This window comes from Manis pentadactyla, chromosome 4 (assembly GCF_030020395.1).
Source record: "Manis pentadactyla isolate mManPen7 chromosome 4, mManPen7.hap1, whole genome shotgun sequence".
NCBI lineage: Eukaryota > Metazoa > Chordata > Mammalia > Pholidota > Manidae > Manis > Manis pentadactyla.
The window spans coordinates 7,509,945-8,074,963 of NC_080022.1; the positions used below are offsets into that span (position 1 = coordinate 7,509,945).

General features: G+C 49.4%; 9 protein-coding genes, 1 long non-coding RNA gene and 1 pseudogene across 34 annotated transcripts; 5 read left to right on the plus strand and 6 right to left on the minus strand.

Annotated features, from left to right (window-relative positions):
* The first annotated feature begins 15,395 nt into the window (after window positions 1–15,395).
* Window positions 15,396–29,376, plus strand: PGD (phosphogluconate dehydrogenase). Its single transcript, XM_036925225.2, has 13 exons — window positions 15,396–15,620; window positions 16,290–16,365; window positions 17,039–17,218; window positions 18,973–19,038; window positions 19,687–19,805; window positions 21,196–21,265; window positions 23,460–23,594; window positions 24,987–25,176; window positions 27,435–27,565; window positions 27,801–27,934; window positions 28,336–28,435; window positions 28,608–28,730; window positions 28,827–29,376. The coding sequence occupies exons 1-13, from the start codon at window positions 15,445–15,447 to the stop codon at window positions 28,944–28,946; spliced, it is 1,620 nt and encodes a 539-aa protein (XP_036781120.2). The 5' UTR covers window positions 15,396–15,444; the 3' UTR covers window positions 28,947–29,376.
* A 7,345-nt stretch (window positions 29,377–36,721) lies between these two features.
* CENPS (centromere protein S) lies at window positions 36,722–46,166 on the plus strand. The gene is made up of 5 exons (XM_036925227.2): window positions 36,722–36,879; window positions 39,430–39,553; window positions 40,211–40,244; window positions 43,763–43,829; window positions 45,533–46,166. Exons 1-5 carry the CDS (start codon window positions 36,832–36,834, stop codon window positions 45,671–45,673), a joined length of 414 nt encoding a protein of 137 aa, XP_036781122.1. The 5' UTR covers window positions 36,722–36,831; the 3' UTR covers window positions 45,674–46,166.
* Window positions 46,167–46,290: 124 nt separating this feature from the next.
* On the plus strand, window positions 46,291–56,571 carry CORT (cortistatin). The gene is made up of 2 exons (XM_036925228.2): window positions 46,291–49,807; window positions 50,783–56,571. The coding sequence occupies exons 1-2, from the start codon at window positions 49,739–49,741 to the stop codon at window positions 50,945–50,947; spliced, it is 234 nt and encodes a 77-aa protein (XP_036781123.2). The 5' UTR covers window positions 46,291–49,738; the 3' UTR covers window positions 50,948–56,571.
* Window positions 56,572–56,711: 140 nt separating this feature from the next.
* On the minus strand, window positions 56,712–68,757 carry DFFA (DNA fragmentation factor subunit alpha). The gene is made up of 6 exons (XM_036925210.2): window positions 68,526–68,757; window positions 66,687–66,848; window positions 65,317–65,459; window positions 59,697–59,886; window positions 58,243–58,385; window positions 56,712–57,533 (listed from the first exon to the last, which is right to left on the minus strand). Exons 1-6 carry the CDS (start codon window positions 68,659–68,661, stop codon window positions 57,321–57,323), a joined length of 987 nt encoding a protein of 328 aa, XP_036781105.2. The 5' UTR covers window positions 68,662–68,757; the 3' UTR covers window positions 56,712–57,320.
* Window positions 68,758–70,337: 1,580 nt separating this feature from the next.
* PEX14 (peroxisomal biogenesis factor 14) lies at window positions 70,338–218,042 on the plus strand. 2 transcript variants are annotated; one of them, XM_036925207.2, is made up of 9 exons: window positions 70,338–70,428; window positions 110,019–110,066; window positions 143,086–143,170; window positions 193,335–193,463; window positions 207,943–208,028; window positions 210,886–210,988; window positions 212,140–212,237; window positions 214,993–215,084; window positions 216,888–218,042. In XM_036925207.2, exons 1-9 carry the CDS (start codon window positions 70,393–70,395, stop codon window positions 217,333–217,335), a joined length of 1,125 nt encoding a protein of 374 aa, XP_036781102.2. In that variant the 5' UTR covers window positions 70,338–70,392; the 3' UTR covers window positions 217,336–218,042. The 2 variants fall into 2 exon arrangements, with proteins under 2 accessions (XP_036781102.2, XP_057355687.1); XM_057499704.1 differs by lacking the exon at window positions 70,338–70,428 and adding an exon at window positions 71,422–71,581.
* Window positions 92,302–94,515, minus strand: LOC130683302 (RWD domain-containing protein 4-like; annotated as a pseudogene).
* Window positions 218,043–223,943: 5,901 nt separating the features above from the next.
* On the minus strand, window positions 223,944–368,621 carry CASZ1 (castor zinc finger 1). Of its 8 annotated transcripts, none has more exons than XM_057499709.1 (21): window positions 367,804–368,620; window positions 336,323–336,517; window positions 289,883–289,935; window positions 278,429–278,467; window positions 250,319–250,807; window positions 246,186–247,020; window positions 245,122–245,190; window positions 243,552–243,642; window positions 242,618–242,782; window positions 241,503–241,675; window positions 240,426–241,258; window positions 238,179–238,314; window positions 237,888–237,951; window positions 236,501–236,655; window positions 236,267–236,389; window positions 234,994–235,332; window positions 233,358–233,556; window positions 232,424–232,595; window positions 230,425–230,576; window positions 230,118–230,259; window positions 223,944–227,333 (listed from the first exon to the last, which is right to left on the minus strand). In XM_057499709.1, the coding sequence occupies exons 4-21, from the start codon at window positions 278,442–278,444 to the stop codon at window positions 226,288–226,290; spliced, it is 5,199 nt and encodes a 1,732-aa protein (XP_057355692.1). In that variant the 5' UTR covers window positions 278,445–278,467; window positions 289,883–289,935; window positions 336,323–336,517; window positions 367,804–368,620; the 3' UTR covers window positions 223,944–226,287. The 8 variants fall into 8 exon arrangements, with proteins under 8 accessions (XP_057355692.1, XP_057355690.1, XP_057355691.1 ...); XM_057499707.1 differs by having other exon boundaries at window positions 336,359–336,517; window positions 367,804–368,619; XM_057499708.1 differs by lacking the exon at window positions 367,804–368,620 and adding an exon at window positions 338,931–338,949 and having other exon boundaries at window positions 336,359–336,517.
* A 120,024-nt stretch (window positions 368,622–488,645) lies between these two features.
* Window positions 488,646–491,701, minus strand: C4H1orf127 (chromosome 4 C1orf127 homolog; the record flags this gene model as incomplete). Its single annotated transcript, XM_057499712.1, is given in 6 exon segments — window positions 488,646–489,505; window positions 489,508–489,591; window positions 490,757–490,780; window positions 490,783–490,840; window positions 491,334–491,362; window positions 491,365–491,701. Coding segments are annotated over 6 exon segments (705 nt in total), but the record flags the coding sequence as incomplete, so codon positions are not given.
* Window positions 491,702–528,634: 36,933 nt separating this feature from the next.
* Window positions 528,635–536,802, plus strand: TARDBP (TAR DNA binding protein). Of its 8 annotated transcripts, XR_008996892.1 has the most exons (9): window positions 528,635–528,785; window positions 529,730–529,978; window positions 531,421–531,584; window positions 532,150–532,290; window positions 532,887–533,057; window positions 533,441–533,567; window positions 534,513–534,652; window positions 535,622–535,655; window positions 536,422–536,802. XR_008996892.1 is itself a non-coding variant. In XM_036925194.2 (7 exons), the coding sequence occupies exons 2-7, from the start codon at window positions 529,741–529,743 to the stop codon at window positions 534,566–534,568; spliced, it is 897 nt and encodes a 298-aa protein (XP_036781089.1). In that variant the 5' UTR covers window positions 528,635–528,785; window positions 529,730–529,740; the 3' UTR covers window positions 534,569–535,364. The 8 variants fall into 8 exon arrangements, 2 of the variants coding, with proteins under 2 accessions (XP_036781089.1, XP_036781088.1); XR_008996890.1 differs by having other exon boundaries at window positions 535,622–536,802; XR_005032614.2 differs by lacking the exons at window positions 535,622–535,655; window positions 536,422–536,802 and adding an exon at window positions 535,385–535,504.
* A 1,244-nt stretch (window positions 536,803–538,046) lies between these two features.
* MASP2 (MBL associated serine protease 2) lies at window positions 538,047–560,788 on the minus strand. Of its 10 annotated transcripts, XM_036925190.2 has the most exons (11): window positions 560,568–560,787; window positions 560,246–560,474; window positions 559,933–560,110; window positions 559,115–559,246; window positions 557,013–557,209; window positions 556,792–556,939; window positions 552,925–553,043; window positions 542,414–542,492; window positions 540,647–540,781; window positions 540,079–540,153; window positions 538,047–538,849 (listed from the first exon to the last, which is right to left on the minus strand). In XM_036925190.2, the coding sequence occupies exons 1-11, from the start codon at window positions 560,570–560,572 to the stop codon at window positions 538,086–538,088; spliced, it is 2,061 nt and encodes a 686-aa protein (XP_036781085.2). In that variant the 5' UTR covers window positions 560,573–560,787; the 3' UTR covers window positions 538,047–538,085. The 10 variants fall into 10 exon arrangements, 8 of the variants coding, with proteins under 8 accessions (XP_036781085.2, XP_057355697.1, XP_057355698.1 ...); XM_057499714.1 differs by lacking the exon at window positions 557,013–557,209 and having other exon boundaries at window positions 556,792–556,956; window positions 560,568–560,788; XM_057499715.1 differs by lacking the exon at window positions 538,047–538,849 and having other exon boundaries at window positions 540,028–540,153; window positions 560,568–560,786.
* LOC130683304 (uncharacterized) lies at window positions 539,504–539,701 on the minus strand. Its single transcript, XR_008996893.1, has 2 exons — window positions 539,579–539,701; window positions 539,504–539,541 (listed from the first exon to the last, which is right to left on the minus strand). It is a non-coding gene; the product is annotated as an uncharacterized LOC130683304 (long non-coding RNA).
* Window positions 560,789–565,019: the final 4,231 nt, after the last annotated feature.

The following is a 565,019-nucleotide window of genomic DNA, read 5'->3' on the forward strand; positions in this document are numbered from 1 at the left end:
GTGAGGGAAGACAGTCAGCACACACGGATAATTCAGGTACGGGGCATAAAGCTGGATGAGGGATCGGAAGGGCTCGCAAGGAGGTGTCTTTTTAGATCACGTGGCCTGGGAAGGCCTCTCTCGGGAGATGATGTTTGAGCAGACTCCTGAATAGAAGGGTGGGTAAGCCACACAAATCCCTGGACAAGGAGGTCTCAAAACCAAGAAATTAAGCTCTCGAGGCAACAGTACCCTCCATGGGTTTCAAAAAGAACGAGGAGGTCAGTGTGGAGTAAGGGGAGGGCACTAGAGCTGGGGTGTCAAGAGAGTGGCCAGGGACCAGCCTCTGGGCTTGGGTGGCCCTGACTTCATAGCATGAAATAGGAAGCCACTGGAGGCTTTTGAGAAGATGGCATGATCTTACTTGTGTCTTTAAAAGCCCATTCTGACTCCTGAGTGGAAGACAGCCTGTGTGGTGGGGACAGTGGACAAGTAGAAGAAGGAAGACAGAATAGTCACAGAGATGGTCACCCCAGTGTCCCAGGGGAGAAGGCGGTAGCTCGGTCCAAGGCAGGAGCAGCAGAGGCAGGGAGCAGCGGTCAGATCAGGTTCAGGGTATGTTCTAATATTCGAGCCGACAGTTTGTTGAGGGGCTGCAGGTAGGGTCACAGAAAGGGCAAAGGTAACTCACCGACTGTGTGAGCAAAAAGAACAGCAGTAAATTCTGCAGGTGAAGAAGACAGGGAAAGAGTAAAGGGCTGGTGCTGCATGAAGACTCTGGTTTTGGCTGTTCACTCTGGGATGCCAGCCTTGCCTCCTGACTGTACTCAGTGAGGCTGTCGGGTATACCAGCTGGGCTCTGGGGAGAGGGTTGGGGCCGGACACGGACATTTGGGAGTTGTGAGCATGGGGGTGACAGAGAAAGGTACTAGACCTGGGCAGTGGGAACCATGGGAGACCCTTGCGCGCCGCAGCAGGGAGAAGTCGGAGAGAGGACAGCCCTGCAAGACGAAGCTGAGCGAGCATGAGCCTTGGCGGCCAGGTAAGGAAGCGTTGGAAGATAGAGGGAATGAGGACTGTGTCCTGTGCAGCTGACGAGGTAAGCTGAGGACTGAGCAGTGGCCACAGCTTTTGGCAACAGGGAGTCTAGGATGTTGGAGGGAGCCAGTGAATACAGTCATTTTTTCCCAACTTCAAAGCGAACTAAGAAACAAAAGAAGTCGGGTGGAAGATTGCACCTTTATTACCGTTGAAGGTGGGGTTGGAGACTGGCTGACGCGTGGGGGCAAGTGGATTTACGAACACCGGACCTCAGAATTAAGCAGGTTGGGAGCAAGTGCTTCTCTGGCCTTCATGTGCTGCAGATGCTCTGGCTCGCACTGCAGGCAGGCTCGGGCCCAGGAGGTCTGGTGGGCCTGAAGTCCTGCTTTTCTTTTATTTATTTATTTTATTAAAGTATTGTTGATATACAGTCTTATGTTGGTTTCAAATATACAGCACAGTGTTCAACGGTTACTCATATTAAATCCTCACTCCCTCTAGTGTTGTCATTGTTAATGCAGGAAGATGATACAGAATCATTGGCTATATTCTCCTTGCTGTACCACCATCCCCATGACCAACTTATATTGTGATTGCGAATTATTGTGCCCTTTTATCCCCATCACCCTACCCACCAGCCTGCCCCAACTCCTCCCCCTTGGTAACCACTAGTCCCTTCTCTGGGTTTATGAGTCTGCTGCTTTATTGTTCCTTCTGTTTTGCTTTGTCTTTATACTCCACAAATAAGTGAAATTATATGGTGTTTGTCTTCACCTGGCTGATTTCACTGAGCCTAATACCTTCTAGATCCATCCATGTTGTTGCAGATGGGAGGATTTCTTTTTATGGCTGAATAATAGTCCATTGTGTGTATGTACCACATATTCTTTATCCATTCATTTATTGATGGACACTTAGGTTTCTTCCATATCTTGGCTATTGCAAATAGTGCAGCAATAAACATAGGGGTGCATGTCTTTTTGAATCAAGGGTCTTGTTTTCTTCTGGTAAATTCCTAGGAGTGGGATTACTGGGTCAAATGGTTTTTCTATTTTTAGTTTTTTGAGGAACCTCCATATTGCTTTCCACAGTGGCTGCACCAATTTACATTCCCACCAACAGCCTAGGAGGGTTCCTATTTATACGCATCCTCTCCAGCATTTGTTATTTTATTTCTTTTGGATGTTGGCTACCCTAACTGGTGTAAGGCAATATCTCATTGTGGTTATAATTTGCATTTTCCTGATGATTAGCGATGTGGAGCATCTTTTTATGTGCCTGTTGGCCATTTGTATTTCTTCTCTGGAGAAGTGTCTGTTCAGGTTGAGGCCTGCTTTTCTAATAAGCTTCCAAGTGTTGACAATGGTGCTGTTGCAGGGAGTCCTCTGAGTAGCAGAAGGACAGAGGAACAGCACTGTTTGTCTTCCTAAAGCAGCTGAGGTCCTCAGCAGCGGCGGCTGGTGGCCCACACCTGGGCACATCTCTCCTGGGGGCCAGTGCATGGCTGACTGAGAAGCAGGAATGTCCCAGTAATGGAGCTGCCTCACACAGGAGGAGACCAGAGTGCGTCTCCCCGGGCTGGTAAGTAGAACATTGTGAGGGGTGCTAAAGGGAAGGAAGCCAAACAGTTCAGCGCCTTCTTCAGAGATTCCTACTGTGAGAGGCCAGGCAGGGGCATTTGCTTTAAAGAAAGGAGGCAGCGGTCAGCACACGTACACCAAGTGGGAGGAAGGATCTGGAAGGGGAGACCGAAGCAAGGAGGCCTGAGCAGCAACCCCTTTAGTAGCTGGCACACAAGTGGAGCATTGGGGCGATCCCAGGGGAGCACTGTCTGTTGGCTCACAGTCCTGGGAGCCCAGGCAGCCCTGCTGAGTGGCAGGAGCAGATGTGAGTGCCCTTCTGATGGCTCAGGTGTGTTACACGGGACCCCACAGCTTGAAGGGTTACGTCAGGCCATGTCCTGAGCTCTGGTGGACTTACTGCCTACACAGTTAGTCAGAGCTGGTGTCCCCTACAACTGGACCTGTCCAGGGTCTTGCAGGCTTGGTCCCTTGCTCGGGTCAGTCTCTGAGAGTCGCGTGCCTCTTGAAAGTCGATAGCACAAGGGGAGGCCCCATGAACCTTGCATTTCATGCAGTACTGTTCTGCCTGGTGTTTCTGTTAGTACTTTGGGTTGGGTGGGGAGATTGTCCGATTTCCCTGAGAACTGCACAGATTTCCCTGTCTCTGCACAGTCTATTTTAGCTTTCTGAGTACATCACTTGTTTGCTTCATTGGCATTGGAATACGTGGTCTCTGGGTTTTTTCCAGAATTGAGTTCTACCTACATGCAAACAAGTCATTTGAGTTCAGTTGCAGGAATTACATAGCCAGTGAGTGGCAGGCCTGCGATTCCGAAATCTGCCCCAACTAGTATATGTTATTTGCACATCCTTTTTTGCAAATCCAAGGACTCTGCCCTAGGAGATATGCTTAAAAGGGCTGTTTTTGTAGAATGCACACCCAAGCCTGGATTTGGGATTCACAGAGCTAGGGCAGGACTAAATGTTAGGGTGAGCAGTAGCGGGAACTGACTTTCTCAAGCATTACAAGCCGAGCATTTGGGGCTTTTCTAAAATGTAGAGGTCAGCTCTATAGCATCTTACTACGCTGATAGACGGTGACTGTCATGGGGCCTGGGGAGGGAGAGGACTTGATAATATGGGTGAATGTTGAAACCACAATGTTGTTCATCTGAAACCTTCATAAGATTATATATCAATGATACTGTAATTAAAAAAAAGAAGTCAGCATGAAGCTCTAGCTCTAGCAAGCTCTCTGGCTTTACTCTGTTCACTTCTGGGGGAGGCTTGCCTTTGTTCCAGCCCTGTCATTGGATGCTGATCTCAGTTTCTCAAAGACCAATGTTAATGGCTGAACCAGATTGTGGTTAAGGTTGCAAGATGCTCTTCAGTAGTAACCATTGGGAAACTTTGAAAACAAAACAAAACAGGTCTGTTGCTTACAGGACCTGGAAATTACATGGCCTCTCTGGTCACAGAGAGAGGGGAGCATGCCCGTGTAGGCCTGGGCCTCTGCTTTGACTGGGGTTGAGGGTGGGGCCTAGGGTTCATGGGCTCACGTTTTATTGGTGAATTTAAAACCTAAGAGTGGCAATTTAAAGTGGTTTTAAGTGAAGAGAAAAAACAAGTGACCCAAATGTTCAGTTTTGAAACTAACCGAGATCTCCAAAGCAAAGGGGCCCCACACACAGCGGGGAGGCAGCCTGCAGTCTCTCTGAGGCCTCTTCCTAGGCTTGTGGCTGGCAGTGTGTTTTAGGACAGGCTGTGTAAAGCATAAGTCAGGCACTTGGATTACATAAAAGAAAAACCTGAGTGTCAGGGCTTACCCACCATCTGCTCTCTCCTAAGCCAGTTTGTTGTGGTTTTCCAATGATCCTGGGAGACCATTATATTTTACTGGTAGTTAGCACCTTAACAAAGAAATGGGAATGCTGTAGTAGAAGAAAAAAATTACTGGCTGCTTAATTAGGTATTTAAGCATATTTGCCTAAAATGATGCCTGTTCATTAGTAATATGGGTGTGTTCAGATGTTTAGTCACATTGACTCAGCATAATTTCTCCCTTACCAAATCTCAGACTAGAGCAATCAATTTGTTCCTGCAGCAGAGGTCTCCTGGTAGGCTTTCCTTGTAACCACGGAAAGGAAATAGCTGCACCTGAGCTGGAAGGCGTGTGCGAGGCACCAAGGCTCTCTTAAAGGGAGCCGTAGACTGTGTAAAGTTCAAACCTGTGAGATTTCTACAAGTGCTGTTTGTTCTCCAAAATTAGTCATTGAAAGTTAATTTCATTTTGTTTTTCATTTCAAGTCAACTAAAGATCTCTAATACACAATTTCACTGGGAAAATGTATCTCTTTTAGTTTGCATGATTATGGCCCGCTAATCTGTTTAGGAAAGTGCTGGGCTCAGCCTTAGACTTGGATTAAAATTCAGTTCTGCCACTAACTAGCTGAGAAAATCAAGTCCCTGTGAGGAGTTTCTCTGTCACACTAGATAATAATCGTGGCATCCTAAAACTGTACGGCGATTTGACATTCACAAGGAACTTCCATAGACATTAGCTCACTTTGATAACACCCAGCCTAGGAAGGAGGCAAGACAGACAAGAGGGGGCACCCTGCAGTCAAGGATCCTGGTGACTGTCAGGCCCAGAGAACATCAGGAATTTGGGGAGTTTCCTGATTCCTTTGTCTTTTTTGAAGCCTCTCCCTGAATTTCCTGCTTCTGCGGCTCTCCTTTCTTTGCTGTGAGCCTGGGGTGAAAGGGGAATACCTGAGAGGCAACACCCAGCCAGGCCCTAGTCTGCCCTGTGACCTGTGCCTTTCTGACCACTCCCTGGGGACTCAGACGAAGGCCTTGTTTCTGGGCAGAGGGCAGTTCTGTGGTGGAGCGCTGGCTGCTGCGGTGTGACGAGGAAGAGAGCGTTCTCTACACAAATAAAAAAACATAAAGTTGAAAAAAGGTACTAAAAACAATTCAGGGCTCTGGATATCGACCAAAGGCCGACAAATAAAGAAGCATTTATTCTTGGAAAAAATTACTAGAGATTCAGGGAAGAGCAGTGAGACCCTGCAGCTTCTGGCCTGGGACTGCTCCCCTCTGCCACCCCCACCCCCACTCCCTCCTGTGGGCCCCTCCTCAGGACTTTGCTCCTGTTGGGAAGAAAATTGACTTCTTCCCTTCAAGGCTCTTCTCACTGGTCTAAAAATTAAATTGATGTGAGTCAGATATGCAGATAATAAAATTTAATTTTGTATGTACAGGACCTCCCCCTTCCCGCCAAACACACACCCTGTACACGCGAGGTTCAAAGAAGAAAAGTAAGATGGGGCATCTATGCCATCCTGAGCTCAGGAATGGGATAGGGGCCTGGGGGAGGAGGGCAATTTACAGGGCAGTAAGAAGAGCAGGTATTTGGTCATTAGATGGTTGCCCTGCCATGCAGGTAGGTCATTCAATAAAATTTACTTCTGCTAATAACCCTTATTTGAGAAAGACCCCAGTTTGGATTTTCCTAGGTAGTTTGGGGAGGTGGAAAAGCTTCCCTTGAGCCCACAGGGTCTCCATCGTCTTCAGCTTAAAATAGTCCACGTGCCAAAGTGGCACATAGTGGGGAGACTTGTTCTGAACCCCTTCATTTCAAAGGGGGTGTGTTTGGGAGGGTGGGAGGGAGGAGAGCTGTAGCCTTATTATCTGCCAAAAAGTGGCAAGCTTGGTGAGAAAACGAATGGGGAAAACCTGAAGCTTGCGAGCCTGAGGTCTCAGTCGGGCAGGCAGCAGCCAAGGCCCTAAGGGAGAGGGCAGCAGACCGACTAGATAAGCTCTCAACATGTCCCTGGCTGGCTGTACGCGCACAGGGGAGGCGCCAGGAAGCCCAGCAGAGTCACAGCCAAGGGAGACTTGGGAACTGGGTGAGCTGTGGATGCACTTCCCAATGCACACACACAGGCAATGGCTGACAAGGAAAGGACAACCCTCAGGAAACCAAGCTAAAAACATAAGAATAAGAAACCTGAACAGAGTGTACCAATGTATGTGATATGGGAGTTCTAGAAGGAGAGGAGAGAAAAAAAGGGCAGAAAAATTATTTGAAGAATTAATGGCTGAAAACTGCTAACTGTGTTGAAAGGCTTTAATTTACTGTTTTCACTTGATGAGCCCCAGTAGGATAATCAAAATGATCCACACCTAGACACATCATAGGTAAACAAATCAATCCAAAGAGAAAGTTTTAAAAACAGCAAGAGAAAAATCGTGGATAGGGGAATAACAATTTGATTAATATGATTAATGGTTATGACTACTCATCAGAAAGAGTAAAAGCCACTGAAATGAGATACTCAAAGAATATTGTCAACCAAGAATTTTACATCCAGCAAAATCATCTCTCAAAAATAAGGTAAAATAGAGACATTCCCAGACTTTAAAATAAGAAAGAAGAGTGCTAGCTGATCTGTCCTACAAGAAATACTACAGAAAAAAAAAAATACTAAAAAAGTCCTGTAGGCTTAAAAGAAAATGACAATGGGCAAAATTTAAATTACCCAGAAGGAATGAAAAATCTCTGGAGTGATAAATACATAACTAAAAATAAAACACTTTTTTCCCCTCTTAGTTTTTTAAGAAAAGCAGAATACTCTTTAAACCAGCAATTATAACATGTATTTTTTTACTTAAAATATATATTGTCATATATATGACAACAGCAAAGGTGAAATGGAGTTATATTGTAAAGTTGCTATATTTTACCAGAATTTTAAGTACTAAACTTAAGTACATTGTAATAAGTTAAGGATGCATATAGTCCCTAGACAACCACTGAGAAAATAACTCAAAAAGATATAGTTAAAATATGAACGTAGGGATTAAAATATACACACACACAAAAATTAACACAAAAGCAGTAACAGGAGAACAGAGGGACCGGAAAGACATGAGACATACAGAAAACAGCAAAAATGGCATCCCTGTGTCCAACCATATCGGTAATTACATTATATGTTAATGGACTAATTCTAACCGTAATGCAGAGATTGTGCAAACTGGATTTATAAAATCAGGATCCAACTATATTCTGTCTACAAGAGAACCTTTTGATTCAGACCCAAAATAGGTTGAAAGTAAAAGTTTGGGAAATGTTACCATAAACAATAATCACAAGAGAGTGAGAACAGTTGTGTTAACACTGGACATGAGCAACTTTAAGACAAGAAATATTATTAGAAACAAAGAGGAACATTTCATGGTAAGGGGTCAACATCAGGAAGATATACCATTATAAATGTAATTGCATCTGGCATCAAAGTTAAAAGAGATGGGGCAGAAACAAGTGAAAGGAGAAATAGAAAAGTTCATGATAAAATTCTCAAGAAATTAGGAAGACGAGAAACTCCTCAGCTTTATGAAAGTTATCTGAAAAAACTAAAATTAACCATACTTAGTGAGAAATTGGCTGCTTCCCCCCTACTACTGGGGAACAAGGATGCCTGTCTCTTCTCACCACTGCAACATTGTACTTGAGGTTGTAGCCAGTGCAAAACGCAAGGACAATAGAAGGCATTCAGATTGGAAAGGAAGAAGTAAAATCGCAGTTTATTCACAGATGACATCATCACAGATAACAAGGGCTCGGGACATAAGATCAGTGTAGAAAAATGAGTTGTGTGTGTAGGTACCAATAATGAACAATCTGAAAATGAGGAAAATCCATTCACAGCAACATCAAAAGGAGTATTTGGAATACAGTTAACAGAAGAAGAGCAAAACCTGTTCACTCAAACTACATAACATTGCTGAAGTAAATTAGAGACCTAAATAAATGGAGACCTTACAACATGTTCATGGATCAGAAAACTCAGTATTGTTAAGATGTCACTGCTCCCCAAATTAGTCTATAAATTCAGTGCAGTCCCAAAAATGTCACACAGAGCTTTTTTGTAGAAATTGACAAACATCCTAAAATTTATATGGAAATGGCAAAAGACCTAGAATAGCCAAAACAACTTTGGAAAAGAAGAACAAAGTTGGAGGACTTAAATTACCTGATTTCAAACTCATTATAAGGCCACAGAAACCAAGGCAGTGTGGTACTGGCATAAAATCAGTGGAACAGAATAAAAAAGCTAGAAACAAACATTTTCATTTGTAGTCAACTGATTTTTTTACAAAGGCACCAAGGCGATTCAATGTGGTCTTTTCAACAAATGTTGCTTGAGCAATTAGATACCCATATGCAAAAATAGGAATTAAGACCCTTACCTTACATTCCATGAAAAAGTAACTCAAAGTGGATCATATATGTACATGTAAGAGTTAAAAATATAAAACTTCTGGAAGAAAATGTAGGAGAAAATCTTTGTGACCTAGGGTGAGGCAAAGATTTTTTAGGTAATGTCACCAAAAACATGATAAATTGGACTTCATAAAAATTAAAAGCTTTTACTCTTCAGAACGAATCACTGAGAAAATGAAAAGCCTCAAGGGAGAAAACATTTGCACATCACGTATCTGATAAAGAACTTGTATTTAGAATGCATAAAGAACTTTTAAAACTCAGTAATAAGACACGATCCTACTTTTAAAAGAAAAAAAAACAGGCAAAAATAAGCTGCACTTAGTGACTGGCTTCCAAAGGACAAGATACAGAAAGGAGGAAGAAAAGACTTTATATTCAGAAACGTGGCAAACTGTAGTCAGGTGATCAAGGCTAACATCACCGCTGTTGATAGCAGGTTTGTCTGATAAGATGTGACTTGCACTTTACTTCTGTGGTATTTACTTCTGTAGCCCCAATATAACCAGGAGGAAAAAAAAGTCAGACAAATCCAAATGGAAGGACATTCTACAAAAACACCTGACCAGCATGGAGAATATAGTTAATGATTCTGTAACATGTTACTACATTGATAGTAACTGCAATAGATGGGTGAGGATTTAATAATATGGGTAACTGTTGAACCACTGTGTTGTATATTTGAAACTGACATAAGATTGAATATCAACAATACTTTAATAAAAAAAGAAACCTGACCAGTATTCCACAAAACTGTTAAGGTCATGAAAAACAAGAAAAGACTAAGAAACTAAAACAGACCAGAGGAAACCAAGGAGATATGATGACTAAATATATTGTATCCTGGCTGGGAGACCAGAACAGAAAAAGTACATTGGCGGAAGACTGGTAATTCTAATAAGGTCTAGAGCTTAGTTAATAATATTACACTGATGTTGGTTTCTTAATTGTGACAAAATAAATGTAATACTGAGTTGTTAACAATAGGGTTTAGGTGAAGACTATAAGGTTACTCTCTGAACTATGTGTACAACTTCTCTATAAGTAAAAATCTATTCTAAAACTTATTAAAAATAAACAAGAAGAGATTTGGAGGGATATTTCCCAAAGAAGATGTATGACTAGCTAATAAGCATGTGAAAATCTGCTCAACATTATTAGCCATTAGGGTGATGCAAATGAAACCACAATGAGATACCACTTCACACTATTAGGATAGCTGTCATCACAAAGACAGTATCAAGTGTTGGTGAGGATGTGGAGAAACTGGAACCTTCATACTTTGCTTGTGGGAATGTAAAATGGCACACGGCCACTTTGGAAATAGTTTAGCACTCCTTAAAAATTTAAATATACGCTTTACTGCATGAACCAACAAATTCACTCCTAAGTATCTACCCAAGAGAAAAGAAAACGTGCCCACCCAACAATTTGTACATCAGTGTTCAAGACAGTTATTTATTCTTTATTGCCCAACCTAGAAACAATCCAAATGTCCATCAACAGATAAATGGGTAAGCAAATTATGCACAATGGAACACCACTCAACAATAAAAAGGGACTTACTGCTCAAACATGCAGGGACATGGATAAGCCTCAAAAATATGCTTCATGAGAGAAGCCAGACACAAAGAATTACGTATTACTCCATTTATATGAGATTTCTGGAAAAAGCAAAACTATACAGACACAGAGATGAGAGGGTGCCCGGGGTTGGGGTGGGGAGCAGAGAGTGACTGTAAACAGGGGAGCCTTTTGGGGCGGTGGAAGTGTTCTAGAACTGGATTGTGCTGATGGTTACACAGCTGTATTGATGAGCTGAATACCATCCTGCTGTGTACTTACAATGTATGTACTGTGTAGCATGGAACTTACCCTTCAATAAATCTTTTAAAATTTGTTTTTTTTTTTAGCTTTACTGAGGTACAATTGACAAAATTGTAAGAAGTTTAAAGTGTACGTTGTGATGATTTGATACACATTGTGAAAGGATTTCCCCCATCTAGTTAATTAACACATCCATCTCTCCCATATTTATACATACATGTTTTTTGGGGAAAACTTTTAAGTTCTATTCTCAGCAAATTTCACTTACGGGATATAGTGTTACCAACTATAGTAATCACGGTACCATTCAATCCTCAAGACCTGATTCATCTTATAGGTGAAAGTTTCTACCCTTTTTACCAAATTCTCCCTATTTCCCCCACCCCCCTACACTTAAATAGATCTTTTAAAAAAAAAAAGTTCTATGATGAAGCTATGACAAGATTTGAAATTAGCATGCTAATATAGTTTACCATCCAAATCAGAACAATTTTGAGAGTGAAAGGGATCACTATTAAAACTATGCCAGAAGACAGGGGTGAATGGGACTGTTCAGACCAGCTGGCATGAATGGTGCCCCGTCTAAGAACCAGTGTAAACCAGTCATTGCACAGCAACAGAGGCCATCTGTTAAGTGTAAGGCATAGGAAGGTGACAGAGATACACAAGAACAAGATAGACACGGTCCCCATCCTCACAGCTGATAGTCCAGGTTAGGGAGATGGAAACAAAGCAGGCAGTGAAAGCGCGGTGCTAAGGACGCGCGGGAGAGACATCCAGGTCATCCTGGGACGAGGGAAGCCCCCTAAAAGCAAGACGGTAGGACAGAGGCAGGCGGGCAGGCAGAACAGCAAGTCAGGCCCTGCTCTGGAACCAGAAAGTAACTGAGTCTCTGGAGCACAGTGTGCTGCTGGGTGGGGGTGGGAGTCCCTAGGGGGAGAGGTCAGAGGTGAGTCTTCCTCTTACCTGGTGTGTGTTGTAGAAAAGGACTGCAGTGCCTGTCTTTCCAATTTAAAGTTATCACTTGGAGATCTAAGGGCTATGTCACCTTGGCTAAGTCACCCTGGTCAGTCCCGTGGACCCGAGCTCAGACTGAGGCACATTTCCAAAGACTGGGATTGAGTGCAAAAGTATTTTTAATAGGATGTGCTGGTGCATCCTATTTAGGGGTGCAGAACAGAGGCAATCACTGTGCGGAAGAGGGTAAGATGCCTAGGCTGACATACGTTTGGATCAGGAAAAGAGACATTTTGAAATTCATGAGTATGCTATTGTCAAATGGGAATTTTTTCTATAGTAAACAATTCAAGCAATGGACCATTTTACCACTGAGCTTGAACTATGGGAGCTGCTCAGAAGCTTTGTGGGAAGCTGCAAAGGTGCCCTGCTTTCTTGTTCCCGAGGTTTTACAAGGAGGAAGCCTAAGATAAATGTTTTTGTTCAGTCCGATTTTCCATATGGTTCATGTCTTTCTGAGTCCTTTCCATAAAAAAGAAACTAGTATATGCAGACCGAGTACCTCAGCACAAGCTCCCATTTGTGGAGCTGGATTCTAGCCTGTAGATTCTGTCATTCCTGTTTCATTCATGAAGAGACTCTGAGACTCAATAACTTGCCCCAACTTGCACAGCTGGAAAGAAATGGAACCAGAGCAAGCTAAGGTCAGTATGACGCCAAAACCCGTTCCCTCTCCATCAAGTGGCTTCTCAGAAAGATGTTCCAGATAGTTTGAGAAGCCCTCTGGTCCGACTTGCGCAGTAATGTGCTGTCCTGCCCCTGAGGCAGTCCCCGAATCCCAGGTTTTACCGAGAGGAACTTGGGGAGTACTGAACCCATCCCCTGAGGGGCAGTTCTGTTTGTCACTGTGACTCAGCACGTCTTGGCACTCTGAGACTGTGTCCTCATCTCCAAAGTACAGTGTTGGACTAAATCGGTGGTTCTCAAACATGTTGGTCTCAGGACCCCTTTACACTCTTAAAAACTGAGGACCCAAAGAGCTTTTGTTTCTATGAAACTATGACAGAAGCTTACTATTTACCGATGAAAAAAATTAAGCCTGAGAAACTTCTGAAGATGATTTTCCCAAAATGAAAGGAAATTTAGTGAGATTGCTGTCAGGCAGTTGCGTCTGGGGAGGTCTCCCTGCACACTAGAAGAAACCTCAACCCGGGCGCAGGGAGGGTTCTTGACTCTGAACCAGAAAGAATTCTTGAGCAGATGGGACGAGTGCAGGTAAGGAAGGAATTCATTAAAGTGAGAGGAGCAGCGAATGGAAGCTGCTTTGCAGGCAGCAGAGAGCAAGGAAAAACAGGGAGGAAAGGGAAGCCATTGACCTCTTGCTCGGCATAGGGCAAATCCCTTGCCAACTCCTGAAGCCAGAGCACTGGATGGTGTGAGAATCTGTTCTGGGAACGTCCACTTCCCTACCCGTCTGCAGTAAAACGGAGAGAGAAGAGGGTTGTGCTAAGAACAGAAAGCTGAATGAAATAGTGAAGTGACAAAGACAGTTACCACCTGAGGTGGAGGTTGGCAAGTTCTTGTCTTTACCATGGAGAAGAGTTCACAGACAAGTGCGATCTGCTTATGCTACACCAAAGTTCGATGCAGACAGTACACGCTCAGATGGAACTGTGGCAACCTCAGGAGGCGCACATAAGGGTTTAGGGTTTGGGATTTTTTAGGGCCTTTGGGTAGGGGTCAGCAAAGGGCATGATGTGTACAGGTGATTCATAATTCTTTTGAAGTTTTGTCTTTAAGAATAGGGTTGTTTAGGTGACTGTGTTGGTCTGGATCTCAGCATTCTTTATCCACATAGGTTCATTTACACTTTGGATGTCTATCTCTTGTCCTGGTTACAAAGTTACTTAATTGATTAAAGGGCTGGAAGTACAGGAAAAACAGCATATAGCTTAAGTTAAACAAACGGCTTTTTTCACAGGCTAAGTAGATTGCACAATGACATGACCCTTGTTCCATGTCCTTGCCCTACCTTAAGATGAGTGGCATTTGGCAAATCTAATGTCTGCCTTAATGCAGCTGAAGACAGCTGGATTCTCCAACCTGCCTCTACATTTGATCTTTTCCGTACCACATGTTATGTACACTCACAAAAACTCCACTGTACACCCGTGAGAAAATGACAGTGAAAAAGGCAAATCATGTCTGAGTAGTACTGTGGAAATAGTTTTGTCCCCACTTCCTCTTGAAAGGGTCTCAGGACCACATTTTGAAAATTGTTACAGTAAGAATCACCTGGGATTCCTGATAAAATGTTCATTTCCTGGCCTAGTCCAGATTTGTGGTATCAGAATTCATACTTAATAAGCTTTCTTGTGCACTGGAGTTTGGAGACTTGGTTGGGAGAGCTCCAAGATGCCTGGCAGCCTGGTTCATCCAAAATTACTGAAACACCTGTTTTGGCAGAGCTGGGATTACTACCTAGGGCTCAGGGCAGTGGCTCTGGCCTATCTGGCTTGCCTTGCTTATTTCACCATCTCCTCAGTCTCTTCTTTTCCGGAAGCACTGAGGGCAGCCAGGCACCTTGCTTATAGCTTTAAAATAAAGTCTGGGCTTGCATACTGCTATTTCTGCATCCAGTAAAAGAAGGAATGAAGCAAAGGACCCATAAGACAGGGAGCTCTCCTCCCCTGAGGGGGATGTTCCATGCTCACCTGACCCCACCTGAACAGCCCTCCAGTGAGTCAGACACAGTCCTTGAACACCGTGCCAGGCAACAGGAGTTTAAAAAGAAAAGAAAAACTGCACCTTCAGGGAACTAAGGCTTGACAGGTACAAAACAGGTACATGTGGAAGCAGCTCAAGGAAAATAACAAATTGATAAAAAGGATGCTTCTAGTGAAGAAAACCTAGTATAGAAAAATATTTACAGGATAAAGTAGATGGTGATAATATTAAAAAATTTCACAGTAAGATTTCATTGCATAAAAAATACTGTGATTTCACACCCCACTTCCAATAGGAAAGAACTGCTATAGTGGGACGTTTGCTAACATGGTAGTTGTAACCCTTAAAACTTACTTTACAAAGTCACCTGTGTTACTGGTATGATGGGAAATAGGTGAGCATTTACTATGGGCAAGGTAATGTGAAGCATTCACAGAAAAACAAAAAATCCTAAAATGGAGGAGCTGAGCGTCATTCCGGGGCGGCAGGATTGTGGGTCAAGGTGCCTTGAGAAAGCCAAGTGGGAGATAGTGTCAGGGCCCCGGGCGCGCGGTTCACCATCTCTGCGCCTGCAGCTCTCCAGCAGGTAAGGAGCTCGAGGAGCCACCTCCGAGCCCGGGTCCCGCAACCAAGCGCAGTCGCTGCCGGCTCTCGGCGCGCCTTCGTCGCCCAGCCCGGGTCGCAGCCAGCTCCTGCACTTCCTGGCCCCGGGACAGGGGCATGCATCCCAGGAGAAACAGCCTCGGTCCCCGCCCGGGCCGAGCCATACCGCACAAACCCCACAGCCTCCCAGCGCAGGGGAAGGAACGACCGGCCCTCGGGCAGAGCGGGTCCGTGCCCCTGTGCGCCGGAGGGCGCGCCCGCGGGGCCCAGAAGAGCCGAGTGATATGCCGGGACGGGGGCCTGGAGGGCCCCCACCCGCCCGGGGCGCCCCGCCCCGCCCCGCCCCGCCCACTCAGAGGCAATGCCATCGATGTGCTCGGCGCTCTCCTGAGCCGGCCCTCGGGAGTGGGCGGGCCTGTTTGCCTCAGGTGGTCTAACAGGCGCCGGAGAGGACCAATGGCGTGGTCACATGGCTACGCCCCCCTCCTTCCAATTGGCTGGCGTTGGAAAGCCGCGGACGCTGCCTGTGGTGTGGGCGAACTGCAGCGGGACTCAGCTGTGGCTGCTGCGCCGTTCGCTCTCCGTTCTTCAGCTCCCTTCGCTTCTACGCTGTCCGCCGCCGCCATGGCCCAGTGAGTGACCGCCCGCGCGGCCGGGGAACTTCCCGTGGGCCAAGGAGGGCGGGGCCGCCCCCGACGTTGCCTCGGCGAGTGGTCGCCTGAGCTCTGCCTCGTGGCTCCCGGAGCCCCGGACCTGCAGGGTCCCAGCCCCTCGGGCGCAGGCCACGGACCTCGAGCCAGCCTTGCAGCCGCACCTTCCCCGCGGACCCAGTCCCCCTGCCCCCGGCGGCGCCCAGGCTCCGGGCGGTTCCCAGTCGCTGGAAAGGGCCGGGCGGGGACAGGCGTGGCCGACGGAAGCCGGGGCCCCGCCGAGCGAAGGCTGCACGCAGGGCCGCTCTGTCTGCAGCGCTCCTCCCGCGGCGGGAGACAGGGACGCCTGGGCTAAGGCGTCACCAGACCGAGAGCACGGGAGGTTACGTACGGTGTATGCCCTCCTATGGGCACGTTTCGCTGACCTCGAGAGAACTTGACGTCCCTTAAAATGGCAGAGTGGGAGGGTGGCCTGTCTGTAGTTTGATAGAGAGCTGCTTGCCTGGGTTCTGAAGTGTTCAAGGGAGTAGGGGGTACACAGAAGAAGGTAAGACAAATTCATAGCAAAAGCTGGAAAACTCTGGGTCCCTGAGTTGGAAGGGATTAAATGGAACTGACATATTATTCTTTGTTCCTCTCCCGGTCTTTTAGAGCTGATATTGCACTGATTGGACTGGCTGTCATGGGCCAGAACTTAATTTTGAACATGAATGACCATGGCTTTGTGGTAAGTCCCAAGGACAGTCTTCTAGCGTTTCTGGGTGTGCATTCGCCGCACAGTGCACCCGTGATGGTTCCCTGACTTCGAAGAGCCCATATAACCTGGAGCATACTTCTCTTGATAATGCACTGTTGCAGCTTAAGACATCTTTGCAAAGGAGGGAGAAGCACCACTCCGCCTGTGGGTGCGGGAGGGTCGGCTCCACGATTCTCTGAGCAAGAAGAGTCCTGCTAAATGTTTGTGTCAGTTCTGTGAGGTTTGCAGCCTGAACAGACCCGTCAGTCTCTTCAGGTGGGGAAGTCTTGCTGGGTGTCTAGAGCTCTAACTGTATTACCTAATGAGATTTTAAACTGGTTTAGATACCAGGATGTGTGCTCAGTGATAAAAAGTATCAGTCTCGAGCCTGCTGGTTCCTAGATTTGATTCTGAGTTCTAATCAGCTAGTGACAGACCTGAGCTTGATAAGCAGTGGGCCGCTGACTTCCTTTTATTCATTCTCTGCCATTTCAGCCTACTAAATTGACTTTACAGTGATAGGCCAGCGCTTGGGCAGGGAAAAGGCAAGGGCCAACCTCCCCCAAACCTTGGGCTTAATAGACATTTCATTGTTACTTGGTTCACAGTCTGAAAGTCTAGTATGTATATCCTCGATCTCCTGATCAGCCCTTTGTCCTTCTAGGTCTGCGCTTTTAATAGGACGGTCTCCAAAGTTGATGATTTCTTGGCCAATGAGGCAAAGGGAACCAAAGTAGTTGGTGCTCACTCCTTGGAGGAAATGGTCTCCAAGCTGAAGAAGCCACGACGGATCATACTGCTTGTGAAGGCTGGTCAAGCTGTTGATGATTTCATTGAAAAATTGGTGAGGCCAGCTCTGCTCCCAGCTGCTACGGGTGTACAGAACTTCCCTGGTTTCTTCTTTTAGCTATTTCATTTCTTTTTACTTAAGAGATTTTTTTCCCCTTCAGTTTTTGCATAGGAATTGCTTAGTTCTGACAAAATAATGGCTTAAAAGGTCTCCGTGTTGGTTAACTTAATTGGCACTAGTTAAGTAACTGTGCTGGGTGGTAATCATTCCTTACACATAAAATTTGAGGACACTAAGACATTTAAATAAGAATTCGTTAACAAGAGTAGAAACAGTAGTAATCTTAGTGGGCTCCATCTCTGATACTAAGAAAAACCAGTTTTGATTATGTGTTATTGATGTTTAGTGCTAGTGACTGATAAACCGTAATGTCTAAATTTAGAAATAGATTTCATTTTTGTCAGTACTCCTGTAAAGCAACAATTCTCAAATTGTATAATTTAGTATACAAGAGAAGAGATCCCCTTAGGGAATCCTGAGAGCTACACATGGGGTCCTTATTTTTATAATGAACGGCTTGTTGGCTTGCGCAAGTTGTCTGTTCTCTCCTGGAGTTGTTCCCACCAGAGGCCTGATACCACTCACCCCCTGGGGTGGCTGTGGGAGAGGAGGAGCTGAGTGGGACAACAGCTTTTCCCCAAGGATTGTGCCCAGCACATGTTTTCAAAGCACTGTTGCCATCAGCTGTTTTGGGGATGCCTGCAGGGCCCCTTCCCTTAACATGCCTCTGGGGAAAGATCTCGGTGCATTAACTCTCAAGGATCTTTATCCAGTTACCAACAACCTCATTGCCAGTGCCTGGCGGCCTCGGTGCTCTTCCCTCCAACCAACCAACCAAAAACCCACCATGTGGATATAGGGGAACTGGTGGAAATAATGGATGTAGATACTCAAAAACAATTCTACAATAACAGCTCTGAAAAAAACAAGGTATTATTAGCCTCTTGGAAGAAATGTTGTGTGAGAAATGAGTGACAGTGAACAAAGGCAAGGGGTGAAGAGCGGGGATGTTTCTACAGGGAGGGGAATTTGTAACCAGTAGGCTACCAGTTAAAAAAAAAAGTGACCTAGAAAGAAAGAACATGGTGATAAAGAAAGGACATACCAAGCTTTTGTGTATCAAGAGGCCAAGCTGCCCGTGATTAGCCGTGGACAGGATGGACTGAAAAATGGTCACATATTCTTCAGCATAGGAAACTTAAATAGTGCTAACTGGAGCCTTGTGGGGAGATTGAATAATAATGAACCCAGTGTAGTTGGTGTATCATAGGAAGATATTCTTGTTCAAGGCCTGGTCTCTTCCTGCTGTCTCTACACGGTGATCACATCATCCATTCGTACACTAACCATTTGATCCATAGTTATTGGACCCCTGTTCTAGACAGAGATTTTATAGGAAGTGATTCTTTTAGAGCTAGGTCTACTTCTAGTGTTTGGGCATATAACCCAGCTGGGCGGTACACATCAGGAACGCAGAATTCTCTAAGTAGGTTGGTTGGTTGTAAAAGCTCAAAATAGTTAAAGGGCATCATTACCTCTGTTGTGGAGTTCTAACTGGGTTTGCTAGCCCTAAGCTTTTAAATAGGGTCTAGCTCTAGCCACAGAGAGGATTACTGAACATTGGATAATACATGCTTTTCGGCTGGGTTTCTTTGGGATAAATTCTTGTTCATTTTAATTTGTCAAGGTACGTTTAAATTTTGTCTTTGATTTCTTTGGCCCACGTTAATGCTAGTGTCTGGGTACAGGTACCATTGTTGGACAGTGGTGACATCATCATTGATGGAGGAAATTCTGAATACAGGGACACCACAGTAAGTATTCCTGAGTCCAGATTCTTCCAGGTCCTGAGAACATGCTAGAGAAAAGTATGAGCACTGCCCAGGTGGCAGAAGAGCAGGTTCTCCTGTGGTGCTGACTCGGGCTTGGTAGCCGCTGCAGCAGCTGTCAGCCTTTGTTTCTGCTAAGACATACTTGATGGGCAAGGTTCTCGTCAGTTACCCGTGTACCTTGAGGACGACTGCCGCTGAGACACAGCAGAAGTGTACAGCTGGGAGTCTGCGCCCCTCTTCCTTCCTCCCCGCCCACCTGTGAGAGGGCAGTGTGTGACGCTGGGAGAGCTGCTGCCCTAAAGGTCTCATCTGCTGGGAGAAGCCCCTGTACTTGGAAGGGCTGAACGGCAGTGAGCCATGCTCACATTGAACCAACTCTTAGTAAAATGAGAATGTATTGCTTTATTATTTCCCTTTGAAGGCAGGGTAACTACATTAAACTCCGGTGGGGTTTTTATTTTGTTTTTAACTCCCAAACTGAGGGGATGGCTTTTCTTGAATGATGAAGTTATTCTTGGATCCTTGGGTCATTTCATGTCCCTGTGGGATGTCCATACCTGTCTTATACCCTGTCTCAGTTTCTGGGAGAAACTTACAGAAGCACAGTGAAATTATTTTTCTCTCCTGTAGAGACGATGTCAAGACCTGAAGGCCAAGGGGATCCTGTTTGTGGGGAGCGGAGTGAGTGGTGGAGAGGAAGGGGCCCGGTATGGCCCATCACTTATGCCAGGAGGGAACAAAGAAGCTTGGTGAGTACAAGGCACCAGCCCCGTTTCAGCCCAAGGGACCCCAGCTTTGAGAATGAGTGAGCGCCCTTGAGCGTTGGCTGTAGGAGATGCTGGGATGACTTACCTGTATGTTCTGCTGCCTTGACATAGTATACGTGCATATTGTCTTCTGCCTTTTTTCTTCCATATTCCCTCCAGTTTTGATACTGGGAGTTCTAAGTAGGCTTCAAGGGTTCAGAATCATTAAGGAAGCAGTTCAGATAACTCAGGACTTAAAAGAAAGGTCTGCCTCTTTAACTGAGGTGTGGTCGTAAAATAACTCTTCATTTCATAATTGTGAGTAAGGCAAACTGGGCTTTTCTTGTCCCTGGGAATGAGGTGGAAATTTTTATTTCACTTGGGAAAAAAGCAGGTTTTACACTCTTCACTCTGCTGCGTATAAGAGGAAGGGGAGGCACTTTGGTGACAGAAGGGATGCAGAAGACAAAGCGTGGAGCTGACAAGCAGGGCAGAGAATCAGAATGGAAGGAGGCAAGTAATTAAGTGGATGTGACGTAGGCTGAGGGAGACCCCACAGCTGAGCCTGCAAAGAAAAGAAAGCCAGAGGCAGACACAGAGAGAGGAGAAGAGCAGGAAGAAGCCTTTTAAGGAAGATGTGGAGAGGCAGCATTCTTCTCTGAATGAGTTTGATGTCCAGATATTCTAGAATTATACTGAGTGATCAAATATTTCTTAAAAATAATTTTTAAAAAAAAGGAGCGATCAAACATAATCCCCTAAGGTGAAAGGTTTATTGGGGAAGACTATTCTTTAAATTACCTTCCTGATGAATAAGTCTGGGGATCCTTTCAATATATTAGCCCTAGAAGTAGAGGCCTTCCTGCTTCTCAAAAGCTGGGAAGTACCGATGCTGGGGTAACACCGGCCCATGGGCTGGGCTGTGAGGAGCGCAGACCCTCCGTGTGTGGTGTTTGGGGCACAGAGGCCTCCGCCACTCATGGGCCCACTTGCCCCACGCGAGTCTGGCAGAAGGAAAACGGCACTTGGGGAAATACTCCACGGAAGTTGTGCTTGAAAGCTGCAGGCCGAGCTGTCCTGGCCTCCAACTCCTAAGCGTTAACTTTGCAGCCCTGTCATATTTTGTGTCTTTACCAAAAATCTGTTGTGAAGATGCTTTTCTTGGCCAATCGTGAGAAGAGTAAGGCTTCAGCCTCCCAAGCCCAGCTTTGTCTCTTGGGTGAGAGTGCAGCTCCAACTGGTGCACGCGGAGGCTCAGCGCATTCCTTACTGTACTGCGGGCAGAACATCCACCTCCCATTAAGAGAAAAGGGCGGGGGTGGGAGTCCTCGAGCATTGAACTGAGCTCCCTGCTCTTCTCTCAGTGGCTAAACTGCACGGTTCCCTCCCACAGGCCCCACATCAAGGCAATCTTCCAAGGCGTTGCTGCCCATGTGGGAACCGGAGAACCCTGCTGTGACTGGGCAAGTCTGGGGCTGCGCTTTAGTCTGTCCGGCAGCGGGGCGTAGACATGACGGAGGACGTGGGGCAAGGCCGTGCTGGTCCCGGCGGTTTGCTCTGTGCCACGGCCTCTCCATCTTTAAGTCGCTAGCACACCTGGTGTCTGCAATGCATGCCTATTTTACCTGTCCTTGTGTCTTAGTATTCATAGCTCTCAGATTGATCATAAAAGCAGCCCTCCCCAGTTCATCTAAAAGATGGATTCCTTAAAAAGGAAGAGGAAAGATGAGGTGAAGTTAAGGTTTTGTAACCATGTTACTTCATGGCTAAAGAAAATGCCAGAATCAAAAGCGTGGTTTGCCTGACTGGGTGGAAGGAAGAGGACTGAATGGCTGTTGCCACGTCAGATATTCTGGCCAGGGATGTGGAAACCTCTTTTCCCATAGCTTGGGCTTTAGGCATCTGTGCCTGAGCGGAGTAAGCTGCTGCCTTTTGCCTTCACCGTGAAGGAGACCTCGGCTCCTTGGCGCACGCCTCCCCGGCCTATGTCCGTGCTGCTGTTAGACTAAGTGTTCTCCCTTCCTGGGGCCTCAGTCTGGACCGCGAATGGAGGTGCCTGAGGCGGAGACCTGCGCTGTGGTTCTGGCTCCACCAGCTGTGTGACACTGGGCGGGGCGTCAGAAAACCACGGGGGCTTCAGTTTGCCCGTCTGTGGAATACGGGGACTGGGACCAGAGGACCTCTGAGCTCCCTAGCTTCTAACCCCCTTGAACTTTATATCAGCGCTTCCTTATGCTACTTTAATGATATTGGCTTCATTTATATGAGATAAGAGGCAGAGATGAAGTGAGGAATGAGGCATGTGAGGAGGGAGAAAGGTTCCCTCGCAGGCCTGACAGTGCTGGTGACAAGCAGCAGCAGACAAGCTGGGCCTCGTGTTTTGACCGGTGTCGCTGAGTTCAATGGGAATCTGCTTGGGGTGGAGAGGCTGGTGCTGTGGTGTTTTCCTCATTAATGTGAAGGACGGGAGGGAACTTTGATGCCTTGACAGTAGGTTACTGCAGTAAAAGGGCAGGACAGTAACTTCTTTTTAGATCCACTTAGGACAGAATCACAAGGAAAAGCAGCACTTGCTTTTACATATCATGAGCAAGTTGGGGGTTGACTTCCCACAGCCTCAAGGCTTAGCCTCAGCTTATTGAAAAAACTGGTATAGATGCTAAAGCAGGCACCCTGTAGTTCATTTTTGAAGTTACAGGAAGGATGGGGTGAAGTAAGATGTTATTAGCTGTGTTACTTCACGGCCAAAGAAAGTGTCAAAATCAGAAGGGGTGGGTCAGCGTGGAGACACAGACGAAGGAGGCCCCTGAGGTCGACGCCAGGAGTGGAGGCCCAAGGGCGCCTGTGGGAGAGTGGCTGCCCCTGCCAGCCAGACACCCCCGGGTCAGCATACCCGTCACAGAGAGGGACACAGAGCCTGATGTCCTCGGACACTTGACTGCTGTCACTTCCTGTGTTCTGAATCCTTGCCCACTAAACAGTTTTCAGAAAATTTGGCATCCCAAATAGCTTGTTCACAGGGACAGACTGTGTTGGTTGGACTAACCACTTGTAGCCGCTAAGTTCCATGGTTAAATCTACCTTCATAAACTTGTGAACTGGTGTACTGATTTTATACACTTGTCAGCTGTATTATAAGTCAGTGTCTTGTCAACTGTAAAACCCTGGCAAGAACACATTTCTGGGCTTCAAGGTTGTGGGCCAGACTGGGTTCTAAGGTTCTTTTACCTCTCAGTAGCCATTAGAAGCAACTGTGATATCTTTTTGTATTTTTTAAAGCACGGGTTATTTAATTAGCCAGCTTATTGTAACCATCGTTGCTAGAAAAGTGATAACTTCAGGAAAAAGAAGACTTTTACTTGTGGGTGAGGAATGGGGAGTTGGGAAAGAATGGACAATGTGGGCTAAAGGACTTAGAATTGGGGAATTTTAAGAAATCTTTAGAGAAATGAATTTAGAGTTAGTTTAAAATAACATTGGGCTGGATTGAAGCTTGTGTTGAATTATTATAGAGTGATTCTTATTTTTAAAATACTACAAACATTTGTTTTTGTTACTTTTAGATGGGGAGGGAGCCTTGCCCAAGAGCTTGATGTGGGCCTTGTGGGTGTATTGGCCGCTTCTCTGAAGGCCTCTTGGGGCTTGTGGTTCTAACAGGTGGGAGACGAGGGGGCAGGCCACTTTGTGAAGATGGTGCACAATGGGATAGAGTACGGTGACATGCAGCTCATCTGTGAGGCCTACCACCTGATGAAGGACGTTCTGGGCATGGAGCACGATGAAATGGCAAAGGTGAGCCCCAGGCCCTTCCCTGGCCACAGAGGGCAATTACTGCTCCCACGAGGGATTTGCTAGTGACCGGAAATCCTTCCTCATTCTTCTTCCCTCACTTGTCCTGGTGGCCCAGATAGACTCAGCCTGATTCAAGGGAAGCTATCAGTATAGGACTATAAAATAAAATAGTCACTAAGTCATAAGTTCCCGGTGGCACTAGTCCCACTGCTGAGTGACCCTTGTGTGTGAGGCACTGTGTCTCTTCATGTGCTTTATCTACTTTGGTCCTCCTGGGGTTCCCTGTTGGGGTGCAGGGAAGCTTCCTTTTTTGACCCAGTTGGGACTGGCCTTTTGACAGTGAATCAAAAAAGTTTACTGATGTGGGGAAACAAGCATTTCCTCCAGCAGGTGATTATGGAGACATTCAGATGTAAGCACAGCTGAAGACATTGACAGTGAGCACTGTGTACACACCGCCTGGTCTCTGCCACGGACATTTGCTCACTTGCCCTGCTGAGTGTGTGTCCGTCCGTCTGTGGGTTTGATCTTAAATGATCCTCAAGTCAGCGGCGGACGGCAGCACTCCTATCACTGCTTCAGCATTGTTAACTAGGAGCGTTTACCGTAAGCGTGGTTCTGCTGCTGAGCGTTCTAGTCCTCTTTCCTATCAGCTGGAATTTCTAGTTTCAGTTATTTCAAGTGGACATGATTTAAAGACACTTACTTGAAAGGTACACACAGTGCAGAATCCTTCCAGATTTTTTATGTATTTTTATCCTAATGTTGAAATGTGTGTCATCCCCACTTTGTTTCACTGCCTTTATCATTCTTTCTAAAACAATACTTAGTTTTCATAGCAACAGAGCTTTTCTTTTTTGTGTTCATGTTTAATTGGTTTATGTAATGCTTAATGTATTCATTCAACAAACATGAGTGCTTTACTGTATGCTGGGCACTGTTCCAAGTGCTAGGGATATAAGTGAAAAAAACCCAAGTGCCTGCCCTCAGGGAGCCAGGAGACAGCAGTAATTAAATATATCATGAACAACTAGGTAGTAGTGACTGAAAAGTGAACTGATCTAAGAGGTGGGTTAGATCGGGTGGTCAGGAAGGGCCTCTGAGGGGGCGACCGTGTACAGAGACCTAAGCAATATGAGGAGCACTTGGCTCTGAGGAAGAACAATTCTGTGATCAGAAAATCAGCCCGACCAGGTCGAAGTCGAACACAACTGACTCTTGGTTAGCATAGAACTCAGCCGGTAGGAGCAGAGTGTTCACCAGGCATACCAGCATCAGCCTCCAGTGCCAAGCAGGGTGTGAGCACAGGCTGCGGTCAGGACAAGGGACGGTCAGTTAAGGGGGCTCCTGTGTGAGCCTTTTTCTCTCACTCTTTCTTCTTGCTGCACGCAGGCCTTTGAGGAATGGAACAAGACAGAGCTAGACTCATTCCTGATTGAAATCACAGCCAATATTCTCAAGTTCCGAGATACCGATGGCAAACACCTGCTGCCAAAGATCAGGGACAGTGCGGGGCAGAAGGGCACGGGGAAGTGGACTGCCATCTCAGCCCTGGAGTACGGGGTCCCTGTCACCCTCATTGGTAATGTTCTCGTTGACCCCCTTCCCTCGTTTTCTCTTGATATCCTTCTGGAGTAGTGGTGTAGACTGACAGCTAAGGGCCAGGCCTTTGAAAGCATCCCTCCAACCCTGGTCAGCCCGCAGTGCCTTCTGCTCTTGCTGCCTGAGAAGCGCTTACGGTGTGAGAGGCTGAAACTGCTTTTGAATCTCTTTATTCTTCTCTCAATTGTATGAGCTTGGAGATAAATTCAGAAGTTACTATCTTATCCAGTCTGACCTTTGGGATAGTTGTAGCATCAGTGATTTAATTTGTAGTCAGTGACCTAGGATTTTTTAATGAGCAAGGGAACTGTAGTGTATTCTTTACACAGAAGTTCAGAGAGTATCTTAGGCTCTGCACTCAGCATTCATTGTTACTATTTTGCTAAGGTGTTCCCCCCCCAGATACTTAAGAAATAAAATATTGCCTACATTTCAAGCCCTTCATTATTATTTCCTAAGTCCCTTCCCCTTCCTTTTTTAGGAAAGAAACACCATTCTGAAGTCAGTGTTTTCTTCCCATCCATGACTTTTCTCTTAAATGACCTAAGCCTCAAACTTAAGGAGATACAGAGAGAAGGAAATAAAAAGCAGAAGTAAACAGAAAACAATGGGATTGCCAAAACTACAAGTTGGCTCTTTAAGAATAAAATAGATATGCTACGGGCAAGATTGAAAAAGAATAAAAAAGGTGCCTCGAATGTTAAGGGAAGGCTAGTCTTTGTTCCTGGCAGAATGGTTCCCCTCTAATAAAACACATTTTCCTGTTTGCGCTCTCAGACACAGGCTGCCCCCCACCTTGGGGTTTCCTCATTCATATGCCTCTCACTGTTCACAGTGAGCTGAGCGGCTGAAGACGGTAAGGCGGGGAGTAGCTGGTTAGTCCCGCTCTAGACAGAAGGAGGTGGGCTGCTTTGTGCTAACCTGAGTGCTGCCGCAGGTGGGCACGGGGGGACGATACCTGGGAGCGGCTTATTCATTACTGACTCAAGTATAAGAGTATTACAGCCTCAAAAGGAGTCGTCCTCTCTTGTTTTAGAAAATACCCTTTGTACCAGTTGAAGGCGTGCTAGGCTTAGTCCCTGGATGGCGCTGAATTAATGGGGAAGTGCGGCTGCCAGCGAACCCTTAGCTAACACTGGAGGTGTCGCCACGCCTGCCTCCTTGCGCCAGCTGCCTTACAGCGCTTCCGCCCACAGATGCTCAGTCACCGCGAGCGCTGCGGGAGCAGTGGGTGCTGGGCAGGAGGGAGGACGCCTGCGCTGGTGGGTTTCGAGTTGGGGGGTGTTCCCAGGTGTATGGCTGGGTCCCTTTCCTCAAAGTCCTCTGCTAGTTCCTAGAGAGACTACTTTCATTAGTCTGGGGAGGGGGATACAGTTAGAGCAATTTATTCTAATTATATAAATCATCAATTGAACAATTCTAAAGGGGATCATTTTTGAAGGTACTAAAATCATCTTAATTTTAAAACACTAAATGTAAATGGTTTTTATTCAAAGGAAGTAAAATTGTGAAACTTTAATGTGATCACAGACAGACATACTGAAAACGGAACTAGAAGAATTGGAAAGTGGTTTTTTGAAAGGTTCCTTCCCACTGTGCTGGTTATTTCAAACAGCGAGCTGTGTTGCCGTTTTAGGGCTGGTCGAGCAGCCCCCCAGCGCGTGGCGCTCGGCAAAGAGCCCGGGTGTCGTCCTGACCGCTCACCTTCCGATGCTGCAGCCGCCCACGCACGCACGCACGCACGCACGCACGCCTGCAATGCCCTGTGGTTGCGGGTCCAGCCACATCCAGTGGCCGCCTCTTACTCAGTAGTTGTTAGTAAGAGTGACAGCTCTGGGTTGGTTGGTGCTTCAGAAGGAAAAGATCTGAGGCGTTGGTGAGCACTTAAAAATTAAAGTTTTCTCAGTTGAAATCGAAGTGTTACTCACAGACCAACACAGGAATTCTGAGTAGTGGTGGTTCTTACCTCTTTCTTTTTCCCTCAAAATGTCCTTTTGAATTTCACATTGATCGTTGTGGTTGAATTATTTCTGCCGGAAGACCGACTTGGAGTCTAGTTGCCAGGTTAAGTGTCTAGAGCTTTCACTGAATTTTTTTCTGAGCCAGGTTAAACTCTGGGGCCTGATGTTGAGATTTTTCTCTTTGTAAAATTGAAAATCCTCCTCATCCTCTCTGGCTTGCATGCTTTTTGCCCTTCATGTGTGAACTCTGGTAAGATGCCCCCCACCTCCCGTGCAGGAGAAGCAGTCTTTGCTCGGTGTTTATCCTCTCTGAAGGATGAGAGGATTCAAGCTGGCAAAAAGCTGAAGGGTCCTCAGAAGACCCAGTTTGAAGGTGATAAGAAGTCATTCCTGGAGGACATCCGGAAGGTGGGTGTCCCTGGCAGCATCCTCGTAGGTCCCTTGGGGACAGTGGGAGAGGGGCTGTTGGGGGAGAACACAGTGGGGCCACAGGGTGGGAGGGAGCAACAGTCAGCCTTCCTGTCTGGTTGGCAGCCTGTCCCTGTACCGCTGTCCCCCTAGGAGCTGCTCTGGTGGGATAAGGCCGGGAAATGTAGTTACTGTGCTAATCACAACTCTGATGAGCCTTCACATCATTCCTTAGGCTCTCTATGCTTCCAAGATCATCTCTTACGCTCAAGGCTTTATGCTGCTCAGACAGGCGGCCACTGAATTTGGCTGGACCCTCAACTACGGTGGCATTGCCTTGATGTGGAGGGGGGGCTGCATTATCAGAAGGTGAGCGGTGGGGGGCCCCCAGGCTGCTGTGCCAAGAGCTGGGGGCCGGGGGCACCTGCGCCAATGGTCCCTGTAACTGCAATCAGGCCTCTCCCTGGAACGAGACAGGCTTAGACGGCCATGCCTCACTTTCTTCCTGCACATGGGTAGCTGTAGCTAGATTGTGTACACCTTTCAAGAGCAGTTCTGTGAGAGCTGTTGTGCCCTCTGGCCTTGCCTGTGGGGACTCGGCTCTGTATTCCCACGGACATGCCTTACCGCTGGCTTTGAGGGAGGAGGAGTGAAAGTTGGTGCCTCTCTAGGGAATGTATCTGCTTCCCACTTATTTCCCCTGATTTCTGCCAGGCACTCAGCCTGCTCCAGTTCAAAGGCACTGATTTCTTCCCTCTTGATTACTTCAGTGTATTTCTAGGAAAGATAAAGGATGCATTTGATCGAAACCCAAAACTTCAGAATCTCCTCCTAGATGATTTCTTTAAGTCAGCTGTTGAAAACTGCCAGGTATGTGGCCCAGGGCTGCGGGGTGGGGGGTCTGTTCTTGTGGGTTTTGCTCTGTGGGCATCTGTTTTTCATTTGCCAGCATTGATGGGAGTGGAAATCTGTTACTTGGGATGGAACCAGTTACCTTTCTGTGGGCTAATTGCTAGTCTTTGACTTTGTTCTTCCTGCTCAGGACTCCTGGCGGCGGGCAGTCAGTACTGGTGTCCAGGTGGGCATTCCCATGCCCTGCTTCACCACTGCTCTCTCCTTCTATGATGGGTACAGACACGAGATGCTGCCAGCCAACTTACTCCAGGTGAGCTCTGAGAGTAGGCGGCAACCGTCAAGTGGCTGGTACCTGAGGCCCCTGTGCCTGCATACACCCTAACCAACCGAATTCCTTGTTTTCTAGGCGCAGCGGGATTACTTTGGGGCCCACACCTACGAACTCTTAGCTAAACCGGGACAGTTCATCCACACTAACTGGACAGGCCACGGTGGCAGTGTGTCATCCTCTTCGTACAATGCCTGATCACACTCTCTTACCCACTGTGATTCCACAGACCGGGCCCTTCCGTTTGCCACACAGCACTGCTTACATGGCACTCTGCCCTACTTTCCCCTCAGATCTTTATAATAAACTGTTGTAAGACACCCCTCTAAAAAAGTCAAGCTGAGTCTATTTGTAAAGTGGTTCTGTGAGAACCATCATGCCCCCTGACCTTGCTCCTTGGGGCTGGCTAGGAATTTAATCATGTGAGCGACGGCCTGACCCAGTTCCCTGAAGCGGTGTTTTCGTGGCCTCCGTGGATCAAAGAGGCGCAGGAAGTCTGCCCTGAGCGAGGCAGCAGCTCTGGTCACATAGATGGGAAGGGCTTTTGTGGCATTTGATCAAACTGGAACTTTTGTATCATGCAGCTGAATTCCTCTTTCTTTACTTAATAAAAGCTACATTCTACTTACGCTTTTTTTCCAGACTCTTAAAATATTCTCACTTCAGCCACACTGTGCCATTATTCCCATTAGCAGAAAGATTTGCAACTGCTTTCATGACATTTGAATCACTCTGTTCCTTTTGGCCTTGTTAGTTCCTCTGTTTTCTTTAAGAGGGACTCCAGAATCATACAAGAAACCAAAGTTAGGGTAATGATCAACTCTGGAGGGAAGGAGGGGAGACAGGTAGTGAGAGTAGAGGGGACTTCAGTGTATTGGTTGTTTTTTCCTTAGGCGGGCAATGGGTATATGGATATTCATTGTAACATTCTTTATGCCTTTTTGTGTGTCAAATATTTAGTAATAATGTTGGCGAATTCCATTTGAATGAGGGGCTCAGCTTGGTCTGGTGCATTTCCTTTCCCATGCCTGCCTGTCTGTCCCTAAGCCTGCCCAAGGATTTGGTGGGGCATTTTAGCAACCTAAGCCTGCCCCTTGAATCAGGCCTTTTCACTTTATCTTATTTACTTGAGAAAGAACCTGCTAGTGGTACGTTCTGATATTTTATGGCCTGGGGCCAGTGGAATTGTTTTACTCCAGCAGCTTAACTCCAGGAAGATTTCTCTGGAATGCTTTAGAAAGGTAAAAGGGTGGTCTAAGAATAGAGCATCTGCGTACATGTTTTAACATCTGGTGTCAATAATCTCACCTTTGACCTCTTGCAAAAGGTGGGGGTCAGGTGGACTGACAGGGGAGACAGTCCTTTTCATTAAATGATCAGCTTTTTAAACTTTTAGCCTGGGCATGGATACTTGGGTAGATTTGGTCCCAGCCGCCCCCTCCGGCCCCCGCTTATGAATTTAAGAGGTGCTGAGTCACCGCTCATGATTCAGAATTCTTGTGAAAGATTTTGAACCACTAAATGCTTTTTTTCCCAAAGGGAGATCTACTGCCCCCTTGCTCCAAGGCAGACAGGTGCTTCTAGAATGGTCAGGGAATTCCTTTAAAGAGAAATAACAGAATTGGGTGACGAGATGTCAAAAGGAGCTAACGGAGCTGGACAGTCCAGAAGAGTTTGAAATACTAAAGATGGTGGAGTCACAACTTCAGCTCCTGCCTACCATTCAAGAAGCTATGAATGGGGCAGTTTGGTTTCAAATCCAAGCCCCTCTTTAACTAGTTGCATGACTTTGGGCAAATTACTTAATATCTCTGGTCTGTTTTCTCATTTGTAGAAGAGGGACAGCAGCCCCTGTCTCCCTAAGGCTACTTCCCCGAGGACTCAGCGAGCGCTCGGCCCCTGAGCACCTGCGCGAGTGGCGATGACTGTTGCCACCACGTGAGGGTGTGCCTCCCTGAAGCAGTGGGATTTCTGAGCTAGAGACCCAGTGTCACATCTCAGTGGCCAGCCGTGAGTTCGCTTTGCAAACTGGCTCTCCGAAGCTTCCTGGTGGGGCTCTTCCGTGTGTACACAGCAGGTGTGTAGGTTAAGACAAACAGATCTTAGAGGAGCCTGGTGAGCTGCTCAAACTGCATACAGTCCGGGGAGGGGAGGTGTTTTTTTAAAAGGCAGAATCTGATTTGAGCAGTTCTGGTGTGGGGCCCCACATTCTGCATTTCTGCCAAGCTCCCCATGGTGCCAAGCTGCTGGCTGTTCTGTGGGAGTACAGTGCCAGAGCGCGTGGACTGGGCATCAGCACACATGAGATCAAATCCTAACTACTACCTCCTGGCATCGCCACCCTGGCAAGTTATTTAAATCCCCTGACTTACCATGTCTTCACCTATAAAATGGGGTTAACAACTACTTAGGTGATTGTGATGATAAATAAGAGTATTTAAGCTACTTGGTTTAGGCTCTGGCACACAGTAAGGGCATAATAAATGAAAGCTATTTTTATTGTTAAAAGAAGGTAAGAGTTCTTTGCCTTGGTCCTTCACAGGGAGACTTCTATATGTTTTTATGCCTTTTGGATTTTGTGTCCCATGACTTATTTGAGAAATAGTTCAGTAAGAAACTCCCTCCCTTAGGTCTAGTAAAGGCTCCTAGCCTGCTGGTTAAGAATCGGGGCTCTGGAGTCCTTCTGCTGGGTCCAGATCTTGGCCCCCTCTCATTCGCTGTTACTTCAAACACTACTTAGCCTCTGCACCTGTGGACTTTCTCATCTAAAGAAAGGGGGTGATAATAAAACTATCTCATAGGGCTGTCTTGAGGATTAATTAGTGCCTAAAACATGAGTACTATATAGGGTCTACTATTACCTGCCTCCTGCTGAAGCTGAGGTTCTCCAAAAATTCTGAAAGTGGATGGAGGCAGCCGCAGAGGGGTTCTGCCCCCAGCCAAGTTGGTCCCGTCCAGCCTAACTCCCTCTGAGACAATCAGTGGCTATTCAGCAGAGGGCCTCCCTCGGCAGAAATTGTAGGCCTATTAGGACTTCAGCCACAACTTCTTTCTACTTGATTTGGGCCACAAGGAGGGGTTAGTTATGAAGACATGGATCAGATGAGAGCAGACAATTGCTTAGCAGAGACTTAGGTAGGTGATTGATTTGCAGGTGTTACATGTTCTTCGAGGCGGATGTGGAGCCCATCTTTTTAGAAGGAAGGGGTAAAGAGACCTTCAAGGTATATATACACTGTGTTTAGTATACATGTTAGCACACACATGTGTTCACTGTCTAGTAATCTATGCTCTTCCAGATCCTACTGATAGGTGTATAACAAACCACTCCCAACTCAGTAGTGTAATATAACCTCCATTTTTATTATTCTAGTTATGTGGGTCAGGAATTTGGAAGGGCACAGGGTACAGCTTGCCTCTGTTTTGCAATGTCTGGGACTTCAGTGAGGAATACTTGAGAGCTGGGGGCAACCCCATGGCTGCCCTCACCTGGAGGTCTGTCTTCATTTATCTGGTGGTTGATGCTGGCTGTTGGCTGGGACCTCAGGGCTAACGGCTGGAAAAGGTACATGTCCTTACCATGGGCCTTGGGCTGCCTGGCCACATTCCAGCTAACAGCAGACACTACATTGCCTTTTGAGATGTAGCTGTGGATGTCACAATTATTTCAGCCACATTACATCAGTTACAAGTGAGTCATAAGCCCCCCAAATCAAGGGAAAGATTAGAATCTACCTCTTGCTGGCAGGGAGGCAAGGCTCTAGAGGAGAAGGTGGGTCAGGAGACACTAGTTTGATTGTTTTTGACAAATGAAATCTGCCCACATACTTCCCTTGAAAAGGACAATTAATTACATGGGGCAGTTGGGAGCTCTGACTGTATTCAGGAATTTTCCTGAGGGTCTGATAACAGTATAAACAATATGGAAGAATATCAGAGTGGTGCCAGGCACTATGATAACTTGTTTAATACAACACAGTCTGAAGTGGTACTACTATTATCACCAATTTACAGATGAAACAGATACTAAGTAGCTTGTCCAAAGTCACACAGCTCCTGAAGAACTGGAATTTGAGCACCAGCAATCTGCTGCCAGAGTCCTAAATGCTAAACTAACCACTGGACTGTCTCCCTGCTCAATGCCCACAATGCACTCATTGATTCCATCACTGGCATATGTATTGTATGCCTACTATGTGCCAAACACTGTGTGGGGGACCATTTGCCTGGGGTGTGAGAAAAGTCATATGAGTTTATAGAATATGTAATAGGTAATGAAGGTTGATTTTCCGAATTGGCATTTTTCAGCACAATTTGAGGGAAAATGATGACTGCTGTTATATTAAATATTTATGGTACCTAAATACTTAGTGTGGCTGAAGAGGATCCAGGAAACCCCCAAATGTCCTTGTCTTATTTATGGTGAGGGCAGTAGGGTGAGAGTTAGAGGATAGGAGTATGGATTCAGAAGGCAGCCTGCTCAAAATCAAGTCTGAGCTCTACCGCTTCCTAACAGTTGAGGAGGTGCTTATCTTGGGCAAAGTTCTTTAACCTCTGTGACCGGCTCCCTCACTATAAAACAGGGATAACAGTACCCACCTCCGAGGGCAGCTGAAATATAAAACGGGCTCAGAGCAATGGCAGGACCAAGTCCGTGCTCGGTCACGGCCCATCACCAGCGGCGGGAATGGCCTCGTTCCTTGGCATGGCGTGGTGCTGACATCTAGTGGCCAGTTGTCGTGGCTGGCTCTTGGAGAGAAAATAGTTCAACCAAACATCTATATTCTGTAATGTAATAAAAGCTCAGTCCTGGACCTTTAAAGCTCTTTGGACTCTTAAGAGCATAGGTACTCCACACATTAGAATAATGTTACTACAAGAGTGTTCTTCCTAGAATACTTAGAATAATATCACTAGAATAATGTTCTTTGGCCCTGGCAAGCAACTGTTGTGAAGCGAGACAGCCTGCAAGGCACAGAGCCTAGAAACCACCTTGCGGATAGTCTTCAGACTTCACACCCACTCTCTGAAGGTGTGACCCCACTTTATAAACTCGGGAACTGAGGCTTGGAGAAGTTCTGTGACTTGCTCAGGGTCACAAAGAGTGAGCGATGGGCCTGAGGCCCTCACCCCTCCACCCCTCCACCCACCTCTTTCCTCCTGCAGGCCTGGGACCACCGCCTGCTTGCTGCTGGAGACCCCAGCTGCAGCACTAGGGAGGGGGGCACTGCAGAAGAGCTGCCAAGGAGGGAGCTCCCAAGAGGCCTGCCCTGCGTGGCCCCGAGGACCATCCGAGGACACTGGGTTACCCCAGGGAGCTGTGGGACCTGAGGCCAGAGGTGCCTGTCTTTTCAGATGAAGTAGAAATTGACCGGAAGTGGAATCTTCTATGTCTCTTGTGGGGCTTGAGGAGACCTCCCATAGAAGAGGACGATGAGCAGTGGATTATACTTACCTTTAATTATGCATGAAATGCATGCTTGTTAAAAAATGCAGAATACAGAAATATACAGGGGAAAACATTCTTGCCGTATCTGTCTTCTTTTCAACCCATTGCTCAGAAGCTGTGTTTGCCATGTGTACTTTCAGCCTTTTCTATTCCTTCCAGATCTCCCACATCCCCTTCACTTAATGTCACAGGGGAAATCAGTCATAAACTGGCAATTTAGATGTGTCACTGAACCGAATCGGGCCTGTTTGCCCACCACATCACAAAGCCAGACACCAAAGCACTGGACTTTTGCAGTTTTACTGCAAGGCTGCCGAGCAAGGAGAAAGGAAGCGAGCTCAAATCTTCTCCCACCCTAACTTAAGTTACACTTTTAAGGATGAGAGCTGGGAGGAGGGGTTTTCGGGTTGGTGTGGATTAAATTGCAATATTTCCAGAATCTCTCGCCTGGCTTTAGTGCATCTCCATATTAACAGGTGTTTCCAAGAGGTGAGAGAAGTAGTCTTCTCCGTATCAACGGGTTATTACTTGGGCGAGCCAGAGCTTATCCGGAGTGGAGAGGTTGGGGGGAATTCACGGGCTTCTACTGCAGCAGGGGAGAGAGCGACGCGGGACTACCCCCTGTAAGCAATAAGAGGGTTTTAAACTTTATTTCTCCCTTTGACTGATAATGGTTTTAAAGGCATTTTGCCCTGGGATTTCCCCTCCCCAGATTAACAGTTGGTAAAGGACTGGTGGGTGGGTAGGGTGAGTTTGGAATGCCCCCTGGGCGAGTGCCATCACCCCCTCATTTCTTCATAGGTTGCACATGCAAATTGTGGGGGGCTGGGGGCTGGCATGAAACATAGGGTGGGAATTTGGACTGTGACCTCGGCAGGGTGCTTTTGCACAGTCTCTGGACATCCAGGTTGGCTGTAACCGGTTTTGACTAGTCCTGTGATCTTCCCAAATTCGGGAACTTCGTCATCTGTCATCCTGCAAGGCCAACTGGGGGATTTTTATTTCTGTTAGCAACCCTGAGGGGTACGCTTTCAAATGCATTCAAGCTTAGTGTTTCCAAGAACCCTTCAGGTAAAAATAAAATCCCTGTGTTATGCAAATAATTCTAACCCCTAAAACTTTGGATGTTGTATCTCTGCTTTCTCAGCTCCCTCCACTTAGAATTCAGATGAGATGTGGGGTGACTACGAGGGGAGGGAGTCAAATGAAATCCTCGTGTGATTCCTTATCCATAGTGTCTCACTTTTTCGTCTGACCCTGCATGTTCTTCCAATAAACCACCTATAAACAAATATTGAACATTAGTTTCTTCCCTAGTTTCATGTTTGTCAAGACAGATGATTTAACATGAGGTGAGGTGTTAAGAATATAGGAAAGACTGGGATGTAGTAAGGATTTTAGGGGCTCTCCACAGAAAACTTTCCATATCACTCCCATATGTAATTAAACACAACACTAAACTATAAGGGGTGTGAGGAGGCCCCCACGTACTGTATTCCCCCTTACTCCCATGACTGCAGTGAGGCTCTAGAAAACATAACTAAGTCAAATTTCTTTTAGAAAATTGGGGGCCCTTGCATTGCTGTTGCTGAGCACCTCATCTGTCTCTGCTCTGTCACCTTCTCACTGAGATGCTGCTGAGATTCAGATCAACAATCATTTCCTGAGCACCTAGGTGTGCCGGGCATTGGAGCTCTCACTGGGACCCAGCTCAGTGCCAGGCTGGCGTGTGCCAGAGCCAGTCCCTATAGTGAAAGCTGATTTTTAAGCTTCCAGCAATACTGAAAACCAGAGACAAACACCGCCATTATTAAAAGCTGAGTTATATAAACCTTGGATTAAGTAAATTATGTTAAAATCAAAGGTAATAACTCAAAACTTATCACTTGTCACTATATGGTATATTTTCCCTTTATCTACACCCTTGACATTGTTTGCATCTACAGCAGCTGGACGGTGGGTGTGCAGCATCTCAGTGCTGAGTAGGCTGGTGGGTACACCATGGACGGAAATTGACAAATGCTATGCATCAGGGCTTGATCTGTTGACTGTTTACTTAACCAAGTGTTGGGAAAATGTTAATAACGCAGGTTAAATTTGAATGTGTATCTGTAGCCTTCATATGAAATTCAGACAATTCACATAAAGGAAAATCAGCCAACATTGGTGTCAGGACTATACTGCTTTGTCAATGGCAACGAGGCCAGCGCCTTTTCCCTGGATGGGATGGTAAGCGAGTATTGCCCCGGGTCTGATGTGGCGACATTATTGTTGGTGACAGAATTATAAAAACTCAGGGGATTGTCCAAGGCACCCGAGGTTACAGCCGCGTGGAATTTACAACCAAGTGTTGCCTAACAACGCTGACCCCCCCACACACATTCTGAGAGCCCGTGTTGACCACCGTGCCCGGCGCTGGGCGGGGTCTGGGGTCCACAGAGCGTCGCTCGGCGGCCGGGCCCAGAGCCCTTCCCAGATCGGCCGCCAGGGGGTGTCCGCGAGGCAGCGGGGAGCTTCGCGCTTTGTCCCCCTGCGCGGCCCGTCGCCTGGCGCCGCGGCGGGAAAATCCGACTGGACCATTCCGGACCCCGCCTCTTTCTGCCTTCGCGCGCCCGTTCGGGGCGACTCGCTCTGATGGAGGAGGAGGAGGCCGAGGAGCAGCAGCAATTCTCTTACCGACAGGTACAGCAAAACCGGGTCCCGGCTGGGCTGGGGCAGGGGGGCGTGTCGACTGTGAAGAGAGACGAGACCGGCGCGAGGCCTCGGCTCCGGCCCGGCTTCTTCCCCGTGCGCGTCCCCCTGGGCCCGCTCGGCGGCCGCGGGGGGTGCTGGGAGGCGGTTTCCACGGCGACGGAGCCCTGCGAGGGAGATTCCGGGGGGAGGCGCCTGGTGGCCCTGTGACAGCCTCGGCCTCCGTTCTCAAGGTAGCTGTGCGGATGGGATATGGAGCATTTAAAGGGATCCCCGCAGAGCACTTACCGCAGTGCCGCGCGGGGCCGGAGCCCTCAGTGGCCGCTGCGGCGCGTGGGCCGCCTTCAGACCCCGGGGAGACCGCGCCCTCCGGCGCCGGAGCCCCGCCTGCGCAGGGGGTTCGAATCTCGGCCCCACAACCTGAGGGCTGTGTTGACCCTGCTCCAAACCATCTTTCCAAGAGGAAAGTGGGGTAATAATAACCAGCCCTCAGGGTAGTTGCGGGTATGGGGTCGGTCCCTTAATCGGCGCCGGAAGTGCGATGCCGCAGAGTCGGGAGAAGTACCCGCGGGGCAGAGGCAGCGCGACCCGGAGGCCGCCTCGGGCGGGACCGGCGGAGGGGCGCGGGGGGAGCTCAGGGCTTGGCACCTACCAACCACGAAGTGGGAAATTCCAGAGCTGTTTACCCACCTCCTCCCGTGATTTTGAGAAGTTCAAACCCTCAGAAAAAGTTAAAAGAATAATGCCCTCAACACCCCCATGCCCCTCACGTCGATTCACCACCAAATATTAACGTCTTGCTGTATTTGAGGCTTTGCTCCATTTGGGGGGAATTATTTGAGAATTCATTGAAGATATTTTGACACTTTACATTTTAATACTTTCGTATGCATCTCCTAGCGACAAGGGCATTATACATAATTTCGATGAGCACATTCAGGAAGTTTAATGTTGATAAAATCCTATTATTTAATGGTCAGGCTGTGTTCAAATTTCCCCAGTTGTCCCAAAGATGTTCCTCTAGTGTTCCTTTTTCCCTCATCCAGGATCCAGTAAAGGATCATAAATTGCATTTAGTAATGCTGTCACTTCTGTCTTCCCTGGAACGGCTCTCCATGCTCTTTGCCTTTCACGACGTGGATGGTTTTAAGAGCCCACGCATGGGGAAGATGTGGGGGGAGATCAGCTCTCTGAGAGCAGGTGGGGCTGTCCTTCTCGTTTATGTATTCTTTGTCCCAGGTACAGAACCTGGCTCTCAATAGACCATAAGTGCTTACTGAATAAATAAGTGAGGCTGCAAAGATGGACTGAGAAATTTGAACCTCATTCTCTATGCAGTGAGCAGTTTGAGGATCCCACCGTTCACTCAAACGGCTGTTCTTGGCACTGACAGTAGCAAACAAAACCGGCAGGGTCCTATCCTTGAGGGCTTTAGAGTCTGGCAATTTGGCTTCTTAGAGCCAGTGATGTCTGCAGCCTTGAAGAAGGGAGGATGGAAAACACTTCCTGGAACATTCAGAAGGATCCCTGTTCTGTTCCCCGACCCCTAACTGCACCCCAGCACATGACCTTGGAAGGTCTTTATCTCCCCAGGTGACGGTCCCTTTGTCTCCTCAACCAAAGGCTTCAGCTTAACATAGTCGCAGGATATTTGAAACTAAGGAAGGTAGGTGCCTTGCTTACCTGCCTGCCTCTACCCTGAGCTCCCAGACTCTTGTGTTTTTGGAATTCCTCCTCATCTTGTCTCAACAGTGAACACTTGCTGGGAGAGTTTATGATGTCTTGGGTTCAGCTGTCACCATGTCCCGTTCAGCTCTGTCTCCGGCACAGATGTGGAGCACACACAGAGGCCCAGCGAGTTTGTTGACATGAGACTGAGACCATGGCTTATTAGCTCATTTTGGTTCTTTACTCCTCTGCACTGGGAAAAGATCTGTTTTCTAGTATCTGAAAGGGTTCCTGAGGAGCAGTGAGGGTCCTGCTGTGGGCTAGCAAACCAACAAATCAAAAAAGTGGTGCCCTCACAGCCTTTTCTGCTGTTGTCCTTGGGGAGGGGGTCCTCTGTGACATGCAGGCCTGGGGCTGGCAGGGACTTGCAGCAGGGGGATGGGAGCCTTTATTTACTTGATTAAACCCGTCGGGGGGCCAAATTTCCATCTGGTTTTTCATCGCGTTCCCCAAATCCCTAGCATATGCCTTTACTCCATAGGAACTTGGCACATATTTGTGGAATAACTGAGTAAAGTCACGCAGATACTTTGCAAGTGTCAGTCTGACTTCTTTCCTCGTCGACCTGCCATTGTAATTCCTTATCTTTACTTGACCTAAATCATAACCATTAACTAGGAAGTAATGTTTCTACAAGTCACACTCCAGAGGGCCTCATTAATTTATTAGTACACTTGAAAAGTCACTCAGCCATTATGGAAAGTGCTTGAAGGAATTAAGTTGAACAGACCCTCTCCTTGGTCTTAATTTCCTAAGATGTGCAAGGCTCTTATTTGCAACCTTACCCATGATGTATTTTGATTTTTGCTTTAGAGGCTAAAGGCAGCAGTTCACTACACTGTTGGTTGTCTTTGTGAGGAAGTTGCATCAGACAAAGAGATGGAGTTCAGCAGACAAACCATTGCTGCGATTTCGGCAGTGACTTTTCGACAGTGCGGTATGAAGCCTGGTCTTCCTGTATATGTCTAGAAATCCCGAAGGTTGACTTTGCCTGGGCGAAATGTGTGCAGGCTATGGCTTGTCTTACCAACAGACAGAGAACATTACCATTGGGCACTATTTGTGAAACATTTCTTGGTTGTAAGTTTCAGATATTTTATGGAGAGAACATTTTTTTCCTATTATGCTAACACTGGGGCATTAGCACCTTTATTTTATTGTGTTTTAAATTGTCCAGAACATTAGACTCAGCTTTTTTATTTCATGGCTTTATAACATTTTTATATCACCCATAGTTTATTTGACAGCTGAACTTGTGGCATTGGTACTTTAGAGGAAAGTCATGTCCTCACAAGCCCTAACTTGTAGCAAAATTTAAAGTTAAGGGATAGTTTCTAGGAAGGAAAAGTGTAGCTGTAATTACCAGAAAGCTTGTAATAAAGGGTCGAGTGTGCCAGAAGGACAAGGAGGTCATAATGAATAAAATGGCTGACAGCTCCTGTCCAGTGCTGGGGCTGCCTGAAGTGCCTCCTCACCTTCAGAAGGGTTTGTTGTGTTGGTTACTATTCTTACTGTAGGAATTGAAATTTCACTTTTCATCCTGGAATAAGATTGAGATACAGGTATCTAAAGCACTTCTCTTGTTCTCTTTCAGAAAATTTTGCCAAGGATCTTGAAATGTTTGCAAGGTGGGTAGAGAGCTTGGTCATCTGATGCTATGTTTGTTTGCATGCTGTTGATATTCTCCATCTGGTGGTGTATTTCAGGAGATCTTTCGCTTTCCTTTTTTTATTTTGCGGAGGCTTGTCTCTAATCATGATTCTGCAAGAATAGAACATCTGCTTTAATCACGTCCATTCAGACTTGATTTGGCACTTTCTGATGTTTTCCAAGTATGTTTTATTAAAGAGCCAAACTCATTCAGTTCCTAGTTAAAAAGGTATGAATAATGGCCCCAAGCACCCAGAATGTGCACGGTGTGTGTGCTCTTGGGCACATTTCTGCAGGATGGTGTGGTGCTCGGGTCTGGGCCCTGCACCCCCAGCTGGCTGCGCTGCTTCCCGGCAGCAACTGCTCGCGTGTGCGCGGATAATGGCAGCACCGCACCAGGCTTGCCATTCCTGCTTTGGTTACGAGTGAGACATCCACTGCTTAAAAAGCAGGTGATTGCATTCAGCTGGTAAAGCTTTAGCTTCTACAGGTGATTTATGCTCATCTCTTCAATTAGTTCTTCAGGTAATTGAAAACAATTGCAACGAATTGCTTTTACGAAGCAATTTGAATGACTAAGGCCTGACAGGGCTAAAGCTTTCTAATTTGCTGCCACTTCTGCTTTGGTGCCAGCCTCTCCAAACCCCATACTTTTCTCCGTGCTCCTGTTAGCTCTTTGTTTCGCGGGTGAATATTTTGAATGAATTAAAGCAGTAGGTTCTCAGAGGGCAGGCTCTAAATCTTTCCCATTCCTGTATATATGAATCCCTAAAAACCGCTTAGCATCTTCAACTTGGTCAAAAGGAACAAGATGACGTTGTGGGATGCTGTTAGCTCGCATGGTTTATTCAGGTGGCAGCCCCTTACGTGTGGCCCTTATCTCCCCTCCATTTCCCGTGTCTCCTGTGAAATACATTTATCACCTTGACTTGCCATTTCTTTTTTTTTTCTTGAAAATACGACCCCTTTTTATTACAGAGGGAGACACAAAAATGTAAATAAGTAAACAAATGATTTTGATTTGAGCATAAAGTTTGTGTGTATAGAGCAGGGTTTTTTCACCTCCGCAATACTGACACTTCGGACCAGATCATTCCTTGCGGTGGTGGGGACTGCCCTGTGCCCTGTAGGATGTTTGTTGGCCTCTCTGGCCTCCACCCTCTGGATGCCAGGAGTAAGCTCCCAGCTGTGACTTCTTGCCATTTCTCTGTTAGCTATGGGAAAAGACAGTGAACATTTTTTAATGCTTCTGTAAAAATATTAGAAATAAAAATGAAATTAGAAACCTTTCATATTGTAATACAGGTACTCTGTTTTTATAATAACATGAAGAAGCTGATTTTGTTTTGCCGGGTGTGTATGTGGTGTGTGTCACTTAGACTGTAATTTCCACAGAACGGACGTCTTTTAAGCAGAGTAGTCTGTGTAAAGACTCAAGACCGAGGCTTTCCGAGCCGTGAGAGACGCCTCCCGCTCCTCGGCGTCCCAGCGCAGGCTCCAGCGTTTCTCACACTTCCTCCCAGAACGCTGAGCACAAGCACGTGCAGGTTTTCTTGGAGACTCATCCTTTGTCTTAAGTTTACATATCCCGGTTTGTTCTCATGTAAAAAAAAAAAAAAAAAAAAGCCTGTTTTAACGCCTGTTGCTGAATGAAATTGATATTCCCCGAGGACAACTTCGTCCTGTGGGTTTGAGTTTTCCCTGTCACCCAGTCTCTACTCCCAGAACTGTGATTACCGTAAGTCTGAAATTTGTACTCTTTCAGGTCAGCTATATATTAAATAATCTTTGTAGGTTGGCTGGGAACCTAACCAGTATTTGTAACATCATTTCTATGAGAAAATGCATTTAAATTCTAAATAATCAATTCACCTATAAACTTTGGGAAATCATCTCCCAAATTCAGTTATGAATTTCCTTTGTTTAGCTTTGAAATCCCTAGTCATAGTCATCTAATATTGTTAATATGTTAAGGAAGAAACATTTTGAAGAAAATAGATATCTACAGATATCTGGGAATAGACTTTAAAACCTGTGTTGTTGAAAGGGTTATATGAAAAATTGCTTGGTTATTTTCCCAAGTGTAATTTTCTGGAGTCAGAGGTGAATTCAGGAGAGGCCCTGATGTGCAGTGGCCGATGTAGGATGTACCTACTCCTCCGTCTAGGTGAGTATTAACATTAAAACATGGTGCAGAGACAGCAGATGACCAGTTGAATCATCCAGAGGACTGACTTTGTTGTTCTGAACCCTCCTGAACAGACAGGCTAAGCTGTCTACGTAAGAGGTCGAGCACGCTGCTTCCATTTACTTGTTCCTTTTAAGGCACTTTACGAAGGATGTAAATACTGAAAGAGCAGCCTGATGCTGTGATTGAGACGAGGGCCACACCATGTCCATCCGGGACATCGGTGGACTGGCTTCGTACTTTGTGGCTATTATATCACCTTCTGTCCAGCATGTTTTTTTGTTCTCTGTCCTGGTCCTTGCAGGTGGCTAATTACAAGTTATCTCCTGAAATGGATGTTATGTCAGGACAGGCAGATAATTGTCAGTCACAATGAGATGACACATGATATTTGCACATTTGGCAGGATGAGAAGGATTAAATTGCCCAAATTATGGGGTATAATTTCTGTGTGATTTAATCTTTTAACTCAACAGATATTCAGAGAGGACTTACTATGGGCTGGCCACTTTACAAGTTATTAAGGATACAAAGATCTCTACTTATTCCTATTTATTTTTGTTCGAAGTTAGAAATAGCAAGAAAAGGTGTGATTAGAATAATAAATTACTGAATAGAGCTTGATATTTCAAATCACCTTTTAAAACAAAGATAAGGGGACTGGAATGAGAATTTGAGTCCAAGTTGTGAGAAAGAAACAGACTTCAGTTTAGAGGATGTTCTTTGTTTTATCTAGGCTTCTGTTTGGGGAATGCATTACCCCCTTGTTAGGAAATGAGGTATTAGGAGACATCTGCATAAGCTTTTTCCTGTAATTTAGCCCTTGCAGAAGAGCTTCAGGATTTTGGTATAAGTGAAGCCACACTTCATGGAAATTCTCTTTGTTCTTCTGTTAAATGTCTGCTTAAGCAGAGGTGATCTTTGTGTTGTGAGACTGCCGTTTTCTCTTTTCACTAAAATGTAAACAGGCCTGTTTCTCGCTTTTCCTGTACTGTTCACTGTGACCATTGTGGCCAAGCAAGTCACCGCCTCAGGCTCCTCTCTCTGCTCACATTCTGCAGACACCTTGACTCGCAGGTGGAGGTGGACAGATGGGCTTCTCCTTTATCTCGGTCTCTTTATTTAATTGGTATCTTGGCTAGTCACTTCACTCATTTTTGTACCTCTGTTGCCTAATAACCTTAATCTAAAAAGATGGGTTACTTAAAGATCCTTGCTAGTTTGAAGTCTGACCATGAACTTTTGTGTTTCATCAAAACTTTAAATAATACCAAACATTTTGGTGAATTGTTTCTGCCCTTTCTACAGACATGCAAAAAGAAGCACAATTAACACTGAAGATGTGAAGCTCTTAGCCAGGAGGAGTAATTCACTGGTGAGAGATGAATTTCTTTTCTCACTCCCCTTTCCCATCAGAATACATTATTCCCAATTAATCACTTGCAGCCATGAAGCGATTCCCCAGGGCACCTTGCATTAAAAACGAGAGATGGTTGAACCATTCAGACCTGCCTGTAATTTATAGTCTTTCTTTCATTATGATGGATCTTGCTAAGCCAATTTGAAATTTTCTAATCAGCACTCTCTGGATTTCATAATTTGCCTTTTTTGTAATATCTCAAAACTTTGGCCCCATGTTTCATTACAGCATGATGTCAGAGACAGGTTACAGGCTAGAGTGTATGGGAGTTTCACTGTGGTGCCTATGATTCTGATGGGCCAGGTAGGAAGGAATATCTTTACAGCTGGGATGTGCAGGAAATTGAGCCCATATCCAATGGGTTTTTCAAAGTCTAGAAGTCATTTTGACCAAGCCCTCATTTTATAGGTGATGCTGTGATCATTCTGGGCTAGTAGCTGTGGCTAATGGCAGAGCCAGAATACCTATGACATTTCTGGATTTAGTCTAATGCTAGCAGTTCAAGTCCGTTATGTTCCTCTCTATAATGTGAGCTCCACTAGGGCAGGGATTTCTGTCTCTTCTTTGCCCCATCTGCCATACATTGGTGTCAATAGGGCCTGGCACAATGTAGGTGCTCAGAATGAATGAATTTATATAGCAGTTGACAGTTATAAGGGACTTTTATTACCGGTGTTATTTAAGCCCCACAACCACCCTATGCGGGTGTTTCATAACATAACTTACTAGTTGTGACTGGCTTATAAGTTATGACCGACTCCCATTTTACAGGAGAGTCAGCTGAGGTTCAGTAACTTCTAAGTATAAAGCTCAGGGTAGAGATCTCTGGTTGATTCTGAACTTTTGCCTTCTAACCCTGCATTTAGTGCTATTTCCACTGAGCTCTCTTTTCTGCCTCTGCTCATCTAATATCATTTCTCCAGAGTTTAAGTCAAGGTTAAGGATGATCTGATTCCTGAGTAAAATAGCTAAGGTGTCTGGTGGTGCTGTATGTCTGGAAAAAACATTTCTTTCTCTTCATAAATTCTCTGCAGTGTCATAACAGTTACTTGGTCTGCTTCAGTGAGCAGTTTCTATCCTTTGCAAAGAAATGGTCAGTGCAAATCATCTTAGAATATTAATTGGGAAGTGATCTGCTTATTGAACATTTGTTTATTTCAGAATACTTTTATTTTGGACTCTTTATTTTTTTTCATCTGACAGGAGCTTTTTATGGAAGAGTTGCAGCTAATTTATGCATTTGACTAAATCCTCCCTGCATGCAAGAGTCCTTGTCTCATTACTGTGTATCCCTAGTATCTGGTACATAGTATCTGCTCAGTAATTTTAGTTGGGTAAGTTTAGGAAGATTTTGAGTGTATTTATTCTTTGTAGAGTATATTTGTGACTGGCATGCCATCTGCAAGCTCCAAGCTTTCACTCTTTTGATTACTCCAGGAACTCGTACCTGTCTGGTAGGATATATGAGTGGCAGTAAGTTGATTTTTATAGTTGATTCCTTCTTCCAGAAAAAGTTTTGAAGCTCTGTTTAATTTTAAGGAATGTAACCCTAGCATATCCACCCAAAATCTTTGGGCAGGAGTACTTGGGAAAGGGTATAGATATTTTCCTCCCTAAGCTTTACAGCCAAATACAAATAAATTTTTTTTTTTTTGTAGTTAAAATACATCACTGAGAAAAATGAAGAGATAGCTCAATTTAATGTAGAACGAAAAGCAAAGAAGAAGAAGAAGTTAGAGAATGAAAACAAAAATTCAGTGGAGCCAGCAGAGGCTGGAGGAGTGGAAAGTGAGAATTAAACTGTCCCACTGGGGAGAAGCAGCCGTCAGCAGGTGGAGCTGCCATAAATGTGTACGCCACACAGGGGATTTGAGGGAATAAGTGGAGATTTAAAAAAAGGGGATTTGAAGGAATAAGTGGAGATTAAAAAAAAAGGTGAGGAGGCATTTTGTGCTGTTGTCCTAAGTTATTGACTGCAAAGTTTACAAAGTTTTAATTTAAAAGAGAACTGACTCCATTTCCTGTGTTCTCATGAACTGCCTCTTTCGCACTACATGTTCCAGCTAGGGTGTAACTTACTCTGGAATGTCCAAGGTAATGTTGACTATCTTTATGATTCCATCTTTGGTGACAGATGGCAGAGAGGGGTTCCAGAGGGGTTCTTTTTCGTGGGGTTGCTGGAAGCTCCGAGTCCTGGAGGCTTATCTGACCTTTAACCTGTTAACCATATGCCAGATGATTAACCATGTAAAGAAAAGGATGACTTTGAAGTAAATGTGTCCTGGTAACACAGATGGGTATAACTTACATTTATAATATTTGCTGTCTTCCTGGTTACATTAATTCCTCAAGAAGCTTGAAATGAAAGTTCTTGTGTTAATTTTTTGTTACTGAAATTAACTGGAGCCAGGGAAGTTTTCAGCGTCCCCTTCTGCACATGGCAGCAGCTGGAATGCACTGGGAAAGGTCTGCATGGGCTCATGCCCAGCTGACACCTTAAAACCTAGATGTCCAAGAAAGGTTATTCAGGTGAGCTGCTTCCCTTTACTGAACTGTGGACTCTATAAAGAACCCTTAGAGGTCATTTACCAATCTCCCCACCCACTAGGAACACTTCCCATAGTGTTCCTGACGTGGTTCCCGAGGCTCTGCTGAACTCTTCTGGGACAGGGAGCCCTTTCTGTTATTGGACACTAATTGTTGCAGGTTTCTTCTGTATACAGAGAAAATGTCTTCCATCTTCTAACTTTTATTGAGGTCCTAGTTCTGCCTTTTAGAATAAGCAATCTTTATTTTTCAAAATAACTCAGTACTGAGTTCCTTTTAATCAAAGTTTCCATTGTGCATCTTTCCAGAAACACACATCTTGCATAAACCTTTCCGTCACCGGCTCCCCCAGGACAGGCTTTGGGGTGGTGGATGTGGTTCACTGGGTGCCTCTTGTAGTGCCAGTGTGCAGTGCTTGTCCTTGGCGTCTGAAGTTCTGGGGGAGTCACTGGAGTGCTTGCTGCAGCCACCTGGCTCTCATCAGGGGTCTCCTCCAGTTTGTAGTGAGGAGCTCTGCTTTGTACTGTGGGGAGTCAGGAATAAGGAGTGAATCTATCTTTTTATATATTAACAGCTCCTAACTCAAGTACCTACTGTGTGTTCCACTTGTGTTAGGTGCTTTATGTGATCTTATTTGGCCCTCACAACTCTAGTAGGTGGTAGGTTCTGTTCTTATCATTTTATAGATGAGGAAACTGAGGCCACAGCTCTAGAGGTTAATTTAAATAGCAAAGCCAGGATTTTAGTCTAGACCCCTCACCTTGTACTAATATGTTACCACTTCCTTGAAAACAGCCAGGAATAAGATAACATGAAGCCTTCCTCAACCTGCAGCACATAACCCAACCTCATTGGCACACTTATTATTGCACTGAAAACCTACTTTTCTTTCACCTGAAGAGCATGTATCCTACCCGTCAACTAGTCTGTAACAGCTGTGTTGGGGTGGCTGCTGTGACTCCTTTGTAGTACATGAGCACCTGTGTACATGCTAGGGGTTCAAAATGCTTAATGAGTCCATCAAATAAAATCTTCAAAATATGCTGAGGATACAGGGAGCTGGCTGAGCTGCCATAACTTTCTCATCTGCAAGAGTATCTAAAAAAAATTAATACCATTTGTGGGAATTAGGCAGAAAAGTTATTTTGGTACAGAAAAGAAAGGAAGGACTAAGCAACCTGCAGTGTATGAGCTGTGGGTCATCAGGCCAAGCCAGTTTGACAGTTAGAATCCTAAGCAAAAGCTGGTGCTGAAAAGAAATGGAATTTGAGATGGAGATCTCCCTTGTGAAGGGTGTGAACCAGCAGGACTTCGGGAAGCTGAAAACACCAGTGTGCATGTCCAGAAAGTGGTCACTTCTCTGGCTGCTTTACCCCCACCCTGGAATCTTACCTTGGACACTGGTCGTCTTCAGTAGGTTTGCTGTCGGTAATTCAGCTTTAACTAACTGTCTTGGTTGCGGGAAGAGGGTCTGTGCGTTTGTGTGATTCTCAAACTGGGACCTGTGAGAAGTCAGCATGCAGCACGAGGACTTCACGCTCTGACTTCTCAGCCCCAGCACTGTCACCAGGAGAATAAGCCTGGGGCGCTGGTCAAGTGCAGGTTATTCAGTGGGAAATGGTTTACACCCGGCACAGTCCCGGCACAGTCCTTATTCTGTGTGATGCATTCTAGATTCTATTCATTCCAGTAAAAGGTGCTAATGTATGACCGCTGATGGGGGGTCAGCAGCAGTCTGAAGAACACTGGATGAGATATCACTTCACACCAGTTAAGATGGCCAACATCTAAAAGACAAGGAACAACAAATGCTGGCAAGGATGTGGAGAAAGGGGAACCCTCCTACACTGCTGGTGGGAATGCAAATTAGTTCAGCCATTGTGGAAAGCAATATGGAAGTTCCTTAAAAAACTAAAAATAGAAATACCATTTGACCCAGGAATTCCACTCCTAGGAATTTACCCAAAGAAAACAAGATCACAGATTCAAAAAGACATACGGAGCCCTATGTTTATCGCAGCACTATTTACAATAGCCAAGATATTGTAGCAATCTAAGTGTCCATCAGTAGGTGAATGGATAAAGAAGATGTGATAGAAATACACAAGGAAATATTATTCAGCCATGAGAAGAAAACAAATCCTCTCATTTACAACAACATGGATGGAGCTAGAGGGTATTATGCTCAGTGAAATAACCCAGGCGGAGAAAGACAAGTATCAAATGATTTCCCTCATTTGTGGAGTATAACAACCAAGCAAAACAAGGAACAAAATAGCAGCAGACTCATAGATTCCAAGAAGGGACTAGCGGTTACCAAAGGGAAAGGGCGTGGGGAGGGAGGGAGAAGGGGATTAAAGGGTATTGTGATTAGCACATAATGTGGTGGGGGCACCGGAAGGCAGTATAGCACAGAGAAAAGACAAGTAGTGACTAGCATCTTACTATGCTGATGGGGGGTTGTGGGGTGGAACGTGATAATACTGGTGAATGTAGTAGCCACAGTGTTGCTCATGTGAAACCTTTGTAAGATTGTGTATCAGTTATACCTTAATAAACACTGGGTGTGAGCCTGGCTACCGTGTCACCTGGGCACGCTTCACAATTGCGGGATCTCAGCTCCTCCCTGCACCTACCACATCAGGATCAGCATCTTACTTATTTTCATAAGGTGATTTGGGTACACATCACAGTCTGAGATGGCCTGGGCAGGAGGTCACTGTCTCTGGCCTGCTGGGCTGGGAGGTAGTGCTGGGGACAACCTCTTGGGTCCTTGCCTGCGATATGGTTCTGAGCATCTCCCTGAGCCCTTGTTGCCTCCTTGTCTCTTCTGCCTGTGGCAGATTCAGTCATACTTTCTCTTAGGCAAAATTTCACATTTTAAACTACCCAAGGCTAATTTTATGTTAAATCACTTGATGTTGTTTTGCAAGGCTTCCTGCTTGCTATAGGCATAGTTATGAGGAAGTAGAATTTCTTCTGAAGCAAGTGCCCATGTATTCCAAAGTAAGAGCAAATCTAAAACAGGAAACATTGGAGGCTTTAAGGAAGGAATTAAATCTAATCCTGAAATGCTTTTGTGGGCACTGATTGCCTAGGTGTCTGTGTCAGTGTTTGTGAGGGAAGAGGGGGTACAGCTTTCAGACAGGTGTGTATACAAAAACAGCTGCATGCTGAGCTTAACATACGCAGTCTTCAAGGAGACCCAAGTCACCAAACGCTGACTTCAGAGCTGCCAAGAAAGATGAGCAGCTGCAGAGCTGAGAGAAGCGCTGGTCGGCCTGCAGAATGCTCCTGCCCTTCGGCCTGTCCTGCTGATGCTCTTTGGGGTCACAGCCACTGCTGCCCTTCGCCTGGAGGGGGGCCTCACGAGCCACAACAGCAGGGTGAGTAGTCTCTGGGCAGCACGCTAGCCCATGTTCTGGCTGTTTCCATCTTTGGCCATCTGTGGATCCCCCAGCATTTCCATGGCCGGCTGTGTGTACAGGACAGACCACAGGGCTGAACTCTGTAGTTGCCCCTCAGCTGCCCTCTGGTAGCTGATGTCCCATTCAGAGCACTGAATCTCATTTACCTTCAGTTGTCCCATCTTAGAGTTTGTTAGCTCTGAAACTTACGGGGAATTTCTTAATGCTAGTGATCTCCATCTGCTAGTCTTGAAACATTAAGTGATGACGCAGGTCTGCTGCAGTGCAGTCCTGGAGCCGCCACTGCCTGTGTGAGTCACACCTACTTCTAGAATCTTAACATATACAGTGCATGTTCTCACTGGCTCAGATTTCAGTGACATCATACATTTTCCATTGTGAGCATTTGTAACTTCTTGAGGTGATTTATTTTTCTCTTTTCCATTTTGAAAAAGTGCCAAGAAAGAGTACATAAAGTTGACCATTAAACATGGATTTTTCTCTGAAATTACCAAATGAGTTTCAGACAAGTCATTTATCATCACATTACTCCTAGAGGCTTGCTATAGAGCTTGAAAGACTGGATATAATGTCTTTATCTGATCTGTCTCAAGGAACAATCTGTGGACATTCAGGAGTAAGACCAGTCACCTGTCAGGGAAAATGATACATTTTCTGACTTCCTAATTGAGGACCTTAGAAAAGATTACGGTCAGGCAGATCAAGCACTTTATTCCCTTGACTGAAAATTCTCAACTTTTCCTTCTCTAATTAGAGTGATGTCATGAAGGTGTTCTTTTAGCTTTCTCATCCTTTGAATGAAAATGTGATTTACTGTTTTGGAGCATCTTCTGTGTTTTTTTGAAGTAAGGGAGGAATTATGTATCTTTTAATACTGGCTGAGCCAGATTGTTGATTTTTTTTTTCCCTTTGTCTTCTGCTTCTTTTTAAAAGCATATGCAGGAAGTGACAGAAATAAAGAAAAACAGCCTCTTGAGTTTCCCTGCTTGGCAGTACAAACAGATCTCTCAGGCCAGTGCGGCTCCCTTCACAGGAGGAGAAGCCAGGAAGGTGTCCAAACAGCAGGAAGGGCTGTCCCTTCAAAAGTCTATGCAATGAGATGAAACACCCTGCAAGAGTTTCTTCTGGAAGACCTCCTGCAAATGGAACTCCACCAGCGATTACTCATGCACAGTGGAATGATGCATCTGAATAAAATGTAGTGAGCAGCTGTGAGTTTTCTTCATTATGCACTTGTCTTCTCTTTCCCATGTAATTGGAGAAGTATTTAAACTCCAAAAGTGTCCAATACTGAGTGTCTTTAGTAATTTGGAACCCAAAGCGAACATTTTTGGTAAGGATTTTTGTCTTTTTTACTTTATCAAACTCAGTGTAGCCATCGGCCTTTCCTTCTGCCTTCACTATGTGCTTAGAAGTGGCTCTGTCCTTGTTTTCCTTTCTTGGATTTAAAATAGCTAAAGGTTACATATTTAAGAGTTCAGAATAACATCTTATTTCACTTTATTTTTATATAACTTTGTCTACTTTAAAAAATATTTCCCTCAAATGAAAAGCAAATTTTTGACATTGCCTCAAGAGCAAAATGATTATTCCTTATGTTTTAGCCACAATTAACTTAAAAACAAATGTCAGGTTATTAACAATGTCATGCTGACATACTTATGAGAGTTGCCTTTGAAACTGCTACTATGAAAAGCCCATACTAATATTAATCAGTAAGATAGTAGTAGTTTGTTACAGTTCTTGTGGATCAGCTTCAGGTTTGCTTTATGAGGAATGAAGTCTATTTATAAAATAAAGTCTTACTTCAGACCAAATACAGTAAGGGATGCTGCTGCCTGCCTGGAGTCTGCTGGCTTCACCTTCTACTACAAGGGCCTCCAGAGCCTCAGGATCCAGACTGTGTTCCGTGACAGATACATAGATGCTGATGTATACTATGTGTGTAATTGTTATATTTCCACATTCCTCAGTAATCTAAGATAGTGAATGATGGTTAAATGATGGGGATTCCTGTTTCTCTGCAAAGCCCCATGAAGATCAGGATGCCAGTCTGCTCAAATGAAGTTAGGAGTAAATAAGCCACTCAGTTACAAACCTTAATCAAATTTTGATTAATTCCCCATAGCACTGAAATCCTAGTTTGATTGCACATATTATGATTCTTGAATCATAGGCTCTAAGGAAAATTATCCGTATGAAGGTTTTTAGATCATTTCTGGAGTTAAGGAGGTTCTGAGGGTCAAGCCTAATGCTGGGCAAACTGGCAGACGCTGGCTGGAGGACACTAATAGTATTCTCTTCTCTGGACACCAGGGGAGCAGACTCGCAGAGTATGACTGCTGACCGTTCTGTTCTGTTTTCCACAGAGCTGAGCTCATATTCATAATGACTAGCTGAGTAAAGTATAATGTGATGGAAGAGCCTTAATAGCATCCACATTTCCAAACACAGCAGCTTTAGGAAACCAGTAACTGGGTCAGTGCACAAAGGAAGATGCCTGCCAGAAAGGCCAGCTAACCTTCAGAACTTTGCCTTTTAAGATTTTTCTAGAAGAAAAGAAAAGCATGTTCATTGTTTTTCAGTTCCAATTGGGGCCATACATATAGTCCTTACATTTGGGGAGTTTAACTTTTAACTAGATCCTCTCTGAAGGATAATGAGGTTGTACTAATGATACTGCCAGGACATCTGTCCAGTCTAAGCCTACCTTAGTTCAGGGGACTTAATAAAATGCTAACTGGCATCGACTGCACATTAGACTAGATGAATATGCTCATGAGGAGTAAATTAGGGTAAAGTAGGTAAATTAGGATAATTCCCTACCTTCGGGTGTTTGGGAGACTTAGTGTACCTTTCTGTAGTTCCATATGCACAAGCGTGTGGATTTGGGTCATCAGGACCTAGACAACTCTAATTCATTCTTTTGCATTTATTTCTAGTATTTGGCACCAGAATAGATCCCTAACTGCTGAGGAAGAATTGAGTGTGACAATAAGCACTCGACAGAAATCCCTCCATAGTTTTCAGATTTTAAGGCTGACAGCAGTCCCTTGTACGCCTTTGGAAACTCAGACCAGTAAGCTCAGGAGATCCTCCAACAACCTGATCACCAGCACCTCGCCAAGGGATAGCCCACATCTTGACAGTAGCTGCTTCAGTAGAGATGTGGATACCATTTTAAACAAACCAGAAGAGGGTTTTTTAAAAATCCACTTTTTAGGTGCTAAAGAGAAGGAAATTCTGTTTTTAGACTAGAGAAAGAAAGATGCAAAGGACAGTGGGGCTACCCACTATTTCTGGCTTCTCATAACCCCAGTAAAGTTAACACTAATTTATCTTTCCCATTTGTAGTTAAGTGACCAAAAAGTACATGTGTTTGTCTTATTAAAAGAACTGTAAGCTGGAGAAAAAAATTATACACACTGGAGAACATTTTTTTTTGGTGATAGCTCTTATAACATGGTATCAATGCATTAGCCTGTTGGTTCCCGTCCTTGTATTTGTGCAGGTGTTCTCTGATTTGATTTGAGCAAACTGAACTCTAAGGTTCTGCAATCTGCAGAAGCAGTGTACCTCCTGAGGAGCAAGTCTGTTCCCTCGTTGGAGGCTTTCAAACAGGATGGAGGACCCCACCGTCAGAGCCATGTAGAGGGCTCCGGCACTGGTGGTGTGTTCAGATAAGATCTTTTCCAAGGTTCTTAAAAACCTCAAGTAATATAAGACAGTCAAAATAATTTAAGGCAAAACTCTACCAATAAAACGGGGAAAAACCCTGAAGGCAAAAAAAAAAAATTGAGTAATTAGAAAATTAAACAGCTAGACAATCTGGTTAATAAAGGCACATTAATAATTCTTGTAATTAATGCAGATTCTGCAGGGGTGTTTTTTGCAGATTACTATTATTTTGTTCCTTTATCTCTAGAAAATGAAAAATCCGTTAGTTTTTTTTCCCTTTCCTTCTACCCAGAAATTAAAGGTTGGTAAGTGGTAATTAGCACAGCTCCTGTCAAAGCCAATTGCCTAATGGGGACCGACACTTGACTTGAGTTGAAAGAATGGAATATGGCTAATGAAGAGTTTGTTAGTCCCAGCTGCTCTCTTTGACATTCTTTTCTCCTCCATAAGAACAGGCGTGCCCTGCTTGCTCCCGCTCCTATTTTTAGACATATTGCTGTGCTGCTGTTTCTATTCTAGAAGGCCGGGAGGCACCATAGTGTAGGGAAGCTAAGTGGTACCAGGGGCATTATAATGTGTTTGCAACCACTCTCACTACACATTTGGGCCAGAGTTTGCAGACTAAGGTCTTTGTCCTATAGACCCATAGACAGGATCCTCCTGAGGACACATCCCTGTACTTTGCTCCTGCCCCATCTCTCTGCACCTGGGGCAGATGAACAGGAACCACTCTCTGTAGTCTAATTTGTGCTGGGTACCAGTGCTCTTCCTTATACATTTTACTTCATTGAACCCTTAATTGTGGGGCCTTAGGATAACCTTCTATTTTGGAAATGAAGGTCCCAAAAGGTTACTCAATGTGGGTTTGCCTCATTCCAAAAGCCAAAGTACTTTTTCTATTATCCTATGCAGCTGAGATCTATCAAGTACATACATCAATGTCAACACCCAGGCTGATCAACAAAAGCTCTACTGTGTACTTGATAAATAACTTCAGAAAATGTGTTTAATTCAGTAGGATAAAAATGGAGATGTCAGTGTAATTGGTGAGTACAGACATAATTCAAATTTCTGGAATGTAGGCTTTTACTACTGTGCTAACTGTACAGTGCTCACAAGGCTGATTTACTTACATCACCCCCACAATGACGAAAGTCAGAGGTCTCTGGCAATTATGTTGTTGACATGTTAGGCCTTTGCTTGTTGGAGTTGATTCCAACTTACTACATTGGTGTAACAAAGCCAGTGATCGGATGTAGAATAGAAGAGTGCATGGATCTACCCAAGAGAAAATACACCTAAGTGGAAAGAGCACTGGAATTAGGGCCTGACTTGGATCCTGGTGCTCCCATTAGCCTTGTGACAGGTGGCAAGTCACTGGAATTCGCCGAGCCCTTTGCTCATGTATGAGAGGTGACAAGCCACACCCGGCTAGCTCACTTATTTTTGTGAGGCTCCAAGGAGGTAAGTGCTAGCACACAGCAGACTGCAAACTGGTAGAAAAACCCTCAACAGGCATTAGGGCCACTCTACGGGCATTTCCAAAATGTCTGGGGCTGCTTTCAATTGTCTCAGTGCCTGGAGGTTGCTTCTCGCGCCGAGCAGGTGGGGGGCTAGTTTTCCTGCAGTGCACAGGGCAACTCCATCCTCAAGACTTCTTGGTGTCGTGGTGGACCATCACATGGGTGAGGACCTGTTCCAGATAATCTTTGCTGAAACATAATTGTTTTATATATAAACACGGAGTACTTCCCCCAGTTTTTATGTGCTCTGGAGTTTTCAAGACTGCAGCTATTCTGCAAATCAAGGATGGATAGAGGCATCCCCTGTGTTTCCAAAATTCTGGTTATGCCACTTCACTTTTACAAAGACCTATGTTAGTACCTGTTTTGCTAACAAAGCGGTCCAAAGAAGAGTTTGCTTTTACAAAAAAAGGTGGAAAGTGACAGAAAAGACAAGTAATGATTCTATAGCATCTTACTACGCTGATGGACAGTGACTGTAATGGGCTATGTGGTGGGGACTCGATAATAGGGGGAGTCTAGTAACCATAATGTTCAAGTAATTATACATTAACGATACCAAAAAAAAAAAAAAAAAGATGTAAAGCGAATATAGCACCCAGCACTGGTTGTGCAGCGAGCCGCTATAGAGGCAGTGCACCCCAGGCAGCGAGAGGGGCCCTGCTAAGCTCTTCCCCGGGAACCACCCTCAGCATTTCCACATTTAGCCACCAGAGCTTTGAATAGTGTCTGAGCATCTGTGCTTTTTCTTGACTTATTTGATGCATTTGTTAGTACGATGTGTTCTATCAAAAAACCTGAGAGGTTATTTTTTGGGTGTGGGACTGCTGAAAAATTTTTCCACATAAATTAACGGTAAGTGCTTCTTTTCTTTATGCCACTTTTGCTTAGGAAAGGTTTCATAGGAACACTGCTTTTGGATGATGGGGGAACTTGTATGTTATTTTGTCTCAAACTTCACCATTTTGGAAATCCCATTACAAAAGGCAATGCTGCTTGTGGTATTTGAGAGACAGTCACCACACACCCCTGCCAGCCTGCCTCTGCCATATTCACTGTCATCCAATGTGTAAGTACCTCTGACAGCTTCATTGCACCTTTGCTAAAACCATATTGACAGTGACGCATTGAGATACATCCCATTTTATTGGAAATTTCTTTTTGTTTCTTCTGAAATACACTTGGGGTATATATCAATGCTTTTCACAGTATGTGTGTAGGTAAGTAAACAGCTCTTAATTTCATTTAAAGATAATTAAGGTGACATGACAAAAATGTGCTATTAAGAAAGAAATGTGGTGGCCAGCGGGAACTAAAGGTGTAAGGCATTAGTAAAAGGGTGCTTGCTGGGTAGATCTAAGCCCTTCTAGAAGATCACAGAAGGAAACAATTCTTGTTCTGTTTGTTTTCTGCACTCTGCTCTTGCCCCAGGACTTTTTATTATTATATTTCTTAGTAAGTAGCCAATGTATCTCTTAATAGTATTCTCTTTTCCTCTAAGCATGCTTAAGAAAAAAAACCCAGTAAGTCATTGATAACTATCACCCTTGCCCTGCAAGGAGACTGTGTTGTAGGTTACAAAACCTGAAGGGACGAGTCTGAACAGAGATAGGAGATACATAAACCAGAAGCCTCCGCTTCGCACCCAGAGAGACTTGGAATCATGGCACATGGAAATCAATTTAATGACCTTTTATACCCCCTACTGGTAAAACATATTAGAAAACTGCAAAGAGTTTCACAGTGGTAACATACAATATCACAATACTGAATTAGATATTAGAAATCGTGAATTAGACTCTCCCTGTCCCTATGGTCTGCAAACTTAATGTGCCTTTAAACAAGCAAACAAAAAAAATTCATTAACTTGAGAAACAAGTTTGTGGGCATAAGCAGCACTCTTTTATGTCACCTCTTTGCCATTATTTGTGATTAAAATTCTGAAGTTCTAACAAGGAGAGCCTGAAAGAGGACAATTTCTTTTCACAGTCCTTGACAATTACTTTTAAACAGAGAACATAAGAACATCTAATTAGAGGTGGGATATTGTCAGCGCAGCTAGATCATTCAAACTAGGTGGAAGGGCATACGGTGAGGCCTGGACTAGCTTTTCTGGAGGGGCCGTGGGGCGGGTCCTCCAGCCTGTTCCAGGAGAACATGCTCTAGGCAGGGGGTAGAGCAGTGTATGTAAGTAGCTAGGATCAGGCTGAAGGTATTTACTGATACTAAAAAAAGGTCGCAGGGTTTTCTCTGGCACCGTCTGGCCGCAGCTATGTGGGAGCTTGCTTAGCCCGTTTAGGGTTCTGTGGCTCTCCAGGCAGCGAGTTCTTCCTTGCTGAAACATTCCTGAGAGAATGCAAGCTCTGGATCTGCTGGAGGCGCAGGCTGAGTTCCTGATTACAGGCCTGTTGAACAGTTTCCGTCTTCTCTATGTCCCAGTTCAAAGCAACAGCCAACATTTTGGAGTCTTCCTTGGTAACCGACTGTGGCAAGAATAAGAACCATTGAGAACCGCTGCCTCTACCCTCACCGGCTGCTCTCCTGGTTTTCTTTGGGGAGTAAGATTAGGCAATACCAGTCTATGTTATGCTGGAATGCCAGAGCTCTATTAAATTGTCATGAGCCTTTTCTTACTGTATGACACCAACATGAAAGGATCCTTGGAAAGAAGTTTACTTGGAGCAACTATAAAGGCAATGCAGTTTCCTTCCGGTCTAGATTCACTGGGAAGGTCCTTGGGACAGGGACAAGGCAAGGATAAGAAGTTAACACCCACTCTGATGGTTTCTCTGTCAGGCACAAAAGTTCCCGGGCCTTAGAGCCGTCACTAGACGGGCCCCTTGTGTGTGCCTTTCTGTTACTTTATGTGCCTTGACTGACACAGCACTTTTTCAGCCGCTGGAGGCACCGGAAGCCATCTCTGGTTGAGCCCTGCTCTTCCTGACTGTTGGGTTTAGTCACTTAATTACCCGTGTTTGATGATCTGAGGGAGTGCAACCATTTTGTTCAAGCCATTTTGATTTAGATTAAATGAGATGTTTGCAAATGCTCTGCATATAACAGGCCAATTGGCAGCTATGATTCAGGGTCTGCAGAGGTGAGAAAAATTCCCCGTTCATGCCTCTGCAGGGCAATACCACACCTCCAGGGGGAGCTGGTCTCTGCATTTCAGGGTCCCTGGTTCTTGCCCACCTCCAAATCCTGACTAGACAAACTCAGCTCTGGAGCAGGCTTCTCCTTCAGTGCAGTCAGGACCTGGTTTGTAAGTGTCATTTCGGTGTCACTCGGTCTGCTAATACCCGTGTCAACTGCATCCATTTTGTCAGGTTTGGACTCTGCAAAGCAGATGTGAGATGGGGATCAGCACACGTTTACTGCGTAAACATACAGCCATACAGAAGAACATACAGTTCTTGTGTTTCCCAAAATTACCTAATACAGCTGAGAAGACCCCCTCCCACATATTTATACACATTGGAATCGGGTCCGGGTACCTGAACGAAGATGTACTAGTATTACTGTTATGTATAATATTGTTACTATTCTACATGTATGTAGTGAAAAAGTGTACCATTGCATTTGGTGTCAGAGATACGACATTTCGTGTCAGCGATGTTACAAAGACCCAGCCAGAGTAATCAGCTGGGCAAGATACAAACATCATTTCAAGACTGTGATATAATGAGTTATAAAAAATACATGTTTGCTCATTCTTATGACCAAATATGTATTTCCCAGGTATATTTGGTCTTCATCCAGTTCCTGAAAACACTGCAGAGTCTTAAAGGTGAAAAAGGTGTTTTGTCATGTTAATGAGAGACTTTTGGACCCATCACCCACGGGTGGGACTGGAGGATGAATCAGCCAATGGCCAATAACTTAGTCAATCATGACTATGGAATGAAGCCCTCACAAAACTCGTGAGAAGAGCTCGCTCAGTCTCTGCTGTGCTCTGCTTTCTGCTTAGTTGGATCCTGCTTCTTGGTCGGAGAAGCTTCTTCACTTGGGGAACCGGAACGCCTCCATGTGCCACCAAGCCAGGCCCCAAGCTCCAGGAGCATAGAAGCTCCTTTATTTGGGACCTTGCCCTCTGTCTCTTTTCATCTGGCTGTTAACTTGTATCCTTTATTAAACTGGTAAACATCTAAGTGTTTTCCTGAGTTCTGTGAGCTGCTCTAGCAAATTAATTGAACCTAAAGGGGAGGTCATGGGACCCTCCAATCTGTAGCCAGTAGGTCAGGAGCACAGTTAACTGCCTGGGGATCTGGTGCTGGCTCCAGGCAGATGGCATCAGAATTGAGTCGAGCTCTCCAATACCCTGCTGGTGTTTGAGAATTGCTTGGTGTGTGTGTGTGGGAAGACCCCCTCCCACATATTTATACACATTGGAATCGGGTCTGGGTACCCAAATGAAGATGTACTACTATTACTGCTATGTACAATATTGTTACTGTTCTACATGTATGTAGTGAAAAAATATACCATTGCATTTGGTGTCAGAGATATGACATTTCGTGTCAGCGACGTTACAAAGACCCAGTAGCTGTGGCTCCCCATTTTTTGACGATATATAAACATTTGGTTCTCTCTGAGGACAGGCTCTGCGTGCACTGAGTTCTCGGTGCGCCTCTGCCAGTGAGTCCTACCTTGCTGCTTGGACAAGATGCTGCCTTCCTTTTCCAAAGCCTGCAGGTAAAGCTCTAGGAGCTGCTTGGACTGACGGGCTTCCTCCCTCTGGTCAAGGACCTGCTGGAGGGTGTTCTGGAGCCCCTGGACTGTGACGTGACTTTGGCACAGTTCCCGAGCCAGGTCTGAACATGGAACATCAATTAGCACCTGACAAACAAATGTGGTCTTTAAGAAATTGAAAAGTACTTTCTAAACACGGTGTTATAGCTCTCAAACACATGTTTTCAGAGACAGTTCTTCTGTTTCCCAAAATTACCTAATACAGCTGAGAGTCGAGAGAGAGGCAGGTAATTTTTTTCAGTTTTCCTCTGGTGAGAAAATTAGGGAAACAGTGCCTTAGGGCTTCAATATAAACAACAAAAAATCCTGACATTAAAAAAAAACAATTATACACAATATAAAGGAGGAGGTACACAATCATTTACCATGAGTCAACATGACGTTTTAACCTTTTACGTTCTTTATTATACACGTTCATAATTTTAAGACTATTTTGAAGACTTTAAAAAATACTCAGCATTTAAATAACAGTTCAGTCTGTGAAGTAAGGGAGACCTTACTATTCTAAATTTGCTATAAAGATAATTTTTAAGAGGGCTCTGTATTTTGGCGTATACAGTCTTAGATTAAGAATGGTCTTCATAAGAGACCAAGCAATCTATTGTAATTCTTGGACAGTGATTCTAAACTCAGCTGTACATTAGGCTCACAATGGGACTTAATAAAAACTACAATAATAAGAGCACTTACCATACACCAATGAGCAAATAGATGTAAAACTCTTAGAACAGAAAGTGACAGGCTTCTTTGAGGTGGAGATTTTAGTTGTTTTTAACTTTCATACTTCATCAGTTTTGAACAACTGATAGTAATACATTCACAAGGTTCAAAGTTCAAGAGGTTCAAACCTTACAAGGTGGGTACTAGTCCCTCCATTTTACAGATGAGGAAAATGAGGCGACAGAGGTTAGTGACTTCCTAAGGACCAGTCGGTCTTGGTTCCAGAGAGTCAGTAACTGACCAGTGCTCTTCCCTTCCCTCCCATCTTTCCTGCCTGCCTGCAGTCCCTGCCATCATGACCTTCCTTGGTCTGTCACATGGCAGCCTCCGCAAGGCCCTTCCAGTGTCCTAAGCTTCTCTGTGGAACCCAGCTGTGAGGACTCGGGCTCACTCATACCATGATGTCCATATTTTGGTAAGGCCTGCTGTGCTCCTCATCCTGAGGGTCTATCACAATATGCTAGTCTGTTGGGAAGGGAAAGGTTCTCACAACCTCTTTGTTTCTTAAACAAGGAAAAAAAGATAAAAAAAAATCAGGCTTGCTCCTGCCTTCCCTCTTCCTGGAACACTCTGGCCCCAACCTTTCCATGGCTCCACCTTCCCTTCAGCTCTATTTAACTGCCCCGTCTTGGGAACCTGCCAGTTTACCAACTACACTTCTAGGAATTTACTCTATGGACAAGCATACGTGAAAAATGACATGGGTCTTAAGATTTTTGCAGCACAGTCTGGAATAACAAGATTGAGGACAACCCAAATGTCCACCAGTGGGGGACACTTGCTAAATAAATTATGATATGTTCAAGAAATGGAATACTATGCAGAAGTAAAAAAAATGAGGATGTCTTTTATATACTGATCTGGAATATTCTCCATGTATCTCTTTAACACAGTAGATGTGCTTCTATTTTTAATATAGGGGAGGAGAAAATATGTGTGTTTGTACAGAAAATATCTCTGGAATGGGAAAATGACAGGCTGGTTATCTCCAAAAAGAGAAACCTGGGTGGCTAGGGTTAGGAGTTAGACCTTTCCTGGCATATCTTATTTTATTGTGCTTCACTTTATTGCACTTTGCAGATACTGCATTTCTTACAGACTGGAGTTTGTGGCAACCTGGTGGTGATCAAGTCAGTCAATCAGTGCCTTTTTGCCAACAGCTTTTGGTTACTTCCTTTCTCTGCATCACATAATTCTTGTACCATTTCAAACTTTTTCATTATTTTTTTATTTGTTATGGTGAGCTAGGATCAGTTATCTTTCATGTTACTATTCTAATTTCTGGAGTGCCACAAACTGCACCCATATAAGACAGTGAACTGAATTGATAAATGTGTGTCTGACTGTCCCACCAACCTGCCAGTCCCCCATCTCTCTCCCTCTCCTCAGGCCTCCCTATTTCCTGGGACACAACAACATTGAAATTAGGCTGATTAATAACCCTCAGTGGCCTTTAAGTTTTCAAGTGAAAGGAATAGTCCCACATCTCTCACTTTCAGTCAGAAGCTAGGAATGATCAAACTTCTTGAGGACGGGATATCAAAAGCTGAGGTAAGCTGAAAGCTTGGCCTTTTGCACCAAACAGTCGAGTTGTGAGTCCACAGGAAAAGTCCTTGAAGGGAATTCAAAGTGCTACTTCAGTGAACACACGAATGATAAGAAAGTGAAACAGCCTTATTGCTGATACGGAGAAAGTTTAGTGATCTGGTTAGAACAAACCAGCCACAACATTCCCTTAAGCCAAAGCCTCGTCTCCAGAGCAAGGCCCTAACTCTCTTCAATTCTGTGAAGGCTGAGAGAGGTAAGGAGGCTGAAGGAGGTAAGTTTGAAACTGGCACAGGTTGGTTCATGAGGTTTTAGGGAAGAAGCCGTCTCTAACATACAAGCGCAAGGTGAAGCATGTGCTGATGAAGACACTGCAGCAAGTTATCGAGATCTAGCAAATTAATGGAGGGAGCTACACTAACCATATCTTATTTTATTGTGCTTCACTTTATTGCACTTTGCAGATACTGCATTTCTTACGGACTGAAGGTTTGTGGCAACCTGGCGGCGATCAAGTCAGTCTATCAGTGCCTTTTTGCCTACAGCTTTTGGTTACTTCCTTTCTCTGCGTCACATTATTCTTGTACCATTTCAAACTTTTTCATTATTTTGATATTTGTTATGGTGAGCTAGGATCAGTTATCAGGGTAACAGATTTTCAGGGTAGACGAAACAGATTTACATTGGAAGATTCCATCTAGGACTGTCATGCTAGAGAGAATGCCTAGCTTCAAAGCTTCAAGGACAGGCTGACTCTTGTTAGGAGCCAGTGCAGTTGTGACTTTAAGTTGAAGGTGGTGCTTAATGATCATTCTGAAAATCCTGGGGCCCTTAACAATTATGCTAAATCTGCTCTGCCTGTGCTCTAACAATGGAACAACAAAGCCTGGATGACAGCACATCTGCCTATACCACGGTTTACTGAATAGTGTAAGCCCCTGTAGAGACCTACTGCTCAGAATAAAAGATTCAAAGTATTACTGCTCATTGACAGTGCACCTGGTCACCCAAGAGCTCTGGTGGAGAGGGATGAGATTAACGCTGTTTTCATGCCTGCTGACACAGCATCCATTCTGCAGCCCATGGATCAAGGAGTAATTCTGACTTGTCTTATTATTTAAGAATACATTTTGTAAGGCCATAGCTGCCATACATAGTGACTCCTCTGATGGATCTGCACAAAGTCAATTGAAAACCTTCTGGGAAGGGTTCTCCCTTCCAGATGCCATTAAGAACATTAAGGATTCATGGGAAGAGGTCAAAATATCAACATTAAGAGGAGTTTGGAAGAAGTTGATTCCAACCCTCATAGATGACTTTGAGGAGTTCAAGACCTCCGTGGAGGAAGTCACTGCAGATGTGGTGGAAACAGCATGAGAACTAGAATCAGAAGTGGAGCATGAGGATTGGTCTAAATTGCTACCATCTTATGAAAAAACTTTAATGAGTGAAGAGTTGCTTCTTATGGATGAGCAAAGAAGGTGGCTTCTTGAGATGGAATCCACTCCTGGCGAAGATGCCATGAGGGTTGTTGAAATAACAACAGAGGATTTAGAATATTATATAAACTGAGTTGATGAAGCAGCAGGGTTTGAGAGAATGGACTCCAATTTTGAAAGACATTTTTACTGTGGGTAAAATGCTATTCAAACAGTATCTCATGCTACAGACAAATTCTTTGTGAAAGGAAGAGTCCTCTGATGTGGCAAACTTCACTGTCTTATTTACAAAAGTACCACAGCCACCCATCTGTCACCAACCACCACCCTGAACAGTCGGCAGCCATGGACACTGAGGCAAGACCCTCCCCAGCTGAGAAGAGGTGAGGGAGTTGCACTGTGACTCGCTGAAAGCTCAGATGATGGTAAACATTTTTTAGCAATGAAGTATTTTTAAATTAAGGCATGTACATTATTTTTTTAGACATACTGCTATTGTACACTTAACAGAGTATAGTACAAACATAACTTTTATATGCACTGAGAAGCCAAGAAGTTCACCTGACTTGCTTTATTGTGAAATCACTTTATGGCGGTGGTCTGGAACCAAACCCGCACTACCTCCAAGGTATGCCTATAACCTTGTTTTCCTAAACAGCTTTACTGAAATATAATTCCATATTATACAATTTACCCACATCAAGGTGTACAATTCAGTGGGTTTTAGTATATTCACAAAGTTGTGCAATCATCAGTTCTAGAACATTTTTATCACCCCAAAAAGGATCCCTTAAAAGCAGTTACTCCCTATTTCTCCTCAAAGCTCCCTCCCAACCCCAATTCTAGACAACCACTAATCTATCTACTGTCTCTATGGATTTGCATATTCTGGCCATTTCATATACATGCACTCATAAAATACATGGCCTTTCATGTCTGGCCTTTTTTCACGTAGCATGTTTTCAAGGTTTATCCATGCTGCAATGTGTATTAATACTCGATTCCTTTTTATGGCTGAATAATATTCCATCGTTTGGAATTATCACATTTATCCAGTTATCAGCTTATGGATATTAGGACTGTTTTCACTTTTTGGCTACCTGTATGTTCTTGTGTACTTCTTGGCTTTTGAACCATGTGAATGTATTTACATTACTTATTCAAAATAAATATTTTAGTTCAAAAAAAAAAACCCCAAAAAGTCACCTCCTTGAAAGGACTCCTGTTGAACTTTCCATACAGAGCAGCCCCATCACTCTTGGCACACTGCCCTGTCTGATACGCTTCCTGTTTTTCTACCTCCCTCCATCAGAATTCAAGTTCTAACAGAGCAGGAACTGTGTCTGGCTTGTTCACCACTGTACCCCAATGTATGGGACCATTCCAGGCACAGGGCAGGGGCTCAATAAATATATATTTTTTGAATGAACAGGTACTATTTTTATTCCAATTTTACTAGAGAGGAAATGTGAGCAGAGAGGCTAAATTACTGGCTCAAAGTCACAGTGATGGAGCTGGGATTTAATCCAGTTACTCCAACACCACACTCTTTGGCAGTACATCCTGGACCTCCACAGCGGGCCTAAAGTAGTCTAGGTCGGGGCTGGGCCTCTAGAGCTTCAATAAGCTCCACAGGTGGACCTAACGCAGAGGGAGGGTTGAAAAATTCCTACTTTAGGTAAGAGAATTAGATAATGAAGAGTCTAAGAATTATTAAAAATTAAGGAATAATGAAATTATTAACGTGGAAACTAAGGTGTTGGGGGAAGCAGAGGTCAGATGAGTGTGGCTGAGGGTTGTGGAGGAGGCTTACTTGGAGGTCTTCCTCTGATAGGAGGATGATTCTGGATAGATCTTCTTTCAGCTGCCTGGCTACATTCTTCCACTTCAACCCTGCCCCATTGTCAGTTTCATCTACATCAAAGGACTCCTGGGAAATCCAAGCTGTACCTCCATCTGATACATGGGAGCAAATGCCAGTCATAGATTATCTCAAAGTGCCCTTTGCACCCCCTCCTCCAACACAACAATCTCAAGGATGTCTGCCAATCCTTTCGACTGACCATTTAGAATACTTTCAATGGTGAAGGAAGCACCTTTTCTCAAGGAGTCATGGGACAGCCAATCCCCACCTAGGACCTCAATTTTCTCTCTTCAGCTTATTTCTGTGTGAACTGCTCTGTATTCTTTCATGGAAAGAAGCCACTTAAACCCAAGGTCATGCATACCCACGATCCTACACACTTCCCTTTAGGTGAAGTTTGGTGTCTCTGGGTGTGTTCCATTTTTGTATGAAAACACTTAATTCTTACAGCACTTCCTCTGTGCTTGGGTATCGATCCCACCCTTCACTGGAGGAGCTGTAGCCACTGTCTGCTGTCCTTGGGGCCTGAGCACAGGTGGCTGGTACAGCCACCAATGATGAGTGACGTCTTCACTTTAGTGGCGTGGGAACTTTCCTCAAGACACTTCATTAGCCCTCCGATCCTTGCTCTTCAATATCAGTTCCCCTTGCTATCTCCAGCGGTAATGGCAGCAACAGATAACAGTTATTGAGCCTCACTGTGTGCCAGGTGAGCTCTAAATGGTTTCTATCAGTAGTTCTCAACTGGGACTGATTTTGTCCCCTAGGGGAAAAATGTGGAGGCATTTTTGTTGGTGACAGTTGAGGTGAGGAGGTGCTACTGGCATCTAGGTGGTAGAGGCCGGGGGTGCCATTAAACATCCAGGAGTGCACAGGACGACCCCGCGACGATGCAATGAATTCTCTAGCTCTAGTGTTGGCCAGATATGTACTATTTCTATTATTCTTACAACAATGCAAGGGTACAGGTACTGTAAGTGTTATCTCAGTAAGGCGCTGAGAAGTTAGGTGTCATGGAAAGTAAACAGCAGAGTCAGTATTCATGGCAGGCAGCCCGACTCCAGCTGCGGCACTCACCTCTCTGCCACGCTGCATTTTTGTTACCGTGGGTTTGTGAGTTATTTGCACATTGGGCCCACGCCTCATTTATCTTCACCCCCAGACTCAGCACCACATCTGGCATGCAGAAGTGGCTCACTAAACATCTGCTGCATTAATGCTTAAAAGCCAAACAGCACCCAGATGCCTGTTAGTAAAATGAATTGCAATGGGTGTTGTATTGCGTAGGTCACTTTAAATATATGGCCAGTGTTTCTTACCTGAATTGTTGTATGTCCACTTCTCATTACCAGCCAATGCTACAAATTTCGTATTGGAAGGCAGACACAGGAAGTAATCATCATCATCCACTATGGTGCCATCCTCTGCCAGGACCAGGGTGACCGGTGCCAGGGACTTATCAATGGCCAGAATGTCACATGCTGAGAGGAATACAGTATTTGGCATTTGATAAGTATCCATAAGGAATTTACATCCGTCTTTGCACCCTCAATACCTATGCCCCCAGAGCCTAGCAGAATTCCTGGTAGGTAATATGAATCACAATAACAATCACAACTTTTAGTGCTGACGTAATACCATGTGCCTGGTACTGTTCTAAGTTTTTGTATACAGTACTTAATCTCCTAACAATCCTACGAGGCAGGTATTCTTCTTCTTCCTATTTTACAGACATCAAACCCAAGTTAAGTGACTTGTCCAAAGTCACACAGTTAGTAAAAGGGCAGAGCTGAGACTTAAATCCACAGTTTGGCTCCTGCAAATGTGTTTCCTCCAGCTACTCCAAATCCACACTGGGAGGCACTTGCATCTTTACTTGGGTGAACAACAAACCAAAGTCTGATTTGATTCCTTGTGAACAGGCAGTCTTTCATTCATTTACTTAGTGATCATCTTAAAATCTGTGTCAAACGTCAAAAAAAAAAGTAATGTTTTTTGTTCTTTATAGTATTTTTCTTTGCAGCATTTCTAACCCATAGGAAAGTATGAGAGAAGCAGAAGTTTGCATCACTGGCTTTTCATTATTATTATCCAGGCAAGAGACTTCATCCAGGGCAGGTCTGTACCATCCCATTTAGTGATGGCAATGCCTAAAATGCTAATGGGACTAGAGTGAGTAGAGAAGTAGCCCAGAGACTACAAATGTCATTGGGCAATGTAGTCTACCCACCCAAATAGAACAGCAAGCCTTGTCTAGCACAGCTCTAGAGAACGCAAGCACTTACACAACCCGCTGTGCCAACTGCACCCAGCTAATGCACTGAAGGGAAACTCAAACTTAAATACTCCAATGCCAAGAAAAAAATACGTAAACACATATATGGCACAAGCCATGTCAGTAAAGCATTTATAGTGCTTTGACTGCTCCTGGGTCTCCAAAAGATTTGTCTGCTATCTGCTGGGGCTTGGTGACTCTGAGAGTAAGCACTGAGCACTCTGACATACATTGTGACTACATGCCTAGGGGTAACTCGCACGTTTAACCAGTAGAAATTCTTTGCATAAACAACGAAGGGCTGATAACACTTGTAAATCATCTGAATCTATCATTTTTGAGAGTTCCAACGCTCCTGTAAAACAGGGAGGTAAATACAACTTTAATGATGAAAAAACTGAGGGTCGAGAGATGGTGACGAACGAGGTTAAGAGCCCAGTAACAGTGTGGCGCCGGGGCTCAGAACTTCTGTCGGCTGGGTCACTCACAGCACACGTTCCTGTCTGGGCCTCTGCAGTAGCTCGGGAGCAGCTCTCTCTTTACCGCAGAAGTACCTGCCAGGGCTGGCCCCTCAGTACTCAATGAGGTGGTGCTGGGGTCCCCACAACCCGAATGGCAGGAATACTCTTGGCTGGGTTTGGCCCAAGACCCGACTGATCTCGGCACCTAAGCCGAGTCTGCCTTAACTGCGCATTGCTTCCCGTCCACCTTCTAACATTGAGTCTCACGACGAGATAAATCCTTTGAAACATATAAATCGCTATACCCATGTGAGTCATTTCTGTCCCAATGCTCCCTCGAGCTACAAGAATCCCTAGGTTTGCCCCTGCCAGACAACCTCATCCCACCTCGCCCCCCTTCTCCGCCCCGGCCGCGTGCCAACCCTTGCTCCTCAGCTCCTCGAGGCAGGCGGCCGCCACACCATGCTGCTCGCGGCTGTGATTGCGGCGCAGTAGACACGGCTTTAGAGCCCGGATCTCGCTGGGTTCCGGAGCCCTGGAGCTCCCGGCCACCTCCATCCTTTTCAGGGTGGAACCTGACTAGCTCCAGGAAGCTGGGCAGGCTTGGAGCGGGCCCCCAACCTCCCCAGCGACATGCCGGGAGATGTAGTTCTCTCTGTAGCAAATCACGCGTGGGAACCGAGGCACGCCGGGAGATGTCATTTTAGTTGTTCGCAGTCACGTGTCCCCTCTGCGTCTGCTGGGAATTGTAGTCTTATTGAGTTCAAAGACGACCTGGTTGCGTCGGACAATTCAGCCCAGGAGGTTTTTTTCTGCCTTATATTTAGGAGTTGTAACTGCGCGTTCAAAACGAGGGCAATACGGATTTATTCTGCCTTATGAAGGACACGCATGTATAGTACCTGGATTTTTAGAGCACTCCTATTTGTATATATAGATGCATACTATTAATACTTTAACAGTCTGTCTTTGTACTGTGTTAATTTGTTTTCCCATTTCAACCTGAAAAGATCTGTAAGATGTCCTAACCTTCAGGTTGTTTTGAAGAAAGCCAGTTTTTAAAAATTGATGAGTGTAGTTTTCAGTCTTGCTGGAAACGTGACAGAGAAGCGTAAGATGCTCACACATTTCCACTCGTTCGATTCCCTGCTTCTGCTGTGCAAATTGGGTTGGGACCTCGGAACGAAATGCTTTAGTAACTAGATTAAACATTAAGGTCCCAAAGACAGCGAGTAAAGGAGAAATGCGAACCACATCACTGTTTGACGTTGTCCAGATGCTGCCTGACAATGTATTTGTCCTTGTTCTAATACGATTACTTAAGGAAAAGTCTGTGTTCCTCTCCCACAGTGAAAAACGAACATTTAAGATTAAAATATTAATAACAAAAAATTCAAGGAGCTTCTTCTTTGAAAGGGGAGGGGCATTTTTTGTAAGCAAGAAATAATTGTCAGCCCATATTCATTCAGGGTCAGCTTCATACTGTGTTTATGAAAGGAAATCAAATATTGTCTCATAAGAAGAGGGTAGGCGTTTAATTTAAAAGTGGTAGGAAATGTTAATTGAGGCAACCGTTTTGAATACTGCATGATCAAAACAACTACATTATGAACTGACAGTTCTAATGTATGTAACCTTTTTGTGTCTTTTCACATTTAAGTTAGAATCTAACAACTCAACCGATATACAGTAATAACGGTTTGCAGAACCCCCTCCTCTCGAAAAAGACCTTGTTTCTATGTTCTCTTAATAGACCCGCATACGTCCAAGATGCTGTGCTGTGTGTGTGTGTGTGTGTGTGTGTGTGTGTGTGTGTGTGTGTGCGCGCGCGTGTGCGCGCGCCTCAATTTAGGAGCAGGGGTTGCCTTGGATCTTATTTCTAGTACCTACCAAAGTGCCTGGAGAATAACAGACATTCAACAAACGGCACTGAACTGAAACAATTTCCAAATTTCTTCTCATTCATTCATTAATTAAATATTCATTATATTAAATTGATTACATCCATTCATTGATTAAATCGAGTCACTGCATGTGTCCAAGGCACTGTGGGGATGGGCAGAGATTAAATTCAGTAAGAATAATACGCATTAAAGAATTCAAAAAACGACAGACTTCAGATCTTTCTGGAAAGACAAGGCAGTAGTAGTTAGTTCCCCGCTCCTCCCCGAGAGGCTCCCCCATCGACAGGCCCAGTTTCGGCTACTTTAGTCTGGGCGGGAGAGGGCGAGCGAGGGCGCTTGGGAGAAGCCTCGGCCAGCGACAATAGATTAGTCAGGCCTGGGAAAGATGGCGTCCTCGGAGCAGGCAGAGCAGCCGAGCCAGGTAAGGGGAGTGGGACTGCCCCACCGCGGTGGCGGGGATCCCCGGTTGTGAGGGCTCTCGGCGTGAGGCTGGGAGCCTGGTGGGGACCCTGGGCCTGGGAAGGCGGGGTCCCGACCTCTTGGCCCCTCCCGAGCCCCGCCCCTCCGCAGGTTCTCTCCGCCCGGCCCCTCCCCCGGTGACCCCTCAGTGACCACATTCCCGAGCCGGGACCCCGCTTCCCGCCTGCCCGCCCCGCGGGTCCCACTTCTGGGCCGGGCCGGCGTCGCGACCCTTGAGAAGCCCCCGTGCTGGAGCTGCGAGGGCTCCTGCGTGAGGAGACGGGCGAGAGGCTCGGTGGCTCCCGGCCGCTGTCTCTCGGGAGGGGCCCGTCCCCAGGGCTCCCACTCGTCCCCAGCCTCGGTCTCCCGGCCTTGCCCCGCGGCCCGCCTTTTCATCTTTAGTCCCCTTTGCGCTTCCCCTGCCAAGTTGGGGGGTCGGAAATGTACTCGGATCCTCAGTGCTTTGGTAGGAAGGGGACTCGGTGTAAACAACAGACGCCACCAAGCTTTTGGCCGAGCATCGGGCCCTGCTTCCCAGAGTTTGGTTTTCTTGGCCAAGAGCTCCGCTCTAGCTTTTTAGCCACAGATTCAGCCAAATCCCAGTCCAGGAAGGGGACCACGAGGATCAGCGCTTGCGTCTGTACGTCTGCTGTCAGGAAGCAGTGGATGAGGCCTCTGAAGGGGTTTGTAGGCCAGAGGTCGGGTGGGTTGGGGTGAGGAGGATGGGGGTAAGTGGTACCTTCCATTTACTGATTGGGTGCTATCATGCGGAAGACAAATTACAGTTATTATCCCGTTTAATGCTAATTACAATCATGAAATGCAGGCTATTAACTGCTGTTTCACAAAAGTGAAAAAAGAGGAGTCTGTAACATGTCCCATATCATGTGCCCGAGTGAGTCTGGATTTGAATCCAGATGTGTGCGACTCCACTAGTTAGCCACACATATTTAAATTTAGGATTAGACAGAAGAAGAAGAAAATGGTTTCAACCTGGACCTCATCGTACATCTCACTTCCATGAAACACCTGCGACTCTTCAGAAGCCTACTGGCATTTCACTTCCTTCCCAGGCGGAACACTGCTTGGTGTTTCTTACTGTTTTGTTCTTCATGGTAAGTCTGTTATAGGACTTGGATTTAGAGGAGTTGTGTGTTCACCAGACCAGCTTCTGTTAGTGGAGCCAACGATTCAGAAAGATGTCTGGATTATAAAACATGGGAAATAAGTAGGACTGATTCTGGCCACCTCACAGTCAGACTTTGGAGTGTGGGGAGTGTCTTGAGACAAGAGGCCTCCTTTCTTGCCTTACCCCTCATAGCTTACTGAGATCCTGAGGCTCCTCAGATTTGGGGCTCCTCTGAGCTGTTACATGTTAGGAATGCCCTCAGCCTGGGATTAAAAGGGTGCTTTAGGATATTTAATTTGCCAGTGTTGTGAAGATTATAAAAGTCTTGCCACTTGGGGACCACTGTAGTCCCCAAGGATTCCTTTGGTTCCGGAAATTGTCCTCTGTACATGTGGAAATGATCTAAGGCCCGTTAAGGGGGCTTGGCCAGCACTTGTTTGGTTTCCTTTGCCCTCCTTTCCAAAGTGGCAGAGATGGATTGCATCAGAATACTGGCAGCCTGGGGAAAACTCCAACTCTTCATGCCCAGTTCTGTCACTTATTGTCTAACAGTAAGCTGTAAAGAACACTTTTTAAGTGAACCGACTCTAGCAGTTGCTTGTCATTTCAAGTCCTCATCAAGTTGGTTTCCCATTTCTCTGAAGCAGAGATTGAAAAGACTGTTTGGATTCCCCCAAACCTCGTTTGTATGTGAGAAAACGTTATGCCTGTGGGGCTTCCAGTATTCTGTCTCATAGAACAGTTGTTAGTTGGCCTTGTGGCATCAGGCTCTCAGAAAGATTAAAAGTCAATAATGAACCTTTTCTTCCTTTGAGAGGCTGTGTAGAGCAGTGGTTGAAAGTATGGGCTCTGAAGCCATTCGCACTGGTTTAGAATACTAGCCCCACTGCTTTTCAGCTGTGTGACCTTGGCTAAGTTGTTTCTTTAGTCTTAGTTCCTCCATCTGTAAAATGGGAGTAATACTAGAGTATCTCATAGGGTTGCTCTGAGGACTGAATGAATTAGCTTGTTTTAGAGCAGTGCCTGACATTGTGTGTTATTCTATTCAGTAAACTGGTTTTTCACTTGAAAATGATCTAAACCCTTTTTCTAGGCCTTTCTTCAAAGCCCTGTTGTAATGTCTTTTGGGGGTGAGTTTTCATGTGTTCACCACCACTCCCCTATAAAGTTGTATTTTTATATGTTCTGAAGTAAGTTTCTTGAAATTTAAAGGAACACTTTGATTTCAATGACAAACTTGCATTTTTACAATTTCTTTGTAGTTTAGAAGACAGTCTGTTGGAATTACATTTGTTGCTTCAAATCCTTGGTCTGTTATCCCCACATTATTCTGTTCTCCATGGTTAATCTGTTATCAAAGTCCCTTCTAGTCTATACATGTTTTGGCCAATGGGAATGGGAAATGTTATCCCTATTTTTATACTTTCTACCAGCCTTTCTGTCTTCAGTGAAGATCAGAGGCATGGTTCAGTCAGACTGTTTAATGGTTATTGAATATTATTATAGAACATAAATTTCAAATCTGCTCAGGTTCACTGGGTATAGTAAATTTCGGATTGATAAAACACAGGAGCGGGGAAGGAAAAAGAGTGCAGTGAATACACTATGGAGTGGAAGAGCATTCCCTTGTATTCTGACACACTTTGGTTTGAATTCCAGCACTCAGTCACTGTTGGACTTGTTAGTCTCCCCCTCTGAAGCTCAGTGTAGCCCTCTGTAAAGTGGGAGTAATAATAGTTACCCTAGAGGGTTGCTCTGAGGGTTGACTGAAATCACAGATGTGAAGAGCATCTGGTGCATACTAAGTGCCCAGTGAGTATTAGTTCCTTCAAGTCTCTACCTGCAGTTTTGGAAGTCTACTGAACTCTTAAATTACAGTAGTTCAAACAAGATACTTTGCTCCTCAACATTTATTTTGAAAAATTACCAACCTATAGAAAAGTTGAAAGAATAATACAGAATCTTTCTTTGAAAAAGATTGGATTAAAGATGGCAGCATGAGAGGTGAGACAGAGGCTTCCTCCTAAAACCACATATAATATGAAAATATAATTAATACAACTAATCCTTAAAGAGCAACAGGAAAGAGGGCTGTGCCAGACTGCATACACCTGGAGAAAAGAATAAACTTCACGGAACAGGGTAACATACCAAAGCTGTGGTCTGGCAGGACCCAAGCCCTTCCCTCACCCCAGCTCACTGGTGGGAGGAAGAGAAATGGAGCAAGGAGGGAGTGGAGGGCTGGGACTGCTGAACACCTAGCTCTGGAGATTTGCTCTGGGAGCACAAACCTACATTTAATGGTGCTCTTGTGATTAGAGGGATTGGAAAGCTAAGACAGGCAGAATACCTGGAGAGACGGAGATTCCAGCCACTTGTAGAAAATAGGAATCCATACCCAGTTGCTCTGGGACAAAAGAAAAGTGGGCAGTCTGAGAGATTTCCCAATAGCAGGAGGGCTGCTAAAGGGGCAAGGATTACACAGAGCTTACTGCTCAGAAGAAAGGACAGGTAGACAAAATTGTCTGGGTGCACTCTGCCTAGCAGGTTGGGAACTTTAATGATCTTCAGGCGCTCCAGCCCCCTGGCTGGCTACGCAGCTCCAAGGCCCCCCTCCGTGATACACACAGCCTGCTGGGCCTTCCTCCCAGCCAGCCCCACCTGGCTTACAAACCAGCAAACCCTACCTTGGCGTTAGGCCAGCCAGAGGGAAGCCCTGGCTACAGCAGCTACAAACTCAAAGCATAGAGGCTTATACCTGTGTGCTCGGCCCACTGGTTCTGGCATTGGAGACAGGCATAGCAGCTGGAAAGCAGGAAACAGCTCTTTCCTCCCCTCAGGCACCAACACTGCTCCCCCATGACCCCGACATTGCTCCAGGGGCTGAGCAGCTCCAGAGAGTAGAGCTTCTGGGTACTAGAGGGCACCATTTACAAATAATGTCAAAGGAACCTGGTTCAAAGCAAAATTATGAATACACCAGAGAAAGAGTCAAATGAAATCGACCTCATGAATCTTCCTGAAAGATATCTAAACATAAAAATCATAAACATGCTCATGGAGGTACAGAAATATATTCAAGAACTCAGGAATGAATTCCAGTTGGAGATCCAATCATTATGGAACACAGTATCAGAAATGAAATATACAATGGAAGGTTTTAAAAGCAGATTGGATATGGTGGAGGAGATAAAAATGAAATAGAAATTAGAGAAGAGGAATACAAAGAAGCTGAGGCACAGAGAGAAAAAAGGATCTCTAAGAATGAAAGAATATTGAGAGAACTATGTGACCAATCCAAATGGAACAATATTCACATTATAGGAGTACCAGAAAAAGAAGAGAGAGGAAAAGGGATAGAAAGTGTCTTTGAGGAGGTAGTTGCTGAAAACTTTCCCAATCTGGGGAAGGAGATAGTCTTTCAGGCCATGGAGGTGCACAGATCTCCCAACACAACGGACCCAAGGAAGACAACACCAAGACATATAATAATTAAAATTACAAAGATCAAGGATAAGGAAAGACTATTAAAAGGAGCCAGAGAGAGGAATAGGATCACATACATTCAAAGGAAAGCCCGTCAGGCTGTCATCAGACTTCTCAGCAGAAACCTTACAGGCCAGAAGGGAGTGGCATGATGTATTTAATGCAATGAAGCAGAAGGGCCTTGAACCAAGAGTACTTATCTGGCAAGGTTATCATTTAAATTTGAAGGAGGGATTAAACAATTTCCAGATAAGCAAAAGCTGAATTTACCTCCCACAAACCATCTCTACAGTGTATTTTGGAGGGACTACTATAGGTGGAAATGTTCCAAAGGCTTAATAGCTGTCACCAGAGGTAATAAAACCACAGTACAGAAAGTAGAATTGTTAATTACTAAGCAAATGCAAAATTAAATAAACTACCCCCAAAGTCAATCAAGGGATAGACAAAAGAGTACCGAACATGATACCTAATATTATAAAGAATGGAGGAGGAAGAAAAAGGAGGAGAAAAAAAGAACATTTAGATTGTGTTTGTAATAGCATACCAAGTGAGTTAAGTTAGACTGTTAGATAGTAAGGAAGTTAACCTTGAACCTTTGGTAACCACGAATCTAAAGCCTGCAGTGGCAATCGGTACATACCTATCAATAATCACCCTAGATATAAATGGTTTGAATGCACCAATCAAAAGACATAGAGTCACTGAATGGGTAACAAAACAAGACCCATCTATATGCTGCCTACAAGAGACTCACTTTAAATCCAAAGACATGTACAGACTGAAAGTGAAGGGATGGAAAAAGATATTTCATGCAACTAATAGGGAGAAAAAAGCAGGAGTTGCAGTACTTGTATCAGACAAAATAGACTTCAAAACAAAGAAAGTCACAAGAGACAAAGAAGGATATTACATAATGATAAAGGGGTCAATCCAACAAGAAGATATAACCATTATAAATATTTATGCACCCGACACAGGAGCACCTACATATGTGAAACAAATACTAACAGAATTAAAAGGGGAAATAGAATGCAATGCATTCATTCTAGAAGACTTCAACACTCCACTCACTCCAAAGGACAGATCAACCAGACAGACAATAAGTAAGGAGACAGAGACACTGAAGAACACATTAGAATAGATGGACCTAACAGACATCTACAGAACTCTACACCCAAAAGCAGCAGAATATACATTATTCTCAAGTGCACATGGAACATTTTTAGTTGTTGAATTATTGCTAATGGTGAAAATATGCTAACAAACTGGATAACCTAGAAGAAATGGACAACTTTCTAGAAAAATACAACTTTCCAAGGCTGCCCCAGAAAGAAACAGAGAATCTGAACAGACTAATTACCAGCCACAAAATTGAATTGGTAATCAAAAACCTACCTAGGAACAAAACTGGACCAGATGGCTTCACTGCTGAATTTTATCAAACATTTAGTGAAGACCTAATACCCATCCTCCTTAAAGTTTTCCAAAAAGTAGAAGAGGGAACACTCCCAAACTCATTCTATGAGGCCAGCATTACTCTAATACCAAAACCAGGCAAAGACACCACAAAAAAAGAAAATTACAGACCAATATCCCTGATGAACATAGATGCAAAAATACTCAACAAAATAATAGCAAGCCAAATTAAAAATATATAAAAAATATCATCCATCCTGATCAAGTAGAATTTATTCCAGGGATGCAAGGATGGTATAACATTAGAAAATCCATAAACATAATCCACCACATCAACAAAAAGGACAAAAACCAAACGATCATCTCCATAGATGCTGAAAAAGCATTTGACAAAATTCAACATCCATTCATGATAAAAACTCTCAACAAAATAGGTATAGATGGCAAGTACATCAACATAATAAAGGCCATATATGATAAGCCTACAGCTAACATTATACTTAACGGCAAGAAGCTGAAAGCTTTTCCTTTAAGATTGGGAACAAGACAAAGATGCCCACTCTCCCCACTTTTATTCAGCATAGTTCTGGAGGTCCTGGCCACAGCAATCAGACAACACAAAGGAATAAAAGGCATCCAGATTGGCAAGGAAGAAGGTAAACTGTTACTGTTTGCAGATTACGTGATACTGTACATAAAAACCCTAAGGAATCCACTCCAAAACTACTAGATCTAATATCTGAATTCAGCAAAGTTGTGGGACACAAAATTAATACACAGAAATCTGTTGCATTCCTGTACACTAATGATGAACTAACAGAAAGAGAAATCAGGAAAAACAATTCCATTTACAATTGCATCAAAAAGAATAAAATACCTATGAATAAACCTAACCAAGGAAGTGAAAGACCTATACTCTGAAAACTGCAAGACACTCATGAGAGAAATTAAAGAAGATACCAATAAATGGAAACATATCCCGTGCTCATGGATAGGAAGAATTAATATTGTCGAAATGGCCATCCTGCCTAAAGCAATCTACAGATTTCAATGCAATTCCTATCAAAATACCTACAGCATTCTTCAGTGAACTAGAGCAAATCATTCTAAAATTCATATGGAACCACAAAAGACCCCGAATAGCCAAAGCAATCCTGAGAAGGAAGAATAAAGCTGGGGGGATTATGCTCCCCAAATTCAAGCTATACTACAAAGCCACAGTAATCTAGACACTTTGGTACTGGCACAAGAAGAGAAGCATAGACCAATGGAACAGACTATTGAGCCCATATATAAACCCAAGCATATGTGGTCAATTAATATACGATAAAGGAGCAATGGACATACAATGGGGAAATGACAGTCTCTTCAACAACTGGTGTTGGCAAAATGGGACAACTACATGGAACAGAATGAAACTGGATTATTGTTTAACCCCATACACAAAAGTAAACTCCAAATGGATCAAAGACCTGAATATAAGTTATGAAACCATAAAACTCTTAGAAAACAACATAGGCAAAAATCTCCTGAATATAAACATGAGCGACTTCTTCCTGAACGCATCTCCTCAAGCAAGGGAAACAAAAGCAAAAATGAACACATGGGACTACAACAAACTAAAAAGCTTCTGTACAACAAAGGACACCATCAAGAGAACAAAAAGGCATTCTACATTATGGGAGAATATATTTGTAAATGACATATCCAAAAAGGGTTAACATCCAAAATATATAAAGAACTCACACGCCTCAACACCCAAAAAGCAAATAACCCGATTAAAAAATGGGTAGGGGATATGAATAGACATTCTCGAAATAAGAAATTCAGATGGCCAACAGACACATGAAAAGATGCTCCACATCACTAATCATCAGGGAAATGCAAATAAAAACCACAATGAGATATCATGTCACACCAGTTAGGATAGCCAGCATCGAAAAGACTAAGAACAACAAATGCTGGGGAGGATGCAGAGAAAGGGGAACCCTCCTACACTGCTGGTGGGAATGTAAACTAGTTCAACCATTGTGGAAAAATATATGGGTGTTCCTCATAAAACTAAAAAGAGAAATGCCAGTTGACCCAGGAGTCCCACTCCTAGGAATTTACCCAAAGAATACAACTTCTCAGATTAAAAAAAGACATAGGCACCCCTGTGTTTATCGCAGCACTATTTATAATAGCCAGTAGATATGGAAGCAACCTAAGTGTCCATCAGTAGATGAATGGATAAAGAAGAGGTGGTACATATACACAATGGAATACTACTCAGCCCTAAGAAAGAAACAAATCCTACCATTTGCAACAACATGGATGGAGCTGGAGAATATTATGCTCAGTGAAATAAGCCAGGCGGAGAAAGACAAGTACCAAATGATTTCCCTCATTTGTGGAGTATAACAATGAAGCAAAACTGAAGGAACAAAACAGTAGCAGACTCACAGACTCCAAAAAGGGACTAGCGGTTACCAAAGGGGAGGGGTGTGGGAGGGCAGGTCGGGAGGGAGGGAGATGGGGATTGAGAGGTGTTATGTTTAGTACACATGGTGTGAGGGATCACAGGGAATACAGTAGCACAGAGAAGGCAAATAGTGAATCTGTGGCATCTTACTACACTGATGGATAGTGACTGCAATGGGGTATGGGTAAGGACTTGATAATATAGGTAATGTAGTAACCACATTGTTTTTTTCATGTGAAACCTTCATAAGAGTATATCAATAATATCTTAATAAAAAATTGAAAACAAAAAACAAAAAACAGACTAAAAAGAGTAATGCAGAGAATCCTATGAAACTCCCATAAAAACTTCACCAAGATATACTGTTCACATTTTCCTGAACTTGCTTTTTATGTTTATACACACACACATATACACATACACACACGTATGTATGTATGTATTTTTTTGGATGATTTGATAGTTAGACATCATGGTATTTCATCCCAGAATACTTCGCCTTATCATCTCTCACAAGAATTATTTTTCTTTGCAACCATAATACTAGTATCACAGAAGAAATTTAATATTGATAAAATATTGTTTAATAATGCAGCCTGCATTCAGATTTTTCCAATTTAAAAAAATCAGGATCTAGTCAAGAAATAGGTTGCATTGATTTGTCTCTTTAGTATGCTTTCATCTAGAATGATTCCCTAGTTTTTAAATTTTTCATAAAACTTTTTACTGAAGTTTAAAATATACCTAGAAAGCACACAAATTACGTGTCCAGCTTGGTAAATTTTCACAGAATGAACACACTTGTGTAACCAGTAGTAGATCAAGAAATCAAACATTACCAGGACCTCAGAAGCTCCCCTTGTATCCTTCCCATCACCATCCAGGCCCCTAAAGTTTGCCCCATCCTAAAATTTAATAACTTTCTGAGTGAAGTTATGGCCTAAGGCTTTACTGTGGGATTCTAATAGGTGTGTTGTATTCAGTTTGTAGCTGTGTAACCACCATCACAGTCAAGATCAAAGCAATTCTGTATCCCTAAATGTTCCCTCATGCTGCTTCCCAGTAAGTGTTAGCCTTTGGCCTTAGGAAATTTGAAGTGCTCTCTGTCACTATAGATTGTATTTGTCTTTCCTAGAATTGCATATGAATACATTATGTATGTATGTATTTTTTGTTGTCACTTCTTTTGTTCAGAATAATATTTGTGAAATTTATATTGTGTTTCAATAATTCATTTTTGTCAGTATGTAGTATTCCACTGTATAGATATACTAGTTTGTTGATCTGTACAATAGTTGATGAACATTTAGATTATGTTAATTATCTATTCTGCATAACAGCATTATCACAAACAGCAGCTCCAAACACACATTTATTATCTCACAGTTTCTGTAAGTCTGAATGAAATTTAGCTGAGTCTCACAAGGCAGCAGTCATTTCTGCTGGGGCTGTGATCTCATCTGAGTGTTGACTTCGAGGGATCTGCTTCCTAGCTCGTGTTTGTTGGTAGCATTTAATTAACTTGTGGACTGCAGACTGAAGACCTGTTTGTTACTGGCTCTTAGCCAGAGGCCACCCTCAGCGTCTTGCCATGTGGGTCTTTACATCATGGTCACTCGCTTTCTCAAAGCTGGCAAGGGAGAGTTTCTTAGCAAAATGGGCATTACAGTTCTACATGTGGTAACTACATATATGTAATGACATGCATCCTGTCATTTTTGCCATACGCTGTTGGCCGGAAGCAAGTCATAGGTCTTGTCCACACTCAAGGGAATAATGAGAAGACATGAATAGCAGGAGGTGGAGGTCATGGGAGTCACCTTAGAGTCGGTTCCTTCCTTACATGATTACTTCTAGTTCGGGTATGCTATAAATATACATGTATAAGTGTTTGTGAAGACACATTTCATTTTTCTTGGTAAATACAATGAGTGGAATTGCTGGGCCATATGGTAAATATGTTTAGTTTTATAATAAATTACCTAGATGTTTTGAAGTTGTATTATTTTCATTCCCACCAGCAGTGTTTGAATATTCCAGTTGCCCCACATCCATACCAACACTTGGTATTGTCCATCTTTTTAATTTTAGCCACTCTAGTGAGTGTGTAGTGGTATTTCATTGCTGTTTAATTTGCATTTCAGTAATAACTAATGGTGGTAGGCATCTTTTTATGAGTTTATTGTTAAAGGCTGAGGGTTCTTTTTTCACCCCTCACGTGAATATTAGTTGCCCCAACATCATTTGTTGAATTGATTACCCTTTCTCCATTGAATTATCTTGTCACTTTTGTAAAAAAAAAAAAAAATTTGTATATCCATAAGTCAGTTTCTGGATTTTATTTAGTTTCATTTATGTCTGTCCTAGTGCAAATAAAATACTTGATTGGTGTAGCTTTATAGTAAATCTTGAAATCAGTGTAAAGTCTCTGACTTTATTCTTTTTCAAAATTGTTTTAGCTTTGGTCCATTGCATCTCTATATTGATTTTAGAATCAGTTTATCAATTTTTACAAAAAAGCTTGCTAGTGTTTTTATTGGGATTGTGTGGAATCTATAGATTAATTTTGGAAGAATTTACATTTTAACAATACTGATCTTCTAATTCATTAGCATGGTATGTGTCTCCATTTAGGTCATCTTTGGTTTTTCTCAGTACTAGTGTTTTGTAGTTTTAAGTGTATGTTTTATGTACATATTCTGTTAAATTTCTAAATATTTCATGTTTTTTTTGCATGCTATTGTACTTAATGGATTTTATTTTTTAATTTCATTTTAAATTGTTCAATGCTAGTATGTAGAAATAAAATTGAGTTTCTATGTTGGTCTTGTATCTGCAACCTTGTTAAAAATCAATTATAATTCTAATAACTTTTTTGTAGAATCTTTATGAGTTCTGCATAGATGAGTGTACTATTTGCAAATAAAGACAGCTTTACTTCTTGCTTTCCAGTTTATATGCCCTTTGTTTTTCTTGTTTTATTGCTCTGTCTAGGACATCTAGTATAATATTAAGAGGGATTTTGAAAGTAGACATTCTTGCCTTATTCCTGATCTTAGGGGAAGTGCATTCAGTCTTTCACATTTAAATGTGTTGTTAACTATAGTTTTTTTTTTGAAGGTGCCCTTTATCAAGTGGAGATTCAACTTATTCAACTCTAATTTTTGAGTTTAAAAAGAATTGTGTGTTTTGATGTTGTCCGTGCTCTTTTTGCTGTCTGTTGAATTGATTCTTTTTGTTTTCTGTCTTTATTCTGTTAAATTTATTGTGTTAAAATTATGGTGATTTATATTGGTTTGTTTTTTCAGATGTTAAATCAGTCTTGCATTGTAGGATAAATTCCACTTGGTCGTGATGTATTATCCATTTTCTATATTGCTGGAATTGGTTTGTCAATGTTTTGTTAGGATTGTTATGATTTTGTTTAAGAGGGATAATTTGTAGTTTTGTGTGCTGTGGATGTAATCCTTGTCTAGTTTTGCTCATAATGCTGGCCTCATAGAATGAATTGGGGATTTTTACCTTTTCTTCTATTTTCTGAAGTAGTTTGCATAAGATTGGCATTAGTTTTCCTTAAATGTTTAGTAGAATTCACCAGTTAGGCTACCTGGACCTATAGTTTTCTTTTAAATTTTAAATTAAATAGTTAATTTCTTTCTTAATTAAACATTTTAACATTGTTTTGTACTATTTAGTTATGTAAGATAGATAAAAGGCTATTAAACATTCCTGTTTTTTTCTAGGGTCAGTTTTGGTATGTTGTTTCACAGGAAATTTGTCTTGTTTCAGTTGTCAAATTTGTTGTTTTAAAGTTTTTCATATTCCCTTATTATTTTTATCTACAGAATGTGCAGTGATTCCCCCTTTTTCATTCCTGATACTGGAATTTAGTGTCTTTTCTCCTTTTCTATTGATTGGTCCAGCTAGAGTTTTATCAGTCTTAATACTCTTCAAAAACAGCTTTTATTGATTTTATTCATACTTTTTTCATTTATTTCTTTCTGTTTACAATGGGTTTCATTTGCTCTTATTTTCTAGCTGCTTTACTAAAGTCAGTATAGTACTTAAAATTTCGTATTTCTATCTAAGCAATGCTTTAGTTGCATTCCAGAGATTTAGATATGTAGTTTTCATTTTCATTCAGTTCAGAATATTTTCTAATTTCCCCTGTGATTTCTTCTTTGCCTATAGATTATTTAGAAGTCTGTTGTTTAATTTCCAAGCATTTGGGCTTTTCCCAGATTTTTCTCTGTTATTGATATTTACTTAATCCTGTTGTAGTCAGAGAACATATTCTGCATGATTTAAAATCTTCTAAATTTGAGATTTGTCTTATGGTCTAACTTGGTGAATTTTCTTTATGAACTTGAAAATAATGTATATTCTGTTCTTGACTGGAGTGTTCTACAAATGTCAATTAAGCCATGTTGGTTGAGAGTGTTACTTAGGTTTCCTGTATCCTTGCTGATGTTTTGATTAGGGAAGATGGTTATTAAGATCTCCAACTGTAATTGTGGGTTTGCCTATATATCTTTTTAATTTGGTCAGATTTCCTTCATTTTTTAAAATTGAGGTACATACAATAAAATTCACAAATCTTATTGTCCAGCTTAATAAATTTTGAGATCTGTATACACTCATGTAACTATCACCCAGATCAAAATATCAAACATTCTCACTAATTTGTTTTCCCCTTCACCTATTTTCCCCACCCCCCCAGCCCCCAACCAATTTACTTCATTTTTGAATCTCAGTGTGCATACTTGTTCAACATTATTATGTCTTCTTGATTGGCTCCTTTATTTTTGAAATGTCCCTGTCTTTCATTGGTAGTACCTGAAGTTTTGGTAGTATTGGTAGTATTTTGAAGTTGTCTGAGATTAATATTGCCAGTGCAGCTTTCTTATGATTAGTGTTTGCATGGTATATCATTATCCATTCTATGGCTTTTTACCTATGTGTGTCTTGTTTAAAGTGAGTTTCCTGTAGACAGCATACAGCTAGTTCTTGCTTTTCCCCCAACCCAGTCTGACAATCTGTGCCTTTTAATTGGAGTATTTTATTTACACTTGAGGGAAATATAAATATGGTTGGGTTTAAGTTGACTATCTTGCAGTTTTTTTCATCTGCTCTTTGTTCCTATTGTCTTCTTTTGGATTGACTTTTTTTTTAAGATTTCATTTTATCTCTATTGTTGTTTTAGCTGTACCTCTACTTTTTATTATTGTACTATTGTTATTTATTTGTGTAAGACTTACCACGTTATTTTAAGTTTTCATAGCCTGCTTTCAAATGCTATTTTACCAATTCACCTATAATGTAAGAACCTAACAGCAGAATGTTTCTATGTCCCCTCTCCTCCACTCTACTATTAGTGTTACAGATTTTACTTCTACATGTCATAAAATGCACAGTACCTTTTAAGTTATCTTTTTAAAATAAAAATATATTTAAAATATCTTTCTGTTTATCACCATATTTACCATTTCTGGCATTCATTAGTGGGACCAAATTTCCATTTGGTATTGCTTTTCTTTTGCTTAATGGATTTCTTTTAACATTTCTTGTTTTACAAGTATACTGTTGACAAATCCTTCCAGTTTTTTTTAAGTCTTTATTTTGCATTCATTTAAAAAGATTATTTTTATTGAATATAGAATTCTAGGTTGACAGTTTTTTTAATCCCCCCGTGGGCATTTTAAAGACACTATTCCATTGTATTTTTTGGCTTGCATGGTTTCTGATCAGAAGCATGAAGTCATTCTTAATCTTGAAATTATTTGTAGGTGAGGTGTCTTTTTCTCTAGCTACTTATAAAGAGTTTCCCTTTTCCATGGGTTTTTAGCAACTGGATTATGAGGCTTTTGTGTTTGCTCTGCTTGGGGTTTGTTAAGCATCTTGAATCTGAGTTTATAGTTTTCATCAAACTTGGAAGGTTTCAGCCATTATTTCTTCAAGTACTTTTCTTCTCTTTGGTCTTTCCCCCCTGCCCTCTGTTCTTCATTCTGTCCTTCGGTTTCTGTTGCTATGTCTTCAAGTGCACTTACCTTTTTCTTTGCAGTATTGTGTCATTACTATTCAGTGAAATTTTTCCGACATTATATTTTTCATCTCTGTAGTTATACTTTCTTGTGTGTGTGTGTGTGTGTGTGTGTGTGTGTGTGAGTGAGTGAGTCAGATCTTATTGCTTATTATGTCATTCCATATGATTTTAAGTAAACAGACTTTGAGAAAATATACTGGGAGTACAAAACAGATGATGGTAGTATTGATGAGAATGTTCAAGTGTTTTACATAAGGTAGTAAGAGGCACCACTGCCACCAACATCCTCCAATATTTGTATATTTGATATGAAAAGAGTAAAAACAGTTCATTGTCATTTAACCAGCATTATTTTTTGTGATCTATTAATCACAATAAGCCTGAATAATTTCAGAATCATAAGATCAAAACACAATATTTTCCACTAGCAGATGTAGCAATTTTTTTTATACAAACAAACCAACACAACAAACTACACTTACAATCCCAAATCAAAAGCTGGTATATTCCAGTGGTCCTAGATTTTAATGTCTCTATCATATTAAGTCAAGAAGTAAAATGTAATTCAGCTTTTGAATATGAGATTAAGCTTCACCTTAATTTACTTTATAATTGAAATGATTTAACTGAAGCCAGTGTTAACCCAGTAAAAACCCAAGGATACACCTCAAACAGCTCTTATGCTAAGGAAACTTCTTTAAAAGTTAATTATTCTTTAAAAACTCAGATCCACACTGCACAGATACAACTTGAACCGACAATCTACCTTCAGACACACACAGCAGTAGTAGTTGTAAGTGTTTTTAAAGCTGGGGAACATATATAGAATCACTGTCAGTTGTACATACACATCAATAACTTCCTGGTAAAACTATACTAATAGCTTCTCTTATCAATGTTTAAAGAAATAATCAAGCATGTACTACCATTCAGCATTTGAAAGACCTTTTGAAAGGGTATCTTGCCACGACCCTCCTTACCCCAAAACAACTCAGGAGACACGGGCCCACGCAAGAGATTTTATTATCTGAAAGAGAAAATGGCTGCCCCCAGAGAGAGAGCAGCAGCTTGTGGGCGAGGAAGCGTGTTTTTAAGGAGTTGGGGTAGGGTGTGTTCTGCGTTGGTGATTGGATCTTAAGGGGTGGGCCACCATCTGGTTGGTGGTGATTGGATCTTAAGGGATGGGGGTCTTAGTGTGCCAGAATTTGCCTTCATTCCCATCTTTTTATTTCTTAATTGGGCCTCTGGGGAACTGGGTGTAGAATCTCATTCTCTAGCTCCTGCCTGCTGGAAGGGGACACAGATTCTGGGGTTAGTGAGGCCATTGCTATAGAGTTGGGGAAGGGCAGCATCTTGAGATGATTCATGATGTCATTTAGCTGGTTTCGTTATTCTTTGTGAGAAGGCCTTGATAGCCCTGGGGGAGTAACTGGTTGATAGTATGGTTACAAATTTTCAAAATTTGATTTTGAATGAATTTTTGGAATAGGTTAATGAAGCAGGGAAGGAAAAGGAGAATAATAATAATAAAGGTAATTGGGGCTAGGAGGGGCAGGAGCCAATTGAAGGGGTAAGGGGACGGATTGTTAGGGGAGTTTTCTAGAAGTTTGGAGGCTTGTTCATGGAGGTGTTTTGCGCCATCCCAGACAAGACCAGATTTGTTGGTGTAGAAGCAGCACTGTTCGTGGAGTAGGGCACATATGCCGCCTTATGCAGCTGTAAGGAGGTCCTGTTTGGGTTGTGGAGTAGATTACTGGAGGATTTGTAGTCTGTGGAGTTGAAGGTGTAAGTGGTCCCATTGGGATTGAGGAGAATCGCGAAGAATGCATTTTTTAGGTCAAGGATGGAGAAGTAAATAGAAGAGGTGGGGATAGTGGATAATAAAGTATAGGAGTTAGTGACTGCTGGATGGATTGGAATAACAGCTGCACTGATAATTCTTTAATCTTGAACTAGCCTATAAGAGCCATTAGGTTTTTTGACAGCCAGTATCAGGGTGTTGTAAGGGGAATTGGCTGGTCTCAAAAGGCCCTTTCGTAGAAGGGGTATTGAGATTGTGAGGGGAAGGAGGTAGGGTCTTTGAGTTTGATGGTTATGTGGGCAGGTGGCGATAGAAGAGGTAGAGGTGTCCTAGCCTGTGGGGTTTACTTGGCACAGGGGTAAGGGAAGAGGGGAGGGAGGTGGGTCTGGAATGGTTTGGAGAGCAAGTAGAAAAGGGATTGAAGGCGAATCAGGGTTGAGGTGTGGCCACAGGTAAAGGAGATAAGAGCCCCTAGCTTGGATAAAAGGTCTCTTCCCATAAGGGGGATGGGACAATGGGGAATCACCAAAAAGGAATGAGAGAGAGTGATGCCCTTAAAGAGGCAGTGAAGCGTGGTAGTTTATAAAGGTTGATAAGATGTGCCCTCTACCCCGACCATAGAGGACTGTGACAGGGAGGTAGGTCCCCAAAACTCCTTCAGGACTGAGTAGGTGGCTCTGGTATCCAAAAAGAAAGAGATGGGCCTACCTGCTACCACACTGGTTACCCTGGGCTCCTGTACAGTGATGGTAGTAGTCTGGTGGGGGAGTCCCGGGCCCCCTCAATCATCGGTTGCCAGACCCAGAAGGTCTATGTGTGGAGTGTTAGAGCTGGGTGGCCTGGCACCTCTCGGTGTGCGAGGACAGTCAACAGCCTAGTGTCCCTCCTGATGGCACTTAGGGCATGGACCAGGGGGGCTTCCGGGGATTTGGGCAGGCTCTAGCCCAGTGACCTGTTTGACCACATTTGAAGCCTGGACCAGGAGGTCCTCCTGGCTGCTTCCTAGGAGGTGAGGATACCTGAGCACCAGTGGTTGGGGTAAGTTGAAAGGCGTTAGCCAGCATTTGATATTTTTGTTTACGGGCCTTTTCATCCCTTCCATTATATACTTTGAAGGCCACTGCCAGGACTTCTGCCTGAGGAGTTAAGGGTCCCTTCTCCAGATGTTTAAGTTTAGCCTTAATGTCAGGGAAACTCTGGGTGAAGAAGTAGGTCATTAATAATTATCTCCCATCTGGGGTCTCAGGGTCTTGGTTTGTATGTTGTATAAGAGCTTTGGTGAGGCGGACTAGGAACATAGAGGGATTCTCATTTTTATCCTCTTAGAGTTTTTCATAGCTAATGGCTTTATTGGCTGGCTTCCTGAAACCCGCAATGAGGCAGATGATGAATTGATCTCGACTGGTGACTCCCCCTGCCGTATTATAGTCCCAATTAGGGTCTCGGTCAGGATCTGCTTCAGCACCAATTGGATGAGCTGGAGTAGTTTGGTGAACCTGATCGGCATGAGTTCTAGCCTGTTCCCAGACTTGCCTATGCTCCTTGGGCAAAAGTGTGTTGGTAGGATCATGTGAATGTCATGAAAGGTAAGATCATATGACTGAGTTAGATACTGGAACTCTTTTATGTAAGTAGCTGGGTTGGAGGTGAAAGAACCTAATCTTTTCTCAGTTTGAGATAGGTAGGAGAGAGAGAAAGGGACATGGACCTGGATGACACCCTCTGTACTGGTTACTTCCCGTAGCGGGGCTAGGATCTGGGTTTGAGAGCGAGTGACTGGAGGGCTTGGCGTGGGACTCGGTGAGGGAAGGGGAACTGGTTGTGGAGGAGGAGGAGGTGCTGCAGCTCCTGCAGCAGCACTAGGAGAGCTGGGAGGGTTGGGATTTTGATCTTGCAGAGAAGGAGGTTGGGGCGGGAGAGGAACTGGTGGTTGAGGGGGAGCTGTAAGGGTTTGAGATCGGTAGGGTCAAAGTCAGAGGACGTGGTGGGAATTGGTGGGTGGTGGGGTGAAGTTTTTTAGAGCGAGAAGATGTTTAGGATTGCAAGGGAGACTGAGAGCAGGCTTGGTTCAGAGGTAGGAGAAAGCCTGGATATATGGGATCTTTTTCCATTTTCCCATGTGCTCACAGAAGTTGTATAAGTCGCGGAGAATTTTAGGATCTAAAGAGCCATTGGGAGGCCATTCAGACTGATTGTCCAAGGAATATTGTGGCCAGATCTCATTACAGTAGCGAATAAGCTTAAAAGGTTTGAGGTCTGGAGTGAGGTGGAGGGGCTTTAGATTATTGAGTAAGCACCCCAGTGGTGAATCTGCGGGAACGGAGGGGCCAGATCCCATGGTGAGAATGAGACCCTTCACAAGTCGCTTAGGCGTCCCTGAGCAGAGAAGACCAGACACAGTTAGGGGGTTGTCACCACCTCTAACCGAGCAGTTGAGGTGAAAACGCCCAGGAGGTTTGATACCTGGTACCAGGAGTTTGTTAGATGAGAAGGATATGAAACCCCAAGGGGTAGAGATTCTCACCATGGGAAAAGGCGGAAGGCGAGGAAAGGTCGACTATGGGGATCAACCGTGACTCTGACAGTCGTGGTTGGGGTGCCCCTGTCCCAGAGGAGCCCTTGGGGGTGCCAGACACTCAACGGTCACTTCCCAGGTTCCAAAGGGACATTTAAGTCGACCATGAAGGGGAGACTCACCAAATTGAAGGCCGGTGTTGGGTGAGAAAACAAGTGACCGAGGAAGTGGACAGTGAGCCCTTGGAGAGGATCGGGCAGTGAGGGTTTCCAGAGCAGCTCAGGTTCCCAGAGGAAGAGCAAAATCAATGGAGAACCTCATCCGAGTCGTCACGGCACCAATGAAAGGGTATCTCGCCACGACCCTCCTTACCCAGAACCACTCAGGAGACACGGGCCCACACAAGAGATTTTATTACCTGAAAGAGAAAATGGCTGCCTCCAGAGAGAGGGAGCAGCTGGTGGGTAAGGAAGTGCATTTTTTAAGAGTAGGGTAGGGTGTGTTCTGCATTGGTGATTGGATCTTAAGGGGTTGGGTGACCATCTAGTTGTTGGTGATTGGATCGTAAGGGGTGGACTACCATCTGGTTGGTGGTGATTGGGTCTTAAGGTGTGGGGGGGTCTTAGTGTGCCAGAATTTGCCTTTACCTTTATGTCTATTATTATAAAGAAGGGCTGAGAAATACATTTAGATACTTGAAACAAGAGTTGAAATATGGCTTTATTGTTTTTTTCCCAAGTATCTTATTTATTTAATTCTTGTTTATCCATTAACTTTTTGTTGAGCATCTACTCTATGTAAGACTTAGTAAAAGGGGAAGTATAGAATAATGGATAAGAGATGGAGCTTGTAAGTCCAGGGAGAGGAAATCCTGGGGAAAATTACCTCTAAAAACCAAAATCAGTCAAAGGGAGAAATAAAATTTAAAACCCATTTATTGCTCACAAACTGCAGTTCCAGGCCGTCTTTCTCCTGTGCTCTGGAAGAAGCCAGCAAGCAAGCAAGCCAGCCCCCTCCCCTTAACCTCTCAGGTTCAGACATGCCCTTGGCTGCCCAGGTAATTATCCATTGATATGGAGATGAACTTCTCTCCACCCCTGAGGAATGATGCAAATGCACTAAAGCCATATTTCTTTCCACCTCTGAACGCCTATTGATATGCAGATATACTAAGCCAGGTGAGATATTCTGGAAATGTTACAATTTTACCCACAGAGCTCTTAAGTAAAAAAAAAATTGTATTAAATCTTTCTACCATTTACTACCTTAGTAATAAGATAGTGGGTCGAACTGTGGCCCCCGATGATATGTGTACCAAAAACTTCAGAATGTGAGACTTATGGGAAGTAAGTATTTGCAGATAAAATTTAGGTAAGGTTTTTGAGATGAGGTCATCCTGGATTAGGGTGGGACCTAGTTCTAATGACAAGTGACCTTAGAGACAGAAAAAGAGAAGACAAAGAGATAGACCATGTGAACATGGAGGCAAAAGATTGGAGCAAGGAAGCCAGGCCAAAGAATGGATTAAGGGTTGCAGGCAGCCACAAGAAGCTAGGAGGGAGGCATGGAATGGATTCTCCTTCAGAGCCTCCAGAAGGAAACAACTATGCCAATGTCTTAATTTTTGGATTTCTGGCCTCCTGAACTGTGAAAGAAAATATCTGAGTTGTTTTTATCTCATTTGCGTAATTTGTTATGCCAGCCCTAGGAAACTGATACACTAGCCAGCCATGTGATTTTGGGTTAACTAACCCTCTTTATCTTTGTTTCTGCCTCTGTAAAATGAAGAGTGAAGGCAAATTCTGGCACGCTAAGACCCCCACCCCTTAAGATCCAATCACCAACGCAGAACACACCCTACCCCTACTTCTTAAAAACATGCTTCCTTACCCACCAGCTGCTGCTCCCTCTCTCTGGAGGCAGCCATTTTCTCTTTCAGATAATAAAATCTCTTGCGTGGGCCCGTGTCTCCTGATTCATTCTGGGGTAAGGAGGGTTGTGGTGAGATACCTTTTCAATGAGAGCAATATTACCTATTCATAGTTATTGTGAGATACTGTGTTATCTGATATTCAGTGCAATAATACAGGTGAAGTGCTTAGCACAAAATCTGGCACATGGTAAGAGCTCAGTAAGTGTAAGCAATTATTAAGATACTTATGGTTCAGGTTAAATTTCTGATTTATCAATATTGTGATTACTTGCATAATCACTTCCCCTTTTTTGTTGGGAAGATCTTTTTGTATTTTAAAAACTTTTAAAAAAAAATTTTGATATTAATATACAATTACATGAGCAAAATTGTGGTTACTGGATTCCCCCCATTATTAAGTCCCCACCACCTACCCCATTACAGTCACTGTCCATCAGCATACTAAGATGCTATAGAGTCACTACTTGTCTTCTCTCTGCTATACTGCCTTCCCCATGCCCACCCCCCTCCCACATTATGTCTGCTAATCGTAATGCCTGTTATTCCCCTTATCCATCCCTTCCCACCCTTCCTCCCCAGTCCCTTTCCCTTTGGTAATTGTTAGTCCATTCTTGGGTTCTGTGTGTCTGCTGCTGTTTTGTTCCTTCAATTTTTTCTTTGTTCTTATACTCCACAGATAAGTGAAATCATTTGATATTTGTCTTTCTCCGCCTGGCTTATTTCACTGAGCATAATACCCTCTAGCTCCATCCATGTTGTTGCAAATGGTAGGATTTGTTTTCTTCTTATGGCTGAATAATATTCCATTGTGCATATGTACCACATCTTCTTTATCCATGCATCTACTGATGGACACTTAGGTTGCTTCCGTTTCTTGGCTATTGTAAATAGTGCAATAAACATAGGGGTGCATATGTCTTTTTGAAACTGGGCTCCTGCATTCTTAGGGTAAATTTCTAGGAGTGGAATTCCTGGATCAAATGGTATTTCTATTTTGAGTGTTTGAGAAACCTACATACTGCTTTCCACAATGGTTGAACTAGCTTACATTCCCACCAGCACTATAGGAGGGTTCCCTTTTCTCCGCATCCTCGCCAACATTTGTTGTTTGTCTTTTGGATTGTGGCCATCCTAACTGCTGTGAGGTGATAGCTCATTGTGGTTTTTATTTACATTTCTCTGATGATTACTGATGTGGAGCATCTTTTCATGTGTCTGTTGGCCATCTGAATTTCTTCTTTGAAGAAGTGTCCGTTCAGATCCTCTGCCCATTTTTAAATTGGATTATTTGCTTTTTGTTTGTTGAGGTGCGTGAGCTCTGTATATTTTGGATGTCAATCCCTTATCCCATCTGTCGTTTATGAATATATTCTCCCATACTGTAGGATGCCTTTTTGTTCTACTGATGGTGTCCTTTGCTGTACAGAAGCTTTTTAGTTTGATATAGTCCCACTTGTTCATTTTTGCTTTTGTTTCCCTTGCCCAGGGAGATATGTTCATGAAGACGTTGTTCATGTTTATATTCAAGAGAGTTGTGCCTATGTTTTCTTCTAAGAGTTTTATGGTTGAAATATGGTTTTAAACTATTTAGAAGACCTCAGTTACCAAAAAACTAAAAATATATAATAGTAGATAAATAGGAATTTATTAAAACCCTGTCACAGCAATACAAAATTTAAACTTTAAGGCATCTTTTACTCCCATCCTGGTATATGCAGCAAGAGAAATGGGAACCAGCACTTATGTTCAAATGCTTCTGTGCTATTTTATTTGGCAGACTTGCCTTTATATTCTCGTATTCCATGTAACTGTTCAAAGCTCTCATGACCAAACATTGTGACCCAAACCAAGAGAAAAGTATAAACAGATACTCATTTATTAAAAAGAATTCACCTTTGAAAAATAAAAAGAAACAAAATATTTGTGAAGTCCAAATACTAGTACTTAAATTTCTCTGAAGCAATTTATGCTTCAGTAATTGAGGGAAAGAAAAGGTGAAGACTGTATTACAAGAAGCCTATTAATATGGATCATGCTGTGGAATAATTGTTCATTCAGTATCCTCCATATTCTTCCCTGGAGTAAGAGTTTGAAAAGGGCTTCATATTCCTTTAAGAAAATATCACATCCACTAGAATAATATCATATAAATTAACATTGATTATTTGTTTCCCAGATTAGTCCATTTACAAAGTGTGCTTCATAAAGTATATGAAATAGTAACATTTTTTTCCTTCTATTAAGGCAAGTTTGTGAAAATAATACAATCAAATCTCTTCATAAACTTTCAGCTTCAAACATTTTTTTGGTAACTAAAAAATTCTGTTTTATAAATAGCAACCTCAGTAGCAGAAGAGAGTAATGAAAGATTTTGAACCCAGTTTACTTTTCGAAGGATGTTCTTCCTTTGTCTCAAATTCCAAGCACTTTTCATCATCTTTTGAGCCAGTTTTGCTTAAATGCTTTACCTCATCAACTCATTTCTATCATTGAGGAAGTTCTCCTTTGTGATCTGTTTTATCTGCCAGCTTACATTTGTGGGCTTTTCAAATTTTTTCTTTTCTGTATTTTTTTCTTACTTGATGGGGCTATATTAGGAGTTTCAATGGAAATGATATAGCTTGGCTGTCAGAATTAGTGGGATGATGATCTCCATGAACTGCTGCTTATTGTCCTTGGCATAGTCAAACAATGTAGGTCATAGGGATCCCAGGGTTAACTTCCCCTGCTTCCTGTACTTGGCTGATATCCTCTGCTTTACAGCTGATGGTATGGTATTGTTAAAAAAAGCATTCATAGATGGAATCAGAGGTATTTGGGGATATGTTTCAGTCCAGAAAATATTAAGGCTTTGGGATCACCATTTTCACCTATCCTATATTGAAGTGAAACTGGACTTAATTACTGAAAACTTTCATCTTCATAAATTGAAGGTAATGCCTCTAGTTCCATGTCTTGGTCCTCATTGGCACTCATAGCGCCAGTTGGGAGTTTGGGGGACACCCCCAGACAAATGTATTTACAACAACAAAGAGAAAGCCACAGTAGTGGCCTGGGCGTCCCCCTTCCACACCCTCAGCTGCAGGAGGCACTCCCTTCGCCAGGCAGAGGGAGTCACATGTGTCCCCGAGTTCTACTTTCTTTTTATACTTTACATTTCTCTCCTTACTATGATCATGTTTCCTTTTAATTATTTTTTAATTGAGATATAATTGTCATGCAACATTATATTAGTTTCAGGTATACAACATAATTCAATGTATGTTAAATTGATTAAATTTTTAAAATTTAAGCATAGTTTATGCACAATATTATATTAGCTTCAAGTATACAACACGGTGATTCAACAGTTACACATGTTATTAAATCCTCACCCCAACTAGTGTAGTTACTGTCAACATAGAAAGATGTTATATAATCATTGGCTGTATTCTCCATGTTGCACTTCCATCCTTGCGACCAGTTTATATTATGATTGATATTTTTTGTGCCTGTTTATCCCCCTCAACTACCCCACTTGCTCTCCCCAACCCCTCCCTCATGATAAACACCAGTCATTTCTCAGTGTCTCTGAGTCTGCTGCAGTTTTGTTTTGTTTTTAGATTCCACATGTAAGTGAAATCATGTGCTATTTGTCTTTCTCCACCTGGCTTATTTCACTTAACATTATACCCTTTAGGTCCATCCATGTTGTCACAAATGTCACAATTTCTTTATTTTTATTTTTATTTTTATTTTGGTATCATTAATCTAAAATTACATGAGGAACATTATGTTTACTAGGCTCCCCCTTCACCAAGTCCCCCCCACAAACCCCATTACAGTCACTGTCCATCAGCATAGTAAGATGCTGTAGAGTCACTACTTGTCTTCTCTGTGTTGCACAGCCCTCCCCATGCCCCCCCACATTATACATGCTAATCGTAATGCCCCCTTTCTTTCCCCCCCTTATCCCTCCCTTCCCACCCATCCTCCCCAGTCCCTTTCCCTTTGGTAACTGTTAGTTCATTCTTGGGTTCTGTGAGTCTGCTGCTGTTTTGTTCCTTCAGTTTTCTCTTTGTTCTTTTTTTAAAATTCATTTTATTATCATTAATCTACAATTACATGAAGAACATTATGGTTACTAGATTCCCCTCTTCACCAAGCCCCCCTCACCCACAAACCCCATTACAGTCACTGTTCATCAGCATAGTAAGATGCTGTAGACTCACTACTTGTCTTCTCTGTATTGCACAGCCCTCCCCGTGCCCCCCCCACATTATACATGCTAATCCTAAGGCCCCCTTTCTTTTTCCCTGCCCTTATCCCTCCCTTCGCACCCCTCCTGCCCTGTCCCTTTCCCTTTGGTAACCGTTAGTCCATTCTTGGGTTCTGTGATTCTGCTGCTGTTTTGTTCCTTCAGTTTTTCTTTGTCCTTATACTCCACATATGAGTGAAATCATTTGGTACTTGTCTTTCTCCGCCTGGCTTATTTCACTGAGCATAATACCCTCTAGCTCCATCCATGTTGTTGCAAATGGTAGGATTTGTTTTTTTCTTATGGCTGAATAGTATTCCATTGTGTATATGTACCACATCTTCTTTATCCATTCATCTACTGATGGACACTTAGGTTGCTTCCATTTCTTGGCTATTGTAAATAGTGCTGCGATAAACATAGGGGTGCATCTGTCTTTTTCAAACTGGGCTGCTGTATTCTTTTTTTTGTTTGTTATCATTAATCTACAATTACATGCAGAACATTATGTTTACTAGGCTCCCCCCTTCACCAAGTCCCCCCCGACAATCCCCATTACAGTCACTGTCCATCAGCATAGTAAGATGCTGTAGACTCACTACTTGTCTTCTCTGTGTTGCACAGCCCTCCCCGTGCCCCCCCACACTATACATGCTAATCGTAATGCCCCCTTTCTTTCCCCCCCTTATCCTTCCCTTCCCACCCATCCTCCCCACTCCCTTTCCCTTTGGTAACTGTTAGTCCATTCTTGGGTTCTGTGATTCTGCTGCTGTTTTGTTCCTTCAGTTTTTCTTTGTTCTTATATTCCACATATGAGTGAAATCATTTGGTACTTGTCTTTCTCCACCTGGCTTATTTCACTGAGCATAATACCCTCTAGCTCCATCCATGTTGTTGGAAATGGTAGGATTTGTTTTCTTCTTATGGCTGAATAATATTCCATTGTGTATATGTACCACCTCTTCTTTATCCATTCATCTACTGATGGACACTTAGGTCGCTTCCATATCTATTGGCTATTGTAAATAGTGCTGCGATAAACATAGGGGTGCAACTGTCTTTTTCAAACGGGGATGCTGCATTCTTAGGGTAAATTCCTAAGAGTGGAATTCCTGGGTCAAATGGTATTTCTATTTTGAGCTTTTTGAAGAACCTCCATACTGCTTTCCACAATGGTTGAACTAATTTACATTCCCACCAGCAGTGTAGGAGGGTTCCCCTTTCTCCACATCCTCGCCAACATTTGTTGTTTGTCTTTTGGATGGTGGCGATGCTTACTGGTGTGAGGTGATATCTCATTGTGGTTTTAATTTGCATTTCTCTGATGACTAGCGATGTGGAGCATCTTTTCATGTGTCTGTTGGCCATCTGAATTTCTTCTTTGGAGAACTGTCTGTTCCGCTCCTCTGCCCATTTTTTTTTTTGAGAGGGCACCTCTCATATTTATTGACCAAATGGTTGTTAACAACAATAAAATTCTGTACAGGGGACTCAATGCACAATCATTAATCAACCCCAAGCCTTATTCTCCGCAGTCTCCAATCTTCTGAAGCATAATGAACAATTTCTTACATGGTGAACAAGTTCTTACATGGTGAATAAGTTCTTACATTGTGAAGAGTGCAAGGGCAGTCATATCACAGAAACTTTCGGTCTTGATCACGCATCATGAACTATAAACAAGTCAGATATGATTATTCATTTGATTTTTATACTTGATTTATATGTGAATCCCACGTTTCTCTCTTATTTTTTTTTTTAAATAAAATGCTGAAGTGGTAGGTAGATGCAAGATAAAGGTAGAAAACATAATTTAGTGCTGTAAGAGGGCAAATGTAGATGATCAGGTCTGTGCCTATAGACTAAGTATTAATCCAAGTTAGACAAGGGCAACAAAACATCCACGGATGCAGAAGATTTCTCTCAAAACAGGGGGGTGAGGTTCTAAGCCTCACCTCTGTTGATCCCCAATTTCTCACCTGACGGCCCCCCTGCGACTGTGCCTTTCTTAGGTTGTTCCTCCCTTGAGGAATCTTACCCATTTCTGGCTAACCAGCTGTCTTCCAGGGCCATACAGGGAAATGTAAAGTTGGTAAGTGAGAGAGAAGCAATAATGTTTGAAAAGGTTAGCTTTTTACTTCTTTGCAGATTTATGCCCTGTGGCTTCTATGCCCAGCATTTGTCTTGAGGTATCTTTACCACTTGGAAGAATTATGATACTTGGTAATTTTTGATATGAGGCAAGAATTCTACTAAAAGGCTGTAATTAGGAAGGAAGAAGAAAAGCTATAGAAGTAGCAGACGGAAGAAAACATGGGAAGATTGATTATTTCTATGACATAACTTCTTGTAGAGTAACATAAGCATGTATAGGTTTTAACAAAGTACTAATTAAATTGCGTACACACATTAACAGAATAGGAATACAGATGCAAAACAAAAGCAGACCTACAATTACCAGCCATATCCAGTGAAACCAAGAAAACCAGTTAGGCACCCTAGGCATTTGTGAAAACTTATCAATAATATGATGGATATTGTCTGACTGAATTTGAATAGTTTGAGAAAAATCAGACATATTAAAACAACACATTCCTGGGAACTGTTCACATCCCATATGTTCTTTTAACAATAGATAGTCTATAGTAGCACGATTTTGAAGCACTGCAACTTGCACTTCTCCTAATTCTTGGTTGAGTTCTGACAATATAGATCCAGTCAAATTTGTTGTTTTACTGTATGCACAGACCAGCATAGATATCTCCTTCTGCATTCGAACAGCAAGTCCAGGAACTGGCGGGATGAATGCAGCTACAACTGCAACAGCGCCAGAATCTTTATTGAAATTTTTTGATGATTATCTTCTGGAATGACTCCTCCAGAGGATGTTGATGTTGAAAGTTCTTCTTCATATCGTATCTTAATTCGTTTTCTGGGTAGCCAAATTAGGCTTTGATCCTTTGTATAAACACAAACTAACCCTTTGCCCACACTTTGATAGGACCTTTATACCATTGTGAAGAACCTATTGGAGATCACCACACAGGAACTGCTTTTTTTTTTTTGCTTTTTCCTTTTTAAGAGAAATAAATATTATCAGAAAAATGTACTTCCATAGCTGATCATCTGACACCCGTTAAAAGATCAAAATTAAGGATATGTAAAGCATGCATTAATCGTTGATTTGCAGTTAATTTTATCCTATCAGGGAGTAATCCCCCCCTTTTTGGTTACCATTAATCTACAATTACATGAGGAACATTATGTTTACTAGGCTCTCCCCTATACCAAGTCCCCCCCACAAACCCATTACAGTCACTGTCCATCAGCATAGCAAAATGTTGTAGAATCACTACTTGTCTTCTCTGTGTTGCACAGCCCTCCCCTTTCCCCCACCCCCACATTATTCATGCTAATCATAATACCCCCTTTCTTCTTCCCCTACCTTATCCCTCCCTACCCTCCTATTCTCCCCAGTCCCTTTCCCTTTGGTAACTGTTAGTCCATTCTTGGGTTCTGTGATTCTGCTGCTGTTTTGTTCCTTCAGTTTTTCCTTTGTCCTTATACTCCACAGATGAGTGAAATCATTTCGTATTTGTCTTTCTCCGCTTGGCTTATTTCACTGAGCATAATACCCTCTAGCTCCATCCATGTTGTTGCAAATGGTAGGATTTGTTTTCTTCTTATGGCTGAATAATATTCCATCGTGTATATGTACCACATCTTCTTTATCCGTTCATCTACTGATGGACACTTAGGTTGCTTCCATTTCTTGGCTATTGTAAATAGTGCTGTGATAAACATAGGGGTGCATCTGTCTTTTTCAAACTGGGCTGCTGTATTCTTTTTTTGTTTGTTTGTTTGCTATCAGTAATCTACAATTACATGCAGAACATTATGTTTACTAGGCTCCCCCCCTTCACCAAGTCCCCCCCACAATCCCCATTACAGTCACTGCCCATCAGCGTAGTAAGATGCTGTAGAATCACTACTTGTCTTCTCTGTGTTGCACAGCCCTCCCCATGCCCCCCCACACTATACATGCTAATCGTAATGCCCCCTTTCTTTTTCCCCCTTATCCCTCCCTTCCCACCCATCCTCCCCAGTCCCTTTCCCTTTGGTAACTGTTAGTCCATGCTTGGGTTCTGTGATTCTGCTGCTGTTTTGTTCCTTCAGTTTTTCTTTGTTCTTTTTAAAATTTAATTGATTAATTAATTAATTAATTAATTAATTAATTTTATTTTGGTATCATTAATCTACAATTACAGAAAGAACATTATGTTTACTAGGCTCCCCCCTTCACCAAGTCCCCCCTACATACCCCTTCACAGTCACTGTCCATCTGTGTAGTAAGATGCTGTAAAATCACTACTTGTCTTCTCTGTGTTGCGCAGCCCTCCCCATGTCCCACACACACTACACATGCTAATTGTAATGCCCTCTTTCTTTTTCCCTGCCCTTATCCCTCCCTTTCCACCCATCCTCTTCAGTCCCTTTCCCTTTGGTAACTATTAGTCCATTCTTGGGTTCTCTGATTCTGCTGCTGTTTTGTTCCTTCAGTTTTTCTTTGTTCTTATACTCCACATGTGAGTGAAATCATCTGGTACTTGTCCTTCTCCACTTGGCTTATTTCACTGAGCATAATACCCTCTAGCTCCATCCATGTTGTTGCGAATGGTAGGATCTGTTTTTTTCTTATGGCTGCGTAATATTCCATTGTGTATATGTACCACATCTTCTTTATCCATTCATCTACTAATGGACATTTAGGTTGCTTCCATATCTTGGCTATTGTAAGCAGTGCAGCGATAAATATAGGGATGCATCTGTCTTTTTCAAACTGGAGTGGTGCATTCTTAGGGTAAATTCCTAGAAGTGGAATTCCTGGGTCAAATGGTATTTCTATTTTGAGCATTCTGAGGAACCTCCATACTGCTTTCCACAATGGTTGAACTAATTTACATTCCCACCAGCAGTGTAGGAGGGTTCCCCTTTCTCCACAGCCTCGCCAACATTTGTTGTTGTTTGTCTTTTGGAAGGTGGCGATGCTTACTGGTGTGAGGTGATATCTCATTGTGGTTTTAATTTGCATTTCTCTGATGACTAGCGATGTGGAGCATCTTTTCATGTGTCTGTTGGCCATCTGAATTTTTTCTTTGGAGAACTGTCTGTTCAGCTCCTCTGCCCATTTTTTAATTGGATTATTTGCTTTTTGTTGAGGTGCTTGAGCTCTTTATATATTTTGGATGTCAACCCTTTATTGAATCTGTCATTTATGAATATATTCTCCCATACTGTAGGGTACCTTTTTGTTCTATTGATGGTGTCCTTTGCTGCACAGAAGCTTTTTAGCTTGCTATAGTCCCACTTGTTTATTTTTGCTTTTGTTTCCCTTGCCCAGGGAGATATGTTCATGAAGAAGTTGCTCATGTTTATGTCCAAGAAATTTTTGCCTATTTTTTTTTCCAGGAGTTTTATGGTTTCATGACTTACATTCAGGTCTTTGATCCATTTCGAATTTACTTTTGTGTATGGGGTTAGACAGTGATCCAGTTTCATTCTCTTACATGTAGCTGTCCAGTTTTGCCAACACAAACTGTTGAAGAGGCTGTCATTTCCCCATTGTATGTCCATGGCTCCTTTATCGAATATTAATTGACCATATATGTTTGGGTTAATGTCTGGAGTCTCTATTCTGTTCCACTGGTCTGTGATTCTGTTCTTGTGCCAGTACCAAATTGTCTTGATTACTTTGGCTTTGTAGTAGAGCTTAAAGTTGGGGAGCGAGATCTCCCCACTTTATTCTTCCTTCTCAGGATTTCTGTGGTTATTCGGGGTGTTTGGTGATTCCATATGAATTTTTGAACTATTTTTTCCAGTTTGTTGAAGAATGCTGTTGGTAATTTGATAGGGATTGCATCGAATCTGTGTATTGCTTTGGGCAGGATGGCCATTTTGACGATATTAATTCTTCCTAGCCAGGAGCATGGGATGAGTTTCCATTTGTTAGTGACCTCTTTAATTTCTCTTAAGAGTGTCTTGTTGTTTTCAGGGTATAGGTCTTTCACTTCCTTGGTTACGTTTATTCCTAGGTATTTTATTCTTTTTGATGCATTTGTGAATGGAATTGTTTTCCTGATTTCTCTTTCTATTAATTCATTGTTAGTGTATAGGAAAGTCACAGATTTCTGTGTATTAATTTTGTATCCTGCAACTTTGCTGAATTCCGATATTAGTTCTAGTAGTTTTGCAGTGGAGTCTTTAGGGTTTTTTATGTACAATGTCATGTCATCTGCAAATAGTGACAGTTTGACTTTTCCTTTACCAATCTGAATTCCTTGTATTTCTTTGTGTTGTCTGATTGCTGTGGCTAGGACCTCCAGTACTATGTTGAATAACAGTGGGGAGAGTGGGCATCCCTGTCTTGTTCCCGATTTTAGAGGAAAAGCTTTCAGCTTCTTGTTGTTCAGTATGATGTTGGCTGTGGGAGGATTTCATTTTTATGGCTGAATAATAATTCCATTAGGTGTATGGACCACATCTTCTTTATCCATTCATCTATTGATGGACACTTTGGTTGCTTCCATATATTGGCTATTTTAAATATGGAGCAGTTAATTTAGGTGTGAATATATATTTTCGAATCAGAGGTTTAGTTTTCTTTGGGTAGATTCCTAGGGGTGGAGTTACTAGGTTGTATGGTATTTCTGTTTTTAGATATTTGAGGAACCTCCATATTGCTGTCCACAGGGGCTGCAGCAGTTTACATTCTCACCAATAGGGTGGGCGGGTTCCCTTTTCTACACATCCTTGCTGATACTTGTTGTTTTAATTGATTAAATTCTTAAATAAATTTGTAACACCTGTCTTATTGCTCTTGCTAATTATTTTTAATTTCTCTTATTATGGGTGACACTTTCCTGCTTCTTGGCATGTGTCAAGAGTTTTGATTGGTTGCTGGATGCTCTGAATTTAATATTGTTGAGGGTCTGGATTTTGTGGTCTTTAGAGAATGTTGAACTTCGGTGAATAGTTACTTTTGCTTCATTTTGATTATGTCAAGTCCTATATTTAAGTTTTGTTAGGTCGTTTCTAGGGTGACCTGTACCCTGGGATAATCTGATCCCCCCTACCAAGGTGTGGCCCCTCCAGGTCTCCACTGAATGCCCTGAATGAGCCATGAGGCATTCCACTTCAGTGCTTGGGACTAGTGAGACTTGTAAGGATTCTGGGAGCTGTTCACCTCACACCTGCTGCTTCATTCTGTTTTCAGACTTGTGGAGCTTGATTCTGTTTATGCACAAGTGTTAATATTCAGAAGAGATTTATGGGAAACTCTATGCAGATTTCTGGAGCTCTCTTTCTGCATAGTTCTCTGGTACTTCAATTCTCCCCTGTCCTGCAACTGTCAGCTGCCTTAGCCTCCCTGAGCTGCTGTCTCTGTTTCCTCAACTCAGTTAGGCTGTCCTGCTCTACTGAGGCATGTCCCGTCCCCCCTTTCATGGTCTGAAGTGTGCCTCCTGGCAGTAAGCCAGGGTGATCTTAGTGCTCATATCATTTGTTTCTGTTCTGTCAGTAAACACAGTCCTGTACTGCCTGCTGTCCAATGTCTGCAAATAGTGGTGTTATTTATTTTGTTAAGTTTTCTGGTTGTTTAAAGTGGGAGGGTAAGTCTGGTCCCTATTACTCCATCATAGAGCAGAAGCCTACAGGTCGACTTTGAGAAGAGGAGTGAAATGATACAACTTTTTTTTTTTTTTGAGAGGGCATCTCTCATATTTCTTGATCGAAAGGTTGTTAACAACAATAAAATTCTGTATAGGGGACTCAATGCACAGTCATTAATCAACCCCAAGCCTAACTCTCAACAGTCTCCAATCCTCTGAAGCATAATGAACAAGTTCTTACATGGTGAACAAGTTCTTACATGGTGAATAAGTTCTTACATGGTGAACAGTGCAAGGGCAGTGATGACAGAAACTTTCGGCTTTGATCACGCATCATGAACTATAAACAATCAGGTCAGATATGATTATTCATTTGATTTTTATACTTGATTTATATGTGAATCCCACATTTCTCCCTCATTATTATTATTTGGGTAGATGCAAGATAAAGATAGAAAGCATAATTTAGTGCTGTAAGAGGGCAAGTGTAGATGATCAGGTGTGTGCCTATAGACTAAGTATTAATCCAAGCTAGACAAGGGCAACAAAACATCCACGGATGCAGAAGATTTCTCTCAAAACAGGGGGGGTGAGGTTCTAAGCCTCACCTCTGTTGATCCCCAATTTCTCACCTGATGGCTCCCCTGCGACTGTGCCTATCTTAGGTTGTTCCTCCCTTGAGGAAGAAATGATACAACTTTTAGGCTATCATGTCATTCTGACCATGGGTTGGTATGATGCCCATAGATGAGGAAACAGGTTTAGAGAAATTGGACAGTATACCTAGAATCACTCAGTTGTCATTAATGCCAGAGTTCATCCACTTTCCACTGTAGCAGTGCTCCTCAAAAAATATTTTTGAATTGAATCTTACTTTTCTCAGTAAAGACCAATAGGCCAGACTGGCATAAGACATGTCCATTCTTACACAGTCACTTGGCAGATGTAGGATGAGTGCTCCAGGATCTGGACAGTTGCTCAAACCTGAGCTGTGTGTGTGGTTGATCTTTGCTCGGCAGTAAGGTCAGCAGCATGTGGGCACACCTGGCTGTGGAAGGTCAGTGCCTCAGAGTGAGAGCACCTTCATCCCCATCAAACGGAGAGCCTCTCTCTCTCTGTGCCGCTGTGGTCTTTTTCGTTTGTGTTTTAAGGCAGTTTTATGCTTTTGCTCTTCTTCTCTCCCCTCATTGGCTGCATCCTGGCCCCTGAGGGTCCTGACTGTGGATTACTTTAAAGCCTACTTATTACACCTTTGCAGTAGACCTCAGCTGTGATGTCTAAGCTTTGCTATTATTATTATTTTTAAAATCATAGATCACCCTAATAAGAATTCCAGGATCAAATTGGAATTTAATTTGTAGGGATTTGTCTCAAGCCGGAAAATAGATTTGGCTACTCAGAGGGGGTTGGTGTAGGGACAGATGTTTGAGAAGTGTTGGGCTTTCATGTAAGCTGGACTGGTGAGACTAATGGACCTGCCTGGGCCTGGGGATCCAGCCTGACAGGTGATCTGCGGCTCCGACCTTGGCCCTTCTTTGAAGCAGTCTCTAAAGCTGAATGTTAAAGATGGGAGTCTGTCCCCCTCCCCAGCGTAAAGAAGCAGAATGGGCAGGACTCTCTGAGGGGTCTTGCTGTTTTGGGATGGGATGATTCTTCATTGCATGCACTGCAGGACATTTTGCCTCCCAGACTCTTGCTATCTAGGTGCCAATGGGACTGCCTGGTCATTGTGACAGCCAGAAGCACCTCCACACATTTCAAATGCCCCACACATTTCATAAGAACTGTGGGGCTACAGCATTGCATTGAGAGTAGGTCAGATTCGTGTTTGGTTGTGGGTGAAATGTTCCAGTGAGGGATGCTGCTGTGGTCCTTTGTTTGCTTCATTTGGGCTTACGTACACAAAGTTGTTTTGTTTTAATATTTTAAATTAGAAAATATAATTAAGCACGTATTTACTGAGTTCCAGTTACATTCTAAGGGCTGAAGAACAGTCTTCAACAAGACAATAGATTGCCTTCCTTCGAGAAACTTAAAATCTAGTGGGGATAGGTACTAAACTAGTTATCAAATGAAGAATTTCAGGTGGTATTATCAAGGAGATGATGGATAATACCTTGATTGTCGGATGGTATTACCAACATGGAGAGTAATAAGGATGAAGGTTATTCTGGTCACTAAGAAACAGTTTCCTAAAGGACACAGAGACAGGAAATGGGGGATGGTCCATTTCAGACTACATATGTTTCAACATGAGCTGGATAATCATCTAGGATATATAATCAGTATTGGACAGTTCCCATATTGGCAAGAAGTCCTTCATGAATTCACTGATTTAGGTCTGATTGATCTCAGACAGCACTGTGAATTGGAATACTGTGTGGGGAATGCTTGCCTGTCTCTTAGCGACCCTGAGATTGAGCTTGGAGGTCTGGCTTTAGTGTGCTGAGACTCCAGAAGGCACTGGGAAGTCAAGACTTGAGGAATTTGGAAAGTGTTGCTATTCAGATTCTTTGGTGGAGATATGTACACACATATGTGCTTCTAAGATGCTTTGAATATCCCTTAAAGAATATATAAGGAACCAGTATCAGCAGTGGGTCCCCCAAGGAAGATGGGAGTGTTGGGATGAGAGGGAAGCTTCCTTTAACAAATTTTTAATATTAAACATAATTTTTAAAAAAGTAGAATACACTTAAATGGCTCACAATTTAAAAAAGTACAAAAGGGTGTATGATGAAAGAGACTTCTTGGTACCAAATGCTGTTTAAAGTTTTCCCTCTTGCAAATATTTGCTATTTTGGTGATAATGATTCACAGTGATTATCAAGTTGCAGCTCAGGAAGAGAGTTTTGGGTTAAGTCAGAGTGAGGTTCCTAAATATTAAAGCTGTTTGTGTTAGTTTGTTTTGTTCACTCAGCTAACTTACATTATTATTTATGGGGCTGCATTAAGGTTGTTGCTTAATAAAATGTGGTCTAAACAAAACTATTGGTATTGTCTTTTTTAATCCCATTCACCTGTTTTGCCCACCCTCCAACCCCTCCCATCTCTGGTAATCAACAGTTTAAGACATATCTGTATATCTGTGTATCTGTGAGCCTGTTTCTGTTGTATTTTGTTCATTTTGTTGTCATTCTTTAGATTCCACATATACGTGAAGTCATATATGGTTATTTGTCTTTCACTGTCTTATTCACTTAGCATATCCATCATCTAAGTCCATCCATGTTGTCACAAATGTCAAGATTTCGTTCTTTTTTTATGGCTTTTAAAATATTCCATCATGTATATATATCACATTTTCTTTATCCATCCATGTATTGATGGACACTTAAGTTGATTTCATATCTTGGCAATTGTAAATAATGCTGCAGTAAACAGGGGTGCATGTATCTCTTTGGATCAATGTTTTCATTTTCTTTAGATAGATACCAAATGGAGTTGCTGGATCATATGATAGTTTATTTTTAATTTTTTGAGGAACCTGCATATTGATTTCCTTAGAAGCTGCACCAGTTTACATTCCCACTATTAGTGCACGAAGGTTCCCTTTTCTCCACATCCTTGCTAATAGTTATTTTTTGCCTTTTTGATAATAGCCATTCTGACTGGTGTGAGGTGATATCTCATTGTAGTTTTGATTTACATTCCCCTGATGATTAGTGATATTGAACATCCTTTCATATGCCTGTTGGCTATCTCTTTGTCTTTGGAAAAATGTTCAGTTCCTCTGCCCATTTTTTAATTGCATTATTTGTTTTTTTGCTGTTGAGTTGTATATGTTCTTTATGTATTTTGGATATTAGCCCCTTATCAGTATATGATTTTCAAATATATTCTTAGTGGGTTGCCTTTTCATTTTGTTAGTGTTTTTTTAGTTTGTGCTGTGCAAAAGCTTTTTAGTTTGATGTAATGCCATTTGTTTATTTTAGCTTTTATTTCTCTTGCCTGAGGAGACTGGTCCATGAAAACATTGCTGAGACCAATGTCAAAGAGCTTACTGCCTGTGATTTCTTCTAGGAGTTTTATGGTTTCACTTCCTGCATTCAAGTCTCTAATCATTTTGAATTTATGTTTGTATATGGTGTAAGGTAGTGGTCCAGTTTCATTCTTTTGCATGTAGCTGCCCAGTTTTCCTAGTACTGCTTATTGAAGAGACTATCTTTTCCTCATTGTATATTCTTGCCTCTTTTGTCATAGATTAACTAGTAAATGTGTGGTTTTTTTTCTTGGGTCCTTTATTCCACTGATCTGTGTCCCTGCTTTCATGCCAGTACCATACTGTTTGGATTACTATAGCTTTGTAGCATAGTTGAAACCAGGGAGCATGATACCACCAGCTTTGTTCTTCTTTGTTAAGACTGCTTTGGCTAGTCAGGGTTTTTCTTTGGTTCCATACAAATTTTAGGGCACAACTCGATTACTTTGATTACACAGAAGGGCTCAGATCCCTTTAGTACCAGCTACCAGCTGAGTCATCATGGGCAAGTTATTTTAACTCCCTTGCCTCAATTTCCTCATCAGCAATAATTTAATACATATATTGTGAGAATTAAATGAAGAAAGAGCTAATAAATAAATATTAGTACTTAGTGTCAGTATGTGCCAAATGGAGTGAAGGAGGCCCTCAGGAAGATTACGAATTTTAATGTATAATCCATTCAGTTGAGTCAGAACCATTGTTCTACTCTTAGTTGCCCATTCAGTCATTCAGCAAATGTCTATGGAAGGCCTTGTCTATGCCTGATTCAGTCCTACGCCCCAGGGATACAGTGATAAGCAAACCCTGATAGTTTCTGCCCAAAGTAGAGTTTATAATCTGGTGATAAATACAGACATTAGTCAGATAATCACACATATAAAATTACAGTTCTGCTCAGTCTTTGAAGGAGTGGTATGTGGTGTTAGTGTCTTAACAATGAGATTTGACCCTGTCATGGTTCAGAGGAGTGTGTCTCCAAGGAAGTCTGAAATCTGAAGAGTTGAGTTAAATTGTAAGAGGCAAGGGAAGGAATAGCAGGAGCAAAGGCCAGTGTGTCTGTTGTGGCCAAAGCTGGAGAATGCGGTGCCACACAGACTTGAGATGTCAGAATAGAAGCAAGGCCTTTTGGCCACACTGAGAAATTTTTGCTGTTTTATAGTTGTAGTTGTTTACTGGGGTGGAGAGGTGACAAGATCAAATTATTTTGAAATGATAGTTTGCTAGCAGTGTTTAAAATGAAGTAGAAGAGAGCCAGCATGGATGTGGGTGAACTGATTGGAAGGCAGTTGCAGTGGTTCAGGCAGATTTTGGAAGCTTGGACCTAAATGATGGCAGTAGAAGTGGATTGAAGTGCATGGACTGATTCCATGAACCTTTAGGGAGGACATTGGCAGGACTTGGTAGTGAGTTAGCTCTAGCGAGTGAGGGAGAAACAGCTATCAAGGATGACGCCTTGGACTCTAGTTTGTGTGGTGGGGGTTGTGTCATTCACTCAAACAGGAACGCTGGAAGAGGACGTGTGGGGCAGAGGGAGAGGGCTATTAATCTGCTGTGGGATTTGTTTAGTCCAAGAGGTGGCAGGAAGGCAGTTGATGTAGAACTCAGAGGAGTTAGGGCTAGAGATCTCAGCACATGAGCTTCTTGATGCCTGGGGCTTTAGGAGTGGGGAAGAAAGGGCAGGGGATGGAAAACTTTGATTCCTGAGACTTTCTAGTTCGTTTTCACGCTTTCTAGTTAGTTGTTGGCTGGCTGTCTTGTCCTGCTGTGGGAAGGGGCTCCTGAGACAGGACTTTGAGTGAGGGGTCCTTCCAGCAGAGTCCTTGCCACTGTGCTGTTTGCCAGCTGTGTTGGTGGCATCTAGTGTGAGGAAGTGTTTCGGGGCCTTTGTAGACTGGACGCTTTCTTCTCGCACCTTCTATCCTTTTTCTTAAGAGGCTTGGCACTGCCGTCTGAGCGGGCCAGAAGGAGGATGGAGGCTGGCTCCTGAGACCCACAGAGCGGCTGCATTTGTCTGGATATTATCTGTAGGTAATTGGAAATGCTTGAACATCAGTAGCAGTGAAGTAATCATAACTCTGTCATACTGTTTGCTTCTTTTGGAGATTTGTAAATTTCCTCTGTCTCTGTCTCTCTTTCTTTCTCTAATTTTTGGCCAGATCAGCCAAGGGTTGAAGGCACATGTGAGGGTGAGGGAGAGATCCAGAGGGGGAAGCCGACCTGAGTCAGACAAGCGGCCTCATGCTGCCTGCCTGTCTTGTTGGTCTGTCTGTGTGTCAGCCTGTCACTGGTTTATTTACAAAAAGGATTTAAGCCTGGCGTTCTTGACTGCTGCAGATTGGTGTCCTCAGTGACAGGTGATAAAGCACCAGCAGTGTAGTTTACTCACTTCTGGCTGCAACTAGCTGGCCCGAGGAAACCCTGAGTGCGGGCAGGTGGGGCCCCCTTGTGGTTGATTTCTTTCTCCAGTTTTGCTGAGCTCTGCCCCCGTCAACATGGGGGAGATGACAAAAGGGAAAAGTTTTGCTCTTATTAAAGCCTTTACTTTGGGCTTTGCTGTTTCTTTGGATTTTGTGATGGTCCTCAGCCTTTGCTGCTCAGCTGCTGATCTGGGGCCCTCCTAAGCCAAACCAAACCTTCTTGAGGTACTGACAGTGAACCCCAGAAACAGTTTCTTCATGTTTACTGGCAAATTCAGAATGTTTAGGTGACTTCTTACAGGTAGCCTGCCACAGAACACTGTAGAGTGTGACAAACCGGTAAGAGATTTCAGAGACAGGTGTTTTAGTGTGTTGCTTGAGAATACAACATCTTTGGTTTTTTTGATGTCCATTGGGTGGCACTGTGATCTTATTTTTGTTTGTTTTTCTTTGCAGCCAAGCTCTACTCCTGGAAGTGAAAATGTGGTGCCTCGAGAGTCGCTGGTAAGTACCCAAAATCTATAGTATCATTTTCTTAATACTTAAAGTACTTTATGAGTTTAAAGAAACCTTAACAATCCTGTAGGTTTGCATCAGAAGTGTACCTTTAAAGTAGGTCCTGTGCGGAGACTAACCCTATCAGTGACCCCTGACTTCTGACTTCTTTTCTGGCATGTGGGGATTAGTGAGCTCGCTCCTTAGTACGGCCTGGCCTTTTCTGGAACTAAAATATCCACCCCAGGTGGTGGTATGCCATTTTTTGTTGCTGATCAAATAGTAATAGTAATTAGTGGGAAACATGAAACCTTTGGAGGCTGAGTTGGAGTGAATGCTGCCCCTAGCCAAGTTGCTGCTTGATTGTCTGAAATGGCCCTTCTGCTCCTCAGGGTGAGAGCACCCCTGGTGGCCTTTGAAGAGCAGGTAAGGCAGGCACTGTTTAGGCTTGTTCAGTAGCCAAGTTTGTAGTACTCATTACTAACATCATCTGCTTGTACTGTTGATAGGGAAGAGGCCTACTAAGTACTGAAGGTGATTCTCTCTACAGAGGGTTTTGGCTTTGGCATCTGAGCCAGAATCCCTGCCAGCCTGCTCCATTTTCATTTTATTTTCATATCAGGGCCTCCCACGAATCCTATTGGCTTGGTAGTAAGACCCAGTCTGTACAAACCAGAACTTTATGGAGGGACCAGCTTTAGGTTTAACTTCTTTGAAGAGTGATAGCAGGCTTCGGGAGGTGCTGCCAAGTTTTCTCTTGGCAGAACCTGTAGTTTCACCTGTTTTTCTTCCTCTCCTCTGGCATTAGTGGGAGGAGGTGATGTGAGGTCTTTAGCTGGTATGAACAAGTCTGAATTCTAGCCGCTACCATGGCTTTCCAAGGCAGACGGTGAGCTGGATATGGCTGAGCTGTGGGAGGACCAGGGTGATACAAGCCCTGCCAGGACTGTTTCAGGGGAGCACAACTGTCTCTCATATACCCTGCTATTACCAAGTACGGCTTGGCACTTCCCTGCATGCTCCCCCAGGGCTTCATTTCACTTTCTGGTATTGCCTGGGTGCTTCCCTGAGGTCACAGTGGTGTGAAAGCCAAAGGAGGCTTCACTTTGCCAGTCCCTTTGAGAGGGAGCTTGAGTGTGTCCTGGGGCCTGCCTCAGTGCCGCTCAGGCCCAAGGTGTGGTTAGTTTTGGACTGAAGTCCCAATTGAACTTGATCGTCCTTTTCAATCCTGTAGGTCCTCAGTCTCTTTTTAAGTTTTTACTTACGGAGTTAACTGTTGATCACAGGAAGAGTGGCCAGTCGATCTTTTGGGGCATGACTGGATAAACTGGGGGGTTCTTTCTAGCAGAGAGCCCTAAGCAGTTGTCAGCCCTGCTGATTTCTAGGTACTTGGAGCCCTACAGCTCTGTGGCTCTGTTAATGTTTCTGTACACTGCTCTTTTCCTGCTGTACTCTGCATCTGCTTGTTGGTTGGTTGTATTTTTATTTCTGTCTTTTCTGGGAGGCCCTGAGCAGTCTTCAAACCCTAGTAGCCTGTGATTGTCCAGAGTTCAGACTCATTCTCTGCAGGCCAACTCTACAATTACCTTATATTTAATTAATATTTTTTTCCCCTCTTTACGTACTTGCTGCATAATTGCTCAGAGGAAAGAAAACACATAGCAGCAATTTATGTATATATAAAAAAAACCAATAATTAAAAAAAAAACCCCGAAATAAACTCCCATCTCATTTGGGCTGATTCTATGAGTTGGGTAATTAGGACCCTATTAAAAGGTAGACCCTTTCTACTTCCCCCCTTTTTTTTTTATTAATTTTTTTTTATATTAAACTCCCACTGTCTCTCAGTCATGCCCTTATTGCTTTTGGTCAACTATTTGCAGTAGCCTGATTAAATGAGAGCACCAGTGGAGTGCTGTGGTCTTGTGTGAGCTCCTTCTGCCTCTGGGGAGCAGCAGGGTGCCAGGCAGAGGAGCCCGCCAAGGACTTAGGGCTCATGTGGCAGGTCAAAATACAGGATGAGCTGCTGTGAACTGGCAGCAGGCTGGGTGATCGTCCTGGGGTGCTGGAGAAGCAGTGGGATGGTAGCCCCCACCCACAGGGAACCCCGCAGCACTCAAGCCTGAGCCACCATTGCAGAGGCGGCCGCATCTCAGGTCATGTGTATTAGCTGTCTCTGGATGCTAAGGAAGGACAGACAATTGAATAAAACTAAGCCTTCTCAAGTAATTCATATATTTTATTTGGGGGAGAAAAGGTATTTGTATATGTGAAACAATTAGCGAACAGCACAAAACTGTGTGTGATTTTAGCAAACAGTACAAAATCGCATATAAATTGCCTGGCTAGGAGTATAACAGCCTGCATTATTCAGAGAAGGAAGAGTCTGGGGTGGGGCGGTAGGGTACTTAGGGATGGTTTTGTGAGACTTGAAGTCTGCTAAGTTGGTTTTGTTTTTAAACTTGAGTACATATTTTCCATAAAGTTCCTTAATGGAAGCTGCCTGTTCTCTATACTAAAAGGGCTAAGCATAGGATGCTGAAAGTAGATAATCTTATTCTTTGTCTCCAGAGCTAGATGATCACTTTGAGATCATCTTTCCCTTTATTAAAGAAGTGGGCAATGACAGAAGAGGCTCTGTTGAGTAGTCGGTCAGTGCAAATGACATTGGCAGGTGGGTGTTTCTGGATGCCTGCATTACTGTTTTGCTTTATTTGCTAGGGAAGGAGGGCCTGATTTTCATCTCTGTCCTCTTTGAACCATAAAAACTGTCTTGTGATTTTTGTGGTGAGAAGTATAGTCTTGTCTTTCAGAGACCTGTTTGTGTTTATAACCATTCCTCGTCTTGATTCCACCCAGTAATGACGCTGCATGTCACCTCCTCTTGCCCCTTCAGTCCTCCTCCCCCACAGCAAAACCAACCCAGCAACACTGGCCTCATTAGTGGGCTAGTTACTCTATAATGTTGTAATGTCCTCAGGGGTAGATTGGTGAACAGACCGGTCTTAATAAATTGTGTAAACTTCCAGTTGGAATTCCCTTGTTGTTAATGATAAAACCCTGCCAAAGTTAAAATGGCAGAGTTTTCTACTGTATACTTGGCTGAGCTTTTCTAGCCAGGGCAGGGTGTTGTGACAGCCCTCCACAGTATGACCTCCAGCTTCTCCCAGATCTGTTCGAAACCTTCGTAAGTCTCCCGCAGACCTGCCTGGGTTGTCTCCTCACCTGTGTTGGACGTGTGCTCGGGCTCACACAGAGGCTGGGCTCGGGTGCCCGCACTGCTCCGATCGCCTGGTCAGTCGGTCTTTAGGAATTGGGTGGACCGTTGTCTTCTTGGCGTAACTCAGTTCCTGTCTTGCTTGGGTACAGAAACTGGGGTGGAGTAACCTTCTGAGAGCCCTTTTAGTCATGAGTTTAGGTTATTTGAAGTAAGCAATAAATACGGTTTCGTTTACATGTCTGCTCACTTATTTCAGCGCAACAAGTTCCTCAGTATTCAGCAGTCCTGTTGCTCACCTGCTTTACACAATGCTGATGGGTTTGGGCTAAACTAGAATTTCAGCTTTTTGCTCTTGATACAAAGTTCTTTCTAATGGATGCATCTCCTGCCATCCTCTCTTTCTCTAACTTGCAGATACAGTTTTTTTGTTGGTGTTTCTGTCCTTTCCTTGCCTAAAATAATCCAAAACTGTAGTAAATATATGTTTGTAAATGATGATGGTAATTTCTACTTTATCACCTTCCCCAGGATTAAGAGTTTTCACTATGATCGATTTTTAAAATACAGATGCTCTGTGCTTGTAGATCCACTGTGACTCAGTAGTTCTGTCCTCTAGGGACAAAAGGATCCTTTGTCATCAGGTTTCTCCCTGAGGCTTAGATGGAACCTTGCCCAGGAGGCTCTACATCCTGCGTTTGATCTCACTCCTTCTGGGGGAATTCATCCACCTTACAGCTGGGATACCTGTGATTTTCTCTTTGGTTTTTAAGCTAGTTAACCGGAGGCTGTTAATAAAAAGGTCATAAATAGCTTGATGAATTCAGGGAGCTACCCTGTGAGCTTCTCTTGAAGACTAGCTGTGGCTAGTTGCTTGTCTCCTGGAGACCTCTCGCATGGATTCCTGGCACTGTCTCGCCCTGGATTTGTGTCTCTTGTGGTTAGAGTACCTTGGTGTACTTGCTGGTGGGCTCACGGTGCGTAGGTGCTCCTGGGGTTTGTTCCCAGCAAAACATTTCCGAAGGATGATGTTCCCATGCCCAGTGCATTTCTTTGTGTGTACTTATGTGTGTGTGTATGTATGTATTCATATGTAGAATGTGTAACATGCATATTCATTTTGCAAAATTCAGGACAATTGGTGGGGAAATAAAATTGATTTTAATATTGTATTCGTGGAAGTGTTTTATAAGCACATGGGTAATAAAACTATAAAACTAGCCATTTAGAGAGTTCAGGAAATTGTCATTTTTCCAGGAAAAATAAACAAATACGGCAAATCTCAAGTATAAGCATTTTTGTTAAAAAATCTGCAGTAGTTACTTTCTGGGGCTGTAGCTGAGTTAGATTTGCTGAAGTGGGCTGTACTTTCCACCTCTGTTTCCCACTCAGGGAAGTCTGTCTGGATGCAGGTAAATGGGGATGATATGATAAGGATAATCCTAAATCTGCTGTATTTGTTTATTTTTAAAAAGTGAGTCATCTGCATATTTTGGTACTTAAACCTTTGCTAGCAACATGTGACTGGGTTACCCCGCACAAGTGCTTGGAGAAACCTGGGACTGAAATCAAGTGTGAACCTCTGAAGGGTGGGGCTCTCGGTGCACCTCTCTGATGTGAAATTGGACTAGGCCTTAGGCCTGGGTGCCTGAGATGTGGAGAAATGTGGGCTTTCCCCCTGCCCACTCCCCGCTCACCATGAAGAAAATGATGCTCTTTCACTACTGACCCTCCTTGTGGAGAAGGTGCCCGAGTGTCCTGTCTGTCTTGCAGATAGAAATAAAAATTGCATCTCTGGGTGCCTTTTCTGTGATCTCCAGGCCTCTTACTGATTTTGAAATCACTGCCTCTTCCTACTCCGTCCTTCCTGTCACAGTCTGAGGTGGTTATTGACTAGACCAGGTGGGCCCTTTGAGCTCTTTCCTCTTTCAGGTAAACAAACAGGTGTTTTTCACTTTTAAGGTATCCTTTTACAAATAATTATTACATGAATCGAAACCCTGGGAAGTAATAATTAGAGAAATGGAATTGGAAATAGTTGTTCAGCTTTGTTTATGCGTTAGGCTCCTGGCTGTCACAGTCACGCTGCACCTGTGCCTCAGCCCCTGCAATCAGAGGCCTGACTGGTGGAAGACACTTGGTTTATTTTGGGGACGTGGGAACTGAGGAACTGAGCGCTTGGGTCCCTTTTCTTAGGGCCACACAGGACCAGGGGAATTTAGTCTTTAGTCTTGTCGCTGCTGTCATCCTTTCAGAAGAAAAGGCTTCGTTTCCTCCCTTTTCTAATGGAGAGACAGTCTCAGGTGCCCTTAGGCGCCCTGCCCTCCCACTGCTGAAGGCAGGCTATCCGAAGCTCTGATTTGGGCAGAGGGACCATTTGAAAAGGATTTTCTTGTTCAAAATCACTCACTGTATTTGAAAGAATTTTCACTTAAAAGTATTTTTTTAAATGTGATCTAAAGGATGAATGTTCTGCGTGGCAAGCGCAGTCAATTCCCTACAAGCCCCCAGTTTGACAACCACTGAATGTCATGTTGTGTGTAAGACAACTGTGTACCCCACGTTTTCAAGGATAATTTCAATTTAAAATATTTCAACTCATTGTCAAACCATGCAGACCAATTTGGGTTTGAAAAATACGATCTTGTAGTTAATCCCACTTCTGTGCTGTGAGAAGCCGCAGGAAGATAAAGTGGCGCTTAGGAGAAGGATGCGTCCGCCGCCCTTCCTTCTTCCCCCCCAGCTCTCCTTTCTTTTATGGTTTGTAGTTATAACCAAGATTTATGCTTGTTGCTCCACAAATCTTCTCTCTGCCATTATGAGTTTGTCTGAACAGTCTAGAGATGGGGCCGACACTGAGTGATTCTTGAGGTAAATCTACCCAGGGGCACCCTCTGACACTCAAGAGTCAGAGAGGAGCTAACTCATGGGCCCCAGTGGGGCAGACAAATTGCCCCTGTCAAGAAGAAGACATGCTGCCACCTTTGTGACCTGTTGCCTTAGCAGTGACCCTGGTGGCCGCACTCTCCTGTTGTGCATACTGGCTCTGCGGTGGGACTCTGGGTCAGCGATCTGCATTCGCCCTGCAGTGGCTGTCAGGAGGCCCCCCCACCCCCCACCCCCATCTCTGTTTGCTGCGGCCCATTTGGGTAACAGCAAGAGGCCCTTAAGGGGCAGGGCTGTCTTTTCCAGCCTGGTGGGGGTGCTGCCAACAGAGTCAGGCACAAGTTGATTATATATGTATAAATGGTTTAGTTTTTCCACAGTTGCTGAAGATGGATTTAGATGGAGAAGGGGAAAAAGTAAACAGTATTTATTAAACATCTTTTTCCCCCCTCTTCCTTATATTTTTCTTCTGCTGTATCCTTTTGTCTGGTGTGTATTTTTGAGTCATTTTAAATCTCTTTGAAATGAAGTGGCAGCATCAGTAAATACGTATTTTTTTAAAGCATCGAGACCTTCGCATTAGACATACTCCTTGAAGGGACCGGCTTGCTGTCACGGTGCCATGGAACCTACTCACCAGGGCTGGGCTGTCCTGAATGGGCAGCCCCTTGCCAGTCACACCTACCCTTGTTATGCAGACCAAGAGGTAGTAATTCCGTCCCAAACCTGTGTGTGCCAAAATTGTATTTGTTAGCCAATTAGGCATTTTATTAATATGCTGCAAACAGGTGAAATGTAAAGGTGAACAGAGGGATCTACAAGTAGGGTGTGTTTTTATAGCATAAATGTGGAAGAGGCTTCTGTGAAAACTGAGCTGAATGGTTTGGTAAAAGCTGTTTTTTAAGGTGTGAGTGAAAAAGTTAAACTAGGAGAAGATCATAAAAATCTGAAAGTATTTTGATACCTTGATTTGCTTTACTAATGTTTTTAAGTTCTTGGTTTGTTTTAGAAATTGTGCAGGGTGTGTTATGGGTGGGGTTTATGCAAGAAAGATGTCTGGGATCTTGTCTGTGGGCCCACACTCAAAGAAAAGGTCTTGGCTCTACATCAAAAGATTGGCAAATGACTCTATGTTTATAGGTTTTAAGTTAATGTAAAATGTTTAAGGTATGTAGAGTAGGCTCCATGTTTAATGATTCCCCGCTTTAACTGATTTTTTGATTAAGTGACCAATTACCAGCTCTCATCACATAGGCCAGGAGGGCTTCTGTTGTACGCTATGCGGCCTGGGTGCTTGTTTCTTTACTTTGGTTACTTTGTTATCCCAATAAACCAGTGAGAACTACTCTTCCTCAGTGTACAGTGAGGAAGCAAGCCCAGGGCAGTCAAGGCCCTACAGCTGGGAAGTGCCAGGACTGGGATTCAGCCCCCAGAGTTTGTGCGGCTGAGCTCTTCTCTCTGTCAGACTTGGGCCAGCCGCAAGGGCAGGTGGGGGCAGCGTGCTGACCTTGCCCCGGGTGCAGAGCAGGCTGGGGCCCTGGCTCCTGTCCAGCTGCTGCCTGGTGTGCCTGTGCTTCCTCAGAAGCTGCTGCCTTCGCCTCTTCCTGGTTGGAGTCTTTTGTATGCATCTTAGCTGTTGAAAGGGCTCCTATTAATTTATCACAGGTGACGTGGGCCTCCTTGTGCTAGGAGGAGGCGTCTGCACCCATGTACCTCACTAATGACAGGTTATGGGATCGAGGTGAGATAATAGGATCTTTTCATCTTACGTCTGGAGAGCAAAGTGCTATGTCCCTTGTAGCTTCTAGGGGGCAGCAACTGCTTGTTATTCCTTCTGCTGGCAGAGGGAAGCTTCCACAACTGAGCAATTTGCTTTTGACCCCAGCTCTGGAAGTGGTGCGGGGCCGGTCTGCGGGGAGTCACCTGAATCCACATGAGGAAAGAAACTGCAGTGTCCTCCATCTCTGCTTTGTCTTACCACCTCAGGTAGATCCTTCATTAGAGGCCGTATCAACATTCACACACCCCTTGCTGGCAGGTTAAGGCAGCAGTGTTCACTTGCTTTGAAAAGAAAATAGATGTCTTTAAGAGAGTCACATCTTTTCGTCAGATCTTACTTGTAGCCATGATAACCCACTCTGATAATGTTTAGACGCTTTTGAAAATTTCCCCTGTGGGCACGTGTCTTTATTCTGTTGGGAACACCTCGGTCATATGGTTGATTACCTATTCTTCCTGTCGGCGCTTCCCTTAACATCCCCTCACCCGCCTCCCCACCCGAGGCGTACACAGGTTTCTCTTCAATTCTGAATGACTCATTTCATAAGCACATTCGGGGGAAACTTTGGAGATATCATGTTCTTAAAGACTTTGGGGCCTGTGAATGACATATGGCCAACTTATGCCTTGTCAAAGTAAATAACTAGGTCCCCACCCTTCCAGAAGCACACCATGACTCCGACTCTCAGATCTTATTCCAGTGTGTGGCTGAAGCAAGTGACAGAAAGGAGAAAGGTTTGTTGCAGGGAGAACCAGATGGTTGCAGGACACACCGAGAAGCAAACTGGCCCGATGTTTCAGCCCTGTCAGGTTTACTTGGGATTAGCTAAGAATTCTCAATCCTCACTCTGCTGTGGGAGGAGCTAGTGACTGATGGCCGTGCTTGGAGCTTTGCATTCTTGCAGCCTTTCATCTGAGGATCCCAGGGCACTGGGGAAGGGTAGGAGTTTCCATTCCAGCTCCAAGAATGGCTTTTCTCAAAGACAAAGGCATGCCTCTTACCCTCACCTCTCCAGCTCGCTCTCTGTTGTCTCTGTGAAAAATGGCAGTTAATAGAACCTGCTAATGAACAGAAGAAATAACTAGGAATAGTGGCAGATTATTTGACAGTGAAGTGGTTTATAACTTCTGTTTATCAAATGATTATAATCATCGTTATTGTTCTTTCTACTGGATTTTTGAAGAATTCAGCCTGGTCTCTAGAGCCTCATTTATAAAGCGTTTTATTTCTTCCTTTGTAATGTCTAGAAATAACTTGATTCCAGTGAAACCCAGATCTGTAGTCCTCTCTCCCCCTCTCCCTCCCTGCCCCCCTAGCCTTATTTCTCTCCCCTTCCTTTCTGCTCATCCTCTCTTACCTCCACTAGCTCCATCAAGTGGGGGTATCCCCTCCTGACCAGACTGACAGAGCTAATACTGGCTGGAGGAACCCTGTGGTGTTTGTTTTGCAGTTCCTGGATTTGGTTTAATGTACAATTGATTTTTTAAATGTATTTAATCATTTTTTTCTTACCTCACAAGGATTAACCTGCACAAACCTCATTTTATCCTAAGTGTGGCTTTGGGAGGAAGGGAGAAGAAATTGAGTTTCTCTAGCTTATTTTATTCTTTCACTTTTTATTTTCCGAATGGCTTTTCCTGCCGAAGCAGCTCTGTAAAATACAGTGTATTTTAGTGGCCATTACTTACTCATTACTAACAGGTCTCTCCTGCTTCCCTTTGTCTGTGAACTAAATACAGGGGGCCTACAGATAATTGGTGGCTCTATCACAGACTTGCCTATTACAGATGAACAGGGAAGGCAGCCCAGCTGTGGCTTGTGGTTGGCACTGGCTGCCCACCTACACATGCAAGTTATCCTTCTCTTCCTGCCACCAAGATGGACTTGACCAGATCAGTCCTTTCCTAATTTTGTGCCTTGGTTTCCCTAACTGCATCTCACAGTCTCTACGCTGTACAGATTTCAACCTCGTGTTATCCCTATGTGTGGTTCTCATGTCCATGTTGTCCTTTATTAGTTCCTGCCTCCTTATTATGCCTATAAAGTTGTAATGTAGAGAGGTTTTGTTTCTGTTTCTCTTTGCAGTTCTCTGGTGTCTAGAATGGTTAAGTGGCAGGCTGCAGATAAAAGATCCTTTTGAAACCAGTGGTTTTCTGTACAGTTGTGTCTACGGAGTTTGAGTAAAGGCAAGTCTTGTGGGTGCCCAACCTAGCCCCCTTTTTGAGTGTTCATATGATAATTATCTACTTTGCTCTGGCATAGGAGGAAGAAAGTTGCCTCTCACTGTTAGGCTGCCAGGCTCTTGTGTACAGCTGGTAGGTGCTGAAGTAGCAAAGGGAGCCCTTAGGCTATATGGCAGTATTTCCAAGCAGAATACATTTTTTATGTGTTTCCTGGGCATTTGGCTAAACCCTTGCTAAACCCTTCATGGAATGGGCAAATACCCTTATTGCTCAGCTCAAAAAAAAAAAAAAGCCTGTTTGTGGAGTGTTTGAGTGTGTGTATGTATGCATACGCTTACATAGATACCTGTGTAGATGGAGGTGAGGAGCTGAGGGGCTGGAGTTCACAGTTGCTGTCTGGCTGGTTTCCTGCTGGGAACTCAGGGTGCAGCATTCCCACTGGCGCGCACATACGCGGATGAGAGGTGTATCATTGCCACGTAAGCAACATAAAGCGGGCATTTTATGACAGGGAACATCAGAGAAAACATTATAGCTGAGACCTTTATAGCCTTTCCATTATTGTGGCTTAAATCTTGACAGTCTTTATTCACAGTGACACTGGGACCAGCAAAGACGGTGCCCGCTCCTACCTCCCGTTCTCTCTCCACTTCCTGCTCTGTAGTGTGACAGGCATGGTTACAGAGTGCAGGCAGTGGAGCGGCTTTGCAGTTTGTCTAGAAACAGCCCCTTTTGACTCAGAAGTTAGAAACCAGATGACTCACCATTCTGTTTGTTTCACTGCAAGTGTCATTTCATAAAATGCCCAGAAAGCTTTAAATTGTAAATGCCAAAGTGAGGTTAATGTCTATTTTGTTACCTCTTCTGTTATCTCTTAATCTTTTCTTTCATGTCTTCCTTTTCTCCTTCTCTCATAATGATTTCCTCTCTCACTACTCTCTCTCTCTCTCTCTCTCTCTCTCTCTCTCTCTCTCTCTCTCTCTCTCTCCCCCTCCCCTCCTCCCCCACCACCCTTCCATGACTGCTGTGGCCTCTGGGGTTGAAGGAGTCTGCGAACGTGATGCACGGTTCCTTCTCTCCGGCGTTACTGCCGTCTGACCGAAAGTCTGCATCCACCAGTTTTTGTGTGTGGTTTACAAATAGGAAAGTCCATGTATGTGAAAGTTTATAAAGTACTCATTGGCTTCAGCTCTGTAAGCTAAGTGCCATGTCAAATCATAACAGTAACTCATTTTTTGTGATGCTACATTCTGCAAAATCGTGGGTGCATCCCAGGTCGCCCCACACATCCATTTCCTCCCCACACATGGCCGCCATGATCACGGTGCGACTGAGCACTAGAGTGTCCGAGGATGGACTGCAGGACTGATGAGTGCTGGTATCCCTCATCAAAATGTTGATCGCCATGAGGACTTGATCATCTTAGCCTTTTTCTCTCCAAAGATGTTATTCAACTGTAATTCCTGAAGTAAAGAGTACCTTTTCAGTGGTATGGCTTCAGTGGGGTGTTGGGAGCTAAATTTTTAAGAACTTAAGCTCTCAATCCAGGACGTGCAGGATCTTTTTCTGACACTGTGGCACTTGACTGAGTCACCTGATTGATGACATAAGCATCACTGGGTGTTAAACACCTGGCCAGGGAACCAGGGACCCTCAGCGGATTTACCCAGAGGATGGCAGACAGATTGTGGAATTTTAATGAAGGTGGGGTGGGTCCCTGATGCTCATCTGCTTTGGAGCATGTCAGAATCCCAGCATTCACTTCAGGAGTATTGGATGGAAACCTGTACTGGTGTCAGCGGTTATATTCCACATTTGTCAAATCCATAAATCCAGCTGAACTAATTTCAAAAGTAGCTAGTTAAAACAGAACAATTACTTTAAATGCAGAAGAACCTCTCTTAAATGCTCCATATAGTTTTTCTTTTTCTTCTTTTTGAAAAGCTTTTGGTCTGTTTTGGCCTTCCGAGCGAGCTATCCTCTGAATTCTGTTATCATAAAACTTCATTCCTGTATGTCTTACAACAAAGTATTCTCCACGTTGTGATGGGGGGCAGGATATGGTATCATTACAATATTTAATAGATTGATGGCTGTGAGTTTTAAAAATGAATTCTATATATCTGAATTCAACATAGAATGCTATGTTTTTCACCCACTTGGCTGAATATCTGATTCTGACACAACCGCTGTCTCTGCTGCTGGAGAACAGAAAACCACAGGTGGTTAACTTAATACTCTTCCCTTCTGGGCCTGGGGTGGGGGCAGAAGGAGCCGGGGGTTTGAATCAAGATACTGTCACTCCCCACTGGAGACAGATGTTCCCTGTTGCAGCTGACAGTTTGAACAAGGATTCTAGAGTTTCTGGCCATTTTAATTAAACCTCAGCAAGGGTGCCCGGTGGCCTGCTTATGACCTGCTCATTTATTTCTTGGCACCAGGAGCAGCCTACCAAGTGTCTCTCTCAGGCTCCCTCTGGATTCCCTGCCCATGAACGTCTTCTCCCTTCCCGGGCAGGGCCTGTTTGAGGAGCAGAAGGATCAGTTAGTGCTGATGGCCTGTTCATTCCTTGGCTTCTCTGCTGAGCTATCCAGCAGGGGTGCCAATTCTTCCATTTAGCTGACTATTATATAGCCCTTAAAAGGGAAGGGTTTATTTTAGTTGGCTGCTATATTGATTGCTATAGGGACGTTGCTATTTTCACTGGCTGCTATATTGACTGGGAAAGGGAAAGGGGCCGTATTGCCGGGAGCTGTCATATTGACTGTTACAGAAAAGATCTGTATTTAAGCAGTACCAGTGCACTGGGATCTCCCAGGCAGGATATTAATGCTAATTCATCCGCTCACCCCCTGCTGTGAGTGTTATTTGTTTAAATCCGTAGATTCCCACAGCGCGTTTATATCCTCACTAGAGTGAGCTCTGCTCCCTGTAATTATTTAACATTATATGCTGATATAAATTGTAACAGTTAAAGAATGGTAATGAGTAGCCAAAAAAGAAAAGGAGAAAAAAGAAGGAAACAGGAAAAGATAGAAAAAAGACAGGGGGGAAATATATTAAAAACCCACATAATATATACGTATTATAAGAGTGTGTATTATATATGTATATGATATCATCTTTTATATGTAGCATATATATATGACATGAGTAATGACAGAGATTCTAAACAGCAGTGAACATCTTCAGGCATCCTTTCTCCCACTCTAAGCTGATTTGTACAGTGTTGCCGAGTCTGTATTGTGCATATGCATGTGTGTGTATGTGCGCATGTGCACGCATGCTCACGTCACCTGCCAGAAAAAGGCTGAGGACTGTACCGATATGTGCTCTACTGTGTAGTTTGCACACAATGTGCAAGTATTACATACTGTGTGTATGTATGTGTGTGTGTGTTCTATGTAGCAGCAGGAAGTTTATCCATTAGGGATTCAGCTTCTTGATGAGTAGCTGGGATCTAATTATCTTTCCAAAGTTCTGTGTCCACACAGAGACTCCGGGCCTGAGACCCATCCCTGGGGAAAGCAGCAGAGGATGCTCAATTGGGATTGAACCAATAGGCCATTGGGTGTCACTGTCGCTCTTTTGGGTATAGTTGAATGAGGGCTTTTCTGCTGGGGATACTGGATTTCAAAAGAAAGTTTTTCTGTCTAAGTTTGAGGTGTTTGTGTGCATTTTGAGACCCCACCCCTTTTTAAAAGTTGTTTTGTTGGCTTGTTTTTGCTGTGCTAAGCACTGACATTTTTATTATTCTTGAAAACCGAATGCTGATTGCCGGCTCTATTTGGCTGTCACCTGGAGCACAGCAGATGAAGACTGCTGATGAGCAGAAAACTTGCACCTTAAAAAAAAAGAGGCAGCTCAAACAGCATTCTGGAGACCCACTGAACAAGGAGAGAGTATTTGGGCAAGAACTTTAAAACAGAGGGAGAGAAATCTCCTTGCCCAGCCTAAATTGTGTGAGCGCCTGCAGCTTCTCTGGTACTCATCCTGGCCTGGCAGAGGTGGGAAGTGCGCTGAGCGCCAAGCTGCTGCCTGGTCTCAGAGGAGCCGACGTGTTCCTCCAGCTGGCTGCTCCGGCAGCATGGAGCCGTGCCAGGCTTCACCACAATTCATACTGTGTCAGTTTAATAAATGCATTACTTAAATTATGAAATTACAAAAGAAAAAAGAGAATGCACTTATTCAGACTCTTAATACATTAAAAATAAGGCATTAAAACTCTTACTTTTTTTTTTCTTCCAGAATCAATAATGAACAGGAAGGGTTGTAGACATTAACAGTCATGGACATTCAAACTCTTATACATAAATTATCTTAGAAAAATGCACATAAGACTTGAATAATGTAAATACATTAATGCATTTAATAATTTAAACATTAAAGCACAAGCAGGAATTTGAGGCAGAGGCTGTTCTGAGGTAAGGGATTGGTCCTAGAATGCGTGTGTCCTAGGATCGATGGGTGATTTCCCCTTGAGGCTCCCTGGAAAGAGAGTGCCTGGCCGATTGGTGTGAGCTCCCGTGCCGAGAATCCCTGGACACTCCTGATCTCAGCCACCTCCCAGCCCCTTATTTTCACATATCCTGACCGTCGTCCTCCATTCTGTATTCTCTGTAGTCCTGTGCTTCTGATTGTTTGTTTGTTAAAAAATTAAATGTTTCCACTTCAAAGAACAATGAACTTTGAGTATGTCTTGGTTGGAAAACCAAACCAAATTAAAAAATCATTCACTTAGCTCTGGCTGCTGTGAACTGGGAATATGGAAGTGGTGGTTACTTACCATCCCTCGGTCGTAATCTCATCCGGGAGCCCCACTGCAGCAGTGGTCAGTGGATCCAGGTTGCAGTCTGCTGATGGATTTGGTGACGGATCTCATGGGAGAGCAGAGATGATGTACTGTGTACTATGTTAGCCTTTGGGTGTCAGGCGGAAGGTGGCAGGGTGCCATGCCAGGAAACAAGACAGGTGGTATGGAGTCAGACTCAGCAGTTAGTGATCATGCCTGGCTTTGATCTGAAGGTTTAACCATTGGCTAGACTGATGTTATCATTTTCTCCCCTTTTTTTTCAAAATTGTATTTGCAACCCCAGAAGCTCACTGGTATGTTAAAGCCCCTTTTTCTGGCAGGATACAGAATGATTGAATTCAGTTTTTGACATCTGCACCACAAAGTGTCGTGGGAAAGAACTAGGAAGCCAGGACAGTGTGCCTCAAGTTTTTACTTATTAGCCCTGTCTCATTTTATAGCCTGAATCACAGGTGAGAAACTGGGAAAACCACAGAAAGTGTGTTACTAGGTACATAGTCTGAGAACTTTTCCTACCTGGAGAAAAGGTGTATGTTTTGGTCAGTAGGGCAATTGTTGTTTCACTGGGTTTGTTGTGGGCCTGAGGGACCCCTGAGAAATAGTTATCAGCTGGTAGTGACCGAACAAAACCAGTTTTCATTATTGCGAAGTCCCCTGTGGTCGTTTACTGGTTCTTAAGTCCCGTACCTGAAACTTTACCTGGGCTCATCATGATTCGACCCAGGCCTTTTCTCTTCTGGCATCTGTGACTTCTTTTGCAACCATTTCTAATCTTTGTTAGAGCCAAAGGCAGCCTGCTTTCCAGCAAACATGGTTATAAGCCAGTATATAAGCACTTTCAGGAGAGCAGCTATAGGCTGTCCTGGCATGTGCAGCAGATACAAACAGTATTAGGCTGTGCTGCCCAGAGCAGCCAGAGGAGAACCAATTCTTTAAAAACTGGCCATTAGGTATTGGTTTAGAAAGGAGCAGTATCAAGAATGGGTGAGAACCACCTGGAAACAGATCTCCAGGTCAGTTTATCATCCTTGGGATGCGCTCAAGTTCTTCTCCAGACCTTGTGAACAATGTCTTCACAGCATGACCCCTTCCCTGCCTGTTAGGCTTAAAGAGGCACAGCCTTTCTTACTAGTTTTATTTCAACTTTGGGATGAATGTCAACCCCAGGTTTGTTGTGTTTTGTCCGGCCCTGAAAAGCAGCTGCCTCTGGCCTGCATTCCTTGCTTCATCCCGGCCAAGGGATAAAAGTGTAATCGGGAGCACTTGAGCCAGGGAGAAATCTAATTCTCTTTGGATTTTGCTGGTCACACCCCAGAAAGCTTCCTTCTCTTCCCTTAAGTTCCAAGAAATGTTTTATAGCTTTAACTGTATGACAGGCTCCTGGCAGATTGGACTTTGTGGTGGAGGCGGGGACGTAGGGGCGTGGGGGCAGCTTCACTCCTGTGGGAGGTGCAGAGTGCTAGTTGGCCCTGGGCAGAGCCAGCAGATGGCACTGATCAGGGGTCAGTTCACCCCATGGTGTATCCCATATGCAGATTTGCTTGGGAGAAGGGGGAGTCAGGTTCATTAATTAAAGGAGCCTGGCTCTTGTGCCCTGTAATTATAGGTGCTAGAAATCTGAATTTTAAGAGGTCTGTGCAGCTGCATTTTGAAAAATGTAGGGAGGCACCGAGAAGTATACAGGCTGTGGGCAAGAATGTGGCTGAACCAGATTTGAGAGGTTCAGGTTTTGGCAGAGTTCCTCTTCAAATTCATATTTATTCTTTCTATCTTTTTTTTTTTTTAATGGGGAGCTGAGGCTCTGATTTTTCTTTTTTTTTCTTCTCTTTTCTTTTTTTTGATGACTATTACACCTTATGACAGGCTGGTACTGTCAGAGTGTGAAGGGCTGAAAGGAGTTGCTGTGAGCCAGAAGATGCTTAGTTTTTAAGGAAGCGAGGGATACCTTTGGGCCCTAGGGATGCAGCATTTGAAAAAAATCAAATGATTTCTTAAAATTGAGTGAGGAGAACAGGGAGCAGAAAGTTAATTTGAATGCCATCTGGGGAGATAAGTCCTGGGCATGTATGGGACCCTAGAATTTTTGTCCCTACTTCTGTTCCCCAGAACAGTGCCTCCTCCTCTGTCATAAATCACATTTTGAAGTGAACCCAGAGGTACAAACAGAAAATTTCAGACCTTTATGGGAAGTCCAGACTTGTCCCTTTTCTCTCTCATTTCCTCAATCTTTGGAGGTTGACCTTTTGCTGTGGGTGTTTTCTTTCTCTCCTCCGCTTTCTTATTTTTCTGTTTGATTTATAAGGACTCTCTTTACTTCTTGTTAGAAACCTTTATTTCCGTGACTGTTTGCATCTCTGTTAATTAACCATGTCTAATTTGGGATGTGGATGGAGGGGGGAGAATTAAGATGAGTAGGGGTCCCCCCCCTCCCCTCTGCTTGCTGAGGCCCATGTGACTTGGCGCACGTGGCGGAACGCAACCCTTACGCCACGGTGAACCTCCTTTCTCCTTGGCTTTGTCTCCTTGGGGATTTGCAGATGTTATCCCATTTCCCCCTCCTTTGGGTATTGCAAGGGGCTGGCAAAAATTATATAGAAATATATATATATTTTTAAAAAATATATTTTTAAAAGGAGAATCCTCTGTACTCTTCTTACATTCTTGTATGTATATTAGGAAATCGACAGTTAGTGAGCCCATAAACTGTGGAATAGAACAGAAGTCCTGAAGATTGTCATTTCATACATTTACAATATGCAGATTGCAATTCCAATTAGATTGAAACCTCTATTTAGCAGAGTGGTTTTGTGAAATAAATAACTTTTGAATAAGGCCTACTATATATAATAAATACATATTTTTCCTTCAGTTGCCGGCATCGAGCTTCCTGTCTTCCAAACACTTGCCCTGAAATGCTGATTCAGAAGCAGGCGGCATCTTTGGGCTCTTTACAGAAGAAATGCTTCTCCTTTGCTTTCCTGGCACAGGGATTTCATCCTTGATTTACAGTGCTCAGCTTGTTAGAGCCGGCGAAGGGGAGGTGGTGTGAAGGTCATTATGTCCGTTTGATCCTCTCGGCGAGAAAGTGAGGGGTGTGTGTTTCTCCCTGTGTGCTTGTGGTGGTCATGGTGGGGTTCAAGTGCCCCCCCTTCTGTCCAAGAGAGTTGGTCCAAACTCTGTGTCTCTTTTCCACCCTCTGTACTGCATGTCATCCAACAGGATGAACAGTTTTGAAAGCCTAATACAGAGTTCCATGAAGAGCAGCACACCGCCTAGTAGAGAGCCTCCCCCCTCAGCATCCCCGTTTTCATGTCCCTCCTCTTCGCAGCCCAGCCGTGACAAACTGACAGATAATTAACAGATCGGGTCTCCTATTAAGCAAGTCCCAGTGCTGGAAGCTGCTCTTGCTTTATGCAGGTCCTAAGCGGCTCTGTGTGTGGGTGGTGGTGCTCTAAGTGGTCCTAGCAGAGCAGCCGTGAGTGCTTTGGGAAAAGCAAACAGAATGCTCTTTGGAAGAGAGAGTGCTTAAAAGGGAGAGCGGGGCAGGAAGGTGCGCAGCTTGAAAGCACCTGATGCGAGTGCTCGAATACTAGGACTTGCAGTGTTGAGTCCTGAACACCCACTGCTTGTCTCAGGGACCAGTGATCTGGGTTATAATAGGATGCCTGATTACAAGGAACATCTTGAAGGCCACTTAGTCCCAGGTCAGGCTGTGCGTTAGGCACTCTAATCCTTTGCCCTAACACTGGACTGGAATTGCAAAATTGGAAGTGCGCAGTCTGTGGTGTTTCAGCTTTGGCACTAAATATTTCTACACAGATGCTGCTCCGTGTGGCTTTTTGTCACTACCCAACTTTTCTTTCCCCAGTGGAAAGAAAAATTCACTGTGAGAGTAGCTCTTCTACCTACCAGTGACTTTTAAGAACTACTTTTCTCCTTATTTATATGGTCACTTTTCTCTTCTTCATGATTTGAAATACTAACATGTAGATAAATATAGCAGCTTATTGGGGCTACACATGGGCTTAGGTCCTTGGGCCTGGCATGTTGAGCAGAAATACCTAATTGCATCAAAACCACTCTAAGTTCATGTATGTGGAGCCCATCAAGCTGAAAGCATCCAGACTGCATCTGCTGTTATCAAATCACTCGTGAATCCAGCTAATTAAAATAGAGCTTCATTTTTCTGAACCATTGTTTGGCAGGAATTCGAAATGGGTCTAACCCAATTTCTGCGTGTTTATGAGCCTTTATTATATCAGAGGTACTTTTCTGTAAATGTACAGGGCAGCGTTAAATGAATTGACCCACGAAGTATCGCTGTAGATGCACCATGGACTTGCTAATGATTTCTCTTCCAGCTTTCTGGTTTCCAGACATACTCTTGAAAGCTTTATGTTCTCTTTTTCGGTTCTCTGCTCTTTGTCCTCCTGTTGTTGTTTTTTTAATTTTTAACTTTTACTTTTAACCTTCATTTTTCTTTGAAAACAGGACGTGCTTTTTATTCTCTTAATGAAGGTTTCTTTTCCATTTTTCTTCTTCTTCCTCTCTTGCTGTCTTTGCTCTTCATCTGAGGGATGGGACTTCTCTTTATTTCTTGCTGTTTTCTGTCCCCTTCTCACCCCTGATTTTCCTCTCTCCTCCCTTTCCCATTTTCTTCAGTGCCTTTCCTGGAGCCTTCTCTTTTTCCTTTCTCTCTCCTTTCCACCTCTTCCCATTTTTCCTAATGAAATGTTTTACCTTTGTCTCCACATGCTAATACAGATTAGCGCAGAAAGTGGGTGCCCATGGAGTAGAGGAGTCTGGCTGCTGGAAGGTGATGTCAGCCTGTTTGCTTCTCTGAATTTGCTTGCATGCTTTATTTTAGGTTTTTAAAAGATTTTTCAAACCACATCTACTCGACTTTATAGTCTAATAATCCTACTTTGAAGATCAAAAGTAGTATATAAATGCTAAATAATTATTCCTTGTAACACTTTGGTGAGTCTCTAAGCAGTATTAGTTCCATTTTACAGATGAGGAAGCAGAAACAGGAAAGATAAGTAACTCTCTGAAAGTCACCCGAAGAAGTTGGTGACTGAGTTAGAATTAAGACCAGGTCATCTTCGGCTTTGATCTTGATTACCGCCTTCTGGGAGTTTACTTTTCTCTGCCTAAGAATCATGTATCTTAAAGACACAGGTGAGAGAATAGTATCCTTTTTCCCCTTCTCTTGATGTACTTTTAGCCTTCTGAAGTTTCATTTGTAGTCTTTAGATGTTAAATGAATTTCTAGGTAATTCCTGGGAAAGAAGGATGCCAAACCACTTATGGGCTGGTAAAAACCCCGTCCATTACAGCCTCCAAGCAGAGCGCTCACTTTCTGTTTCCAGCAGCTTCCAGTAAGTGGGCCCACATCACACACGCTGGCCCTGGGGCTCACAGCATTGTAGGAAGCACTGCCATATTTGATTGAATTTAGCCATTCTGGAATGACGTGTGTGTGAAGTCGTCTCTTGCATTACTGTGGCCTTTATTATTGCTAATGCATCCTGACATTACAGGTGTGGCCTTGGCTCTCCCAGAAAGGGCAAGGTTGCTCTTACCAAGCTTAAGAGCAGAATTCATGAAACTGTTGTACAGTGAAACCCGTGTTCACATTTAGTTAATAAGCAGAGTAAGGGACATGCTTTTACAGAAAAGATAGCCAAGTGACAGAGGCCTATCCTAATACCTCACCCTGCATTGTTTCAGAAAGTGGCTCAGTTAGTAGTATTCTCCTCCAGAGAACTAAGGCCAATGGAAGGTTCAGGGAAGTAGATTTCAACTCAGTTTTTAAAAAGGGCCCTAGAAAACGCATTGACGATCTCTTGAGGGCGTGAGTTCTTTGTTCATTAAGGTCTCCTTTGACCTCTTTCCTTGTCTTGGGCTGTAACAGCAGAAGTGGCAAGGAAAGATTTCCTTGTCCTGCTTGGTCTTTTAAGTGCCTGGTGTGCTGTGTGGACCCAGTGAATGCTTAGTAACTATTCCATATTTAATCTTTGGCTTCCTGCTCTCAATCTAACTTGAATAAAAACTGTTCTTGTTCAGTTCAGGCAAACCACCATCTCTGGCACCCTCGTGGAATAAGTTATTTTGGATAGCCACACTTAGGTGGCCATCGAGATCCACGTGAAAACAAAACAAAACACTTTAAAACTTTTGGCTGGGAATTACATAAAATGGGTTGTATACTTTCTTACTTTATTAGGCAGAGTATCTGGAATATAACTTAGTCCTGATGAGTCAGTGTGGTCATTTCAGATGTAAATGTTTATATTGTGTTGTAAGTATAGCTCTGTTTTCAAAAACTGTTGAAATACAGATATGTTGTATATCTGCCCCTTTTCTAAATGACTCTACCTATGCCAAATGACCCCAAACTAATAAACTTTTTGAGTTTTTTGTTTGCTTTTCATAGATGTTTCTCTCTTGACGTTTGTTGCCAGGCTTTTTTTGCTGTCTGGTCTTTGTTCTGTAAGTTTCTCTCGACTAGCTGGCTTATTTCTTCTTTCTCATTTGCAGTTTTTAATCTTCTGTGATTTGGACACCAGATAACTAAGCTTGTATATAAAATAAATAGCAAAGCTTTACTCACACTACTTACTATATGTAAATTACATGGAGTCTGCCATTTCTTGTCTGGCAGCAGTGATTTCTTCTCCCCTTCCCTCTCTCCTGCCTCCTCTCTGTTGGTTTTCTTTTTTTGAGTTGAGTGAGATTGGAGAACTGACCTCCAGAAAGGTGGGGTCTTGTCTTCGACCTGCCCACGCCCCTTGACCCAAGCCACCGTGTCACAGGCTGCCTCACAGAGTCAACTTAAAATGATAAAGTGGTGTGGCTGGAGGGTGCAGAGGATCACCTGCTTAAGCCCTTATTTTGCATAGATGAAGGGACCTGAGGTACAGAGTGGGGATGTGAGAGGCTGAGTTTCAGGACGTGTTGTGTCAGGGTTGGACTCGGTGTGCAGATTTCTTGAGACTCAGCTCCGCCTTCTGCCCTGCCACCTGCTAGGTTCTGTTCCCTACCTATTTTGAGCAAAACATGTGTGAATGAGGAATAGAGGGTCTGTGTAAGGTAAAATCATGGAGAAAAATTCTCTGCTGGCTGTGGACAGGTTCAGAATTAAAGCACATAAACCAAAAAAGGCTTCTCTTTGTTGCAGTGTTTGGCTATGTTTGTACTCAAGGCTGATACCGATATTATAGGAGAAGCTTTAATCCCTTCATTCAAATTTACAAGAAATGCTGTTTCCTTTTAGTTAGAAAAAAAAAAAAGTCCAAGAGAGCATTTGATTTGAGGAACCAAAAGTCTAGAAAATGTATCCGGGAGTCCTCGTCAATTTGGGGCATAATGAAATATAAAAAATACTCAATAAAAGCTCCTTTATTACTTTAACTGTTTAAATGTGGAGTTTTTAGCCATCAGGTTAATGTTTTGGTATCATTTTTTTATTTGATTGTGAGCACTTTTCCAGGTAGCTCTGCCACTCGAGCGCTAATCAGATTCCCACAGATAAATGGTGCTAGCTTCAGCCTGACATCACCGCATTTTTGCTTCAACATTATTTTATTTGGTTTTCCTGTAAAAGTTAATAACTGTGTGTCCATGTGTTTAAACAGGCAAGAAGAGAGAGAAAGGGCAATGAGCAGAAAATGATGAGTGATGATGTCTCAGGAAGCTTTTGCCAACTTGAGGAAATGTGGGGATTTTTGTGATTTCAAAGTATTTCACCCTGTGAGTGGGCTGTGGAGAATTATGAAGGTTGCAAAGCAAGATGGTAGGTAGTTCATAATCCTTCAGGTAACAAAAAGTGAACTTCTGTTCCTAGACAGAGCTGGAAGGAAGTAGGAATGAGTTACTGTTGATTTAGGGGAGGAGGTGGAGGGTACTCAATAGAACTGATTTGCTTAATGGTGAGCATTGTTTAAGTTTTGCATTATTATAAGTAAATCACATGCTTATGTTAGGTAACCAAGACTGGTAAGACCATCAAATGCAGGGCGCAAAGACCCAATTTTGTATTTTCCTATTAGAGGCGGGAGACCTGTAAGGAGAGCCAAGATGGCTCTGGTGTCTAGTAGGCCTTTGTTGAATCATTTATTTTTTTTAAGTGTATTTGTTTATTGGTAGCTGTGGTTGTTAATATTAGGAATGCTAGTGATGTTTACTGAAAGGTTACTGGATGGTTCAAAGCCATGTTGATTACCATTTGATTCTTCTGGTGTGCTATGGATTTCCTTCCCAAACTAAAAATGTCTAAGTTTGGGTTTATCAGAGAAGGCAGCTGGAGTGTTATCTCTTGATAGAGTCTGAATTTACACCTTCATACTGTGGGTACAAATCTGACAATGGGTGTGAGAATCAGGTCCACAGCCCTTGTTTCCATGCCCCCTATGTTCCATGCCCCTTTCTGAGAAAATAGAACCTGGCCACCACCTTACTTCATATGGATGTGGGGTACTTCTGACACCTGCCATCCCATTTATTGCCAGAGTTGGTTTCACCGATGTTCTGGTCTTGGTGGATAACCTATTGCTGCCCACACTCAGGACTTGGTGAGGAGGGTGGCTTTTCTCTGAGAGGAGCTGATTTCATTTGACCATTTGAATAGAAGCAGTTTCTAATCCCTGTCATCTTACTGTAAATTTGAGGATATTTGAGTCTGCCACCTTACTCTGTTATGAATCATACTTTTGGAACTCATACTTTTATTTTTTCTTTTAGACCATAGATGAAATCTAAAATAATAAATAGCAAGAACTAGGACTCAGTGGGCTTCTGTTAGTAGCTGATATTAAGGTTCCCTTTCTTCTGCTTTCCTGTGGATCTAAAGGTGATCTAAAGGCCATCTGCATGTGTCATTTTATTTTTATTTATTTGTTTGTTTGTTTATTTTTGTATGCAAAATATCTTAAATCACACTACAGCTCAGCAATATCTAGACTAGAGGCTGAGGCAATTGCAGGTTATCTAGAAAGGAATCTTGGTGGGCTTGGCTGCAAATGCTTGTTTTCTTTTTCTCTTTCTCTTCTTTCTTTGAGAAGTACAGTTAATTCAGTAGATTAAGTAGCAATTCCTACATGCAGAGAGGGAAGAGAAAGCCCAAAATCAAAGAAGTACTGCAGGATGTGACATAAGGAGAGGTAGACTTTGTTTCCTCTTTTGTCTTTGGCACAGCACAAAGGAAGGGCTCAAGGTGTACTTGTTGCCATTTTTTTAAATAGAAATTAAAAATTTTATCTCTTCTTTTTTTTTTTTGCCACAGCCCATCATCCATTTGCTTACTTGCTCAGTCCCAGTGTACATGCACAGCGGCATGAGAATTAACCTGGCCTCGTCTGGGCGCAGCTTTATTATTGCAGCACAGTGTTCGCGCTTCGCTACTTTAGTCTCATAGTCTCGCTCATTTCCTAAGTGACTTAGGTAAATTCCCCCACTCCCTTCAGTGAAGTTCTGTTATGCATCTGTAACACAGATTCTTTTTCTCTTCTAATAAATTTACACCCCCTTTTTCCATTTATCTCACCTCCAACCCCCAACCTCTGGCAACTACCAGTCTGTTCTCTGTATCTATGAGCTTGTTTTTTTTTTTCTTTTTAATTCCACATATAACGGTACTTGTCTTTCTCTGTTTCACTTAGCATAATGCTCTTAAGGTCTGTCATGTTTCAAATGGCTAGATTTCATTCTTTTTAATGGCTGAATAATACTCCTATGTCTATATGCCCCAGTGTCTTAATCCACTCACCCATTGATGGACACTTAGGTTGTTTCCATATCTTGGTTATCTTGTAAATGATGACACATCTGTCATTTTAAATTATTTCCTTGCTATCTTTTGGACTTGGGCTATTTCTGGGCCATGACTACTTAAAAATTTTTTTTTTCAATTTTTTTTTTAACATTTACTTTCTCCAGTTTTTGTGAAGGATATTTGGTAGGAGTGCCATTTAGTGAGCCCTTGAAGGTTTTAGTGTGGCACTGTATGTGGGATGATAGTAGAATTTCTTGGTTCAGAGCTTATCTTCCATGGGATTCAGGAGCCCATCTCCTGGCCCTCTGACCAGAAGTTGCTAAGCCATCGTGAAAGGACCTTGCCCTGCACCGCCTGGTGGTCATCATTCAGGGTCCGACCCACAGTGATGACTTAATGCTTGAAGGTGTCACTATCCATGACATAACCTTTCTTCATTCACTTCCTAAACACCACATATCTCAATAGTGCATGACTAGAGAGAGCTTTACCAATCTCCATCTGGCCCTGACTTCAAAAGAAGTGGGAACTAAAGCAGCGTTTCATCTGCTGAGCATCCGAAGGTAGTTTTGGAGGAGTAACCTTCAGAAAGCATAAAATTCAACTGGTGGTGGAGAGAAAGGGACTAGAAAGTAGAAACAGTGGTCGTGAGGACTGTCTGCTACATATTTTTAGTGTTGGAGTCACCAGCCACCGTCACCGAGTGAGCTCACAGTTCTCCTAGGGAGCATCTTGGACACTGAGTCATTACATTCCTTTGGAGTGATTCAACTCAACAGCTTGACACCTTCATTAATTTTACAGCACGAAGCCTGGGTGCTCTCTGCTTCCTCTCTAACAGTGTGGAGAAATTAAAGGAATATAGAAAATACAAAACCAAGGGACGCTGGAAGAAGGAGCAAAGAACTGTCGAAAGAGACGGCATTAAGAAATTACACTCCTTGCCTTTTCTTGGACTCTCTTGGGACCAAGCACCCACCTCTTGCCACATGTCTCTGGCACATAAAGCTTTTATTTCTGTTCCTGGCACACCAGCTGAACCTCTGACTTGCAGCCAGCTCGTTTGCCTTCTCTGCTGAGGTCACTGCTACCGTGATCCGTGTATAATGGCATTTTCCTCCTCTTTTCAGTATGGAGGCTATTACAGTTTCTTCTCTAAACAGAACTTCAAACAATTTGCTGCCAGTTGGATTTCAAAGCCAAGGAAAAGGCAAATGTCATCCTTTTTTTCTTACCTCTTTGGGTAACTGCTTTGTTGGTTGCATCAAAAATTAGAGGGGCTGCTATCTAAATTCAGGAGGGGGGCAGGGGGACGAGGCATTTAAATTTGCTTTTCTTTCTCCCTGAAGGAGAAAATCCTTTTCCTGCTCAACCTTTCCCAAAAAGGAACTTTGATCTGCTCAAACCCTGAAGCAAGGGTTTTCATTTCCTCTGCAGCAAGCATGTGCGCTACAGCTCCGTGGGAGGCGCGGTTTCTACGGACCTCCATCCGCATCAGGCGCTCGGCTTTCCAGCCTTGCTACTCAACTGTACCAGCTCCCTTCTGGCCGGAGGCTGGCACCCAGAGCACTCTCCAGTCACCCTTATGTCCTTAATATCACTGTCACTTGATAGTAAATAGTGCTTGTTGGCCTAAGGTGTTTTTTATTTCCACATACATTTTTGGAAGAGCTGGTTTAATAAAATAACAAAACAATGACAGTCTGACAAGCAGTTTATACAATATTTTTAACTAGGGTCTAGAAGAAAAATTTAAATGCAGGGATATTTCACTTTGAAAGGTAGTTTTTGTGCATATGACATTGCCACTTTTCTTAACGGCTTTTACTACATATATCAGTGTGTTTTAAGAGAGACTGGGGTCAAAAATGCATGCTTTGGAATTCCCTAAATACAGACTTACACAATAGACCTTAAAAATATTATGTTCTATCATGTCAATTCTTGTGCCACTTATACCAGAGATATTTTATTCTTTAATGTGAAAAACAAAAGGACAGAGGAAAGTAAAACAAAGGAAATTAGGGCCCACAAACTTAATTAGTATAGGGTTGTAACCCAAATCAACAATGGCAAGGACACAATGACAAAAACCAGGAAATTCCAACTTAAAAGAGAGGCTCTTTCCTTTAACTCCTTGAGTGCCCGGGCACTTGTTTCCACACTTCTCACCCAGGTGCAGGAGGCTGGCTCAAGTACAGCTCACTGTCTTTATTTTTGAACTTCCTGGCTTTTGTTGACTACCCCTCTCCTTTTCCCCCTTGATGTAAACAAAACATACCTCTGTGTCTGCGTGTTCATTGTAGATAAACGGGCCAAAAGTACCTCTTGATTTTGTACCCCTCGGAGGAGAAAGTAAAAAAAAAAAAATTCCTGTCACTGTCATCTGTTCATTTTTAATGAGCAATTTTAAAAAATTGAAAATAAAAGGAAAATGAATAGGTGTTGAACCAGCCCGTGATATGTAAATGCCAACTAGTAATTACCTAAAACCTCAATTTTCATTCGGTTTCATCTTGCAAAACATTTCATTTTCCCTGAGTGAAAACCCTTCACTGGGGCTGTGCGTGTGCGAAGCGGCCGCCTGTGGCCTGCGCGGCCGCCGGCTCCGGCTAGGGGGCACTTGGGCTCCGCGCTTGGGCTGCCTGAGCCGGTGTCCACCTCAAGGTTATTCCCCTCTTGCCATTCCAGTGTTTTTGCTCCGGGCGATCCGTGGCGCCCCTTCTCCCCCACCCCCCCAGACTGGTTTCGGGGAACCTTATTTCGCCTTGTCCTTGCGCAGGATCGTATTGAATTTTGGCTGACCGAGCCTTCCGCTGCGTATTAACTTTCCCCGGTTACCTGCCTGCCAGACCCTCGGCTCCCCCGAGTTGCATTTCACACTATGAGAGCCGCTCTCTGCCAGTCTCCCTTTCTTTCTCCCTTTGAGATTTCAAACACAGTAGTCTCTATTTGTTGTCTATTGCTGCGGCTTTTTATTCTTTCTTTTCATTTCGGCGGCGAGGGGCAGCGCTTGTCGATGGAAGCTCACGTCTACTCTCCTGCCACACTTAGAATGATGATCCTGACATTTCCTTTCTTTTGCATGCTCAGGGATTCTCTTTTACTCTGGTTTAGGATCTGACACCTTTTGGATGTGTTCGGCAGCATCGTGGAATGTGGCTTGTGGATGCCCCAGCTTCCAGGGTGGTTACCCCCCCCCCCCACCCCGGGCCTGTTCCCTGGCTAGAAAGAGAGCACATAGAATTGAGAAAGAATGAGAGCCTGGGCTTGTGAACTACAGATCAGAGAGGATTCTGGATGCAGAAAACCAGAATTATGTTGTCCTAGGACCCTGGCTTCGAGAGTGCTTTGCCTGGAATCTCAAGAACACGGCCTCTTTAGTGAGATATATAGCTTCATAATTAGCCCGTTGCATTTTTTCACGAGTGCTGGCATCAGCGTTCTACGATGTGTTTCCCTGATTAACAGCTGCTTTGCAACTATTTCCTTGTGCCACCGATGACCATATTTGTCAAAGAACTCCTGACAGAGTACTGATTTCTTACTAAAATGCAGCATTTCTGTTTGAAAAGGGTTCTCTCCTTCTCGGCAACGCCTGGCTTTTAAAGTCAGTCCTTGTTAAAACTCGAGTTGGCTTTGGTCGACCGCTTGTTAACAGGATTCTGGGTATCTATCTACTTTAGAGTACGAGCATAGGAACCTTTCACAGGCAATTTAATCTTCTGAGCAGCGTGCATGTAGCCGTGCAGCATTGGAATGGGGTTTCGGGCCCGCGTATCGGTCATTTTCTTTTGCCCTCTAGTTGTGATCTCTCTGGGTTAAAAAGGACTTGGCTTAGGTTGTTAGTGTCATTAATTTCTGAATATTTTTAATATTTTAAAATGGCTAATGAACACTCACGTTTTAGGAGATAGATGTGTGCGTAGCACACAGGACTGCTGGAATTGGTGGCATTCCAAATAAGTGTCACTGGAGACAATGCATCAGGTTCACATGTCAGGTGCAAAGTGCTAAGGCTTCCTCAAACCCCCCAGGTTCGTTATTAGGCAAGCTCTGTTCCCCCTTCCCCCTTGTGCCGAAAATAAAGTGTGCATTCTGAAGATTACAGTGTACAGGTCTTTGGTAGGAGAGTGGAAAACACATAGGAAGCATCTCTTCAGTGAAGATTGTCAGGAACCTCAATTCTTCTCACCAGGGATTACTTATCCTACACAACGCATTTAACAGCACATAGTTCATCGTAGATCGCCCCAGAGTATACTGTATTCCAGTGATTTATACAGTTACAAATCGTGGTCTCTCAAACACAAATCTCTCTCAATTGGCCAATCATCCAGGATCCAAAGGTGTTTTTCAACCTCAAGTCCCCTCTTTTTCCCAGGTTGCTGTCAGTCACTCTAGTGTAACTGTTGCAAAGGCGAAATTTTACTCCCTTTTCTTTGCACCTCAGTTGTAAGGGATAAACAGTGAAAATTACCAAATTTTCCTAAAACTGTGGAGTTGATGGTGGGAAGGGTGTTTTATTTTATACTCTTTGGGGGAAGGAGGCGGAACGTTGGGCCACAGGAATGGCGTGGTGAGAAACTATGCTTCTGTTTTTTTCTGAGTGAGTTGTCTTCATTTTTACGAAGCCAGCTACTGGTAATTCACAGTGCACTCATTAAGAACTCTGAGTGCAAGAGGAGGGGAAAGGAACGCAAATTCCATATTTATCATGGACTCAACAGCAAATGGCTTCAACAATGGCATCAGGTGCTTTGCACCAGAATTTTCCCTGGCTTGCTGCACTCCCACAACATGTGCAATAAAGTTCCTGTCTCCGTTTTACATCTCTGACATTGAGGCGGAAGATTTGGCCTGAATTTATATAATTTAGTTGGGCACAGATATAACCCATGAATAGTCACATTCATCTCCTAATTAGAAAATCAAACGATAATACAGGGCAGGCTGCAGGCACCCCATCATTTCACCCAACAAAAGCGTGTTGTGTGTGTTGGATCTCCTCAGAGGAAGAAGTCAGTTGAATTGCTTCATGAAGTTAATGAAAAGTATCCACCAATAGGTGAATGAAAGATGCAAACCCAGTGCACTGTCAGTTATTTAGTGTGTTAAAATCTTTACATTATGGGTAAAGGTTTTTGGGAAATCTTCTGCCATCTGTGTATGAATCTGAGGGCTTTTAAAATTCTGGATTGGACAGCACTCCCCCTCCGCACCCAGATTATAGTGCTTAGTTTCTTGGGCAGAGGGAGGAGAAGAGTAAAGAGCAGCTGAAGAAATGATTCGTGAGAGGAGAGAGGTTCTCACGTGTTCACGCTTACATGTACCTGCTTATCTGGGTATCTTATTCAGCACATTATGTTGAGGCTATTAGTTCTGATGCTTTATATTTTTGCATCTGGCGCAGTGATATCGATGCTGTTAAATATGTGATTTGCCTGTCGCCTGCATTTTCAGACAAAGATCAAGAGGAACATAAACAAGCTCCAAATACACTTTATGTAGGTGTTTGGCAGTATTATTTTATATGGCTTGAAATTAGTGAATGGAAACTTTGAAAGAAATTGTTCATATTTTTGCAAGTTTGAAGTGTGCCGGGACTTTGTCAAATTCCCGTTAAAATAAATACGTCAATTTCGTCTCCCTTCCAAATTCATTTATCTTGCTTTTTTAAAAGGTGTTTTCTACTTTACCTGATGTTTAAATTGGATTCACTCGTTTATGCTGTTCTTTGCTATATCCCCCACGTTTTTCTTAAATGAATTACTAATGACAGAGCACTCCATCATTCCCTCTCTACAGCCACTTTAAGGAAAGCATGGTGATCTAAACCTTTTAACCTATTAAAGATGATTTTTCCCAATTGAATCAGACCCACCACAGGTGTAATAACTAATCATTTAAACTACACCTGCTATTATGTATTTTTAAGCCATTATGCGTGTTGGATAGATGATAATTCATGTTTATTGCATTGTCCGATGGATCCGTTTTGCCTACACTAGGCTGATTAATGTATTTAAAGAAATAAGAGATGCAATTTTTAAAAAAAATTGATGGAATGCGCCAAGCACAGCATTGAGTGCACCATTAAACCCATCAGAACTTTGCTCTCTGACCAGAAATGCATATACCAAGGACTATATTAAAAAAGCAAGGTGAAACCTGTGCATTTTAGTGGTGGAACTCTGTTTTCTTTCTCTGTCATGGAAAATTTTGGAAGGATGAGGGAAAGGTTTCTGCGTATATGGGTAAATGAGAGGAGCATCGCTGTGAGCACCTGCTGCTTAAGACCTGCTTATCCCCATCCCCTGTGACACCTGTACACATAGCCCAGCGCGCCACACACCACCAGGGCTGTCCTTGTCTCGGGCTTTGAAGGTGCACTTTCTGTCCAGGTGAAGGACAGTCGTCCCTGAGCCATCTGAGTCGTGCAGATTGGCACAGACCCTGTGCGGCTGCCCACCCCTTCCCAGCCAGGGCCTCTCTTCCTTGGGCCCTTCTCCTTCCTCCTCCCCCTTCCCACTTCCCCCTTCCTTTTTATTTTCTTCTCTTCTGTTCCAGCCTCTCCACTTTCTCCTTTTCTCCCTCCTTCTCCCCCTTCTCCCCAGTCCCTGCTCTTTCTTCCTTCCTTCCTTCCTTCCTTCTTTTTTTCTTTCTTTCTTCTTTCTTTCCCTTCTCCCATCTTTTCATCAAAATGCATCTGTTTTTATGGATATTTGTGAGATATTTCTGGATTTTGATGCAACCTGAGGAGATCTGGCTGAGGGGCTGATGGGGCGAGTATGTAGTTTTGGAGTCCAGAATCCCGAGTGCTGGTTTTTCTCCAGTCTGGAACTGGTCTGTCACCTCTGTGGTTCATGATGGGGGCTGATGAGTTCGCAGTATCGGACAGATTATAACTGACACTAGTGTGTCCGATCTGAAAGTCTGGGATACCTGAGTTCATTCTCTGGGGAGAATGTCTTAGGCGAGCCTCCAGTGGAGGGATTCTGAGGGGAAAGATATAAGGGAATTGCCCTGGCTTTTGGATTTTCTTTCTATTTTATCCTTCTGTCTTTTGTTACCAGAGAAGTGTGTCTTGTCTCAAGATTCAATTCATGTAAACTATGAAGAGAGTATTTGTTACTTGCATTCCATTTACAGTCACAGCACTTTCTGAATCTCTGTATTCTCTATATAACTGCCACCCTTAGTTTGGAGGCTCTTAAAGAACTTCCTTATATTTGGCCTTTAGAAATTTGTTCTTTCAGCAACTTAAGAGTGAGCTGCAGGGCCTGTTGACTTTACCTGTAACATGAGACTATAGTATTATTCTAGTTTTGATGCGATGAATAATGCAGTCTTTTAAAATGGTCCCTTCTCTGTCTGGGGCAGGTTGGCATTTCCCACCTGCTGGACTAGTGTCTGGGATGGAGAGCAGACAAGCGGCATGCAAACGGGCTTTGCCGCGTGCTGAGTGACGGCAAGGTTAATGCCTTCAACAGTTTTCCTCCCGTCACCTACTCGGCTTATTTGTAAATAGGAAGATTTCATTAAAATCATTACCAGAGGTAGGTAGGTAATCAGTCAATCTGTCAGCTTTTAGCCACGAAACGCCAAACTTTGTCCTTTGAAGGCTTTTCCAAATTCAGCTCCATTGCGTAAGAGGGACCCATGTGAGTGACTGCGTGTGTTGTCTCTTATATAATCCCTCTAGCCGGTGTATGCTCAGCACTTTGCCAGGCTCTGTAGAGGCAGCACGGTCTCTTCAGATGCTTGCAGTGTAGCTCGGGAGGCAGGCTGAACATTAGAAGACAGTATAATTATGTCTTCAATTGTATGGTACACACTACAAGCATTGAAGAATTTAAGAGAACAGGGAGATCAGAGATGGCTTGCTCATTTAGGGAAGGCTTTGAGGAGTTAGAAGAGACTGTAAAAGGGCCGTGCTGGGGTGTTTGTGTGCACGCCTGTGTGTGTATGCATGTGTGTCATGTTTAGACAAGTAGAGGCGGGAAAGAGAGGCCTTCCAGAAAAAGGCCTCAAGTGTAGTGACAAGGTGAACATGGCCAAGAGAGGGCTGCCTGCCTGGGAATATGAAGGATCGGCTTGAACAGGGAGAACAGGAAAAGATTATTGCAGGTCTTAACAGCTAGGCTGAAGAGAGTAGATTGGATAGTTTCAGATACAGGAAGCCATTGAAAGTAGGGAACCGACGTGGTCTTTTATTTAGGTAAATTTTAAATGTGAGAAATTACTGGTTATAAATCTGACCACAGTAGTGTGTTTATTTCTGAGGGTCTGGGATTAAATTGGTAGAATTTTTAATCTTGAAATTCAGACTATTGAAGTTCACTTTTTTTCTCTGTTTTATCTCCCCCACCAGATTGCCACAGCAGTGAAGTTTCTACAGAATTCCCGGGTCCGCCAGAGCCCACTTGCAACCAGGAGAGCATTCCTTAAGAAGAAAGGTACAGGTTCCCCGTGGCCATGCAGAGTAGCCTGCAGAAAGGGACTGGAGACAGGCAGATGGAAGCCACAGTAGTGATGAAAGGCTCTCCTATAGCTGTCCCTGTAGTATATGGTACAGGTGAGGGGAGCCCCCGGTGGGAACACAGGCTTCTTTCCTTACAGGGGAGCAGAGAGGTGATATGATTCAGATAACTGAGCACCAGGTTATAAGGACAGCCACTTAGCTCAGGACAACCAGGCATAGGCAACATTTGGCACAGAAGAGGCCCATTGGGTTAGATTGTGGAGGACTTCTGCTTTCTGGTAGGTTCTTTTGAATACGCCCCTGGCTGCAGAATGACTGCTTCAGGTTAGGAGGTCAGTTGCTTCAGTAAAGAATGAGGAAGAAAGAAATGAAGGACGAGGGAAATGAGATGACTAAACAAGGTCAGGTTAAGGTCAAGCTTGGGGTCAGTCTGATTTACAGATTGAAGTGGTAAATTACTGGTTTTATGGTATTTCTGTAGGCAGGAATTAAATGGATCTTGACAAATTCTTCTTGTCCAAAGAAGAATCTGTTCTGACTGTTGAAATTTAGGATAATTTTCTTTTTTGTAAGATACAAAAAACAAAAACAAAAACATCCCAAAGAACAAAAACCCAAAACAAACAAACCAAAAAGAAGCCTGACTTTTCATTCTTCGGACATTTAATTTTCTAGGAGAGTAGGAAGTTGTTTAAAGGCCCTTATACACTCTGAGGGAGGAACGTGAGTTTTCTTTCCCCCAAAGCAAAACACTTTTTTCCTCTAGGAGCTGGAATGTCAGCCTCAAAATTCTGGGTGTTGAGCTTTAAGTCATTTGTGGCTGGAGTAGAAGATGGAGTGGTTTGGTGGTGTTTCCCAGGTCTGCTCCATGGCATCCCACCAGAGTGATGCCGGGGGACCGTGTCCCAGGGCTGCACTTGCAGGGTTTGCGCAGCTTTTCATTCATAGGCAGCCCCAGGGCTGTTATCTGACTGAGTCGATGAGGGGCACTGTGTGCTTGCTGGTGGCATCATGCTCACCCCCCCTCAGCCGGAGATTATTAAAATTTGGAGTACGTTGGCCAGCCTCTCCACTCTGCAACCATCATGCCATAAAAGAGTTTTTCCTTGAAATATGTGTACCTATGGGGAGTAATTAATCATAAAAGCTTGGGGATCTCAGCTCTCTCATCAAAGCTTCGAAGCGGGGGAAAGCTGAGCCTAAAAGCTGTGCTGATTACCCGGGGTAACCTGAGACAAAATCTATGGTTGCCGAGCGATCCTTCGCCCCAGTATATTGTGCAATATTATAACTGCCTGATCTTCTCCTCCACTGACAATGACCAGTTATTCCTCATTTTCTCTCAAACGCAGCTGGGTTAGAATTTCATTTGCAGAAGGTATTTAGAGCAATTTAGAGACAAATGTCTCTGGTGTTTGCTCGGCACTTCCCTACCGCAGGCTTTGCTGAGCAGTTTTAGTATCAGGAGCTCCATCTAATCTGTTTAATTTTAATAAATCCCTGACTGGGAGAGGGAGAGAAAAAGAGAGAGAGAAACTCTGGACCAAATAATACTTCTTTTGAGTTAGTTGGCTAATGATTACTGTAGAGAGGAAACTGTTTTGTGCAATTATTATTTGTTGCTCCTCCAAAAAAAAAAATCGATGAATTCATTTATGAGCGTTTACCCTCTGCCATGCCCTGGTCTAAGCACTGGCAGTTTAGCAGAGAATAGGACAGACACAATCCCTGTCCTCTCAGAGCTTGAATTCTAATGGGGGAAGGCAGACAAGTTACAAATGAAAAAATGAAATACATAATATGTCAAATGACAAGTGCCGTGGAGAAAAATAAAGCTGCACATAGTTTTGAGGAACACCAGTGTTGGTGTGGGAATGGCTTGCACTGCCAGCAAGGCGATTAGAGCAGGTCTCTCTGAGAGGGCGATGTGGGAGAAGGCCTTCAGGTGGCATGTGTCTGTTGGTGTGTAGTGGGCAGGGTTCCTTCATGACTCTTCCTGCTCTAGCTAGCAGTAACCTTGAGTGGCATCATTCTTCCTCTGCAGAGAACCCCAGGAATTTACTGTGTACTTAAACCCAGAATCACTGGCCATAATCACCCATCTCCATTATCCTCTGAAATGCTGCTTCAGTCAGTAATTATCTATTTCCGAGTTGAATCCCAACAGGGTAAGTTCTGGCAGGACCTTTCTGGGCAGAGAATTCCAAGGTCTGATTGGCGTCTGGGGAGAAAGCCCCTTCGTGGATTTAAATGTCACTTTTTAGATTTCCGGCTGTTCCTTGTGTCCAGGCATATTCGACTAGCAAAGCTGGACAGGATGAGGCGGGAGGGGCTTTTACAGAGGAGCACGCACCTGCACAATCCACCCCGTCCCTAACCGTGTAGCTGGGAAGGAAGGAGTGCGGGCTTGCTGGTCTTTGGGGTGCGGCGGGCATCTTGAGGGGAGGGGCCAAGGTCCTGGCATCCTCCCGGCGTCTCCCTGCAGGACCCGTCGCAGTGGTGGGTCTGGAGTGCTGGCTTTGGGCAAGCTCACAGCTCCTGTAGCCTCGGCTTTTCCTAGCAAATGTCACTTCAGGGAATTGCAGTACAGCTCTGCCTTGAATTATAATCTTGACTTTCTTTTTTTTTAATAAACATCTCTTTCCTGAAAAGGCAAATCCAATTTTGTTTTTCTTTTAATATTATTTAATATTTAATATAGAAATTGAGGTCCCTGTAGTGCACGTCAGTTCAGTGGAAAATGAGGGTTACTTAGGCACATCAGCTGAGTTTGTTTTATTGTGAAACCACAGCCGCGAGCAGGAGCTGCATCCTGCCTCTCTTATGACAGGTTAAATGCTGTGTTCTCTGATTTGGGGGGACTGGGGAGACTGAGGGAGGCCTAGTGGGGAGTGAATGGGGTAGGGATGGAAGAGCATTGGTTTGCAAAGGTCTTTTGTGTTTGTAATTTTTGTCTGTTTTTTGGAGATCTTTTGGATGCCTTAAAGTCTGACTATGGAGTCATTAATGAGAAACATGAAGTTATTAGAATCATTTATCATTTCTCAGAAGTTTGTACTGCCGTTTTGTGTAATTTACAAGATTTCTTTCTTTTATCGGGAATTTGTTGGATGAAAGAGAGAAGCAGCTGTTCACCTTCAGAGTATTAGAATAAATGTTTTTGTTTTCTTTCCAACCACTTGATTCTGCAGGTGACACTCCACTGCACAGTTGGCACACATGAAGGTGACAGGCCTGTGTAGGGTTAAAGCCCTCACAGAACTGGTCTGTGTATGGAAGTAGTTCTTGCCGGCAGGCTCCTCTCTGGGGCTTTGACTTTAAGGCAGCAGTCCAGGAGGTTAGAGTAACTTAAAAATAGCAGTAGAAACAGTCCAGACAGTTAGAGCCTTGGACGTTGTTGTCAGTAGGCTTATGTTGATTTGACACCCTACCCAACCACAAAATGTAAGAGGCAGTCTGCTTCCAAACGTGTTTGGCAGGCTGAGTAGAAAGTGGGTAAAAGTGATGCCTGTTCGTGGGGTGAAGGTGTAGATGAGGTGGGGGGAAGACAGAGTTGTCTGTTAGCGTACTCTAATATGTCTGCTGCAAGCAAGCTTCTGGAAAAAAACCTCAATGCTTTTCTATATCATCCTGCATTATGGGCCTGGATGGCATTGGCTGACACTTCGTTTATTGCTCTCTTTTCAAGCACAGGAATAAAGGACTGTATTCTCCCTTGTCTAGTAAACAGTCCAGGAGGAAAGGAAAACTAAACAAGTAAAACACACCACCATACTTTCTCATTCTAAAAGGTGAAAGCAGATCTTATCTTTCTTCTGTTCCTGGAAGCGGAACCCCCAGTAGGAAGACTGCCCTCCTTGCTGGAAATGAACTTGAGGAAGAAACCTGATGGTCTCAACCTTGGTAATGGGGTAAAGGTGAAGGGCTTCTCTCACTGGAGTATTTTAAGGGGGAGTAAATTCTTACACAGATTTCAATTTAACTCGCTTTTATTACTTTTCTTTTTTATCATTTACGTCCATTTCATGAGGTAGTTTGCATGTCCTTGAATGGAATCTCGTTACCATGAAAGCTTTTTTAGCATTGATTTCATAACAGTCTTAATTTAATAGCTCCGTCATTACTGAGAAGCTCTGGGAGTGGGGCCCTGGCTTTCCAGGTCACTGACCTTTTAATTACAAACCTTGTTCTGACGGTCAGGTCATCGGCGGACAGCTCCCAGCCTGTGCCCCCAGGATGAAAATGAAAATGACTGTGTTTCCTCCCCCATCTCCAGGAAAAAAAAATTGTAACCTCATGTGTTTCTAGAATTAATTTTCTCCTTCATCTTTACTTTATAATTAATTCTTTACTGTGTCTTAGTGAGGCTGGAAGTATTTTTGTAACACTGCTTTCTCTAGAGCTTGGGTCCAGCAGATAGTTTGGAGGGGGTGGGAAAGGAGATGAAGGTCTTGCCAGCTACTGCCCCATGCTTGACTGTGGCCCATTTCCTCATCCTCTGAAACTCCTGTGGCTGAGCTGGAAGGAATAATATTTCTTGGCTCTGTGAGGGGCTCTGTGGCCTTTCTGATTTTTTGTTAACGATGCGTGGATTGGGGCATCAAGGTCCAGACTCATTCCTGCATTGGTCAGAGTCACGGAGCTCTATATGACATGGACATTTGAAAAAGATGTTCCCACTCTGAGAAAAGACAAGAGTGGATGGTTTTTCTTACTGTGTCTTGCCTCTGTGTCAGTCTTAGACGACTGGAGGAGACTGGGAACGCCCCACCCGAGGAGTTCTACGCAGCCTGGAGCTAGAACCGAGCAGGCTGGTCTAGGTTCTCTCTCACTGGCGATGAAGAGGGAGATAAAAAGGAGAGGACAGGCTGGTGAGTAGGGCGACTCTGGGTTTCGGGTTACTCAGGACTGCTCCAGTTTTAACTTTGGAATTCCTATGTCCTGGACAGCCCTTTGGGCCTGGGCAAACAGGTCACCCTAGCAGGACAAACCTTACTCAGGAGGGAGAGCTTTCAAGAGAGACAAAATGGGTATGTTTTTGGAAGCTGGAGGAAGAAGTCCACTAGTAACTAGTCCCTGACAGTCCAGATTGCTTTGAGGGGCATCTTCCTCAAACACTGTTTGCTGTTACTCCCCTTGGCCCTGCCTTGGTGTGGGGCCAGTGCAGAGCCTCTGGGGGCAGGAGGCCATGCCCTGCAGGCGAGTGAGGAGCAGACGGGGCTGTGTGTGGCAGCCGTGCTCGTTCCAGGGATGATTGAGCATCGCCATCCATCTGTTGTGGACGGACCATCTTCCTTCCCTGCCAGTCTTGCATCTGCATCTCCGTCACCTGCTGTTCTGGACCAGCCTATTTATCACACTGACTGGTGTTCTCCCCATCAATTTTCTACTCTCCTTGTTATCCAGACTTGTCTGGAACTCCATAGATTTTTGTCAGCATCCAGGATGAGAGCTACAGCAGCTAGACCAGCTGAATCCTGGGGAAATAGGGATGCCATGGCTTCCCTTTCAGAGGGAGAGCTTGTACCCCCAAGAAGGCTGAGTCAAGTAGGTCCCTGCACCTCACCCTGCACTGGGGGACAGTGGCACAGAGGAGCTTGCAGGGAAGAGCAAAGCTCTTTGGATTTACCCAGTTGCTTTGCACTTTTCCCCCAAAATGATTTTTTCACCTGAGAATGATTCTTCTTTTCTGAAACTTGTGTGCTTGCACCAGTGCTACAAAGAAAAGCAAAGTAACATTTCCATGTATGGTAATATCATTTTTAAAGGTTTGGTTTTTTTTAAACTTCTTGAAAAGGTAAGGTGTGTACATGGCTTTAAAAATTCAAACAGTAAAGAAGGCTATGCAGTGGAAAATAAATCTTCCTCTTGCCATTCCTGTTCCCTGCCATTCTCTTTCCCAGGGGGTGCTGCTCTTAACAGTTTCTTATGTATCATTCCTAAGATACTCTATCCATATAAAAGTATGTTAATATTTGTTCCTCCCCCCACAGAAACACAAAAACTTTTTAAACACAGTGGTAGCATATTTTACACTTTACCTTTACACTTGACGTTGGCAGTCATTCCATATCATTCTTTTCAGTGACTGTGTGGTATTCCATTATATGCATGTATCATAAGTGTTTTCTTAACCAGTCCCAACTCAGTGGACATTCAGATGGATTCCTATCTTTTGCTGCTTTAGACAGTGCCTCAGTGAGTGTTCTTGTGTGGACACTATCGGACGCACATTAGTTTGGCACTGTGCTATAGTAAGAGCACATTGCATATGGTGAGCAGGCAGGGGCGTATCTTCTTGCTTAACATTTTTTGAGATTATGTCCTCCAGTAAAGAACATAAAACTGTTTTCTAATATAAACCCTACTATAGGTAGGAAGACATTGAGAGAAAAAAGACAGCAGAAGATTATTATTAACACTCAGCACAGATTTGGATTCTGAAGAGCCATTCTGGTTATTAGTTACATGAAAAATACTTTCTTTCTAAAATAGTCCTTTTTTAGCCCATCTTTGAAGAAATATGGGTTCATAAATTAATTCTTGTACCCAAACATTCAACTAAGTGGCAAACTTCAGAAACTTGAAGTTTGTGATCTGTTTTCAAATGAAGTATATAGTTTTCTTTTGTTGGACGTTTTATGGGTCCTAGGCCATTGATTAGGTGGTCAGCTTTTGTTCAGGACTTACTGTGTGCAGAATGTCATTACATTAGGCACCTCATGAAGGAAAAATAAAGTACCTGTCTTTTATAATACAAGAGGCCTCATTATAAGGAGGGGGAATGGATGCTGGGTGCTTATCGATTATATCTGTGTGTGTCCATGGAATACAGCAGTATCTTAGCTAGCAGTCAGTTCTCTTTATATAAAAAAGGACTTTTTTAAAAAGCCCCACAAGGGAGAGATGGAGTCTGAAGCTTGCTAGCTGGCGAGGCTTCAAGGCAGTGGCCACGCCCTGTTCTCCCCAGCATCTTCTGCACAGGCAGGGCCAGCGAGCGAGGGGCTAAACAAGTGGGGACCTGGATTTAGGAGACACTTAGCAGGAAGAGCTTCAGAAGGAGCTCGGTTTTTCTTAAGTCTCCAGTTTAGGTATTTGTTCAGCTCTGCCATGTGTGTAAAGTAGTTTCAGAATGCCTGCACCAAGCAGAGTACAGAGTTGATGTGCAGTTCCTTTGAAACACTTTTTTCCAAAGCTGCCTAGGTCAGCAGAGCTTGGTTTTGACCTAGACATCGAGGGAGGCAGGGGCATAGATGGTCAGAGGAGAGTGGGAAGGGCATTGCTCGTGAGGGGAGGCTTGTGCCGAGATGGGTGCCATTCGCTTGCTTGGCCCATGGGGTGTGCAGAGAAGAGGATGAAGCTGACGACATGGGCAGCGAGGGAGGAGCCAGCGTTAGGACTCAATATGACTAATAATAGACGACAGCACTCTGAACCAGCCGAAACTGAGGCAACTATTGGAGGGAGGTTACTCTGGGCCCTGTACTTAAACCGAATTGGTCTGGCAATAATAAAACCCGCTACAGAAAAGGTCCTGCCAAGTCCGTTGTTAGGTGTGGAGGATCTGGACTGGGAAGGTGGCAGTAGAAGTGGAAATAGAAATGACAGCGTATTAACATAGAGAATTTTACGGTTTACAAAACACTCATATTGGTTAAATTGCTTCTTCACTGTAATCTTTGTAGTAGGTGGTTTAATAGATGTTTGCTGAGTGAATGAGTGAATATGTGATTCAATGCATCTTCCATCTTACAGATGAGGAAACAGGGTCAGAAAGGTTAAGTAGTGCAAATAGCAGAAGTAGAACAAAGGCTGAGTCTTCTGATGAGTTCTTTGAACTCCACCACATACTTGCTGGTGGGGAAGGACAGAGCCACAGACGTGAGAAGCGAGAGCAATGCACGGTAGTTGGTTGGATGTGTGAGGCGAAGCAGACAGGACTGAAGATGACTCTCAGGGTTGTTTGCGTTAGGCAGCTTTATTGAGGTATTATTGGCATAAAATAAACTATACCTGTTTAATTTGTACAATTAAAAAATTCTCACATACATATATACTTGTGAAACTGTCACTGCAGGCAAGATAATTAACACAGTGGTCACCCCCAGATATTCTCTCCTGCCCCTTTGTGACTCCTTTCCCCCTTTGTAGTTCCCATGCAAGCACCGATCTCATTTGCATTTTCTACAATTTCATATAAATGAAATGGTACAGTATGTATCCTTTTTTTGGGTTTGGCTTTTCTCACATAGGTATTTTGAGATCCATCTGTTTATATCAGTTGTTCATTCCTTTTTATTGCTAAGTAGTATCCTGTTGTTTGGATATAACATGATTTGTTTCCATGCACCTGCTGAGGAACATTTGTGTTTCCAGTTTTTAGCTATTAAAAAGAAAGCTGCTATGAATATTTCTATATAAATCTTTGTAGGGACATATAGCTCCTTTTCTCCTACACAGGTGGAATGTCTGGATCATATGGCTGGTGTATGTTTAACTCTTTAAGAAACTTCCAAACTGTTTTGGCAGGTGGCTGTATTATTTTGTGTGTTCCGCAGGCGTGTATGAGTGCACCGGGGTTTTGAACCTGAAGAATAGGAAAATGCAGGTGTCATATTTCTCACTTGTTTCTAGTAGTAAAACCACACGGCTTTGGAAGCACTCTTAAGAGTGACTAAAAAATAGGTCACGTTTGACCTCAACATAATAAAGACCATATATGACAAACCCACAGCCAACATCATACTTAACAGCGAGAAGCTGAAAGTCATTCCTTTAAGATCGGGAACAAGACAAGGATGCCCACTCTCTCCACTTTTATTCAACGTAGTTGTGGACGTCCTAGCCACAGCAATCAGACAACACAAATAAATAAAAGGCATCCAGATTGGTAAAGAAGAACCCAACCACATATGGTCAATTAATATAAGATAAAGGAGCCATGGACATACAATGGGGAAATGACAGCCTCTTCAACAGCTGGTGTTGGCAAAACTGGACAGCTACATGTAAGAGAATGAAACTGGATTATTGTCTATCCCCATACACAAAAGTTAACTCAAAGACCTGAATGTAAGTCATGAAACCATAAAACTCTTAGAGAAGACAACATAGGCAAAAATCTCCTGAATGTAAACATGAGCAACTCTTTCCTGAATGCATCTCCTCGGGCAAGGGAAACAAAAGCAAAAATGAACACATGGGACTACATCAAACTAAAAAGCTTCTGTATGGCAAAGGACACCATCAGCAGAACAAAAAGGCATTCTACAGTATGGGAGACTATATTTGTAAACGACATATCTGACAAGGGGTTAACATCCAAAATATAGAAAGAACTCACACGCCTCAACACCCAAAAATCAAATAATAACCCGATTAAAAAATGGGCAGAGGATCTGAACAGACACTTCTCCAAAGAAGAAATTCAGATGGCCAACAGGCATGTGAAAAGAAGCTCCGTATCACTAATCACTAGTCATCAGGGAAATGCAAATAAACACCACAATGAGATACCTCACACCAGTTAGGTTGGCCAGTATGGAAAAGGCTACGAACAACAAATACTGGTGAGGATGCAGAGAAAGGGGAACCGTCCTACACTGCTGGTGGGAATGTAAGCTAGTTCAACCATTGTGGAAAGCAATATGGAGGTTCCTCAAAAACTAAAAATAGAAATACCATTTGACCTGGGAATTCTACTCCTAGGAATTTATCCAAAGAATGTGATTTCTCAGATTCAAAAAGACATATGCAGCCCAGTGTTTATTGGAGCACTATTTACAATAGCCAAGATATGGAAGCAACCCAAGTGTCCATCAGTAGATGAATGGATAAAGAAGAGGTGATACACATACACAATGGAATATTATTCAGCCATAAGAGAGAAACAAATCCTACCATTTGTCATTTGCAACAACATGGATGGAGCTGGAGGATATTATGCTCAGCGAAATAAGCCAGGCAGAGAAAGACAAGTACCAAATGATTTCCCTCATTTGTAGAGTATAACAACGAAGCAAAACTGAAGGAACAAAACAGCAGCAGAATCAAAGACTCCAAGAAGGGACTAGCGGTTACCAAAGGGGAGGGGTAAAGGAGGGTGGGTGGGGAGGGAGGGAGAAGGGGATTGAAGGGTATTATGATTGGCACACATGTAGGGGGGGGATCATGGGGAAGACAGCGTAGCACAGAGAAGGAAAATAGTGACTCTGTGGCATCTTACTACACTGATGGGCAGTGACTGCAATGGGGTTTGTAAGGGACATGATAATAGGGGTGAATGTAGTAACCACATTGTTTTTTCATGTGAAATCTTCATAAGAGTGTATATCAATAATACCTTAATAAAAAAAATAGGTCGTGTTTGGAGTACTTCAGCTTGGGAGGTAATATTGCATAGAGTGCCTGGGTACAAATCCCAGCTTTACTACTTTCTAGCTCTGTGGCCCTGGATAAAATCCTTAACCTCACTGTGCCATAGTTTATCTTTATCTGTAAAATGGAGTTAATGACAGTATTTACTGCAAAAGTTTCTTGTAAGAATTAAAGGAAAATAATGTGAAGATTGCTCAGCAGAGTACCTGGCACTAAAATAGGGGCTTAATTGTTGATGGCAGTAATCTAACAGTATATATCTAAGAGGGTATCTTAGAAGATATATTCTTACTGAGCTACAGTCAGTTTTGCTGTAATGTTATGTTAAAAAGATAAACTTGTTGGTATCATAAAAATCCGTGCAACAGGAAACTGTAAGAAATTTGAACCAAGAGGGATTTAATACAGGCAGTTTAGGAGCTTGCTCACTTGTTGAAAGGGCTGGAGCAGTCGACGCAAGGCCAGATCTCCAGAAATGACTTTCAGAGCATTGAAGGACTAATTTGCCAGGGCAGGTGCTCCACACTCCCTTCCCTCAAGTCTGGTCAGAAAAATGGGGAATCAGGAGGCTACCCCTGGAACTTTGGAGTTCAAGAGCACACCTTTGTAGCAGTGACCCAGAGATCAGGAAGTTGCTCCTGCCACCACTGCAGAATGTTTTGATATCTGTAAAAACTGGCAGGATGTTGGATTATGAACTTGGCTTCTGCCTCTATCGAAGTTACCTCTTGATTCTCATGAAGCTGCAGTGGGAAACCTCGGTGTTTCCAGGGTCTTGCTTGCCCATCTGCTGATGTTCCCAACAGTCGACAGCTGCTGGCATGGGGCTTTTGCCTTAGTTCCACTTTGCAAATTACCCTTGAGTACACCTAATTCCTGTCCAGAACTCCAGCTGCCAGGGAGTCTGAGAAGTGTAGCTTTTAGCATTCTGTCCTCTGATACAGGAAGGCAGACCAGAAACAGGTGGGATGGATGCTGAGTGCCATCAGAGGAATCCATGGAACAAAAAAGATTCACAAATACAAGATATTTGCCCCAAGCAGGGAACAAGCACATTTATGTCACAAGCCCCTTTCTTACTGAAGGCTTAACTTGGGATTTTTCAAGCCATTTAGATTTGTAGCCCTCAGAATGAGGGAAGCATTCATTTGGCTCCAAAGCCTGTTAATAAGAAAGTCAGCCAAAGGAGAGTTCATGTTTTCAGTCAGTAAGCAGGTGGCAGTGGTTTATTTGTAAATCTAAAGTATTTCATTCAACACAGAACAAATTGTGTGTGTGTATATGAGGGAAGGATACTCTTAGTCAACACTTTTTGCTGTTTTTAAGAAGAGCTGGGCCTTTGTTAACAAAAGCTGTAATGATGTATTTCCAGTTTGTCCAAGAGATAAATATTGCTGTGTTCTGTATCACCACTGGCTTTCTGAGATGATTTTAAGAATACTTGTCACTCCCTTCTGGCCTCATTTAGGCATGGGAGTTCTGATGAGATTTCTCTACTAAGGGTAGGCAAGGGAGTTTTCACCAAAGAGGACAACATGACGTGTGTTTATTAGAATCGTTGGGAAATGTTGGAAATAGAGACTTCTGAAACTTAACATAAGGTACCACATCAGGCAGTCTCTACTGGAAAATATTTTGTGTTGATTGGACTATATATAATTAGAAAGATTTAAAAATAATTTTGGATTGTGTTCACTCACTTACCAATCCATTGTTAAAGAAACATTTTTGAGCCTACGCCTTGTAAAAATAAGTTTATCGTCAGCTGCTGCTGCTGTGTGTGTGTTAGAGAATCTGTATTTGTGAAACATAAGTTAGTGTGCTTTTATTTTAAGTTTACTTTTCATTGTTGGCTTGCTAGGCTGGTCAGTCAACAGCTTTATCTTTCCATTTTCGAGGTAAGTATAGGTAACTCACCAAAGGTCTTCAGTAAATAGGATGATGGAGCATTCAGGGTTACTTAAATTATGCTGAGAATCAAACAACCCTGCCAGTTTTCCCCTTCCAACTTTAAACAGCTCTGTGTTTGGTCTCTAAAATGTTCTAATAGGGGCTAGTTTTCTTAGCTCTTGCCCCTTTCATCAGACAGAAGACTTGGGAATGCTCTACTCTCTTACTGTTAATTATTCCTTTTAGTTTTAAAGCCCTTTAAAGTAATCTTTCTATAATTAGATTGTGTAGATTGTATTTAGTAATATGGTGATCTTTAAATTTTGTGTAGATTTTCAGTTTGTTAAATGATTGTAAAAGTTTTCATTCATAAAGTTGAAGTTTACCTTATCATGGCATTTCAGGGGAAAAAATCATGACCCTCTGTGATAAATTAAATATCACAACCACATAAATGTCATCTTTTCAGTGAAACCTAAAGTGCAGAGGAATGAGGATCTCTTGCACTCCATTTTTGGTTTCAAGCTAGATGTGTACTGTTAACTAGCAAGAAAAATATGTTAACCACTGAGAGTGGTAAGTAAACCTGTGAGGCTAAAGAACAAAGCCATACCCTCTCCTGCTTTGTGAGTCACAAACAGAATTGTCAATTAAATTATTCTAATTGCAAAATTTGGGGTCTTGGCCGAAAGAACACAGGTTGAGTTTGAAGAAGAGGCTGTTAGAAAAATCAGTTTAACTTACAAACAGAGCCAATTTGTATAGGATGTAATTGAAAGAGAATAAATACGGAGTTTCATGATGAACTCTTTTGAGTCCGTTTCTGATATTTACTTACAGTTTTCTCAAAGTCTTCCTGTTAAGCAGTTCTGAAAAGAGGAGACTAAGTACTACAATAGAAATAAAAGAAAATAACACTGTTTTTTGGAAGAACTTAATGCCTGATTTTGAAAGATTTTTACTATTCATTCATCCATTCATCCGTCTGACAAGTATTTACTGACTGCATATTCTTCATAGGACACTACGCTTGCCCTGGGACTGACAATATAATGGTAAATAAAACAGCATTCTGGGGTGGAGACAGTCTTCCCAGAAATATGAAACGTGCAAAATTTTTACAATTAAGCAAGGTGCTGTGACGGAGAGTATTGGCTGGGCAGAGTAGCGGGAGGTTGGGGCAGGTTTGCATTGGAAAGGTTGCTGAAACCAGAATATGAAGAACCAGAGCATCGGCAGAGGAACAGCTTGCTCAGACTCCGAGGCAGAAAAAGAGCTTGATTTGATCCAGGAACCCGTGGTGGGACCAATTGTGAGTGACAAGAAGAGCTGACACCTTCCACCTTCCATCTGGAGATGCCATTGGAAAGAAAAGACTTATTGGAGTTTCAAGGCTGCTAGTCTAGGATTTTTCATATCACCAGTGACTGAAGTTCAGCACTATTTACAAAGCATTCCTGCTCTGCTGTCTGCGGAGCACTGTGCTAGGAGTAGTGGAGACACAAATGGTCTGTGCCCTTGGAGAACTTGGTGATGAGACTGTAGAAACTTCTATTAATACATTATTGTAATTTATGAGCAAGCCTGAGATGATACAATGCAGAGTGTGTAATAACCACCAACATAATGTATTTTACTTTATAGTTTGAAAGCCTTCTCACATATATTTGCTCATTTTAATCTTCATGATAACCCAAGTTATTTCTTCAAAAAAAGTGTACACGTGAGCATGGAGACTTAGGGAAGCCCACGGAGTTTCAGGAATAGGTCTGTGATTACTGAGTTGTAATTTCAGTGCATTATGTGTGTAGATGAGAGCTCTCTCCTTGAAGAATCATGTTGTTACAAATGTAATCAGGATGACCGCAGAGGTTATTTATTTTAGCCATGCCTTTTCATATATACTTCTATTGTCAGGAATAGAAGATGAATTTAATTTTAGTTTTATTTACTTCTGGATATTTTCCTGTTGCCTTCCACTCAGAGAGTCCATTTATATGTTCAAGAAGAGGAAGGCTTAGCTTTGAAGAGGATGGCTCTGTTGGTAAATGCCACTGACTGTGTTATTCTGTATAGATGCTTCTATCAGGACAGTAAAGGGTGAATAGGGTGATCTCTGCTCCAGTGGAAAGGTCAAATGGTTACATTACACAATCTTCTGGAGCATCTTGCAACAAATACATGGGTTATATTAAAAATTGCAATCATATCATTTTTTATAGTAAATTGCTGACCTTACGCAGTAGAATCAGCTTTATTGAATTTCGCCAAAAATGCGTTTATAATTCTGCCATACACACATGATATTCATGTCCTTGCTGTCCGTGTGGAAATGTCCCTTTTTATGATGTTAAACAAATTAAATAGACTTTCTCCTGAGCCAGCTGCGCGCCACCTTTAAGATCCACTCTCAGGAGTCGAACCTCTGCAGAGCAGGGCCCACCTCCGTCAGCTCGGATGCCGCCACATGCCACACGGAGTCTGGTACACTGGGAAGCGTTGCCCCAGCAGCAGATTTGGCTTTGAGATTGTTTTGAGGTGATTCCAGGGCAGTTAATGTACATCGCATATGCTGTTGAATGCTTACAAGGCCTTACAATAATTACTCTGTTTTGAGGAAATGGTAGGTGTCTGTTTAAAAAGATTTCATGATGAATCAAGAGTACACGGGTACAGTTCTCAGTTATTCACTTGTGAATATTCATTGCAGAAGTTTAATCTTAAACCAGTTTTTCTTTAATTCTCTGTTTTTCTCCCCCTTTCCAACCAGTGGGATCAGGATGCAAACTAATTTTAATGTTAGTCTAACAAAAACACAATCAGGACGACATAATGAATATTAAAATGAAACATAAAAGTTTAAAAATTAACATATGTCTGTTATCTGTACATCTATGTATGTGTTTATATAGATTGATAGTTCCCAGTTTCATACACAGAGGCAGTATGATACAGTGGAAAAAATAATCATCCGTCCATCTGTTAGTTTATTAAATGTACATTTCCTTCATGTCCCAACATTTGTGTTAAGCACTGAAAAAGCAAAAATAAAATTCAATGTAGTAGTTTAGTGGGGTTCCATGATATGCAAATAAGTATATAGTGCGGGTGATAAAATATGACGGGTGCGATAATAGCTCTATACAGAGGCAGGCCCAGAGGAGAGGGGGGGACCAGTTTTGTGGGGATTGGAGAGGATCAGCAGGGTGGGGTTAAAAAAAGGTGCCTTTAGAGAGGACATTATGCCTACAGGAACCCCACCCCTCCTCCAGAGGATTAGTGGTCTTCAGGGTTTGGGGAGCAGTGGTGACTTTAATCCACTTGGGGATGGGATGGGAACATAGGCTCCAAAGCAAGAAATGGTATGGAGATTCAGGAAACAGGCTGGGAAGTCGGAGAGGTGGGCAGGGGCCAGGCGTTAACTCACAGGTTTTGGTTTTATGTGGACAGTGGAGAAGCCATGGGAGAGTTTTGTGTAGAATAGCGATGTATCATTTTTCTGTTTCAGAAAGCACTCTCTGAAGGTAGGTGGGCAGTTAGGAGTTCACTGCAATACTTCAGGTGAGAAATGATGGAAGAACTAGGGCAGTTGTTGGGGGGATGGAGAGGATGGGCTCTGGAGACTGAGGAACTAGAACTGCAGCGGCTGTGGGGCCGGCTGGGTGCACGGAGTGAGGAGGAGGGAGGCGTCTGGGCTCACCGCCCCGGCCTGGGAAGCTAGCGTGAAGCAGAACAGACAGTGAGTGCTGGGCCCAGAGTCAGCGACAAGGCCAGGGCAAGGGAAGGCCGAGGAGGCGGGCCCTGCAGACCCCTGCCGTGTGGCTACTGCCTGTGCAGCCAGCTGCACACAGCCGCACCTGGCCGGGCTGTGTCACTGTCGCACAGCAGGATGTGCACGGAGCCTCCTGGCTTCTGAAGTTGCTCCCGCAGGGTGACTGCTAGGCTTGCTCTCTTCACACAGATATTGTTAAGTGGTTTCACTGAAATTTGAAGCTCTCTGAGGAAAGGGAAGATGGCATTTGTGAGGCAGGTGTTACTTTATCTGGAAATGGCTTCTCAGGGAGAAGCCTGTCCCTGCTTCCTGGTGCGGCGCACCTCTCCTGCCTGGAAGAGCATCCCGCTGGATCGGACCTGGTCACAGTGGGCTGCTACCTTGGGCCTGTGCCTGAAAACTCATCCCCAGAAAGCCCCCCGCCCCCTATCCACTCCTTCCTGGCTCTTCCTGGCATTTGTCTGTGTAGGTCACATTTGTATGTGTCTCCATTGATCTTCTCGTAAGAGTCCATCGGCTTGGCTGGTTTGACCTCCACGGGTTTCGGGGCCTCTCTGCATGCTGTATGACACGATGGTTACCGTGACCAGACCCTGCATGTACCTGGTTTCCTGCTGGCAGACGGCCTGCTCGGTACCTGAGCTCTTAGGAATGGATGAGTCAGGGGTAAAAAGACGTGTGGCATAGGGCACAACATGCAGCGTCAGACCTCCAGCGGGAGTGAGGGCAGCAGCAACCTGGTCAGTGCCTTCCTGGGAGGTCCCCAGGGCACGGCGCAGTCAGTGACCCTCACAATGCTAATTTCTAGGTCACCGTAAGAGGGATGGACAAGTGCGGTCGCTTGCTCAGGCTCCGGTGCTGGTCCAGCTCTGCTTTAGGGCTCCCAGGCCTGCGGCCGCCCTGGGCCTTCCTTTCCAGCCACTCTGCCTCCGACTGCCCTGCGGCTCCGGCCTGGGGCAACCATGGACTTGTTTTGGCAGGAACCATCTGCAGTTGTGAAAAACATCTAGGTTGTACATTTTTTTTTAAAGTGTATCTGAAAGCAAGCTTCTCCTGTGTAGGCATCTTTCTCCGTTGCCTCTGGTCTAGCCTTTCCGTGGAGCGCAGCCTTCTTGCCTGATCGGGGCTGCTTTAAACCATATGCTGGACATTGCCCGTCCCCACAGTGAAACCACCTGCAGGTCTGTTCCCACCCCCACGCTCCCCCGGTGACAACTTACACAAACCCCACTAGCCTCATTGGCCATTTCTTTCTGAGACAGTCACTGTAGTAGTCCACAGTGGTGGCTTTTGCCTCTTCTGCTTTTTTTTTAAATAAAAATTTTAAATATTAAAAAGAAAAATTTAAATGAATGGTTTGGATGCTTGCTATTGTTATCCATTCACCTCTGGTAACTCTTCAAGACTTTGGCCTAAATGGCCTTCCTCCTTCCTTCTTTCTTACAGACATAGTGGGGGAAAGGACGGGAAAAATTACGGAGAAAAACATGTTAAAAATGACTTACAGTGTAAATCAAGAGAGGGAAAAATCAATGTTTAAGGAAACCCAAAAAAAGCACCTCTCATTACAGTAATTAAGTGGCAACATTTAACCTATCAGAATGTTCTGCATGTGTGAGAGAGAAGCCAAGGAGCTGTGTGTTTGAAATTAGAACTCTAATCCTCAGGGAAGAGAATAGTTAAATAATTTGTTTTTGAGGTGTGAGAGTAGAGCTGGGAAGAGGGTGTGTTTGTGTGTGTGCGTGCACGTGCGCGCACAGATTCATGTGTATATGTGTGTGTGCCCATGAGTGTGAGGGGCTGCCATGCCTGTATTTACCAAGAATGCCCTGGAGGTCGATATTTATCTGCACCTGTGTGCTGTCAAGGAGCACACAAGCTGCCACGGCCCATTCATTAGGTTTTCAAGGAGTCGGGCCTCACCTGTGGCCAGGCGTTGCATCATAACAGTAGAACTTGCTTCATTCGGGCCCTCTGGGACACTCGGGAATAGCTTTAAGAGACAGGATGAGACAGATGGAGAAAGAAAGACAGAGGTGTTAGGGGAATAAAGCAGAATAATTTGAAGGATGTACGTGGCACAGACCCCCAGGGCAAAAAATTCCTACTTGAGGGACTGGCACTCACAAACTAGAGGGGACCGTCCGCAAACACTGGGCGAAAGGGACAAAGGGACAGCTCAGAGGCAGCCTTCTCTATTCAGGCATCCTGTGCCAGTTCACTGCTGTTGGCAAGGTTCTGTCTGAGCTGTGAGCAGTGGGGATTAGCAGTGTTTCCTTCTGCCCCTTCAGTGGCAAAACCTTGTCTTTCTGTACCCCTGGCTGGAGTTTGTGATATTCCAGAGTCTGCCCTCTGGAAGCAGCTCCGTTTCTCCCTAGATAGTTCTAGAGCCTGGCAGCTGCAATTAGAATTCCACAGGATAGGCTGACATGTGGCAAAGGGGAGCCGCCATGCACATCTGTCCCCTTACCCCTCATTAGGGGATGAGCTCTTTAGTGATCTGGGGCAGGGCTGCTGATACACATGTGTTCCTTTTCGCTTGGTCTCTATGAGAGCGTGAAGGGTTTCTATTATGCTAATAAGGAGCCCTGGGGACTCTGGTTACAGTGTGATAATCGTCCCCTTGGAGGGCTGAGAAGGTGACGCCCTGACCTCACCTGGGGGAGGGCTGATGAAATCTCTGCCTCCCCATCTGCTGGGGGAGGGGAGAAGGTTGCCTGTGTTTCTCCTGCTTCATTATTATCAGGCTGGCTTGTCTTTGGGGCATTTCATCAAAACTTCTTTGGTTCTGCTTAAGAACTTTAAAGAGCTGATGAGGCTGATGGAAAATTTTCTGTCATCAGTCAGTATAGTCACCCTCTTACAAATACCAGCTAATTAATCCTTAGAGCACCCAGGAACAGCGGAGGGGACAGCAGTGGCACTGGTAGTTTTTGTCCCCATTTTATAGATTGAGAGACTGAGGCACCTGGAAGAATCTGTGACCTGGGCCAGAGATCTGGAAGCTGAGGTTAGGGCCCTCCGCCCTTCAGATTCTGCTGGGACTGCTGTCAAATCATTTAGAAAATCATGCCAGGTTTTGCCTCTCCCCTGCCCTCCCATCCTTTTTTTAGCCAACCCCCCTCACTTGTTGCTGTGTCTTGAACATAAGTTTATGTCTATAAATACAGATTTTATCACCAATTTTAATGCTTGGGTATTCTGCTGAGAGCATGTACCATAATTTATTTTAACCATTCTCCTTGATGGACATTAAGATTATTTTCATTTTCCACCATTATAACAATTCTTTAGTGTTGAAAAATAGGTATTTTCTTTCTTTTGTGATTAACTTGTTAGGGTGAAACTTCAGAGTTAGAACCCTGGGTTAAGAAAATGGGCTTGTCTTCATTTTCATGTGCATTGCTAACCTGCCCTTTAAGAAGACTGCACCAGCTGCCAGTCCCAGCAATGTGGTGGGTCAGTGCGCTTGAGTTGTCAAGTCTGTTGTCTTTTACTCTTTCTTCTTTTGGTTAAGAAGATAGAAATCCTCTGACCTCAAGAACACAGAAATATTTGCCTATTTTTTTTTTCTTTCATGGTTTTAGGTTTTTTTTTTTTAATGGAATTAATTTTGCTGTGAGAAGAGCAAAAAGGGATATAACTTTATTTTTTCTTGGTGACCAACCTGACTGTTCCAGCACCATTTATTGAACAATTTATTCCTTTACCCACTCATTTCATGGGTCACCTTTAGCAGATGAGATCGGGCATGTTCAGGGTGGTATGGCCATAGACTGGGTCACCTTTATCATACATGAAATTCTTAAAAACACTGATGTGTGTTGTATGTTCAGGGACATGCTATTCTCTTTCTTTGATATACTTGGTATGCTAATGCTCCAGTGTCTTTATTGTTAGAGATTGTTACACATTTTATCTATTAATGTAAGTTGTACTCTTTGATTGTTTTTTTTTTAGGATATTGCTGGCCCTTCTGGCCCTTCATACTTCTAAACTCATGTTAGAATCACTATATCATGTCTCCTCTTCTCCTTGATCTCATCCCTACCCACAGCCAATCAAAAATAAAATCTTTTGGAATTTTGACTGTAATTACATTCAACATAGAAGTTACTTTGGAAAGATTTTATTTTTGCAATGTGCATTCTTTCCATCCACCAGTTTGATGTGTCTTTCAAGTAAGTATGTTCCTCATTGATGACATTTTATACAGCTCTTGCATAGTCCTACACATTTCCTTCAACTGTTATTTTTTATTTATTATTGTTGCCATAGGACTTTTATTTTCATTATATTTTCTAATTGATCTTTGCTGATATTTAGGAAAGCTATTGATTTCTATGTTTTTAAATTATCTTATTTCCTTTTTAATAGTTATAATTGTTCTTACTGGTTTTCTCAGTTGCACATCATATGAAAATAATGGTATTTTTCCTTTCCAGTGTTCTATGACTTTATTTTAGCTGGGCCTTCTGGAACAGGATTACATTAAATGCGGGTGCTCAAGGGGGTACAGTGGGTAGGATGTCATACCTCCTCTTCAAAGCATTAATTTAGAAATGAAGGCCATAGGAATACAAAAGAAATAATCATAATAATCCCTAGACTTTTTGAAGCTCTAGCTCTCCAAGGGACTCTGTTTTTCTCCTATTTAGGTTGGTATTTACTCTTTGGCCAATATTGTTTGACATGCTCATGGCAGCCTTGTAGAGAGGAGAAAGTCAATGTTACTTCTATTTTTTCAGGCATAAAAGCTGAAAGAGTAGATATGACTTCCAAAGTCACTTGGCCAGTAGATCAATGACTAGACCCCAGAATTGTTGCACCGTGTGAAACAACGCCACCCTTCGGCAAGGGATGCAGAGAGGCTGGCGTTTAATAACCTGCTGCTGTAACTTGCCAGCACCACCACAGCCCTTCTTCCAAACAGTGTCATCGGAGTAGAGAAAGGCAAGTTTTGGGCTGAAAGAGTACATTAAACATGAACACTGTGTGCATCATAAGTGACTATTGTACGGAAATAGAGACCTCCCCTATCACAAGGGCAAGTATACTAATGGCAGCTTTGGTGTCATCAGGCTGTCACCCTCACCTGAGACAGGTTATGGCCGTGGGTGAACAGTGGGTCGTTTGGTTGCCTTGGGGCTGAGTCTCCTGCCTCTCCGACTCTGGTTGCCTCCCTGCATTACCACAGACGAGAAGATTCCAACTTTGCTGTAGTTCTTCATTTTTTATAGGATTAAATCCTGTCTGCTTATGCTCTTTCCAACCTGATTTTTTTCCCCATCTTCTTCTTTTGAGCAGTTTCAAATTTATAGGAAAGTTGGATGGTGCAGTGATCACCCAGACACCTTCTATCCAGTTTCCCAATTATTATCATGTTGCCACATTTGCTTTATCTCTGTCTCTTACTCTTTACACACACACACACACACACACACGACACACACACGAATTTCTGACCTTTTAAGTCTGTTGCAGGTATCATGACTCTTCAACCCTAATTACTTTGGTTTTTATCTCCTAAAATAAGGACATTCTCCTATGTGACCATACCACACTATCACACCTAAGAAAACATGTATTCCATAAAACCACCTAATGATTCCATATTAAAATTTTCCCAGTTATATCCAAATTTCTTGCATAGCCTGTGATCAGGACTCATGCAGGGCCTTTCACTGCCACATCTCTTTATTGAGAGCTGTCTTCCTGCTGTTTCTTGTTTTCCTTGCCCTTGACTTCTTTGAAGAGGTCAGGTCAGTTTTCTAGAATTTCACACATTCTGGATTTGTCTTATTGTTTCCTCCTGATAATATTAAACATTTTCGGCAAGAATACTTGATAAGCAATATTGTGTACTTACTATGACATCATATCAGAATATGGGAAGTGTTAGATTCTTCCAGTTGGTGATGCTAAGTTGATCACTTAGTTAATGAGGTGATTACCAGATCTCTATTGTAAAGGTACATCTTCCTCCTTGTAATTAATAAGTAATCTGAGAAGTGCTTTAAGATCATGTTATCTTGTTACCCAACAACCTTTTGCTCAGTAGCTTTAGCATCCATTGGAGATCCTTGCTCAAATCAACCATTTCTTGGGGATTTTCTTAAATTGTGATTTTCTAATTTTATTACTTCTTACACATTTACTATCTATTATTCTTATGTTAAAGAAGAGCTTTCCCACCTTCCCTTTTGTGTTCTCTGTCTCTGTCTCTTGTGAGTATCACATATACCCTTTAGTCCAGAGTGGTGTAATCCATTATTATTGTGTTTCTTTTTAAAGCTCACATTGTGTCAAGTTTGGTCATTGGATGCCTATTCAGGTTGGCTCCGAGGACCCTTGCTTTTGAATGCAAATGTCTTAAGTGCCCCTGTACTGTCTGTCCCCCAAGCCTGGAATCACATTTCCCAAGGTGTCTTTTAGTGGGAATAATACTTTGAAGCCAGGACGTGGACACTGGTTATATGCATTGCTTGTGTCACTGTTTCCTTGTCTAATTTGGGTGCATAGAACTACACACACACACACACACACACACACACACAATGTTATTTGTACTTATTCACATGATGCATGTGCGCATACAAACTTAACATTACAGGATTTTCCTTACATCCCTTATTTTACATTTATATCTTTTTCCTAACAGTGAAAAAACTGGATTCTTAGTAAGTTTGATAGCTTATTATTATGTCCCATAATATAAATAAAATGTTTTTTAAATTACATTATTATTATCAACATATCTCTTATTAAGTAAAGTTTAAGATTTCTTTACAGTTATCTTTGTTCTTAGATTAGCAATTCTTGAAGTGTGGTCTGTGGAGATCTGGGGGCTCCCCAAAACCATCTCAGGTAGTCTTTGAGATCAAATGATTTCATAGAAGAAATGGTAGTTATTTTCATAGCCAGTAGTAACATTATTTGCCTTTTTCACTGTGCTGGCATTTACAGTGAGTGTGCAAAAACAATGGTAGGTAAAACTGCTGGCCTCTCACTGTATTTTTTTACTGCTGTGCACTTGCAGTATTTAAAAAAAGCCCATTTCACTTGAGATTGTCCTTGATGAAAGAGTAAAAATGATTAATTTTATTAAGTCTTGCCAGTTGGGTGTGCATCTTTGTGATACTCTGTGACAAAATAGGAGGTATCATAAAGCACTTGAGAACACCAAAGAACGGTGCTTATCCTCAGGGGAAGTCCTTGTGCAATTGAGTTGTGAGCTGACTGGCTGCTTTTTTCTTAGGTATCATTTTTACTTGAATGAATGACAGAAGAACTCGGATGAGTCATATTTTTGAATTTGGAAAAACATTTTCCCAAAAATGAACAAAGCGGGCCTGTTGTTTCAAGGAAAACATATTTGTTGTCAATGTTAAAAAATTTGAACTTTCAAATGAAACTAGATATTTGGAAAACATGTATCCATCACTGTGTGCTAGGCAGTTTCCTGATACATACAGAATTCGGATGAGATCATGGTGATGTTAATGAGTGTGCGCTTTTGATATTGAATAAGAAGTATATCAACATTTGGAAGCTCTGCATACCTTAGTGAACCAATACTTCTTAAACAGTCATGCATGATTTTACAAAATTACACATGAGTAAAATATCCATTCAAAGTGCAAGACAGATCAGTGGATTTTAAAAGACCAGGATATAAAGTTTATTGATACGGTGTCAAATATCACACTTCACCCAATCCTTAACACTTGTTGAGTTTTGGTGTAACATCACAGGAGAATGCCCGCCATTATCTGAGAAAGCCATTAAAAGACTCCTCTCTCCTTCCACTATATTGAGCCTGGCTGTATTTTCTTTATTTGCTTTAACCAAATCAAAATATTAAAGCAGATTGAATGCTGAAGCAAATAAGAGAATACAGTTGTCTTTTAAACCATACGTAAAAGAGATTGGTAGAAGAGTTAAATCATGTTACTTTTCTCACTAATTATTTTTTGTTTTGGAAACTAGCTATTTTTTGTGAAAATGTTATTCATATTTTACATGTAATGACTTTACTATTATTTTTAAATGAATTATTAAAAAATTTCTCCATTTTGATTTTGTTCTTATTGAATAATTGACACACAGCATTGTATTAGTTTCCAATGTACAACATAGTGATTCGGTATTTGTATACATTATGAAATGGTCACCACAATAAGTCTAGTTTACAGTCGGTCACCATTCAAAGTTGTTACAGTATTATTGACAGTATCCCCTATGTGGTACATTACATTCCTGTGTTTTATTTATTTTATAACTGAAAGATTATAACTCTTAATCCTCTTTACCTATTTCATCCATCCCCAAAAGCCTCCCTGCTCTGGCAACGATCAGTTTGTTCTCTGTATCGAAGAGTCTGTTTATGTTTTGTTTTGTTTGTTCATTTGTATTTTAGATTCCACATATAAGGGAAATCATATGGTATTTCTCTTTCTCTATCTGACTTATTTCACTTAGCGTAATACCTTCTAGGTCCATCCATGTTGTCACAAATGGCAAAATTTCATTTTTTTTTTTTTTTTTATGGCTGAATGACATCCCATTGTGTACATAGGCACACACACTACATCTTAATCCATTCATTTGTTGATGGACATTCAGGTTGTTTCCCTATCTTGGGTATTGTAAATAATGTTGTGATGAACATAGGGGTCCACATGTCTTTTAAATTAGTGCTTTTCATTTTCTTCAGAAAAATACCTAGAAATAGAATTGCCGGACTATCATAAGATAGTCTATTTTTAATATTTTGAAGAACCTCCGTGCTGTTTTCCATAGTGTCTGCATCAATTTACATTCCCACCAACAGTATAGGAGGGTTCCCTTTCTCCACATCCTCGCCAACACTTGTTATTTCTTATCTTTTTGGTAATAGCCATCCTGACTGATGTGAGGTGCTATCACATTGCGGTCTTGATTTGTATTTTTTTGATGATTAGTGATGTTGAACTTTTCATGTGCCTTTTGGCCATCTGCATGTCCTCTTTGGGAAAATGTCTATTCACATCCTCTGCCCATTTTTTAATTGGATTGTTTGTTGTTTTGCTGCTTAGTTTTATGGCATTTTTTATGTTAATCCATAATTTGATATGTCATTTATGAATATCTTCTCCCATTCAGTAGGTTGTCTTTTTATTTTGTTGATGGTTTTCTTCACTTTGTCAAAGGTTTTTAGTTTGATGCTATCTCATTTGCTTATTTTTGCTTTTGTTGTCCTTGCCTGAGAGAGAGATCCAAAAAATATCACAAAGACCAATTTCAAGGAGCTTACTGCTGATGTTTTCTTCTAGAAGTTTATGGTTTCAGGTCTTACACTTAAGTCTTTTAATCCATTTTGAGTTTTTTTTTTATATGGTGTAGGAAAGTAGTCCGGTTTTATTCTTTTGCCTAGAGCTGTCCAGTTTTCCCAACACCATTTATTGAAGAGATTGTCCTTTACCCATTGTATATTCTTGCCTCCTTTGTCATTAATTAATTGACCATATTAGCATGGTTTATTTTGGGGCTTTCTATTCTGTTCCATTGATCTCGGTGTTGTTTTTCTGAGCCAGTACTCTACTGTTTTGCTTACTATAGCTTTGTAGTATAATTTCAAATCAGGGAGCATGATACTTCCAGCTTCGTTCTTTCTCAAGACTGCTTTGGTTATCCAGAGTCTTTTGTGCTTCATACAAATTTTAGGATTATTTGTTCTAGTTCTGTGAAATGCCATTGGCATTTTGATAGGGATCTCATTGAATTTGTAGATTGCTTTGGGAAGTATGAACATTTTAACAATACTAATTCTTTCAATCTGTGAACATGGTATGTCTTTCCATTTATTTGTGTCATCTTCAGTGTCACAGTTTGCAGAGTACAGGTCTTTGACCTCCTTGGTTAAATTTATTGCTCGCTATTTTATTCATTTTGATGCAATTGTAAATGGGGTTGTTTTTCTTAATTTCTCTTTCTGCTAGTTTGTTATTAGTGTGCAGAAATACAACAGATTTCTGTAATTAATTTTGTACTCTGCAACTTGCTTAATTCATTTATTAATTAGGATAGTTTTTGGGTGGAGGTTTTGGAGTTTTCTAAATACAGTATCATGTCATCTGTGAATAGTGACAATTTTACTTCTTTCTTTCCAATTAGGATGCCTTTTATATCTTTTTTTTTGTTGTTTAATTGCTGTGGCTAGGACCTCTAGTACTATGTTGAATAAAAGTACTAAGAGTGGGCATCCTTGTCTTGTTCCTGATCTTAGAGGAAAAGCTTTCAGCTTTTCATCATTGAATATGATGTTAGTTCTGGATTTGTCATATATGTCTGTGCATATATGTGTATCAAAATCAGGAAAATAATTTGATCAGATCCTATTGTGTAAGCTATAGACTGTGTTCAGATTTAGTCAGTTTTCCTAATGGCCTTTATAGCAAAAAAAAAAATAGATTTTTCCACAGTCCAGTCCATGATTATGAGTTGCTTATGATTGTTACGTCTCATTAGTCTCCTTTAACGTGGAACAGTGTTCTTCCGGCTTTCTTTGTCTTTTGTGACCTTGACATTTTTGTAGGATACAGGACAGTTTTGTACCCTGTGCCTCAGTCTGGATTTGTGAGATGATGTTTCCTCATGACTAGATGTAGTTCACGCACTTCCGGTAGGAATACCACAGAAGTGATCATCGTGTCTTCTGTGCACGGCACCAGGAGGCACATGGCACTGATTCGTTCCTTCGTTGGTGATTTCACTTTGGTCTGTTGCCTGAGGTGGTGTCTCCCAGGTTTCTTTACTACAAAATTGTATATTTTCCCCTTTGTAATGAATAAGTGTCTTTTGAGGAGATATATTGAGATTGTGTAAATACCCCTTTTTTTACTCAATTTTCACTCACTGTTTCTAGCATCCATTAATGATTCTTAATCAACTAGTTTATGAGGGTTGCTGAATCATATCAGTTGCTTCTTACCAATTATGAGGATTGGGGGATGGTGATTTTCTAATCCTTTCACTTTTCACAATTCTAGATTGGCAGTTATTTTCTTTCAGCTCTTTAAAGATGTTATTTCATTATTTTCTGGCTTCTATTGTCATTTGTCAGTCTTATTATTGCTCCTTTGAAGGTATTATGTTTTTTTCTTCTCTAGCTGCTGTTAAGATTTTTCTCATTTTTTTTAAAAGCAGTTTTACTATGATTTTTGCAAAGGTGGTTTTCTTTGTTATCCTGCTTGAGTTTTCTAGAAACTTTGAATATGTGGCTTGATTGTCTTCTGTTAGTTTAATAAAATTATTGACCATTATATCTTTAAACATATTGTTTCTGTCTTTTGTTCACTTCTCTGTCTTGGACTCCAGTTGTAATTGTGTCACAGAATTTCCTGCGTTCCACATGTCTTTTATGCTCTGTTCTCTATTGTTGGTCCTTTAGCTCTTCTTTCTCTTTGCTGACCTATCTCCCAGTTTAATAATCTTCTCTTCTGCTTCATCCAGTTTGCTGCTAAACTACCTCCTGAGTTCTTAATTTCAATTAGTACATTGTATGACACAGAATTTCCATTTGATTCCTTTGGATCTACGGATTGGTCTGTCTCTTTGTGAACCAGTGTCACACTATCTTATAATATATGTCTGTTAGAATTAATCTTCCCTCATTGCCTTTTCAACTATTCAGAATTTTCTAGACTATTCTTGTTTATTACTTTCTGTGTATTTTCAAAATTAGCTTGCCCAGCTAGAAAAGAAAAATAAAGACTGTTGGTGTTTTAAAAATTGGAAGCACACTAAATTTATAGATTAACTTAGGACAGATGACATCTTTGTAATATTGACACTTCTTATATGAGACTTAGGTAATCTTTTCCAATTATTCAAGTTCTCTTCAGTATTTCTCAGTATCTTCATGTAGATTTTGTCCATTTATTTAAAAATGTATGTCCTGAAATTTTATCTTTTGATGCTACTTTGAATCTTATCTGTTCTTTCATTATGTCTTCCATCCATTTTTTGAATTTAAAGATGGTTTTCAGTACTAATTTTGAACATAGACACCAAGCTAAATACTTATGTTGCTTATAATAGGTTTTTTTTTCCAAGAGTTAATTCGTATTAGTTTTCCAGGTTTATCAGTTTTCCCTGTGGGGAATTATCTTAACCTCTTCTTTTCCAGTCCAATTGCATCAGCTAATACCTCCAGAAAAGTGATAAATAAGTTTGATGCTTTGTTTATATCCTTGTCCTATTGTTGGCTCTAATGTCTCCTGTTGAGCATGATGTCATTTGTGGCGAGTGACATAAACCCACATGTATAGAAGGGATGCCCCCATCCCTCTCTCTTTTTCTCTTTCCTGTGTCTTCTCCCGCTTGGTTCCCACACCCAGCCACACAGTCATGTTAAAGGGCTATTCATTAAGAGTTTTTACTATTTGAGGGGTGGGCGGATTGCTTAGTATTATTTGTACTTACCACTAAGTAATCCTCAAAAGTTTCTGCCAGAGCTGTAAAACTCTCCCTCAGTACCATCAAAGACATCAGGTCACTTATTTTTTTCTTGCTGCCATTTGCCCTTCTGCTCTAATCGGAACTTTGGCCCCTTAGCTCTGCTGTGTAGCTGTTCTCCTTTCCCCTTTGGCCTGGGTAGTTCCTGCCTCCTTCCCGCGACGGACTTCCTGTTGTCTGGCTTCTTTGTGGTGTTCCTTCTTGGATTGTTTCTTTGGTTTGATGGAACAAATCCTTCAGAAGCTTCCTAAGAAGGTGTGCATGGGGGACACACCTTTTTAGATCTAGCATCGCTGACAGTGTTCTTAATCTACTTTCATATATCACTTTTAGGTTGGCTGGGTTTGGAATTCTAGATCGGAAATAATGGTTCGTCAGAATTTTGAGGGTACAGTCTTTTGTCTTCTGACCTTCCAGTTGCTGCCAAGAAGTTTGATGCCATTCATATTCCAGAGCCTTTCTGTGTGAACTGTTTATTTCTCTCTGAAAGGGTTACTTTTCATCTTTATTCTACATATCCTGAAATTTCACAATGATGTACATCATGGAGTCTCTTTTTTTCATTCACTGTATTTGGCACTTTGTGGGTCCTCTCAATAGAAAACTCGTATCCTTTGGTTTAGTAGAATATTCTTATATTATCTCTTTAATAATTTTCTTCCCTTTGTGTGGAACTCCTGTTAGTTGGATGTTAAATGTCCTGGGTTGACCCTCAAATATTTAAAAAAATTTTTCTTTCCTATTTTCCATCTGTTTGTCTTTCTGCCCTACTTTATGGACAGTTTCCTCCAATAGTTTATCTTCTAATAATTTTATCTTCCAATATGTCTCTTCAAAAGTTTTTCTGTTCAGATCTTTATTTTATAATAGTGATTTCTAGTTCCCTTAGTGTTCCTTTTTTCCTAGTGCTCTGTTCTTTTTTCTTGGATGCAACATTGCTTTTTTTCTCTGGGAACATCATTATTATTTTCCCCTATTCCCTAAATAATTTGTTTCTTCTGAGTTATGTTTATTATGTTCTTGGGGTTCTGATTTTCATCTTCAAGGTTTCTCTCAAATGTCTGGTGATCCTTGGCTGTCTATTATTTAAGAGAGGGGCCCTAAAAACTGATTGGAAGGTCTCTGGGCATCAATCCTTTTTAACATGTTAATGTAGGATAAATTAAAATCAGAATTGGAGCTATGTATTCAAGTTGCCATGTCCAGCTGGAAGTGTACTTTAAAGGAAATTTCAAGAGCAGTTTTGACTCCACAGAGTTTTCACTGTATACATAACTAGAATTTCCACTTACGATGTGATTCCATTTTATGTTTAAGATATTAACAGTAATTGCTTCTGGATGGTGGGCATATAAGTGATTTTTCTCATCTGGCTCCTTTCGGTATTTCTCTGTTGAAACAGTTGTTTACAGTTTTTGAATATTGCTTTCATAATGAGAAAAATATCAAAAGGAGTGAATTTCATTCTCTTTTCCTCAGCCACCATCAAGCTGTAGGATATCTGGAAACCCTGAAGCAGAACATGGAGTATTGAATTGAGCTCAGTCAGGTGGCTAGATACTGGGCAAAAGTTAAAGTGATTTTAGCTCCAATGTCTCCTCATCAAGAATTTCCTGAAATTAAGGGTTGACAGACCTAACTTGTGAAACTGCTCGCTGGATTCCGTGAGGGCAGATCTACTCCTCACTGACTTATCTCCAACTCCAGCACAGTGTCTGACTTAGTGGGCTCTCCGCTACTGTATGTTGATGAATAAATAAAGAAATAATGTGCCTCTACTCTGAAAAATGGTGCTGGAATAATCAGATACTCAGGTGAAAAAATCAACTTTGACCCTTACTTCACAACATACAATAAAGGAGGAAGGTAAATCTTTAAAGCTGCTAAAAAAAAAAACCACCATGGAATATCCCCATGGCTTAGGGGTAGACAGAGATTTCTTAATTAGGTCACAAAACCCATTACCTAAAAGGCCAAAAAGATCTACATCAAAATTAAGGACTTCTAGTCACGTAAAAATAACAGTAAGAGAGCAAAAGGGCAAACAGTACATTGGAAGAAGATATTCATATGTGTGTCTGACAGGTGTTGTATATAGAATATATAGAGAACTATAAATCAATAATAAAAAAATAACCTGTTTTTTAAAGTATACAAAAGACTTGAACAGATATTTTATTAAGGAGCATTTCCAAATGGTTAATGAGTATGTAAAAAGATGCCTGACATCATTACTCATCAGGGTGATATAATTTAAAACCATAGCAAATCATCATTATACACCCAACAGAATAGTTAAAATTAAAAAGGCTGAGAATACTAAGTGTTGGCACAAATGTGAAGCAGCTGTAACCCTCAAACATTGCTGGTGGGAATGAAGCCACTTTGAAGAATCTGTTTGGCACTTTCCATTAAAGTTAAATATATTCTGTCCTGTGACCTAGCAGTTCCATTGCTAGGTATAGACCCCAAAGGAAATAAGTACATAAACCCATGAAAAGACACATACGAGAATGTATAATAGCAGTTTTATTTAAAATTGGGAGTGGGGGTGGGGATGTCCATCAACAGAATGGGTAATTTGTGGTGTAGACACACAATGGAATATTAGATAGAAAGAAAAAAAGGATAAACCACTGCTCTATGCAGCTACATCTATGAATCTTTTTTTTTAATATTCCTCAGTTCATTGGGAGTAGCCTAATGCTATTAAAAATTTTTTTTTATTAAGGTATTATTGATATACACTCTTATGAAGGTTTCACATGAAAAAAATGTGGTTACTACGTTTACCCATATTATCAAGTGCCCCCCCCATACCCCATTGCAGTCACTGTCCGTCAGTGTAGTAAGATGCCACAGAGTCACTGTTTGCCTTCTCTGTGCTGCACTGCTTTCCCCGTGACCCCTCACACCTACATGGATGAATCTTAAAGAATTCTATCAAAGAAGGTTCTTTTAATAATCTGATAACCTATTCTATTAGATATAAAAGAATACATACATTAAGTGAAGTTCAAGAACAGGCAAAACTAATCATCAGAATCATAGTGTTAATCTTGGGGAAAGTATACATGGGAAGGACTGCCTTAGAGAGTACTGGGAAATGTTCTGGATCTCAGTGTGAGTGGTGGTTACAGAGTACGTGCATATGTGCAGATATTTCAAGCTGTATACTTAAGATTAGCTATGTATATTATTTCAATTTTAAAAAGTAGGGCTCATCCTTATGACTACAGAGTTAGGATTTAGAACTTTTAAATCATATTAAGAGGGAAGAAAACATGATCAGCTCAGCAAAGGTCAGGATAGGAAAAAAAACCTATAAAAGTAGAGGTAGTGAATACAGTAAATATTCACAGGATTTTCAAAATCCCCTGTTAAAAGACAGATTCCACACTCAGTACAACCTGAGAAAAAAACAAAGGCCAGTTTTATGGTATTTACAAGAGACACACCTAAAACCAAACAACATAGGAAAATTGAAAGCAAGGAATGGGCAAGATGTAGCAAGCAGGTGCAAACCAAAAGGAGCAGAATTGGCAATATTAATATTAGGCAGATTAGAAATTCCAGACTAGGAAACACTAAAAAGAATGGTCAATTTATAAAAGTTCATACCACATAGAAGACATAATAATCATGAAACTTAATGCACTTAAAAATATTCTTTCAAAGTCTAGTAATCAGGAGCTATTAGAAATACAAGAAGAATTTAAAAAGTTATAGTTGAAGACATTAATATACTTCAGGATTTAGTATATCAACAGGCAAAAGAAAAGACTGAAATAAATGGATATCACAATTGATAAACTTGTTTGATAAATTGAATTTTGTACAAGTAAAACAGAGACTGTTCAATTTTTCGCTACCTTTGGTGCATCTAGAAAAAGTTAATGTAAGTTGACCATAAAGAAAAATCTCAGAGTCCAAAGGCAGATCCCATATAGCACCCCATTTCTTTATGCATTAGGCAATAAAACTAAAATTTACAGTAAGAAGCCCTGTAAGAAAAATTTGGCCACTCGCAAAATTTAAACACTCTTTTACAGAATTCCTTTTATCTACTTTGTTTGGATTTTTCTAATGTTCTTCTAACTTCTTGAGTTGTGTACTTAATTTATTTTCTTTCTTACTTGTATTTATAATAATTAGGAAAAAATGGTGAATAGCACTGTCTGATACTCCCTCAAAGTAAATTCCTGAAATGAGGAAGTATTTAATCACAGGGAATGATCTTTTTAAGACTACGGATACCTAGCAATAGTTTTCCAAATAGTCATACCAGTTTCTTTACCAGAGCCTGAGATTACCTGTCTTAATATACTTAATGTGTCTGGTCACTAAAAAAGAATGAAAGAGCAACAAGACCACTTTCTCAGTTGTTTTAATTTGCATTTATTTGATTAATAACACAGCTGAGCTTTCAAAATATGTTCATTTTTCCTCAGAAATGTTTATTCAATCCCTTATTTTCTACTGGGATATTAGTACTTACTGATTTTTACATGCCCTTTATACATTAAGAATATTCTTTGTCATGTTTGCATTATATAAAATAAACATTTTCCCCATTGTTCCTTGCCTTTTATGTTTCTTAATAAAGTGATTATTTTCACATAATTGAATCTGTCAATCTTCTGATATTTCCTCTGTCCTCTATTGTTTTTATGAAAGATTTCTTCCTTACAATTATTAAATAATAATAATTACAGTAACTACAACAGCAACAACTGACATTTATTGAGGGCTGATTATGTGTCAGGCAATGAGCTAAGTGCCCTTATTTAGTCACAAAAACCCTATGAAGTAGGTATTTTTTATTATCTTCTTGCACTGGAGAAAGAAGGTATGGAGAGAGGTTCAATAGTTTGTTCACGAACACCAAACCAGTAATAAGTTAAATATTCACTCACATTTTATTCAGTTTTTATGGTTTATGTTTTTATATTTAATCCTGAAATTAATGAAGTGATATGATATGAAACTCCTTTCAAACATAATTTTTTCCAAAACTGTCCCCCAAATAAATAATTTCCCCTATTTGTCACACTTTCTTTATTATATGTTAAATTTTGGCATATAACAAGGTATCTTTTGGGGACATCTATTGTATTGTTTTTATTGATCTGCACTCTTACACATGTGCCAGACTGTTTCATGATTGCTTTATTTTTATTAGGCTTAATACATACTAGAAGAAGGCTCACATCACCCTTCTCTTTCAAAAGCATTCTGCGTTAGATTTCTGGCTTTCTGTAATGGCTAAGTATCTTTCATTAGAATAACATTCCCACCAATAATAAATATAAATTCTGGACAAAATATTTTAAAAGCATTGAAGGCACAGGAACGCAACCAGAAACAAGCAGAAATTGGAGTGGGTTTGATTCTTGAGTGAAGGAACCACTCTGGGTGACAGCCAGTTATATATGGCTTAAGTCATCCCCCAGTTCATCATGGTCATTAGCTAATAGAACTCAGACAGGAAGCTACCATTATATTGGTTTGAAGAATTTGGGGATGGATTTCAAGTATGCCACAGTGGCCAGAACTTGAGGATGGAAATTCCAGGAAGGAGAGGTCCTGAATGACCTGAGACACAAAATGAAGTTGCCCAATGTATGGTCAATTACAGTCCCCAAAATTAAGATGAATGAAAGATGAAAGAAGTGTTTGAAAAATATTGGCTGAAATTTTTCCAGTTTTCATACACACACACACACACAAACACATACACACACACACCAACCAGGAAGCATGGCCAACCCAAGCAGGATAAACACAAAGAAAATTACATCTAGGTATATTGTCGCGAAATGGCTTGGTGCTAAAGATAAACAGAAACAATAATCAGAATGATGGCTGACTTGTAGTCAGAGCCCTGTAGCCCACTAGACAATGGAATTACAGCTTCAAAATGTGGGCAGAAAAAACTGTCAACCTAGGATTCTATACACAGTGAAAATATCCATCAAACATGAAGAAGAAAAAAGGGTATTTTTAGATAAAAGCTGAGAGGAGTTGTCACCAGCAGACATGCATTGTAATAAATTATCAGTGGAAGAGCTTGACACTGAAGAGAAAATAATACCAGAAATTAGGAAATAATAATAGAATATTAAACAAATAGTAATAATAAGGAAATTTGGATCCTCAGGAGTGAAGAGCATGGGTTATGTTAAATATGTGAGTAAATATAAAACACTGTTTATTTTTATTCTTAAAGTTTTTGAAAGTTGTCTAAAGCGATAATAACAAGATACTATTGGATTTGTAACACACATATACACATATATGTTATGAACATTAGAACAGTAACAAAGGACAAAGGGGTGCAAATGAAATTCTTAATAAAATGTACTAATACATACAATATGGCACAAGTAATAATATGTATCATATTAAGGTTCTTAATATGTAAAATGGTGTAATGTTCAGAATAGACTAATAAGGATACATATTGAAATCCCTAAAGGAACCAGTGTAAAAAAATACAAAGAAGTGTACCTGTATATATAGTAGAGGAGACAGAATGAACTACCAGACACTCCTTATTAATCTCACTTGTACATTCCTGTGTGTTTATGCAAGATAAGCATTGAAACTTTTGAGAAAGTTTAGAATAATTAGGGTTTTATTGGAAATGTGTCAAATCTTCATTTTAATTTGAGAAGGCTATTCCATTTACTTCAGTATCTTTATTTCTCTTTTCAGGGTCTCCCTTATAAAGTTCTAACATGCTTTAAGTTCATTCATAGTAATTTTATATTTCTTGTGGTTACTGTGAAAGGAATTTTTGTTTTATGTTTTAATTCATATTGCTGGTGCATAGGTGTGCTGAAGTTTTAAAAATACATATTTAAACTCACTAAACTTTCTTGTGATTAAATTGATTTTTGAAGATAATCATTTTGTCTATAATTGATTATTTCATGACCTTCTTTCCAGTTCTTAGACATTTTAATTTTGTGTCTTGCCTTATTGCATGGGATGGAACTTCAAAAATAATGTTAAATGTTAATGATGACAGTGGTAATGAATTTTATGGTAACTTTATAAGGAAGAAAAAAGGGGATTGTAGAGAGAAAGTATTACAGTTATTAAAAATATGCAGTCTGTTGAACACCAGTATGCTTTATTCACATTTATTCACACACTGAACAAATATTCAGTGAGTATCCACTATGAGTTATCAGTGTTTTAGGTTTTGGGGATACAGCAGGGAATAAGACAGACAGTAAAAGTTCAACAATATTAGAATCCTTAGAGAACCATACAAAAGAAAGATTACAAAGCAATCTATGTTTGACAACTAGAGGAATACTGTATAGCTAGTACTGCTATAGAAAAGTGCTTCTGGTTGTGCTGGTCAGAGAACGGTCTGGTGGTGGAAGAGATAACCCAGAACCCCTGAGATCCGGGTAAGGCTGGAAGAAAGCTACTGCAGTGGGTGGGACTTGAGGGGCAGAAGACTGGAGAGGGCAAGGCAGGTCGGGCTGAAGAGCAAACCCGCTTGCCTTGGTATATGTGTGGTAACAGCTTGCTCTCTTGTCTTGGAGCTCCTTGGAGGTTCTGAGGAGAGGTTTCAGGGGCAAAGAGGGGATCGAGATGGTGGGGCCCTAGGTTTCCTCCCTGCTGCAGTGGGTGCTCTCAAAACCTGAGCAGCATTACTTTTATCTGTTTGTGTATTGGGTTTCCATGTATTTATTCTTTTAACACAGTTTTGTTGAACACCTACCAGGTGCCAGTAGAATCTAAACACTATACTAGGTACTGGGAATATAGCAGTGAGTAAAGTACAACCAAATCCCTGCTTTTATGGTGGAGTGGAAGGGAAACAGCAAGAAGTAGAATAAAATGTCAACATAATGTAAGTAGAGTAAGAGCAAGAGAGTGCTTGGGAGGTTGCAGTTTTATGTGGAGTGGTCCGGAAAGGCCCCACTAAGGTGACATTTCAGCAAAAATGTGAAGAAAATGAGGAAGCAAGCCATGCATATTTCGGGGGCGAAAGAGTACCAGGAAAAGGGAACCACCTGTGCAGAAGCTGAAGAGAGAGCATGTTTGGCAAATTCTAGGAACAGAAAGACTAGTGTGTAGGACAAGGTAGGTCATAGAGCTGAGGTCATAGCACTGACAGGAAGTGAGGGTGTATAGGGCAGTATTGAGCCACGTGAAAACTTTGGTTTTACTTTTAGTAAAATCATCTGAGGGTGTTAAATGAGGATTATATTATCTGACTGAAGCTTTAACTGAATCACCATGGCTGCTGCATTAAGAACAGACAGTTGGAGAGCAAAGATGGGACCTGGGAGGCTGGTGGTGAGAAGTCCTCAGTCAGACCCCTGAATATCATTTGGAAGTAAATCCAACAGAATATCCTGATTTATTGGATCTAGAGTCTGAAGGAGAAGCCGACATGAAGGATAACTCCAAGGATTTTGGCCTGTGACTGGAAGGATGGAGCTGCTATTAACTAGGAGTGGAACACTCTGGTGGGGCAAGATTGAGAGCTCATTGGTAGATGTGTGGTTTGAGATCTCTACTAGATGTCTAAGTAGAGCTATCAGGTGGGCAAATAAATTAATATGTATGAATGGAGTAAAGAGGAGAGGTCTGAGCTACAGATAGAAATTTAGCAGTGTTAACTACTTGATTTTGATGGTTGTACTGTGGTTATGAGCATGAACTCCCCCCCTTTTCATATCAGGAAATGAATATTGAAATAGGGAAAAGGAGACATCATGTCTACAACTTAAAATCTCCAACAATTCAGGGGAAATAATTATTTAGATAGATTGTCAGAAAATAATGAAGCTGTGGTGATACATTTCACATTTGAAGAATCTAGGTGCAAATACATGAGAATTTGTACTATTCTCACACCTTTTCTGTAAGTCTGAAGTTATTTCACAATGGAACACTTTTTAAAACCAAAAGAAAATACAGACATTCAGATACACTGAGTTCATTACCAGCACACCTGCACCGAAAGGAACATGGGGTTTTCAAGCAGAAAGAAAATGATCCTGCATGAAAACACAAAACACAGGAAGAAACGAAGAGCAAGGGAAAGGGCAAATAGAAATGAGTATTGGCTGTATAAAATAATGTCTTTCTTGTGGGGTTTAAAATACATGTATTATTAAGATGTATGACAGTAACAAAAAGTGGAAAGATGGAGTAAGTGTTAGGATTGTTGGAGAAGTGGTAAAAGTTCTCATTTATATGAAAATATAATGAGTCAAGGATGTATTGCAATGTCTAGGGCATTGGTTCTCAAATGTTTTAGTCTTAGGATCCCTTTCAGAAACTCTTTAAAAACTGAGGAACCCCATTAGGCAAACACCACAGTCATTACCATTGCAGACAAGATCCACCGATGGGTGTGAAAATTAGAGGCTGAAAGTTTGAAGAGAAATAGCAAAGTATCTCCTCTAAGCTGTTTAATAACTACAAAAGGAAGTTAGTAACCTTGCAGTGGAGAAACCTATCAAAAAACTACCTCAACTACTACAAGCTAATAGAGGGAAAACCAAATTAAAAAGTAGGCAAGAAGAGAGAAAAGAGGGCATTAAACAGATCAGAAGGAAAATAAATGGTAAAATGAAATATATAAACCCCCAAATTTCAGTATTTACATTATGTAATGTAAATATGACTCTATTAAAAGCAAAGTTTGTTAAGATTAGAGTAAAAAAACACACACTAAACCCCACTCAGTGCTGCTTATATCAAACACACCTTTAATGAAAAGACACAGGATTAGAAGTAAAATGACAGAAAAAGATATAATGCACACATTAATTAAAAGAAACCTGGTACTAACATCAGACAAGGAAGACTTAAAAGTTGAATGAGAAATAAAGAAATTTCAGAAGGGTCAACTGCCAGGAAGGTTTAACATTTCTAAGTATGGATATATGTAATAACATAGCTTCAGTATACATACAACAAAAATGGACAGGACTAAGGAGAACTAGACAAATCTATCAAAATGGAAAGTTTTAAAACATCTTCCTCAATTATTGGTAATACAGACAGATAGTTCAAGATTCTAATAACACAGCTAAAGTGTACCATCTTTTTATATTTGTATACACACATGTATATGTATATATTTGCATATGACACTACCTAATAAAGACAGAAATGTACAAAAAGATGTTCAACCTCGCTAGTCATCAGAGAAGTGCCAATTAAAATTAGAATGAGCTGTCACTTAACAGCCTCCAGAATGGCTAAACCCTGAGAGCGTTGGTGTTGGATGTGGAACAGCTGGAAGTCTGTGCACTGCTGGTGTGCATGTAAGTCCGTGTAGCCGCTTTGGAAACTGTTGACAGTGTCTGTAACGCTGATAGTATGCATACCTCGTATGATCCAGCAGTTCCCCTCTGAAATACATGGATAAGAATGTTGATAGCCGCACTATTCATAGATTGTCCAAAGCTGAAAACAGATAAACTGCGGTTCATTCTTACCCTATGTAAGAACACTATACAGCACCAGAGCGGACGAGCCATGGCTCCGTGCAGCAGCACGGCTGCATAATGTTGAGTGGAAGAAGCCTTTTATAAGAGGATGCTTTCTGTATTATTCCATTTATATAAAGTTCTAAAATAAGCAAACTTAATCTAAGGTGTTAGAAGGTAAGTGGTGACTGGGAGGAGACATGGAGACTGTCTTGGAGGCTGTTACTCTTTTTTATTTAGGTGATAGTTGCACGGATATTTTCACTGAGTAAAAATGTATTAAGCTGTACACTGAAAATTTGCATGCTTTTCGATATGTATATTGAATGCCAACAGAGGTTTATTTAAAACTACAATGAGCCCGTTTTTTTACCTTTCAGAATGACAGATAAGCAGCTTGATGGCATCATGTAGGCAAGGTTGTGGGAAACAGACCTGCACGCTGGTGGGGATAGACGTGCACACTGGTGGGGATGGAGGTGGACGCACCCTCTAAGGAGGCGATGTCAGTATGTATCAAAATTAAGACCACACATATCTGAGCCTACTTCATGGGACATGTACAAATGGCACATGCAAGAACTTATATTGGGGCTTTGTTTGTAATGGTGACTGTTCGGTAGGGGCCCCCATAAGTAAATATGGTAGATCCATATAATGGGATACCTTATAGCCATTAAATCGAATGTGAGAACTCTATAGATACTAGTATGGAATGCCCACTAAGATACATTAATTAAAAATAGCAAGGTGTAGAGGAGTGTTTATACCATGCTATTGTGTATATAAAAAATATATATACAGACACACACACACATTATGTATTATATGTATAGAGAAAAGCAACCTTCATGTATTTTCTCCAGAAAGTATGTGGGAAACTCGTAGCATTGGTTGCTCTGGAAGATGAACTGAGTGGCCAGGTGGCAGGAGTGGCAAGAGAGACTTTTCACTGTATACCCTCTTGTTTCTTTAGAATACAGAATTGTACTATGGGAATATGTGTATTAAATATTAATTTTTAAAACAATTGTTAGCAATCCCTTAGGTGTTATGCAGGAGACTGGTGTGTTGCCTTTCAGTAAGTCCAGTATTGCCATGTTTTCCCTCACATTAGAACAGATCTGTGGTTCAACACCAGGTGACCAGCTTGATTTTGCATATGGATGTCAAGATGTGTGTTGGGGGAGTGGAAATACCTGTGGCCAGTGCTGAGTGTGCATGGGTGTGTGGGAGTGAGTTGATGAGCAGACAATTCAGACCTCCCGTCTCCTGCTCATTGAAAGATGCAACAGCCCTTGAATGAAATGGTAGGCCTCTCCCCACTGTTTGTAGTGTCATTTTCCTTCTCTCTTTCTGAACATGTATAACTTGAATTCAGATTAAGTTAAAAATGATGCAACTCTACTGCTTTTTGTTCTTTTTTTAAATGTAATTGAGATCATGCTATAAATATAACATCTGCTTTTTATGTCTTAATGTATCAAAAGCATTTTCCCATGTCATCAGAACTTGTTCATATGAATGTGAACGTTTGGATAATATTATATTACTGAAATATGTCACAGTTTGCCTAATCATTCCTCTTTGGACATCTACATTGTTTAAATTTTTTGCTGCTATTAAAAATACAGTGATGAAACATCTTTATACTACATTATTTTGTTATTTATTAGCAGTAAAATTAGAGTCAAAGAGGTTGACCATTCTTAAATACTCTTGAGACAGTGTGCCAAAGTGCCTTCCAGAAGTTCCTCAGTTTGCACTTTTACAGCACCCTTGATAGTTTTGAGTATTCACATACAAAAAAGTAATTTTTAATTTAAAAAACTCTAATAACTTTACCAACGCATCTGAATGACATGCCAAAAGTCAGGGAGGAATACAGTGTTGCCTTCCAACTTGAGCAAAGGTTTAGAACCTTTTCCCTTGCATCGTGTGGCGTAGGGGGAAGAGCTTGGCCCCGAACCTGACTGACTGTATTCCTGCCCTGCTCCCCGCCCACATGCACCGGGGCCTTCAACAGGCTGTTTACTACCCATGCGCCTCAGCTTCCTCATCTGTAAATTGGGAGAACAAAGCTCCTGCTTCCTGGAGGCATTGCTGCCACTTTTGGCAGCGTGGGTGTATACACTTCATAGGCCACGGGCTGCCACAGACGCAGTGACATGGAGCCCTGGAGTGTGCACCTTGGCAGTCCCCACAGGGCTGGTGTTGGGATTCAAAGAGTTAAAACCATAAAAAGCTCCTCAAACATTCTTTAACTCTTGGATTTAATACATTTTGGCTGTTATTTCTGGGTGGAGAGTGGAAATATGAGTGATTTAAAATTTTTCTCTATGCTTTATTTTACATATATTCTGCAGTTGACATGCTATTTTTATAAATAGAGATCATACATATATTTAGATCTTATATAATATTACATGTATTACATTGTAGGTAGAAGATAGACAAAACACCTTTCCAACATAAGAAATTTGGGGGAAGAGGTCGTCTTAGGGAGGCTGCCATTCAACAGGTAGGGAAGAGGAGGTCTTGGCTCCCTCACATTACATGGCAAAACAAGCACTCGAATATTTATGGCTTTGCTTGAGTGCTAAATATTTGTCTCTGTGCTCGGTCATGTTGACTGTGGTAACCAATACCAGATTCATTTGAGCTACACAAATAGTTGGTGACAAAATAATTTATGTACTGTATTGACCTATTAGGACAAAGCATGTTTTAATATGCTAATGTCAGATTAATATGAAGGCTTAAAAATCTGATAGCTGTGTGGTAATGTAAAACTTTAGGAAGTAAGTTGAATGCCAAATAATGAGGCTTTTGATAGTATATTTAAGATCCAAGAGGTAAAAGGAAACCCCAAACCCTGACCATTCAGCAGTCAGCTGAATGATTGAAGAGTGTGCCTTGATTCACTGAACTCTGTGGCAGGGTTTTCTTTAAGGAACAACAATCCCCTTGATTTGTGTCCGACAGTAGAGTTGTTTCCCATATCAGGCTGTTTCACGTAACATGTGAACGGCGTTTGGCTGTCCCTGCCATCCCAAAGCAAATGTTTGTTTTGTTGCAGCGATGGAAACATTTCCATTCGTGAAGCAAATATTTCACGCTGAATGAAGCATTTGGACAGTCAGGATGTGTCAAAATAGAAGACGCCTGCCTTTTAAAAGCTCATTTAAAAAAAAAGCCACCTTGTACTTGGCTGCTGTGGTTACAGCCACAATGGGTTAAGCAAGAAATTCGAAATCGTGGATGTCGCTCTGATATCAGCTCCTGAGCATGTCTCTGTACCTTCTTCGGTCTTGTTTTTTCTCTTCCAGAAAATGGGGATAATCATTCCAAGTCATTTTGTTCAGGAGCAAGGGTTATTTTTTACCTCCAAACATTTTCTTTATTCTTAATAATTAATTGATCATTTTAAATTGGAATAATTCACATGGTTCATAAGCATGTACAGTGGAAATTCTGCACCTGGTCTCTGTTCCCAGCTACCAGCCCCCTCTCCATCTGTAAGTAGAGTTGACCATTGATTGTCTGTATTTTATGAATGAACACACAACTGAAATAGATGTGTTTATGTGTATATACATATGTATATATTTTTCAACTGTGGAGGTCCCATGTGCCCTTCGCCTTGTTTTTTCCCGTGCTCCATATGTTCTTTCTGTTTTGTCTTTTTTGGGGACGATGGATTCTGAGAGCTTGCTTATTTAGAGTACTGACCCCTCTGACAGCAGAGGGGAGGAGGCGTGTCAGGCTGCTCAGGTCTGCGCCCCGCCCCCTGGCGTGATAAAGGGAGCACCACGTTGGTTCCGCTCCGGGAGCTCTCCGTGCGCCATGGATGAGTGCCCCTCTCCATGTCCTTTTTCTTGATCTGTAAAAGAGAAGGAAAAGAAGTGAACAAGAACAGGAGAGAGACCAGCCGAACTCCAACTTTTCTTCCAGATCTGAATTTCTTTGGTTGTCAAAGGTGAATTTGTTGTACTTAAATAAGCTTCCTGCCTCTTTTCAAACAGGCACAATAGTCAAGTATAGTTAAAAGGGTTCATTAATTTGACTTTTGCACTTCTGCAAAAACATAGCTTTGGCTTACTGGCCTTTGGCATTCAAGTAACAGCGATCCCTGGTTAGGATGCCCCTGGGTCTTTAAAGAACACAGTTCCTTCCCTAGGTCTCGTTCACTGCACTGTTAGAAGGGCTGATTTCTCAGCCTTTTTCCAAGGACCTGCAGGGTTAGACACTGCTGACCATGATAGCCAGCAGCAGTATTTGCATGCTATTAATCCTTTGGAGTTGATGATCAAATAAGAAAATCAACTCTTCTTTGTTTTTGTTTACAATTTAGCAAAGGGATTAAAAGGGGGAAAAATTCTTTACACTATAGATCTAAAAATAGACATCATGGGTGCTGATTGGAAACCCTCCCAGTCTTTCATATGAGAGATCTCAATTTGTGTTACACAGAGGGGCAGCTCACTTCTGTCTTGTTCACCAGTTATACTACTCCCCAGAGAAGCTCAATAAATTTTATAGGGAAGTTTCCTCCTTATGCGGAAGGAGCTAAGCTCAATGACTGGTGTGGCTGAAATAATTTAGGGCTCCAAGGGATTATGTCTGCCTGTGGAATAATGAATCTGAAGTAAAGGTACAAAAACTTTTGCTCTTGGTTGATTTGGCTGTGTCATTGGGTACCACTTGGCACTGGATCCTAGGACCCCAGCCTGTTTGGAATTAAACTGCTCCCCAACCTGCATCCAGTTTTCTGCTAAAATGGTCCTTCTCACACTTCACTGGTAGAGACTGGAGCTTGCCTGGTGATGTTCTGCTGTTTTACCACTAATGCTTTGAAACCTCCAAACTTGGACTTGGCTGAGTTTTTACACCTCTCTTCTGCCTCCCTGAGAGGCAGAAGTCCTATTGCACTGACATGAGGCAAGCAAACTGCCTTCTCTTTTCAACTTACAGTGGAAGAAGCCTACCAGGTTCCTCCATCTTTAGCTAATGTTGCAGTACATTTTGTACCAGCTTTTTACTCAGTGATTTATACTAGGAGACGTGGCTGGGTGATACCCAGTGTCCTTTTGTCTTTGTGTTTATTTTTCTTGCACATTTAATATATTTAAAGGACATATTGTCTTTATGGTTCACTGGGATAATAAGGGATTGGTGCAAGTTTTAATGAGAGGTCCCTGGCTCCCTGTGTTGAGATGAGAATGATATTCTCGGTGAGATATCTGTCTTTCTTTCTTTCCTTCAATGGCAGGAGGCAGTGTTTTGCTGCTTTTTTGAAATAGCATTGCTACCTAACGATTTTTAGAAGGATACTGAGAGGACATTCAGTTTCAGGGCATCAGCAGCAACTTTTTCTCCCGTTGTTTGAACTTTCCTCATTTAAGGAGAGGGAACATCTCATCTTGAATTTACATATTGATATCAGGATGGTGGGAACAAACCCCACCATCAGATCAATTTTTATAAAAACTTTCATTCACGGTAATGAATGATACTTGGAACTGGTTTTCTCAAAAACTGTTTCTCTCCTTGGGAACAGCTAATCAGTTGAGGAGAAAGCATTTGGCTTATTTGCTTAATATTTTAACCAAGTGAATTAGGTTGGGGGACTGGGGGAGGGGATAAGAAAGTGGGTGGGGGAGACCCCATAAACAAGGTGATATATAATATTTTTTTTGTTCTCCTTTTAAATAAATACCGATCAGCTTTATGTTCAGAGACAATAGGAGCCGTTGGCTTAAATTTGCAGTTTACTGTATTTATGGCTGTAATATCAAGGTGCTGCCGTCGTAATTTCATGCCCCAATGAGAAGAGCAAGGTCGAAGCAAATGCTTCCATCGGCATCTGCTAACACACTAACTCATAAACAAGGCCCGGCTGGATCAGGTGGCACGGAATAATACAGGCTAATGAAATACAGCACAGCTTTCCATTACTGTTAGTTTTTACAGTGTCGTCATTACGTGTAATTTATGTTTAAAAAATTCAATTTTATACAAGGCACTGGGAAATAGGGGTCTGCAGGTCATCCAACGACTTTTAGAGGCTCTGAGAGTCCTTATTGTACTCTACTGTTCCAACAAAATGTTAATAAAATAAAATAAAAATACTTTTTCCCTTTCCCCTCCCCTAACCTTTTCTGAGAGAGTTGATTTTTCTTTTAATTTGGGGAATATTTTTAGCCGACTGTCTTCTCTGCCTCATCTCCTCTCAGAGTGTGCACGGTAGATAACTAGTTGTGTTCTGAGAGAGGTGACCCCCGCTCAGTCTCCGTGAGTCCCCAGTGAATCACCTGTAAATAGAGGCACTGTGCTGGGGGAGGAAGGCGGCCCGAGTCGCCTGGAACTGCTGCCCTTTGCTGCCAACCCTCTGGGCCCGTTCCTCAATCCCAGTCAGACTCCACATTTTTATTAAAAAACTCAGGCTGGGCTGGACGGTGCTATCGGGTATTTGTTACCTTGCTTATTTCCACACTGCTCCTAACCCTGCTGACCTGGTGGTTGTTTGACCTGAAGGATGCAGAGAACACTGCTGTCTGCTGTCATCTGTCTTTCTGCTGCACCTGCAGAGGGCCAGGCCTGTGGCAGTGCCCCGCAGTCACTGGGGACAGTGTTGAAGTTACTTTTTCTGAGAAGCTCTTGCACAGTTGGTCCAAAAGAAAAGGTCCCTTCCTGGTGCCCAGTTTTGTCTGAGTTCGTGGGAAAGGCTCCGCAGCTGGTAGGCTGCAGCTCACAGAGCAGTGGGTTTGGTTTGTTTGCATTTTAACAGAAACCTTTAGAAAAAGAAAACAAATTTGTTTATCTTCTCGGGGATAAAAATAAGCAGGTACGGCAGTCCCGAAGCCACTTTCTGCAGCTGCTGCAGCAGTGACATGGGGTGTAGTTAATCAATAGAATGTAGCTCACTTGTTCTGCTCTAAAAGAATCCCACCCTGGAGAAAGTGTTGGAAAATAAACCTTTGGCCTGGCTTCTATATAAAGAGAATTGGTTTTGGAAGTTGATTACAGGGAACCGAGAAAGCCAGAGGCCCGCCTGAGTCCACGCTGGGGTCTTCATAGGCACAGCTGGAGCTGGGAGCTCTGGGTTGGCCAACCAGGCAGCTGTAGTCCTGAAGGAGACACAACACTCACTGCCTCTCCGAGGCAGGCGTCCTGCTCCTGTTCACTGTGAACCGGTGCCCTCGTCCCTCTTCCTGCTCTTGGCTGAGGCTGGGGAGTGGATGGAGTAACCGAAGAGGACTTTCTGAGTTTAGCTCCCTGTGAATACTATCTTTTCCTTGTCAGTTCACAGGCTGGGGGCGGGGTTGGTAGCTCTTGGCATTGTCTCGTGGCAGAGGTGAAGTGACTGAGAGCGCGTCCAAGTGGAAAGTGGTAGTGATTCAGACAATGCAAACTGACAGCCAAGTAAAAAAAAATCTTTGGTTTCTTAAAATTGGCTAGTTCTTCCAAAGGCAGCAGCTAAAGGAAGATTTGAGGCAGATGGGGAGGGCAGGAGGCTTGCTTGCCACAGGACGGTGACACCCTCTGCCCCCATCTCTGCTCCACTCAGCCCTTGCTTGGTTCCTCTGCGGTTAGATTATTCTTTGCAGATAGCAATCAACTGGAAGGAAGTGTGTGTGTGTCTAATTTGCATGAGATTATTTAAAACAAAAAAAAAAGGTCTGCATTAGTCAGGGTGATGGTAAACAACGCAAAGAGATGCCTTTTTATAATATAGCCTGTGCTTCAGCTTTCAGAGCCAAATATAATCCACTTACAATTGGCGGTTTCCTTTATTACTCCTTTAACCTTTTGGATTCTGCAAGGTCTCAATCTCAGCTCTCCACTGTTTGTCGTGGTGCAGTGGGTGGGAACTTAGATGTCTTACATGTGGGGCCTGTGGCTGTCAGTACCTCATCCCTGAAGGCAGGGTCACTTCAGCACTGGGAGCCGATGACTGGGGATATCACTGTTGTGTTCTGAGAAAGGTGACCCACTCCCCGCCAGTCTCCGTGAGTCTCCAGGTGAATCACCTGGTTTGTAAATAGAGTCCTGAACCTGGCTGATCTTCCCTAAGTTGGGAACACTCCAGAAGAGAGGTCACTAGGGGAAGATTAGGTACCAGTCTGTGAGAGGCCTTTGGATTTACTGGGGGTTAGAATATTAGACTGAAATGGGACACTCCACCCTTACCACCCAGGTGTTGTTCAGAGTCCTCCAGGTGTCATTTGCAGATAGGCTCCGGCACTGTGTTCCTGTGCAGCTTTGGCAAAGCCCCGCTGGGCTCTTACCTATGGCTGGGGTGGCAGGGTGGGGATGGGGAAGTCAGTTTAGTCCCTCTCTAAACCTCTTTAACAAGATTGAAGACTTAAGACATAATTTTGGCATCTGCCATTTGATGTAATTCTGTACCGTGGTGGGGAGTAGCCGTGCCGGAGGTGGAGAGCTGTGGGCTATTACCCCGGCAGCACTGTACCCTAACTAGTATGATTTGAGGCATGTTCTTCACTCTCCTCGGGCCTCAGGTTTTTTAATCTGTTAAATGAAGGCAATGGCTAAGATAATAGTATTTTTATAATATAGAAATTATATTATTAATTGGGATCATTAAAATGCTTATTTTTTCAAAAGAAGAAAAATGATTCATTTTATGTAACTAAATCAAAATCCTGAGTCTCTGGATAACTAGGGATATCAGAATTCCAGCCAATGCAAATTTAGAGCATCAAATGATAAGGTCTCTGAAAAACAAGAGCTTGAAAGGAAGTGCTGATGCCCTTTAAACCACAGCTTTACCAGTGGGCTCGGCTGCAATAATGCGAGGAACATGTTTTATTAGGAAAATAGGTTTCGTAAAAGCTCAGGGCCAGAGGGCAGAACAGCGGGCAGGGAGTCCTGTCCCTTTAACCAGCACCAGCTCTCAGGGCCCCAGCACAGCCTGTGACTCACTGTATATTTCCCCAGCGTTAAACATTATCGTACTTGTTTATATTTGAAAGAGCCAAAGGGGAAAATGAGAATGCAACTGAATGCTCCTTTTGGGAAAATTATCCTCATTTGCAGCCAGCGGCTGACAAGGCACACGAACCACCGGGTCTGTGAAATCCATGGTGCACCAGTGACCATTGGCTCGGGCTGATGTCGCATGTGCGGCTGTCTCCTCCAGCGGCTGATTAGGGGCTGGTCAGAGCAGGGTCTTTCCTATTAGAACTCTGAAGGGGTTCCCCTTCCCATGTGGCGGGAGTGACCAGCAGTGTCCCAGGCTGGAGCCCGAGAGGCACCCACTCAGGGGAGACGAGTTCTCTGCTTTAGCCTGGCTCGTCCGCCCATCCTACCCCTTTCTTCTTCTCGGGACATGAAATGACGGTAGAGCAATCCTTTTGCAGCAAGCAGCTGGGGCGTTTGGGAGGCGCAAAGAGGAACTTGTCCCCGTGCACTCCACATACTTGGGTCTAGCTTTGGTATTTGAGGCTGTGCAGCACCAGTGGAGGACCCTCTTTGTGCCCTGGCAGCCTTTCCATCTGCCTGTCAATCTGTTGAAAGCGTGGTACACTCAGGGCTAGCCCAGCAGCATTCCGACTTCACGGGGTGTGGCCCTGCCCACCACTGGCTGACTCTACTGTGAGCCCAGGGGGAGCCAGGAAGAGCTGTAGTCTAAATGGGGACAGACCTGAACTGCTCAGTGCACAGTGGAGCAAAAAGGGTCTAGGACCACTTAGACCAGCTCAGACATTCTCCTCTGACTGCCTGCGGGAGGGCAGGAAAAGTTTGAAAGCTGCCTGCAGCCAACTCACATGCCAATATGGTGTAGGGCAGCACTGTGCTTTAGAGCATTAATGTCTCCATCTATTAGCCCCTTGGCACAGAGCACCAGGCACTGTGCTTTGAAAGATGCTGATCCTCAGAACCTCCTGTACTTCAATCTACCCCCAGGGGCAAATATACCATGCTGTGGGCTTCTAATGGAGAGCTGCTGACCAGATGTGGAAGAGCTCTCGGCTCTAGTTTAAAAGCTCTGGCTTTCGGCTGGCCTGGATAGTGGGATTCCCGGAACAGCACCGGCCAGCCGCAGTGCTCTGTTGCAGACTAGCACTGACCTCCCGCCTGCTTTTCCCGTTCTCAGTGGCAGGAGCCCTTCTGTGCGCACAGGCACTTCCCGCCTGAGCTGGCCCTGTGGGAAAGTGTTTCTCACACCTGTGTGCCACACTTCATTCCTATTCTTTGGGTGGGTGGTGCACTCGGCCTTTTCCCACAGAGCCAGTGTGGCCCATCTGCCTCACCACTGAAAATATTTCAGCTGTGTGTGCCCACTGGAAATGTGGTCTTCATGGGTTTCCACTTGCCTTTGATTCTTCCACGGGCAAATCCTCTCCACACGGCATAGCTGCTGCAGACGGCACCCTGTTCTTTCCTCACGTGCCAAGTGCAGTGCGGTTTAGAGTGTCAGGAGGATTTAAAAAAAGGGGGGGAAAGAAAAACTAGCCAAAGGCAGTATAAGCAGCCTACGATAGGCTAGAGTAATAATCATCAGAAAGTTTGGGCCTGGCCTTGTTTTGATCTGTTTTCTTGTTTTATTTTCTTCTTTACATTCTGTATCCCATTCATACTAATCACAGTCAGTCCTGATTTTTCTTTTTATTTCTGCATTTGTCATAAAATAAAGCAAATTATTCCCGTCTTCAGAAACGATCTAGACTAATTAGTCGTCTCACCCAATAATTAGTTTTTTGTTTCCCTGTCTGTTTTCATGCATTATTGTTAGTTTTTTCCCCTCTTTTTTTAACACCATTACAGATTAAAATGAGCCACATTTGCAGTTGATGGTATCTGTTTTCGGGGGAAGAATGGAGAATTGCTGTACGGAGCGACTTCAGAAGCAGCAATAAACTCAAGGATAAATTAAGGAAATTGAATGAGCCACATTTGGAAGCAGTGTTGAGGCTAATATTCTGTCGCTTAAGGTTAAATTGCAACTGAGAGAGGTTCCGGAGAATCTGAAATCGGGGAGGCAACTTACCAGAATGCTAGGCATTCTGTGGCTCTGAGGCGCCTTCTCAATGAAGATTTCATTGGAGCCATGGACAGTGGCACAAGGTACTCACCTGCAGTTATGTCCTCTTTCCCTCCAGGGCTGACAGATGAAGAGGTTGACTTGGCTTTCCAGCAGTCTGGCACGGCTGCCGATGAGCCTTCGTCCTTGGGGCCAGCCACACAGGTGGTTCCTGTCCAGCCCCCTCATCTCATTTCTCAGCCGTACAGTAAGTCACCACTCAAACCTACTTTAACCTTAATTGGGATTCAGGACTGGCCAAGGAGCAAGCTTCATGTCTCCCAGGCCCAGCCGGCCAGGAGAAAGTGGGAGAAGTTGATGGCTCTAGGGTACTTTAAAAGAATGTGACATACCCAGGTCCTCCCCTAGACAAACCTTTAAGTGTGTGACAAAGGTTTAAGAGGAGACAAGATCAGAATAAATGAGGTTATTGTGTTGTTTTGAGTATTTTGGTTATAAACAAGAATCTGAAAGTATTGTTGGTTCTTTTTCCCTTCTATCAGTGCTTTTGCGTGGCACTGTTTCACTAATAAGAACACGAACACCTGACTCATGAGTGCATTCCTGTTCGCTCACTGAAATCACTTATCTCCTAATTGTATTTTTTAAAGTTATTATGAGTAGATTTAGGTTGGCCTCCCCCTGCTTTCTTGCTTGCTTCCCTTCTTCCCTTGTCCTGACTATACCATGTGTGTGTATGTAGTGACAGTCATATTTATGTAGAGAGTTTCAGATTAAATGTAAAGGTCCTTTTTGAATGTAGCTTTTAATTACATGAGAACACGACCCATGAGAGATTTTTGTTATTTTTAAAAGAAGGCTATTTTAGGATTAAAGGTTCTTCAAACTAGTAATAAATGTACACCTCCAAAGTACAGCCAGAACCCTTTCTTGATAAAAGAAAGTCACTGATAAAAAGTCTAAAACAGTTAAAATCAACTCCAAAGTGATGGAAAATAGCTCAGTTTTGTGGCTGTAATATAACTGAGCCTTGGATCTATTGCCTTTCAAAATGCCTTTTCTATAATTGCCTTCATTTTAATTGTCTGTCTCAAAAGTTTTGTTTTTTTAAAACATGATTTAGATATCAGAGGTTGAAAGGTGATTTAAAAGCCAGACTTGTTTTGACCCCCACCACGAGGTCTGGGGCTACTTCCTGGTTCCTGCTCTGCTGTCGTGCTCATCAGTGGAGCCACAGCTGGGGAGGTACCGTCGTTGTATGGATGGTGTGGGGGGCCAGGCAGTGGGTTACACACTGCCTTGCGTGGCACGGCTCTCATTTAGAGATCTCTCTTCTGCTTTCTGGGTAAGGCTGAATGGGATGGGTGAGGCCGCGGAGCGTGCACTCAGATTTGTCTCATCTGGAGTCACCTTATCTAACAAACCACTGGCGCTGGGTGATCTCTAAGCCCAGAGAAACAGTGCTCAGTGCTCAGCCTTGTCTTGGGGCTATTGAGACAGTGGCAGCCACTTGACACCTTGGGCCTTATTCCTTCCTGACCAGCATTCTTTCTGATCCATTGTGTTGCTTTGGGTCACTAAGCGTACTGTCTGTGTTTCTTTTTAATCAAAGGCTAGGTCTCCACACTTTTTCTTTACTTGTGTCCCTAGGCCCAGCTGTTTAATGGCATTTGTTGAGGACGGACAGTGGCGGCTGGGGTGCAGAATTTTCTAAGATGTGCATCTGTTCAATTCCAGCTGTTTCCTCCTTGGCTTAATACCAGACAGGTCTCTCAGCTACTTGGAAACTTCTTGCTCAAAACAAACTGTTCTGGTTGGTCGCAGAGTTGGCCTAATTAGTCCTGTGTTTGCCTACTTTCAGTAGGCACAAAGAGTTAAACTGCTAGTCTTTCTGAAAGAGGCAAAAGAATGGAGTGGGGAGGGGCAGTGCAGTCATTTAAATCATTTTCCTGCCCAGATCTCTCTGAGAAAAAGCATTACAGTTTAGGTGTTTAGGTAGGAGTATTTTTAAGAGTCTCCCAGCCCTAAAAATAAAATACATCTTCTTAGAGACAGACTCCTTCCTGCTTTGACACTGGTATAAAAACAGTGGTGATGGCAGTTTTAAATACCTGAAGTTTTCTGTTGTCCCCACTGTGCCTCATTCTTCTCGTACCGTTACGCTGCTCCTCTCCGCTCCGGGGTGACTCTACCTCCTCACTCCTGTACTTTTGCCAAGAGGTGTCAAAACTGCTCCAAAAAAAAAAAAACCAAAAAAAAAAAAACTTGATTTTGATTAATATAGAGAAACAAGACTTTGCCTGACTGATAATAAAACTGATAAATGACATTTGAATTACTTGTAGCGGTAATTTATTACATAAAATATCTTTTATTTGACATGCGATTAGTTGCTGGAAGCATCACTCAATCTGACTAGTTTAAACATGCTCTAAAATGAACCCCAGTAAAAAACCAGGGCTGTCTGCTGCTGGCGTTATGAAATATACTAATCCGGGAGTGAGGAAAAAACCTGACTTTAAATATTTAAATGATTAATTGGGTTTATATATATTTTTTTACCTTTCTAACCCCCTTAATTACAAGCAAACTCAGGGGAGTTTCTGAACTAGGTGTGCAATCTGCATGCTTATCACTTAGGCATTGTCTGCGTCCTGGAGGGATTTATGGCTCTGTTCACGTGTGTTCCTGCCTTTTTACATCTAGAGCCCTTTCCTTCCCATGTCTTGGCATTTTAAGGAGATTGTGTCTCTGAGCCTAAGCCTAGAAAATGAGATGCTCTGGGCTTGGCCCCAGGTGTTCTCTTCTCTGGGAAGGGCAGCCTTTCCGAGGCCGTTCCAGGGAGCCCGGTTCTCCCAGATTGCTCCCCCTGGACTTGCCGCCGTTCTGCCCGGTGGCAGATGTCACTTGGTGCCTCTTTTGATCTCTGCTCCTTGGTGAACGTGGTTGATCTTGCTCTGTGAGTGAATGTCTGTGTCAGCAGAAAGAACCTGGAGACCTTCTAGTATGGTCCCAGTTCAGTCCACCACTGTTTATTAAGCACCTACTGTATGCTCAGCATGGTATAGTGAGAGATTCAAAATATGATCTTTAAGAATCGTACAAGCTCTCTGGAAGACATAAGATAAACTCTTAAGAAAAGGATAATAATATAAGACATTATGATTTAATGCCAAAATTAATTACATAGACAAGAAATTCCATAAGAATACAGAAAAGAGAAAAATTCATGTGGGCTAGAGAAGTCAGAGAGCTTTGTGGAAGTGGCAGGAGGTTGACGCCGAGAGGAAGCTGGTTGTCACCTGGTGTGAGAATAAACCAGTGTTGTCAGAGCTTAAAAGAAAGTTGAGTAGAGCTCAGGAAAAGTCAGGCTGGGATTTGAGAGGGAATCTGACATTTTCTGTTTCTCGTTGTGCTTTCTTTTGTTCATCTTTGGATCAGGAGTCAGTATGTGTGTATGTTCACAGTGCCTAGCCTAGTACTGAATATAAAGTTCTGGAAAATGCTTGATTGATTTATTCTAAGCCGATTTTTCTGCTTTCCTCCCAGAGAAACAAGAAGCAAGGTAGCTTCAAGGTGAAGGCAGGGCCTGTGTGAATTTTGTGGGGTAATGATTTTTTTCTAAGGCTTAAATATTTGCTCTCACTGTCTTTAGTAGGAAATTTAGGTCTTTCAGTTGCCTCTTCTTAAAATAGGATGTAAATGTCTGAGGATGGTGAAAGGCTTTGACATTTGATTAGAAATCCTGAGTGTTCTTTCTCAGTGTGCTTCTTTTATAGACCCGTTCAGTAACATACTTACCCTTGATTATCTTCATTCAGTGAGCAAGCATTTAGTATTGAATGCCTGCTATGTGCCAGGCACTGTGCAAGACCCTTGGGATGAGAAGATTAATAAGGCCTAGTCTCTGCAGTTTTTCCTGTCTAGTGAGAAAGACTGTTTAGCAAACAGCAGTGCCTGTGAGGCAGGCGCAGGTGAGGACAGTGGCACAGATGAGGTGAAGCGTCATTCCAGAGAGCCGGGGATGCTTAACCGAATCTGGGAAGTGACTGGTTCATTGACCAGACAGGAAGGACAGGAGCATCCAGGCTAAGCATAGCACATGGCCACGAAACTGGTGATGCTTAGAGCAGATGGAGAACTGATGGGAGTGTCAGAAGGGAGACCCGGAGAGAGGCAGCAGCCAGGTCATCACCCGTCCGAAGACAGTCGAAAGCAAACTAATGTTTTTCCTTTGAAGTGCATCATCTAATTATTACCATATTATTCTTCGACAAATATTAAAATTATTTGCATCATGTGAACAGCTGCTGCATGAGCAGGTGGGGAAGACATCCTGGGAGTGTGCCGGCAGAGGCGTTCGTCCAGATGCCCTGCCTGTGATGCCCTCCTGCTCTGCTCTGCCGTCAACCCCTCGAGGGACTCTTTGACATGCCTCCGTCCAACTGGTTGGGGTTCCCTTCGGCCTGATCTGTCTCCTGCTTCCCACTACACTACACTTGCATGTTTTTTTCCCTGTCTTCTCTACTAAACTGTGAGTTCCTTGAGCTAGAGGCTTTTTTATTTTTTATTTGTGACCCTAGGCTCTGACTTAGCAGGTGTTCTAGAAATGCATGTTAAGTGGATAAATGGTAGAAATATGCTGGAGAATTCAAAGGCTGTTATGTAATCTCATCAACTTGGGGGAGCTGCCTGGGGAACAGCCAGTGAGGCCTTCTGTGTGTCTGCATTGGGGGTAGAGGACAGCCCTGCCTTTAGGAGGCCACCTTTAACATAGAGGGAAGCCCAGTGCCTGTGGCCAGTATGGTGAAGACCGACCCAAGCCATCCTGCGTGGTGTGAATGGCGAGCGGTCTTGGAGTTTATGAATCAAGGAAAGCCCCAGGGGCCTAGTTGTAGGCAAGGCTTTGTGGAAGAGGCAGGACTTGAACCGGGCTTTGAGGGTCGGTAGGCCCTGTACCTGAGGTAGGAAGGAGAGCGTCACAGGGAGAGGGGCCAGTGGGGGCCCAGGGGAGAGATCCGGGGCGTGCCCACTAGTGAGAGGCCTGCGTGAACAGCCTCGGTGTTCCCACCAGGAAGTGAAATCAGGTATCTTTTCCATTTCTCTCTGCCAGTTTAGCATACAAATCTCACTTTTTGCTTGGGAAAGTTACTGGTTTGTATACAAAGAGACCATTTCTCTAAATTTGAGGACATTGTGTTTTTGTTTCTTTTGTTCAAGTGATTGGTTTTGAATAGCAGCTTTTCAAGGGCCAGCACCTTGTCCATTTTGTTTGCTTTGTGTTATACCCGGTGTGGTGCATGTGGCTGCCAAATAAATGCCATTTGTGGCTTTTGAAGAGTCAAGTGTGGAGAGGGGAGAGCTGGGTGAGAAACCCTTTCCTTAGGTATCTTAGGCCATTGAACCAGTCTTTGGTGTTGGTGGTAACCAGGATTACAGCGGTGCTGAGAGTGCAGCCTGTGTTCATTTTATACGATTTTGCAGCAAATAACAGAAAACCCAAAACAAGAGTGGCTTAAACAAAACAGAAGACTCTTTCTCCATTGGGTAAATGTAGGCAGTCCAGGCGCTGTGGCCATCAGGGCCTAACTCCTGCATCCCTGCCACCTGACTGGCATCTGCCTTGTGCTGCAGTGGGACTGCTCCAGCTCCAACTGTCCCACCTGCTGTCCAACCAGCAGGAATGGGGAGAAGCAAGGAAAAGGACAAGCCACCATCTAAGGACACCTCCTGGAAATTACCTAGATCACTTTCATTCCCTATAGAATGTTCGAGTTAGAGAAGCACTAAGTTCAGGCTAATGGTTATTAGTTCAGGGTGAAGAGAGCACATAGCCGCTTCAGTGGTGTTTGGGAAGTTTTAGCTGGTAGAGTAGGTGGGCTTAGGATGGCTAATTTTTTAAGGCTTCATAACTGATATAAATGTTCTATTCTTGTGTATGTATCAACTATTACAGGGCACGTTTAAAAAGTTGGATTAGAACTCTCAGGTCTTGCTTCTTCCCTCCGTCTCTGGCACCAACTGAGCAGAGGATGTAAAGCCCGCCCTGCTGGGTATTGTTCTCAATCACTGCTGACTTCCTTTAGTTCTTTATGCAGTCTAAAAAATTCTGAACTGAGTTTTTTTTTTTTAATTCTCCTGTGTTGAGGTATAATTTACATGCAATGAAATGCACCCGTGGTAGTTGGAATATTTGAGCTTTGACAAGTGCACATGCCCGTATGGTGACCACCACACTGTAGACTGTTTCCAGTGCCCCAGAAGGTTCCTTTGTGCTCCATTCCCAGCCAGTCCCACCCAATCCCGACTGGGGCAGTTGCTGGTCTGCTTTCTGTTGCTTCCAGTTAGACTTACCTTCCCGAAATGGACTCTCTCATATCTTTTTTTTTTTTCACTCAGCATAGTATTTTTGTGATTCATCCAAGTTGCATGTATCAGAAGTTCCTTCCTTTTTATACTGAGTGGTGTTCTGTGGTATGGATGCACCACAGTTTGTTTATCCATTCAGCACTGATGGGCTTTGGGCTGTTTTGAGCTATTGTGAATAAGGCTCTTATGTACATGTATGTACAAGTCTTTCTTTATTTTTATTTCTCTTGGGTAAATACCTAGGAGTAGAGTTGCTGGGTTATGTGTTAAGTGTATATGTGACTTGATAAGAAACTGCCAAACTGTTTTTCACAGTGGTTGTACCATTTTAAATTCCCATCAGCAGTGATGAGAGTCCTAGTTGCTACTGACGGTGTCCTCACTAACAGTTGGTATTCTCATTCTGCTTAATTTTAGCAGTTTTAATGTGTGTGTAGTGGTTAGCGTTAGTGGTGTGAGTTTACATTTCTGTGATGACTAATAGTGTTGAGCATCTCTTTTTCTGTGCTTATTCATTTGGATATCTTCTGAGAAGCGGCTGTTCCAGCCTTTTGCCTGTGTTTAATTGTCTTATTATTGAGTTGGAAAAATTCTTAACATATTTTGGATTCAAGTTCTTTGTCAGATATAGATATTGTTAATATTTCCTTTCAGTCTGTGGCTAGTTTTTTTTTTTTCCTTCTTTTTCTTTACATTGCCTTTTGAAAAGCAAAAGATTTAAAATTTGATGACATCCATTAATCTTTTTTTTCCTTTTACAGTGCATGATTTTTGTGTCCTGTCTATGAAGCTTCTGCCTATCTCGGGGTTGCAAAGATTTTCTCCTATATTTTCTTCTAGAAGCTTTATTGTGTTAGCTTTTATGTTGAGATTTGTGATTCATTCTCAGCAAATATTTGTGTATGGTATAAGGTGAAGGTCAAGGTTCATTTTTCTCTGTGTGGATATCCAGTTGTACCAGCACCATATGTTCAAAAGCTTGTCCTTTCCCCATTGGGTTACTTGTGCCCTTATTAAAAAATCAATTGGGTATGTATGCATGGGTCTGTTTCTAGATTTTTTTAAATTAGTTTTTAAAAATAAAGCTATTGAAGTATATCTTATGTATCATGAAATTCACCCTTTTCAAATGTACGATTCAGTGATTTTTAGTAACTTTACTGAGTGATACACTCTTAAACCAGTTTTAGAGTACTTCATCCCCAAAATAAGATCGTGTCCATTTACTCTTACTGTCACTCCCAGGCCCTGGCAACCACTAATCTTCATGTCATTATAAGTTTACCTTTCTGGACATTTCAGGTAAATGGAGTCTTTCAGTATGTGACCCCTTATGCCTACCTTCTTTCCCTCAGCGTAATATTCTTGGGGTTCATCCATGATGTAGCAAATAGCAGTAGTTCCCTTTTATTGCCAAATAGCATTCCGTTGTGTGGGTGGCCCACACTTTTTCTATCAGCTCACCAGTTATTAGATATTTAGGTTGTCTCCAGTTTTGACTAACATGAATCATGTTGCTGAGAACATTTGTGTGCAAGTCTTGTGTGGATGTACATTTTCATTCCTCTTGCACAGATATCTAGGAATGGAATTCGTAGGTCAGATGGCAGTTTTATGTTTCTGGATTCTTAACTTTTTTCTTTCTAATCAGCTTTTGAAAGTATAATTTATACACAATAAGATTACTCAGTTTTAAATGTATTACTTGGTAAGTTGTACAAATTGTAACCTATTTAACTCATGTAACCACTACTAGAATCACACTATAGAAAATTTCCATCACCCCAAAATGTTTCTTTGTGTTTTCTACGTCAGTCCTCTCCTCCCACTGCTGGTTCCTGTCAACCAACAATCTATTCACCATCACTAAAGTTCTGCCTTTTAGAAAATTTCATGTAAATGAGTCATACAGCATGTAATCTTTTGTGTCTGGTTTCTTTCCCTTCACATAATGCTTTTGAGATTGATCCATGTTGAGATACATATTTTTATATTATACACATAATATGCATATATGTACATGTATAATAATATGTGTGTATGTGTGTGTGTATATATATATATATATATATATATATAAACATCTAGGTAGTCACTATTTTAGACTTTGTGAGCTATACATGTTTCTGTCACATAATTCACCTCCCTCCTTCTACCCCCCTCTCCTCACAATTTTCTAAGATATAAAAACTATTCTGAACTCACAGCTGAATAAAAAGCAGGCTGAGGTAGGACCTGGCCATCCGGGCATAGTTGCAAACTCCAGGTACCCCACTGTATGGATGCCCTACAGTATGTTTACCCAGTGACCACTGATAGTTGTTTGGATTGTTTCCAGTTTGGGGCTGTTACGAATAATGCTGCCATGAACATTCGTGTACAACTCTGTGTGCACATATGCTTCCCCTTCTCCAAGGAAAAGACCTACGAGTGGGATGCCTTAGCCACACATTAGGTGTGTATTTAACTTTATAAGAAATTGTAGAACTATTTTCCAAAATGGTTGCATGATTTTACATTCCCATTAGCAATGTACGAGAATTTCAGTTGCTCCACATGTGTGCCAGTAATTGGTAGCTCAGTGTTTAAGTTTAGCCATAATAAAGTGTATGTAACAGAATCTTGTTGTGCTTTAATTTGTATTTCTCTAATGACTAAGGATGTCAAGCATATTTTCATGTGCTTATTGGCCATTCATATATCTTTTGTGAAGTGTCTCTTCCTATCTTCCACCCCAACTTTTTTCTAACTCACCTTGTTTGTCTTCTTAAGATTGATCTATAAAAGGTTTTTATAAACATGGGTCTTCACCAGATGTATGCTTTGCAGATATTCACCCCCAGCCTGTGAGTTACCTTTTCAGTCTCTGACAGTGCCTTTTGGAAAGTGAAAAGTTTAAAATTTTGATAATGTCCATTTTATCAATTTTTTCCCCTTCTATGGTTGATACTTTTTGTATATTAAGATGCCTTTGCCTACCTGAAGGTTGCAAAGATTTTCTTCTATGTTTTCTGTTTGCTTACAGGAGCTTTATAGTTTTTGCTTTTTTGCTTAAATGTATTATCCATTTTGAGTTAATTTTTTTTGTATGGTATAAAGTGAGGGTTGAGGTTTTTTTCCTCTATGGATATCCAGTTGTCCCAGCACAGTTGTTGCAAAGATTATCCTTTCCCCATAGAATTATGTCAGATTCTTTGTCAGAAATCAGTTGACTGTGTATGCATGGGTCTATTTCTGGACTCTTTTGAATTCTTACAGTTTAATTAGAGTTCATATGTTTTGATCTGTGAGTGAGGGGATAGATACAACCCTCAGTGTCCTTCCTGCCTGCTGATGACACTGCTGATACCGTGGCAGCCCATGAGAAGTGGAAAAGGTGGTCTTTCACAGGCTGTTCACATGAAGACAACCCTCAGGTTTCATATGTGACTGCTGCTGGCCTACTGGGTGCCTTTGCTGTCCAGGCTGCCCAGGTGCCTCTGTTCAGAGGTGTCCTGTTTCTAGTTCTGTACATTGTGTTGGTTTGTCTTTCTGACCACTGCCTGCCATCCATGCATGCCCCCAGCACTGTGGCCAGCCCTCCACAGCAAAGCCTGCAGTACCCTTCAGCCAGTCACCAATCTTCTCTGTGCATTTAGCACAGCAGCTCTGCGCTGTAACACGCCCTGGTTTGGCAGTCGGGCTTTGTTCCAGGACCTCACTGTGGATGAGCCCATGTCACCATTTCATTTTCAAGGCGGCTTGGGGGCAGAGCTGATGGGATGACTGAAGAAGCTAGATGCGCTGCTGTGTGGAGTGACAGCTCAGCCTCAGTGAGTGGGGGGGGGGCTGCAGCTAGGCGTGCCCGGCCTCTGCCACTGCCCTGGCCCTGCTCAGGCTGTCAGCCTCCCCAAGGGCTCGATCGTTTCTCCCTGTTCTCACTAGCACATCACTGGCAGTGGATTGTCTCAGCAGGATTATTCCGGACAGCTCTCAGCTCTGTATCATGATGAACCTTCCCTGGACTGTGGGGTTTCCATAGTGGCAGTGAGTCCCCGACTTGGTGATTTTAAATTTGACATTGCTGTGCTTTATGTGCCGTTCCCAACCCCACACGTGTTCCTACTTGAGGGTGTTTGTTCCTGCCTGCTAGGGGAGAATTTCTTGGTTGATGGAAATTTAACTAAAGGAATTGAACAGTGTTGGTTCAGATGGTGCTCATGGAGTGGCTAAGGATGGGGTGCAGCTCTCCTGCCCCGCAGGCCCCCATATGCTGGGGACTTATCTGAAACTTGAGCCTTTGGGCAGAGAGCTGGGGAGATTGTCAGAGCTCAAGCAAGTTGACTGAGTCCTTGGAGAGCCAAGTGCCAGGCTCGGAAGAGTACTGCATTCTCCTCCCTACAGCAGTGTGTCCTCTGGCTTTGCTGCACCTGAGGCGTGAGGGCTGTCCCAGGACACTCAGTATGCAGGACGAGAACTGTCACGGCGGACTGCTCATCCTTCCCGGCGTGCCAGCCATAGGGTGTTGGTAAAGAACTGTGCCATACGGCCAGTTAGCCAGTTGGGCTGTTGGGGAAGTGCTATGGGTGATTTGAAGCTGCGTGGCAGTGAAAATATCATGGTTTCTGTGTTCTTGAATTCTGACAAGGCTCTGCCACCTTCAGTTATGTGGTCTGTGCTTGATAAGACGAAAAGTCTGGTTGGTGGTATGGAACCAGGATTTGTCATATTGGGCTTCTTGCCTGCGTGGCCCCTTGCCTGCCGTATATGCAGGAGGGCCTCTGCTTCCAGACTGGAGGTTCTGGGCCTTTTATAAAGCTCATCCATTCCGTTTCCCTTACTTTAAAGCTAGAGCAGCAGAGCAGCTGGTCCCATTTCCGCCCTTGACTGTGTGATTCTGGACACCTGGGACGGGTGGGGATGAGAGAGGCTGTTGCCCCCAGACCCTGCTCTCATGGGCATCTATATGGGGCCTGGAAAAATTGGCCCAGAGTAGGCAGTGGGGAGGAGTCCACGCGGTCATGGCTGGGGGTTTGAGCCAGTTAGGATCACACCGAGGAGCTGGTCCTTTACCCTTGGGAAGCCTCACGGTGGATAAGAGTTATCTCCATCTTAGTTTTTCTCTTTTTTCATTTTGCCACAAGACAGAATTGTATCACACATCTCCAAAACGAGTAAAATGGCATTTCAGCTTCTTGTCTTTATAGACTCTCTGAACTTTAGGAAAGATCATTCTGGTCCCTTTTCATTAATAATGAAAACCAGGGGGCAATAAAATGTTCTTAATGCGAGCATGGCAGGGAGGAGGGGCGGTGCAGGGTGAAGCGGGTGGCCGGCAGGGAGCCACAGGTGTTTGTCGAGACTTAAGTAGGTCAGAGCTTTGGGAAGGTGGGGCAGCCGTAGAAGGGGTCCCGGATCCTGGACCCTGGCTGCCGCATCTGTTCAGCACTGGCAGCTCCAGTACCCAGAATGAGCGGCTGCACTTCTCAAGGCACGGTGTGTTTGCAGACGATCAGAAGGATCCAGCACACTTGGGTTCTGGTTGTTTTAGCCTGGTTACAAGTGTTTTCGTATAAGATAGTGGGTATTGGAGAAGTCGATGGTGAATATAATATTCTGGACATGTGCCCATTTTGAAGATGCTCTCTGAGGATTTTGGCAGCACAGATGGATGTTCTGAGTGTGGATTTAAGTTACTCTATTTTCATTTTTTCCTCTTAAGAATGAACTAGTACTAGATGTTTGGTTTTTTGCATCAAAGCACTCAGAACAGAGCAAACTAGGAATGAGACAAAGAGGCTTGCCTGGGACTCAGAGCTCCTGGCTCCTCAGAAAAGTCCTGGCTTGCTGGAGTCCAAATCCCAGAGCCCACAAAAGAGTAGATTGATGAACTTATATAAACGTGAAAACACTGCATGCACAAAACACCATAAGCAGAGTCACAAGAAAAATATACTGGGAAAGATTTCTGCAGCTCCTATAGAGACAAAGGGCTAATTTCCCTGCTCTATAAGGAGTTTCTATATATTGACAAGGAAATTGGTAAAGAAATCAAGTGAAAAAGTAGGGAACATTACACCAAAAAGGAAATACAGATGAAAAGATGCTCAGTCCTCAAGACAAATGCATACTAAACCTAGAGTAAAATGCTCTTTTCTGCTCTAGTATTGGCAGGAATCTTTGAGGATGATTAACCCCTGGTGTTGGAGTGGCAGTGAGTGGACAGGCACCCCTGTATGTGGCTGGTGGGATTGAACTGATTCATTTCTCTTGGGGGGCAGTTTGGTGGTATCTCTTAAGATTGCAAATGCATATCCCTTGGACCCCACCTCCTAGGAATTCATGTTTAGAGATGTACATAAACACATATGTAGATGATATATGTACATGGTCAGTTGATGGCAGCATTATGTGAAATAGAGACTGGAAGTCGTCTTGTGTCCATCAATAGGGAATTAGTTCAATGGAATATTATGCAGCTGTAGAAAAAAATAATGAGAAATAGGGGAGAGAGAAAATAGTACACATCCATGTGCATAAAAATTATCTAGCAAGAGAGACAAGAAGCTACTAGCTTTGGCTCTTGGTAGAGGGAACCTGTTTGCAGCAGGCTGCCGTGAGCCCTGCAGTGTTCAGACCGCATGCGTGTATTACCTATTCAAAACCTACGGAACAAAAAAGGGAACTGAGGGCTTTGGAAGAGGTCACCTGTTGGTCCCAGTTTGTGAAGGAGATTCCTGGGCTGGGCCGCACTGGGAAATGCCGGAACAGGACGAGTACCTCAAGAGCTTGCAGGCGCAGGGGAGAGGTGGAGGCCGAAACACACCCGCGTCTGGCCCTGAAGACCAGGAGGGCTTCAGCTCGGCCCACTGAGTTGTGGCGCCCCTTTCAGGAGTCTGAGGAATGCTTTGCTCCTCCTTCCTCACCTCTTCGTTCCCCAGTTCACCTCCAGACCCCAGCTTCCTTGTCAGGGCAGCGTGCCCCGGCCGTGCCTTCTGGATGGCTTTCCGTGGCACTGTGGCCTCAGCCCACACCACTGACCGTCCTGGAAACAGCGGTCCATGCTCCCTTGATGGCAGATCTCTTGAGGGGGCAGGGCGCCAGATGGGGTGGCCCAGCCACGGACATTTGGAAGGGAGATAACGCTTTCCTGCGTGCCCCGGAAGGGTTGGGAGTCAGATAAGCTTATGACATGAAAGCTCTTGGTAAACAGTACACGGGAGAGATTATGAAGCAGGAAACTCCTCTCTTCCTGGGGAAGTAGTTTCATTCAGGAGTCGGGCAGCGTTTGTGGATGCCTGCGCTGTGGGGAGACCGCTGTCCAGCTTGGATCCTCCATGGCGGCCGCACGTTGTTCCCCTGAGGCTGTCCCATCCTGGCTCCAAAAAGTCACCTTTTGTGGTCCTTGCAATAGCCGCCTCCCCACTTTCTTACCTCTGTGACCTCCCAGCAGTAGTTTGCCCTTGAGGAAGTTGATGTTCTCCCAGAATTAAGAGTGAACCCAGCCAGTCCCTCCTTCAGGGCCTCCAGTGACCCCACTGTCTGGGAAAGGGCCCTCAGGCTCCTTGGCCCCTGCTTCCCCCACCCCCACTGCTCCCAGGTTTGCTTGACCCTCCTCTGCTCTTGCTCCCCTCCCCTCTTGGCCCAGCCAGAGGGCCCACCAGGCCTCCACTGGCTTCCTTCTCTCCTCTGAGCGCAGGTCTTGGCGTCAGCCTTCTGCAAGGCCCTGCCCTGGCTTCTCACCTGCCACCCCCCCCACCGCCCTGTCTGGTGCTGTTGTTCACTCTCTGGCACTACCTTGTTCAGTCATTTGTAGGCTGTCTCCTCCCCACCCGCTTACGTGAGAGCAGAATAGGCTGGGCGGTGGGGGGCAGTGTCTCGTTGCCACCCTCCCTCCTGTGCTTGCAACACTGTCGGGCACACAGGACTGCACAAAGTTTTGAATAAACCCATGATGTGGTCCTCCCTCCCCTCCCCCGTCCCCTGGTTCTGGAGTGGCTCTTAACTTACCCCTGTCTGTGGTAGGGCTCATGGACATGTATTTACATGCATCTACGTGTGTTTACTGCACTGGGTCCTTTGTTCCTAGACGTGGAGACCATGCCCTAGGTCTCCAGATCGCCCTGCCACCTCACTCCCCTGTCTGGGACTTCGCTCTTGGCCTGACACCTCTGCACAGCAGGTGCACATCTGAGGCAGACAGGTCCACGAGCCTGGGAAGGGGAGGGACACAGCTAGCCTCTGTTCTGACGATCATACGATGTCTCCTGCAGTTGCCAACCCTTTGACATGAAGAGACTGAGTATGCATAGTCTCCCCTGCTCCTGGGAAGGACACGGGTGCCTCGTCTCCTGACGTGCCTTTTCTCCCACTCTTAGGCCCTGTGGGGTCCCGATGGCGGGATTATGGTGCCTTGGCTATCATCATGGCGGGAATTGCGTTTGGCTTTCACCAGCTCTACAAGGTAAGTCCACCCTTCCCTGAACCCCCCACCCCAGCATTCAGTCCATTCTCCCCCTGCCCTGAGGTATGTCTGCATAGAGGTGCACGATGGAGGAGTGGGGCTGGGCCTGTAGGCAGAGAGCACCGATGAACACACCCTCTGGATGGGGCGTCTGGTCAAGTCCTGGTCCTGCTCTACTGGAGGGGTGTGCTTGGCAGCTTTGGAACCTGTCTCCTGTTCTGGACTCAGCCTCTCTCCTCCAGGTCCCTGCTGCACAGGGTGTCTGTGGCACCCATTGATCAACAAGCCATGTCAAGTACTTAGAACTGTGCCCAGCACATACTGAGCAGTCGGTAAATTTTTGAGACGAATGACATGGTGGTTCAGAATATGGCCACTGGGGCCCAGCTGCAAATGTTGCATCCTGGCTCTGCCACTTAGCTGTGTGACATCTGTGTCTCAGCTGTAAAATGGGGACGATAGCATCTACCTTACAGGCTGTTGTGAAGCCTCTGGAGTGGTCAGTACTGCTCTGGAAATTGCTGTGTGCCTTGTACATAAGAAGTACACTATATGCTGTTGTTTCACCTTCCTTTTGAAACCAGCTTTGAGAATTTCGGCATAATCACATTTATAGGCCCCATTTTTCCCAGACGTCATGGTCAACCCTCAGAATTCCAGAGTTTATTTCTTCCAACAGAACTTCAGGCACAAAATGAGCATTTACTCCTTGTTATCAGATACTAACCGCCAAGAGACTAACTTTGTTTTGAAGCAAATGAGGCTTTTCTATAAGATGCAGAGCCCCGGGAGTTAAAAAAGGTAAAATGGGCTGGAGGACTGACTGCTGGTCCAAGAGAGAAGCCCCTTTGCTTATGATCCCGCCTGCAACTCCACCCCTCGTCTGGAGATTTTTTGAAAATGAATCTGAGTGGAACGTGAAGCACGTTTAGACATTGCACTCTGGGACTCTTAATTTTTGACTCAGTTGCCAAAGCTAGTGACAGAGTTGTAGAAGAATATAATTTTTTTCATAGAAGAATATAATTCTTTTCAGTGTAACATCTATTCTTGGAATTGGAAATTTTCATGTCAAAAAGCCAGAAGCAAAAAGTTCTGGGTCCTGGGGCCTCTCCCTCTGACTTGATGCCTCCCCTTACCCTGTGTGCCGGAAGCCCATTTCCGATCACTATCTGCGTACGGTCACTGAGAAGAATAAAATGCTGAGACCGGATTCTCGAATCAGTGTCTCAGCTCTGCTAAGCGGTACCTAATCATCACGTGGCTGCCCTCGGAGGGCCTGTGATCTGATGGAAATGGGAAGCGTGGTTCCTCTCGGAGCAAAGCAGGGAGAGCATCAGTTGTTTCCACGAAACTCTGATCTTTACTCTCTGCTTTAAAAAAGAAAAGAGACGTTGAAAGGTCAGTCACAATGGTGGCAAGTGAATTTCTGAAACATCTGCTAATAGTTTCTTTAAAAAAAAAAGGAAAGGTAAGAGCTGTTACCTTGTTTTATCAATATGTAAGACTGAGGCTGGAGTAGTATATGTGCTCCTTCCCTTGACATTTTTGATCTCAGAAATGGAGTTTTTAGTTTGTTACACGTATAAGAATTTCTTGACTTTTATACTTAGGAAATTTTCAACCTGGAACGTAAGGCTACATTTGATGAGTTTTGGCTCAGTTGTGGGTAATAACTCACACAGTGGTTGAAAAGCACTTTGCAAAATAGAAAATGCTTCTGAACGTGCACTAAATAACCGTCCTCATTCAGGAGTGGCTCTTAAAACCCACAAACCTTGGGTGAGAAACCTCCCTTTCCTTCCCCTGTACAGAAAACTCAGTGGAGAAGTTGTCTTTTTTTCCCATCTGGGCTCCAAATGGAGTAGGAACCAAAGGTCTCCTTTGGTCACACCTGCCAGTCACCACACCTGCCCACGCACCCTGCGCCACCTCTAGTGTCAACCTTTCTGGTCCATGACAGTCTCGTGCTCTTAAGGCGGGAGCTGCCGTCCGAGCTCACGTTCTTTGCCCAGCTCCCCTCCCACCGCGTCCCACCCCAGAGCAGGCCGCCGGTTCCCGCTATGCCCCACTGCCTCCTTCCCGGGTGTTCCGAGACCCGCATCCTCCCCTAGCCTGGGCTCCCTGGTTCTGGGCCCCCTCGTGTGGTCGCCCTCCAGCATTAGCTTCTTCTGTCCCTGTGATTAATGTCCTCAGGTTCTATGTTTGACTCTTACCTGAAAGAAACCTGTTCTGAGGAGTTAAGGCTTTGCTCAGAGAAAGACTGAGGTGACCTCTTTGGATGGCCTCAGAATACCCACATACTATCCCTACTAAAAGAGCCAAAGGTCCCAGAAGCCTGTTGTGGATTTCCATTTAGGCTCTCAAATAACTTTTTAATTATTTCATTTACTCATTTGTTTCCAAGTGGATAATTCATTCTCATGCCTCAAAATGGTAAAAGGTTCAGAAAAGTGTTGGAAAAGCCTTCCCCCCTCTCCTTCCTGGAGGCCGCTAATGGTCTCACTTTCTTGTATAAGCTTCTATATTTTTATCTTACAATTTGTCAACTTTTAAATATTTTTTGTTACAGAAATATAAATAGTGCCATTAAGATAACTGAGCAAAAGAACCACAGAGAGACCAAATGGATTCTACTTGTCCCTCTTCCCTGGTCCCTGTCCTTATCCAGACAGTTTTTATGTGGTTGTAACCGCAGTCCCGTGACTTTCAAACGTCTTGTTCACTGGTGGTGTTTGTGTGGGGGTTCCAAAGCCCAGGGGCAACAGGGAGAGAGCTGGTCGGCAGAGTTGGAGAGAGGGTTGGGGACTAACCCCAAGTGCACACCCATTCCTTGTGCCCACCCTGCCTCTTGTAGAAATACCTGCTCCCCCTCATCATGGGTGGCCGAGAGGACAGGAAGCAACTGGAGAGGATGGAGGCGAGTCTCTCGGAGTTGAGCGGCAGCGTGGCACAGACAGGTAAAGATTAATGACTCCATCAAGTCACCCCTCAAAGCCTCTCCGAGCAGCCCCCTCTCTGCCCCTTCCCCTCCCCCCTCTGTCTCCACTTTATGTGGTGACTTCATTTATCTGCTCTGAGAATCTGTTCACATTTGCAAATGAAGCCGCCGTCATTTCGGTTTAATTTGAAATTGCTTGTTTACTGTCGGCGCGGCCTCAATTAATTATGTTTTTACGGAAAGGCTCCCAACCTCAGAATATTAATAAGGGGAATAAAATGACAGCCTTTCTAAGGGCTGTAAAGTTCATTTTTAATTTCTGCTTCTATGAGGTTTTCAGGGGGGTTTTCAATGATTTTCCCCCTTCCCTCTAAGAATCCAACACAGGGTCAAGAGAGGCTGTAATTACTGCGGCTCCAGGGACCCTGGCCACCTCCTCTGTCATCGACTCCACGGGGCTGGCGTTCATTACCCAGTGCCCCAGTGATGGCCCAGATTAGCTGGGACCTGTCGCACCAGAGGTGGCTTTTCTCCTTTATAAACTTGTTTACCAGGTGGAAGCTCGGAATTCTAAAAAACTCAGGCAAGTGAGAGAGCCGCTGCCCCAGGCAGGAGCCTGGCCCTCTGGGGCGCATTTGCAAAGCCCTCAGAAACCCTCCTGAGGAGGCCACCAGTGGGACCCCAAGGCCAGGACAGAGTCATGTGACACGGCAGCCTCCGGGTGGGGTGGGGAGGGCAGGGAGGGGCAGCAGGGAAACAGAAGTAGCGGTTTTTAACCACTCCTGGATGTCATGAACCTGAGTCGCGTGCGTCCCTCCCAGGATTGGAGTCTCTGTGTTTCCACAAGGATACAGTGAGGCCCGTGAGATGAGGGATGCAGGCATTACCGAAGTTGGAAGAGCCAAGCAAATCATAAGCGAATATAATTAGAGGGGAGAGGTTTCGGATGGATATACTGTTGACCATGGACAACTACACAATAGAAAGATAAAGTAGAAATACTAGAGGTTAGATACAGTGCAGGTAGATTACCCAGAGTGCAGATAAATTATGTGGATTGCTGGGGGTGGGGGATGTGTGCAGATAAATTAGATGCAGCAGCTTCTAGGTGTGCGGACAGCAAAGGAGGGGTCTGTGTGTATCGTCTAACAGAGATGCTCTCGCCTCCAGTGACCCAGTTACAGATGACGTTAGCCTCTGTCCAGGAGCTGCTGATTCAGCAGCAGCAGAAAGTCCAGGAGCTCGCCCACGAACTGGCCACAGCCAAGGTACTCGTCCCTGACCCTCTGGTTCCTCAGGTCCAGGTCCGTCCTTCGTGCCCAGTTCACTGCGTCCCGTGACGTCACTGCCTTCCGTCTGGCTTTGTCTTTTCTCATGCTGGTTATGCCACAGGGGCCCGGGCTACCCTTGTAGAGAAAGGAGGCAGTCCCCACGAGGGTGGTGTGGTGTTTGGTGATGGAGGCTGTCCTTTCCATGGCGGTTACGTCCCATCAGGAGGGAGGAAGAGCAGCTGTCTGCCTGCGGCGCTCCAGAGGCAGCGTACACCTGGCTCTGGAGGCAACTGGAGTAGACACGGGATGGCCTTCACCTGTAAGCTAGGCCACGGGTCCTGGCATCGCCAAGAGCCGTGCAGAGGCTGGGGTCAGGCAGAGGTGTGCCAGGGCACTGGGCCAGCCTGCTGCAATGGGCAGGTTCTCTAAACCAAGGACCTGGCGTGTCAGTAACCCCTAAAGGAGGATAGTGCCAGCTTGGCATTGACCGGGGCTGTTTCTAAGCCTCACTTCCCTAATCTGAAGTAGTCTTGGCTCTACCAGATCCTAGGGTCAAACTGCCTGGGGCAAAATTCTCCTCTGCCCCATGCTAGCTCTGTGACCACAGGCAAGTTACTCAACCCCTCTGAGTCTTTGTTTCCTCATCTGTAAGCTGAAGCTATAGTGGTACCTCCTACATTGCACATGCTTAGAACAATGTGAGCTCCCATCAGCCCCCAGGATTGCAGGCTTCTGGCCTGGGTCTTTGGGTGTGGGGCAGGCTCATTCCGGAGGCTCTGTTTTGGGCAGACTGGGTCCTGGAGACAGAGGCCCGCTGGCTCTGGGACCCCACCGCTCTCCGTGCTCCATCTGCCTCCCTGCAGCCTGCAGCCAAGCTGTGGAGGACCTACTCTGAGGGCTCCCCCAGGGCAAGACCCACCCGGTACACAGCTACATGTAAACCCAGCCCAAGCCCAGTGAGTCTTTCCATTTCTGATGGAGTCCGGTTGCCTGCTGTGCAGAGAGTCCCTAAGAATCCCTATGCGGAGCTGCTGCCCGCCCTTCCCTGGGCCTGGGTGTAGTCGCCTGTGGCCACCTCCTGCCACAGCATTCGCTGCCTGCAGGCGGGCGATGCATAAAGCAGCCCTCCATCCATTCTCCTCTATTATCTTTTTGGAGCCGTGGCCTGCCAGTGGCCAGAAGCCATTCCGGAAATTGGAAAACTGTTTTCAGACCTTAAGCATTAAGATTAAGACCACATGTTGCATTTTAAGAGGGGAGGGGACCCGGGATCGTGCCTGGCGGTTGAGCTGCCTCACAGTTTTTCTCACATCTGTTTTTCTGATGGTCACCCACCCGCCCCTGCCCACTTTCATTCTCTCCTGAAGTGGGGCTCACCCATATGTGTGAAGACTTCGGTTACCCCATAAACCAAAGACTCAGAGCTGTGTTTTCTCAGCTGTAATGTAAGTTTTTATATCTGGCTTCCAAACTCCTACTACAGCACTGTAAAAAATTAAAAAGAAGAGCGTTAAGTAATTAAAAAACCTACATAAAACTGAAGGCCGCGAGTTTTCTACAACTGTTTTTTAAAGAGACTGGCTAAAAAGCCCCAGATGTCAGATTTTATTTCTAAATCCTGGCATCTGGCACCATATGCGTTTGGAAATTTGAGTCCTTTGTAGGCCAGTGAGTGGAAATTGCTCTCTTGTTAATGGGCTGCTATAGCTTTCAAGGTCTCAGAGAAGCCAGAACAGCGGCTCCTGGATCTGTGCTGTCTGGTGGTCTGGAGTGGGAACCCGAGGGGATGTGTGTGAGCGCCCACTCCAAGACCGCCCCGCTTTTCCTTTGCAAGAGTCCCCTTGGGCTTCTCCCTGCAAAGGTGTGCCTGGCTGGGCTGCTTGCCCATTCAGGGCTCTGAGCATCACCCCACCATGTCAGAGGCCCACAGCAGGCTGGCAGGAATGTCCAGGACCCTTACCCTCTGCCAGCCTGGGGCTCCCCATATTCTCTTGATCTTATGGCTTGGGTTGCCTGTGTCAGGCAGGGGTGTTTGGGAAGCAGGGGCCTTCCACTTGTTAATCTGTGCACTTGAAGCCAGTTTGAGGTGGCCTGCAACCTGGGTGACGCGGGTCTGCACACCTGAGGCCTCCACCCACAGAATGAGCCCATAAGTACTTCACAGGCTGCTCAGCCACCAGCAACTACCATTGGAGGGGCCACCGTTTTGGCTTTCCTCTTCTCCATCGGTCCCAGCAAGACTTGCCAGAGAACAGTGTGGTTCTCTGAAGCTTGTTGGGGAAGCTGTCCGATTCAAAGGGGGCAGGTGTGCATGGAGGGGTGGCGTTTGCCCTTGGTTACTGTGGCTCTTCCTCTGGGACCCTCCTCAGGAAGATACTGAAGCCAAGTCCTAGGACGGCTTCTCTGCACTCTGCTGAGCCTTCAGAGTCATCCCCGGAAAGAACGGCTGTGGGTATCATTTTTTGTCATTTTATTTTTCATAAGCAAAATACCATTATTGCACCTAAACATGTCAGGATTCCTTAATATCAGATACTAAGAGTTGTAACATTGTTTGTTTTTAGGGTGTCATCATTTAAACAGAGAGACACGGGCAGGCAGACCCCTGCATGGGCAGTGGTAGAATCTCCCCAGGGGTGTCCGGGCCGGCACGCAGGACACGGAATGCTACTGGGCCCCCCAGAAGCAGCTGCCCCGCGGGGCAGAGGGGAGCCCCAGTCTGATCCTTGTTTCCTTGTGTTCTGACTTTCAGGCCACTACGTCTACCAACTGGATCCTGGAGTCCCAGAATATCAATGAACTCAAGTCGGAAATTAACTCCTTGAAAGGGCTCCTTTTAAATCGGTAGGCAGAGGGAAGGTGTGGGCCTCTGTTCCGCCCCCAGCCTGGGACCCGAGGGGCCTCTGTAGTCACTGTGGGGGGCCGTGCCCCCCCGAGTGGCCGTGCCCCCCTGAGTGGCCCTGTCCCGCTGGCCCCTCGTTGAGCCGGCAACTCAGGCATTGCATCTGGGACTATTTTGAGCTGTTGCTCTCCCTTCCCTGTAGCCGCCCCCCATCCCCTACCTCTGCTCCCAACTCCACGGTGACAGTCTGCATGTAGCTCCCATAAGAGTTTGGAAATAAAAACAGTTCATCGGCGCTGTTCGAGGCCTGGCCAAGGACAGCTGGAGCCGACAGGCAGAGCCCTGAGCAGAGGAGAACCTCCCTCTCCTGGCCTGGGGGTCCAGATAGGGCCGCCTCCTCTGTCCTGAGCCCTGGCTGGACCCCTCAGTGACAGCTTGGTCCCAGAGAAAGTGCTCACACAGGGTCAGAGGCCTTAGTTTGCGGGGTTCTATGATGCAAGGCAGGGGCAGAAGCCAGTGTCACCAGTCGGGTACTGAACGGAAGGTGGCCGACTTGTCCTGGCTTGCTGGGGACCGTCCTAGTTTGAAACCGAAATCTGTGTGTTCCGGGAGCCTCTCAGTCGCGGGACACTAGGACAGTCGGTCCCAGCTTGGTGTGGCCCAGGGTCTAGTGAAAGGGCTTTGTGAGGTGGTTCAAAGGCTCAAGGTGGGCCTTCCCTCTGAGTCAGGGATGGGGGTCTTGGGGGGTCTTGTCACCCCAGCTGAAGGACCCAGGTTCCCAAGCCACCTACTTCCAGGCCCTTTCTGAAGGAAAGAATGTAGCCTTAGAGAGAGGTGACTGCGCTCAGAGGTGGCCAAGGGGTATCATTAGGAGAAATCCTTTGTGTTTCCGGGCCTAGGAGATGAGCACCTTTGAGGTGGGGGGACAGAGGGGTGACATTGGAGCCAAGAAAAACGGCAGATTGAATTTCTCACGTGCCTACTCCACACAGTGGGATGTGGTGGGGGAGCTGCCCTGGGGTGGGTGCTGGGGGGCAGGGCAGCCCGGGAGGGAGCAGGCTTCGTCCTCTCGGCTCAGTGGGGGTCGAGCCTGCCTGGCCTAGAGCTGCACTTCCAAGCCTTGCCAAGGGGGCCTGACCTCCCGGGTCCCTCCTGGAGTCGGCCTTGGTTTGGGCTGGCGGCTGGCCCTGGCCGGGGGGGGGCCAGGGAGGCGGGGGCTGGGGGCCGGGGGGGGGGGCGGGGGCCAGGGAGGCGGGGGGCGGGGGGCAGGGGGGGGGCGGGGGCCAGGGAGGCGGGGGGCTGGGGGCGGGGGCCAGGGAGGCGGGGGGCGGGGGCGGGGGGCGGGGGGGGGGCGAGGGCCAGGGAGGCGGGGGGCGGGGGGCAGGAGCAGAGAACTGACTCTGGGCTGTCAAGTGTGGGACCCGGAGGTTTTCTAGCAAAGTGCACTCATGTCACCCTTCTGGCGGCGGTGCCTCTTACCCCCGAGGCCAGTGGCCAGGCTGCGGACAGGTCAGGGGTCCTAGGCCCCCTGCCGCTCCCCATCTTGTCCTGCTCCCCCAGGACTGGAGGCTGGGACAGTGCGGAGAGCTGGGAGGGGCCTCAGGCTGGCCGTCCAGCACTTGGCAAGGAGGGCGGGCCCGGCCCTGGGTGGGTGGGTGCTCCGCGGGCAGCCTGGGCACCTCTGGTCCTGTCCCAGCCGCCCCGCCTCCCGCCAGCCCAAGGGCCTTGGGGGGGACAGCGGGGCTCCTCCTGTCCCCCGCGCGGTGGCCGCGTCGCCCACCCCGCCTCCTCCCCCCCTCCGCCAGGCGGCAGTTCCCGCCGTCCCCGTCAGCCCCGAAGATCCCTGCCTGGCAGATCCCGGTCAAGTCTCCGTCGCCCTCCGGCCCCGCGGCCGCGAACCACCACAGCAGCAGCGACATCTCGCCCGTGAGCAACGAGTCCGCGTCGTCCTCCCCCGTGAAGGAGGGTCACAGCCCCGAGGGCCCCGCGGCCGCCTACCACCTGCTGGGGCCCCCGGAGGAGGGGGCGGGCGCGGGGGGCGTCAAAGGGCGGGTGCGGATGGAGGTGCAGGGCGAGGAGGAGCAGGGGGAGGACGAGGAGGACGAGGAGGACGAGGGCGGGAGCCGCGGGGGCGGGGAGGACGGCCTGGGCGCGCAGAGGGAGGACCGGCGGGGCGGGGACGGGCAGATCACCGAGCAGGTGGAGAAGCTGCGGCGGCCCGAGGGCGCCAGCAACGAGAACGACAGGGACTAGGCCCCGGGCGGGGGCGCCGCGCTGGCGCAGCCTGGCTGGGGCCCGGGCCCTGCCCGCAGGCTGTGTTTCTGCCCACCTGGCCGTCTGTCCTGGGTGCCAGCCCCAGCCACCACTTCCTCCGCTCAGCCCCAGACAGGCCTTTGACCTGGTTCTCCTGTGGGGCCGAGGGTGCAGACTGTCGGCTCAAGGCTCCCTTGACCCCGACTCCCAGCCAGACGGCTGGTCCAGGGTGCGTGCCGAGCCTCCGAGCTGACCAGACACCGCGCATGACAAGAGGACGCCTGGTTGCCTGGCCCCTGACCCTCCGTGCGGCCACCGTCCCTCCGCTCCTTCGTGGCTCCTCTTGCCAGGAGCCAACGGGGCTGTCTTGCCGCGGTCCCAGAAGCCACAGCCCTGCCCTCCTCCCTCTCACCAGGGCCTCCCAGGGTCCCCCAGCCAGGCCCGACCGTGCACCTGTCCCGGCCCCACTGTCTCCCCTAACAAATGAAATCACACAGCGTTTCCGGCCATCTTCGCTTGCTGCCTTGGGACTCAGCTGTGCCCCTGGTGAGACGAGGTTCTCGCCCCGTGGAGCGTCAGGCGTCCGGGCCTTCCTGTCTGTCCTTCCCGCCCGGAAACACATGTTCATTTGTGTGATCAGGTATAGGTTTCAGAATATAAGATACGACTGTATATAATTGTAATAAATACGAGTTGTCACTATTTAACCCCTGCCTGTGGCTCCCTGTCTGCTCACGGCACGCTGTGCCTGGGAGGTGGGTCTCGGCTAAGTCTGTGCCGGGTGAGCCCCAGGGAGGACCCGGGGGGGCTGCGGGGGGCCAGGGCAGCCTGCACCTGGGCGGCAGCTCCTGCCTCCTCCGCCCAGCCCCTGCCCCTGGGCAGGTTCGAGGGCTGCCCCCTGGGAGCCGGCGGGTTCGTCCCCGGACCCGAGCACCGAGGGCGACATGCCGATCCGGGAGAAGGGACCTCCTGTTACTGTATATAGACCTGGTGTTGAGCTTGATGAGCTCTCCTTCCTTAAATGGATGAATGTGCTCCCAGGAGAGTGTCTCCTCTCTTCCTCCCCCGTCTCCTCTCCCTCTTGCCCTCCCTGTCTCCTTTTAACCTTCACACAACATTCAGCTAAACCCAGAAAAATAGTGCACAACGCTCCCTCCAAGGCGCACTGTGTGTGGCCACAGCCCCTAGTGCTGTGGCTGCGCACAGGGACAGAGGGCGTGGTCACGTCCGGGTGCTTGTGTGGACACAGAGGCTTTGGGAATGAAGTGCAGGGACCTCAGCGCGAGGAGGTAGAGCTCTGCACCCCTGTTAGGTGTTAGGTGGGCGTCCTGGGCATGCTCCACTGGCCGCTGACCACAGCACACCGCCGCCTCCTGCCTGGCCTGGCAGCCGGGGAGGGAGGGAGGAGCTGTGGGGTGAGACTTGGCATTGGGGCTGTTTTGTCTCCGAAAACACTTCCCCTTCTCCCGGGTTCCCCTGTAAGGGCTCCGGGACGGATTCCTGACTCGCAGGGCCGTCCAGGTGTGCTTGGGCCTCTCCTGACCCTCGAGCAGCGGCCCTTGACCTCCCTTTCTCAGGTTTTGTCTTTGATGCCCATGATCTCACGTGACATTCCTGTGGTCCATTTCCCCACCATGCGTTCCCGAGGACGAGGAGAGCCCACATTGAGACTCACCTCGGTCTCCTTTTGTCCCGGGGACACCAGGGTTCTCCGTCCCCAGAGGCACCCAGCCTGGCCTGGACGAAGATTCCCAGTGTTGGGGAACCAGGTGGGCCCTGGAAGTGTGAGCAGAGGGCTGAGGGTCTGCAGCACCCTCAGCCTCCATGGATGGGGCTGGAGACGGGGGTTCCCGCCCTCCAACCTGCTGTGCCCCATCCTCCTCAGCAGAGGGCCTGGGTCCTGGGTGGGCAGCTACGGGGTCTCCCCCTTTAGCTTGGTGACCATTTGTTGTCATCTCTAACTTTCCAGAGGGTCCTCCTGCAAAGGCACCTGCGGGCAGCCAGCCTGGGGCAGATAGAGCCCGAGCTGTCGGGTGGGTGCAGCCGGCAGTGGCCCCGTGGGAGGACTCCCTGGGGCTTCTCCGTCTCCGGGCGGGGGTCACTAGGCTTGCAGGTCCCTGGGGCTCCTGAGCAGGGAGAAGGGGGTGGAACCTGGGCCGGGAGGCCCTCTGCCCTGTGGGTCCTGAGCTCTGAGTTAGGCTTTTGCGGACAGAGAGTCTGGCTCAATTTCAGGGAGGAAAAAACCCCTCCCCAAAACGGCGTGAGTGCTGCCTAATAAAGGCAGCTGCTGGACGGAGGGAAAACAGCCCTTTGAAAAAAAAAGCCTTTCATTAGAAAAATAATGCATTTCATCCAAATAAGGTAAAAATATTTGGAATGGGGCAGAAGTGAGCAGCAGGCAGCGCCTGTCAGCCCGTTTCTGGAAGGGAGAAGATTATTAAACTCAATTACAATGTATTTTTGTAAAGTGTCTTTTAGGAAAGAACTCACTCCAGTGTTGGGAGGCTGTGGATGGCCCTTTGCCCTGGGTCTCCCAGGCTGCCCCCTGCCCCCCTGTCTCCCCACCTGCCTCACTGACCGCGCAGCCTTGGCCAGCCAGCCCCAGCCCTCCTGGGGTAAGCGATGCCCCAGCAGCAGGTGGGGAGGCTGCACGGGAGGTTCCCAGGGCTGTGGGGACCCTGCCTGTCTGCTCCCCACCCTGCAGTCCGCCTGGTCCTGCGTCTGTCAGCAGCGTCGCCCATCAGTGGGTGCCCGCCCGCTGGGTGGGGGAGGGCCTTCTGGGTGAGCAAGCTGGCCACTGAGTCTGGGCAGGTTTGTGTTTTCACATGGTGGAAGTACGTCTCGGATGATTTAAAAATCCGATCAATAGGGAAAGGAACAGAGAACGAAGTGCCCTCGGCCTCTCCATTCGGTCTCCCAGGTGCTCCCACACAGTCTGCTCTCCGTCTCCTCTGCTTTCATAAAAACGGAAGCTCTTCTCCGCTCTCGGTGAGATGTCACCGGAAGTGAACAGTGTGCCCTGGGGGCTCCTGCGGTGGGAGTGGAGGGTCTCCACACGGCTCTCCTGCCCTCCCCCGTGCCCAGCCAGGGCACAGGCACGGGTCCTCAGCCCTGGGCCCAGAGCCTCACTCTCCCTTGGCGGCCGCCTGGCCCCTGCCCCAGCTCCTGGCCCCGGCCCTGACCTTGTCCTTGCCCCAGAACCCAGAGGAGGAAAGGCAGGCAGCAGACAGTTTTCTGATGGGCATGTCAACCTGATCCTTAGGAGTTTATTTACTCCTTAGTGTTTGTTCAACTGTTTATTTAAAGTTCTTCCTGCCAAGGCCCAGAGAAGAGGATCCCAGGCTTCAGCAGCAGGCCTGAAGGCGCCAGTGAGCCCCTGTAGGTGGGGTGGCCCCAGCCTCAGATGGAGTTCTCAGACCCCAGGCCAGGCTGACCCTTGCCTGCCCTGGCTGCTTCTCTGGCCCCTGCTCCTTTGCCCTGCGCAGGTGTTTCCCTGCAGCGACTAGGCAGATGCCTCCGGGGTGCGATGCTGATGTATGCCCACCACCTCTTGGTGAGAGCTGGCATAGGCCCACACGCAGGGCCCCTGATGGGGCCCAGGCTCGCTGGCTCCTTGACTCCCCGCTCCCATCACACTCCAGCGCGCCCCCCTCCGGCTGTCTGGACGGTCTGAAATCTCCAGCACTGTTGGTTACCTTTCACCTAAATCATGAGCAAACCGTAGCAGTTTACTTTCATTGAGTACTTTAAAGTTCATGCTCTTCTGGACGCAGAGATGAGGTTTTACTCTTAATTTCATAAGAATGCCTGAAGCCTTTCCTTTCTCCCTGACAAGTCCTGGAAGGATCTTCTTTACAGTGACAGGGCCATGTTTTTAAGTACACCTTGGAAACCTAAGTGCCCTGGGAAAATTGCCTCCAGGGCGTCGGCAGTGCCAAGATGCCCTACACAGCCAGGAGCCTCTGGGCCGGGCGGGGGGCTGCTAAGTCAGGGCAGGGCCTCCGGGGTTCCTTGCTGGGGAAAAAGCCTTGGACTTTACGAGGCTATGGTGTCTCTCCCGAGGGGCACGGGGTAGGGGGCTCGCAGGAGCAGAGGCAACCGGGTCAGTCTGCTCCGGCCGCCATCGGCGTCCGCTCTGGCTGTGGGCCTCCTGGGAGCAGCCTCCTCCCTGGCCTGGGACGGTGGGTCAGCTTCTCCCAGTGAGGGTGGCTCAGGCCTGGTCCCACAAGGTCCCCAGAACTCCGGACCATCTTGGGGGTCCTACTCCCTGCCCTGCTTCCTCGAGGCCTGACGGGGCAGCACCATTTCACCCACCACGGACCCTGTGGCCCGGTCCTGGGCCAATAATACCTGTGGGCCAGGGCCACTTATGAAGCGGGGTGGACAAGCCACCCTTGCCCAGGTTGACTGGGCATGCAGGCCCTGCGGCCCAGGGGAGGGAGCTGCCTCGTCACTGTGGGTCCCGGTGTGCTGAGGCAAGGCTGCTTGTGAATGCCAAGGCCGACTCCCGCGGATGACTCAGCTGCCAGCAGCACTCAAGCCGGGCCAGGTCTGTGGGAGGTGGGCAGGCCACTGAGCTCGGCGTGAGCCTGTGCAGCTGGTTCTGGCTCTTTTCAAGAGGTTACAAAACTCTTGAATTTGCCCCAGTTTGGTTGTAGGAGCATCACACCACCACAGCTCATTAAATCTCAGAATGAAAACATGTTTTACTGCATTTCCTACTGAGTCCAACATGCCACAGGGTACAGTGGGACCTGGGCCCCTCCGCACCTCTGGGGTGGGGCATCACTGCAGCTGCAGGCCCCTCCCTCTTGGCGGTGGGGGATGTGATCTCGGGGGGCACTCGCCCCTGGTGGGCGTGGTGGTCACTTCTCTCTGCCCATGTTTGGGGCAGTGCCCGGGACTCGGGTCAGAGGGCTGGCAGCGTGCAGCAACCTGACGGTTCACAGGCCCTTGTGCCCCGAGGCCCTTCTGAGGGGCGCCCTGGGCCCTGATGCCCCCTTTCCTGGGCCAGGTGTAGGGCCCTGGCACCTGCCTTGTCCATAGTCTAGCTTGTAGGCTGGCCCTGCCTTTGGCTGGACTGGGCCTCCCATCCACGTGGGCCCGCTGACACCTGTCCAGGTCCAGAAGACCCGGGGCAGCCGGGGAGATGGCAGGTTTGGAGCATCCGCCCTGACTGCCCATCTTACCTCTCCTGGGCCCCAGGAGTCCCCGAGAGCTGGTCCCTGCCCCCATCGCTTCCCACCGCTGCAGTGCCCAGAGGGAGCCCTGTGGTCGCACTACTCACCCACCTCACCGAAGTCTGGGCTTGGCTCTCCGCCTGCCTTTGGGCCCCATGGGAGGACTGCTTAGCCCACCAGGGCCTGTGAAGCTCCAATAATGGTTTTAATTTGTTGAACTTGTGTTTTATCCCATAAATTAGTCACTGTTTTATTTAACAGAATCAAGATATCCACAAACAATAGGCGAGTTCCAACTTGAACATTTTAGTAAGACAGAAAAAAGTATATATTTTCGCGTCTGTTACAAACATATTTATGTAAATAGCCTGTGGGCTGCTTTCCAGGAGGAAAGAAAGGGAAGGGCCTCAGTACTGAGACTGGGTTGGAAATGAAGCTTTGGTGGTGGAAATGACGGTGAGCAGGGCTAGGAGGGCGCAGACCCCCAAGCTCGGAGCGAGAGGAGCTTCGGCACCAGGACTTCCCCTTCTGGCCCCTGGTTCCCTCCAGGAGGTGCATGTGCTCGTCGCGAGGGTGTGACACCGAGTGAGCTGCTCAATGTGGAGAATGCTGTGGACCCCACACGTGTGCCCCCCGCCCCCCGGCTCTGGGACGTCCCAGCCACCTGGAAGGGGGTCAGCTCAGGGCAAGGCTGGCAAGATGGTGCAGATGATGCAGTTTTACTGGGAAGCAGGTCACCGTTTAGAAGTGTCGGGGCCGACGAGTCATGAGGCCTGCACGCTGGGCGAGGCCTGGTGGGAATGCTCCCACCATCCATGCTTTGGAGGGAGCCCCCAGCCATGGTGCCATCAGGGCTGGCAGCTCAGACCTGGGGCTGGTGGCTGTGGACCCGGGAACCAGCCCCCTCTGGCTCTGCCCCCACGCACTCCAGGCAGGAGCTGAGCCAGCATCCGGATCGGATCCGGGTACGCGCCGTTCCCAGCCCAGGCAGGTCCCTGCAGGAAGGAGGAAGGAGCCGAGAGAGCAGGCAGAGGGGCGACCCTGCCAAGCTCCTGCCCAGTAGCCCTGGCTCTGAGAGGAGGGGCCTGGCCAGGCCGGGCGGCCTGGAGAGCGCATGGAGCCTCTCCCTGAGGGCGGGAGTGTCCACGCCAGGTGGCTCTGCCCGCAGGCGGCTCCTGGGCCTCATTCGGGGCTTCAGGCAGGACTGAGGGGGACCACCCTTCTGTCCTCAGTAACCTGGGAGAACTTGGCCCTGCCCCAGGGGTGAAACGGGTCTGCCCCTTCCCTGCCAGGGTTGCAGGGTGACGGACTCCCTCCTCCCCTTCCTGACCTGGCACACACAGCGCACAGCCTTGGTTGCGTCGCCCTGCACAGTTGGGTCACTGCCAGCCGCTTGGGGCTTATTTTAAAAATAAAAGATAACTTGAAAGATTTTTTTCCAGTTTTTATTGAGTGAAAATGTCAAACCTTGCATCAGTCATGCAAAAAAAAAAAAAAATCAAATAAATAAAACACATATATTAAATTTCTAATAGCACTAAATTCAAGTGGAAAAATATTCAGTTCTTAATAACCAGGTGCCGAGGAGACCAGATTCAAGTAATCAGAGCACACGCTGTTCAATTCGGTTTTCACGTTCTGCATTTTTCGTCTCAAAACCTCTCTATATATCTCTATATATCTATATATGTATATACATATAGATATATACACACACATATGTGCATACATATTATTTTATATTTATATATATACACATACATAGTTATAAAACATTAAAAAGAGCATTGGTGGATCAAGCATTTTTTCCCCACAGAAAGAAAATAAAACAAAAATTACACATTAAATTCAAAATGAGCTAGCAATGGCTTATAGTCCTAGTGTGCAATATGAAGGTTACAAAAGGCTAGACTTCGCACTGTCTGCATCTTCTTTTCTTTTTTGAGTTTGCTACATTGAAAAATGTTTGTTTGTTTGTTTTCCTTTACAAAACTCCTTCCACAGACCCACGGGTTCTGCGGCAGGGCACAAAGTCTGGGCGAACGCTCAGCAGCAGCACGTGGTGCCCACAGGCTGCAGGAGGCTCTGGCCGGGGCGTTTAGAGAAGGTCTGTTGCTGTTGAATCAGGTACGCGCTGTCTGACCCCGCCTCCCTCCCTGCTCCCTCTCCAGTTCAGGTGGTCCTGGCTTTCTGGCTGTGGGCAGCCAAGAGGACAAAAAAAAAAAAAAAAAAAAAAAAAGAAGACGAAGAAAGGAAGACACCACTGGTCAGGCTCCCCAGGAGACCTGGGCGGGGGCAGCTCAGGGTGACAGTCCCTCCCGCAGGCTGGGCCCTGCCCTCTTCCTTGCATCTCAGGGTCCAACTTGAGATGGGCTGGTGGCCGGGCCTGGCGTGCGAGAGAGAACAGGGGAGGCACTGGGCAGCCGGCCCCCTGTCCGGGTCACCCGCAGAGCCACTGGCTGGGTGTGAGCCGCCCAGCTAGCGCCCTGCTCTGGACTCGGTGACCTCATCGTCTCCAGGAACGGGTCATGTTTTGAAAAGGGCACCAAATCTGGGTGGGTTGTACCAGCAAAGAAGCATCCCGAACAAACTAATAAAAACAAACTGGAAAAAAAAAAAAAGGGCCCTATAAAGCCACACGCATAACCAAAAGAGAGAAACTCAAATGTTAAATTAACTACAAACTTGTCTCAACAGTAATAGTCCTTTTTTCTTGTCTCTACAAAATTCAAGTTAAAAGTTGGAATCACGCAGCTCCCATCAGTGCTAGTGTAAAGACAGAAAGCCTCACACTGGTAAGGCCTCTAAAATGCTAAATAAAATCCCACGTGAGCAATTGCACTCGGTCTCCAACCTCAGGGCTGGTCCAGAGGCGGGTCTGTGCTGTCACTGCCCGCCTGCTTTTTTTTTTTTTTTCCTTTTTGTTCTATGTAGAATAATAACCTTTACAGGAAAAATACTGTACAACTTTCTTGCATTTTTTCCAATTTTGAATATTAAAGCCCCAAACAATCGCATCCTTCCTGCTCCCACCACCCGGGTGTCTGAGACCCCTGAGGCTGCCCTTCCGTCTGTGGATGAACGCCGCCTGGGATGTGGGGACAGTGGCTGGGGCCGGGGAGCCCCCTTCAGGCCACCACGCCCACTTCCTGGGCCCCAGCCTTCCAGCTGGGGCAGAGCGGCCCGGGGCTCCCCGCTCTGCTAAGCCCATGAGGTTTCCTCCTCGGTCCCTGTAGTGTCACCGGTGCTGGCGCCTTCTGACCCGCCCTCCCCCAGGGCAAGGAGGGAGGGTCTTAGCTGCAATGGATGGGAGGCCCTGCCGGAGGCGCAGCGACCCCCGGCGCCCGCCCCAGTCCTGAGCAATGAGGAATCCCCCCAGCGTGGTCGCGGGGCCCGGGTGCGGCCGCGGAGGGGGGGGGGCTGCGCGCGCCTCGCCCTCGGGGACCCCTGCCCCTCGTTCCCCGCCGGGCGAGAGCACCTTCTGTTTCCCTGAAGCAGGTTCCCGAGCTGCAGCGAGACCAGGGCCCCCCGGCGGCCCCGGAGCACCAGAGGGGGGCCCTCGCCTCGGTCCTGAGACGGACTCGGGGTCCGGGAAGCACCGGCGGGGCTGGCGGGGGTGGGGGGGAGGCCCGGGCCCGGCGCGGGAGCCGAAACGGACGCCTAGCTCTGCACACAGGGAAGCCTCGCGTATAAATACCCTTTCTTACAAAATTAATAATAATAACAGTAATATAAAGAGGCGGGGCCCGGGCCGGGCGGCGTCCCCGCGGCGCTAGGGCGAGGCGGCGGCCGGGGGCGCGGGGGCCGCCAGCTGCGGGCTGCGCGCCGCCGCCTCGGGCAGCGACTCCTCCGAGTCGGTGCGCAGGTCCTCGTCGTCGTCGTCCTCGTCGTCGTCCGCCTCCTCGTCGTTCGCCTCCAGCTCCTCGTCGTCGTCCTCCTGCGACGACTCCCCGGCGGCCGGGCCGGGCGCGGGCGCGGCGGGGCCGCCGCGGGGCGCGGGGGCGTCGGGCGGGCCGGGGTCGCCCGCGTCGCGCAGCCCCAGGCCCAGGCCGGCGGCGGCCGCCTGCAGGAACAGCAGGGGGCCGCCCGGCTCGGCGCCCAGCGACAGCGAGCCGTCCAGGCTGACGGCCGGGCCGGGCGCGGGGCCCTCGGCGCCGGGCGGGCTGGCGGGCGGCTCGCCGCGCTCCTGCTTCTCGTGCTTGCGCTTGTGCGAGTCCATCTGCGACATGCCCACGACCGTGTGGCGGCAGCCCGGGTAGGTGCAGTGGAAGTGCGAGCACTTGAGCTTGTACTTGCAGTCGGGCACGGCGCAGTCGGCGCTCGAGCTGAACTGGCAGAAGCCCGCGGCGCTGATCACGTCCTGCTTGCCGTGGTGCTTGCGGTGCGCCGTGACCTTGGTGCTGTCGGTGCAGCGGAAGCGGCAGCGCAGGCAGTGGAAGTGCGTGCTGGTGCCCGAGAAGGGGCAGTCGGCGAAGTGGCAGCTGAGAGAGGCCTTGAAGCGCTTGAAGTCGTCCAGCACGAGGTTGTCTACGCGGTCGTGGTGCTGGGCGTGCTTGTACATGTGCGTGCGCCCACAGAACTTGTACCCGCAGTTCTCGCGCGTGCAGTGGTAGTGGGTGACCTTGAGCGAAAACTGGCACGCCGCGTCCTTGCAGTCCTCGTAGAGGTCGAAGCGGCGGAAGCCCTCCAGCATCATGCCCTCGTCCAGCATCTTGCGCGAGGAGGCCGTCTTGCGCCTCTTGCCAAAAGGCGACATGTCCTCAATGATCCAGAAGCGCTTTTTGGCCCCGGAGGCTGTCGGCATGGAGATTGTGTTCCCTGGGGAGGGGCGGGGGACGTCAGTGCCCACGTGGGCACCATTTCCAGATCACACCCATGCAGGGCTCCCTCCGGCGTGGTGGCCAGACGGCATTTGGGGACCACTCCTGGGCTTCCCAAGATTCTGGGGGCCTCTCCCATTACCTCCCCAATAGTGGGGGAGCCCCAGGCTTCCCCTTGCATCATCCCGTGTCTGCAGAATGACCGCACAGGCATCCCCAGGGGCGCAGGACAAGCAGCTCCGGGGGGTGTGGTGGCTGCTTCCTGGCCAGTTCGGGTGGGAAGTGGGGACACGTCCTGGCGCTAATTGCAGCTGAAGGGGGGATCTAGGTCGGCAGAGTGTAATTACCCAGGCTGGATGGGGGCCAAGACGTCATCACACTCCTGCCTCTAATGAGGAACAGGCTGGCTCCTTCTCCCTCCAGCAAACCAGTTTCCCTGTGCCCACCTGTCTGCACATGGCACCAGCCTACTGGCAACAGGGATGCCAAGCCCCTGGGGCTGTTTGCGCCTGTAACTCCCTAAACAGAGGAGCACCTTCTTTTCCTTGGTACCAGAAGGTTCTTGGGGTTTTCTGGCCCCAGTGGGCTGGGAGAGGGCAGCTCTGTTGAGGGGCCAGGACTGGAGCAGAGGCTCAGCCAGTGGATGGGTGCCCATCTGTGCCCTCCCTCCTGGCTCCAACTGCTTCCCTGGACTTAGGATGCCCCAGTGCCAGGGCTGCCCAATTGCCCATGTGGTTATGTTTCTGTTACCCCCTTTCTGAGAGGCACAGTAGCCCCTGTGCTGCAGGGTGAGGGGAGACCAGCCTCCGGGGCCTCCCAGGCAGCTGGGGGAGGGGCGGGGGCCCTGGTATTCCCTTTGCAATGCCCCAGCGACAAAGGAGAAACCCTCAGGCTTAGCCCTACCCAGCGTGAGGGGCGGGCATCCTCCATTCCCTGTGGCTGACCTGCTCTGCTCTCTCTGAACCTGCCAAGAATGCCCAGCCTCCATGGCACCACCTTGCTGCACTGTCCATTTGGGACAGTCACTTACACTTAGCAGGTAACGACAAACCAAGGACTGTAGTGGGATGGGGGTACCCAGCAGGGGCTTGGAGGTCCAGGTGGGTGAGGAGTGTCTGCTTGGGGTCAGAGGTCACAGGGCTTTGTCTCGTTATGCCAGCAACAGAGCTTTCCATGGGCTGAATTCCCCCAGGGGAGACTCTCTGCCCCGCACTCTGCCCCCACTGAGCCTGCCACATTGCCTGACACTCAGGCAGAATTTGAGGCAAGAATCAATGGGGGAGGCAGAGCTGGTCTGGTGACTCTACCACGGGGCCAGGAAGGGCAGGTCCCATCCCTGCGGGACAGCAGATATGGGTGGGGGGAGTGGGAGGCACCTGTGCTATTGAGCACTGCCTGGGGCCTGGGCCTCCCTCTTCTTGCCCGGCTCCACGGGGAGGGGTTCGGGCTGGTGTCAGGACCCTCCAAAGGTCCTAAGCACAGGCAGTCTCCCTGAGAACACCTGCCCCCGCCTGGGGCTGGGTCCCAGCTGAGCTCCCAAGAGCAGAAGGGGCAGGCTCTGCTTTGCGGCAGGCATCGGGGGCGTGGAGCAGGCATGGCCACCCGGGGGCTCTGGCCAGTTGCTGAGATTGGACAAACCCCAGGGACCGCTGGTGGCAACATTCTGTCCTGCCCAGTGCTGAGCAGGAGCCGAGAACTGTGCTTGGGACAGAGAGCAGGCCCTCCGGCCCGGGAGAGTGCTGGGCCGTGAGGGGGCAGGGTGGCCCTGTCCCTGTGCCAGGAGGCCAAGGGTCAGGTTCTGGACCACAGACTCGGGGGCTGGCTGGGATGACAGACACTGGTGAGAGGACAGGTGTGAGTTACCTGCGGCATCCTGAACTAGGGGGACGTCACTTTTTACTGGAGTTGGAGTGGCAGTGATGGGCGGGAAGCTGGGCGGGCTGCTGATGGGGTGGGCCAGGCCTCGGGTGGCTCCGAGAGTGGCACTGAGCAGAGAGTGTGAGAGACAGGGCGCAGAAAAGAGGCATGGGAGGGAAGGGAGGGGCGCCCGGAGCACGGCCGGTGGGAAGGATGGGGCCAGTGGGGGCTGTGGAGCCACTCGGGCGGCCTCGTCACCAGCGGCAGCAGGAGGAGGAAGAGGAGGAGGAGGAGGAGCCGGGCAGCCTGGAGAGGGTGGAGAAAAGCAGAAAAAAAAAAAAAAGCCAAAACAAAGAACAAACAAACAAAAGAACCAAAATGAGAAACCCAATGGCAGAAGCAAGTATGATATGAAAATATGTGGACAGATGAGGAGCAGAGAGGTTCCAGGAAGAAGGAAGGGAGGAGGCGGCAGGAGGAGAGAGTCGGGGCAGTGCAGGGGGAGGCCTCGGGGCTCAGCGGCGCCTGCGGCAGCGCCCAGCCTGGGTGGGACCACAGGCTGGGGTCCAGGGACCGTGCTGGGTGGGGGGCGGGGCCTCCACAGCTCTGTTCTGCAGCTCTCAGAGAGGACAAGCCCTGGTCCTCTCCCAGAAACTGAAGCCAGGGGCTGAGTTCTTGGGGGGTGGGCAGGGTGGCAGGAGGTGGCCTGAATGACCCACGCCCCACAGACCAGCTGGCTCCGCCCCACACTGGCCTGTCCTTTCTGAGGCCCACCTGACCGTGAACCTGCTGCCCTAAGCCGGACCCAGCAGAGTTAGGCCTTGGAAGGAGGGGCCTGGCCCAGGCCGGATGCCCCTAGGCTCTCGATGTCCCTTCCTGGCCTGGGGCTCGCCCGCCGTCCCGAGCTCCCTGGCCGCCTGCTCACCTGCTGCGGTGCTCTCATTGCCCACAGGGGTGCTGGAGCAGCTGCGGTCCATGGTGGACGACTCGGAGGACATGGCGCCCGGGCTGCAGCCAGTATAATCCATGTACTCATCTGTCTCCGTGTCCATCAGGCTCGGGGGCCCCTGAAAGGAAGCGGGGTGCCTGAGGAAGCTGGGCCAGGGGCCGTGCTCCCCACGGGGGGCAGGCTGTCACCTCGGGCGGCATGGCCCACCACCTGGAACAAGAGGGGGACGTGGGTGATGCCCTCTCACCACCGTCGGGAGGTGCTGCCTGCGTCGGGTTCTCACCTGGGAGGGGGGCACGCGATCGAAGTTCTTCCCCAGCATCCTCCTCATGTGCTTCCGGGCGTGAGAGGTCATCTGGTGCTTCAGGAGGAAGGAGAACTGGCAGCCCTCCCGGATGCAGTGGAAGTGGCTGTTCACCTGGTTGTACTTGCACCCTGTGGACACAGCCCCCCGCGGCCTTGAGCCCCCCCGGCTGCCGGTGCTCATGGCACCTGCTGCTCGTTGGGCACTATTCTGGGCACAGGGAAGTGTGGCCAATAAGGCAGAGAGCATCTGGGGAAGGTCATCCCCCTGGTGGCATTCCCATGAGGAGGGCCTGGACCCCACCCCACCCCCAGGAGGTCCTAGGCCACCTGCCACCCAGAATCTGGGCCACCCCTCTGGCTTAGCCTGGGGGCATGTGACAATGACAGGTGGCCCCCGCTGCCTGCCCCACACATTCAGAGGTCCATGGGCTTCACGGCAAGAGACCCTAATGACCTGTTCACTGGGTCGGCCACCTCCCAGCAAGCTGCCTGTCCTCACATCTCCCGTGTGGCCTGCCCCCCAGACCTTGTTTAGACGGCTGCAGGCTGGCTGGCCCTCACCCTGTCCCCACCCATCTCTGCTTTGCTCTAGGCTGAGAACAAACAGAACCGGCGGGATTGAAACAGTATCAGCAAAGGGCAGGCGAAGGCCTGCCCGTTGCCACGGCACCTGAGCTGGTCAGGTGTCTTATATCATCCCCTAGCTTTGTTTGGCCCCAGCTACCACCAAAAACACCCAAAGTTGAGTAAATAACAGCACCTACAGAATACCCTCACACCTGTCAGCTGAGCCCAGGAACAGCATAGGCCACTGAATGTTGACATCTGTTGCCATGGTGACCAGCCCTCTCCTAGGCCATGAATTCTTTTTGAATTAATACTTGAAGGAAAGGCTTGTTTCCTTTCTTTCCTGGCAGTTGCCTTTGAGTATCTCACCCTTCCCCTATGGAAGGGACAGTGTGCAGCAGGCAGGGGCCCCACCTCTCCCCCAAGACTCTGCTGTCATGGCCGCCTGAGTCACAACAGGCCTGGCCTGCAGCCCAGGTGTCTGCCCTGCCTGCCTGCCTCCCACCTGCCGTCCAGTTTCCAGGCTCTCGCTGGGCAGATTCCTGGCCCACATCTGCAGGCCCATCGTGAGGCAGAAAAGTGGGCTCTGTCCTCTGACTGCTGGTCCTGAAGCCCCTCCCATAGGCATCCCCAGGAAAGGCTGGGGCTAGCAAGCCCCTCGGCAGGCCTTGGTCTCCAACTGGGGTAGCGCCCCTGCCAGGGCCCCCACTCTGGAAGCAGAGCTAACTCTCAGGCATTTACTGCTGAGCTCAGGGCCATTTGTGGCCTCCTCTTCCCAGCCCCATGGCCACCTCCTTCTGGGTTGCCCCAGGTCTCAGATTCTCCAGGCTGAGCCCACAATGTATCTGCTTGTCCCACCAGATCTCTAGCATCGAGCGTGGTGCTCAGAAAACCTTCGCACCGCTGCTACCCACCCAGCATGTCCTGCGATGGAGCGAGGAGCCCAGCACTTCGCTGTGGCTCACTAAATAGCTGCTGAATGCAGCAACGAACAAAGGAACACACCACAATTCATTTGGGACAAAACCCTTGTAGTTCAAGTCGTGGAAAGTGATCCTGAGGCAGGGAACATCTTCTATGACTTACCTGTAAGCCCTCTGGAAAAGAAAAGGGAAGAGAACCAAGCCCAGGCCTGATGCCAACAATGAGGCCCCAGGGCATCTCCCCGGGGGTGGGTAGAGTGTACCAAGTCACCCTCACCTCTTTTCCTAGACTTTTTGGGTTTTGACTGTTTTCCTGGTTTGACAAAGCCAAGCCTGTGACATCTGTGACATTTTTAGCAAAACATGGAACCTGATGTGTGGGGGTAAGGGGTGGGTACCAGGAGAGTGGCCCAGGCCACTCACAGGGCAGAGCCACAGCCCTGCCACTGCTGCACATCCCTGCTGCCCGGCCCCGGCCTTTGGTACCTAGCCTGCTGCACTCCTCGCGCTTGGTGAAGTACTTGAAGCCATTGGCTGCCCGCCTCTCTGCTTTCTCATGCTTCTTTATGTGCCATGGCAGCTTGGTGGTGATGTTGGTCACAAAGTAGCAGCCAGTCCGGAGACAGTGGTAGTGCCCGCGCATTCGGAACTCACAGTGCTGCAGGGAGGGACGGGAGGGTCAGGACCAGGCTGATGACTTCCATGAGCTCCCACCTGCCCCATGCCTCTGGGCAGGCCCTTTGCACATGTGTTCCTCCATGCTCAGAATCAGAAAACAAAATTGTGTAAAGGACCTTTCATATGTTAAAAAGCAGCATGTCCCATTTGTCACTTGACCAAAAAGTCCTACCTGGTATCCCTGCCTTCCCTGCCTAATCCCACACCCAGAGCAGACATCACTGATCTATCTTAGCAGTCTGGATGTCTGGACCTAGGTAGACATCACTGACCTATGCTAGCACTCTTCTCTGGATGCCACCTCCAGGCCCAGGCTCCTTCTCAATGCACTCAGTCAGGCTTGGGGGTAGGCCTTTATGGCGAATCTGATCTGCCCTTCCTGTCTGGGGTATGGACAGTTCAACCTCTTTATCTGTCCAGTGGGCCTATTTAAAAATTCTAGGCCTCTGGGGAAAGAGCATAGTTCCAGGATGGGCAGAGTGATGCCAAAGGCATAGTGGCTGTCCAGCATGTAGTCACCACTGAGGGTCATGAAGAAATGACAGACCTCACCAGCTGAGCACCAGTCTGGGCCCTGCCCAATGGTCTCCAGAGGCTGGGCGCAGACAGTGCCCTTTCCAGAGTCCGTAGGAGGCCCATCCAGAAAGGGTGGGAGAGGCGGAGTCCCCGCCAGGAGGAGCCAGTCCTGGGCCCTGCCCCTCCCGGCCCCCACCCCAGGCTCCAGCCCCGTCCCCGTGCTGACCTGGTTGGGACAGAGACACTGAAGGGAGTAGTAGGCAAACTGGTCTCGCACGTTCACCAGGTTGTTGCTGGGGTTGATGTGGTCCAGGCAGTGGGACTCGGCCTTGCCAGAGGTTTTGCAGACGTACTTGCAGTTACCGAAGAGGCAGTGGAAATGGAACTGGTTGGCATACTTGCAGTCCGTTGCGAGGCAAGGGTCGCTGCAACGAGACCACAGCCCAGAAGGTCACTGGCACTCCCAGAGCCCTCCCTGCTGATGTCCTGACACTTGCTCACGTTGGGGTTGTGCTCCCCAGCCCCCCGGGGTGCAGTGAAGAGGAATGGGCCCTGGGCTCCCTTCCTGCTCAACAACGCAATTCAGTCAGAGGAGACTACAGATCCCAGCATGCCTGCCTGCCTTCTTTTTGGAGCTCTGATGGTATAAGGGACTGCCCCAGCCAGCTGCCCAGAGCATTGCATGCTGGGACAAGTAGTCCCCATGGCCACACCTCAGGATTATAGATAAGGATGGCTGTAATAACTTCTTGGATATGAAAATGAGGGATGGTGCTGCCAGCCCTGGCGGGATGCCAGCGAGGACCTGGCTAGCAGGACGCGGGCACTGCCCTGGCTGTGGCTGACTGACAGGGTGCAGATGGGTGGGCAGTCCTACCAGGAAGCTCTGCTACCACGGGGCCTTGGCCTTGGGGGACACCAGGGTCAGCTTGGGGCTTGGGGCGCCCACCCGCTCAGAAGCTCACAGCCAGCAGCGTGGCTGAGCTGGCGGGAGAGGGGCGGAACATGGCCGAGCCCGAGGCTGGCCTGCCCTGAGCGGCAGCCCTTGCCTGAGCCCTGCAGGGCTGCAGACAGGTGTGCAGGCCACACCTGCCCCGGGGGAACAACGTGCCGCCCCCCACAGAGGCGCCGGGTGGGAACTCTGGCTAAGTCGGAGACACCAAGAGGGCGGCTCTGCTGGGGAGGCGCCTGGAGGAAAGCAAGCCGGGGGCAGGAAGGAGTGGAGTGCAGGTGCCCTTCCACACCGTGGGCCCAGCCGCGGGTGCTCAGACAGGGAGGACAGCTGCCACTCAGGCGGTATATGTTCACATCCAATTTATTACTTTTATTGAGAACAGGAAGCCGCACACATAACGATACAGAGTCCCCGTTCTTGCCGCAAGGAGCCGCCACCATCCAGTGAGGAAGGGCCCTTTCACCCCTGAGGCTCAGGCCATTGTGCAGGTGGGTGTGAGCCTGGAGGGGGGCTCAGCCCCCCTCACCCCCGACCCATCACTTCCCTTGCCCTGCAGAGACTCAGCCAGGGTGCAAGCCACCGAGGAGGAAAGGGGGCCCGGACAGAGATGCAGCCCTCCTTGCTGCGCGAGGACCGCTGCTCCCAGCCCACCTAAGCCGGTCCTCACAGTGTCACCACGGGCCCCTCTCCAACCGTGGCCACTACCACCACCGTCTCCCCCCACCCCAGTTGCCTGCTCTGGGAGTAGGCAGTGAGGTAAAAGCAGCAACATCTTTGGCAGGAAGGACACAGCCCAGTGGCTGTCCTGGGAAGGCTGGGGACAGCAGGGCCTCCTCGGCTACCTCGCTAGCACCTACTCCCGAGACACACGGGGCACAAGGGACTCCCGGCTCATCGAGGGACTCACTTCTCCTGGAACTGGAGGAATCCGGGCTTGACCTGGGGCTTGGCGTTTTCTAGAGAAGTCGTTGCTAAGGGCGAAGCGGGCAGGTGAGGCACTGCTGCTGGAATCTGAGGCATCTGGGGTACGGCGGAAGCCAGCTGCCTCCAGGCGAGCAGGGTGGGGGTGGAGGGCACGGCCGCCAGGCTGGGAGCGGGTCCCTCCAGAGAGGAAGCCATGGCTGTGGTGACGGGAGGCGCTGGAGGGGACGAGGGCGCCAAGGAAGCTTTGGTCTCAGCGGCTGAGGCCGGGAACGAGGCCTCTGTGCTTCCTTTCACTGCTCCGCCCTCCGTCCGGAAGTGGAAGCTGCAAGAGGCAGGAGAGGACGCCTCAGCTCGGGAGGGGAGGCCCTGAGCAGGCTGCCCTTCCTTGGCTGGGCCGGCCTGCCTGCCTGGGGGCCCGGGGCCGCCCCCTCGCCCCCAGTGCTAGGCGTGAGCCCCCTAGGAGGGGACAGCTGAGGGCAGGCTGCTGTGTCCACCGGTCCTGAACCTGGCTCCTGGCTCAGCCCTAGTACACCTTCCTACTGCGACCTTCCCGATGTGTCTGTCCCTACCTCTTCCCCACACGGAACAGGGGACAGGGACAGCAGGGCCCGGCTCGTGAAGCCTGGCTTTCCAGAATCTGCTCTGAGATTTAAGGTTGGTCTCAGTGTTCGGTACTGTCGGCCGACTAGCAGCTGGGCTGCCTGAGCAATGAGAGCCCGATCGGCCGCTCGGCGAGCATGAAGCTCTGTTTTAAATGTTTCCAAGTTCTGGGTTCAATTACAGCGGGCAGCAGGGCTTGCCGCTTTTTGCCTCAATGGGTTTTACAAATTAATTTCATTATTTTTAGGTTAAAGAGAATCTGCAAATGCAGTACTGTGGCTTGGAAAAGGCTTCACCTAGGTCCCTGGCTGGGTCAGGGCTGGGTCTCCCCCGCTGGCTCTGCAGGCTGCATCTGTGGTATGGTTGCTGGCTGCACTGGGCCTGGGGCAGCAGCTCTCGCTCAGGGCCTCCAGGTGGGGCCTGGGCTCAGAGGAACCTGACTACAGGCTGCGCAGGTGCAAGCAAGGGGAAGCCCACATTTTTTCGGGTAGCACCTTCTGAGAAGAAGCCGGCTCAGCTTCTGAATCTGCTGGGAACTGCACATGGGTCCTGCCGGAAGGCAGCTAGAAGCCTGTGCAGCCCCCACCCCCACCCAGCCCAGAGCCAGGCTGGGATTAGGGGCTTAGGTTCAAGTGGGCCCACAGCCCCCGACTCACTTGGCGTGCTTGATGGCGCCGTCCAGGGTGCTGAAAAGTGCCCCGCACTCCTCCACCACGCAGTGGAAGTGGGCCTTGTGAAGGAAGTCGCACTGGGCGTTGCAGAAGTCCTTGGTACCGAACCTGGCAGAGAAGCCGTGGTTAGGAGAGAGCCTGGGACCCTGGCGTGGTGCAGTGGGGCAGGTGGAGGGGCTGGCCCTTCCCTCGCCCTTGTTTTGCCAGCAGGCCCCTCACCTGCGAAGGTACACCTTCCAGGGCTCTGACAGCTTCTCCTGAACCAGCGCCTTCACGGCCTTGCCCAGGAAGGGCGAGGACTCCACGGCAGCGCCCCCCTCCGCTTCCATCTTGATGTTCAGCAGGCTGCCAAGGCTGGGGTTGCCCTGAGACATCTGCAAGGAGGACAGTGCTGTGCCTGGGCCTGCGGGGCCTCGGGACACAGACGTGGCTGCCTGGGAGCAGCAGCAGCTCTGGGCAGCTCGGGCTTCTTGAGATGGGCCAGAGCACTGTAGAGCCAGCAGCAGGGAGGAGAGGAGGCCTGATCCCACGTGGCTTGGGCTACAGAAGAGCCCTCTCTGAATGGACGCTGCCCTGGCCCCGTGGACATGCCGGGGCTCCTCCACACACGCCCCGTGCTGCGAGGCTCCATCACTCAAGTGGAGGCCGAGACCCGGGGCACACACTCCAGCCTAGTTTTCCCCAGACTTAGCGGCTCCCTGGTTATTTTCAAAAGAAGTGCAGGAGGAGGAGGGATGGGGGAACCCCTACGAATTTCTTGAGAACAAGAGAGGCACACAAAGGAGGCACAGAGAGGGAGGGTCGAGAGGATGGGCGGCGGGGAGGGGGAGCCCCCATGGAAGAGCATGGGGCTCCAACAAGGAACGAGGGGCTGCAAGGGGCAGTGACGCAAGACGGGAACAGGGGTGCAAGACAGCAAGCAGGGGAGGGAGGATGACAAAGGACAAGGGCACCTGGGGCAGAGGGCAGCGGGGGCTCCTTCCCCACCAAGGGCCCCGCCAGGACCCCCACCCATGAGGTCCGGCCCAGGCCTGGCTCCTTCAGCAGTCACTTGTGTACAGTGACCAAATTAATCTTGCTGTAGTCAAATTTATCATGTGAAGGGGGAAAATATATTTGAGATGATGTATAATTTACAAAGACTCTGCATTATTTAAAATAAATATTCTGGAGCGACCTCTGCAGAAGGCGTCCGAGACCATCACTCAGCCCGAAAAGTGGAAATTGATGCTTTGCTTCCACTTTAGTCACCCCTCCCCCATCCCTTTTTAAACAAACAAAAAATATATAAAATAAATATATAAAATTAATAACTAAGAGCGAAAGAAGTTAGAGGGCTCTGGGAAAGCTTCTGGAGCCCTCCGTCTGAAGGGAAAAAAAGGGTGTCAGAGGCTGGAATATATTTCTTCAGCCAGTTCATTAAATTAATTTGTAAGCAGTGGCTCTGAAATTATATCCGATGAAAAATGGCCTCAAAATTTAAATGGTACAAACTCATCTTATTAGAGGCAAAACATTAAAAAACAAACACATCCCCCCCACCCCCCAGCACAGCTTTAATTTCTCTGGGTGGGGGAATGGGAGGCGTGTGATGGATGGTTCTTACCTTATTCATAAGCGAGGATAAAAGAGATGAATTTGCCGGGACTGCGTGGCCATTTGATTCATTACTGGAACATACAAACCAAGGGGCTTTAGCTCAGAAGTTTGTGGGATTGAGCCCAGAGATGCACCCCTCCCAGCCCACCCCCGGGGCTCCGGCCCCACTGCCACCTGTGCTGGACAGGAGGGTGACCCTTTCCGTGAGGGGCCGGCCCCTGTGGCATCTGGCTCTGAGGGCGCGGTCCCCGGAGCCTCCGGCAGGGGAGCAGGGCTGGGAGGCCCCACATCGCCTCACCTGGGCTCCTGCACAGTCAGGTCTAAACTGCGGTCCTGGGAAGCCTCTTGGGGAACTGGGGCCCCAGTGTTCTCACCGGGCTCCTGTTTCACCGAGGCTGCGGGGAACCTGGCAGGGGTGGCCTGCTGCCCGTTTCCTACAGGGGAAGAGAGGGAAGATGGTGTTAGAGAGGCTGAGGGCTTCATACGGGCACATACCGGAAGCCCCTGATGGGAGGACAGCAGGCTGGGTGGGCTGGGGCCCTGGGGGAGCCCTGGCTTCTGGTCAGCAATTCTCCCCATTGACATGATCACTTGTGACACTTACCCCTGTGTGGCAATTCTTCAAGTGATAATTATTGCAAAATTATGTCAAAGTTGTCCTGGCTCTGGGCCTCCTGGAGGAGAAGGGCAGGAGGCTGGGGCGGGGGCCGGGACAGGGGTGGGGGCCTTCATTTTCTCCACCGACTGTCACAGTCAATTTGTGGGGCTGCCGCTTAGGCTTTTATTAAAGACTCTGTTAATGCTGAGGGAAAGTGGCAGATCTACACTGGGAGCTGCACCCCCTCCGCAGGTCCCCAGCCCACTGTTGCCGGGGCGACAGCCCTGCCTTCCACGGAGCATGCCCAGGAGGGGCGTCTGCTGGGTCAGGGCTATGGAAGCTGACAGCCAATCAGGGCGGTTCAAACTACGTGACCTCGCCCGTCAAGCTGTCCAGGGCAGGGACATGAGGCCGGCTCTGGCCAGGCCGGGTTGGGCCGGGTCTGGGTGGGAGCTGCTGGGGTGCCGTGTGGGCGCGGGGGGGAGAGGCGGGAGCCGGGTGGGCAGGGGATTTGGGAGGCCGGGCAGAGCAGGGGTAAAGAAGTTGCTGACAGGAACATGTCCACTGAGCCTCTCTCCACAATCCCCAAGTGACTAAAATATTAATCTGCCCCAAGGCACTGTAGCTGACAGAGAGCTGCTTCACAGACAGCAAGTGGCATTTTATTAAAAAATAAAGGAAAATGGGCCCCCCTCCCCTTCGCTTGACCTTTCTTCTGTGGAAGGAGATTTTTCTAATGAAAAAGTGCTTGATGGTCTAGTGTGGCCCTGGCCAGAAGGGCGTGGCCTGGCAGTCCTGCTGTCCCTCCCACACTTGAAATGGAAGGTGGGTCACTCCAAGGGACCAGCTGATAGGAGTGTCCCCCTGGGGACATGACAGTTCTCTGAACTCAAGTCCACATTCCAGGGTCTCCCACTCACTCACCCAAGGTCCCTAGGGAAACGTGGCCCTGTACCCCCACCAGCACTGACGACCCCCTGGGGGATCTGGGCAGACCCTTGCAGGGCACGTGGGCTCAGCAGCCGCACTGCCGAGGTCTGAGTCTTAAGCTCGCTGCCTCCCAGCTTTGCCCAGGAGGGAGACTCTCCCTCTGTCCCATCAGCTCCACAGGGCAGGACTTCTGTCTGTCTGGGTCCCCAGCACCAGCTCAGTGCCTGGCTCTCAGACAACTAACCCTGATTACCCAGAACAGGGGAAACAAGAGGAGGAGCCAGGCAAACCGAAAAGCCAAAGAATTCCAGAGATAAACAGTAGGCGAAACTTAAAAAGAGCGGAAAACTGGAGAGAAAAGAGAACTGCTCCCCACAGCCAGCCAGGGGGAACCCAGAGGTTGCGCTCTGAGGCTCCGGCCACGCTGTCCGACGGCAGCCACTGGCCAGGTGTGGCGAGGCTAAAGTAATTCTAACTGAAATCCAGTTCCTAGGCCATTTCAAGGACTCAACAGCCAGATGTGACTAGTGGCTACTGTACTGGACCGTGCAGACTAGAAGGTTCCCTCTACCAGACAGCACTGAAGGAGAGGGAGAGATGGGACAGGGCATCCTGAAGTGCAGCCACTCCACCACTGGGCTGGACTCATGTGCCCCTGGGTTGCAGGGAGAGGCCGTAGTGAAGCCTGGGGGTCTGGGGCCACTCCCGTCAGGAAGGGTGGGAAGACATGGGGGCGAGGGGTGAGGAGCCCGCAGCTGCCCCGGGGATGCCCAGGCTCCCGGGGAGATGAGGAAGCAGGCAAGAGCTGCCTCGGGTGGAATGGCCAAATGAGGCGCCTCAAATAGGAAACAGACAGGATGGAGGCAGAGACCAGGCAAAGGCCGGGGGCTGGAAGGGAGGCGAGGGAAAGACATCTCTGCCAGCCCCTCCCCACCCCCGGGCCGGCCGTCACCTGTGCCTGGGGGGTCCCGGGGTCCACAAGCTGCTTGCTGCCTGGGCAAGGCCCAGCCTGCTCACCTGGGTCAAAGGTGGTGGAGGGCTTGAGGGCTGCCGCGGCCAGCCTGGCCATCATGGGTGAGATGAGACCCTTGCTCGCAGAGATCCTCTCCACGATGGAGGCAGGGGCCACTGTGACAGAGGCCGCCGCTGCGTCGCCGACTCCTGGGGCAGCCAGGGTGGGCGTGTCGGGAGGCGCTGGGGCTGCCGCTGTGGAGGACATGGCACCCATGAGGCCGGCGGCGCCCACGGGCAGGGAGGCGCTCCCCCGACCCGGAAGCATGTTGTAGTAGGGAGCGGCGGGGGGCAGGCCCGAGTTGGAGAGGGCCAGTGCCAGGGGGATGGAGCCCGGCAGGCCCTGGGACAGCAGCCCGGAGATCTTGCTGTTGGGAGGCTTGGTGGCACTGGGCACAGCTTCCACGGTGGCGGAGGCGGTGGCCAGGGAGGCGGAGGACTGCTGGCTGGTGGGGGAGGCGCTCAGGCTGGAGTTCTTGCTGCTCAGGGCAGAGAAGTCGACCAGGTCGTCGTTGCTCGACTCCTCGTGCTCCGTGTCCTTGGCGCCCAGCAGCGCGGGCGGCAGCCCCAGCATGGCCGAGGAGCGGACGTGCCGCCGCTCGTGCTTGCGCTTGTGGGAGGTCATCTGGCTGGTGGAGGTGAAGGTGAAGCCGCAGCCGGCGCGGATGCAGTGGAAGTGGTTGGTGGCCTTGCTGTACACGCAGCCCTCGTACTTGCACTCCTCGTACTTGTAGAACTTCTTGAAGCCATCCTTGGCGTAGGCGTCATCCTTGATGTGGTAGCTCTTGTGCTTCTCAATGTCACACTTGTTCTTGAAGGTGAACGTGCAGCCAGGGCGCCTGGATGGGACACGGGGAGCCTGTCATGGGGCCAGGAGGCCCTGTCCCACTCCCACAGTGGCCCCAGGAGGGACGGGCTTCCAGCTGGAAAACCAGGCTGGACACTAGGGCGGGGCCTCTGCGTGGCCCTGCACACCTGCACCTATGCCCTGGAGGACGGGTCCTTGAGGTGTCCCGGGCCTGGTTCCTGGCCTCCCGTCCCTTCCCCAGGCCAGGAAGCCTCCCTGGCCAGGCCCCTGCTTACCTGCAGTGGAAGTGTGTGGTCTTCTGCCCGTAGAACTGGCAGTCGGCTGTGCCGCAGTCCTCGGTGGCTCGGAAGCGCTGGAAGCCGTCGTTAATGAGCTGCGTGTTCTTCTTGTGGAAGTTCTCATGCGTCATCACATCTGACGTGCTTGTGTACACCTTGTTACAGCCCACCTGCAGGGGTCAGAACGGCGGTCAGGGAGACTGAGGCCAGGAACTGGGCCGAGGTCAGAGCAGCTGTTCTGCTGGGTATGGCTGGGGCTGCCAGGCTGACCTCCTGCTCGGGGGAGCTTTGGCACCTGCAAGATCCCTGAGGTCGCTGGGCCTCGCCCGTGCTGAGGTCAGGCTGGGAAGGGTCTGAGCCGCTGAGTCTCGGGGCCTCTGGACACCCCAGGCACAGGCGTGGGAGCCCGTGCTGCAGAGGGCGGGTTGCAAGTCCCGATCCGGCCCTACCTCTGAAGCCCCTACGAGTGGGCAGGGCTAGACCCTGGGGCCTGGCGGTCACCTTTAGCCCAGGGACTCTCTTAGTGGACCGTTTCTGGCAAAGGGCCCTTCCCACCCCACCCTGGCTGGGCCAAGGCAGGCAACGTTGCCATATTGAGTAAAAAGCAGTGGAATCTGAACACTCTTGAAGGCTGGGCCGTGCCAGTGTCTGCACCGTCTCAGAGCCCAGAGAGTGAGCCCCCCTCTCCTCATGGCCCAGGTTGTTCCATGGAGGCCATAACAACCCCCTGACAAATACCGGGGGAGGCGCGGACGCTGTTATTTGCAACCCCAAGTTGCTCCCCCTGGACCTGACACCTTGAAAAAGCCCAGACTCTGCGTGGCATTAAAACAAAGAATTAAACAAAAACCTCCTCAGGAATCATTTGTGATGCTGCTCTTGGTGTTAAAGCCTGAAAAATGTTGGTCTGTATAAACAGCTCACTGAATTTCACCCACACCAAGTATGGCCATGGGGAAGGCCCCGCCCTGGCCCACCAGACGCGGCCCACCGGGCACCCAGGACTCCCTCCATCGCCGCCCGTCCCTGTCCCGGGTGGGGAAGGGAGGCTCCGGGCCCACGAGGACCCCCGTCCCCGCAGCCTGCCTCTGGGGTCCGTGGCCGGCGGGCACCTGCATGCAGTGGTAGTGGGTGCTTTTCCCGTTGAGGTGGCAGCCGTGGTAGTAGACGCTGCAGTCGTCCAGCGGGCTGAAGCGCATGAAGCCGTGCTGCAGGGAGTTGTCGCGCTTCTTGTGCATGTTGTAGTGCCGGATCACGTCCTGCTTGCTCGTGAACCTCTGCAGGAGAGTGCCAGGTTGGCAGGAGCCGGGCCTACGGTCTGCTAAGGGCACCAGCCCCAGGGCCCTCAGGTCTCCCTACAAATAACCCTGCTTTGGGTTGGGGCAGCACACTGGACTTTGGGGCAGCACACACAGGAGCAAGCCGAAGGTTCTAGAACCACAGACCCTTCTTGACCTCTCCCAGGCTCTCAGTAGTCATGTCCAGGATGGAGACAAGTCAAGCTAGGCCTTTAAGGCAGGAGCTCTGCTGAGTGACAACCTATTTTTCCCAGTGCCACCTACAGACTATGCCAGGCTGGGCTTCCTGGTGAGAAGGAGGGAGAGCCCTTGGGCAGAGTGCGCATGCTCCTATCTCATTTGCTAGCTTTGCACTTAACAGAGGGTGGCTTTGGACATAAGTGACAATCTCTTTGAACATCAATGTCATCATCTACAAAATGGGGCAGTAATACCACCTCATAGGGACACTGGGTCAGTCAATTAGATAAGGTACCGAGGCCGTCTGGCAGGCCTTGGTGCATGGCAGATGCTCAATGAATGGGAGCTTAAATTATTATCACCAGGATGTACATGGTGCCAGATCCCATTAGATGCTGTGTGGGTAGAAATCAGGGGACATGGATGGCTGGTGGTTTTTCTGGGCTCTCTGCCCACCTGAGTCAAGCTCAGGTGGTCTGAGCAGATTGCGTACCCCCATCCCACTTCTGAGATGTTCTTCCACAGCTATGGCAGTGGGAGGAGCAGGGCCGCCGGCCCAGGGCCGTACCTGGTAGTTGCACTCAGGGTCGAGGCAGTGGTAGTGCTCGCGGTACTGGTAGGCACAGTGGATGTGGCCACAGTGCTGACTGCCCGAGAACCTGCAGAGAGGAGGGGGCAGGCTCAGGCCACTCTGAGGCCAGCCTCCAGGACGACTCTTCCAGGGCCCTCGGCCTGAGCAGCCAGGAGGAGTCTGCCTACACCCCAGAGAAATGCTTCTGGAGCTCGGGGCCAGCAGGACTCCTAGACCCACTGAGCGGAAGCCCCGCCCGCCTGCCCTGGGAGTGAGTGCCAGGTGAGGCGCAGAGCTGGCCTCGAGGTGGGGAGGAAGAAGCCGGGGCCACTGAGAGTCAGGACAGAGACGGGAAGAGACCCCGGACGGGATGGGATGGTGACGGCGGGGGCTCCGGTGTGGCCCGGCTGCCTTCTCTGCAGGTGCTGCCCGCCTGCCCCCTCCCCAGCATGGGGCCAGGTGCTGTGGACGCCGGCCGGGCCAGCCCAGGCCTCTGCTGCTGAGAGGTGTTAAGGGGCTCTCTCTGTCCTGAGCTTTTCTGACACTTGAAACAGTCCAGAGTTATGAATTTTTAAAGCACAGCATCTGTTTGGCTTCCCGTGGCAGGGAGCACACTCTCCAGCCAGCTCCGCAGCCAGGAGCACCGTCTGCCTGGCCACAGCTCTGCTCCCAGGAAACCTGGGCCTCCCCCAGGCCCCGATGCTGCCGGGGTGTGGTTCGCACGGCCTCGGTGATGGCCGCCTTGGGGAGAGCACCCCATAACTGTGGAGAAGGCAGTCAGCTCAGCCCGCCTGCCCACCAAGGATGGCTTGAGATTGTGGGAGGGAAGCTCCCCTCGTAAGGGCAAGAACCACTTGCAAATAAATATTTAAGCTGAAGCTGCCAAAAGGGCCATCTGCTGAGGCACTAATAATAATGATAATAATAATAATAAAGAGAGCAGAGCAAAGCTGAGAAGACAGAGAGGGACAGGCGGGTGGAGACAGCACAGGACAGGAAGAACCTGAAAGATCAGCAGAAAGGCAGATGCCAGGGCACAGCCCTGCCATGTGCTGCCCAGTCAGTGCCTGCGGCCCAGGGCCTGATTCGGGGGAATCCGTTGAGACGAAGGTTCTCTGCCTGCCAGTCCCGCTGCCTTAAGGATGTATAGAGGCAGGCTGGAGCCAGGTGGTGAGGGTGAGGCCTGGCCCGGGGGAGCACACCCAGGCCATGGCAGAGGACAGCTGCCCACACCCCTTCTGGTCCGACAGCTCCACGTCGCCTGCACCCCACCAAGGCTCTGTGCGAGCTGTGGAGGGCACCCTACACTCACCTGTGGCTGGGCCCTGCCTCTGTGCCCCTTTGGGGACCTTGGCCCAACCCAGGGGATATCTGCGTAAGGGTGTGTAGCCCGGACCATATCAGGGAGCAGGGGCTCTGAGACGGGGCGCTTGGGGGCATGAGTGTGGGGTGGGGAGATCATGGGAACCTGGGCACTGGCAGTTAGATAGATGTGTGTGTCCCCAGTCCCCAAGTATTCCTGGCACCCTCTAACCTCTCTGTGGCAGTCTCCTCCCCAAGTGCCTACCTGGCAATATATTTCTGGTAAATGTTTACATCTTCGGTGACAGCTGGTTTATCTGTGGGCAATCCATTCCTGGCGAGAGACACACAGGGCATAGTCGATTAGTGGACAGAGGGAGGCCTCAGGCCCCAGGAACATGGAGGGGCAGCCTGCTGCCCCAGAGCCCTGGCCTTTCTCTCCCTCGCTCTGGCGTGTTCTGAGGCTCCCAAGGGGGGACTAAGAAGGCCCTTTGGCAGAAGCCTGGCACAGGTTCAGTGAGTCCAGTTCCAGCAAGGCTGGAGGGCTCCACCTCGGGGTCGGGCCTGGCCTAGAGTCCAACTGGGTAGGAAGCCGGGAGGCTAGAGGCTGGCCCCCCTCACACGCGGGGAGTCAGGAGACTGCTGGCTGAGGAGGGGTGATAGTGCCACAGGGGAAGACCCCAGGGGAAGAGGCAAGGGCAGTGCCAAGCAAGCTGGCTGGTGGGGGGAAAAGCCTCTCCCCCATGCCAAGGGTGGCTCCCAGCTCTGCTCCCAGGCTGTTAGCCCGGCCCCCAGGGTAGGTGTGCAGGGAGGTTTCTCGCTCAGCCCCACACATTCAGCCATAGGTCACTTTACCATTACCTGGGGGTTAGCACAGAGCGTACCCACCCCACGCCCAGCCTCCTGCTTCTCTCCATGCCTTTCTCATGGCCCAGGCTCTGAACTCAGGACCCGGAGAATGGCTTTCCAGCCAACCACAAGCCTGCATTTGGCCTCGTGGCAGCAGGCAAAGAAAGCCTGTCATGGGTAAATAGGGGTCACAGCAGGCCACGGTGGGCACGTCAGCAGATGAGCACTGCACAGAAGTACCCAGTGCATGAGTGTGTGTGCGTGGCAAGACATGTGATGTGTCGCTGCACAAACTGAGCACGGGCCATTCTGTAGGCGGAGGAGTGTGTGTGGGAACACACGTATGAGAATACAAGCGTGTGCGGGCCTGGGCACGCAGTGGGATGAGTGAGTGGGGTGTCTGCAAGCACGAACTCCAGCGTCAGGGAAGTGGGCCCCCCAGCTACTGCAGTCCCGGGCCTGGGGCGGGGCACGCCTTACTTGACAGTGGAGACGGTCCCTGTGGTGATGGAGTCTGTTTTGGAGAAGGTCGACTTCAGGTATTCAGGAGTGTTGAAAGGCAGGGAGGCAGGTGGCTCAGGTCCTGGCCCAGGGGCGCTGGGGGCACTGGGCACGCTGGCGAGGGGTGTGGGAGCCAGGCTGGGGGTGGGCGGAACCTTGGTGGGGCCCGGCTTCTGGACGGCCCGGACATCGTACTTGGAGGGGCGCCCCACCTTGCCCGTCTTGAAGGCTATGGCCCCGCCCATGTCGGGGTTGCCTTCCCCAGGTTTGAAGAGGTGCAGGTACTTGACGTTCTCCAGGTCATACTTGGATGGCTTCTTGTAGGTGCTCCCATTCTGGGGCCTCAGGGTCTCACCCGTCTTCAGTTTCTGGATGAAGAAGTCATACTTAGAGGCACGGGCCATGAGGCCCTGCATGGGGGCACTGCTGTGCGAGGGCAGGGGCAGGATGGTGGCCTTGGTCTCCAGCTGTGCTGTGTTACTGGGCAGCCGCAGGCCGGGCAGGGGGCCCGCCATCTCCTTGCCCGCGCGGTCCTCAGCCTTGGTGCTGTGGGCCGGCCAGGGGAGCTGCTCGCCGGCCTTGAGCTTGCGGATGTACTCCTCGTACTTCGAGAAACGCGCCCGCTTGCTCAGGGCATCCTCCGAGGTGGGCAGCATGGAGGAGGCGGCTGCCTCAAGGGTGGACCCCGCATGCAGCTTCTCGAAGCTGATCTTCCTGGCCAGCTCGTCCCTCGTGTTCTGGTCGTCATAGCCAAACATGCCGAGGAACTCAGTCATGGTGGAGGCCGCGTAGTCCCGCAGCGAGGAGGCCTCTCCTGTGGCAGGGAGAAGAGGGCAGTCACCTCTGGGAGGCAGCAGGGTAGCCAAGGGACAGGAGCCACCCCTCTCCCGGTGGGCCCCCACCCAAGGAAGGAGGAGGCCAGTGTGGGGAGGGGGCGGAGCAGGACATGATCTATGGACATTTGGCTCACTTGTTAGGTTTTACGACTCTTAAATTAATTTGTTTAAAAAAAAAGTAATTAATACTGGGGTAAAATAAAACGAGTTCATCAATGCCAGGAAAATCAATTTCCTAAATGTTCTGGCCGATGGCTTTTCAGTACATTAAACAAAGTTTCATAAATGTCTCCGTTCTTGCGCCTTGGCCTAATATGAAAGAGAAGTCATTTTACTGGAAGTAAGGCCACATCCCAGCCTGCCTCCCAGGGATGGGGATGAAAACAGGCGGCCGACGACAGGTAGGGATGTGGGCCAGTGGCAGGGCAATCAGGAGGGACTCCGGGAGCTGAGGGAGTCCCTGAGGAGGGCTCAGGGTGGGCCTGGCTGGCCCTGCCTGGAGGACCCACCCCCCGACCCCACAGATGGGCACACAGGCTCTGGGCCCCTGGGAGGATGAGAGGCTTGTCTCCGCCTCCCCAGGCCCCAGCCTCCCGGCCTTCTGCCAGGGCCCAGGTTGCTTATCATCTCAGACAACAGGGCTGAGGGACAGAGGCCCTGCCAATGTGTTTTTCAGCCTCACTCAGGGCCCCCGAACCTGAGCCAAGACTGATGACATGAAGAGTCCTTCCAACCTCCTGGTGTTCTTCGGGCACATTCATGCACAAGTGTGGGCCACCCCGAGGAGAGTAGGGGCCTGAGGGGCGGGGCTGGCCTGGCCGGCCTGGGACAGCATGCCTGTGTCACTAAGAAGCTTGGGCCACCTCCCCAGTGGGACACATGCAAATGCACACACACACTCAAGCTCACGTGTCCCTAGCTACCTTCTCAACACACACACACACACACACACATACACAAACCAGCTCAAACCCTATACCCAGCTCCCCAAGAGGGGTCTCAGGATGGCAGGAGGCAAGATGATTCCTTCTGCATGCGGTTTTTGTCTGGAGAGGTACCTCTTTCCACGCGCGACCTTCCACCGCAGCAGACGTGTGGCTGGCTCTCGGTGCACACCAGTGCACTCATGCCTGCACTGCACACTTGCTCAACACCTACCATGTGCTAAGCCCTGAATCCGGGGTAGGAGCACGCAGGAAGGTGAGACCCACATGATCCCCAGGGGACATGCATGTTCTCTGCACCCAAGTCTGGGCCAGCACACCCGGAATGCCCAGAGTAGCAGAGCTCCTGGCTGCGACCTGATGGCACAGCCAGGGGGAGGCACAGCGGAGAGGCCCCGAGCCCCAGCAGGGCTGCAGATGGGGGTGGTCTCCTCCTGACGCCCCCCCCAGCCTGCCAGGTCTGGGGTTCTCAGACCACACCTGGAGGCAGTCTGACTGAGCAGGGCTGGGCTTAGGCACAAGGGAAAGCCCGCAGAATGTGGAAAGAGAGGCCCTGAGCTCCTTTCTGAGCCCCTGGAGAGAGGGCGGCTGTGGTCCTAGGGAGCCGGTGGGTGAGGGGAGGGCTACTGCAGCCCCTGGGCCCCAGGTGGGCAGTGAGACAAGGATCCCGTGGACAGCTGTTGCCCTGGGGTGGGGGGCCAGGGGGCCGCCGTCTTGACCAGCTAGGCCAGGGTGGGGGCCCAGCCTGGGAGGAGTGGGCTCTGGTTGCTAGAATCAGTGGCTCAGGGACCAGGGAAAGGGGCTAAAAATAGCTGGAGGCAGCTGAGTCCTCGCTATATATGGCAGAGGAACAGAAGGCTTTGAAGAGCAGGCGGCTCAGAGCAGGGAGGGGGCCGGGCAGGGGTCCTGGGGGCTGCCCAGAGGCCTGTACTCCCCCGGACCCCAGTGCCCAGAGAAGGTGGCTGGGGGGCCGAGACCACAGTGGGTGGGGAGGGTTCCGGCTGCCTCTCGCTGGGGCCCAAGGCTGAGCTGGGCCCCCAGGCGTCAGACTGCAGTCCCGCTGGACCTCGGATTGGAGGTGCAAGGTCTGGGGCCGCGAGGCTCCTGGCGGTTCAGCCCCGCCCCCCGCCCCCCAGCTCCCCACTCCTGCCTGGAGTCCCAGCAGAGCTGGGCCTGGGAGGGCCTGGGCGCTAGGGGACAGCAGCCCTTGGCCTGTCCCTCCCCTCTCCTCAGGCCCACCACGATCACCTTGTGTCTGGAGATGGCAAGGGCTTTTCCTATCAGAGGAAACTGAAGGTCACACTTTTCCTCATTGATCTTGCAATGTTTGTTAATTACTCTGTCACTGATGTGGCGAAGGATAATTAAACAGCTCTGTTTATATCTTATATGCATAATTATGTGGCTGCGCAGGGCTCCCCGCACAGGGAGGTGATGCGCCCCTCACTGCAGGGGGAAGGGGATAGGGGAGCAGGCAGGGGAGGCTCAGGGCACCAGGCACAGGCGGGGAGGGAGGCTAGGAGATGGAGGAAAGACCCCCGACCCGGGGTTCCGCTCCTAGTGGGGACCCCCTTCCACCTGACTCCCCAGGCCCTCCCTCCCTGAATCAGAAGAGCTCGGGGCTGCTCTGAGTCGTGAAGACAAGGAGACTCCAGGAAAGCCGGGCCTCAGCCATCTCAGGGGAAGGAGGTCAGCCAGAGGGCCGGGTCCGGGCAGGTGCGGCTGGGTGGGCTTGGGCCGTCCTTGTGGGCCTGGCCTCACCCCAAGAGGTCCTGCCTAGGACAGCCAGCTTCCCTGGGAAAGGGCAGGAGAGCTGTGAGATGCGGTGAGGGCGTCGGGGAGAAACAGGAAGGGAGAACAGGCCTGTCTCAGAGCTTCTTGGAGGAACCTCCCTGAGAAACAGCCTTTGCGGACACGCTTGTGTGGTTCGTGGTGTTTATGCCCCTCACTGGCCGCTGCTCCCGACAAGCTCCCCCCGTGTAGGTGTGTGCAGACAGTTGTCACCCCCACTCTGTCTGCCCACCCAGCCACCCCTTGCTTCCTGAGGACCCACTGCGTGGTGGGCAGCCCCCAGCCCTGTTCACACACCTGGGAAGCCCCCTCCTCAGGTTCCTTCCTTCTCACCTGAGGCCCCAGCCACGTGCTGCCAGCCACCTGACCCGGTCTGGCCGTTCCCTTGGCCCAGCCCACCCCTCCGCAGGAGTCCTCACTGGGTCTGGGCAGTGCCGTCCCTGGAGGCAGAGCGAGGGAGCGGGCGTGCTCCGTGCACATGCTGCTGCTTCCCCACTGGGCCTCCCACCGGGTCCCCGCCACGCAGGCCTCAGATACCCACCTGAAGCCTGCTTGGCACGGGGGCTGCTGTCCTTGGAGGCTACCCCGTCCAAGTCCTTCTCCTCCACGACGACGCTGCCATCCTTGGAGGGCTCCTGGCTGTGGTCCTCCTCATCGCTGCAGCCCTGGGGCTGCACCATGTAGACACCCTCGGGTGGCAGCTCCAGGCCCTCGCGGACAAGCCGCCCCAAGATGGGCACGGGTCCTGGCTCCTCGCTGTACTCCCCATTCACCCACTTCTCGATCACCGCCCGCCTCTTGTCCTCTTCGCTCCGGGGAGCCCGGGCCACCCCTGGCTCGGTGCCACCACCGTCCTTGTCCCGGGACCGCAGCGGGCTGCCCTCAGTGTGGGAGCCAGCCTCTGCTCCCTTCTCCACCACCACCTGGCGGCTCAGCTTGGCGCAGATGGCATTGAGCTTCAGGCCACCTTTGCGCTTGGCGGCCATTGTAGGCTTGCATGCAGGCGGGTCAGTGCACCGGGCGCCTTCAGCTGCAGGGATGGAGAGGGAGGTCAGAGGCGTGCATGCCTGGATGCCACCCGCCTGCAGCCACGGCACAGGCTCTGCTCTGCCCCGTCTCCCAGCCCAAGGTCTTCCCAACTGCAGCTTTGTCACACTGCCCTGAGACTGCCCGGTGCATCTTCACCGGGCGGTGAGCTCCAGGGAGCCAAGCTCAGCTATCACTCTGTCCTCAGAGCCTGGTACTAAGCCGGGCGCAGAAATATATCATAAATGAACAAGTGAGTGAAAGAAGGACTCTTTTGACACGAGAGGCAGTGCTCTTCCCAGTCCCTGGTTCCTGGAAGTATGTCTTATACTTGCTTGACCCGAGATATCTCCTCTGAGAGGCAGGCCACCCATGCCCCAGGATGAGAGGCAGTGTGTCCTTTGACACGCAAGGACCCTGAGGCAGTCAGGCTGAGGAGTGGGCATGGGGCAAAGCTGGCAAGTGATGGTGGTGGACTCCACTTGGAATCGACTCCACTGCTCAACCTGCCAGAGAGGAGATACCTGAGAGCAAGGGGCAGCCCGTGCTAACGGGCGGGCGTCTTGCCCTACTGTCCCAGCTGCACTCGGCTGGCACCTCTCCCTACCCGAGCACCTCCTCCCCAGCAGCGCCTCCACCAGGACTGGTCCCTGAGCCCACCTGACTCCTACCTCCGCTCACTGGAGAGCCCTGAGATCTCTTTTCCCAGCTGCCCGGGGCCCTCCTGAAGGCTCCTGTTCTTTCACACTCCCTTCTCCATCAGGGGTCTCCCGGCCCCTTCACAGACCCTCTCGTCTCCTCCGGCCGTCTTCTATCATCTTCCCTTCTCCCCAGTCCTTAAGCAGGGCCCTCCAAGGGCTCAGCTCCGCACAGGGGCACACGTCTCTGTCTGAGGACGTCTCCGCCTTGGCCAGCTCCTGCAGCCCTGGAAGGCCCAGCCTGCACCCGGCTCTGAGAAGCACAGAGGGAGCGAGTGGGCATTCCTCAGAACCCCACTGGAGAGCCCAGAAGTGGCCACTGCACGCTGAATTCCGGAGCACGCCAGCCTGACGTAGCCAGAACCTCTAGCCAGGCTGCTACCTCCCTCAGCTCCTGAGTGGGGCACCGGGGCCTGGGTGGGCAAGCCACACACAACAAGCCTGAAACCTGCCACAGGGGCCAAGGGAGACACAAACACACGTCTATTTGTGTGTCTGCCTGCCTGTCCATCTGTCCATTTAGCGAGCTCCTACTGTGTGCCAGACCCCATGGTGGGTGGTAGTCAAAGCAGACAGTCTGAGCTCACTCTGCACACAGGGAGACCCTCTGAAGTCTCTCAATGCCCCTCAACAGAGGAGTGGGCGTGTCTGAGTTCCACGTAGGTTGGGGTCTGAGCGAGGGCAGGGGCGCTGCTTCCAGGTCCGAGATCAGAAGGGGCTTTACCTACAAGATCAGTACCCTAGACACCCACACTCCTGGGAGCCTGGAGGGAGGCACACTTGGACAGGGGTGATCACACCTGGGTCTGCCCAGGGACCTTATCCCACAAGTAGACTTGCCTCATACACATGGTGCTTGTCCCTGGTATAAACAAGGCCCAGTGGGCCTCAGATCCTTGCCAGGAGCCAGCTCCCGGAAGGTCCCAGCGACCTGATCCCAGCCGGGTCAGCACCAGAGAAGGGTCTGCTTGGTTCCCTCGGATGCCCCCAGTCCTCTGGCAGGCCCTGCCATTGCCCAGGCCGAACGCCTACTCTACCCATACTGTCCACATCGCCGAGTCTCCAAGCACCAGCACGGGTTCCTTCTCAAAGCTCGGAGAGGTGCCCCTGACCACACCATCCCACCCAACCTCTGGGCCAGCTACCAGGCTTCCTGACACCAAGTTTTCCCCAGCAGACCCACAGGCAGCAGGCTTCCCCTGGCCCCCTTTGTCCTGCCCTGGTGGGGAAGGGAAGGGTGGGAGTGCACAGCCTGCTCTGTTTTCACCAGTCGGTAAGCAGCCAAGTGTGTATGGCAGACAGCAAACGAACCTATAAATATTTATCCCAAGGAAGAGGGAAGCAGAAGCTCGCAAGCTCACTTGCAGCTGGTGACACCCCTTCCCTGGGCCCCCACCCATCCTGGAGCCTCCCGGCGCTTGGGCCCACCCAGTCCAGCCCACCCTCTCCTGATCGCTGCGTGTGCCTGGCTTGGGCCCTCAGGGGCCCCCACCAGCTGCGAGGCAGCTGTGTACCCTGGGCCCACCCCCAGCCTGCAGGCCCCTTTGCTCCGCCTACGCCCCCTACACCTGCCCTCCAGCTGCTGCTCTGCCCCAGCCCACCTGCTTTCCAGATGTTGCCCTCCCTCTGACTCTACTGCTGGTCCCAGGGGTGGGCCCGGGTGGAGGGCAGGAGGCAGAGGCTGAGGCTTTGGGTGGGGGATGTGTAAGAGTGGAGGTCCAGGCCACCTGGCTGCCTGCCTTCAGGCCACCCCATGGGGCCTCTCTCCCCTCCCCCTCCCAGGGTCCTGGGACCTACAGACTGCCTGCCTTGTGGTCTGACCTCAGGCTCCTGCCCGTGTAAACATTCCCGAGTTTCTTCCCTAAAATATAAACGCCGTGGCCAGGCCTCAATGGGAGGAAGCCATCCGTCCCCGGCCCTGTCACTGCCCCTTTCATCTCCTTCCCGCCACCGGCCTGCCCGCTGCTCTATTTACACTGGACACTTCCTGTGGGAACAATGCTGCCCAGGAGGCAGGCCTGAGCAGGAGGGTGGGAAGGTGAGTGGACGCCTGTCCTACTTACCCGGGAACAGGCTCCCTTGGAGGCAAGGGGCGGGACAGCTGAGGTGCGCTGGCTGGCCTGGGGCAAGCAGCGGCCAAACCTGCACTCCGGGGAGCGCAGGGGCTCCCAGCCTGCAGCTTCTGGCCCCGGGCATGCTGCACCGGGTGGGGAGCCCTGGGAGGTGGCACAGCACCATGGCATGACCTGGCCCTGCCCCTCGCTAGTGCTGGGCTCCGGGCAAGCCTTCTCCCTGTGCAAGGGCTCCAGACCGTCAGGTGAGAGGGGCCCTGTCTATGCCAAGCCCAGGGCCTGGCAAGCAAGGGCCTGGGAAAAAGCAGCTGAGCCCTGGTAGGGGACAAGCAGGCAAGTACAGTGCCACACCTGGGGCACGAGATCCAAGCCCAGGGCACCTCACCTGTCCCAGCAGAGGTAGGGGAAAGAGGTGAGGCTGCAGGGCTGGGTCAGGCACAAGCTGCCTGCTCAGCAGCAAACAGCCCCTCCCCGGCTCCCAGGTCCGATCCTTTCCTCCCAGGGCGCCAGACTCAACAAGTCCCCAGAAGGCAGTTCTCATCTCCTGCTCAGGGTGCAGAGAAGGAGGGGTGAGAACTGGAGTGTCCACACACCTTCTTGGGCACTATCTCAGGAGGCCTCGTAATGATCCAGTGAAGCAAGCACTGGCACCGTCCCGTTCGACAGAGGAGGGAACATCCTGGGGCCACGAAGACACCCCAGAGCCCAAGCACACGAAGGCCAGGACTCAGCAAGGCCCCACGGCTGCCACGAGGTCCCCATAAATGCTCTTGGGTGGGCTCTAGACAGCTCCAGGACTCCCTGCACCCTCACTCCTGGTTCCCATAACACGGAGCCCCCTAAAGTGTTAACTGTGATGGGTAAAATGGTGCAGCAGATTGCTACAATAAATAATTTACTGATATTTATAAATATTCAAATCAGCCAGCTTCAGAAATCAAATGAAGGGAGGGCCTCAGGAGAAGGGCCCGTTATGGCAGGAATCTCATCACTCCCTCCAAAGGCTGGGGAAGGCCAGCACTCCTGCCAGTTATGGGGAAAAGGGGACGCCTGTAGCTGCACCTGGGCCCCAAGTCCCTGATCTCTGGGCCCTGAGGTTGAGGTGGCTGGAGTGGCTGCACCTCCTCGCTTGCCTGGTCGGGGCCAGGCCCTCCCCTGCCCTGAGCAGCCTGGACGGGCCAAGGGGATGAGAGGCTCCAGCACCTACACCTCACCATCTGGGGCTCAGAGTCGCTTGTCCTGCCTTGGCAGGGGGCGGTCCCCCCGGGCTGGGCAGGCCTGGCAGCCCCTCCCCATCCGTGAGTGATGTGTTCCGGGCCGGGTGGCCTGTCAGCTACCAGGCTCCCGGTGCTTTATGGGCTCTGCCCGGCGGCTCTGAACTCCCTGGTAGGAAATAAAGTTCTCCCTGCGCGTCCCTTCTAAACATTTCACTCAGTGGAAACGGTGTTTAAGAAAAATGAGGACATATTTCTTCCTAAGGATGCAGTGTCCCCTTTGGGCGGCCTAATGCCCGCTGTATATCAGGTGGTGGTGAGGCAGGGGCCCAGCGCCCATCCCGTGGGCCAGGAGTGGTCAGGAGCCCACCTGCTTGCTACAATGCAGCTCGGGGCCCATGCGCACTGCTGGGCCACTCTGATGGCTGCCTGGCCTGTGGTTCCTAGAGCCACACGGCGGTGGCTGGAACTTTCTGAGCTCCTCCCCAAGCTGAGACAGTGCCAGGCATTTCACAGCGTCACCTTCATGATCCCCCAACATACTCATGTGCCTGCTGACCTGTCCCCATTTCCAGATGAGGAAGCAGAGCCCAGCGAGGTTCGTGGCTGTCCACGGTCATCCAGCCTGCGATAGAGCCGGACTCCCACAGCACTCGGACATCCAAGGTCACATACCCCCTCCACAGCCTCCCAACCAGGGGATGGCAATACTGGAACCTCCAACCTGACACCCCTAAGAACTTGAATTTGACAGGCCACCAGCCCCAGCTTTGGGGTGCTATACCCATGGTCATTCAACACCCTCTCTGAGCTCCCATAGGCCAGGTCCTGGGCTGAATCCTGAGGATACGATGTGAGCAAGACAGACAGTTCTAGCTCCTGCCATCACAGCTGCTCGGTTTAGACTAGGGGCAGACGTTCAGGCCATTACAAGCATGATCCTGGTGATGAGAAGTCTAGGTGCCACAGGAGTGGGTCTGGGGAGTAAGGAAGGTCCCTAGAGACACGTGCTCCTGTCCCTGGCTCCCCCACAAGCTCCCCAGGCGGCTCCACCATCCCTCTCCTCTCCTCCTCCTGCCCCTCACAGCCCCTCTCCCTGACAGCTGCCTCTGTCTCCTTCAGCTGTGACGTCCTTCCCCAGCCAGGACCTGTCCTCTAGGAAAGTGAATCCTTCCCTCTTGGGCCCAGTCCCAGCCCTGGTTGGGAACAGGAGGGCTGCCCAGCTTCTGAGGGTGGGAGGAGTGGCCACTGCCCCAGGGCGCTCAGCCGGGCCCCCTAGTCCCCAACAGCTCCACGGTGGGAAGCAGGGGTTGCTGGCTGCTAGGCCCTACTTGCCCCCCTTTGTTTATTTATTTATTATGATTTTTTAGTCCAGTTAAAAGGTTTACTATCCAGACGCGTCTAAGTGGCCTCACTTAGCGTAAGTAACTCTATAAATCAGGGGAACTGTTAGCATCCACTGCACAGGCTGGCTATCAATCTCCCCCAGGTCACAGCCAAACAGGAAGGGGAGAAAAAAAGAGTTACCACCCAGGGGAGATTTAAAACACACACATGGTACACACACAGACTGTGCATGCGCACGCACACTCACTCGTGGGCGTCTCCGTATTTGTACAATCATATTATGCTCACACGTGCACACACAGAGTGGCCCGGAAGCTGGCAGCGCAGTGTGTGGTCACGGTAATGGCACAAGCAGGGCTCCTGAAGCCCGAAGGGGAGGCAAAGCCTGAGGGAGGGGTGCCCCCGGGGACCCCACGTCCAGGTCTCAGTGCCCTGCCCAGGCAAGTGGCTTTGGAGGGCTGCGGAGGGGTCTCTGCCTGGGGGGTCTCCCTGTGGCCCCCGCTTCTGCAAATCCAAAGGGACCAGCACTACCCTTGATGTGCCCAAGGTGAGCCCGTGGCTCGGAGGTGGAGCCGAGGAGAGGGGCAGGGAGGCTGCCAGCGGTAGGCCTCCGGGGCGAGCTGTCACCTGCAGTGCCTGCGGCTGGGTATGCCCCAGACACCGCCCAGGACTCGAGAAGGGAGGCACCATCCAAAGGACGGAGCAGCTGCCACGCAGAGGACCTGAGGGCAGCAAGGCTGCGTGAGCATCCGCAGGGCCTTCCGCAGCTGCCAGGGAGGCCCACCTTGTCACTGTAGGTGGGGCTGGAAGTGCGTGGAGCTTGAACACGGGCTCCCACCCATTCCCGGAGAGGCGTCAGGCCTGAAGGCCTACCGGCGGGGCCACACCAGGGCCTGGAGCCGAAGAGGCCTGTCCTGGCATCCTCTGTGGGTCACAAGGCAAGGCACGCAGCGTGAGGGTGGAAGGCCTGCCAGGCCCACCTCTCCCACCTCGCCCCAGAGGCCTCCCCGGCTCACCCGCCCGCCTGCCCGCTGCGTCTCCCCATGAACTCTATTTCTCTTTCCTCTCTGAAAACAACTGAGCTGTAAATACTGTTTAACCTTCTCCCCCCTCCCCCCAGCCCCTCCCCTCCGCACTATAAAAACACAAATATGCCATAACTCAGCCGCCCGGCCGCCCAGCCTCCAACATGCCCCGCGCCCGGGCCTCTCAGGAAGGTCATTACAAACGACTTTCCGATTCACTGCTCCTGAAATAATTTTGTGTATTAAAACCTGAATCTGCACTTTCTGGGGCCGAAAGCCTCGCTTAATTATGGCGGGTGTCCTTGGGACGGACAGTGATCCTTCACTCGCCAGCCCGCTCTCCAGCCCTCCACCCGCCAGCCCGCCCCCCTCCCTGGGCCCAATCTGTTTTCAAAGTGTGTCTGTCCTTTATTAAATTGTTTTCTTTTCCACATTATCAGTTGCCATGGAGACCTCATCTCTTGGATTATTTGAATTTCATTATATCTATTGATTTGGGAGCATTTCATCTTTTTTATTGTTTTTCTGTCAATTTTCAAAACGAATAACCATCTAATTTGCGTCAGTGCTGATTATGTTTGTCCCTCAATAGAGGTCGGCAGCTGCGCTGGGGAAACAAATCAATGAAAAACCATCATAAAACTCCCCACTCCAGTCTCCGGGATGTGTGGGTGACATTCCACGCCTGCGAGAGACACACTCATCAGCTCCAAGTTCGGCTACGGTGGCGGCCCCGCTCCACGTCCGCCTCCTCCGGCCTTAATATTTAATTTTGCGATTTGGGGCATTATTAGTGGTGTTTTTATTAGTGCGTGTGCATGTGAGTGTTTGGTGGTGGGCTGGCTGTTTTGTTAATTTGTGGGTGAGGCAGGGAAACCCCAGAGGAGGGCAGGGCAGAAGGTGCTGGGCGCCGTGGCAAATGGAGGCAAGGGGGGACGCCCCGAGGACCCCGGGACCAGGGGGGCCGTGCGGAGGGGCTGGAGCCGGGGGGACGCAGAAGGGGGGCCAAGTGGAGGGGAGGAAAAGAGGGAATTCAAATTGCTTACTTTGTTGGTTTTTTTAAATAATTTATGCAATTTTAAGCATTTATGTATAAATTTTTTAATAAGCCACCCTGGAGCAGGATGGCCATTAACATCGCAACGTCCTTCTGTCCAATGGGCTGGCGGAGAGGATCAATTTCTGAGAGTACTTTCCCTTTTTTATGACATGATAAAATGCTTTTAAAGCAACTTACACAAATATGGAAATTTTTTTCCTTTTTTTCTGTCCCCTCTCCCTTTCCCTAACAGCCTCCGTATCCACCAGGGAGGGGGCTGTGCATGCACACACACTTGCGCCCAAGCTCTCTCCTGCTGGGGAGGGGGCTGGCAGGGAGACGGCCCCAGTTCTAACTGGAACTGGCCGCCTGTCCTTCTAACAAGGGCATAAACTTTCATTACCCATGCACGCAGTCAAAGACAATTTAGGGAAACGCGCTGCTCGGAAAAGGAAAACCTCAGCGATTCGTGGCCCACGCTGCCGCCGTCTGGGGGGCTCTCGCCTCCAGCACGAGGGAGCCTGGCTGGACCTCTGGCCCTGCCCACAGGAGGTGGGAGGAGGGCCCTTGCGGGAGGCCGTCCACAGAGGCAGGAGAGAGACCAGATGGACGCAAGGGTCTCTGCCATAGCTAGCCAGGAGCGCCGGGGCCTTGGGCAGCCGCTGGGCCCCACTGGTAGTGCCCTCCCCACACACCCCTTCACTAGCCCAGCAGGTGCGGGCCCTTGAGGGCAAGCACAGGGCTCTTCCTTTCTGGCACCCCATGCTGACACGGAGCAGACGCTCGGCTCTGTGCATGGATGGACAGAGGGACAGAGTAAAGACAAAGTAAGAAATGGGGCCCAGACATCCTGAGGTCCCTGCGGGAGACCTGCAGACAGGGGAAAAGGTGTCACTCCTCTCCAGGTGCCACCCACTCTACAAGCAGGCCTGGGGCAGGAGTGCCTCTGGGTGCAGAGGATCAGGAACACGGGAGCGAGAGGGTGGTCCAACCACCGTCACCCCTACCCTGGGCCTGAGCCCCTTAGAACGGAAATGGCCCAGACCTTGTGAGGGAAAGGACAGCGGTCCATGTCCAGACCTGGAGACCACCCTTACTTTCCTGTCCCTGTCACCCCTTCTCCTGATGGGGAGCAGGAGGGGCTAGGGGGTGAGCCCAGGGCCCGGCTGAGGGGAGGAGCCCGGCTCCGGGTGTGGGCCTAGAGCCCCTGGCTGCCCTGCCGCTCTGGGACGCGTCCAGCCCTCCGGTACCACACTCCAGCCCCTACACTTGGGCAGCTTCCGAGAAGACAAACCGACACCAGAAGCTTGGCTCCCTCCTAAAGCCTGCTGCGTTTAGCAAGTTACATCTCCGCCCTGGGCTTCACTGTCCTCATGTGGAACAGGGTTGTGGAAAGGATGACGTGGGCTGACACGTCTGGCACAGAGCCACGTAGCACGTGGTGCCTGCCACTGTCCTGCACAGTGGCTGGGGGCAGAGTCCCCACCTCAGGAGAGGGAAGGGCCGCTTCCTCCCCAGCGTGGGGGCTGCTGCAGCTGGGGCAGAGCTGCCGGCCTCGCTTGCCCTGCCTTTGCCCAGGGAGCTGGGAACCCTGGGGGTCTTCCCGCTTCTCCCATCCTCCAAAGTCCAACTTTCTCCTCCGGCCTGCAACTGCCTATGCTACCCAGCCCAAATGCCTTCCCACCCTAGAACATCTCTTGGGATGCCTCCAGCCCTCTGGGTGAGCCTGACAGTGGGCAGTCCAGGAAGGGCCCCACGGTGCCATGCACCCTTTGCAGCAGCCCCAGGGAGCACCCTCGGGGTGGCCAGGCTGCCCGGCCCTTAGTGGGACTCACGGGGAGCAGGGCTGCGGCCACCCACCTCCTCTTCTGTGCTCAGATTCTCCCCCCAACTGTCATTAAAATAACAAGTTTCTGTTACAATCTAAACATTCCCACATCGCATAAAGGGTTATATTACACCCGAGTCACTCCCGGGCCCGTGTTTGCACAGAAAAGCTCACGGCAGGTCCCCCCTCCTGACGAAGTGACTTATTAAAGTTTAAACAGTAATTAACAGAACAATAAAAATAAAGGGATGTTTGGGGAGTCATAGCGCACACAGGGTTTTTGGCAGTGCCAGCAGTTTTTCAGTGCCCTGCGCTGGCAGCAAAATGCGACTGTGAAGCCAGGGGGGACGGAGGACGGGCCAGGGTTGGGCCAGGGAGACTTCGGGCCTATTGGGTAAGAAACCGAGGCCAGACTGGAGGTAGGGGATAAGGGGTCCGGGAGGCCCATTCACGGTCTGTGCCAGGCCACCAGCCCCACAGGGATTAGGGTAGTAGGGTGGGCATGGTGAGAGAAGAGAGGTCTGACACTGGCCGGAAACCACCGAGAGGCTTTGCCATGCCAGAGCCCAGCTTGGCCCCAGGCACTTCCGGGAGCCCAGTGCTTTGGTCCCATCCAGCCAACTCCAGCACGGACCTGGCTGGGGAGGCATCAGGTATCCTGGCACTGTGGGCATCGCCAGACCCTGCAGTTAAGGACTCCTGGGGCTGGACCACAGCCACCTTGGGCTTCTCTCCCAGTCGGGCAGGTACGTCTCCCTGCGCCTGGGGCTGGAGCAGTGCAGTGCACACCCCTGAGGACTCTCCTGAAGCCACTGCCCCTACTAAGCAGGAGTAACGATCCAGGGGAAAGGCCTTCCCCTTGGCGGTGTGGACAGGGAAGCCAGTTGGCCCAATCATGCTGGGCCCCACCTAAAGGGAGGAAGCACCCGGCTAGCAAGGCCAGGGTGGACCCCATTGGTGGAATCCTCATTTGCAAAGGCTCTCGGGGAGCCGGACCTGTGGGGCTGGTCTAAGGACAGGGACCTCCAGGGCAAGCAGGCCAGGCCTGTCATCCTGCCCACGGCCAGTCATCAGCCTGTTCTGTTCTCCCTGCCCATGTCCCACCTAGAGGCGCAGACACCTGGCTAGAGGGACAGCCTGAGCCAGAAAGGAGCCCTGGGAGGGGAGGGACTCTGCCTGGACGAGGCCAGAGCCCTCAGTGCCTTTTCCTTGAAGCCTTGGGGGTCAGAGAAGAAGGGACTGCGGGAACCCTTGGTGGCCACAGGGCATGTGTGCTATCTCAAGCCAGCCAGGTGGTGGGCACCACGGTGCTGCTGGCTGGCCCTGGATTAGGCCACCCTCTCCTGGGCTCCTTGGGCCCCAGCTGGGCTGTGTTGGGGGGCTGCTTTCCCACGTCTGTCCTCTGATGGTACAATCCCAGAGCCCATGGCTAGTCTGTCTCTCGCCTGCCCACAAACCCTGCCTGTCCTTCCACTCCAAGGAGAATCAGAGCCACTGCAGAACCAAAGTTCTCTCCTTCTGTCACTTCCCCAAAGTGGTTTTTCAGTACAGCAGCCCGAGCTCAGGTTCCTGCCCCCAGGGCAGAGCAGGAGTCAACTCAGGGACCACACGGACCACAGGGCACTCCTCTTGGCCTCCTCCATCTCCCTCTGCCTCAGCATGCCGGCCTCCCCAGGCTGCCTGGGGATCCTGGTTCTGCCGTAGCCTCTCTCTGCTTTGGCACCCGCCATCGGCAGCCTGAGCCAGCATCAAGCCTTGAAACCAGTCTCTGGCTCAGGGCGAGCAGCCCCACCGGGTCCCCGGCACGGGCTCCCGCACCAGTGCCTCTACATCACAGCTGCAGGCCTGACGTGAGCAGCTGCGAGCCACGCATGGAGGTGAGATGCTGGGCTGGGGCCAGAGACTCTCTCTAACCTCATGTCTCCTGGGCAGCTGGTGGGCACAAAACGCAGGGGCCTCTGGCTCTGGCAGGGCCCCCAGAGCGCCTGGCCATGCCACTACTCTCACCAAGGTCCCTGCAGGCACAGCCAGCCAGGTGAGGGCCGGGCCCTGGGGACCTCGGTGCTTCCTGGGCTTTGGGCATGGGCAACTTTGCCCTGAAGATGTGAAGAGCCGGCAGCTTTCCCAGCCCCTGTCCTGGGCAGAGCTCCGCGGGGTCCCACCCCCTGCCCAAGATGGGTGACTCATGGTGCAGGAGGGGAGGCTCAGGCAGAGGGCGCAAGAGGGCAGGTGGTGCTTCCCATGCCCCCAGCCGCTCTGCTCAGGAGCTCAAATCGCTTGCAGCTGGAGGAGGCCAACTGAGTCCACCAGCACCAAGGCTTGGGGTGTGGGGTGGGCAGGGAAGGCACACAGCTTAGGAGGAGGCCTGGCAGAAGGCAAGGCATCAAGGAGGGCAGGTGGGGACAGAGGCCTTACTAATGGGTCTGCTCCCAGGCGGGCAAACTGGGTGCAGACTGCTCATCCTAACCTGCTCTTTCTAGAACCCCAGTGTCTCCCCTGTCCTAGGGACACAGCAAGGAGCTCCCCAGGGTGGCAGCTCTCAGGGCAGAGGCTGTCCTAGATTTGCACAGAACTTTAGAACCGTAAGGGAATTGAGAGCCAAAAGGTTGAGAGACTTTTGAAAAGCCCAGGCCACTCACTCGTCAGGACCAGACAAACCCAGAGACCCAGTTCCTGACTCAGGCGCTCTCATGACCAGCAGATCAAACTGCTACATGCTTGTGTTCTAACAGGGAACGGCTCCAGGGCCTTACTGGCCCCAAATGCCACAGGGGCTCCTGGCTGGAGACGTCAAGCTCCACACTGGCCCACCTGGGCAGGGGCCCCAGTGGCTCTGAACTGGCACCTCCAGGAATTCGGGGTCCCTCTGTCTCCAAGGGAAGCAACAGTAGGGTTTGGCTCTCTGCAGCCCAGCCGCTCTTCTGGAAATGACCGTGTGAGAAAGTGGCCGGGCACATAGGGGAGCCTGGGTGGCAGAGGGGAGGAGGCCTTCCTCCTGCAGGGACTGAGGACCCCAGAACCCGTGGGCTGAGCTGTCACAGGGACAGGGGGCCAGCACCATTCTGGGAGTAGAGGAAGGCCTGGGAGAGAGAGGCCCTCAGCGGGAGAAGGCGAGATGAGCAGCCCCAGAAGAGAAGGGGGGACAGCAGCAGGTGGCAGAGGGTGCTCTGGACGATGCCTGTCACCCCACCCTCCGCACAGCCAATCTCCACAATCCCCTGCCGAGGCCAGCGACAGGACATGAGGGGACTAATTTAGGAGTATTTTTAAAACTGTGGCCCTGGTGGAGGGGTTTAGCAGTTGTTAGCCATCTGGAGTAAGGAATTACTGTCACCTCCCTGATCCTACAGTCCTAAACCCAAAGCTGGTTACAGCCCGAGGGGGAGGCAGCAGGTGCGGGGGGAGGGGGCCTGTTTCAGGGAGGTGCCCACACGCTGGGCAGCACCTTCCCTCCCCCTGGGAGGGGCTGGGGAGCCCAGTGTCCTCTGTGCCCACTCAAGCTCCCCAACCTGCTCACGCTTGCTGGCTCCCTAGGCCGTGCTGGCTGGCGCGGGGGCCGTCAGGTAAATTAGATCTGAAAGCTGACAATTTCTGACCATATTTCCTTGATTATTTCAAACAAATGCACAGCAGCCGCTGTAAGGAGATTAAAGTGACATAAACGTCCCGAGTGGGAGGGGGGAGGGCAGAGGATTCAGGTCACCCCCATCCGTCCCCCGCCTGACAGACGCTATATCGCTATCCAATCCAATAAAAAATCCCCCCCTTTTGCTTTAATTAATTTTACAGCTAGCTTGCTTAATTACTTTCAATCAAAATCCTCCTGCCATCGCAAAATTAGAGATGGTTGAGCTCCATTAGCCTAAATTCTTCATTTCCATATAGAAAAGAGGCTGTCTGCATAGCCAGCCTGGGCCCCTGGCAGGACAGACACCCGTCTGCCCGCCTGCTCCCAGTCAGCCCACTCCTGGCTTTGCCCCGCGGCTCTCTCTGGCCTGTGCCTTTCCCCTCATTCTCCTCCACTGCTGCTCCTTGGGGCCAAGGAGTTGAGGTCCAGGAGGGGTAGACACCCCCTGCCCTCAACACTTCTCTGGATTCCCGCAGGGACCGCAGAGTCGGGCTGGACTGCCCGCCAAGGAGGGCTGGCTGCTCCTGGCACAAGGAACAGCCAGTGCAGGGATCCTGCTTCCCCACAAAGGGGCCCCTGTGGCTCCCTGGCCAGCTTGGGGCCCTGGTTGCCCAGACCCAGGGCAGACAGCTCTGGGCCCTCTGCCCCATTCCTCACAGGGTGCAGAGCTCACGGCAGGGCAGGAGCCCTTCCAGCCTGGGACTTGTACAGACCCCTGGGGCCCAGTCACCCAGGGTCCCTGTTTGCTGCTTCCTGGCGAGAGTTCTTGCTTGGTATCAGAGCGACTCCAGGGCCAGCGGGCTCGACAGGGCTAACAGGCAGCGTAGCAGCAATGCAGCAGCCCCCACAGACCGGGGTGCTCTACGTGGGGCCCCACATGGGGCCCTCTCACCCTCGCAGAGCCCGGGTTCCCAGCCTGCAGCAGCTGCTCCTCCACCCCCAGCCGGGGTCCGGTGGGTGGTGGGTCTGGGCTCTGTCCACATCCTGTGCCTGCAAGGCCCCTTTCTCCTCCCTTCCACCTGCCACCTCCTCCTGGCCCCCAACCCCAGCTCCGGAAGCTCCACTTCAGGTTTTCCATGCTACAGCCCCGAGTGTCACCACAGGGTCCAGCCCAACCTGGGCTCCAGCTGATCAAGGATCTTACCAGGATATAGGGATTACAGTAAAACCTGGCTCCGGATCTGCAGGGCAGGAGGCCAAGTCCTGGCTCTGGGACTCCCCTCCCCTCCCCCTCTGGCACACCCGCTCAGTCCTAGCTGCCAAGGGCCAGGAAGGCTGACTCTCTGGGACCTTCATGGGGTCTTGACTGGGCTCCGGGAAGTGGATGACAAGGGGTAGCATTTTGGGACCCAGGCCAAGTCTGGCAGAAAGGCAGGACTGGAATGGGGTGGGGAAAGGGAGTTATGTCTGAAATCTGTCCTGGACCTTCTAGGGGAACAGGAAGCCAGCCAGGTTCTCCCCAGGGACCAGTATGGAGGTAAGGTGTCCTGGGTCTGACCTCTGGGCCAAGGTGGAGCAGGGGGGAGAGGAAGTGCAATAAAGGCTTGGTGAGGCCCTTCTGGGGGGCAGGCCTTTTGGCTGCCCCATGGCTGTGGCCGCCAACGCGGCTGTGAGGCCAGCTCTGGGTCTGGCAAGGAAGCTGTCTCCCCAGACGCCAGGGACCCATCGGTCTGTCTGCAGTGTTCTCACTGGTCTAGTCTAAGGGTTAACTCAAGTTCTCCTCTTCCTAGGACAGGTGTTTCTCAAACATACCCCCAACACCTATGGGCACTGTCCTTGCTGGCCCCAGAGACCCAGGGGAATGGCTTCAGGTGTCAGGGAGCTCAGAGTCTAAAGGGGAAGACACCAGCACTAAGGGCACCCCTGAGGGCACGGCGGGGAGGCCAGCTGTAAGTGCCAGGAAGGCTTCCTGGGGTCCAGGCTGAGCCTGGCAGGCCAGCAGGTGCAGGTTAGGAGGGGTGTGAGCAGACACCGGTCCCAGCCAGGCCCCCAGGCCCCTGCTGCTCCTGCAGCTCTGCTCTCCGTGCCAGGTCTGCATCCTCTCTCCTGCCCCCTCTTCAGTGAGTCACCAGCAGAGGGGACTAGGAGGCGGGCAAGGTAGGAACAGTCCCAGTCCTTGGGGGCACTGACTTCCTGGTCGTTCTTTCTCCCCTGGGGCGGAGCTGAGCCACGTTCCTGCTCTGCCGCATCAGCTGATGCACCGTGCCTGCCACAGATGCCACAGATGGGTCCCGCTGGTAGAAGGGGACTAGAAGCTCATGCTCTGGGCCAGTTATCCAGAGCTCCAAGGGGCAGAGCCTCAGGGGGGTGGCACAGTTCACCGTCCATTTCCGGCCTCCCAGTCAGAACCCGTGGAATGTGGAGCATTGGCCTCCTTCAACTCAGGGCCTGGATATCCCTCCTCTAATGCATCCCTCAGAGGTCCCAGCTGATATTTCACTTCCTCCAGGAAGTCCACTGAGATCTCCATTCTGTAGGACCCTCTTCTTCCGTCCTCTCATTCTTCCCTGTTCCTATGGCAGCACTTCTGTAGTAACTTGTTTAATTACCTCCCTGTTTCCCTAGACTGAAGGATCCGTGGGACAGGATGGCTGTTTTAGCACAGTGCCTGACCCAAACAAATATTTACTGGAGGAATGCAGAAAACGAAGTATTTTTCAAGTTCATTAGCAAAGAACTGGGATGGGGGTTGTGGCCTGCCTTTTCTGTACCAAGCCGTGTGGAGCTGACCAAGGCTGAGCCCCTTCTCTTGGGTCTCTGACCCTCCTGAGCCTCAGGCTCACCTCCAAATGCCCTTCGTGGGGCTCTGCCCAGAGAACAGAAGCAGCCCCAGTTGTTCCAATGTTTCTCTGGGAGAGGAACAACTGTTGCTGGCCAGGCCCTCCTGAACAAATCCAGCAACTGTTTGCAGTGCAGTACAATTCTCTCCCTCCACCTCCTGTCTCTGTCCCAAAAAGGAGAGAAGGAAATTGAAAACAGAGGGGTAAAATCCCATCCCCAGACCCACAGTCTCCCTACACCCGTGATCAAGTCTGTCTGAAAATGTTATTAACACAAGAGGGCATAGGGACGGCCACCTGCCACTGCAGACAACTGGGACAGCCCCAGCACAAAGGGTGAAGCTGTGAGATCAGGACCCAAAAAAAGGAGGTGAGAGAGTGAAGGGGGGGAAGGGGCAACAGGAAAGATCAAAGAAAAGGCAGATACTCTGGAGGGCAGTGGACACCTGGTCCTACGGAGCAGGAAAGTGCCTGAGGGTGAGGGCAGGAGGCCGAGGGTTCCGAGAGACCCCAGGAACTGGAGGGCCAGAAAGAGGCTCACACGGGGCAGGGGCTGCAGTGTGGGGGCTGGGGGCGTGCAGTGCAGGGAGGGGGAGAGAAGCTGACTAGGGAAGAGGGAGAGAGGTCTATTAAGAACCTCTCAGTGCATAACACAAAATGTCAGGGTTTATAGCTTCATTCTTGGCATTGCCGGGACTGAGAACCCTGCACAGAAATGTCACCGCTTGTCATGTTTAATCACCTGCTGTTTGTTAACACCTTCCCTGCAAGGAGCCTGTTTCAATCTGCCCCTGGGCCCCCAAGGGACCCGGAAACAGAAAACATCCCCGTCTCCTTCCCTGGTCTCTTGGCTTGCCTCAGGGCTCCGGGGAGAAGCTCCATTAACCACCCATCTGAACACCTCCCAGGAACCCAAATGACCCGGCCTACTGGGCAGGCCAAGGAAAGGGACCCATGTGGTCCTAGCAAGGAGCCGTGACCTCTGGTCCAGGACCGTGTGCTTGGAGGGGCTGGGCCGGGCTGCCCCAGGCTGATTGCTTTTCTCCAGCTCCTCTGCCTGCCTTTCTGGGGCTGTCTGTCCATTCGGTCTGATCCACCCTCATTCCCTGACCCTGGGGGTAAGGGAAGATAAATAAAGGAGGGACCCACTCAGATCCCCACAGCCTGGAATTCACCAAATTTGTCTGCTTGAACAGCAACTGCCACATAACATCTAACGTTCAAAGCCACCATCCTTGCAGTTACAATCCCGGATCACACCATCTGTGGCTCTGGCTTGGCTCTCTCGCAGAGTGTGCTTTCCTGGGTTGTTTAGACTAGGAATTCTCAGTCCTACTGCTTCATAATTCCTTCCTCTGGGGAGGGGCAGGTGTAGGATCGGAGGGTGGAATAGGCCACTCAAACAGCACAAGTGTTCCCAGCAATACCTGGCTGCTCCCACCTCTGAACGCAGGCTGTGGTCAACACCGGGGAAGGCGCTGGGGTCCTCGCTCAGATTATACCTGCTTTAACTCAGTGTAGCCCCCAGGCTCAAACCTCACACAGGGACAGCTGTCTGGAAGCAGCAAGTTTTTCCTGTACAGTTTCCAAGATGGCCCCAGTACTTCTAGAAGCAACAAAAGCCACTGGTGATACACACCCCTGAACCGAGCTGCAAGGGTCTCCCAGTGAATCCAGGGAAATGTCCAGACCTTCCCTTCAGCCAAGTCCACACTGACACAGAAATACATCCAGCAAACATACATCTGCCCACCTGTCTCCTAGGAGAACAACCATTCATTTAAACTTTCCTCCTGAAGAGCCCTGTGTCCAGTCTATTCATTCCCATTTCACCAGGAGACGAGTCAGAATGTTTTCCAACTCCCCTTCAACCCTTCCCTGCAAACAGAGGGGAGCAACCCTTCCTCTAGAGACAGGCAATAATGAGTGCCTTTAGAGGAGGCTTCCTCCAGAAAGTTCAAAATGCATCTGCACCAACCATTGCCTTTTCTCTTGCAGGGAAGGAAGGTCCAGAGATGTGTCCACGTGTTACAGGTGGGATATAGGTGGGCTCCAGAGCTGTTTGGGGATATGGGCCAGGCAGCACAGTAAACATCCAGGACTGGGTTGCTGCTGGCATGGCCCTCAGAAAAGCCCCTCTCCCCCATGGGAGGGAAGCCCTACTCTGTATCTCCTTGCATTTGGGAACCAACCTGTCAGTGTCTCGGGCCTCCTGTTTTCCCACCTGTGAAACAAGACAACTCCCCATGTCTTTCTCCTAGGGGACCGATGAGAAGAAACAGGGCATTAGATGTAGCCTACTCCGAATCTCTCAGAAGAAAGGCGCTAGGTAAACACACGGGGGCCCAGATGTCAGGACTCTGCATGTTGTACTGTGTCCTGTGCATGGTGGCGGAGTCCGAGGAGGTTACAGGGGTTTGCAGCTGCAAGTTCATTTCTTTGCTCGGCAGAGGTTTTCAGGCAGTGGCTTGTCACGCCCGGGGAGGAGTGTGTGCACGCCCACTTGAGTTCACAAGCACTTAGCTGAACACAGCAGCCCACAGAACTGGTGCTTGTAGAGGGAGCCACCTATAGGTGACCCACCCTGGACAGAGGCTCTTCTCATCTGCGAGGTGCTTGGGCTCTTCAGGCCCTGAGGGTGGGGCCATGTCTGTCAGCTCATCCTGCTCCAGCTCATCATGGGATGTGGGTCTGCCTGGTCCCCGGAGGACCAGGGCTGGTCACCACGATGCTGGCTACCTGGTGCGACAGTTGGAAACTGTCCTTGCAGCCCTGCCTTCTCAGGTTTCAAGAGCAGCGCTCTGTCTCTGGGGAGAATGGACACCTTCTCATGCCCAAGGGACATCAGACTTGAGTGTCTCCCACCTGGAGATTTGGGGAAGCTGGTTCTCATGTCAAAGGGGCCTTGAGCACACATCCAGCTCAGCAGGCCATGAGCAACCAGGGAGCGGGGCCTGGCCTGGGCTTTGGGGGAGCCCCCTGGTGTAGAACAGCTTTGCAGGGCCACTTGGATTTATCAGATGAGCAAGGTCTCCCAGCCAGAGCCCCAGTATAATCCTCTCATTAATTTACTATTCGATGGGAAATTACTCCTCACCCAGGAATATAAGTTTTCATCTTACTTTAAGTTGGATTCTTAAAGCAATTACCAAGGCATCTGGCGATGACTTCACCACTGAGGCCAGGCCCCGAGGGGAGCAGGGCAGCCCTGAAGCTGCACAGGCCCCTGGCTCCAGGCCCCTGAGGGGAGTTTAGGGAGAAACGGGAGCCCTAAACACCTATCCTAGGTCCTGAGAGGAAGGTGGGGGACACGCTGTAATCTCTGATATTTGCTGTTTGTGGAAAAACTTTCCAGCACCACCTGCCCCAGGAACCTACTGGCGACAGTTGTTGAAAAGCCTCAGCAGCTGGTGCCTCGGGAGTGTTTTCTATTTTTAATTGTTTGATCAGAATATTAACTCATCTAGGCCCGTTCCCAAGACACGCTTCCCAGCCAGAGGGTTTCCCCCATTTCCCAGACCTTCTTCTCTTTTTCCTCTCTAGTCAGGAATCAACTTTTAAATTAATAATCGGAGGCACAGACCTCTGTAAGTTTGCAAAGGATCAGAGCACAGAAGAGAAAAAGAAAGTAGGTGCCTCCCCCAGAGGAGCCCCGAGCAGGCCGCTACCCTTCTTGCCGAGCCTTCGCTCCAGGCTCTGGGCGGGAGGGACTGGCTCCAGTGGCCAAAGGCGCCACCACCCTGGCCTGACCCTCACTGTCCCTGGCTAAGGAGACTGCAGCCTCTCCCCCTTTGCCCTCTGGCCAGCCCCACTGGCCCAGTCTGCTCACTTGTCAACCTTGAAGGCCAAGCACAGGAGCAGGGGACACTCAGGAGTTCCCCTGGGAAGGGACACTGGGAAGGCGGCACGTGCCCCGGGGCTCAGAGAGGCTGGGCAAGAGGCTGGCTTTCCTTTCAGCTTCCATTTCCGAGAGGAAGGGAGGGCAGCGTCTCTATGGAGCCCACGGGCGAACCAGCCAGCAGCTCCTCTGCAGGAGCAACACTAAGGGCCCAGCCCGCCAGTCATAGCACCCAGCCCGAGCCAAGGGCGGCTCAAGCTTGAGACTGGGAGGAGATGCTGGGGACAGACCCAACCCCTTCGGCCCCCTCACCCAGTCCTAGGAAGCCCCCGCCCCCCAGCACAGGGGGTCCTACATGCCCTTGGACCCTGTCATGCTCTTCCCTCTCAAGGTCACAGGACTGTCCACACCAGGAATATTTACTCACCAGACTGGCCCTGTTAGCAGCACTCACCACAAATATGCTTTCTGATAAAGTTGGCAGAAAAAAAGTTCTAGAGCTCAAAACAATGTCAGAAATCACCCCCTCCCCCACCAAGTGAGGGTGAGGTGGGGCCTGCAAACAGGCCACACAACCAGCCAGGAGGAGTCCTGGGGGAGGCTTTTGTCACTCACTCTCACTTTTCTCCTTCCTGTTTTACTTCCCAACATAGAGCCTGTTGCCAGGGGACCGAGGGCTGGGGATGGTTCGCAGCTAGTGCTGGGTCTTGGCCCCCAAAGGGCACAGCCCAGAAGCGGGGGCATGGGGAGCAGCCAGGGACTCTCTCAGGGCCCCTGGAGGACAAGGCCCACAGCCTCCGGCCTCTCTCCTCCCAGGGCCGGCAGTCTCACCTCACTGAGCCCCCTCCCACCCGCCTGCCCTCCCTCTGTGCACATGGGCTTTAATGTTTTTATTACCTGTTTGACTCGCTGCCTTATTGCTTCTCCCCTTAATGGGGCCGTAACCGTGGAAACGAGGAATAAACGGCCACCAGAAAATGAGATGATTAAACAGGTCACCCTGGCAAAACAAACTCAGCCAAGGAACCTCTGGGGGTGGGGAGGTTAGGCCCTCCCTCCCCCACCCATGGCCAGAGCTCCGGCCAGACCCCTACCAGCGTCCCATCCTAGAAGTGGGGCAGATACAGGGGGCGCCCCCTGCTGGGTGGTGGGGCACCTGGCCAATCCCTCCCTGAGGTAGCCCTTCTGGCCTGCTGTGGCCTTGAACTCTTGGGCTGAGGGGGTGGCAGGGAGGGAGGTCATGGTCTAGAGGGAGGTGAAGACCATAGTCAAGGAGAAGATGCACTTCTTGGCGGCACAAAGTTCCAGAATCCTCCCCCTGTTGGCTTCCTGGATGCCTCTTGCTTTCTCACTGCACTGGAGTCCAGTCCCCCCACTTAATACATCTCCTGCAGCACATTCCCTCCCAGGGGTCCCCTTAGTTCATGGAGAAAGCCCTGTAAGGAAAGGCCAGTGTAGGCCAAAGGTCAACCAGGGAAGGCTTCCTCTGGGAATCCCTAGTCTGTGGAGATGCAAAATGTGCCTGTTCCTTTTCTCGGTGCCCTTCCTCCCCCACACAGGCAGTGCCCTGGCCACAGGCCAGAAGGCAACAAGAGAGTGCCCTCTTGGCTCTCAGAAGGGGCTTTCAGCAGCCAAGCGCCTGTGGCACTGGCCAGACTGTGGGGCCAGAAGAAGCCCTGGGCGCAGCCTATGGGAAGCCTTAGAACACGCCCCACAGCCAGCTTAGGAGCAGCCTAACACCACGCCAGGAGGCCGAGGTGCAAAGCCCAGGCACCGTTGGGTGGGCTCTTTCTGGCACTGGGTCTGTCTAGCCTGGGGATCCTGGAACTGGGAGCAGGACCCAGAAAGGATGGCCATGGTGCAGTGAGGTCAGCCTGTGAAACAGAGTCAGGAAAGAGAGGAAGGAGAGGACAGTCCCAGGCCACCCACTGGCTCCTGCCATCCTGTACCCCTACCAGGCAGCAGGTGGAGAGTGCCAAGTCTGACCTCGCACCCCAGCACCTCCCAGGCCCAAGCCATGGTTAGCAGCTAATGTGGGAATCTCCATCCAAGCACACCAGACCTATCTTTATCCTATGTCCATTTCAGGTCATCCCTAACCCCAGCCCCACCCATTCCTGTAAACCAGAATGTAGGAAGCTCTCAAAGAGCTAAAACCCTGGTCCTAAGGGACTTGGTCAATGTTTCCTGCCTTCCTCCTTCTGCCCCCACTGAGAAGTGGGGAGGCACTTGGCGAAGAGGCACATCAATCAATCAATTCCACCAACACTAACAGGGGAACGGCACAAGGCCAGCCTAGTACCAAGCCCAGTACCAAGCCCTGGGAGGCGATGTCAACGCAGCTGACTCTAATGGTCGCTATTAGGAGCAGCACCAGAAAGCAAGGCTCCCAGCCTTGGCCTTCTGGGGCTCAGGGTATAGAAGCCTGAGTGTTCGCCTGACACACCAATGTCATGGGCATAACCAGATCCTCAGAGCAGCAGGCCCTGGCCAGCCTATCTCTTATCTCTTTCCAGGGCCAACTGGGTGTGAGACTGCAAGGAGAAGGGGGCAAGAAAGGCAGGCAGGAGGGCCTGGCTTCAGGGAACCGGGCAGGCTGGGCCAGAAGGGCAGAGAACTGGTTGCACAATGGGAAGCAAGAGTTCTGATCTCGGGACGAGAGGTGAGGAGGATAAGGCAAGGGAGAGAAGAGGCTGGGTGGAAGTCTAGAAAGCTAGGGTGGGGCCCGGAACGCCCACCTGCCTGCTTCCATCTGTCCCAGTATCTCCCATCCTGTCCCAAAGTTCAACAGCCACTCCTTCACAATACTCCCTGGGCTCTCCACCCCTGTGCTCCTCCTCTTGCTGTGACAGATGAACACACCTGTCTCCCTCCACCAGGTAGAGCCTGGAAGCCTGGGAAGGACCAGGCCAGTATTCATTTCTGCAGCACCTGTGGGGGGTGTGGGGGAGGGGGGGTGCTCCCAAAGGCTGACAGAGTTGCAGCCCTCCCCACCTGCCTCGGGTCTCTTCCCTGGTAGGGGAGCAGATGTCCTGATGAACCAGGGGGTGTGAGGATGCCATGCTGTGGTCAGGTAGCCAGAGGGGGGAACCCGGGGCCTCCAAGGCGCTGCCTTTCACAATCGGTCCAAGTGAGTAGCTGCCTCTGCACACTGGGACCACCTCCTCCTCTCCTTCTTCCTCCTGCTGTACCCTGGCCCAGCGACCCTGGAACAGCTGCCACGTGCCTGGGGGACCCGCAGGCTGTAATTACTATAGAGCAACCTCCTTTCCCCCAAGATAAGGAGGTGAGGGAAAAGGAGGAAGTGGAGGTGTGGCTGCATGCAGCCAAGGTTAGAAACCAGCTCCGGAGGGCAGTGTTACAGGACAGACCCTGGGGCCCGGTGTGGCGCGGGAGGGGCAGCAGGGCTGCAGAGATGGCCTGAGCTCTCTAAGGCTGGTGGGCCAGCCAGAGGAGGCAGACGGAGAGGCGCACCCCTGCCCCGGTAGGATCCAGGAAGAGGAGGAGTCGGGGCCCAGAGCGTTTGGGGGCCCCACCCAGTCCCCTGCCCAGGGACTTGAGCCAGGGGCAGCAGCTTTAATGAGGAGATGCTGCTGCTGTGACTCAGCCCTCCAAAGGTGCCTCCATTTATTTTGTTTTTCCATCATAAAAACTCAAGCTGCAACTCAGCCAGATTCCCCAGCCCTGGGGGATGAGAGAACGTGGGCAGTGATGGCGAGGCTGGCTGAGAGGTCTGACTGACTGGCCCCGGTGCCCTTCCTGGAGTGAAGGGTTAATGGGTTCCCCTGGCTGGCCCCCATGGGGAAAAAGGGCCTGGGGTGCGGCCCCTCTAGGGATCCTTTCAGACCTGCCCTTGCTGCCTCTGTCCCCCCGCTGGAGAAGAGCTACACCAGGCTTTTCATCCAAGTGCCGCTCTGACATCTCATAACGAGGGCCAAGCTGGTCCAAGGGCCACTTCACAGCCCAGAGCTGCCATCTCAGATGGCTTCTTCCAAAGAGAAGGTCCAGATGATATGTTTCTCACTGCATCCTCCCAGCCCCTCACCCAAGACTGAGCTACTGAACCGTCCCAGTAAAATCAAGCTGGGAGTTGGGAGAGCCAGAGACCTTAAAGGTCATCTGATGCTCAAGTCCCTGCAAACGTCACAGCCAGCCTCTGTTTGAACGGTACCAGGAAACTCGCTATTTCCGAGACAGCCCATTCTGTCCTTGGCTCTGACTGCTCCTTCCTGCCAAGATGGCACCGAGCACCTACCCCCTGCAGCAGACCGGCAAAACCGGTGCCCTACCTGACTGACTACAGGGACTGGCCCAGCTTAGACTGGTCGGGTGGGTGTATCTAGCCAAGTAGAGGCTTGAGGAAGGAAAATGGAAGGCAACCTGCTCTGTCCCAAACCGGGCATGTACAGTCTCTTCCCCTAGAAACAGCACAAGAACCCTCCCAATCCCCAGTACGCTCTAGGTCTCAAGTGCAACCAGAGCCAGCAAGGTTCCTAGGAGCCTTCACTCCTGGCAAGACCCTGGCCTTGAACCAGCTGCTGACAGAAGACCTGGGAGTCAGGTCAGCAGGGATCTGGGTTGGGGAAGCCAAGATCTTTGCTCCCTCGGGTCAGACAACGCCTGGAAGAAGTCTGTAGTCTTTCTTCTCCTATTTTGAGACTCAGTGCTCTTGAAGCACGTGGCTACGAGGAAATCCCACTCCAAGAACCAGGCTCCTGAGCCAACCTGGCTCAGCTCCCTTGATCCCATCCTCCTTGGCTTCCGCCACAGCTGAGGTTGGGGCCAAAATGCAGCAGGGGTCTGTGTGAGTGCGATGGGATCCTGGCCCGGAGTCCAAGCAGAGCTTATCCCTGGGAAGAAGGAGCAGGCTCGGTGTGGCAGACAGCACCGGTTCCTCCCCTGACTCGCCCTGACCACACGCTGTAGCCATGGTGCCAACGGGCAGTGCTGCCCCTCATTGGCTCCCACTGCAGCCCATGGCCATTCCTTCGGACTTGCTCCCTTGCCTGATTGTCCCTGACCTAGCAGAACCTACCCTGGAGCCTCTGATGGACAGCTCCAGCCCTGGATGGCGCTTCCCCTTCTTCCCCGGTTCCCCCTAGGGAGAGTGGGGCGAGTACAACCAGATCCCTAAGAATCAAGGGCAAGTTTCTTAAAGATCTACTACTGTTGCACAGCCATTTTCACGCTGGCCTCCGGTTGTGTTCTTGGCCTAGGAATCGGCCTAGTGGGGCCTAATCCTGGGGAGCTTCCCAACTGCAGGCTGGATTTCCCTGTGTCTGAAGGCCCCCTCTCCCTGCTCCCCCACCAGGGAAATCACTCTAAAAGGGCCTAATGGAACTGTGTCCTCCTCTCTTCCTCTCTCCCTCCCTCCCTCTCTTTCTCTTTCCTTTTTTTTATTAGCATTTGTGGAATTTATTCCCAAACTCTCCTAATCTTCCGTACACAACCATTTGATTTGCATAACCCAACCCCCTCTCATAAAAACTGGCTGCTAGTTTAATTAAAAAATGTAAATTTGCTGTCATCTCGGGGCCTGGTGAATTAGGACGACATCGGCATTTTTTATTGCTAAAGACGTCCAGATTGATCCAGCCCTTGGCTGAACTATGGTGGAGAAAAAGGGGTCCCCATGGCCCCTGAGGGTCTTGAGGTCCTGCTGTCTCCTCCTGAGAAGCCTCGGTTCTCCCAGCACTGAATTACTTATGGCCGGAGCGCTTCAGGGCCTAGACCTGTCCGAGGCAATGTCAACTCATGATCTAATGCTTATTGGGTCCCCAGTGCAGCAACCTTTCAGGGCCTGTGCCTCCAGCCTCGTACTGTGCTGAAGAGAAACTGCGTGTGGTTGCCCAAAAGAAAAGAGGCCCTCAGTGCATCAGCAACGAGCTCTGGCCAGTGAAGAGGTCCCCAGCCTTGGCTGTGTCCAGGAGTACATTCCAGAGATCAAGGGAAGTTGAGCACAGAGTTAGCCCAGAGATGGTCTCAGAGGGGACCTCAGGGTTCCAACCTGCTTCCCTTTTTTTTGTAACAAGGGGGAAAAGTGCTTTTCTTCTGAAGTTCTGAAATTAAGTGAAACTTCCAAGTTCAAAGAAAAGGCTGAGTGGTATCACCAGATGACTCCTCCAGGAAACAGAACTTTGATACTCCCAACCTCCCCTCCCAGAGTGGCCAGAGTCCAGGCATAGGTCCTGCTGGGACTGCCTTACTCTGGCTACAGGAGGGACCAGCTGACCTCAGCAGCCCTTCTAGCTTCTAGGAAAAGTTTCCAGAGCCTGTCCCTGGAGTACGGGGAGAAGCAAGCCTCTGTGAGACCCAGGAGAGATGCTCTAAGAGGTCTGCCAATGCCCAGGCTCAGGAGGCCCTCTCTCCAGTCGGGCACCCCAGAGAAAGGTCTGGGGGTAGTATCCCCACAGCAGACTGGGATGACAGGTTGGCGTAGGGCAGGAGGATGGACGCCAGCTCCAGGTGGCACCCAGGTTAGAAGGAGGAAGACGAGGAGGGCCCGCCCTCCAGCTGAGTAAAGCCTAGATCTGCTGTGCCCGCCCCACAGGAGAGATTCGCCCGCCCCAGGTAGGGGGTGGTGCATTACTCCCCCGCAGCCTATAAGGTCTGCTTCTTTGCCAGGATGGGTGGGGACCTCTTTTCCGAAGAAAGAGGGTGGGGCCTGAGAGGGAGGTGATGAGACACCTGATCACAGGTGGGGGGAGGGCTGCTCTGCGGGAGAGGAGGGCAGGGAGGGGCAGGGTGGCAGCAGTGGCCTTAGACACCTTCACCACTTTGCCCAGCAGGGGGTGTCACACCCTTCCTGGGCCCAGAGGTCCTCGGACCTCCACATTAGATTATCCAAGGTCACACTCTACTGGACTTAGTCTCAAAACTGTATGCATGACCTGCTCCCCTACAAATACACACCCCCTTTCCAAAGCCAGCCACTGCGTCACCCACCCTGGGTCCCCCAGTGCCGCCTCTTGCTCTCTCTGCCCACTCTCCTTTGACCTCAGAAGGTCAAACGTCAGCTCATGGATCCCAAGGGGCAATGCCATGAACTTGGCCCCATTATAAACAACACTCTACAGCCACCAAAACACCTATTCTATAAATGAAACAGAAGGGTTCAGAGGTCAGTCTCAATGAATGATCAACCTGTTTATTACTGATTTCTTTTGTAACATTTAGGAAGAAGACAGCTACTTTTTTCAGCCTAGGTTCTGAGGGTCCTGGTCAAAATTTGGTTTCAGTAGAGAGCCCTAATGGAAAGCCTGAAGAGCTTAGGGTAAACCTCCCCCTGAACTCAGGTTGGAACCCCTGAAAAGAAGAAAAGGAAAATACTGAATAAAATTAGATGGAAACCAACAAAACACCAAAATCTCAGTGTAAACTCTGCCCCAGGCCAGCACCATGCTAACCTGGAGCCCTATCATAGGTGCATACCAGGTCCCCAAAACCCAGAGCCTTAAATTTCGGAGTTTGTCTGGTCTACCCTCTCCCAGGCGGGGACAAGAAAGGGGAATGGGAGAGAGTCCTGGGCCCCTCACTTTGAACTGATAACAGCCGCCTCATCCCACGGATTCTCAGGTGAAAAACACTCATTAGCCATAATAAGCAGCTTGATCATCCGACACAGCCTTGTCCCAAATAAATTAAATTCCTTTACCTTGAGACAGTCGCCCTGAAACCAGACTAACCACCTTTCCCAACAGGACGCTGCTTTCAAAAACTAAACCAGCCCCCACTAAAAAAATAAAAACACACACCCCACAGCCAGACACACAGAGATCTTTGAGGGGAAACACACACACACACACACACACACACAAAACACACGGAGCCATTCAAAAAACACGGAGGACAAAAACCCCCATAAAAAATCCCTAAATCCTCTCTCTGGGTGCCCCCCAGCTCCCTCTCCCCTCGGTTCTTTCATAATGACAAGCATCAAATTAGTCACAGTCACTAAGCAAGTAACAAATAATAACAATAATATCGTCAGAAGCCTGGCGATCCAGAAACCAGGGCGAGAAGCGCAGCCGGCCCCGGACCCTCTGCAGGCCAGCCCCCACCGCTCAGCTGCTACCTCATTGGGCTAAAAATAATAACTTCCGTAAAAGAACCGAAAGAAAAGTGAAAGAGCCTCCCCAGGCTCCCACCGCCGGTACCTGTACCGAGATCCATTCTGCTCTCTTCGATCCCAAACTCTTCGAGGAACGCCAAAAACCGAAGAGGAAAAAAGAAAACATCTGTTTAGTCTCGGGCAGTGCCCCCAGCTGCCCAGCCCGGCCGCCCCCTCCGCGGGCCGCGCGCCCCATCGCAGGGCAGACGAGCCCCCGGGCCCCGGGGTGCAGCGAGAAGGGGGGCCCGGGAAGGAGAGCGAAAGTTTCTCCCTCCCGCCCCTCTCGCTCTCGCGCGCCGGCATTGCACACTCGAAGCAGCTCCTCTCTGCTCTCGAGTTTATTAAACTAAAAGAGAAACTATTTATAGACGCGGCCCGGGTCCGGGGCCACGGCCGGCCCGCCGGGCCGAGGGGCGCCCCGCCCGCGCCGGCACTGCCCCGCCCGCGCCCCCCGCCCCGCGCCGGCGCCCCCTACCCTTCCCCGCCCCACTCCGGTACTCACCATAGTCGGAGAGTCGAAAGCCGAATTCACTTAAATAATCAACTTTCATAATACTTAATTAATGCCTAATTGCAACTGATTACTCCCCGAATAACAAGTTGTTTTAAAGCCCTGATGTCATTGCTCCTGACGGTAACACTCAGGGTAACAGTTTGGCAGGAGGGAGCGGGCGGGCGGGAGCGGCCGGGGGCGCTGCCAGGCGCCGAGGTGATTGGCAGGGCGGCCGCGGCGCCGCCCCCTCCCGGCCCGGCCGCGCCGCCCCGGCAGGTGAAAGAGCAGAGCCGGGCCGCGCGCGCGCCCGCCCGCCCGCCTGCCGAGGCACCGGAGTGAATGGGCGCGCGGCCGCCCGCCCGCCGGCGCCGCTCCCGCGCGCGCCCCCGGCCCAGGCGGCCACCTTATTGGCTCCGCGATTGCCCAAACCTCAACTTGGGAGGCGGGGCCGGGGACTCGGCGTCGGGCCGGGTGCTCGCGCCCCCGCGCAACTCGGGCGGGACGCTGGCGGGCGCGCGCCCGACCGCTCCCCTTGGCGCTCTGGCCCCGCGGCGCGCCTCGACGGCGGCCGCGCGCGGACTCTCTCCCTGACGCGCGCAGCCGCGCAAACTTTTCCGCGCGGGCGGGCGCAGGTGTGAACGCCTCGGGGGCGCGCCTGCAGAGCCGCGTGCCTCCGAGCTCCCCCCATGCGCGCCCCGCTGGCTCTGGGTGCCCGGTCGCTGGGGTTATATCTTCCCCCATACCCGGATCTCCCCACGTTGGAAGCGGTGGTGCTTTTTTAGGTCGGGGAAGGACAGTCAGCGCTGGACCGGGGGAACGCGCGTCGGCCTCACGCTGCTCCGCACATCGTTCCCGCTGCGGGCCCCAGGAGTGCGGGGACCCTGGGCTTTTCCCACCGCTTCGGTTTTAGACTTTGCTTTGAAATGGGCCCCGGCACCCTGCCCACCCCGAGCCCCCCTCACAGCCTTGCTCTCTGGGCCTTTTTCCTCCGCCTGCCCGGCAGTTCAGCCCCGGCCGAAGTTGGGACTCGAGGCAGGCCTGCACCTCCTTCCTCCCTCACCCCGCCTCTGCGGCAGCCCGGCCGCCTTTCCAACAAGCGCTCCCACAGCAGATCTGCGCCATCACTTGGGCTTCCTTCCCGCTCTCTTGTCTCTGTCGTGCCCCGTGAAGGGCCGTGGCGGACAGGGCACAGTCTCCCCTCAACCAAGGAACGAGTGTCCTGCCATCTGCCCCTCCGACAATGGCCATATTTTCTTCTCTGCCAGCTTATCTCTGGACCAGGATGCCTTGTTATCTCCTTGTTTTCCCCCAGAGAAAACACTTGGTGGGTCTTCCTTTGACGATGGTGAGTCCCCAGACATCCCTGCTTCGACATATACGTTGAGATTCTTTATATTTTAGTGGTCCAAGTTACCCATCTGGGCCTGGGGCACCCTAGGAGGGAGGCAGCCAGGCGGGCAGGAGGTGTTGCTAGTGAGGTACCTGGATCTCAATTGTCACTAGCTCTCTCTCTGACCCGTCTGCACCCACCCTGCTGCCTTCCTCCCCCTTCTTGTTTCAGGCAAGGCCACGCTGCTTGCAATGAGGGGAAGAGAACAGGACCCCGGCTTTCTCTGGTCTTTGGACAGCATTCAGCAAAACGGCACTGGCTTATTTTTGCAGTATTTCTATTTTGCAAAGAGAGGGAACCGGGCAGGCTTTGGGGCAAAGAAGTCAAGAGAGTTACCAATCTACTCTTTCTCCCACTTTCCCCTTCTTTTTCTTTTCTTTTCTTTTCCCCCCCTTTCCCTCACCCTCACCCACCTTTTTATTGCTTTTTAGTTCCAAATGGCCTCCCAGGGACTGCCCTCCCTAATGCCTTCTTAGCAACCTCCGTTTCTGGTTGTTACACAACCTTCCGCCCCTCAGGCCTGCCCCATCCCTAAGTAGGAAGAGTAGCTGAAGAGGCCCAGAAGCTTTACTGAATTCAGTCCCCAGCCCTAAAACTCTGAGTAAGGGAGAAGAGCTCTTAATCCAAGCCATATGCTACCCAGGGACCCGTGCAACTGCTGGGCAACCAAGACAGAGAGGACCATGGACTTCCGCTCACCACACAGGATCTCAGAGAGAGCACCTTTGCATCAGGACAGCTCTGGGGTATACACATGCTTCTGGATGCTCCCACTCATGACTCCCCAAAGCAAGGCTTACAGCTTTGTGTTGTTACAATAGGTAATTGATCCAAGCCCAATCCTGAGTGTCTGCTTCCCCATCTGGGGAACTGAAGTATAGAAGGGGGCCTGAAGACACAGGGTAGAGGGTCGGGGTGGATGGGTAGTGCCTGGGTGCATTTGAAGGTGCCTGCATGCACGGGGAGCTCCCTGCATATGGGACCCATGTGGCCGGCTGGCTGCCTATGAATGTCCTGGTCTTCTGTTGATGGTGGTCAGGGCATGGGAGGGCATGCCTTCCAGTTACCTAGGCAAGGTCAAATGGATTGGCTACACAGTAATTTGGGGGTCTCTGGTGGACAAAGGCTGGAGAGGAATGGCTGAAGAAACAGAACGAAGAGAGCTGGAAGGAAGCAGGGCAGGCAGGGCCAGTGAGGACGGTGGTGGAGGGAAGCGTTGGGCTGCCTACAGGTCCTCTGCTCTGCCAACACGATGGCCTCAATCAGCCACTGCAGGCTGAAGAGGCCCAGCCTAAGAGTGAGGGGCCTTCGTAGAGGAGAAGAGGCCGGAGAAACACAGAGAAGAAGGCCACCATGGTGTTACAATTTGAGAAGGCTGAGGCATCACGGTTGTCAGAGGCCACATTATGGTACCCAAATTTCTCCTTCTTTCTCTTTGGGTGTATGCTGGGCTATAAGCCAGAATTCTGGCATCTCTGAGGGTATTGCCCATTTTTGCCTTGAGGACACTGATATGGTGACACCCCTCAGACCCTGAGGCCAGGACACAGTGAGGACATTTGTGCCTGGGACTCAGGGGATGGTAAGCTCACTGCCACAGTTCCTCCTGGTCTTGAGGCCTTGGGCCCAGAGTCCCCAGCTCCTCCTTACACACCCCACCCTGAGAGAAGGTGTGGAGGCCTGCCCCACAGCCCACCCACTGGGCCTCACTGGAGTCCAGGGAAAGCCAGCAGCTCTCCCCAGGCAAGCTCCCATCTCTGGCTCCTGGTCTCCTCGCACCCCCAGCCCACTCGTTCTCTCTTCCTCCCCAGCCCCGGGCCTTCTCACTCACCAGCCTGTTTACACACCAGGTATCTCAGGCTTTATCTGCTCTCATTTTGAATTTGTAACTTTCACATAAACTTAAACAAAGCTCTTTTGTTCTCACACCCCACCCCAGGATCCTAATAAACTGGTTCCCTCTTAGGCGACTGGGCCAGAGCACAGAAGCCTTGGCCAAAGGACTGTGTGTACATGTGAACAAGCATGTTCGCACCTGTGTGGAGGCCTTGTGATTGTGTGTGAGCACACAACCCCAGGAGACGGAGGGAGGGTGGTACGGAGGGAGGGTGGTACGGAGAGCACTGAGCGAGCAAAGTGCGGCGCGCGCAAGAGGTCATGAGCCATGGATGGGTGGGGGTCGGGGCAGGGGGTAAGCAGGGATGAAGAGAAGACAAAGGGCAGAGAGGAGCCACAGGGTGGGTGGTGGAGTGAGGGGCCGAGGCCAGGCTCAAGCTAAGTGTAAGGCAGACACAGGGATGGCGCTATGCGGGATCGGGCTGGCACGGCCGCACGCTTGGCCTCGTAATCCTGTTAGCCAGCAATCTCCATTCCGAAAGAGCTTCATTTCTTTGTGAATATTTGTAAACTAGATATCTAATGGAAAATTATAGGAAAATTATAGTGAAATTCATGACGGAGAAATCCGATTATCCCTAATTCAATTATGCCATCTTAGCCCACACAGCACATTTCCCATTTTTTTCCCATAAATACCGATGCCAGGGGTCCCGGTAATCAAATAAAATTGAAAATCATCTTCCCATTAAATTCAATTAGCCGCAATTTCTAAAGCCTATCAGAGATTTTAATTACTAAATTATAAAATTCTCCAATGCTAAATTGAAACCAAAAAAATTGCACATCCTTATATTTCAGAGGAAAAAAAAAAGGGCTAGCAAAATCCTTGAAAAATGCCCTCTTGTCTGTGCCCAGCTCCAAAGCAGGTTCCCCACCTGGAGGGACCTCAACCTGCCACCTACCTGCCTGGCCAGGATGAAGCCAGGAGGGCAGAAAGGGTTCTGTCGGGGGAGGGACCAAGGCATAGTCATTTAGCAGAGGGGCAAACCACCCCTCCCACCAGGTACCTTAGGTCTGATGGTCCCCAGAAAGGACCTGCCTTCCTCGCTAGCTGTCCTGGCTCCTGAGACACCCTCAACTCTGTCCCTGACTGAGAAGTCTGTAAGTGCCACTTTCTTGGCCCACGGACAGGTCTTGCTCAGGTCCCAGCTTGGCCTCAGGGCTCTGCATGGTTCCAGGGCAGCAGAGCAGAGGCAGCCACTTACTACCCAGGTGTCGACTCTCCAATCTCCCTGCTGGCCGGTGGCCTGGGCTCGGTCAGAAGGGGGAGTAGGAGGGAGCCCAGTCTGACAGTGGACAGATATCATGAGATCATGGGATGGTTCTGTGGCCCCAAACATTCTCCGGAGCATTCCCAGGGGCCATGGGTCCTGGCAGTAATCAGCCTCCTGGGAGAAGAGCTGGGGGTCACCATGGCCCGAATCTGGCCTCTGGCCACACTTTCAGCTCCCTCTCTGTTCTCACCCTCTTCGGGAAAGCTGAGAGCCTTGACTCGGCCAGAAGGCAGACCCCTGCCCCATGGGAGCGCTGGCTCTTTCACCCCATCTCCTCTTAGAGGAGTGCTGGCCCCTCCTCTCACCCCCAACCTGCATGCCACTTACCCTGCTCTAAAGGCTGCTCCAGAAGTCAGAAGAGCCTGGGGAGGTGGCATCAGTGATGCCCTAAAGTGACCCGAGGTGTGAAACCCAAGGTGGGTGGCTGGGTGGGCAGTGCATGGGCCCAGCAGTTTCAGGTCAGCTGCCGCCAGCCCAGCACCCAAGAGGCAGGGAGCAGGTTTAATCTGCCAGGCAGTCAGGAGTGCCAGCAGGGGAGGCACCCGCAAACAAAACAAAAACAAAAAAGTTAATTATCTTTGGCTTTTTCTTAATAAATATCCAAACTGGCCCGGCCGGATCCTCCACTTTGGAGGGAGAGAGAAGGAGGAAAAAAAACCCCAAACCAAATCCAACAGACTCATTCTCTCGACTCCCTTTCCCTTTGTCTCTCCTCCTTGTATTTATCTCTTATCAGAGGCAGTAACAGATTCATGTTAATTCCCAAATTTTTCAAGTGCAAGAGTATGGGCCACAAAAGGTTTTTTTTCCTTTTAAAGTTTTGGATGGAAAGTGGGTATGAAGAAGAGAGAGGCAGGTGGGAAAAAATAGGACAGAGGCAAAAGAGAAAGTGAGCAAGAGATGAAGCAAAGATGGAAGGTGTGATGCTGGGCCACTGCCCCTGTGGCCCTGGGCCTACCCTGTGGCCCTAACCCTGGCAGGGACCTGTTCTGGGTGTTGTGTTGGCATCTTCTATCAGCTACAGGACACATCGGGATTTCTCTTGTTGAAGCTCCAAGACCGCCTAGTTCTCACTGGCCATTTCAGCTCCCCTGTTACTGCTGGTTCCTGTGCCAACCCTCTCTTCCAGGAGCTGGGCTGAAGGAGAAGGTTCAGGAGGACGCTGGCTGTCCTGGAGGGTTAGATTTTTCTGTATGGAATTGCAAGTATACCTGGGAAGAGAGATGCGTGTCGCCACCTGGGTGTACATGCTTGGATGGTGCTTCTACACGCTTGAGCCCATGCTGTTAAAAACATGTGGCAGGACACATATGGCAGGGGGCAGCCAGCACACGGGGCACTCCCTCCTAGAGCAGTGGCTCTGGAGTCCCACTACCTGGGTTCAAACCCCAGCTCCACCACTCACTGGCTGTGCAACCTTAATCAAGCTACTGACCCTTTCTGAGCCTCCATTTTCTCAGCATCAAAGAGAATAATTAGTGATGACCTAGGGCTGGAAGCCAGAGAGAATGGAGAGTGACTGCTAACGAGTATGGGGTTTCTTTCTGGGATGATGAAAATGACCTAAATTAGACAGTGGTGATGGTTGCACAACTTTGTGAATATGTTAAAAGCCATTGAATTGTACACTGGGCATGTAAATTATATCTCAATAAAGTGGGTTATAAAAAAGTGGGGACAAAAGGGGGGAAGAATAGCAGCACTTACTGCATAGTGTTGTCGTAAGGGGACAGCACAAAGCCTGCACAGGGTAAGCATTCAATAAGGATTAGTGATTAGCCACTACTAGGGATCTGGGTGGGTGGGTTGGCGTCCTGGGGTCAGGACTGGTGTCCATGAATGTACACTGCTGGGTGCCTACAAGGCCTACCTGGGTCCCTGGTGCCGGGACAGCAGATTGTCAAGTGGCTGAGCTGCCCCCATACTTGGCCGGGGCTCCTGGGTGGCTGCTCCCTGGCAGGGATGGAAAGTGCATGGTCCTCCTCCCAACTCCCTGCCCGGGTCCCTGGAGAGGAGGCTGCCCACCATGGCAGGCAGGCTCTGCTGCTCACTCTCCCCGACTCACAGAGCACTCATATTTTCCGTGTGCAGCAGACCGTGAATTCACCTTCATACTAGTTACAGGGTTATTTAGCTTCTCCTGACACTGACAATCACCAAACTTTAATTCGCTGCTTGGCTTCTCCCTGTTGCGCCTTCTGCCCACCCCCAAAATCCCTGGGAGAGGATGGGAAGGACCTAGTCCAGCCCCCTCTTGCCAAAGCTTGCCCTTCGAAGTGATGGAGTGATGGCAGAAAGGGGGTGGACAGGAAGAGAAGATGATGGGCGGGCAGAGGGCCAGGGGAGAGGACAGAGCTGGAGAGAGGAAGCACCACCAGGGCCAAGGGAAGCTTCCGTCCTGCCCCTCCAGCCTGACACGAATGTATTCAGCCTGACACCCATCCTGTTGTGAATGAAAATTTGGCTGACTGGGCTGCAGGTCTGAGGGCTGGCTGCCCCAGCCAGGCCCTGCCAGGCCCTACCAGGCCAGGACTCCCTGAGCTCCCAAGACCAGGCACTGGCACGGGCTGGCTCCTTTGCCTGATGCTCAATGAGCAGGTGCCCATCTGGGAACGCACCTGAAGGAGCCCATTCTTACCAACCTGAGAAGCCAGCTCTCATTCTCCCTTGCCTCCCCTGTGTCAGCCATTCTGCCCCGTAGAGGCTTCTCTCCGGCTTATTGCCCTGCTGCCTGTATAATGCCTCTCTTCCTTTGATGAAGGCAGGTGTCTCTGCTGAAAGCTGCAGCCAAACATTAGATCAGAGACAGACCCTTAGCCAAGTCCCACCAAGCACCCAATCACATAACCCAGCCCAGCGCGGGAGGCGGGGCCCAAGCTGGGTGTCCCAGGGCCTGCTTCCTTGCCTCCTGGGAGAGGTGGCAGCCACCTCCAGTACCCATGGCCAGCCCCAGCAGGGTCTTCCCTTGGCTGGGCACATCCCTTTCTTTCTATCTACCCTGTGCTCCCACACCATTTCTAGGAGTGGACCCAGCTCCCAGAAGGCCCACAGAAGGTCAGGGGCCAGGTAAACCCAGCCATCTCAGACTACTCCTCCCAGCTCCCCGCCAGCTCTTGAAGTGTCACCATCATCCTTCCTCAGAACCTCCCGGGCAAGCAAGGGAGAAACAGTTTTCTCTAAGAACCATCGTGGAGAACCAGGGAACTCTCTTCCCCAAATCCAAGCTGGTGCCATCATCCACTCATTAATCAGAGAGTCCCAGGAGCAGGCCACACAGAGAGGACTCACAAAGACCAGAGGCCTGGCAAGGACCTGAGCCAGGGGGCTGGCAAAGCAGAGGCAGGGCTGGGGGCATAGCCAGAAGGAGGGGAGAGGCAGGGCCATCCACTGGGGGTCCAAGCTGTGTTTCCTTCCTCCTATCTCCTTTGCACTGCCTCACCCCTGCTGGCCATGGTGGCCTGGGCAAGAGAGATGTCATCGGGACCCATGGCAGAGATGGGAGAAGGGGCTTGTTGACTGCAAACTGTCCATTATGGCTCAGATTATAAGCATATTGTGCAGGGCTCTCTGCACGATGCCGAGGAAATCCAATACGCTGAAAGGTTAATGCAATCAATTAGGGTGACAAGGAAGTAAAGTAAAGCCTTCGGAGTAGATGAAAAGGAGAGAGAGCGCACCATGGAGTTGGGGGTGGCAGTCTGGGTGGAGGGAAGGTGAGCAGGAAGAGAGACTAGTGGGATACAGAGAGTCTGCGTGGAGGCAGAAACCGAGGTATACAAAAGGCTAGGAGCCCACGGAAGGAGGACAGTAGGAGAGATGGCAGCAGAGGCAGCAAGAGAGGGTGACCGGTGGATTGTGTGGGGACACAGCTCCAGGCCAGACTGACTGCTGCGCAGCCTCATTTCCTCCCCCTTCCCCTTCCCTGCCGGCCTTTCCTCCAGGGCTTGGAGCCTGGCTCCCAGATCAGCTCACGAAACTAGTCATGTGTTGGAGCGGCCTTGGTCCTTGCCTCGGTACCAAGCACGTGCTCACCATGTAACTTCCAGGGCCCTCTCAGCGAGATGAGAAGTCAGACTCAGAGGTCCTGGGGCAAGGGTGGGGAACTCCATGGAACCTGCTCAGGGACGGCTGCCGCTCTAGGCATGAGAAGGGAGGAGGGAAGGCGTAAACAGGCACTCCCTACCTGTCAGGCCCGGGGCTAGGCACCTTCGGCCACATGAACTCTGGTGTCCCAATTACCCTGCAAAGTAGATAATCGCTTGTCTTACAGAAGAGGAAACTAGATCTGAGAACTTGCTAAAGGCTGCAGGATGGAGACACAGGGCTCCTGGGATGCTGGGCTCCAAGAAAGTGGGGGCTATTGAGGAGAGGGCAAGTTGGGATACTTCTTGGTGGGTGGGACTGAACAGAGGATGAAGCCTTAGGAGAGCAGAGAGAGAGAAGGTGGCCCCAAATAGACAGGGACAGCCAGCTGCCCCACGGCCCCTGGGAAGAGGCTCCCAGACCACTGCCTGGGCCCCTCAGTGCAATCCCATGGAAGACAGGAGCTCAGGGCAGGCTGATGGCTGCACAACACAGCGCACTTAATGCCAGGGAGCCTGTACACCTACAAATGGTTACAGCGGTAAATTTCATGTTATGTATACTCTGCCACTTAAAAAAATAATAATAATAGAGGGCAGGAGGGAGCAAATTTTTCCTGTAAAGGGCCAGATAGTAAATATTTTAGGTTTTGCAGGCCAGACATTCTCTGTTGCAGCTACTCAGTAGTGCTGCTGTAGAGTGAAAGCAGCCATAACCAATCTGCAAATGAATGGGTGTGGTGTGTTCCAATAAAACTTTATCTACAAAAAGAGGCAGTGGGCCAAATTTGGCCCAAGGGCCATCTTTTGCCAAGCCTTGCTCCAAAGGATGGAAGCTCCTGAGGCTGACCCTCAGGCCCCAGATGCTGGGCTCCACCCCACTACCTAGGGACAGAAGCACCAGTCTGGATCTGGCTGAGAAGTGGAGGAAACGACTGGGGAGAGGCCTCAGGAGGGAGTCAGGTTCTCAGTATCAGAAGAGGGTGGAGAAAAAGAAGGGAAGGAGAGTAAGCACTAGCGACGGGGAAGCCGATGTCCAGGAACTGGTCCCAGCTCCCAGCTTCCTAAGGAGGCCCTGACTCGGCTTCAGATTCTCCTCAATGACCCGAAGGGGTGGAGACTTGCAGCCGTCGGCATTCTAGGAGTCTCAGTGCCATGAGAGAGGTGGTAGGCTGGGGCTAAGCGTGGGGCAGCAGCGGGGCTGGGCTGGCCAGAGGGAACGCTGGGGGAGAGGAAGGCGAGCAGAGAGGCCCAGGGAGCAGCGCTGTAACCAGGGCGGTGCTGGGGCAAAGGGAGGAATCCTCAGGCCCCAGCGAGAGCGCAGAGCGCGGGCCGGGCCTGCCCTACACCCGGCCGCCTCTGATCACGTTTTCAGGGCCACTGCCCGCAGGCACAGACAATGCTGGGGGAGCCTTTGAAGTCCAAAAGGGATGCCGCGGTGGGAGCCGGGCGATTCCCCTCCCTTCCCCCCATCATCCCCAGGGAGGGGGCCAAAGGACAAAACCCGAGCCAGTCCCAGCCGGGCCCCCAAAACGCATGAGACAAAGGGAAAACAAACAGGTTTGGAGCAGGCGCACGGTGTCGCGTCTGCCCCCCGCCCGTGGAGGGCAGATGATGGATGGCAGCAGCCAGCCAGCTCGCCTGCGGGGCAGGTCCCGCTATTTACATAACACTGGCGTTCCACCGGTCACCTTTGACACAGCGCTGCCTGGGGCCGAGGCCTGGTGGCCCCCGAGGTTCCTCGAGCCACCCCTGGACCAGATAGCCTGTGAAGGCCCGACCAACCCGGGGAAGCCCCAGCCCTGGGAAGGGGAGGCCAGCAATCTGCTCTGGGCTCAGGGCCCGAGGCATCCTCCTGCCAGCCTCTCATGGAGGGAGGAGGAGGCCACTGGGGCCCAGCAGCCTTCATGCAAGGAGGCAGGGCTGGAGTTCTGCGGCTTCCAAGTCTACTTGGTTCCCTAAGCACCAGCAACAAGCAGAGCTTCTGGAGAGCCACAGCAGCCGCCAGAGTGGGCAGACAGCAGTGTGGAGGGCTGGGCATGGTACCACCAGGCGGCCAAGCGTGGGCACCACAAGCCCTGGCAGCCAAGCCCCTTTGGCCTACATTGCCTTGAACACATTCATTGCCCAAAGTCTGTGATCCATGTGTCCCTCACCCTTTTCTAGCCTAAGAGCCAATCTGAGATGCTCCTGCTTGGGGCCATCTCTTCCTGCCAGGTTCAAATGGGCAGCACGGCTCCAATTCCCTGTCTCCATCCTGGAGGTCAGCACAGCTGGACCCAGCCCAGGGTGACATGTACGGGAAGAGTGGTCACCAGCCGGGGGAGAGGACACAGGATCACAGAGGAGGCTCAGGCCTTACCTTGTAGCAGGTCCTTGGAGGCTCCTCTCTTCAAGTAGGGGCGTCACTTCATCCTGGGGAGGGAGAGAAAAGAACCCTGTTAGCCTTTCAAGGCAGGATACCCACGACTCTCCAAGTGCGGGCCCTCCATCCTGCTGGGTGCCCCACGGCTCCTGCTGTCTATGCGCAAGTAGCTGATGCTCCAATGCTGGCCAATGAGGCAAAAAATTCAGACATGCTGGGTGGGCACTGATTTGGGTCCATTTAAAAGTATATGCCAACCAAACTTTGAAAATATTCAGAAAGCAGTGAGGGCTGATCACCGTGGCCATACGGCCCTTAGGATACCCCTAAGGAAAGAGAGAAAGGCTAGACAGCCCCATACACCTCCACAGAGGCAGAGAGGGGAGCTCTTGGGGGCGGTGGTCTCCTGTGGAGCTGCAGTGGCTGAGCAGCCACTGGGGACAACGACAGAGTAAACATCACCCATTCATTTATTCTTCCTCTGGCCCCTGAATATAAAAATGGGAGATGCCAAGCTGTTCACTGTAGCAAGTGGAAGAGGGGAGCAAGGGTGGACAGGGCCATGGCACCAAGAGGCCTGACCCATGAACGGGGTTCCGGCAGCACCTATCACCTGGGGTCCCACCGATGAGTCACAATAACCCACGCCGGGGGCCACGTGGGAGAGAGAAAAAGGCCCAACAGTGTAGTGGGTCTTTAGCCAATACACAACCAGCCCAGCTGGCCAGGCAGAGACCCTCCTGCCCAGAGCTTAATTTTGGGGGGGCCAGGTTCAAATGGGACAGACTTCTTATGTGGAGAAAAACCCATGGAGCCCTCTGCCTGCTGACCTGGGCCTACCTGCCCTGGCCTGAGCCAGGCCCCCCAGGCCTCAGCACTCTACCCACACTCAGAAGGATTTTCTGTTTATTGTGGTGTTTTTCTCCCCACTCCCTCATCTGTGGCTTATCAATGATGCAAGAGGAATAACACCAATTTCCTTAGGCTGTGTAATCCCCAAATCAGATTGGGGGGATTGCAAGAGGTGAGGTGACCTTGTACAGAGTTCCTGGAATGCCACCCAGTCCCGCCACCCGCCCTCCCATTCCCAGGACATGTTTAGACAGATAATGCTAATTGTACTTGACACGTCCTCCTAAGGAGGGCTGGGTTCTCTGCCAGCTTTCGCTGCCTTTGCTGGGCTGCCTGGACAGAGGGTGCCCACCGGGGCAGACCCCACCCTACTGGACACAGGGCTCGGGTAGCATTAAGCAGCTGGGGAGGGTTGCTCCATGGGTCGCCACCACCCATCTGACCCAGATAGTGAGAAGCTGGGGGTCTGCAGAGAGCTGGGTGGACTGAGACAGGGTGCAGTAGAGAGGAAGGGGGAGCCGAGCCCAGATGGAAGAGGGAGCAGATGTTGGGAGAGTGGGAAAGGGAAGTTGGGGAGGTCAGCTAGATGAAGTGGAGGCCAAACAGTGCTGGGCCCCGGGGCAGGGGATGGGGACCCCAGGCCTCTGCTGAGGCGCTGGGCAGCCAGAGCTCACATCCCAGCCGGCCAGCCCCAGGACCTGTGGGCGTCATCACTGTCCCGTCCATCCCACACTCGCCTGCCTGCTGTCTCTCAAGGCACCCTGGCCAGCCTCCCTTGAACCCCCAAAGCCCCCCAACTCCAAAGCTCCAGTATCTCCCTTCCACCACCTTTTTCTCCCCTCCCATCCTCCCTGCAACTGTGCATTTATTAATTCATGAGGCACTAATTAGTTCTTTGTTTAATTTTGTGTTAAACAGACTGACCGGAATGATAACGACTTGCAGCGCTGTGTTGCTGTCCCCAACCACCCCTGTTTTCTGACAGCAAGGGAGTGCGGGAGACCGGAGCGCTGAACCCAAATCCCTCAGCAGTTGCACTTCATTAAGTCAAAATGTGACAAGAAGCTTAGAGAGCAACTTGCAGATCTGATCACACAGAACAATCGGGAGAAAACTTTCCCGGAGTTGTCGGAGGGGATGCTACCACCAGGACCGGGACACGAACTGGGGTTCTGTCCTTCACCGGCCCCGGGGTGCAGGGCTGGCTGCCAGGAGCAGGGAGGCTGTCTCTGGGTGGGGTCTGGGACACTGAGTAGATTCCGGAACCCCAGCGGGGGCCTGAGAAGTTCAACTTTATCTTCTTTTCTCACGAAGTCTTCTGTCTCTCTCTGCCTCCCGCTGTCCCTGATGTGTGGCTCTGGCCCGTGTGAGTGAGTGCCTGGGCACACCCAGGGCCCGGCAGAGTCAGAAGGCTGCTTCAGTTAAGGAAGGATTCTGCAAGGCCAGGGGACATGTACAGAGTGGGAAAACAGAGCAGAGCGGGAGCCCCTACACTCAGAAAGCCTGGCGTGCAGCCCTTCCTGGTTAAGAAAGAGAAGTGACGTGCTCAGGGGTCATGGCCAATGTACCCACTCCCTGCTGGCTGTCCAACCACCTGTCCATCCACCCACCCATCATCCATCTGCTCATCCCCTACCACCCACCCATCCATCCACCCGTCCTTCCAAAGTTCATTATCCTAAGTACTCTGACTAGAAGACTGAGGACCACAGGGCTGAGTTCTGCACAGAGGTACATGGCAAATCAGAAACAGAACCAGACCCTCGAGCCTCCAGGCTGAGGCGGCTGACTGTAGGCAGGCAGCTGAGCTGACAGCGACAACAGCCTTGTGACCTGCTCCCTTGTGTCCGTGTCAAAAAGCAGAATCTTGGCCTCAGAGGTGTCACACCGCTAACCTCACTGGCCCATGGCCAATGGCAAGAGTAAGGACAGGTGGAAGTGAAATCAAGCCCTGGCCCAGTCTACAGGCAGGGCCCTGCCTTCCTTTTACCTGATCCTAATCTCTGAAGTGTGGACCATGTCTTACATGAATGGGAACATGAAAGGGGATGCCTGCCCTCCCTCTGAGGGCCTGCCCAGCCAGCCCACAGGCCGAGGCAGGGAGTCGGCAGCTTCCGTAGGCTTCCCCCAGCCACTTCTGAAGTGCAGTGGTCTCTCACCCAAGCCTGGCAGCCCTGGGATGGCTTCTGTTAATTTACTGTCAGGCTGCCTAAGCAAACCAATTAAAACTAATCATTAATTATAAAAGAGCGAGAAAAGTAGAAGAGAGAAATGAGGGTGAAAGACAGAGATGGGAAGGAGGCAGAGAGGAAGTGGAAGAGAGAAGGAAGACTCAGAGGCCCGCAGGGCGCTCCCGGGGGACTGTGGGGCTGGGGGCTGGAGGGACCAGAAGCTCCTGGGCACTCAGAAGTGCTGGGTGGGGGAGGGCAGGGAGGAGGCCAAGGCCATGGAAGGGGCTGCCACAGGAAAGGGGAAGAGGGACAGGCCAGGAGAAAGGGGGCAGGGGAGGGGAAATGGCGAGAAGCTGCTGTGACCAGCATATCAGGACCTGAAGAGCCTCACCCACCTGTAGTCCTCTCTGGATGGAGGCACCGACGGTCCAGGACCTGGCTTTGGAGTGTCCACCCCCGGCTGCATGGCCCCATAGTTACGAGGCGCAGCTGATTATGCAGCACCAGGCCAGGCTCCTGGTCCCGGACACTCTACCTGCTTGCCAAGCCTCTCAGGCCAGGGAGGCTGAGGGCAGCTGTCGGCCGCCCATCTACCCGCCAGCGCTGCCCTGCCCCCTCCCCCATCCTCGCACAGACCCTCTCCCTGGCCTGGCCCTTTCACAGGGGCTGAGGCCGTGTCAGGCAGCTCGGGGAGGGGGCAGCGCAGACAACAAGGGGCAGTGTCATGGAAACGGGCACTTTCCCCGAGAAATATTCTGTTTGGCCTCCTTCCTGCATTGAGGAGCTGTCAGGAGCCTGAGTGAGAGCCACACCACCCCGGGACCAGGCGTGACAAAACCTATTTTCTGCCTCAAATTTGATTGATTAAAAAACTTTTTAGGAAAACCATGTTAAAAGAGTGAAAAAAAAGAGAGAGATGGAGAGACTGAGAGAGAGAGAGAGAGAGAGACCGAGAGAAAAAGAGAAATGAGGAGGAAATAAAGAGAGCAGAAAGTGCTGCTGGGGGAAAGAAAGGCCACAGGCAGGCTGAGCAGTTACCCAGGCAATGACGCTGGGGATGCGAGTCAGTGGGGAGGCCGCAGCATAACCGGGCAAAACGGAAAGGTCAGAGGAAGCCCGAAACTTTTACACAGTGGTTAGCGGGACAATGAGAGGCTCGAGGGCCGAGATTCAGCAGGTGTCAGATCTCGATGTGGCGGCAGCCAGGGAGGGGTGCGGGCCCCCGCCTCGGGGAAGGGGCCTGATACTCCCAGGCAGGGGGTGGGCCGGCGGGGGTGGCTGCCCGGCTCCAGGAGTCAGAGCAGGCCCGAGGACCAGCTCAGGGTCGGGGTCCAAGCACAGTCTGGGCTCGAATTTGGCCAGAAACCTGAAATATCTGTACAAGGTCCAGAGGGAGGGTCTAGTATTTTGGGGGCAGGAAGGGTTTTGCCACCTGTTCTCTCAAGTCCTGGCTCAGAAAACATTTTTAGTAAATAAGTAAATTAAAAAGCAGGGTGGTGCCCAGCCGACCCCGTCAGCTTCAGGCCCTCTGGCTCACCCTCCTGGTCTCAGACGTCCCCGTCCAGGCCCTTAGTCCCTCTGTGGGGTGCTGCCCTGCGTACCCTGGCTTGTCCTCTTCTCCCATCTGAAACTGAAACAGGCCTGGCCAGGGGCTTGGCTGTGATGGGAGGCCCTGCCTTACTCTCTCAGGGCTCCATGAGAACAGCCAGCTTCCCCACCTCTCCTAAGACCCCAGAAGATGAGGAACACCCCCCGTTTCCCAGAGACCCTGCCTGACCACTCCAGGTGGAGGTGCCTCAGATCTTCCCAGTAGGTCTCATCTTGTCCCCAAGAAGAGGGGTCCTGGTTGGTGGCTGGGTTTCTCCAGGGTACTGGGAGGGGTGCTTGGCAGGGTCCAATCCTGCCTTTGGCAGCTCAGGACTCAATGTGAGTGACATAGTGCTTCTCTGGACAGATGGGTACATTCTGCCAGACAAACACATAGAAAGACAACACCTGCCCTGGGCTTTGCCCAGCCCCACCACCAGAGAAAGTGACCCAAGTCTGACCCTAAGCAGTCATCAAGTATTCATGGCACATGTACTGTGTGCATAACACTGTGCTAGGCACGAAGAAGATAAAACATACGGCCTATGGCAGCAAGATTGGGTTTGAATCCTGCCTCTGCCACTTACTACCACGGTATCTGGTGGGACAGGCTGCTTAGCCTCTGTAGGCCTCAGCTTCTTCAACTGCAAAGTGGAGTATGAGCATCCATCTCAAAGGCAGTTCATTCAGTATGGATTTCTCAAGTACCTGCTTTATGCTGGATGCTGTCCTAGACCTGGGGAACTTGGCAAAACAAGACAGTCTTCACGGAGCTTCCATTCTCATGATGGTTGTGAAGACCCACCAAAGTAATGTACAGCACTGTGCTCTGGTGCATAGTAAGTGCTCTCGATAAATATCCCATTATTAGCTTTTAGGGCCCCTGCTGTTAAGAAGCCAGAGAGAGATCCAGCAATTCTACTCCTAGGTATGTAACCAAAAGAATGGAAAACAGAGACTCAAACAAAAACCTGTACCTGAATGTCCACAGCAGCTCTAGTCACAATCATCGAAAGGCGAATATACCACAAAGGCCCACCCACTGATGACTGGATCAACAACATGTGACAGTCCACCCAGTGGAACATTACTTGGCCATAAAAAAGGAACAAAGCGCTGCTAACACACTGCAACATGGATGGACCTTGACAACACGATGCTGAGTTAAAGCCAGACACAAAAGACCATGTATTATAAGACTCCATTTATAGGAAAGGCCAAGAATCAGCAGATCCACAGAGACAGAAAGCAGATTAGTAGCCGTGACCGGCAGGGGCCGGGAGGTGACTGCTCAGGGGTATAGCGTTTCCGACTGGGGTGAGGAAAATCTTCCAGGAACTAGACAGAGGTGATGGTTGCACAACACTGTAAACGTCCTTAATACCACCGAAGCATACAGTTTGAAATGGTAAATTTTATGTTGTGTGCATTTCACGACAATCAAGTGATACAGAATGAGAAGGGCAGCGGCAGCCACAGCTGAGGAGAGGAGAAATGCTCTGTGGGGCAGCTCAGCACGGGTTTCAGGTAAGCCAAGCAAGGTGGTGGGAAGGTGAATCCCTATAATTTCACAGGGGTTTTCTTTCTCTCGAATCCTCAAGAACGGCGTGCACTACCATCTGAGATACTCCCAGGCTCCACAAGTTGCTTCTGTGACCACTGAGGGAGGAGACAGTATGGAAAGGTGACTCCAGGGATGGGTCCCTTTGGATGTGCCACCCAGGGTCCAATGATCCTGAGTCCCCAATGCTTGTGTCCCCCCTCACACACATGGCGCACCTCCTCTCTGTGTGGATCACAACATGCGGCCCCACCCATCCATCTCTGCCAGGCTCCCCAGATAACTTTTGCTGCTGCCCATGGTCTAACGGCCACAAGCCGCCTTCCAGACGGGGAAGGAGGCTCCAAGGCAATGACTTCCCCACCCACAGGATCCTAATGCTCCCCAAAGTCAGGGAGTTCCATTTCGAAGGGAAAGTCTGGGATAACCAGAGAGCCAGCACCCCCTCCCAAGCCCTCACCCCCCACCCGCCCACCTGCTCCTGAATGCGTGTGCACACATAAACCCCTGCCTTGGCCCGGGAACTGTCAGGAGATCAACAAACAAAAGCTGCTTCTTGACAGGGAGTCATTTATATTTTAGCTTCGTTCCATTATCCTAACGAATCCTTCATCAGCAGATGCAATATTAACAGCAGAAAATCAGCTCATTACATCCGGGGGGATTTCATCAAGACGGCAATCATGTATGCAGCTCCCCAAGCCTTCAAGAGGCCAGTGTGGCTGTTATTTATTTATTTTGTTACTTATTTATTTAATTTTTTGGGTTCTTTCCACATAATTGCACCGCATCTCAGATCTTTAATAAATAATTTGTAGGTCCTGAACTGCAGACAGCTTTGCTCTCTGCCATGAGAGCCTGCATTAGCCAAAATATTTACCAATATTTAAAAGTCATTAGAATCAGGAGGGAAGTGGGGAGGGGGTATTCTGTTCTAGAAACAGCCTGGTTTGGGGAGAGATGCTTGGACCTCACCTCAGTCCTCCAACCACATCTCTTGGTCTGTGGGGAGCCCTCTGGACTGGAAGCTCCTGGAAGGTGGGCCCATGTCGCCTCCCTGGGCTCATTTAGCTTGAGCAGAGGGATTCCTGGGAGCTCTTAGGGAAGGATGTGGCTCTCTCTAAGATCTACTGTGGGTTTCTCCTGGCTGACAGGGCCTGGCTGCTGCACAAGAGCCACTTGGTACAGGGGCCGGAAGCTTCACGGGCCTGAGCTGGAGCATCCTGTAGGGATAGCACTCCCTGGGGCCACCCAGTGCTGGGAGCTCAGCCAGGGAGACTCATGGTCTCCCAGCAGGACCTGGCTGTGCTGCGGCTGGGCATGAAGGAGAGTCTGGCCTGTTCCTCTCAGTTTCTCAAGGTGAGGCCTCCAGCTTCAAAGGAAAGGAAAGTTCAGTGGGTCCAGAAGGCAGACTTGTCCCCTTTTACAGACGGGAAAACTGAGATTCAACAACTGTAAGCTTTCTTCCCAAGGCAGCACAGTAGGAAAGGCATGGTAGCAGGATACAGACTCAGAGGCGGCTCTGCTGTGCCTCCGCTCCTTCCACCAGGCCTGAGCCTTCCGACGACAGAGCCCGGCCTTCTGAAAGCTCCCAGCTCTGACCCACAGGCCGAAGTGGCCACTGGGGCTAAGAGGACCCTCCCCCCGCCACCCGCAGCCGCCACCGCTGGGCCCCCCATGCTTTCACAGGTTTTCCCAGCAGGGACTGGATTTCTGCCCAGACAGGAATGTGCTCCCAGGATGTCAATTCTAATCTCCCCAGCACTCTGACAGAATTAAGCTCTAGTCTGTCCGACAACATCCCAAAGTTTCAGAAATCCAGGGCAGACTCTGTAATCAGGCTGCAGGACAAAGGTCTGGCCTGACCCTGTCACTTCCGTTTACGCCTCCTGTCTGTCTGCCGGCTGCGGCCCTCCTGCACCTTCTTCCACCCTCTGCCCTTCCCCGGCCAGCTCTCCTCCAAGCTCCCGTTTCTCCGCCCAGCACCTCCCTCTCCAAGCAGCCGTGCAAATCCTGTTGCTCCACCACCTAAAGCCAAGGACCTCCTGAGGCTGGCCTCCCGCAGCACTGACCTGCTGGCCTCACTTTGGCAGGCCTCCCTCCAGCCGCCTGCCCCCAGGGAGCACACGGGCCGGCCCTTCCTAGGCTCCAGGGAGGTGGTGGTGCTTAGCGCGGGGTTGCTCTCCAACTCTGCTTACACTAGCCTAGGCCAGTGGGACTCTGGGCTCCCTGTAACTGCCCCTGAAGCATCCTCGGGCCTCACCCAGCCTCCACCCTATTGGAGGGGTCAGCTTGTGGGCGCCGGAACTCCGTGGCCCCTCAGCCATGCTTGGGGACACCCATGGGGGCAGAGACCACCCCTCCTCAACCACCCCTGTGATGCACCATGAGGAACACTGTGGGGAGGACAGAAGCTGCTCTGAAGCCGGGGTAGGTGGGGCCCTGGTGAGGACCCCAAGCCTCAGGCTTTATTGGATGGTGGGGCCATTCGAAAGGGGATCAAGAGCCGGGAGCTGGACAGCAGCTGAGCCAGGAGAGGTGCTCCTGTGCAGCCAGAGGACAGACCCCAGGACGCTGGAGAAACAGGTGCCTCCTCCGCCACCCACAGCACCCAACTCACTTGCCTGCCACGTGGCTCACAGGGACCCAGAGTACTGATACCCCCTTGGTTTCCAGAGGAAGTCAGATGCACAAGCTGTTTGGAAGAGGCAAAACCTTTACGGCACATACAAAGGATCATGGCATAAAGCTGGTTTGCTCACATCAAGAGATTCTGGGGAGCAGAGGGCAAAGGGAGGGATGTGGACAGCTAAGCAGAGTCCCAGGGGCTGATGCACATGAGCCTGTGTACATGATACCAAATGGTGGGGGGCAGGAGCAGGGGCAAGGAGACACTTGGGGTGCAAAGCAGGCTCAAAGAGAAAGAAACAGAAATGAAAATGCCATTTTTCCCTTTTGCTGATCCTTCAGAAGACACAAGAACTCTAGAATGGCTGGGATAGGGGGCTCCCCAAAGCCGTCCAACTGCAGACAGCAAGAAGGCCCTGGGATGTTGCAGGCAGGCCGTAGCTCCTCCAGCTTCCCACTGTGGCCTGGGTGGAGACCTCACCCTGGGCCCAGAGTGCCCGCTGTCCCAAGCCCTTCCCTCCCCGGCTTCCCTGGCCATGGTGTATGGAATGGGGACCCTCTGTGGGAGTTGCAGTGAGGGGCAGCTCCCAGTCAGTCTCCATCGCATTCTGCGAGCCCCTCCCTCATCCCCAGGCTGGCCCTGGCCCTGAGGATTCACCCAGAGCCAGGATGGGCTGTGCCGGCACAGGGACCGGGACAAGAGACCCAGCAGCTGAGGAGGATGACAGGTCCCTTTACCCAGCCCTTTCTCTGGAAGAACGAAAACAACTGCTGTACTTTTTACCTAATAACAGAAAAATCTACAAAGGCTACCAGTAGGGAGCAGAGGACACCTGCCCACTGTGCCCATGCCCTCCAACTCCCCAATCCCCCCCGAACCTGCTACTCTGCATCCCTGCCCTCCATCCGCCTGCCTTCCTGCCCTCCCTTGCTGAGCTGGGTGTTGGTGAGACGTTGGGTTTTTTCCTTTTTTGCAATTTATCAGCAGATTGTGTGGAGCTGAGTGGTGTGAGCCTCACCCTGCTAAATAAAGCTTTGGTATTTCTGATAAAGCCATCAAATTCCTTATCACACTGACACAAAGTGCATTTAAAGAGACAGACACCCTGTCCCTCCCTCCCCACCAGCACCCCCCTCTCGGTTCAGATTTCCAGTTGCTCAGGCTCTTCTGGATCAGGCACCAAGTAGAGCCCCTGAGGATATGGCGGGGGGCAGGGAGACGGATGGGGGGACCAAGGGGCTGGCTGCCCTCCCCCTCCGACTCAGGCCTGGCACCCTGACCAGGGACGCAGGTCCGCAGGGAGTGGCACGTGCTTCCTGCCCCAGCTCTGGAACCAGAAGGGAGCTATCTATAGACATGTCCTACAACAGGGGATGTCCTCATAAACAGAACAATCCTGTTCAGGACAACAGCTGGCAGCTGGAGGAAGAGCCCCATTAGCGGCTGGGCCTGCAGGGCAGCTCGGTTGCTGTGAACCTACCCAGTCGCCAGCCACAGTAGCACCCCAGGTGCAGAGACGAGACTGAGAGGGGCCGACAGGCCCTCACATCAGGCTTGAGTGCGGGTTCGGCAAGGCCCACACTCCTCTCACAGCCCTGTGAGGTGGGTAGGACTACCACCCCCTTTGACAGACGAGGAAGCCAAGGGTAGCCTGAGGCCACAGAGCCAGTGGCCGGCCCAGCTGGGGCTCCAGCCCAGGCTGGCCAACAGCTCGCTGAGTGAGACACTCTCCGCCCAACTGACTTGCAGAGCTTACCTCTAGGCTGAGCTCCTGTCCACCTCCCCATTTATGATCCCACAAAGACAGGCCTTCCTGTGCCTGCTCCTACCTCTCTGGCCCTAGCTTGGCAATCCGGGTCCTACACCCACACACAGCCTGTTGGTTGAGGAATCAAATTTATTATTTTTAATTATTTTGATTTATCAAAGCAGCAGCTACAATCATATTAAACCAACTTGGCTTCTTGGCATTTAACAGATACAACCGCCGTAGGACTCCCCCAGACTCCATAAAACACCCGGCCCGTCCACATTCTCCCAGAGGAGGGCACCCGCGGCCCCTTCTCCAAGAACCCCAATTTGAGAACGACTAGGTTCCCCCACCTGTCTTCCCAGAAGCACATGCAGCCAGAGTCACTGAGGCCACAGTGGGAAAGGAATGAGCTGGGTGAAGCTGTCAGGTGCTTTGGGGAACAGTCACCTCCATCCCTCAGCCCAGGAGACCCTTCCACCGTCCTGACCCGAGCACACGCCGCCTCAGCTGGCATCTGCGGGATGTGCTCCACCTCAGGCACTCAACACAGAGGAGCCAAATTATTCCTCAGGTGCTGCCCACAGGAGGAGTTAGAGCCCTCTTTTTTCAAGGGAAGAAATGGAGGTACATGAAGGGAGGTGATCTGCCTAGGGTGCACGGCTCATAAATACAGCCAGGCCAGAATCCAAACCATTCATTTAGAATGAAAAGCCCTTGTTCTTTCAATCGCACTTCACTGCTTTCACCTTAGACCTGTGAGCAGTGTTCCTGCCCAATCACCTTAGACCTGTGAGCAGTGTTCCTGCCCAATCACCTTAGACCTGTGAGCAGTGTTCCTGCCCAAGCGCACTGGCTACTGGGAGAGGTGGCAGAAGAGAAAAGACCCTGCAGTTCAAGGTCATGGTCAGGGCTGCACTCACCAAGTATTTAGAGTGTGGGTGCTGGGGAGAGGGGATCCCCAGTACCAAACCAAGAGGATGCCTGGGCCCACCCCCAGTCACAAGGAGAGGCTGTCCCACCTGAAAAGCATGGCAGGTGAGCAAATTCGCAGCTCAACCCAGGAGCTGGGCCACACCCTCGGGTATGGCCCTAGGAGTGCAGGAGCCTGTAGCACTGCCAGGGGAGAACTGGCAGGGTCTGAGAAGGGCGGGAATTCTAAGCCAAACTGCACACAAAGAGCACACAGGTGATTCTGCAGGGCTGGAACAGATACCTCTGAGACTCAAGGGCCCACAGAACCCACTGGGGTCAGCTCCCTGCCCCTCAGGGGAAGGCAAATCTTATGAACATGGGCAGGGCTTCTCAGTGGGGTGGGAGGAGGCAGCAGTGTAGAGGGACAGACTCTCAACATAAGTCCTCTGACTTCACACACAAGAATTAGAGTTGGCTGCCATCAAACCAGGAGCCCCTGACCAGAGGCCCCACAGCCTGTGTGAAGAGCTTGGCTCTGGCTGCAAGGTCTGAACCGATGGACACCAGTGGGCATGGTATCTGGGCTCTCTGAGGTTGAGTTTCCTTATCTATCAAATGTGTGCAACAACAGTGCCCATTGCAGAGGCTTATGGCGAGGATTTGAGGAGATAGCGAGTGCAAAGCTCTTGGCAAAGTGTCTACACACTTTCCATGTGCAAAAAGGGGTGGCAGCCGTCGTCGTCATCATCACCTAAATGCTTCTCTAGCCAGGACATGGCACGAGGAGTTGTGCCTTTGGGCTGGTGATGGCAGGGAGACTGGGGAGCAAGTTGGATGTTGCTGACCAGCTTCCCCGCTCTGCTCCCCAAAGAGCCTGGGAGAGCTCAGAAATGTCTAGAGGAGGCTGTGCCGGGTGACACCGGCTAAAGCAGCTGACAAGGACCTCGAGTTTCAGGCAGGAGGGGGAACCAGGATGACTTGCAGCGGTCACATTTGCCTATCAAAATCTGTGCATTCACTCAGCTTTCCAGGGGACCTCATGCCCTAATATGGGCTCAGCAGCTTTCTGGGTTATTTCGAGTGCATGTGATAATGACTCCAGGCTTTGCTTCTACTGCCCCCAGAAAACTTTCCATCTGGGGAGAGGGAAAATGACTGGTGCAGGGAAGCCCAAGGTCAGAGAGGATGCAGAAAGTGGGCACAGATGGATAAGTCAAGAGGAAAGGAGAGCAGGACGCTGGAGGACTAGGCTGACCCAGGGGCCAAGGTTAGAGACAGAGGACAGAGAATAGGCAAAGCCAGCAGAGAGCTCCAAGACACAGGTGGGCACTGCCCCCCTCCTCAGCCCACTGCCCCTGCCCTAGGGAAATGCACCCAGCAAGAAGCAACCGGGCCTGCAGTGTGCCTCCTGGCCCCCAGCTCTGGTGGGATCCCTTTTGCACAGGGGCCAAGCTGAGCTCCTGGGCCTTTCTTGGGCAACCAACCACCTGATGCCCAGGGGCCCCTTGGCTCCTGGATTTATTTACATATTAACGATCTCCTGCCCAAACTTGGCCCACCAACTCCAGGCTGTGCAGGGTTAACTCCAGCCAGAGGGATTGGCTTTGCCTTTGCTCTTCCTCAATTTCTACTGCTCCCATCACCTACCTCCCCCACCCCCTGATCTTAGGAAAAAAAACCCATCAAAATAACTATTTTATGTCTCCAAATATGCAGATCATTTTCTTTAATGAAAGATGCTTGACGTCTCCGATCCAATTAATATGCAAATGCAGGAGAGGATTTATTTGTGACATTCTGTCTGGGTGAGAGAAAACAAAAAAGGCCTGTTAACCAAAACACTAATTGCTGTGACTGATTGTCACATATCATCATTTTCATAGGATCTCCTCCATTCCCAGCTCTCAGGGAGCTCAAATCCAGGCCTCATCCACGCAGCCGTCAAGGAGAAACAGGGCGACCAGCTACCTGTCGGCGGGGCCCCTCCCCACCAGACCCCCGCCGGGCAAGGAGATCCCACCTGGCCCTGGTCCCACAGGGTTGCTTGCTGACCTTCTCCGGGACCTGGCCGGTTCATCGCCCTTCCGAGGCCACTCTGAGCTGCGCTTCCCTTAGGCACTGACCCGAAGACCCACCGGAGGAGGCTCGGCGCCCACAGGATCTGATAGGCCAGAGGAGGCCTCGCAACACACCTTCCCACCTGGCTCTGAGCCACCTGCTTTTTTGTCACCTGCTCCTACGTGCTAGGAAGTTCAGGCGAAGCACAGGGAGCCTCTCAGGGCCTCCCCGTGACTGCCCTCCCCTGTCTGTTCCCTTGCCTTTCCCACTGTACTTTTCACCTGGAGGTCTTCGCAGCACTTGTTGAAAGAAGCCACTCAGGGAAACTGAGGCACGGCATGACATATGCCCCTTAAAGATGACACAGGGAGTCTACGGAAATGCTTGAAGTTGATGGGACATCACTGTGGCTGGACAGACACCTGCACGTCAGGCCCTTGCCTGTGACCGCACTGAAGTGGACAGGTCAGCAGGCCCAGCCTTGACCACCGTGAGTGACTCAGGACCGTGGGGCTTCCTTTTCCTTTAGGAAGAGTGGGGAAGGGAGTGAGTGTTCACGGGCATCCTTATTCCCAAAGGCCAAGGGGGAACTGGAAAAGACACGTTTTGCTCAAGACAGCAGGTAAAGGACAAGAGGGTTCTGGGGGCCACGCAGCCCCAACCTCGGGGCCAGCAGAGGGAAGAGGATTCGACAAAGCAGCCCTCCTGCCCACGCCGTGGCCGGCAGACAATGGCGACGAGGGCACGGACTGGGCCCTGGGAACTTGGATGGGTGCTCTCTCACCGTTTGAACTCAAACATTCTGGGTGCTCCGAGGGGGCCTCTTCTGCCTTCCTGCCTCTCCCGGGACTCCCCAGAGTTTCTAAGGGCCTTTGAAGCCCGGGTGGCAGTGCGGGCAAGGCCCGGCAGCCACAAGGGCCCCTGGAACTCTGTGGCGCTGGGCCGGCTGAGGGCATGGTGGGGGCTGCGTCTTGCGGGATCTCTCCCACCGAGGGTCCGCAAAGCAGCAGCCACCTGGTGGGCACCAGCAAGGGTCGGCCCCCAGGCGACCCGCAGCGGGGCCTCCAGGAGGAGCTGGGCCCGGGCAGCAGGGCAGACGCTCCCCCCAAGGCCTGCCCCGCACCCCGGGACAGGCCCCACCGATGCCATGAGGGGGAGCTTGGAAGCCTTCTGGGAAGAGCGCAGCCCTGGCCCCAGTCCCGCTGGGAAGCGGGTGCGCTGGGTCTGCCGCTCTGCCTGCTGCTCACCTGACTCACGCCCACAGCACGGAACACCAATGGGGTGCGCGTGGGTGCAGACGGCGGGTGTGCGTTGGGGCACCAGGAGCCTAAGGGGAAGGCAGGCGGCTGGGGAGCGGCGGCGGGCGGCTGGTCAGCCTAACAGTGCTCGGGCTGTTGGCCCCAGAGTGAAGGCTCCTCCCGCGAGTGTGGGACGAGAGGAGGGGTCCTGGGGAGCACTGCGCCTGTCTTACCCTGGCTGGAAGCACCCACTTTCCCCCGGCTTTGCTTCCCGCCATTAGCCAAGTAAGATGGGGCAGGCCTTGCTCCTGCCTTGCTTGTGCCCACTCTGAGGGCAAGCCTGGGGGCACTGGGGAACACGGATGTGGTCTCACTGTGCCATGAATTAGAGCCCCTTAAAACACACCCATCTGGGCAGGAAACCCTCCCATAAAACAAAGGAGTAGGTAGCTGTGGCTCTGAGCAGTCTATGGAAGCCAGCTGCCTGTCACCTGCCATGCTCTCCACTGCCTCATCCATCCCCTGGTGCCCATCCTGAGAGCAGCACATGCCCCATCAGACATGGCAGCCTGGGGCATGGAGGGCACAATGAGCAAGTCGGAGTCAGGGAGACCAGCGTCCCGGCACTGGGCAGGGAAGCCCTGTACATTAAAGGCACCATTGCCACAGCTTAGGGGGAAGGCCCAGACCCCAGGACACCAAACTGGAACTCCCTCCCTCTCTCCCTCAGTCTTCCCTGGCCCTGTCTCCCACTTTCTTCCCCGTGGTTCAGGCCCTCCAGGACCCGATGCCTAGAAAACCCATTCCATTGTTGCGTTTTCCCTTCATTTCATCTGGCAACCTGGTTACTCTCATAGTCTGCTTTATGCCACCCATCTCAGGTGGCCACTGGGCTGCTCAGATTCATGCACCCCAACCCCAAAGCCCTGCTTCCCAGGGTTCTCCTCAAATCCAAACTACATCAGCATGCATCAACCCCAAACTCACATCCAGCCCTAGCGTCTGCCTGAGTAGCCCAGATCACTCAGGTTCTTGGTGGAGCAAACCTAGAATCTGTTCCCAAATCTGGGACCTCGGGGCACTTTCCCCATGGGGCACTTTCAGAGAGATGGAACAGTTCCCCCATCTTTGCTGAAAGGAGTACAAGGTTAATGCCACACCAGCTTTAAAAATACCCCAGCATACAATCCACAGGGTTGCAGCAAAGGCCACGTGGTCGGAGCCGGACTATAAATAACCAGCAAATCATTTCCCAGAGACATGGCCCCCTCCTCAGCACCAAGAACCTTTCTGAGGAAATCAAAGTGAACACAACTGCTACCAAGTCACTACTAAAATATTTACCAGCCTGGCGAAGAGCCGAAGGTGCCTTGGCACTGAGTGTTTGCTTATTTACAAGGCTGTTTTAAAGGGTAGAAAGCAAAATAAGGTAACCTGGGCTATTAAATGGAGGAGGCCAGGTGGTACCAAACAGCTGTCAGCTGTCCCAGGCACACTGGGAGCCTGTGTGGCACTGGTGGAGATTCCCCCCAAATGGGTTGGAAGCGTGAACAGACAGGCCCCGGAGCTCGGAGCTAACCCAGCTAGTAGGGGCAGGGGCTGCTGCCGCAGGGGCAGAGAGAGGCACTCCTCTTCCAGCCCACACCACCAGGCCAGGCACCAGTGCCCAAATGCCCCTGGCCTTCTGCATCCTCACTCAGAAGGGCGACCCGGGGCACTGCCCTGTGCAGAGCAGGGACCCAGGTAGGGTGAGGGGAGGCACAGAGGAGAGCAGGTGGGAGGCCCCCAGAGGATGACACAAGGGGGACAGATGGGGGACCTGGGAAAGAGAACCCACTCAAGTGTTGTCTTCCTCTTCTTCCTCCTTCTTTGAAGTTCCCTTGTGGTTTGAATTTAATTTTGATTTTCTCAACTTTAGCAGATTGGAGTTGAAATAACCTACAAATTACTTAATGTGTTGTAAATCTGGGGGAATTCGGGAGTAATGGGGACCACATGTTGGCTGGGAGGAGGCCCACAGAGGGCTGAGGGAAGGCGGTCCTCGCAGACACGCAGGTGGCCGTCCCAGGTGGGATGCTGGATGCCGGTGCTCCCCTGAAGGAGGGGGTTGGGGCTCCCCTCAGGGCGGCGGTAGGATTCTGAGCTGGCCAGGGAGCCCTGGATGAGCACAGCAAGAATGTGTCAAGACGATGGACTGACCAGGTCGCTGCCTGGGGCAGCCTGGTGACCAGGGATAGGGGACAGCCAAGTAGGCCTCCTGCCAGCCTCCTGCCAGGCCCCTGGGCTGCGCCAGAGCCACCGTGCTGGCCTTGCTCCCCTCTGGCCTCCCTCTGCATGTGTGTGGCTGTCAGCTGAGCTCCTACCTCCCCCCCACTCCCGCCCTCCCTCTTCAGCAGATTTCTCTCAAGTACTAAGCCATATGGTTCCAGTTAAGCTCCATATTTTTCCTTGTCGATTGAAGAGACACACTTTCCTCTTTGCCAGACAGTTTGCAGATTGCTCTGTTGGCTCAATTTCTTATTGGATTTCTCAAAAAACCTGACATTTTAAATTAATTTACAGCCACAACAAAAAGAGTTCAGAATTTTAATGGTGTTGTAAGTAATTTTTAGGTAATCCACTCCAGATTTTGATATTAACCTTTGAAACTTGAGTTCATTCAGCTACTATGTTACAATACCCAGTCAGATTCTAGGCCTGGGGGAGGCCAGGCTGGGGTAGCAAGCAGAGGCAGGGTTCTGGGGAGCCCATTCTGCCAGGAAACCCCAGAGGAGTGGTGCCCAGGGGAATCCTGGACCCGTGAGTGAGAGTGACAACTGGGAGGGGAGGGGATGGCAGGGGGTCTGCAAGAAAGCAGGCCAGGTGTTGAAGAGTAAAATGTGGGGGCACGGGGGTCTGCTGAACATTCTGGAAGGACCAGCCAGATTCAGCAGGGGGGCAGCATCTCCAGGGGCCCTCCATAGCAAGAGCCGGGCTCGAGGCATGCGACAGGCTCCACCTCAGGGCACGAGGAAATAATAATAATAGTGGAAATAATAATGATGACAGCTCACATTTGCTGAGCACCCACTGCATGTCAGGCAGTGTATTAAGTGCTTTACATACATTATCTCGCGGACTCCCGGAAACCACCTATGGAGCAGCTCTTAGTGCCACTACCACTACTACTACCGCTGACGTTGTTAATGTTTACTGAGGGCTTACCTCGTCCCGGGCAGGGCAAAGCCCTCTATATCCACTTCTCATTACACAGTAAGAGAAACCCTAGAGGGGAGATGCACTATTCAGATCCACATTTTACTGAGAAGGAAATGAGGCTCTGAGAGGTGAAGTCAGGTCTCCCCTACCCGGTTGCTACTGACCAGCAGTCAGAGCTCTGGCACCCCATCTTTCTCTGACTCACCCCACATCTTGTTTTCTCGGTTCTCCTTTCACAAAATGCTAGAGTATTTATCACCACCTTGGTCTTCCTGGCTGGAGCCAGAGGGAGGCGGTGAGGAGGTGTGGCCCTCCAGGCAGGCCAGGCTGGGGCCTGTCGAGGATGCCACCTCTTCCTCGTGCTGCCCCAGGCTCGGCTGAAGGCCGCGAGCCAATCCGGACAGAGGAAACTCCGGTATGGGGAGCGGAGCCCTCGCCAACGTCTTTACTAGGCTCTGGCACGGAGCGGCCTCTGCCTGGGTACGGTGCCAGCTAACTACACCAGCAGATTGTTAGCATTCCTTTCCTGCAGGAGCTTCCCAGGCACCCAGGAAAGGAGATGCAAAGATGGGGCCCGGCCAAGGCCACTGCAGTCCCTGGAGGGTCCTCACTCCAGCAGTGACCCAGGGCTCTGAGGGGAGGCGAGTGAGACGCTGGACAGGGGCTGCCGAAACCAGGGCATCTTCCCTAGCCTTCTTGTCTTGGGGGAGAATGGTTCAGGGGGTGAGTCCGCCCCTGCCAAGCCCACTGAGATGTCATGTAAATAGCACTGGATGGGGCCTTGGGCCAGCTTCCCCACCATCAAAGCTAGGACACAAGACAGGGCTGATGGCCAGAGGGCCGGAGGGCAACTGCAAGGATTTTTGCTGTGCTGACTCTGGGAGCAGACAGAGCCCCAGAGTGGTGAGCCGAAGGACTGGGGGCTAAAGTGGAGGCAGAGGGGAGCCTGGGTCCACGACAGTTCCAGGCCTGGAGGGAGCTCGGTGACCAGGCTGTCACGAGAAGCTGCAAAGCCAAAGCCATGGGGCAAGTGTCTTCAAGACCAGTCCCCAGCCCATAGTACAGGAAGTAGCCCTGGAACCCCATGCTGTGACCAGGTCATCTGTCCATCCATCCATCACAACTATCCTCTGTTTGCTATGGGGTGCCAGGTTTGCACAAGGCCATGGAAGTCCAGAAAAAAATCCAGCCTCCCAGTAACACAGACACAAGAGCCTCAGTTCTTTTACCCCCAGGGACCTGGGGGTTCAGCATGGCCCAGCAGCGCCTAAGCTGACTCAGACCCGGTGCCTACTCTCTGAAGGGTCCCCTTCAGTGCTCCCCTCAGGCCCCAGGTCAGATCCTCGATGCCAGTAATGAGGAAAATCTCCCCCAGTGTGCTGGGAGCCATGGTAGGAACTTCTGTCCTCTCACCACCCTCCATGGAGAAGAGGGCTCAGAGCCCTCAATTTCAGGGGGACCGGTGGCCCTGAGAAATGAAGTCTGGGCTGAGAAACTGGCCTTTCCTCCTTCCTGATCAGAGTCCTCAGAAGGGCCAGGCAGCAGCTGCCAGGCCTCACCCGTGCCCAGGCTATGCAGACCTCAGAACCTGTGGCGCCCCTGGCTAGTGGCCAGGCAGCATGTATGAGTGTCAGAGGGTGAGGGAGGGAGGAATCAGGCTTTCTGAGCCCCCGGCTCTGTGCCAACACGTGGAAGGTTGAACTCACCCCTGGCGGAGTGCCACATGCCCAGGGAGTGGACATCTGCTGGCATGGCATCATATGAAGAAAGAGGGGTCCTGCCACTGCCCATCACCCCCCAGCTTCCCTAACACATCATGGGTGTAGGCCTGCCCCTTCCCTCATGGCACTGAGCTCAGGGCCCCGAAATGTCCCCTTGGCACCATGCCCATCACATACCGTGGGCCATCCCTGTTGGCACCAGGCCGCACATGGAAGGACTCAGACACTCTACTGGCCTCTAGCCAGGCCCCGAATGGCTCTCCCTGCTGGCTTGAGGCCATAAACTGGGCATCTCTGGGTTGGAGCCCACGGCACCATCTATTCACTCTAACTGCCCATAGGACTGCCCTCCCTCCCACTGTGCCCACAAACAACCACGTTCTGTCATTTATGGACCACAGGAATATGCCAGAAGCCTTTGTTTAAATTAGTTGTGATGAACAAACATGTAAAAATTAAAATGAATGTCCTACCCCTCTGATCACTGGGACAATTCTGTCCAACTGATCAAATTTTCATTTGTGTTCCCATCGGGGGCACAAACCCCAGAAACTTTGTGAATTGTTTCCCTCCCCAGTTGTCTTCTGGCCTCTCGCTCTCTTTCCAAGTCTTTCTTTCTTGGCATTTTTTTTTTATTATTTTATTTTTTATTTCCCCCTCTTGGTCAGGTTAAAGCGCTCCTGAGGGGTGATTGACGGGGGTTGCCATGGAGACCCTGGCTTGAAAAAAAGCCTTGTTAGTTGCCAACTCTGTGTGTTGTTGTTTTACAACTGTGACCGACCGTCACATGAGAGGGGGGACAGCTGGGGGCCGGGCAGCACAAAGGGGAATGGCTTTTTAATGGAGTGCCTGGCCAGCGCTTGAAGACTCAATAAAGAGTGGCTGGTGAGTCCCCTCGCTGGGCCCGGCCCAGCACACGGGGGCCTGAGGCCCTTTGTTCCTCAGGAGCTGGGATGGGAAAGTTGGGAAAACCAGCCGCTGAGAGGTGAAAACAAGAGGCCTTCCCCCACCGCTCACAGGACAGCTATTTTCTCTCTCTCAGGGTGCCCGGATCGAGGGGACAAAACCCAGTGTCTTGGACAGGCTGCCACGCGGGGGGAGGTGGCCAGGAGGCAGCTGGGGGAGGTGGAGGGAGGAGAAAGGGCCGCAGGCCTGCCTCTGTCTCCTGCCCCCCATGGCCTTCAGCATGAAGGCAGGTGGCTGATGGGAAACTGGGCCGCCGCGGGGCAGGAGCAGGGGAAGCCCAAGCTCAAGACAGGCCTGTGCCCTAATGGGATGCCAGAGGGCTGCGGGAGGGTTTTCTGAGAGCGGGTGAGGTTCCACAGGAGTGATTCAGCCACTGGCCAGGGGAGGGCTGGCGCCCAGAGACACAGCCTGCAGGCGGTTCAGTCCTTCTCCCTTGGCCCCACGAGGACCCCCCTGCTCTCTCCCCAGGGCAGCTCCAGCCGGGCCCTGCAGATGCACAGAAGCAAAGGGAGCCGGGAGGAGGGGCTGAATCAGGCCAAGAACTTAGTCCTTTCTGAGGGTGGAAACCAAGTGCCAGAGCCAAACACTTTTCTTCAATCCCAACCACAGAAAGAGAGACAGAGACAAAGCAAGAGAGAGACCGGAGTGGCTCGGGGTAGTGGTTTTCAGAGTATGGTCTGCGGGCCTCTGGGGATTCCTGAGGCCCTTTTCTAATAATACTAAGATGCAATTCGCCTTTTTCGTTATGGTGACATTGGCACTGATGGTGCCAAAGCAACAGTGGATAAAACTCCTGGAGCCCCAGCACAAATCCCAGCAGTGTGCGGGCAGGCACCATGCTCTCCATCCACCGCCCTGCACTTCCCATGAAAAAAAGCCACATTCACTTAAGAATGTCCTTGATGAAGCTATAAAAGTTATTAATTTTTATTAAATCTTGACCCTTGAGTACATGTCTTTTTAATATTCTGAGGGATGAAAGGGAAGTACAGGTAAAGTGCAGCTGCTATTTTCAAGTCCAATGCTTGTCTCGAGGAAATGTGCTCATGTGACTGCATCAAGAGCTAAATGAGCTGCTTTTTGCATGGAAAATACCATTTTTACTTGAAAGAGTGATTAACAGACAAACCATGATTTTTCAGATTTGTGTATTTGGCAGAGACTTTTCTCACAAGTGAACAAAGTAAGACTGTCGCCAAGGGGAAAAAGAAACCCAACAATATTCTTTGCCAATGACAAAATCTGAGCTTTCCAGAAAAATTTTGACTTTTGGAAAACACTCTGCCACTGTGACTTTGACAGCATCCTAAAACTAACAATTTTTCTGTTGAGATGGGTGATGTTATGAACGAATGTCATTTTTTTATTATCATGGATGAAATGTGTCAACATTTGGAAGATCTGCATTCCTCAGTGAGCCAGTATTTTCCAAATGACCCATGCGTGAGGTTACAAAATCACGCATCGGGGAAGGATGCATTCAGAGTGCAAAGACCGAAGGGTTTTAAGGTCACAGGTACACAAAGTTCACTGACGTGGTTTCAGACTCCACACGGCAACTGACCTTCAAGAAACACCACTCGCTGAGTTTTAGTGTAGTATCAAAGGAGAATGTCCACCATTATCCACAAAGGCTATTATGATAGTCCTCCCTTTTCCAACTTCACATCTATGGGAAGCTGAATTTTCTTCGTAGACTAATCAAAACAATATATCAGCAAAGATTGAAAGTAGAAGCACTTCTGAGAGTCCAGCTGTCTTCTGTCAAGTCAGACATTAAAAGAACTTGCAGAAATACAAAGCAATACCACTCTTCTCACTACAATTTTATTTTGGAAAATACAGGTATTTTCATAAAAATATGTTCTCACGTTAACATGTAATGGGATTATTGCTGTTAGCCTTAAATGAGTTAGTAAGTTTTAAACAATATTTCTCAACTTTAATTCCTAATATGGTAGATATTGATAGATATGACCTACATAAGCCAAGGCTCTTTGGGACCCTGAGCACTTTTTAAAAGTGTAAAAGGATGAGATTAACAGTTTGAGAACCACTGGCCTAGGGCGGAGGGAAGAGAAAGAAAGAGGGCAGAGAATATGTGTTGTCAGGCTTTGTGAGCAGAGGGAGAGTAAGGGGAGGCCACTTTCGCCTGTGGCTTGAGTGGGGTCTGGCCTGTGGGGTGGCAGCCCAGGAATGCTGTGGGGTAACAGGGCCCTGCTCCACTGCACCATCAGAATGTGAAGATGGTGCTGGGGTTGCCCAAGAATTTAGAGCCGAACAGGGATTCTTGCCACCAGTGTGCAATTCACAGGATGCCCTGGGCCCCTTCCCAGGGACGTGCTAATTATCTTCCCCCACTGGTCCCCGTGGGTAACCAGGCTGGAAATGAGCAAAGATGGGCTCCAGCTCACTTTCTGTACTTTCCGAGAAAACCAGCTGGTCCTTGGTCCCAAGCCTAGCTCTAGTGCAGAGATGTGGAATTTTCCAGGAAAACTTCAAAATCATCACTGAGAGGGGAAACTGATCTTGAGGAGGAGAAAGACAAGAAAGGCAGGCCAGGTTTCTCAGGGATGCCTAAGCACAGGGGGCTGGGGATGGGGAAGCCGAAGCTACGAGTTTTCACCTTACACACAAAGTCCTCAGGATGGCACCCAAATTTGACCTGGAGTGCCAGGTCACCCCTTCCTCCACAGACCCTGTGGCTTCTGCTGAGCGCGGCATCTCAGAACATCCGACAAGCCAAATACCTGCATCCAGCGTCCCTGATACCTAATACCACTGGGAGGCTCAGGATGCGGGACCCTACCGGTTGCACCTTCACACTCACCCACCCGACAGATGCATCGAGAGCTGGCTTTGTACCAGGCAGCACATTACATGCTAGGGGTCTGTTAGGGACAATGGCAGAAAGCTCTCTACCCACACAGGTCTCTGTTCTCAGAGAAGTAACAGGCACTCTGACTGCAAAGCTGTGAGAACATGGAGAGAACCCTAAGTCAGTCTCAGGCATTCTGGGAAGGCTTCTGGGAGCAGGTGGCACCTGGAGGACCTGCTCAGAAGAAACAGTACAGTGTAGGCGGGAGGAGCTTGGACTCCAGGGCCAGACCTGGGTTTGAATCCTACTTCTCAGCTCTGTGATCTCCAGCCTTGCCCCTGTCCCCTTTATAAATCAGAGATGATATTAGGACCTGCCTCATTGGGTTGCCAAGGGATTAAGTGAAAAAATGCAGGTAGAGAGCATGAGACAAGGCTTGGCACATAGGAAGCACTCAATGAATGTTAACTGTTATGTTTATAACCATGCAAGGTCCTATTCTCACCTGTCAGGTCCACGTTAGTCACACCCATAGACTGGCCGACACCAGGCCAAGCTGCCAGCCTGAAGCAGGAGCACTGATAGACACCTGGCCCTACCAGCCTGGGCCCCAACCCTCTCTACAAACCAGGTGCATAGGGGATGGGAGGGGACAGCCCCAGGGCCTGGTCAAGCAGACGACAGGCAGAGGTGGCAGCTGCCCACGTCTGCCGGGCCTGTGGAGTGCTGAGCTCGACTCGGTGCTGATCTTGAGAAGTGTTATCTTCCAGCTCAGAAACTCCAAGTCACCTGCCTGGGAAAAAGCAGGGAAAAAAAATCCCACGGCCATGCCCTCCCCTGGAAAAAAAAAATTCTAGGAAACAAAATACAACGACATCTTTTTATTTTGTTTTTTTCGGTAATTATACTAAAGATGAAAAACTCATAATAAACATCTCCCAGTCCCCACCTGCTAACAGTAATTATAATAGACTCAACAATAAATGGTAAAGCAGGGCAGAGCTGCATCTCGGGAATTCTCTAGGGCATGTGGATTAGCTCGGAAAGCCTGAATGATTAAAATACACTAATTAAAATTTTGTGTTCCTTGGTAACTCGTCTGCCTGGGCCCCTGGTGTTGGCAAAATGGGAATTAACGTGACAAAAGCAACACAGAGGGTTTTTGTTTTAAATAAAGAAAAAAAGAGAGAGAGAGAAGGAGAAGGGAAGATCTATATAAACAAGTTAGACACCAGGAGAAAAGAAAGACAAGGTGGTTTTCTCTTTTTCTACCTGGAGCACCAAAATGTTTGGGACAGCAAAGTGTAAGGGAAAGGGTCCAGGCCCTGGAAGGAAGTCCCTTTGCCTGCTCCGGGGTCCAGGGGTGGGGGTACATGGGGAGCATGTGTCCAGGGGGTCACTGTTTAAAAATAATTACTGGAGAGAACAGGGGAGAGGGAGGGAAGTGGGGGCAGCCGGCGCCCACCCAGTTGGGCTTTCCAACGGCATTCCTCCAGGGCAGGCCACAAACCCCCAAATCCCCAACCCATGGCCAACGGGACCCTGGGAGGACGCAAGGGAGCTTCTACCCCGTTGCAGTTGCACAAAAGAAATTGAACACTTTTGAGTTGCCCTTAGCAACCTAATTGCATCAGTACATTGCACACAGGAGCCAAAGTAACTGAATTTTGATGAAAAGACGGCGGTAATTTACGGCATCACAAAATTAGTTGTCATGGCGACGGGTTAATTACATCTCAAATTAACAATGCAAGTGTGGTGAAATTAAATATAAATCATATTTTCTGCATAAATTATAGGGGTTGATTAGACCGGGGCTCTGGGAGAGGGAAAGGTTGAGCCGCCACGGGCCCCAAGCTGCATTCTGAGCTGCCGAGAGAGGCGCCTGCAAACGCGGGCGCGGATGGGGAGCTCTTGGAGGGGACGGGGGACCGGCGGAGTCAGGCGCCAGGGCTGCCAGGCGGGGCTGCCTCCCTCTGCTCCCGCTGCCACTCGCAGGCTCAGCCGGCTCCACGCAGCGCCACGGCGGTCCCCAAAGTTTGCTTCAAATTGTTTGGATCAAACTTTCGCTGGGGGAGGGGGTGGGCGGGCAAGAAGGCGGGGCGTTGGTGGCTCTTAGCTGAGTACCAGGGACAGAGTTCTGCTCTCACCCATCCCACGTGACTTTCCTGCATTCTGAAGCCCGAGCTCTCGCAGAACCTGCTGCAGATGGCCGGCTTAACCTTGCTCTCATCCGTTAAATGGGGTCAAATGATTTCCGAGTCATAGGCATCTGCATACCAGGGGACAGGACCCGCGCCACCCGACAGGTAAACAGCACATGGCCAGGGCAGCACCAAGCGGGCAGCATGCACTGTAGGTGCCCTGGGCGTCCAGAGGCAGCAGTTAAGACTGCAGGCGGCAGCAGGCACATGTGGCTGAAGGATGTGCCTTTCCGGCTGGCTCTGGTCAGGCAACTACACTATTGGTATATATTTCTTTCTCCCCAGCCACAGACGGGTTGACCCTGCCTTCCACGAATGGGAGAACTGCAGAAAGTTAAAAGCAGAAGAAACCCCAAAGAGCACTTTGTCCATGCCCCTCCAGGGCTCTGCCTAGCAATATGTTGCCCTATTCATGGGGATACTGAAGGAAGCGCTGCTGGGAATCGCATGGGAACCCAGCCCATGCCCTGGTCCCACCCACCTGACGCTGATGGCAGCAGGGCAGGGTTTCTAGGCCCTGCCACCAGACACAGCTGGACCAAGTTCAGCCTTGTCTCTGGGAGGTCACAGGCCACGCACCTTCACTGGAATGCCCAGTCGACCAGTGAGTCAGAACCGTGCCTCTCTCCTGCTCCTGGCCTCATTTCCCAGTCCTGCCGAACACAACCTGGAACTCTGCGTTCAGGCATGAAAGCCCAATTCCCTACCTGGACAAAGGTATCATGAGGTGATAAAGCAGGAGGTCCCAACTTTAGTGAGCAGCAGATCGCCAGAGCTCATTAAACCTGTGGAGCCTCAGGCCCCTGCTTCAGAGATTTTGATTCCGAATCTGGAGGGTTGGGTTAATCCAGAATCTGTGTTTTTAACCTGCTCCACCAGGGAGTCTGATGCAGACAGTCCAAGGCCCACACTTAAGAAGCACCAGCAACACTGTTATTAATCCTATTTTGCAGATGAGGAAACTGAGTCCCAGTGAGGTTAAGTCACTTTTGAAGACAGGTCAGAGCTGCGACCCAAAGCCACCGTGAGCTGTTACCTGTCACATGTAATGCCCCTCTCTCAAGGCTGTCAGGCACCATGCAGAGCCACGCACAACATACAGGAACCAATGAGCCATAGGTTGTCCTTGAGGTGTACATGGTCTAGTGGGGACACAGAGGGTCAAGCAAACAGCCTCAGCCCATTCTGATGTATGTGCCAGTCCATCAGGGAGAGGGAGGGACATGGGAGCACAGGAGCAATGGTGGGGACAAAGGGAAGGAAGGGACCAACGTGTGCTGAGTCAGCTGGCCCAAGCTGGGAGGTGCCCCCTAGGGGTCCCTGGGCCGGGATGAGCACCCAGTGGGGCTGTGGAACACTTCACCTGGCCCGGGTGGGAGGAATTTCCTGAAAGGCTCCTGCAGAGAGATGGGCGAAGGAAGGAAGAGCAGGCCCTTGGCGGTCCCTCGACCACGGATGTGCATGTGCAGCTTATGAATATTTCAGTGGCCATTTATTTATCCCTGCACCATCCAGCTGCTGGGGCCACAGACCCAAGGTGGATAAATATAGCCACTGGGCGATCAATGAGGCATCCGCTCCCCGCTAGCCACATCCATTAGGCCCCTTGTTCCCACAACCTGCTGGCTGGGCACCTTGTCCTGCTCAATTGGTTTCCGATTTTCATTAGCGGTGGAGGCACAGCCCCACTCCAAGCCTGGGCGTCCCCCTCACCCTTCTGAGCCCTCCCCACTCAGGCTGGGCAGGGAGCCCGAAGCTGCCGTCAGCCTGGAGGGGCCTTTCAGAGAGCCCAGCCCACCGGAGTGGTGAAGCAGGGAGGTGCGGAGCTCAGCAGCCAGACCTCACTTCCCTGGCTGGCCCCTGTGCACAGGGTGGCGGGGTTTCCCTAGGACTCCACCACCCACACCAGGGCCAGCCAGCAAGCACACTCTAGTTGCAGAAAGCTGGGGCTCTCGTTTGCTTGTCCTGGAATTTCTGGGGGGCCACCACTTTCCACACTTGAAGGGAGGGTACCCAAGGGGGAATTCCGTGGCTGTAGGCTTAGGGTTCCTTGGGCTGCCACAAGAAGACCCCTGGCTCCATCAGCCCCTAGTATGTGCCTGAGGTGGGAGCTGCACACAGGCCACCTGGGGCCTGTACTCTAGGGCCAGGCCTGGCTCCAACCTGCCAACCCAAAGGAACAAGAGTGGGCTGCTGATCTCCTCAGATCAGACCAGAAGGAGATGGCCTGGCTGACTCCCAGCCTCTGCTCCTAGAGGGACAGGATGAGGACGCCTCAAGCAGGCTGGGGCTCAGCACCTGGGGCACTGCGTCCAGCCAGGCAGCGACTATGTGGGCAGTCTTCAGCCCTGACAGGGTCCCGCTGCCCGCGTACCCCCTTCATTCAGCAGTTACTGAACACCACAATGTGCTAGACATCCTGGGGGCACGGTTGTGAACAAGTGAGACCCAAATCCCTGTCTGCAGGGGGCTTATCCTCGGCAGGGGTAGGGGAGGGATTGATAAACAACTAATGAGTTCTAGAGGACAATAAAACAAGGAACAGGACAGAGTGACAGAGGAGAGAGGTGGGGCTGCTTTGGCTACCTCTGGTGGGAAGAAGGGACATTTGAATCAGAGACCTGAATGACCAAAGGGAACATGGCAACCCTCCCAGATGAGGAAGGTGGTGAAAGTCTCAGTCCCAAGGGGCTGACACGGTGGAATGCCAGGTGGCTGAAGGCCCAGGCCCTTGGCTGGCAGGACAGGTGCCCCTGGCAGGCTTGTAGAGGATCAGCATGGCCTGGGGAGGGGAGGGAGGGGAAGAGAGGAGCGGGGAAGGACAATACCTGGCGGAGGGCCAGGGCCATGCTACACCTGCCTGGTGGCTGTGAACACAGGGCCCTTCTCCAGACCCAATGCCGGGACAGCAGGGAGCCCAGCAGGCCCGTGTGGGGTCTACCTGCTCTGGGAGGCTGCAAGACCACAGGTGACCAAGGGCCAGGGTTGTCTCAGCTCTAGAGATGACAGCCTTGACCCTCCAGTCCAGTCAGTGAAGGTACAAAGTGGGGGGGTGGGAGGTGAGAGGAAAAGATGGAGCGTAAATCCCAGAGGGAGAGGGAGAAGGAGGCAGGCCTGTGCCTTTAAAAGAATTTTCATTTAAAGGCTCTTCTCTCTTCCACCATTTCAGTGATCTATATGCAAATATGCTAATGAATGCAAATTAAGACACCACTTTTAGTCCCAATTTAATAGAAAGCATTAAAATACCATTTTTTTTTTCCAAAAAACTCCATATGCATGAAGGAACGATTTTTTTTTTTTTACTTTTCACTAAAGTCACATTCCGGCAGCAATTTTATGCTGTCAAAATGTTCTCTACAAGGGGAGATTTGACTGGCTTCTCCAAGAGCCAGTCAGAACACTTGGGCTCTGCTTCTTGTTGAGTTTTTCTTTTTTTTTTTTAAATGGGGGTGGGCAGTAGGAGAAAAGAAAGAAAGAAAGAAGGAAAAAACAACCAAGACACCCAAGAGTCTTCTGAGGGTAGTTTCCATTTTCAGGCCGGTGTCCAGTCCCCTATGTGTACAGTGCTACTAAACTTACAGTGTGGGTGATGCGCATGGTTGTGCGTGCTCATGGGTCACTCCTGCTCGCTGGAATGGGTGCACACGAGGCGGGCAGGTGCCGCTCTGTGTGTGCCATTTGGTGGGAACGTCTCCCAGGGCCGTGAACAACTGGGCCTCGCCCCCCACGAACACCTTGGCAGGCAGTGCCCTTGGTGAGAATGGAGGAGGCGCTGGCGGGGGAGGACTCGGGGGTGTGGCATGTGCCAGGGGCACCACGCAGCAGCCCCAGCTGCACATCAAGGGCTGTCTATTTCCACTCCGTTCGCTGCTCTGTAATTAAACTCGGCTGCTCCCACTTGGGCTGACAGACCTTTTCCAGAGCCGCCCCCCTCAGGCCCATTCCCCTGCTCCCAGCCTTGCTGGCCACTTCATCTTCCCAGACCCTTCAGGAGACTTCAGTCTTTGATCTGAAAGGACTTTGGCTAAACAACAGGCCGCCCATCCCAGCACAGCCACTGCCCTTTACCGCTCCTGTGTCTCTGGGCCCTCTTTTTGGATTCTGCCATCTCCTCCATTGTTCCCTGCTTCTCCTTCCTGGCTGAAGTTAGTCAGGGTCTAACCTGTGGGAAGCTGCAAGGTGCTCTGATCCCAGCCGGGTTCCTCCAGCTATTCAGGGAAAAAGGGGCAAAAGTGATCCAGTCGCATGGGTGATGCCCTTCATGGGCAAGTCCCAGTCCTGTGCCACCGTGTGTCCTTGTTTTATAGTCAGGGGCAACGCTGGCTACCATCACCCATGTGGAAGGGCACCCCACAGGCCTGGCACCCACCGGGGAGCCTGTCACGTTTTGGAACATTTACTCCCCTCAGCGGCCCTATAGCCAAAGAATGACCAGTTCCAAGTTACAAATGTGGAAAAGCGAGGCTCCAAGCAGTGAGGCCACTTGCCCAAAGTCTCACAGAAACTACTGTCAAGTGGCAGTGTGTGGCCTGGGCATCTGCCACATTCCCTGAACCAGCTAGAAGGCGAGGGGCCGCGCTCCCCCCAGCCCTGCCCCGTCCCAGTTGGGAAACCCGTCTGCCCCACTTGGGGCTTCGGCTCCCCATCCATATAATGGGAGAGGGAGGCTACAGTCACCTATGGGACCTTCTGGCTCCATCTGCTCCCGACTGTGTAACAGATGGAAGAGAAACAAGGGTGGGGGCGAGGGGTGTCCCCGAACCAGGGCGGTGAGGCAGACGGGCTCCCCAGGGCCTCAGTACATGATAGGGGCCCTGAAGGCAGTGGATGAGGAGGTCAGGCAGAGCTTTGGAAAGTGGGGAGAGAAAGGTCTCGAAGCAGGAGGTAGAGGAAGGGAAATTGAAACTTGGGGATGGGGATGCTTCATGAAATCAGAAAAATATGCAGATTGGCTTTGAGAACAATGAGGGCAGAAGCCCCATCCCAAGGAAATGTTCAGAGAAAAAACAGCACAGAAGAGGAGAGAGAAGATCCCCTCGCAGTGGCCCTGAGGCTGGGAGCAGCTGGAGGCTGGGGCTGTGTGCACGCACGAGGGGTGCAGGCTCCCGCACTGGTCTGGGCCTGGAGCTCAGGTATGGGCCGGGAAGCCTCACACGCACATTTCTCCCACGAAAACGAAAAGCAGGACAGAAACAGTGGTGCTGGGCTGGCGTGACAGGGCCTGTCTAGCGAGCCCACGGTGGAAAAAAAGAGATTTAGATATTTACGGGAAATACATTTGTTGGTGCCAAACCCCTGGTTTTATTGTCAGGGAAAAAACAAACCCAACCACCGAAACTCGTCCTCAACTGAGAATCCACATGGAGGGAAACGATTTCCCCATCAAACCAGTTTTATTGGATATAAATATCTAATTATTCGTACCAGGCCCTGGAATGCCAGACATTTTGCAGCTTTTATAACATGTGTAGGAGTTTTTACAAACGACACACACACATATATATCGTCGTATATTAACGAACCTGATTTAGATTTCATCTGATTTATTTTTTGCTCAGTGGGCAGTTCTTCCTCAAAGCCAGAGAAGAGCGGGAGTGTTTTGGGGCTGCTCACACCCTCCTTCTGTGGAGGCATTTTCTGAGACCCAATGTGCCTGATGCCAAAGGCTCAGGGGAAAGGGCCCTGTGTCGCCCTGTCACTTTGCAGTGATACACGTGCCTGCCTCTCCCAGGGCCACTCGGAGGCTCTGACATACCCGTTTGCTCAGAGTGCTTTACAACCACAGGAGCCACGGCTGCGAGGCAATACCTCACACATGACACAGACATGATGTCCCAAACAGGCAAACAGAAGTATTGACTTTTCAAGCATAAAAGCACACGGCTCCGCTTCCTGGCAACCCCTGTGTCTGAGTTCCACACACGACGGATGATGACAAAGAGCCGGGCAGAGGGGGCAGGCAGGTGGGAGGGGCAGGAGGAGAGAGGGGAAGTTGCCTTGTGGGGAATAAGTGGATCAGCCTGTCATCTGGAGACCCATCTTCATCTAGAATTAATGCACTAAAGTTCTTTTGTTTTTCCTCTAAATGGTTTTAAAGAGACAGTGAATTCTCGGCCCGGACACGGGGGCTTGGTGTGCAGCTGGTCCAGGCTCCAGAAAGTGAACAGGAAGCCGATTCCAGCCAGGCCCAAGCCCACTGTCTTTCCCACTCCTGCCCCTGCCCCGAGCTCCTGCCACTGCGCTTTCTCCCAACTTGTCACCAAGGAAGGAAAGTTTAAAGTCTTTGGCTGCCGCGGCTTCCAACAAAAAAGCTATGTTATACCAAGTGAAGGATGCAGAAGCCCTTGGCTGGGGAGAGGAGTGGGAGAGGAGGTGTGGGTGGGCAAGGGCTTTGAGCGACGTGCCTGGGTCCGCACCTGGGCTGGGGGCTGCAGCAGCCCCCCGGCTGCAGTGCTACGGCCAGTTTTCCCCAACCAGGAGTCTCCAGGCCTCTGAAGCTGAGGACAGAGGAGCAGAAGCTGAGGGCAAGGAGTCGGCATGAACCAGAGAAACCTGGAGGACCCTAGGGGGCATCACGGTCAGAGGAAGCTGTCCCCTGAGGCCCAAAGGCTGAAGGAACTGTTTGAGTGATATTTGGGGAGACTCTAGCCAGAGGCTGGCTGTCCGCACGGATGGCAAGAAGGAAACCAACCACGCCTCCGAATGCCCCCTGCTCGGACCTATGGATTCCCAGCGAGAAAGGGCTCCCTGGGCCTCTGCCGGGAACCTTCTGAGATGCCCACACATCCTCCACTTAGACACCCATACTCAGGGGGATGGGCTGGGGGCCGGGGGGAGCCGAGAACAAACAGCAGCAACAGGAACAGAGTTGAGCCATTTCAATTATTCATATGCCAGATGGATTCTTTTCCTGCCTTTTTTTTCTATAAAAATAAGGAGGGAGGGAGTAGGTCTTACAACAGTCTCCAAAGTGGGGGTAGGAAGGGGAACAGGAGGGAAAAAATAGAAGTCAAGCCCCCATTCATACCCACCCCCTGCCCTGGAGTCCCCCCCGATTTTCCAGTGGAGGTCAGGAGGGGCAGGTCCTGTGGGACAGGGACCAGAGGTGTCATTTAGTGAGCAGAGAGCAAGGAGCAAGGAAAATGGTTGAAGAAAGGGAGGGGGAGAGAGAGAGAGAGCGAGAGCAGCACGGAGCATGGGGCGGAGGGGGAGGCAGGCAGAAGAGGGTTCCGACCTTCTGTGAAGGATATAAAAAATCCAGCCGCCTCAGGGGACACCCAACTATCTAGCATATTGCTGTTAAAATGTCTGCAAAATTTAATACACTTGGCATGCCATCTAATCAGTCCTTGGAAACTCGGGCACTCTCTCCCTCCTATAGTTAAACCGACTCAGACCGTATACCTATGGGAGTCCCGCCCCGACCCTGTCCCCTGATTTTAGATAAAAGTTGTCCCCTCTCATAAAACAGCTGCTATGGTTTTAGGACATATTTCATGCTGAACTTTGTCCAAGGTCCAGAATCTAGAAGGTTTTCTAGGAAGCAGGTGGCATAGCAGAGAGAGCTGGGGGTGGGATCCTGGGGACAGGACTTTAGTACCCAGACTTCTTGAGGGGGTGTGTCGGCGTGACAGACAGAGGGTGCCAGGGGCAGGCATATACTGACAAGGGAACATGGTCCCAGATAGGCAAGCAAAGGCTGCTCTGTCTGCAGAAGCCAGTGAGAGCCATTCATCCTTATAGGTCTCATTTAAATAGCTGCCTAGCACACAGACAGCGTGTCCTCACCAGAACACAGACACACACCAGTGGACACGTGGACACACGCCTGACCGTGTGCTCTATCTATCCGTACATTGTCAGGAAACTTCCGTGAAATCCCACCAGATTCCATGGCTACTCCAAGTCCCCAACAAATAGCTAGGAAGTTTCCAGATTAGCCCAAGGAATGGCCAACTGACCTTCTACTCCAAGCACAGCAATCAGAGCCCAGCACAACTTGGATATTTTGGTAGGTCACCACCCTTGTGCAGCTCATAAATGGGACCGGGAAGATCAGTCTCCAAACCTTCACCTTCCACCCCAAGGAAATGGCGTTCTTACCAAACCCTCCTTGTCCTTTTAAAAGATTTCTCCACCTCTGAGTAAAGCCTCAGGTGGCCTTAAATTGGCCTGGGGGGCTCTAAGAGGCTCAGGGAACCCCAGAAGCCCATCCCATGCTGGGGCGCAGTGCTTCTTCATAAGACGGCTCAGGCAGGACAGCCCAAGAACCGGGAGCACAGGGAGAAACCCCTGGTGGCCAGGCACATGGAGCACAGGGGATCCCCCCTTAACTGCCCTGCCCCTCATCCCGTGGGTGGGAACAGAGGCAAAGAGAAAGGGCCTCACGGCAGCGGGGGGCGGGAAGCTGCGGGGGCACAGCCCATGCTGCCTCGCAGGGCCCCACGCTCAGAAGGGCATGCACTGTCAACGCCCTCCTGCTGCTGCTGTGAAATTCTTTATGATTTTAGAGCAAGGGGACCAGCATTTTTATTTTGTGCAGGGGCCTGCGAATTATGTAGCTGGTCCTGGGTATGGGCTTTGGAATATCAGAGGACCTGGGTTTGAATCCCGAAGCTCTGTTCCCTATAAGCCAAGTGACATCAGAAAAGCCACAAATTATGTCTGGCTGCAGGGAGTCTCATCTGTTAGGGGGAGCGAGCACACCAGCTCTCAGGGTGGCCAAGGGAAGCAGGAGGTAAAGCAGGAAAGAGCTTTGGGAACACGGGAGCAGGCTCTCCTTCAGATACAAGGTGTGTGGGCCAAGAGGGGAAAGCGAGGCCTGTTCGTGTTGGTGGTGGCCTCCTCCCGCCCCAGCGATGAGCAGCTCCACTTGGCAAGAGGTCTCCTTCCAAAGTAGCGCACTAGAGGAGTCCCTGGCATGCCCAGCTGGGCTGGCCTTACTCACAGGTGAAGAAACTGGGATATAGTCAACAGATGGCCTGCCTGCTGTCACAGGGCTGCCTCCAGGCAGGGTGAGGCCGAGGACATACCGTTCCCACTGTCTGGGGCTGCCTTGGCCACAGGACACTTGAGATAGTGAGATGGGGACAGTGAAAAGGAGGAGAGGAGGCAGGATTCGGAACAGGGAGGAAGGAAAGGCCTCATCACATTTACACACACACACACACACACACACACACACACACACACACACACACACACACACATGGCAAAATTAAAGCTGAGAACTTGGCCAAAAAGAAAGATCCTACCCCTGTTCCATCGAAACTTATTTTAGGGCAGGAGGTAATTGCCAAAGACCCAAATAAAAAGCCAACCACAGGCTGTAAACGGCTCCAAGTCTTTAATTAGACCCCAAGAAAAAATAGTGGCGAAAAGAAAATGAATGCAGGAGAAAGCTCGCTGAGGAGAGACTATGCATGTGGTCCCTTCCCCACTCCCAAGGCGAGTGGCTTCAGATGAAGGCCACCCCTGCCTCTGGCGGGCATCAGACTGCCCTTCAAGATAGCACTTCACACCCCAAGTGAGGGCTTGCCCTGGTCCCAGGTCCTTCTCCCAGGCCTTCCTATGGCCCAGCCTGCAGAAGCTGGCCTGGTGTCAGGGTGCAATGGGCCAGAGGGGAAAGTGACCATTTCTGTCAGCCTTGGAGCTGAGGGTGCAAGCAAAGGGGAAGCTTTAGTTCTGGAGTGGCCTTTGACTCACTGAGGGAGCTCCTCATCAAGCCACAGGCCCGGCTCCTTGGCCACTGGCCAGCCTGCCCACACAGCACCTCTCCCACTCCCTGGGGCTGTCTTCCAGGCTGTGAATCCAGCCCCCTCTCCTGGGCCAGTGCAGGGCTGGGTGGCTCCGAGGTCATGTGAGCAAAGAAGATGCCCCTGAGGCTTCTCCTCACTCGATCCCCCGAACCGGGTGTGCTCAGAAATCACTGGGGTGATAATGGCACATGATGGATGCCACCCATGGGCCGTGCCACTCCACCAGGTGAGGGAGGCCCACATGGACCCTTCTCTTGGGGCAGCACTGGCCCCTGACCAGCCAGAGAACACAGGAGACCTTCAACTAAGGGAGCGGCTGGAAGGAAGGGGAAGGTGGCCTTGGGAAGAGAAGGCGTGCAGATGGAGGGTGTCCATACTCTCACCGCTCACAGAAACAGACACAACCCAGCAGAGCAGCCAAATCCCCTGGAAGGGGGATCGCACTAAGACCCAACACCAGCACGTGCCAGACTGTGGCAGAAGCAGTGGCCTCCGTGGACGGTATGGCAATGCTTGGGTCCCGGGACAGAGGACAGGCATTCCACCCAGCTGTCCGGCGACGAGCCCGGGGAATATGCCCCAGCCTGCGTCAAGTGAGCAAGCAGCAGTCTAGGCCCTGCTGCTGTGGTAGAGGAAGGACGGGAAGGTGGGACTACAACCAAACCAGCCCACAAGTGGGCACAGCCAAAGGAGGGAGAGAAAGATGCTCCCTCACCACTACTGGCATCGAAGGCAGCAGGGCAGCCACAGAAGCCCCTGTCCTTCTGCTCTCCCACAGGTCCCCTGTGGCCAGAGCTGTCACAGCCACACCTGGCTCCCCTTCCAGAGCGGGTGCTCTATGACAGTGGGTGCACCACACTCCCTCTCCAAGGTCCTCCTCTGCCCCCTGCCCCTCCTAGCCTAGCCCAGAAGACTTGCTCCAGAAGCCCACAGAATGGACTGGCAACCCTTACCTGCTGCTGCACTGCTCCCCAGTGGGGTGGCAGGCAGTGAAGTCTTTACCCATTTCCTTTCCTGTTTCTCAGAACATCTGTGACCACAGAATAGGAGCAGGCCGAACAGAAAGAAGGGAACCAGCGACCCCTCATGAGCACCTAAAGGTCCCAGACCGTCACAGGCACTGTACAGACACCTTCCCTGCAAAGAAGGTCCTACTGTGCCCATTTTACAGAGGACGCACCTGAGGCCAAGCATTTTTTTAAAGAGCATGGTGGGCCTGACTGCAACTCAGCTTGGCCTGGTTCCAAAGTCTGTCTCTCTCCATCCTTCCTTTCTCCCCATCAGTTCTCCATTGACCTCTAATTCTAGGCAGGGACAGGCCTGGCTGACCCCTCCCCACTGGTTGCTCCTGTGCTGGGTTCTCTGATCACTGGTTTCACGCACCCAAAGTATAAAGTAGGAGGCAAGCATGACTCCATTCCCAGCCGCCCACCATGTCATGCCAGAAGGGCCAAGGCCCGAATGGCCAGAGCAAGCTGGGAGGTTTTCCAGCAGGAGACGCGGGCACAGATCTGACCTTCTGAGACAGTCCCAACTCACCATGTTGGTGCGGTGGGGCCTCCCTGCGGGTCCCCCTCCTGCTTGCTTCGCTCTGTGGGGTGGTCTGGCTTCCACCCACGAGAGGTGGGGGAATGAAAAGTGGAATTCCTCTTGGACAAGGAGCCCTAGGGCTGCTGCTTCCCAGCTTCCTTCTGAGCCTGGGAATGGGTTGGGAGGAGCAGTCCAGGTCCCTGGCAGAGGCAGCGGGAGTCCTGCTAATTAATTAGCTGTCTTCCCTGGGTGCTCACCAGACCCAACCAGATGGTCCCAGCGACATGCGCTCTACCCCCGCCTTCCCCTCGGGACCACACGGCGTCCTTACCTTACACCCCCCTTCTCCTTCTCCTTCTATGCTGTAAAGCCCCAAGCCAGGCCGGGGCCCAGACAGCCCCAAAGAGAGAGGGAGCACAGGGAGAACCCTGGTTCAGGCTTGCAGGGAGGAGTTCTAAGTACGGCCAAAGTTTAAACAAAGCTCCAGTTTCTCTCGCCTTCTGACAAACCAGCTAGGCAGCTGGGATGGGTGAGGGAACCTGGGGCTGGTCTGTCCCCGTTTATTGGAAGTGTTGCGATAGCCCTTTAGCTGAGAAATCCTGATTCAAGACCCCAGACAACCAAGGCTGGCTGGTCCCCCTGCCCCAGGACGGCGTCACCAGAAGCAGAAGTTTGCTGGGTCCTCTGTAGCACCGCACACACCCCAACGGCTCTCTGTCCACACCTCCAGGTCCTGGGCAGGGTGGTGGCCAGGGTAAGGTGCGTAGCCGTGCCCCCCAGGTGGCCAGCACGTACACCCAAGGAACGAAGCAGGGTCCCAAGGGCAAGAAGCTTGGGTCACAAAGCTGGAGGCACAGCTGAGAAACTGTGGCAGGTCCAAGACCAGAGGGTAGGGACAGTCCCCTCTGCAGCAGGTCCTGCTTTGAGGGAGGTGGCCCAATGGCCTGGTGCCAGCACCTGTGTGCCGTGGATTCTGGCTGGTGAACGTGCTTCACTCTTCTGTGTCTCCCCACTTATAAAATGAGCCTGAGCTGGATAAGCCCAGGGGTGCCGGCAGCTGCTGCATGTGGAGTGATCAGGAGGAGGCCTGCTCAGAGTTGGCACTCAAAAAATGTGAGCTGGGATGGCTACTTAGTTACTATCACCACTGTCGTGAGCATCCCTCTTTTTGAATCCAAATAGCCTGTGACCCTCCTTTTAGACAGGGCTACAAAATAATAGGGGGGGGTGATCTGAGCCTACAGCCTAGAAAAGCCACATTTCCTGAACTTGTTATGCCCAAATTAAAACTAGGGAAGAGAGGGTAATGAAGATTTGATTCAAAGCTGTGAGGCGTCTGGCCAGGTTTCAAGCGGAGTGACCCAGAACTGGCCTACATGGGATCTAGGAGGCACTAACCTCAGAGGGGCCAGGAGAACTCAGACACGTGACTGGCTCTCCCAGGCCTGTCTTAGGAGGGGATGATCTTTGGGGTGAAGCATATTTACCTAGGGCAGCAAGGGTTAACGCCGGGGCTGGGAGAGGCCAGGCAGCACGGAGCACTCCCTGTTTATTAATAAGCTATTTATCACCAGCTTTGCTTTTAATGCCATTTGGGCTTAATGTCGTTAATGAAATATAAATACCCACGCTAACGATGTCGGTCAGAGGCAGCACGGGCAGCAGACGGCTCGCGAAACAGGGCCAAACCGCCGGGCACGCTGGGGAAGAGGCTGAGAGCTCGGGAAGCGGAAGAGGTTCCCACTGGCTGGGCACCCCCAGCCCCCTTCTGCTTCCACCACAAGACTCCCGGCTGCTGTGCCGGGAAAGGCTGGAAGGAGGGCAGCCAGGGCCAGGGGAGAGGAGGCCTCCCGGGGCACGGGCTACTGTTAACTGCTAAAGAGCAGGCAGGAGCGAGAGTGCTCCCACCTCGGGGGCAGTGCCCACCTGGCATCACGCCCCTTGGCTTCAGGAGGCTGGACTACCACCAGCTGGCAGTAGGCATCTCTCCCCGCCCGGAGCTCTCTGAGCACTGGAAACGGAGCCAGGGTGAGAGGGGTCACGAGAGGGAGCAGCAAGGGCCCCGTCAGGTTTTCCAATAAAGACCATCCCTCCCCATCCCTGGCATGCCAGCCCAGGCAGCCCAGCCCCACTGGATAGCACACCCTCCCCAAGAAGCTGGCGTGGGGCTTCTCAGCAGGCTTGCGGGTGGGCACAGAGAGGTCGGCAGATGGGTATTTCTGTTCAGTGCCCAGAGGCCTTGAAAAAATGGAGGCAGCCCTGCCCGGCCCGCTGGTATCCCTGACCTTGTTCCTGACCTGGCCTGGTGCCAGGCCACATGGGGGACCATCCCTGATGGCCTCTCCCTGAGATCAGAGCAGATGCCCTCAGTGGGTGGCCACCTGGCCCAGACTGCCCAGGAACTCCAGGCCGTGCACCTTGCAGAGGCCCCCGACTAGTCCTAGACACCAGCCTCCCCTTGGAGAGAGCACCCTGGGACTTGCTGCCCAGCTGGGGGGCCCACACACCATTTGGAGGAGACCTGGACTCTTCTCATCCAAGGGCCCAAATATAGGTGGGACACTCCAGCAAGTGGCTGACCTTTGCCCCATGCTCCTCTTCCTGTTGGGTAAGAGTGGAAATCACAGGTGCCCCAGCCCCGCTCTGCTTACCAAGTCCCCAGGCAGCTCCCCTAGGGTGCTGCCTCTTCCAGGGGGAGCTCCAGGCTGTGTTTGGGAGGGAGCCCACAGCCTCCCGCCTTCCCCACTAAGGGCTGTCTGAGAAAATTCACCACTCTGGGAAAATCTGAATTTCAGCAATACCGCAAATATTTGTTTAGTGTAAGTTATGTCTCAAATACTGTATGGAACATACTTTTACTAAAAAGTATTTGAGGTTCAGATTTCACTGGGTGCCCTTTATTTTTATTTGCTAAATCTGGCCACCCTCTCCCACTGCTCAGCAGGTAACACCTGGCAGGTGGAATGGTTTGTAGTGGATGAGCAGAACTGTGAGGGACGCTGGGGACCCCTGCCCATCTTGGGACAGCAGTCTCTTTTCAGAGGCTCTGTTCATAACTATCCCCCTGCCTGCCTCCTCTCCTCACTGGTCACTACTGCATGGCCCTGCACCATGGCTCACCTGTGAGGGTCCCCTCTCCCTGCACCCCCCAAAGTCACCTCCATGTCCCCAAGGAGTACAGGGCTCATTTGCTGGGGCCTGGTGGAGCTCGGCTCAACGGCTAATCCCCTGGGTGGCTCCTGTCAGATTATTAATTAGCTAAAGCGGATCGGTCCTGGAACAACATGCGCTTGGACTTCAGATAAAGCAGGCCAGGGAAGCCGGGCGGGGGGCTACTTAAAGTAACAAGACCCTGTTTCTGAACTGCTCCCCAAGGGAGTAGGGGAGCAGGCAGAGGCTGGGGCCCGGCGATTTCCTACAGACCCTCAGTTCTCCTCCTACTGGCTCAAGAGAGCACGTCCGGAGGGGAGGTGGGTCCACATGTACCTAGATTCGGGCACAAAGGGGACCTGTAAGAGGAGTGGGTGATGCTTAGGTCTTGCTTTTTTAATAGAGAGTTTGTGCCTAATCAGATCACGTCAGCCAGAACTCCTCCGAAAGCTTATTTCACTCCAGGGAAAAGCCTGAATTCTCACAATGGCTTCAAGGCCTGCAGGATCTGGGGAGCCCCCACCGTGACCCCCATGACTGCACATGGCATCTTCTCCACTCAGCCCCCTGCAGCCACACTGACCTCCTTCCTGTCCTCCAACAACAGACCAGGGGCTCTTGCCTTTGGGAGCTCACACCTGCGGCTCTCCTTGACAGGTATGCTCTTCTCCCAGGTATTAATGAGGGTGGCTCTCTGTCACCCCCCCTGTCCTTACCCCAGTGTCACCATCTCAGTGATGCCTTCCCCAGATGCCACACCTAACAGTACAAACCATCCGTCCACCTCCCCCTGTGGCATGTACTCCCCACTCCATTCTCCAGGCCTGCTTTTGCGTCTCCATCTAACAGGTCCTTTATTTCTTTACCTCATTCACCGTTTGCCCCCTCCACTAAAGTGCAAACTCCCCTAGCATCAGAAATCTCGCCCTGTTCACCCACTGCTTCGGGTCCCCTTCCCGCTCAGTGTGTCTCTGTAATGCTTGATGAATGAACGAAAATGAAAAGTGATTAAAGGTCAGGATTTGGACCACCCCCTCTTCTGGCCCTGCACCCCAGGTAGCTGAGCCCTGGACTGCCCCGGTGGGGCTCCCAGGCACCTGTCTCCTCCCCCCAACCCCATTTGATCCCGCCCTTCCCCAGTTCTGCCCTACACTGGGTGCTGCTCCCACCCTGGGCCTAGCATGCCCAGGTTCTGGGTCCCCTGAGGGACGTCCTAGGGGACCCATCTCCGTGCCACCCAGACCCTCCCCGACCAGCTGGGACTGCTACTCTCCCTGCCCAGGAAGTAGCACGGGGTGGGACGGCGGTGAGGGGAGCATCCATTGCGACTCCCAGCTGCTGCCCGGGCCCAGTTCAGCTGCCGGCAAACTCCTGGGCTTGGATTGTTTTGACTTGAGTCGGTGAAGCTGAAATATTGAGTCACAATGGCCCTAAACTTCATTACCAGCTCTTAACACAGATTACTAAGGGAAAAAAGTTGCTTTTAATTGCTTTTCCTGATTAGTATTTCTGGAGAAAAAACTAGTGATTAATTACACCTTCCTTCCTATCACCTGCCCTGGCCACAGGGGTCCCAACCCCAGGCAACCATAAGAAGGCTCAGGGTCAGAAGAGGCTCCTGCTCCCGGGGGGCCGAGAAACCAAATGGGGAGAAAACCAGAGTGGTGAGCGGCAGGACAGGAACATGTCCAGAGCTGATCTGACAGTCAGGCAGCTGGTGGTGCGGGGTGGCCCAGGTGGGCACATCCACGAGTGCCCCTCCTTCCTGCCTCACACCTCAGGGTGGTGTGCTCTGGGCTGGAGGACTTGCACCTGGACCAGGTCTCTACTGCGCAGATTCCCGGATAAAAGAGGCTGGGAGAGGCTGGGAGGGGAGGGAGAACCGAAGGTCTCCAAGAGAAGGCGAAGCGTGCACAGCCCCTGAATTCCTCCAGCATGTGAAGCTCCATGTTGCTTCTCCAACGTCTCCCTGTGGAGGCTCCCAGGTCTTGGGGACAGAGGCAGGGCAGAAGTGCTTCTCCCCTCCTGCACAAGAAGAGGGCTGTCCCCAAGGCCGTGGGCCGTTGTCCCCTTTGTGGCAACCACATCATCAAATGCTGAGAGGCCCCTAGGTAGCTGAAGACAGGTCAGGTACTGCTAGCCCCTCCCAATCCCTCTACCCTTGGTCTATGCCCAGTGGAACCCAGGGCCTTCCTGACTCTGGTGGGAAGGTGGGAGGCACAAGCGAGAACTGGAGAGAGGGGGCCCAAGGTGGGAGTCAGCAACATCAGGCAGAATTCGCACACAGATTGGAGACCAGGAGAAGCAGCAACTCTTCCCAAACCATCTCTCTGTCATGTCACGGCCCAGCCCAACGGGGCGGTGACCCTGGAAGCCATTCCTCCTCCCAGCACAGTGTCACCCATGGGTGGCGGGGGACTTGGGCCCCTACTCCCCTCAGTCAGCAGCTCCCTCTCCTGATCCTGCCCCTCTGCACCCCCACCCAGCTGCATGCTCTGGAGCGGCCAGCCCCACAGCACATCAAAGGCCCAGAGGGTGGACTTAAAACTGTCCAGTCCAGTTACGAGTGAAGGCCGTGATCCGGGGCAGGCCATGGAGGCAGAGAGCAGAAGAGCCACCCCTGCATGAGCAGACACACGCCTGCCCACCCAGACACACCCTTCCCCAGGGCTCACCCAGTGCTCTGATGCTCGCAGACACACCCAGGAAGACTGGCTGACACCCCCCTTGGAGCCAGGCAGAGGCACCAGCTGCACACTTGGGACATCCCTGTCACACCCCCAATCCCCAAGACGTTGCCAGCCTGCCCTTCTACTCCCTCCTATCACTGCCCCTGGAGGTCATGCCTCCAGAGCTTTCCTAGAGGGTTGAGCTGGCCCATATGGCTGGAAATATGTTGCCAGCATGGGCAAGAACTCACTGGGGCCCCCATGGCTGGCTGCAACAGCTTCATGCTCACTCCAGCCAGGCCTCTGGCCTGCTGTTCGGGTTGCTCAGGATCTGCCCAGAGGGGTCATGCATCACTTTGCTATCACAGCATCACTGCTGGGATCACCTGCCCTGTCCTGGCCCAAGAAAATGATACCAAAACCCAGGAGAGTGGAGCCTTGTGTCAGAGGCCCTGAAAAAAGGCACAGTGGCCCAGGTCAAATCTGATGGGGTACTTATGGCAATGCACACCATGAAGTGCAGACTTTCCACGTGGAAAGAATGCTAGGATCCTTGCCCAGGAGCTGGGACTGGAGGCTAAACTGACCCCGTGGAAATGAGGAGGTCTTTAAAACACCCACTTTCTGATTCTGTGTGTCTGTGCACACAGGAGAAAGCAGGCAGAAGCTCCACTCGAGACACACGTCACATGTAGAGCCACAGTGAGGGACCTGTATGAGCTTCTAGGCCCAACCTCACACCCAGCACAGAATCCACAGAGCGGAGGCACAAAATGGGCTTTGGTGCAGAGTATCAGGGCCAAAAGGTAGCGAGCGTGGAAGCCTCTGCTGAAAACAGAGCCGGCGATAAGCAGGCCTCTGGCCTTCCCTCCATGTGGTGCTGACTGGGAGGTGCCCAAGCCACTTAAACAAGGGGGAGCTTTCTGAGCAACCAGCAGTGTCCAGGATGGCGGGCTCACCAAGCTATAAGACGTCAGTCTCCGAAAGCCAGGGGTCACTCTCAGCACTGCCCGGGTTAGGGCGCGAGAGAGGAGGTGATGTAGGGTCACATGTCAGGGGGACGAGAATGCTGGAGTCACCCTGGGGTCTTCACCATCCAATCCACTGGTGAGTCCTCCCTCTGAATGCACGGACCCTGCCCTCTTCTCTCTGTTTCCTCCTTCCTGTCTCAGCCATGGCCTCTCATTCTGGCAGTGGCTGCAGCAGCCTCCCATCTGGCCTCCTGGCTTCTCCCCATGCCGTCCTCCGATCCTTTGCCCCCATGGCAGCCCCAGCCATCTTTTTAAAACAAAAATCAGACCACTTTACTTTCCGGCTTTAAACCCTCTAGAGCTTCCTGTCACATAGATAAAATCCCAATTTCTCCAGGCACTCCAAGGCCTACATACCCTGGCTCCTGCCCCATCCACCTCCCAGCCACTGGGACTTTCTTTCTGTTCACCAAGTGTCCTGAGCTCATCCACCTCGAGACCTCTAGATGAATTGTTCTCTTTCTGGAATATTCGTCCTCCTGCTTTCAGATGGCTGTCTACTCCCTATCCTTCAATCTCAGGTGTCACCTCCATCAAGAGGCCTCCTCTGCCCAGTCACTTCCCTCCACCTTGTCCTCTCTCCATGCGGCACTCATGGTTTCCTTGTTCTTTTTGTGGCTTTGTTTATTGTCTGCCTGCCCAACCGAGACTCCACGAGAGCCAGAGCTGCCTTGTCCACTCCGTCCCAGTGACTGGCAGACACCAGGCCCTCCGGAACTGTTGAATAAATGTAACAAGATCCTCTACGGCGTAGCCAGAAATGGGGAGCCTCTGAGCCAGCCAGGATCAGGCCTGCGGACCAGGCCCAAGCATGGGCTCTCCCCTCAGTGCCCTACCACAGTGTTCTGAGACCACAGACGACCTGCGGCCAAACCCTGCGCCTGGAAAGGGCTGGGTGAAGAAGGGGGACTCAGCCATTCCTTTCCAGAGCCCTCGGAGTTCCCAAGCTTCACTATCAAGCCCAAGATGGCTGATGCCAGGATGCAGGAGTCCCGTAGGACTCGGTGAGCCCATACCCGAGGCCGGGTGCAAATCCCAGCTGGCCTGGCTCCTGGGAGCAAACAGTGAGTGGAAACTTCGGAAAGGGAAAAACTAATGGGCATGTTTTGCCGAGGGAATGAAGAAAACAAAAGGCCTGCCACTGAAAACAGAACAGGCAAACATTCCCTCCTCCAAGAGGGCTCCACAGGCACTGTGGCCGTCTGCTCACGCGCGAGGCACAGGTGGGGTTGGGGAGACATCCAGAGGTTCTAAGACACATGCGCCTGTCTTTCCAGGACCCAAGATCACCGAAGAAGCAGAAGTGGGCAAAAAGAGCCCCAGGAGGTGTAGAGATATGTAGGTGCTGGTGCCGAAAAACCCACCAGGACAGCTGTGCAACCAACACTCTATAAACAGTCCTACTGCCAGCAGGGAACAGCAGTGGCGCGGTGCATGTGGGGCCAGAGCAATTCCTGGAGCGTGATCACACTCTAGACACCAGGAAGAAAGGTCTCAGCCACATGGTTGCCCCACCATAACCACCAAAGGCCACATTTACATCTGATTTGCAAATCCCTGGGCTGCATCCAAGGCTCTGCTAGTCCCCAGGTGGCACGGCCTGAAATGAGGCAGGCTGACGGCTTTGGGGACCTCTCAAGCCCTGGTGGGCACCACGGCACCCGTCTCCGCAAGTGCCTCCTCCCAGCAGGCTCAAAGTCCACAGCTGCAGAGCCTGGGAACAGAGGGAGGGGCAGGACATGCCTGTCCGTGGCGCCCATGGGGAGGACAGCGTAGGTGGGTAAGCCCGGTTGCTGGCTCCCATGTGGCATATGTGGGAGGAGCAGCTCCCAGCCTGGCTCTCCCAGCCGTTCTCTGGGCCCTCAAGCCTCAGCCCCCGCCCTAACACCTTGCCCATGAACTTTACCATCACCTGACCCCTCTGGGCTGCTTCCCTTGGGGTTTTAGGGGAGCACTGAATAATGACCAATGTGTGGTGAGTCACCCACTGTGTATCAACCCCGCCCCAAGAACTGCCACGTTTAATACCTACAGGTAAATATCTGACAAACCAGCCCCATTAGAGGTCCCATTCCTGGCACAAGTGACTTGCCTCAGGCAAGGGGCAATTTCAAGCCTGTATCAGAGGACACCTGTGGTTTCTCCTCTAAGAAGGGCCCTGCCTGGGCTGGAGGTCCACCTGAGAGAGCCCCAGCAGTCACACATGAACTCAGAGCGGAGCAGCAGCCTCTGGGCACGCACACTGGCTGGACTGTTCCCACAGCTGATGTTCACAAATGATCCAAAGTTTAGCTCCAGGAGTGGCATCTGCTGGGACACAGGCCTCACCTGCACGCTGCTGGCACCACCCAATGTCATGCAGTGGGAATGCTGGGAGGGCTCTGAAAGGTCAATTATTCCCACTCTTTCCTCTATGGGGAGGAAATTAAGACCCAAAGAGGGAAAGCGGCTGGTCGACGGCAGAGCCAGGGCCAATATGCAGGCAGCCTGTTCCTGGGCCAGGGCTCCTTCCTCCATCCCACATTTTCTCACTTTTGCTGAGGATGCCTGAGCAAAACCCCCATGCAGGTCAGAACCCACTGAAAAAGGCCTACACAGCCCCTCCCCTAAGGAGGAACCCCCACTCACATTTCCCAGTCACATGTTGGGGATCGGAACAGCTACCTTTGCATCTCAAGAGGCTGGGATCCCAAGTCCATTCCAACCGATGCACACCTCTGAGCTGCAGGACCCCCTTCGACAGCAGGGGCTGAGGACCGCAGCAGCTGGAAGGGCAGGTGGGCTGGACGGTGTCTTTGCCTTCAGTCAGCGAGGTCTGTTTGCCTATCAAAATGAGAAAGAAAACAGACCATTAGGCTACAGTTGAGACCCGCAAAACTACTCCAGAGAGGACAGCAGAAGGTTGGCACCTGCTGACACCTTGAGCGGTAACAGCCAGCAAGGTGAGACATTCTCGGATCCTGCCTGCCAGTCAGAGGATGGCATTGCTGTGGTTCACGCCATGCCTGACCCTACGAACAGTGCACCCTTTGCACAATTATCAGCCAACTGCTAGGTAGCTGTCACACCTAACAGAAGAATCAAGCAGGTAGAAATAATAATAATAATCAGATGCCACCCAGGTAACAACAGTGATGGGGCTCGGCACCAAGGGTGAAAGGTCAGCCTGAAAATGGATGAAGCCGACCCTGGAAACCAGATCAGACCCACACAACTGAACCAACCTTTGGGCTCCCCAACCTCCTGCTCCCCCCTGACTTTCCCGCTGGCCAGCTCCCAGCTGCTCCCAAGCCCCGTCGGTTGGCCTTGTGGGAGTCTCTAAAAATGGAACCAACAGGTGCCTCTGCAGCTACCCAAGATGGCGAATTTGGTTTTTTCACTTTGCCTTTCCCTGTCTCCTCTCTGGCCCTGTGCTGTTTCATCCCACGAAAAAGAAAAGAGGGAGTGAGCAAACACCCCGAAAGGGGGATGCTGAGATTCCTTTGTGATAGGTGTTGGGCCAAAAAAAAATGTGGTCAGAGAAAGTTGGTGCCCCACTACCAACAACCTTTGTATCAATTTAAGCAAATATTGTGGTGTTTCCATGGTGATTCCTGTTTTGAATATCCATTACACTCACTTTTTAAAGGGCTTTTCCTGTTTGCGTTTCAACTTCAAACCTGTAAATATTTTCAGCCTTTTTGGAAAAATTAGCCTGTGTGCGTGCAACACAAACACACCACCTGACCTCAGCACACAATCTCCCAGGCCTGGAGGTCCAGCCTCCTGGTCATGAGAGTGAGGTGCAGGAACCTGGGGCAGTGCTTGGGGGGATCTCTGTCACCCTCCCACCCACCCTTCGTACGGGGCTGGCATCAGGGAGGGTGGTGGCTGAAATTCCTGCCTGCTTGGCCTGGGGATTGCAGCATCCACAGGGCCTGAATGCTCCTGAAGTGTGTAAGCAGGCTCAGCCCTGACTCCACGATGTGGCATGGTGTGGGCAGCTACCCAGCAGGTTCTCCAGCTCGGCCCAGCCCTCAGATCCCCTGGGCTCCCTGGAGTGCAGAACCCCTCCTCTCCTGCCTCCCCAGGTTAGGCCACAAGTGGAGGCGAGAGCTGCCAGCATCAGCTCCACCCAGCTCTGCTCTGGGGCAGTGCCGCGGAGCCCAGCTCCCGGGGGACGCCATCAAGGAGGGCCAGCGACAGTGGTCCTGGGCTCAGATCAGCCCAGCTCCCACCCCACCCTGCAGCACCAAACAGGGTTAACAGCGGGTTTCCTGGTTTCCATGGATTCCCGCCAGGCCCCTAATGTGAGTTTCGTGTGATTTGGGGGAAGTGGATTTCCTTTGTTTTCCAGTTTGGGAATATTTTTTTCTTTAAAAAAGAGGAAAAAACACTTTAATGGGAACTTCAGGGCCACTGGGAGACTCACTCCTTTGGGCTCTGACACTCCCCTGCCTGTTGGTCCAGAATACCCCAAAGCCCTGAGTACCCAACCAATAGCTCTGAGCTGGAGGAAGGGTGCCTAGGGCCACACACAGCTCCCCACCCCCAGCACACTCCTGCTGCGGCCTGCACTCCATACCCTGACTGTCAGAACGACGCTGGGCCCATCTGAAAGCTGCACCTCACTCAGGTTCCTGACACTCCCCCCTTCCAGGCATACATGTCTCCCCAGATAGATGGTCAAGAGAAACACTCCCAGCTCTCTGGCTCCCGAGTCTGACTGTACACAAATGGTGACTGAACACTACCAGGGTCTCCTGTCCTGGCTCAGAAGGGGGTTCCAGTTACAGGAGAAGAGAGGGTTCTAGGCCCTGGTGGGGCCTTGTCTGGCCTACTCCAGCTGAGGGAGGGGCCTGCTCAGGGCAGAGGGAGCTGCTTCTTAGCTTCAGCAGCAAGAACTAAGTAAAGGGCGTGGCTCCCCGTCCTCAATCTTCCCCATTCCTGCCTTCCTCCAGCCCTGCCAGGGTGTGGCCTTGCTCGGGGACTGTCCCCAACCAAGTGGCCTGACCCATTTACCAAACCAGGGCACAGGCTCCGGGGCCTGCCATGGACGGGCCCTCCCACAACACAGGCCCTGGGGCTGTGGGAATGGCAGAAATCCCCGTCAATAGGGGCACAGCCCAGAGGATGCAGCTCTCTGGCCAGCAGGACCAGGATGAAGGGGTGAGAAGCCAAGTGCAGTTAAAGAAATAACACTGGTCCAAGAATCAGAAGACATGGTTCTAAGGCCCAGTTCTGCCACTTAACTCACCAGGGGCCCTGGGACAAGCCATTGAATCTCCTAAGGCCCAGCTTCCTCACTGGTCAAATGGAGATGTAACACCTTCTCCTCCTTCCTAGCAGACATGGTGGGAGGTCAACAGGAGATGTGAAAGGTGTTAACAGTGCCCCAGAAATGTTCTTAACTGCCACCACCCTCTTCTACCACGTCTCTTCAAGATAATCTTCCAGAATCTACTGCAGCCAAGCCCAGATGTCCACCTCCAGCCCCTAATGCAACCTCACTGAGGCATTTAAATCCATACTGGACTTAAGTCATTTGTTCATAAGTCTGTCTCCACCACTGGCTTTTTAACCCCGCAAGAGAAGAAACCAAGTCTTAATTATCTTTGCACCCGCAGCATTTAGCACAACAGCTGGCCCACAGTGGGCAGCGTGTCTGTGGAACTGAACTAATCCCTGATTTCATGTCAGAATCAGATGGGCTGGTGAGCGTCATCCCCTCCGACGACAGCATACTCTGCCGGCTATTTTCACGCTCCGTTCAGTTTAGTGCCCCCAAGCCCCAACCTGTACTCTGGTCTCTCTCCTCTCCTCCATTAATACTTTCAGGTTCAAGGGGGCCGCTTGGTTACTTGATCCTCCTCTAACTGATTCCAGTAAGAATTGGCTGAGCACCTACCATGGGCCAGGGAGCATGCCGGGAGTGAAGGGCATACCAGATGAGGGGTTTTCACCCTCCACCAATGGGCCTACGTGGGAATGAATGATGCTAGTCAGCTGGGTGTCTTCTATTCTCTGATAAGGCCACCCAGGAGAGGGCCACTCTAAGTTAAGAGGTCCCATGTCTTCTCTCCAGACAAGGGGCTTTATCCTTCAGTGGGGGTGGGGGTGGGGGGGCACAGAGGTTTCTGCATCCCTGACATTGGGACCTTCTGCTAGGTCACAGGAACCCCTGATTTTTATCTGGTTGAAAGTACACGGGGAAGGTGCCCATCATCTCCCCAAAGGAGGAAAGACCTTGGGAGGTGGTGGGGAAAGATCTACATCTGAGACGATAAAGGGGCGGAAGATCAGGCTGTGGTGGGAGAGGACAGAGCCCTAATGAGCAGATTTCATAAACCACCCAGAGTGAAAACAAAAACACAGACATGCACATTGCCCAACTTCAGGGCTGTATGGAAAAGGAAAAAAAAATACAATAAAAAAATCCACATCTTAATACAAAAATCCTACATGATGTGTTGTGGCACGAAAGTGTTTTTCACTGCATTTTTCATCTGTGATCTCACACAGCCTCTGACGGGTACGCCCAGCGCAGTAGGTAGTTGATGGTACACAAACAGAGCAAACACACTCACAATTAACCAAAACAAGGGCAGAAAATGTTCAAATCGGTCCAAGCTGGCATCTCACGGCTTCAGATGGCCTCTGGAGATGGCTAATTTGGCTCCGCCAATGGACCCCTTTACATTTCTGAGGGAGAAGAAATAGGGCAAGAACATAGCTCGAATGGAAGGAAACGTGGAGTTCTCAGAACTCCCGTAAACGGAACTCCCCGCCAGCTGGTTACATGGCCTTTCTGCACTTAAGGCGCTCTCCTGCTGCTGCTGGGCACAGAGAGGGGACCCAGAGCCCAGAGGCCCCTCCGGCGTGTCACTCAGCCCAGGTACTCCGGCCTCCTTTGCTCCACCCCTCCCCCTTTTTAATTGTTGGATGAGTTTACCAAGCTGTGTGCCAAAAACAATCAACTCTAGGGAACAGAGTTATACCAAGAAGGGCGTGTCGCCAGAGGGAGACGGATATCCATGGAAACCACCAAGTTTTCACAGCAGCCTAGGTGAAGCCAGGGTGAGGGGGATGGTGTGGTGGGGAGATACACTCCACCCAGAGCAGGGCCCCACAAAAAGCTGGGGCCACTGATGGCCTGAGGGAGCCGCCTACGGTGCAGAGGGTCAGGAAGGGGGTCAGCTAGAGACAACCATGAGGGCAAGGTTCTGAGCTGTGAGCATACATGGGCACATGCACGCCCCTATGCCACCCCACAAGAGCCCTGGGACAACATAACAGTGGCTTAGTGGGTAAAAAAGTTGGAGTCAGACTGCAAGGTAGGAATCCAGGCTCTGTCATTTACAAGTTGTGTGACGCGGTGTGTTAAATTACTTTAACCTGTCTGTGCCTCAGTTTCCCCATCTGTAAAATGGAGATAATAACCTATCAAAAAAGCCAAATGAAAGGAAGGCAGGTCAAGGTTTCCAGACTGCTACAGAAGAGGAAGAAAATTACAGCTTATGGTTATTAAGCTCTACATACTCAGGATTTTAATACATTAATACATACAATCATCACAAGAACCCAACGAGGTAGTTTACTATATCAATGGATAGTGGAGGAACTAAGACTCAGAGAGGGATGTGACCCACACAAGGTCAGATGCTCAGAAGTCATTTGAACCCAGGCCTGCCTACCATCTTCTCACCACACTGCTTGGGTAAGGAGAGGGAGAGGGAAGGGGCTAGCGAGGCAGCAAAGGAGGGATGGATTTCCAGAAGGTTCTCTTTCCAGACAGGACTTAGATGCACTTTTCCCAAGCTTACAAAGGAAAACAGAAATCCTCTGAGTCAATCACTGTGGACAGAAGGAACAAGGGGCAGGGAAAAGCTGAGGTGGCTGACAGGCGTAGTGGCCACATTCCTCAGGAGTTCCTGACCACAGGAGACCAGCGTTGCCCTCTGAACCTTCCCTCTGCCCCATACAGGCATCTCCAGAATCAAGAGGTCCCCTGAAAGGAAAAGAGCAGAACCTGAGGGCTACCTCCCAGCAATGGTGGCCCAAAGCCTGGGAAAGGTTCTATTTCTGGGTCAGAACCCTGTGAACAACCCAACCGTCTGCCTTCCCAGAACCCAGGCAGATTCCTAGAGGGATGGAGCATGGGCGAGGGGAGCACAAGCCTCCTCCAATGCCAGGCCAGGCCCCAGGGAGGCCTGGGAAGCTGAGAGCTGGGAGTCAGGGGCTGCCCGCCTGCCCTGAGTGGACTGGTCCTCACCCTGCTCGGAGACAGAGGCCACGCAGGCTCGGTGGCTCAGCCCTTTCTGCCATCGACCACCCAAACTCATTCAGATATTTCCTCTCTCACTTGCTTTTTAAAAAAAATTTAATGTTCTCTATAATTCATCCATCCCAGAAGATAATCGATAGAGCCCGTAATGAAAATCTGAGCCATATTTTATGATCCGCTGCGAGCAGAAAGGGCCACATCAGCAGGTCCGGTTTCGGCTCTCCCTATCCGTCTTGCCCACTGCCCCGGGGATTACTTCTCCAGCTGGTCCTGCCCACGGCCAGACCTCTGCCCTCAGCCACTCAAGGAGGGTGTGGACCGCCAGCTGGAGAAGAGACTCGGGTCATGACCCTGGAATCACCTCAGCAACCTGACGTGCACCCCACCAGCCCAAGTCACAGTTTGGTCACCTGCCATTGCAAGACCTTCCTGGAGCTGTCCCCCAACCAGGGACCCCAGCGCCCCCACCCTGGAATCTCACAACCGTCGTCAGTCGGGCCCTTCAGGAAGCCTCACTGAGAGCCTCACTAGAATCTGGGGGCCTGTGTAGGCCTCAGGGAGCCGGGCCAGCCCCCACTGTGGCATGTACTCCCCCAAGAGGCCACCCACCCTCTGGGGGGCTCCCCGGGGGGCTCTGAGGTGTACCTGAGACCCTCGGGTCATGGAGGGTGGGTCACTATTTCGTTCTGCTACCTTCAGCGCGTCCTTCCTCTCGCTGGTCTCTGCCCTGTGAGGTAAAGGGTGTGGAAGAGCCAGCCTGAGGGGGCGCACTGCGGGTAAGCAGCAGCCCCACCTTTGCTACCAGGGAGAACCTGGGGGAAGGCAGAGCCCCGCCCCTTGTCCCGGCACCACCACTGGGAGCCAATCAGCAGGCAAAGCCCTGCTCCTCCCAGAATCCCTTGCTGCCTGGCTCCAATCAGAGGGTGCCATAGCACCAGTTGGGGAAGGGGAAGGGGAAGCCCGGCGGGCCCAATCAGAGCCCAGAGGATGCTCCAACATCCCGGGAACAAAGACGCACACCAATAAGAGGCCTGATTCAGACACATTCTGGACTACTATGCAGCTATCAATAGACATTTATGGGGGGTGGGAAATTTTTAAGTGAAAAAACTCAGATGATTCCATTATTTAGAATGTTGTCCACTAGAAACTTCAGTGCTGTCAGTATGGCAGCTGCTGGCCACATGGGGCTGTTGAGCACTTGAAATGTGTCTGCTATGACTGTGGAATTGAATTTTTTAATTTTACTTTATTTTAGTTAATTTAAGTTTAAATAGCCACATGTGGCCAGAAGTTACTGTATTGGACAGCCCAGGGTGAGAGAATTTCATCCATGAAAAAAAAATTCTTACTAAAATATTAAAAAGCCTGTTATCTCAAGACAGTGGAATAATCATTATTAACTACAATAACAGAAATAGTTAATGTCTAAGTACATGGGGTGCCAGGCATGGGGCTCAATATTTTATATGGATCATCACACTGAATCCTTATCATACAATCATTATCCCCACTTTATAGATGAGGAAACTGAGGTTCAGCAATGTAGGGTAACTCTCCCAAAGTCACACCACCGGGCAGCAGAGCTGGGGTTCAAACCCAGGGCCCTCTGTTTCCCTAACCCATACTTTTTAACAACTACACTATATATTTTTTAATTATTTTCTTCACTTTTTTGTACTTTCCAATGAGCAATGAGCATTAATTAGTAATCAGGGAGAAAAGATGTTTTTTGAAAAGACTCTAAAAAGAGGCAAATCCTTTTTCCCCAGGTGGGGAGTGTACAGAGAAGTTTCTGGGGGCCCTGGCCAACTGGGTCTCTAGCTTTGGGATGGAGGAAGGGTAGAAGGCAGCGCAGTCACAGGCCCCTCTTCCAGCCCTTTTGCTCCTACTGTCCAGATGCCTGGCACTTAGGTCTGGGGTGCACAGACAATGCTGGGCCTAGGATTCTCCAGCAGCCAGGCTGCCAGTGGGATCCAGTTTCCTCCCAGCCCCACCCCAGAGTCAGTTCCTGACAGGTTTCTCAGCAATTTTGCAATCATCACCCAGGTCTGCATCTTAAAAAAGTTACAGGCCACAGGCATGCACCATTTTCAACATGGACCACTCTTGCCCACTACCTTCTAGAAGGGCCAGGAACTTCAGGCCAGCAGCCCAAACCTGGGATATGCTGTCTGCCCTCTGTGGGCACGGTGAGGCTTGTTTTTCCTGTAGGGGGGCAGGAGGCAGTCACTGCCCCCGTTTACGCCCTCTTGGGACTACATCTAAGTTCAAAACCAGGGGATGAAGAAAATCCCCTTGAAAATCAGTGATGAATTAGTGGCCCAGCAAGGACTGAGCCCAACTAGAAATGGCATCAGGGAAGATCCAAAGTTGTTTTTGCTTTTTTTCCATAGCACCAATTGGAGGGTGGGGAACAGGGAGCTCTCACCCACTTGGTCTGGTTTCCATTTCAGCTTTTTTTCCCCTCTTGAGATGCACAGACTGTTCTGGTTTCGGGGTAGGCAGGATAAATGTCCTTACTTAGAAGTTTTTTTATTGTTATTATTATGGATTTTTGGTTCCCTGCCGTCTGCAGTTCTCTGTCATTTCCCATCTACCTTAAACTCCCCTTGGATTTATATATTTATTTTTTGGGTTGGTTTCAGGTGCTTCTAGTTTATCAAACAATCAGTCCTGTGAGGTACACTGGGTGTTTCCAGAAATTACATCACAAAAAATCATGCAATTAAAGTGTAAGGGAAAAAAAAACCATAGCTGTTGCTTAATTTTGTATTTTAATTAGCGACTTATTGTAAACGTAGACTTTTAAAATGGAGGTGCCTAAGCAAAGCCAGTAAACAAGTTTTTCTAATGAATTAATTTCATCTCTTCCCTCCTCCTCCTCCTCCTCCTCCTCCTCCTCTTTTCTCCTCCTCACCAGCCCAACTGTCATCTTCCAGATTTTCTTGGCCCTTTATATGTCTGTTCCACTTATTAATCCTTGCCCAACACATGTGAGAAAAAGGATACCCCAAAATAAAATCAGGAACCCTGGGACCCAGAACTCCTGCAGAAGCCCCAGCTCATATACCCATGGAAGCAGCCTTGAGGGTGAGGGTTCTGGCTGAGGGCGCAGTGTGAAGTCCGCCACTGCACCCCTTGCTCTGTCCCCTGGTCTGCTTCCCTGCTGCCCAGCCCCTCTCTGCTGGGTCCCAGAGGTCCCTCTGCTCCTGTCAGTGCCCTGAGCTCAGGAAGGCAGCGAGAGGAAGGCCCAGCACCGCACTGACTGCAGAGGCAACAGGGCGCGGGTGGAGCCATGGGACACCTGGAGCCCGGGCAGGAATAAGGTGAGAGACCTGGAGAGAGAGGGGTGTTCAGGCTGCTGTGAAACCCAAGAGACCTCTGGTTGCCTGGAGAAGGAGAAGGGACACGGGAGGGAGAAAGCAGAGGGGAGCCTACAATGAGGGAAAAGGAAGCTGAGGTTAGGAGGGTCTGACCAGGTCACATGGAGGCTGGGCTCGGAGAAAGGACACTTCCATCAGCCCCAGGCACCCCTGGGAGGACGGGTCCCGACCGCCACCGCGGGTTAGGCTGCCACCATCCGGGTGGACTCCTACTCCTCCCCTCCTAGAAAGTTCCCAGTTCTGGAGCAGCGGGGAGGGAGGAAGATCGCCTCTTTTAGCCTAGTTTCTGGGAGAGAAGGCTGATGATAAGGACAGTTTCCTGCTCTCTGCTCAGTCCTGCCACCCCAGGAAAGGCAGATGAATTTGAGATGTCCTAGAGAAGGGAAGACCCTCAGAAGATGCCTCTGCCTCACATCAAAAGTGGATACCAGTGGGCATCTCCATGTCCCCGTGCCCTGGGGAGCATCTGTGCCCTCCTGTCACCCCAGGGGCTAGGCCAGCCTGATGAGGACAGATGTCTGCTCCGAGCACATCTCATCTCTAGTGCTGTCACCTCCAAAACCAACACAGAGACCCCATGAAGGAGCCGGTTTGTTTATGGACTCTCTCACAGGGCAAACCAGGGTTTCAGCAGCACCGGAAACAACCCACACTGGCCATTTTTTGTGGGAAAAATTTTAACAGTGACCTAATGGTGGCCTCAGGAGGGGCTGTTGTTTACCTGCTGATTCCCATCAGGTCAGCTTCAGACTGGAGTCCCCTTTGCCTCAGACACTAAACCCAATCTGGGACCTGCTGCCCAACTTTACAGCAGGTGGCCTCTGACCACACTGGTGGGGAAGGGGGGGCACAGAAGGCTCTAGAACACCTGGTGGCAGAATCCTGGCCCCCACTCACTATGATTCCCAGAGAAAGGAAGGGAAGACTCAGAGGGGAAGGGGCTGGGCCTCCATGTCATCCAGGGCTGGTGGGAACCCAGACCCACCCTCACAACAGATCCTGCTCAGTTCAGCCTCAATCAGGAAAAAAAGCTCCCATCAAACATGGGCTGGGCAGGGATGTGGGCACCGAGATTAAGAATTTGGAAAACCATCTGAGGAACCCGGCCCTGCAAAGACAGCACCAGGATTTAATACCTTATCCTGGCTGTGTGGTGAACACCCTGAACCATCCCCACACTCCGTTAGGCCGTGGTGGATCCTCAGGTGTGCTCCTGAGGGGCAGGTAGAGACAGACGTGGGCAGAGACAGGAAGGGAGGGAGGAGGGAGGGAGTGTGGGCCTGGGGGGAGGGCGCAGGGGAGGAGCTGGCCTGGGAGGACAGGAGGGGTGGCAGCCAGGCCAGACAGTCAATGAAACAGCTGACAGGTGCAGAGAAGGGGGATCAGGGAGAAGAGAAAGGTGAGTCTGTAGATTTGGAATACTGGGGGATGCCACTGCTGCCACACCCCAGGGGGCTGAGCGGGATGAGGAAGGGTCAGAGGCTTGTGGGCCAGAGATCTAGGGATTCTAGCCACCTTTCTCCCAATAAAAGGGGAAGCTGGGGAGGTGCCTCCATCAGGCCACAGGTTTCCCCAAACAAAACAGGGCAAAGCAGCAGATGGGGTCTAGCTTCCTGGGCTTCCTGTGGCCACCTGTGAGAGCAATCTGCTGGTGTCCTTTAGGGTCACCCACTCCCCGACACACACGTATACCCCATACCAAAAAGAAGGTCAAATCCATCGAAATGGAGCTTCTTTTATTCCAGGCTGGAGGTGACACGTGAAAGCCAGCATTGAGAAGCAGCATGGAGGATGGGGAGCAGCGCTGGAGCTGCTCAGAGGGGTCTCAGCTCTCCAGAGGTGGCTTGGGGAGAGTTAAGGTTGGCAAGGAGAAAAGGTGCCCCTGGTCCTGGGTGTTCCTTGGGGTGTTCGGGGTGAACCACCTCAGTTACTATCCTGGCACTGAGGCACTCCTGTGCCAGTCCACCACCAGGCCCAAGCAGGCCACCCCACAAAACGTCTTTTCCCATTTCTGCCCGCTCCTTGTAATTACAGCTCTGGATTGAAATCTACCCGGAGTGGGACCCCTTAGCCTGACACACTCTCTAAATCCTCGGGTACACAGCAGTGCATCTCCCTGCTCTTAGAGAATCATTTCAAAAGCTCAAAGTTACACCACTTTTACATGTTCTCATCTCTGGCTTCTTTCAGTAACACTCTCAAAGCTGCCCTGGTCTTGGCCACCTCTGCCCACTCAGGGCCTCCCTCTCTGTCCCATCAGGTACCGCCCAGAGCCACCAGGGCCACCTGTGCACCAGCAGCGGAAACAAGAAGGTTCCTGGCTGTTACAGGGCTGGGTGCAGTTGCCTTCTGCACAAACCCCGCAAGCCCAAGAAATGCCATCCACAGAGCCTTGATCCAAAAGGAAGCCAAGAGGCCCACGTGCAGAACTTTCCTGCTCCAACAATAACCCCATGGAGTCCTGGCCTGCCTGCTGGAGGCCACCCTGACCCTTGGATATTTCTCACCACCAAGTCGGTTCCAAACATGACCCAGTAGGCATGAGAGGAGCCACCAGGAGCGGCTGGGAGCCTGTGCCCACCGCGCCTCTGCACCGGTGCCAAGTTCCCTGTAACCCAGAGCTCACACCGTCTGCAGTCAAGCGGACCTTCAAATGCCTTCTGCCACCATTTCTGCTCCAGTTTCTCATTCAGAATTTCTCCTCCAGTTCCTCAATTCCGGCCTTGCCAGTAACAACAGTTTGAATCTTTGCATAAACACACATACACACACAACACTCCCGAACAAGGGAGAGAGATTGCACTGAGAAAAACCCCATTGGAAACTGGCGTCACCGGCTCACCACCTCACCAGGCAGGTGGCCAGAGAACACTGGACTATACCTGCTACAGACCTCACCAGACATAAGAACACTTGTTTGGGTCCCTGCCCTTTGGGAGCTGGTTCCCCCCAGTGCATTGCTTTGGGCCATTGCTACCGATAATTTTTCAGAGATAAACAAACCGGTTGGTTAAAACAAGAACCAACCTGAACTCTACACCCAAAACTCAAAATGAAACTCTCTGATCACCCATTTCCTTCCCTTCTCCACCTTCCTGTGCCATCATCCAGTTCCCTAAAATTAAGACAACTTGATTTTTTAAACATTCAGTCCTCTCACCTTTTTGTTCGTGGGCACTAGCACCCCTGGGACCATTTGGCCCAACTTCGAGGGATGTTGCTTTATTGAAACATCTTGCTTCTAGTTTCTCAAGTATGCTCGGGTCAGCAGGAAGAATGGAGAAGGGGAACATGCCTGGGAACCTCTGCTGGGCTGGTGTCTGGCCTGAGTCCTTTTCCCCAGCTCCCTTTAGACTCAGGGTGTTTTCTCCATGCACCTATTACTCCCCTTGATCTGCAGCCCCTTTGTGAGTGCGCGTGTGTGCGTGCGTGCGTGCGTGCGTGTGTGTGTGTGTGTGTGTGTGTGTGTGTGTGTGTGTGTGTGTGTGTGTGTGTGTGTGTGTACTGGACATCTGGTCTACCCCTCCTTTCTAGTAGCAGAGGAAAGAGGTTGCTCAGTTCCCCTTGGGGACTCACCGGGTTAATCGAGGCTCAATGTCAGGACAGGAAGGAGGCCAAAGGGCAGAAAGGAAAGACGCAGCCCTGAGGTCTGTGGCCACATGTGTCTCCCTGCAGGCTCAGTGTGTGACATGCCTGCCTACTGCCAGAATCATTCATGCCTGACACACCCCCACCCACTGCCCCATCTACCCAAACAGGCCCCTGTGTACCCCAGCCTCTCTGGAGGGCTCTCTGTTTTCTGCCCTGAGCTTATCTGGAACCTCTGCCAGGGCTCCTGCCTCCCAAGTCCCCATCAGTGGGGTCTGCTCCATCCCTGTAGCTAATTTACACCCGTCAGGGTTTAAAATAGCAGAGGCATAAATGAAAAGTCCAATTTCTTCAAATTTGCATTGTAAAACCATCCTTCAACTTCCTTGAAATAAATTTTACTATTTTATTAGTGCAAACAAAATGGTAATAAAACACTAATACAGCGCCTTGTATCCAGGGGAAGAGCTAAAATTAACATAGAGCGAGCAGTGTTTGCTATTACATTCAATTACCTTTTTACTTGAGATTTACATTCTCATCCCCTTAATCTCCATAGTAGTGGCTTCAGAATCTTTCCTCCCAGCTCTGCCCTTCCGGAGCCCCCACAGCTGGAAACCAGGCCTCCTGCCTAGGTGGTGCTGACCCCGGGCAGGGCGCCTACTCCTTTCACTACAGCTGCCTCTTGTCTTAGGGTACCACTTCTCTCCCTTGATTGTAAATTTCTCATGTCTTGGCCTCTCAGTACTCGGCAAGTTCAAACCAAAGGGCTCTGACCCAAGGCACATTCAGACACACAGTTATCCAGAAGCAGGTCCATAGAGCATGGGCCAGGGGCATTGCTCCAGAGCCTGCAAAGGTTCTGCCTGGCATAAGAAAGGGGCTGGGAACTCATGGGAGCCCTTTGGAAACTGGCATCTCTGGTTTGACAGGTTGTGGGAGAGGGTTTGCTACAAGGCATAGCTGGGGACTCTGGATTGTGGCAGGAAGCTCAGCTGTCCCGTAGTGGAAGGGGTGAGCGACCACAGGGCCCAGCCTCTTACTCTATCCACAGACAGCAAAGCTGAGGTCTTGGGATGTGGCTGCCTGTAGGTGACAGAGGTCGGGCCAGAACCCCCTGTCCTGTCTCACCACCCAATGCTCTCTTCTCAACAGAGAACATTTTAAAACCAGAAGACCAGTCATTCCAACCAGAGCCACAACCCATCTGGTCCCCCAGGAGGGTCCCTTTGTTTTCTGTAGGTGGGGGAGAACAGAATTCCTTGTCTGAGACTGGTCAGCCTTGCTCTGAGCCACTGGGAGAGATGACCACGTATCCAAATGGCCCCAAGGCTCAGTCGTGATTCCCAATCTGTCACTGACTAGCTATGGGATCTTAGACCAGCTTCTCTGGGCCTCGGTTTCTTCCTCTGCAATGGCCCCTGCACTGCCTGCTTCTTGGGAATAGTCACCATGACAGATCAAGGAAGCACATTGAAGTCCATGGAGTCGCACAAGCTCACGGCAAACCCATTCCTGAGGTGGCCTCGGCACGGGGACAGGGGAAAGCCAGATGAAGTCACAGGGTTGCAACCCTCATCAGGGTCTGGATGTGGGCAGCTGTGTTCTAGGCTGGCCACCTCAGACTTCTGACTTTGCCTTTAAACCACAGGCCTGCCGTTTCCTACTGGTCAGACTGCCTCCAAAGTCCCTGGGTTATTCCCACAAAAGCTTTTGAACTAATTTTGAAGAAAGAACCACTGGTCAGCCCAGGGTCCAGTCTGCCTGACAGGTTCACTAGGAAAGCCGGTTTGGGGCAGGGGGACAAGGTGGTTGGGGAAACAACATAGTGTGACCTCCATAAATTTTACTTGGTGTGGCTATTACAACTGGAGAATAAAGTTATTAAGGGGATGCACATGCACACACAGTTGCACCATCACTTACATACAATCATATCTAGAACCACTCACAATCTCTCACATATATGACCACACACACAACCACACAGTCTCACCACAACCACATACAATCACCATTTTATACACACATATTCACACATATACAATTACTCACAAAATCACCCACAATGTCTTACACACACACAGCCACACGCACACCCATTCCCACTTTCTCGTTCCAAGGTCTTCCTGAATCTTACTCTTAAAATGTCTTCCTGGGAGGAACATTCTGGTCCAAACCGGTACAAGGCAAACTTATCCTGGCCCCAGATTCACATGAAATTCTTGAGTCCCATTAGCACAGAGCCATGCTGGGACACCAGGAGGTAGAAATCTTACTTAAACCCAACCGGAAGTAAAGGCAAAGGCTGTTAGCATTTGGGCATTACTGGCCAGAACAGTCAAGCTAAATGTTCGCATTCACCAGAGCCCAACCTAGCTGTCCTTGCTCCAGCCCTTTCTGCCTGGGCCCCTCCATGCCTACTTCTATAGGGTTCTGGCTCAAACACAAGCATCACCAAGTAACTTTCATGTTCCACAAAGAAAAGGCAAAAACCCACTGCAAGAAATAACCCCACACACAAAATGTGAGGAGTTTTACTTGGTTTGAACTGGTCCTCTGCATTTTTTCCTCCTTATTTTTTTTTTTCTCCCTACTGGGGAAACAAAAGAAAGTTTGTTGTCGAGGCTCAAACGTTTCTTGGGCCTTGTCCGAGTTCTACCTTGTTTTTCTTTTCCTTTTTGTCTGCCCCCCACCCCTACCCCGCCTTCCCTGCCTCCCCACCTTGAATAAATAAAGCACCCGAACTGGCACAGGCTGGTAAGGAAAGTACAAACTATCTCATAATTTTATAATTTTTTTTTAATGCACTGGCCTAGGGTTTTGGGCAAAGGACAAAAGCTATTGTTGAACAGCATAACACGAAGGTCTGAGTCACCGATACGCCTCGGCTTTTGGAGATCTCATAGGTTTCTGTGACTGGCACAGCCGGTGAGCTCAGCGCCCTGCGGGGGCCGTGGGTGCAGGCGCCCTCTCGCCTGGCGCTGCCCCGCCCCTGCCCCCTCCCTAGGCTCCCTACTGGGCCGACACGTTGGTTTTTAATCATAGAGGGGACTTTAAAGAAAATGTTGGGAAATAAAGAACAAATCACCATGGTCCCACCACTCAAAGCTGTAATTTTCATTTTGGAGGGTGACCTTTCAAGCTCCTGCCTTATGCACTTGTGATGTTTTATATAGTTTTTATCATGGCCTTCACATCACTTGGCCTTCAGCGTTTTGTTTGTTTTTTTCACTTACATGATAAACATTTTTCCATGTTTTGAAATCATCCTCAGGATTATTACTTGTATAGGTGACACAGGCTTTCTTCTACCGTGTTAATCTTGAGCTGACGCTATGAAGCCAGAGAGGGAGCCGGGAGCCGCGGGAGACCCGTCCATGAACGGAATCATTTACCCACAGGCTTCTAGCCAAGGTGGGGCTTTGCCTGAGTGATCCAGATCACCTTGGCCTTGGAGGGTGTACCTGGAGGACAGGCAGAGGTTCCACCAAAACCCTGCCCATCGAGTGTCGGACCACAAGTGCCCCAGCCCTCGAGCCCAGAGGGACGCTGTTTGCAGAATGGCCTTCATCCTCACACTGACCTTCACCCCCACAAACTGTACTTCCTCTTTATAAAGCACCCTGGCAGCAAAAGGGCCATGACAACACTCTGCTCTCCATTTTTATATCTGAATATCTCAAAGCACTTAGCAAAGACTTTCATTTTCTCATTACCCCAAGGAGAGGAGGTCATTTGGGAAAATGGTACAAATATTCCCATTTGTCAAAAGCAAGAAGGAAGTGAGTTAAGAGGAAAATTCTACCACTTAACTGAGCAAAACCAACCTGGGAGGGAATGCAAGGGTCTTTTTCGCCCCTCCACTCACCCAATTTGCTTTCTCCAAGGCAACTTCAGGCACCTCATTACCGAAAAGATGGCTCGGGGCCAAAACCAGGTTTCCATTTTGCCGAGAACCGATCACTCCCCAGTGGCCCCAGCTCAGAAGACCCTCCTCCCTCGCCCCTGGTACCAACTAAAACCATGTTCTCTTATGATTACAATTATGTAAAATGCACATTATATAAATATATAAAGTCACCAAAGGAAAATAACACCAGAGAGAAATACACTAAATACTAAGCAAGGCAATACTATGATGGCTAAGTTACGGGTGAATTTTTTTCCTTTTATCTATTTTCAAAAACTGTTTAAAATATGGTTATATTTTCCCAGCACATGGAGAAAGGCATGCACTTCAGAGTCAGTATCAGCCCACGTTCAGACTCTGGCTCTCCTTTAACCAGCTGGGTGATCTCAAGTAAATTACTTAACCTCTCTGTGCCTTATTTCCCCACTGGTACGACGGGAATCAAACCACCAACGCCTCCTGTCCTCCAATGCCACAGAAAGTTACACACAGCATCTGACATACAGTTGGGGCTCAGCAAATGTCTATTCCCTGCCTCTTTTAATAAACTGAAAATGTAAAGTCAATTCAGCTTGCTTGCTGCCCCTTGGGGACAAAGCAAGATGCTTCACCCACACACTTCCAATTTCCTCCAAATCCTCCATCCTTCCACCTGTCTCCTCTTGCCCCCCACCCCCAGCAGGGAGCCCCCAACACACAGACCAGTATACTGGTTCCAACTCTCCTGTGACTCACCTGGAGGGCTTGGAGCTGGGCTCTGGGATGAGAGAAGAAGCCCCTCTCCAGCCTCCTCCCCCAAGACAGGCCCAGGCCAGCCCCTCAGGGGAGCAAACAGGCCTCGTGCAAGGACTTGGAGGACACACAGGGCAATCCCTGAGTTTGCACCTTCCTGGCAGCCACCCTTCAGGAACAGGTGCCAGGCTGCAAAGGCCACCTGCTACTGAGGAGGGCAAGGGCCACACTCCCAACTGCTGAGGAGAGGCCAAGGAGAAGCAAGATGGCACCAGCCCCTGGAGTCAGCTCCTTCCTCAGCCAGGAGGGCCAGGCTGGCCTGGGGGCTGCACCTTGGGGGTCCGGGAGCCCAGCCCTGGGCATGGCAAGCCTCCTCCCTGCTCCCCCCAGGGTTCTCTACTGGGCCCAATTGTTTTTCTGGTTCAGCAAGTATGCTTCAGCAGAATTCTAGTGGCCACAGTCTCTGGGCTGGGGCTCCAGCCTGGCCTTGGGCATCCTGGAGTCTGAACACAGGGACAGGCCTGAGCCTTCTGCTGTCTGCTTTCCTGATCACAGATGGGGAGGGAAGAGTAATAATAGCAATAGGAGCAATAATAGCTACCCCTTGGTACTATGTGCCAGGCCTTGTGCCTAGCATTTAATCCTCATAGCAACCCCATAATGGAGGCACTATTATTATTCCCCTTTTACATATGAGGAAACTGAGGCTCACAAGGGTTAGGGATGCACCTGAAGTCACAATACTAATAAGTGAGGGACTAGGGATTTGTGTCCTTAACCACTATTCTATGATGCCCAGCAAAGCTACTCAAGCAACTGCACTCCACTAGGCCTTTTCCAGAAAGGGGTCCCTGAAAGGGGGAAACATGCATACCCAAGAGCAGGCTGTAATTCACCAAAGTGAGTGTTTTCTTCTTGCCACTTGACCCCCAGGAAGAGAAGAGACTCCACACCTCCACTGAGAGAAGACAGGTTAAAGAGATGCCATTCTGCAATTGTGGGGCAACTAGAGGAACATGTATGTACAAAGTGGCAATATGCCCCCCCCCGGCTCTCTTGGGAATGTTCAAGTGGGGAACTCTAAGAACACAGGACCTTTGGCAAAGGCCAGGTATAAGTGAATACCTGAGGGCAGATTTACTAGTGTGAGCAAGGTGGAGAGGGGAAATATGGGGGTAGGGGCAAGGTCCAGGGCACATACAAACCCTCAAAATTACAAGCCTTCTTTGCAAACCAGAGGTGATAGCAGCTCAAAATGGTGCACCCTTTCTTTTAAAACTAAAATATGTCTCTACTAGGAGGCTGGGCATGGGCAGGGCGCCAGGCAAGGCCCCCACAGCATGGGCCACTAGCTCCCCCATTGCCAGCAGCAGGTCCCATAGAAGCTGGTGGAGCCCGGCAGGGTGGGGGCTTGGTGGGCCACTGGGGCAGACAGTCTCCAATCATGCTGAGCACAGCACATGGCTTCATTCAAGAACCCAGAGCGAAATGTACAGCTGGGTCTAGAGTTGATTCAGCCCTTAACTCATTCAGGATCACTGGCAGAGCCACCCGGGCTACAGGGAAGGGGGTGCAGCAACCTGGGAGAGGGGGTTAGGCCATCCTAGGGAAGGGGGTAGGTGGGGGCAGGCCCCCGCTGATAAGCTTGATACATACAAAGGAAATCATAATTCTTTTCAAAACCCCTCTAAAAGCCAAACAAGCGTTGAGAGTTTAGGGAGGGACGAGTGAGTGTGTGTTGGGTGGGGAGTAGCAGGGGGGTGGGGGGAAGCTTGTTTTCTACCCACTGCCAAATTCTCATTTACTGTCAGCTCCAATCCATTTGGAACTCACTGACTCAATTGCCTTTTCACGGGGAAAGGAGCCCGCACAATGCAGGGGACTTTTCAGCTCCACATTAGCACACAGGGCACTGGGCAGTGTCCGGGAATAAACACACACGTTCCTCCCAGAGGCCACTGACCCCACTCCCGCCCCCACGCAGCCCAGCCAGCCCTGCTAGGGCCACAACTGCTCTCCCCTATTTTAATACTCTGTTGCTTTTTTATTTAATGTAGTTTGGCCAGTGGAGAAGTGCGTGTGTGTGTGTGTGTGTGTGTGTGTGTACATGGGCACACTTACATGTGTGTTGGGAGGGGTAGGGCTCTAACCCACAAGTAGAAGGGCCCGTGACAGTTATTTCTGGAGCTGTTCCAACTCTTCTTTTTCCTCAAAGAAAGGATGGGGAGAGATGGCAAGAAGATATCCAAATTAGGTTCCCAGGAAAAAGGGACTGGTTGTGGGGGCTCATTTATACTAATTCTGGAAAGTGTTGATATGGGGAGATCAGCGTTTGGTCAGGGAGTGTCCCTAAGAACTGGCAGGCAGCCACAAAATTCTTCAATACTCATTATGAAAATAATATCAACAATAATAATATAAATTATTGTAACAGGGGTCCCCATCTTTTGAGGGTTTGCTATGTGCCCAGAACGATACTAAGTGCTTCCACTCATTAGCTAATGACCACGAGGAGGTAGATAATGCTTACTGTTAGCCCATTTCCGGAGGGTCAGAGAGTTAAGACCCCTGCCCAAGGTCACAAAGACACTGAGTGGGAGAAGGATTTAAAGCTGTCCTGCCTGACTCTATTCCCGCCACATGGCCCTGCCCTGGGAGAGAGGAGACCCGCAGCGGAATCCAAGAGGAGGAGGCCCCAGCACCCCAGAGGCCTGGGCTCTAGGCCGGGAGCCCTCACCGACATGTCGGGTGCATCCCTGCTGCCCATGCCCCCACCTCCACACTATCCCCTGGGGGCTCCTCCCTTTAGCTCAGGCTCTGAGGGAAGCACCCCTCTTGCTCCCCTGCTGTGCAACAGAACTTTGTGTGATGATGGAATTCCTCCCCATCTGTGTTGCCCAGTACAGCAGCCGCTAGTGGTGATGATAATGTGGCTAGTTCACTGAAGAACTAATGTTTCATTTGATTTCATTTGAACTTCCTCACAGGCTAGTGGCTACTGTCCTGGGCCTCACCGAGCAGAGTCCCTGCAGCTGCCTACCTGCTCCTTTCCCTTCCAGCCCGAGAGCTATTTTGGAAATGAACTAAAAGCATCAGAAGAGAGAAGCATGGCCCCCACCTCAGCCACCAAGCACCTCCTCGTGCAGCCATGGCCTTTCGGAAATCACGGGTCCACTTCTAGCTTACCTCCCTCCCTCCCTCTTTATCTTCCTTCCCTCCCTCCATTCCTTTTCCCTTCTTTTCTTTCTTTTTTTTCTCTTTCCTTCCTTCCTATCTTTCTTTTCTTCCTTCTTCACTCCCTCCCTTCCTTCCTTCCTTTCTTAGGAAAAAAGCATCAGTTTAATTAGATAAATCCTCTGAGCACGTGGCCTGGAGTTCGTCATGGAAATTAACCTGCTCCCAGATCTCAGATAGTGAAACAAGAACCCGGGTGTTTGGGCTAAGTGCAGTGAAATGGGAGAGGCCGGTGGGGTTTCATCCACCTGTCTTCCGTCTTCCGTAAGTACCCCTCACCCCTCCAGTGCCCCCCGCTTCCCAGCCCCCATGCCCTTGCCTCCTTAGGTCACTGCCTCCAGGCCCCCTCTGCTTCTTCTTCTGGCCCTTCCTGCCCACCTCCACCCTGGCCTGGGGGGTGCCCCCTGGAGCAGGATGACCTAAGGGCAGGGGGAAACCTCGGCCCCACCCACGGCAGGCCCGGCTCCCCCAGCCCAGCCCTGTCCCTGAGCACCTAGCCTCCGCAGTTCCTCCGGGCCCTCCAAGGTCCCACCTCAGGCTTGGCCCAAGGTTGGCCTGTCAATCCTCTCATCCCACAGGCCCTACTGTGTGCTGCTCACCGGGCTAAACGAATTCCGTGAAATAATGCCCAAAGTCAAACCTCAGCAAATGCTCGCTGAGATTGCTGTCCTCTCACTTAATTCTTACAAGGCAGGAATTCCAACCCCATTTTACATACGTGGAAACCAAGGATTAGAGGAATTAATTTGCCTAGCTGAGAGAAACCCAGCTCACGCTAGGCTCAGCCTGACTCCACAAGCATGCTCTGCACCGTCTGCCCGCTGCACCGTCTCCGGCGTAACACAGCCCGCACACGCAGGCCTCTGGGGACTTCCAGCACACAGCTTTAACAGCATCACTTCCCAGGGTCCACCCCACCCCAAACCCCTTGGTTCCTCTCCCCTACAGCTCCCATGACGACTCCCCACAATCTTGAGCTCCAGGAATATCCAATCTGGCCACAACAGGGAAGAGAGACCAATGGCCCCTGCACATGGTGGAGTCTGACTCCAAATGTGGGCACAGTCTTGCTTCTCATCCCCTTCTGACTCATCACCAGAAATACCAGGAGGACCCCGTCACAGCCCAAAAAAGCGAAACACAAAATCCAGAATTTCCACCCAAGACTTAGGCACCGCACACCTGCTGGAGGCTCTCCCACTCTCACATACGTGCGACTGCTGGGGGGCAGCACATGTGTCTTGCTGAGCACATTCACCCCACGTGGGTCTGGAATACACACAGGTGCCAGGCCTGTTCTAAACACCTCACCCATCTAGGCTCATCGAATCCTCACCTGCCCCATCAGGTAGGTGCTGTTATCCCCATTTTACAGGTAAGAAAACCGAGGCACAGGCTGGGTAAGTAAGTGATGTAAGGACACGACTGACCCCCAGCTAATCGGCTCCAGAATACATAAGTACAATATATATACAGCTCCTCAATGAATCCCTGGCTCAGAACAGCTAAGCACGCCCCACATCCTGACTGGGATCCCACACACTGCCTGAAAGGTGACCCACCCCTGCAAACTCAGCCCCAAGCTCCCAATGCTGAGAACCAAACCAGAGCCTGATACAAAAATGCAACCCCAGCACCACACACCACACCCAGGCTCCCGGTTTTCTGGAATGGAATCCACAGGGGTCCCTTTTGACACTGATGCCATAGTGTATAAAACTGGCTCATCTGACACTGGGGGCACCCTGTGCTTGACAATGTGAGCATGATAAAGTCTTCATTATGCTTAATTATTTCAAAGGACTTTCACAGGTTACAAGCCCAGCCAACCGTCAGGGCAACCCTGTGAGGGCAGGAAGATCAGAGGCGGTATAAGAAGGAAAACTGGGGCCCAGAAAGGTCACACGACCTGCCCAAGGCCAAACAATGATTTCCTGTGGAGCTAGAACTGCAGTGGGGTCTCCTGATGCCAACATCCCGACTTCAGTGGAGCTCTGAACCACCCATGTCACACCGTCCCCTTATCCCAGACCAAGGATGCTGGGGGCCAGGTCCACGGTCCCCCCAAGGATCATATTTCCCTGAAATTCCCAAAGGAGCCTCGGGGACTAGTGGGCCCGGAAATGGCCCTCACAGAGCAAGCTGCACAGCTGAGCTCCCCAGGGGCGAAGGGGGCGGGCAGAGCTGGAGATGCTGGCACAGCCCCTGTGGGTGCTCTGCCAGCAATTAGTGCTGGGGAAAGGTGCCAGCCTGGCAGAGCTAATTCCCCCCTCCTCATTTACACACACACACACACACACACACACACACACACACACACACGCACATGCTTACCCACCCTGAGACCAGCAGCAGAGAGGCAGCGCGGCTCCTTTCGGTAAATCTCGTCAGCGAGGCACACACAGGGCATGCAATTTGGTCATTACTGCTTTTAAACAGAGAAGCAGCATCCACCCTCCATTAACCGGTCCTGCTCTCCCTCTGGGCTTCACACCAGCTCAGCCAGCAGCCTTCATCTCTAACTCCCACGCACCCCCTTTTGCATGCTCCCCAGAAGTTGCTTTCCAAAAGCAACATAGTTTAAAAACACACACACAAAACTTGACTACAGTAAGTCAAACCTGAATTGTGCGTCCCTGCCCACCTCCCCAGGGAAAACAAACCATGGTTCAGACATGACTTTGACCTAGCCCCTTCCTCAAGCACCCTAGGAATTCCGGAGAATGCCAGCCCGATGGGGTGCTGCCTTTGGCCTGGAGAGGGGAAGCTACCTGAGCAGGTGTGCTTCTTCAGAGGGGAATCTGAGTGCTGGCCCCAATCCACCTGCAGGCCCCTTGTCACGGTTTGACATGGCTCTGCTGTCCCAGCACTGAGGCAGCAGGGGTGGGAGTGGCTGTGAGAACCGACTGCACCTCCTCACTGTCCCCTCCCTCCACAGTCCTGGAGAACCGGAGAGAAGTCCACCTGAGCAGGAGACCCCAGAGAGTCCTTAGCTGGGTTTATAATCTGTGAAACCCCTCAAAGTATAAGCAGTACTGATGCTTTGGAGGCTTTTTTATTAAGTGGATTCTTAAAGAGGGCACATGAACTCAAAGTGGGGAGAAACAGAGACCCCCATGGGCTCAGCAGCGCCTCATCCCCAGGTGGCTGGGCTCCGATTGCCCCTCCTGCAAGTGGCCCCGAGCAGCTGCCTCCCCAGCCTCCTCCTTGACTTCCTTGCCTGGAAGCTGGTCACTGGGAGCATGGACCCTGGGAGCTGTGCCATGCCTCTGGGCCAGTGCCCACATACCCTCCTGCTAGGCTGCCCACAGACCCAGCAGAGGACAGGCGCAGTGGCGGGGCCCACCAGCAATGGGGAGAGAGGACGCCAGCGGCTGCTGTCTTGGGAAACCTCGCAGATCCTCTAAGCCACCTAGTGTTCGGAGCTGAGCTCTGGCCGCTGCTGTGTCCCTCCGGCTTCCTGGAGCTGACAATGCAGGGGAGCTGGAGTGATCAGCCGGAGTGATGGGGTCAAGCCCCCATCCCCACCCCAACTCCCCGCTGGGGCCTTCTTCAGGAACCCAGTGCCTGGCGTCAGGAGCTAAGCTGGCTGCAGAGATGGTGCCCAGGAGAGAGCAAAGGCCCTGTGGCCCCTGCCCTCCACCCCAACACAAGGCAGGTGACCCAGGGCAGATGTTCCTGTCACCCCTCTGCTCCTTGCTGCAGCAAGTCACTCTCTCCTGGAGATACCCAGAGTCGTCTCAGACACCCGTCTGGTCTGGGCTGTTCTGGGATCCCCCCCGCAGCCTCCAGACCTCCCTGCAGAGCCTCCCAGACTCTGGGGCTGCCACTCCCCCGGGGCCACTGGGCCCCCTCCTCCCACCCACTCCTCTGCTCTCTTTTCTCTGTGTCCTTAAGACTCCTCTCACCTTGAGAAGTGTTAGGATTACCCAGCATTTACACTCAATGCTCTTCTTTATTCCTTAAGACTTATTAAGAATGATAATGAGTTCCGAAGGAGCCACACGTCTCTCTCTCCCCATCTCTCTCTCTCTCTCTCTCTCTCTCTCCATTCTTCTCTCTCTCTCTCTCTCTCTCCCCGCCCCCTCCTTTGCTCTCTTTCTCTACACGTCTTTTCCACCAAAGACACACAGGACAAATCCAGAGCAAAAGGGAAAAAAAATTCCAACAACATGAAACAAGGGCACTTGAAGATTTATATTCAATAAATCCCTCTCTCTTCTTCCCTCTGCCTAGTTGTTCTCTATTATTCAGGGTTTTTTTTTAAAAAAAAAAAACTCCCCCTTCCCTTCCACTGTCGAGGCCACCCCTTACTCTGCTGGACTTTGAACAAGGGGAATGACAGAAGGGCCCTGCTGGCCTGCACAGCCTTGTTAACGTGCAGCTCTTAAATGGTTGATTAATTTTTGCAGAATTTACGACAGGCTGTAGCTTCCCCCTCGACATGGTGGCCTCAAAACCACAGCAACTTAACTTGGTGAACTTGAAGGGGGTGGAAAAAGGGGGTGCCTCCCACCCCAGTGGCATCCTGGGGCTCGAACCATGGGCAGCCTGGCGATGGACAGAAGACACATAGATGCCAAAGGCCAGGCAGGAGACAGACCAGCTCGAGGAACAGCGTGGCACTCACACGGGCCATCACCAGGCAGCCAGAAGCCACAGCTAACTTTTGGCTATTTGGGACTTTTTAGTTCCCAAATAAGGAAGCCATCAGCAAGTGCACAGAGAAGAAAGGAACCTTTGGAGCTGGCAAGGATGCCCAAGTTCATGCCCACCAAACCACACCAGGCATCCCGGCAGAGGGACCGGCCTTATCGGTCTGCCGGGCTGCCCTTCAGAGAAGGGGAAGAAGAGATCCTAATGAAATTACAGTTTTTTAAAATGTCTATAAATTAAATCTCTCTCTCTCTCTCTCTCTCTGAATCTCCCCCTGAGCTCCCTCCTCTACAAGGCTTGTTTGCCTCTCCTCAGATCCCTCAGCTCATGTCTGTTTTTCTGATATAGACATCAAGAGGTTACGGGCTCAATTACAGCTCCGCTGGAGTCTCAGCATCAGACTTGCCTGGCTGTCTCTTCTCTTCAGAAACCAGATACCAAATAAATCTCTCTTCTGCTTTATAATTTCATTTTTAATGCCAAAAGCCTAACAATTCATTCAGTTGACTCACAGCCTTTTTTTAACTTACTTCAAATAGGGGGGGAAATATCCTTTACAATTGTGTCCGAGTATAACTATAATATAAACGCACCTCTCTTCATTGCATTCCCCTTTCTTAAGGACATACACAAAACCTTGGCTATCCATGAAACTTCAAGAAGAGGGGGACAGTATACATGTGTTTAATTAATGCATGTCTTGGGGGGAGTGCAAAGGAGCATCTGGAGAATATCGGTTCGACATGTAGTATATTTTTTAAGTTAAGGGGTGACATCATAATGCTTCTTATTAGCAAAAGGCCCACTTGAAAAGGGTGGAACATAAATAGTGATTTTTAGAAAGGAAAACATTGCTTCTATCATCCCTGATACTGTCACTAGATACATAAAGGGAGATATGCTCTCTACATAATTTTGTATTATCAAAAGCCCCCTTCTCTTCCAAAAAAGTTTTAAAAATCCAAGTCATCACCAATCGTCATAGCTGATTCTTGAGAAGCAGAAACCAGCTTTGTGTTTTAGGTCTAAGGGGAGAAAATAAAAATAAAACCTCCGCTATAATTCTGTAAATATTAACCAGACATGATCCCAAAAGGTACTTTTCCAGGAAAAAGCACTTGAGACAAAGACCGGAGAAAGCTAAAGCTCAAGGTGAATCAAAAAGAAAAACTTTGTCTTTCCAATTAACTAGACTGGGAAAAAGAAGGGGGGCACACACATTACTACCAAGTCATTAATTCTTTCCTGTAAACAGTTTAATTAAATTCTGCTAAATACAGGAGAAATACTCATTTTGGAGTGCTTCCCCCACCCCCATCTCAAAAGCAAATTCCTTCAGGTTACTCCCCCCCATGCCAATACTACCCCTTATGCACAATCTTCAAATGGATTTCCAACCCAGGCGTGGACTGCCCTGCTCACGGCTACAAGAATGACAGCCTCATATGTCTGAAAGCTGACACTTCAGCTTTTAAAAGAAATGGGGGAAAATAAGCTGTTGACTTCTTGGTTAAAGTATTTTCTTGTTCTACCTCATGTTCTTATGTCACTGGGCTAAAAAAAAGAGAGAGAGAGAGAAGAGAGAAGAGAGAGATATGACTTTCCTTGAATGATCTGTTTAACCTAAGCCAGAGGAAAAAAAAAAGAAAGTCATTAATTACTTATGTGAGCTATTGCTTCAGAAAGACAATAAACCTGCCCGGTCGCCATGGATATGACATATTTGCTCTGAAAACAACACAATAATTAGCAAAGGGGAAAGATACAAGGGGAATATGCAAACTCCTGAGTTTAAAGCCACAGTGCTCTTTTCTATCCTCAGCCTGTTCTGTTTGCAATTCAAATCAAATTTTTAAAATATAGCAAAAGGGGAAATAATAAGAATGATTCCTCTCACCTCTGAGCTGAGAAGCAACTGCCACTCCACCCCCTTCCAAAATAAAATAATATAAAAGAGAACCAGGATGACAGAAAGGGGGAAAAAAAGTCAAGTATTGCCTCTGTTTTATTTCCTATAGCAGGGGTGGAGTCTGAGATTTGTTTTTTCTTCTTCTTTTTTAAGGTGTGCTCTTATTTAGCTTTGGACTTTCTGTCCAGATATAAATTTATTTATGAAGGCCAAATGGCTTGTGTGTGGCTCACCCCTCCTCAAAGTAAATGTTAATGTGAAGGGTTGGCAGTGGGGGTGGGGGGTTCCAGTTGAAAAAGCAAAACAGTACACTCAGAAAGCATCAGCCCCAGACAGGGACAACTACTTCCCCCCACCTCCAAGAAAATGGAACCTGGGCCTTACTTTAATATTAAAAATGCATTAAATGGTTTTACCTACAACTTAGTCCCAGAAGATCATTAGGAAATGCAATCGCTTTGTATCCTATCTGTCAGCCTGATAAATATCTGAGTTCAGAGTAGATTTGCAATTTTTCAGAGTGTCACAAACCAAGATAATATTTTTTTTCCGGCTTTACCTTCTTAATTCACTGCATCCACCCCCTCAAACTCACAAGTCTACAGAAAAATACCCAAGGAGAGGAGGAGAAAAGGGGAAAAAAGTTACGTGCTCTTGCACACCCAACAGAAGTTACTGATATTCCTCTAAAAAGTAAGAAAACTGGAACTGCAAAATATTTGGGTGCATTTTTTAAAAATTAAAACAGTCCATTAAGTTTGAGTAAAAACTTTCCCCTCTTCCCAGAGGCTAATTTTCTAAAAACAGATGGTCAGGATCTAAAAGAGAAGCAAATATACCTCAACCCCCACAGGCAGAGAAATCTAACTTTGAACTTCTTTTAAATTTAAAAAAGGGGGGGAGCAAGATAAACTATTAGTAAGTATGAAAAATTAGCTGAGCTACAAGTTTTGTTTTTCTTATTTAAAAAATTCTTTAAACACAAGGGGAACAGATATAAAGGAGAGGTTCACATTTGACTGACTTCCTATTTTTTTTAACAATAGTTTTTTTTTTTTTTTAGATTGGACTCTTTGATCTTGAAAGAATTTTGCTCTTATATGATGGGGAAGAAGGGGGTGGTGGTGAAATGATCTGTTTTAAATGATGATGCAATTTAGGGATCAAAGCCTTTGCTTCCTTCTAGCCATAATAAGCTGTACTTGCCACAAAGCGTGAGTCTCCGGGCTCTTCTCCTTCGTAAGAAGGAAATATAATGCACTGAGACTCAGAGAAAAGACGCCAAGTCTCTGCAAGGTGCAAAGTCTAAAACACAAAACCAAAAAGAGAGAGAGAGAGAGAGAGAGAGAGAGAGAGAGAGAGAGAGAAGCACTGCCCCTTTAAACGTTTTAGTGCATATGGAGTTTGATTTCTGAAAGAGATCAGTTTAACATCTCCATAGAAACCAGCAACAGATTATCATCAACAGAATAAATAACTAGTCTAATAAATTAAACAGAAGGCATAAGATCGCTGGAAACCTGATTACTGAAGTTCAACAATATTCCCCATAAACTCTCGTTAAGCGCCTCTAAGGTGGCTAACACGATGGGGATGGGGGAGGTCAATCTCTTCAGTTCGCCGGATTCCGGGGAAGGAGAAGGTGGTCGCTGCAGGGAAGGGAAAAGTTCACACTCCGCCCTGAAAAGGGTCTGAGAGCTCGAGTGAGGGGCAAACCAGAAAACCGAAGTTTGGGAAGTGGGAAAGCGGCTGGGCGTCAGGGCAAGCAGCGCGAGTCGCCAGAGATGGCGCGGGATACGACGCCGCCCGGGACGCACCTCCTGGCCGCCACCAGGGCGCAAACCCGGAGCTTTGCGCTCGGGCGCCGAACGGCCCAGCGCCCCCTCTGGGCACGTGGAGCGCAGCCCGGGCGCAGCCCCCGGGGACCAACTACCCCCCTCACCACGCCCGGCGCAGCTGCTCCTGCTCAGCCCGGACAGCTCCCTTTAGAACCGCGACGTGTGCGTGTGCGTGTGTGTGTGTGTGCGCGCGCGCACCGTGGGGTGGGCTGGGGGGGGGGTCCCGCACCAGTGTACCCGGCGACCTGTTTTCCAGTGCCCTCGTGCGCTCCCATTGCACGCTTCTACCAGCTTAGAGGCGTCCTAAATTTATCAACTTTGTTCGGCGACTACCCTGGCCTTTTCCCCTCGCCGCCCCCATCTCCTTGAGTGTACCGGGTCTTGGCGGGACAACCACACACTCTGAGGATCGTGCCCCCGTACTCCGCAGGGGCAGCGACGCATAAACCCAGTCGCCCCTTGATCCAGCCGGGTTTGGGGGAGCTTCAGGCTCGTTGGAGGGGTGTTTTCGCTGCTTCCCTGGTGGACAAATCACACACACCCACAACCGCGCCCGCACCCTTTCCAGGGTGACTGGAAGGAGGTCCTACCGCACCCAGGGCCCGCTTCCCAAGCTGAGACTGGGTCAGCAGTAACTTGTGTGTAGGGAGAAGCAGCCCCCTGTCTCCCTCGGCACTCCTCTCCTCCCCCAATTCCGGACCCGGGTCGGGGATGACTTGTTAGAAGAATCTGCGCCCACCCCTAGAGAAAAATCTATTATTATTATCTTAATCTACGCCCCCAAAGTGTCCCTCCCGCCGTGATTGACGGCGCATACACCTGTTCCCCTCGTCGAGGAGCTTCCAACGCTGGGGACAGACATTCTCCCAAATGCTCCGCAGCGGCCCAGCACCCGCTCATCTCCTGCGCCGGGCCAGCCCCCGCCCGCCACCCCAGCGCGCCCCTGCTCGCACCTTGCCACCCCAGCGGCAGCCCCCTGCCTTCCCGGGCCCAGCTCCCCGGCCCGCCCGCTCCTGGCCGCGCTGGCTTCGGAAAGAGAGAAAGAACAGAAAGCAAAACTTCCTGGCGGCCGACGGCCATCAGCTGCACATTCTGCAAATGCCACCGAGTAAAAATAAACCGGCCGCCGCTCCGCCTGGCCGGCTCACCCCGGGCGCACGACCCGGCCCCCTGCCCCGGGAGCTCCCCGACCGTCGGTCAGGCCGGATCCCCCATTCCCGCGCGTCCCCTGGAGCCCCGCTCCCCGACACTCCTCTACCAGCTACCACGCGCTCCTCTGCCCTGAAGCGCGACCCCAAGTGACCGAGTAGCCCGCGCCTCCCCCTTTCGGTGTCCCCCGACGCCCCCACAAGCCACCCTTCTCTCTGTCCTCCTCCAGGTGCCTATTTCGGCCGTTCGCTCCTGGATTCTGCGCTCCCCTTCCCCAGCTGCTGAACGCCGAGGTCAGCCTCATCCCACTCCCGGGGCACAGACCCCGCCAGACCCTCTCCCACCGCGGCCGAGACCCTTGGGAGCGCACCGCTCCGCCCGCCCGCCCGCCCGCCCGCCAGCCCAGCGTCCCACATCCCCGGGAGCAACTTCTCGCCCAGCGCAAACAACAGCGGCAACTCCCCCGAACTTTTCCTGGGACACGAGCGGGCTCCTGCCGACAGCCGCACGGCCCTGAGCCGATGCCCCAGCTCCCGGTGTCCAGAACTGCCAGCACTGCACCAGCAGAGGCTGGGGTGGGGGTCGAGGGCTGTGAGGAGCGCCACTTGCCGCGTCGGAGCAGCGCGCTTGAGACAAACTTCCCAGGCACAAATGAAAAAGGGGGTACCGCTCCCCCCAGCCAAGCAACCTCTTGCCTTCGTTTTCCCACCCAGAGGCACCCCTTGGCACCCAGCGCCCAAGTGAACACTGCCTACCTCTGCCGGTAGAACCTACACTCTGGTAAAAGGGCGCAAGAGTCGGCTGGAGGGGTTCCCCACCCACCCCTTCCCTTGGGCAAAGTCTTGCAAAGTCACCCCAGGCGCCCCTCACCCCGGCCTCCTTCTCTGCTCTGTAAAGCGCACGAACCCCTGTAGCTGGGGGTGGGGGGTACGTAGGAGAAGGAGTGATCACCCGGTATTGGCGAGCACCTGCCCCCCCCCACCTCCGCCAGGAGCCCGCAGCGCGGGGGGCGCCCCCACCCTATTTGCGAAGTCCTGCACTCGCGCCTGGCACCTCCCCCTCTTCTCCTCTACCCCGCCGCCCCCTCAGCTGGAGTAAGTGACCCCCATGAGCAGCGGCCCTCCCTTCCCCCGGAGCCGCGCGCTGGGCATTTCGGTGGCCGCGGCGGGCGACGCGCCGCCCCGCGCCCGGGTGCCAGCCCTCCGTGCCCCCTGCCTCCCGCACTGCCGGAGTTGGGTGGCAGCCGCTGCGCGCAGGCTGGCTGGCTGGCTGGCTGGCTCGCTCGCTTGCTCGCTCGCTCGCCCGCTCCCCGCTGCAAGCAGCAGCCCCGGGGGTGGGAGACTGCACCGGGACAGGGGGCGAGGCGGGGAAGCACCCCGGGAGGCCAGCGGAGCTGACGGGCGTGAGGGGGCCGCGGCTGAGGGAGCGCCGAGTCTCTTACCTGCACTTGGGGCGGCTTTGGGTGACTTTCCAAGTCCGGGGGAAAAATGTGTGTGTGTTTGGGATGGAGCGCCGCGGGCGCGCATGCGCTGCCCAAAGTTGCCGGATCCCGGATTTTTCGCTCCCAGTCTCCGCTCTCGCCCGCTGTGATTATGGAATTCTCCGCGGCCGAGCGGGCGAGTGGGTGGCATGCAAAACGCGGGCCGGATCGCGGAGCCGGGCTCCGCTCCACCCTCACACCCCCAGACCTTCCCCTCCCGGCTTCTTCCCACCCACCTCCCCGGCCGAACTCGGCTTGCGCGCGGCTAGACGCGGCCTGCGGAGGAGCATCTGAGCGCGCGGCGCCCTTTTGCAGCTGGAGCAGCTTTCTACATTCCTCAGCTGAGCGGGGCTGAGGCTGGGGGACAAGAGAGAAGGGGCAGGAGTGGGTTACATTTCACCTGTTCTGAACCCCGAGAGCCTATATGCTTCCCACTTTTCCACTGAAGAACTGAACTAGCTCTTTTCTGCAAGTTAGAATTGTCGAATCCCAAGGAACGTGGTGTTCTCAGTTTGATATCTGCTTTGCACTTATTCTTTGCAAGGGAGATTTTCATTCAACCCATTGTGCAAGAAATAAATCCTTAAGTGAGCAAGATAGGCTATGAAGAATGAACCTGGGGGAGGGGGTGGGGGTGCAGATAATGAACATTAAAATAAATGAATAAAATTATTTCAGAGAAAGGGTCCATGAAGAAAATAAAACAAGGCAATGGAATAGTATCTTGGGAGAGTTAATTCCCCCCCTCCAGGGGTGATAGAGGAGGGCCTCCTTGAGCAGACCTTCAAATTCCACCCAAGAAATGGCCCTTTTCTCCTTTTCCCATGTGACCCACTTCCCAGGTGGTATGAGGTGGCCTCAGGGGGCTGAGCCTCGAAGTCAGCAGCAGCCTTCCAACTAGTGGCTCTGGACCTGCCTTTCTCTGCTAGGCCACCCCCATACCAGGACTGAGCTAGTCACTGTACCTGTTTTCCCTTCTGAACAAGGACAGGATGGAAGAGCAACGTCAGACCTGCAAGAAATGGGGAAACACTCAGATGGTGAGATAAGTGAGAAATTGGCCACAATAGTAAACTAAATAGCTAAACAATTCATGGAATAAATGGATAAAAATTCGAAGTATGACCTACAATTTTGAGAAGTGTTCAACCGAATGCATTAAGCTAGGAGGAAATGCCACAGACTGGTAAACATTTTTGCAGGCTGATAGACTTTGGGGCCTTATCTGCAAGGTTTCAGCAAAGCATCTCAGGACTGGAAGTGACCACAAGCCCCCTATGGTAATTGCCCAAGACAGATATCTGCTGGGATGCATTCCATGCCCTGTCTTAAGCTGGAAATTAATTGATAAACAGATAAAGACTGGGAACTCTATGGTCCTCTGACCCCAAGGTGGCCAAGATTTGCCCTGTTCCCTGACAAAGCCTCTAGATTTTGGGGGAGAAGGTGCAACCATCCCATGCCCCTTAGATGCTCAACTGGTTGGGAAGGAACCAACTCAAAACGAGTTTATCTCCTTACTACCTGGAATGGGTCTGGGAATCAGTTCAAGATCTGTCTGCACAGGAAGGCCAGATTTGGGGGTGAGACACATCTTCCAGGTTCACTTAGTTTTCTCACCTCTGTGTCCCCATAATTAGCAGGAAGCCTCACACATCAGTAATTTATTGTCCCCATGTATCACTGACACATTTCTCTCCATAACCACCCCTACCCTCAAAGGCATCCTTGGCTCCCAGTAGTTATCTACTGGCCTGCCACCCATAAGACCCTTGTGCCTGGTGACTAAGCAGAATGCACAGCCCCAAAGATCTCAAGCCCAGTCCTGCTATTACTGAAGAAGGAGAAACTGAGGCACAGTGAGCGATAGTGACAGAAGTGGCGAGATAGGTCTTCTAACTTTTGACTGGGGGCTCATTCCACTCTGAGTGGAATAAAGAACTGGTAAACAGCGTGGGCTTTGGGGTAAGACCCCCACCACTCCTCAGCTGGGTAACCTTGAGGAAGGCATTTAACCTCTCTGTGCCTCAATTTCCTCAACAGTAAAATGGGGACAATAGTAGTCCTGCTGCCTAGGCTTGTTGCAGGCTAAAATGAGTTAATGCAGAAAAAGTGCCTGGGCCAAGATAGTGATCGATAAATGCCAGTAATTGTCGTTGCTCCTTGGGACATCCAGTGCTCCCTCGACTTCTCATTCCTTCCTGTCCTCTCTCCCTTCCTTCTTCTCCTCTGTCCTTTTCTTCCTCCAGCAACAGTCCTGCACTCACTCATTCATTTAGCAAGTGTTTGCCGAGCTTGGGAGCCAAAAATGAATGAGACAGGCCCTGCCTTTGAGGAGCTGGCATAGGAGTTAGTCTCTCCCCTCCCCCCTTTCCTCCCTTCCCCCACCTCAGACCCCGACAGTCACATCTCACCCACCAAACTGTTATTTATTAAAACATTTATTCTTCCCTCCATTTTCTCAGATGCTTCACAGTTCTCCCATCCCCAAGGAGTCTTTCTACCTCCTCAGAAGAAAGCTCATCTGGGGAGGGGAAAGCTGGAAACAGTGGTAAGGCTGGGAGGAGAGAGGAGGGCAGTGGGTGATGTGGAAAGAGAAGGCTTCTCTTCCTTTCTACCCCAAACTCAAAAACAAAAAATAATGAAAACAAAGCAAGGTGCCAGGAGAGAACACCACACCCAAAAAGGAGCCTCTGGTCTCTCAAGCCTCCCAGTGTCTTGCTCCCCATCTCCACTCCCTTGCAGGGAAAATCAAATGCTCTTTTCCTCGATTGCTTTATTTTAGCATTTCCTGAACTTTCCCTAGAATAAAACACAAATTTTTCCCCAAGGACCACCAGATCTGGCCCCCACCCGCCCCTGGACCTCACCTCTCTCCACCTTCCCCTGGGTTACATTGCTCCTGACACACTAACTTTTTGCTGTCCTGGAAAACACCAAGCTTGGCCCTACCTCAGGGCCTTTCCACTTGTTGCCTCTGCTTAGAATGCCCTTTTTGTGGCTGCTTCCTCGACATCATTCAAGTCTCTGCTCATGTGACACCTCCTCAGAGAGGCTTTCTCCCTAAAGTAGCTCCCAGCCTCTCTATCACTTTACCTAGTTTGAATGTCTGCGATGATTTGGCTTCTTCATTCACTCCCACTTTTCCCATCTAGCTACCCCTGCTAGAAGGGGAGCCCCGTGGAGGTGGGGACTTTGTTCTGGGTCCCTTCATTCTCTCATCACCTCAAACAGTGCCTGGCACACAGTAGGCCTTCACTCTCTATGAGTTAGGCACTGAATCAAAATGAGCCACATGGTCTGCCTTTGAGGGTTCTGTGATGTAGGAGAAAGCAGCTAGGACAAAGTGTGGGGGAGGAAGGAGGAGCTGGCACAAGCCAGGAGGTTGCCACGCTGACACGGTGGCTTTGATGAGTTTTCTACTCTTTGGCATCTGGCCTGGGGTCGACACTGGGGATATAGATGGCTCTGATGATCTATGCCCCAACAGAGGAGGCTGCATAGGTGGGAGGGGAGGTGGGGCAGCTGAGGACCCTATTGAGCTCACCTATTTATCCCCCCTGTCTCCAAGTGGCACATGATTGGGAGCTTTTCCCACGTCCATCTCCAAGGAAGAGCCCCCTGCCCTCCTCACTAGACTGAGCTCATCCTGAGGGTAGGGTCTGTGCTTTGATGGCAGAAGCCAAGAAGCCAAGCACAGTGCCCGGCACCCAGCAGACTCTCAGTGATTGATTGTTGAACAAATAAATTGAAGTCTGTCTCAGTTTGTGTAATTGGGAAAGCCTTGAAAGTAATCACAGCATACTTCCTGGTCACAGTTTTTTGGTTTCTGGCCTTCTGCAGTGACGGAAAGCAACACCTAGTCATACGTCAATTGAAGTTATTTACTGAGTGGTCATTAGGTGCCAGGCACGGTGCTAAGCATTCGTATTATCTTATTAGACCCTCACAACAACTGTGTGAGGTGGTTACTATTGTGATATACCCATTATACAGATGAGAAACCAAGGCACAGAGAATAATCCCCGAGACTGAACTGGATGATCTGACTCCAGAGCCCATGCTTTTCACCCCCTGGACCAACTACTTGGGCAGGGAGGTGATAAAAGCCTGACTGCCCCACTTAGCACAGTGCAGCACACGTTTTTAGGTTCACTCTCAGCTCAGGAAGAGATGGAATTTGAATGTGAGTGCATTGCGGGAGGGGGCAGGAGGAAGAACAAGTTGGCCCTTTAACTGTAAATCTTATTTCAATTTAGCAAAAGATAAAGGGAACCACAGGAATCGCAGGATTGAGCACCAGATTTTGTACACAGTAAGCGCTCAATAAACGTTGCTAAAACGTCACTATTTTTTTAATGAAAAAAATTACAGACTGTGTTTGTTTCCCTTTTTTCCTAAGCTGCTTCCGGTTGTGAGGTTCTCCTTGGGCGAGGTCTGTGTTTTTCAGGTACACAGGACCTAGCAAGGTGCTAGCATCACAATAGGTGCTTACTAGATGTTTAGTGACTGAATAATTAAACAAATGGTGATTACCGGGCAAGCTGTAATTTTTAAAAGAAAGGGTGAGTGCATTTCTTTTATTTACGAACGCCTCCTTCGGGAGTCCTGGGAAGGAAGAAGGGGAGAGGGGCTTCTTCTCAAAAGCTAAGCTTGGTTCCCGAATCCCATCCAATGAACTTGACAAGTCCTTCCACCCCAAAATTCCCTCCTTCGTTTTGCAAAGCACACGATTATTTGTTTCTGACTATATACATAATACGTGTCTAGTATAGAAAATTCAGAAAATACAGATACACAGGAAGAAGAAAATTTACATCATCTGTATTCCCACCACCGAGGAATAATCACTGTTGATGTGTGTTGGTGTATTTCCTGCCAGTCTAGGTTTTTTGTTGGTTTGTTTTGTGTTTTATAAAATCAGAATCACACTGAACATACCGGTTGTTGTTTTTTTTTTTAGCCTGCCATGTATACATAGCAGGAACATTCTTTCACATCATTAAATATACTTCTACACCATGATTTTTAATGCACGTATTGTGGAGTTCGATCATAATTTACTTAACCAGCCCCTCACAATTGGAAATTTTGAATATAGAACTCATTTCCAATTCTCCTCATTATTATAAATAACTCTAATGAATACCCTTGTCCATAAATAATCACACATTCTTTAAAGTGGAATTGTTGACTCTAAGAGTATGTATATGTTTCAAAGCTTTCGATTCCCATCACCAAAATGCCCCCTCCCCAGAAGTCTATGTGAATTTGCCCTTCCACCCGCAGGGTACAAGTAAGCCCATCTCCTCCAACCTTTGGTATTCACTTTCTTTCTCTCTCTCTCTCTCTGCCTCTTTTTTAACCCCTGTTAATTTAATGGGTGAAGGAGTCTGTGATTCTAGTAATGAATCCTTATTAGAACTGTGCTGGCCACAAGCAGGGGCTGTTTCAAGGTTTGAGCGGCCTTGGTCATATCCACAAGCTCAGGCAAAGATAAGGGCAGGACCCGGAGCTGAGAGTATAGCCCTTTCTCAGGTTCTTGGGGGCTTCCAGAATGTCTACCTGAGCCCAGGCTTCTTGGGCATCTGCTCAGCTCTTGGGGCTGGAGGCATGGGGTCTATCTCAGTCTTTCAGCCTCAACAGAGATGAGCTCCTGCTTCCTTCTACCTCTCCGCCCACAACTTCTAGAAACCTCTCTCGACAGGGAAGCCTTGGGGATTTCTATGCCATAAATACTACCTGTTTTCCAAGCTCAGGACCCACACACTTTGTACCTGCTTTCATTTTTCTCTGCCTGAGCTCCAATCAAGAGATAGGCTGTTTTGCTCTCTGGCTCAACCTTTTCCTTTTCTGGTTTGTTTTAATTAATGTACTTTTTTGGTATTTATGTTTAGCTCTGCCTGGTAACAAGAAGAATTGCAGGTGACTAATTTTTTCCTTTTAGGAAATGTTCCCTAGTTCCAGGGTCTCCAATCTCTTTGGTCCTTTCCAGCTTTAATATCCTTTGAACCACCTAACTTAAAAAAAAATAGTTTGAAATTAAAAAAAAAAAAAAAAAGACGGGTAATTGGCATTCAATGCTAACAGTTCAGAAAATACAGAGAAATACAAATATAAACATAATGTAGAAAAATTAAAAGAGAAAACTATAATCCAATCTGAGAGCCATGCATTGGGTGTGAATTGAACTTAAAAAATTTTAAGCGTGAATTTAAATGAAACCCACCAGGTATATCTTTTTTGGGCCCATTTGAGACCTGGGCCATTCGAGGATGTGTGTAGATGAGATAGGCCAAGTGGTGAGGTGTGTGTCTGATTTTATCTGTAAGAGTGTGTGTGTGTGTGTGTGTGTGTGTGTGTGCGTGCGAGTGTGCATGCACATGCAGGTGTGGGACTATGTGTCCCTCTAAGGGAGGGTTTAGGTCTATGTAGGTATGGCTGTGTTCTGTTCACACACTGGAAAATTGTGCTCATGCTGTCAGCAGACGCCTGAATACAGCATACAGGTGAGGGGCAGGACTGGCTGCTGACATCACCTCTTACCCACAGATGCACCGCGCCACCTAACCCCTCCCAGGCCTGTCAAGGAGGGTGGCGCCAGTGCCCTACCAAGGAGGGGAAAGCCAGTGATGGAGAAGCCGAAGGGACCCCCTGTCCTTGGAGCAAAAGCCACACTCCTGTGGCCTGTGTTTCCTGCCACAGCCTCGTGGGCCCCTGTCTCAGGCCTGCCCCTTCCTCCTTCCTCCCCATGTCGCCCAGATCTGAAATCAGCACAGCCCTCTGAGGACAACAGCAAAATGGAGTAGTCCTGGCTGTGCTGCCTCTGTCCCTGGAGGCAATCCTGCCTGAGGTTGGCGTGGCAAGGCCACGGGCCAAAGGAGCCCGCTGCGAGGCTCCGGAAGTGGCCGTGCCGCCTCCGACTGGCACCTGTGCGGGGCCGGCCCCCTCCCGAGGCTCGGTGTCTCACAGAGGGCGGGGCTGGCCGGCCAGGCAAGAAAGAGCTGTTTTGCTGATGAGGTGCCCTCGTGTCACAGGGCCAGGAGTGCTGGGTGCTGACTGTGGGTGGGGGAGGGCTGCCCGCTGTGCCAGCCTGGCCCGGATGTGCACGCTGGCCCTGCCCGCCTCTCCAGCCTTTCCTCTCAACACCCTCCGGCGCGCGTTGACACACCCTCTTCTCCAGTCACAGGTTGCTGCTTAGAGCTCCAATGTACCCTGCTGCGTCTCACCTCCAGGCCTTTGTCCCCGCTGTCCCCTCTGCCCTGGAGGCCTTTCCTCGCCTTCTTTACTTGTCCTCCTTCCACTCACCCATTAAGACCAAAGCAGGTACCACCTCCTCCAGGGAGTCTTCCCTGATGTCCCCCTGCCCCAAACTGGGTTAGCCGTCTCTATTTGGGCTCCCATAGCCCACTTGTTTCCTCTGTCACAGCACTCATTACACTGTATTATAATTATCTTCTTCCAGCAGACTATGTGTGTGTGTGGTTTTTAAATCTGTGTCTAAATAATCGGTGTATTGGATTTCTGGATTGGGGCAGATGGTTTCAAATCCCAGCTCTGCTGTTTACTAACAGCTTGACCATGGCAATTTCCTGACATTCCTCAGCCTCAGTGTCCCCATCTGTAAAATGGCAACAAAATCAGTATCTGCCTCGCAGCATCAGAAAAATTGAGATAATTCATGGAAAGCACTAACCTGGATTGACACATAATAACTGTTGTTATCATTGTTCCCAGCATCTAGCAGAAAGCTTAGAAAATGTCAGGTAAGTGAGCAGCGTCTCTGTGCGATGCACACACATGTGTAGATGTGCGTCACCAGGGCATGGTGGTGTGGGGGGAGAACCAGCATACATGAGGAGGTGGGCCCTCTAGAGATGTGTGTGTCCACTCTGAAGGGTAATGGGCCAGTTATTTATGGTCATGGCTTAAGGAAAAAAAAAAGACAAACCAGTGTTCAGTAATGACAAAGTAATTACTTTTTTATTATTTTTTCAATAGGATTCAGAGGGAGTGTGGGCCTTGGCTATAGCCAGAACATTTGAGAATGTCCTGATGCTTTGAGCTACCTCGTTCCAGCTGCCCGACCAGGGGAAGTGCTGGGGGTGGCCGAGTGGTGCTCCTAAACATGGAAGCGGGCAGGGGAGAGGGGCTCCCTGGACTGCAAAACTCCGGTGGTGGAGTTCTCCCACACTCCGGCTGAGCTGTCCACATAGAAGCAGCCAGTCCCAGAGCCTTGAATATTTAATAGAGAACATTTCTGGGTGGGAAATGGAGGCCCAGAGAAAGGAAGCCACTTACTTACTTGTGGCGGTGCAATAAGTTAGCGGCAGAGTGGGAGCAGAGCCCAGGTCCTCTCACCCCAGGCCAGTGCCCTTGGCCACCACAGGACTCATTTGAAAATGAGGGTCTCTCTGGCCCTAGAGCTCTGCCTCAAATTTCTACATGGAAAGGTTCTGAATTACTAAAAAGTGATTTTTTTTTCCCCTAAGGTCATTCGGGAAATCACTGGAGATGTAATTTCAAGGCACCAGGACCCCAGATGTTAACTAAGCTACACTGTGATTGACATTGTCAATCTAGGGATAACTGATGGCCGATGAGGGGACCAAATCAACTGTAGCCTCTTGTTGGTTCTGACGCATCCATATATACAGCAAACATCTGGTGAGTGCTCCCATGTGCCAGGCACCTTGCTAGAACCTGAGGGTCTGGGAATATTGAGAAGCACACAACAAAATATCAGGAACAGCCTGTGAAGCAAATTCATTGGCATGGGAGGATTCTCAAAGACACCTAGAGATAAGTGCATGTAGGTGAGGGTTACCTGACAGGAGTGCCAGGTCCAGCTCTGTAAATGCTCAGTGGGGTGTCTTGGTTATGTGCTTTCCATTCCTTCTTTGCTAGAGTTTCTTGCATTATCAGTTGAGAGGGTTGGAGTGGCTCAGAGGGCAGGCAGACACCACACAGAGAAGATTCCCTGGACGGGTAGCCTTTAGGGTTGGGACACCATCAAGCTCCAACAGGGAAGAGGACAGGAGGTCCTTTAGTTTGTACTAAGAAGATGAGGACCAGAGGATTCTGGAAGAATAAGGAAGGAGAAATGAAGTGGGGAGTCTTCCCCAGCCCACCCCACCCTTTGGATCTTTAAACCACTGCTCCACTTTCCTTAACCTGCCTGTGGGTTGCGTAGACCTGGGTGGGTGACTGATTCCAGGTAACTGACAAGGCCCCTGTCCCTTTGTCCTCCCTTCCCCACCTCCCAGCCCCTGCCTCCCCACAGCTGCGATAACCCACACGTAGCACTCTGCCCTCTGGAATTTATTTTAAGGTCTTGGCTTGTTTATTTATTTTATTTAGAGATTTCTCGGTGCTTTGTGGGGAGGAAAATTCGAATGGGGTGATTATGAAATACTATTTCACCTCGCTGTTCATTCACAACAAACAAAGAGAAATGATTGGTGATTAAAAATGCATTCTCTCTGCTTGTTTTCTTTTGTTTTACCATTATGGAAATATTATAAATACTGAATACTAATCTGGACCTGTGGGGACCTCACAGACCTTCCAGAAACCAAGGCTGCTGCTCTTCCCTGGGCAACCTCATTCTGTCCCCCTGGGCCCCAAACTACACCTCAAACCCTCCCAAGAGGGTCCCAGGCCAGGAGGCCCTGGAGTCCTCACTGGACAGGGCTAGACATCTCCCCACTTCCTTGTCCTGGTTCCCTGCTTAGGCAGAACTAGGGGAGGAGAGCAGCGCCGTGAATATCAAGAGGGCTTGATTAGCCAAAAGTCACAAACAGAGAGTTTTACTCCCAGAGCCAGGCTGCCTAAGCCCCAATTGTTGCTCCACCACTTCCTGGCTGTGTGACCTCGGGCACGTTGCTTTACCTCTCTGACCTTCCATTTCACCTTCTGTAAAATGGGGGTGGAAAAGGTACCTACCCACAGGTTTGCTTTGAGGATTAAGTGGGATCATTGCAGGGCCTGGCAAAGGGAAGTGCTCCACAAATGCTGGCTCCTATATGGGTTAGTACCCCCTCTCCCTGTCCCTCCTCCTGGTCTCAGTTTCTCCCTCTGGAAGGTCAGAGAGCTGCACTGGCTGCCCTCTGAGCCCTGCCCTCTGCCCCCGCAGCCCCTGTGGGCAAAGGCTCCTGCCTCCAACATGGGGTGCGAGGGCATGTCCTCCCACCTTGACCCTCGGAGTCCTTGGCTCCTTCCTGGTAGTGCAGCCTGTGCCTGCTCAGGGGGCCTCCTGGTCAGAGCCTGCTTTCCATGGCCTCTTCCTGAGCCATAAACCCGGCACTCCCCCATTCACTTCCATCACAAACAAATAAATAAGAGCCAAAGGGCCCGATCTAATTCCAGAGTCTTACACCAAGTTCAGATAAACACGAGTCCTCAGCGTCCCCGTTCTTTTATCTTGCACTTTATTTAACCAAATTAACTGCTCTCCATGTCCCCTGCGTGTGAGTGTCTCTCTCTGTCATATAAAATACAATCACGCTTGCTTGCTACATGTTTCAGATACTTTATCATTAACATCAATTCCAGCCAAATTAGGAGTTTCTCCCAACATAATTGCCCTTCCCATTATCCAGCACTTTATTTTTTCAAAGCACTTTCCGACCATTAATTAGTTAACCCTTAGGACGCCCCAGAGCCTGCGCTCAATGTCACCCTCCCTGTCTCCCAGCTGGGAAGGGGGGTGGGTGGGTAGGGGTCAGGTGGTTTGTTGGAAGTCACCCTGGATGTGGGGACTGGGGGCTGGGGTGGGATCTTGGAATCTCCTCCAGCGTTGGACCCTCTGTCTCAGTCCCTGAGTCCAGGCCTGGGCTGAAACCGACTTTGATCTGATCTGAGCTGGCAGGGCCGGCGAGTCCTAAATACCTTTAAGTCCCCTCACCCTGATTCTCTATATGGCTCAACAGAAGAAGGAGGCAATAAAAAGATTAGCTGAGTGGTAGCATCTCTTTGGCTGAGGGGAGCAAGGGACAAAGGGAGAACATGACACCGATCAGACCGAGGGACAGAGGTGGTCCTGCTCAGGGCCCAGAGAATTTATTTGCTACTGCCACCAACGAGCACCCACAAAGAACCTAAAAGGTGCCAAAGGAGCAGACGTCCCTTCCCCGGAATGCCCAGTAGGTGAAGTGCCTTTGGTGTGCGACTATGGGTGCTGGCCACCAAAGTGAGGGGGCACTTGGGGATAGTCCCAAGAGCTGGGGTCTCTGGGATGCCCCAGTCCAGAGGTGGCTGAGGCTCCCACCTGGGGCCCAGTTTCCACCATAATCCTGCTAACACTATATTCTGTCCTGGCTCAGGGCAGCCAGTCTTCCTCAGTCCCAAGCAAGGTGGGTAAGTTAAAATTTGGAGCAGACACCCTGGGAAGATTCACAGAGAGCCATCTGAGGAAAACAAAATGATTTATTTCTTGGACAGGGTTCTGGCTTGTCAAGATGAACTCTGCTTGCGGCTGATAGGGGTGCACTGTCGAACCACCAATATTTTACATTTATGGCTTCTCCATGGTCCTAACTCCCTAATGATTTCTTTTTTTCTTTCTTAAAATACATGAACTGGCTCCTGCAGGGACATTGCTAGGAACCTTTAGAGAGGCTTCCCAAGCTTCTCGTTAACGTGGAGCCTTGCAGACAGAACCCCAGCCACCAGCCTGGGAGCTGCCCCCTGCCCCTGCCCTCTCCCTACTTTTCCCATGCCACCACTCTGCGTGAAAGCAGTCTACAGGGAAGTCTTTTGCGGCCAGGGCAGTAGAGTGTACACTGTCCGTTTGGTGTCCACCATCACACACCTGTGGCACCGAGGCCCAGCTCTGCCACTTACTTGAAGCCTGATCTTGCTCAAGGTGACCTCTCTGAGCCTCAGTTTTTCATTTGTCAAGTGGAGTTGTTGTGAGGACCAAGTGAGATAAAGTATGCGAAGGTCTGGCCCAGAGGGAGTGCTCAGTGGGCCTGAGTTATCATTTGGGTCAAGGAGCAGATTGCAAGCTCTCTTATGACTTTAGTTCTTTCACTCTCATGCCTTTCATTTTGTCTCCATCTAATTTTTTGAAGGCTCTGGGTCTACTGTGAACACCAGGCAGTGTGACTGGACCATGCTCTGGTTCTGAAACTCTTCACTTCACAGAGTAGAGTAGGTATATAAAGGGGTGAGGTCTAGGTGGCCCCCACTTCCCAAACTGCTGCCCCCAGATGTGTTTCTTTCTGTGAAGCCCTCATGCTTCAAGTCCAGCTCCATGCCAGTTGCAGTAAGCACCGCAATGTCGGGACAATGTCTGGTCTGTCCAGGACTGTATCCCCAGCTCCTGTGGCACCAGCAGCCATTCCATAGATAGCAGCGAGCACCGGATTGGTCCACGGAACGGCACTCTTCCTTCTGGGCTGCGATTTTGTTCGTTGGTTTCTTTCTTTCTTTCTCATTTCTTTTCATCTTCTGGAGCTCTGTGCAATAATAGTTAACAGCTCAAGACTGACAAAAGGCACGGGGACTCTTTCCTCATTCCCTCTGCCTTTATGGCTTCACTAAAAAAGAAGAGGGACTCACTCTCTCCAACCAACGATTTTCCTGGAACCACATATTCGTTTGTTCATTTATTCACTCAACAAACATTTATTGAGTGTCCCATGCTGTTGATCTGAGTTTGAATCTTGGCTCTACAACTCAACACCTGGGAGAACTTAGGCAAGAGACTTAACCGAGCTAATCCTGAAATTCCTCATCTGTAAGAGGAGAAAAAGTGCCCATCTTGTGGGTCTGCTGTCAGGAGTTTCTTATGATGAGACATAAGGAATGCCCCATACTTAGCACAGTGCCTGGCACATAGTAGGTCTTACATAAATGGCATGTATTTTTATTATGAGCAAAATTCAGTGTTAGGATCATAGGGAGTACAGCGGGATTTGGGTTTGCCTGTAAAGTTTCCTATAGCAGATAAAGGCTTCCGTAGGACCATTAGCCAGTTTTAGTTTCTGAACATCCTAAATAACCAAATATTCCTAAATAACCCAATCCCTGCAGTTGTATGACGTATTATCAATTCGCAGAGTACTCAACCGGAGACACTGTCTCCTGGCAGATCTTCATTTCATGAGAAAATCAAAACTCAGCCAGGTAGCGTGTCTTTCCCCAGGTCCCAGAGCTGAGCCACGCAGCCGATCTAAGAGACCAAGCCTCAGACTCGATGCCCAGCACCTTCCCCTCCCCATCCCCTGTGTGCCCACACGCCAGCCCTCACTCACTCCTCCATGCTACCTTTTACTTACACAGGTGCAGCCCGGGAACTTCTCCCACACCCTTGAATGGTCAGCTGGCACTCTGTGGGGCTGAGATGCCCCCAGGGAGACCCACCATTCAGAAGAGGTTTTGCTAGAGACCCCACTGACGCCACTTCTGTGACAGCAATAGTGGACACTGCCCATCTCTGGAGGCCCGCATTTCAGGGTGACACTGGGGAGGATGAACAAGACAAGAGCATTAGGAAAAGAAGGAACAGATTTGGCTTTACCTGCCCCGTGACTCCCCCTTCAAGGACCCACTGAGACTCTCACACGGTGTTCCTGAGTCCTGGCACTGAATGGGCCCCACCCCACCCCAAGCAGTCCCAGCAGCCCTGCCCCAAACCCAGCATGACTCCAGCCACCGAAGGATGGAGGTGCCTTTCCAGGTGGGTCCTGTGAGCAGTGCTGAGCCATGAGCCATGGAGGCAGGGCAATCTGACCTGCCCTGCAGCCCCCAGCCCAGTGCTGTGATGCCCAGCAGTTCGTGGGGCTCAGCCCGTGGCAGGCTCTGGGCTAAGGGCTTTGACTTACAGCATCTCATTTAACTGCCCCTTTGAGATAGTCGGTCACCATCCCCATTTCACAATGCTCAAACCAAGGCTTAGGAGGTGGTCAGACTTCTCAATTCTGTGCCCCCAGTCCTTAGGCCTGTGCTCGGCAGGTACATAATAGACATTTGATAAATTTTTGAGGGATAGATAAAAACATAACCAAGAGACAGTGAATACACAAAGAGACTAGCTTCTATTTATTGGGGTCCTACCACGTGCCAGCCACGTTCTACGTCCTCTGTACCCACAAATCTAGACCCAAGGGAATTCAGCAACCCCAGGAACACCCAGTGGGCTGGGAGCTGAATCCAGTCAGTCCGGCTACAGAGCCGGTGCTGTTACTCCTCCACGCTGTGGTGGATGAGTGAATGGAGGGCTGAGGGTACGGGGATCTGGGAGCTCAGCCCCCACGGACCTCTCTCTGCCTCTGCAGTGTTACTGTCCCCAGAGGCATCCAAGCCAGAGGTAGAGTTTCCTTTTAAGTCCTGACCGCTCTCCCAGGCACACTCACACCGTTACCTACACAGGGAATTAAGACTCAAATCCTCGTTTGACACGATGCAGGAGGATGCTAAGTACTTAAGCGCTAATTAATTAGTGAGCTGTACCCGCAGCCACCAGCCGCTGGAGGAAACCTCCAACAGACCCCTGAGCGAGTGCCAGCGCCCTCGCTGCAGTGGGGCCACAGCTGCAGCCAACTCAGGGGACAGAGGGGCAGGGCGTGCACGGGCAGCCCCAGGCCCAGCCTCGAGATAAAGGGACCAGCTCTGTTTCTCGCCTTCTGGTCCTCAGAAACCTGTGGGGGCCTGGGGTTCTGGGGCCCTGCCACAGCCAGAGCCCTGGATGTGGCCCTCCCCCTGTGAATTTGTCTGACTGTGCCACGGGCTCTCTAGGGAAGTCAAGATTCCAGGGGCCACACTGACTCCTCATATCTGGAGCAGTTCTTGGGGTCCTTAGACAAGAGAGAAGTATATCTTATTCCCCTGAAGCAGCTGGAATGTATTTTTCAGGGGCCAGGCCAAGGGGCAACTGGGCCTCCCAATACTGCTAAGCAGGGATACCCTAAAGTGGGCTGTACTGAGAGGCCACTGGTTAGGGCTGGGCTCTCCCTCTCCACCTCTCTTGACCTTGGTCTTACCATCTGTGCTGGTCCAGGTCAATCTCCCAGACGGGGCAGACAGTTAATGGAAAGCTCGGGCTTTGCAATCCAGCTGGGTTTGACTTTCTGCTCTGCCCCTTCCTAGCTACACGATCTTGTGCCAGTTTCTGAGCCTCAGTTTTCTCCGCTGTAAAATGGGGTTCACGGTTCCCTACAGGCCTGTTGTGGGGATAAGTGAGGTGGTGCATGTAAAACACCTTGTGGGGTGCCTGGCACACAGCAATCACTTAAGTAATGGTTGCAGTAGTAGAATCATCATCATCTAAGGGATCTTCCTACCTGACTCAATCCTTTGAACCCTGTAGGGTAACCAGTCACCCTGGTTTGCTTGAGACTGTCCCAATTTTAGCACCGAGAGTTCCCTGTTATGAGAAACCCCACAGTCTAGAGCAAAGTAGGACAGTCAGTCAATCTCCCTGTTGCCCTAAGGAGGATGGAGGGGGCCGTGGAGACACAGTGCTGTCGGTGGGAACTGCCCTCCCTAACGCCTTCCCCCAGGTCAGGCCTCCCTCAGACAGGAGCCCTGAAGCCTCTCCCCAGAGGTGGCTAGGTGTGGGCAGGACTGACAGGGGGACCTAGAATCCTGGGCAGAATGTGTGGGTGGCAGGGCCCTGGGCCCTGGGACTGTGGCTCTGATAATATCCCCAGCCTGCGTCAGCTATGAGGCCCGCCTCTTGCAATATTTGCTTAACAATCAGCCCAGAAACAGCATTGTTCAGGACAAAAATGAAAAACATTAGGCTGGGGCTTGTTTTTTCTTTGCTGTCCAAATTCCTCTGGGCCCTTGGGAGGGGAGACGGTATTTCAGTGCCGCCACCTCCGAGACAGGCAGAGGCAGGAGTGGGGACGCCCAGGGTCTGTTCCCCACCTCCACCCTGAGAGCTTGGGAGCAGGTCCTCAGTCTCCCCGGGTGCTCAAGGGAGGAAGTTCAGACTGGGAGCTGAGTGAGGCAAGAGAGTATTTTGTTCAGCTGAATCAGCTGTCTCCTCATGTGCTTTACCTGAAGCCTTGCAATGCTCCAGGAAGGGGGTCTCACCCCCATTTTACAGATGAGGAAGTGAGGGCTCAGAGTCCACATCAAAACCAAAATCAATCAGGGGAGTGAGAGAGGGAATTGCTGCTTGGTAGCTCAGGGGAGCCAGTCTCCCCAGAAATGGGCTCTCTCTTTAAATGTGTTTGCTCATTGAACACCTGTATTGAGGGCTGAGGAAGTGGGCTGGAGAGGAAGGCGGCTTTGCCTCTTTTTCCAGAACTCTTGGGTTCTCAGAAGGCTGCCCTTTGTGCCCAGCGCCCACTTCCCCCAGCCCCAGCCCCGGCCAGGAGGAGGCAGGAGCCCTGGCAGGACTCTGCCGCGCGGCCAGGCCCATGTGAGCAGCTCCAGGGCCCCAGCCCTTTCCCCCACCACACAGAGGCCGGGGAGGGCGGAAGGCGGGCCCGGCTCACCTGCCAAGGCTGGCAGCTTGGCATGCAAATGGGCGTGGGGCAGAGACTGAATGTGCCCAGGGGTGGGTGCAGGCATCTGACAGAGGCCAAGCAAGGCCAGGCTGGCTGCTGGGCTGAGGCCCTGGGGCCCCCTCTGTGTTCCAGGCACTTTAACTGCGTCGCCTCCTGTCTTCACAGCCACCCCATGAGGGCAGCTCATCCTCACCTCCGTGTTCTGGGGAGGAAACAGGTTTAGAGGTGGAATCACTGGCTCAAGGTCACTGAATGGCAGAGCAGGAACACAGGCCTCTCTGACTCTCAGCTTGGCATAACCGAGGTCAGCCCCCTGGTGTGACAAGATGGCTCTGGCTCAGGCCTTTCCAATCCAAATCCTGACTCTCTCACTCACAGCTGTCACATAAACTATGTCACCGATCTGTGTCTCTGTTTGTTCGTCTGTAAGATGGGGTAATAACATAACCGTCTCCTGGATTATCACAAGGGCTCACTGAGGCAGAGCCGGGCACAGAACGGGTGCTTGACAGAGGGTGCCCATTGCTGTTACCACCTGTAATTGGAATAATAACATTATTACTTTGGAGTCAGTTTTACACGCACCACCTCAGGCTGGCAGGCGTCACCCCGGGGCGGGAGACTCAGTGGGCTTGAGAGTCTGTGTTACACTTGAACCTGGTCCTCCAGCTGTTCCCCACCCCGTTCCTTGGAACGATTCTTTTCATCCTCACCCCTGTTCTGGACCACTCTAAATGCCCGGGTCTTTCCAGGACCACTTAAAACTGCCTGTGGCCTGAGTAAGTGCCTCCTAATGGACCCCTGCCCTCATAGGTGCCCACCACCCTTCCCTGCTCCATGGGAGGGAGGGGGCACCCTGGCCTGGATTCACACCCCTGCTTGGTCTCAAACTCAGGCAAGCCTCTCCCTGGTTCTGGGCCTCGGTGCTCCCATCTGGAAGCCAAAGACAGGTTGGAACCAGCCTCGAGGGTCCCCAGAGGCTAAGATCACGGCGTGGCATTCCTGGGATTGCTCTTCCTGCCCGCTTTCTGCTCCTACCCCTCAACTGTCGGATCTCAAAAGAGGCAGCACTTCCCTGGGCACCTGCCTTAGCCCTGGTTACGTGTTCCTCCTCAAAGCTACCAGAGACCCCTGCTTTTCCTGAACATAGGACCAGCTGGTTGCTGCCCTCGAGGACCTTGGAGTCCAGGAGAGGGAATGAAGTAAACCCACAGGTACTAGCTCATTCATTTATTCAATCCATTCTTCCCCAACAAGTATTTACTGAGCACCCACTATGAGCTGAGTGCCAGGGCTGAGCCTAGGATGCCTGTACCCCTTAGGACAAGAGACCAGGGAGCCTGGACAATAAAGATTCATGCTATTTAGAAAAGTGCTGTGGAAAGGCATAAGGTGACCTGCCTCCCTCACAGGCCAGAGACCAACCACAGGCTGCGACTGTGTGTTCATAATTCTTCTCTCCCCTTAACCCATAGAGCACAGCACAGAGCTTAGAGAATATGAGATGCTCAGTCAACATGGGCTGAACTGAAGGATGCTGCGATGTTCTACATGAGAGCTTTGCCAGTTCTGGATGGGAATAGGAGGCTGCTTTGGGCTGCAGCAGTCAGAAAGGGCTTCCTGGGGGAGGTGCCAGGAACAGGGCCTTGAATACTGTGGAAGCTCAAAAGTCAAGGTAGGGAGGAGAGCGAATATGTCCCAGGCATGGTGGGGGCTAGGATAGAACTGGGAGGAGCTAGGGGTGTGGAGCTGAGAATGGTGGGGTGGCTGGGGGGCATCAGGACAAACCCTGGGGGAGGGTCCTGCCTGTGAATTAGATTTAGGCAAGGTCCAGGCTGCCCAGCCAGCCACCACCATGTCTGGGACCCCCGAGTCCTGCTCTGGCTGGGGGTGACTGGGAACCCCAGTTCTTGTGCACAGGGAAACCAGTGCCTGCAGTCAAAGACGTGGGTGCCCTCCCCCAAGCCCCAGAGCATGGGGAGTGCCCTGGGCAGGGCTTGCCCAGGCCTGGCACTCAGGCTGCGCCCTCTGCCCTGGGACATCCTGTACCAAGGAGGACCTATTAAAGGGACAAAGGTCCTCGTGGGGTGCAGGCACCCCAGCTCGGCCCTGGCAGCTAGCCCAGGTGTGAGCTTCAGCAGGAACCCCCACTCTCAGCCCTACCACCTCAAACTTCGAAGCACAGTGGGAATGAGCAAGGTCCCAGGTCTGTCTCCCTTGGGGCGGGAGCACCCAAGCTGTGTGAGGGTGGGATCTTGCTTGGCAAGTGCTCGCCACCTAGCAGGGCACAGGCAAGAGGCAAGTCTGGACCCTGGAGTTCAGCAGTGTCGAGTTCAAATCCACACTGTGCCCCTAACCAGCTGTGTGACCTTAGGCAAGCAACTTGACCTCTCTGAGCCTAGTTTTCATCTCCAAATAAAATAGGGATGAGAATAATACCTATTTTTCATGATTCATTGAGAAAATGCCTGACAACACTTGCCACAGAGCCTACCACAAAGCAGGTGCTCAGGCGGTGGCAGCCGTTGCTCGCTGTTGTTTGGCGCAAGGGATGGACTGAGGGATGCCACAGGTCGAGCTTGGGTCCTTTCTGCGGGTCCTGGGAAAAAGGAGGTGGCTTTGAGAGACTTACAGAGATGGGAGGCCGCATCCTCTCCCCACAGGCTGCGCTGGAAGTGAGCCAGGGTGGGGCTGATGGAGGTGCCCGGAGCCGCCCCTGGCGTAGGGGCAGAGGTGCCTGTGAGGCGGTCTCCTCAAGCCTCGGGCCTAAACGGGACACCGGCTTCTGTATCGCAGAATCAGGGTGTGGGGGCAATCAGCTGGTAGAAAGTGGACTCGGGTTTTATTACTGCTGAATGTTATCATCCTTGATAAGAACCAGATTAAAAGAAGGGAAGGGGAGGCAGAGGCGGGGCAGGGGGTGGGGAGAAGCAAAGTGCAGCACTGGTCCTGCTGAACAAGCTCTCTGGTCAGGGCCCCCCAGGACCCCTGGCCAAGCCCCTCCCTGGAGAGGCAGGGACCCCAGAGGCTGGTGAGTGAGCTGCCAGGTCCCTGCCAGGTGGGATGAGGGGCAGGGGCTTTACCAGCTAAGAGCTCCTGCAAAGGGACACAGCCCCGACCTGGTCTCCACTGCCAGCCATCTCCGGGGACCATCTGCTAAAATGACCCAGACGAGGACCAGATCTGGGTGCGAACCCCAGCTCCACCACCCATAAGCTGGGTGACCTTGGGTGAACCACCTCAGCTCTGCCAGCCTCAGTTGCCCTCGCTTTAGACCGTGCTGATGGCTGTGCTTACTCCAAGGCTCAGGGTGCGGGCTGAACGAGACGAGGGAGGTGGCGTCACTGCTGCCCGGGGATGCTCCTCCCTCCCCCTGCCAAGTACTTTGAAACAGTAACTGAGGCTCCTGGCACCGTTGGGCTGGCATTTCCCTTTGTCCCTTTCCCTCTCCCTCCTGTCATCACAGGGGCCTGACCAGGGGACCTGCTGACCCTCTACCCCATTCTCTCCAAAGCCCCTGAGCCTTCACTGCCATGGAAGGCAGGCAAGGCCTAATAGCTCCATTTTACAGATGGGGAAACTGAAGCCTAAATGGGGAGTGACTTGCCCCAGATCAGAGCTGGGACTGGGGCCGCCTGGTTCTGTGTCCAGGGCACTTCTGCCTTCTTGGCCAGCCTCCACTCCTTTGACACCCGGCAGGAGTGGGCGCCTGGCCTAGAATGGCCCAGACTGCTGGGGTGTCAGGCTGGTGTGGCTGTGCGACCCCCCAGTCCCTGGAGGCATCTCTGCCTAGGGTGCAGGGTGCCCCAGGGGACAGGACTCCCCAGGATGGGCCCCACAGACATTCCTTGCCATCAGAGAAGGCTATAAAAAGCAACACTTTTCAGCCCCAGAGTGTGACCTGTGCGACTTCACAGAATCCAGAGAAAAACAGAGATAACCTTGGGGAGGCCCGACCTTCAAGGGGGTGGGGACAGGAAGGGGCACCCTGGGCTGTGGCTTGGCCTGGCTCTGGGACGGGGCAAGGGGGGCATGGCATAAGATGAAAACCAGAGCCTCTTGGTGGTAGTGGGAATAATTATTTTTAGTAGTAATATTACTATTATTTTTTATTAAATTATCAGTGTTATTACTATAGCCACTGAGTATTTGTGCATTGAGTCCCAGGACCTCCCAACTCCTGATGAGGTAGACCCTTTTATTATCCCACTTGACTGCCCAGGAAACTGAGGCTCAGAGAGGACCAATAACTAATCTAAGATCACACAGTTAGAAAGGAAAGGAACTGGGTGAACGGCCCCCACCTCACCGAGTTCCCCTGAACACTTCCCAGCGGCATTTGCCTTCTAACACTCTGGGCTCGTCTGGCCTCAAGCCCTTCGCACATGCTGTTCCCTCTGACCAGAGAGCTTGTCTCCTCTCTCCCCACCTCATCGCCCTGCAATGTCAGCCGGGACTTCCCTTCCTTCGGCAGGCCTTCCCAGACAACCTCATCGATTCATTCATTCAGTGCATGTTTACTGACACCTACTACGTGCCAAGCCCTCTTCTGGGGGCTGGTGACTCAACAGCAAACAGAACTGACAAAGCGCTCTGCCCTTGAGGGGCTGACTCTGAGGGCTTCTCCAGCTCGGGGTGCTGTCTCCTCATTGAGATTATTGACCCATTTGGGGGCAAAGTCGCAGGATAAACCTGGTGCATCATCCCAATACATCAATTTTTTTCTTAAAAAATTTTTTTGGAGGGGGGCATTGTCTCTTATTTAAGCAACATGGATCCATTATGGGATAGCATATCAAACTCTTGTCAACTTTTTAAGAGAATCACAGATTGAAGGAGACCCCTGGGGCTTCACCATCAGCACACCCTGGTGACGGGCGGCTCTTAGCAGTGCTTTGGGGGAGGAGGTTTCAGACTGTGCCCAACGATGGAACTGTCCCCACCTGAGAAAGCCAAGCACTCAAAGGACTGGGGCTAAGTTGCTCTGGCTAAGCCTGGAGCAGGAGAGGTCAGAAGGGCGTTGAAGTCAGGGCTCTAACCTGCCCGGAGTATGAGCCGCCTCACCTCCCCGGGTCTTCATTTCTTGAAGGGTAAGGTGATGGGCTTGTACTGGGGCTTCGCTAGGAATCCAGCGAGCCCTAAAACCTGTGTCTCCAAGAACAGATCTGTCTGGCCAGCTTCGTCCAGTCCCACACTGCCTCCCAGGCCCCCTCACCGTGGTCTTCCCTCACCTGCTTCCCCATCCCCACACCCAACATCTGGCCTGGAGGCCCCTCCTGCCCAAGGCCCAGCTGAAGGCAAAGACCCTGCCCCAGGCTCAGAGGGGAGAAAAAGGAGAGGCAGGAGGAAGGTCACATTTCTTACTTGGCCCGCTGCCTGGTTTTCATTAGGCCCGCTGCCTAATTTTCCTGGGCAGCACTTGCTTTCTTGGCTGATGTCCCCTCTTTCTTAACTATTTCAGAGGAAAGAGCTGTCCCACCCCCGGCCCCCCTGCCATGGCTGTATTGTGACCTGGAGTTCTTCCTGCTGTGTCACCCCGGTGCCTCGTCCACCACGTCAGCCCTCGTCCCCTTTTCCTGGAGTCCCCAGGGACAAAGAGCAGCAGCTCAGACATACCCAGGCTGGATTAATAATAACACTAATAATGACCATCAGCATTTATTGAGCACTTACTATGTTCCAGGCCCTGTGGACTCGGTGATGCCCCCGAAAACCTTCTGAGGTAAGGGCTGTCACCATAGCCCCCATTTTACAGCTGAGGAAATGGAGGCACAGAGGTGGTGAGGGGTGGCGTTGGGACTCAAATCAGGGCCACTAACCACTGTGCCATACGGACTCAAAGAGCCTTCGAACGCCCTTCTCCTGGATCGGCGCGCCCTCCCCGCCCCACCCCTGGCTTCTGGACTTCTCTCTGCCATTCCAGAACGTGTTTCCCTTGAGGGTGAGGAACCAAAGCCCAAACACAGAGCTTTCGGGGCTGTGAGCTCGGAGGGTCCAACCCATTTTAATAGTGGGTGGGTGAGGCTGCTCAGAAGGGACTTTTGGGCCCAAAAGCTGGCTTTTGGGGACCAGGAACCAGGCTTCTTTCTGGGAGTGAGAACCTCTGGAGATGGGACTGAGGGGAAAGGGGGAGTGAGTCCGGGTCTCCCGGGGGACCCAAGCCCTCCCAGCCTGGGGGCAGCAGGGCCCGAGCGCTGACACTGGCAGTGAGTTAGTCCCCAGTGGGGACTGAAGTCCCCTGTGGGCAGGGACATGAGGCGTGGACGGGGGAGACCGTATGTGGAAATCCAGCTGATGCCCTAGCTAGGTGGGGGACACGCGGGCCCTTCCCAGCATGGAGGACAAGAGAAGGGCGTGGCTTGCAGCATCACCACCCTCCACTCTACCCCCTAACAACGGCCAGGGCTCCCCAGGGCCCGGTGCTCAGCTGGAGCCAGAGGGCTGCCCGGCTCCTCAGGCCAGGCCTGCGATAAAAATCCTGCAGTGGTGACTGCAGTGATCAAAGTCAAAAAGAGAGAGAGAGAGAAGGGGAAAAAAACCCTCTAGTGCCTGACATTCTTTTTAGGATGCCCATAAAAGATAATGTGACCTGTAAAATCTGCAAGCTGCTTCCCAGGCTGTGGTGCCCGGGCCCCACGCCCTACCCCCACCCCCAGGTCCGCTCTCCTATCCCCGGACCCGGGGCACTGTCCAGAGCTTCGGAGCATCAGGGACCCTCGGGGACCCTTGGGCTGGAGGCCGCAGCCTGCCCCAAACACCGTGGCCTGCCCAGGTGGACGAAGGCGGTGAGGCTCCTTCCTCCACCGCGGGCCCGGCAGCCCCCCGTCCCCGGGGTCAGGGGGCGGGAACGTGCTGGGGCAGATCCCAGCTCTCGCTCTAGCCGGTGAGTCACCCCCGTGGGGGCGTGTTGAGGAACCTGAGTCCCGGCTCCCTGTTTTCAGCCCCTGGGAATTCACACAGCGGGGGAAGACGCCTCGTCCCCTGGGTGGGTAGCCAGGTAGCGTGGGGAGACAGGCTTCAGGAGGCCTGGTTGGTAGCGAAGTCCCGGCTTCACTACTGACCGGTTGCTTGAAACTGCGTATGTCCTGAGCCGCTTGGGCCTCAGTTTCTCTGCCTTTAAAGTGGACATAAAAATCCTGCCCTTTGTATCGCAGGAAGGTAATAAAGTAAAAAAATATGTCATAGCAAATACAGTTCTTGGGATGATGACAATAACCGCCATTTATTGAGCGCCTACTATGCACCAGGCACTGACCTTAGAGGTTTATAGTTAATTTCACAACACCCCTAGGAGGTCTGTGATTATTATCCCTTTTTGTAAAGAAAGAAACTGAGACTCAGAGAGGTTAAGTAACTCACCCAACTTCCAGGCTCCCAGGCCATCCACAGTGGGAGTCAAGGACAGCCCTGCAAACGCCGGGTGGTGCTCGCTGTGCTAGCCGAGCCCCTGCCCTGCCCTCCAGGTGGGGGCCAGTCCCAAGCATTAGACCCGGCGTTCCCCTCCCAGCTTCCTCTCCAGGTGACCCGCCTTGCCACGGTCCTGGCAGACCTCACAGCATCTTCCTGGAGCTGAGCCCTGCCCCAGCTCAGAGAAGCCCTGGCTTCTCCCAGCCCCCTCCCGTGGGCGGCCAGGGCTTAACTCTGCGTTCCAGGACCCGGTTCTGCAGATCTGCTTTGGGAAGGGCCCACTGGCCCGGTTTCCTAACTCCACAGACTCCATATCCTCACCCCGGCCTGGGGAGTGGGTGCCTCCTTGGAGCCCCAAGGCCTCCTGAGGACAGGCCCTGGGAATGCCCTTTCTCGGTAGGGTGCAAAAACCCGAGTTCTGCCCCTGACCCCCTCTCAGCACCTTTCCTGGGGTTCATCTAACATCCCCAAACACTTCAGTCAGACGGTAGGCAAAGTTTCAGACACTTTCTCCCCGGGAAGAAGCCTTTGGACCAGCGTTTCTATCCTCTCTTGCATTTCCTTAAATGCTCTCATTCACATTTTCCAATTCCCTCTGTGCCATAGGAAAGGCACTGTCTCTTTCTGTGTCCTTTTAGTGACAAAACCACAGTGACATCAGTCTAATGTGTGGAGCGTGAGCTATGTGCTAAGCGCTCTCCCTACAGTCACCATTTCAGCCCCATTTTTCAGAGGAGGGCACTGAGACTGAGATGTCAAACCATTCACCCAAGTCCATGCAACTCATCGGTGGTGGAGCCAGGATTCAAAGCCCACCTTTCCTGGGCATGAAGGCCCTGGCTCTTAGCCACCAAGGTTCCTTCTCTTGCTGATGCTGTCTGTATCCAGAATGGCCTGGTACGTAGCAGGCGTCCAAAGAACGCTTACAGAGTAGATGAACTTACTGTGTGGCTTTTGAATGTGTGAAAGCACAAATGGGAGAATGGATCAGCAAATGAATGAATGAATGAATGACCTCAACCCTCACCATAACCGTAAAAGATAGGTAACATTATGCTCATGCATCAGATGAGGAAATCGGGGCTCAGAGAGGGAAAGCTGCACAGTTGAGGTCACCCAGCAAGTTGAGGGCAAAAATGAAAACCGAGACCCCGTATCCCACCCCAGGAGTTTGCCCCTAGCTCGCCACGCAGCCAGCCCTTCTCACTTCCGTCCTCCCCTCATCGGCCCACCCTTGCTCAGGGGCCAGCTCTGCCTCCCATCTCCGAAGGAGGCTGCAGGCACAGCGTCTTTAAGCTGCCCTTTGAGGGACAAGCCGAGGAGGGGACCTCCACCCAGCACTTGGGGCAAGGAGCCCAAACCCGTCTATCTGAGATGGGGTCAGTGCGGGGGGTCTTTCTCTGCAAGCACTTACGGCACAATTGATGGGGGAAGCGCTCATCAAATGAGGGACAAATCATAAAGTTCGGGAGATGGAAATTAGGCACGGACAAACGATCCAGGTGCAGGGGAGATTTATGGGGGAGGCTGTATTCTAGCTAATGATTTCTGCTAATGATTCTCCGAAGTGTACAGTGGCACGGAGCCCGCGCTCCATGGGGTGACATGAACCCTGCGGGCCGGATGAAGGACGTTCCTGGGGAGAGGGTGATGGCAAGGGGATGATGAAGAATGATGGAAGGACCCCCAAATACCCGGCCCCCTGGGGCTGGCTGGAGGAGGTGGGGTTCATGGGGAATAAGTAGGTCCTGCCAGAGATTTATCGCTCACCCCGGCTGCTTGGCCCTTTCTCGGCTTGCCCTGAAAGTGCCGAGCTGCCTGGCAGCTCTAAGTGTCGGTGGGGTGTGCCCGCTGCTGACGCACACATTTTCAGAGCCCACCACCATCTTTCATCACGCCAGCCCCCTTCCCAGATGCAGGTTTCTGGCAAACGCTCCCACCCTGCCCCCTTTCTTCCTTCCCTCTTCCGTCGTCCTTCCCTCCGTAAGAGCTATCTCCTCCAAATGCCACTTGTCCCCTACTTAATGGGCCTCAAGTTTCAGGCTGCCACCTCTGGAGGACCCCAGCCAGGGATGCCCCCAGCATCTGGTCCTGAAGCTGTTCTCCTCCATTCCCAGGATGCAGACCTTCTCAGCTGGGACAGTCCCTGCTGAAGCCACCCTAAGTCTCACTTACTACAGACCAAGTCCAGGCTACCGGTTCTGTGGTCAAAAGGCTCTGCCTTTCAAATCTATGACCAGAAAATGTTCACAGTGGTTAATTCACAGGGGCCAAATAGCTAGGGAATTGCAGTTGCTTCCTAGAATCTCTCTGTTCTCTGATTTCTCCACAATGAGCATGTGTGTGTCATTTGTTTAAAGTGAGGAGTGAAAATGAAGACACTGGCGGGTGTGAGGATGAAGGCACGCAGGGCGGCAGGCCCTCTGTACCTCCACTCGCGTCGCCCCTCTCTCCCCCCGACGCACCCCCTCCTCCACCTTGGCTTCCTCCCAGCCAGGCTGAGCCCTTACCATGGGCACAAGCCCAGGACTGGCTCCCACACACAAGCCTACTGGTCGCACACATTAGCCCTGCAAAGGGAGTTTATCATTTCCCCCTTTTTTCAGATTGAAAATTGAAGTCCATAGAGGTAAAGATTATATTCAGGTACTCATGGTTCCCGTAGGGCAGGTGATGCTTAAACCCAGGGCTCTTGAATTCATGCCCATGTTTCACTCCACTGCATCAACCCCTGCCAACCGCCCGGACCAGCTCAGGTCCCCGTGAGCCGAGGCCCTCCTTGGCTGACAGTCTGGCGGACAGACATCCTGGCAGGAGGGCCAGAAGAGGAAAGCAGAATAGCCACTGACCTCTTCACCAGGGAGGGCCAGCAATTGGAAACAATTTCAATGTCCAGCGTAAGGGAATCTATTAAATACAGCATAGAGTAAGGACTCTTACGCTGTCATTGAATGTAGCTTTCAATGTCCTGACATGGAGAAATTTTCAAAGCACACTGGAAGTGGGAGAGGCAGGTTGCAGAATGGTTGGAGGCATCGAATTCTGTATTCCCTAGTGGAGAAGGGCCTTTGTGCTTCTTATAGGCATAGAAACAGCCACCTCTTCCCCTCGTGCCAACAATGGGGAGGAAGGACCAGGGGACTCCTCCTCTTCGGCAGTGTCTGAACCTTATAGGGACAAACATATGTGACCTTAATAATCAGAGGGGAACAAATGAGCAAAGCTGTTTTCATTTGGGAAACAAAAGTAGCAGCCCAGAGTGGGCCGGAAGCCGTGCCCGGCGGGGTCCCGGCTGTCGGGGCTCCGGCTCTGCGCCACCCCTTGTCATGTATCCTCAGAGCATCACTTCTGACGGCAGGTACTCGCGTACGTCAGGGGAGGCGTGTCACCTTGGATCCTCTCCCCCATCCCTCCCTGCCCCCTCCCCTAGCTCTCCCCAGCCCACCGCCACCCCCTCTGGGTGCGATCATAGGCCAAAGTGAAAAGAGAGCTGAAACTTCAGCCGGGAAAAGCCACCACGCGCTGATGCTGGATAAGGAGGGATCACCGCTCACCAGCTGGGCAACCCCCCATCCCTGGCGCCACCCCTTCCCTCTCAGTACCAACCCACCTGCATCCGTGGCCCTGTTGGGGACCCCATCCACTGTGCTAGAGCGGATTGGGAGACGCCCCTGACACTGGCGTCGTTCCTTTTGACTCAGGAAGCATCTCTAGTCTCCTCTGACAGTTAGCAAGTTGCTGGAGAGGAAATACGCATTAAATCAGCTGATAAAGTGATCTGATCGGATCAGCCGCTGGGAGAAGGGAGCCTGATGGATGGGGACCTGGGACAAGTCAGTTTAATGGGAACTAATTGGAGGTTCCTGGGACAGGAGACCCTGAGAGTGGAAAGGCCCCCAGAGAGGTAGGAAGGGCACAGCAGAGACACACTGCACAAGGCATCACAGAAAGATCACCAACTCTGGTGTCAGAACAACCTTGGCTGAAACCCCAGCCCAGTCATACCTTGCTTGGTGATCTCTGGCAAGCCACTCAATTTTCCTGAGCCTACTTTTCATGATCCGTGAAATGGGCATAATAATATAACAACTTCACCTGGTAAATGGAGGGATTAGAGTTAGTGTATGCAAAGCTGTGCATAATGGTTAAGTGCTCAACAAATGGCAGCTATTACTATCATCGTTGTACTTAGAGAAGAAGAGTCAGAGGGCCTAGGAGGTTCATAGATCTTGTCTAGCATAGGAGAGATTTGGGATTGAGTAAGTCACAGTATCAGTCAGACATTGGTCCACCCAGTGTCTAGAGGAGGGGATGAGAACAGGAAGAGGAAGAGGAAGAGTAGGCACCGGGGAAATGACAGAGATAAACATATGTCTTGATCTTGCCCCATTTGGGTCACCAGCTGCACCCCAGGAGTGATGACTCAGCTGATGAGGAGAAGTCTCCACCCAGAGACTGGTCGCACGGGCTGCAGGCTAGGCACTGGGCCCAGCAGGCACATGCTGGGGAGACCCACAGGGCAGTGCCCAGACTCATCCACCTGCTCAATGGCTCATGCATTCCCTGGCCTCTTTACACCCCAGCCCAGGCTGAGGACCCAGAACCAGCTCAGTGACTCCCTTGAGGCAGGGCAAGCCCAAAGACATCAAGGAATTTTCTGGGGCCACACAGCAAGTCCCATGAGGTACATCCTATCAAACTCAGAGAGGTCAAGCCACTTGTCCAAGGTTCCACAGCCAGACGTGATAGAGCCAGAAAGCCCAGAACTTGCCCACGACAGAAGGCTGCCTGGACTCTGGCTAGTGACAGCACTGGTGTGAGTCTCAAACCTTCTAATCCTAAAACCCAAGAACCATGGAATGCTCAGGAGGAGAGGCTCTGTGGGCCTGGGTGCTTTCTGAAGGTTCCTGGGGACCATATTTGTGGTGCATTTTCACAGCACGCCTCACGGGCAATCTCATTTGTTCACGTGCCCTTGAGGACTTTCCTCATCCCTGAACCTCCCTGAATGCCTCTCCTACCACTGGGAACTCCTTGTCCTTGTCTCTGTATTCTTGTAACACCCCTCTTTAAGCTCTCTGACTTCCTCCAGGCAGCCTCCCTGCCCCACCATGCCTCCCCGAGCATCTGGCCCTTCAGTGCAATGCTCAGGACTCAGCAAGCGGGACTCTGCCGGGGCTCCAGTCTCTTTGCCCTTTTCCTTCGGGTGTGTGTGCGTGTTCGTACCAGCCTGTGTGTTTCTGCATGGCATTTATCACCACATGTGCATGTGTTGCCCTCCAGCTAAGCTCCAAGCTCCCCAAGGGTGGTAACCCCCTCATCAATGCCTGCGCCCCCACCCTGCTACCTAGGACAGGCCTGCCTGCCATGACGGGCCGGAAGGTCCCAGTATACTCTTGGGAATCACAGATCAGGTCAGCTTTGCTGTAAGCAAAAGTAACTCTTTTGACTTACTAACCCAATGCCCAGTGGGGGATTATTCACCTTACAGAAAGTATCTGCTTTAGAGAAGGGTGCTTGGCAGGGTCCCTCAAACAGCCAGGTCTCCTTGGACCCGTGAAATGGATTTGTTTACAGAGATCCAACTTGCCTGCACTGCTCCAAGCATCATGGGCTGGGTCCACCAGCAGTCTGAGAAGCCCACGTACCTGTCTGCTCTGTCCACCTCTTTGGTGTGGCATTCAAGGCCTTTCCCAATCGAGCCCCAGCCTGCCTTTCATAATAGAAAGAAAAATGAATGGTGACGATGGTGATTGACATTCAAGGAGTGCCTCTATTGTATGGACATCTGACATGGTTGTCACCTCATTCATTCCTCAGATGGCTCTGAGATGAGGTGTCATTTGTCATCCTCACTCTAGTAAGGGCAACAGAGAAAATCTGAAATGTCCCAGAAAGGAGTTGGGACTTGAGCCCAGGATAGCCAGGTCCCTGAGGGCGCATCCCTAACCATGGGGCAACACTGTCCTGTTTGTGGCAGCCTCTCCTGCCAGGCAAGTTAGCCAGCCTGTCATTGCTGACCATCAGCCTATGCATATGCAGTTCCCCTGCCCGAAAGTTCTTCCCTGGTTGATCTTGGGTCTAACTCCTTACCTTTTCAGGCCCAGCTTTAATGTCACCTTCCCAACCCTGCCATACAAAATTAGTTCCATTGGCCCTGAGTTCAAATCATGTGTGGCACCAATGATATGGCCTTAGGATTGTCAACGTCTGTCACCCCTGCTGAACCAGGAGCCCAGCCACTCAGCCACACAATCAGGATGTATTAGAATCATTTGCCTAGTCAACTGGTATTTAGTGAACACCTACTGTGTGCCAGGAGTTGTGGTGAACAGGACAGACCACGTGGGCTAAGGGAGCACAAACCTGAGAGGGAGAGACAGACAATATACGTGTCCACAGACATGTGAAAGGGGTAATTTCAGATGGTGATCAATCCTGTTGAAGCAAAGTGATGTCCTCGAGTGAGCCCGGGCCTGTGTGACTCTGGTCTTTACCAAAGTCAGTCCTTCCCTTAGCCCGACCTGGCTCGATCTAATGTCTAATGCTGCATCTGTCACTCATGCATTCATCCATTCAATCACTTATTCACTGAGCATGCAGCATAGCGGGGACTGTCTCCCAATACCCTGGAGTCCCTGGAGGAGGTGAGTCTGCTCTGAGTCCTCAGGAATCCAGGGAGACTGAGGCTATGGCTGGGGCGGGGGGAACAATGGGGGTTGCTACATGGTATAGAACATTTCCACTCCCTCTGATCAGTCATGCTTCCTAATTCAATAAGGTGAGAAGGAGCATAATTTGATCATATTTGTTTTGCATCACTGCAAAAACAGAAAATGAAGGGCTGCAGAACCACACCAATTTACTTCATCCGACCTTGATTAAAAGAAAATTAATTGTCGCATCTCTCAGGATATCACGGGCAACAGCCAATGGCTCTCCAACATTCCACAAAGAGGGGGAAAGAGCGGGAGACGCTTCGTGCCCTTTACTCTAAGCGCTTCCAGCCCTGGCTGGCAGCACACAGCCAAGCTGGCGAGGCCTCGCGTGACACAGGCGGCTGTTGGCAGGGTGGGGCAGTGGGGGGCTCCGGACCCTCGCTCTTCTCTCACACCCACTCTGGGTTCTGTTTGCCCCTGCCCCTGCCCAGTGCCCAGAGAAGATTCTGTGGGCTGGAGCTGCTTCCCAAAGGCGCCCAGGGGCTTCCCTCCCTTCCCAGGGCTGGCAGGCGCCTTGGGGAGGAGCCCGAGGAGGATGCCCCCCAAAGAGCCAGACTCCCTCGTGCCTGCCCACCCCTGAGCCCCGGCGGGCTGCCCAGCCCAGCTCTGAGAGGGAAGGAAGGAAGGTGGGGGCTCGGCGCTGCCCGGGTGAGCCAGGGCAGGGGGGCGGTGTCAGTGGGGAGAGCATCTCATGAAAAGTTAATGCCCCCTTGCAGGTTGTTGATTTTTGTTTGTTTTTCTCTTTTTGCCAGAAGAGAAGCCTCTTTCATTAGCCCAGACTGTCATTACCCAGCATTAAATTTTCATAGAGCGGGCGGGAGGCCGGGCAAGGGGAGGCAGGCAGGGGGGCAGGCTAGGGGCTCCCTGGGCTGGGCCTACCGGGGGCTGAGACCGGCTCCCCTGGGTTCCCACCAGCACCTTGCTAGGTCTTAGTAATAGTGACTGCTTCTCTTTGTCTCCCACTGTGTTTTAAGCATGACATGGACTATAGCTTTGGTTCTTCCTAATGGTCCTGTGGGGTGAGTTCTACTATTGTCCCCATTCCACAGATGAGAAACTGAGGTTCAGAGAGCTTGTATCTCTTGCCCATTACAGCCATCAAGTGGTGGCATCACTGCCCCTCAGACATGCTCTTACCAGGGCTCAGCGGCAAAGAAGGGTACAGGGAGGTGGTGGAGGTGGAGGGGCTGGGGAGACAGACCTGAGCAGGGCAGGGACTCAGGGTGTAGTTGCCCCACGCTCTACCCTGGGGGAGTAGGAAGAGCCTGGCCCCCAGTCCCACCCTGGGAGGCGAGTGGGCGGCTTCTCCCAGCCAGCGAGGGTCTGTGCGGGAGGGCCAGCGCCCCACCAGGCAGGTGTCAAGATCTTTACAATGGCGCACCTGGCATAGGCGCCAGGCCTGCCCATTCAGCCCTGAACAATCACGGCTCTGCAGCCGCCGGCCCAGCAGCCTCCAGGGGCGGGAGGATAGACAGGAGGGCAGCAGATGGGCCACAGGTGTCAGATTTCCAGCCTGGGGTGGCGGGGTGGGCAGCCCAGAAGGGGGAAGGAGGAGGGTCAGGCTCCTCCCTGCGCCCCCAGCAGCCCCTCCCAGCCTTTGGTCTTTGAAGGAGGGTGGGTGCGGGGGGAACTGTCTGCCCACCATCACTGCCACCTAGAGCAGTGTGGAGGGGAAACACAGGCTCCCAGGCAGGACTGAGCTGACAGGGCACTGGGGGGCTCCTCACAGCTCTGGGGATCCTGAGAAGGCTGGGATCCAGCTCTACCACCCACTGGAGCAGTTCAGAGAGCCTCTCTGGGCCTCAGTTTCCTCGTCTGTAAAATGAGCATCTGTAAAATATCTACTGCACACTTGGTACATGCCAGGCATTGCTTGGGCACCAGAAAGGCTGCAGTGAACAAAACTGACACCAGTCCATGCTCCACGGAGCTCATGTCCTATTGTCCTTGACAAAACAATCAAGATAAAGGAATTGTTATCCTTTATTTTGATATCTAAGTAGGTGAAGTGCTTAGAACAAGGCCAGGCCCTTAGTCGAGGCTCACAAATGACACACTAACAAGTGGTGTTGGTGATGGCACTTACCGTACTTCTCTGCTGGTTTATTTGTCCTCCTTGTAGTCTCTGAGCTGTAGTCTCTGAATCATTATGCCCATTTTACAGGTGAGAACACTGAGGCTTGAGAAGGAAAAGAAAATAAGTCATGCCCCATGTGCTGGATGCCGAGCTCTCCTGTGCCAGGTCAGAGCCGAGGAAGTAGTGCAGTCAGGACACCATCCGGGCGGGGGCTCCCTCTCTGGGCTCTGTCCATCCGATTCCAGAGGGGCAGAGAATAGGATGGTGAGCTCAGGGGAGGAACAAATGCCCTACAGCTGGTGCATGCTGAGCCCATCTTTGCAGAGGTTTGGGGGTGAAGTTTAATGTCCCTGCAGTTTGGAAAACCTTCCTCATCCGTCACTCTGAGCTTGCCCTTGAGGCACCTGGCACCTGTGGACACGGAGACAGGAGGATCTGAGAATGGATGGGGGAGAGTCTCCCACCTTCTCATTTACAGAAAAGGGAAACCAAGGTTAGAGAAGACCTTCGGAAAGCCCCTGCCCATTCCTGACCTTGGTGATCGCATCTGTGCAATGGGGCTGGGCTATAAAGGGCCAAGTGTTGCAAGGGTGGAAGGTATTCTCCCCATCCCAGACAGGGAAGGACAACTCCAGAGGTCAAGTGGGAGGAGTCTCCCTAGGGGCTCATGGGAGGGCTCTTGGGGCAAGGAAGTGCTCACGAGCGCAGCAAGCATGGAGACAAGGGGCAGTGTGCCTGCTGGGGATGCAGACAGGGAGCGAGGAGAGGCTGAGAAAGGGGGCCAGCCTACTCCTAAACTCCCTGTGATGGCCTCGTGTCCTTGGGTGACGCTCCAAGCAAAGTGTCCTTGGAGGGATGTCGAGAAAGGGATCCCCGGATCCAGAAGGGGCTGCACGCCCCCAAAGGGTAGCAGTCTGGGGGAGGTGAAATTTCCTGACATCACAAAGACCTCTGTTCAAACCTAGGTTCTGCCTCCCCATGCCTCAGTTTCCTCATCTGTAAAATGAGAACTGGCCTCATGGGGTGGTTGGAAGGATTCTGTAAGACTGAACACAAGGTCCTTGGCACAGCCTGGGCACAGGGTGAGTGCTCAGGGTGGGCACTGTCCTTAGTTGTCGGGAAGGCCACCAGGGGCACCATCCCTGCAGGGGGGATCACAGGGGAGCCGCTGAGGCTTCAAGAGGAGGGATGCGCCCAAGGTCACACAGCTAGTAAGTGAAGAATCAGGATTTGAACACAGGTCCATGTCGTCCCTGGGTGCACAGCGACTTGACAGTCTCCCCCATGCACAGTGGAGAAAAGGAAGGCTGGGGGGACGTCAAGAATGGGACTTGGGTGTGACAGGCGGCTCCCAGGCCCCTCCACAGTCCAGCTGGTGGGCTTGGGGCCTGAGAGTGCTTACTTCTACTGGTAGCACCTACCAGGCAGCAGATGAGGGATGAGGGCACCCTGCTCTTACTTCCAGCCACCCCCAGCTTGGCTGGGTTCCTTCCCGCCCCTCCCCCGCTTGCTCGCTCTAGGAACAAAGGCAAGGCACACACATCCCCACTTCCTGGTGGTGCTGATTATCTAATTGTCTACCCCTCAATTACCACTTCCTGAGGGAGGCATTATTCTGGGAGTGCCCGCCCTCCTGCCTGTTGGGGCATTTGTAGTAGGGGTCCCCATCCATTGGGGGAAGCCCACAGGGCGCCAGGCAGGGCCTGCCTGCTGGCCTCCTACAGCCTCTAGGAAGTAGGCCCTCCAGTGGGCACCCAGCCTGCCCCACAGCCCCACCCACCTGCTTCTCCCAGGATCCTGGACTCTTGATTTGGATGGGTCACGGATCTGTGGGCTCCCATGAGGTCTTGGATAGGTGTGTAAAGGCATGTGTGTAGGTGTATGTTAACATGTGTAAATGACATGCATAAGCGTGAGCAAGTGTGCTGAGCTGTAAGTACAGGTGAATGTGCAGATGCACCGATATGAATGCATATACGTATATGTGACAGTGTGTGCCTGTATAAGGGTGGGAGTGTGCAGAGATGATGTGCACAACGAATCTGGGAGCACAGATGTAGGTATCACAGACGACTGCCTAAATAAGCATGCAGATGTGTACAGATGTATAGGCATTAGTGTATCTGTGCATGGGTAAGTGTACCAGACTAAAAATGAGAGGGTGTGACTGAGTGCAGACAGGGACAGCTGAGGCTGGGGCAAGAGAAGGGGGACCCCCACTCCCAAACAGGAGAGCCAGCTGGGCCTGGCAGTGGTGAGGGGTAGAGGAGAGAGGATGGCCCCCAGGCCAGCAGGAGGGACTTTGGACCTCCAACTAGAGGCTGGCTTCCTGCTGTGACTGGGGCTCCCATCCTTCCTGTCAAAGGGAAGGAAGTGCTCACCTAGGGCAGGCTGGGCTGGTTGCAGATGCAAAAAGACTTGGGGCTGATTTGCACCTTTTATTTGCATACATTTCCATAGGGTCCATCGATTGCTTATTTGCAAGCCCCCAGTAGTGCCCAGGCCCTGTCTGCTTGCAGTGGCCCTGCTTGGAACAAAAGTGTGCTTGGGCTCTGCTTGGCAAGGGCTGAGGCTAAGCCTGGCCTGGTCTGGGTGGGACTGGTTGCTAACTGAGAAACAGGCCCTTAGGATTGCTCAGTAGCACAGAGCTGTTAACAGTCCTCAGCTCTCCCCTGACACGGGGAAGGGGCTCCCTGGCTCTCCTGTCAATGAATGAGCAAAGTCATGACTGGGGGCAAAGCAGGGGTCATACGCAGGCTTCTCGAATCTTCGGGTGGAGTCTTAGTGATGGGAGTCCCAGAATCTATGAGCCGGGGCCTGGTCCCGTGAGCCACTGTGGCCAGCCCTGAGGGCGGTGTCAGGGAATCTGAGGGCTGCTGGTCAGATTCCTTCCTCCCCACCTTCCTTCCTCCCCCTCCCCCAGCCCTGACCGCTATGATGGGATCCAGAGGCACGACTTCCTCTTTCTACATCAGGGCCAGATCCTGGTCATGCATTTTTGGAAACCCTCTCTGTTTCCCCAGGCCTCTGAATCTCCCAGCTGCCCAGAGGACACGTAGAAAGAGGGCAAGCAAATTCTCAGAGAGGTGGAAAGAACTGAGATCTCCGCAGAGGGGTATGAGTGTGTGTTGGTGTATATGTGTGCACATACGCTTGCATGTACAAGGATGTCCAGCCAAAGGCAGGCGCACTTCTGTGGGTACACATGACACAGTCTGTACCAGGGGAAGATGAGCATCTTGGGCACGGCATGCACCTGAACCTGTAAGGATCTGTGTGCACAGGTGCTTGTTCATGTGTTGTGTGCATGTGCCCAGTAACACGTCAAGGAAGGTAAAAGTTTTCAATGTGGAGGGCCTATATGCCACTTTCCATTTGTCTTTTCACCTAAATTTCCTGTTTCCCCTGTAGTGAACGAGGCAGCTTGATTATGATGGAGCCTTTGAATCTTTCTTTTCTCAGAAACACATCACGCATACGCGTGTGTGAACATGCACACCTGAGAGGCTATGCTCCTGGTGTCTGTACATATGTGTAAGCACATGCTATAAATATGTGTACATGTACATCCACACACACTGACTGTAAGCGTGCTCGTGTTAACACCGTGGGTACTGCATCCATGCTTGTGCACAATGCTCGTCCACGTGTACTGTTTGCCGGGGTGCTTCTATGTGGCTCCTATGCGGGTTGCGAGCAGGCGCACTTGTGTGAACGCAGCACCACCCTCGCAGAAAACTTGGCATGGGCACGCCAAGGGCCCCAGGGGGACATGTGTGCCCAGGGCCGTGCCTGCACATGTGTGTGCGTGACCATGTGCAGTAGGTGTGTGTACAGAACAGCATGTGTTTGCATATTGGGAGTTGGGGATGTTTAGTAATTAAATCCCTTTTCATCCTGCTGCACCTGTCTCCTTCTGAAAGCTGAGAGAACAGACGTCAAACGGGACAAGGGCTGGATTGAATACAGCCAATTCTGAAATATTTATTAGCTTGCGACTCCGCTCAATGCAGGAGCGGGAGAGCCAGCTAATCCACCCAGCAGTGCTCGCAGCAGGGACATTTCTCAACAGGGACTTCTTATATTTCAACAACTGCCCACTCTGTCCAAAAAGGGGAGTGTTTTCATCTGGGTCCATGTGGGATTCTCCAAAACTCCCATTAAGGACTTACAGGGTGGAGAGCAAACCTGATGCTTGTCCCTGGGTTCCTGTGTCCCCCGCTCACGCCTTCCTGAGGCCTCTCCTCAGGCAAAGCACTGCTGATGATCATGGTGGCCTGAGCCGGCCACCGTTGTGGAGGCCCTCGCTGTGATTAAGGCGTGTGTGTAGGGCTTTTCATACATTCCCTCATTTAATCTTCACAGAAAGTCAGTGAGATAAGTGCCAAGGGTTAACCACATAACATATTAAAGAACTAGGAAATTCAGAAATATTTCACAAATAAGGAAATTGAGGGTCAGAGGAATGAAGTCACTTTGTATTGTCATAGGCTGTTTAGTCCTGGGGATGGATTTGAACCCAGGGAATCAGGCGCCCAAGCTCAAATTCTCAACCGCTATGTGGGCTGCCTTCTGAATGAACTTGTAAGGTCCTCCTGTGTGTACTGTGGGGGGGGGGGGATTCTAAGGTCATATCTAAGACTGATGAGAAAGATGGGGTGACCACTAGCCGTGTCTTCCATTGTGACAGGAGGAGATGACTCTATCTTTGCTGACCCTGATTCTCTTCCCACCACAGACCTGCTCATCACCGAGTCTTCCCTTTTCATAAACAGTGACTCAGCTCCTCCAACCACCCGGGCTGAAAACTTGGCAGTCTTCCTGCACTGCCCTTTCTCTCCAGGCCATGTCCAACCCCACGGCACATCCTGGTGTCTCCAGCTCCAAAGGTGTGCAGACTCTGACCACTTCTCACCATCCCCGTGGACGCTGCCCGGTCCGAGTCCCCATCGGCTCCCCCTTGAATTATTGCAATGGCCTCCTAAATAGTCTACTTCCAGTCTTGAGGGCCAGACTGAACCTCCTGAAAGCTTGTCCAGGTCATACCAGTCCTCTTCTCATGGCCCTGCAACAACTCCCATGTCCCTCAGCATCCGTGTAAACACCAAAGTCTTTACATCGAACACACAACTCAACCTCCCTGACCTCGTCTACCGCTCTGACCCCAGCCCCTTCCCGTTATGCCGGCTGGCTTGCTCTTCCTTGGAAGTACCAGGCATTGTGTCTTTTCAGGGCCTTTGAACATTTTCTTCCCCAGGTATCCAGGCAGCTTGCTCCCTCTTCTCCTTCAGGCTCTAATCAAATGCCGCATTATGAGACCCACCCTGCGGAAAACCCCCTTCCTTGGGGTCTGGCATGCCCTTTCTCCGTGTCCTGTGTTATGATTCCCCATGGCTTTTATTTCACATTCTAGGCACTTGTTAATTTCATTCATCTTACTATTTGATAGATGTTGATTCAAGATTTGTGCCAGGCACTGTTCTTCCATCACAAAGTGGTTTTCAGCAATTTGACTGTGTTGTTCCTACGTGTGGTTTTCTTCAGGATTCTTCTGTTTAGGATTTATGAAGCTTTTTGGATTTGTGGGTCTCAAATTTGGAAAAATTCTGGCTGATATTTCTTCAAGTGTGCTTTCCCGCCATCTCCTCCCAGAACTCAATTACACATATGTTAGACCTCTTGATGTTGTCCCACGGGTCACTGAGGCTTTTAGGTCCTCCCACCTCCGGCTTTCTTTTCCCTTCTGTATTTCATTTTAGATAGTTTCTGTTGCTAGGACTTTAAGTGTCTCACCTGCTGTTAATCCCATCTGATGTATTTCTCATTTCAGATACTGCGTTTTTCATCTCCGGGCATTTGAGTCCTTCTCACACTTCTTTTTACTCTCATCAGTTCATGTTTCCCTCTGCCTTCTTAAACCTGAAGAATATTTTGAAAATAGTTTTCTAAATGTCCTTGTCTGACAATTCTATCATCTGTGACATTTCTTGGTCTATCTCTATGGATTGATTTTTGTCCTGGGTATGGGTCATATTTTTCTCCTTCTTTGCTTACCTGGTAATTTTTAATTCAGTGCTGGACATTTTAAAAATAAACTTTTTATTTGGGGATAATTTTAGATCTACAGGAAAGTTGCAAAGTTATCACCGAGAGTTCCCACAGGCCCCATACTCAGTTCCCCCCGTTGTCAGCATCTGACCTTATCACAGTGCATTTGTCAAAGCCAAAAACCAGGAAACTGACAATGGCATGTTGCTGTTTACCAAATCCCAGACTGTATTTGGGATTCACCAGTTTGTGCTTTAGTGTCCTTTTTCTACTCCAGGACCTAATCCAGAATATCACATTGCATTTACTTTGTCATGTCTCCCCAGTATCCTCTGGTCTGTAACAAGTTCTTAGTCTCTTCTTATTTTTCAGGACCTTGACAGTCTTGAGGAGGAGCAGCAAGGTATCCTGTGGAATGTCCCCCAAACTGGGTTTGGCTGTTGTTTTTCTCATGATCAGATTGGAATTATGGGTTCTGGGGAAGAACACCGTCAAGGCAAAGTTACTCTTTCATCACATCACATCCACATGATTATATCCACATGACATCACTGGTGGTGTTAACCTTTATCACTTGGTGAAGGTGATGTTTGTCTGTTTTCTCTACCATATGATTATTGTTTTTTCCTTTCCCTACTTTTTGGAAGCAAGTCCAATTCTTTGGAAGCAAGTCACTAGGTCGCCAACACTTGAGAGGATGGAAATTAAGCTTCACTTCCTGTGGGAGGATTATCTACATATATTATTGGGAATTCTGTAAGAAAAATTTTCCTGTTTTTCCCTCTTTACTTATTTATTCAATCTCACATTTATATCAGTATGGATTTGTATATTTATTCTATACTTTGGGTTATAATCCAATACCACATTATTTATTTTATTATCTAAATTGTTCCAGCTCTGGCTACTGGGAGCTCTTTCAGGTTGGCCCCTCTGTTCCATTGACATGGCCCCTATTTTTGTTTTTGGAGCACTTCCTTACTTTCTGGTACTGCAAGATGGTCTGGCTCATCTTGTATTTTCCCTGCGCAGGTCCTAAAATCTTCCATTTCTCCTTTTACTGGAGAATAGTATTAAAACCCCAAATCTGGCTGGATAATGAATGTTGCTTCCAGCATATCATTACTTCTAGGCCTCTCAGCAGATACAAACCCACATACACACACATATCTATAATGGGTTCTGCGGCTATCCATCAGTAGCTGTGTTATGCTAAACCTGAGTGCCTACTGATGTCTTCACCCCTAATCCACAGAGTTCATTCTAATGTTTCCTCTTTGCTTATCTGTAACCTCCTTTTCCACCCATGAGAAACCTGGTTCCCACCACCCACCAGGCATGTACTTATTTGCTCAACCAACATTTTAAATTTTACATTGTCGAGGACTGGATTTGGTTATTTTCCTTAAGTATTTCTGGCTTTGTTCCAAGATAGAGATAGGTCACATGAGATGCTTTGACACCATCGAAGAAGGCTTGCGTTTAAGCACTGTTAGCATTAGTCCAGAGCGGCCTTAGTTGGAGGCTTGTTTGGCCCCACTACTAAGGCAATGCCCTTCCATGGACTCTATCTGATGCCCCATGTGGTGGGACGTCCTTCCACTCTGGTTGGTGCCAAAGGGGACCCCTCCTCACATCTCTTCATGTACCCTCTGAGAAGCCTTTCTCTTCAGTATTTGCCCCACAAATTCTCGTCTCGAGGCCTCCCTGGCTCCAAATTCTGTCACCACAACTCAGTGTGACCACCAGGCTCCACGTGGCTTTCTCTTTGCCCTCCCTGTGCTCTGGCCTAGCACCTCTCCTGGGTGGTAAGCTGGGGGTGACCATAGGGCTCCCCTTGTGTTTTCCTCCTCTTAGGGGTCACTGTTCTGTGCTACCTGTTGCCCAATGTCTGAAAAGCATTGTTTCATAGATTTTGTTCAGTTTTCCAGCACTTTCAGGTGAGAGGGTAAATCCTGATAACTCCATCATGTCCAGGAACAAAAGGCCCATCCCTGTTCTAGGTGGCGGGACATGGTAAGAAGGAAATAGACAGAAAGTCCCCATCCTGAGAAGCTCGCATTCTGATGCAAGGGTCAGCACAGGTCTGCAAAAGGCTAGATACTAAGTGTGTAGACTTTGGAGCCCAAGAGGCAATCGAGGTATGACCACATTGCTGTGGTTTGTAACAAGCTAAGCGGCAAGCAGGGCATTGCATGGAGAATGCCACACGTGGTCTCTGCCACGACTGCTCAACTCCGCCATCGCAGTGTGAAAGCAGCCACAGACAGTATGCAAATGAATGAACCTGGCTGTGTTCCAATAAACTTTATTTATGGATACTGAAACGAGGATTTCAGATCGTTTTCACATGTTGCAAAATACTATTCTTTTGATTTCTTCTTTTTACCCATTTAAGAATGCAAAAACCATTATTAGCTCACCAGCCATACGCAAACAGTCAGCAGGCCAGATTCGAAAGGCTGTAGTTTGCCAACCCCTGATCTAGTGGGGGAGATGGAAAATAATCAAGATAAATAAGTTACATATATGGGATTTTTAGATAAGTGCCAAAGAGAAAAACAACAATGAAGCAAAAGGTGGTGGGGGACAAGTGAAACCTCTGTCAAGAGGTCCAGGGTAAGTCTCACTGAGAAGGTGACTTCTGTGTCAAAACCTAAAGAAGGTGTGAGAACGGGCTACCTGGTATTTACAGTAAGCTGAAGGTTTATTTGCCGTTGGTCTAGCATCTGCCACCCTGACCAGCCTGGGCTCCTCGAGAGCAGAGTGCCTGTGACCCTGCCTGGCACAGAGCAACGCTTAGTGTGTGTGTGTGTGATGCGACTCACCAAATGAATGCCTAGGCAGGTGATGTCAGGCAGAGGGGGTTCCGATTCCAGCTCGGCCACCTTCCCACTGTGGCGCCTGGGCAAGCTCCTCCACCTCTCTGAGCCTCAGCTTCCTCCTCGGCGAGGTGGGGGGCGTCCCACCAGGTGGTTGGGGATTTACGTGAGAAGGCATATGGAACATGCCTGGCTCGTCCTGAAGCTCGCTTCCAGACGGCCGTTTTGTCAGAAGGAGACACGCTGTGCCCTGGAGCACCTCCTGGGTTGTGTCTGTGAAGCCAGAGGCCGGGGGCCCCTGAACCCTATCCATCACCTCTGTCCCAAGAGGCCTTGGACTCTCCACAAGCTGGGCCCAAAGCCCAGGGACCACCGCCATTCGCTGTAGGGGAGGGGGCAGAGGAAGGCGCTCTGTGCCGAGAGCCCCGTGCCCCCGTTCCAGTCCTGCTGCCTCACTGCCTCCCAAGAAGCCCCGGGCAGGTCACACCCTTTGACCGGACAGTGATCTCTGAGGGAAGGAAGACAAACAAGGTGGGCCCCACGATGGTCCCACCTTCCTGCCTGGAGAGTTTCCAGGCTGCAGCACAAGGACGGGGAAAAAAGAGGAAGCAGTGGAGCCAGGGCTCACGGTTAACCCGCTAACCGGCGTGGTGATCTGCTTCCTCTGGAGCCCGGCCAGCTGGGGCCCAAGTGGCTCCTCTGGAAAAAGGTGGCAGCCAGGGGGCCCCGGTTCAAGTCTCACCATTGTCACCTCCTGGCCTGATGCTTCCTCTGCTCTTGTCATTCAGGGGAATGCCACCTTCCACAGAGGGCTTCCCTGGCCCCACCCCCATGGAAGCCCCTGGTCACTGTCACCTCCCCTTGTCCTATTGCCTCACAGGGTTATCACTGTCTGGCTCCCCTTTCCTCAACACCTCTGTCTTCCCACCAGAGCGCAACCTCTATGAGGGCCGCACTTGGGTCTGTCCTGTTCACCACCTAGTCTCCGGCACCTGGAGAGGTTACGGGTGCTCAGAAAATACCTGTGAAATGGGTGAAGCCAAAGAACCCTCAGCAATCATTCAATCCAGCATCTTGCCCCAGCACAGGCTGGGGGCAGCTAAGGCCCATGTGGGGCAGGGGCTCACCGAGGGCCGTGTGGGGAGTCTGAGGCAGAGTAGGGCTGGAACTCGGGGCTACTGTCCCCGCCACACACGTCTCCTCCCCGGGCCTGTTTCCACAGAGGACAGCGGCTGTGGTGGGCTATCAGTGGGTGCTGGGGGCACAGCAACCGGCTCCAGAGAGCTGCGGCTGGGAGGTGGTGGGGGTGACCTCCTCAGAGGCACAGAGCAGGAGACCTGCCAAGGGGTCTGAGCCTCGGAATTCCCCATGTGCCAGGATGTAGCACTCAGCACAGTGCCTGGCATGGAGCAGAGCCGCAAGGGGGGAGCCATTACTATTACTATTATCGTTGCCCTCTATACCCAGGATTGTTCTAAGGCTCAAACGTGACAATACTTGTGAAAGCGCTTTGTTATTTGTGAATCTGCTGCACAGTGCAAAAGGTGCAGGGGCCCTATTGTATTGTTATTACCAATGATAATATTATGAATATGCATTTTCGTGGACTTCCATCCAAAGGGTATAAATAGGATGGTATGAATCCATCCTTATTGACAAACAACCCTGAGAAGTAGGAGAGCAGGGAGGACTTTAATCTGATCATCCAGGGCCTAGAGAGGGGAAACAACTCATCCTGAACTCATGGTCAATGGCCTAGCTGTACCCCAGCCACCCACAGGGCCCAGGGAGCTCTCCTCACCTGCTCCCCGGGCTGGCAGGCCAAAATCCAGCCCAAACCCCCTGAAGCTTGGCTGACTCTTCCAAGGCAGGCCCTTGGGGAGCCCTCGGTCCCTGAGTGGAGGGACAATTCAAGGGCAGACATGGCTGGCTTGGGTCTGATGCTGTTCAGTTCATGGTGCCTAGTCAGCCATTAGCCAGCCCCTTGGGACAGACACTCAGAGCATTAAAAGAGGCTCAGCCCACAGGAGCCGCACGGCTGTTACATCCCAGCCCCAAATCCTCCTTCTGCTGGCCCTGGATTGGCAGCTGAGCCAGGCCCGCCCACGTTCTGTTCTCTCTCCAGAGGCCCAGCCTGTGCCCACATGAGAGCTGAATGGGGGTGCTAAGTCTGGGGAACCCACGGGGCAGTAGAGGGGACTTGAGTCAGTTTGTGACCGAGGTCAATAAATCTGTCATTTCCCGAACACTCTCTGAGCCAGGCCCCATGCTGGGCACCCAGGGCTGGAGGTAAAAGGCAGGTGGTTAGCTGCCCAAAGCGAGCCCGCTATCAGTCTAGTTGTGGAAGAACCAGGCCACGGCACCAGCTTGGCCAGCCCAGAGGAGATGGTGCGCCTCATCTGAGGCTAGTCAGGGAAACTTCTGGATGAGGAGACCCCTGTGCTGGCCAGAGGACAAGCAGAGTTGCTAAAAGCAAGAAGAGAAGGGGCTCCCGGGCGAAGCGGTTCAGCGAAGCAGAGCAGCGCCCGGCTCAAAGGGTTATTGTGAGTTTTATAAGAGAGAAGGACGGGGAAAGTTCTTTTTAACCATGATTCACAGGACTCATGTGAGGGGGTATTGTTTAGGCCCTGAACATGGACAGAGGTCTGAGGTCCCAGTTTCCTCCATCAGCCCCCCAAGGACTTGCACCCCTGAGCTACTCCCCAGGATTCACACCGTATGGCTCACGCTGCTGTCCACGTGGAGAGTCCCGGCCCTGCAGGAGTCCTCTGGGCCACAGGCCCACACTGCGCCCATGCCAAGTACTAGGCAAAAGACATCTCCCATCTGAGCGCCCTGTCCACAGACTTGGATCTGAGCCCTGGGCCCTAATGTCCCACCTTTATCCAGTGCTCAATCCTCCTGGTTCAAGGCCTTTGGCCTCTGGCCCTATTTCCATCCTTACCTTGTTCATCACACTTGACATGTAGAATGGTGACCCTGATAACCTCTTGCAGACATGATTAGGATCTACCTTCTTCCCGCCTTGGGCTGCACTGAGGAAAATACTTCCTTTTGGTTTACTCTGGTCATCACCGTGACAACCACCATCAGATCACCACCCACGATTGCTACGATAACCATCATCACCAGCACCATCCCTAGACTCACCCCCATCACCACCATCATTACCACCAACATTACCACCATAATTATCCCTATCAACATCCACCTCACCATCTGCCCCTACCATCTTCGTTTTGTCATCATCCCCCTTCCCTTCTCCCTCCTCATCTTTCTCCAGTCACCACCCTTAAACAGCATTACTACCCCATCTTGTCATCTTATGTTACTGACAAGAGGAACTTTTTAAAGCTCATTTTTCCCCTGGGGACCCACTGTCACAGGCCTCCCCCCCTCCCTGAGCTTTCTGAATCGGGGCGAGCACTGCTGTCAGGCGCAGGCATGCGGTGGCGGGTTATGCTAGCCCTTCCCTCTGTGCCAGCCCTGCTGAGGCCCCGAGCTCCGGCCAGACAAAGCTCCCAGTTCCTGCATGGACTGTGCCCTTAACAGCCTCAATGCCCCTGCCCTGTTCCCTTGGCTTGGAATGCTTCTCCCCTTGGAGGATGATGACTTAGCTCAAGACGCAGCCCCTCCAGGGGCCAGACCCCCAAGTCTAGGCTGAGAGCCTTTCTCTGCTCCCGGGCCCTGTCCTGCTTACCAAGATCAGCCTTGGCACCCTGTGGCTTGCTTGTTGCTCTTTCCTGTCTGTCCCACTAGATGGTGAGCTTCTTGGGGGCAGGGCTGTGTCCCTGGCACAGAGCCTGGCTCATAGTCAGAACTCAAGAAATATTTGTTGAGTAGATGAACACTTGTTAAATGAATGTATGAAATATTGCAAATCATGAATCAGAGGCTTTGGGCAGCAGGGAAGAGAGGAAAATGTTCTATACCCCTCGGGCCGGGGCCAAGGAGGGTAGAAAATGAAGAGCAGACCGGAGAGGAATGGTGGGGGCAGCTGGGCATGCCTTCCCTGGAGTGAGGAGGCCGACTCGGGTACACTGGTCAGCCGAGGGGCCCTCGCAGACCGGAGCCTCCATGCCTGGGTGTTTGGGGAAGTGGGTTCAGGGGCTCAACTGCCCACCAGCCTGGCCTTCTCCTGTGGGACCCTCAGCCTGGAGGAGGCAGAGAAAGAGGGGGGCTAGCCCCCCCTCCAGCCACGTGCGCTGTGGCCTCCCCTCGACCCCTTTAAGACAGCCTAGGCGGCTTCCCTTTGCTTGTTGAAACTGTTCAGTTTTCGGACAGGACAGCGGAGGGGGGTGGGGGAGAGGTCACACCTGTTGTGGAACTTGAGAGAAGGCTTATTTATAAATGTTCAGGGCTCGGGATTCTTGCGGAGCTGATGTCCGGAGGGGAAGGTCACCAAAATGCTTGTTTATAAAAGCAACAGCAACTGGGAACACCATAAACGGGCTAAACGATGAAATTAACAAGCTCCCGAGGCGGGGCACGGCGGGGCACGGCAGGGCCTCTGCTGGCCGGGGCACCACCGCTGGGCAGAGCCCCAGGCCTGCCTCCAAGCCAGGTCCCTCCCCTGCCCTAGCCGCCCTGCCTGCCCCCCAAGGCCCAGCTTGGCTCCAGTGCCATCCCCACCCCACGTTCGCCCTTGCCCTGCACCACCCAGGGACACACAACTCACACAACTACTCCACCAGGGCAAAGCCCTTGCTATGCTTCCCCACAAGGGCTGTTCCTTCACCACCTTAGGTGGGCACTTCTGGGCCCCCACTGTCGCAAGCCCCCCAAATGTGCCACACTGGTGCCAAATTGGGAGTGGCCTCATTTTTTTTTTTTCTGAGGTCAGGCGCAGATCTCCAGGCTGCCCCTGCCCTGAGCATGGGTGGTCCTGGTGGCCCCCTGGAAGTGGCAGTGAGGGGACAAATCCCCCATGCTCACCCCCTCCCAGGACTGTCTATCCAATTCCCAGTTTCAGGAAAGCTGTGTTTTCCTTGAGTGACTGATGGCTGAACAGGTGGCTTCTGGGTTAGAGAGTGTCAAGTGAACAGCGGCCGGGAGAAGTAGCCCTTTACAGCTCACTTTCACTGCGCCTGGTCCTTGGCTGCTGACAGTTCCCTGGCCTCCCCCATCCCTCGGTGAGGGCGGGTCAAGCTGCCCACCCATCCCGACCTGGCAGCCCACCAGCCGGGCCATCTGCATGCAGAGTTCCCCCAGAGCTCTGCCGTCCTGTGCACACACCACACGTAATCACAGACACTTGGGGACAGTCACACAAGGAAGATATGAGTCCTCTTGGATGCAAAACACTGTTACCTCCCAATTTTCCATCAAATTCTGCAAGTATTGGCCGAACTACTCTGTGCCCAGCGGTGTGTTCAGACAGTTCTAGACCCAATATACGCTCCTCGCCCCGTCGGTCTCGCACAGACGCGCAGGCCGCCAGCTGCCTGTCCCTGGGACTCCTGGCCTCAGGCTCCCCCAGTGGGCTCCGGGTGACTCGAATCTCTCCTTCCTCCTCTCTTCTCTCTCTGTCCTGTCTCAAAGTCTCTGTCTCTGTGTTTCCCTCATGCTTTCTCTCTGCTTTCCTTTTCTTTTTCTAGATAAATCTCTCTCTTTCTGTCTCTCTGTGTCCGGCTCCCCATCTCTCCCACCCCCTCAGGCTCCCTGCAACCCCTCCAGGCTCTCTCTGCCCCAGAACCCCTGCCCTCCCAGCACGTGCCTCTGGGAACCAAAGGCCCATCCGCCAGCTTCAACGCCATCAGATCTATTTTTCTCCCTCAGCCTCACTACTCAGAATTTCTGAGACAACTGAGCTGCAGGCTGGCCCTTGCTGTGGGCCTCATGGGGCGGAGGGGCAGTGCCCTCGAGTCTCCAGTGTTCTCACGGCCCATGCAGGGCCCGCATGCCTCCCTTGCCCAGGGCACCTCTTGGCTCGGGCTAGTAGTGGGCTGCCTGCCTCTTACCTCTCTTTGGCACTGAGCTAATGAGGCCCTGGGTGAGATCTGGGTGACTTGGTGCCTAATGGGATGTGGCAGTGGGACTGGGGCTGTGGAAGGGGCACTGCCAAAGTGTCTTCATCATCATCCTTGCCACTACGATGAGCTCCCCAGGAGTACCCAGCACCCTACAAAACTGGCTCCGAATGCTGAGCTCTGGCTGTCCATTCCAGGGCTGCAGTCTCACCGGGGAAGCCATGTCAGGCCTCTGGACCCTGAGGAGGGGCAGCTGAGCTGCCCTGGGGAAGCTTCAGTCCCTCCGAGAGGCCAGGGAAGGAGGCTGCCTGGGGAGGTGGGGCCCCACACACCTTGTGTGGCCTGGAAGAGGCAGAGAGGGAAGAGCCTAGGAGGGGACACTGGGGGTACTGGGGGAACCCAGCCTGGGAAGCTCCCTAGCCCCATGCCCTGCATCAGCCCCTGAATCCACAAGGAGGCAGGAAAAGTCCGTGCCAGGGATGACCCTGGGCAGGCAGGGCTGGGTGGGGCTTGCTCCTGAGGCCCCAGACAAACACGAGGTGGGTCTAGGAGATCAGCCCCCACAGCCCACCTGAACCTCCCATCTGTCCTGCGTGGGCCTCACTCATTACTGGTTCATTGGGCAAATATTCATTCAACATCTACTATGTCCCAGGCACTGTTCCAGATACCTGATAAACCTGCAGTCTCGAGAGAGGTACAGACAATAAGCAAGAAAACAAATATTTGGTTACAAGCTAGGATAAGCTCAGTGAAGGAGGCGAGAGCATGCAGGCATGGAGATTAACAGGGGACCACCGAGGAGGGGAGGTGGCACATAGCCTCTCCTAGGAGGTAACATCTGAGCCTCCTTCCATCCTGGAAGCACCTACCCTCCAGGTAGGAAGCCAGGAGTCCCACCCTCTACCTCATCACAAGCTTTGGGCATGCCCTTAGCAGACTGATGAATAGTTATAAAAACTTCAGCGGTAAGGTAACTTGTGGAGGACCTACGTGTACTGAGCACCCTGCAGTATGCCTCTATCTGTTATGTCCTCTAATATATGGAACAACCTAGAGGTAGAGATACCAGCAAAATAAGACTTTTAAGATGAGCAACCTGGGACTCAGAGAGCTTAAGTGGCTTGTTCAGTGTCACACAGAAGCAGGACTTGTGTGTCCATTCTCCCAGATGCTCCTTCTCCTTGGGAGCCAACTCTGGTCCCAGGAAAGAGGGGAGCAGCCTGCACCCTGATGGGTAGGTGGAGTTGGGGGAAAAAAGAGGTTTTCTGCCCCTTTTCCAGGGCATCTGTCCCCCATCTAGTTCTCTAGACCGGAAACTTCTCAGCTTCTCCTCCCCTGTGGACTGTGGACTCCACAGTCCCCCAAATGCTTCCAGCTGGCTCATGGCTCCAGCCCCCTGCCCCAGCCCAGGCTCCCCTACCCCGCAGGGGCTCTGGGTAGACAGAGGCCTCTGCCCGGTTCCCAGCTGCCATTGTCTTCTCCAGACAACCATTAGCATATGCGCAATGCAATTACCCTTCAGCTCTCCTGGCCTGGGCTGACATGGAGGTCTCATCCCCAGTGATTTGGGGGAAAGGGGGGTTATTATATCTCACAAAACCTTATATTAAGAATGAATAAGGGAAGCGTTGCATGCCACTCCTGAAAGGCTGCCAGCCGGGCTGGGGTGGGCGATGGGTGTGTTATACTCCACGAGGATGGAGTTGCTGATGGATGTGAGGATGGTGGTGGAGGCAGGAGTTCGGCTGGGACCTGCCCATAGCATGGTCCTGGCGCATGCCTGGAGTGTCACCTACCGGGTGTGCACAGTCAGACCCCAAATATACCCTTATGGCTGTAAGATTTGCAAAAGGCAGAAGAGGGATGTGATTTAGATTAAGAGGGTGGATCAAGGGGTCTTCCTGGGGAAGCTAAAGTCAAGCCTGAGGGTTGAGGAGCAGATAGTCAAGGGAGCAGGAAGGGCAGAGATCTAGGGAGAGGGGCTGGCTGTGCCAAGGTCCTGTGGTGGAAGGACCATAGCACATGGTAGGTAAATAGCTGGAAAAGCCACAGAGACAAGAAATGGAGCTGGAGGGAGAGGTGACCCTGGGGAGGTCAGCGGGCCCTGGTAAGCCTTTGGCCAGGATTCAGATCTGGATCTCCTCCTGGGTGTGCAGGAGGGGGTACAACATGACATGCCAGGCTGAGTTTAAACGAGCTCTCTCCAGCCCCAGTATAGAGAGCAGGTGAACTGGCATGGGTCTGGGGGGACACTCCAGGAGGCCCGTGCCGTGCTCAGGAGAGAGATGGCAGCTACCTGGGCTACAGGACTGGGGCGATGGAGAGAAGGGGGCAGCCTGAGAGAATCTCACAAAGGCAGGATCCAACCTGGTGATGGAGGAGGAGGCAAGTGGTGTGGCAGGTACATGCCACTTGGGGCCTGTGCAGCTTGGGGACTCAGCTGGGGAAATGAGATGGGGACAAGTTTGGTGGTGGAAGGAGAAGAATTAGGTTTAGATGTAAATGTCACAGAATCCCTGTGCCTCAGGTTCCTCAATCTGTAAAGCACTATGGATGCCTGGCTCCCACATGGGAAGGTCGGAGCTGAGCTAACTGGCGTGGGAGTCCTGGGCATGGCCAGCTGGGGCTAACAGAGGGGACACAGGGACGGGCAGGTGACAGGCAGGACCCCTCTGGGCCCCTCCCCCCTCCCCAGGCACACGTTGCTGCAGGGCAGGAGGCTGCCACTCGTTTCTGCGGGCTTGTCCCGCGACCACCTTGAGCCTTAGTTTCCTAGAGAGGGGCCTCCTAGCTCTGATGCTTTGGAAGAGAGCAAGCCCATGGCCCATGCCCAGGAAAAAGGGGCCTCAACCCAAGCTCAGGGGGCTCTGGGGAAGGGCAGATCTGACCTGCCCACCCCTGAGTGGCTGAGCAGGGAGGGCCACCCACCAGCTGAGCAGCCCAGAGCCACACTTCCTCCTCCATCAGAGTTTAGGGTTGAAGGTGGAATCCTCAGGCCTTTCTCCCCAAATCCTACCCCATCTCCCCGTCCTCCAGCTGCACCCAGGCCTCCTGCGGCTCGGGGGTCTCTGCCGTCCCAGCTTCTCCCTTCCTTGTGCACACCCCCCAGGCTTGCCACTCGGCTTCAAGGTCAGTGAGGGTGAGCTCACAGGTGCGGGAAGATGGAGCTGAGATACCCCCACCACTCCCACAGGGGCAGTGGGGACTCCCTCCGAAGCCCTGCGATCCTGGGCTGCAGGACACTGGTGCCGAGGAAGGAGAGAGCAGCCCCCTTCCCCCAGCCAGGAGCCCTGGGCCGCTGCTCATATATCTGTCCCTGGATAATGTATATCCAGCTTATGGAAAATATTCATAATGCTCCTTACACCAAACTGGCCCCCTTCCATAGTGCGTGATCTAAAATTAAATCCATTTCAAATATACAGTAGATCGAGTCAAGCTAATATAAATGAAACATGATTAATAGGCAGAACGCTGTCCTCCCTCACAGGGACAAGGAAGAAGGGCTGGGGCCTCCCTACCCCTCCCTCTCCACAGCCCCCAGACACCCCAAGGCATCCAAGCCCTGATCCTCATCCCAGACTCCCTCTAAACCTGAAATGTTGACCAACCCTGGAATTTGCCCAAACAGTACCAGGCCATTCGAGCAGAGAGGTTAAGAGAGTAGACTTTGGTGTCAGGACAGAGCTGAGAGCTTGAGCACAGGAGCCCCCTCTCAGCCTCAGTCTTCTCATCTCTACAATGGAATATTAGCAACACCGCCTTGCAGGGTTCCTGTGTGTGCTAAGCAAGATAATAATGCAGGTGAAGCACAGGAGATGGCACCCCGACAAAAAGAGTGAGCACTGCTATGCCGTTCCCCCGCTCTCCCCACCGAGGTCTGCTCCCTCAGCCCTTAGTGCAAGTCAGGATCTCTGGCCCCCACTAGCCCCCAATCAGCCAGCAGAACAAGGGGCCAGCCAGAATTCCTGCCATTGCAGGGAGATGCTGGGTGGGCTATTTTTAGTTCACTGGCAAGTGACTGTTACTGACCAAATGTTCCCACCACTGGGGACAGACTCTGCTAAGAGGGCACTTGTGTGCTGGATGCAGGGCGGGGAGGGGTGTTTGTAGCCTGTCCCCAGGGCTCCACGTGTGTCCGTTTTGCAAACACATTTGAACACAGCTTCTGTGGCCATTGACGGGATGGGGAGCAAAGGGCCTGGGAGGCTTGGGGAAGCACGCACACCTGGCCTTTCTCCCCTTCCCACGTGGGTGCCTTGCACGGAGGACGCTCCTCGGTGTGGAATGAGAACCAATGTCGCCCTTGCCGAGGAGAGCACCTCTCAGCCGACTGGCCAGCTCTTCATGTCCCTCCCTTCAGGAAAGACCCAGGCTTCTACTGGCTGAGTGTACATGTACACGTGTGTGCATGTGCGTGTCTGGTCACTGCCCTCCCGGTGATGTCCTTCCTATTCTCCTGGATCCCCCACACTCTGTATTCCTCCACCTTTAACCCCCCACCATAATCCCCACTGCAGCTGAGCTTCTGAACTTCCTCCTGTACTTGCCCCAGTCGGGAAATGGCCTGTGCAAGGCCTCGGAAGTCCCGGGTGTTTTCATCCATGCATCCACTCACTCCTTCCCCAGTCCTTTCTTTTTCTCACTGAGGAGTGGGAGGGGATGAGCCCCACAATGGGTGGGAGGGGGTGCCGTTGGCTTTTCCTTGTCATTGGCCATTTGCTGCCTGCTCCACCAGGCGTGTTTTGAGTGTGTTTGCATAAAGTGGATGCAGGCTGCAATTTCGTGATGAATTCTATGAATACTAATCTGCTACTACCCTTGACCTTGGGGTCACTGAAAGATCAAAACCAAACCATTTAATATTTTCCTTTTGCAGATCAATAGAAGCATAAATTCCCCCTCAATGACAAGTATAATTTCAAACAGATCTATAGAAGGCATGCATGCATTTCCAGCCGGAGACACTCACTGCCTGCTTCGCCTTTTGGGGAGCAGACGAGGAGTTTCTTGCCTTTTCTACCATTGAATTTCTTTTTGCCTTTTTTATGGCTCTGAAATGCTATTTTCAGCAGCTGCTGTCATATAAATATCTCTTGTTTTTCTTCTCCTCTTTCCCTCCTGGTGAAAAGGGCAGGGGACCTATTGAAAATTCCGCTTTATCTCTTTCAGTCGGGTTCAAGTACAGGTCGAATAATCGATCCCTCCTCCTTTTCTTTTTTAAGTTTCCTGTCGTTCTTTTGGCCGGATCAGCAGCGGAGAGAAATCAGGAGGGCTGCTCTCTATGCAGATCCTCTCAGAGTGTCTATGTCGCCGTGTCTGTGTGCGTGGTTGCGGGTGCATGCGTGCGGTCTGCGCCGGGGTGGGGGGTGTGCACGCGTGGGTGCGTGTGCTCTTGTGTGCACAATAAACACCTGTTCCAGTTCAAACTCTCACCCAGAACGGGAGGGGGGAGGAAATAGAAAATCATCCAAGAGAAAAAGTTAAGGGCAGCAGTGGGCATTGTTAACCCTCGCCGCGTGCCGGCCGGGCTGGGGCCGGGAAGGCCTCCAGCTGGCCTTCCACACTGCAGCCCCGCGTGCCCCTCGCCAAAGCGTCTGAGTCTTTTTATGACTCCAACTCCGACAAGGGAAAAAAGATGCAGAAAGAAGAGGGGAGAAAACAAAACAAAACAAACCAGGAGGCGGAGGGGAAAAAAAGCAAAAGAAAAAAGAAAGAATTAAACCATTAATCAGCTCGGATTTTCCACTTCATAGAGTAATCAGTTCGGAAGTGACTGAAAGAAAGTAGACTGTACGATTGCCACCTCCTACCCCCTCCAGTTCACACATTTCTTATTTACAGAATAACAGGGAGCCAGGGAGGTGGCCTCCCTGCCCACCATCCCACCCTCAGCCCCACAGACGCCCCTGGTGTCCGCTCCAAAGGGGGACGAGGACCCCAGCCTTCAGCTGCAGCTGCCCGAAGCCTCGACACCCGGGCGACGGCCGCCCTGAGCCGGAGGTGCAAAGCCAAGATGATTTAATTTATAGAAAGGACAAGGATGTCGTGTAGCAGATTTAATCATCGGAGAGTTTAAAAAAAAATAAGGACCAGGGCTAATGTCGTAATTTACATTTCAGGATAATAAAGAGAGAAAGACAGAAAAGGAAGGCCCATAGCCTGTGAGAGGGGGCCAGGAGGGGAGGCTGACCAGGGGGCTGAGAGAGCCCAATAGATTTGCCTGAAACACCAATAAATTTAAAAACAAACCCAGAAAGCTAAAGACAGCCCCTGAAAAGTGCTGGGAAAATGGACCATCGATTTTAGACTTGATCTGCATTTTGTATTTTAATAATGCTCTCTCTGTCTTTCCTTTTCTCTCCCTCTCTCCCTTTCTCTCTCTCTCTCTCTTTTGCAAAATATAAAAGCTGATCTGATAAATATTAATTTGAACCATCATAATGTATTTGAAAATTCCAGCTAAAATGTCACCACATGGAACATTAATGTAATATTTCAAGGCCCTGAGAGCAATACTCATATTGATTGCATTTATTTCACTCTAGGGAGGAGAGATAATTCTTCAATGTGGGACACATCTGGGAGCCTAGGAGGCAGGGGCTGAGAGGAGAAATGCGAAATTATATATGGTCATAAAAAATAAAAAACAGAAAATCCTCCCCAAACTCTCCCCTCTCCCTTGGCACCCCACACCCAAACTTGGCTTTATAATTTCCTAGCATGGTGTGGGGCAGTGGGAGACTGAAGCTCCTGTGCCTTTGGGCAAAAGGCAAAAAGCTCGAGTGTGGCCTCTCCCTGGGTCCCACTGTGTGGGCCCAGCCTCCCCGGAGAGCACCGGGGCTCAGCTGGGGATGGACAGACAGAGGGACTGGCCCAGCTGCCACCCTCCTCTCCCCGACACCTCCCAAGCTGCTGGGTGAAGTTTGTGAATGCACAGGAGCTGCGGAGTCCTGGGAGGAGGGGAAGGGACCAGAGGGGAGGGGAGGGGAGGGGAGTGGGGGGCAGAGAGAAAGGAAAGGAAAAGGAGATGAAAGAGACCAAGACAGAGAAGGCAGAAAGGAGGGAAACAGAGCGAAGGAGAGAGGAGACAGGGAGCAAGGGAGAAAAATCAAGGAGAGGAATGGGCAGGGAGGGGTGGAGGGCGCGGGCCGTCTGGAGTCCCGGCTCCTCTCAGGGTCATTAAGGATATTGATGTGCTCAGGCGTCAACGAGTCTTCGCACAAGTGAAAGGAAACCCGAAGCGGGTGATGGCCCCGAGCCCACCCCCTCCATGCCCCCTGCCTGCCCAAGCAGAGCCCTGGGAGGCCGCGGGGGCGGGGCGGCGAGACCCCCAGGGCTGAGATGCCGAGGTTCCATGACCTCTCCAAGCTTCCCCAGGCCTGGGCAGCGCAAGGATGGGGAGGGGGCACCTGGAGCCTACTCCTTTCAACCCCAAAGCTCCAGGGCTGGCTGCCCGGCCTCCTGCAGCAGCCTCGCCTCAGCCTGGGCGGGTGCTGCAGCCCAGAGGAAGGGTGGTTGCGGGGGAAGCCACCTGATTGAGCCCTCAGCCCCCAGGGGGGCTCTGCCCTCCTTGCTTCCTGGGATGTGTGTGCTGGGGGGCGGGAACTGACCTTTACAGCCACACTAGAAGGCCAGGGGTGGGGCGAGCAGACAACCCAGGGCCCGGGGACCGGCCAAGGTCAGGCTCATCCTTGTCATTCTTCAGATCTCTGCACGAATGTCACCTTCTCACAGAAACCCTCCCTGACCACTTAAGCAGCCCCCAACACACACTCCCTATCGCGGCCATCCTGTTTTGTTTTATGCAGAGCACTTGTCACTATCTGGAATTATCTTAATTATGCGACTACACGCTTTTTTCTGTCTCCCCCCCACCCGACCCCCGCCACTTAGAGATTGAGTTTTGTAAGGATAGGGACCTTGCCTACCTTAGTCACCATTATAGCCCCTACACCTGGCACGACGCAGATGCTCCCTTAGGTACTGGTTGACTGGATGGAGGGAACGAAAGAAAGATGGATGGACAGATGGATGCCTGCGGAAGGGTGGATGGATGCTCAAGGCTCTGACCTTACGCTACCCGCCCCCCCCCCACACCCCTGCCTGAGCCCTTTGGGCCTTATGACCCAGCATCGCCCCCAATCCGGACCCCTCCCCGGCCCCAGCTCCCGCTGCCGCCCGTCGCCTGTCGCCCGCCGCCAAGGCTGCGCACCCCCGCCTCTCCTGAGCCGTCACTCGCGGAGCTGCCACAATATTGTGAAGGCTCCGCGCTCCCGCTCCTCCGCGCAGCCCGCAGCCCGCGCGAAGCGAGCAAGGGAGGCGGCGGCGGCGGCGGCGCAGGCGGGCGGTTCTGCGATGAATAATGCATGACCAAAGCGCCCCCTACCGGCGGCCGCGGGCTCCGCGGGGACACGGCCCCGTCCCGCACCGAACCTGGCCCGGCCCGGGTGCCCGCGACAGTCCCCCGCGCCCCCGGAGGGCGCTTCCCAACCCTGCCCTCCCTCCCCACCCAGCCGCCCAGCCCTTTGCCTCCTCCGGTCCCTGCCGGCCTGGGGAGCAGCCTCCAGCCTTTCAAGCCTGAGAACGGGGCTTGGGGAGGTGGGGAGGCCGCCCAGAGCCGGTGTGCGCGGCCCGCTGCGATCCCGATGCCGGAGAGCGGGTGAGCTGGGGAAGCCCCCGCCCACTCACCCCGGGGCTTCTGCGCCAGGACTTGGGCTGGGCCGGGCGTGCAGCCTCCCGCAAGGACCAGCTGGAAGGCAGGAAGGAGCAGAGAATGGAATTTCCTTCGCTTAGAAAAATTAGCGCAACTTACTTGGTGTCATTTTTTGTCTCTATAGCTCATGGCAAATATCTAAATATATAATTATCTGATTAAGTTAATGTTATCAAAAAAAATTAGTGCAAACTATTTCACAAGCGTTTCCAAGTTTCTGTAGAATATTGAGAACACTAAGACACTTTCTTTTTTTTAAAGTGAAAATACAGAAAAGCCCACTGCCTCCACGTGGGTATCTGTCAATTTCCAGTTATCTGCCTAGGGGCTCCTTTCTGGGGGAGTGGACCTTCTTGGCTCCCTCCTGGAGTTGCCAGGTGGCAGAGGACACAGGTCAAGGGTGAAAAGTCAAGAGCAGAACCCCACCGAGGCCTGGGGTGTCCTGTGGACCCCACAGCGGCTGTGATCGCTGAGGACCAGGGCCGTGACGGCCTGTTCTCCATCGTGAGCGTCCGGTGAGTGGAGCAGAGGTCTCTGCTGCGCTCTCAAAGCTTTGGTCACACAGGCCCTGGGGAAGCAGGACCCCACGGCCTCCCCTCGCTGGTAACAGATTCCACTGACATCATCCACTCTCCCAGTCCTTCCTGCTGTCAGCTGACACACTGCCAGGCCTTGATAAGCCAGAACGAGGGGCAACCATTCCAGAGGCTGGGACTTCGGGCCTCTGGGGAGCGTCTTCAGCCCATCTGTTGAGCTCCTGCTGAAAGACTGGCCTCTGTTGGGATCTCAGGTGCCAGCCACACCCTGCGAACTAGGACTGTGAGCCCCTTGTAACAGATGAGGAAACTGAGGCTCAGAGAGGTACAGTCATGGGCCCAAGATCACACAGCTCAGACTTGTATTCAGCTATACACTCTCCAGAGCCTGAGACTGGGATGAGCCAGGAGACCTGCAACGAGGAGGAGGAACTCCATGCTTCCACCCAGACGTTCCTCTCCCTGGACCCCACCCCCAGGAGGTCGGACTTGAACCTTAAGCCAGACCACAAGCCCTCTCCCCATCAGGGCAGCACCTGGTCTGGTTCACTAACTAAAAATGGGCTGCAAATGCAGGTGCCCAGGGGGCCAGACTGGCAACACCACACGTGGGAAGTACGTGGCCCCCCAGAGCTCCCCCTAGTTTTGGCTCTTAAGGAAATGGCAGTTCAAGACAGTGATAATAACAACTTGTTAGCAACCTTCACCCTGGCGTCTTGCTCCTTCAAGTGAGGCTCAGGTTCCATTCCCTGGCTGCCTTTTGCTTTGCTCTGTTACCTCAGCTGAGGAGTCTGACCTCTCTGAGCCTCGGGTTCTTCCACTGTAAACTGGGAATAAAAGCAATACCTTTATCACAGGGGATTGTGTGGGCCCAGTGAGATGAGGGGTGTGCAGGGCTTTGTAGGGCAATCCAGGGGCTTCCAGGTGAATATGGTCACTCTTTTAGTTTGGATTTCCCCCCAAAGCAGACCAAGGATCTGGAAATGTGATATTTGAGAGGGCTCGCCCAGGAGAACAGTGAGGGAGTGCGGAGGTGAGCCGGGGAAGCTGTGGCAAAGTGCAGTTGCCACCGTGGGCAGCCAGGGTTCACCTCACCTGGGATCCCGCAGAGCCCACCCCAGGACTCTCCCAAGGTGGGCGTGTGAGGGCACACACATGGGGGTGGGAAGCGCTGGGGTATTTATTCACCAACTCCCATCTATCTTGGTTGAGAGGCACAGGGGCCCAAACTTCTCTTATGGCCACAGAGATGTCCTCGGGGTGCTGGAGTCAGAGGGATGGGGATTGGTGCCAGGTGCCCATTGGGGCAGCTGAAGGGTATGACAGGACCCAGTGGTCACTCCATTTCCCTCACCCCTGCCAGCCACACTGTCATCATCAGTGTCCACTTGGGTCACACCCATGTTCTGGAGTCAGAGATGAGCCAGGCTCAGCCCCAGCCTTGCCAGTGGGAAGAGAGGAAGCCCACTTTTCCATAGAATGAGTGCTGAGAGAGAGGTGTGGTCTCCTCACCTTTTTAGGAGCCCAAAGACAGGATGTTCAACTTAGCTTAGGGGGCAGCTGGCCTTGAGGTGGGGATTGAGAAGGCTTCCTGGAGGAGGGGACATTTTCCTAGCAGAGCCATGAGCCAGAGATTCAAGTCTCTGTGCTGGGGGTGAGAGGATCCTCACCTGCCACTGCCCCCTCTTCTCCCAAGTTTATTCTGGCTATGGCAGCTAATTCTGAATTGCTGGGGCTGGGTGCCTCCTCCAACATCCTGGACTCCAGGGTGGTGGTCCTCTAGTCCAGACTTTGTCCTGCTCTTGGCCCTCCCCAGGGGGCAGTAATGAGGAGAGAGGGCAGTTCTGGGCCTAGGACCAAGGGACTGCCTGAGGTTAGCCAGCAAGAAGTCCCCAAAGCTTTCAGAGTCCTGGAGAGCGTGTTTTAAGTATGGATCCAGGTCCCATTCAGACCTCCTAACTCAGAATATTCAAGGAAGGATTTAATCTTCTGTGTTTTCACGCAGGCACCCCCAGGGCCTCCTCATGCGGCCAGGGGAGTTGTGGGAACCTTCCGTGCTCTGTGCCTAGTGAGTGGTCACCTCCCCCTACCTCAGGGGAGCCGCCCCCAGACTTCCCATGGCTGTGAGCTCCTGGGACCATCCCTCCTCCGCCCCCCTCCTCCACTGGGCTTCCCTGCACCCTTCCTTGATCATCTCCCCCTCTCCTTGGAACCTGCAGAGCTTGGGCCAAGCCAAGGGGCTGAGGAAGAGGAGACAGCCTCCCCAGGGATGTCATCTCCACCTCTGAAACCTCCACCCTGCAAATACTCCCACCTCTGTTCCCTGGAGAGCGTGGGGGAGTGTGTGGACTCCTCTGTGACTGAGTCTGTGACCTCTCATTTATTCATATGTATGGACCAAATTTTGGAAATGCAATTAATTACCTGTTGTTGTGTCTGCTTTAATTATTATAATTTTTTCTGTGTACTTCATACAACTTAATAAACAGTTGGGGAAACAAGAATTTGGTGGGGGCCAGAGCTCAGGAGAAGCTGGGCTCTGCCCCAGCCCCAGGTAGCTCTTTTCACCTGCACTTTGCAATCACATCCGTTCATTCATTTGCTCATTCATTCACCGGTCAGTGGATCATTGATTCATTCACTCAGTCTCTCATTCATTCAGATGTTCATTTACTCATTTACTAATTCATTCACTTATCCAGTGAATCTGTATCAGTGTGGCCATGCAACAGGCTCCAGGAGAGGATCCAGGAAGGCCCTGGTAAACAAAACAAGAGGGTCATGCCTTTGAGGAGCTGACAATCTGGTGGGGGGGACAGACAGCAAACGTGCAATTAATACAAATAGAGCTAGGATGGTCAGGGAGGACTTCTTAGAGGAAGCAACCTTTAAACCCACTCCCTAATTTATTCATTTGTCTATTCATCCAACTGGGCAGAGCAGGATCTGTTCCTGGAAAGGGCAAGAGACGGAAGGCCCAGTTCTGAGCCAAGACCTAAGGCAAGAGACCATCGGCAGCCAAATTACTACAAGGCAACGGGAACCCTGGTGGTGGAGATGCAAACCAAGTGATGCAGGGCATAGAAGCTGGAGAAACAGCCAGGAAAGGTTTTCTCTGGGACCAGGCATGGAGTAGCTCATGCAAGGTGAGCAATCTGAGTCTCCAGAGGACAGGTGACGGGGCCAGGCAGCAGCCTTTTTGTAGGGATTAGCCGGCAAGTCCTTGTTGCACACGCTAGGCAGGGTGGTGGAGGGAAGAGGGAGAGGAGCCCTGGTACTAAGGCCTCCTGGTTTCCAGCTGCCCCCCCCACCCCAACCCCCTTAGCCCAGTTCTTACTTGGTGTCCGAGGGGGCTTGGTAGCGCTGGGCCTTCCTTGTTTATCAGCGAGAGAAGGGCACTCCGAGATGAGCGCTGCATGTGCCAAGGCTGAGGGGCACGAGGGAACTGACATGCTGGGCGACAGGGAGAAGCCTGGCTTTGTGGCAGAAGATGGTCTGGGGGGTGGGAGGCGAGGCGGCTCTATCACAAGGGCAGCGGAGGCACCATGGAAAAGAGGCCTAAGAGAAATCTTGAAGGCAGCCAGGAGCCATGGATATTCTGCAAGCTGGGGAGGCACCTGCCAGAGCTGAGTATCCCGTGCTTGTTTGCAAATGTGTTTGCCTGCTGTAGGCAGGGGGTGTGGCAACAAGCAGGACATGGCCTTTGCCCGTGCAGGGCCGGTGATGCCAAGGGGGCCAGATCGGGTGGTAAAAGTGCCATCAGGGCAACCATCCCAGGTGCCCAGGAGACCGGAAGAGCGAGTTAGGCTCAGGAAAGAAAAATTAAAAGCCAATAACACCCAGTATTTATCAAGTCCTTCCTCCATGCCAGGTGCTTCCTATTTGTTATCCATTAACAGCAGCAGCAGGAATTACTAACACTCACTTTGCGCCAGCCTTTCTCTGTTCTGTGTGATTTTACCCACACTAATTCCCTTACTCTTCACAACAAGCTGAGCATTATTGTCACTGTCCTCATCGGACAGATAAGGACTAGGAGGCTCAGAAGCTAGTGACTTCTCCCTGAAACAAGTGGCCGATCCCGGGTGTGAACTCAGACCCTCCCAGTTCCACGGTCCTTGCTGGCTTCATTTCCACCTCTCGCTCTATCAAGGGACAGGCTGGGGACACAGGGTGTCTGCGATGAGCTGAGCGCCCTGTCCTCTCCCCTCAGGCAGCCTCAGGCTGCTGCATTCTCCTCTGCCGACTGAGGCTGGTGTTTTATGAACCCAGAACCGCAGCAAGATTCTCCTATTAATTTATTGGTATTGCTAATTAAACATCATATTCGCAAATGTAAATTTCCTAATGGCCTCCCTTCCATTTCCGAAGTTTCCTTACAGAGCCTTCTTGTTATGGTTGTCGATTGAAACCAATTAAATCTCACTGGATGGATGGGCTGTGGCTGGCTCAGGGGTCACCAAGGGGCTTCAGGGGCCTCTGGACAGGGTCTGGATGGGACCCTTCCTGACCACACAGGGGAACCGGACAGGGGACCTTGGGGACAAGGAGGCGGAGTAAGCCCAGAACTAAGCCCTTGGGTGGCGGCTGCCTCTCCCTGGCATAGCCTCACCAAGGATGGGCTTTCCTCTCGCCTCTGATGTGGCTGCTGGCCAGGCCTGTGGCTGTTGTCAAGGCTGTGTCAGAAAGGCCAGGACTGGGATGAGGGCTGCAGGGGTGGGGGAGGTGGAGGAAGGAGAGTCCAATGGGAGGATCCAAGGATCAGTGGATGCCAGTGCTTGGAGCAGTCTTAGAGATTTTTCCAGTCAAACCCTGGTTTGAAAAATGGGGAAACTGAGGCACAGGGGAAGCAGTGACTTGTCCAAGGCCAGAGTCATTAAGTGGAGGTGGGATTTAAATGGAAATCTGCCTCTGATCTCTTTGAGATTCTGATGAGCTATGTGTCCTCACTTCAGACAAAGGTACACAGGGGTTACATCATTGCAGGGACCCAGCTCTATGCCACGGTGACCCCCTGCCCCAGTTTCAGGCATTGCAGAGTGTTTAAAACAACAGCCCTTAGATCAGAAGGCACCTCTTTTGAACCCCACATCCCACTCTGCCTCTCTGGACCTCTGTCTCCCCATTTGTAAAATGGAGCAACAGTCTCTCCCCACCAAGGCTGCTGAGAGGATTATTTGACAAGTGCTCAATGGGCGAGGTCAGTATGAGGATGGGTCTCATCATGTCAGAGCGCAGTGAGGCACAAGGCTCTCGTGGGTCCTGGCCCAGCGGCCAGATGGACCCAGGGAGGTGGGGAGAGGGTGAGGCTGCACAGGCCTGGGGCTTGGCCTCTTGTTGGGGAAGGCAGTCACTGTGTACTCAACACCGTGCTGAGACATCACACGCATCATCTCTGTAATTCTCCCCAGACAGAGAGGTAGGTGCTGACATCGCCCCCTTTACAGATGGGGCAACTGAGGCTCAGGAAGCCAGGCTTACCTGGCTTGCGATTCCCTGGGGGAAGGCCTCTCTCACCCCAGGGTCTCAGTTGGAAACTGCTCCATCTGTGCTGAGCAGCAGCACGAAAGAGAAGAACTACCAGGAGACCAGTTGCCCTGAGTTCTGGCCCCTACTCTGTGGCTTCTTTGTGAAGGGATCTTGAGCATGCCTCGCACACAGTCGGGGCCTCGCTCCATCCAAAATACGGCAGGGAGGACTGACGGTCTCTGTGGGCCGGTCCCAGACACCAGAATGCACAGCACAGTCAGTACTGCCCTTCCCCTCCAACAACCACAGGCCGAGGGTCCCCTCCCAACATCCCCAAGCACAACCTCTGAGAACAAGGCAGAAAGGGAACCTGGCAGAGAAACTAAGTCAAAGGGCCGAGGTACTGGCAAGGACACAGAGGATGAAGAGGACCCCTGTCCCTGGTGCCCCTGGGAAAGCTGGGGAGTGGGGTTGGTGGCAGGGACTGGGTGGGGGACAAGTGAGGGGCACTGCCTAGATGCCAGGAAGCATCTGCCTCCCCCCAGCTCTCCGTGGCCCACACAGCTTTTATGTGTCAGTATCTTTAGGGGACCAGTGGGTAATCTGAGTGTTTCGGTTGCTGCCTGGGAATCTCCATTAGGGGAAGTTTTAAAAATACACTCTATTGTTGTTTATTATTAATGGTAATGACACAGGGAGTGAGGCTGCTCATCAGCTCCCTGTGGTCCTGGGCTTCTAATGTGCTGGGCTTCAGCAGCCAGTGCCAAGGACCCTGCTGCACAGACCATGAGCTGGGCTCAGCACCCCAGGCTGGGCCCCAGGGTGACCGCACATTAAAAAGATTTTTTTTTATTGTGGTAAAATACACAAAACACAAAATTCAACATTGTATGCATTTTAAAGTATACAATTCAGTGGCATTAAGAACAGTCATAATATTATGCAACCATATAGTTCCAGAAATTTTTCATCACCCCCAAAAGAAACCTCATACCCATTAAGCGGTCACTCCCCATATTCCCATCCCCCTGGCTACCATTAATCTGCTTTCTGTCTCTATGAATCTGCCTTTTCTGGATTTATCCACTCTGTATTCATTAAACACTAATTCCCCATTTGCCCTGCCCCCAGCCCCTGGTAACCACTTTTCTACTTTGGTGTCTATGAATTTGTCTATTCTAGGTACTTAAATAAATGGAATCATGCACCATCTGGCCTTTTGTGTTTGGCTTCTTTCACTTAGCAGCATGTTTTCAAGGTTTATCCATGTACTAGTTACCTCATTCCATTTTATGGCAGCATAATATTCCACTGTGTGGACATACCACATTCTGTTTATCCATGCATCTGCTGCTGGATATTTGGGCTGTTGTCACCTTTTAGCTGCTGGAATGGTGCAGGTGTGAGGTGTCCAGATTTTAAGCATAGAGTTATCTAGATTCTGTGTAGGGAGATGACTTGATTCTGGTGCACAGATATCCTGATAGCAGATATAAGGATATCCATATGCTAGACATGAGGGTGCCCGGGCTCTGAGCATGAGAGTGTCCAGACTTCAAAACCCCAGCTCAGGGGCCTGGAGGAGCACCTTGGTGTACCCACTATGTAGCTGGGCTTCCGTAAGTCCATTCCTGAGCCTCAGGGACACCATCTGCAGCTGGAAAGCAGGTAGGTTCCTTGAGGAAGGGGGAAGGGGCTAGGAAGGACCCTCTCAGACATGTGACCCTGTGGCCCAGTGGGGGCAGGATGAGGTGACTTTGGAGGGCCCTTTGTTGGCTATCACACAGGCAGAAATTGCTCCCCAACATGGTAGACTGTGGTGTATAGATCATAGAACACAGAATGTCAGAAAGGGACAAGGTTTTGTGTTGTCTAATTCAGGTGCCCCTGTCCCCAGTGCATTTTAGCGCTGGGAAACTGAAGCCAGGGAAGAGAAATGACCCCTTCATCACTGTCACCAATGCCTTCATAGTTACCATGGGCTCTACTTCTCATGTGCTCACTGTGAGCTCACTGAAACCACACACTTCATGAGGAGCATTCTAATGTTACTCCCATTTCACAGATGGGAATGTGGAGGCTCAGAGAGGTGAACCCATTGCCTAAAATACAGAGAAGGGACAGAAGTTCTCAGGTATCCCTGAAGGGACCTGGAGGTTTCCTGGGTACACCCAGGCCACTGTGGCTAGTGACAACTGTCCTCAAAGTTGGCACTGAGTCACCCTTGCCCAGGGAGTTCAGCACCCCTGCACGGTCCTGCTGGTTCCTCCATCTCTCTGCCGACCTCCAAGCCAGCGGCTGGGCTTCTTGGGAGATGGCATAGACAGTGGCAAGAACACAGACCTGGGTGCAAATCCTGACTCCATTCCTTGGTAAGTTACTTTAACCCGCCAGGTCTCAGTGTGCCCATCTGTAAAGTGGGGGTCCTTGCCAACATCCCCTGCAGAGGGTTGCTTTCAGAATAAAATGAGTTGATGTGCCCACGTAGCTTGCACAGTCCTTGGTACACAGTGAGTGCTCCAAAAATGTAGCCCAAACACACAGGGCCACTTCCCAGGGCCTCCCCCTGCCCCCTCTGCAGGGAAGAGCTGGACAGGAGATCAGGGAGCCTGGCGCTGTCCCCTGGGATTCAGGATAATCAGAGAGGACACCACCTTAATTCCACCTCCACCAGACCTCCACAGAAGACACGACCCTTTCACCTCATCAATATTCAAGAGCTTAACAAAAAAAGCTATAACTAGGGAAGTCAGAAATAATGGAATGCAGTATTGATTATTTTATGGTGCGATTAGGGGTAATTACATCTCTCAAATTTTATTTTAATGTTACTTTCTACTACTTTTAGCCTTTTAAAATTATCCCAAACATTCCCATTTAATGGAACACACATGCCTTCAATTTCAACATGAAATACTTTTTTTCTGCTAAAGTGTGACCTCAATATATTTGAAAACATAAATTACACCATGTATAAACCATAAAAAATGAATGATGAATTTAATTCTGGTGAAGCGTGAGGGATTGAGGAGGCTGGAAGGCGGAGGTGCTGTTTATCCAGTATGGAGGGGACAGTCGGAGGTAGGAGGGGGTGGCGAGGGCCAGCAGGGATGCCCGACCTTCGGGGGCACAAGAACGGGGCTCAGAGTTCTCGAGGACACAGGCCAGGGTGGCGCTCAGAGTCTGCGCCTGCCCCAGCGCCCTCCCTCCCTTCGGGTGAGCTTGCGGCCAGTTCCTCTGCCCACCTTCCCTGAGGAGTGAATTTCCAAAGCACCTGCCCTTGAGTGGTTCTGGCCTGAGCCTCCCAGCCCAGCTCTGCCGGTAAGAAGTAGTGCGGAGGTGACTAAGATGCTCTTGCTCCATTTTATCGGTTCCATTATACAGATGAGTGGACTAAGGCTGAAGAGATTCACCTCAAGTAGCTTGGGAAATAAGTAGTACAGTGCTGGGGGCTGGCTACAAGGCCGGAAGTGGGGCCACACTGCAGCCCAAGAGCTTCCAACTGTCAAAGAGAAGAGCCTGATGGGACTACACATGTCCTGGTGGACATCAGGGCAGAGAGCAGAGTGGTGGAGGACACAGGCTTTGGGGCCAGGCAGCCCTGGGTTCAAATACTGACCCCTTACAGGAGTGTTATAAGGACTTTCCATGAAAAGCCTCTAGCATGTTTTCTATTCTTCCCTTGCCCTGGGTCTATGCTGGAGATTGGGGTGGGGCCTTTGAACCCAGGGATGGGGTTTTTCAAAACGTGGGTGGGGATTTCTCCTGAGCCCTCCAAACCTTAGTTCTGACCTTTCCTGGTGTCTGCACTCTCCTCAGTCACCTTTCGTCCAGGTGACTGGCAGCTCCATGAATGAAATGCTCTTGTCAACTGGTGACCAGCTGGTGACCCACTGGTGACTGCTGTGAATCGCAATGGAGAATTCTTAGCCCTCCCTGGATCCCCCAGCAGCAGGTGCCACGGGTGGGCCTCCCTCCTCCCTGAAATGCCCTCTGGCCTTGGTTTCTGGGGCAGCACATCTGCTTGTCCTCCACCCTCCCTGGTTGCTCCCCGGCCTCCTCTGCGATTTCCCCTCCCGCTCTTCACCTCAGAAGGCCTGCGGCTCATGCCTGGGTCTCTCCTCTACCACACTCACTCCCAGGGTGACCCCATCCCACACAAACGCTCACACCGCTTGACCAGCGCCGGCCAGGAGAAACCTCATGCAAGACTCTTAGGCAAGTAAATAGTTTTTGGAGCCACATTTTTAAAAGTAAAACAAAAATTGATTTAAATACTGTATTTATTTTACCAAATGCATCCAAAATACTACCATTCCAACTTAGCAATATAAAAAAATCATTAATGAGCTATTTTACTTTTTTTCATCCTCAGCCTTTGCAACTCAGTGTGTATTTTGTGCTTACAGCACATCTCAATCAGACTGCTTGCATTTAAAGTGCTCACATGTGGCTTGAGCCACATGTGGCTCACGCCACTGTATTGGGCTATGGAAGGTCTCTGCACAGATCGCTTCTAATGTGTATCTCCAGCCCAGATCTCTCTTCTCAGCTGAGGACATGAGTATTTACTCCTATTCGGCATCTCCATTTAGAGATCTAATAGACATCTCAAATCCCAGATATCCAAAGCTGAGCTCCTGATCTTCCCCACAAACTTGCTCTACAAGCGTCCTTCCTGCCTCTATTAAGGGCAGCTCCAGCCCTCCAAGGCGCAGATCAAAACCTTTGAAGTCATCCCTGACTGTGTCCTCCCCAATCTATCAGCAAATCCTGCCCTTACTGAATTCAAAAACATACAGAATCTGACCACTTCTCTCTTCCTCCACTGCTTCCACCAGGGCGGAAACCACGAACACCTGTCACCTGGATAAGGGCATTTGCACCTCCCTCGTCTTCCTGAATCCAGTCCTGCCCTTACCCCTACAACCTATGCTCCTCCCAGATCCCAGAGTGGCCCAGTTAATGCATAAAATTGGTTCCTGTCACAATTCTTCCATACCTCCCAACTCCCTTGGGATGAAATTTCAAATCCATATATTAAGGGCTCAAAATACACGAACAAGTTACTGCCTCGGGACCTTTGTACTGTCTATTCCCTTGCCCCAGATGATCCTTCTAGAAATCTACAAGGCCAACACCCTCACTGCCTTCCATTTTTTGCTGAAATATCACCTTTTCATTGAAGTCTTTCCTGACCTTTCTATTTTAAATTGTCATTTCTCTCCCCACCCACTTTCCCTTGATTTCTCTCCTTTATTTCTAATACATTACATAATTTACCTATTTATTTCCCTGACTGCCTCTCCCACCAGAAGGTCAGCACCTTGAGGCCAGGAATTTTGGTCTTTTTGTCTGTTCTGTTAACTGCTCCACCCCAGTGTCCATATGCATGTGAAATGCTTGAAGGATAAATGAATAAATGTTCACCACCAAATGGATAGCCATTTGAAACAAGACCATTTATTGAATTCTGTTTATTTGAAATTACACCTTTATCATAAGCTAAACTTTCATATCAACACAGACCTGTTCCTTTCCATTGATTGATTTATCTAATCTCATTCCAATACTACACTGTTTGAATTATTATGACTCTTCAGTATGTTTTGCCAGCTGTTTGGGCTATTCACCTTCGAATTGTTTTTCAATGCCACTATGCCTTTTTTTTGCATACGAAACTATCATGTTTGATGAAACTTTATGTTGGGAACTTCATGGACACTGCATTATGCTTATTAATTAATTTAAGAAGAATTAATTTTATTTCAATATTGCCATCACATCCAAAATAGATCTCTCCACTTATGTTTTAATATGAAAATATTGGAAGAAAATACTTTCACAACATTGGGGTAGGAAAAACAAGACGTGGAACACAGGAGCCAAAAAGGAAGAGGGTTATGCTCTTTTTACAGCATTAAACTTCTATATTTCTATGTGACTAAAGACAAGCAACAAGCTGGGAGAAAAATGATCCACATTCAGAATGTATAGAGATAGTCCATTAGAAAAATGGGCACAAGATATAAAAAGACATTTCACTGAAAATGGCCAATAATCATATTTTTTTAAGTTTACACTCACCAATCAGGCAAATGAAAATAAGATAATGGAATTTTTTTTGCCTGATAAATTGGCAAAAATTAAGGAGATTGATAATATCAAGTGCTGGTAAAGATGCGATTAAATGGGCACTGTTCTACAATGCTGGTGAAGGCATACATCTCTTAAATTTTTGAATAATAATTTGTCAATATTTATTGAAATAAAAAATTTTGGCCCAGCAATTCCACTTCTAGGGCTTTCTTTTCCAAAAAGACTCACCTGGGTGCACAAAAGTGCGTGTTAAGTGTGTTTTTAACTTTGTTTTGTAATAGAAAACATTTTTGAAAAAAAGTAAATGTTCATCAATCAGATATTGGAAAAATGCTTATAGCACTGCCACACTATGAAACCTTGAATAGCTATTCAAAAATACTGAGGTCAACCTATAAAGATCATGGAAAAATCTCTAAACCATACTGCCAAGTGCAAAGAAGCAAGTCAGAACACTAAATGTGGTGTGATGTCATTTATATAAAGGATAGTTAAGACATTTGAAAAATGGGCAAAAGTTTGAACAGACGTATCTCCAATGAAGACATACAAAATATCCAAAAGCACGTGAAAAAATGCTCAACATCATTAGCCATTAGGGAATGCATATCAAAACCACACTGACACACTATTTCACACACACTAGAAAAGCTATAATAAAAAAATAGATAACATCAAGTGTTGGTGAAGATGTGAAGAAACTGCAGCCTTCATACATCACTGGTGGGATTGTAACAGGGCACAGTCACTTTGAAAAACAGTCTGGCGGTTCTCCAAAAGGTTAAAGATCTAGAGTTACCACATGACCCAGAAATTCTACTCTAGGTATATGCCCAAGAGAAATGAAAGCGTGTCCACCCAAAAACCTGTACATGAATGTTTGTAACAGCACTATTTATCACAGCCAAGAACTAGAAACAACTCAGATGCCCATAAACTGATGCACGGATGTGTAAAATGTTGTTATGTCTACACAACGGACTTTTATCTGGCAATATGAAGGAATGAAGCATTGATACATGCTACAACACGGGTGAACCTCGAACACTTAAATGAAGAAGCCATTCACAAAAGACCATCTATTGTATGGTTTTATTTATATGAAATAGCTAGAGGAGGCAAATGCACAGAACCGGAAAGATGAATGGTGGTCAGGGGCTGGGAAAATTGAGGGGAATGGTGGGCACAGGGATTCCTTTAGGATGATGAAAATGTTCCAAAATTGGTATGGTGATGGCTGTACAACTCTAAATAGACTAAAAATCATTAAATCGGACACTTTAAATGGATGAATTGTATGGTATATAAATTATTTCCCAATAAACCTGTTTTTTTAAAAAAAGAGAATTAAGATGCTAGCATGGGATGCTCACTCTCTACCGAATCACAGAGCTGGGGGTGGAATCTCACACACAATCCAAGCACCCCGTTACTAGTCTCCTTTAAAATCGTGGTCAACAGTTTGTGATGGACATTTTAAATCAAACAGGATAGTACTTTTGAGTTCCTTGGCCTCAGGCTCCGCTATGATTCAGTTACTGAGCTTGTCTTTAAGATTTTGATATTTTGCTTACCATAGAATTTTCTGTGTTGTTTGCTTTTTAAAAATATTGCACTGAAGTATTATTTGTCTTGATTTTTGAGGGATTTGGAGGGTGCTCCTTAAACGTTGCACCAGAATGTTTCATGCGCCCCACACTGGCTCCCCTGGCCTTGGCCTCGTACCCCCAAAGGTGCCCCCTGGGACTCCCAGAATCCCAGTAGCTGGAGGGGCGGGACAGGGGAGCCTGGGGGCAAGACGCTGAGATGCCACTGCCCCCAAGCTGAGGACAAAGGCCACAGCCTCCAGCGGCGACAGGGACGTAGGGGGACACGGAACCGGAAGAGGGGCTGAGGGAGGGCGAGGCGAGGCGGGGGCCGGGGGGGAGAGGCGGAGAGGGGCCGTCGTCCCCGGCGCCCCCGCCCCCAGCTTGGGGGCCCCCGGAACGACCGTCAGAGGCGCCCGGGGAGGGGGCGCTCCCGGCCGCCCGCCGCCTGATGCGTATCGATCGAGGCCCGAGGTCGGCGAGGGGGCACCAGCTGCCGGCGGGCGGGGCGACCGCACATTAGCGCGGCCGGGGACCGCTCCCCGGAACGCGGCCCGGGCAGCCCATTAGACGCCCCCGGCCGGCCGCGCGACCACCGCGCGGGCGGGGAGAGGGTGGCTCCGCGGAGGCGGGCGGGCTGCGGGGCCGCGGGCCGCGGGGCGAGGCCGGGACCCAGCGCACGGGCGGGGCTGCAGCCCCTCCGAGGCCCCAGGGCCCAGCCCCTGGGTTCCTGCTCCCTCCGGTCTCTCCGGCCGCTAGGCCTTTGCACGTGCTGTGCCTTCTGCAGGGACAGCCACCCTCCCGCCGCCCCTCACCAAGCTTCCTCGCTTCCTCTCTGGCTCTCAGCTTGGCAGTAGATTCCTGGGGCGGCCTTCCTGACCCTCCGACCAAGTGCCCGCCTTTGCACTTCCCTGGCTGAGCCCCTGAACAACCCCCATGAAAGCTGACTCCTGGTCTAATAATTGGGACCATGGATTGATCTCCCCGAGTGGTCTGTGAGTCCTTTGGGGGCCCCTCCCTGCATCACGTCCTCCTGGGGATCCTGGCACACCAGGATAAAGAACGAAGAACACAAAAGCTAGTCAGGAGGCAGGATCTGCAGAGCCCACAGGGTTCTTTTGACAAGGACCTCTTGACCCCCTCTTCTTAGCCTTGGCTCCCGAGGAGGGTGTTGGGCAGAATTAGGGTCAAATTCTCCTCGTTCAGCCACTTTGCAGCTGTGTGACGTTGGGCCCGTTATTTAATCTCGCTGGGCCTTGTTTCCCCACCTGCTGCTTCATGGAGGCCTGCATCCTAATTCCTGCCCCAGAAGGAAAGCCCCAGGGATCAGCACCCAAGCCACAGAGGTGAAAACCCCATGCGGTGGGCTGCAAAGGGCATGACATGCTCCAAGGTGGGTGGGGCACGCAGGAACACGAGGCCTCCCTCACATGCTGCTGCGGCTGGGGGTCTGGGACAGGGACATTTTCAGCCACAGTGACTTTCCCCATCTTTGAGCTCTTTGTCCTCAGCCTTATGTTTCTCCTGTACATCACCACTCCCTTGACCACTACCCTGCCAGCCACCACCTTCTGAGCCTTGCCTAGAAAGATTCCTTGAAACAGGCACATGAGTGCACTGTTCTCCAGTTCCTCCACTGGCAACCCGTTCCTGCAACTCTGCTCTGATCTGGGACACCACTGACTCCATGTGGCTAAGCCCAACAGCCGCTCTTTGCTCTCAGTCTCCTGATGGCATCAGTGCCCTGGACCCGGGTGGTCACTCCCTCCTCCTTGGAACCCTCTCCTTACTTGGCTGGTTCTCTCCCTTCTCTCTCCACACCCCTTCCAGTGTCAGAGGCTCAGTCTTCTGACTCTTCTCTGTGAGCCGCCCCCCTCCCGATTCCCCCAGTGTCATGGCTCTTAAAACACCAATATATGCTGACAATTTCCAAATTTATTTCTCTAGCTCAGACTTCTCCCGGAGCTCCAGGCTTGTCTATACATCTTCACTTCTTCAGTTGGATAATAGGCAGGGCTGCCTCTAGCTCATACAGCCCCCTGCAAGTTAGCAGATGATGCCTTCTTTAAGTTAAAAAAAAAAAAAAAGGATACTACATATGGTTCTGTCCAACTGTAGGCAGGCTGGCCAGGAGAAAGCAGAATGCACCTGCCTGCACTGAGCCGTGCTGGGCAACCCCAGACTGGCCCGTGTGTGAAGGAGGGGGATGGGAGGAGAGCGGGGAGGTGGAGGGAGCCCTGGCTCTGGGGCTTAATCAGTAGCATCCAGCTTAAATTCATCTGAATGGCAGTTCCATAAATCAGACTTCTTGTTAAATCTGTGGCCAGAGCATATGTATCCCATTAGGAAGCAGTGAAGCTTCTGGAGTGTGTGTGGCTGTGCCCCCTCACTCACCCTCTTTGCTTGGCCTAGATCTGCCAGAAGGAACTTTTCTGGGAGTGGCAGTCCGGCTGGGCACACACTCACATCCACACTCTCGCTCACTTATACCCAGGCTCTGAGGCAACAGTCACCCTCTAAACACTCCTCCCACCCCACCCCCATCCAGGGAGGTGGCCATAGCAGGTTTAGAGTGGAGTGGGGAGTACAAATCAGGCCTAGTAAACAAGAGGAGTGGCCTCAGGGGATCCCCTGAGCATGACTGCAGCAGGACACAGTCATTCACACACGTGCAGGATCTAGAAGTTGGACAAGGCTAAGAGCAGAATGAAACCTCTTTGGCTATGCTGTCCTTGTACAATGGACAACCTGTGCAACCTTACATGGCAGTCCTACCAATAAGTACCTGTTTTATTCAAGATAGGATAAATTATGCTATGAGAACAAACAACATCAAAATCTCAGTGTCTTAAAACAACAAATGCTTATTTCTTCCTCAAGAGACACGTCCAGGGCAGAGGGCTCTCCTCCATGAGTCTTTCCAGGCTGATGAAGATTCCACCTTGACACACACCCCTGAGACAGCCTCAGCAGGAGACCAGCAGAGCTGGAGGTAATTAAGGAGGTTACACATATCACTCCCACCCACAACTCTCTAATTGGAGCTCATCCTGTGGCCACATCAAACTTAAGGTGGTAAAATGTCCTTCTTCCTGTACATCCAACAGAGAACAGGATATCCAGCTAGCAGTGCTGTCTGCCTCTGCACCAAACTTAACACATTCAAACCAAATTTATCCCATGGTTTTATCAGCTATGCTAGATTTGCCTCCCCTTCTCCAGGGCTCAAACTCAACTTTGGAGGCATTCTTGATTCCTGTCTCTTTTTAATATCCCATAGCCAAAACATTGGAAAACCCTGTCAACTCCATTGTCAAAATATATCCAGAAAGAAGCTGCTTCTTACCCCCACTGCTACCAGCCTGGGCTCAGCCCCCACCATCTTCAGCCTTAGCTGCCACAGAAGCTGCCTCACTGCCACCTGAACTCCCTACAAAGCTTCTCCACCCAGTGGCCAGAGGGGTCCTGTTAGATGTAAGCTGAGTTACATCCCTGCTTTGCTCAAAACTCTCTGTAGCTCTTACATGCCTCAGAGAAAAGCCAAAGTCCTCCCAGTGGCCCTCAGAGCTCCAAGATCCGTACCCCTCCATCATCTCTGACCTCCCCTCCTGCCACTCTCCACCTCTCACTTTCTGTAGCCACATTGGCCTCCTTGCTGCTCCTTGACAGTCAACTCATTCTTGCCTCAGGGCCTTTGCATTTGCCCATCCCTCTGTCTCTCCCCTCAGATCCCAGCATAGCTCTCTCTCTCAAGCCTTCAAGCCTCTGTTCTAATGTCTCTTTCTCAGTGAGTCCTTCCCTGACCTCCCTGTTGCAAACTGCACACCACCCCTGCATTTTCTCTCTTGCATTTTTTGCCAGGAGACTTACCACCTTCGAATAATCTAAAGAATTCACTTACTGTGTTTGCCATCTGTCTCCCCAGCTAAAATGCAGGGCAGAGATTTTTATCTGTCTGATTCCCTACTAAATACCTATCATCTGTCACATAGTAGGTGCCCACTATGTACTGTTGAAGGAATGAACACACCAAAGCATGGCATAGTGGCTAAGAGCTCAGACTCTGCAACCAGGCTGCTGGTGTTCAAAGACGAGCTTTGCTGCTTATTAGCATATGGTTTGGGGCAATTGACTTAGTTTCTCTGACCCTCGGTTTGCTCATCTGTATAATGGGAATAAGAATAGTACCTATCACACAGAGTTGTGAATTTCATTGAACTAATACATGTACAGCTGTCTGTACAATGCCTAGCAAGGAGATGCTTGGGTATATGTCAGCAATTACTATTTTAAAACATTGTCCCTACAATTCTACTTCGATCCACTTAGAGATAGTTTTGATTATGGGCAAAGATTTACATATAACAGTATTTGTCATGGTGTTCTTTTAATAGTAAAAAGTTGGGAGACAACCTAAATTTCCAAGAAGATGGGATTTGTTAAGTAAAATATGGTAAACCCTTCAAAGGAAAAACCAGACTGCAATTAAAACTCAGGTTCTCAAAGAATATTCAGTGGTGTGGGAAAATGTCCAGAGCATAGTGCTAAATGAAAAAGTAGAAGATTATTCTTAAACTGAGTAGTGGATATCTGGCTGTTTGTCTTATTATTGTTCTTTACTCTGTGTGTGTGTGTATGTGTGCGTGTGTGTGTGTGTGTGTGTGTGTGTATAGAGAGAGAGACATATATAGATATATATACTCTTTCATATGTATCAGCTAATACATAAAAATGCAGAGAAAGAAAGCAGGATATACAACAATATGATCCCAATTTAGATTGACGTGTTTTATGTACTTTCTTACCCCTATACTTCCATAAGGAAAAGACTGGAAAGAAAGAGGCCAAGATATTAACAGTGGTTCCTTCTGGGTGATGAGATACTGAAAGATCTAAACAATCATTTTCTTTCTTATTACATTTTCCAGTGTTGAGTCTTACAATGAACATGAAAACTGCAATGTTTTAGTAATCAAGATGGAAGGGATTTTATAGACTGAGGTCAGAGTTTTCCAAAGGCTAGTTCCACGGCACATTAAAAGGTAATCATTGAAACAGGTTCTGTAGGGTCAGGTAAGTCTGACAGTGGCAGGGTAAAGGGACATAAGCAGTTTCACCTCTGCAGGACTTCTCAGAGCCTTTACTGTAGCACTCATGATCACTGTCAGTAACAGACAGCAGAGTGAGTGGCTCACGGGGAAACCCTGGGCATGAAATGGTGCTGGGGGTGCTGGCATGCCACCCTTACCCACTGTGGGGCCTCTGAAGGCTGCACCTGTTACTCCAGGCTTCCCCACACAGGATCTGGACACTGGGCCTGGATCTGTCTCTTGGGGTCGCCCCTCTAAATCTCTGTCCATCTGAGATACCCTTCCTCTGCACTGACCCCAATCCAACTCCTCCTCAGGGCCACCCTTCCCTGGAAGCCTGAGGGCCGTCCAGCTCCCTGGAGCTCCAGTGGCACTGAGTTGACAAATTGGGTTAGGGGTTCCTGATGCTCCCTCACCCCATGGTTTCATGATTTTATTTGGATGAGGGACGTGGTCTGGTTGTCCCAGCTGATCTGCAAGGTCCTGGATCCTCTACCGCAATTCCTGCTCCCCTCCTTTCTGTAGACCCCTTGCCTATCTCCTCCTCCCAAAAGCCCCCCATGATTGATTCTCAGCCCTGGCCAAAGTCATCCCCTTCTCTGGCATTGCTAGAAAGAGCTCCCTCTCCACACACACACCAAAGCCGCAAAGAGGTGCAGAGACAAATGTGACAATCCGACAGGCATCCAGCCTGTTTTTCTGGAGCATCCCGCATCCAGGTAGCTTCCTGGGCTTTGCTGCCTGCTTGACTCACCCACAGTCTGAATCACTTCCCTTTCCTGGGTTTCGGTTTGCCCACCTCTCCAACAGGAACAGGGACAAAAAAATCCTGTTTCTAATTATTGAAGACTCTTATGTGCACACACCCGGACTGGTCCAGAGCAGTGGTTATTTGGCGGTGTGTTCTCTTGGGGTACCTGTACCTACCTGAGTGCAGTCCTGTGACAGGGCCCACCTGTGCAAAGTGCTCAAAGTGCTCCTTTTTGTAGGTATGATGGTTTGAGGACCTAACTCTGAGCCTATGAATCCTAGCATGTGTGTGTGTCTGTGTGTGCGTACACACCTGTGTGTGTGTTCATGAATAGAAGTGCGTGCAGATAGTAATACACGGAAGTAAAAAGCATGTGACCATTAGCAGAGGTCCAGTGTCTGACTCTATGAGCATAAGCATGTAAACGCCCATGCCTGCGAGGGTGAAGCCCTAGGAATGTGTATGGCTTTGTGTGTATGTGTCTCTGGGCATGCATACCCATAGCTCTCAAGTGGCTCAGAGTTCGCTCCATCCCCAGGAGGCCCCTAAAAGCTCTGTGGGCCTCTGGGCCTGGGTCACAGGGCAAGAGTGTTCTGGGTTTAGGGGACAGGGGACACAACCTCATCCTCGCATTCCTCCCTGTCTAGTCAGGGGCGCACTGCAGAAGTCCCACCAAGCAGGAGGCCACCCTGCCCTGAGCCAAGCCAGCTTCGTCCTCTAAGGTGCTGACCAGCAGCCTGAGGGGTCACAACCCCCCCAGTGTTGCTGGGCCCCCCAGGGCCCTGGGCTCATTGTGGAGGCCCTTAGGGCCCTTCCTGCTCCTGCACAACCAAGCAGCCGGGGAACACCTCACACCCTGCCCAGAGGGACCTAGCTTTGACTTGCAGCCACAAGCAAATGGCCTGTGAGGACCCCTGGCGCCCTGCCCCCCACCACCTTGTGGTTTCTCTTCCTACAAAACCAACCATCCTGCCCCTGTATTTGCGGGAAGTGGGGGACCAGCAGGAGGGCTCTCGGGGTGCCTGCTCCATTGAGGGGTCACAGCCCAGTAGTGAGGTAGGGAACGGGGTGCATGGGCACTGGTGGGGCGCTGGCCACAGCACTCCCAACGGACCCCCATCCCGAGCTCTGGGACCCTTCCCTGCCAGCTGAACCAGGCCCTGTGCTAAGGCGGGGGAGTGTTGGGGGTAAGTTACCCCAGGGGCAGTGCCAAGGGTGCGGCCGACAGGCTGGACGCAGGACCATCCCCAGGAGGCTGGGTGGAGGGAGGTGAGGAGGTGGGTGAGTGTGACTGGCTTTTAGCCTTGTTAAGTGTCTCCTGAGTGGGAAGTTGGACCTGACTCATTCATTCATGCGGCTGAGGAGCCCTCCCCAAACGCCCTGCAGGCTGGGGAGGTGACCAGGGAGCCTTCTCAGCCTCCCAGGAGCTGGAGTGTATGATGTGGGCATCGGGCAGCCCGGACGATGAGGAGGAGCCCTGGCACCTCTGCCAGGGCTTCCATCCAGGAATCTGCCATCGGACTCCACCTTCGGAGAGGGTGCCGTCTCCCCAGCCTGGAACTTCCCAGATCCTCTTCTGTAACTGGGCAGGCCTGACAGGAGTGGGGCAGACGGGACTGTGCTGAAGTGGGAGGGAGGAGGACACTGGCCCAGGAGATGTGTTGTCATGGGAAAAGCACCAGCCTGAGAGTCCTGTGTGGAGCCCCGGTTCCTGCACTGACTCGCCAAGCAAGCTGTCTCCTCCCTGGGCCTCTACTTCCCCCTCTGTGAAATGGAGTTAATAACCCTGCCCTGCCCTGCCCTGTGGGAGGCCACAGGAGCAAACCAGGGCTACTGGCTGGGAAAGGACTTTGGGAACTGAGGGAGCAGCCAGCACCCCGGAGCCACCGGCCCACATCTGCCTTCCAGCATCGCTGGGCCCCAGGGAGGCAGCCCAGCTGGTCCGTGGCTTTCAGAACCCGGAACCTGCCCAGCTCAGCGTTCCAGAGCCACATTCCTCTGGGTCCCTCTGGGCTCACCGGCCTCTTCTCCAGGCTTCTGATGGACCCTGGGGCTGAGGCGGGAATAGGGTATGGCAGCCCAGGATCCGCAGGGAGCCTCCTCCTTCCTCCTCAGACTGGGCTGCCAGTGGGAGTGTTAGCTGGTGTGAACGCATTTGATGGTGGTGATAAAGGCTGGGCTGCCTAAGGCCCCTGAGCCCCACCCAGCACCCCCACTCCATCCCCCCACTGATAACATCAAGGCTGAGCTGTCCGGGCTCCCCATTCCTGGGTGATGAAATCTTCACTCAGTCAGGCTGGCTAGTACTGCAGTTACCAAATCGCTGTAATTGAGATTAATTTGGGTGTCTGATTGGGTCAGCCCTCACAGGCACCCATTAATTAGTGGGGGAGGCTCAAACCGACAGCTGGGCCCTGCACCCAACAGAGGCTGGGGCCACTGGGTAGACGGTGCTGCAGGTGGGTATGTGGCTGGGGGGTGGGGGCAAGCTGGACGGAGCCTCCCCACCCCATGCCACTCCCTCAACCCACTGTATCCTGAGCTCTTCCTCCCCTGCCTAGGAGGGACAGGGCAGCAGGCCTTTGAGGCAGCCCAGGATCTCTAAGCGTTAAAGGGCTCATTAAGGGGGTGGGGAGCCATGGGGTGGGGGATGCTCAGAGGCTTCTTGGACATCAAACAACTCTTGCAAAACTTCTAGCTGAGTTAAGTGCAAATGAATTTGAAACAGACAATGAAGTTCCCTTTAGAGACACCTGGGCAGAAAAATGAAGGGAAAAGTGCCCCAGGGAAAGCTCATTTGGGGATTTTTTTTTCCCTGAACCCAAAACACACCGGGGAAAAACAAACTCACCCGTCTACCCTAGGTGCCAGAGGCAGGCCAGCAAGCCCTGACTCAGTGCTGGGCTGGCAGTGAGCTGGGCACAGACGTGAGGCCCAGGTACACACATGTGAATGGAGGACGGCAACAGGAACCTGTGTGCAGAGCCGCAAGCACTGGGCACACACTTGCGGAGGTGGTGCCAGCCCTGGCATGGAGCAGAGCCTGTGCTCGCCCGGGAGGATGAGGGCCCGTGCGTGTGGTCAGCTAGGAGGTCCAAGATGGGGGTGGTGAGGGCAGGGAGGAGGGGCAGAGCCCAGGGTCTCCCAGGATGGCAGCAGGCAGGTTCCCCTGTCACAGGAATGCTTTTGGCCCCCACTGAGGTCCTGATCGCCAGGCAGGTGCCCCGCCCACCCCGCCCCACTCACCTGACTTTCTCCAGTGAACTGCTCGGTGTTTTATTTTTTCCCTGTGTATCTCACAGAGGGACAAAAGCAGGTTCTGAGTCACCAGGAACTGGCCCCTGCTTCAGCCCACTCTGGAGCCTGGCCCTTGCCTCCACCTACCTGAGGCGAGGACCCTGGGGTGGCTGGGGCCTGGCCCAGGGTGACTGCAGGGAGCCCTAGACCCTGCCTGTCTACCAAGGTGTCCCTATCACTGACCAGGGACCCCAGGGCCCAGGGCGTGTGACCTCCCCAGGGTCCTAATGGAGCAAACTCCTCACTGCAGTGCATTTGCAATTCATGGCTCCAGCCAAGATTGCATTAGGGCCCCGCTGTCACTTGTGATGAATGTCGCTTGTTTTCCAGAAAAAAACGAGCCCTGGATGCAGAGTGACAGAGCCGAGGGAGGCACCAGGCCTGTTCTCGGCCTGAGGACTGGGGCATGGCCAGCATCCACCCTCAGGGGCCTGTCAGTGGCCTCACACAGCCCTTCCTATTCACCAAGCCCTTCGTGTTCCCTGTCCTACCAGGTCCCCCAACAGCCCTGCCTGGGATGCTACTTGAGCTGCTCCTCTTGACAGATGAGCAAACTGTGGTTTGCAGGAAGACGGAAGATTGTGAAGGTGTGTTGGCTGGAGATGAATTGGAGAGTGGTCCAGGGGTCAGCATGCTCAGGGAGCTTCCTGAGGGGGAGGGTGTGGGAGACTTGTGGGGGAGGCCAACTGAGGGGGAGGAAGAAGAATCCCCGGTAGGCTCAGCCGCCCCTACCCCAGCAGCGCTCAGGGATGAGGGGCGGCCCCAGGGAAGGGAGCTGCTGTCTGCCCAGCTCTGCCTGCGCACTGCCTCCTCTGTCCCTGCCAGCCCTCTTCCCATCCGAAAGAGGGGAGTCCCACAGGTTTCAGGCTCTGGGCAGTGCCTGCTGCTGATGCCAACTTTGATGGGAGTGAACGGGATTCCTTCCTTCCCATTCCATACTTGACCCAGCCTCAACCAGGTCAGGGGAAGCAGGGAACTGGGGTACAGGAATTAGCTGGAGGGCCCCTCCCATTTTTCTCTGCTCCCCACCAGCTTCTCAAAGAACCAGCAATACCCAGGCCTTTTGGAACATGGAAGCCTGGGTAGGTCTCCCAGTGACCCGCTCTGGCTCAAGAGCCCACAGTGGCTCTCACTTTCCTAGAGTTTCCACAGTTGATTCTGTTTCACCCCTGCTCCTACTCTAACCATCTGGGAGCCTGGAAGGTCAGCATTCAGAAGAATTAATTCTATCATGAGTGTTTTGCCTGGCCCGTTCATTGGAAAAAGAACAGCAGCTCACCTGGGGGCAGCTTTTATCATGTGCCCTTTCACCGCCGAACTTCACACAATGCAGCAGAAGTAGGTGAAGCAGCCCTGCGCTGATCCCTGCCACAGATGAGGAAGCAGACGCAAAGCGCTCCTGGGGAGAGGCAGAGGCTCCTGTCTTGGCTGGGACTACTGATTTGTTCCCTGCTCCTAGAACAGTGCCTGGATTATAGTAAGTATTTGCTGGAAGAGTGAACAAATGAATGAATAAATAACCTCAGCAGAAGACAGTGGAAGCCACGGGCTGCTGGAGAGGCTGAGCCCTGGGGCCAGGCACTGAGCCCTTCCAGCCCCCTCCCCTGACCTTCCGCTCCTCCTGTGCCCTAGCCTGCTCACCCAGCCTTATGGGTTCCTCCAGTCAGAGAGTCCTTGGCACCCAGCTCCACAGTCCCAAGACCACCCAAAGGGACCAGAGCATTGCAAGCATAAGAAAAAAAATGCATTCTCTGGGGGTCTGGAGCCCAAGTCTGACGCCAGATATGCCATTATAATAGTGGCTAAGGCAGCCACGCACCATGCTAATGGACCCTTCTTAAGACAACCTGCCAAGGTAGGCACTGTCTTTCTGCCCATTGCACAGAGGTGAAATAGGACTCAGAGCCTGAGAAGTGGGTTAGGACTGGACCCATGTATCTGACAACATCCCCGGGGATGGCTGGGATGCTCCTGACAGTCTGTCCTTTCTAGGCCATGAAGCAGTGGGGTGCCACCCGCTTGTGTGGCCCTCCCTTCCCCCATTGGAGCCCCTGTCCCCTAACATTTTTGTCCAAGTAGAAAGTTTCACCTAGAATGCCAGGTGTCCACTCCTGCCAGCTGCCTGCCCCATCTGTTCTAGGGTGGCCGAGGGATATCCCTGTCCTAGGGCATCCCTCACTGTCCCTCTGATACTTGGGTTTTCCTTGGAACAGGACCAGAGATGCACTCTGGATCCACCCAAGTGACCCTCATCATGCCCCCAGTGCCCAGATGTGCCACATCCCTGCCCCTTCCCCACATGGGCAGATGGTTCTTTCTCCTCGGGCTGCAAACAGCTGCACCACAGCTCTGGAACATGCCAGAGGCCAAAGCTCAGGGCCCATGTCATCCCCACCTCCAGCTGCACCTTCCAAGACAAGTATGGAGCCATGAAAGAATGTTGGGTCTGGAATGAGCTGGCTCTGGGTTCAAATCTAGCCATTGTCCCAGCTTTGTGTGTGTGACCTTAGGTAAACTGCTTTAACAATTTGAACTCCAGCTTTCTCGTCTATAAAACGGGTGTGCCCATGCCATAAACCAAAGAGAGGTAGCGGGGCTCACGCGAGTTGTTTGTAAAGCACCAGGCACATAGTAGGTACTAGAGACAGGGTAAATGGTATGATCCGTTCTATAAACGGGGCGTGCAGTGCGGTGCTCTGAGCCAGTGGGCACCATCCCTCCAGGTCCCTGGGTTCTATACACTTCTGTCATCAATCAGTCCTGCTGTGCCACTTCTGTGGCCATCTGTCAGCACCAGCTGCTGCCTGCCGCCATCAGGGCACCAGGCGAGGCCCCAGATGCCCTGGGGGCCCTGCCACACCCTTTCCTCCCAGCAGACAACTCCAGCCTGCCTCCCGGCTCCCAGATGAGGGGACTCCCGCGGTTCCCCCAGGTCCCAAGGGCACCCCCTTTATCCTCCCGTCAGGGTCTTCTGCACCCCCAGGGGCTCCTCATGAAGCTCTGGAGCCCAGGGACCGGGCTGGAAGCCCTTCTGCTCCCACAGTGCAGCTCCCACCCCTCCCACCCCTGCACCCGACTCTTACCACATCCTGCCGCAGCCCTGCATCTATTTCATCAGGCCAAGGATTGCTTTTTAAATAAATCTAAAAAACTCCACTTCCTCCTTGGCAAGTTCATTTTAAGTCATTTTATCTCTTTCCCCCCTATATTTTTCCCAAATAATGTGATTAAGTGACTCAGCGCCGGCTGCCTCTGGCAGGCCTGGCCTCTAATTCAGTTTGAGGACGGTCACCTTTGACCCCACTCCACTCTGGCTAAGAGAACACTTAAGCGATATTCTACCGCTTCCTACAGAAAGAGGCCGGGTAGGGGGGCCGCCAAGTGGTAGGGAGGCGGCGGGCGGCAGGGGGGGAAGCGAAACAAACTTTCACATAAAATTATGGTATATGGATAATTGAGAAGTTTAAAAACATGAATCTAATTGTACAGTCCCCGGAGAAACCCATATCGAGCCACCCTATAAGAGGCCTGGAATCTCCCGATGATGATTTATTGCTAAATCCTAGTATTTTTCAATACATTATAGTTTTTAAATTGTGTTTAAATTGAGTGTAGAGGAGCAGAGGCCATTAGGAGATGCAGAAATGATGATTATATTTAAATATTCATGCACGCAGTACCTTATTATTGAATCTGAACACTAACAAAATCAATATTAAGTGCGGTTTGACATGAATTTATTTATGAATTTCGACTTTCTAAGTACTGTATTTTTTCACTCAAAAATTGTGAGTATAATGTAGTAATGATATCAAAACACAGTGTCAGAGAGCATTAGCTGGGGAGGTTATAAACCTCTGGATTAGGGGGCCCCAGGTTGCCCTCAAAAGTGCTTAGTACACAAAACCCAATTCCTTTTTTTTCCTTCCCTGTTTCTGAATCGTGCAAATTCACATACACTCCAGGGAGAGCGGGTGGGGAGGATGGGGGAGGAAGGGCTTCTCGGCTGGCAAGGCAGGCAGAACGCGGGCCCTCAGCTCAGCCTAGGCTGGGGTGCAGGGGCTCCAGGGTTCTCTGTGGGGTCCTCCCCTGAGCGCCACACCCAGGAAGCAGCCCCTCTGGCCAGGGGACCCCAGAGAGTCCCAGGGGATCCCGTGCTCTAACTCCCTAGAGGGGGACATCCTCCGGGTGGGAAGGTCTGAAGGTCCCTTTATTTCCCAGATTTTTTATTCTGGGGGCAGAGTGGAAGCTGGTGGGGTCTGGCCCCAAGAAAGCAAGGCAGAAGGAGCTAGAAAGAGTGCCTTTGCCCTCAATTTCTGGGTCCTGCCACTAAGCTTATCCAGAGCAGAAAGTTTAGGCCACCTCCTCCTGCTTGCCCACCAGGACCAGCTGCCCAGACTGGCACTGATTTTGGTGAAGATGAATGTGCAGGGCCTCACCTTCCCTGGGCCCCCTCTTTTCTCCATCCACAGTGTCTCCTTTGCATGGCCTGGGACCTTTCCCTGGCTTCTCTGCCACTCCTGCCCAGGAGGCCACCTGCAGCTGGAGGGCTGTTCCTCCCAGCCCTTCCAGAGACCTGATGTCTGCCTGTTGGCTCCGCACCCGAGTCTGGCACAGCTACATCAGCCGGCGATGGTCCCCACACATGTGGAACCACCTTACCATACCTCATTCGTGCGTGCCTGGACCTCACAGAGCCCTGTGCAGACATACACATACACACTGCCAGCACAGGAGGGATCAGTGGCTGGCAAGGGTGAGACCCCATTTTCAGGTGAAAAGCAACTCCTGGATAAGTAACCTTTTTGGAAATGGGCAACATGCCTGCCCCACAGGGAAAGAACAGATACAATTACTGTCCCTGATCTAAGCTGATGCTTCTCAGTGCCCGGCTCCCCCACCCCCCCCCGCCACCCCACTGTCACCCATACCTGACCCGGACTGACAGAGACCCCAGGGTCCTCCAAATAGAATCCTGCCCCCCACATCCATAAACCTGCAAACCCCTATGGTACCCCCTAACACCATAACACAGAGACCTTTATACAGAAGCACACAAAGCCAGCACACACCCTTGAACACACAGTGAGGCCACAGTCATCTTTATGCACAGCTCACACTTCAACACACAGACACCCCAACAGAGATACACCCCCACTTCCCAACACCTAAAGTCCTCAGCACAAGCACACGGCGGCCTTGAAGCTGGCTGGGGGCCAGGTGAGCAGCGCAGCATTCTGACAGTGACAGAGGCAACCTAGGGTCCAGGGTCAAAAAGCACTTAGAAGCTTTCATTCAGAATATTCATCAGCCTTTGGGGGAAAAAAATGAAAAAGCCTACACAGGGGGAGGGGGAGGAAAAACTCAACCCCGACCCTAAACTCTTTTCCAGTAAATCGATGTATTTTGCTATAATTTTATTAGGAATATAAAAGGAGCCTTTTCAAAAGTGCTTAGGACGCAAAAAAAAGAGGCGGGCGATGGAAACATTAGTCTGTCTGTATTAGCAATCCCATAGTCACATTTTATTGTTACTGTCAGGATGCAAAAGCTGTGCTTAAAACAAAATAATACATAATGTATTACTGAGGCATAAACATCAGTGAGCCTCGAGCGGCCGGCGTTTTTATTTTAAAAAGAAGAGGCAAGAAAAAAAAAGATAGAGGGACAGAGGGTGGGGGAGGGTTTCAGGCAGCATCTGGGGATCAGCGAATCAGGCTGGGAGCTGGGACCCCAGACCCAAGCACTGAGGAGCCCCGAGCAGGGTGGGGGCTGACTCCCAGCGATGGTTTCAACCACAATGTCACCCCCTTAGTCTCCTCCCCAGAAAAATCTGTTCCCCAAAGTCGCCCCAGGACCTCCCACCTTAGCACTGAATGGTTTATAAAGCTCTGCCCCAACCTGGACCCTCACTCATCCCAGGGAAGGAGGCTAGGCAGCTATTCTTCTCCCCATTTTGCAGGTCAAGACATTGAGGCCCACAGATGGACAGTTGTTGACTCCAGGTCATACAACCCGTGAGGGATGTGGTCAAGACCAGAATCCAGAGCAGAGTACCAGAGTTCAGTGCCCTTTCCACTATACCCAGCTGCCCAGGTGCTTGACAGTCTCCAGACTGGGCCCCTGGGTGGGTCTCTCAGCCCGACCCTTGTCCCTATAATCCATTCCCCCAAATCAGCAAGTGTAATCTTCCAAAATGCAAACCAAATCTTGTCTCTCCTGTGCTGACATCCTCCATGCATGTTGCATCCCACCTAGGGGACACTCTGGGCCCAGCAGGGTCCTCCTTGGTCGGCCCACCTCTCTCTGTGGCCTCCTTTCCCACCCCCACCTTTCTCACTTTGCAGCAGATCCACAGATCTTTAGACCTTTGCTCTATGCCTCCAGTCCACTAAGCTCGCTCCTGCTTAGAGTATGGACTCCTGTTCCCTCTGCCTGGCCCTTTATAGCAAAAACTGCCTCCTCTAGGAAGTCCTCCAGGATCACCCAGTCTAAACTAGACCCTCCATCACTTCATCATCTTTCTCTTTTTCATTTACTTGTTTATTGCCTATTTCTCCCAAACTAGAGCAGAAGCCCCAAAAGACAGGTCTTGTTCTCTGCGGTGTCTCCTGCACCTGGAATGCACAACCCATATGTCGACGGATGGGTGGACCCCACTGCCACTTGGCTGTCATCATGGACTAAGGTTGGAGTGCATCTGAGTCTCAACTTCTTCTGGCCTGTGGCCTGTCCTGCTCTGTTGCCAAAGTCCTCAGGGAATACCCATGTTTGGGGGCCTCCACCACCCCGCCAGAGCCAGAGCCCCCAACTTGGACCTCACCCACCATAGCCTGCACAGTTGAAGACAGGGCCTCTGCATTTCAGCACCATCTGGACCTAGCACTGCCTGTAACATCTGGGAAGACTCCTCCCCCATCCTGTGCCCACCCCCCACGCTTTTCCCAGCTGTTCCTGCCGCACTGCGGGAGCTGGCTCTGCCTGCCCACCCCGAGATTCCCCTCCAGGTTCTGACCCTCTCCTCGGCCCTCGGTCAGGCAGCTGCTGAAGGGCATGGGCAGAGTAAGGACTTTTCCACCCTCCACCCTCCCGCCTCAGGCCCTAGCTCCTCCCCTCCCACCCTCCACCCTCCCCATCTCAGGCCCTAGCTCCTCCCCTCCTGCACTCACCCCTCCCACCTCAGGCCCTAGCTCCTCCCCTCCCCCACACCCCCCTCCCCGCCTCAGGCCCTAGCTCCTCCCCTCCCCCTCACCCCTCCCCGCCTCAGGCCCTAGCTCCTCCCCTCCCACCCTCCACCCTCCCGCCTCAGGCCCTAGCTCCTCCCCTCCCACCCTCCACCCTCCCGCCTCAGGCCCTAGCTCCTCCCCTCCCACCCTCACACCTCCCACCTCAGGCCCTAGCTCCTCCCCTCCCGCACTCACCCCTCCCGCCTCAGGCCCTAGCTCCTCCCCTCCCACCCTCACCCCTCCCGCCTCAGGCCCTAGCTCCTCCCCTCCCACCCTCACCCCTCCCGCCTCAGGCCCTAGCTCCTCCCCTCCCACCCTCACCCCTCCCGCCTCAGGCCCTAGCTCCTCCCCTCCCACCCTCCACCCTCCCGCCTCAGGCACTAGCTCCTCCCCTCCCACCCTCCACCCTCCCGCCTCAGGCCCTAGCTCCTCCCCTCCCACCCTCACCCCTCCCGCCTCAGGCCCTAGCTCCTCCCCTCCCACCCTCACCCCTCCGCCTCAGGCCCTAGCTCCTCCCCTCCCACCCTCCACCCTCCCGCCTCAGGCCCTAGCTCCTCCCCTCCCACCCTCCACCCTCCCGCCTCAGGCCCTAGCTCCTCCCCTCCCACCCTCACCCCTCCCCGCCTCAGGCCCTAGCTCCTCCCCTTCCCCCTCCCCCCTCCCCATCTCAGGCCCTAGCTCCTCCCCTCCCACCCTCACCCCTCCCACCTCAGGCCCTAGCTCCTCCCCTCCCCCACGCCACCCTCCCCGCCTCAGGCCCTAGCTCCTCCCCTCCCCCCTCCCCCCTCCCCACCTCAGGCCCTAGCTCCTCCCCTCCCCCACACCCCCCTCCCCGCCTCAGGCCCTAGCTCCTCCCCTCCCACCCTCCACCCTCCCGCCTCAGGCCCTAGCTCCTCCCCTCCCACCCTCACCCCTCCCCGCCTCAGGCCCTAGCTCCTCCCCTCCCCCACGCCCCCCTCCCCATCTCAGGCCCTAGCTCCTCCCCTCCCGCACTCACCCCTCCCACCTCAGGCCCTAGCTCCTCCCCTCCCGCACTCACCCCTCCCCGTCTCAGGCCCTAGCTCCTCCCCTCCCCCCTCCCCCCTCCCCACCTCAGGCCCTAGCTCCTCCCCTCCCCCACGCCACCCTCCCCGCCTCAGGCCCTAGCTCCTCCCCTCCCACCCTCCACCCTCCCTGCCTCAGGCCCTAGCTCCTCCCCTCCCGCACTCACCCCTCCCCGTCTCAGGCCCTAGCTCCTCCCCTCCCACCCTCCACCCTCCCGCCTCAGGCCCTAGCTCCTCCCCTCCCACGCTAGCTCCTCCCCTCCCACCCTCACCCCTCCCCGCCTCAGGCCCTAGCTCCTCCCCTCCCACCCTCACCCCTCCCCGCCTCAGGCCCTAGCTCCTCCCCTCCCGCACTCACCCCTCCCCGTCTCAGGCCCTAGCTCCTCCCCTCCCCCTCACCCCTCCCACCTCAGGCCCTAGCTCCTCCCCTCCCCCTCACCCCTCCCCGCCTCAGGCCCTAGCTCCTCCCCTCCCACCCTCCACCCTCCCGCCTCAGGCCCTAGCTCCTCCCCTCCCCCACACCCCCCTCCCCGCCTCAGGCCCTAGCTCCTCCCCTCCCCCACGCCCCCCTCCCCATCTCAGGCCCTAGCTCCTCCCCTCCCGCACTCACCCCTCCCACCTCAGGCCCTAGCTCCTCCCCTCCCGCACTCACCCCTCCCACCCTCACCCCTCCCACCTCAGGCCCTAGCTCCTCCCCTCCCCCACGCCCCCCTCCCCATCTCAGGCCCTAGCTCCTCCCCTCCCGCACTCACCCCTCCCACCTCAGGCCCTAGCTCCTCCCCTCCCGCACTCACCCCTCCCGCCTCAGGCCCTAGCTCCTCCCCTCCCGCACTCACCCCTCCCCGCCTCAGGCCCTAGCTCCTCCCCTCCCCCACGCCCCCCTCCCCATCTCAGGCCCTAGCTCCTCCCCTCCCGCACTCACCCCTCCCGCCTCAGGCCCTAGCTCCTCCCCTCCCACCCTCACCCCTCCCCGCCTCAGGCCCTAGCTCCTCCCCTCCCCCACGCCCCCCTCCCCATCTCAGGCCCTAGCTCCTCCCCTCCCGCACTCACCCCTCCCGCCTCAGGCCCTAGCTCCTCCCCTCCCGCACTCACCCCTCCCGCCTCAGGCCCTAGCTCCTCCCCTCCCACCCTCACCCCTCCCACCTCAGACCCTAGCTCCTCCCCTCCCCCACGCCCCCCTCCCCGTCTCAGGCCCTAGCTCCTCCCCTCCCCCACGCCCCCCTCCCCATCTCAGGCCCTAGCTCCTCCCCTCCCCCACGCCACCCTCCCACCCTCACCCCTCCCACCTCAGGCCCTAGCTCCTCCCCTCCCCCACGCCCCTCTCCCCGTCTCAGGCCCTAGCTCCTCCCCTCCCCCACGCCCCCCTCCCCGTCTCAGGCCCTAGCTCCTCCCCTCCCGCACTCACCCCTCCCACCTCAGGCCCTAGCTCCTCCCCTCCCCCACACCCCCCTCCCCATCTCATGCTCTAGCTCCTCCCCTCCCACCCTCACCCCTCCCACCTCAGGCCCTAGCTCCTCCCCTCCCGCACTCACCCCTCCCGCCTCAGGCCCTAGCTCCTCCCCTCCCGCACTCACCCCTCCCGCCTCAGGCCCTAGCTCCTCCCCTCCGCACTCACCCCTCCCACCTCAGGCTCTAGCTCCTCCCCTCCCACCCTCACCCCTCCCACCTCAGACCCTAGCTCCTCCCCTCCCCCACGCCCCCCTCCCCGTCTCAGGCCCTAGCTCCTCCCCTCCCCCACGCCCCCCTCCCCATCTCAGGCCCTAGCTCCTCCCCTCCCCCACGCCACCCTCCCACCCTCACCCCTCCCACCTCAGGCCCTAGCTCCTCCCCTCCCCCACGCCCCTCTCCCCGTCTCAGGCCCTAGCTCCTCCCCTCCCCCACGCCCCCCTCCCCGTCTCAGGCCCTAGCTCCTCCCCTCCCGCACTCACCCCTCCCACCTCAGGCCCTAGCTCCTCCCCTCCGCCACGCCCCCTCCCCGCCTCAGGCCCTAGCTCCTCCCCTCCCCCACGCCCCCCTCCCCGTCTCAGGCCCTAGCTCCTCCCCTCCCCCACGCCCCCCTCCCCATCTCAGGCCCTAGCTCCTCCCCTCCCACCCTCACCCCTCCCACCTCAGGCCCTAGCTCCTCCCCTCCCACCCTCACCCCTCCCACCTCAGGCCCTAGCTCCTCCCCTCCCCCACACCCCCCTCCCCGCCTCAGGCCCTAGCTCCTCCCCTCCCCCACGCCCCCCTCCCCGTCTCAGGCCCTAGCTCCTCCCCTCCCGCACTCACCCTTCGGAGCCAGCCTCCCCCCACTGAAGGCTTCTGCAGAGCCTCAGGCCAGCTCTGGGGTCCCACGGATCACTCAGGGGCCACTGAGCCTTAATGGAGAGGCTTAGGGGAGCAGTATAAGAAGGGAACCAGGCAGACCAGCTTTGAGTTGTGGCTCTGCTTCTTACTAGCTGTGTGACTTGGATAATTGCTTTAACTTCTCTGTGCCTCAGTTTCCTCCTCTGTAAAACGGGGGCAAGAATGGTGTCTACCTCAGGACTTTGTGAGGCTTGTGGGGGAATGTAAAGTATGATAATCCTGCAGCACAGAGCTCAGCATTTGGGGGCTGCCATCTCATTCAAGGGAAGGGCCATGGGAGGCAGGGAACCCAGCCAGGGCCAGAATGGAGGTTGCTAGGACTATCACCTCCCCCACACTCACCCCTGAGCCCTTCTGGGGCAGCTCCCTGCCGTCTCAGGGAACTTGGTGCCACCTAGTGGTGGGCAGGGGCATGGGGGCCTGGCAGGAGCAGGATGGGGCCCCGGGCAGGATGGACACCAGAGAGGTGAGAAGGCAAGAGGCAGTCCACTTGCCTCACCGAGCACTGCCTGGGGCCAGCACATACCCAGGAGGCTGCCCTGCCCCACCCTGGCAGCCGTCTTGGTAAAACAGGAGAGGGAGGGCCACCTCCAGGATGCCCTGTGCCCAGCTCAGGGGTCTCTGGCCAGCCCCACCAGCCACAGCACCGAAGCCTGCGGTCCCGCAGAAGGAGACTGAGAGTGTAGCAGGAGGGAGCCGGGACTGTCATCCCCCAAGTAGCCCCAGCCTCCTGTCCATCACACTCCCTCCCACCCGCAGGACCTGGGACAGCTGGAGGTCCTGTGCATCACGGCTGGATGACCCTGTTCACTCCTGCACCAAGTCCTTCCAAGCAGCATGAATCTGTTGAGCCTCCACTATGTGCCAGGACACTGGGGATGCAGAGGGAACAAGACAAATGCTTGTTTGTAAGTCTGTGAGGTTTATGTTGTGTGGGGGGAAAGAGGGATGGGATAGGGGTAGGGAGAGGGATGGGAAGGGGCAGAAAAGCAAACAGCTAAAACTGATGGTATGTCTAAACCAGGACAGATGGTTCAAGTGTTGAGGACCACAAAGCAAGGGGGCTTCGGGGGTAGAACGTGAAAAGCAGCCCCCTCCACAGCATCACCTGGCGGTTAAGGCCTTGGCTCTATGCTGCCAAGATACCTGACTCTAATCTAGCTGTGTGGCTTTGGGTGAGCTATTTAACCTCTCTGGGCCTCTCACTACCTGATGGGCACACTTGTCACCAGGACTAAATCAGGTGCAGAACACAGAGGATCTGTGGCTTTTATAGTAACCTCAGTTCCAGGACCCTTTGCTTCTCAAGACCTTCTTTATCACACACACAAACCACACACACAGCAGAGGGACACCACCAGGGACTGTGGACCTGCTGCTTATCTGTGTAGGCACGCCCCAGTGGTCTCAGGAATCAGGGCTGAGCCTGGCCAAGTGTGCAAGACCATGCTTGCCTATGGATGCCCAGCCCAGGGAGCCATCTGTGCATCTTCACGTGGTGAGCATTGTGCACATGAGCCTGTAAACACCGTGTGTGCACCTCTGTGTCCACGGGGCTGGGGGTCTGCCCCTCTGATGTGTGCGCCTGTCGTGGGGGCCCCCCAGCACCACCACAGTGCTGGCAGCAGGGCTGTGCTCTTGGGAAAGTAGGGCCCTGATGGGCTGTAATTACTACGAGGGAGTCACCGTGGGGAGTCACTCGTTTACTCCCCGCCTGTCCCCAGCCTCTCAGGGTTACTGGCCTCCACCTGTCAGAGCTGGGGGTGAAGAGAGCTTCAAGCCCCCCATCCTGGTGCCGACTCCTGATCCCCTCGTGCTGCAGGGGTTGGGCCCTGGGGTTGGGGAGTCTGCCCTGACTGGGATAGGGGGCAGAGACCAGGGAGGCCTCTGCCGTCACAATCAAGGGGGTACCTGGGTGGAGGCCACAAGATCTCTGGGTCAGGGAGACCCAGGTTCTAATTTCTCCCTTTACCTCTTCATGCTTGTGTGGCCTTGGACAAGCCATGTAACCTCCTGAGCGTCATTCCCTCCCTTTAAAGCAGCCGTAAAGGTATTCACTGTGCAGGGTTCCTGGTAGGAACTGACGTCCCGAGGACACGAGGTGCTTGGCCCCTTGCACTGGGCAGGCTCTCATGAACGGCGGCCTCCGTCGGCGCAGCAGGCTTGTTCACGGGGCTCGAGGAGCCCAGCGCAGAGCACAACTGGCACCGTCTCAGTCGGCGACTCCTCCCAGCAGTCCTCCACAGTGGCCGCTCCATTGCTGTCCCCGTTCTCCGGTTCTCAGGGCGAGGAACCTGCAGCTGGCCGGGGCAGAGTCATTTGCCTGGGTCATGGGCCGCGCCAGTGGGAGAAGCAGGCCTTGCAGTTCGGCAGGCAGACTCCGAGCCTCAGCTCTTCCCCTCTGCCGTCCTGGCCCTGCCCTTGGGGTCCCCCTGCTCCCAGCAGACCCTGCCTCACGCCCCGGGTTAGCCTTCAGGGCTGAATTTTGCTGTGGGTCACCAGACTTCCACCAAAGGCCATGAGAAGGAACGAGGATGGCCAGATGGACCCTTCTTCCCACCCCATCCCTGCCCTGACCGCTGTCCTGTTACCAGCCAGTCGGGGTCAGTCTGCCTGAGGGGCTACCTCCCCCTCTCTGGGGATCCCTGAGCTGGAGGATCCCAGGCTCCTCCTTGAGGATCCAACATTTTCGTTTCACAGGGGGGGAAACTAAGGCCTGGAGAGGGAAAGCCCCCATCCAGTGTCACTCAGAGGCCCACACGGGGTGCCACAGCGATCCCTGCAATGGAGCTCAGAGGTGAATGCAGGGGTGGAAGCCTTGAGGGAGGCCCCGGGAACAGCGGGCATTCTCTGTGCCTTCCCAGGCATCCGACAAGCCCTCCCTGCGAGCGCGAGCTGGGGCAGGAGGCAGGGTGCTGGGGGGTCATTAGCTCACCGCCCGCTGGGGAAAATCAGCCACCAAAACAGTAGAAACCAGTGAGGTGAGCCTCACAGGAGTGCATCGTCTGCCACAGGAGGTCAGGGTAAGCTTCCTGGAGGAGAAGGTGAGGCCTTCCCTGGCTCCAAGCCAGAGTCTGAGCTCCATCCTAAAGGAGAACTCAGACATTTGCCAGACAAATGGAGAGGAAGGGAACTACAGGGAGGGGCAAGCGTGGCCAAAGGTGGGGCTTGTGGGAAAACGTGAGGTTCTGGGGAGCATGGCCTGGTCCCTCCACGGAGGGTGTGGGAAAACGGAGAGGCCCAGGTGAGACTGTTCTAGTAACTATGGCTGCACAACACACCAGCCCCAAAACTTAGTGGCATAAAGCAACCATTTTATTATGCTCACAGATGGTGTGGGGCAGGAACTTGGACAGGGCAAGGCAGAAACCTGCTCCACCACTCTGGGCAGCACCTGGAAAGCCCTAAAAGCTGGAGGTGACTTGATAGCCAAGGGCTGGAGTCAGTGAAGGCTTGTCATTCACACGTCTGGCTGTTGGCCGGAACCCTGCCCATGACCTCTCTATGTGGTCTGTCCATGTGGGTTCACTTGGCTTCTTCACAGCGTGGTGACTGGGTTCCAAAGCCTGGTCTCTCAAGAGAAGACAGAAGCACGTGGAATTTAATGACCTAGCCTTGGAAGTCACATAGTGTCACTGCCGTCACACTCCTGTCTAAGGAGGCATTTGCAAAGGTCTGCCCAGATCCAAGGGGAGGAATGCAGCCTCCCCCTGGAAGGGAGGACCCTCCAGATCACACTGCAAGAAATCGGGGGGAGGGAGGTGCAGGCATGGCCCGTTGGAAAATATAACTGGCTACAGAGCGCATGCCCATCTTGAATGCTTGTTGATGGGGCTGATGTCCCCGGTACGTAAGGGAAGAAAAAGACACCAGGAATAGAGAGAAAAGAAGACAGAAACATGGGGTCTCGCCACCAGTCAGGGACAGAAGCCGATGTCCTAGATTAGGACGTCCTCATGGTCCACCAAGCTATTGCCTGGCTCCACGGCACTGGGGTTCCCGGGCCCCTCCACAACCTTGGGAGGCTCTGAGGCCTAGGAGGCGGGGTCTGCATGGAGCCCCTTCCTTCCGGGCTGAGGGTCCCTGCCTCTGGCTGCTTCCTCTCAGGTTCTGGACTTTCCCAGGCACAGGGGACAGCAGCGCAGGGGTGCCTCAGCCACCCCCAGTCTTGCTCTCACACCCCTGCCTCTGTAGTAGGCCAGGAGCCTCCCAGCAGTGGGTAAACCTCACAGAAGGGCTAGTGGTCCTCCTGGGCAGTCTGAGAGGGGATGGGGAAGAGAAAGGAGGCTTGCCTGCTAGACCCTGCCAGGCTGGGCCTCTCATCTCTCCACCACCCCCAGGGACCTCAGACCACAGACCACAGACAAGCGTGGCCTGTCAGCTGCAGAGCCCCTGCCTTGTCATCAGACTCACAGGTCCAGGTGACAGTGATCACTCCCCCTCCCTCAGCTGGGCAGCCTCCATCAGCACGGAGCCACTGAGGCAGGATTTGGCCTTCCAGCCTGATAAACCCAGTAACTCATTATTTTGCCTAGAAGTCTGTCCCCCCAACTTCACTGTGAGCAATTAAGGGTTGGCCTGGCCTGTTCATCTCTGTGTCCCAGCACAGAACCTGGCACACAGCCGGTTCTTGGCATATGTTGAATGGACAAACGAATGAATGAATGAATCTTTCTGATTTCTGTTCTCAGTGCATAGCACTGTGCCTGGCACATAATGGGCTCAATAAGCATTTGTTGAATGAAGGAGAGAATGAGCCTTATTTTTCTCTGGATCCCTAATACCCAGTACATAGTAGGTGTTCAGGATTTGCTGAATTGAAATGGCAAAGCAGAACTCCTGCGGGCCTGCCTGGCCCAAAGGGGACTTCTGTGCTGGACTGTTGCAGAGACTGGCTCCAGGAGTCCCTGCCTTCACATGCCAGGAGGGCCTGGGTTTTGGATGCCTGTATTCTCCCCATGCCCACCCTCCACCAGGTCCAGAGCAGGGGTGAGGGTGGGGAGCCTCCTCTCCCCCAGTACAGGAATAGGTAGGTCAGAGGCCAGTGGGGAGAGAGCGGACAGCAGGCAGTCCAACGGACAGACACCAGTGTGGTGGGCCCTCCCCACCTAGGTGACACCAGGGCCCCCATGGGCATCTCTGGAGACCCCCCCCTGCCAACCAGGCCATCCCTGTGAGTGTCCCAGTGGAGAGGGCTCCTCTGGAGCCCCCCCTACCCACAGGGCCCTGCTTCCCAACTCTCAGTGAACTCAGTAAGTTGGGGGGTGCGAGGGGCAAGGAGAGGGGGAGATAAAATTCTTCCTGACAGTTTAAAGAGTTTTGGCATTTTCACACAGGCACATGTAATATTTAAATTACTTCCCCTCAGCACGCCCTCGTGCCTGCCTTGGCTTCCCCAGGTGAATTTGTAGGCGCTGAAATGGTCTAATTTCCCACATAAGCCATGTCAAATATAATTTGGGTGCAAAGTTGGTAATTATACGTAACATCAGTCTGATGTTAAAAACACTGAAAAATTTAGCAAGAAGACACTACTGGAGAGACAGAAGTCTGAGGCCCAGCCAGGAAAAGGCAGGCCTGGGCCCCGACGAAGCCAAAGTCTTTAATTAATAATAGCATGTTTTCAGGGACTCAAAGGACGCAGGTCCCCAACTGTCTGAAACTCCTTTGTCTACTAATTACCAGCATTTGGTGGCAGAGGGGCAGGGAGGAAGTCGCAGGGGGCACGGATCCTGGCTGAGGCTGCTGAGGTTTCGGCTGGGGCTGCAGCTCACCTGCGGGCCCAGGTTCTGCTCCAGGTAACCCCGCTCTGCTCCCCCCTCGCCGGAGACCACCCCCCGTGAGTCCAAGGTCAGCAGCGGGAGGGGGCTTGCGTCCCCTTGACCCTGTGGGTGAACTGAGGGGAGGAGTGAGGTTTGGCCGCAGGCCAAGCAGCCCCAGTGAGGCTTAGAGGGTCCAGACAAGACACCTCTGCCTCTCTTGGTGAAGGTGGGGCTTTTTCCTTTTCTTTTCAAACAATTTAGTGGACCCCATTTCTGTAAGGACAGGCACCATGTCTTGTTTGTTCACCCCTGTGTCCCGAGCATCTGTCACATATTAGATGCTCAGTAAATATTTGTTAAATAAAAAAAAAGCTCTAATTACTCCTCAGACTCACCCCCTGTGGATGAATGAGACCCCCTCCCACCAGCTGTGACCTTGGGGCAGTTATCAAAACTCTGCCTCAGTTTCCTCATCCATAAAATGGGCATAACAACAGCTCTACCTTCTAGGATTACTCTGAATTCTGGATGAGAATCTCTGCATAAACAGTGCCTGGCAGGAAGCTCTTGTTTTGCTAAGGGAGATGGGTGAGGTGTGGCTCTGTACAACTGCTCTTTAGAAGGGGTTTCCAGAAATGGTGTGAGGGGGAGGAGAGAAGCAGCCAGCAGGACAGAGGAACCTGAAGTGAAGAATCAGAGATTTCCAGTGGACAGTTGGGAAAAGTTTCTGCTGTTGGGGGCATGGTAAAAATACCTTCTTCCTTAATTCCCTAAGAAATATTCAATAAAAATATTCTCTCTTAGTACACGATACGGAGTTGTGTCTGTTTGGGATGTATAGCCTGCCGATGGGCAAGGATGGGACTTATGACACCTGTGGGAGGTGGCCACTTCCAGAGGTGTGTCCCATTATTATTATGCACATTTTGTTGATGTGAAAGCAAGTGCCCACACTTCACATTCTGGCATGCTTGGTTTGCCTTCAGACTCTGCTGTCTTAACCCTCTGGTCTCCTCCCAGCACATCTGAAGATTCTGCCAAATAGTAACAAAAACTGTGGCTGACATGAAGCTCTTCCTGAGAGCAGGACGTCCTGGTTTACCCTCCTTCATCCTAACAACGCTGGGAGGCGGGCACTGTTAGTGTGCCCATCTTACACATCCCCGTGGCTCAGAGGGGTTCAATCACTTGCCCCAGATCACAGGACGGGGAAGTGGAGTGAAACCCAGGCTGGCCCAGAGGGGCCTTTACCTGGAAAGGGACCAGCCCGCCAAACACCGCCCTTCTCCGCCCCTGCTGCAGCTGTTAGACCTTCTACATAGTGGTTCTCAGCCCTGTGCATGGGATCATCTGGGAACTTTAAAAACACTGATGCCCAGTTTTGGAATGGCCTGGATGCTACCTGGGCCACAGGATTTTGTTTTAATTCCCAGGTTATCCCAATGTTGGGAGCTACTGTCTTGGCCCTGCTTCTGCAAAGTCCCCTTAAGCTTCTCCAACTGCAACGTGCATGCAAATCACCCGGAAATCACCCGCTAATACAGTAGCTCTCACTGGGCTGGAGCCTGGGACTCTGCACTTGTAACAAGCCTCAGGTGATGCTGAGGCTGCTTGTTCAAGGACCACACTTTGAGTAGCAAAGTTCCACATTGATGGCTCAGGAGCTTGTCTGCATATTGGAATCACCTATGGAGTTTGAAATCATTCAGATGCTCAGGTCCCAGCCCAGAGATTCTGGTGTCATTGGAAAAGAAAGCCAGTGATTTGGGGAGTCCTTTGAAAAAATACCAAGTACCCAGGCCACATCCCAGATCAGTTAAATCAGAGTCTCTGGGGTGGCATTTGGGCACCTGTGTTTTTGAAAGCACCCCAGGATTGAGAATCACAGCTTTGAACTGCACCTCACAAAGCATTTTCTGTAGGCCTTCAGATTCATTATGTCTAGGGTGGAACCCAGGACTCAGCATTCTTAACATACTCCCCAGGGGATGCTAATGCCAGGGACCACGGCCATATGCATTCCTCTGCTTTCCTCATCCTTGGCCCCTGCTCAGCTAACCCCCCTAAACAGCATGCCCCACCTCCACCAGCTGAAAGTATTCACTGGGCTTGTGGGGCCTCATTTCCTAGGGCTCCAGGAACCCCACAAGGGGAGATGAGAAAGACCGGAGAGGGACACAGATGGAAGGCTGATGGAACCCGGCCCATGCTGCAGCCTTCTGTCACACCTTTGCGGCTGACCAGGGCTCAGAGGTCAGCTTTGCCCTGGACAGGCAAGGAAGCAGGATTCCTGGCTTCCAAGGAAGCAGGGGTGGGGCAGACACTGGAAAACCAGACAGAAGGACTCCTGTCTAGCCAGTTCCTCCCCCCGGCTCCCTGGGCCACCCACACAGGCAAGTCAGGACAACACCCCCAGCCATGCCTCCATTCCTGTGTTTCTAAAATAAAGAGAATGATCTCGCCCCTCCTTACCTTGTATGTGTGATTGTGTGTGTGTTTTACTTTTAGATTAAAGTAGTAACTGCTCAAGGCAATGAATTCAAACAGATCATAAACATGTTAAGTGAAAAGTCTCTTTCAGAGGTACCACTGTTAATAGTTTCTTGTGTGTGGTTCCAGACATTTTCTTTGCATGTACAAACACACATCTATAAATACTTTTTAAAAAATGGGATTGTATATGTTGCAGTTTGTTTTTTGTGTTTAGCAATATATCATGGGTATCCTTTCATGGAAGTCCATAAAGATCTATCTCATTCTATTTGAAGGCTGCATAGTATTCCACAGTATGGATATGCTATTATTTATTAGCCATTCTCCTACTGACAGACATTTAGGCTGTTTTCATTTCTTTCCTTCAATAGACGATGCAATGGACACATATGAGTGCCTCTGAGTACTTCTACAAGTACATCTGTAGTACCTTGCTGGGGATGGCATTGAGGGCAACTGACTTTCCATCTCTCATTTTAGGAGAGATTGACAGCTGGAGTCTGCAACAGGCATGGATCTTTAGTGAGAAGGTGACAAAGAGTAACTCTGTTCCAAGTGGACAGAGTTGCCATGGATTTTGCACCACAGTAGGATTTCACTTAGAAACTGACCAACAGCACCTCTTTCACTTCCATGATCACCACCAGCACCAATAATATCATTAAATCATGGCTACTAGCACCACTGTGCCCACCAGCCAGACCTTCAACACCAGGGCCACCACCATAGTCACCAACACTGTCATTTCCACATCAGCCCATGTTCTCAGTTACGGACAACAGAACTCACTCTGATTTAAGTGGAAAGGTATTATAAAAGGGTATTCAACATGTAAATATAAAATCTAAAACTAAAATCTCCTAGAAAAAAACTGTAAGAGAACTACTTTAAGACTTACAATTAAAGATTTCTTGGGACAGTAATACAAACCATAAAAGAAAAAAATTGATAAATTTAACTTCATCAAAATTAAAAATGTCTGCTTTTCGAAGAAGATACTACTGAGAAAATGAGATAAGCCACAGACTGGAAGAAAACATTTGCAAAATGCATATCTGATAAAGGACTGGTAACCAGAAATGCAAAGAACTCCAAAAACTCAAAAATAAGAAAAGGGAATGCCTAATAAAAATATGGGCCAAAGATTTGAAAAGACAATTCCCCAAAGAAAATATGTGGATAGAAAAGAAGCACTTGAAAAGATGTTCAACATCATTACTCATTAGGAAAATGAAAAGTAAAACCACAATGAGATACTACTACACACTTTTTTAAATGGCTCAAATTTAAAAACTGACAATATACAGTGCAGACAAGGATGCCAAGCAACTGGACCACTAATACATTGCTGATAGGTATACAAAATGGTACAGCCACTTTGGAAAACTATTAGGCAGTTTCTTATAGTTAAACAAATACTTAACATATAATCCACCAATCCTACTCATATGTATTTACTGAAGAGAAATTGAGTGGGGAAGATTAGTGAGACTGATATCTTGATCTAGGCAGTGGTTACATGAGTGTACACACATGTCAAAATTCATCAAGCTGTACACTAAGATATGTGCTTTTTTTTGTATGGACCTCAATTTAAGATTTTTTTTTAATTTTCAAAAAGAGAGAGATGCCCTTTCAAAAACCTATATGTGAATATTTATAGCAGTCTTATTCATTATAAAAAATTGGAAACAACCCATGTGGCCACCAACAGGTGAATGGATAACCAAGTTACAGTACATGCATTCAATGGAACACTACGTAACAATAAAATACTAATAATAGAATACTACCAAACAATAAAAAGGACCAAATTACTGATATATGCAACAATATGATGACTCTTAAAAGCATTGTGCCAAGTTAAAGAAGCCAGACTCAAAAGGCTATATATTGTATAATTCAATTATACAACATTCCAAAACAGGCAAACCTAGCAACAGAAATAAGATGAATGGTCGCAGGAGGCTATGGGTTAAGTAGGGGATTCAGCAGCATCAGTGACGTGCTGTTAATGTTTAACAACCGGCTCACAAGAGCATAAGAGGTGGGATACATACACACACACACACACACACACACACATGTATGTGTGTATGAACATATATGTACATGTATATCTGTGTATATGTGTGTGCACATGCATATGTTTATTATCAATCTTACTGATATAAAAGATTTGTAGCACATATTTTTTTAGGTGAACTTCACATAAAATACAGTTAGCCATTTTAAAGTGTATGATTCAATGGCATTTGGTACAATCATGATGTTGTGTAACCAGCATCTCTGTCTAGTTTTTCATCACCCCAGAGGAAAACCTCTCACCTATCAAGTAATCACACCTCATTCTCCCATCCCCTATCCCCTGACACCTGCTGCCTTGTTTTCTGTCTCTGTGATTTTGCCTATTCTGGGTATTTTATATAAATGGAATCATACAATATATGACCTTTAGTGTCTGGCTTCCTTTACTGTTTTCAAGGTTCATCCACATTGTAGTATGTGTCAAAACTTCATTCCTGTTTATGGCTAAATAATGTTCTATTATATAGATATACCACCATTTGTTTTTTCCATTTGGGTTGATTCCAGCCTTTGACTTTATGAAGAATGCTGCTATAAACATTTATGTACAAGTTTCTATGCATACATATGTTTTCAGTTCTTTTGGGTATATACCTAGGTATGGAATTTCTGGGTCATATGGTAATTGCATGCTTAAATTTTTGAAGGACTGCCAAACTATTTCCCAAAGCACAATTCTACACACCGACCAGCAGTGTGTTTCTCCATAACCTCATCAAACATGTTTTTTTCCTTTTTTTAAAACTATTTCCATTCTAGTGAGTATAAAGTGGTATCTCACTATGTTTTCATTTGCATTTCCTCAGTGATGAATGGTATTGAATATCATTTCACATGCTTATTGGCCATTTGTGTATCTTCTTTGGGGAAATATCTGTTCAATTCTTTTGCCCATTTTCAGATTGAATTGTGTGTCTCTTTTGGTTGTTGAGTTGTAAGTGTTCTTTAGATATTCTGGATATTAAATCCTTATCAGATACATGTTTTGCAAATATTTTCTCCCATTTCTTCCATACAAGAAAGTCTTTTCAGATTCTTGAAAATGTCCTTCGATACACAAAAGCTTTTCATTTGATGAAATCCAATTTATCCATTTCTTTCATTTATTGTTTGTGCTTTTGGTGTCAAATCTAAGAAACTATTGCCAAATCTGAGACCATGAACATTTACTCCTATGTTTTTTACAATAGTTTTATAGTTTTAGCTCTTATATTTAGGTCACTGACCCATTTTGAGGTGATTTGTTTTTGGTATATGGAATGAGGTAAGGGGCCAGACTTTTTCTTTTACATGTGTTTATCCAGTTGTCCCAGCACTGTTTGTCGAAGAGACTATTCTTTCCCCATTGAAATGTCTGGGCACCCTTAAGGAAAATCAATAGTTCATAAATGTTTGGGTTTATTTCTGGACTCTCAATTCTACTCCATTTGTTTATATGTCTATCCTTTCACCAATACCACACTGTTTTGATTCCTATCATTTAGCAGTAACTTTTGAAATCATCAAGTGTGACTCCTCCTGATTTGTTTTAGGCTGAACTGTGCCCACCCCATCTGTATGTTGAAGTCCTAGCCTCTAGTAACTCAGAATATGACTCTATTTGAAGATAGAGTCTTTAGAGAGGTGATTAAATTCAAACGAGGTCACCAGGGTGGACCCTAATCCAGTATGACTGGTGTCCTTACATGAAGAAGAAAATGGGACACAGACATACACAGAGGGAAGACCCCGGGATGTGAAAATGGCCATCTACAAGGCAAGGAGAGAGACCTCAGAAGAAACAACCTGCCTGACTCTGATCTAGAACTTCTAGCCTCCAAAATTGGGAAAATACATTTCTGTTGTTTAAGCCACCCTTCCTGTGGCTCTTTGTCATGGAAGCCCTAGCAAACTAATAACATCCCTCCAACTTTGTTCTTTTTCAACACTGTTTCGGCTCTCTGGGACCACTTCCAACTCCATGTGGATTTCTATTCCTACACAGAAGGCCACTGGAATTTTGATAGGGATTGAGTCAAATCTGTACATTAATTTGGGGGATATTGTAATCTCAGCAATATTAAGTCCTCCAATCTATGAAATTGGGATGACTCCCCATTTAATTAAATCTTCAATTTTCTTCAGCAATATTTTGTAGTTTTCTGTGAGCAAGACTTTCACCTCCATGGGTTTTCTTCTAGGTATGTTTTCCTAGCTATTTTAATCTTTTGGATGCTATTGTAAATGAAATTGTTATATTTCCTTTTCAGATTATTCATTGCTTTTATAGAAATATAACTGATGTTTGTGTCTTGATCTTTTACCCTGCACCTTTGTTGAATTTATAGCACACAATTTTATAAATAATGAAATCATAAATTTAATATAGCCCATTGGTTCTCATAGAATGCTTTCTTTAATTTTGCCAAACTCATGTCCCTGTAGCCAATCTGTGATTGCAACTGACAAACAAATGTAGTTTCAACACGAATGTCAACTGATATTTTCCTGAACATTCAGAGGGAGACCTGAAGCCACCTACCCTCACACAACGTGGGCACTGAAGACTGAAGCTATCTCCCCCTACAGGTTACAGTCGACATTAACAAGACTTTAACTATTCCATTGTCTTCAGGCTGGTCTAAGAGACTCTTGTCCAGGCAAATAACTTGGTTTTTCATTACAGGAGCTTCCCAGAAGACCCATCAGTTCTTTAGTGGAAAGTATCAACAGAGTTTGTGCCCTAAGACTCTTTGACTCCCTTGCCCCACAAGTCCTTACCTTGCTGTCTCCACCGATTCTGGATGGTTTTATTGTGACCCTAACTCAATCCTAATCAAACCCCTGCATTGAAAGACCCTCCTTAAACCAAACTTCCAATTCTCACTTAATTCTGGTTTTGCCTACTCACCTTGGGACACTGAGAAAGCTCTGATGGTGTATTCTCCCTTATCATGGTAGGCAATAAAGTCAGCTTTGACTTATCAACAGGCTGTATAGGAGGAGTGCTATTTGTGGAGCCATCATTTGACAAGAGTTAAGACAAAAACAAAACAACAAAGACATGTCAGACCTTCCTTTGTTCATCATGTTGAGTGACTTCTTTGTTGAATCACATACTAGCTTTTAAACAGTGGAAGACTGTTCCCTTAATTTTGTTGTGCAATTCATAATGTAATGGCATGAAAAAAATTTAAATTTAATCTGAACTATTTGCATTTTCTCCATCATTTTCTTGTGTCTAGACAATCAACAAATCAAACCCTGATTTGTAGCATTTGCCAATTTCTTTGGTGTAAATGCTCCCACCATGACCAATGTAAAACTACCAGCATGAGGTCACTAAATTCAGAATTGAGAAGAGCTCTACAGTGGCACATCACTACCCATTATTTCTACCATACAGATTAATAAACATTATCTCAAGAGCACAAATAATAAAATGTAGGAAAATAATTAGGCAGTGATAAGTTTATTTATTACCTTTGCTTTTAACGTAAGTTATTTGTTAGTTTATATAATTTAATACTTAATGATGGCTATGTTTAACAACCAGCTTGCAAAGTTCCTGAAAATACAACAACTGACTCCCACCAACTGGTAGTAGCCAGCTCTAGCACACCTCTGGGACTGACTAAGAAGTGGCACTTGGGAACTTTTGAGGGTGACGGAAATGATCTATATCTTAACTGTGGCAGTAGCTATAAGGCTGTTTGACTTTGTTGAGATGTATAGAACTGTATATATAAAAAGGGTAATTTTACTGCAAGTTATACTTCAATAAGCCTGAAATAAGAAGGTATTTGGTAACTTACAAGCCCTCCAGAGGCATCATGGAATCAGACGTGGAGGCTGGACCAGCACCCAGAGCTGCTCTGTGGAGAGGCTCCTGCATTGTCACTGAGCACGGGCATGGCAACTCGAACCACCGAAGCTGGCCAGGGTGACCCCGCCAGGAACCCCCCTCCTGCTGCCTCTGCAGCCTGACCATCTAACCGTGATGCTCCAGCATACCCTTCAGCACCGAGATGCCCGGAGTCTCTTCTAAATTGAAACCCTGTGGCTGTATCTGATTAGTGAAGTGAGGTCACATGGCCCCCTCTAGCCGCAAGGGAAGCTGGGAAAGTGAATTTCTGATTTCCACTTTGAGGAAGTAGGGCTTATAATGAGGAGACAGCTCTATCTAGGAAAAGGGTTCACAGGGTTCTGGGTGGTCACATGAGTACAAAAACAATCCCCTACAATGATCACCAGTTATTGTCATAATCAGCACATAACCACTGACACAGGTAGCAGTGTCAGCCCAGTTAATGACAAAAGCCTGGCCTTGGCCCTTCTGTGGGCAGGTGCAGTGTTAGACCCCACATGGGACAAGTGTCAGACCAGCCCCCCTTCCTAGAGGAGCTTACTGTCTGGTAGGAAGGCCTGGTCATCTGCCCTACAGGGTGCTGTGTGCTCGGCTGTCATGGGAGTTGCGATAGAGCTGGAGGGAGCAGTTCTCATGGATGGGAGAGGTGAAGGAACGCTTCCTGGAGAAGGGGGCATTTGAGCTTAGCTGTGAAGGGTGGGAAAGACTTAGACAAGGGCAGTCAAATAGGAGGGCACCTCCTAGGAGGACCCGTGTGGGCAAAGGCTTGTGCTTATGATGTTAGGGAGTTTGGATAGTGCAGAAAAGTAGGCAGCACTCCTCAAAATCCTTGACCATGACTTCAGAGTAAGCAATGTATCTTACACTGTAACACCCACATACACATATATACAAATGAAATAAGCTCCACAAAGCAGTACCTGCCTGACTACATGCAATTCATTCTGATGTTTTCTTTATTAATTTATCCTATGTCATTTTTTTTTCAATTGCTAGTCATTACTCATTAAACTGACTTCATGACCCACCAGTGGGTCACTACCTGCATGGGTGCAGGTGCTGTAGAATGGGGGGAAAAGCTGTGGAGAGCCTTGAACACCTAATAGCAGCATCTGGTTTTGCACTATAGATTTTTGAGCCCAGAGGTCATGTGTGTTATGGCAACTGGAAATTATCAATGTATACTGTTTATCAATATGTAAAATGCACAAAAAATTTAATCCAGCAAGTCCACTTCTAGGAATACAGCCTAGAGACATACCCACCAAACGGCTCAGAGAGGCATGACCAAAGATGTCTGCTTTTGCACTGCTTCTCATGAGAAAAACTGGAAGCAACTCGGTGTGGAATACTATACAGCTCCTCAAAAGGATGGGGTTGGTCTTTATTGTGGGCAGATCTCCAGGACATTTGGGGAGGGAAGACAAAATCAAGTCACAGACCCAGATGTGCAATTTGCTCTCAGTTTTGTATTAAGTACAAGCTTATGTGTGTATGAACATTTACACGTGTGGGTGCCTTTTTAAAAGACTTAGAAGGAAATCCTGACACGTGCTACAACATGAATGAAACTTGAGGACATTATGCTAGGATTTTGAAATGAACCAGACACACAAGGACAAATACCGTGTGATTCCATTTACCTTTTGTCCCTAGTAGTCAGACTCATAGAGACAGTAGAATGGTGGGTGCCAGGGGCTTGGGGGAGGAGGCAATGGGGAGCAGGGTTCAATGGGGACAGTTTCAGTTCGGGGAGACGAAGATGTTCTGGAAGCAGATGGTGGTGGTGGCTGTACAACAGTGTGAATGTATTTAATGCTTCTGAACTGCACACTTAAAAATTGTTAAAATGGCAAATTTTATATTATATATATTTTACCACAAACACCGACACAAAATTTCAGAAGGCCCTACACCAAAATTAACAGTGGCTGCCAGATTGGGGGTTGGGGGAGCGGGCTGGGGCAAAAGCAGGTAATGCGGGGGTCTCTCACATTTTACACTCTACATTTCGGCATGCTCTGTAATCTTTACACTGAGCACTTGTTCTTGAATGACTCGCATGATTTTTTAAAAACCAGTAAAAAACATATATATATATTCTTATAAAGATCAAGAGACCCTCAGGTTAGAGGGTGGGCATGAGGCAGAGGCTGGGCTCTGGAGAGGCCTGGGGTGCTGGATGATGTGCATAAAGGGTTACCCCATTAGGCCCAGTGCTGAATGTGGATGTAGTGGTTGTGGGGTGCGGGGCAGGGGGCGTGTCAAAGCAGCTCCCTGGACGAGGCAGTTATCATCCACTGCAGTAAACACTGGGAGCTCTGGGAACCCAGAAAAGGTGTTTGACACAACCAGAGAATCACGGAGGGCTTCCTGAGAGAAGTGGCTGGAGCAGGAGCCAAGGAGTGGAATGGGGCTGACAGCAGCAGCAGGAGGTGAGGGGGAGAGGGCGGCCCCCATCTCCGGGGCGGGAGGCTGAGTGAGGGCTGGGCTGGGCTGGGGGCTTTGCCCCCTCATCACCACCCACGCGGTCACTGCCCAGCCCCCTCCCCAGAGACAAGCTGCAAGGCAATATGGGAGCATTTATGCAAATCAGCTCCCGGGTGTGGCTCTCATTACCTGTCAGTGAGTGGCAGCTGCAGAATCACACTGGCCTGGGGGCGGCGGCACCGACTGCCTGACTCCGTTCTCTTCCTCCTGCCGTCCTGCGAGAGCCCCCAACCTTAATCACATCTGGTTCACATTGGCCCTGTTGGTTCCAGTAGTGCCACTTCCTGCTACTGTCTGTCTCTGGGAGCCCCAGCCCCTGCCCGCAGCTGTGAGCACAGCCCCTCCTCCACCCTCAGCATTCAGCAAGTCCTGCACAGGGGGTCCCCACCAGCCCGCGGATCTCCCCTTGAACCCCACCATGAACATGATAGGTCACCTCACTGCCCCCAAATGTGCTTCTTGGCCCTTACTCTGGCTGACCACTGCTGGGGCTGCCCAGGCACCAGGAGCCCCACCCACAACACTCCAGGCGCAGCCCAGACCTTTAGGACTCCACTATCCCCTGTCTGGTCCCCGTCGTCCACTGGGGAGCTGCCTCGGGTGTCAGGCACTGCGCTGGGCTCCTCCCACCAGCCCACCAGGGAAGGTCCTTGGTAAGAGTACCAGGAGAAGGTGTATTTACCTGGCAGGCGTTTCTCTCCAAAGAAGAAATTCTAAAGCTATTTCCAGGGGCCATGGGACCTCACCTGGAAGAGGCAGGGGTGGGGGGTGGAGGGAATGCAGGAAACAAATTGATGATGGGACAGGAGAGCGCCAGAGACCTCAGAGAGCAGGCACTCAGCCCTGGGAGACCCAGGGAAGAGATTTAGAGGGAAAGTAAGAGGGTTCCCCTCTGCCCCCTCAGGTGCTGGGGACTCAGATCAGCTGCCCCGTGAGACAGGCTCTACAGCACTTGTCCGGAATCATCCCTAACTGCTCCGCCCTCACCCTTAGCCAGCACCGTCGGGTGTCAGCTCCTCCAATCCTCAGCACTCCCGTGAAGGCGCTGCTGTTAGGACTATAATGGTCAGCCCCCTTTAACAGATGAGAAAGTTAAGGCGTGAGGAGGTTAAGTAACTGGCCCAAGGTCACACAGTAGTAGTGGAGCCAGCATCTGGGCCCAGGAGCCTCTTAATCAACCTGCTTCAGAGCCCCGGGGTCTCCCCAAGAGCTGGGGTCTGTGCCTCGGCCACCACCTCTTCCCCCAGGTCCTGACAGGACTAGAGTCAGGACTGGGAGCTCCTTGAGGACAGGAATGGGGACAGGGTTCCGCTGTGCGTCCCCCACAGCCAGCGCTAGACCTCCCTGCCTCCCTCGCTCCCTTCCTGCTTCCTTCCTTCCACAGAGGTCTCACTGAGTCCCACCCTCGGGTGGTCCTGTGCCAAGCCCCCTCTGGGCCTCAGGCCCCTCATCTGCAAAACGGGGAAGTTGCCCGGAGCAGAGAGGTCCAGTACAATAAAGTGAGCCACATATTAAACTTACATCTCCTAGTGGCCACACTGTAAGGAGTAAAAAGTAACAGGCGAAATTAATTTTAATAACATACTTTTAGAACTCAGGAGCTCCAAAATATTATCATTTCAGCATGTAAAACGATGAATGAGATACTTCACAGGCTCTTGTTCATACTGGGCCTAAGAAGTCCCGCATATTTTTACCCTCTGGCACGTCTCCCTTCGGACTAGCCGCAGATCCAGGGCCACATTGCACATAGCACAGCTCTAGGTTGGAAGGTTCTACGGTGATCAGACGGCGCGTGTGAATGAGCGTCCAGCTCCCGGCCTGGCCCACGGTGGGAGAGCGTACAGGTGAGCGGCCCGGCCCCTGCCTTCCCTCCGCCTGGCAGAGCCTCCCCTTCCTCTGCATGGCCAGGAGGACTTTGGGGGACTGAGGCACCACTGGCTTTCTGGGTAGGAGCAGGAAGGAGGATGGGGAGCACTAGCTGGGGCCTCGAGGAGGGAGCTTGCACCGCCTGGCACAGGGACAGAGTTTGTTTGCACCTCTTTGAAGCCCGGAGATGAAAGCAGGGCCCACATGGCTGCGTCTGCTCCCCTCCTCCCTGGGCCCCGAGCAGCTGCAGCAGCGGAGGCCAGGCCCAGCTCTTCCCTGCCCCAGGGGGAGCAGAAGAGGCCCCAGGCTGAGGGTGTTTCTCCCCTGGGGGTAAGCAGAGGAAGCACCCGCCATCCTGGGGGATCTGCCTCCCACAGACAGACCCACCTAAAAGGGGCAGTGATGGCTTCCCTGGAGAAGACAGATCAGGTATGCTGCGTAGGACCTGGGGGAGCCTGCTGCCCCAACTCTCTCTTCTACCAAAGCCTTGGTGTCCATCGTTAGTGGTCAGCCCTTATGAATAAACACAGTAAGGGCCCATTTTTGAGAACTGGGTGAATCACGTCACCTCTCTAAGCCTCTTTAATTCAACAAACATTCATTGAGGGCCTACTGTGCACCAGGCAGTGTTCTAGGTGCCCTCCTAGTGTGTACAGAGCAGGTGAAAGGAATCCACTTGGCACCATGTCTGGTACGTAGACATTGTTCAGTAGGTGCCCACCAGCACAGCATGTCACTGCTAAGTTCTACAGGGTTCTTAACCACTCCCAGGCACTGAGGGAGGAGCACCAGCCTCTGGGACAGTGCCCCCTGACCCCGCCAGGGCTAATCTCTGTGCTCTGGCCTGAGCTCTGCTTCCTCCTTTCTCCTAGGTCCCCTGGATGCAGCCTCTGGCCTGGGGAATGCAGGACCACCAACGTTGACCATTGACCTCTGTGGCCCAAAAATGCAGCTCAGACCAGAGATATCATGCTCAGGAAGCTTCTGGCTATAATGGAGGCAGAGCCACATTTGGGACCCTGGCCCTGGCCTACAGAGCCTGCAGGCCCTCTCCTCAAAATCTAGAGGCCATGGGGCAGAAGCACAAGGCTGGCAGGGCTTGAGCATCTGCCATAGCAGGGCCATGGCTACTGCAATCCCAGACTCCATATCATCCCAGGCAGCGTGGACTGGTGTCCTAGGCCCTAACCCCTGTCCAAACGGCCTGGAGTCTCCCAGCCACCCCACCTCTGAGGAAGAACCCCCTTGGCCTCCTCTTCTTCCCGGCGCAGGGCACTGGCTGCTCCATCCTGGTAACAGCGTCCTTGCACACACATTGCTTGTTCTACTTGCGGAGGGAGGGTCTGCAAACCCCTCACTCCCGGTCCTCACCTTGTTGACAACTTGCTGCCTCTGGTGGGTCAGGGAGCAGAGGTGGTGGAGCCAGGCTGGAGAGAGAAGCCAAGTGGATAAGAACCAGAACCAGGTCCTGCACGCTCAGGGCTGACCGCCAGGTTTGCAGGTATGAGGATGCAGGCCCTTTCCAGACGAGTCTCTGACCCTCACATCCCTGTTTGTGTGCAGGTCTGACTGTCCCCATTTCACAAGTGGGGGAATGGAGGCTGACGGTGGTGACCCTTGCCCAGTGTCACACACTTAGGAGGGAGGACAGCCAGGATTTGGACCCAGGTCTGGCTGATTCCAAAGCCCGTATCCTTTTCACTCAGCCACACTGCCAAGGAACTGGGCCGTCTCCTGGGTGCACTCAGAGCAGCCCCCAAAGCCTGAAACCCTAGGCCAAGGAGGCAATGCAGCAGAAAGAACACTGGCCTTGGAGACAGACTGGCCGACTGGGAATCTCACCAACCCTGTGATCTCGGGCCGGTTGCCTCCCCTCCAGACCCTTGTCTTCTTTCCCAGGGAAGGGAGTCGAAGAACATAGGGTCCCCAAAGCATGCATGGCCGGCAGGATCATTTTAGGTGGTAGGAAGCCCTTTCTATTTTTGTGCTTGGAGATTTCTGTACTGTGTTTCGGACCAGAGGGCTGTAATGAGCACATCACACTCACGATGCCATGGCTACTTTTGCTTAGGCCGTGTCTATGTAAGTGAGAAGGTGCATGGAAGTGGAACACAGGTGGCTGGAGGATATGGCCACCAGCATGCCCACAGCCAGTAAGCAGGAGCTGCTGCAGTGACCAGGTCAACTCCACAGGGGACGCCAGCTGGTTAGGAGGCTGGCAGGGGGTGCCTTGGCCCCACTGGCTGCGGTGAACTCCGTGTAGGCCTGGACAGGGGAAAGGGAAGCTGGCAGGGAGGCAGGGGAGGGGGAGAGCAGTAAGTGGGGCTCCGGGGCTCACCCTGTTGACGTCCGCATCCACCAGGACCCTAGCCTGGAGGCCACGTTGCCGCCGCCCCGCCCCGCTCTGCGCAGCCTACAGCTGGCTGATGTAAAGCACACATGTTTTGACTGAAGCCTCTCTCCCCCCACCTCCTGAAAAACGCCAACATTAAAGGGAGCGTAGCTTTGTAAAACTGAAACTGTAAAACGCTTCTGAAACCCAGCCCGGGGGATTAAAGAAACCACATGAAAAGGGCCTGGGGACGACCTGGACGCCGACTTCCTGTTCAGAAGTTCGCTCAACATGTGCCTCCCACCCGGCCAGTGGCATGTGGCGGGAGGAGGTGGAGGAGGGGGGCAGGGCCTGGGGAGGCCTGTGGGGGGCCCCCTCCAGCCCAGAGCTCGCTAAGGTCCAAGGCCCAGTGAAGGCAGTGGCCCTCCCAGGCCTCTGACCTAGGGCCACCCCCCCCAGAAGGCACCCCATTGCCCTTGGCCTTGGGACCCGCCCTGCAGTGACAGGGGTGGCAGTAAAAGAGCCCAGTGACCACCCACCTTCCTCCCTTCTGCCAGTCTCCCTGCTGCTCCCCACACGGTCATCACTGGCCCTGGACCCTGGGAGATGCGGGAAGTGCTCGGACCCCAGCCCAGCCTCCTGTCCACCTGCCTTTAAGAGCTGGACCCAGGCACAGAGCTACTGTGGGTTCGAATCCCTGTCTGCTGCTCATTCTCTGCGGGATGCCCAAGGAGCTACCATCGGAAACTCGCGCAAGCAATGTTCGTTCGAGGGTGCTGCGTGAGCAGGCTGGTGAAAGGCAGTCCTTCCCCCTCTCACAAGCTGGGGTTGGAGGTGTCCATCAGTCTCCCTCTTGCTACCTGGCCTTGGGCAAGTCACATCTCCTCTTTGGGCTCAGGACCCTCATCCTTGGAAAAAGAGGAGAGGATGGGGTCGGTCAGAACGGAAGCCTGGGCTAGGAACACACACACACACACGCACACAGTATACTCCCACATGGACACACTCACCCCCATCACACACATGTCATACAGACACACACCCATACACACACACACATCACAGACCACCCCGTGGCCACGGCACCCCAGCTTCATTAGCGCCCTCCCTCCACTGTATAAACTCCCCGTGCCCTCCAGTGTCCCCCGCAATCACTTACCTAATATTAGGATATTAAAAAATATGGCAAGATTTTAAGAGACTTATTAAAATGCAATTAGCAGCATGTACGACTTAAGCAGGGAGATTATTTTTAAAAATGACTTGATTGTGCAGAATACCACGCACCTTCCCGAGGCCGTAAACCTGCCAATCACACACATTCTCAAATGAGGAGGTTTCCTCACTTTCTCTTTGTCCTTCAGGGTTTTCTCCTGCCCCCAGTGACCATGGAGGCAGTGGCCCCCAACACCCAAAAGCCACCCACCCACATATACAGTCCTGAGTCCCCTCAAGTGGTCTCTCAGAAAGAAGCTAAAGGGTTAATGAGGTCCAAATGGAGGGGTTCTGAGGAACTGGCCAGAGGGAAGGCAAGGGGGTGCAGCAGCCCCACCCCCACCTACCCCTACCCCCTTTCCAATTTGGATTGACAAGAGGCTGCAGCCAGAGTAAGGATGACAAACTGTCCTTGCTGCTAAGGGGCTGGGGCGGGAGGGCTGGAGGGAGGAGGAGGAGGGCCAGGGGGTGGATTACCGCTGACCCCCTCTGAGAGCTGAGCCTCAGACGTCCCCGTGCCCGCTGCCCCCTCGGAGCCCGGCTCTTGTTGGGGCTGGAACCGTGGGTTGTGCTGCCCCCTGCTGCCCGCTCTCCACAGTGCAGCCCCTCTCCCAGGACGGTGGCCGAGCGAGGAGCTCGCGTGCTCCAGCGTCAATCCTTCCCCAGCTGCGAGGTTCACGGAAGGACCCCAAGATCTTCCAGGCTCTACCCTGAAGAGAAACATGCACCTGACATGTGGGGACCGCTCTCCAGCCGCTGCCTGCGGGGCCGCCCCGCCCCTGGCCGAAGGAGTTTATCAAATGTGCTTGCTACTTCCTGGCATTAGGCTCCCGCTGGCACTTTTATTCCAACCATAAAAAGGCTATTTCATTGAGAAATAAAGTCCCATCTCCCTGACGTGTAACTCCTTTCAGAGCTCTTACTCAGCCACCAGGCAGAATTTATGATTCCTGGATGCTCTCGCCCGGGATTGCAACTGGAAATTGGGGAGAGGGGGCTAGAAGGGAGGGATTGCTTTCTGGCCAAGGGACATTTAGTCCTTGGGTCTAAGGAGCCCTGGAAACCCCTGGTGTCCAGGAGAGGGCCGCTGCCTTAGGGTGAGGAGGACAGGGATTGAGCCCTGGTTCTGCCATCTATTAGCTATGTGACCTTGGAAAAGGCCCCGGGCCTCAGTTTCCTCATCTGTAAAGTGGGAAGAGCAATTGCTCTCTTCCCGCAGGGGGATGGTGCCAGCTGCAGTGGGCAGATGGAGGTGCACGAATGGCAAATGTGGCTGTTATCCTGGAGGCAGAGGAATTCATCTCTCCCTACCATCCCATCTTGTCCCCCCACTGGCTTGGCTCGATGTCTCCGGCAGCCCCCAACCCCAGAGATCAGACCTGTGAGCAGAAGAGGTGTCAGGAGGTGGGCCAGGGCTGAGCTGGGGAGGGCGGGCCCTCAGGGCTGAGGTTCTTGCAGGGACTCTTGACTTATACCTTCATGGGATGACCCCCCATGTTATCTGAAAGCAGAGGTCGCCTGGCCATCGGCTCCCATTTCCAAACAGCCGGTTGACGAAACAAGAGGCTCCAGGAAATGAACTGACTTGCTCAAGGTCACACGGCCTGGGCAGGACGCCCGGAAGAAGGCTCTTCCCACCACACTGCCTCTCTGGTTATACATAACTTGGAAGATTACTTAATTGATGACTCCAATTCCAGTATAAGTAATATTCAAATACCCAACAGAGTAGCTGCAAGAGCATGTTGTGATGGAAGGAGTCTGCCATGGGAGCCCCTAAAATCTCGGCATTCAAGACCTTCTGCAGGAAAAGCAATGTACCTGGACGTGAGGGCGTGAAAACCAGCTTCGTGCTCAAGGAGGAAAACCCAAAAGGGAAACTGGATCGCTGGCTGCTTCATGCAACAGGAGAGAAGCCCATAAATGCATCACAGAACGGGAACTTCACACACAGAGTCACAGGGGGAAAAGATGAGGATCAATGCTACTGAGTGTGGGGGCCCCCTGGATGCCTAACCACCCCGAATTCCCAGGTTGTCTGAGAACCTGCCCAGCAGGGCGCTGACCTGGGGAACTCCCTGCCAGGGTGTCACTGATCACAGACGCATCAGCCATAAACAAATGACTGTAAGGACCTGGGAGGTCTCAGCAGGAAAACTGGAGGCCCCCAAAGCAGAGAAAGCTCTCGTGCAGATGCACCCATAGCCCTGGGACTGGGCACAGGTGCCACGCAGGCCCTGGTAGACACAGAGCCCTGATCACAGATCTGGGGTTGTCCCGTCTTGAGGGAGAACAAGAGACCCCCCCAGAAGCCCGAGCACTTTCTGATTAAACATGACTGTCCCAGTTTCTAGTCGGTGCAGAGCAAGCAAAGGGGAAGGAAGAGAAGTAAAGTGGTTTGTTGCAGCTGTGCGGTGCGCTGAGCTGGGAAGAATGCCCAGACCCTCTCAGCCTTGCAGATCGCTGCTCGCCTGGGGGTGAAGAGCCACTTATGCCAGGTAAAGCCTGGCGATTTCATTAACTCCATTCCCTTTGTCTCGTCTCCAAGGATGCAGGGTGGTTAAACATGAGGAGGACTTAGTAAAGGGTCAGCGCTGGTTTACAGGACTCTCCCAGGTGTGTGCGCCCCTGGTCTGCGATGCCCCAAAGCTGGGTGGCTCTGCAGAGATGAAGAAGGGGAAGCGGGGGAGAGACAGATGGACAGAGACAGAGAGGTAGAGAGAGACAGAGACTGCAGTGTTGTGAGATTGACGTGACATGTCAAACATCACCGCAGACACCCCCACCAAGTCATCTGGATGTACAGTAGGAGTACCGTACGCCCTCACGGAGGGGGCCCTTTGAGCCACCTTTCCTTCCAGTGGGGCGGCTGGGCCTCTTACTCCCCAGCCCCACGGCTGCTCCTGCCCTCTGAGGTCCACTTTCCAGCCAGCCTCTAAAGCTGTCCTGCCCTCTCCGGCCCCCACTTCCTCCTGCTCAGTCCCCTGGCTTCCAAGGCCTCCTTTCAGTCCTTGGAATCCTCTGCAGGCCTTTGCACTTGCTGTCCCTCTGCCCGGATGCCCCCCGGGCATCATTCAGGTTTACCCTCTCGGAGGGGCTGCCCTCACCGTCCCACCCCAAGCAGTCCCTGCCCAGCGCATCCAAGTTGCGTGTTTTCTGAGATTGTCTGCAGATGTGTTTGCTGTCAGCCTCCATCCCCTCTCACGCACGCACTTGTTCATGTGCACGGACTTGTGCTCCCACACAGGGACTTCCTCTGTCCGACTCAGCATCCCCTTCCCAGGGCTGGAACCATGTCCGGCACAGAACGTGAGTTCCATAACTCAGTGTCTAATGATGCGGTCTGTGATACATACTAAGGGAAGTCAGTTGGGAGTTTGGGGAACCAGCTAACAGTGCGCCCACGATAATCAGCCCTGGGCTCAGGCTCTAACCACCTTCTGTACTGCCTCTGAAGAGCTGCCAGCCCTGAATCCAAGGGCTCCTGGGAGCTAATCCTGGGGGCGGGTGAGGCTTCTTTCTTCCCCCAGCCAGGCCCCCCAGCCAGGTGTCTGGGAGAGGAGTGGTCACAGGCTCGGGCCTCCCCCGGCTGCTTCCCCTCTAGGGGTCAGGCTTGCCCTGGCAGAGGGGCTGCCATCCCTGGACAGTGGCTTCCCGCAGGGGAACCGCCTGGCAGGGCAGGGCGGGGCGGGGCGGGTGGGGGGAGGGAGGTGGGCCTTGGAGTCACGGCTCTGATTCAAGAAGGGAAATCATCCGAGCTTTTAAAAAATTAAATGGAGTCAGTAATTTGATTTCAGAGAGAAGCTGAAAACCTCGTTGTAATGGCAGGAGCAGCTCAATTTCGTGGTGAAAAGGAAAAGCCTTAAATGGGGCTATTAAGCTTTTGCCTGGGATGAATCTGCCCGGAGGAGGGAGGGGGGCGCGGGCAGGGGGAGAAGCCGTCCTCGAGGTAGAGCCCGTTTATCAGCTGAGACAGCCCTGATTATTTATTTATTTATTTGCTTCACGTTCGGGGCGTTGCCAAAGGCCTCCTCGCCTTGGCTGCGTTTCAAATCCCGCTTCCCTGGCCTGGAGGGGGTGGGAGTGCCACCCTTCCAGGGGAGCACCGCCGGGTGCCACTCCAGCTGAGGCCGCAGCTGGGCTCCTGGGCCAGGGAGCCGGGGAGCGCTGCCGTCCCGGGGGGTCAGCGAGGGTCATGGGAGCAGTCAAGTCAGTGGGGCACCAGCTGCTGCCATGGGAACCAGGAGGAGGGAGTAGCCAGATGTGAAAACAAAGAAGTCACCCTCCCTTCTCCTCCGTGGTGCCCTTTAGAGGCCTGGGGTCACGGCCCCTGAGGCCCCGGGGGAGGAGCGTCCCACACGGAAGGACCTTATCACCCTCCAGGCCTCCCCACCTGGAAATGTCCGCACTGTGGCTGCAGTCCTTCTGTGCTCTCCTGGAATGAGAAAACCTCTCCAGGTACGGGCACTTTGGCTGCTCTGATTTGCCGGGATGGCAGCCACAACGCAGGTCAGGGGCCTGCCGGTTCTGAGCACATACTGTGGGGGAGCCCGGTGCCACTGGCTTTCTGTCCATCTCCTCGCTACCCATAACAGCCCACTGGGGAAGAACTACTATCACGCCCCCTTTGACTAATGAGGAAACTGAGGCACAGAGGTTAGGGCCTTGCCCAAGGTCACACAGCTAGAGTGGAGGGACTGGGACTTGAACTGGGACTCTGCCAGCTGGACTGGAGAGCCTGAGTCATTCCCGCTTCCGTCCCCCACACCCCAGCACACGGAAGCCAGAGGTAAGCAAGCAAAGGTGACTGACTGCCACCCAGCACTCAGGCGGGAGGCCAAGCTGGGGGAGGCAGACCCCCACACTGCCCACCCTACTCTTGTGCACTAGGCATCCCCTGGGCTGCTCCCAGCAGTCACCCCGGCAGGGGGGGCCTCTCCAAAAGCCCCCTCGTGATGTTCTGAAATGTCCGTGGGAGCCCACAGACTCCAAGCTTGCTGGCTGCGTGCAGCCTCCAACTCAGCCTGCTCCGTGGGCCAGCTAGGGGCTCTATGCGACCCTCCCATGGAGGAGGCCAGGGGCTTCCTCGAGATGGAGGCCAGAGGGCTGTCAGGAGAGCCATAAGGCAGCTGCTCATCAGTGAGAGCTGGCGGCATGCTGCCTCCGGAGGTGCCTCCTGTGTGCCCGGGTCCCAAGGCCCTCAGACGGGCACCAGAGCCTGGCTCCCTCCAGCACACCTGGGAAGTACTCACTGTTGGGCAGTAACTGTGGCGTCATCCCCAGCAGGACGGTGAGCCCCAGCCCGACTATGTCCTGACTGGGCTTCGGGGATGTCAGATCTGGGTGCCTTCGGGGGGCCCTGATGGGGCATCCCCCATCACAGAGGATGTTTCCCGTGGCTCTCTGGGGGAACAGCAGAACCCAGCACCTCTTCGGTCAGCCTGATCCTCAAGGGCCTCGTCAGTGGCTGGCCCTCCTGGCTGGCCTGGCCCGGCCTCCGCTGCATGGGCTGGTTGGCAGCCACATCCCTTGTGTTGCCAACCCTCCCAGCGGGGTGGGGGTAGGGACTCAGTGGTGGTCGGGCGGGCCCTGCTCAGGCCTTATAGGTCTAGACTGTCAGTTAGGGTAGCAGATGGCCTTGAGACCCAGACACTTTGCAGTGTTTGGACCCCCAGAGAGGCAGCCAAGGAGAGGAGACGTCTGAGGACAAATGTAGGTTGGAGTGGGGGGTGCTGGGGAGACTGGGCGAGGGGGCCCAGGGCTAACCTGGACAAGTCCTATGGACTCTGAGGACAGTGCCGCTGAAGACAAGGCTGTCCAGATGACCCCACTTTCCCCGGGGGAGCCTGGGGACTGTTTCTCCTGCAACTTTGTTTGCAAGAATGGTGCAGGCCCCTTCAGGGAGAGAGCAGTGGAGAGAGAGAAAGCATCACATGTAAGAGGATGTGGGCTTCAGCCGCTCTAAGGATGGCAGCCCAAAGAAGAGGGCCTGTGGGAGCCTCAGCCTCAGGCTGATCCTGCAGGTGTGGCTCCCAGGCTCCAGCCACAAATCCTTGGAGGCATGCCTCAGTTTCCCTCCCTCTGTTTGTGTGCACAGCTGCTGGCCCTCCCTCCTTTTGCTGGGTCTCAAGGCCCTGGGAGGTCAAAGGTGCAGGCAGGATGGTTGGTGGGGGAGGTGGGGGGGCTGCCCTCAGATGGGAGCCCTCGGCAGCCCCTCGCTTTCTCTGGGGAAGGTTCTGAATTTGAGGAGGAGAAATGGCCAGTGGTCAGAGAGGGGCCCCCTTTGGAAGAATGGTGGTGAAAGAGGGGGGCCTCATGCCTGGCTGGGTCCACTGATGGCTCAGTGGGGCTGGAGCCCCTCCGAAGAAACAGTGGGTAGAAGATGGGGCAACAGACTTACATCCATCCCCACGCTGGTGAGCAAAGCTCTTAGAAAGCCTTTCCCTCAGCCTCAAAAGGCAGCTGATCCTCCGGTTTGGAATTGGGCAGAGGTGGCAGATGGCATCCTCCCGGAAGGATGTCTGGTCCTGGGGATGGTGGGAAGGGAGTGGTTTTGGGCAGCAATTGAAATAGACAGAAAGGAACCTTCCAGAGAGGAAGCAGAGGTTCCTTTTGCTCCTCCCAGGGGAGCAAAATCCTACTAACACCCTGCTGGAGGGGCCAGGTGTGCCTCCTTTTTACAGACAGGGAAACAGAGACTTTAGGAGGTCAAGTTCAAGCATCGGGTTTCAAGTCCTTCGACCTGAGGTCCTTTTTGAGAGTATGTGGGCATCAAAATCTAATTCTGAAACTGAATCACAGAATTTGAGGTTTTCTGTGAAGGGCACCTGGGTCCGACTCCCTGCCCCTGCTTGATGTCACCAGCCAGTTTCACCTTTAAGCCATTCCTTATTTTGAAGCCAGATACGTCAGCCCAGACCCAGGGACCGCACAGAACCAGACTCAGCCTTGACACTGTCGACATCCTAGGCCAGAACGTTCTTTGTGGTGTGTGGGAGAGGCCCCCCCGTGCACTCCAAGATGTTCAGCTGCATCCCTGCCTTTACCCAACAGATGCGAGCAGCATAGGAGCATCAAAAATATCTCCAGACGTTGTTACATGTCCCCTGGGAGGCAAAAATACACCGCAGTTGAGAACTGCTGGGTGAGAGCTTGCAAATTCTGGCTCATAGGCCAAACATAGCCCTTAGACATGTTTGGTTTGGCCTCCAGAGGGTTTTAAATATTTTCTAAATTAACTGACAAAATTTTGTAACCAGCTTCTGCTGTAAAGTCAGAAAGTTTGGCCCCACTGGCCTGCTGCCTTGCACGGCAGGAATGAGCTCCAGCCAAGGAAGGACACTGTCTTTAGCGGGGTCCCGTGGCTGCCCGTTGACCCGAGTCACCAGCACTCGCGGTCTCCTCCTGCTCCGAGCTTCTCCGCCTTTATCGTCTTCCACTCGGGCCATGGGTTTTCTTGCCCTCACATATTTACACTCCCTTCCTGACCTCTAGAGGCATTTTTGTTAGTAATCCCTGTTTTAAAACATAAAACAGCTATAATTTAACCACCCTCTTGGTTTCTCTTCTCCAGACTGGACACTCCATAGCCTCCACTGTTCTAGACATCTACGATCTTAAATAATTAGGGTTTCTCCTGTAAATTCTAACCACCTTTTTTGGAGTGGGGGGTGGGGAGGGGGGAGATAAAAAAAGAAATCTCTAACCACAGAGTGTTTAGGCAATCCTGGTGCATTAATATTCCAACATATTAGTCACTTATTTACTCAGAGAAACGTTCTTTGTCTAAAACATTTTTTTTAATTCCTAAAGAAAATGCAGTCCAACAAGCATTTATTAAGTGCTTACCAAGGGCAAGGCAATCTGATAAGGCCCATGAAAAAGACACAGCCCCAATCTCAAAGAAGTCACAGACCAGAGAGGGAGACAGGAGCATGCACCAGTAACTATAACAAGAATATAGGACCTAGAAGCTGCAGGCAGGTACAGGGAAGGTGTGCTAGGAACCAAGGAAAGGAGAGATTCATTCTGGCTGCTGAAATTAATAAAACAAGAAAGAGAACATTCTTTTCTTGTGTAAATCTTTCCTGAGAGGCCAAAACCTTTTTACAAAATGTTCTTATTGCTATTGCCAAGCTAATTTTGTTTTTTACTTACTATGTCCCTGTCAAGAACCTACCCTCCCTTGAAAGCCCAGGATGAAGATCTACTGCCCCTTGGCATCTCCCCAAGCCCGCCTGCCCTCTGTTATGACTCTCTGGACATTTCCTCTCTCCCTTTCCAGACTGGACGCTGCTTGCAAGCAAGGATGAAATCTGGTGCCCCTGTCCCCTCCGCAGCCCTGCACAGGCGTCCCACAGCAAGTACATAGTGAATGTGCATTGAGCAGAGTTCTAGCTCTCCCTTTCCAAAATCAATGTCACTGCTGCAGGAAACTGTTAAAATAAAAACAGCCAAAATGTGTAAAAACTTTCGAGAAACATTTCCATTTTTAGCAGACTGTTAGAACTCATCCCCCGCCCCGCCTTTCCCTTTGTTTCTAATTCTGAATTTGGGGCTAGATGTGGTAAGCAGTCCCTCTTTTAATCTTTAAATATAGTTCTGAATATAATTACATTTTTATGCAGCACCGAAACATCATATCCTGGTAACAGGGCATTCTTGCACTATTAACATCTGAGTTAAATCTCCTTCGCGTCTGTCTTCTATTGAGGACAGTTGGGAAGTCTAAGATGAAAGTGATCGACATCATTTGTGAATTATGTGTATTTCCTTATGCTGTATTTCAATGGGTTTTGCTCCTGGTGGTTTTGTGAATACCAGGTTGTCTGGCAGCCGTGCTCTCACCGAAAACCCCTTTCAAGATGCAAATCCCAGCATCCTGGCACGGAGGACACACACCATACTTAGAAGAGAGTTTGTCTTGGGTTAAGAAATGAGTTGCATCTCATAGTGCTCTTTGCCAAGGAGCCCGATGGCTGGTGAGTGACCTGCAGGGCTGCAGCCCACCCAGATAGCTGGGTGTGTCAAAGAGGAAAGGGCTCATCTTGTGCCAGGAACTCCCAACCCCCATCACCTCCCAGCAGGTATGGACATTCCCATTTTGCAGATGAGAAAACTAAGGCTCAACAAGGTTAAGGAACTCACTGGGGTCTGCAACTAGCCAGGAAGTCAACAGGCCTCCTGTCCCCTCCCAGCACTTTGACTCCAGAGCCAGTGACCACATCACCACTTAGCTCCCGTGTCACTCCCATTCCTGCACCAGCTCCAGACAGTGTGCCTGATGTCATCACTTACTGGGTTGGGTGTGGGACTTGTCAGGCCCAGAAAGGGAAGCCTTGTCACAGGAGAAAGAACCACGAGGCCAGAGAAAGAGGGTTCGTGCAGCGTGTGCCTGCTAGCAGTGGGCCTACCCTCATGATGACGCCCTCACCCATGTTCTGGAAGCTCTCCACCACCCAGGGACAAGGGCAGCCACCGGGGCAAACCCTTGGCTCAGGGCTACCCTGTAAAAAGCCTGCATTCCCAGAGCTCCTTGGGCCTCCGGGAACTGCTGTGGGGCAACGAGGAGTTAGCTGCATTGGGCAGGGTGCATCCTGCGTCTTATGGCTGTCCTCCCACGGGGCCACCCTGGAAAGAGCGCCAGGCCTCAGGAGCATAAATGGTAATGGTCTGTTTTTAGCCATCCCCGCAGTTCTGTTCTCCATGTCTCTGATTCCACATGCTGTCAGTGGCCTGAAGGAGAAAGGGCCTCCAGGAGAGCCAGGACGGCGCATGCCACCACCAGGACACTGACCTGCACCTGGGGCAACCCGGCTGCTGGGACACAGACCAGCACAAAGTCTCTGTTTTCAGTCACTGTGAAGGTGCTGGACTGGTGGACTGAGAGGAATTTTAGCTCAGGCTTTCCTCCAAGTAGGAACCTCTTCAAACCAGTCTCTGTTTTGGGATGTGAACTAAGACCTCCAACCCTGGCTGGGATGATGCTGGAATGGGGAAGTACACGTGACACCAAAAATTACACATGTTACAGGTACGCGGACACAAGGGTGATAGCAGGACCTTAGCAGGGACACACCCATGGCCGGCAGAGCACATCTCCTGAATCGGTGACATGAGATTACTTGGTATCCTTGCCTGGGCTGGAACTGGGCCGCACCAATGAAGAACAGAAGAAAAAAGCCATCCCAAACACCTGCAGGAAACTCGTCATTTGTGGAAGCCCGTAAGGAAGCAGATGCCTGGAGCAGGGCTGCCCTGGGAAGCTGCAGAAATATCTCTGCCAAGATTGTCTTCAGCTTTGGTGACCTAGCCTGGTGCCCCCTTCCATTACCAAAGCTGCTCTTAAGAAATAAAGCTCTTATCAGTTGTTTACACTTTAGCAAGAATTTCGTTGTGTCAGCCTTCTCATGGGGGCATTTTAAGCCAGTGCTGCAGCAGCTAAATGAAAGCATCTGTCTCCAAATAAGAGGATTTCAGGCATCATGAATAAGGGAAGAGATGTTTGGGGGCTTGGCAAGGCCTTCTGCAATGCCCTAAACTCACCAGAGTCCCCTAATGAAATCTGGGCTCTGATAAAATTCTGTACAAATGAGAGTATTAGTCATCTCTGAGCTGCCCGCCCATGCAGAAGCCTCTGGTCCACCTCACTCTGCATACAGCGTTCCTTAGAATTGAGATCCCCTGGAGGTAGGAGGAGGTCTTCCAGATTCTGGGCATCTCTGTATTACACCCCAAGCTGAACAAAACAGTTATCACATACAGGGTCTAGATCAGGGCTCCCAAGCACTGTCAGATGGCAGAGCCCTGGGAAGCCAGTCTGATGAGGGCTGCAGACCCCCTCCGCCTTTACTCTCAGACCCCCAGGAATCCATCTCAGGACCTTCCAGAGGTGCGAAGGCCCTGGGTTTGGAGGCCTCTAATGGATGATTCCACTTTTTATCCATACTGTACACCCTACCCATAGGCCACACACACTCATGCCCTCTAGGAAGAGCAAAGGTCTCTTTGTCCCAAGCAATTCGGGAATGCACGGCCAAGCCGGGGCTAAGAAGAGGCCAGGTGGGGTGGGATAAGATGCCCAGCAGAGGGAGGGACAGGAGGGAGACGAAGCTACGAAGGACAGACATGAGGGGTGCTCCTGGGTCTTACCCGGAGGGCCAGCAGCTTCTAGGAATAAGCTCAGCAGCAGCTCACGAGACAAAGGGGCAGGGGGTCCAGGGAGCTGTTCAGCAGCTGGGGAGGCAGGGGCGTCCCTCTGTGGCCTCTGAAACTGCTTCAGAAACTCCCTCCACAGGGCCCCCCTCCCACCCTCAGACTAGCCTCTGCACTAAACCCCAAGTGTCACGGAACTCCAGTGCCACCAGGAAATATTACTTAGCCGGGATATTTTTAGCAAGAAGAGAGCTCCGAGCAAATGTCATGTGAGCCTGTCTACTCTTACAGTGCAACAACTTCGGGCTATTTAAAGAGATGGTAATTACGCTCCCGCTGCCACATCGGGAGGGCTGAGCGGGTGATCGCAGGACCCCCTCATCTGCCGCACGCAGCACTTCACGCTGATGGAGCCCAATCTGCGAAGCCGCCTACCTACATCTTTCTGGTCTCCCAGGTGGACATTTGAATCGACACCAGAGGGACAGAAAGCCGCTTCCAACGGCAGCTCTGAGGATGATAGGCCTCGAGACCCCAAGCCTGGCAGGGCTGCTGCCCACCACCAGCCCCTCACCTCGAGGACGGTTTGCCTTGGGCTTTGCACGTGATGGTGGTGGTGTCGGTGTCCACATATAATCCCACCAGGCTGGCACCTTCCAGAGAAGCCACCAGCATCTCTCGAAGGGACGGCAGCCTCAGGGGCTGGAGAAACAGGACACACAGCCAGCTGGGCCAAGGAGACAGGGTCCCTCGGAGGTCAAGCAGAAGGCAGACTTGTGGAGACACTCGGGAAGGTGACAGGGCCGAGGACAGGCAGCAGGCCACACGGGGAGGAAGGCAAATGGGACACGCGTACTCCTTACACTTTATGGGAACAGAGCCCTCGTGGGAGCACCTGGCAGGTGGTGGGCCCCTTACCTGGCTGGAAGCATGAACGTGCCGTCACCCCCATCGGCAGTGCCACCCAGGCAGCCCGCACCCCACAGGCCAGGCACGGCTGAAATCCCGCCCCGTTCTATGTGCGAGCTTTACGGTGACATTGGCAATTGGGGCCTAGAAGAAAGGTGGGTGCCTGGATGGTGGGAGGTGGACAGGGAGGGTCCCCAGTCCCTATCCTAGGAGGACCAGCAGGAGGAATTCGGAAGACAAGGAAGGGAAAGCTCACTGACTGAAATATTCGAAGGGATGGAAATGGAGGAGGGACGGCTCCTTCCAGGAGGCTGCTGAGAACAGACCTCGGACCAGCAGGAGGAAGGTCTGGGGACGCAGCTGTGCAATATGGGCACAGGTGGCCTTGCAAAGGAAGGCGCACCCTGTCATTCTATCCATAAGAGGAGAGAACCTTAGCATGGGAGAGAGCCAGTCGCCGGCCTTGCCTCCCACCCACGGCCGGGACCCCTCCTCAGATTTCCTCCTCCTTTCAGGCACCAGAAGAAGCGTCCAGCTTCGGCTGCCAAGACACAGGCCCAGAAGAGTTGGCGCTGTCCACCCGCACTCTCCAAAGGAAAGCAGAAGGCAAGACCTCCTGCCTTGGAGTGTCCCTGAGCACTGGGCCTGGCAGAACCTTCCAGAAAGTTGCTCCTGCCCCACCCACCGGTCCACCAGAGCCCCAAGGGCAGGGGCAGGGAGACCTGCAGAGCAAAAAGGAAGTGACACCTCCGGGCAAGCGAGCAAAGGTGAGTGAGTAAACATCTGTGCCTGAGCACAGAAGCGCTGGCAATTACCGCAGCAGGAGGCCTGCGAGAGAGAGAGCTGCCGGCTGGGTTGTTTGCTCATTAAGACGGGAAAATCATTTATGTTCTGGGACTCGAGTGTCAACAGACCCAGGAAAATGTCATTGCCTCAGCTGCCACCCTGGGCACAGCCGAGGGGGCAGCTGGGGTCCCGGGCACAGCTGGCGAGGCCAAGAGGGGGTGTGTACGGCACGGATGCCATTCAGGACCCACTGTCCATGTGGGCTGACTCCCCAGGTCCCCCCGTCCTATTTTTCTCCCAGGTTTCTCCCTGCTCCACCCGTTTCTTCCTTGCCCTTTTTCTTTCCCTTTCAGATTGAATAAGCAAGGGGAGAGAGTGCGTCCACGGCTGGCACGCCCACCAGTGGCACTACAGTTAGGGTGACGATCCATCCAGTGTCCTGGGGACTGAAGGGGTTCCCTCGATGTGAGACATTCAGTGCCCAAAACAGGGCAGTCCCAGGCAAACCAGGATGACTGATCCCCATACGGCATCGTAGCCATCCTGCAGGGGACACCCTTCTCCCTATTGCACAGATGGTGAGGGAGGCGGAGCTGTGGTGCCGGGGAGAACCCCCCTGGAGCTTCTGCCGCAGGCACCAGCAGCGCCCTCCCCCCGCTGTTACTCAGTCCTCTCTTCTTCCCAAACCCGCTTTGCCTTGAGTTCCTACCCAAGCAGGGAAGTCTCGGCACAAGCAGGCAGTCCCGGACCAGCACTGGGTTCCTCGGAGATCCAAACTGAGGCTGAAGGGCCTGACTCTCCTTGACAATGCCCCCACCCAAGGACCCCCGCCCCCCTCTCCTCCCGACAGAGGGGCAGAGAAGGGCTCCCAGGAGCAGGAAGAAGCAAGCGAGGCCATTGGGAGACGGCGGCTCAGCCTCTCAGCCCCCAGAGCTGCCCCACCGGCAGTGGGCCCAGGACCGCCCACGGGGAGCTCCGGAGTGAGCCCCTCTGTCCCCACATCTCTGGAGGTGCCGCCTTCACTTGGAGAGCAAAGAGGAAGGATGAGGAACATGCATGAGGTTTGGTGAAAGGGTGGAGGGGATTTGGTGTTGCCCCTTGTCACCACCAAAGCTGTCCCTCTGTTCTCACACCCCAGCCCTCCGTGGCAATGCGAAGGAAGGCAGGGAAGCCCCTGGAGGTTGGGCTTTAAGAAGGAGGGACACGATTCTGCTTAAAGAAGGAGGGAAAGTCGGGAACAAGCGCGCAGCAAAAACGCACAGTGCCCTTTAAGGCCCCGCAAGGAGGCTATATTTAGGGCCGAGGACATTCCGCAGGACCTCGGGCAGCCTTCACTGGGAGCAATCGCTAATCACTGCATGGAGTTTATGGGTGCCCCTGGGCACACTTAACCCAGGGCAATGAATAGTTATTGCTCAGCCTCCCGCTCGGGGCCTGTGGGCACACTTAAGTGAGCGTGTGGATCGCTGCTAGCGGGCACGGCTCGGGTACACCCTTGGGCACCGTGCGCCTTCAGCGGGAGAGGCAGAGTATTAAATATCTATGTGCCCTGTGCCCACAGCTGCATTTAGCCAAGGGCAAGGCCGATGAAACGGCTTTAATTAAAACTTAATGCAAGTTCAAGGTGCAGACACGGAAGCAAAGGCTGTAGAAGCAGCAGGAATGAATCAGTCAATTCGATGAGGTTCTCAGGTGGGGGAAGGGGGACGTGGGGAGGGGGGCCAGGGCAGCGGAGACCTGTCTTCTGTCGCATGCAAGCTGCCCACCTCTCTGCGTCGGTGTTCTGGGACATGGGGCCACCGCACGCTCCACACCTCGCATAGTGAAGGATGCTGGTGTCCGGGCCTCAAAGGCAGGTCATTGGAGACAAAACATGTTCCTGGGCCGCAGAGGGTCCTGCGTGTCTCAGTTAACTCAGCCCAGTGTTGCGTGAACTGGCAACACAGTCCCCCTGGCGGCAGCTCCCAGAATTACAGGCCCAGTGCCGGGGGGGGAGAAGTGAGCAGCCCAGGAATGTAGAAGGAATGCCCCACGGTAATGCTTGGCAATCCCAAGGTAGGGCCCTGCGATTCTCAGGAAGACCAACACCAGGCCTAGCGTGGCCACTTGTGCCACTTAAAAGGCAAGTGGGCAAAGAAAGCCCTGCCCACTTGGCCCCTGCTCCTTAAGACTGGGAAGCAAAGGAATCTGATAGTGGACCGCCCCTCTGCCCAAGGAGGCAGTGAGCTGGGCTCGCTGCTGGAGGAGCTCGGGCCTTCTGAGCCCGGCAGGGGACTCTTCCTACCACTAAATACTCACTGTAAAATTCAGACGAGATGAGAATACAACGATAAGCCCTTTTGGGGCAAGGACCCATGTCTCATTCAACTCTGTTCCATTAGCACCAGCACAGTGCCTGGCACATAGTAGGTGCATAATAAATGTTGGTTGAATGAATGGCGATTGTCACAGCCTTTTCACTCCCTACTCCTTTCATTTCTCATCCCATCTTTCCTTCCTCAACCCCATCTCTCTCTACTCTCCAGCAGCAGGTTTATAAATTAGGAGGGTTCGCGTACAAGTATGGATCTCCAGTTTCTCCTGAAAAGCTGGCATGGCTGGCCAGATGGGGCTGGGGTGGAGCGGAGGCTGCCCTCCTGCAGGGGCCAGGGCTGGAGCCCATGCTGGCCCTGGCTTGCCATGGTCCCCACCGCTCTGCCTGGTTCACAGCACGACCCTGCCACTCACCAGCTGAGGGGCCTAGGGCACATCTCCTAATCTCTCTCTGCTCAGTTCTGTCATTGTGGAGTGGGGAAAATAATAGCACCCACTGCAGAGGATCACAATAACAATGAAATGAGTTAATATTTGCAAAACTGTTAGAACAGTGCCTACCACAGAGCGAGTGGCATAAAAGTGTTTGCTAAATAAATAAAGACATGAGTAAAATTCTTTACTGCCTCCTCCTCCTGGCACACTCATTTCTGCTTCAGGTTTAGCCCCTGTTGGTGTCTGCATTTGCAACCCCACCCACCTGCCCAAAGGTTTAGCTCACAGAGGCTTGCACAGGACTAGAGAGAAGACAGACTTCAGGGAGACCACAGGGCAAGAAAGAGGCTCCCTTTGAGAGAAACCTCCATTTCCTGCTCTTTAAAGTGGAGGCATTACACCTGACTGTATCTGGGGTCCTTTTTCGGCTAGAAGTCTATAATATTTGGACATCACCCAGGTCAAGATGGAGCATCGCAGCTAACAACTTTTTTTTCAATTCAGAGAGAGAGAGAGAGAGAGCACAGAGACAGCTTTAGTGATAACCCCAGTCCCCTGCACTGTCGCTGTGCCAGCCACAACGAGAAGCTGGGGACATCAGTTCAGAGACTTTTAATGTTCCCACTTCACCCAGCCTGTCTCCTCCCAGCTTGCTCACACAAGCCCAGCAGAACTGGGCCCCCAGCCAGTGCCCACAAATATCTGCAGGGGAATGATGCCATGTTGCACCTCCAGCCACCACCTCTCTGCCTGGCATCATCTGGAAGCACAGGAAAGAGAGCAGGACCTCTAGCCTGGGATGTTCCCCCTCCCACCCCAGCCCTCTGAGCTCGACACCTGAATGAATGTGGGCCTGCCGTCGACACTTCCCTGGCCCAGGCTGGACATTCTCACAGGAATCTTCATTATGTAGCAGTCACTCTGCCCCAAACTTTTCACCCCTTTTTGAAATATTCTGATTTCTAACCTGCAATTTGCTTTCTGGAAGCAGGGCAAAATTCATGTGTGCAAATGAAAGAGGAAACACAGCTAATAGGTTGCAATTATAGGTCAGTGACTCTGCACCCGGCCGTCATGATGGACATCAACTGACTGGAAGCTGGCAGGTCTCTTAGAAGAGGGCTAGGAAGTGAGCCCGAGGCTGTGGGGACTCTGAACTTGGGTCTGGCTTCTGAGCCTCTGCAGTTCATCCCCCACCAGGGAAGCCCTCGGGGCTGTGGGACATTGTGGATTTCAGGAAGGTCAAACTTGATGGGACAGAACAAGAGCCCGTGCCTGGACATCCCTGGACAGGTAACAAACATTTGCTCGTATCTTGTCCCCTTCGACCTTCACAAAAGTCTCACAAGGCAGGCTTTCTTACTCCCATTTTACAGAAGCCTCTAGTAGGTAAATGGCTAAGCCAAAGTGCTGATGAGTGGCGGTGGGGCGTCAGGAGAGGAAGAGGAAGAGTGGGGATGGGATGGTTCCTGAAATGTCTTCCCCCACTGTGGCCCACAACCCCCGGGAGGAGGAACTCGGGGCTTGGTCAAGGAAGGGAGGACAAAGAAATGAAAGAAAGAGGAAATGCAAGTGAGAAGAAAGAGAAGAAAAAAATACAAGGGGTCCGGGGGACAGTTTGCACTTTTTCATGGGCCAGACAACCCCTGGGCCCCTGGTCCGTCAGTCATGGCCTGAATCAGGGCAGCCCCTTGTCCTTCTGGTCCCCAAAGAAGCATGTGCTCCCCCACTCACTGGCATAAGCCCACCACCCCTCAAGCCCCAGCTCTAAAACCCACTTCTTTGAGCCCTCCCTGGGTGGGGTCCAGGTTGTGTGTATCCTGAAGCTCATACAACTGAGGGGGAAGGACCTTTTTAAGAAAAAGAATACAAACATATCTTACTTTTGCAAATTTTACAGTCATATGGTCTTACGAGCACATAAGGGGCCAGTGCCAGTGAGGGGCCTTGAAGCTTATGCTCCATCAGCTCTGAGGTCCATCAGCCTCTGTAAATCCAGCAGCACCATTTATTCATTTTATTAAGCATTTACTAAGCACCTACTGTGTGTCGGACCCTAGGGCAAACACTATGGCTGCATCCCACCCCATTTCACTTCTGCCAAAGCCACTCCAGATCCATCAGGAGATGGCTATGTGAGCAGCTCTGTTATTAACCAAAGTGACAGATGCAGTGACAGAACCAGGTAGGTAGGATCATGAAGAGGAGTGATCAACCATCCAGAAGACTGCCTGGAGGAGGAAGCACCTGAGCTGGAATTTTTTGAGGTCTATGCTTATAAATCCCCAAAGGGCAGAGCCTGGGTCCCACCCCTCTCTTTTGTCTCTTGCAGCTCCATTTCTACTGAGGAATAACAGTACGGTGTCCTATTCCTTGACATCTGCTCTCAGCCTTAGCTCCTTTTGTCTCCCAGAATGGAAGCTTCTCAAGGGACATTAAGTCTGTTATTTCCCAAACCCACCTCCTTCTGCATGAAGCAGGCTGAGTACTGGGCTCAAAAAGCAAAGTCCTCATTGGAATGGGAATGTAGGAAGTAGCCACACTTGGCAGGAAAAGAATTCAGGTGGTTGGGGGCCCTCCAGGTCCCCATAATAAAGGAAAGGACAGGACACATGGGTGGAGCCTGCTGAGCTATATACTTCTGCAGGGTCAGAAGTCACAGACGCCCAGATATAAGCCCAGAAGCTCCTTACCTGTAGTAGATTAAAATAGCTGTAATAGGGAAAGGTCTGGAAAGGAACACACCAACAGAAAATCCCATTGGAAATGTGTAGAATCCCACCCTTCCCCATGCTGGCCCCTGGCCCTGGTTTCTGCAGCTCCCTCCCCTCCTTTCCCACCTTCTTCCTGTGCCCCTAATTGTCCACACTCCACACAGCAGCCAGTGGCTGCCCACCTTCCTCCTCTGCTCGAGCCACTGTGGCCTCCCTGCTACTTCTCAAACGTGCCTCAGGGCCTTTGCACTGCCTGGAGCTCCCTTCCCTTAGACACCTGCACGGCCCACTCCCCTACTTTTAAGTCATCTCAACATAACCCCTGCTTACTGCCTTCTCTGCCTCTCCTGCTCCCCTTTTCTGTAGCTCTTGCTACCCTCTAACCTGCTGTTTAACTGATTTATTTATTATATGTGTTGCTTGTCTCCCCCCCGCCTAAATATCAGCTCCTGGGACCAGGGGTGATTGTTTTGTTCATCCCTGCATCTCTAGTGCCCAGAGCAGTGGCAGGTGTACAGGGGCCTCTCAATAAATATTTGTCAAATGAGTCAAATAGAAAGAAGTGTATCTCTGGGCAAACAGATTATGGGTAGTGTTATTATCTTCTTTGGATTTTCTCTGGTTTCCATAATTATCTTGTATTGCTTTTGTCACGACTTTTGTTTTTTGGGGGGTCATTTTTTAAAGCTCACAGTTTCATTATCAAATCCTTGACTCGACTGTGTAGTTGACAGGAGACAAACACGCTATTTCAGAAAACAGCTCTGGAAGCCCTTACGTGGGAGATTCTCTGGTGACGTGCTTTCCTTTTAAAAGCGTGCAGCTTCCACTTCTATCTTTAGCTAGAGATCAAGGCCATGCCTCTGGCAGAGGAGGCTCTGAAAGGTAGATCACTGGGGAAATAAAGTGTCTAAGCCTGGCTGTGCAAATTGACCTGGATCTTTTTAGTTTTGCATTCACGTTTGCACTTTGTAAATATTTGCCTGGCGTCCCGCTGCTCACACCTGCTTGCTGTCCCCTCAAGTTTATGGAAGACAGCAGGCACCGTCATTTTTCCATCCCCACCTGGCGCTGCCGCTAGCATGGCTGCGTGGAAAGAAAACTCTCCTGCGAAAGCTACAGGTGTCTCTGACAGCGCCTAAAACTAATGGCCTGTGGCTGGCCGCTGTGACTAATTCTCTGATTATTGACTTTATGATTTTACGCTTAAAACTTCCTTATAATAACACACAGAAATGTTTAATGGGCTCTATCCAGAGCCATAAAAATTACTTATTGAACAAGCGTTTTAAAACTATTAATCTATTGTTTTCCATTAATAATGGCTCTCCAAAGAACAGGCGACAGCTTAATGTATCCACAGCATTTCTCCTCAAAAAGTGGTCTTTTAATACATAAATGCCACTCCCAAGGCATCGCAGGCTGGCTAGCCACTGGGCAGCTCACCCTCCCAAGGCAGATTTAGGCCCCACCAGTCCCAGAAGGTGCTTGAGGAATTTCCAGAAAGAAGAGAGGCTCTGGCAGATTTTCCTAGGCTCTGAGGGAGATCAGAAAGCCCCTCTCCTCAATTTCTCTTTTCGTGCAAAACAGAAGAATTCTGAAGGCCTGTTCTGTGGTGGATAACACAGAGGGAAGCAGGCAATCTGCACATCTCTCTACTCTTGTCCCTTCTGGAAGGTTCCAGGAAATCACCTGGTGGTACCCACCTCTGTTGGCAAGCCTGTGGTGGGAAGTTTTCTGATACTATGCCCGTGGTTTTTGCTATTTCAGGTGGGCAGTTCCCCCAAATCCATTTTTTTTGTATGGTTGATACAGATTTTGTAGCATATCAACACCAGATGGCCACTTTTCCTAGGGTTTCAGACTGTTCATTCATTCAACAAGTATTTTTTGAGTGCCTACTAAGTACCAGGCAGTGTTCTTGGTTCTGGAGAGAGAGAAATAAACCAGAAACACATGGCTTCACAGAGTCGCCTTCTGTGGGGGGAACACAGGTAACAGGCAGGTGGCCCATCAAAGATCCCTGAGCAGGGATGCATGCTGAGAAGCAAACAGGATGAGATTGTGACTGGGGTGGTAGGGACTACTTTAGATGGACAGCTAGGAAGGCTTCTTGGGGAGGTGGCCTTGGGGCAGAGATTTGAGTGATGGGAAGGAACCAGCCATGGAAATGGAGGAGGAATGCTCCAGTCAGGGGAAAGGCAGGCAAAGGCCGAGGGTGAGGTGTGCACACTTTCTCCCTAGGGAAGCCTCCCTGGCCAAGGACTGACCTTCACCACTGTCTCAAACTCTCCACATGGCTCCTGGGGACCCACAGGGTCATGTAGTCTGAGAAGCCTGGACCTCATCTGCTGAGCAAGAAGATAGTCTGAGAAGGAGGGAGGACTTCTCCCAATGACCTCAAAATGGTTAAGAAGGGGCACGGAGGAATCATATGGTCACAACTGAGAGGGACCCTTTGCTCCAAAGGTCATAGTTCAGAGTATGTGAAAGGAGAAACATCTTCAGATGGTGCTTCTCAGACTCCAGTGTGCCTGTAAATCACCTGGGGGTCCATCCCTTCTCAGAATCCTTCAGTGGCTCCCCACTGCCCTTGGAGTAAGATCCAAACACACAGCCCACGCAGTCCTGCCCACTTCTCTGTGCTCTTCCATCACCACAGTCTGGCTAAGCTAGTCTTTTCTCCACCTCAGGGCTTCCGCACATGCTGTTCCCTCTGTCTTGAACACTGTTCCCCATTCTTCTCCTGGCCGGCTCCTCTTCACCCAGCAGGTCTCAGCTTCTGTGTCACTGCCTCTGACAGGCCCTCCTTGACCACCCCCATCGACTGTGAAAATGAGGGGAAACTTTGCTGACATGACCTCAGGAGGCCAGCAGGAGGAGCTCCCAGCACTCCTGGTCAATAACAGACCTCACTGGAGGAGAGACACCTTGTCACACTGTTTAGCTACTTTACTCGCAGGAGGAAGGGAAGGTTTCTACCTCCCCCAGCAACAGCCCAACCAATGAGGGACTGTCACAGTTCAGCCAATAAGAGGCCATGACACATTGGCCATCCAGTTTATCCCAATGGGCTTTTTGCTTAGAACAGCCCCGCAGCTCAGCCCCTTTCCTCTACAATGGTGCTCCACTGCTTTGTTCTTTAGACAGACCTGCCGCTTTGCCATGGCTGGTTTGTCCCCAATTGCAATTCTCTGCTGTTCTCAAATAAACCCATTGTGTGGGTGAAATAACTGACAGTTTATTTTTAAGGCATTATAATGTCTCTACCCTGGCCTTGTGTTTCATTCCTTCCTGGCTCCCAACACTATTGGAAATTATGTTATCTAGTGGTTCACAAGATTTCTATTTTTCCACTTGAGTGAAGATAAGTGCAGATAAGCTTGTCGCCCACTCAGGAGAAGACGAACTTGGAGAGGGCAAGGGCTGTGTCTGTCTGTTTACATTCTATTCCTAAGGCCTTTCCATTGACCTGTGCCTGGTACACAGTAGCTGCTCAGTAAATATTTGTCCAGTTAATGGCTATGGCTGGATCCTAGCATGACCAGGAGAGGAGATTAATGGGAGAAATGACCTAATGATTTGTCTATTTCCCTTCTCCCCACAAAACAAATGATAAGCTCCATGAAGAGGTATAAATTATGTCTAATTTATTTACCGTACTATCCCCAACACCTTGCCCAATGCCTGGCATCCACAGATACCTGATAAATATGAGTTTTCATTCCAACTACACTGGGGTTTTCTGTATTCACACTAAAACAACAATATCAAGTGAATTGTTTGGCTCCAGTGTGTAGAATCTGGTCGGATATGATATAGTTCCCCAAATAGGGCCCTGCTCAGGCCTCCCTAATGGTATAGGGCTGATAGAAATTTTAAATTAACCATACTCTAGACATGACTTAACCTGACAATTGGATAAATGGAAAGATGGAAAAATCTTATCTCCTGGGTTAATTGCTCTCTCAACACACATTAAAGTTTCCAGGGAGAAGACAAGGTGCGTGGGGCCCTGGCAATGGACTGTCAGGGTTCAGATCTTGGATCTAGCTGTGTGGGCAAGTCACTTAACCTCTCCAAGACTCCATTTACTCTTCTGCAAAATGGGCACATGTGTAGTAAAGGATTGACCTTGCCAATGGAAAGGTTTGGCTCTCTGCCTCCAGCTCCTGAGAGGCAAATTCTGAGCTCTTGGGATATTTCACCAGATAAGTAACTTTGTTTACCTGGGGGCCTTGGGCCACCCTGGATAGACTTGGGCCACAGTGGATAGACACTACACACACTGTCACACATCATCGCCGGAAGTTAGCTCTGAACAACTCTGCTGGGGAAGGACAACTAGAAGCTTGTGCCTGGGTCTCTCCCAGATTCTGCCTGGGTGCTTCTTCCCTTGGCTGGTCCTCCTCTGTGTCCTTTTGCCGAAATGAACCATAGCCATGAGTATAATGCCTTTTTTGAGTTCTATGAGTCCCTCTAGTGAATTGCCAAACATGAGGGTGGTCTTGGGGACCCCTGAACTTTGCAGCACAATACCAGCACCTCCCTCATTCAGTATCAAGAAGATGAGACGAAACCATGCATGTTTGGCAAAACCAGCCTCAGCACAGGGCGCCTGGGTTCAACAAGTGGTCAACAAGGATGGAATAAATGTTCAGTGGGTTTGTGCTGTTCCTCTAGTATCTTCTATTTCGTGTGATGGTTAAGCGCAGAGACTCTGGAGCTTGCCTGCCTGGACTGAAATCCTGGCTTTGCCATCATCACTGTGGGACCACAGACAAGTTGTTCCCTCCTCTGGACCGTGGTTTCCTCATCTAAAAGTCATGCTGGCATAAGGATGAGTTCATGGACACAGATCCCCGAAGGCAGGTCTGGCACACGACACATACTCCTGTGCTGGTTTTTATGATTGAAACAAGTGCTGAATTCTGAGTCAGAGGATCGCAGGCCCTACCCAAATTCTGGCACCAGCCAGCCACGTGACCTCCAGCACTTGGCCTCCTGGAATCCCGTTTCCTTGTTGGGAGGACGACAGACTGAAATCGATGTTTCTGCAGAAGGCTTCTCATTTCCAAAGTACCCAATATCACCAGGTTGCTTATTAATCTGCCCAGTGGGGAAATGCCCAAAGCCTGTGATGCAAGTGAAACAAACATGATTTATTACCTATCAGAAACATCAAGTGCAGGGCTTGGCCTATCCTTGTTTGACCCGAAGGGGAGGATCCATAGGAACACCACGGGTTGCCCTGCAGGAGAGGAGGGGCAGGGAGGGCTGAGTGGGAGCTGCTGCTGAACTCACTTCGTCAGTCGGTCTGTGATTCTGATTTGCAGTTCTTAACCCGTGCAGGGAGCAAGACAGGAAAGGCCCACTGAAACCAAGTAAAGAACTCAATGAATCAAGTAATCTCACATGATGATCCAGCTCTGCAGAAAATAAAACCAAACGATGAGTTTCAGAGAGTTTCGTTGGGGAAGGCCAATGTTAAAAGATAACTTTCAAAGAAGGCAACATTACGACTTTCAGATGGATATTTAAAAATGAACCCGTGTCACGAAAACCACAATCCACAAAAATCGACAAGTTGGACTTCATTAAAATAAAAAAAAATGAAGCCTTGTTAAAGATTTTATTTAACTCATTATTAACAAGGGAACTGGGCAGATGTTGCAAGCAGTTCAAAGAAGAAAGCAAAGAACAGACACATTTATAGATGAGGAATGTTGAAATGAATTTGCAAATAGACATGAAATCGGCTTCTTCCTTCTTCCTCAGAGAGGGATGAAAGTCAATTGGACAGCTCCAGTGCAATTTATTTTTGGGTCCAAAGGTGAGAATCATTTGCATCCCCACAGGTTCTGTACAACTTAAAACATCATAACACAGCTCAGAAGCAACAGAAGACTGGAACCAGATGGCCAAAAGGTGTTCTGTAAGCAATGCAGTTTTCCACTGGAGACATGCAATAATCTTTTTTTGCTTATTTCGTATTATCTTATGTCAGGTAAAACATCACTGAGAAGTGACATGTAAGCCAAGTTGGAATGTCACAGAGTCCCATGCAAAGACCCAGGGAGGGCCATTCCCCAGCAGAGGGAACAACGGTGCAAAGACCATAAAGTTAGGAATGAGCCTGATGTGTTTAAAGAACCAAAAGAAGTTCAGTGGGGCTGGAGCCAGTGATGGGGGGCAAGTGATGGGGGACAAAGTGATGGGCACAAGGTGAGATGAGCAGGCAGTGGCCAGAGCAAAGGAAACTAGGGTTTCATCTTGAGAATGAAGGGAAGCGCTGGAGAATGCTGAGCAAGGACTGGACAGGTAATCATGGTCTAAAAGTGGCTGCTGAGACTGTAGCTACTTAAACATGACTGCAGGCAAGGGCCTAAACTTCTGGGGAAGAAATTTTCCTTAGGGGAGTTCAGGAAACAATCCTGGAGCCAGAAGCTGGAAATGACTGACCGTAACAGGGAGAGAGTGCAGATGGTGGAGCAGTGAGGAAGCCCTGTCTCCTGTGGTGGATGAAATTGGTTCAGCCCCTTTGAGAACTTGGTAGAACCTACTAAAACTGAACATGCCTCAACCCTACGACCTCTAGTAATTCTACTTCATCAGAAACACGAGCACATGGGCCCCCAAAGACGTGCACAAGAAGACTGTTCACTCCAGCACTGTTATTTCCTAAACTGGAATCCACTCAAGTGCCCATCAGTAGTAGAATGGATACAGGTCTCTTTGCCTGGTGGACCACTGCCCTGCCATAAAGTGAGGTAGAGCAGGGACATGGGACAAGCATCGTGATGAATTCTCCCTATGATGAGAAATGCCAAGACATAAACAGTATAGTAAGAACAGGAGGGACTCCATCGTAAGGCTCAGATTCCATTTTAAAAACCAGGGAGTTAGGAGGTAAGATTCCTAACATATTTTATTGTAATCAGCTAATAACCTACCCTATCTTAAGGCAGGGCAAGCAGTCCTAAATTAGATGTTCCCACTGTTTGAGGGTAACCAATCTTGGAGAACAGGATCAAGAAATTCCTTGTGTTAAGTTTATCTTACAGAATATCTAGAGGACTGACTATGGATAATGACACAATGTCTCACCAGAGATAGACATCATGAGACCACATGTCAAGCCTATGCCCCTGGCCCTTTGCCCCCTTCATGAAATCCTTAAAAGACATAAATCCTAAGCTTTAAGCATGCCTTCTCTCTGAGGTTGCCCACACTCCCCTTTCTTCGAGTGTGTACTTTGTCTTAAATAAAGACTTCTTGTTACTCAACTTACTGTGTTTTGTCTCTGTGCTCTTCCAAGCATCTTGGGAGATTACTAAGAAACCCTTTTCCCAGTGGTAAGTGTCTTTGTTTATTTGCTATTTCATTCAGTTTTCCAGACTTAAGCACTAGTCTTCTCTCGGTTCTACTTCAGACAAGTAGGGAAGAGCTACTGAGATCTCTGATCTGGGCTTGCAAGTTCCCACTGCCTGGGTGACCCGGACAGCACTGCAGCTGTATGATTCTGCTCTTCAGTAGCCTGCCTGAAAATCTCCTTCCTTTACCTCTGGGAAGTTCCCAAAACTTAATCTCACTCCATCCAGTGTTCTGCAGCTCCCCCAAATCCTGGGGTGGTAGGAGTTTAGTTCCCTCACTAGGCAGATTCAATCGGACACTGGATGCCAGGTGACCTTGGCTTAGCAAGGGTTTTGCCCTGTGCCCAACAGGAGTTCAGGGAGCTTTCCCTCTCCTCCCTCTGCTCTTCCTTGCTCCCTGCTGCCTGAAGGCTGCTGCCCTTCACTTCCACTCTCACTTGAATGAATTCCTTCCTTACCTGCACTCGTCTGAGCTATTTGAGAATTCTTTCTTTTCTCAGTCATAATCAAGAACCCTCCCCTCCACCCAGGCTGAGGTTTCTCACCTAGTGCACAGGGAGAAACCTCCCCAGGTGCAGCCGCCCAGCAACGGAAGGAATGCACAGCTGATTTGTGCAGCGACACAGGTGAATCTCAGACACATCTTGCTGAGTGAAAGAAGCCACACAGAGGAGAGTATTCTTTGATTACATTTATAGGCAATTCAAAAACAGACAAAACTAGCCCTTGGGTTTGGAAATCCAGATAGTGGTTACCTTCAGGGAGGAAGGCACAGTGATGAATGGGAAAACACCCAAGAAGGGCTTGCAAGGAACTGATGTTCTATTTCTTGTCCTGAGTGGTAGTTAGAGGTTTTCCTTTGGAAACAATGAATTGAGCCACTCACTAGAGCTCAAAAGATCAACTGTGAAATGCTTTGAAACAGACCCCCAAATTATGAGGTTTCTTCAGTAGAAAAGTGGGTGTTGTCTATTGCATTCATCAAGATTAGTTTATACTATGCACCTTTCATCATCTTTGAGCTTTTTTATGACTATAAGTTGTTGAATACTGATAATACAAATGATTCTTGTTCAGAAAAATGTACATTGTGTCCAGCAGAGCTGCGGTTGGCTAGTGACCTGTAGTTATTGACCCATTTTGCCCCTTTTAAACTAATTTCTTCCAGCATTCCTGACTGCCTGTATGTGTCTACTTTTGGATTCTCCTTTGAACCAACCAATTGTAACGTGGTACTGATTCCCTCATTAGTTGAGTTAAATAAAATATCTGACACGTGTTCATTTATGTGTATGAAAGGCATGATTGCACCTTCAAAAAAACTGTCCTTTAACAAGATCTATATGTTTTTCTGTATGTGTGCTAGACTTCAATTTTTTTTAAGTTAAAAGTTAAATGTAAAAGGGCAGGAAAGGGCGCTGTGAGTTCCATCTAAGCCTGCTATCATCAAGCCCTTCAATTCCTGGGCGGCACGGGGCCAGGCCAACTGCCAAGGCCCATAGTCTCCCCAAATGGGCTGGCAGAGAATGACAGACTTCCTCGGCCTGGAAGGGGAGCTGAGCCTGCAGCCTCAGAGCCAAACCAGAGGGGCCGAACTTCATTCACTGAATCCACAAGGAAGTGTGGCGTCCAAGCGGGTCTCTGCTCCTCCGCTAGCTAGATGTAGAACTTGCTGCTGCCTTCCCCCGGTTCCCAGCAGGGGGGAGCACTATTATTATTTGATTAATTCACAAAACAAAGACCTGGCTGGGGCAATTGGGCTTGAAGTAAGGTTCTCCTAGGGCGAGTAAATCTGAAACCAGAGCAGAGAAATGAACCAGGAAGGAGAAGCCGCTGTATCTGACATTTAGCACCGGCCTCACCAGGGAATTCCTGCCTCTGCCATTATATTAAAGAAAGCTGCGCAAAATCAGCCTTGCAAGAGGCCAGGGGCAGCTGGTGGGTGGTAGACGACCGCCCTTCTTTGGTACCCACCCCATATTCCTCCTGGGGCTCTGACCCCAGTGAGGGTTGACAGATGGCTAGCAGAGAGATGTGGGTTTTGATTTTGACCCCTCACTTCTACAAACCAGCTGAGGTGGCTCTGGACCTGACCTTCCCGGCCTCGGGCTGGGACCACGCTCCACCCCAGAGCTGAGCCCCTTGTTGGGCATCCATGAGAAGTGTTGGGGGGGCCAAGGAGCGACGTGGGGGTGGCACCCAGGCCTCCTCCTCACTCAGCCTCCTTCGCTCAGCTGTCAGTCATCTTTATTGTCTTCAGAACTAACCAAACCTCATGAAACTGGAAACAAGCTCTGGCAGGGACCGGCCAACCCCCTATGGGGGAAGCGGCCACAGGCAGCTATTGGTGACATTCAAGCCGGCCCTTGTGGGCCTTACTTCCCACCCCCAGGAGCTTTTCAAAGTATTTCTCAAAAGTGAGTCTCAGCTGGGGAAGGATCGAGGCCGCAATTCTGTTGCTAAGGGAAATGAGATTTTCCCTCTACACTCACCATTCAAAAGATTGTGACCAGCACCCCATCACTCAGAAACTCTTTGAAATGAGGCATCTCTTGGACAATGTAAATCCTATTTTGTTTTAAGGATCCCCCTAAGAAAAGGAAAGAGTGCTCCATTTTCTCCTGCCATTCTGGAATTCCTCCCCAGATGGGTGGCTGGGGTTCGGGGAGCCTGAGCAAGGTGGAAACAACACGGCTGACCGTTACCACCCCGAGCACAGCCAGACCCGTCAAGCTCACACATCCGGGCCCCTCTTCCCGCTTTTAAAAAGGAGACAACAATCCCAAAAGGGAATCACTTGTGTTAGACCACGAGGCAGCAAGCCAAGACTTAACATGTAATCTAATTGCAGCTTCAACCCTCCTCAGTAATGAGACTTCAACTGGGCCAACCTGGAATTTCCTGGGCGGCGCTAGGACATTTACTGATAGGGACCTTCTGTTGACCTTACGGAGGACCTTGCCTGAAACAATGCATTCTTTGCTAATAATTTCCTTTTGCCCCTGTTCTGTCTCTGCCTTTACATACCTTTCCTGTCCTGAGCTGCTTTCTAATTGCCGGATGGGATGCTGCCTGATTCATAAGTCATTGAATAAAACCTGTGTGATCTTTAAATTAAACTCGGAGGAATTTTGTTTTTTAACAGATGGCAGTGGCAAAACCAAAGGAAACTTCCAGTGTCTTCAACGACAAAGAGAAACACAGGCATGGATGGCACCCTGTGAACGCTTTGAGTTCACTCCGTTCTCACCGTTACTGAGGTTGGTGGGTAAGTTCTCTCTTGATTCCAAGTCCCCCTCCCTTTGCATCACGCTCCTGATTCAACAGGTTTTCCTTTACAGGGCAGGTCGGCTTGAGCTGCCAAATAGTTCTGCTCAGAGCCCATTTGAGCTGGCAGTTTTGGCTGCAGCCCAGCTAGGCTGGTAGATGGTTCTGCCTGGGGTCAAGCCCCTAACCTTTCAAGCCACAGTTCCCAGGTTTTTTTAGTAGAAAGTCCCAGCCCTTGATTCTTTCCCCACATTCCACACTGGGACCTGTTAGTGGCAGCTGCGGTGCTCCATCTGTTTGGAATCAGCCCACAGTTCCCATTCCTTGGGGGGCTGCTGGTTCAAGCCTTTCCCCAGTCCAGGGTTCCCCAGGAATTGGTGGTGGTACAAAAGGGCCTTCTCTTGGATGGGTTGCAGTAACATCTCTTGGTTTCTGCTGATCTGTTGAGGTGCACAAACTTGTTTGTCTTGTTTTATGTAGATAAAAGATAACTGCTGATAGGCATCTCAGAAGCCAAATAGCCACAAAATTGGTGGGCACAGATCAAGTATTTAAGAGCTCTTCGAGCACTCACCACCTAATGCAAAGACTCCAGGGTTAAGCTGGTCATGAAGCAGGTAGACTGACACTAGATCACCCACCAACCTCAAGTAAATTTCTGCACAGTGAGGTACAGTATGAGACCCCGTGTAATCCTAACCCTGTGTACACCCCTCTTAGGTATTAATCTGGCCTCAAGAAGCCTAAAGGCTTAGCTAAACCATAAATAAATGGCAAAGATGGGATCCTTAATTTCTAAAGAGTCATGAACTGGCATGCCTCTTTATTTATGTCTGAGAACTGTGGTCCTGGAAGCTATACAGATTACAAAAATGGCAAAAATTTTACTAAACAACCTAGAATTACAATGGCCTCAGGGGCAATTAGACAAGACCATTTACTTAAGAAGTGCACTTACAAGTAAGGGCTCCCATATCGAACAAACAGAATAGGATGCCTATTTTAATTGGACTGCAGCAGCCTCCAAAAGGTTTCAAAACTCCAAAATAGCTTCGTTGAAAGATTTTTTGTAAAAGGCTAATTAATGAAAAATTAAAGACACAAGAGGTACCTAAAACAAAAGACCTTAAGACTGATGTCTTCCTGCTTCCCTCTATCCCCCTTTATTTCCTGTATTTCATTCTCGTTCTCCTCTGTGTGAGTTGTCTTTACATGACCCCAAACAAATGTCCACTAAGTGAATGGCATTACAGATGCCCCCGGAATCTACTTTCAAAGGATGGCCTCCATATGAGCCCCTCCCAGAGCTGATGAGATTCTGAGGGATTTTTCTGTTAAACTGATACATTATTCCCTTAAACAGCCAAGGGAAAACTAAAATTTAAATTAAAAAGAAAAAAGAAAAAAACCTTGCCAAATTCTAGTAATACCAGAGCTACACTCTCCACTTTAAACCCCCTTCAGAACCTGCTGATGGGATCCTGGAAGAACTGACAGAAGCTGGCTAAAGGCCTTCTCCTCGAAGCTAAATGTACCCAGAGAGAAAGAAAAGCATTCCAACCTAGTTGGATGGGTATGTCATGCCTTTGACATCCAGGCTACAACCCAATTCTTTGAGGAATTGAAAGCAACTGCCCTTTATCTTACAAATCTTAACAGAACTAGAAATAGAGCTCTAGAGGCAATTCAGAGTTTACCTATTTCTTTTACCAATTCCAAAGCCTTTCCTATTTATCTCAAAATGCTTATAAATTATTGGCCTTAAGAAACCAAAGTCTTTCTTGGAGGAATGTGCATCCTTTCCCTGTGCCCTTGAGATGAAAATATTAAAAGTAAAAACCTCATGGATGTAATTCTTATCAGAAGTAGAACAAAAGGGGGAAAGTTCATTTGAAATTTAGATGTATGAAAAATCACATGTCTTCTCCACAAATATTAGTAGAAGAAACATTAGCCATCTAAGTAGGTAACCTTAACTTACTCTATTTGCCAGAAAAAGTTTGGATCTAACTATTCTTTAATAAACTAGTGTTTGGCAATGTCATACCTGGCTCATGGCTAAATGTTTTTTTAATTTTAAAAAAGAGACCAATTGCTATAAGGTCTCTGTTTATATGTTTATATGTGTCTATATATGTATGTTGTGGATATGTGGCATTTTCTACCTCTGGATGCTATTGGTAAAATTAATTTGTAAAGAGCTCTATTTATAAGGTTTAACAATAAGCCCTTATGAATTAGGTATTTCTAAATCTTAAAAATATAATAAAAATTAACCCAAAGGAATTTCAGGTTCACATGATCTGGGAAAATACTTGGTAATAAAGTTAATTTAAGTTTATTTGTTAGGCTGGAGGAAGGAAAAACAAGGACATGCAAACAGAACAGAGAGATGGCTTAGGGGGAGAACAGACCAGACCCCAAGGTCCGTGCCTTATATGGAAAGGGGACAGCTCTTCCTGAATTCCATCCTTCTAATGTGCCAACTAAGACCTGGATGTCAGCCTCCTCCCTCTTGGAAGGAAAAAAAGTTCCTAGTTGTCTATTATGTCACCTTTAGCCAATCATGCCTCTCAACACCCCCTAGGATAGCTGCCCACTCCCCCACCTCCTAATCCCTTATAAGTGCCCCACCTCCCTGACCCGGTGTGACTTCCCCGGCCTGTAGTACCCAGACCGTGGAACATCACCAGGGAGTTGCACTCAAATAAACTACCTGGCCCTTTGTTGCCTCTCTTCGCCTGCTTATTTCGGCTAAAATTTATCTTACATTATTGATTTAAAAATAGGCATGTCTTCAGATTTCCCAGTATTAAATATAATGAAGATAACTTTTATTCTACCCAGGTTTGTTAGTCAAATAAGTCATGGGTTTACTAATCAAATGAGTTGATGTTATCTGTTACAAAACTTGGCAACAAGAAAAATAGCTTGGGACAATGGCTGACTTTGTTTACTATCTCATGAAGTTTTTTTGTGTAATCTAAACATAACTGATAGGATCAAATAAACTGAATAGATGTAAGTAAAATAAAAAGTCTTTCAGTGAACTTTTAAACAGTTTCTCCAATCTTTTTGGTAACCTGAAATCTTGAAGTTTTGCTAAGTTAAGTGAAGAGTTAAATTCATTGAATAATCAGATCATTCCCAAATGAGATAAAATATTGAACCCTTAAATACTGAATATAAGTATATCTACTTTTTGCTTCCTTTTACAGAGGAGCTAAAGATACTTGAATTTATTGGTAAACATATTATGCCATACTGAGATTTTTTCTGTGAAAAAAAAACGTGTCTATAAATCATAAAAAGCATTTATAAGTCTGACAATTCACAGAATGTAATGTAAAAGTTCACTATTGTTTACCTCTTAATTAAGGTTACTAAGGGTTAAGCATTCTATGTAATGTATGTGATTAAAGGTGTGAGAAATACCTCCCACATGCAAGAGAAGTAGGATGTGTGCTTTTGGCAAAAGAAGGTATGAAGAATAGAAATTCATTTTTGTTGACAGAGAAAGTCCTAAAGTGATGCTGATTATGTAAAGAGGGAAAACACAGGACACATCTTAATTAAAACAGCAAGCTGATGAAGATTTATGGAAAAGGAATCTTTGAAAAGTAATTTTAATGTGTTGTCAAGCTGGCCAAATTAAAATGAATTTATTTTAAAATAGGTTTTAATACCAAAAGAACACTGGTACAAAATTAGAATTTGATCTTTCTTTCTCTTAAAAGGACCAAGTTTACTTAAATTTTTGGTCTTCTCTTAAGAAATTCTTAAGAGAATTTTTTCTTTACCTTTAATGTTTTTTGTCTTTTTTCTTTACCTTTAATGTTACTTGTCTATAAAAGCAAAGATGCTGTTGTGTCTTTATCAGGTCTCAGATTACTTAAAAAAAACTGAATCTTTGCAATATTAAATGAGCTAAGGCTTTTTACAACTATTTAATTTTCAGTATTTGCCTCTGAAGTCTGTCACTTTGGCTAAAAGGATAGCTAAATATTGTTTCACAGTGACCTATGATCCTATTTGACCAAGTGTCCAAAGCTGTCCATATTGTTGATAAGCTTCCCCAAAATCAGATACTAAAGGTAATCTTTCTGACCTTGAACTAACTTGGGCTTTTTCTGAGGGTCCCTGGAACTTCTCAAGATTTGTTCCCTCTCCTTATTAAAAGGAGATGTTAAACTAACTAGGATTTTTTGGTATGTTAAATTACATGGAAAGCATTGTCAAATAAAAAGTAATACTAAGCCTTCTTTATGCTGTTAGGTATAAGCACTCCAGAAATTATGTGAAATTCCTGGAAATCTGATATGCCCTGGTGTAATGTTACCAGTCAACATTCTAGTTATTATTTTAAAATGTTATATAATACAAAAATAACTGTATTTCCTTCTCAATTGCATGATAATGACCTCTCATCAGATCTTTAACCATGGCCATTTTAAGTCTTTCATCATTTGCAGATAGTTATTGTTTAACTCAGCTAATTTTACAAAAACTCCCTTGAAAAGTGTTTCATCTTCAAGGAGATTTGTGGAAAGGACTTTAAGGTTTCTGATCACCTTAAGATCATAAAACTGAGCTAGGTGAGAATTTTCAGAACTGGTGGAAAAACTGGATTCTAGCAGAGCAAGAGTTAATAACATGGGACTGCATGAATTGAAGAGGATGATTATGATTTTTATGACTCTTTGAAACACGGCTGGTTCTCTAATGTTTGCTTTTCCAGATGTAAGGAAACTTTTTCTCTATGACTTGCAGCAATTTGGTAAACTCTACCTTTGTAAACAAAGATGAAACATGTACTTTCCTCCCTTGCTGATCCCTCCAAAATTCAGGATTTCTTTTCATGGTGATACAGTTAGCTATTTGCTATTCAATGAGAATCTTTCCTCCCTATAACAACATTGGGAATATTGGCTATATTACCAAAGCTTTGACTGGATTTCCATGTTTGAGAGAGATGTACATAGACTCAGATATGATCAGACTGCTTTAAGGAACTGCTTGAAAAAATCAGCCTGCTAACTTGCCTACAAGTTTTCAGGAAAGCAATCTTAGAGAGTTTATACGGTCAACCACTCTTCTTGCTGCCCTTACATAAATAATCAGGTCAAGTTTAATACAAACTATTTTTACTGTGACTCTCTGTGGTAAAACCTGGGGATGACTGTAGAGAGAAAAGTTATGTTTATGCCTTTGTCTCCATTAGATTCTAATCCTGTTCAATGTTTTTGAAGTTCTGCAAAATACCTGTTAACTGGACTGGATCCTGAAATCTGGTTTCCTTAAAAATCTGGTTATGACTCTCCAAACTGGTATCTCTAGTTTTCTCCCACCCTTCTGAATGGAAATCAGTAAGAACAATATTGCCCTTGAATCTCCTGGAAGGGACTAAATCAGGTCCTCCTCACTAACCAGAGGGCAGCCAAACTTCAGTGACTTAAACGTTGGGTATGCATCTCACTGCTGAAGAAGGTTCCCCCTGATATCTAGTCCTATGCAAGCTTTGGAGACCTCCAAATCCAGGTGACTAGGAAGGGCAGTAGCTAACACCAAGGTAGACTGCCCCAGGACACCAGATCAAGACTTTGTATTTTGCTAAACATGAAACCTTTTCTCTGGCAATGGCCTAGAAATATAACGGCATGAACCATATCTCTCAGACCGTTGCTAAGGGGCTAGCTAGCCTTTGCCTTTCAGACTGCTGGACTTGCCATAAAAACACCTATCTGTCCACTAACAGTGCCACATTAGTGGGAGTGGTTAGTACCCTGGCAGGCTGTCCCTCAGGGTTATCATTCTGCTTGAGCTTATGAATGCCTAGATAGCTGGCACATAGCAGGACAATACCTCTGAGATTATCTGACTGTGCCCCTAACTGTCGTAAGTGCAATAAGGCGTCTCATTGACCGGCTCTTCTGAACTTGTATCATTGAGTTACAAAGGACCTGCCAGGAGGCATTCATGACTCAGGATTTTCTTCCTTTGACAGGGCCATACTTCCCTGGTTAGGAGTAAATGTAAATGAGAATATGATCAGAAACCTCTCCTTAACTCTTGAAGAAATTTCAGAATCCACTGCTAAAAACAATAGCTGCCCAACAAAGATCCTTAGACTGAGCAAAATTGTTCTTGATAATAGGATAGTCCTGGATTACCTTTCAGCTGAGCAAGGAGGTATCTGGGCTGTGGTCAAGAGCACCTGCTGCACCTGGACTAACACTTCTGGGGAAGTTGAAACTCAATTAATTACTTAAGATCACTGAGCAAGCCGCTTGACAAAAAAAAGGTGATTCCCTCAATAAGGCCTTTTTTGATTGGTTTGGGTCTTGGGGACCAGGGCTCTGCAGCGCACTCCAAACATGAGGAAGTATCCTGCTTATAATAACCACCACAGTCTCCCTGGTGTGTTGTATTCTCTCAAAAGCTTTAAATGCATATTTGCAACCGCTACCCTCCAAGCAAATGATCTTCTTAAGACTGGAAAGTCAGAAAAGAAATAATGAAAACAGCTGACTTATGAATTGTGAACCTGAAGTTGGGGCCTGTCAATATCACAGAGTTTAAGCAAAAAAATGATAATAATGATGAATTGTGAATACCACACAGAGGTTAGACAAGAGCTTCAAAAACTACAGAGCGGTAGCCGAGAGTGGTGCTAATGCTGTAAACTTTGATTGCATCTCTCTGGTAAGCCGAGAGTCTGATCAAAAAGGGAGAATTGTTAAAAAGGGGTCAACAATCCCAAAACAGAGTCACTTGTGTTAGGTCCCCCAGCAGCAAGCCAAGATTTAATACCTAATCTAATTGCAGCTTCAAATGAGACCTTGTACCAGCCAACCTGGAATTTCCTGGTCAGTACTAGGAAACTTATTGATAGACCCCCTACTATCCCCCTTAGGAGGGTTACTTCGCCTAAAACATTGCATTCTTTGCTAATAATTTCCTTTTTTCTGCTCCCTCTCTGCCTTTAAAAGCCTTTCCTTTTATGCGGCTTGACCGAGCACATACCTATTTGCTAGATGGGATGCCGCCCGATTCATGAATTTGAATAAATCCAGTTTGATCTTTAGATTTACTCGGAGGAATACCACTTAGATGTGAGGTTTCAGGATTCTAACAGAAAAAATGATGGAAAATATTTGATTAATGCTCCAAGGGGCATGGGGATGCTCAGCATTCCCCTGGCCTCTCCCAATTCCCACAAAACTAGGTAAGACCTTTTTGGTTGGCTGGGGTACAGGACAATTACTAGACAACTAATTGCTGGGGACCCCCACTTCCCGGCTCTCAGCCACTCTCTCCAAATTTACCTGGACGAATTTAACAGGAAGCAGTTCCAAAAGCATGAGGGGTCAGGCCCCCGCCCCTCCAGAGCAAGCCTCAAGGGTCCCTCAGGTGCAGAGAGCACAGGTTGGCCCCAACACCTCTCAATGCCCCCCTGCCGCCCTTCTCTGTGAGACTGACCGCTTTAGCGCTGGGGCCGCCAGGTAACAGTAGTGTTGGAGAGGATGGTGATAGGTGGGTTTCCCTGAAAGGCAAGCCCTCAGCCTCAGCTGCTTAAGGGAGGGAAGTTTTCCTTGAGCCTCTCCAGGTCTCTGGTTGGGTCTGAAAATTTAACTGACAAACACAGATCAACAGGAGAGAAGCAGACACGTTTATTTAATGTGAGTGTTACGGACCCGAGAGCCTTCCTAAGGAAATGAATACCCAAAGAAATGGTTAAACCTGAGAGTTTTTAGGCTAGATTTGAATGAAGAGTGGGAAATGATGGGAAGAGATGATGCGGCAAATGGTAGGTATGAGGTAAGCACAGTGCCCGGGGGCACCTGGCAAGGCCTGTTCGTTCATCCTCCTCTCCACGTCTCTCCATCTTGGAGACAGGATGCCCCTTCCCTCCGGTACAGGGTGGGCCCCTCTCACATGAGGGTCTTATGACCTGCTCCAGGGAAAAAGAATGGGGTGGTCTGATGTGTTCCCCGCCTCCTTCAGCTTAAAATATCCAACAGGCCACGATGCCGTATTAGGGGATGTGCGTCCTACTGAGAGTCCAGGCCAACGGAAGGCAAGAAGCTGAGAGGCCAAACTGATCCTGAGGAACAGCCATGCTCCCTCGACCCGGCTTCCCAGCAGCCTCCTCGGCCCCTCCTGGCAGAGTTCAAGGGGAGCTGGGAGCGGGACGCCAGCCAGCTGGGGCTTGGAGAGGCTCCAGGAGAATGAAGGCGGGCCTTGCAAATGAACCAGCTGAGCCAGAGGACTTGCGAGCAGAAGAGGGAAGTGAGCCGACTGGGGGTTTTAGAGGATCGCTGTGGCTGCTAGCCTGAGAAGGGGGCGAGGCGAAAGGCAGGGAGGCCGGCTCCTGGCTCCTCCTGCCTCCCCAGCGCGCCTTTTCACGGAGTCTGCACGCAGCTCCTGCACCAGCCTGCCTCCCACACTCTCTGCAAGGCTTGGCTAAGCGACTGCTCTCCAAGCTTTGTAGGGCTAACACTGCAGGGCCGTCTCTTGACATCAGATATTTTTGATACTTTTAACTCCACAAAGTAAAGCTGCAAATCACAGTGGAAAGAAGTGGACCCGAAGTCAGGGGACACTTCCTGGCCCCAGTTCTGCTGTTAACCAAATGGCCTTGCATCCCTGACCTTGCCTTTCCTCACCTGCCCTCATGGGCTGAGCTGTGTCCTCCCCAAATTCATATGTAGGGATCCTCAGCCTCAGTATCTCAGGATGTGACCATTTCTGAAGACAGCATCTTTACAGAGGTGACTAAGTTCACATGAGGCCATTAGGGTGGGCCCTGATCCGATCTGATTGGCACCCTTCCAAGAGGAAGCCAGGACACAGACACACCAGAGGGAAGACAAACTGAAGATTCGGGGAAAGGACGGCCACCTACCAGCTGAAGAGCGGCCTCAGAAGAAAGTGACCTTGCTGACACCTTGATCTCAGACTTCTAGCCTCCAGAATGTGACCGAGTCCGAGCTCATGCCACTCGCCGCACGACATGCCAACGAGTCGGGAGACAAGGTCTTGGAGCAAGTGACTATCTTCAGAAACCCCTTAGACCAAGAAGATGGTAGACTCACGTCTTGAAGAATCATCTTAACTCAGGGTTGATTTCAAGCTTCTTTTATATTAGGGAAGGGGGAGCGGAAAGAGGTTGAGGTCAGGAAGGGACGGTCAACCTCAGACATCTGGACATCCACAAGGGTCTGAGGAGGGTGGTGACGCTCCTTGTTCCTGGTTAGTTGACGCCTGCCGTTTGGTTAACACAGGTCTGGCCAAGGTGTTCCTGTGAGTCCTTGACAATCCAGACGTCATTTTTGTACCTACATCTTTACCTCCTCAGGGAGGCGAGTTTTGGCTGGTTGTATCAGTCTTAGGTCATGAGTAGGATTCTTTCTGATGATTAACAAACCTACGTGCAGGGCTGCAGGGCTGAGCAGAAGCTTTTTGACCCAAAGATGAAGCAGCAAAGGAAACAGATACACAACGAAGGCAGAGATGCCAGCTTTTTCACCGTTCTTAGAATTGTGCAAAAACGCATTTCTGTTGCCTAAGCCACCCAGCCTGTGGCGCTTTGTTACAACAGCCACAGCAGGCTCATACACCTGCAAGTGAGGCCTGAGGACCCCATGGCTCCTGACACCCTTCGCAGGTAAAAAATGTACATTTGGCTCTATTTATTTATCTGCATGTGTGCCTTTTTTCCCCCAAAGAGCTGCCATCATTGAAAAGTCAAGGAACTTCCAAACCCCAGCAGAGAGCTGGGCATACTGTGGCTCTTAAGAAATGCTTGCTGAATGAATAAAGGAACAACACGGCAGAAGTGGCAGGCGTACCCTTAGTTTTGTGAAATATAGTGGACATTCAGCCAACACATGTTCGCTGAGCACCTGCTGTGTGCTGGTCACCATTCTAGGTGCTGAGGTCATAGCAGTGAACAGGAACTGTCTTCCCTGTTCTCAGGGGGGTGACATTCGAGTATGTGGGATTGGGGAACAGACCAAAAACACACAAGTAAGTAAATTATGTAATATTGCATCCGTCAGCCCCGGTTACTTAGTGAACAGCTGCGTTGTGCCGGGAGCTGCCCCAGGGGAGCCCAAGGCCATTCTCCTCTGTTTCAGCTCCAACCCAAAGTGATCACCCTATATCCATTCCCTAGGGTAGCTGTGACAAAGTGCCACAGACTTGGTGACTTAAAACAACAGAGATGGTCTCTCACAGGTCTGGAGGCCAGGTGTCCAAGTCAAGGTGTCAGCAAGGCCATGCCCTTTCTGAAGGCCCTAGGGGGGGATCCTTCCTTCCATCCAGCCCCTGCTAGTCGCTGCCAGTCCTTGGTGTTCCTTGGCTTGTGGAAGGACCACTCCAGTCTCTGCCTCCATCTTCCTATGGCACTGTCCCTGTGTGTCTCTGGTCCAAATTTCCCTCTTATAAGGACACCAGTCATGGGATTAGAACCCACCCTAATCCAGTATGAGCTCATTTTACCTTGATTTTATCTGCTTTGCCCACTCAGATCAGTATTTAAAGGTCAGGGATACACCTCTCTGCTCCATTCTTGGAATCCAGTATCCTCTTTATCATTTTGGATTTTTCTTTTTTAACTGAGCTGGAAGGAAATTATCCCAGCTACACTCACATACCCACCACCTAGATTCTACTTAGATTGTTGATCTGTTCCTCTGTTGATCTATTAAGCTATTGATCAAACAGATCTATTGATCTGTCTTGCATTCTTTCTCTTTTGAACTCATCCCTCTGTTGATCTACGCTTGGTTTCATCCCACATGACACCAGATTTATCATAAGCCACCTGAGAAGACAAGGAGTTGGAAGTCAGGACCCAGTGTGGCGCATGGAAGCTGCTTGTCACCAGGATCTGTTAACACGCAGATGGGAAAAAGAGGCACAAAATTTCAGTCTTAATATAAATTAGCCACGGATGAAAGTACAGCATAGAGAATATAGTCAATAGTTCTGTAACATCCTTCTACATTGACAGATAGTCACTACATTAGTTGGGGTGAGCATTTAATAATGTATGTAACTGTTGAATCACTATGTTATATACTTGAAGCCAATATAATATTGTGTATCAACTCTACTTCAATAAAACATATACCAAAAAATTAAAAATTTAAAAATTTGATTAAATTTTAAAAATCCACACAGATGGGAGCCCTTCATGACACCCAACAGCAGCAAATGAGCAGAATGCACAGCTAACAAACCTTCACAGGGGCTCTCGAGGGGCCGGAGGGGTCTGAGGCCCTGCCCTTCCCAAAGGCCTCTCACAGGAAGGCCGAGGTGAGCGCACCACTCACTCCAGAGACCCCGTGGGGACCACCCCAGAGCTCTGGGTTAAACCTTAAAAAGAGAAGGGGAAACAGGTATTGATAAACAGGTTTCTCACCAGTTTCGACAACCTAAATCCCATTCCTCCTACACACACGCCTTTATACACATAACTACACACATCTACCTGCAGGCCTGTACAAACCCTTACACATACACACACCTCACACACATCCTTACACACACATGCACACGTGGACTAGGTGCTCCTGTCTTGGATATACTTAGAGAAAGCAGTGTCCCTGGGATCTTTTCAATGGAGCTCAGATCTCATTTCTCTGTTTGGGAAAATCACATGTCCAGAATTGTTTTTACTCAACAGATCGGAAGCCCTGGGAACTGGCTGATTCACAGCCCCTGCACAGTTTTGCCACTGTTTTATTTATTTACACCCTCCCTCTCTTGCAAATGAGAAATTGTGAAATCCTTTTTCAACTAAGGGCTCTTATACCTACTAAGTCAGTTTTTCAAAAGCAGAAACCACTGCCCCATTCAGTGGTTTCCTTTGATAGTCAGAGGTCAAAGATTAACAAAATACATTAACTCCAATTGCCAAGCTCCCAAGGCATTTTGAATTGGCCCTTCTCAGTGACACCTGGAACCATCAGTACCACTCTACAGATGAGAATACCGGCATTTAACTGAGCCATCACCAGGCTTGCTGAAAAGCCACCTGATTAGTCAGCCACAAAATACACACAGCACCCTGGGAATGCATTGTGATGTAGAAACACAACTTTCTTCTCTGCTCTGTTAGAAGAGTCCACCTCCTGGCACAGAATGCAAATGATCAGGCTCCAAGAGGGGAGCCAGGTTTCCAGCTGCTAAGAAGTGCCATTTGTTGAGTGCTTCCAGAGTCCTTCCAGAGTCAGGCACAGTTCTAAGTCATACGGCATCTAATTCAGGGATTCTTACCTAGGGTCCACCCCAAGGGTCCATGTATAGCATTGGCAGGTGGTGGTGGGTGGAAAGTGTTCTTAAATTTGGATGAGGTAAAAATTACATCTTTATTTCCACCAACTTCTACCTAGAATTTAGCATTCGCTTCTGTTACAAACGCAGGTGACAAGCCGCAGCATTACTGTGGCTCTGTCCCCAGTGGAAATCCCAGATATTTGCAAACCCCATAACAGTTGCTACAGAGATCTCCAGAGACCTTTTATGTGCACCACTACTTTTGAATTAAAGTGGTGAACTGACCTGCTGCCATTTAATTCTACAGAAGACAATACTTTGTGCTCAGTATTGTGATAACTGAGTCTAACACAATTCTGTCAAGTCCCTTTTTAAGTTATTTTTTACTTGTGGCAAAAACCGCATAACCTAAAAATTACCATCTTGACCGTGTTTAAGTGTAAAGTTCAACAGCATTAAACACACTCTCGTTGCTGTGCGCCCACCAGCACCAACCACCTCCAGGACTCTGTCGTCCAAAGCTCTCCATCCACTAAACAATAACCCCATTCTCATTCCCCAGCCCCGGGCAACCACCATTCTACTTTGTTTCTATGAATTTGACCTGTTTACAGACGTTATGTAAGTGGAATCCTACAGTATTTATCATTTGGTGACTGGCTCCTTCCACTTAGTATCCTGTCCTCGAGGTCCTTCCATGTTGGGTTAGTTCTCAGAACTTCCTCCCTTTTTAAGGCTGAATAATATTCCATTATATGTAATACCAGCTTTTGTTTATTTGTTAACTCATCGAGGGAGACTTGGGTTGGATATAATTAGTTTTCTTTGTAATCATGTGTATTTTATTATATGCATTTAAATACATTATTTTGAGAAGGGGTCCACAGGCTTCACCAGCCACCAGAAGGATCCTTGTGTAATACACAGACGGTGAAGAAGCCCAGTGAGGTAGACATTAGGAAATGGGCTCGGAAAAATTAAGACCCTTGCCCAAGGTCAACCAGCTGATTCAAGCCCAGTTCAGTCAGTATGTATGGTATGACTTCCCTTTCGCTGCAAATGGAGGTATCTTGCACCCTGGCACTGAAGCCCTGGGCATGGGTCGGTGTTTACAGGAGAAAGGTCCAGCCCTCTCTCCACTCTCATTTCCTGGGCAGTGCCCACTGTGTGCCTGGGCTTCACCTGTCCTTGGTCAGACCCCTTAATGAGGACTCTAGGGCAAATGAGACCCAAGGGGACCCCTGAATACCTTTTCTATTGCCTGAACCCCCAGAGCTGGGATGGGGGAAGTGTGTACCCCATTATACCGGCACATCTGGGAGACACATCTAGAATACCCTCATTCTCTCCTAACAGCTGGGAGAGAGCAATGCTTCCAAAACTCCACATGACATCATGTGCTTTACTCCCAGTATAAAATTTAGACAAGGCAATTGCTCTAGTCTAGCAAAATTTCCCTCTGAAAAAACTAAACTTACAATATTATAAGCCATTATAAGAGCTTATAATAAAAAGCTATTCTATTCTATTCTAATATGATATTATATTATAAATGTTATATTTATTAAATTAATAATAATTTATTATTTCATAATAAATGAAATTTGTTATTGCATGAATAAGCATGAAAAGCTTATTCATGCCAGTATCATGGGAAAACCCCTAGAAAATGCTAAAGTCTTCTGACATCACCATGCAGTGATTCTTTTTTCCTTTCTCATGTGCACTGACAGGTTATAATAGTAACTGATACTGATTGGCACCTTCTATGCACCAAGCACTTTAATTCTCCAGCAATCCTATGGCACAGGGGCTATTGCTGCCCCATTTTACAGAGGAGGAAATAGAGGCCCAAAGTGGTAGTGATTTGCAGGAAGTCACATGGCTGGTGGGGGACTTGAATTTTGACCCCAGGTGGTCTAAATAAGAGGCATATCATGCCAAGATCTGTGTGTCTCCTTCAGTGAACACAAGCCTCAGGTTGCAACAAGGGAGAAAAGCAGGTAAATGTGAATTTCTTTGTTAAAATCTTATTTTCCCTTTCTTTAGAAGATGTACTGGTTTGATTTTAAGAAGCAAATTAACAGTTAAGAGCCCAGATTCTAGAAATATTCAAATTCACTCAGTATCAGAGAAATGCAAATCAAAACAACATTATCAGAGAGCATTTTATGCTCATCAGAATGGCAAAAATTAGGAAAGTGGAAATGAGAGAGGTGGAGTGTTGGCAAAACCTGAAGAGGCAGAAGAGCAGGAAGCCGAGAGCCCAGGTGCGAGGACCTCATGGGAGGTGGGGGTGGCTCCCACCCCACCCTGACGGCTCTGAGCTGGTATCCTTACTGGAAAACAGAGGTGATACTATCGCTTTCCTAGAACTGTTGTGAGGATTGCAACAGCTATTGACATCAAGTGCTGGGGAGGGATCCTCTCACTGGCGTCAGTTGGCTCTCAGAGGGCAAGAACTTTGGCTGTAGCCCCAGTGCCCAGAATAATTGAGCACTTAGTCAGTGAAGTGCTCGATTAATATCAGTTGAGTAAATAAATGCACTTTATAAATGGTATGAGGAACGCGGCACCTCAGTACTGCTTGATGGAATATCAAATAGTGAAAAATTGACAAGTCTTTGCAAATTGTGACAGCAGAGAAGGATGGACAATTAAGTCTGTGTCTACTCCAAGACATTCTCCCTCTGGTTCCTCATGGGTAAACCAGGGATAATCACAAGAGGATGAGCAGGGAAAATGTGAGAAAGTCGCACAGTAGAACACTGTGCAGCAGTTAGAGACGATCATCCACAGAAGGGATGGGCAAACCTTCCACAGAAGGCCAGAGAGTAAACATTTTAGGTTTTTTGGACCATACGGTCTCTGTTGCAGCCTTAGATGGTATTCAGATGAGTAGGTGTAGCTATTCCAATGAAACTATTTATGGGTGATGAAATTTGAATTTCATATAATTTTTATGTGTCATGAAGAGGCACCCTACAGTATGGGAGAATATATTCGTAATGACATATCCGACAAGGGGTTAACATCCAAAATATGTAAAGAACCCACATGCCTCAACACCCAAAAAGCACATAATCCTATTAAAAAATGGGTGGAGTATATGAACAGACACTTCTCCAAAGAAGAAATTCAAATGACCAACAGGCACATGAAAAGATGTTCCACATTGCTAATTATAAGGGAAATGCAAATTAAAACCACAATGAGATATCACCTCACACAAGTTAGGATGGCCAACATCAAAAAGATAAGAACAACAAATGCTGGCAAGGATGCAGAGAAAGGGGAACCCTCCTACACTGCTGGTGGGAATGTAAATTAGTTCAACCATTGTGGAAAGCAATATGGAGGTTCCTCAAAAAACTAAAAATAGAAATACCATTTGACCCCAGAATCCCACTCCTAGGAATTTACCCAAAGGAAACATATTCCAGTTTCAAAAAGACATATGCACCCCTGTATTTATTGCAGCACTATTTACACTAGCCAAGAAATGGAAGCAACCTAAGTGTCCCTCAGTAGATGAATGGATAAAGAAGATGTGGTACATATACACAATGGAATATTATTCAGCCATAAGAAGAAAACAAATCCTACCATTTGCAACAACATGGATGGAACTAGAGGGTATTATGTTCAGTGAACTAAGCCAGACAGAGAAAGACAAGTGCCAAATGATTTCCCTCATTTGTGGAGTATAACAACGAGGAAAAACTGAAGGAACAAAACAGCAGCAGACTCACAGACTCCAAGAAGGGACTAATGGTTACTAAAAGGGAGGGATAGGGGAGGAGGGGTGGGGAGGGAGGGAGAAGGGGATTGAGGGGTATTATGATTGGCACACATGATGGGGGGGGTCACGGGGAAGACAGTGTGGCATCCAGAAGACAAGTAGTGACTCTATAGCATCTTACTGCGCTGATGGACAGTGACCGCAATTGGGGGGGGACTTGATAATATGGGTGAATGTAATAGCCACAGTGTTTTTCATGTGAAACCTTCATAAGAGTATACCTTATGATACCTTAATAAAAACAAACAAATAAATAAATAAATAAAATTATTTCAGAGTAAAAAATTTTTGGAAAAATCTAAACTAGACCTAGACCAGTGGGGGAGGCAGCACCTAAATTTGGTGGGACCTAAAACAGGGATGAAGAGAAAATTAAAGATTCATAACATAAACTTATTTTTGCCTAAATACTTCTATTACCTTGGTATTTCTTTTCATCTTCAGGAATGCTCATAGAGCTCTGTCTTGTGCACTATATGGAGCTGGCAGAGCTGAGAATCCAAGGAAGGTGCTGGAAGGGGAAGAGGCATGCCCAGGTGACAGGGCTGAAAACCAGGGCTTGTTCCCAGACACTCTGGTTCTCTGCCCTGTTTCCTTTCTTTCCAGCTGAGACTCTTCATCCTTATGTTGGAAAGTAGCCCCGAAAAGAGCTTTGGGGGAACCCCACAGGCTCTCAGCATCCACCCAGCCCTGGCAACCATGTGCTATGCCTGCAGGGATTGTTTTCCATTTATCCTGTGGATTATGGACATCCAAGCAGTGGCTGGCTTTCATTTTTTCCTGTGCGTCTTCATGCCATAGCTTTAGCAGAGTGCTGGGCAGGGCATGTGAGCTCAGTGAATACTTCGATTCATTGTCTTCAGAAAGCCTCTTATAAATGCACAGAAGAGAAGAGGTGGGTAAGAGATGATACTTTTTGGCTCTCTAAAAATCTTCTGGCTTAATGTGTAAGGGGTATTGACTAACCAGCGAACAAACCAGGAGAACTTACAAGACATGTTTCAAACAAGTAGAACTTTTGACAATCGCACTGTAAAGCCAAATTCCAGAGATGGCCTGGGAGAGGAGTTTGAGGACTCCCCTGTCCAGCACCCTTGGGCCTTGTCAATTCTCCTCCTGAAGGAGTTAATTCACCTTCTTTGAGATTGTGTTTGCTGGCTTCCAGTGGCCTGATGACTTCTAGGGGTAGGGACAGCCTTTGTGGCTTTGTCCCTGTGCGACCCTCCTCCAGTTTCTGCATACCCAGCTTACAGCCCACTTACAGCAGGCATCCAAGGCCCCGTGGAGCTGCCGACACTAAAGGCCTGGGTCTCCGATATGACATAGACAGTGGCCCAGGTCAGGGGGTGGAGCACAGCTTCAGGGGATGACAGACCTGGGACACCAATTCACGGGCTGAGTAACATACTTGGACAAGTGTGTGACCTCAGGCAAGTTACACAACCCCTGAGCCTCAGTTTCTTCCACAAAATTGGGACAATAAAACTAACTGCTTCCCCAAAATGGCTGGGTGGGTTAAATAAGATGACTCGGGCCTTCATGCTTAGTCCAGTGCTTTGAAACATTAGTGACCATCAGGGACCATCTGTGCAGCTCATCCCCTGTGTGTAGGGCTACCCCTGGAAGCAGGTAAAGGTCACTCTGTCTATCTCTCCTCCCAATCTCTGCAAATTGATTCAGGCATAATCTGGTTAATATAAACAGCAGGCATCAGGCTTCGCAGGAGTTAATATTTATTTCCTAGGAAGCTGTAAAAGCCGGAGGTAGTGGAGCTCACCAACTCCAGAGCCAGACTGCCTGGGTTCAACTCCCAGTTCCACCATTTCCTAGCCCTGTGAACTTGGGCTGGTTACTTAACCTCTGTGCCTCAGTTTCCTCATCTATAAAACAGGAATAGCAGCACTTCCTGATCGGGTTGTTGTGATGGTTAAATGACAGTACACAAGTATAAAGCACTTTGCTGTTACTGTATTTCATTAAATCTGACACTGCTACACTAAAAATTTAAGTTGTTGCCAATTAAACTAGGATATATAATCAATGGAATTGGAACTCAAATTACAATATTGATTTCAGAAATGTGAAACAAAAGGTATGTCTTAACATAGGTGAAATACAATGTTATCATTAGAGGCCTAGGGCTGGAATGTATTAGGTTTAGGGTTCAAATCCCAGGTCCTCCATTTACTACCTGGGTGACCTTAAGCAAGATACTTAATCTCTCTGTGCTTCAGAGATACTATCCACCTGTACGTGTGGATAGTGTCGACAGCACCTACCACACAAAACTCGTGAGGCGGTTATGTATGTGAGTGCTTCAAAAGCCCCTGCTACATAGCAGGTGCTGTCATCACTACCATTTAAAACAAAGTTATTCTTTCCAGGTGTGGAAGTTGGCTAGAGGAGGGAGGAGAGGATGCTCTCAGCTGGGTTTTCATTTTTGTAAATTTTATTTTTTCAATTTAAGTATAGTTGATATATGATATTATATTGGTTTCAGGTGTACAACATAGTAAGTTGACAATTATATACATTACTAAATGCTCACCATAAGTGTAGCTACTATCTGTGACCATACAGTACTATTGACTGTATTCCCTATGCTGTTAATAAATTAGTCATTTATTTTATGATTGGAAGTTTGCACCTCTTTACCTCCTTCTCATATTTCACCCATCCCCCTTCCCCTTCCCCTGTGGCAACCACCAGTCTGTTCTATGTGGTTATGAGTCTACTTTTGTTTTGTTTGTGTTCATTTGTTTTATTTTTTAGATTCCACATGTAAGTGAAGTCATACAGTATTTGTCTTTCTCTGACTTAGTTCACTTAGCACAATACCCTCTAGATTCCTTCCATGTTGCTGCAAATGGCAGTTTCATTCTTTTTTATGGACAAGTAATATTCCACTGCATATATGTACCCCTTCTATGCATTCACCTTTTAACAGACACAGGTTTTATCCATATCTTGGCTATTGTAACTAATGCTGCAATAAACATAGGAGCGCATGTATCTTTTTGAATTAGTGATTTTGTTTTCTTCAGGTAAATTCTCAGAAATGGAACTACTGAGTCCTATGGTATTTCTAGTTTTCTGAGGAACCTCCATACTGTTTTCCATAATGGCTGCACCAATTTACATTCCCACTAGCAGTGCAGGAAAGGTTTCCTTTTCTCCATATTCTCACAAACACTTGCTATTTCTTTTTTTGATACTAGCCATTCTGACTGGTGTGAGGTGGTATCTCATTGTTTTGATTTGCATTTCCCTGATGATTAATGTTGAGCATCTTTCCATGTGCCTGTTGGCCATCTGTACGTCTTCTTTGGAAAATGTCTACTCAGGTCCTCTGTCCATTTTTTAAATTGGATTATTTGGATTTTTGGTGTTGAGTTGTATGAGTTCATTATACATTTTGATATGATATTCTTCATAGGATATATCATTTGCAAATGTCTTCTCCCTTTCAGTAGGAGGCCTTTTCATTTTGTTGATGGTTTCCTTTGCTGTAAAGAGCTTTTTAGTTTGATGTAGTCCCACTTGTTTATTTTTGCCTTTGTTTCCCTTGCCTGGAGAGACATGTTCAGAAACACACTACTAACAGGCTGAATTTTTAGACAAAGGTCCTGGTTTCCCCAGCCAGGTGGTCAGCAGGGGCGGGACCCCCCTCGCCCCGCCCCCACCGGGCCCGCCCACCGGGCCCAGCCCTGCCCCTGCGCTAGTCTCGCGCACCTTGAAAGTGCGCGAGATTCGGGGGAGACCCAGGACTGACGGTCGGTCCGGCGGAACCATCTGCTACGCTACGTGGGGAGAGTTAAGAGCCCAAGTACCCACATTTTTTCAATTTTTAACTTTCCAGACCTTAGGTGCGGGCCTTGTTTTAGCCTTCACTTCCGCTCCGGGCTCACAGTCCCAGCAGAGACTCCCAACCCTCTGGGTAGGGGGTTATTAAGTGTCCGTGCGGGGCTCTCCCCCTCTAGGCGGGGAGCCGGTGGGAGAGGACGACGGCCGGCGGGGCGGGAGGTGCGGGGGCTGGAGGCGGCCCTAGCGCCATTTTGTGGGAGCGAAGCGGTAGCTGGGCTGCCCGTGGATCCCTCGCTCCGTCAGTGTCCCTGTCGGGCTCCCCAGCAGCGGCCTAGCGGGTGAGTGGCGGACGCTTCTCACTGAGGATGCGCTGTGTGCCCCTGCTCCCGCCTCGGCGGCCTGGGAAGGGAGCCGCGGGCCCGGGCCTGCTTCGCTCTGCCCGAGCGGGCTCGCGCGGGAGCGCCGTTAGGGCCTGGCGCGGGGGGAGGCCGCCGAGCCGGGCAGCCCGAGGCCGAGGTTGGCCTGGCGTCCGCGCCCGGTCGGTGTTTGGTGCCTCCGGTACCTTGCACCGGGGGACACTGCCAGCCTAGGCCTCGTCCCTGCGGCCCCACCCCGGGCAGCGCTTAGAAACCCCTCCCTCGGCCGGCACGCACTGGCTTCTGGGAGGCGGCGGCCCGCGTCGCGGAGGACCTGTTACCGCCGGCCTCGCGAGCCAAGTTTGGGAGCCCCCGGAAGTCCCCAAACGTGAACAGAAGAACTTGTCCCCTGTTCTCGTCACCTAGTTCGCTGCTCGTATTCCGTGCTCAAGACTCCGCTTCAGCATCGCTATCTTAGGAAAATGCACTTTGACCTCCACACACGCCTCAGCCCGCTTAGCTTTTCTCCGACTCCCAAGATAATTTCTTTGTAATAGCATGTGTCAGGGCTAATAAAATAATTACTGTTTGCTATCTTTCTCTTAACCCCGCCGCCCCCACCTTGCAACCAGCATGCCGCCTGGGTCTAACTGGCTTTAGTTACAGTTGCTTCACCTGATTTTAAGTAGGCGCTCAGCAAATGTTTATTGGATAAACTTAACCCAGGTAACACAAGTTGATAGGAGCCACCATCCTTGCCTTTGCCTCCTCTTTTTTTCGGGAATAACCAGCACGTTTAAGGAGCAAACAGCAAGAATTTTCCTGGGTATCAGAACATTAACATGGTAGTGGTATTAGTCAGTTGATTATAAAGAAACAATTACTTCGACACAGTGTGGGTCATGCCTATCTCTTTTCCCTTTAAGGAAAATAAAAGATGTCTGAGTATATTCGGGTAACTGAAGATGAGAATGACGAGCCCATTGAAATACCATCAGAAGACGACGGAACAGTGCTGCTGTCCACAGTTACAGCCCAGTTTCCGGGAGCGTGTGGGCTGCGCTACAGGAATCCAGTGTCTCAGTGTATGCGAGGTGTCCGGCTGGTGGAAGGAATTCTACACGCCCCCGATGCTGGCTGGGGGAATCTGGTATATGTTGTCAACTATCCCAAAGGTTTGTTGTTGTTTGGTTTTGCAATAATGCCGAAGTATAGTTGGGTTCATGGCTCACATTAAGACATTTTTCATGACAAACCGTCTCCTGTACCCAATTGTTTCTTTAAACATTACTGTTAGACTAATTGGGAAGACCACTAGTCTTAAGTGCATGAAATTTGGAAATTATGTAACACTTTAAAGGCACCTAATAATCTGGATAGATGCTCTCAAGTTAATGCCAAATTTAGGGAATTACTAAGAATGAAATTTTATCAGCCTGTTGTGTATGTACTTCTGAAGTACCCTAATATTTTGACTTGGTCTTTGCCCTTGTAGGATTAGATCCTTCATTCAGCTAATCTGACGACGTCTTTTTCCCCTTCAGTGAACACCAATTGCAGTACCCCAAGTTTTGAGTTAGTGCAGTCCTAATTAGGATTTCCGGTTCTGGTTTTACTGCCTCTTAATCACTATCCTAGAAGGAAACATTAAGAAGTGTGGGGAGGAAATACATTTTAGCACTAGGCACTTGTGCTAGTTAATAGTATCTGTGTTGTACCTTTATTATAACAATGTTGCATCTAAGTCCCTCTTACTTGATCAGTATGCAAGACATTGACTTCCACATGAAGAAAATTTTTAATAGTGTCACCTGGGTTTTTTTTTAGAAGCTGTTTCTTGAGCAGTGGATTTCATATTTGCCCAAATTTAAAATGTCATTTAGGTAACGATGTGTAAGTATAGGTTTATCAGTTGTAACAAATGTACCACCTGGGTGGGCAATGTTGACAACAGGAGACTTCAGGTGTGGCTATCGAGGATATGTGGGAAATCTATACCTTTCCCTAAGTTCTGCCGGGAACCTAAAATTGCTCTAAAAGATGGTCTTTTTTACAATGTTTAGATCCTTTTTAACAAACACAGTTTTTGTTTTTTTTAAATAACCCAAGGTTTTCGTTTCTTTACAAAATTAAAGTGAGTTCATTGTTGTAAGTATGACAAAGAAACAAAGAAGTTGAAATACCCTTAAATCAACAGCTGAATATAAGTTGCTAATTTTTTGGTATAAAGTTTTAGGCATTAAAATAATATAGCATATAATCACAAAGATAGTATCACACTGTTTACTAATCTTTTTTTTTCCTCCTTGATATATTTCAAGCCAAAGTGAAGTGGAGTTATTTTTGTTTTTGCTTTGAGAGGGGAGAACATACATTGTAATTTTGAGATAATTACAGAACCAGAGGTGGGAATCGCTGGATTTGCACCAGGAAAGCACCTCAGCCATTCATTCAATCCTTCATTCTGTCTTTGAGAGTTAATGTCACCCTTTGCCAGAAGTTTCAGTGTCTTACTGTTCTTAGAACCTTTTTGCTTTTCATTTCTAGATGTAGGAGGTAATGTGTTTTAAGAATATTAAGTGAAGAGTTCTGAAAAGTTTCTGTGCATTTTGTGCAGATAACAAAAGAAAAATGGATGAGACAGATGCTTCCTCAGCAGTGAAAGTGAAAAGAGCAGTTCAGAAAACCTCTGATCTAATAGTGTTGGGTCTCCCGTGGAAAACAACTGAACAGGATCTAAAAGAATATTTTAGTACCTTTGGAGAAGTTCTTATGGTTCAGGTAAACTTTGACTTCATTTAACAGTTTTCTCCAGTGAATGACCACCCACAATTCCTATTCTTTTAATCATACTGCCTTTTATGTTTAGCAGACAATGTTTTTGTTACATGTGTATAGCAGGGGGTGCTGAAAAAATATTTGACTTAATGCTACTACTTCCTTTTACAAGTATACCATTTATTTTTGCCTTTGATGTAAAATCCTACTTTTGCATAAAGGCTTAAGGGAAGGTGGTGACACCAGTTTTTTTCTTTACATTGATTTATATTGATGGGAGATAAAAAAATTTTCTGCTTTTTACATTTAATTAAGGATTTGTAAATACCAAGTCTGGTTTATCTTTGCATTTTAAGACATTTTGTAAAGTCCTATTATATAAATGTTTTACTCTACTGTTACCATAATCTGGATTCAAGATTTACCCTCCTATTGATTTTACCTCAAAATAACTTGGTTTAAGTTTTGATCAAGCCCCACTGCATTTAATTGAGACCATTCAGATTGTCATGGAACTCTGATTTGGTTATATGTGTATGTGGTTTTAGTAAATTTAATTTTTTTCTAGGTCAAAAAAGATATTAAAACTGGCCATTCAAAGGGGTTTGGCTTTGTTCGTTTTACGGAATATGAAACGCAAGTGAAAGTAATGTCACAGCGACATATGATAGATGGACGATGGTGTGACTGTAAACTTCCTAATTCTAAGGTACTTTGCTCTTTTTCCTCTGCTTTGGGAATTTTTGCTGACAAAATTAGAAGATCCTATGAAATATGAAGCATACATGGAAAAGGTGGTGCTGGCAGAGTGTGCTCTTGAATCTTTTAATTTAGGACCTTAGTGCGTGCTGAATATTTTGTTTGTTTGATATATTTAGTTTATTGCCCCTCCAAATTAAAACTTGGTTTGTTTTCTTTTTCTTTCTGTCTGGTTATTTCCAGCAAGCTGACATTTTCTTACATGGTTATGTTAAAATGCCAATCAGAGTACATTAATCTTGCTACAGAGGCCTGACTTGTTCCAAACAGGTCAGACTGACTGACTTGGAACATGATCATCATCTTTGCCAGGATATTCTCAGTCACTGCCTTTGTTTAATCCTCATATACTTCTAAGAACTTTAAAATTTAAAATTTTATTTTTCATTGAAGTCTTGAAAGAGAAGTACTAATGCAAAAAAAATGAATATACCTACTTTTTAATGACGAATGTAAAAGATAGATTTGGTACATTCTCTGCCATAATGCCCTTTTCATTGCCCATAAAATACTTCTCATGTTTTTCCTTCCTTTCCATTTGTCCAGCAAAGCCCAGATGAGCCTTTGAGAAGCAGAAAGGTGTTTGTGGGGCGTTGTACAGAGGACATGACTGCTGATGAGTTGCGGCAGTTCTTTTGCCAGTATGGAGAAGTGGTAGATGTCTTCATTCCCAAACCGTTCAGGGCTTTTGCCTTTGTTACATTTGCAGATGATCAGGTATTTTTCTCTTTAATAATTTTGTCCCATCTAATTAGGTAATTTCTCTTGCACTTTTCCCATCGAGCTAATTGCTGTCCTTAGCTAAGCTTTCTGACCTTGTAAGCTGCGTGTTTTATGATCCTAGTTATTTGTAATAAACCCTTTAGTATTTTCCAGTATATGGCATTTAACTGGGAGTGTAATGTATCTTTTGAAAACAAACTGGAACATCCTTGTTGCCATTATTGAAGCTAAAGGCTATTTTATGGATTTAAATGAAATGAGCATTCATTGTTTATTTTTCCTCCAGCTTAAATAATGGCTTGAATCTAAGTTTTATTACTGCTTTGAGATATGAGTCAATGTTTAATCTTCTTTATTTACATCCTTATTTCTTATAGGTTGCCCAGTCTCTTTGTGGAGAGGACTTGATCATTAAAGGAATCAGCGTACATATATCCAATGCTGAACCTAAGCACAATAGCAATAGACAGTTAGAAAGAAGTGGAAGATTTGGTGGTAATCCAGGTGGCTTTGGGAATCAGGGTGGATTTGGTAACAGTAGAGGGGGTGGAGCTGGCTTGGGAAATAATCAAGGTAGTAATATGGGTGGAGGGATGAACTTCGGTGCTTTCAGCATTAATCCTGCAATGATGGCTGCAGCTCAGGCAGCCCTACAGAGCAGCTGGGGTATGATGGGCATGTTAGCCAGTCAGCAGAACCAGTCAGGCCCCTCGGGTAATAACCAAAGCCAAGGCAACATGCAGAGGGAGCCAAATCAGGCCTTTGGTTCTGGAAATAACTCTTACAGTGGTTCAAATTCAGGTGCAGCAATTGGTTGGGGATCAGCATCAAATGCAGGGTCAGGCAGTGGTTTTAATGGGGGCTTTGGCTCAAGCATGGATTCTAAATCTTCTGGCTGGGGAATGTAGACAAAAGTTTTGGTTGGTGGGTATAGACTGGTGGGAATTCAAATTTTTCTAAACTCATGGTAAGTATATTGTAAAATACATATGTACTAAGAATTTTCGAAATTGGTTCAGTGTGGAGTATATTCAGCAGTATTTTTGACATTTTTCTTTAGAAAAAGAGGAAGAGCTAAAGGAATTTTCTAAGTTTTGTTACATAAAGGGTTGAAATATTGAGTGTTTGAAAGTGAACTGCTGTCTGCCTGATTGGTAAAAACCAACACACTACAATTGGCATCAAAAGGTTTCTCCTGTAATTATTTTATCCCTGGACTTGTCAAGTGAATCCTTTGCATGTTCAAAATGGAAACCATTGATTAGAAATACATTCTTTTCTCCTTGTTTTAATTTGAACCCCACCATATGGATTTTTCCTTAGGAAAATCTCCTTTTCAGAGATCATGGTGTCACAGTGTTTAGTTCTTTTGTTTTTGTTTGTTTTTTTTAACACTGTCTCCCTTCATGTGCAAAAGTACAATATGAAGCCTTCATTTAATCTCTGCAGTTCATCTCATTTCAAATGTTTATGGAAGAAGCACTTCATTGAAAGTTGTGCTGTAAATACTCTGCCATAGGAATACTTCTGTCTACATGCTTTCTCATTCAAGAATTCGTCATCACGCCTCACAGGCTGCGTCTTTGACGGTGGGTGTCCCATTTTTATCCGCTACTCTTTATTTCATGGAGTCGTATCAACGCTATGAACGCAAGGCTGTGATATGGAACCAGAAGGCTGTTTGAACTTTTGAAACCTTGTGTGGGATTGATGGTGGTGCCGAGGCATGAAAGGCTAGTATGAGCGAGAAAAGGAGAGCGCGTGCAGAGACTTGGTGGTGCAAAATGGATATTTTTTAACTTGGCGAGATGTGTCTCTCAATCCTGTGGCTTTGGTGAGAGAGTGTGCAGAGAGCAATGATAGCAAATAATGTACGAATGTTTTTTGCATTCAAAGGACATCCACATCTGTTGGAAGACTTTAAGTGAGTTTTGTTCTTAGGTAACCTACGTTAGTTGAATGTGTTAAGTGAAACGATACTTGTATTTCCCCTACCCCTTTGTCAACTGCTGTGAATGCTGTATGGTGTGTGTTCTCTTCTGTTACTGATCTGTAAGTGTGGTCACGTGAACTGAAGCTGATGGGTTGAGAACATGGACTGAGCTTGTGGTGTGCTTTGCAGGAGTACTTGGAAGCAGAGTTCACCAGTGAGCTCGGGGTGTCTCACAGAAGGGTGGAAGTTCTAATGTCTGTTAGCTACCCATAAGAATGCTGTTTGCTGCAGTTCTGTGTCCTGTGCTTGGATGCTTTTTATAAGAGTTGTCAATGTTGGAAATTCTTAAATAAAACTGATTTAAATAATATGTGTCTTTGTTTTGCAGCCCTGAATGCAAAGAATTCATAGCAGTTAATTCCCCTTTTTTGACCCTTTTGAGATGGAACTTTCATAAAGTTTCTTGGCAGTAGTTTATTTTGCTTCAAATAAACTTATTTGAAAAGTTGTCTCAAGTCAAATGGATTCATCACCTGTCATGCATTGACACCTGATGCCCAGACCTAATTGCTATTTGTTCTTGCATTGTCCAAAGTGAAAAGTTTTTTTTTCTTTTTAAATCTAGTTTTTAATAAGTCTGGGTGACCACACCTAAAATGGTAAGCAGTACCCTCCAGCTTTTTCTTAGTGCCTCTGTGCATTTGGGTGATGTTCTATTTACATGGCCTATATAAATCTCCATTGGGAAATCACGCCTTTGAAATACTCTTATTTGGGGGAATGGGCAAACAATGTTAATTATTTTCAAATGCTTTGTAGCAAAGCATATCAATTGAAAAGGGAATATTCACCTTACTAGTTCGGGATTTGAAAAGTGGAATTAATTGCAGTAGGGATAAAGTAGAAGAAACCACAAGTTATTTTGTGCCTGAAATCCATTAAGAAGCCTGATAGCTTTAAGAAGTAGCAGGGTGGGTTGTCTGTGGAAGTGTTAAGTGGGCTTCATCCTTCAGATGTGGGGGAATACAGTAATGTTGAATAAAATCGTTTACAGAACTCAGATTAGACTCTCACAATGCGTTGTTAAGTGTGTAAGCAATAATATATTGATTATTGTACTTTTTATGTAACTACTGCTACTGTGAGAGTTGAGCTCATTTTCTAATGAAAGAATGTAAGTTTTTGTGTTGATAGTTTACCTAATGCCCTTATCTCATTAGATTATGATAAATAGGTTTGTCATTTTGCAAGTTACGTGTTTTAAACTTTGATAAACAAAGTCCTTTATAGATTTGTGATCACCACGTTTCATTATTCAGTTTCTTCTGTAAAAGGATCTTATGTTTTTAATTTTATTTCTTATTTTTTTTGCATCTAAATTGCATGATTTCCAAAATCCTGTACCATCTGAATTTTGCATTTTAGCACTTGCACTATTACTCAGCAGGAGTAACATGATAACACTTAAAATGGTATTCGGGGACCTCCAAAGACTAAACTGACAAGCCATCAAGGAGCCCAGGGGTAAGTTAACTTGTCAATGGCATGGTTTTAATTATTTATTTACCCTCGTGTAAATATAGTTACCGGTCTTAGAAGGCTCTCAGTGTTGAGTAGCCTTCTGTTAACATGTTTGTGGTACTACCTAGCTATGGGTATTTTAATTCTACCCTTAAAAAAAAAAATCAAAGTTCAGAAGTAAACTATTTGGCAAAGATTTGTTTTTAAAGTCTATTTGGTCATAATGCATTCATTCTAAAAAAAATCTTTTGAACCAGTTGAATAAAAATTTTTGTTGCCACCACAGTTTAGTGTCTGGAGTCTTACTGGGAAAAGTTTCTTTTTTATATGTGACAAAGATACTGGAAAGTCACCTTTGAAAAGTGAGTCTTAATTAGTTGCACTTTGTATGCACAAGAGAAATTAGGCCAAAACTCAATGCAATTTTGCATAAATGGTAATGGTAATAACTGGTTGGAATGAAAAACGTTAAATGTTAGCTATTAAAACTTACTAGGGTTATATTTTTAAGGTTAACTAAAATTATATTTTTAAGATTAAGTCCCAAACTTAAATTTTGAATTTAGGAAAAAAGGTAGAAACTACTTAGTAATTCAGAAGATGTATGTGATAAATAGAGTAATTTGTTATTGCTCTGGAAGAGTAGCTCTTAACTGTGTATTTGAGTTCTGTACTTCACTCAGCTGTTGTGTGATCTGTTACTGTTCAGTTAAGCATGCACCAGTATTTCATGTTCATTGTAATAAGGAAAAAAAAACACAACAGATTGACCTATGATATCACTGCTTCTAGTGTTGTGTTTCATCTTACAGAAATGCCACATTTGATTCAGCTGTTATGAATCTGAATATTATTTAGGTTATTTCCAAGTGCTAAGAACATCCTCACGGCTAAATTAAATGCCTAGCATTGGAATTAGTAGGTCAGTGACTGTGCATGCTTTTAAGCCTTTTGAAATATATTGCCAAATTGTCCTTTAGAAAATTTGTTTTCTTAACAATGTTAAATAGTGCTATTCCATGTTCTTTTTGTCTGCCAGTTTGATAAGTGAAAATTGTATCTTACTGTTTGGTGGTACTGGTTTTTAACATGGAAATCAGTCAATACCTAGGCTAAAGTATGGATGTTTCCAGTTTATCCACCAAAAATCCCCTGTGATTCAAGGTTATTCCTGAACCAATACTGCTACAATATATAAAGATCTCTTAGAGATCAATAAGAAAAAGTCCAACAACAGTAGAAATGTAGTTAAAGAACAGAAATGCAAATGGCCAGAACAGAAAGATGCTGGGCTTTTAAAAGCAATTAAAGGCAAATTCACCAGTGTTTCTATTGGATTGGCAAAGGTGACTATCACTATAATGGTTTAGGTTTCCTTGAATCAAAGAACAAGAGGCAAGAAACTGGCAAGCCCAGAAGTGCCTGTAGTGGCAAATCTCACCTGTAGTTTGGTTTTGGTTTTTGGATGGAGCAACAGCTGCCTGTTAATGTTTCTCAAGTCACATTGCTGCGGTGATCTTTCACAGATATTTTTTAAAATAAGGAATCATTTACTGATTGAAAACTAATTAAAAAGTATTCATTATGTTCTTGATCCAGGGAATATAGTTAATGACGTTTGTGTAGACCCCATACTGATCTGCCTCCCCACAGCTAAGGGAACCCCAGGACACTATTCCTCCCACAAACCACCTCTGGGTCTCATTGTCTAGGAACACCAGTGCCCCTCCACTGTCACCTTTACAGCTGTCCTTACCTCCACTTTCTAGGCCAGCACAAAGCATGTTATCAGTTACCCTTCCCTCTGGATAGGGCTTCTTTTCATAAGCAGCGGTGCATTTTTGATGGTCAGCAATTGGTATGTCAACAAACATTAGACTTCTGGCAAGAAAACCCCTTTGGGTTAATCCCCATCCAGATGCAGTCCCAATGTCATTTGTCCTCATGAAGGATTCAGCTTCTTTTCTTGGCAAACAAACAGGCCTGACGTTGCTATTGATTACAACTTTGCTCTTCAATTTAATCAGTGCTATATCGTTATCAAAACCAGCGTTATGAGTGTAGCCTTCATGTATGAAAATGGCCTCCGCCCACGCTTGTGTATAATGAGTTGACAGTCTCTTCAGGGCACCCATTCTAATGTCTAGGGAGGAGGCATCTTCTTTTTGCTCATACACAGCATGGGCAGCCGTTAGGATCCAGTTGTCGTACAAAAGTGCCCCTGCTGCTATCGTTTCACCTAATAACAGGACTTGCCAAGGAAAATCACCAGGCTTTGCATTTTGCCCTCCGTATATACGACCTCTTGTAGTATGGGTTGATACTCCACAAACTGGGGAAAGAAGCAGATAAAGAGCCTTTATAGAAACCGTATTATGTTTTTCTCCAATTACTACCACTCTGGAGTTAATGTATGTTTAATGTAAGCCAAAAATTGTATCACATGAATTGGTTAGGTGTTCACCTATACAAGCAAGTGAGGCTGCCTTAAAACAGCATAGTTCAAAGACTTGATAAAACCTTTATATTTCTTAGCTCCTCAGAAAATGAGGTGAGTGTAAGTTAAATTTTAGAAAGTAATTTGTTTTGCTATGATAATTTGGTCTACATGATTAGAAAAACTAATAGAGCAAACAAATTAAGCTGATGTATTGGGTGATGATGTGGTAGGAATGTAAAGGGAATAACCTTTCCATTGCTTCTGTTTTCCTACGGGGTATTTACCATGTAGTTCTGGCAAAGCAGGAACCAAGGTCACTATGATACAGGATTTGAAAATGTCTTAAAAATTAGAAAAGTTGCAGTTACAGAGGAATCTTCAGAAATTACTATTTCTGGTCTAGTTGATCCATCCAAACACCAAATTTGGCTGTATATTGCTAACTAAACTTAACAGAAAAAATGTTCCATGTTGTGGCAGAATACTTGTATTTTTAGAACTTACAAAATCGTTGTGTCTGCTAAGATAAAAGTTTTTTAAAACTAATTTAAGCCAAGTAACAGGGGTAATGAATATATTATTACCTTTAAGCCAAGTAACGGGTAATGAATATATTATTACCTCTCTGATTTTTTTAATCACTCTACTCAACTGTGTCTTCAGAGCCAATTCTGGTAAGAAAAAAATTTTTTAAGTACTATTAAAAGGCAAATTACATTAATGTTTAAAAACGAGATGGCATTGAAAACAATTGCTTAGGGAAATAATGAAGTTATTAGCTTTGGGTTTTAATAGCATTTTTACAGAGAAGAAAAGTAACTCAGCAGCAGAACTCAAGTTTATAAATGTATAAATGATTCAAGATAATTTTTAAAATCATTTAATTTTTTATGCTTGCTTAGTTGTAAGGTCAAAAATAATCAAGTGACGGATGGAGTCAGCACCTAACAACCTCCATGTAGAAAAGGGGATAATGGGAACACATTCTTTGGAAATAACTTGGTCTAAGCCAAGTGCTGAAGTTACATTTCTGCCTACAGCAGCTAAAACTCTACTTAGTGTTTCCTACTGGGTTCTACTTTCCATCAATTACGAATCTCTTGTATAAATGTATCCATTACCAGGCTCACAGACGGGGAGTGATTTTTCTCCTTTGGAGCTCGTCCAGAATCCATCAGCCTCACACACATATTTACCTGCAAATCATTGGAAAAGCAAAAATGTTTAACTGCATGTATAAGGTGGTTGTCATTTGCTTGAATACCCCCTTGAAAAATGTTGATTCTTGAGCATCATTGGGAAATAGAGGTGTCGGAATAACCATTTTACATGATTTCATAAATAGGAGGTCTCTGCATTACCATGTTTGCTTGCAAAGTGGAAACCTTTTAGATGTGTAACTTGAATATGTATCAAGATCTCAAGTGCTTAATGATAAGGTTTTGACTTGTTAAATTAAACGATTTGGAATATATTCTGTGTTTGTAGTAGTCATTTACTAGGTAAGATCTGTTTTCAGATTCTTGCAAATTGACATTAAAGTCACTTCAGCTGTAATATTTCACTTAGTGGGTGGGAGAAGTGCTTTTTAATCTTTGCCTAGCCTTAGCCAAAACTGTAAAGTTGATTTCAGATCATGAGGGCTTAGGTGCCAGACATCACCCACCCCCACCTTTGAACAGTGCTTACTGTCGTTTGCCCTCATTGTGTAGTAGGTCTCATTACAGCGATACTGAATCACAGCTTTGTAGGTGGTCACTTCGGGACCGGTGATGTACTCCACTTGGCCATTGGGTAGGTCATCAGGAGGGCCACAGTCAACAACTAATAAACATGGCAGAGGCATGAGTCAGTTTGTACTTTCAGTACTAACAGAAAAGGTTAGAGACTGAGGTGCGCTGTGGAACTTGAAGCCATACTTGTTTTCCCCTGTGTGGTGGACATAAATTCATCTCTGAAAATGGAATCACCCCTGGGATTTTGAAGCATCACTTATCTCTGGTCCTCACTAAGCCCTAGAGAAGGAGTGGTCTGATGGCTTTCCTAAGGGAAGGAAATTTGAACCCACTTGAGTTTCCTCAGCTCTCTCACTTGAACACACAGGTCTGGGCAAAGCGGCATCATGGAAGGAAGGGGCACAGCCTGCGCACACCCGCACGTCGTGCAGTAACGGGCCCCGTTTGCAGTTCAGGAAACAATGCAGAGAAGACCGAAGGGCTTAGCTTGTTCTTTTTGTAAATTGGGCCGCTTAGAAGACCTGGCAATTGTAATACCTTGAGTTTGGATTAGGAGTCAACGGTCAGCATACTACTAATGGGAAAGAACTAACCAGTTTTTGATTGCAGCCTGGAAGTCACCGTCCTCCACCCAGGAGACATCCAGAAGCTTAGATTTCTGTGGCTGTTAACAGGTTATATTTAAATAGTTTTCAGCAGTTTCGTAGCTGTGTACCTGGCTCTGTGTCACGTGCTTTGCCTGCGCTAAGTAGATGGGAAAGGTGGCCAAATTGGGGTTCACACTCAAACATTTGGCGCCATACCTTTACTGTTCTCTCAAGTAAAAGAGCTAGTGGGAATGTAAATGTGTGAAATGAAAATAAGTTCCCCTAGAAATTCTTGCATAAAAATATGTAAGAATATATGTACAAGGTGTTAACTATAGTAGTGTATGTAGTAAGTAAAAAACCTGGAAACAAAAAGGATTAAATAAAAGCCTACAACGCCCTGTGATGGAATACTGTGCAGCCATTAGGGAGAACAAGTGGCTCCCTTAATTGGGTGGATGTGGGGAGATAGGCAATACGGAGGGGAAAACGACAGCGCAGATTTAGTATCGTATGTGGTTAAATAGTGAAGTGTGTTAGTATATATAGAAGAGATAAGGTGAAGGAATGAACCCCAAACATAGTTTGAGGATTTGGGCAAGAGAGCCCTTTACTATATACTTTGGAATTTTTATTTTTCCCAGTTAAAATGTATTTTAAAACAAAATTTAAGATACGTGATTCTGAGTATGCAAAGTGGTAACATACAGCATCACATGGGCAGTGTGTATGTTTGCACACCCATCTCTACATACAGTAGCCTATACATGTTCACTCATGTGAAATGTGTGTTAATTGGAGGGATTAGCATCAAGATAGTGAAACTGTCTACACACTCATATGGTAGGATTATGGATATTAAGATACAGCTTTTCCCTATTTCCCATCTCCTACAACTATTTTGCACTTAGAATCTTATGTTTTTAGAGATCACACCTCCCTGAAACACACACTTTCCCTAGTAGCTTGGTTCTGTTTCAACCTCTAAGACTGCACTGGGAGACAGGGAAAGAGGAGCAGATCTGGAATTCAAGCCCTGAGAAATAGGATGATTCGTAAAAGCCCAGAAGAAGCCAGCAAAGCAGCAGCTGCAGAAGCGGTTTCAGGAATCGTGGCCACGAGACCGTCCGTACTGCTGCACTCCGGCGTCGGCTGGTCCCAGGATCCGTCTTTCTGACAGACCGCAGCAAATGATTTCAGGGGCAAAGAACCCTAAAGAGGAATTCAGAAGAAGAGTAACATCATAAAGCCGCTCCCCCGAGCAGTGGTCCCGCGGTACCTCAGTGTTTCCGGCAGCTGAGCCTGCCTGAGCGCGCACACAGCCCATCTCTGCCTGGGAGCGCGTGCACGTCTGCTGCCTGCAGATTGGCGGGGTAAGTCGCCTCTGCTGTCTAGCTCCCCTTTCAAGGTGTACTGGCATTTTAGGAAACAGATGTTATCTGTGCAACAATGAATGACAATATACTTCTTGCTTTCCACTTTAATCCAAGACCATGTCAGATCTCACCAGCTCCTGCTGATGTTCTGTCATTTCTTTATATGAAATGCCAAAGGGGCTCAGAAGTTTAGGGAAGGCCTACATGATGAGACATGGAGCAGATGTGTTCGGATTTTTTCCAGCCTGTGGCTCTTAGCTGGAGGAAAGTTACTGAAAATACTTTCATAAGCTTCACGTATATGTTCCCAAACAGGTTTAATGAAATATTTCTCTAAAATCGAACTTTAAAATGGAAGATGGCTTTGGCAGAAGCTTTATGCTTCAAAGGAAAGCAGGGTAATTTTCTTAAAATCAGAAACTAAACAGGTCTGCAGTCCAAGGAGCTACGGGAAAGAGCCTGGCCAAGAAGTTTGCAAGGTAGGAAACTTTTTGGTTGTGCTCCATCCACAGAACTGGATTGCATAGCTCGCTATCATTTCAGTGTTATTACTTTTTAACCACTGGGATTTGGTGACAATTTTGAAGAACGTAAAGATGTGTTAATCTACCTGTGCCTCTAAAGCAACACACTAAGCATTAAAAAAAAATCCTCCCTCTCCCTTAGCAGAGGTCACTATTTATAACTTTGCAGACATACTATTTCCCAGGGCCGTTTAATTTTTTGCGGGCCCAGGAGCTATTTCATGGGCAGGTCGTCATTGGCCAGGGGGAGGAGCCTGCTTTAATGCAAGGTGATCTCACAGAGCATGTGGAACCAGGACGGCAGACGTGATCACCCTTCTGTTTCAGCCACTTAAGCTGCTATAATGTGTGAACAGTTTTAGAAAAGCAGTCCATTTTGAGCGATTGGATTAAAGATGGCGACGTGAGAGGTGAGATGGAGACCTCCTCCTAAAACCACATATAATACAAAAATATAATTAATACAACTAATTCTGAAAGAGTAAGAGGAAAGAAGGCTATACCTGACTGCATACACCTGGAGAAAAAAGCAGACCTCACAGAACAGGGTAACATACCAAAGCTGTGACCTGGCAGAGCCCAAGCCCTTCCCCTACCCCAGCTCACCAGTGGGAGGAAGAGAAACAGAGCGGAGAAGGAGTGGAAGCCTGGGACTGCTGAACACCCAGCCCTGGAGATCTGCTCTGGGGGCATGAACTTACATTGCATGGTGCTCTGGTGATTTAGTGAGGTTGGAAAGATAAGACAGGCAGAATTCCTGGAGAGACAGAGATTCCAGCTGCTTGTGGAGAACAGGGATTCATATCCGGCTGATCTGGGTTGGCAGTCTGAGAGACTTTCTAAAATCAAGGGGGCTGCCAAAGGGGCAAGGATTGCACAGAGCTTACTGCTCAAGAGAAAGGACAGGTAGACAAAATTGTCCAGGTGCACTCTGCCCAGCAGGTTGGGAGCTTAAACGATCTTCAGGTGCTCCATCCCCCTGGCTGGCTATGCAGCCCCAAGGCCCCCCACCATGATTTGCGGCCTGCTGTGTCTTCCTCCCAGCTAGCCTGCACCTGGCTCAAGCTTGCAAACCAGCAACCCCTGCCCCAGCATCAGGCCAGCCACAGGGAAGCCCCACCTACAGCAGTTACAAACACAAAGCATAGAGGCTTACACCTGTGTGTTCGGCCCACTGGTTCTGGCAGTGGAGACAGGCATAGCAGCCAGGGAGCAGGAAACAGCTCTTTCCTCATCCCAAGCACCAACACCCCTCCCCTGTGACCTCCGACATTGCTGCAGGGGCTGAGCAGCTCCAAAGAGTACAGTTTCTGGGCACTAGAGGGCACCACAGACAAATTATGAAATGTCAAAGGAACCTGGTTCAAAGCAAAATTATGAATATACCTGAGAAAGATTCAAATGAAATCGACCTCATGAATCTTTCTGAAAGAGATTTAAACATAAAAATCATTAACTTGATCATGGAGGTACAGAAAAATATTCAAGAATTCAGGAATGAATTTAGGATGGAGATCCAATCATTGAAGAACACAATGGAGGGTATTAAAAGCAGATTAGATACAGTGGAGCAGACGATAAATGAAATAGAAATTAGGGAAGAGGAATACAAAGAAGCTGAGGCACAGAGAGGAAAAAGGATCTCTAAGAATGAAAGAATACTGAGAACTGTGTGACCAATCCAAACAGAACAATATTCATATTATAGGGGTACCAGAAGAAGAAGAGAGAGAAAAAGAGGTAGAAAGTGTCTTGGAGGAGGTAGTTGCTGAAAACTTCCCCAATCTGGAGAAGGAGATAGTCTCTCAGGCCATGGAGATCCATAGATCTCCCAACACAAGGGACCCAAGGAAGACAACACCAAGACATATAGTAATTAAAATGGCAAAGATCAAGGATAAGGACAGACCATTAAAAGCAGCCAGAGAGAGAAATAAGATCACATACAAAGGAAAGCCCATCAGGCTAACATCAGACTTCTCAGCAGAAACCTTACAGGCCAGAAGGGAGTGGCATGATGTATTTAATGCAATGAAGCAGAAGGGCCTGGAACCAAGAATACTTTATCCGGCAAGACTATCATTTAAATTTGAAGGAGGGATTAAACAATTTCCAGATAAGCAAAAGCTGAGAGAATTTAGCTTGCACAAACTATCTCTACAGTGTATTTTGGAGGGACTGCTATAGATGGAAGTGTTCCTAAGGTTAAATAGCTGTCACCAGAGGTAATAAAAAGGGATAGACAAAGAGTATAGAATATGGGACCTAATATATAAAGAATGAAGGAGGAAGAAAAGGAGGGGGAAAAAAAAGAACCTTTAGATTGTGTTTGTAACAGCAAACTAAGTGATTTCACTTAGACTCTTAGATAGTAAGGAAGTTAACCTTGAACCTTTGGTAACCACGAATCTAAAGCCTGCAGTGGCAATAAATACATACCTATAGATAATCACCCTAAATGTAAATGGACCGAATGCACCAATCAAAAGACATAGAGTCACTAAGTGGATAAAAAAAAACAAGATCCATCTGTATGCTGCCTACAAGAGACTCACTTCAAACCCAAAGACATACACAGACTAAAAGTGAAGGGATGGAAAAAGATATTTCATGCAACTAATAGGGAGAAAAAAGCAGGTGTTGCAGTACTTGTATCAGACAAAATAGACTTTAAAACAAAGAAAGTCACAAGAGACAAAGAAGGACATTACATAATGATAAAGGGGTCAGTACAACAAGAGGATATAACCATTCTAAATATATATGCACCCAACACAGGAGCACCAGCATGTGTGAAACAAATACTAATGGAATTAAAAGGGGAAATAGAATGTAATGCATTCATTCTAGGAGACTTCAATACTCCACTCACTCCAAAGGACAGATCTAATAGACAGAAAATAAGTAAGGAGACAGAGGTATTCAACAACACATTAGAACAGATGGACCTAACAGACATCTACAGAACTCTCCACCCAAAAGCAGCAGGATACACATTCTTTTTAAGTGCACACAGAACATTTTTCAGAATAGACCACATGCTAGGCCACAAAAAGAGCCTCAGTAAATTCAAAAAGAATGAAATTGTATCAACCAACTTCTCAGATCACAACGGTATGAAACTAGAAATAAATTGTACAAAGAAAACAAAAAGGCTCACAAACACATGGAGGCTCATAACATGCTCAAACACAACATGCTCTTAAATAATCAGTGGATCAATGGCCAAATTAAAACAGAGATTAAGCAATATATGGAGACAAATGAAAACAACAGCACAATGCCCCAACTTCTGTGGGACGCAGTGAAGGCAGTTCTAAGAGGAAAGTATATAGCAACGAGGCCTATTTAAAGAAGGAAGAACAATCCCAAATAAATAATCTAAATTCACAATTATTGAAACTGGAAAAAGAAGAACAAATGAAGCCCAAAGTCAGCAGAAGCAGGGACATAATAAAGATCAGAGAAGAAATAAATAAAATTGAGAAGAAAAAAACAATAGAAAAAATTAATGAAACCAAGAACTGGTTCTTTGAGAAAATAAACAAAATAGATAAGCTTCTAGCCAGACTTATTAAGAGAAAAAGAGAATCCACACACATAAACAGAATCAGAAATGAGAAAGGAAAAATCACGACAGACAGCACAGAAATACAAAGAATTATGAGAGAATACTACGAAAAATTATATGCTAACAAACTGGATAACCTAGAAGAAATGGACAACTTTCTAGAAAAATACAACCTTCCAAGACTGACCCAGGAAGAAACATAAAATCTGAAGAGACCAATTACCAGCAATGAACTTGAATCAGTAATCAAAAAACTACCCAAGAAAAAAACACCTGGGCCAGATGGATTTACCTTGGAATTTTATCAGACATACAGAGAAGATATAATACCCATTCTTCTTAAAGTTTTCCAAAAAATAGAAGAAGAGTGAATATTTCCAAACTCATTCTATGAAGCCAGCATCACTCTAATACCAAAAGCAGGCAAAGACACCACAAAAAAAGAAAACTACAGACCAATATTCCTGATGAACATAGATGCAAAAATTCTCAACAAAATATTAGCAAACCGAATTCAAAAATACATCAAGAGGATCATACACCATGATCAAGTGGGATTCATCCCAGGGATGCAAGGATGGTACAACATTCGAAAGTCCATCAACATCATCCACCACATCAACAAAAAGAAGGACAAAAACCACATGATCATTTCCATAGATGCAGAAAAAGCATTTGACAAAGTTCAACATCCATTCATGATAAAAACTCTCACCAAAATGGGTATAGAGGGCAAGTACCTCAACATAATAAGGGCCATATATGACAAACCCACAGCCAACATCATACTTAACAGTGAGAAGCTGAAAGCTTTTCCTCTAAGATCAGGAACAAGACAAGGATGGCCACTCTCCCTGCTTTTATTCAATATAGTACTGGAGGTCCTAGCCACGGCAATCAGATAACACAAAGAAATAAAAGGCATCCAGATTGGCAAGGAAGAAGTCAAACTGTCACTGTTTGCAGATGACATGATATTGTACATAAAAAACCCTAAAGAGTCCACTCCGAAACTACTAGAACTAATATCTGAATTCAGCAATGTTGCAGGATACACAATTAATACACAGAAATCTGTTGCATTCCTATACACTAACGATACACTAGTAGAAAGAGAAATCAGGAAAACAATTCCATTCACAGGTGCATCTAAAAGAATAAAATACCTAGGAATAAACCTAACCAAGAAAGTGAAAGACCTATACCCTGAAGACTACAAGACACTCCTAAGAGAAATTAAAGAGAATGCTAATAAATGGAAATTCATCCCATGCTCTTGGGTAGGAAGAATTAATATTGTTAAAATGGCCATCCTGCCTAAAGCAATCTACAGATTCAATGCAATCCCTATCAAATTACCAAGAGCATTCTTCAACAAACTGGAACAAATAGTTCTAAAATTCATATGGAACCACAAAAGACCCTGAATAACCAAAGCAATCCTGAGAAGGAAGAATAAAGCAGGGGGGATCTCGCTTCCCAACTTCAAGCTCTACTACAAAGCCATAGTAATCAAGACAGTTTGGTACTGGCACAAGAACAGACCCATAGACCAGTGGAACAGAATAGAGAGCCCAGATATTAACCCAAGCATATGTGGTCAATTAATATACGATAAAGGAGCCATGGATATACAACGGGGAAATGACAGCCTCTTCAACAGCTGGTGTTGGCAAAACTGGACAGCTACATGCAAGAAAATGAAACTGGATTACTGTCTAACTCCATACACAAAAGCAAACTTGAAATGGATCAAAGACCTGAATGTAAGTCATGAAACCAAAAAACTCTAAGAAGAAAATATAGGCAAGACTCTCTTGAATATAAACATGAGGAACTTCTTCATGAACATATCTCCCCAGGCAAGGGAAACAAAAGCAAAAATGAACAAGTGGGACTATATCAAAGTAAAAAGCTTCTGTACAGCAAAGGACACCATCAGTAGAACAAAAAGGCATCCTACAGTATGAGAGAATACATTCATAAATGACATATCCAATGAGGGGTTGACATCTAAAATATACCAAGAGCTCATGCACCTCAACAAACAAAAAGCAAATAAGCCAATTAAAAAATGGGCAGAGGAACTGAACAGACAGTTCTCCAAAAAAGAAATACAGATGGCCAACAGACACATGAAAAGATGCTCCACATCACTAACTATCAGAGAAATGCAAATTAAAACTACAATGAGGTATCACCTCACACCAGTAAGGATGGCTGCCATCCAAAAGACAGAGAACAACAAATGTTGGCGAGGCTGTGGAGAAAGGGGAACCCTCCTACACTGCTGGTGGGAATGTAAGTTAGTTCAACCATTGTGGAAAGCAGTATGGAGGTACATCAAAATGCTCAAAACAGACTTACCATTTGACCCAGGAATTGCACTCCTAGGAATTTACCCTAAGAATGCAGCAATCAAGTATGAGAAAGATCAGTGCACCCCTATGTTTATCGCAGCACTATTTACAATAGCCAAGAATTGGAAGCAACCTAAATGTCCATCGATAGATGAATGGATAAAGAAGATGTGGTACATATACACAATGGAATACTACTCAGCCATAAGAAAAGGGCAAATCCAATCATTTGCAGCAACATGGATGGAGCTGGAGGGTATTATGCTCAGTGAAACAAGCCAAGCAGAGAAAGAGAAATACCAAATGATTTCACTTATCTGTGGAATATAAGAACAAAGGAAAAACTGAAGGAACAAAACAGCAGCAGAATCACAGAACTCAAGAATGGACTAACAGGTACCAAAGGGAAAGGGACTGGGGAGGATGGGTGGGTAGGGAGGGATAAGGGCGGGGAGAAGTAGGGGGGTATTAAGATTAGCATGCATGGGCGGGTAGGAGAAAAGGGAGGGCTGTACAACACAGAGAAGGCAAGTAGTGATTCTACAACATTTTGCTATGCTGATGGACAGTGACTGTAAAGGGGTTTATAGGGGAGACCTGGTATAGGGGAGAGCCTAGTAAACATAATATTCGTCATGTAAGTGTAGATTAGTGATACCAAAAACAAAACAAAACAAAACAAAACAAAAAAAAAGGGCAGTTCCTGTGTGGTAACCTCCAATGAGTTCTACACAAGGGTATAAAGGGCATATAAAAGTGTAGGCAAAGGGTCTGTTTGCGTTTATACAGAAGATCAAAGCCTAATTGGGCTACCCCGAAAATGAACTAAGATACGATATGAAAGAGAACTTCCAACATCAGCACTCTCGGGAAGACTCATGCCAGAAGATGATCATCAAAAAACCCCAACAAAGATCCACGCACTGCTACAGCTGTAGATGCACTCATCCCACCAGTTCCTGGACTTGCCATGGGAATGAGGAAGGAGATATCTAAGCTGGCCTGTGCATACAGTAAAACAACAAATTTGACTGGATCTATACTGTTGGAACTCAACCAAGAATTTGGAGAAGTGCAAATTGTAGCGCTCCAAACTCTTACAACTACAGACTATTTACTGTTAAAAGAACATATGGCATGTGAACAGTCCCCAGGAATGGATTGTTTTAATTTGTCTGATTTCTCTCAGACTGTTCAAGTTCAGTTGGACAATATCCACCACATCATAGATAAGTTTTCACAAATGCCTAAGGTGCCTAACTGGTTTTCTTGGTTTCACTGGAGATGGCTGGTAATTACAGATATGCTTTGGTTATGTAACTATACTCCTATTATGTTAATGTGTGTGCGCAATTTAAGTAGTAGCTTAAAACCTATCCATGCTGAAGTTACTCTACAAGAAGATATGTCAAAGAAATAATCAATCTTCCCATGTTTTCTTCCGCCTGCTACTTCTATAGCTTTTCTTCTTACTTCCTAATTACAACCCTTAAATAGAACTCGTGCCTCATATCAAATTTACCGAGTATCATAATTCTTCCAAGTGGTAAAGACACCTCAAGACAAATGCTGGGCATAGAAGCCACAGGGCATAAATATGCAAAGAAGTAAAAAGCTAACCTTTTCAAACAATAAGGCTTCTCTCTCACTTACCAACTTAACATTTCCCTGTATGGCCCCGGAAGATGACTGGTTAGCCAGAGATGGGTAAGATTCCTCAAGGGAGGAACAACCTAAGACAGGCACAGTCGCAGGGGGCCATCAGGTGAGTAAATGGGGAGCAGCAGAGGTGAGGCTTAGAACCTCACCCCCCCTGTTCTGAGAGAAATCTTCTGCATACGTGGATGTTTATTGCCCTGGTCTAGCTTGGATTAACACATAGTCTACAGGCACACACCTGATCATCTACATTTGCTCTCTTACAACACTAAACTCTGTTTTCTACCTTTATCTCATATCTACCTACCACTTCAGCATTTTATTAAAAATAATAATAATAAAGAGAGAAATGTGGTATCCACATGTAAATCAAGTTTAAAAATCAAATGAATATTCATATTTGAACTGTTTATAGTTCATAATGCATGAACAAAACCGAAAGCTTCTGTGATGACTGCCCTTGTAATGTTCACCATGTAACTTATTCACTATGTAAGAATTTGTTCTCCATGTAAGAACTTGTTTGTTATGCCTCAGAAGATTGGAGACTGACGAAAATTAGGCTTGGGGTGGATTAATGATTGTGCATTGAGCATTGACCCCCCTATACTGAATTTTATTGTTGTTAACAACCATTTGATCAATAAATATGAGAGATGCCCTCACAAAAAAAAAAAAAAAAAAAAAGGGACAGACTTCCAATGGTAAAATAAATTAGTAACCGGGATGTAATGTATAGCATAAGGAATATAGTCAAGATATTGTAACAGCTTGGTAGGGTGATAGCTGGAACCTAGAATTATGTATATAAATGTTTCATCACTGTGTTGTACACTTGAAACTAATGTAATGTAATACTGTGCGTCAACTACCCTTCAATAAAAAATAATTATCTAAAAAAAAAAAAAAAATGGGCAGGGGAGCTGAACAGACACTTCTCCAAAGAAGAAATTCAGATGGCCAACAGGCACATGAAAAGATGCTCCACATCGCTGGTCATCAGAGAAATGCAAATTAAAACCACAATGAGACATCACCTCACACCAGTAAGGATGGCCACCACCCAAAAGACAAACAACAAATGTTGGCGAGGATGTGGAGAAAGGGGAGCCCTCCTACACTGCTGGTGGGAATGTAAATTAGTTCAACCTTTGTGGAAAGCAGTATGGAGGTTCCTCAAAAAACTCAATGTAGAAATACCATTTGACCCAGGAATTCCACTCCTAGGAATTTACCCTAAGAATGCAGCAGCCCAGTTTGAAAAAGACAGATGCACCCCTATGTTTATCTCAGCACTACTTACAATAGCCAAGAAATGGAAGCAACCTAAGTGTCCATCAGTAGATGAATGGATAAAGAAGATGTGATTATATATACACAATGGAAAATTTCTCAGCCATAAGAAGAAAACAAATCCTACCATTTACAACAACATGGATGGAGCTAGAGGGTATTATGCTCAGTGAAATAAGCCAGGTGGAGAGAGACAAGTATCAAATGATTTCCCTCATTTGTGGAGTATAAAAACAAAGAAAAAACTGAAGGAACAAAAACAGCAGCAGACACACAGAACCCAAGAATGGACTAACAGTTACCAAAGGGAATGGGACTGGGGAGAAAGGGTGGGAAGGGAGGGATAAGGGGGAAAAAGGGGCATTATGATTAGCAGACATAATGTAGGGGTGGGGGGCACGGGGAAGGCAGTACAACACAGAGAAGACAAGTAGTGACTCTATAGCATCTTACTATGCTGGTGGACAGTGACTGTAATGGGGGTTGTGCGGGGACTTGGTGATGGGGGGAATCTAGTAACCACAGTGTTGTTCATGTAAGTGTATATCAATGATACAAAAAAATAAAATCCAAAAAAAATAAAATAAAGCTTTCTCCCTAATCAAAAAATAAAAGAAAGAAAAGTAGTCCATTTTAACCACCAGCTTTCCAGAAACTTTTCTACAGCTATTAAAAGGCAGAACTTCTTCGTAGCTATCCTCCTTCCCAGCAAACAACATTCCTTTGATTTTTATTGTTCAGTCATTGGCAAAAGAAACCACTGCGCTGACAACAGCTCTTTTCCCATATTTGCTGATATAAATCTGTGTACGTTAAACTCTATCATGACCATTGTGCAGTACACATGCTGTATTAACTTACTTGCAGAAGCTCGTAGCCAGTCTCGCAGAAGATGGAGAAGCTGTCTTTCAGGACGTAGGTGGCTTGCACAGGTGAGACGTGGCCATTAGGTGGTGCCGTCGGATCAGGGCAAGGCCGAGCTGCAGCGAGGAAACCAGGCTCAGGGGTTTTGATGTGGCCTTCCAGCAGGCAAGTTTGAATTTAGCAATTTGAAGTTCTTGATTTAGAGATGAGACACTTAACATGGAAAGAGAGCTTGCCACAGTAGGGTAGAGTTCTTTAGATTCAAAGCCAAAGGCAAGATAAACTCTCTGTTGCTTATGTGCAATTTAGAATGTGTTGTCTTGCGTGGGCTTCTGCCAAAGCTATGTAAGAGAAAGCCAGGCAGGCAGGAAGGTGTGCAGTCGCCACAAATGGGGTGACTGCTCCATGCCAGGGTCCTGACACACAGCTGAAAACCGAGAGATGATGTGACTTGGAGGGAAAGAGCTAGACTGCATGGGTGGAAATCCCAGCTCGCCAGTCCCAGTGGTTACTTATAACCTCTCTGAGCTTCAGTTTCCTCATCTGAAAGACTGAGACAAGCTGTGGGTTCAGGCAGAGTAGGGTGAGGACCTCCAGAAAAAGAAAAGCAAAGCAGGATATTACAGTTGGAACAATGTAACAATGTGCAAAGAAGCCCCTACCAAAACTCTGTGTTAAGCATTCCGCAAAGTCAGTCACAATAATTCTCTAGGGTAAAGATATCAAACTAAGAATATAGGCACTCTTCAGTGCAATCAGTTAAAGCTCAAAAGGCCAGGAGCAACTTGGCCTGGAATGTTTGAACGTGCCCCAGACAGATATCAGCATAGTCCATGGCTTTGTTGTGTCCAGTAGATCATGACACATTTACCTCAGCCTGCTAAAAGGCCCAGCTTATTTTTAACTGTACCTATACACCGTTTTTCCTTCTCTAACCCTAATCGAGTAATCTGCAACTTGGGCAAAAGATTGATTTGGTAAGCAAGTCCAGTTATAAACAGCCCAAGAAGTTAAGAAATAAGATTCTTAACACACTCTTTAGCAAACAGGCAACAACCCAGCCCACCTTGGGGGCAGGGCGGGCAGTCTACATGCTCCCAGAGGGAAGCTGCTACCCTGAGAAGGAATCAGAGCAGCAAATTTCTTCTGTTACTCATCAAAAATGAGCACTCTGGGACCACTCTGCACCCCTAGCCCTTTACCCCCATTCCTAAAAATCCTCAACCACCTATAAATCCCCTAGACAACAGCACAATCACGGGCTCTCTTGTCCCATCCTTGCAAGAGCCAGAAGCTCTGTCCTCTCACTTTTATCTCTAAATAAAAGCCTCTCCCTGGCTCTCCTACCTTGAGTGTTTGCAAAGTTCATTCTTTGACTCCCTGAGCAAGAACCCCGGCATCAAGATGCTCGATGAGAATGGGGCTGTCGGGAAGCGCCCACGGCAGGGCTTTGCTAAGCACTCGCCAAGAGGGGGCTGCAGGCAGCCCTCACAGCAGCCTGGGCTGGCCACAGAGGCCCGGGGAGACCTGCAGCCCAGAGCCAGGGGGCGCTCAGGAAGCCTGGCGCCTCCCTCCTGAGCATGCTCCGCAGTGCTCAGGACTCCTGGGAGACCACCTTCCACTTTGGCCCCCAAACCCCGTCCTAGTGTCACCCAAGGCTTCAGCCCATCCCCCAGTTACTCCTCTGTATACCAGTCATTTGCTGAGTCCCCTTCTCCCTCCGGCATCTGATCTGTGTCCATGGGTGGCTCTCAGTCCTGTGCAGGCCCCGAAGTCTGCCCTTGGGAACCCAGTTTCCAGGGACAGGTCTGACTCCATAGCCTGCACCCTGAGCCACAGCTTGGAGCCTTGGGTTTTTGCTTTGGAGCTGTTTCTATTTCCTGCCTCTCCAGCTCAGTTACTCTGTTCTTTCAATGACATCTCAAAAGACCCATCAGCTGAGAGTGGTGACAAGGACAGACATGTCCAGAGGTCAGTGCCCTGGGAGGTGGAGGGACTTGAACTTATATCTAAGGAGTGGTGTCAATAGACTGGTGTAGGCACGACTGAGGGTCTGTCAAGAGGAGGAGGATGTGAAAGGGCTTCAGGCCCCAGACAGTGGGGCCAGGGCCAGCAGGGGCCCTTCGGGGAGACAGTGTGTCGGCCCAGCTGCAGACTCCCAGAACTGTAGCCATTGTCCAAACCCTCTGTGATCGGGAGCCCCCCACCTCCGCCTTTCCCTATTCTTCCTCTACAGCTGCACATCCAGAACAGTGGAGCCTCAGGGCTTTTTTGCACAAACCCTTCCCTTCCACTTGGAACACCCTTCCATCTTCCTCCATCACCTACTTATCCTTCAAATCCAATCTCAGGAATTTCCTGTCCCAGGATACTTTCTCTCACACCCAGCCACTTCCTGGGCCAAGCTCTTGCTCTGGCCTCGCTTGGCTGCGCTTGTCACGGGGCTGTGGTCATGCTGCTGTGACCGACTGGACTGGGGACAGAAGCTGGGGCGGGGGACTGTGGCTCCTGCCTTCCCTATTCCCCACACAGGGCTTGTGCCCTTCCATAGGATGGGTGGGCGGGTGGATGGGTGTAGAAGGAAGGAGGGAGGGAGGGAAGGTGAGCAGGATGCACAAAGAGAGGGACGGAGAGGATGGACGGATGGATGGCCGCAAAGAGTGGCCGGACTTGGCACTCCAAATTATGCCTTTTGGCATAAGGATAATTTTGAGCTGATAATTTTGAAAAACAGCAGACACAGGAGAAGCTCAGAAAACAGAGTTGAAGTTACCCTTTTCTAAGGGAAATTTATATTTACAAAGGAAATCTCCATTTGTAAGAGTGTCTTGAGGCGGATGACTAAATCACGTGAAACTCCTCAGTGGAGAAGGCAGGGGTCTTAAACCCGAATGACAAAATGTACTCGTGCCTCCATACTCCTCCTGGTCGCCGTCCTGTAACTGGCCTCCCCTACACCAGTCTCTGGTTTGTCTTTAGCTAAAAATGGTGTTTAAGCCTGAATTCTAAGCCCTCTCTGAGACTGACTGACTTTCCCCTGGGTGCACATGAGCTACACATGTTAATGAACTTGTTTGCTTTTCGCTCATTAATTTACGCTTTGTTCCCAGCCAGGGACTTAGAAGGATAGAGAGAAAATAATTTTTTCTTCCCCTACAGGTGGAAGGAGGGATGGTTGGAGAGGTGGGTGGGTGGAAAAGGGGGAGAGGGAAGGAGGGGTGGCCTCTCCCCTTAGGGGACCACAGTTGTGGACCGCCCCCACTCAAGCCTGGTCTGTCTTCTGATGGAGCTGAGGACACACTACCCCGAAATACGGCGCCTTGGCATGTTTTAATCTGAAGGAGTTTGAGAAAAAAACCAGCAGAAGCAGGAAGGCCGCTCTGACCTCCCTCATGGCCTGTCTCTGCTAAAGCAGCTCAAAAGACCGACAGGGGCAAGGTGCCCTCCGCTGCCAGGTGCCCTCCGCTGCCAGGTGGGAAGAGCAGCCTTACCTCCAGAGGCGAAGGGAGCCCAGAGGAACCTGAACAAACGGGCCTTGCTGCTCCCCAGCTCAGGGCGCTCGCCTCGCACTCCTTACCCTGCCGCTCCTGCAGGGCGCCCGCCCTCACCCACCGACGGCCAGGGGGCTCCTTTCCTTATGAAGGCTCCTGTGCCAAGGGCAACTTACATGAAATACACGCGCCTGCTTCTCTCCTGGTGGGCTCTGGTCGGTTTACCTTTCGGACACAGCCGAGGACGCTGAGAGCTGGGACCTGCTCCCTCTGCTTCCCGGGCCTGGCCGGGGGCCGGGGGGGGGGGGCCCCTCTCCTGTCCTCGCCGCTCCCACAGAGCTTCCTCCCGGCACGCGAGCCCCACCAGCCTCACCTGTGCTGGTGTAGAGGATCTTCCAGCCTGTGTGGTCCCCTGACTGATCGGTGACAAAGGTGACGGTCACTGAATTGCTCTTCGTTTCAATCCTGGGGGGCAACGTCTGCCCACAAAATGGGCCGTGCTCCTCTTTGTCGGTTTGAATCTGAAAGCGGACGGGCCCTGTCACGGCGGGAGCCACGGGAACCAGCATAAGGGGAGGGTCCCTGGGGCCAGACCTTGAGGGAGTCGTAGGGGCACCGGGTTTCAGGGTGCGTCTCCACGTCGAAGGACTCCACGAAGTCCAGGATGACACTGAACCCCTCCTCCAGGAGGATGCTGTAGATGCAACTGGAGAGTTTGGGGTACGGCTGCGGGTATTCAGGGCTGCTGAGCACCCCGGACCGGTCGGTGAAGACCTGGCCTGAACACAGGGCTGGGAAGATGGGGAGGGGACAGGGCGGTGTGAGCCGGGCCCAGGCCCAGGCAGTGCCACTCGGCACCCCTGCAACCCCTCCCTGTAGTCTGGCCCAGGGGTCCTGTGCGTGGCCCGCATCAGGAGCATCCCTAGAAACCAGACACTCCACCCCAGTGACTGGGGGGACAATTTAGTTTCTCTGGCTTCTAGGCTTTAACCGAAACAGAAGCACTTGGGGTTATATTCTCCAGGAGCCCCACCCAGAGAGAGTGGCGACCCTAAACTGCGGCTCCTGGAGGCATCCTCGGCCAGAGGCACAGCCCCCGGAGCGAAGGACTGCGGGCTGTCAGGCTCTGCCAAGGGGAAGGAGGCCCCAGGGGAAAGAAGGGTCTCCCCTTGTTCCCCAGGAGGGGGGCCAAGCAGGTGTGCCTCCTCGGTCTGAGGGCCCCTCACCCACCCCTGACCCCAGCAACCTGGGGCACCCACCTGCACCCGGCCTGGGCCAGTCCAGCCTGCCCTGGGTCTGGGCCCGGCCCTGGGGGAGCAGTTAAGGGCAGTTCAGGACTCGGGAGACCTCCCTCTGACCCCAGGGCCTGGTGTCCTCTTTCTCCACTGGACCAGCTGGTCCTGCCTTTGCAGAGGGAGCGTCTGCCAACCGCATCGCCCCCAGGAGGGGGTCCCCCCACTCCACCCCAAGGGGGAAGATGCAGGAACCTGAGCCAGAAGGCTTTTAGGAAGTTAGGAGCCCAGTACTGCCTGCCCTTCTCCATGTGGCTGCTCCCCAGTGGGGAGAGGGAATCAGCCCTGGATGTGGGGGCCCAGACCACCTCTCCCTGGGCCTCTCTGCTCCCAGTCAGGCTCCCCAAGCCCGGAACACGTGGGGCCTGAGCCGCCCCAGCTCAAGCCCTAGGGCCCCAGTGGGGAGGGGGAGAGCTGCGTGCCCCTGAGCGCGCTCGGCCAGGCCTCTGCCCCCCTTTGGGCCTCAGTGCCCCATCTTCAAAATGGGTTGAGAGAGCAGAGCAAACTCTCTGGCAAAGAAGCCTGTGGCCCTGGGAAAGGGTCGCCCCTGACTGGGACTCACAGCTTCGAGGAGGGCGGAGAGAGACGAGGAGGGGCCGGGGTGCACGCTGTGCCCTCCCTGACCCCTGCCACCCCAGAGACACGCTGCAGCAGGTGGAGGTGAAGCCAGGTTTATTTTAAGTCCACGGGTGGGGTGAAGGGGGCTAACAGGCAGCAGCCATCTCTCTGCCTGACCCGAGGTGAGGCTAGAGGCTCTGCTCTGGAAGAGAGAACAGAGATGGGGAGACACCGACGGGGGAGACAGGGTCAGCGCCGCCCAGGGTTGGGGCTGCCCGCTCCCCGGGCACCAGCTGGTTTCCCATCAGGCACCTGGCAGGAACATGGAGGGGCTTCCAGGCAGTGGAAGCCAAAGGGGACAGCCCGCTGGGGCCCAGAACTGGCGGCTTTGGGCACGGCCTGCCTCGCACTCTGAGGCTTTGTGGAGGGAAGTTTGTGTGAGCCAGACCCGGGTTACCCCACTGCTCCCACCCAGAGCTGCCCAAGGAGGGCAGGGTGGCTGCGTCAGGGTCCCAGAGCCAAAAGGGCCGAGTGCACCTGCGGTGGGGACCTGACACATGAATGAAGTGGATGACCGGAAGCCCCTTGGAGGTGAGGGAGAACGGACCAGAGAGGGGGAAGAATTCAGGAATGCGAATGCATGGATGGGCGGCCAGGACAGGGTGGAGGGTCAAAGACGGGCCAGCGCCCCCGGAAGTGCCCAGTGGGACGGGGCTCTGTGGTCCCTTCCGGATCCCTGGGCACAGCGGCCGTGGCCTTGAGGAGCCGGCTGTTCCCGGGGCCGGGCGGGCGCTGGGCAGGGCGCGGGGTCCTCCGCCCCACCCACTCAGCCGGCAGGGGGCTCACCTGAGCAGGTGCGCTTGTTCCGGTGGAGAACGAAGCCTGCGCGGCAGGAGCAGTAGAAACCGCCCAGGTGGTTGTGGCAGTGGTGGTCACAGGGCGGCGCCTCTCCCGGGGGCACCTGGCACTCATCGATGTCTGGGGGAGGGGTGTGCCCGGCAGGCGGTCAGCAGGGAGGGAGATGGGGCAGCAGCACCGGCCGGGGCCTCAGGAGACCTCCCGGCTCATGGCTGACCTGGGCGGAGCCTCCTTATGCCCTTCACAGGCCTGGGGTCACTGCAACCTTCCCAGAACTAATGACAAGCCAAGTGTCCTGCTCCAGGTCACCCAGCAACTGAAGGCAGTGGGTGGGGCTACCACACAGGCTCCTCTGTCGCAGCCTCCTGAGGAGCACAGAGCGGTCGAGCCACTTGCCTAAGGTCACACAGCTGGTCTCTGCAGGACCAGAATGTGACTCAGAGCCCCCAAGAGGTACAGAGGGCTGAGCTCTGTGTTCTGAGCAACGCTCGGGCTGGCGGAGCTTCGCTTTCCCATCTGCAAATGGGCTCGCCTGCCCTTGCACCGCGAGGGCCCGTGCGGCTGCCCCAGGCTTAGCAGCTGGCACAGAATCCAGGTGGGGGCTCACTCTGAGAGGGGAGGTCCTAGCTCTCACAGGTGTTTGCTTTGAGGATGACGTTGGAGCAAGGTGTGGCCTTCTCTCCTGCTGACTTGGCAGGGACCCAGCCTCAGGGAGCGGGGACAGAGTGGGCCTGGCCTGGGCAGGAGGGAGCTATCCCAGCTGCACATGGGTCGTCTCGGGCCCCCTGGGCCTCCTCTCAGCTCACCCTCTGCTGCGTAGAAGGCCTCGAAGCCCGTGAATGGCTGCTCATTAGAGTAGTCAGAGCGGAAGGTGACTTCCAGGTTGGAGCCCAGCGAGTGGAAGGTGTCGTTGCCGGGCGCCCGCTCCGTGTCTGTGCTCTCGAGCCCGCACAGTGTGGCCAACACCTTGGGTCCCGAGCTCAGCTGTGGGGCAGAGGGGTCATGGGGAGGGAAGCCAAGACCTAAGGCCTGCCCTCCCTCCGAGACCAGACCCTGCTCCCAGGTGTCCCTGTCACCCCAGCCTTCAAGAGCGTCCAGGCCACCCTGCCCTGCCGGCACCTTGACAAAGTCGTACTCGCAGAGGTAGGAGAGCTCCAAGTGGAAGTGGGTGAAGTAGAGGCGCAGGCGGTAGCCAGGGGGAGCAGTCAGGGTCCAGCGCTGCTGCTGGTTGTTGGCATACACCCCGGGGAAGCCGGGAGAGGCCAGGCGCCCGAACACCGGCTCAGGCCACTGAGGGCCTGAGGGTGGGGCTGCTGAGCTCCACAGCAGGCCCAGGAAGATCAGCAGCCTGAAGGCAGGGCAGGGGGCAGGTGAGGGCCGGCCCAAGGCCTGTTCTCACCTCTCACCCTTGCTGGGGAGCCTGTGGGGGGCTTCCACCCACCTCATGGTGCACCCGTCCAGCTGGCCAGGCTCGGTCTGGAGTCCCACAGTGTCTCACCTTTGATCTGTTTGTCCACCGCGTGGCCCTGCCCCAGCCTCCCCGGCCCTGGGATTCTGGGAATCGACCCCATGACTCCTGCTGCCAGGAGTTCCAGGCAGGGAGGACAGGGCACGCCAGGAGCCAGGAGCCGGACCTGATGACAGGCCGCCCTGGGAACACATCCTGCCTCTGTCCTCACACTTAACCTGTGTTTCTTCATCGGTGTGTGACTTCTGAGCTCAGCCAGGGCCCCCATGAAAATGCCCGTGACCGTGACCGCCACTTCCAGGCAGAGGTGAGGAGCAACACATGCGTCTACTTTCGCTCCCTCCTGAATCGCTGCTTTAAGACAGAAAAGGGAAGTTTTTAGAAACACGTGAGTCCACGAGGAGGGGGATATGGGAAAGGAGGCAGCACCCACGTCTTGGAAGCTGGAAAGACAGGTGGACAGGTAGAAATAACTCTAGAAAGCAATTCTAAGTTAGCAGTGGAATCTGGAACTGCCTGGGGGACTGGCAGCACCAAGTCCCTCTGGAAGTGGTAAGGAGTCGGCCAATCCCTTTTCCCATCCCCCGACCCCCACAGGACTTGTAAACTTAGTTTTGTAGGGAGTAAATTAAGGGTCCCAGGCCCAGCTGAGTATGAGAGGGCCAGAGAGGAGGCGTGGCCCGCCCAGGAGGAGACACCTAAAGATACTGACTTCAAAGGATCCACAAGCAAAAGGCTCGGCCACACCACCCACGTGGACAAGCCCCAGTCCTGTGCTCAGAGCTTACGCTCAGCATTTCCGTCCCCGCTCATATATGAGCAGAAGATTCAAGAACTACTGAGGAGAACCTCAAACATGACGGAGAAAGACCAAAAAAATCAGCCAACCAACCAAAGGCAACAGACACAAATTAGGGAGAAGAAAATGCCCCAAATTAAAATGAAACAATCATGAGTATGTTCAGAGGAAAGACAGGCAAGAATGAGAAGCAAGAACAGGATGCCATTCAAAAAGAACCTTCAGGAAACAAGACGTTTGGGGCAATAAAAAGTCTGATAGAAATGAAAAGCCCAATAAAATATCTGGAAGATATGATTGAAGAAATCTTCCAGAATACAGGCAAAAATAAACAACAACCCATTAAAGATTAAAAAACAAAAAGACCTGTATACAGTATGTCCAAGATTGACAAGAATGCCAGGAAAAGATAAAAAAGAAATGGAGGTGAGGAAATAATAAAATAATGCAAGGAAATTTCCTCAAACTGAATAACATGAGTTTACTGATGGCAAGTGTGCTCTGGGTGCCCAGAATAATAGATGAAAATGGAACTTACATGATATTTCAAAAGACTGGAGAGAAAAATTACTTTCTTCGAACCTAGAGACTGAGAGAGACTGAAAGAAAGCAGAGAGAACATAGAACAAATCACATACAAAGGATCAGAAAAATGATTATTTTGGAACTCTCAAAATACTAGAAACTAGAGACCAGCCTCCAGACGGCCTCCGGTGACTCCCGCAGCGGGGCGTGCGCACTTTGCGCGGAGTCCTCTCCCACCCGGGGTAAGGCCTGCGGATAGGATACGCTGAAATGATGGTGCAGGTCTCTGTCACTGGGCCATACGAGACACTGCAGCTTCTGTCTGCCTCTCCCTTGAATCCATTGCTCTGGGGGAGGTCAGCTGTCCTGTGGTGAGGACCCTCAGGGTTCCTTTGGAGAGCAGCTCCCCAGGGGGAGGAACGGGAGGCCCCCAACAGCTTGCAGCGTCACTTCCTAGTTGCATGAGTGAGCATTTTGGAAGCTGATCGCCCAGCTCCAGTTAAGGCTTCAAGCACCTGCAGCCCTGGCCCAGAGCTTTCCTGCAACCTCATGAAGGACTCCAAGCTGAACCAACCAGCTCAGGCACCCCCATATGCCTGACCCACAGAAAAAAATGCTATGGTTGTCTCAATCTGCTACCCTTACGGTTACTTTTAAACACAGCAATAGGTAATAAAAATGGAAAAGAGCAAATTGTCACAATGCTGAAGGAAGATTATTTCCAACAGAATGTTATGCCATCCAAATTCTATACCCATCAATCAAGCATGAGGGTGGAGCAAAGACATTTTCATGCACATCAGATTTTTAAAATTTTGCATTCTTTGTCCCCTTTCTCAGAAAGCTCTATAGGGTATGTCTCAGCAAACCAAGGGAGTAAACCAAGAAACAGGAAGATATGGGGTCCAAGGGACAACAGCTCTGATAGGGAGTTACATTCAGGGTAGACAAAAGGCTCTGGACAGATTCTTTAAGAAAATAAAAATGATAGAAACCCATAGCGTCCAAGATCTTTTTTTTTTTTTTTAATTTCTGTAGTCTTTCTTTCCTAAATGAAAGTGTTATAGCATTATGATACAAATCACAATAAAGCAATGGATATTATGTACATTACTACTTCCTGTTATTGATTATTCCATTAAACACAGTCATGGGTTAATTATAAATTATAATGGGGCTAAATAAAATATTAGGATCTCATAACCAAAAATTGATTAGCATTTTGTCCAAAAATCTTAAGAACTTTAGACACTAGGTAAACAGTTTGGGGCTAAATTAGTGATACATTTATTGAAAATTAAGCAAATGAAAAAACCTCCAGGGAAGCAAGAAGCCGTGCAGGAGAAAAGAAATTACAGTTTCTCCTTGTCTCAGCTGTGAATGGCATTTAGAGTTGTAAGGGTGCCAACACTGAATAAATACTGAGCTAGCCAAGATGATCATGTAAGTGTTGAGGGTGTGGCTGCAGCAGGGATGGGCTAGATCCCCATCTACCCTAGCGGAAAATCAAGACTATGAACGAAATGGACAGGTTGAGCAGTAGTAATACAACGTGCCACTTAGAGGCCTGAAGGTGAATACGAAAATGAGCAGCTGGAAGAGGTCCGTGTGGCTGCCTCTGGGGACAAGATAAGCAGGTGTCAGAGGACTCCCAGTTTTCTAACGATCCACACAGAACCATCTGAATCCTTACACTGGGGGCAGGGCTAATTTTGATAAATAACTGAACTTCAAAATCCCAGTTAGGATGGATTTTATTCTTCATCCCACAAACTGGGCCTGTTCACGTCCCTGTCCATGATTTCTGGGACTCTGGGGGACTGAGGCCATGTCCTCAAAGATCACCCTGCTTCTACTTCAGCCCATCAGTCCAAGTCTCCATCACGACCACCCATACTCGGGGTTCAGGGCTAGTCCTTAACATTCACCCTTTCAAGGTATGAACAGGAGATCAATGAAAGTCGGGAAGTGGGGGGTGTACACGGCAGCTAACAACTTCCGGTGTAGGCATTGGTTCTCAAAGGGCCCCAGATCTGCCCCCTGGGCCCTTCTCTCCCCTTCCTCTGTCCTGAGAGGCAATCCTGATTGTCACCAGTTCAGTCAGCACTGCGTGATGTGCTTCTCAGTGAAGCCTGTCAACAGGCAAGGACCGTCGCTCCCATTCAGATGGGTAACCAAGCCAGAGGCAGCTTAAGTCAGAGCTAATGGCAGACTTGACATTCAGACCAGGGGCAGAGCCCTCAGAACTGGTGCCCCTGCCTCTGCCTGTGCCCACCTTCCCTGCCAGCAGCATGCCCTGGGGCTCACCCTCAGGATGGAGCTTGGTCACTAAGACAGGCTGTGGGGAGGAGGGCGGGCCCAGAGTGGAGCCCCAGGGTGCTTGCGCTGAGCTGCAGAGGCTGGGTGAGTAGCACGGAGCAGCTCTCACAAGGCCAGCTGCCTGGTGTCCTCCACTTCCTGCTTGCTAGCTGTGTGCCCTTGGGTGAGTCACCTAACCTCCCTGTGCAGAGTTAATAGTGCCTTTCGCATAGGTGGCTGTGAAAGTTAAAGAAAGAAGACCTGTGGCAGGTCAGCGCTCCACAACTTCCACTGACATTGTCGTGCAGCCAGACAAGTCCTGGCTCACCTGACTTCCCAGGGTTGCCCACACCCAAGCCTGGGTTTAGATTTTCCTGGGGTGTAACACAGAGAAGGCAAGTAGTGACTCTGTGGCATTTTACTACACTGATGGACAGTGACTTCAGTGGGGCATGGGGGGGACTCGATAATATGGGTGAAAGTAGTGACCACAATGTTTTTCATGTGAAACCTTCATATGAGTGTTTACCAATGATATCTTGATAATAATAAAAAAATGTTAAAAAAAGAATACTTTCCTGGGGTTGGGTGGAATGGAGAAGTTATCCTGGGGTCAGTCCTCCTGACTGGGGTCAAACACCAGGTGCTCAGCCCAGTGAATTTATGGGAGGGGGTGAGGTTGGGGTGCATGGAGCCTTGAGGGCAAGTGACTGGCTTGCAGCCCCTCAAGGAGCTGTCTGCACAGCCGGGAGCTTGCTCCCCAACCCCACAATGGCAGTGCCAGCCCCCGTGGAGTCAGACCC

Excerpts from the sequence above, each read along its gene's own strand:
- CORT (XM_036925228.2), top strand. The coding sequence starts at position 49,739 with ATGCTCTTTGGGGTCACAGCCACTGCTGCCCTTCGCCTGGAGGGGGGC. Across the intron at positions 49,808-50,782 it reads TCACGAGCCACAACAGCAGG|CATATGCAGGAAGTGACAGA; the intron begins GTGAGTAGTCTC and ends TCTTTTTAAAAG.
- PGD (XM_036925225.2), top strand. The coding sequence starts at position 15,445 with ATGGCGTGGTCACATGGCTACGCCCCCCTCCTTCCAATTGGCTGGCGT. Across the intron at positions 17,219-18,972 it reads ATGATTTCATTGAAAAATTG|GTACCATTGTTGGACAGTGG; the intron begins GTGAGGCCAGCT and ends GTCTGGGTACAG. Across the intron at positions 25,177-27,434 it reads GGTCCCTGTCACCCTCATTG|GAGAAGCAGTCTTTGCTCGG; the intron begins GTAATGTTCTCG and ends CCTCCCGTGCAG.
- CENPS (XM_036925227.2), top strand. The coding sequence starts at position 36,832 with ATGGAGGAGGAGGAGGCCGAGGAGCAGCAGCAATTCTCTTACCGACAG. Across the intron at positions 39,554-40,210 it reads AGTGACTTTTCGACAGTGCG|AAAATTTTGCCAAGGATCTT; the intron begins GTATGAAGCCTG and ends GTTCTCTTTCAG. Across the intron at positions 43,830-45,532 it reads CCAGGAGGAGTAATTCACTG|TTAAAATACATCACTGAGAA; the intron begins GTGAGAGATGAA and ends TTTTTTTTGTAG.
- DFFA (XM_036925210.2), bottom strand. The coding sequence starts at position 68,661 with ATGGAGGTGGCCGGGAGCTCCAGGGCTCCGGAACCCAGCGAGATCCGG. Across the intron at positions 66,849-68,525 it reads CGAGGAGCTGAGGAGCAAGG|CATGTGACATTCTGGCCATT; the intron begins GTTGGCACGCGG and ends TATTCCTCTCAG. Across the intron at positions 65,460-66,686 it reads GTGGACATACAACAATTCAG|ATGGAGGTACAGCTTGGATT; the intron begins GTAAGAAACACT and ends CCCATGTATCAG.
- TARDBP (XM_036925193.2), top strand. The coding sequence starts at position 529,741 with ATGTCTGAGTATATTCGGGTAACTGAAGATGAGAATGACGAGCCCATT. Across the intron at positions 531,585-532,149 it reads GAGAAGTTCTTATGGTTCAG|GTCAAAAAAGATATTAAAAC; the intron begins GTAAACTTTGAC and ends ATTTTTTTCTAG. Across the intron at positions 532,291-532,886 it reads GTAAACTTCCTAATTCTAAG|CAAAGCCCAGATGAGCCTTT; the intron begins GTACTTTGCTCT and ends CCATTTGTCCAG.
- CASZ1 (XM_057499705.1), bottom strand. The coding sequence starts at position 278,933 with ATGAAAGTTGATTATTTAAGTGAATTCGGCTTTCGACTCTCCGACTAT. Across the intron at positions 233,557-234,993 it reads TTCCTCCAGTTCCAGGAGAA|CGACCCTTGCCTCGCAACGG; the intron begins GTGAGTCCCTCG and ends GTCTCGTTGCAG. Across the intron at positions 230,260-230,424 it reads ATCGCGTGCCCCCCTCCCAG|GGGCCCCCGAGCCTGATGGA; the intron begins GTGAGAACCCGA and ends GCTTCCTTTCAG.
- MASP2 (XM_036925190.2), bottom strand. Across the intron at positions 560,111-560,245 it reads GCGAGTACGACTTTGTCAAG|CTGAGCTCGGGACCCAAGGT; the intron begins GTGCCGGCAGGG and ends TCTGCCCCACAG. Across the intron at positions 557,210-559,114 it reads GAACAAGCGCACCTGCTCAG|CCCTGTGTTCAGGCCAGGTC; the intron begins GTGAGCCCCCTG and ends CCATCTTCCCAG.
- PEX14 (XM_036925207.2), top strand. The coding sequence starts at position 70,393 with ATGGCGTCCTCGGAGCAGGCAGAGCAGCCGAGCCAG. Across the intron at positions 193,464-207,942 it reads TCTCATTTCTCAGCCGTACA|GCCCTGTGGGGTCCCGATGG; the intron begins GTAAGTCACCAC and ends TCCCACTCTTAG. Across the intron at positions 215,085-216,887 it reads AAAGGGCTCCTTTTAAATCG|GCGGCAGTTCCCGCCGTCCC; the intron begins GTAGGCAGAGGG and ends CCCCTCCGCCAG.